This window comes from Equus asinus, chromosome 22 (genome assembly GCF_041296235.1).
Source record: "Equus asinus isolate D_3611 breed Donkey chromosome 22, EquAss-T2T_v2, whole genome shotgun sequence".
Lineage (NCBI taxonomy): Eukaryota > Metazoa > Chordata > Mammalia > Perissodactyla > Equidae > Equus > Equus asinus.
This window is the reverse complement of record NC_091811.1, coordinates 51,166,785-51,739,369: the sequence shown is the minus strand read 5'-3', so window position 1 is coordinate 51,739,369 and position 572,585 is coordinate 51,166,785. Positions and strand designations below refer to the sequence as shown.

At 45.0% G+C, this 572,585-nt stretch overlaps 15 protein-coding genes, 3 long non-coding RNA genes and 1 pseudogene across 59 annotated transcripts; 10 read left to right on the top strand and 9 right to left on the bottom strand.

Moving 5' to 3' along the window:
• Window positions 1–6,825: 6,825 nt before the first annotated feature.
• On the top strand, window positions 6,826–43,071 carry NCKAP5L (NCK associated protein 5 like). Of its 3 annotated transcripts, XR_006518058.2 has the most exons (14): window positions 20,327–20,519; window positions 23,127–23,188; window positions 24,272–24,430; window positions 25,171–25,239; window positions 25,349–25,387; window positions 26,085–26,204; window positions 28,957–29,070; window positions 30,152–32,781; window positions 33,743–33,905; window positions 34,180–34,261; window positions 34,563–34,871; window positions 34,950–35,092; window positions 42,107–42,270; window positions 42,826–43,071. XR_006518058.2 is itself a non-coding variant. In XM_014862898.3 (13 exons), the coding sequence occupies exons 3-13, from the start codon at window positions 24,308–24,310 to the stop codon at window positions 35,651–35,653; spliced, it is 4,005 nt and encodes a 1,334-aa protein (XP_014718384.2). In that variant the 5' UTR covers window positions 6,826–6,987; window positions 23,127–23,188; window positions 24,272–24,307; the 3' UTR covers window positions 35,654–36,332. The 3 variants fall into 3 exon arrangements, 2 of the variants coding, with proteins under 2 accessions (XP_014718384.2, XP_044611554.1); XM_014862898.3 differs by lacking the exons at window positions 20,327–20,519; window positions 42,107–42,270; window positions 42,826–43,071 and adding exons at window positions 6,826–6,987; window positions 35,441–36,332; XM_044755619.2 differs by lacking the exons at window positions 42,107–42,270; window positions 42,826–43,071 and adding an exon at window positions 35,441–36,332 and having other exon boundaries at window positions 20,328–20,519.
• Window positions 43,072–50,988: 7,917 nt separating this feature from the next.
• On the bottom strand, window positions 50,989–71,630 carry TMBIM6 (transmembrane BAX inhibitor motif containing 6). 4 transcript variants are annotated; one of them, XM_014862900.3, is made up of 10 exons: window positions 71,504–71,630; window positions 63,128–63,215; window positions 62,610–62,718; window positions 60,453–60,573; window positions 56,001–56,049; window positions 55,787–55,884; window positions 55,517–55,596; window positions 54,918–55,018; window positions 54,126–54,201; window positions 50,989–53,012 (listed from the first exon to the last, which is right to left on the bottom strand). In XM_014862900.3, exons 2-10 carry the CDS (start codon window positions 63,181–63,183, stop codon window positions 52,989–52,991), a joined length of 714 nt encoding a protein of 237 aa, XP_014718386.1. In that variant the 5' UTR covers window positions 63,184–63,215; window positions 71,504–71,630; the 3' UTR covers window positions 50,989–52,988. The 4 variants fall into 4 exon arrangements, with proteins under 4 accessions (XP_014718386.1, XP_044611861.1, XP_070351274.1 ...); XM_044755926.2 differs by lacking the exon at window positions 71,504–71,630 and adding an exon at window positions 70,877–71,300; XM_070495173.1 differs by lacking the exon at window positions 71,504–71,630 and adding an exon at window positions 70,672–70,784.
• A 19,455-nt stretch (window positions 71,631–91,085) lies between these two features.
• Window positions 91,086–143,559, top strand: FMNL3 (formin like 3). Of its 8 annotated transcripts, none has more exons than XM_014862905.3 (27): window positions 91,086–91,483; window positions 121,494–121,577; window positions 123,614–123,694; window positions 123,978–124,054; window positions 127,485–127,568; window positions 130,285–130,437; window positions 131,654–131,762; window positions 131,951–132,027; window positions 132,385–132,478; window positions 133,562–133,636; window positions 134,241–134,351; window positions 134,669–134,815; window positions 135,211–135,312; window positions 136,313–136,592; window positions 137,249–137,317; window positions 137,407–137,531; window positions 137,731–137,933; window positions 138,677–138,911; window positions 139,055–139,123; window positions 139,253–139,333; window positions 139,435–139,564; window positions 140,228–140,388; window positions 140,699–140,800; window positions 141,136–141,228; window positions 141,520–141,643; window positions 141,774–141,890; window positions 142,611–143,559. In XM_014862905.3, exons 1-26 carry the CDS (start codon window positions 91,358–91,360, stop codon window positions 141,863–141,865), a joined length of 3,084 nt encoding a protein of 1,027 aa, XP_014718391.2. In that variant the 5' UTR covers window positions 91,086–91,357; the 3' UTR covers window positions 141,866–141,890; window positions 142,611–143,559. The 8 variants fall into 8 exon arrangements, with proteins under 8 accessions (XP_014718391.2, XP_070351263.1, XP_014718389.2 ...); XM_014862903.3 differs by having other exon boundaries at window positions 91,087–91,483; window positions 134,666–134,815; XM_070495162.1 differs by lacking the exon at window positions 141,774–141,890.
• A 279-nt stretch (window positions 143,560–143,838) lies between these two features.
• PRPF40B (pre-mRNA processing factor 40 homolog B) lies at window positions 143,839–202,322 on the bottom strand. 6 transcript variants are annotated; one of them, XM_070495164.1, is made up of 26 exons: window positions 164,698–164,872; window positions 158,357–158,437; window positions 157,440–157,583; window positions 157,073–157,138; window positions 156,370–156,397; window positions 156,115–156,140; window positions 155,872–155,982; window positions 155,465–155,585; window positions 155,358–155,382; window positions 154,945–155,151; window positions 154,581–154,710; window positions 154,434–154,498; window positions 153,726–153,890; window positions 153,516–153,624; window positions 152,981–153,131; window positions 152,163–152,296; window positions 151,385–151,499; window positions 151,145–151,236; window positions 146,511–146,627; window positions 146,147–146,284; window positions 145,843–145,938; window positions 145,504–145,590; window positions 145,115–145,292; window positions 144,779–144,840; window positions 144,525–144,668; window positions 143,839–144,410 (listed from the first exon to the last, which is right to left on the bottom strand). In XM_070495164.1, exons 1-26 carry the CDS (start codon window positions 164,698–164,700, stop codon window positions 144,318–144,320), a joined length of 2,688 nt encoding a protein of 895 aa, XP_070351265.1. In that variant the 5' UTR covers window positions 164,701–164,872; the 3' UTR covers window positions 143,839–144,317. The 6 variants fall into 6 exon arrangements, with proteins under 6 accessions (XP_070351265.1, XP_070351266.1, XP_070351268.1 ...); XM_070495165.1 differs by having other exon boundaries at window positions 145,852–145,938; window positions 164,698–164,857; XM_070495167.1 differs by lacking the exons at window positions 158,357–158,437; window positions 164,698–164,872 and adding an exon at window positions 202,124–202,322.
• LOC123279855 (uncharacterized) lies at window positions 153,139–156,216 on the top strand. Its single transcript, XR_011497177.1, has 3 exons — window positions 153,139–153,609; window positions 155,566–155,662; window positions 156,077–156,216. It is a non-coding gene; the product is annotated as an uncharacterized lncRNA (long non-coding RNA).
• FAM186B (family with sequence similarity 186 member B) lies at window positions 173,771–196,924 on the top strand. Its single transcript, XM_014862910.3, has 8 exons — window positions 173,771–175,568; window positions 176,412–176,637; window positions 178,719–178,901; window positions 181,293–182,967; window positions 183,500–183,692; window positions 185,200–185,378; window positions 186,085–186,270; window positions 188,965–196,924. Exons 1-8 carry the CDS (start codon window positions 175,473–175,475, stop codon window positions 189,113–189,115), a joined length of 2,889 nt encoding a protein of 962 aa, XP_014718396.3. The 5' UTR covers window positions 173,771–175,472; the 3' UTR covers window positions 189,116–196,924.
• On the top strand, window positions 197,721–211,222 carry MCRS1 (microspherule protein 1). 5 transcript variants are annotated; one of them, XM_014862917.3, is made up of 15 exons: window positions 202,064–202,200; window positions 203,401–203,520; window positions 204,038–204,176; window positions 204,543–204,681; window positions 205,303–205,461; window positions 205,613–205,722; window positions 206,680–206,788; window positions 207,082–207,220; window positions 209,123–209,198; window positions 209,570–209,598; window positions 209,716–209,808; window positions 209,966–210,048; window positions 210,226–210,313; window positions 210,540–210,667; window positions 210,785–211,222. In XM_014862917.3, exons 2-15 carry the CDS (start codon window positions 203,511–203,513, stop codon window positions 210,869–210,871), a joined length of 1,389 nt encoding a protein of 462 aa, XP_014718403.1. In that variant the 5' UTR covers window positions 202,064–202,200; window positions 203,401–203,510; the 3' UTR covers window positions 210,872–211,222. The 5 variants fall into 5 exon arrangements, with proteins under 5 accessions (XP_014718404.2, XP_014718403.1, XP_070351272.1 ...); XM_070495171.1 differs by having other exon boundaries at window positions 203,401–203,853; XM_044755973.2 differs by lacking the exon at window positions 202,064–202,200 and adding an exon at window positions 202,366–202,583.
• Window positions 211,223–211,361: 139 nt separating this feature from the next.
• On the bottom strand, window positions 211,362–229,801 carry KCNH3 (potassium voltage-gated channel subfamily H member 3). 3 transcript variants are annotated; one of them, XM_014862901.3, is made up of 16 exons: window positions 229,582–229,801; window positions 228,574–229,399; window positions 226,923–227,156; window positions 226,306–226,440; window positions 225,244–225,377; window positions 224,569–224,812; window positions 224,033–224,190; window positions 223,741–223,948; window positions 219,627–219,908; window positions 219,127–219,326; window positions 218,396–218,645; window positions 214,889–215,106; window positions 213,557–213,888; window positions 213,027–213,130; window positions 212,292–212,368; window positions 211,362–212,190 (listed from the first exon to the last, which is right to left on the bottom strand). In XM_014862901.3, exons 2-16 carry the CDS (start codon window positions 228,647–228,649, stop codon window positions 211,594–211,596), a joined length of 3,249 nt encoding a protein of 1,082 aa, XP_014718387.3. In that variant the 5' UTR covers window positions 228,650–229,399; window positions 229,582–229,801; the 3' UTR covers window positions 211,362–211,593. The 3 variants fall into 3 exon arrangements, with proteins under 3 accessions (XP_014718387.3, XP_070351260.1, XP_070351261.1); XM_070495159.1 differs by having other exon boundaries at window positions 226,923–227,152; XM_070495160.1 differs by having other exon boundaries at window positions 228,926–229,399.
• Window positions 229,802–239,439: 9,638 nt separating this feature from the next.
• SPATS2 (spermatogenesis associated serine rich 2) lies at window positions 239,440–371,246 on the bottom strand. Its single transcript, XM_044755712.2, is given in 16 exon segments — window positions 239,440–239,647; window positions 239,649–239,728; window positions 239,731–239,899; window positions 240,930–241,144; window positions 242,369–242,471; window positions 245,228–245,337; window positions 246,838–246,896; window positions 257,723–257,858; window positions 260,803–260,982; window positions 262,194–262,455; window positions 267,810–267,859; window positions 268,989–269,097; window positions 272,628–272,707; window positions 303,614–303,879; window positions 331,676–331,839; window positions 370,927–371,246. Coding segments are annotated over 14 exon segments (1,638 nt in total). The 5' UTR covers window positions 303,639–303,879; window positions 331,676–331,839; window positions 370,927–371,246; the 3' UTR covers window positions 239,440–239,587.
• Window positions 371,247–382,291: 11,045 nt separating this feature from the next.
• On the bottom strand, window positions 382,292–393,681 carry DNAJC22 (DnaJ heat shock protein family (Hsp40) member C22). 8 transcript variants are annotated; one of them, XM_044756319.2, is made up of 4 exons: window positions 393,551–393,681; window positions 385,866–386,823; window positions 384,468–384,649; window positions 382,292–383,680 (listed from the first exon to the last, which is right to left on the bottom strand). In XM_044756319.2, the coding sequence occupies exons 2-4, from the start codon at window positions 386,703–386,705 to the stop codon at window positions 383,668–383,670; spliced, it is 1,035 nt and encodes a 344-aa protein (XP_044612254.2). In that variant the 5' UTR covers window positions 386,706–386,823; window positions 393,551–393,681; the 3' UTR covers window positions 382,292–383,667. The 8 variants fall into 8 exon arrangements, with proteins under 8 accessions (XP_044612254.2, XP_070350607.1, XP_044612253.2 ...); XM_070494506.1 differs by lacking the exon at window positions 393,551–393,681 and adding an exon at window positions 392,361–392,487; XM_044756318.2 differs by lacking the exon at window positions 393,551–393,681 and adding an exon at window positions 387,737–387,869.
• Window positions 393,682–398,515: 4,834 nt separating this feature from the next.
• On the top strand, window positions 398,516–402,717 carry C1QL4 (complement C1q like 4). Its single transcript, XM_014850126.3, has 2 exons — window positions 398,516–399,686; window positions 401,868–402,717. Exons 1-2 carry the CDS (start codon window positions 399,150–399,152, stop codon window positions 402,045–402,047), a joined length of 717 nt encoding a protein of 238 aa, XP_014705612.3. The 5' UTR covers window positions 398,516–399,149; the 3' UTR covers window positions 402,048–402,717.
• A 605-nt stretch (window positions 402,718–403,322) lies between these two features.
• TROAP (trophinin associated protein) lies at window positions 403,323–409,934 on the bottom strand. 2 transcript variants are annotated; one of them, XM_044756222.2, is made up of 15 exons: window positions 409,824–409,934; window positions 409,386–409,540; window positions 409,095–409,281; window positions 408,419–408,576; window positions 408,188–408,325; window positions 407,914–407,996; window positions 407,358–407,410; window positions 406,752–406,873; window positions 405,684–405,800; window positions 405,493–405,576; window positions 405,292–405,351; window positions 404,907–405,041; window positions 404,122–404,740; window positions 403,653–403,846; window positions 403,323–403,492 (listed from the first exon to the last, which is right to left on the bottom strand). In XM_044756222.2, exons 2-15 carry the CDS (start codon window positions 409,527–409,529, stop codon window positions 403,445–403,447), a joined length of 2,142 nt encoding a protein of 713 aa, XP_044612157.2. In that variant the 5' UTR covers window positions 409,530–409,540; window positions 409,824–409,934; the 3' UTR covers window positions 403,323–403,444. The 2 variants fall into 2 exon arrangements, with proteins under 2 accessions (XP_044612157.2, XP_014705488.3); XM_014850002.3 differs by having other exon boundaries at window positions 409,790–409,923.
• Window positions 409,935–419,246: 9,312 nt separating this feature from the next.
• On the top strand, window positions 419,247–420,309 carry LOC123280023 (ETS domain-containing transcription factor ERF-like; annotated as a pseudogene).
• A 7,851-nt stretch (window positions 420,310–428,160) lies between these two features.
• Window positions 428,161–431,758, bottom strand: PRPH (peripherin). 2 transcript variants are annotated; one of them, XM_044756226.2, is made up of 9 exons: window positions 431,099–431,758; window positions 430,643–430,703; window positions 430,362–430,457; window positions 429,809–429,976; window positions 429,579–429,704; window positions 429,278–429,498; window positions 429,124–429,173; window positions 428,810–428,883; window positions 428,161–428,555 (listed from the first exon to the last, which is right to left on the bottom strand). In XM_044756226.2, exons 1-9 carry the CDS (start codon window positions 431,638–431,640, stop codon window positions 428,487–428,489), a joined length of 1,407 nt encoding a protein of 468 aa, XP_044612161.2. In that variant the 5' UTR covers window positions 431,641–431,758; the 3' UTR covers window positions 428,161–428,486. The 2 variants fall into 2 exon arrangements, with proteins under 2 accessions (XP_044612161.2, XP_044612162.2); XM_044756227.2 differs by having other exon boundaries at window positions 428,161–428,552; window positions 431,099–431,755.
• Window positions 431,759–443,767: 12,009 nt separating this feature from the next.
• On the bottom strand, window positions 443,768–515,450 carry TUBA1C (tubulin alpha 1c). 10 transcript variants are annotated; one of them, XM_070494873.1, is made up of 9 exons: window positions 515,311–515,450; window positions 514,092–514,177; window positions 480,296–480,371; window positions 474,203–474,312; window positions 458,109–458,213; window positions 457,593–457,709; window positions 447,176–447,398; window positions 446,886–447,034; window positions 443,768–444,853 (listed from the first exon to the last, which is right to left on the bottom strand). In XM_070494873.1, exons 7-9 carry the CDS (start codon window positions 447,294–447,296, stop codon window positions 443,879–443,881), a joined length of 1,245 nt encoding a protein of 414 aa, XP_070350974.1. In that variant the 5' UTR covers window positions 447,297–447,398; window positions 457,593–457,709; window positions 458,109–458,213; window positions 474,203–474,312; window positions 480,296–480,371; window positions 514,092–514,177; window positions 515,311–515,450; the 3' UTR covers window positions 443,768–443,878. The 10 variants fall into 10 exon arrangements, with proteins under 10 accessions (XP_070350974.1, XP_070350972.1, XP_070350975.1 ...); XM_070494871.1 differs by lacking the exon at window positions 457,593–457,709; XM_070494874.1 differs by lacking the exon at window positions 514,092–514,177 and having other exon boundaries at window positions 515,311–515,448.
• Window positions 501,727–504,533, top strand: LOC139041624 (uncharacterized). The gene is made up of 3 exons (XR_011497094.1): window positions 501,727–501,806; window positions 502,923–503,035; window positions 504,395–504,533. It is a non-coding gene; the product is annotated as an uncharacterized lncRNA (long non-coding RNA).
• TUBA1A (tubulin alpha 1a) lies at window positions 515,420–519,647 on the top strand. Its single transcript, XM_044756228.2, has 4 exons — window positions 515,420–515,560; window positions 517,628–517,850; window positions 517,992–518,140; window positions 518,456–519,647. Exons 1-4 carry the CDS (start codon window positions 515,558–515,560, stop codon window positions 519,434–519,436), a joined length of 1,356 nt encoding a protein of 451 aa, XP_044612163.2. The 5' UTR covers window positions 515,420–515,557; the 3' UTR covers window positions 519,437–519,647.
• Window positions 519,648–551,067: 31,420 nt separating this feature from the next.
• On the bottom strand, window positions 551,068–558,283 carry LOC106836809 (uncharacterized). Its single transcript, XR_006518213.2, has 3 exons — window positions 558,042–558,283; window positions 551,469–551,649; window positions 551,068–551,256 (listed from the first exon to the last, which is right to left on the bottom strand). It is a non-coding gene; the product is annotated as an uncharacterized lncRNA (long non-coding RNA).
• Window positions 558,284–558,323: 40 nt separating this feature from the next.
• On the top strand, window positions 558,324–561,928 carry TUBA1B (tubulin alpha 1b). Its single transcript, XM_014850009.3, has 4 exons — window positions 558,324–558,545; window positions 559,933–560,155; window positions 560,297–560,445; window positions 560,761–561,928. The coding sequence occupies exons 1-4, from the start codon at window positions 558,543–558,545 to the stop codon at window positions 561,739–561,741; spliced, it is 1,356 nt and encodes a 451-aa protein (XP_014705495.2). The 5' UTR covers window positions 558,324–558,542; the 3' UTR covers window positions 561,742–561,928.
• Window positions 561,929–572,585: the final 10,657 nt, after the last annotated feature.

Below are 572,585 nucleotides of genomic sequence, written 5' to 3'. Positions count from 1 at the left end.
GACCTCCGGACTGTAAGAAAATAAATTTGTGTTGTTTTAAACCACTAAGTTTGTGATGATTTGTTACAGCAGGAACAAGAAACTAACACAGAGGCTCTGACTACAATGAGACTAGGCTACAAGCCAAGTGGCACCTGTCCCAGATAACTTCTTGATGGCAGAAAATGGTCCTGATGACTAAAGGAATAGGCTGGGGCTCCATCTACATGGTTAACTGAGGAATTTTCAGTCATTAAAAGCTTTGGGGGATGCTTCAGCATCTGAGCCTCACCTCTTCCCAACGAACATTTCTGTTGGTTGAGCAGTTACCTGACCTGTTGGGAGGAACCACTGTATTTCAAGTCTGTAGCAGTCTCAAATAAGATGTGTAAATAGTGCTCATAAAGATGAAAGCTGGTACCGAGAAGGCAATGATTACACAATGGCCTATGAGAACCCTTGGAGACCGTGAGAATATCTTTGGCCAGAATGAAGATGTCCTTCTGAGCAGTAGTGAGAAGTAACAGTAATCTTCGCCATTTAAGTAGAGTCTGGATGGAATATTTAAAGTAAAAAGAGAACCATAAGCATACTGGAGAAAAAAGGTAATTTTAAAAAGTGGAGTACTTTCTAAACATAAAAAACCCAAAAGCCGTACAGGAAAAGTTCAATAAATTTGACTACCTAAAGCAAAAAAAGGAAAAATCCAGTAAAGTCACATGACAAACTACCAACTAGGAAAACAATTTGCAATACCTGTGACAAACAAAGGGGGAATTTAATTATACATAATACAAACGACTCTTATACATCTATTAGAAAAAGATGGTCACAGAAAATGATAATGACAGATAAACACCTGGAAACTTGTTCAGTCTTCCTCATTAATTACATGCAAATAAAAACAATGAAAGAACATTTCATCACTTAGAACAGTATTCACAAAATTTTTACACAGTGATGGTGAGAATGTGGGGGAAAAAGGTATTCTTATACCCTGTTAGAGGGAATAGAAATTAGCATGACCATTTCGGGAGGTAATTTGTCAATATTTGTCAAGACATATACTGCACATACCCAGGAATTCCACTGCTAGGAGTTTATCTTGTGGATATACTCACACAAGCATGCAAGGATGTGTGTACAATGTTATCCATTACAGTTGGTTGATGAAAGTGAAAAGCTGGAGGCAGCCTAAATACTCGTCAGTAGGAAACAAATAATATAGTACAGCCATAAATGGATTACAATGCAATTGTTAAAAAGAACAAGGTGGATCTATATATACTAACACAGAAAGGTCTCCAAGATATTTTAAGTGCAAGAAGTAAGGTGCTGAACAGTATGAATGGTAAGATCCCACTTTGGTACCTTTTGAAAAGAATATACATATGGAAGGTAATAAAACATGTAAAAGTGAAAAATCAAAAAACACTATAAGCATATTTATTCATATCGAAGAATCAGCCAAAAAGGTAAAATGGTTCATTGTTGGGGTGGGAAATGCAGCAAATAATTGCTTCTATATTATTTGATTTTCTAACCATATACACATAATGCTTTTAAAAAATAGTTTTAAATTTAAAAAGTTTAATAAAATTAAGTAATGTCTTTCTAAAAATAACTATCTAAAAGAACTCTCATCCCCATTGCCCTGCCCACCCGTCTAACTTTTCCCTCACAGCATAGCCAAAATTCTTGAAAGAGTTTTAAACACTTCTTGTCTCCATTCCTTATGTTATACATCTTTTTTAACCCTTCAAAATCTGGTTTTGCCGAAGTCACCAATGATGTGGGGCTAAAATCAGCGGGTATGTCTCAGTCCTGATCCAACTTGACATCAGCAGTATGGGGAACTATTTGGTCTCTTTTTTTTTTCTGAGGAAGATTTGCCCTGAGCTAACATCCATGCCAGTCTTCCTCTATTTTTTAGTATGTGGGCCACCAGCACAGCATGGCCAATAACAGAGCAGTGTAGGTCCATGCCTGGGAACTGAACCCAGGCCACTGAGGCAGAGTGTGCTGAACTTAACCACTAGGCCACCAGGGCTGGCCCTACTTGGTCTTTTTTTGGAAACCTCTTGGGCTCTAGTGACAGCAGTCAGCCAGTTGTCTTGATCTTTCTCTGGAGACCCCTCTAATGATGCTGCTCCTTAGGGTTCTGCTCCAGACCCTCTTCTCCTTCATGATCTCCACTCCATGGCTTCAGTTACCGCCTATGATCTGATGTTGTGATGACTCACAAATCTCTTATCCATAGTCCAGATCTCTCTGCTGAGCTTCAGAATTATTTATCCAACAGCTTTATACATCAGTCCTTCCCAACCTACTCCCTATCATGGCACACAGAAAATGATGGTGTTTTCATGGCAACCCACCTTACTGAGACTGCTCTCTGTCCGAGGGAGCTCATGCTGCCCTGAGGGTTGAGAAGATCCATATGCAGCACGTCTCTAACCTCTTTCTGAGGCACGACATTTGGGAAGCACTGACCTCTTGGACAGACATTTCCACTTGGACATCCCCCAGGCATTTCAATGTCAATGTGTTTGGAAGTGACAATATCATCTCCCAAACCTGCTCTTCCTCTGGTGTTTTCTATTTCACTGAGTGGTCCTACCATCTGCAAGTTACTCAGTCCAGAGGTCTTGGCTTAGTTTCTGCTTCCCTCCACTTCCAATCCCAAGACCTGCTGATTCTACTACTATTTATTTTGTGAAGTCATCTTCTCTCCATCACCACTATCACTTTCCTAGCCCAGAGCACATCATTTCTCATTTTTCCCTTCAATTGCTATAAAAACTTGACTTCAATCTTGCTCTCTCTAATCTATTCTCCACACTACAACCACAGTGATCTTTCTAAAATGCAATTCTGATTATGCCACCCCCCTGCTTAAAACTGTTCAAAAGCTCTGCCTTGCTCTTAAGATAATGTATGATCTTCCCACTGTTTACCTTTTCAGTCTCATTGCTTATCATACCCCACATGAGTTCCACTACCATATGCACAGTGCCTGGCATACAGTAAAGATTCAATAAGAATTTTTTGAACAATAAAAAAGAGGTCAAAGGACCTGAGCAGATCCATCATATCTGTGCCAGGTAGGAGGTTTCAAAGCACATACTGGCAATGCTGTCAGAACCCAAAGAACATGATTGTCCCATGTAAGATTAAGCAGCAATAGCAAAGATCTATTCCTATTCAGCAAATGGACCAAGCATTAGCCTATCCCCAGCTCCTTTCTTCCTCTTATTGACCGGGAAAGACATCAAGAATGCAGTCAGAGTCAATCCAACCTGGATAATAGCCAAGTTATTAAAATGTCTTGAAAGGCCAGTTACCAACCTGACCATCTCACGATGTCAGGAATTCTAAACTGGGGTCAGTTTATCAACCAGTGTAACCAAATGGCCACAATGCCAAACCGAAGAATGAAGATGCTCCAGCACTAAATGAATGACCACATAGTACTGAAGCAGAGGGCCCCATTCAAAGTACTGTTGTGAGCAGTGAGGGGGTGGTTCCCTGAGATGCCATCTACCAGTCAGTCATCAGCACTATATGCACAGTTAGACCATGCCACCAAACTGGTTTGTTACCAACAGCTTGCAGCAACCAGAGACCTAAGAGGCCTAGCTTGTTTTGTAACACAGACAACTCAAGTAAAGAAGAATGGAAAACCAACTTTGGACTTCTGTATAACTTTTAATAATTTAAGTGGATATTACCTCTGAGGAGTTAAAGTGTCTTAAGACTCATCGAAGACAGAAAGTGATCGTGGAGCAATGGTAGCTACACTTCTTTCACCTCTTGTCAGTGAAGATGAAGGTTTGTGAAGCGTAGAGATTCTGCCAAAATCTGAATGCCTAAACTTTCAAGTGTGCAAGAGCCTTTAAGTAAGGAGGGCAGGTACTTGCTCTGACAAGTGAAGATGTTCTGGCTGTGTTTATTAAACAAGGGCAAACATCTGAATGAAAAGTGAAAAAATCATCTAAATGGTCTGTTTACTTCCAAAAATTTAGTTATTTGGAAACATCCAAAAATAGTCAGAAATGCCTGGCAGGCTCTTAAGGTTTTTCCACCCTATGGCATTGGAATGCAACCGATAGATGGAGTTTTACTGGACTTTTAAGCCCTTGAGGAAAGGATCCTGTCTAACTTTTGTTGTACACCCGTGACTAGCCCACTGATCCCTATTCACTAAATGTTGGATGACTGAATGAATAAGAATTAATCAATGCTGCAGAATTCCAAAGAAGCCACTATTTATCATCAAGAAATAAGGCAGGGCCGGCCCCATGGCCAGGCAGTTAAGTTTGAGGACTCCACTTTGGTGGCCCAGGGTTTTGCCGGTTCGGATCCTGGGTACGGACATGGCACTGCTCATGAGGCCATGCTGAGCCAGCATCCCACATGCTACAACTAAAAGGACCCACAACTAAAAATATACAACTATGTTAAGCGAAATAAGTCAGTCAGAGAAAGACGAACTCTATATGACTCCACTCATAGGTGGAAATTAGTATATTGAGAAGGAGATATGATCGTTGGTTACCAGGGAAAAGGGGGGGTGGGGGGAGGGTACGGAGGGGGAAGTGGTGTACCCACAACATGACTAACAAAAATGTACAACTGAAATCTCACAAGGTTGTAATCTATCATAACATTAATAAAAAAATATATATATACAACTATGTACTGGAGGGCTTTGGGGAGAAAAAGGAAAAATAAAATCTTTTAGAAAAAAGAAAGAAAGAAGGCAATGGGCTGGCCTCATGGCCAAGTGGTTGATTTCGTGCACTCTGCTTCAGCAGCCCAGGGTTTCATCAGTTTGGATCCTGGGCGCAGACCTAGCACCACTCATCAAGCCATGCTGAGGTGGCATCCCACATAACTCAACTAGAAGGACCTACAACTAGAATATACACCTATGTACTGGGGGGCTTTGGGGAGAAAAAGGGGGGAAAAAGACTGGCAAGAGATGTTAGCTCAGGTGCCAATCTTTAAAAAGAAAGAAATAAGGCAAGCTTTCTCAGAATTGAAAACATGTTCACAAAAAGATTTGCACAAGAATGTTTATAGCAGCCTTATACATAATAGCCCAAAATTGGAGACACCCAAATATCCATCAACTGGAGAATGGATAAACAAACTGGCATATTCATACAATGGAATATTACTTGGCAATAAAAAAGAAGAGTACACATAGCTGGATCTCAAATACATTACTAAGCTAAATATAGATGGAAAAGAGTACATACTGTATGATTCCACTTATGTGAAATTCGAGAACAGACAAAACTGTGTTGATAGAATTCAGAAAGTTGCAGGGGGTGGGTGGTGGTAGGTAGAGAGTAATCAACTACAAAGGGCGTGAGGGAGTTTTCTGAGGTGATGGTTCAGTATCTTGTTTGAGGGGTTACATAGGTGTATATTATTGTTGAAATTCACCAAATGGAACACCTAGGATCTGTGCATTTTATTGTATATTAAGGATAAATCAATTAAAAAATTTGTTTTAAAGCAAAGGCAAGAGAGCTGATGGGAGTAACCATCATAACATCTTTTAGGTTCCAATAATAACTGTCCTCAGGTACTGTTTTCATCAAGCTACCCCTATGCTCAAGAATCCAAAATGACTTATCACCTGTCCTGTCAAATCCATATCCTCATTCTGAGCTCCTCCATACAAAACCTCCTCCCACTTCCCACCCTACCAAGGTAATCTGCTCACTGTCCCATGCAGATAATTTGCTCTTTCCTACCTGAGTTTCCTGCCTGGATCCTCTTCAAGTTCTCTCTGCTCTTCAAATCTTACTTTAAATTGAGGAGCCTCCTTAATCAAAAGAGGAACTATTGATTAATCCTAGCCAATTTGAGCATCCTATGTTCCCTAAGTTTTTTATTCGTTTATTGCACTAATATGATGCTTTAATACATCCCGTGAATACTGGCAACAGAAGCAATTTTAATAAAATGGGCAGAGACTGTGGCTAGGGATCCCTTTGTATTTCTCTGCAGAACCCCATTCAGAACCTGCATCAATGGGCCAGACAGTACAACGCAGACTGTGAAGATTATACGGTATCCAGACAAGGGCAAATGTTTAACCAAGGACCAATGAGAGTGGTATTGAGGGAGCTCTGAGGCCCTGCAGAGGCCTAGGTGGGCTGTTGGCTTTTCCTCTTTTCAAGCACAAGGTAGTTCAACAGGGAAGGAACTCGTCCCCGCCGAGGTAGCAAGTAGCTGAGAACAAGGTTGCATCCTCTTTCTGCTCAGCCTTCCCTCCTCCTAAACCAGTGAGGAAATGGCCAGCACTGCTCTGAGGAGCGCAGAGCCTGTTCCCAGCGTGCAGTTTTCCGTTTTACTAGGAGGACCTGACCCCTGGGGGAAGGAGAGGGAGGCGGGAGCATTTAAGGCCAAGGAGGCACTCAATCCTTTTCTCATAGATTTACACCCAACACGTATGCAGTGAAGCAAATTACAAACACCGACGCTCACAACCACATACACACGTGCACGCCCAGCCCCACAGAAGCAGATGCGCATGCCCAAGCCTCTGCGCGTACCTATTTAGTTTTCTCTTCTATAGATGCCCCCCATTCCACCCCCGCTCGGCCCAGCCCGGCTTCTCCTACCCCGGCACTGGGGAGGTTTACCAGGCCCGACCTGGCGGGGCCTGGAGAGAGTGTTTCTCTAAAGGGGGGAGGGGAGGTCCTTCCCTTTGGGGCGGAAGCGGCGCGCTCCGACCAGGCGGACTTAGCTCTCGTCCTGGGAACATCTGGAGGGGGCTGGGAGGGGCGCGCAACCAGGGCGAGCGTGGATTGGCTGCGCGGGAGGAGGGAGGCGGGGTCTGGGCGAGGGGCGGGGCTCACTGGCCCCTTTAAAGCCTTGACATCAAGACGCGGCCCCAGCACCCCCCCTTTCTCTGCCCCCCGCCCCCGAGCCGCGGCCATGGACCCGGCGGATCCGGCCTGCCCCAGCCCAGCTCGGCACCTGATTTCGGTGAGTTCCGGGCCTACTTGGGATTTAAAGGGCGGCGAGTGGGAGGTCTGTAAGCCCCGGGCTGGGGGTGGCGGCATGGAGGGCAAGGCTCTCGTGGCAGCCTTGGGTCGGAGGGGGGAGGCGCGGCTTCCTGCCCGGACCTCGCTGCCTGCCCCTCCCTCCCGCAGCACTCTCCCTGAGGGCTCCGGCTGCGACTCTGTCCACCCCACCCCACCCCCTCCCGCCCCCCGCGCCATCCTCGCGCACACTCCGTGGCCCCGGAAGGGAAACTTTCGGGAGAGGGGGATGTTCCGGGGGCTGGTCTCCCTCCCTCTTTGAAAGCGCTGACCTTGCCCCAGCTGCGCACCCCACCCCACCCGCATGCCACCGTCGGGGTGCAGCTTAGCCATGCTGGGTTGTTGCAGGGGACTGGGGAGGCTCTCCCCTAAGCGCAGGCGCGGGGACGAGCCCCGGTCTCCTCTGTACTCCTTGCGGTCCCCGTGGCCTGGGGCGGTAGGGCGTGGGGGAGATGAGGAGAGGCGGAGAGATCAGGGTCTCCGGGAACAACCCTTCGATGGCTTTGGGGGGCTGCGGGAAGGAATAGGGGAACCTGGCGGGCTGAACACTAAAGAGAGGCTGAGGAAGAGAGGGGCTGGGCAGGGAATGGGGCCAGTGCCTGCAGAAAAGGCTCTCTGGGTCCTGGTTGCGGTGCCAGAAGAATGCAGAGAATGCGTCTGTGCCCGACACTCCCCTGGCCTAGGCCGACCACGAAAACGGCTGTCCGAACCCCAGCGCCCCTTTCCTTATCCTGGGCCCAAGGCCCCGCGGTCTCTCCTGCCCTGGCACTGCCTCAAGGGCACGGAGGGCCCTCACCTCCCACAGGCCTGGTTTTCCAGGTGTCTCGGGGCTATCCACCCAGCCTGTCCAGCTGCCACTTCTTAAATGCTCGCCATTCTGAAGAGCCAGGGGTCTTAGGCTGATGGGTTCCTTGGCCGCAAAGGCAATGGCTCTTATTTCCTCTCTACCACTGCCTCCCTCCCCCGGGTCCTCCTGCCTGAGTACAATTGTCTGCCAGAGGTAGTGTTGGAGGCAGACCCCTGGCACAGGGGTGGTCCGGGGGACAGTGGAGAGGGGGTCAATGTCTAATCATTCTGTGGTCACTACCTTTGGGGAAAATGAACTTAGCCCACTTGCCTTGTGCAGACCTTCTCTTGCAAGACATTATGCCAGCTAACTCTGAGATTCCTTGTCTTTCTTTTTTTTTTTTTAAAGATTTTACTTTTCCTTTTTCTCCCAAAGCCCCCTGCTACATAGTTGCGTATTTTAGTTGAGGATCATTCTAGTTGTGGCATGGGGGACACCGCCTCAGGGTGACTTGATGAGCGGTGCCATGTCCACGCCCAGGATTCGAACCGGTGAAACCCTGGGCTGCCGAAGCAGAGCGTGCAAACTTAACCACTGGGCCACGGGGCAGGCGCCATGAGATTCTTTGTCTTTCAAGAAGGGAGACACAAAATTCGGTTCTCATATTGGTTCCCTATCTTTCTAAGAACAACCTGGGATCAGTGGGTTTCCTACCTCAGAGAAACACATGTATTCCTGTCTGGGGAAATATTCCCACATAGTTCAACTTTGTTTTCAAAGTCATGGTCTATGTGTGAGGAGGCATCTGTCCTCATGCCTGCGGTGGCTGGGACCCTCCAGCATTTTTCTCCAGTTCAGGCCTTTGGAAGAGAGTGAGAAGCAGGAGAGGCAGATGGCCTGGGCCACAGGGAGGAGGGCTCTTCCCCACTGGAAACCAGTGTGTATGACTTAAGTTGCTATCACTATGGACTGGGAGTCAGAAGCTCTGGTCCCTGCTCTTCCTAGCTTGCTGTGTGACCTTTGCCAAGGCAGTTTGTCTCTCTGGGGCTCTTTTCTCTCATCTGTAAAATGAAGCAGTTGGAGTTGAAAGCCCTAACATTTCCTTCCGCTTTTTGACATTGTGTGGTTCCCCTGATGAGTGGATATGGAGGGGAGAAAGGTCCTCTGGCAGCATGGTTCAGTTTGTAGAGGTAGGTGTTGGGTGCTGTGCTTCTCAATTGCAGTGATTTAGGATTAGAGCCTTGGGTGGAGGGGAGCAGACTCCCTTATCCTGCCTGAGAATAACCATTGTCCTGCTCATCCCTCTGCCCTGGGCTATGAACTCCTGCTGGCTGGGGTTTTGGCCCATCCATCAAGGCTTCTGGTGAGACATCCTGGCAGGCCAGTCTTTGAGTTGGGCCTTTGGGGAGGAGTTGGGAGAGAAGGAGGCAGCCAACGGCCAGCAGGGTAAGCAGATTCCCAGGAGACAGTTTGCATCTCAGCTGTTGGGACTTGTTTTAGGATCTGGCCCAGGGAGCACAGCACGCTCGTCTGCCCTCTTATGGGAAGAGGACAAGGAAAGTCCCACTGCTGTTGCCCATCCCACCCCCTGGCCCTGCTCACCTCACCTTGCGCTTATACCCCCAGCTCCCAGGCAGGGGCTTCAGGATCCTCCCTGCTGGCTCACCCAGCACAGCCAGCCCCTCAGGCCCTGCCATGCCAGCCAGGCAGCAGCACGGAGAGGCTGCCCCACCCCACCTTCCCCAGCCTCCTTCCCTCCTGGGGGTAGGGCTTCCTCAGGAGTCAGGCTCTCCAGGTTAGGACTTGCTCCCTAACCCAAGAGCCAAAGGCCTTCACATTCTCTCTATTCCTTTTCATCCTTGGTCTCCCAGGTGCTGAGGGGGATGTGGAAGGAAAGGTGGAGACATAGTAGTTAGGGAGGCCGTGCGATTGGTTGGATCTGGGGCACATACTCCTGCATTGCTTTTCCCTCTGCCAACTCCCTTGGGCCTGGGGAGCCCTCTTCCCTGGCCCTGCTGCCCATGGGACTGAAGCTGCAGCAAGAAGTATTTAGGTTAGACCCCAAGGAAGCCTTCCACACTGCTAGGATCCCCTGGAACAGAGAATGGAAGCTCCCAGGGAGGTCAGTTTCCCAGAAAGTGGTTAATGGTGGAGTCCCTGTCAGAGTGAAGGATGCGGCTGTTGCTAGGCAGAGGCTGCTGTTTCCTCTTGGGGTGTGGCTCTGAGGCTGGCCAGCCAGAGGCTCCGTTAGAAGCAGGAGGAGAGAGGACCCCTGCCTGATAACCAAAGAGGGGTCCCTGGCCCCATCAGCCCTGGGTCACTAGAACTACAGCTCTCAGAACAAATGCCTCTTCTTGCCTCTGCTTCCCCCGGCTCCTCCTCCAATTCACCACCACTACCATGGTCTGCTTTGACAGTCCTCGCCCAAACCTGGCAGGCTCCTCCAGCCCCAGTCTGGCTGCACTAATGGACTGATTGGATTTACTATACTTGGAGTTTGGGATTTCTGATTGAACATGCAAATTTATGTAAATCAATCTGGGATCTGCTGCCACATCAAAACAACATAGAGTCATAGGCTGGAAGGAATCCTAGAGACCATCTAGTCCAACGCCCTCGTGTTCAAAATGGGGAAACTGAAGTCCAGAGGGGGAAGTGATTCATATGATGATGAGTATCAGAGGCAGGGCTCCTGATTCTGGTCTAGTGTTTTACAGGGTACCGCTCTGCCTTAATTTCTCATGCATGAGGGCGCCTGGCTGAATTTAAAGCAGAGAGGGCAGGTCTTGAGCCTGAGATTACAGAGAGCTGAGCCCTTGGAGGGTCAGAGTGTTGTCTCAGGGCCCCCCAGGGGCTCTGATCAGCTCTCTAACATGCTGAAGAAAAATAACTTCAAATCTCTTAGAACAACATGCTAATATTTTCCCCCAGGCCCTGCCCTGGAGAGTTGGAGGACAAGGTCATTGGTTGCTGCCCAGCTTGGCCCTTATGGTTTCCCCAGTGCTGAGATTATGTCTGTTCTCAGCATCTCTCACAGTACCAGGCACACAGTAGGCTGTGGATGGATCTGCCTAGCAATGCCTCCGTGTTTACCCTTCCATCCACATTTGAGTCGCGGCCACTTCTCTGCATAGCCACAGTGGGAAAAGAACTTTGGTCTTCTGTGACTCTTTGCCCACCCTCCCCTGCCCTCCTGGAGGGCACAGGCCAGCTGGGCCTCCTCTGCAGGTTTCTGCAGCAGTGACAGACCAGGCAAGCCTTGCTGTAGAAAGGATCTCATTATTTTAAGCTCAATGCCAAAGCTCAAAGAGGGCTGTGGAGATGGGCTTGGGTCCCCAAGAAGCAGTCTCCACTTCTTGACATGTTTTTGATCTAATGCACCTACCCGGCTGCAAGGTGCCCCTGCCCCACTTCATGGACTGCACCTGTGGCGTGGGGCTGTTTGGAGGGCTGAGCCCTCACTTACCCTGTAGTGCCTGCGCATGTTGCAGAGAGATGGTGTTGATGCTCAAAGCAGCTGTTGGCCTGCTTTGACGTACTTTGGGAGAGTGACTGTATGGGCTCAAGATCAGAGGTCCCGAATTCCAGCTAGGACCACCACCAGGCCCTGCTGCAGCCCACGGTGGAGCTTGGGACACATATCTGGGGTCTTCCTCAACCTTCACCCCAGACACAGATCTGGCTGTCTCTGAAAGGAGTGCCCTTTTCTTCAGCGTCCTCCCAAAATGCAGCAGGCACGGAGCCGGCACCTTTGGTTCCTCGCTGCCCAGCGCTCCTCCACCCCTGTATCCTTAGCTCCATGTGAGGGGAAATTCTTCTCCCTGGGCCTCAGTTTCCCAGCCTGTGCTGATGGATTAATAACACATCATCATTGGGGTGTGGCACCTGCTCGATAATTACCATTTTCTCACCTCTGGGAGTTACGCAGATGAAAGCGGCCTGAGGAAGCCAGGCTGTTATTAAGGTGAATTATCATTGCTGTTATTACTGATTTCTAAAAATCCAACAGCCACTGAGAAGAGCCCAGGCAGGCACAGCACCCTGAACTTTATGCTAGTCCCTGAGCTCTGGGAGTTCTCCAGGATCCACTAAGGTTTTTTCTTTAAATGTATAGATTTTTTAAAAGGAAAGACACCCCTTTCTGCTGCTCATGCTGTTGCCTGCAAGGCTTGACTGGTGGGTGCTGCTTCGGACATTGATCTGCACTTCTCTCTCAGGCAGGGCTTGAGATCTTCCCTCCCCGAAGACCCTCTGGGTAGGAGAATGATGAGGATTTTCCTAGATGAGACTGTGAGGGGCTCCGGAACTCCAGGGGTGTGGCCCTGGGGTTCTCAGCAGCTGCAGTTCCCAGGGGCTGATTCGTTTCATCCCCAGCTGGCTTGACGTGGGGGCTGTAATTGGCCCTTTTGTGTGAGGATCTGTTGAGACCCCCCTCGCAGGGGTCTAGAATGAACCCAGCTCTTACCTAGGTGGAAGTGGCCTTGACCAACTTCTGAATAGTTTGGTGCTACCATGCCACACCACAGCCCAGGGAAAGATTCTGTGAAGAAAGAGAGTGAAGACATTGACGTCCCTTGGCCAGAGTCCCCACAGTCATCTGGGCACACCTCCTCACCCCTCCCTTGTCCCAGCGGCTTGGTCCCTCCTTCCTAACATGGGAAGAGAGTAGATGGCCCCAGCTGAGAGAGGCTTTAGAAATCACCTCGTCAAGTGGTTATTCCTTCTAACATTTTTTTTTAAGTTTTATATTATTTTATTTTTTCACTAGATTTTTTTTGCATAATTCAAAATGATACAAAAAGGCATAGATTAAGAAATCTCGCTCCCACCTCCACCCCTTCTCCTTCCATAGAAAATCACTTATTAGTTCTTACATATCCCTCAAGACCTTCTTTACACAACAACAAATACATATATGTTATTTTTTTCCCTTACCCAAAAGATGGCATAAAGCATATACTGTCTTCATCTGTCACCTATTGGCAATATCTGGGTGTGCATAGATTTCTCCTGCCACCTCTGTCAGGTCTCTGGCCTTTACCACCCACCCCAGTGTCCCCCAGTTGACCCCAGGCCATGAGCAGAGTTCATTCACCTGTGTATGCTGAACTTCATTCAAATGCCAGGGTTTAGGCCAAAACCAGCCTCTGAGGAATTCTCAGGCAATGGCCAGCCCTTACTCTGTGCTAGATGCTGTGGTAGACCCTAGGGGTACCGTGGTGGTCCAAAAAGTCCGTGTTTATCAAATAATTAAACAGTTACACAATTATAGCTGTGATGAAGGCTCCAAAGAAAGGACATGTACTGTCAGAGCAAGTCGTCAGGACCTGGCCCCCCCTTGGTGTGTGTGGGAGTGTGCGTGTGTTGGGGGAGGCACGTGTCATGGCACAGCACACGAAGCTAGGGCAGGAGTCTGGGGCTACACCTGCAGATACGGTAACACATGACCTGGAAAGCTGGGTTTCTCCACTTCAGTGACTTCTCTTCTCTCTCCTCCCCGTCTGTGGGGTATTCTGGGCCACTTGAGTTTTATTGTGTCCGAGACAAGGAGCCCCCTTCCTGCCAGATGGTACAGGTAATGCCTCCTCCCCACCCCCACCCCGTTGCCTTCTGTTTCCCCAGCTCTGGGCCTCCAGGCTCCTGAAGCTGGAGCCTTCCTTTCCACTGTAGGCTGAGGGGAAGTTGGGGGGTGTTTGCTTCTCACTTCCTCTGTAGACAGCATCTCACTTCCTGTCCCCGGGGCTAGGAGAAGGCTAAAAGCTCTTGGCTGTGCTGTCCCTTCCTCTCTCCCCGCTCTGCTTTCCTGGGAAGCCTATGGGTCCCATAGGAAGACAGTATCAAAGCCAACAGCTTCTCCCTAAAGGCCCTGCTGAGCTCCTCATTCCCAACCCCCCACCCCACACGAGGGGTCCTATCTTCTCAGCTGCAATCCCTTTCCAGACCTGATCTCATCCTTCTCTTCTGTGCCCTGCAGGGATAGAGGAGTCAGCACTCACCCCATTTTACAGATAGGAAAACTGAGTCCCAGAGGCGTTCTAGGCTTCATCTAGAGTCATGCAGTATAGCTGAGCCAGAACTGGATCCAGGAAGTCTGACTCCCATCTGTGGGCACAAACAAGAGCCAAGCCCAGTGGGGGCTTGTGGGCGAACCAGGGCTGCTTTCTCCTCCCAGAGCAGCGCTGGCAGCTTAGATGGTCACCTCTGAGCTCTGGCCAAATGGCATCCACTGAGACAACACTGAAGCTGCCTGGATGCAGAAGGCGCTTGGGCAGCCAGATCCTGTTCCCTTTGAAGCAAGAGACCAGGATATGAAGCTTGGGGGAGTGAGCACTGGGGGCTGAGTATGGGGGGCTGGGAGGGTATATGCCTGTAAGTGCAGCCTGGGAGCCAACAGGCTGTGTAGCCTCCCAGGCCCTTTTTCTCTGGGATCTGAGAGCACATAGCTGACATCCCAATAGTCAGCTCTGCTATCACCTCCAGGAGCCTCTGTGCCTCAGTTCCTCCTGTGGGACCTAGCCCATGTCTCTGGTTACACCCAGGATGTTGAAAAGATGCTTACTCTCCTATTCGGTCAGGGGATAGGAGAGGAGTTGGTAACTGGCATGGGCCAGGGGACCAGGAAACACACACCTTCAAACGCTCTTCGATCCAGCTGCACTGAGTCATTCTGTTTCCATACACACCCAGAGAGTTCTGCCTCCTCTGCTTATGCCTTCCTTCTGCCTGGGATGACCCCCTCCCCTTTCCTTAGACCTAAACCCCACCTATCTAGAAAGGCTCAGTTCACTTGATGCCTCAAATTCTAAAAAACTGTTCCAGCTCCAGCGTAATATTTCTCTCCTGATTTTTAAAGTTCCCCAAAAGACTCCCGTTGTGGAACTTCCTTCACAGTCCAGTTATTTACCTGAATATCTTACATCCCTTGCTAGACTGAGAGCTCCAGGAAGGCTGAGAAGAGCTGGTCCATCTCTGCACTGCCCGCCAGTACCCAGCCTTGTGCCTCAGGCTGAGTGATCTGTCCAAAAATATCTACAGAATGAACAGATTAGTCCCATTTGCCAGAGGGAGTCACTGAGGCCTGGGAGTGGGTTGGGAGCTTGGAAAAGGTCATATCAATGTTAGGGACAAATTTGAGGGGGGATAGTTAGGGGTCTTTAAGGGAACCTGATGAACCCATTGTACATTCTCACCTGTCCCTTCTTTCTGGTCTTTGTGTCTGGGATGAAAGGAGATCCCCAGGTTCTGGGCCTTGTTGGCAGGAGCAGTGCACTGGCAGACAGTGTAGGGGGAGTACAGAAAGGCAGAGCCCCTCTTTAGAGAGCTCCCCTTCTGACAGGGACAGCCCTTCTTCCTCCCAGGGGAGTACTAGAGAACAGGACGCATTACAGTTTTAAATACTGATCCTGCAGGACACACTTTAAGAAGAGAGATCAGCGTGGGCTGCATCAGTCCAGGACAGCTTTTCAGAAGAGTTGCATTGGGGCCAGACCAGGGCAGGGCTTCCAGGGTCGTGTAGAGGGCTTTGGTCTGTTCCCAAAGCAGTAGGAGGTCATGGGAAGATTTGAAGCGGGAGGGACACCATCAGATTTACAGTCTTAGAAAGAAGATTGCTCTGGTAGAGCTCCTTGGAAAGTGATCGCCGGCAGGGAAAATACAAGATAAGCCTGGAACATCTTATGGTGCCAGAAAGTAAGCAAATGTTAAAAAAAAAAAGCTTTTAAAATAGAGGCATGTTGAAAGGACACAGGAGCCAACCTGAAAGAATTCTCAGTGGCCAAAGCTGGAATGTAAGCAACGAAATAAGTGATGATAATATTGGATTATAATACAAAGAATGAAATAAATATCCTTGAGTCCATACTGATATAAATATGTAATTAAGTAAATAAATGGGAGTGAAGGCACAGCTCTTCCCTACAGAAAACTTCCGATTAATAAATATACCAGGAACGAGGGAAATCGAAAATTATCATTAGAACACTGTAGTAATTGCTGGAAGCAAGATCCACTGATGAATCCTAAAGTTGGGTGAAAATTTAAGCAGAAACAGGATATTTGCATAGTCACAAAGTATTGCCTCCCAAAATATTTATTAATTACAAAAGGAAAAATAGTAAATTTACAGTGGAGAAATCCACTAGTAGACACCACCTAACCAAGTGATCAAGGATAACATCGCCAGTAATAAGGCATCTCAACATCATGGATACCCCTGAAATAATGCATTGAGAAGGGCATAGCACCTCTGATATTCTTTCCAAACATCCATAACTTCAATCTAATTGGAGAAAACTTTAAACAAACCCAAATTAGGGAACATCCTCCAAAATACTGAACAGTTCCTTCCAAAGTGTCAAGGTCATAAAAGACAAAGACTGAGGAACTGTTGTGAATCGTAGGAGACTAAGGAGACATGATGATTAAGTACCATGTGGGATCCTGGATGGGATCTTGGACCAGAACATCAGTGGAAAGGACATGGTTGGAAAAACTGATTAAGATCTGAGTAGTCTATGGTTTCATTTTTAAAAATTGTTCTGGTAAAAAAGATGTAGAACAGTGAAAAGAACGTGCTGCTATATCTGTTTTCTTAAAAAGCATATGCACACACACAGATAATGCACACACAGAAGTAGAGGTAGAAAATGGCTGGGGGAGAAGAGGAGCGTACTAGACGAGGGAAAAGTTGTCCAGGAGGAACTGGTCACCATCAGGAAAGTGAAAAGACAACCCACAGAATGGGAGAAAATATTTTGAAGTCATATATCTGATAAAGGACTTGTATTCAGAATATATATAGAATCCTTACAACTTGATCATAAAAAGACATAACCCAATTAAAAAATGGACAAAGGATCTGAATAGACATTTCTCCAGGAAAGATATATAAATGGCCAATAAGCATATGAAAAGATGCTTAACATCATTAAGCAGGGAAATATAAATCAAAACCATGAGATATCACTTCACATTTACTAGGGTGACTAGAATCGGAAAATCAGACAGTAAGAAGTGGTAAGGATTTGGAGAAATTGGAACCCTTATTCACTATTGATGGGACTATAAAATGATGTATTCATTTTGGAAAACAGTTTGACAATCCCTCAAAAAGTTAGTTACCATATGACCCAGCACTTCAATTCCTAGGTATATACCCAAGAGAAATGAAAACATACATGCCACAAGAACTTGTACACAAATGTTCATAGCAGCATTATTCATAATAGCCAAAAAGTGGAAACATCCCAAACGTCCATCAACGAATGAATGGATAAACAAATTGTGGCATATCCATTCTATGGGATATTATTCAGCCATAAAAAGGAATGTAGTACTGACACCTGCTTCAACGCGAGTGAACCTTGAAAACATTATGCAAAGTGAAAGGAGCCAGTCACAAAAGACCACCTATTATATGATTCCATTCATATGAAATGTCCGGAATAGGGAAATCTATAGAGACGGAAAATAGATCAGTGGTTGCCTAGGGTTGGGAGTGACGAAGTGCTAACTAAAGAATAATAAAAATGTTCTAAAATTAACTGAGGACATGCTTACACATATCTGTGAATCTACTACAACCCACTGAATTGTACACTTTAAATGGTGAGTTGTGTGGGATGTGAACTATATCTCAAAGCTTAATTTTAAAGTCCAGGAGGAAGTGGCCAACAGAGGCAGTTGGGCCTGAGAAGGCAAGGGGGACTGAAAAATCTTGTTGGGATTTAGCATTGTGGCAGTTACCGCTGACGTCGGACCAGGCTGAGGAAGGAGTGAGAAGTGAGGATGACTTTTTTTTGAGAAGTTTGGCTGTGAAAGGCGGAAGAGGACAGTATCTGAAGAAATGTCAGGGGAAAATTATTTTAAGATGAAAGACACCTGAGAAGTTGTAAAGGCAGGTGAGAAAGATCCCTTCAGGAGGTAGATACTGAAGAATAAATGGGGAGGGACTGGGGCGAGAAGGACTGGCCTTGCCTGGGAAGAGGGCGGCCCCTCTGCTAGAACTGGAGGAGATGAGGGTGTACAGGGGATTCCTGTGGGGCTGGGAGTATGGTGGCAGGAGATTTGAGGGGATTTTCCCTCTGCTGGCTTTCATCCTCAGGAAACAAGAGGGGAGGTGATAGGCCAGAAGTTTGAGGAGAGTGGAGAGGGTGTGAAGTAGTGATTGCAGAGACTGAGAGAGCCTAACAGTTGGCCTTGGTAGGGGTGCCAGGCAGGACTGACGATCTGGCTGAGGTGGCTTTCCTTTGGTGAGGAAAGAGTGAGAAATAGTGTAAGCAAAAGCCTGGGGACAGGAGTGAGTGTCGAGTCCTGTCCTCTCCTACCCCCAGCCTCTAGACAATGTGGAAAGAAGCATTGACCTAGAATGTTCAAGGGAAGGTATCCCAGGCATCTTCTAGAACTGTGCTGTCTAGTACAGTGGCCACTGGCTGCATGTGGCTATTTAAATTTAAAATTCAGTTCCTCGGTTGGACGAGCCACATTTCAAGTGCTCAGTAGCCACGCGTGGCTAGTGGCTACAATATTAGACAGCACAAAATAAACATTTTCATCATTACAGAAAGTTCTGCTGGGCAGCACTGTTCTAGAATAGTGATTCTCAAACTGTCTGGCCTGAGAACCCCTCTATGCTCTTAAAAATTGAGGACCCCAAAGAGCTTTGGTTTATATGGGTATTGACATTTACTGTCATATAAATTAGAACCAAGAGTTTTAAACATTTAATTAGTTCATTTAAAAATAATAATATATCCATTACATGTTAATGTATTTTATGAAAAATAATTATGTATTTTCCAAAACAAAAAAAAAATAGTGAAAAGAATGGCCTTCTCCTTCCTTTTTGCAAATCTGTCCTGTCTGACTTGATAGAGAGCGGCTGGGTTCTCGTATGTGCTTCTGTATTCATTTGGTGTGATACCACATGTCACATAGTCTCTGGAAAATGCCGCTATATACTCATGACAGAACGAGAGTTAAAAAGGCAAATAATGTCTCAGTAGTGTTAGGAAAATAGTTTTGACCCCGTGGACTCCTTGCAAGGCCTCAGGGTCCCTGGACCACACTTTGAGAATCACTGTTCCAGGACAGCCTCCACTTGGCGTGAAGGAACTTGTCCCTGAGAGACTGAGTGATTTGCCTGAAGTCACACAGTGGGTAAATTACAGTGTTGGGACTAGACTCTAAATCTTGTGCCTTCTGGTCTGAGGCTTTTTCCAGTACCCTTGGCTGCAGAGCCCCTGGCGTGTGGCCCTATAAATAAACCCATTGTGTTTGTGTCAGAGCCCCTGGCCTACACAAGCTAGCAGCTGCTTTTTTTGTTGTTGGGTTATGCTGTGGACAGGGCACGTGAAGGATCCGAGAGGAGAGATAAGGGTGTTGAAATCTATAAGCCTTTGGCAGAAGACTGATGCTACTGTCTGTTTGAAAGAACCCACACCATGCTGTGGAGTTCCTGGAGTACCTGTGCAGAGGAAGTTGGAGTGGGGGATGCAGTGGGCCCCTTCCCCATGGACACGTGCCTCTCAGAAGGGCTATTGTGTCTTGGGGCCAGTTGTCAGGAGGAGGGAAGGAAATTCTCGTCTGCCCTCTTTCCCCAAGGGGGAAGGAGACCAGTTAGAATTTTTAGGACTAAAAGATGCTTTGGGCCAGGGATTGAGGTGGCCACTTTCAGGCCAGGAATGGCCTGAGGCCTCTGTCCTTATATCCCTCCCCACACCCCGTGGCAGCCCGGGGCTGATCTTGTCTAGAAAGGAGTGTTTGCCGTGGGTGCAGAAGTTGCTGTTTACAAGTGGACTCTTGGGTGTGACAGGGATTCCAGAAAACAGCTGGGAGGTCGGGGGGAGCCGAGAGGGAAACGGTTGGTGTTACGGATGATTCTGTTATTAAAGTGAGCTTTTCCATCTCTGCCTTCCCACAGCTGCCCAGCCCTCCCCCACCTCCTGGTCCCTGGCTTCTCTCCCTAGAGGACTCTAGGGGGAACAGCTGGTGAGTGAGGGGCTCATGAGGGCCAGAAGGCCTTGGCTAAGGGCCTGGGTAAGGGAGCATGGAGGACAGGCTTGCTGCCACCTCTCTGGCCCCTTCTTGCCAGGTCTGGACTCCCAGTTCAGGGAAGGGTCTTGCCTGTGCCCTGGCTAGGGAGGGGGTAGGAGCTGTAGCCCCTACTCCTTTGATCTGGCTGACGGAAAGGCCAGGACAGTCAGATCTCGTGGAGCCTAGGTGACTGACTGGGCTGAAGAGATAGTGGTCACCTGGATTCACTCAGTGGTTGGGCTGAACCAGCCATGTCCCCAGGTTACCCAGAGACCCCTGAGCAGCTGTTCCCCCTTCCCTGTCCCTGGCCACTCACAGACTGCCCTCCACCCCCTCTGAAGGAGGGCCAGAGAGACTCTGCTCTTCCTCCCTTCGCCTCCCTCCCTCCTCTCGGCACTGAGGTCACCTCCCTCTGAATCAGGCTTTTGTGAGGGGCGGGGCTGCCCGTTGGCAGTTCTGGCGGGAGAAGCCACCAGTTCAAGTTAGAGCTCCCACCCTCTGCAGCTCCATCTCTACCCAGCCTGGCCGGCATCCTGCCTTCTAGACCCAGCATCCAACATCCGGGACCACTGGAGGAATGTTTGAAACCAGGGCCATCCTGAAAACCCCAGGCCAGGGGTTTTCCCGGGCCCCAGGTGGGCCTGAGCACAGAAGCTGTGAGTAGGAGTTGTGGGGCCCAAGGGAGGAGGAGGGTGCTCGGTCTCTGGGGAGAGTGGCCCCACTGACACCCAGCAGGGACAGCCACTAGGGAACTGACCTGGGTGGTTTTTTTCTCATGAGATTTAGGCGGAAAACTCAGACTCTGAGGGACCAAATTCCTAATGAGGCTCAGACTGGGAGCTGAAGGTGTTGGTGTCTCTCTGAATCTTAATATTCCATAAAGATGCAGGCAGTTTTCTCTTTCACCACAGAAATCTTGAACTCAAACTGTGTCCTGCTCACAGCGTGCTCCTCCCCAGTGCCAAGTTTAAATGCAGGCTTCTTCAACAGTCCAGGCTGACAGCTTCCTGTCCTCTGCTTGTGGCCCTGCAGACACAGAGAAGGCCCCTTGTCCTGAGTTGGCCAGACCACCTCAGCTGAGGGCAGAAAACTTCTCCCCAAAGTCGGGCTGAGTCACAGCCTGCCTTCAGCCGACATTTCCGGAGCCTCTGCTGGGCCCAGCTGGGGATACAGAGACAGACCCACAGGACAGAACTGTTGCTCTTGGGTGGCTTATCACTTGGAGGGTCTCCCCCAGATCACAGTGTGACTCAGGCCTCCCTGCCCTGGGGCCCACAGGGGCTCAGATTGGGAGGGTGGCAGTGGTTGGCTTTGTGGGGTGTTTTGGGTCCCCGCCCTCCTCGACACATAAAGCCACACCTGCATAATCCACAGCCAGCCCTCGAAATCTGGGCCTCACGCCTAACCTGGATGCTTTTTTATTTTTATTTCTTTAGGAAAAGGTATTCTGCTAACCACCTTGACCCTTAGTTTGGTTTGTGTTTGTTGTGTGAGGAACATAAGACCTGGGCTTTCCCCAGCAGGATCTTTTTCTCTTTCTGGCCCCTGGACACTGCCCTGTTCATCCCACCTGCTTCCTTCACCCTCCCAACGTTTTTCTGTCACTCTCTCCAGCACTCCCTCCCGTACCCCAACCCTTCAACTCCCTGGAAGTGTCCTTTGGGGAAATGAGTGTGAGGGGATTCAGAGAAAGCTAGTGACCCACAGGGGCAGGCCTCTCCTAGAGCAATGGGAGCAAGAGGCCGGAGGCCCAGAGATGAGTGTTGTGGGTGCAGTGGAACTGGTCAAATGGTGGAAGTACCCTGAGATGTCTGTAACCCCTATTTTTTTATTTTAAGCCCTATTTGTATGTCTAGGAAGGAGGATATTTAGTGAATTCTTTTTTTTCCAGGCCTGTCCATTTCTAAATATATTGAACATAATAATGTTATGAGCAAATGAAGTTATACTCGATACATTTCTATGATGTTAAAATAACAAAGGACTTCACATTGTTTTGGAGTATTAAAAATAAGTATTACACAGTTTTTCCTTTTCCTCTGGTTTTCAGAAGCCCCCTTCCCACTGTGGTACACGCCTACACACACACTCTCTCTCACTCAGAAAGAAGCTTCTCCCGCTTTGCTGTTAGCCTTTCTCTCTGGGGTGTCAGGCAGAGAAGAGTGAAGGCTGGGATGGCCCTGGGGCTGGAGAGCTGGCAGGGCGGGGTAGCAGCGCTCTCAGATGCTCAGCTGCCCCTACAGCTGAGACCCCAGGGTGAGGGGCCTGGGACTCAGGGTCCGCGTGCAGGTGAACAGAGGGAGTGGCAGCAGGCTCCGAGGCCAGACTACATTGCGCCTCAGTCAGGGTGTGATAGTATGAGAAGCCTCCATTTGTTGACACTCTATATACAGTATCTCATCTTATCCTCCAACAGCCCTTTGGGCTAAGTATTCTTAACCCCATTTTACAGAGGAGGAAGCAGATGTTGTAGAACTGGGACTCTCCCAGATCTGTCCACCTGCAAACCTCCAGGAGCCCTGGGACTGTAGGGAGCTCACAGAATGTAAGGAGTTTCTAGTACAACTTGTGTGTACAGAGAGGCTGCATACGAAGGGGGAGAGTCAGGCCTGTCCAGTGCTTGGTGAACCAGCCGTATGATTTGGACAGTGTCCTTTGCCACCAGAGCCTGCGTCCTCACCAGGTTGGCGTCCCTCCTTACAAAGTGTTTAGGAGAATCATATGCAACAGTGGATGAGAACGTGCCAACATGCTGATTGGCGCTCAGGATACACTCAGTGTATGTGAGTGTAACTTCCTGTTCCTTGGTTTCCTCCTGTCAATTCTAGCTGTTTATAATAGCATTTAACTCCCTTTGTGGTTAGGAGGATTAAAGAAGGCAGTGTATGTTGGAGAAGGACCGCAAAGCACCGTGTGTGGCTGTTCATTCCCGTCTGTTATCTGAGTGATTTCTGGCTGAGCACTGGGGACCTTTGCCCTGGCTCTTTCCTCTGCCCGGAATGCTCTTCCCATTCCAGGATTTCATCCAGACTTCATTCAGGTCTCTGCTTCGCTGTCACCTCTCAGTGCCTTATTGGGACCGGACGTATGTTCATTGGTTTATCAGTGTTTTATCTGCCTCCTCAAGTAGAATGGAAGCTTCATAAAGGGAGCGCTTTCTCTGCCTTGTTCATCCCAGTGGCCCAGCACCTGGTACGCAACAAGAACCTGATAAATGCTTGTGGGATGCTTGGCTGACATCATCTGCCTCTGTCTTTCCACAGGCAAGGTGACCATTCTGGCTACTAGAGTGAGTGTGCCAGCCTGGGTGAGGAGGCAGAGACAGGTGAGGGGCTTTGGAGCCTGTGCATGCTGGTGGTGGGGACTGGAGGAGGAGGGCTGGGGTGGGAGAGGCATCCCCTGTGCCCCACTGTGAGGACGGAGGAGAGAGCGTTCAGATGCCTGGTGGGTGAGCTGCTGAGGGCTCCTCCCTTCCTTGGTCCAAAAGCGCAAAGCCTCTTTTGTGGGGGCTTCGATGAGTCAGGGAGGCAAGTAGTCGATGGTGGACTGGAGGCCTCCACCCTTTTACATTAGGAAGGGTTTCCCATCTACTGGAAATTCCTACAATATTTGTGCCAAAGAAGGAAATGAGTGCTTTCCTCTAGGAGAGAAATTGAAACTCAAATGGAAGATGAAGACTAGTCAGGTAAAGCCAGTAACTATGGCAACAGTCTGGTGGGGTTGGGGGATCACGTAACACAAATCAGGTCAGAACCCTGGCTGTGTTGTGTTCAGCTGATGATAAACTAGTCCGTTTAGTCGTCAGTCTGTCTCTTACGCACCAGGAATCACACCAAGAAGTCTGAGTCTGGACAGTGACATGAATACAATGTCCCTGCCCTCACAGAGTTGACAGTTTGGGGGAGACAGTTGCAAACTGTGCAAGAATGGCACTTGACCCAGACGAGGGTGGGAGGCCTGAAGCATGAATAGGAAAGAGCCGGGGGAGGGTGTCAAGAGACTCCTCCTGAGGGACCAGCATGCACAAAGAGGCTGGTCCACTGGGGCCTTGCTGGAAGCAGGGAGCCTCGGAGGCCCGGGCCGCTTCCCACTGTACCCAAGAGAGGATACACTGTGCCAGTCTGAGGCCAATCTCAGCGGAGAATTCAGGTTTCTCATCTCCTGGCAGTGTCTCTGTGACCTGTGATAGGGTGAGTGCAGTTATAGGGGTTTATAAAACAATGGTCTTTGTTCTTAAGATGGGAAGAGTGTGTTTTGTGTCTCTCCTGTGACTGGAGAGTCTTAGCCTGACCCTGAGTTGTTACAATGTCTGTGGCACATTGGTCACACTGATCTAAATTCCAAGAATACTGACAAGTTTTGTCTTTGTCCTTGTCCTCCGCTTACCTCCTCCCTGTGCCCTGAGTAGCCTGCCGGGGCTTCTCTCACTTGTTCCCACGGCCTGATGTCGGAGGCCATGGACCAGCCAGCCGGGAGTCCAGGAAACCCAAGGTCAGAAGAGGGTGGTGATGGCAGCATGGAGCCAGGCACCTGCCAGGAGCTCCTGCACCGACTGCGGGAGCTGGAGGTGAGGCACGGGGCAGGGTGGGGGTGGCGGTGCTGGCCAGAGCCCTGGGGAGCTCGCTGTTGGGTTTTTGGGTGTGGGTGGACCTTCATCTCAGTCCGCTTTGCCAGGCTGGAGCAGAGCTGAACATTTCTTTAGCAGAGCTCCTCCGACAAGCCCTTCCTTGCTCTTAGCTCTCCAACCCGGTGCCAACTCAGGACAAGAGGCATGTACAGAGTGGAGCTGTCCTAGCCCTCAAACGTCTCCCTCACCCATCTTCTCCCCCAATTTCATGCCCCTGCTGGCTCCAAGAAAGGAGTGGTCACAGAGGCCCCGGGAAGAAGGGTTTGGATGACACGAGGCTCAGGAGTTGAGGGACAAGGACATGGATCCTTAAACTAGGCCCTTTGCCACATTCTTGATACCCTGCCCTCCTGCCTCCAGCCTCCTCTGCCTTCTCCTCAGGGAAATAAGGGTTACTTTTGGCACCTCCCACCTTAATTCCTCCTGGCCACTGCGTCTCTCCAGCCCCTCCAACCTCACTGACTGAGATTGGGGTTTACAGAATCCCCATCTCAGCTCTGCCTACCTGATGCCCTCAGTCCGTCTCTGCAGGCCTCCCCGTGGCAGAATCCGACCAGAGCCAAGAGCTGGCGCAGGGGTGTAGGTAGTAGACTCTTGGCTCTCCCTTCCCCAAAATCAATTTGCCCTGGAGGAAGAACAATCCTATAGCCTCCTTCTTGCCCTCTTGCTCCCTCCTGCAGGCAGAGAACTCAGCACTTGCCCAGGCCAACGAAAACCAGCGGGAGACCTATGAGCGCTGTCTGGATGAGGTCTGTGGGGTCTGTGGTGGGACTGATGCTGGGGCGGGGACATGGCTTGTCTGCTCCAGGCAGAGGCTGCATTGGCTGACAGCTCTGCCTCGGGGTTTTCTGTCCCCAGGTTGCCAACCACGTGGTGCAGGCACTGCTGAACCAAAAGGTAAGTGGCCACGGGAGACATTCTCACTTCCTAGCCCAGATGCCCTGGGTCCAGCAGGGGAGGTCCTTCCTGGGGATCCCTGAGCCTACTCACCTAGGGGCAAGAGGAGGGGACTTGGAAATGGCCTACTAGCAACTCCAGTGAAGCCCCCGCCCCCGCCTTGGACAAGTCCATACTGTTCTACCTGGAGGCAGGGGAGGGCTAGGTAAGGCCAGATCTCTGAGTTATGGTGACTTTGATTTGAGCTGAATCCTTCCCTTATCCTGGCCCCAGCTGGTTTCTCCAGGTTGTGATGGCCCTGACAGCAATGATATTGTGAGCATAGGGTGTCATCTGAATATCTATCTACTCAAGTACTGTGGGTAGCTTCTTGACATCTGGGCCACTCTGACCCCCTGCTCTGCCTCATATGGGCCCTTCTTTGATGTATGGTTTCTAAGAGGTAGGGGGTTGGCTCCAGGAATGGGAAAGGTGCCGAAGGGAATGAGTTTTATCTCCCACCAGGGGTGGTAAACTTGAGACAATTTATCATCCCCAGAAGATGTGATGGCTACAGAGACAGGCAGGCTCAGCTCCGTCATAGAAGAAGGTTGCAGGAGAAGGGCCCGCTGCTCTGATGAAGGGCACTGTGCTAGGACCACTCTCCTTCTCCTCACATCCTCTTTTTGTCTTCCTGCACGTCCTGGGCGGGTGGCAGGACCTGCGGGAGGAGTGCATCAAGCTGAAGAAGAGGGTGTTTGACCTGGAACGGCAGAACCAGATGCTCAGCGCCCTGTTTCAGCAGAAGCTCCAGCTCACGACAGGCTCCCTCCCTCAGGTGGGCTCAAGCACTTCCCCTTCCCTCTCCATAGCTCAGCTTCCTGCCCCAGCCCAGCCCCATCAGCATCACGCTCTTTTCTCCAAGACACCTGTAGAAGCAGGCTGTCAGCCATTCCCCTGTTCCTCCCCAGCCAGGGAAGGCCCACCTAGCCTGATAGATCTGAGCCTTAGATGGGGGAAACTCCCTAAGTCCCCTCAGGCTTAGCTGTCCCCCCGAAGTGCTCCCCACCCAGCTGAGTGGCATCCCTTCTTGTTGACCGAGAAGGTTCTTGCTTGCTCCCGCCCTGTGTGGGGAGATGGGTGGAGGCTGAAAACGTAGTTATTTCAAGCTCCCAAGTGGCCCCTTTGGCCACTGAATTGCCTCTTCTTGGCCAGGGGTGGGGCCGGGTGTAAGAGCCCAGTGCTTGGTGTCACAGAGAGGTCAGGAAAGGCGCTTCACCCTGGAGCCCTGTGTGTGCTCGTAGCTGCAAATGCTCGCCTGCCAACACATAGGCATGGCCGCAGACGCTGGGTCCTGCTTCTAGCCCTGACACCTGCCTTACCCGGGAGAAGCGGGAGGCTACTGGGAATGGATCTTGGGCTCAGTTAAGATGTCACTTGGGGTCACTCTGTCAGGAAGCCCCAAGGATGGGGTAAGACATAGAGGTGGAAGGATCAGGAGCAGCTCCAGGTACCTGAGGTAAACAGCAGGTTCTGAGGGGTCAACCAGCACACCCCTGCCCCCGACCCCTGCCAACCTTGTGTGTATCTGTCTGGATTTGTGTGTCTGCCCCATGCAAACCAGGCAGCTCTGGGCCCCCAGACTCTGAGCAGGATGTCTCTCAGCTCCCTGGGAAGCCCGACACCTGGCAAAGGAAGCCTCGTCACCGTGGCCTTTCTGGAGCCCCATCCACCAGGCCGGCGCAGAGCTGGGTCTGAATCCACTGCACTGACCTGGCGGCTCTGCAGGCCCTGGTCTGTCCCTGCTGCAGGGTTCACCCTGGCAGCCCCAGAGGCCTGAGCACACTGGCTGAGCTCACCCCGTCCTCGGTGACTGGTGATAACAGAGGTGTAGATCATCCTTAAATCACTGATTTTTTTACTTAAATGAATTCTGGGACATCTTGAGGTTTGGGGTAATAGATTTATCTTCCCCAGAGGTAATATGACATCATGGAAAGAGCATGAACCCTGGCCTCAGAGAATCTTGGGCTGAGTCCCTAACTTAGCTAATTTTTAGTTGTGTGACCTTGGGTAAATTAACCTTACAGACCACAGTTTTTCCCTTATAAATGAAGATTAAAATACCCATTTTGCAGGTTGTTCTGAGGATTAAATGAGATAATATATAGTAATCGGCCCATAGTAGATAGTGGATAATTGGCAGCTATTTTTCATTATTAATGTTATTCCCAAGTGGTGCTTTGCTAGGACAAAAGCTCCATTGGGCAAATGGTAATTAAGCTCTTCCTGTGAGCACTGCCTTTGCCAACACACGTTGAATTGGACGGCTGTACCCTGTGCAGAGCAAGCATACCCCTGAAGGCTGGGCCTGCTGGGAGCTGAGGCAGGTCTACAGACAGCCATAGTACAAAGCAGGGTGTGCCAGTGCAGTCTAGGAGTGCAGAGGGGAGAGAGGCCATCAGAGATGGGCTGGGGAGAGTTCCCCTTAGGAGGAGACATTGGACCTGGGCCTTGATGGACGGGAGATTTAAAAAGAGTGGAGTAGGGGTTGGGGAGGAGGGATTCCCTGTGGAAGGAACGGAGCAGGGAGCAGCAAGCTACTCAGCTGGGCCGGAACAAAGGACATGTGAAGGAGCTGAGTGAGACAGGGAAGACCCGGCTGGCCAGGTCGGAATGCCAGCAGAGGAGTTCAGACTTGTCCCCACAGGCAGTGGGCGGGCATAGGAGGCTTTGAACACAAAGATACTTTAGGGAAAAAAAAGAAACAAATGCTTTAGGCTGCCTTGTGCACAGGAGATTGAAAAGCCACCAAACCAGGTCAGGGAGAGTGAAATGCTGAGCAGCGTCCAGGCCAGAAGTGTGAGGATCTGGGCTGCAGGAGCATCTGCAGATGGCCAGGCTGGAGGGGAGGCTGAGAGACCCACAGAGACAGGGTTTAAATGCTGTGGAGAATGAGGGTTAAAGCTGACTCGTATCTAGTGGAGTTGCCTAGGAAAGGGAAATGACATTTTTAGGTACTGCGTAACCCACGATTAAATACTACCTTCATAATCCTCAGAGTACGGGTTTTACATGAGACCAGTTAGGGGAGACAGTGATAACTCCCGCCGTCTCTTTTCTAGGCCCCAGTAACAAAGGCCTCTTCCTTTGGTCTCAGCCATCCCTGTGATGCTGCGGTCACAGACAATCAGAACAGGAACAGGTCTCGAGGCTCGCCCTCTCTGTAATAGAGGACGAGACCCCGCAGAAAAGCAGGGTGGTCCTGCAGTCACAATGGGCACCCAGGTTAGGCCTGCCGCCACCCTCTGGCCAGGGGCACTCCTCTTTCTCTGAAGCCCCCGACCGGTCCCACCTCCCTGCTGCCTGGCCTTGTGCTCTTTCAGTCTGCCTGTGCTGTGGTCTCCCAAGGCTCCTCTGACCAAGTGGTGGGGACAGTGGTGAAAGCCACACCTTGGGCCAGGAGACGTCCTTGAAGGGACAGACTTGGAAGAGCGTTTTCCTGCCCCTGGGTGAGGAGGCCTAGCTTCGTGAGGGAATAGGGACCCGGAACAGACAGCGCCCCTGCTAACGCTGCCTCTCCCCTGCAGATCCCACTCACCCCACTCCAGCCACCATCAGAGCCACCAGCCTCTCCCTCCCTGAGCTCCGCCGAGGGACCGGCCGCCTCACTGCCTCTGGGGCACTGTGCTGGGCAGAGAGAGGTAGGAGGGCTGGGCACGGTGGTCTGTGGCTTTGCTGACCACAGGTTCATCAGTTGGTACTCCACTGCTGTTTTCTAACGAATCCCAGGGGAAGAGCTGCTTCCTGGTGCACAGATTCTTGTCCAGGCTGGGTGTGAGCCCTCAGCTGTCAGCCTCATACCCAGAAAAACAGATCCCCGCCCCCAACCGCGGGCCTTTGCAGCAAAGGCGTTAGTACTGCAGTAAGACTCCTAGTTAACCCTCCTGAGCTCTTACTCTGTGCCAGGCACTATGCTGAACATCTGGACACCATTTATCTTATCTTTTTTTTGTAATTTTTGGCATGAATTTCTAATTGTATACATATTTATTTATCCAAGTCCAGAAGTATTATTCATTTATTCTTTTGTCTCTCTGGTTTTTCTTATTTTATGAAGTTGAATATAATTACCATCCCATTTTACAGATGATACAGTGGAGCTTAGAGGTTAAATAACTTGCCAAAGGTCATATAACTAGTTAAGTGGTAGACCTGGGACTTGAACCTACAGAGTCTGGCTGCAGAGCCCATGTAATTAACCGCTATGTCAGACTGGACTGGGCCAGAGAAGGGGCAGGCAGAAGCAGGGAGGTACTTGCAGTGGAGTCATTCTCCACGGGGATCAGGTCAGCAGGATGGCTGTTTGACCTCAGAGGGCCTGGGTTGGCTGCAGGAGCTGACTTAGGACTTGGCCACACCACATCCCCTTATGGAGTCTCTGTCTTCTTTCTGGAGCCTGAAAAATGGACATGCCTCTCTCCCCTGGGGCGAACAAAGATGTCAGGGTTGTAGGTGGCTAGCCCTGCTGACCCTAACAGTAGTAGGAAAGGGGTCAGGGGCTGGGATAACCAGGAAGGGAGGTGGGGTACCCAACCCCAGCTATGTCAAGAAGAAGAATTGTGGTGACCAGGTCTCAGCGACCCTTGAGGAAGCTGAGCCATCATATCCCAGAAGCTGGCAATTCCTTTTGGGGACACAGACAAAACCAGGCCAGCTCTGTTACACTCAGCCCACATCGTGGGCCTGCACACAGTCTCCTTCTCATGCCATTTCTCCCCCAAGGTATGTTGGGAGCAGCAGCTGCGGCCAGGGGGCCCGGGACCCCCAGCTGCCCCACCCCCAGCGCTGGATGCCCTCTCCCCATTCCTTCGAAAGAAAGCCCAGATCCTGGAGGTGCTGAGAGCCCTGGAAGAGACTGACCCCTTGCTTCTGTGTTCACCTGCCACCCCCTGGCAGCCTCCAGGCGAGGGTCCTGGCTCCCCGGAGCCCATCAATGGCGAGCTGTGTGGCCCACCCCAGCCTGAACCCTCACCTTGGGCCCCCTACCTGCTACTAGGTCCTGGTAGCCTGGGAGGCCTGCTGCACTGGGAGCGCCTCTTGGGGTATCTGGGGGAAGAAGAGGGTGCTGGGCGGCCCTGGGGCCCTAGTAGGGGCTCTCCCCAGGCCCAGGGCACCAGCTCTGGCCCGCCCTGTGCCCCGGGAAGCAGTTCCTCCTCTTCTTCTGATGAGGCAGGTGACCCCAATGAGGCACCCAGCCCCGACACCCTGCTTGGGGCCCTGGCCCGCAAACAGTTGAACCTGGGCCAGCTCCTTGAGGACACCGAGTCTTACCTACAGGCCTTCTTGGCCGGGGCTACAGGCCCACTCAACAGGGACCACCCAGGTCCCGGGCAGCCATCCTCCCCAGACCAGGGGCCCCCACAGCTGTCTAAGTCCAAAGGCCTCCCCAAGTCAGCTTGGGGTGGGGGTACCCCAGATGTCCACAGGCCGGGCTTTGGTGCTACCTCAGAGGGCCAGGGGCCCCTCCCCTTCCTCAGCATGTTCATGGGTGCGGGGGATGCCCCTCTGGGTTCACAGCCTGGCCACCCCCACTCCTCATCTCAGGTGAAAAGCAAGCTCCAGATGGGCCCCCCTTCTCCTGGGGAAGCCCAGGGAGCCCTTCTGCCCTCTCCAGCCAGAGGTCTCAAGTTTCTAAAGCTGCCTCCAGCCTCGGAGAAGGTCCCCAGCCCAGGAGGCCCCCAGCTCAGCCCCCAGCTCCCCCGGAACTCCCGAATCCCCTGCCGGAACAGTGGCTCAGATGGCAGCCCCTCCCCACTGCTGGCCCGCAGGGGTCTGGGTGGAGGAGAACTGTCCCCGGAGGGGGCGCAGGGCCTGCCCACCAGCCCTTCACCCTGTTCCACAACCCCGGACTCTGCGCAGCTCAGACCTCCCCAGTCAGCCTTGTCTGCCACGCTATCCCCAGGACCAGTGGTGTCTCCCTGCTATGAGAACATCCTGGACCTTTCCCGGAGCACCTTTAGGGGGCCTTCCCCAGAGCCACCTCCATCCCCACTGCAGGTACCCACCTACCCCCAGCTAACTCTGGAGGTGCCACAGGCCCCTGAGGTCCTCAGGAGCCCTGGAGTGCCCCCCAGCCCCTGCCTCCCAGAATCTTGCCCCTATGGGAGCACCCAGGAGAAGAGTTTAGACAAGGCAGGCTCAGAATCTCCCCATCCTGGCCGCAGGACCCCAGGCAGCTCATCTAAGAAGCCCAGCCAGGGGGCAGGGCGGCGACCTGGGGATGCTGGCCACACACCTCTTCGGGACAGACTGGCAGCCCTGGGGAAACTGAAGACTGGCCCCGAGGGGCCCCAGATCCCAGAGAAGAATGGGGTGCCAGCCAGGTCTGGCACCGAGAAGGCCCGGGGAGCAGGGAGGTCAGGGGAGAGCACTGGAGACATGGTGCCCTCTGCCCCTAGGCCCCCTGAGCAGCCAGAAGGCAAGGGGGCCCTGCGAGGGGCAGTGGCCTTAGGCACAAGCAGCCTGAAGCAGCAGGAACCAGGGCTTCTGGGGGATTCTGGGGCCCGAGTCTACTCCTCCCATTCCATGGGGGCCCGGGTCGACCTGGAGCCTGTCTCACCAAGGAGCTGCCTCACCAAAGTGGAGCTGGCCAAGAGCCGGCTGGCAGGGGCCCTGTGCCCCCAGGTACCCCGCACCCCTGCCAAAGTGCCCACCTCAGCCCCCAGCCTCGGCAAGCCCAATAAGAGCCCCCATGGCAGCCCTACAAAGCTACCTTCCAAGTCACCCACCAAGGTGACACCCCGACCTGTGGCCCCACCTGGCACCAAGGAGCCCCCCAAGCCTGACAAGGGGAAGGGCCCACCTTGGGCAGACTGTGGTGGTACCACAGCCCAGTCCACGCCCCCAGTGCCTAGCACTGCTGACCCAAGCCAAGGCCCTGAGGGGCGGGCCCCACACTCGGCCATCGAGGAGAAGGTGATGAAGGGCATTGAGGAGAATGTGCTGCGGCTCCAGGGCCAGGAGCGGGCACCAGGCGCCGAGGCCAAGCACCGCAACACCAGCAGCCTCGCCAGCTGGTTCGGCCTTAAGAAGAGCAAGCTGCCAGCGCTGAACCGGCGCACGGAGGCCACCAAGGGCAAGGAAGGAGCCAGTGGGGGCTCCCCACTCCGGAAGGAGGTCAAGATGGAAGCCCGGAAGCTGGAGGCTGAGAGCCTGAACATCTCCAAGCTAATGGCTAAGGCGGAAGACTTGCGCCGGGCACTAGAGGAAGAGAAGGCCTACCTGAGCGGCAGGGCCCGGCCACGGCCCGGGGGACCAGCACCAGGGTCCAGTGCAGCGCTGGGACAGGTGCAGGGCCAGCTAGCTGGCATGTACCAGGGTGCAGACACCTTCATGCAACAGCTGCTCAACAGGTGAGGGTCTGGGACCAATCAGCAGGTGCTCCGTGGCTGAGGGCACTTTTCCTTTCACGGGCACACCTGGGGCTGAGGCTGGGGCTGGGCCTACCTTTCCTGGGAGCTTGGGCTTCACAAAGGTCAAAAGGAGTAGGAGGTCAAGTAAAATGTTACCAAAGCATCTAGGGGTTAGTGGCCTGGCCTGGAGGAAAGATTGGGGGCTTGAACCAGAGACAGGGGCTTTGTGGCTGGCTCCCCTCCTTTCTGGATGTCTGATGTCAGACTTGCTGAGACCTGGTTCCTCGTTTGAGAAGAGTTAACAGTCCACATTTTCCTGGATCCTCTCCAGTGTCAGGTGAGGCAGCCTTCTAGGTGCCTGCACTCAGTAGTTAGGGGAATGCCGTTCCTAACCATTGGCTGGTGAAGGTCTTCCTCTGGGGTTTTTTATCCTATACGACCAGGATGGTCCCCTTGCTGTCTTGCTCTTTGGTACCTGCCACAGACTCAGCAGTGGGAGCTGTGGTTTAGAGAAGGGGCCATCCCATCTTGGGGTTGCTCTGTCTGGGCCAGATGAGGCAGAATGCAGGGGTTGAGCCCCAGGTAGGGTATGGCTTGGACAGCAAGTGTGTTCAAGTTCAGCTGGGGCTGGCAGGGTGTGTCCCATGTGTGCCAGGATGTCACCGGCTCTGCCATCTACCTGCAAAGACTGTTGAAAGGTTCCTTGGCTCAACTGTGGACTGCTTTAAGGGAGTTCTTCCGTCTCCCCTGCCCCTGCTGTTCCTTGGGGTTTTCCCTAGGGTCTCTGCCTGTTCCCAGTGTCGGGAGGTGTTGATGGGGGCAACCACCAGGGATATGTCGACTTCCCCGGGGGCGGGGGGCCATGGGTGCTCACTCGGCCCAGCACCATTGGAGGGAATGAGGCCGAAATGTCTGAGTGGACCCAGGCCTCCCTCACCTCCGTCTCCACCCCTGCCCCTAGGGTGGATGGCAAGGAGTTACCACCTAAGAGCTGGCGGGAGCCCAAACCCGAGTATGGCGATTTCCAGCCAGTGTCCTCTGACCCCAAGAACCCCTGGCCAGCCTGCGGGCCCCGAAACGGCCTGGTGGGCCCTCTTCAGGGCTGTGGAAAACCTCCTGGGAAGGTAGGTTCTTGGGACAGGGGCTGGGTAGAGGGCCTGGCTCTGTGGTCCTGCCAGGTCTCTTGCCCCCTGGAGGGCTCCCGTTCCCTGGGTCCTAGAAGCAGCTTGATGCACTCCTAGTCTCTGAGGGAGACTGGGGAGGGGAGATGGCCTCCTGAGGGCTGGCAGGCTGCGGGCACTCTCGGACCCATACTCCAGGCAGAGCTATTGGCAGAGCTTGCGGAGGGGTTTGGGCCGGGGGAGAAATGAGCTCTGAGGTCTCCTGTACCCCACACAGCCGAGCAACGAGCCAGGGAGGCGGGAAGAGATGCCCTCGGAGGACAGCCTGGCTGAGCCAGTGCCCACCTCACACTTCACAGGTCAGCAGGGTCAGGGGCCAAGGATGGGACCTGCCCCTCACCCCCTGCCCACTTCACTCCTTCCTCTCACTGCAGCAGGTGCCAGGCCCTGAGTGTCATCTTGGTGCCAAACACCAGTTGGGCACTGGGGCTGCACAGGAATAAATCCCTCCCTGCTCTCAGGGGTACCTGCCTTGCCCCCTCCCAAGCCTAGGGGAGGCGGGGAAGGGCAGGGATGACAGCCTCTTGGGCCAGGAAGCTGGAAGAAGGCAGCCTGCACCACATGCAGCATCACATCACTCACTCACCCTCCCCTCGCCAGCCTGTGGCTCCTTGACTCGAACCCTGGACAGTGGCATTGGGACCTTCCCGCCCCCAGACCATGGCAGCAGTGGGATCCCCAGCAAGAATCTTCCCAAGACCAAGCCACCACGGCTGGAGCCCCCACCTGGGGTGCCCCCAGCTCGACCCCCACCCCTTACCAAAGTCCCCCGCCGTGCCCACACGCTGGAGCGTGAGGTGCCGGGCATAGAGGAGCTGCTGGTGAGCGGGCGGCACCCCAGCATGCCAGCCTTCCCTGCACTGCTCACTGCTGCTCCGGGCCACCGGGGCCATCAGACCTGTCCTGACGGTGAGTGTCCTGGCAGGGGGGTGGGCCATCCCTGGAGCACCACCCACCACCACCCACCTTCCCCTTGTCCCTGGACAGATCCCTGTGAAGACCCAGGCCCTCCCCCTCCTGTCCAGCTGGCCAAGAACTGGACCTTCCCCAACGCGAGGGCAGCCGGCAGCTCCACTGACCCTTTCCTGTGCCCACCCCGACAGTTGGAGGGGCTTCCCAGGACCCCTATGGTGAGCATGGCTGAAGGGGAAAGGGATCAGGACTGAAGGGCAGGTGGGAATGACATGGGGAGAGCAGTTTCTGCAGTGAGATACAGCCTGTCTGGGAGGGCTGAGGGGACAGCTCCTGGACCACCCGCCCACCTGCCCTTCTCACACTGCTCTTGGGGAAAGGGTTGCTGTCCGCTCCCAGAACCTTGGTGGGACTGTGCTCAGTCATGCCTCCAGCCTGCCTCCTCTGAAGTGCATCCTGCCTCAGTGGCCCATCTGCAGTGCCCCCCAAGGTGGGCAGAGCCCAGTGCCTCAGGCTGGGCCAGGAGGCGAGAGGAGCTTCCTCTCCAGCGGCCCCTCCTTTCCCAGGCCCTGCCCGTGGACCGCAAGCGGAGCCTGGAGCCCAGCCGCCCGGCCCCTACGCCCCAGGGCCCAGCATTTGGGGGTAGCCGCACCCCCAGCACATCGGACATGGGCGAGGAAGGGAGAGTGGCCAGTGGGGGCCCCCCAGGACTTGAGACCTCGGAGTCTCTCAGCGACTCACTCTACGACTCGCTCTCCTCCTGTGGGAGTCAGGGCTGAAGGGCTGCGCCACACCGTGGCCCCTCTCTGGAGTTGGAGACCACAGACTGGACCAGCTCTCCTCATGCTGGGGCCAGCAAGGCCCTTTCCTAAAGGGACCAAGCAGGCAGATGGACAGGAATGTGAAGGGGGTCTCTGGCACACCCCACTGCTGCTGTTGAGGAGATGACTGCTCTCAGCTCAGGGAGAGACCCCACCCTTGGTCCCTTCTCTCACCTGGAGTAAGGCTATTCCTCTGAGGGACTGGGGGTTCAAGGCCGCTGTGTACCAGCCCCCAGCTCCCACTTCAGGCTGAGCCATCTCGTGGTGCTGGGCTTCCTGCCCGCCAGCCGTGCCATCTCTGCCCAACCTGGCTGCCTCCTGCCCCAGTGCCCCCGTGGGGCCAGCCCAGAGGCCCTGTGCTGGTGGAGTTTGGGGGCAAGGGGTCCAGTTGCCTTCTCTCTCTGTCTGCCCTGGTCCTCCCTGCTGTCTGGATGGTGCTGCCCTTCCCTGCCCCGTGTCTTTGGGGTCCATTTGTCTGTCTTTTTGTTGTTTTTATATTAAAGCATCTGGCCCAGTTCCCATCCCCCATCCCGCACTGCGGTTAATTTATCTGTTGTTAAAAATGCGGCTGCTCTGCTTCCAGCCTCTGCTTCTGCCGTATCCCTAATAAAACATGGAGGCCCCTCCCTGCCCCTGACTCAGCTTGTTCTGTGGGAGGACTCAGGAACGGATAGTTGGGTGGAGATTGCATGGGCACCAGGGGGAGGGACCCCAGGGACCTAGACTATGCCCCAGTGCCCTTGTGAGGCAGCCCCTCCCCGACTAGGGGAGCTGCAGAAGGTAACAAGGTGTTGGGGAAGTGGGGCCTGCTAAGGCCTGGAATGGTACCTGGGGCTGGGAGATTCCCCTTGGGTGGGGCAGAAGCCTGGGCTGCCCTGTGGGCATGTACTTCAAACTCCCGTATGTACCAGGTACAGGGGACATGCAAACTGAGCTTCAGGGTTAGAGGGGAGACAGTTAGGTGTCTGTAGCCTCCTGTTTGCAATGAAGTTAAGCACAACTGGGTCTCAAACTGTTGCCACCTTCTTATCTCTCCTCAGACTTTGGGCTTTCCCCAGATCTTGCCTGTGTTTATACCTCGGATTTCAACCACAAGTTCCCCTAGCTCTGAAATTCTTATGTTAAGAAGGCGAGGCAGGGATAATGCTGTGCAGAAGGGTCTAGGCTTCCAGGAGTTATTTTGGACTCCACATGGCACAAGAAAGCCACGGGGTGGTTGTGATGCCCCCAGCCCTTGAGTTTCCTGTGGGTTGTGGAGCTGAGCAACGACCTGAAGTGAACCAGGTGACAGCCAGCCCATCTCACATAGGCCAGCCACATTGGGTCTAGGAAGGCATCCTTTCTGCCCAGGTTGCAAGATGTGGGGTGACTTGTCCAGAGCACCCACCTGATGTAACCTACACTTGCCACCTCCTTGTGACGCAGTCTGGAGGCTCTCTGGACAGCGTGCATGCTCGGCACCCCTGGCCTTGCGGCTGGGACTGTGGAGAGGTCATCGTGGGGGTGGAAGTCCTGTAGTGGCTACACACATGGTTTGTATTGGTACCACAGGCTTGCCAAGCTGAGGTCAGGGAGTAGTGCTGGGCCCATTCACAACTCAGTTATACTGCTGGATGCCACCCTGTGCTCTGACCAGCCCAAGGAAGGTTGTGGGTGGGGAAGGTGTCAGTGTCTCCCTTTATATTAGCTTCTTCCAGCAGTGTCTCTCAGCCCCTGAATGCTCCAGAGAGCTGTGAAGGAACTCCCCCCCATTAAAATAAACACCATCATGCTGCCAGACTCCTGATCCCTAACCCCCACGATAGCCCTGCTGGAGAAAGCACTGTCCTCATTTCACAGATGAAGACATGGAGGCTCAGAAACATTTGATCGTTTTCCAAGGCTGAGAAGTGATGGAGCCTGGCCCAAGGGGGTCCTTTTTGGATGTGTAGCTTTGCTTTCTTCTGCCAGTTCTTTCATCTCTTCCTCCCCCTTTGGCCTGTGGATCACTTCTGATGGGCACGGCTTGAGAGCACGAGGCTGGAAGTCAAGAGTCTTAGCCACTGAGTCTGCTTTTGTGGGGAAAGTTGCATCCCTTCTCTAGCCTTGGTTTTCCTCATCTGTGGAAGATTAGGAGGTTGGGCCAGACCAGCTTTCTCCTTAGCTCTGCACTTCTTACCCATCCCCTAGTCTGGCCTCTTTCTCTCCTGCTTCCCTTGGTTGATATCATCATTGAAGAAACTAACAAGACTTAAAGAAGGGTTAAATCAGATGTCTTCGTTTTCTTTAATGTCAGGATCTCATTTTCTTGCTTCCATCTTCTACTTCCAGGTTCCTCTCCCACTGACCCTTCTGCTTTTATGGGCTTAAGGATGATATTACTAAGCTGCAAATCTCTGCCTCATGCCAGGCAGGCTCAGAAAAGTCTGCATCTTTCTCCTGCCTTTTAGTTCTTGGTTTTTCAAGCCCTTTTCTCTGTTTGAACCTGATGTATTACCTCATTTCCTTGTTATAACAGAATAGTTTGCGTGCAGGATATTTATTCTGTTTCCTCTCCGGGAAGGAGCTTGGCATGGTAGGTTTGACTCTGGACTCCACCTCCTACAAGCTGAGACCAAAGAATCCATCCATGTTACTGTTACCAGGATCTGATCAGTCTGCTGCCAGGTTCTGTTCTGCAGTGTTTGCAAATGCAAGGTGTCACCTTGGCCCCTGGGGCAGTGTGGGCTGACTGGGGAAATGTCTGTGTGTTAGTCACCAGAGCAGGGTAGCATCAGCCACACCTGGTGCCTGGAGCCAGCCCTTCCCTACTGACTGTTCCAAGGTGGGCCGCAGTCCTTCCTCAATGCTGCAGCATGCTACTGAGGGGTGCTGGGCCCAGATAAGCCCATATAACTGTGTTTGCCCCCCACACGGATTGAATATTCCATCTGAAGTAATTCTGTGGATGGGGACACACAGGTGAGTTAAAGACACTCCTGGGAAACCTATTTCTCCTTGCACTTCAAGGAAGGGTTTGGCCCAAAGACCACCCGATCCTCACTATGGCAGAATACTTCGTATCTCAGTTTGCAACATCTGCTTGCAGGAGTAAGGTAACCTCACTGTTTTCTTCATGAACAATGTGTGAATTCTTGCCTTACCATTGTGTATGACCCCTTTTGCTGAATTTCCCAAAGAAAGGAAACCAAAACTGCCAGACCTCCTTTATTCCCTCCAGCTGGCATCGAGACATCAGCAAAAGACTATGAAAAGTTTTCAGGTCCCACCTCACTTGGGCACCCTGCCTTTTGCAGGAAATGTACCAAAATGTTAACAGGTTTTCTCTGGATTGCCAGTGATTTTAATTTTCTTCTTTACCCTTTTCTAGATTTTCTACAAATAGTATATTTTCTTTTCCTTATCAAAAAAAAGTTTTAAAAAAGAAATAATCATACTCTGCAGCAGACTCTAGATATATACCTCCATTCTGTAATCATGTATCAGTTATTTCAAGCATCTAAATGAATATTTTTAAAAGATAGCCGAATTTGGGAAATAACGTTTTTAAAACCTTTTTTGCAGTTATTAAAGACATACAAAATTACAAAAGTGCATGTTAATAGTTTTTTTTTTTTTTTAAGTAATTGAGATTGAGGAGAATGCTATACAAGGAAGAAGAGTCTCTTTCATAGTCCGACTCCCAGTCTCATTCCCCAGATATAACCCAAGTTGATTGGTAACCTTTCAAATCATTTTTTAAATGCACACACACACAGGATGTTTATGTTGACCTGTTATTAGACAATGAGATGATTCTATAGATAGTGATTTGCTGCTGCTTCTAGCACTTAATAATATATCTTGGAGATCTTTCTGAAGCCCCTAAGTCTCCATTATCATACACAGTCTTCCACTGTATGGATGTGCCACGTTTCTTTGTTTTGCCATGACAAACAATGTGGCAGAACACTGCATATATGTCTTTGGCCGCTTGTGTATTTCCATAAGATAAATACCTATAAATGGAATTCCTGGGTCATAGAGCATGATTAATTTAAATTTTTATAGATATCAACAAATTACACTTCACCAACAATGTATAAATGGGACTATCTTCCACATCACTGAGTATTATCAAACTTTTTATTCCCGGCCAACTTGGTAGGAGTAAGTGATCTGCAGTCTTGCAGCCCAATGTAGGGACTTTGGCTTTTATTCAGAGTGAAATGGGAGCCCCTAGAGCGGGATAAGAATAAACTGTAGAGGGCAAGCATGGAAACAGACCAATAGTGGACCTCTTGGGTAAGTGCAGTGAGAAATGGTGGTGACCTGTTGCAGGGTGGAGGCACATAGACAACAAGATTTGCTCATGTAAGTGACGTGAGGGAAGAAGAGCCACAGATAACTCCAAGGTTTTTGAAGCAACTGGTAGGAAGAAGTTAGCGTTAAGTGATATGGGGAAGACTGTGGATAGAGCAGACTTGGGGGAGGAAAGATCAGGAATTAACTGTTGGACATGTTAAATTTGAGATGTCTGTTGGACAGCATCCAGTGGAAAATGTGGAGTAAGCAGTTGATTATAGAAGTTGAGAGTTTAGAAGAGAGGCCCAGGCTGGAGATATAAATTAGTAAGTCATCAACATATGGATGTTATTTAAAGCCAGGGGACTGGATGAGATCACCAAGGGAGTACAAAAGAGAAGGTCTGAGTCCTAAATTCTGGGATAGTCCGTTTCTTTCAAGGTCAGAGGAAATGAGGAAGAAAGCACAAGAGAATGAAAATATGGTACCAAGAGAATGTGGGGTCCTGGAATATGAGTGAAGAAAATGTTTCAAGAAAGATGAATCAGTATCAAATTATGCTGACATGTCTGGCAAGAGGATTGAAAATTGTCTTTTGGATTTAGCAACATGGAGGTCATTGGTGACCTTAGCAAGAGCATTGATGGAAATGAAAGCTGTTTGGCGTGGTTCAAGGGAAAATGAGAAAGGAAGAATTGGAGCATAGACAACTCTTCTAAGGAGTAAGGGAGAAGACAGCAGGAGAGGGAACCAGGGTCAAGAAATGAGATTTTTATTATTTTTTGTCTTATTTTTGAAACTACCTCAAAGTTACATAAATGCTTTAAAAACAGTAAAAAGAACTTTTTTTCTCCTAAACTATTTGAAAGTAAGTTGCCAACTTGATGCTGCATCACCCCAATACTTCAGTGTATATTTCCTACAAACAAAGGCATTCTCTTATACATCCCCAAGAACATCATCAAAATCAGGAATTAATATGTAACTACAACCTAATCCTCAGACCGCATTCGAGTTTCGCCCATTGTCCAAATAACGTCCTTTATAGCCAGTTCAAAATCACACATTGCATTTAGTTATCATGTTTCTTTAGTCTCCTTCAACCTGGAACAATTCTTCAATCTGTCTTTGACTTTCATGACCTTGACACTGCCGAACACTACAGGCCATGATTTTGATTTGTCTCATTACTAAGGATGTTCACTTTCATTACTGGATTAAGTTGGTGTTTGCTAGGCTTCTCCATTATACATTTACTATTTTTCCCTTTATAGTTACTAAGAACATTGTGGGGAGGTACTGTGAAACTATCTAAATATTTCATTTTCATCAAACCTTCTATTCATTTATTCATATCAGTATGGACTCATAGTTTCCTATTTTATTTAATGATTTATAATCTATTACTATCATTATTTACTTTGATGCTCAAATCATCCATGATTTGGCCAGTAGGTGCCCCTTCGAGCTGGCTTCTGTCTTTTTGACAAATCCCCATCATTCTCTGAGGACGCACTTACTTTCTGGCATAACATGCTGAAGAATCATCTTGGACTTTCCCCAACACAGCCCTGGAATCAGCCATTTTTCCAAAGGGCCCTGGCTTCTTTTAGTGGGGCATGGTATTTAGAAACCAAGACCTGGGGTCTGCATAAGCTTATTGCTGTTGGGGAGTTGCTGCTTCCAGGCTCTAAGAGAGGGTTTCTTTCTTTCTTTCTTTCTTTTTTTTTTTGAGGAAGATTAGCCCTGAGCTAACATCCGTGCCCATCTTCCTCTACTTTATATGTGGGACGCATACCACAGCATGGCTTGCCAAGCAGTGCCACATCCGCACCAGGGATCTGAACCGGCGAACCTCGGGCCACCGAAGTGGAACGTGCGCACTTAACTGCTGCACCACCAGGCCAGCCCCTAAGAGAAGGTTTCTTAAAGACAGAAGAAATTAAAGCATTTCTTATGGGAATGATAAAACAGAGAAAATGTGCTAATGCAGGAGAGAGAAGAGGGACTTGTTGGGCTCTAGTGCACAAGTGGCCTTAAGTAGCATCCATAAGTCCAGGAAGGAGGAAGGCATGAGACTGGAAGTTTGGTGTCTGTGGCTGTATCTACTTATAGAAGTATTCTTCTGATTGCTTTTATTTTCTCAAGGAAATAATCAAGGTCATCAGCTAAAAGGAAGGATGGGAGAAAGAGGTGTTGGAGTTTTGAGAAGAGAGGAGATGGTACCAGTAATCATCTAGGAGCTCAAAAGAGTGAATAGACCAGAGCATGTAGTAGTAGGATTACCAAACAGCATGAAGGGCCCACTTGGGGTGAGTAGGAATTTGAAGTGAGACTTATTAACATGAATGTGTTGGGGGTTTTCTCCTGCCTTGTTAGGTACCGAATAGAGAGCAAGTTGGATTAGCCAGGGCTGCCAATTTCCCAAATGAGTGCAACAAAGTGGGGGGGGGGGGGGGGGGGGCCAAGGGAATTGAAGATACATACAAGGGAGTGATTCTATTAATTGGCTGTGACCTTTACCCTAGATAATGAGGGAAGAGAGAACAATGAAGGAGGTAGGATCAATAGATTGTCCTGATGGGATCAAAGGAATTTTAGAGACAGAGTACTAACGGGAAAGAGTTGGAAAGCTGTTAAGAAGAAATGAGGTGATCAGAGGATGGGATGCATGAAATTGAGATTATGGGAGGTGTTATGGGTTGGACTGTGTCCCTCTCCCCACAAAAAATGATGTTGAAGTCCTAACCCCCAGTACCTCAGAATGCAACCTTATTTGGAAATAGGGTCTTTACAGAGGTAATCAAGTTAAGATGAGGTCATTTGGGTGGGCCCTAATCCAATATGACCGGTGTCCTTATAAAAAGGGGAAAACTGGACCTAAGGACAGACATGCACAGAGGGAGAACACCACGTGACGATGAAGGCAGATACTGGGTGATGCATCTACAAGCCAAGGAATACCAATGATCCGGCAAACCACCAGAAGTTAGGGGAGAGGCCTGGAACATATTCTCCTCCACAGCCCTCAGAAGGAACGAGCCCACTGACACCTTGATCTTAGGCTTTTAGCCTCCAGAACTGTAAGACAATAAACTTCTATTGTTTAAGCCACCCAGTCTGTGGTATTTTGTTATGGCAGCCCTGGGACACTAATACAGAGGGGTTGCAATTATTGGTAATGACAAGGATCAGGGAATGATGTTGGGAGTGAGTGACTCAGATAAGGTAGTGGACAAGGTCATTGGAGGAGAAGAGATCATGGAACTGAGAGGCCAGGGTATTGAGAGAATTATCTATGTGGATATTGAAATCTCTAAGAATTAGGACAGAATTAGAGAGAGTGACAATCAGGACAATCAGAGGGAGTGATAGTGAGGCAAGAGCTCAAATCTTCAAGAAACGAGAGGAAGTAATCCAGGGATTGGCAGATGAGTGGAAAAGGGGGGCATACTGGGTAGGATAGTCCCTCGATATGAGATTCAAAGCTGAAGGATTTTAGGGAAGAAGAATGGTCTGAAAGCAGCACTGAAGAGCAAGGAGGGCACCCACACACCTTCTGGCCTGGTCACACATGGGCTGAGGGAGAGAAAGCAGCGCCCAGTTAAGAGGGCTGCAGGGAGAGCAGCGTCCTCAGGGAGAGCCAGGAGGGCAGAGGAAACATTCAAAGAGGCTATGTCCATAGGGAGTTTGCTGATGAAGGACCTGAGCTCCAGAGGGCCTAGTAGAAGGGTTTCAGGAGACTGGAACAGAGTTGGGGATGTGCGGGGCCATGAGGATCAGAGTGTGGAAGATGAGGGGTCATCACACACTGATAGGAGCAGCTACAAAATATGGTGGCCATGTTTATCAATCTACCCCAGAGGGACTCTTTTCACTGTATCCTTTTGTACCTTTTGAATTTCATGCTATGTGGATGAGGATAGCGGTGAAGATGTAGAATGGTCACTGCAGATAGAGGAGACCAGGCTAAGGACAAAGCAAGGATTTTCAAAGAAGGCTCGAGCCCAGTGGAGGCTGAAGAGCAGGAATGTCCAGTGGCACCAATCGGTAGGAAAGTGGGATTTTTGTGGTTGCTGTTTCTTCTCTTAGCAGGGTGCAGAGGCCTGGTTCTAGGACTAAAGAAGGAAGATCATAGGATTAGTGCAAGGATGGGCTTTGCTGATGAGAGAGTTGAGGTGGCTGGTGAGGTCACCCATCATAGACTCCAGCTTAAGCAATAATAATATTATATAAGAGCAAACACATGTATGGCATTTACAGTGTGCCAAGCACTATTCTAGGTGCTTATACATATGACCTCAGTTAATCCCCGCCACAATCTTTTTAGGTAGGTATTATTGTCATCCTCATTTTAACATGAGAGGGTGAGGCTCAGAGAGCTTAAGTAAGTTGCCCAAGGTCAAAGCCTATCTGTGGAAGAGGGGTGAAGATCAAGGAACCGGGAGCTGGGTGGTGGAGGGTCATCCACAGGAACACTGACATATCCCAGAGTGACATAGACATGGAGGGAGGGGACGATTGGAGACAGGCCTCTGATAAATGCAGAGAATGGTTTCTGCAGGAGAGTGAGTAGGCAGAGCCAAGTCTGGGCAGAGGGCAGCTGGGGCCTAAGGCAGCAGAAGCCACCAGGAAATCGGGTTTCTGTTGTTGACTTATGTGGAAGCCAACAGGATAGCCCTGGGGGCCTTCTCTGAGGCAGGAGCACTCCAAGGAGTTATTTAAAAATCACAAATTTAAGTTTGCCACGTATGTTCTTTGTTTTCGATTCTTTAAACTTAAAAAAAAAATAATTTCCTACGGAACAGTTGGAAAATATATTGCCACCAGGTGGTGCAATGGCGACAGCGCCCATCTGAGAGGTTTGCAGGCCTGAACTGCCACCTTGTGGTGAGGAGAGGAAATACAGGATGCCCTCCCTTCTCCATTTGTGACCAACGCACCAATCCAGATCACCATCTCCCCACACCCACTGCATGCGTTGCACAGACTACAGAGAGTATGAATATGTGGACTTGGATGGACATAAACTCTTCCCTGTCCACATCTGTTTCCTCTGGAAGCAACCCTGCCAGTCCGACCCCCAGCTCGGCATCATGGTGGGCGCTTTTCCTATAGCCAGTCCTAAGGTAGGCAGTGTTGGCGAGGGAGCAGGAAGGACTCTTTGCCTCTCTCTTCTGAAGTCAGGACAGTCTGATGGGGACCTTCCTCCCCTCGCCGTGCCTCCCCTTTTATTCTTTCATTTCCTCATCCACCCACACTGTTGTTTATACAACAAACATTCATGGGGTGCCTCATAGGTGTGAAGCACTGAGTTAGACACCAGGGACCCAGGGATGGACGAGGCAGGTCCCAGGCCTCTGGACTCACAGTTCTAGTGAGTGATGTCAGTCACTTGGTGATCACAGGAGAAAGTGGGTAGTGCTACGACTGGAGGGTGCCCAGGTGCTGTGGAAGCCCCAGAAGGGGCTCTAACCCAGTCTTGGGGGCTCAGAAAAGGCTTCCTAGATGAGGTGATATCAAAACCAAGACCTTTGTGTGTGGGGGGGGGCGGGAGTTAAGAATGAGTCAGGCAAAGATGGTGGGGTGACAGTTCTAGGCAGAAAAATTAAAATGCCTAGGCCAACAGTGAGAGATCACATGGAACATTCTAGCATAAAGATGAGTTTATTATGGCTGGAGGACTGAAAGATGAGAAGACAGAGGCAAGCAGGAGACTTGGATGTATGACGAGAAGCTTGGACTTTATCCTAACAGCAAAAATGAGCCATTGAAAAGTTCAGGGTTTGCCATCAGAAAGATCCAAGTAGAAATAGTGTGCAGAGTGGACTGGAGAAACCCAAGGCTAGGGGGTAAGAGGCCAGTGAGGAGGTTGGAGCAATAATCCAGGCAAGATTCAGTAGGGACTGAACCCAGGCAGCAGTGGTTGGGTTGGAGAGCAGTGGAGGATTAAAAAGGTTTCCATATCCTCCTTAAATGATGGGGTTCCTGGGGTTCGCTTGGGCTCACTCATTCTTCATAAAATAATGATTTTGAGGTCCATTTAAGGTGTAGTATGTATCTATGGCTTATTCCTTTTTATTACATAGTAGTATTCCATTGTATGGATGTACCACAGTTAGTTCATCCATTCATCTGTTGAAGGATATTGGGATTGTTCCCAGATTGGGGCTATTACAAATAAAACTTATCTGAACATTCATTTACAGACTTTTTTGTGAATACAAATTTTTATTTCTCTAGGTTAAATAGCCAGTAGTGCAACTACTGGGTTTTATGGTTAATATATGTTTAATTTTATAAGAAACTGCCAAATTGTTTTCCAGAGGTTGTCCCATTTTACCTTACCATTGGCAACACATGAGGGACCCAGTTGCTCCACATTCTCTCCAGTACTTGGTATTATCACTATTTTTTTTTTTTTAATTTTAGCCATTCTAAGAGGTATATAGTGGTATTTCATTGTGGCTGTAATTTGCATTTGCTTAATATCTACCGATGTTCCACATCTTTTCATGAGTTTATTTGCCATTTGTGTATGTTCTTTGTTGAAGTGTCTGTTCAAGGAGGCAACTCACTTTTATGGTTTTAAAATGTGCCAAATCATCCACATCTCTATCCCTAACTTCTCAAGGTTCTTTTTTTTTTTTTTAAGATTTTATTTTTCCTTTTTCTCCCCAAAGCCCCCTGATACATAGCTGTATATTTTTAGTTGTGGGTCCTTCTAGTTGTGGCATGTGGGATGCCGCCTCAGCATGGCCTGACCAGTGGTGCCATGTCCGCACCCAGGATCCAAACTGGTGAAACCCTCGGCCGCTGCAACAGAGCGCACGAACCCAACCACCCAGCCACAGGGCTGGCCCCATCTTGAGTTTCTGATTTATGTCCAAATGCCTCTTGGTGTCTGCATGGATTGCCCCCATGGGTGAAATCTCAACATGTCCAAAGCCAAAGCCACTGTCCCACTCCCAGTCCTGGGCCTCCCCAGGGAGATAACTAAAACTAACAGGTTTTACTATGTCCTAAACACTGTTCTAAGTGCTTTACCTATTTTAACTAACTTAATCCTATCGGGTAAGTACTGTTATTACCTCCCTTTTACCCATGAGAAAAGGAGGCAGAGAAAAGTTGAGTAACTCTCCCAAGGTACACAGCTGGCAAGTGGCTGGTAGGACCATCCAGATCCCGGAGAGTCACCCTGGAGTCTCCTGTCTTTCTCACCTCCTCACATCTATTCAATCACTAAGGCCTGGACATTTTACCTCCTGAATGTTTTACTCCATTGTCTTTCCTCCTATCTTTGTAACTACTGCTGTATCTCAGCCATCTCTTTTCTGGACCATTGTAAGTACCTTTTCTTTACTTTCTATTATAGAAAATTTCAACCATACAAAATAAGTAGAGAGAATAGTACAATGAATATGTCCATTGCCTAGCTACAACCAATATAAACTCATGACCACTCACTTCATCTATACCCTCCATCCCCGCTGCCCCCAACTGCATTATTTTGAAGCAAATCTCAGACAGCATATTATGCATCCATCAGTATTTCAGCATGCATCTCTAAAAGATAATTTTTACAGAACATAATCACAATAACATTATTAGCACTATGCATTAGCAATATTTCTTTAAATCATCAACTATCTAGTCAGGATTCATATTAGTTATCTATTGCTGTGTAACTTAGTGGTTTAAAACAACAATAAACATTTATTGTCACTCACAGTGTCTGTGGGTCAGGAATTGGGGAGCAGATTAGCTGGGCGGTTCTGGCTCCTCGTCTCCTGACATTGCAGTCACCTGAAAGCTTAGGAGGTGCTGGAGGATCTGCTTCCCAGCTGGCTCGTTCACACTGACTGGCAAGTTGGTGCTGGCTGTTGGCAGGCGGCTCCGGTCCTCTCTGTGAGGGCTCTCCACGGGGCAGCCTGAATGGCTTCAGAACCTGTGCCTGGGTCCCCCTGAGCTAGTGAACCAAGGAGCCAAGGAGGAAGCTGCAATGCGTTTTAAAAATGACCCAGCTTCATAAGTCGCCACACACACTTCTGCAGTATTCCTTTGGTCATCCATGCCAGCCTGCTTCAGTGTGAGAGGGTGTGAACATCAGGAGGTCAGGACCTTGGGGACCATCCCAGAGAATTGGTACCACAGGTTCAGATTGCCCCAGCTCTCTCTTTTTTTTCCATTTACAGTTGGTTTATTTGAATCAGGATCCAGACAAGGTCTACACCTTTGAATTTTGTTGATATGGTTCATAAATCTTAATCTCTAGGTGCCCTTCCTTCTTGTTTTTTGGTTTTGTTCTTGTTTCTTTGCCCCCCTTTATTTAAGAAATCAGGTTGTCTTTAGAGTTTTGCATTTACTAAATTTTGCTGCTTGCATCCCCACGATGTTATTTAACATAGTCCTCTGATCTCTGTCTTTCCTGTAAACTGATACTTAGATCTAGAACTTAATATGATTCAGATTCAGGTTTTTTTGCAAGAAAACTTCATTGGTAGTGTTGTTTACTTCCTTCAGGAGGGATATATGTCAGGTTATCTCTCTCAATATGATGTTGGTGGCTATTGATTTTCATTGCCTAGCTTCATTATTTCATCAGAGGTTTATAAAATAGTGATAAACTAATGCTATAATTTCTTCACCTGTTAGCTGGAATATTTCCATGGAGAGAAACTTTCACTTACTTTCTGATTACCCTAAAGTACAGTTAATACAGAAAAGACAAATGCTTGTTTCTTCCCCTTTATTAAAAAGTATTCAGAAGTGACTGGTTTCTAGCATCCTCCAAAGGTGACCAATAAGATACTTAAAAAATATCTTCATGAACTTGTGGGTTTAAAAATATTTATCTGATTTCAATCCATTGCAATTATAATACTTACTGATGCTCATATTACCCCATCTTTGGAGCCAGTTGGAGCCTCTTTAGATTAGCCCCTGAGTCCTTTTGAATGAGGCTAGTTATCTTTGATAGTGTCTTTGCTTTCTGGCATTACATTATGTTCCAGGTTCGTCCTCTACATTTCCTGCACAGAACTTTAAGCACCATTTCTCCAAGGAGCTCTGGTTCCTTTTAGTGAGAAATGAGAGAAATCACAATCTGGGCATTAGTGTATAACTGCCTTTCAACTGTCCCCTCCCCACCAGTCTGTTTTCCAGTCACTTGAGATGTGAAAACACAAATCTGACCACTTTGAATGCTCTCTGCTGCCCTCAGGACAAAACCAGCTCCTTGACAGGGAACACCAGGTCCTCAGTTCCTGTTTACCCTTCCCTCCCATTTCCTACTAGTCTCCTCCTTAAACTTTACAACACAGCACTCCCCCGTGAGTCATGCTCTTGTGCCTTTTTTCTTATACTAATCCCTTGACTTGAAAACATCCACTCCCACCATTGCCTTACTTAACCCATCACCTGTCTTACTTTGATTCAATCTTCAAGATTTAGCCTTAGCTCAGGTATCATCTCCAAAACACCTTTCCCTGAACCACCAGGCTGGGCTAAGTGTCTCCCACTGCTGTCTCATAGCCTACTGTGCTTACCCCAGCGTAAGCACATAACGTCTGCATGTGGCTCTCCGGCTCTGCTCAGCTGTGAGTGACTTAAAAAGCAGTAACTGTCTTATCCGTCTTTATCACTAGCAGGGAGCACATCACCTGGCACCTAGTGGATGCCTGCATCTGATCGCTTGCTTAGGCAGGACAGACTCTCTTCTCCCAGCATAGAGGCCCTTCCACTTCTGCCACTCACCAGGGCCTTCCTCCCTCTAGTTTGGTCCTGCAGGTCTGCTAGGCATGATTGAGCTGCTGCGTGTTAACTTCTTCTATTAATTTGTAATTAGTAGGCTCCTTGGGGGAGATCTAAAATGGAACTCACCCTCCCACTCTGGTTACAAAGATTAGGGGTGGGGAGATTTTGCCCCAAACTCCTCACATTTCCCGTTCCACCTCAGCTGGAGCGGTAGCCAGGAGGAAGGTCAGGATGGAAAGGATGACACCAGCCTAGAAAGCACTAACCTTACCTACATAGGACAACAATGAAGAGCAGGGGCTCCAGAGACAGCACAGCTGGGTTTTCTGGACACAGATTTGCCACTGCCTGCCAGCACAACCTTGGAAGTTATTGATCAGATGCAGTAAATATGCCACCTTCTTAGGCTATTGGGAATATTAAACAAAACATGTAAAGCTCTTTGGACAGTGCCTGATATATCGTAAGCTCTGTTGTGCCTACTGTTCCCTCCACAAACCTCCCCTCCCCCCAACCACCACCGAACAGAAGGCAGCCTAAGGATAAAACTGGGCTTTAAAGTCTTCGAGACTGGCCTTTTTCAAAGTCAGCAAGAGAGAAAATGGTGAAGATGCTTAAGGAATACTTTTCAAGTTGAAGAAAGACGTGGCTATCCTTAGCTGGGATGGAAGTATGTGGACTCCAAAAAGGTCAACTGGGAGTAACCTGATGAACCAGTCACAGTAACAGGAAGTTCTGTCTACCAAGAACATGACAACCAGAGGGCAAGCATGCCCAAATGGAATAACCTGATTATAATGCAAACTTTGGTTTATAATCTCATATATAAATTCCATGAAGACCAAGATTTTTCTATTTTCACTGATGATGCCTAGCATCTAGAATTGAGCCTGACCACAGTGGGTGACCAGAAATACTTGCAGAATGAGTGGATTATGATGCTTTTTCCATTATGGATCCCCAAATTCCAAAGGTTGGCTGTACAGTGGAACCAACTACACATGCTGCTTCTAAAAACCACCTACAATAAAGGCTGGGGAAGGGAAGGAGCAGAGAAAGGCCGGAGCTGTGTACTGGACAGAGAAAATTCTCAACATTTGTGGCAAGCTAGGGTTACAAAGTGGGAGGCCTAAGTGGGGGTCCTTGTTTCTTTCCATTCACACTTAGAGCAGAAACTTAAGCCTGTCCCACTCCCAGCCCCCACTAGGACGTCAGATAGTACCCCAGACCCATGTTCAGCTGTGGCCTTGAATTTAACACACATTTACACTAGGAAAGGTTAAGGAATTTTCTTTATTTTTTACAAATTAAGACTATGTAGATTTCATATATTTCTGAATCAAAAACACCTCTTTCTTCACAGTATGAGTTAGAGAATGCAGCCTGAGCTGAAAACCAAGGAACTAGAAAAGAAAGTGATAATTACAGTGATTACTGTATTAAAAACCTGTTAGGCATTTTATTTAAAATTAGTTTTTTATATCTTGTCATTCTTGGCACTGTTTCTAAAGAAAAACTCCTTTATCCAAAGCAAAAAAAGCACAAGAGGCAGAGTTTGGCTTCAAGAGATGTTAATTCAGATTCTTAGGCCTAGCAGAGAATCAACAAATTTAGGGAGAGTTGCTATTGGGGTTTTAATGGGAAGGAAGTCCCTTTAGTAAGTTCTTAAGCAAGAAGCTGGAGGCAGCAGCTAAGTCAGGGGGCAGCATCCTCTGCAGAAGCAAGCCATTCTGGTCAGCATGCCACTCCAGGATTCTGCACGGCCTGGGAACAAACTGTTTCATGGGATGGCAGTGACGTGGCGTACTGTGAACCAGTGGCCACTGGGTCAAACTGTGTACTGGTAGTGAAGAGGGAGAGCCAAAAATGGTATCCTTCTGGCAATGAGCTTTCGATGGCTCAGTCCCCCTTACACTGAAGCCCTGTGAGGGCTCCCAAGGCTGCCCGCCCTTCTGTGCCAGCTGACTGTGGCAGCCCACAGGAAAGGAGCTGCTGATCCACATCAGCACTGACCTCCCACACTTGCGACCACAAAGCTGTAGGAAACCAGACGTCTTACAGGTTTGGTCACCTGGCCCCCACCTGGAAGGAGGCTGCAGATTTCTGGAAACAGGTGAATAGACCAAAAACTAAAGTGCATCTGTAAAATGAACATTTACCTACTGCCCCAAATCTCTGGCCCGACACTACCTATTTGTGTCCAAGTGGGGTAAGACAAAAATGCACCGAAGGACTGTTATGAATGCTGCCTCCCAAGTCATCACAGCCCACATCACAGTTCTGTTGATCCGAACAAAGATCCATTCAGCGGAGATTTTGTTCCCCCCATTCCAAACAGGTCCTTATCTAGGTTTGTCTGGCAGTCACAATGATCCCCAAAGGCTCAACCATTCCCCTTCCCTATCTTTCCTCTCCTGGGAAATCATAGCTGCCTGATAGAGGCCACTCACAACTAAGGTGATAACCAATAAAAATACAGACAGACCGACCAGGGGAGGTGTGTGAAATCCATGCTCTAGCTTGCCATACATAATCAGCCTTTTCATAAATGCGTGACAAGAATTAGTCTTCCCTTTGTGCTGAAATCCTTCTACCCCATGGATGGAAAGCAGGCAGACTCCCTGAGGGTCAGACAAGGGACAGGCAAGGGAATAGACACAAATCCACATTCCTTCTGTAATGGCAAGGCAGAAAAGTGTGCTTGCCAGACCAGCAGGACTTGGGCAGCTCAGAGAAGCAAAGCATCCACCAGAAGAGGCTCTTCATTTTCCTTGCAGGGGTTGACAGAGGCTTAGATATAATGAACCCGAGTAACAATGGGACCAGCAAACTTCTTTACAATGGAAAACACACTGCCCAGTGCCCCAGAACTGTGCACAAATCAAACAATGCTGAGGCAGGAAGAGCTGAGGAGGCTCTACCCAACAGTTCCGGTCCAGGTAGTGAAGCTCAGTTGGAAAGTGGACTCCTGGAGTTTGCTCCCTCTGTGGGTCCCATTCCTTATCACGGTGGACTGGCTGCCTGAGCAGAGGAAGAGGCTAGGGATGGGGTTGACAGAAAAGGGAGTGGGGAAGAACCCCAGGAATACGAAGCCAAACTCCAAACTATATTCTGCTAATCAGTTTTTTGATCAAAAAATCCAAAATAGAGAAAACCACAAAGTACAAAAGCTTTTCTGATGCTTTTCATTATCACACGCCACCTGTAATGTGTGCAAAGAGGAAAATGAGGGGTGATGGGAGAGAAGTCAAATGGGAAAGGCTGGATGGTCATTTCACTTCTTCTCTTTCTTCTTATCCTAGAAACGAAGAAAAAAATACCCAATTAATTTTTGGCATCTGACATTTAAGCTAAAACTCTGGAGTGAGCCAATACCTGGCTGCCTTTGTTTTGGGACAGACAATTGAGGAAAAAAAGAGAGAAATGCTCCCTCAGTGCAGCAGGAACCGAATCTTAACCATCTTCCACTGGTGGCCCCCCAAAGTGCTGACAGACTTGATGAGAATAAAGGTCAAGCAGTTGTTCCTACTCCCATCCCAAGAGTATCTAGGTGGGCTGCCAGACCACTCTCAGCTACTCACAACCACCACAGCTCAGATCCCAAACAGTGAAGGCTGCAGCCTGGCAGTCTACCCTATAAGAACCAAATGAGAGGCCAAGACCAAGTTTCCATTAGGCCTGAGAAGCATAAATCCTGTGCATAAACCAACCATTCAGAAATAATCGAGTCCAGCAGAATTCTTCATTCAATCTTAGGTGGGAGCCTGGTGTATTAAACCAATGAAAGTTGAGCTACCTTGACTGAAACTGGGGCACCTGCTTGGTGCTCAGTCCAGCTGCGCACAGACCACATGGAAGCACCAACCCCATCTGGTCACAGGCCCCCACCGCCACTGCACTCACTGTCTCCTCTTCCACAGTAAGGTCTGTAAAGCAAAACTCGCGGTGTCCTTTGTTCCCCTACTGCTGGAATCGATGTTTGACACTCATTAACCCTACACAGAATGCTTCTCTGGAAAAAAATTAAGACTAACAAATGGATAAAATTGGTTTACTTCTGAAATATATTTACAAAAGCTGGTTGTCAATATTAAACAAATCCTGTAAAATATCTTTCTGATTCATAACTATCTTTACAGCCTTTCAATTCTTCATATAGATTATTTCTTGCTGCCATTGAAACTCTTTTTCCCTTTGATACTAATCTCAGGAATTTGTTTTTTTAAAAAAGGATTATTTTTACTTGTTCCTTTTTCTCCATCAGCTGAAGACTTCTGGGTTGTCACTCAGTGGCCCGCCTCACAGTTACCCTAGACCTACAGTGTGTGTGAGCAAGTTTTCAGATTTGAAGTACACACAGATGCTGAGCCCAAGGGCCATTCTCTGATCTTCAGGTGGTGGGCCAACTAACCTTCTCATTCATAGCCAGGATCATCATGAGTTTTCTGAAGAGAGTAACAAAATCTAAGAAGAGGTCCACGCAGTGCCTGAAAGAGAAGAACCAGATTACAAACTGCACTTCCCACCTTCTTTATCCGCAAGCTCACAAAGGTGCAGAACATAAAAACCCCACCCCCACCTCATGAGTCAGCTTTACCAACACTCCACCACCAAGGAAGTGAAATTCGGGGGTCTGAGATCCTTGGCACCTCAACAAAGCCATGTAGCACAGAGAAGAGAAAAACTGGGCTTTAGACTCCGCAGAGGTCCAAGTCTGAACCCTGAATTGCCACTAGTTGTGAGATTTGAGAGGATTACTACATTTAAAAAAATTATATATTAAAAGTTACATGTATCTTCTTCTCACTGTTAAAGGTTTAAATAATACAAAAATATAAAGAGAAAAAGGTGAAAGATCTCTTTCCCTCTCCTCTGCCTAGAGGTAACCACTATTAAAAGTATGGATAATTAAATACATATTATTAGTCCAATTTTTAAAAATTTGATGTCTTTTCAGGAATTGAGAGAGACTATGCTATTGGGTACACAGTTCCAAAATCATGGGTATCCTACCATATACACTTCCAAAGCTTGGCCACGTTAAGTTCAGCCAGTGCCACCTGATCCACTCTTATCCTTAATGATGTGGACAGAAAGGTGGGTCAGGCAAAGAATCACCCCAGAGATGCAGAAAACAGCTATGGCATGAAATAGTTATGCCTCACCCTTCACACTTTTGTTAAAGATCAGTTTTCACACTCACCAGATATAATCCTTATCTCCATTTTCAGCTTTTTCAATAATGAGTTGAGTATCAAAGAGGACAAAGCCACACATGACCACCAGCCCCACATATAGGTTTGCCTAACCAAAAAAGAAGAAGATGAGGTTACCATATGGTAGACACCACAGAGAAAAAAACAGCTGCACCTCTTTCTGGCTCTTGGCCACCAAAAGTACATCAAACGCTGACCCTGCTAACACTAACATTCATGGGAGCCGAAGCCTGTGGTGAAGACCACATTACATCTCTAGGCACAATTCCGCACTCATTTTTTTATGTCACTGGAAGAACTTCAATCATTTTAACAAGGAGCCGCTGCTGGACTGGCTTTAGAAAAATGATCTCTGAGCAATCTCTCTTCTCCTCAGCAATGCCCAACTCCTGTTCAGTCTGTACTCTCACCCATAGCAGAAGGCCCCACCCTAGGAGGGTTGCGGGGGGTGGGTGGCAGGCTTCAAGAGCACTGCCAAACAAAGGTGAGCATTCCGGAGGATTCTTAGTCTATCCTGCTTTAGGGTTAAGCAAGAAAAAGAAGTGTGAGGCAAATGACTGCTGGAATGTTACATGCAAAGTCTTACCTGGAAAAGCCAAATAGATCCGAAGAAAAGGTTCCCCAGGGAGGACAAGAGCATCAGGCTCATGGCTGACATCAAGATACCTATAAAGAGATGACAAAAAGCCATCTTCAAAAAAGCCAAAGCAATTCCGTAAGGCCATTCCTTACTTTCCCCCCAAAACAAAGGCTTTCAATTTCAACCTAATAGTCACAAGAAGTTGGAGAGTAGGGAAAGAGTCCTAGTGAGACTTCTGGCTAAAGTGGAGACCTTCTGTTTTCCAGTCACACTTACCTCCCAGAAAGAGGTAGCTACGGCGCCTGGCATAGAGTGCACTCAGGGTAAAGCAGGTGAAGATCATTGCTGTGCCCATAAAGGCAGTGGGAAGGATACTGTTTAAAAAAAAAAAAAGGCCACTAGATTGAGGGCTACAGGTATATAACCTATTTTTGGATGGCATATTCATAAAGGTAAAAAGATATAAATGATATCACACTTTAACAGTTACCTGGGGTTGATGGCAATGCACAACTCCAGGGCAGGACCAAGGCCAACTCCTAGAAAACAAAAAGTCCCAAAACACAATATTACCATCAATTCTTGAAGAGGACCCTCATCCAAAAGCTGATCATCAATAGCACAGGCATAGCTATGTTCCTAAAAAACCAAACAAAACGTGGACTAAAGTAATTAAAAATCTCTCTCCTTCACCCTCGTTTTCCAGAGAACGTATACTTGACTGACTGACTTATTTATAGACAGAGCAGCAAAATGGTCCTCTTAGTTGAAAACCAAGGATGATCCCAGAAGGAAGAGAAACTAGAGAAAATGAAGCAGGCATGTCAAACATTTTTGAGCTAAATCATAAGGCTGTAAAACTCTGAAGAGGAGTGATGTGAGACTGTAATGTAGGCCAGATCAGGAATTAGAAGAAAAAGATAAAGAAGAAAACAGTGCCTTGTGGCCAACAACCTGTAGTCATGCAGGACTAACTCCTTTTGCAGCAAAAAAGGCCAGACTGGTTCTGCAGGTGAACATTTCCCAACGGAAATCTATTCCAGCTCTAAGGTTTCCTCTTCTCTGGCTACTCTCCTCTCTCCTTCAGATAATTCCACCCCTTAATGCTTTCAAAAAATAGCTTTCCCTCATGCCATACCAACTCATATGGGATACAGCAAAAGCTGTAGTAAGAGGAAAATTCATCGCAATACAGGCACATCTTAACAAACAAGAAAAATCCTAAATAAGCAACCTTAAAGCACACCTAACTGAACTAGAGAAGAAAGAACAAATGAAGCCCAAAGTCAGCAGAAGGAGAGAAATAATAAAAATCAGAGCAGAAATAAATACTATTGAAATGAAAAAGGCAGTAGAAAGGATCAATGAGACAAAGAGCTGTTTTTTTGAGAAGATAAATAAAACTGACAAACCACTAGCCAGACTTACAAAGAAAAAAAGGCAGAAAGCTCAAATAAACAAAATCAGAAATGAGCGAGGAGAAATAACAGACTCTGCAGAAATACAATGGATTATAAGAGAATACTACAAAAAACTATATGCCAACAGAATGGATAACCTAGAGGAAATGGATAAATTCTTGGACTCCTACAGTCTCCCAAAGCTCACTCAAGAAGAGGCAGACAATTTGAACAGACCAATCACAAGGAAAGAGATTGAAACAGCAATCAAAAACATCCCAAAGAATAAAACCCCAGGACCAGATGGCTTTCCTGGGGAATTCTACCAAACTTTCAGAGAGGATTTAATACCCATCCTTTTCAAGCTATTCCAAAAAATTAGGGAAGATGGAACACTTCCTAACACATTCTATGAGGCCAACATCACGCTGATACCAAAACCTGACAAGGACACCACGAAAAAAGAGAACTACAGGCCAATATCACTGATGAACATAGATGCAAAAATTCTAAACAAAATTTTGGCAACCAGAATTCAGCAATTCATCAAAAGAATCATACATAAGGATCAGGTGGGATTCATACCAGGGACACAGGGATGGTTCAACATCCGCAAATCAATCAACGTGATACACCACATCAACCAACTGAGGAATAAAAACCACATGATCATCTCAATAGATGCAGAGAAGGCATTTGACAAGATCCAACAGCCATTTATGATGAAAACTCTGACCAAAATGGGCATAGAAGGAAACTACCTCAACATAATAAAGGCCATATACGACAAACCCATAGCCAACATCATACTCAATGGGCAAAAACTGAACCCCATCCCCCTGAAAACAGGAACGAGACAAGGATGCCCTCTATCACCACTCTTATTTAACATAGTACTGGAGGTCCTGGCCAGAGCAATCAGGCAAGAAAAAGGAATAAAAGGAATCCAAATAGGGAGGGAAGAAGTGAAACTCTCGCTGTTTGCAGACAACATGATCTTATATATAGAAAACCCCAAAGAATCCATTGGAAAACTCTTAGAAGTAATCAACAACTACAGCAAAGTTGCAGGGTATAAAATCAATTTGCATAAATCAGTAGCATTTCTATACTCCAGTAATGAACCAACAGAAAAAGAACTCAAGAATACAATACCATTCACAATCGCAACAAAAAGAATAAAATACCTTGGGGTAAATTTAACTAAGGAAGTGAAGGACCTATATAATGAAAATTACAAGGCCTTTCTGAGAGAATTGGATGACGACATAAGGAGATGGAAAGACATTCCATGTACATGGATTGGAAGAATAAACATAGTTAAAATGTCCATTCTACCTAAAGCAATCTACAGATTCAACACCATCCCAATCAGAATCCCAACGACATTCTTTACAGAATTAGAACAAAGAATCCTAAAATTCATATGGGGCAACAAAAGACCCCGAATTGCTAAAGCAATCCTGAGAAAAAAGAACAAAACGGGAGGCATCACAATCCCTGACTTCAAAACATACTACAAAGCTACAGTAATCAAAACAGCATGGTACTGGTACAAAAACAGGTGCGCAGATCAATGGAACAAAATTGAAAGCCCAGAAATAAAACCACACATCTATGGACAGCTTATCTTTGACAAAGGAGCTGAGGGCATACAATGGAGAAAAGAAAGTCTTTTCAACAAATGGTGCTGGGAAAACTGGAAAGCCACATGTAAAAGAATGAAAATTGACCATTCTTTTTCAGCATTCACCAAAATAAACTCAAAATGGATTAAAGACCTAAAGGTGAGACCTGAAACCATAAGGCTTCTGGAAGAAAACGTAGGTAGTACACTCTTTGACATCAGTATTAAAAGGATCTTTTCGGACACCATGCCTTCTCAGAGAAGGGAAACAATAGAAAGAATAAACAAATGGGACTTCATCAGATTACAGAGCTTCTTCAAGGCAAATGAAAACAGGATTGAAACAAAAAAACAACCCACGAACTGGGAAAAAATATTTGCAAGTCATATATCTGACAAAGGCTTAATATCCTTAATATATAAAGAACTCTCGCAACTCAATCAGAAAACATCAAACAACCCAATCAAAAAATGGGCTGGAGACATGAACAGACATTTCTCCAAAGAAGATATACTGATGGCCAATAGGCACATGAAAAGATGCTCATCATCGCTGACCATCAGGGAAATGCAAATCAAAACTACACTAAGATATCACCTTACACCCGTTAGAATGACAAAAATATCTAAAACTAACAGCAACAAATGTTGGAGAGGTTGCGGAGAAAAAGGAACCCTCATACACTGCTGGTGGGAATGCAAACTGGTGCAGCCACTATGGAAAACAGTATGGAGATTCCTCAAAAAACTAAAAATAGAACTACCATACGATCCAGCCATCCCACTACTGGGTATTTATCCAAAGAGCCTGAAGTCAGCAATCCCAAAAGTCCTGTGCACCCCAATGTTTATTGCAGCACTGTTTACAATAGCCAAGACGTGGAAGCAACCTAAGTGTCCAGCAACAGACGAATGGATAAAGAAGATGTGGTACATATATACAATGGAATACTACTCAGCTGCAAAACAGAACAAAATCATTCCATTTGCAATAACATGGATGGACCTTGAGAGAATTATGTTAAGTGAAATAAGCCAGCAAGAGAAAGATAATCTGTGTATGACTCCACTCATATGAGGAATTTAAAAATGTGGACTAAGAACAGTTTAGTGGATACCAGGGGAAAGGTGGGGTGGGGGGTGGGCACAAAGGGTGAAATGGTGCACCTACAACATGACTGACAAACATTAATGTACAATTGAAATTTCACAAGATTGTAACCTATCAATAACTCAATAAAAAATAATAATAATAATAAAAAAAAAATAGCTTTCCCTGACACAAAAATTTTATTCACTAAATCCCTTCCTTTTCACAATTTCTCCAACACTAAAGATTAGATGTACTCATAATGAGTTGTACTAACTCAAATGTTGCTTTGCAAGTATTTTTACTATGTAGCTCGAGTCCTGTTTTCCTTAACAATTCTAGAAGAGTTGTGCTTTTAATTCTTTTCTTGAGAATCAGCAAAGTGCCCTGTAGGATGAGTCTCAATATATGGCTTTAATTAGCTGTCTGCAAGGTTGAGAACAGATGCTCCTGTGACAGTTGTCAGTGTGAGCCCAACTAAGTCAGATTCTCGGGCCTAGTTTAGTCCCACATCTACCATTAACAACTTATAGGACCTAAGCTCTTGAACCTCATTCATTCAAGCACACAAATGCTTATTTTTGGATACAAAAGTGGAAGTCATAGTCACCAGTCACAAAGAGCTTACCCTTTCCTTGGAGAAGGAAGATGCACCTATACGAAATAAGAAAGCAGTACAAAGCAAAATACACTCAAACACAAGACTGGATAGTACAGTATGCCAGTTGGGGTGAGTCAGGATAAATACAAATCTCAGGCCTTAGTGTAAAGAGAGAGGAAAAATACAGTTTCCCTCCTCAAAATTAGACCAATCCCCTAACATACCTGTAAGGAAAGCAAATCCAGCAAGAAGTCCGAGTCTTTTTTGCTCACTTTCATGGCTATGAGGTGTTGCCATCAGCCAAATCATCAACCCCAGGGAGCCCAAGGCAGAAAGCAGGCCAGCCTGTCAGATGCAGAGTCAATAATTAAATACTTGAAAGTATCACATTTATTTTGCAGGAGACCTTACTGGGTTCAAATATTCATCTGAACTTCCTAATATTTGCTTCTAATCTGGAGGCAGGGGAAAAGGCAGTGGGGGCTGAGGAGAAAAACCAGAAGCTTTGAAGGACAGGAGTGGTTCCTGGAGGCTCTCCCAGCCTGGGTAGTCCATCAAGCACGGCTACCCAAGTCAAACGAGTCTTGCCCAAGAAATAGAAAAGATGAATCAAAATGACAAGTGTTTGAAGCACACTGCAATCTGTAGAACAAGTAGAAAGGATTCCTTTTTGATCACCTTAAAATACATATACACATACAGAGCAAAAAGACTGAGAGGGTGCTGTGGATTGAATGTTTGTGTCCCCCAGAAATTCATGTTTAAATCCTAACTCTCAATGCAATGGTATTTGGAGGCGGGGTCTTTAGAAGGTGATTAGGTCATAAGGGTGGAGTCTTCATGAAAGAGATCAGTGTCCTTATAAGAGAGATCCCAGAAAGCTCCCTTGCCCCTTCCCCCATGTGGGGACACAGCAAGAAGAAAGCAGTTTATGAACCAGGAATCAGGCCCTCACCATACAACAAACTAGCGAATACCAAAGAATTGCTCCTGGGGGAAATAAAGGTTTAGGTTATTGTGAGCTTCTAGTCACCACACTTTCATCAATTGATAATATATAACCTTGTTTTAAGTGTTTTCTGTCTAAAGACACTTTATTTGATAAATATAGTTGATTCATTAACATTGAACTCATAACCAACAGCACCATAATTCATGCCTGAACAAAAGCTAATCTAGATACGTATTTTCTCCATAAGGCATACCACACTCTTCTTGCACTCAGGAACACTAGACAGCAATTTAGCACTATGCTTGGGGGCCATTTTAAACAGCAGAATCACCAAGAAAAATCACAAAATTGCAAAAAACATGGCACTAAATAGACCATGGAAAGGACACTTGTTTACAGTATGAGAGCATGAAATAAGGCAGTGTGTTGCCTGTTCAACCTCAGCTGGAACATGGTGTGATGGGCAACTCAAATTTTTTGCCACTCTGGGTATAACTGCAAATGTCAGCAAAAGCACCATGAGTAACCATTTTAGAGTCACAAATAAATTTTAGTGAGTAGGTAAATTCACAAATATGGAATCCACAAATAATGAGGATGACTGTAATTTACTACATTACTTAAAAAAACAAAACACAACCAGAAACCAAAAGGACCACTCTCACCTAAAAGTGGAGTATGTTTTAATCTAAACTTGAGGGATCAAACTCCTATCCTTTGAGTGTCTAGAGTAATCTTTTACACAACCCCTGCCAACAGATGCTTCAGCATAGGCATAGTGACAAATGCCAACACAGGTCGACCCCTGTACTTATACAAAAAAGGACACTCTAAAAGGGACAAGTCTTAGTTAGTGAGAATTTCTAACTTTTTGTTACTCCTCAACTGTCCCATTTATTCCTGCCAGCCAAACTCAAACTCTCTCTCAACACAGGAAAACGAGTTGTTGAAGGTTTTCACTCAACCATGCAGATATAATAAGTGTATCAGAGATAAAATGGGTCAAACCCTTAAAGGTCTCAACCCTGCCTCTTCTGATAATTAATCATACAATCAGTGTTTTGTATCCAAGCTCTCCACAGTCATTCAGGCAAAAAAGAGGAAGAATGGAGGAAAATATAAAAAGGCCACTGTGCAGAAGAACCCCAGCATGCACATCATGCCTCTACTCAGCGGGGTCTTGTACGTCAGGAGCACACCACTCAGTGTCGGGATTAAGACATTCTGTTTTCAGTATTTAGAAAGGGCACAGTTGCCAGAAATTTAAATGGCTCTACATGTCCTGATTTACCAGCTGGCTCTGGCTGAGTTCAGATCCCAAACCACTGAAAAGGACTAAGGAGGGGGACAGGCTTGTACCACCCTGCTGAGCTAGTTTCTGCCTAATGCACTTTGTGCTACAGCAACTAGGAGAGAAAACTGCTCTTACCTGAATGAAATGAGTGACCACATGGACATAGGCCCCCGCAGCTGCCACGAACATACACAGGGCAAAACTGGCATAGACCTTTTTCAGATGCTGCTGCGTCGAGGGGGTTCTAGGAAAGAATGTTAATAACGGCCATCACTCTGGGACCAATCTCATCTCTAAGCCAAGAATCATTTCCCTCTCTTCTCCTTCCCAGTGAATATATGAAAATTATAATGCAATTAAAAAAGGAAGGTTTTGAAATAGGTTAATTAACTAACAGAGAATCTTAAATGCTGGGGAAGAGCCAAAAACCCAAAACTATGAACAATCAGTACCCAAGCTAGAGCAACTATCTGGCTTTCCAGTGACCACAGAGCAGCCCTTAGAATCCGGATGCTTTTATCAGATCCTCTCAATTCTAGCAAAATTATTATGTTAGTTTATACATACAAAAGTTAATAAACTAGGAAGAGGAAAAGAAACCAGATATGAAAAGAAATACAATAAGGAACTACAGTCAAGGTCAAAACACTTACATATGGGAAAATTTTAAAAGTGCATCAAAGTTGATCTTCCGATCAAATATGTTCATGATGCCAGACTCTGTGGGACACAGCCTCCGCTCTGCAGAATCAAGGATAAAAGGAAGAAAGGTTATTTTAAAGACACAAGGATATACAAGATAACATAACTTCCTTATGAAAAATAGCAACATAAAGTTTGGAAAAATGAAAAGTTATCTAAAACTCCACTGCCCTAACACAACCATTTTCATTTTTATATGATTTCTTCTAGAATACATTTGCAATCATACTCAACCATTTTAAAGGGGACAGAGGAAATGAACTCTTCTTCTTCTCCTCCCTAAATGATTACTAGCATTTGATTTCTCTTCTTTCAGAAGGTAATTTGCCCCTTTAAAGGACAGTTTGTGGAGCTGGCCCCATGGCGGAGTGGTTGGCTTCAGCAGCCCAGAGTTTTGCCGGTTCGGATCCTAGGCAAGGACCCAGCACCCCTCATCAGGCCATGCCAAGGTGGCATCCCAGATAGCAGAACTGGAAGGACCTGCAACTAGAATATACAACTATGATGCCACAACTAGAAGGACCTGCAACTAAGATATACAACCATGTTTGGGAAGATAAAAGCAGAAAAAAAAAAAATATATACAACTATGTACTGGGGAGCTTTGGGAAGAAGAAGAAAAAAGAAGACTGTTTCTTTGAGAAATTCTCAATTAGCAATATAGTTAAAAGGACCCACTCACTGGAACATAAAGCAATTCTATGTCATTGTTTCAAGATACTAGAGAATTCCCTCAGCAAAGGTATAGCGCCTCAAAGATAGAAAAGAAAAACTATAAAGCTGGGTCTGGCACTAGGATTTGCATTTTAAATACATACATTACAAACTTTGCATCTAATGCATTTTAGAATGGAAAAGAATCCACAATTTAAAAAAGAGGAAAGTTCCTCGACGATAAAGGAATTTGTGCAGAAAGTTTTTTTTTTAACATGTTTTAGAACCTTTCCTACAGAAGAGTTGGAATAATACAAAGAATTCCTGTATACCCTTCACCCAGATTTCCTAAATGTTAATATTTCACCATATTTGCCTTATCCCCCCATAGCAATATACAGCCTTAAAACTATTTTTTCCTAATGATGCTGACACTATGCCTCTTTATCGCTAAGTACTTCAGTGTGTATATTCTGAAAACAATGATCAAAATATAAATTAACGCTGACACAATACTATTATCTGATCTACAGACCTTATTCAGATCTTGCCAATGTCTCAATAAGTCAGAAAGTGCATTTTTAAACTGAACTATACCCAGGTTACATCAATACCATGAAGTCAGGCTCTTACGTTTTACTCTCCCCCCTATCTCACAGGCAATCCTAAATAAACACATTCAATCTATAGAACTAAAAATTTAATCGAGGGCTTTCACCTTTCCTAAATATCAATCCTCCAGATTCTTATCAGACCCATAATGCCCATCCATTTCAAATCTACCAAAAGCAGGGTGGGAGGGTGGTGGGGGGAGGATTAAAATCCAAAAGGTAATTTGTTTGAAAAACAGGCCAATCACTCATGCCCATGCTAATCAGCACCTAGACCAATATTCAGCAAAATTAATCCAAGCAGTAAAATTTACAATCCCCAAACCGACCTCTTGAGGAATTCTGGGCCAGTGGGAAGATGCCATTCTTAGAGTTCACAAGCATCATTTGTTTCCTGAGGCTCTCTCTCACAAATGAAACAATTACAATGGCTAGCTTGCTTTCTCTAGTTTTCCTCCTTCCTTTCTCACCAACATCCCTACTCACCTCAATTCCTTTGTTAATTCAGTGGTTAAGGATGGCTACAGTGAGAGGCTGCAGAACCTACTAAGCTGTTACTCACACCTCTAAGTCACAGGGCTCTGGGCCCTCTTGATCTAGATGGTGCAATTATTGCAGGCTGTTGCACGGCCAACCACAGCCTTCCACAACCATGATGAGCATGTCCTCTAGAGAGCACACTTAGAGGATGGCAGAATCCAGCACCTGGAAAGTGTCTTTGTTTAAGGCTTCCATTAACACCCCTAATGACATCCCTAGACAGAACTTGCAACAGCACTGAAGCAAACTTCGGAGCCAAGTTTCTCAGTATTCACAACAACAACGCTCAAGTACCTCTTGCTTCCAATTTCAAGAGTTAAACAAAGGAGGTGGGGTTAGTAAACCCTCAAATACCCAGGGGATTGTAAATCAGAAAGGAGCAACACTGCAACCAGACCCCACTGAGTGGAAACTGTGGGAGGGGAGAATGGCAGAAACTCCTCTTTCCCAGTTTGCTCTTTGACATTTCCCCAGGGGGTACTAACCTCCTCTCTTACAACTGCTGATGGAAAAACCAAAACTATCAAAGGTTGTGAGAGTAGGGAGGGAGGTGTCAAAGAGGAATTTCTCCATGATTTAGTAGTGCCTTGTGGTTTAAGTCATAAAAAAGATAAATAAAATAAAACCAGTCTTCCAACATCACTACCGATTCTAAAATTTAAGTGGAACACGTAACCACCAAATTTTCTAGATGCAAAGACACATAGCAATTTTAATAGCTTATGGGGGGGAAAATGCAATACGGTATACATTTAATAAATAATGACATGCATGTACAACGATTGATTTCAGAACTGTCAAAATATGAGGGGAAAAAAGTTAGGTCTTAGAATCAAGGAAACATGACAATTTGCTCTAGGTCTGTTCCAAACAGACAAGAATAACATACAGATAAGTAATGAGTTAAAACTGTTCTTACAAGTTTTGCCAGATAGACTAAACTCACCAGGTTTTTATCTTAGCCTCAACCACTTGTGCTCTTCAGCTGCACGGAAAAGATATCTACATTTCAATGGTGAATATGCAAACTCGGCTGAACAAGATTAAATTGCATTCATAACTCAAAAATAGCAGCTCCCATACCAACAGTATTTTCAGTCCCAGGAACACTCAGCTCTTAAAAGAGCTTGAAGGATTCAAACTATTAACCAAGTAACTCAGCAACATTCCAGAGGGGCCCACAGTTAAATGAAAATCTTTGTTTAAAAACAAGTACATTAAAGTGATCAACTTTATGTTATGTATATTTTACCACAATAAAGGGGGGAAAGTACACCGCAAGTTGCTCAAAATTATCCAAAATAGTAGTCTCCCTAACAGACATCTAACTCCATTCCAAAATCAATACCAGCAATGCTCTGCCTCACCCTGGCCGCCAACTCAAACAGAAATCTAGAAATTGGATCCTCTCTTCCACTCCCCAGTTCTATACTCAAATCGAAAACAGGGAGGTGGGATTATTTACATAGAATAAATTTGGACAGTGCCTGCCAGATTCATGGGAAATTTGCCTGCATTGCATTTGTAAATGAGAAGTAAATATTTAGGTGTCAATCAAAACCAAATTCCTTTAATTTGGTTCGGAGTTCCATTTTATGCCTTCATTCTTAGGAGAGCAGGAATACCAAAACTTGTCAGAATCTGTCAAAATTTGTCATGCATATACTGCTAAAGCTTTATTGGAAGTGTCACCATTATGTGGTTCCCTGGGCTAGCCTCTTCTGCTAGAGCCACCCAAAACAAAACAAAAAACTTACTACACAGCTTTACCAAGAAAGAAAAACTTAAGCAACGTGTTGTTTTGAGTTAGGTATTCCTGGGGTCTGTTTTTGCTTGGGGAGGGAGGGGCAGCAGGAGGAGACAGATATTCTTACCAATAAATATCTATGTCTTATGTCTTGTTAGTTGTTTTGTTCTGGGTATCTTCCTTACCCTTGTCCTAAAATGAAAGATTATCAAGGGCCAGGGCTTAAATTAAAAAAAAAAAAATTCTCTACAATCTTGTTCTAACAACTGTTAAGTACAGCGTATGTGAGACATGGCCAAGTGGCTAAGGGCCTGCCTGGTAGCACAGTGGTTACGTTAACGCACTCTGCTTCAGCGGCCCGGGGTTCACCAGTTCAGATCCCTGGCATAGACCTATGCACTGCTCATCAAGCCATGCTGTGGTAGGCATCCCACATATAAAATAGAGGGAGATGGGCTCAGATGTTAGTTCAGGGCCAATCTCCCTCAGCAAAAAGAAGAGGATTGGCTGCAGATGTTAGCTCAGGACTAATCTTCCTTGGAAAAAAATAAAAAATAATTATTAAAAAAAGAAAGAAAGAAACACGACCAAGCGGCAAAAAGCTATGCAAACATAAACCACCATGCATTTAGTATGTATTAAAAAAAAATCCTTGCCTTTGAAAAATAAAAGCCTGCTGATTGCTGGAGCCAGGACAAAAGCTGCCTCAGTGTATACAATTTAACATTAAACCAGCAAGTCAAAGAAACATTGTTCACACATTTAATTAAACATTTAGTTTGTGAATTATATGTTTCTTCATTCCTGTTGTAGCAATTCAACCACGTTGAACCCTGTTCCCACCCATCCAGAAGGGACCAAATTGATACTTAAAAGAAAAATCCCATGTTGTTGAAAAAAAGGGGAGGAGGGATTGTAATTTTCCAGTAGTTTTCCTATCGAATAGTTTTCAGACTCTGTATAACCAGCTCCCTAGCTCTGTGGTTAAGAGCATGGCCTACCAAGTTTGAATCTTGGCTGTTATTTTCTTAGCTGTGTGACATGCAGCAAGTTTCTGGCAGTTAACCTCACTGTGCTTCAGTTTCATTTGTAGAAAAGAAATATATAATATTCCCTGCTTCATAGGGTTGAGAATTAGGTGACATAAGACAAACAAAGTGCTTAGAATAGTGCTTCATTTAAATAAGACCAGCTCAATATGTGAACCACTGTTGCTACTAGTGGAAATCTCATTACTCTCATGTCTTCAGTGCATGATCTTCCCTTTTAAAAGTCTAGTTTTAGAAGACATTTTTCGCAAGCCTAATTTACACGGGACCCGTAAATTCATTTTTAAAAAAATATATTCCACCATAACTCACAGCTAGCTATATCCCAAAGGCTTAATATTTACCCAAATGAGAGTAAAATTAAACTAGGGAGGAGGGGAGTCATAAATTGAAATTTAAAGGAAATTGATAAAATCTTATTACTGGTTAAAATTACTTTTGTTTAAATGGCAAGCCTCTCCTCTGGTACATTCACACTGTATCTCCTGTCCCACAGGGCCACAGGGCGTTTTGAGACAGCCTAATAACCGCTAAGTGATAATCTGAGGCGGTAGAAAATTTGATGAAGTACATGGTCATTAGCTTGATGCTTTCCTTGCCTCTCCTAGAAGGTAGGTCAGTTCCGTTGCAGGAAATCCAAGGAATTCTGCTTGGACTAGGGATGGGCTTTGATCATCCTAGATTTGGACCCTAGATGTCTCAGCCCCTCTTACCTTGGATGAAAATTCCTGGATTAGCTAACACCGAATCTTGTCTCTCATGGGGGCTGCCTCAGAACCAAACTAGTAACTGGAGATGGAATGCCTACTGCCTTCAATAAATTATTTTTTTGTACCAAACTTTGACACTACTGAATCTCTCTCTTTCTAATCACAACTGTTTGGCAGACATTGAATCATAAGAAGGTACCAATGTTCTAAACACATCATCTTCCACTATAAACCACCAAACCCTCCCCAATAACACCATATTTAGCCCAAATGAGAGCAGGCAGAGATTAGGACAACCAGCACACCCAGACTCAACCTTCATTCTTGAAGCTCTTTTTTCAAGTGTTTTGGATTCCAATTCTCCTCCTACACATTTGGTTGTAAGCACCTTGAGAGCAGAGCTTGTAGGGATTCAGCTCACTATCTCCCAGACTTAAGCACAACCAGGAGTCTCCAGAGCAATTCTAGACCCCATTATCAGATAAGAGTGTTGTAACCTCAAGTCACATTCCCCAGGTGGCTCAAAGGGGAGCCGACCTTGAAGGGTCACGCAAGTGGTCCTAAAAGTCAACCTCTACAGTCTCTCTCCTTGGTTTGAATATTCTCTTTGGAAAACAAAATGTGTATGACATAAAAGCTACTCCATGAAATTTGGTTAGAAACTTGGGGGGGGCACACAAAACAGGGTGAAGTGGAAGACACTTCTACCACATCTTACAGCCAAGTCAAAGTCGTAAAGGAAAATTCAGAAGAGCGAGCATCAAGAGAATATTCAGTGTGTTCCCAGAGGTGATTATACCCTTGGGTAGTTTATGAAATAAAGTGAAACTCTTCAGACCAGCAGTAGTACCTTCTATAATACCACTGACTACATTTATACAAAATTTTACAACTTTCAAAGTCCTTTTCCATACATTATCCTCTTTGATCTTCATATCAATCCATGAGGAAAGGCCAAGAATGATTAGTCCCACTTTAAAGATTAAAAAGAAAGATCAAAAAGACAGCGAATAGTGGCAAGATTATCAGATTTGGAGTCACAAGTCCTGCCATTTTCTACCACATAACTTTGGGAAAATCATTTTACCTAACGTCATCTAGGCTTCCGTATATGTAAGATAAGGATAATTAATTAATGCTTGCTCTACCAAGCTTACTGAATACCAATATGAAACCTGTGTGAAATCATTGTAAAATGCTAAAGGAATATTAATATTGACTTGACCAACATCAGAAAGTTAAAATAAATAATGGAGCCAGAACCAGATTAAGGGTCTTCTGACCTCTAAAAGCTGGTGCTCTTTCTACTATTACCCCCTACAGTAGAAAAGCAAGTTTTCATTAAGGCAGTTCCAGCCATAGGGTCAAGAGAAATCTTTAAAAAAGAAAAGAAAGAAAGAAATTAACATATGCTGATCCCTATTATGTTTTTCTGTATTTTTCAGCATTTCTACAACAAACATGAACTATATCCATAATCAGGAGAAAAAACAGAAATGTTGACTAAACAGCTGGATTAATTTTATCTTTCCTATTCTTTAGGAGAGTAAGACTGCAGTCACATCAATGGGGGGGGGTAAGGGAGAGAAGGGAAGAAAGAGGGTACTAAGCCATGTTTCCACAACAAGATGATTAACGGAAGAAGGAAACCCTCAATCCAAATTACGGGCTGCATTTCTCAAGGATTCAACCATTCTGCCCCCACTGGAGGAAAACGGCAGAGAATCTAAACGTCAACATACTCTCGAAGCCAGGACAAAAAATATTAGACAAGACTTAAAAAGAAAAAAACCACCAAAAAGAGTAAATCTAATAATTACAGAAATAAGTGTTTGCAGAAGCCGTAAGAAATGTGGCTACGCAACTTACATAATCTCTCTTGAACTGAATTGTTAAACTACACATTTAACCAAAAAATAAACTAGAAATAAATATCAATAAGTCACTTAAAAAGCCCATTTGCCATTAACCTTTAACCTTGAAACCTGTCTGTGTCTCCGGCACAGTCAGCTCTTCTGGATTACACATCCACAGGTTAACTATTGCTAGAACAGAGTCTCAAGTTCAGAGAGGTGGTTGTTAGCGTTTGGCCAATGAAAGGCTGATGAGGTGGGCAATGCAACCTGGGCTGGCACGGGGTAGCAATTCCACACTTAATAAGCAAACAAAAATACCCCAGCCTACTTATTACCACGGCTCCCGCAAGAAGGTCCGAGAGAAAAACAACCGCCCGACGACGCCTTTCCGGAGCGGACTTTGAGAATGACGCCCACAAGGCTCAGGACCAAGCAGAGCCAAGGCCACCTCACCTGTCCGGAGGTAACCAATCAGACTAGCGGGGCTGCCCCGTGGGGCTGGGAAGCCAGGCCAAGCCCCGGTCTCCTCTCACCTCTCGCCTCTGCTGTTGGCTTACAAGTAACCAGCAGCCTCGCGTGTCACAGAGCAGTGTGACATCACCCGCCCCGCCGTGACAGGGCAGCCCGCCCGACCAGGCCCTTCTCGAGGCCCCCGCCGCTCGCCCAGAGGCGGCCCGGCCAGAGGCCCCGCAGCACAGCAGCGATCGCTCGGGTGGGGCGGGGGTGACCACAAACCCAAGAGCTTTCGCTTCCGTTCACCTCGGAAGGAAGGGGCGGGGGACGTTCCCTGAATCCGAAGGGTCGAGGCGGGGCCAACGGGCCCCCGCTTCTAGACTTGGCGGAGGAGGAGGACGAGGGAGGGAAAGGAGACTAAGACAGGGCCTTCGCTGGCGCCCCCCGCCTCGACGCCCCCAAAGACCCGGCGGACTCGCCCCCGCCCCTCCCCCGCTCCGGGGCGGTTGCGCATGCGCGATACTAGTTCCCTAGCTTCTCCCCTCCCCGCCCAGCTTCCCGGAGTCCAGTCGCCGACCAGGGCCCCGTTCCCCCAGGACGCAGTCTGTCCGAAAGTGGAGACTACTCCCACTCTTGCTCAGACAATAACTCCTAACTCCCTTTCCACTTCTCACTCCCGGCTTGCGCAGTCCCAGCTTCAGACGTACCTTCCTACCAGCGTCTCAGGAGCCTACACGGCTCTTCTAACACCGGATGTGCTTCTGGCTCTCCCAGGGTCCGCTCCAGACGCTTTACCCTGCGTCCGCCCCTCGAGGGAAGCCCCGCCCTCGCGCTTTTTAAAGCCAGTCTTCATTGGCCGTTGGCCGCACTTCTGCCTTTCCATTGGCTGTACAGGCATAAACATCGCCTGCCTACTTCAGAGCCATTCGCTAGTGCCCTTGTCGGTCTACACTCTGGTCGCCAACGGGCGTCGAAGGAAAAGGTCTCGGCCTTCTTCCTCCCTAGTAAAGAAGGGTTGCTGTCCACAGCCGCCTCTAGTGGAGAAAGTGAAGAGGGGCAGGTCCCACTCAAGACACCTAGCGAGTAATACAGCCCCCACGACGCGTGATGGAAGAGCGCTGCCAAGTCCTGGGATTCTAGTTTCAGGCTTATCATTGGATGTTAAAGGGGGAAAGAAAGAGGTTTAGAGAACACATAGAAAAGCGCTCTCACTGGGTCCCATTTACCGTAAATCTCGTGGAGCTTAAGCTTCAGAGCACGTTTGAAGGCTCAGCGAATTCTCCAGGAACACAAGGAGGAAATAGCAGCCCCAGTCCTGCATCGTATGCTCGGACCCCAGCCTGGAGGTCACCCTCTAAGCCCAAGTGGTAGTCCTAGGACCATGGGCAGGGCCAGAGAGCTGCCAGGACCACCTTCCCCATGCGAGAGGTGGGCAGCTCCTTATAGTCACCTTGGTCCTTCGAGTTGGGAGAGGAATGGAGTGGGTGGGAGAGGAGACCAGGGCGGCGATGTGGCGGAGCTGCCCTGGCAGCCCCGAAGAAACTAAGCCAAGGGAGATCAAAGGGCTGGAGCTCCCTGAGGGCTGGTCCCCAGCCAGAAGCACCACTTGTGCAAGAACCTATTGTAAGGACTTGCGAAACTGATAAAAAAAAAAAGTTTCTAAATTATCAATTTTTAAAACTATTTTTTTTACTAATTTATCTTTCTAATATTTCTATAAAAATAGTACAAAATGGTCATATGAAGAGACAAAAAGTATGCAGCCAAAAAACAGAAAAAAAAGCGTATCGTGGTTGCCAGGGAGTTATTATTTTTCTGATGTTTGTCATTTTGTCAGCATTTCAAAATCTGTAGTGATTTCTTATTCTAAATAAATATTTATTTTATTACATAATTTTATACCCTTTTTCTTAAATATAGCCCCACAATTGTAGATGTTTCAGGCTGCACAAAACTTAGATTCCACCTGCCTCACCCCACTCCCGCCCCTCATTTTAGAGATGAGGAAAAAGGCCCATGGACAGAAACTGCTCTGGCAAAATAAGGGAAGAAATTTAGATTAAGCATTTGATCAGTGGAGATTTGATCAGAATCCAGGATTTAGGAAATCACTTTTTAGAAGGATAAACAGCTATCTTTTCAATAAAGAATTCAAATGTGTAGGGTATGATTCTCGGTACATGAACTCAGGTATGCAATAAATATAGGGTTTTTTTTTCTGTGGTGCAACCTAATATTTACTCTGAACCTCATTCCTCCAGAGTGGGAGAAAATGTATTGTCAGTCTTCCTTGGGGGTCCACTCCCCTCCCCACTCTAAATTCTGTCACATTTCTGGGGCTACAAGTGCTTGGGGACAGGGCCTATCTGGTTCCACAGGGTTACTGCAGAGGTTCTTACCTTTGTACTAGTGTGGCCCTTTCAGGCTCAGCAGCTCTATTGCCGTGCCATACTTAAGGAACAAGAGACCTTTTGTCAAGTTAATATTGCATTCTCCACCTGGAGCAATAGGTTGCCAAGAGTTTTACCTGCATAATGTTGACATATGTTATTCATTCTTGATGACCTAGATTATTCATTCTATTTCTGGCTCAGGGTCTCTCATGAGATTGCAGTCACATGTCAGCAGGGGCTTCAGTCATCCAGAGGTTTGACTGGGGCTAGAGGAATTACTTCTAAGGTGGCTCACTCATATAGAGGACAAATTAGTGCTGGCTGTCGAAGCCTTACGTCTTCGCTATGTGGACTCCTCCATACAGCTATTTGAACGTCCTCGCAGCAGGAGGACTGGCTTCTCCCAGAGGGAGCAATCCCAGTGATAGAGAGAGCTAGACAAAGGCTCTTTTTATGACTTATCCACGTAAGTCACATAGCAATCACTTCCTTATAATAACATGCTTATTCCCAGGCCCCTGTCTTGGGTCCTGTGCCTCAGAGGATCTCATGCTTTGAAGGGCCTTCCCAGAAATTTTCTATCTCCCTCATTGCCTAGGACTAGCCAGGTCCAGTAGAGCCATTAAGACTCAGTCCAAACCAGGCCCTTCATGATCCCTGGTCCCAGTTTCTCCCCTTCATGACATTCTCCAATCCCAGGATACCTGAGGACCTCTGGAACACGTGCCTCTGGGGTCATTCCAATGCTCTATGACCTCATTTCAATTCCAAGAAGGCATGCTTGTGAGCTGATCACTCTTGCTAGCCAGCACAATATTTCTTCTGTGGAAATGCATGAGATTGGGTCTCCAGGATGGTGGTGACATGCCTAATTGGGGTCAGACTGAAGATGAGTTCAGGCCTCTGGGCTACCAACCATTCTCCACCAACCCTTAGGCTTGAGTTGTGTGTATGGGTCCCTGTGTTGATCCTCTCCCATCAGTATTCTGATGTGGAGCTGCCTGTGGTCCATAGCACCAGAGGACAACAGAGTGGCAGTAGGTATCTTTTATCCTGTACATCATCACACACACACACCCCCCCACACACACACACTGGCACTCAGGGTCATTCTATCCCCTCCAAAGACTCTGGGACATATGTCAGGCAGTCATTTCTGGGTGCTTTTGAGACTTGCTCCACAGTGCCAACAGGACCTTTCCAACTGATGTCCTTTTTTGCCTCTGAATGATATGGTAATACAATACTGTCTCTCATGTCAGTCTTAAGTCATACCAAATGAGGCATGCACAAATGGCACCACTCCTCTTGCTCCACTCGTGGACCCCTCACATATATTCCCTGTTGTGGTGGTGTATGGAAGGTAGGGGTGTGATCAACGTTGAAAGAGATCACAGTCTGGGAATGCTGTGATCATAGTTTAAAGAGTACAAGACAAGACATGGTGGGAAGAGGTGTTGTTCTATGTTTATCGCATAAAATTCTGAATGAAAATTTAACATGACCATAAAACTAATTATTGTTTAAATTTTCTTGCATACTCTGGGTAAGACTTGCATTTGTGGTTATCATCAACAGCACAGTAATAATTTTTTGAGGGGCCAGCCCCGTGGCCAAGTGGTTAAGTTCCTGCACTCCGCTGCGGCGTCCCAGGGTTTGGATCCTGGGCGTGCACATGGCACCGCTCCTCAGGCCACGTTGAGGCGGCATCCCATATGCCACAACTAGAAGGACCTGCAACTAAGATATACAACTATGTACTAGGGGGGATTTGGGGAGATAAAGCAGAAAAAAAAAAAAAAGGTTGGCCACAGTTGTTAGCTCATGTGCCAATCTTTAAAAAAAATAATAATAATAATAATTTTTTGAGAGCGTCATGGGCGACATGATGAATGATGTCATGTCGTGAATAATGATATAACCAGGAGTAAATAAATATTACAAAGGAACTACAAAGACAAGAATATCTATATTGTTTCAATATAAATAGTTTCCAAAGAGCCATGGCATTGTATTAACAGTATTACTGTCTTTTCCCCTGGTAGGAGATATGAAATTAGCCAGGATTGCATGTTTAACAATAAAGAACATGAAGAACATGATTTCTGAGCCTGAACAAGAAGACATAGTACCTGGACACTGAAGAATCATCACATGCTGTGATATGTACAATAAACTGATATCTCTTCTCTACCCATTATTCTAAGTCTTCATTGATGAATCATTATACCTCACATAGGCTCGTAAGTTTTGTAATACATTTTTAAAATGAGATTTAATGCACATAACATAAAATTCACCCTTTAAGCTACACAATTTACTGGTTTTTTTTACTATATTCACAAGGTTGTACAACCATCACCACTATCTAATTCCAGAACATTTTCATTACCTCAAAAAGAAACCCAGTACCCATTAGCAGTCATTGCCCATTCCCTGCCCTCCCTCCCCAATGCTGGCAACCACTAATGTACTTTCTGTCTCTACGAATTTGCCTATTCTGGACATTTCATGTAATAGAATCATACGATATGTGGCCTTTTGTGTTAACTTCTTTAACTTAGTATAATATATTTAAGGTTCATCCATGTTGTTGCATGTATCAGTTCTTCATTCCTCTTTATGGCTGAGATATATTCTGTTGTATGGATATACCATATTTTGTTTGTCCTTTCATCCATTGACATTTGGGTTGTTTCCGTTGTTTGGTTATTATGAATAGCATTGCTGTGAACATTCATGTACAAATTTTTGTGTGGACATATGTTTTCATTTCTCTTGAAGACTTCCAAGTCTAGATCATAAAAAGCCATGCAGCTTCTGACTGTTTCTCTTGGAGAACTTGCTCTTGAACACTCTTTGGAGACACTCCCTCTTAGAGAACCAAGCCGTCAGCTTACAAGAGTCTAAGCTAGTTAAAGAGGTCATGTGTAGGTGCTCTTGTCAATAGTCCCAACCGAATTCAACTTCTGAGTCATCCTAGCCCAGATGCTACACATGTCCAGATGATTCCAGCCTCCAGGTGATTCTAGCAATTCAAGTCTTCCCATCTGATACCTTCCTGTGCCTTGTCCAAATTCCCGTCTCATAGAATCTATGGGCTTAATAAAATGGTTGTTGTTTTATGCCATCAAGTTCAGGGTGGCATAGATAACTGAAACAGTGTTCTTTCTACAAATCAACAAGAAGACCAAAACAAACATAAAAATGGGCAAAGGGTAGGGGCTGGCCTCGTGGCCGAGTGGTTAAGTTCGCACGCTCTGCTGCAGGCGGCCCAGTGTTTTGTTGGTTCGAATCCTGGGCGCGGACATGGCACTGCGCATCAAGCCATGCTGAGGCAGCGTCCCACATGCCACAAATAGAAGGACCCAAAACAAAGAACATACAACTATGTACCGGGGAGCTTTGGGGAGAAAAAGGAAAAAAAATAAAATCTTTAAAAAAAAAAAATGGGCAAAGGGTATAAACAGGCAATTCACCAAAGAGAAAACCCAAATGACCAATAATCACATGAAAATATGTTCATTCTCACTAGTAATAAGAAAAATGCAAACTGAAACAATGGTATACCATTTCACACAAGATTGGAAAATCAAAAAGTCTGACAACTCCAAGGGGCCGGCCCCATGGCCAAGTGGTTAAGTTCGTGCGCTCCGCTTTGGCGGCCCAGGGTTTCACTGGTTCAAATCCTGGGTGTGGTGCGGACATGGCACTGCTCACCAAGCCATGCTGAGGCAGCATCCCACATACCACAACTAAAAGGACTCACAACTGAAAATATACAACTATGTACCAGGGGGCTTTGGGGAGGAAAAGGAAAAATAAAATCTTTAAAAAAAAAAAAATGGTCTGACAACTCTGGTATTGGTGAGGAAGTAGAGAAACAGGAAACCATATAGTACAGTGTGTCCCAGCACTATATAATATAATTTTCTATATAAATGGAAAATTAGCATAAACATTTTAGCAGAGCAATTTAACAAGATCTAGCAAAGCTGAAATGAACATACCTCATAACTTCTAGGTATATATTTTAATGCATATAAATAAAGATAGAGGGAGCCAGCTGGGTGGCACAGCAGTTAAGTTTGCACGTTCTGCTTCAGCGGCCCAGGGTTCGCCAGTTTGGATCCCAGGTGCGGACCTACGCACCACTCGTCAAGCCATGCTGTGGCAGACGTCCCACATACAAAACAGAGGAAGATGGGGGCCAGCCCTGTGGCACAGCTGTTAAGTTTGAACGTTCCACTTCAGCGGCCCGGGGTTCACTGGTTCAGATCCCGGCAGCGGACGTGGTGCCGCTTGGCAAGCCATGCTGTGGTAGGCATCCCACATATAAAGTAGAGGAAGATGGGCATGGATGTTAGCTCAGGGCTAGTCTTCCTTAGCAAAAAGGGGAGGATTGGCAGCAGTTAGCTCAGGGCTAATCTTCCTCAAAAAAAAAAAAAAATAGAGGAAGATGGGCATGGATGTTAGCCCAGGGCCAAACTTCCTCAGCAATAAAAGGAGAATTGGCAGCAGATGTCAGCTCAGGGCTGATCTTCCTCAAAAACTAAAACTTAAAAAAAAAGATAAATACCTAAGCCTATTCACTGCAGCATTTTTTGTAATAACAAAAAATTAGAAACATGGTATATTTATACCATGAATTCTCAACCAGGGTGATATCACCCCAAAAGGGGTGAAAATTGGTTCTTGGGGGGGGTGCCAAAAATCTCAGATGTAGTATGTGATAATAACCCTCCAAAGCTCAATATTATCCAACAAAAGTCTTATTCCTTAGTATTTAATTTCTCTTGTTGGGGGAAATTAAAATTAAATTTGATTCATTTAATAACTTTAATAAATTTTCTCCTTAGGAGAGATAATAAAAGCAAGGTTGAGAAACAGATTTATACAATGAAAAACCATACGGCTGCTACAACAAATGTATTAGATTTATATGCATCAACATGTACACATCTTGAACACAATGTGGATAAAAACAAATTACCTAATGTTAGATGCACTATAGTGCAAGTGATATAAATACAAAATAACACCCAGAACAATACTATACATTGTTTATTAATATATACATAGCAAAGGTTTTAAAAAACTTGAACTGTATAAACATTAGAGTCATGATAATTGGTGCCTCTGGGAAGGATGGGAAGTGAATCAGATTAGGGAAAGGAAACTTCAACGCATTTATAATGTCCTATTTTTATGAAAAATGATCTGAAACAAAAATTTTGAAATCTTAACATTCACTAATTCTGAGCAATGGGCACTTGGGGCATTTATTATTATTCTCTGTGCTTTTCTCACCGCGACCCATCCCCCAAACTTTTCAAGTTGAAACAAAATAAAATTTTAAATATTTCAAAAATTCCTATTTGTTTTAGTTATGTTTTAAGTGTATTGGTTTTGAGTGGGTCTGTGTCGATGAAATCCAAATTAGGAAGATAGAATAGGAGTGGGTGGGGGCCAGCCCGGTGGTGCAGTAGTTAAGTGCGCACATTCCACTTCGGGCCCGGGGTTTGCTGGCCCCAATCCCGGGTGCGGACATGGCACCACTTGGCACACCATGCTGTGGTAGGCATCCTACATATAAAGCTGAGGAAGATGGGCATGGATGTTAGCTCAGGGCCGGTGTTCCTTAGTGAAAAGAGGAGGATTGGCAGCAGTTAGCTCAGGGCTAGTCTTCCTCAAAAAAAAGAAAGAATAGGAGTGGGTGAAGCAGGCAGAGTTTGCTTATAAACAAATATTTTTTGCAAACCCTGCCTGCTTCCCCCATTCATATTATCCTCCTGGCCCTGAAAATATTTGAGTTTATCTGGCCTAGAAATTCTCTGCTCTCAGGACTCTGCAGATCTTTCCCCTCTCTCCTCTCCTGTCTCTAGTCCAGGGAAGGGAAACTCTTAGTTTGGTGACTGTCCTTCTCCTTTCGTATCTGGCTGACACTATGCCCATGCCCTTTGCCAAGGAAGCAAAATGCTTGGTAGGAATTATTTGTTCACCGATCCTATCCTGCTTGCCATATTTTCCCCCGAGGCAAGAAATATAAAGCCAACTAACTAACTGCTTGATGGGGGAAAACAGAAAGAAAGGGGAAAAACAAAGAGGAATGTCCCAGAATGTGATGAAGGCACCCAATCATGGCTGCCACGTTTGGAGTGCCTACCATGTGAGAGGCACTGTACTCGGATCCTTTGACAATGTTGTGAAATGTAAACTCACAAGATTCCTAAATTGAACTATGTCTTTTCCCACCTTGCTTCTTTGTTTGTCCGCATTACTGTCTACCCTTAGGTTCCTATTCTACCTGCTGATGCCAAGCTAGATTATATATAAGTCACCTTCCAGGTGAGCCTGGAACTTGGTTTTCAGACAGCTTAGAAATATTCTTAGGAAATGGCTCAAGGAGACTGTTCCTACATAAGACAGAGGGCCAGGGAAATAGCTATCATCCAGTCCACTCTGGAAATCCTCAGTGTATATACGTTCAACCTAAAGTTAGGGAACCACATATAGGGTGACCAATCATCCATTTACCTGGGTCTGAGGGATTTCCCAGGATGTAGGACTTTCAGTGCTAAAATCAGGGCAGGCAAGCCAGGATGACGGCCAGCCATAAACCTGGGACAGAGTGGAGGTCGTAGGGGGAAGACCTAGGCAGGGAAGATGGCAGAAGAGAAAGGTAAGTGATCTCCTCCTACAGAAATGAATTTGCAGGCCGGTCCCTTGGCTGCATGGTTAAGTTTGCGTGCTCTGCTGCGGCGGCCCAGGGTTTCGCTGGTTCAAATCCTGGGCGCAGACATGGCACCGTTCATCAAGCCATGCTGAGGCGGCATCCCACATTCCACAACTAGAAGGACCCACAACTAAAAATACACAACTATGCACAGGGGGCCTTTGGGGAGAAAAAGGAAAAAGTAAAATCTTAAAAAAAAAAAAAGAAAGAAATTTGAAGGAAAATTCTGTTGGGTTTCCAATTATTTCAAAGAGTGTAGACGCAACTAATGGCCAAGAAGGAAAACTAAAAGACCTTAGGAAGATCTCTTAAACTTTGTAAATTCTTCATATTTGTAATGTGTTATCATTTATTTCTCATTAGTGAGCAGAAGTAAAACCCTTGTGAGTATAGATTGTTTTAATTTTCTTCTTTCTACTTTTCTTTCTATAATAATACTAGCTAACATGTATTATGTACTGCTTCTTATACGCTAGACAGTGTTTAAGATGCTTTATGCATATTAACTAATTTAATCCTTGCAATCACCCTGGGAGGCAGGAACGATTATTACATTTCAGATGAGGAAACTAAAGCTCAAACAGTTTGCCCCAGGTCATGGACCTTGAATCTGAGCTCTTGGTGCCTCATTCTCAAGCCCATACTCTTAATTATTAACCTGTACTGCCTCTCATTGTGAAATTGGCATGCTTTGTTCATGTAATTTTGTAAAGTTGATTTTTTTTTTTTTTAATAAAACCTTTGAAAGAAAATGGCAGTTCTTGACTTTAAGGGCTAGGAGATAGTAAGAGAATGGTGAGGAGGAAGGTGGGAAGACAGCAACAGATCCCGCATTCCAGAAGTTAGGGAGGAGGACTTGGCAGAGTTAAAGAGGAGACAAAAAAGCAGGCCGAATTCCTCAGCCTAGGGCAAGGACAGAGAAGAGAACAAGTAGGGGGCAACTCAAAAAAGACTTGGGGCCCTGGTCTAAACATAACCCTAGGGAGGGCAGCGTGGTTCCCCAACAAATGGGGATAAAGACGGCTTCCCTGAGGTAATTTCTTCTGTATCTCACACCTTTCCTCGTCTATTTTTATAACTCCAATCCCTCCTTCTGATCTCAAACGCACTGACCTTGTCCTACCCAGTGGTTATGAGAACAAGTAGCTGACAGGAAGGAAACACATTAAAATCCACACCATCACCTATAAATGTGTGTGAGTATTTACGGTTCTGTTTAAGATTCAAGAGGAGCCTTTTCACTTCCCAAATCTCATTTGCATATCCATTGACATCTGAAGGACAGGAGTGAAGAACAGTGAACTTTCCTTTTCCAGTCCCAGTATTACGGGCTATTATTACTAAAGACTGGAAGGAAAGAAAAAAGAAAAAAACTGAAAAATATAGCTTGCAATACTTTTTAATACCAACTCAGACCTTTTTAACTTTTCAGAGTGCAGTGATAAAAATAACAAGAGTATTAGAAGAATGCTTTGTTCTTTTCAAAGTAACTTTCCATCTATTATTTCACTTCATAACAACTCAGTGAAGAAGGTAATGCAGACATTATTAACTCCATTTTACAGATGAGGAACCTGCAACTCAAATAGATTAAGTTAGTTTCCCTCAGAACTATCACATATGCTTCATTCTTGGAAGTAATTAGCTCTTTCCATATCACTGTGGAGCTTCAGATGAGTTTCAGATCAAGTACTCCAGTGTCTCCCAGCACTATAAAGTGTACACTCTTCTATCCTATCATCATTTCCAAGCCCCAAACACTTGGCCAGCCCATTCACCTGCTTTCCTTGATCCTGCCTCTGTCATGTAGAGCAGGTAGAAAAGGCATTACGCTTATATAACCATTGCTTGCTGCATCGACTCCTATATCACTATTCACGACTGATGATCCAAATCTTTTCTTCATCCTTAAGCCTTCAACACACTTTTTTTTTGGAGGAAGATTAGCCCTGAGCTAACTGCTGCCAATCCTCCTCTTTTCGCTGAGGAAGACTGGCCCTGAGCTAACATCCATGCCCATCTTCCTCTACTTTATATGTGGGACGCCTGCCACAGCATGGTGTGCCAAGCGGTGCCATGTCTGCACCCGGGATCCAAACCGGTGAACCCTGGGCTGCCAAAGCAGAACGTGGGCACTTAACCGCTGCGCCACCAGGCCGGCCCTGAACACACCTTTTTTTTCCTTGCCTCATGGTGATGGTTTTAAAATATCCACAAATTATTTGAGACTCCTCTCTTCAAGAGGTAGAGCCTAATTCTCCTTCCCTTCAGTGTGAGCTGAACTTAATGAGTTGTCTCTAATAAACACAAAAAATGGAAGTGATAAAGTCCAGGGAGACTAGGTCAGAAAAAGTATTACAGCTTCCTCTGCTCTCTCTCGGATCACTCACGGCCAACTGCCGTGTCAGGAGGACACTCAAGCAGGCCAGTGGAAAGACAAGGTAGTAAGGAACTGAGGTGTTTTACCAACAACCAGCAAGGAACTGAGGCATCCTGACAATAGCTGTGTAAGTGAGGCATCTTAAAAGAAGCCAAGCCTTCGGATGAATGGGGTCCCAGCCAATAGCTTTGTTGTAACCTCATGAGAGCCCCTGAGCCAGAAGCACCCAGCTAAGCCTCTCTCAGATTCCTGACTTAGAAACTGTGTAAGATAATAAACGTTTTTTGTGGAGCCAGCCCCGTGGCCATGTGGTTAAAGCTCTGCATGCTCTGCTTTGGGGGTCTCGGTTCTCAGGCTTGGATCCACCATGGACCTGCTCCACTCACCAGCCATGCTGTGGAGGCATCCCATACACAAAATAGAGGAAGATTGGCATGGATGTTAGCTCAGGACTCATCTTCCTTAAGGAAAAAAAAAAAAAAAGAGGAAGATTGGCAACGGATTTTAGCTCAGGGCGAATCTTCCTTACTGAAAAAATTTTTAAAAAATTTAAAAAATGTGTTTTGTTTGTTTGTTTCAAGCCTCAAAGTTTGGGGGTAGTTTGTTAGGCAGAAATATATAACTAATATCCTTGATCAATTTTCTTTCCTGATTCCAGATGACAATGTGACAAAGCTTGAGAGTTTCACAGCTTGAGCACACTAGGGGTGCTAACCATTGGAATAAAGAGGGGAAATAATGACAAGAAGATTCCATGGAAGAACTAGGCACGTGACCTGATGAGTGTTTTAAAACAATCATTCTAGCTGATTTGTGGCAAATGGATTGTAAGAGAACAAAAGTGGCATCTGAGAAAGGAGATAAGCTATTGGGGTAGAACAAGTGAGAGAGGATGAGGGCTTGGACTAGAGGGGTAACTTGTGAGGATGGAGCAAAGTAAATGGATACTTTTACTGTCCGGGGAAGTTTTGTGTTTTGTGTATGGGGAAGATTGGGGGAGGGAAAAACAACCTGGCTTCTGTCTGAAATCACTTTATTTGGAGCACCAATGCCTTCTAACTGATAAATCCAAAAACCCAAATGGCCTTTTTCTAATCTTTCTCCTCTTTGAAACTACTTCTTTCGGCTTCCCTGGCATAGCACGACCTGGCTCTCCTTCACCTTCTCTGATTGCTCCATCTCTGCCTTTCCTCCTGATTCCTCCATGTCTATCAATAGCAACACATTTTCTCTTTTACTCAGGGTTAAAACTTAGAGTTATTCTCGACTCTTTTCTCTTTTCTTTCTTTAACAAATATGTGCTAAGTCCCTAATATGCACCAGATTCTATGTTAAACATTAGAGAAGCATTTGTGCAAATAGGCCCCCCCGCCCCCCACCTTCACAGCGTTATCATTCTAGTGGGGAAGACAGACATCAAATAATCACCTAAGTGAATACATACAAGGAGGGTGGGGATTTTTTTTCCCAGTCTAAATGTCTCTGCTTTACTTTAGTTGTTTAATAACTTTATTTAGGTGTAACTGACATATAATAAACTACATATATTTATACAATTTCATGAGTTTTGACATGAAACCATCATCATAATCAAGATAAAGAACACATCTATTATCCCCCCAAACGTCCTCATGCTCCTTTGCAATCTTTCCTGCCTTCACCCTTCCCATCCCTAGGCAACAATTTATTTGCTTTCTGTCACTATATATTAGTTTGAATTTTCTCGAATTTTATGTAAGTGGAATCATAAAGTATGTACTCTTTTATTCAGCATAATTAGTTGAGATTCATCCATCACTGTAGTATCATAGTTTATTTCTTTTTATTCCTGAGAAGTATCCTATTGTAGGGATTACCATAATTTGTTTATCTATTCATCTGATGATGAACTTTGGGATTGTTTCCAGTTTTTCACTATTATAAATAAAGTCCTAAGAAATTTGTATACAAGTCTTTGTGTGCCCATACATTTTTCCGTTTCTTTGGGGTAAATATCTAGGAGTAGAATGACTGGATCATATGGTAGGTGTATGTTTAACTTTTTAAGAAACTGCCAAACTATTTTCCAAAGTGGTTGTACCATTTTACACTCCCACCAGCAGTATATAAAAGTTCCGGTTTCTCCACATTCTCACCAACACTCAGATCAGACTTTTTAATTTTAGATGTGTAGTGGTATCTCACTGTGGTTTTAATTTGCATTTCCCTAATGACTAATGATGTTGACTATCTTCATGTGCTTATTTATCATCCATACATATTCTTTGGTGAATGATCTGCTCAAATCTTTTGTCTATTTTTTTAATTGGGCTGTTTGTTTTCTTATTATTGATTTTTGAGCTATTTATACATTCTGGATACGAGTCCTATGTCAGATATGTCATTTCTAATCTTTTCTCCTAGTTTGTGGCTTGTTTTTAATTCTCTTAACATTGCCTTTCAAGGAGCATTAGTTTTAAACTTTGATGAAGTCCAATATATCAATATGTTCTTTTATGGCTGTGCTTTTGGAATTACAACTAAGAAATTTTGCCTCACCCAGGTCACAGAAAAGGGCAAATTGTTCCCTGAAGGAGCAGATTAAAGGCACCAAGACCAGAGATGAACCCAGCCATCAGGGTGGGCACTGGAGGAGGAGGAAGAGACCCCATTGCAGATGATAAGGCATCTGGTGGATTTTCAGACAAGCATAGTGGTCGATATGGTTAATTAGCACTCAGCATATATTCCCATCTCCTTCCAGCGTGTTCTCCTATACTGCACAGGCTGAAAAACTAAGGATTATGTTTCTAAGAATACCTTGCAGCCAGTCAGACGTACTTGGGTGAGATTTAGAAGGCAGAAGTGAGGAAAAGGCTGTTGTATTGCTACTTTGGCTATTTCTCCTTGCAAGCAAGGTCATGGAGGTGTGATATATTTCTATAGCAGTGATTCAGTGATGTCTCTAGCATTGCAAATATTGAGAGGTGGTTGCATCAGAGTGTAGCAGCAGCAATGTTCTGATCATAGCTTCCAGGACCCTGGATCACAGTTGTAGCCACTTATTCTTAACTCCGGTCATTACTGGAGACTTCCAGTTACCCCACCCTCCCTGACTGTGGCAGAGGTAGCAGTTTCTCTGGTAGAGTGTGTCTACCATGTTCTGGAGGTCATTCATGGTTCCTTGAGACTTTCTGATTGATTTTTGTAAGCACCTATGTCCTTGTGTCCTTACAATACTGGGAGGGTTTTTTGTTTCTTGCATAGAACCCTGAGTGATACAAGCAGATAGATTGTATCTGGGAGGAATGATAAAGAATAAAAGGACTCTTATTGTGTGGGAAGAATGTGACAATGTATGAAGTCACTCATCTGTTCAATGAGCAGGTAACAGACATGAAGTGGGTGCTATTGCTAGATACTACGAATATCTATCTGCCCTGAAGGAGTTTACACAATCTGATGATTCATAATGTGATGCTATGTGCTCACAGACATGTTCTCAATCAAACCTAGAGAAGTCATGAAAGAGGTGACCTGTAAGTTTGGTTTTAGTAGATGAGTAGGAATTAGTCAGCAAAGAAGAAGGGAAGAACATTCTATCTGTAATAGGGCAAATTATTAAGAAAAAATTTTAAATATCTGTGTTCACATTCCCCCCCAACCACACACACACATCTTCCCAGGAAAGAGGAGATGTATGTTTCTAAAGACAGTAGAGGAGGGGGCTACGGATAATGTAGAAGCTTCTTGGGTGGGGAGGGCACAGGTGGAGGCAGGAGGTTGAAAGTGTTTTGAGTTAGGAGGTGGAAGCAATTGACCTGAGAGCTTCTGGGCTTCACTAGAGACTAAGGGTAAGGCATCCTTGAGCTGACCTCAATTGTTCAGTCTCCTTTACACCCTCACTTCTCACAAGGGAATCAGAACGGCATGGGATTCTGAGTCCAAGGCAGGTTCAGTGTCACGGTCACCACTTACTAGCTATATGCCCTTGGACATATTATTTACCTCCTTTTAGTCTGTTTACTCATCTGTATAATGAGGATAATGCTAATATTTTACTTTTACAGTGTTGTAAAGGTCAAATCAGATAATGAATGTGAGAAAAATATTATTAATGATAAATCACTGTAAAAAATATTGTTCACAATTATCTAATAGTAAGTAAGTCTTTTTGATTCTATCTCAGGTATATCTGTTGTAGACTGAATTGTGTCCTCCCCAAATTCATATGTTGAGGCCCAATGTGACTGTATTTGGTGATAGGGCCTTCAAGGAGGTAATTAAAGTTAAAGGAGGTCATAAAGATGGGGCCCTAATCTGATAGGACTGTTGTCCTTATAAGAAGAGGAAGAGACAGTAGAGCCCTCTCTCTCTCTGCATGTGTACAGAGGAAAGGTCATGTGAGGGCACAGTGAGAAGGTGGACATCTACAAGACAGGAAGAGAAGTCTCACTAGAGAGCAACCCTGATGACACCTTGATCTTGGACTTCTAGCCTCCAGGACTGTGAGAAAATAAATTTCTGTTGTTTAAGACACCCAGTCTGTGGTATTTATTATGGCAGCCCTTGCAGACTGATATAATCTTTCCCCCTAACTTTATTTCTCCTCATCACCCCCTGCCTTGATTTGGTTCTGGCCCTTATCTTTTCTATACCATCTCTGCATACCTTTCTGTATTCTCAAAGGCTGCTAAAGGAATCTTTCCAAAGAGCATCCTTAAAAACTGTCCAGGACACAAAACTATCTACAGCATAAAGGGCAAACTCCTCAGCTGAGAGGCAGACTCCTCTTGAACTTGATTCAATTTGCCTTTCTAGCTTTGTCTCCCATCCTCCCACCACATGCCCTATGCTTCAGCCTCACTGAACTTCTTACTGTTGCTCAGAAATTCCATGCTCTTTCACAGTTCTCCATTTTTGCCTGTACTGTTCCTCCTTCCTGAAATGTCTGTTCCCCTTCCTGATCACCCCTACTTCCATCACCTTCTCATCACACTGTCTCACTTTTTCTTCTGGCACATCTATTGATCCTTCTCAAGTGTCATCTACTCCCTGAAGCCTTCCTTTACAGCTCGCTCCTCAGTTCTCTCGGCAACACTTCGTCCACTCCTCTGTTACAAGACTTATCAACTGTTTTGTAAACATTATTTTGAGAGTCTTTTCTACTAGATTGTGAGCACGTGAAAGAAAGATTTTATTCATCATTGAACTTTCCTTTGTACTTGAAACAAAGGAGGTACTCGATACATATGTCTTAAATAAACAAACAAAAAAGCACACAGTCTAGACAAGAGATACACAAAAAAATTAAACAACAAAAGGCAGTAGAGGAACCACAAGTTATGTATCTGAGTATCCTCCGCTGCACCTAGCATGGTGCCTTGCATGTAATAGACTATCAGTAAATGTTGTTGAAGTAAGTTCCAAATGAAAAGTAGAGAAAATGAGAGTCATGATCATTTAAATCTGGGAGAATTCCAGGATGGGATTTAAAAGCTGGTACTCACCAATATAACACAAACGATCCTATCTGGTGCCTTCAAACTTGGAACATACTCCGCCTCTGCTCTATCTTACCTCCCATGCCCCAAACTGGAGCTCTTTTGAAGTTGAGGAGGTTCTCTTAGTCATCTTTGTATCTTACATTCTTTATCTGCTGGTATCTAGCCACAAGATGCTTTGCACGTGATAGGCATCCAATAAATGTTGTTGCATTTTGTTAAAAACTAAAAATCATGCTGAGCCTGGGTAGGATTTGAATAGGCCGTGTAGAAGAAAGTAGAAATCCAGATCAGGGACACAGGAGAAGTGACTTCATTTCCTATTGCTGCTCTAACAAATTACCACAAACTTAAAACAACACAGATTTATTATCTTACAGTTCTAGAGGTTAGAAGTCTGAAAATAGATCTTACAGGGCTAAACGTCAAGTGTTAGCAGGACCGTGTTCCTTCTAGAGCCTCTAGGGGACAATCTATTTCCTTGCCTTTTCCAGTTTTTAGAGGCTTCTGCATTCTTTGGCTTGTGGCCCTGCATCACTCCAACCTCTGCTTCTGCTGTTACATCTTCTCTTATTCTGACCCTCTGTCTCCCTCTTATAAGGACCCTTGTGATTACATTGGGCCCACCCAGATAATTCAGGATAATCTTCCTATCTCAAGATCCTTAACTTAATCACATCTGCAAAGCCCCTTTGCCATGCAAAATAACATATTCACAGGTTCTGGGGATTAGGATGTGGGTACTTTGGGGAGCCATTTTTCTGTCTATCACATGGAGCAAAGCTGAAGACATAAGAATGCACAACTACTGTTTGGAGATGGACCTTTCCAGCTGAAGCAAAGTGTTCATGAAATACCAAAGCCAAGCAAGACAGGAAAAGTAGATTGAAGATGCATTTGAAGATGATACAGATCAAGGAATATCAGATTCAGTTTTGGCTTTATCCTGTATAAAGTAAGAAAGCTTTAAAGGTAGATAAGCAGAAAGTTAACAATGAAAGTAGTAATCTAGCAGATTCCAGAACACCCTAGAGTATGTAAATCTGGTGGTCAAGCAAAACCAAAAATAAAAGATTTGGGACCAAGAGACCACACAAGGGTGAATACACTGCTGTTTACTGTCTTATCAAGTCTCTTCTTTCTACTAGATGTTCTTTGAGCATCTGCAATAAATGACTAATGAATTGTTTACCCTCTTGAATATTCAATTTTTTGTCTAGTAGAAGTCTGCAGTCATGTTATAACTTTTCTGCCCTAGAAGAATCTGCTACAGCAGTTGGGAAAGTGTGTGTTTGGGGTGGGGTGGGGGGAAGGAAAAGAGGGCTAAAATGTGAGTTGACTGATTTGTCCAACTGATTGGAAGAGGCTGAGCTTCTCAGGAGAGAGTTTCAATGGTCTGGAAAGACAGGGACTCCTCTTTTTGGTTGTAAACAATAGAAACTCCACTCACACTGACTTACAAAAAAGTAGAATTTACCAGATTTAAACAGCACAGATACGCTGATGAGTTTCAAATTGATATTGCCAGCCTGGATCTCCAATTGCCTAGTAGCTACCTCTACTTGGATGTCCAATCAGCAAATCAAACTCAACAAGTCCCAGATCCTGTTCCTGATCTTCCCTTTCTGGCTCTCTCTCACCAAATCTACTCCTCCCACAATCTTCTTCCATTTCAGTTCATGAAAACTCCACCCTCCAAGCTGCTCAGGTCAAATACTTTGGAGTTATCTTTCATTCACCCTCGACATTCAAACTGTCAAGCAATTTGTATTGGCTCTACTTTCAAATCCATCAAGATTCTGACCATTTCTTTTACCTGTACAGCTACTACTCTGCTCTAAACAACCATCATCTCTCACCTGTATTATTGTCATAGCCTCCTAACTTGTCTCTCTGCTCATGCCTCTATTCAAGTTGTTTTCAATGCAAGAGCCAGAATGATCCTTTAAAATGCATTAGATCATGTCATGTCACTCCACTCAAAATCCTCCAAAGGCTACTTATCCTACTTAGAGAAAAGCCAAAGTCCTTACAATAGCCTACAATGCCCTGCACAGTGGCTTCTGGTTACCCTTCTGACCTCATCTTTTACTACTCTCTTCCTTGCCCGTTGCATTCTAGTCACACTGGCCTCCTTGCTGTTCCTCTAACACATTAGGCATAGTATGCACTTGCTGTTCCCTCTGTCAGGATCATTCTTCCCCCAGATATCTACATGGCTTACTCCTTCACTTTCTTCAGATCTTTATCCAAATATTATCTTATTAGTGAGGGCTTCTCTGATTGTCCTATTTAAAATTTTAACCTCCTTCCCACCTCTATCCCCTTTCAGATTTATTTTTATTAACACTGATCACTAACATCTGTACATTTTACTTATTTAGTTTATTGTCTACCTCTTTACCTACCCAGAATGTAAATTCCAAGAGGGCAAGTTGTGCGCCTTTTCATCCATCCACAGATGTATCTTCAATACTTAAAACAGTATCTGACATATAATCAGCTTTTCAGTAAATATTTGTTGAATAAACGAATGAAAAGTCAAGGTGATAATCTCAAACATGGTTGGATTCCGGCTCTCAGCATGTTGCTAGAACTCCGTCTCTATCTCGTTGCTTTGCTTTCCTCTGAATTGGCTTCATTTTCAAGCAGACTTGAGGTGTGATGGGTGATGGTATGATGAACACCAGCAGCTCCAGATTTATTCTAACAATTCAGCAGCCCTAATGGAAAGAGAGTGTCTCTTTCCTGATTGTTCCAGTGAAAGCCTTAGAAATGAGTCATACTCTGGACCTAGGTCAAGCGTCAATCCCTAAAACAGTCTCTGAAGGTAGAGCAAGAAAATGCGGTGACTGGTCAGTCCTGGGTCATGCGGCCCCCTGGAATGCTGGTGAAGTTCAGCTCTACGTGGACTGAGAGCAAGAGAGTAGTCGTTCCCTGAAAGGAAATGGGGTGCTGTGACTCGAAGCCAGGTCCATTTCCCGGGTGTCCAAGCGCACACCTCACACCCTCAGCAGCCACGGTAGTTAGATGCCCACCGGGTCCGCCAGGGCGCGCCAAGCGCCAGGCGCGAGGCCGCCGGGGGGCGGGAGGCACTGTGATTGGCAGGCGTGGCCGTCAATCCGGAGCAGGCGGGGGCGCGGCGGGCCGCCCGGGAGGCCTCTGGCGGAAGGCGGGGCCTGCATGAATGGGGCGCGCGGCGCGCGGGCTGCAGTCGGCGCTCGCGGGGGAAGCCTGAGTCCGGGCTGGAGTGGGTGGGAGGAAGCGAGGTCGGGGGGGGAAGGGAAAGAGCGCGGGGGGCGGGGAGGGGCAGCGCCGGGGCGGCGCGCCGAGCGCGGCGAGGCGGCGGGTGTGAGCGAGAGCTGTGGCCGCCGTGCGGGTCGTTTAGTGCCGCTGTCCCCTGCGCCGCCGCCTGTGGGACCCCCGAGGAGCCCCCCGCGCCCCGCCTGGGCCGAGGAGTCGGGACTAGGGGAGCGGGCTCTGAGGGAGGAGCCGGATCCCAGAGGCCGAGCCCAAGGCCCCCGGGCGTGGAGGTGGGGGGCTGAGGCCCCCGAGGGGGCCCCGCCGCGATGGGTAACCTGGAGAGCGCTGAGGGGGGCCCGGGCGAGCCGCCCTCCGTCTCGCTGCTGCCGCCGCCCGGCAAGATGCCGATGCCTGAGCCCTGTGAGCTGGAAGAGAGGTTCGCCCTGGTGCTGGTGAGAGCTGAGCCCAGTCCCCTCCCCCTCCTGCCGCCCCCCCAGGTCCCAGCGCCCCAGGTGGGACTTTGCCCGGGTTCTCCGGTCCCGCTCACCCCTTTACTCAGAGACCCCGACAGACCTCGGCCCCCAGTGCCTCCCCGGGAACCTCTGAGCAGCCCCGACAGCCCGGTCGGGGTCCTCTCGACCGACGCCTCAACCGCTGGACACTTGGGAGGAGGGGTCCCCAGGCCGGGACCGCCCCGGGATCCAGCCTTCTTCCTCTCTCCGCCTTCTGCTGCCCTTCTCACTTATCCCCATTTCCCCGGCAAGTCTCCCCGGGTCCCTAGAATTCTCATTCCTAAGCCTCTGGCTGGTGCGGGGGAATTCAGAGGCTCAGGGCCGGCCCACTCCTCAGCCTAAGTCAGGGTTCTCTAAGTGGGGAGACGGCCTCTCATGTTAACATGGAGGCTTTCCAGGGAGTGGGTCCCACTCCTAGCCCGGACCAGATGTTTGGGAGAGAGAAGGGGGAATGGGGAGGGGGCTGGCAGCTCTTGAAGAGGATGGAATAAAGAGTGATGCCATTCTACAGTACTTATTTTCAGAACAGCCTGCAGGCATCCTGCAAAGTTATAGTGGAATTGCCTAAAAGGGCTGAACATGTGGATAAACCATTTCTCTAGTGTATTTTTCCAATTGAAACAATACACAAACCATCCCTCCTGCTTTTTTCCCCCCGCTTTTTATGTTAAGTCCTAGGGGCTGGTTTGTGTTCTTTGCCTGTCCTTCTTTTTAGTCTTTCTGTAGGTTCCCAAATGATCTGTGTAGATGAGTTTTTAGAACTGACTTTGGGATTCTCCTTTGGTGTGAGAATTGGACATTGATGTCAGTGGCTCTGTGGATAGAGAGGATCTGGGCTGGTATCGCTGGGATGGAGCCAGAGAATTATGTTGGAGCTAAAGATGAAGTTTTAGAGTAAGAAAGTGAACTAAGTGATGGAACATTTGCTAACAGAGGTAAATCTTTGAGAAACTTGGGGAAATAGTTTCCAGTTCCTTAAAGAACTCTCTAAGAGTCAGTGTTAAGGCTGCTGTTATTGATGGGATGGCCTGAAGGGCCACCTTTGCCTTTATCATGAGGAGGGATAAGTTGTGGACTTAGCAGCCTTATTGGATTTCATCTGCTGTGGAATAGGGAGATTAGATCTGTTGGCATCAGTGGAGCTGTCTAGAGATCCTGGCCTCTTTCGTGGTGGAGAGTCTGACATCGGCCCCCTGGTGTCATAGCCAGATCTGAGAGGGTCCATGGGATTCCAAGGGGGAAGCAGTGTTACTGGCACCTCTCTGCCCACCAGCTCTGTGAAGGGCCACAGGGATCTGGGCCACACATCCTGTGGCCCTCTGCGTTTCCCTCAGCCTCCTCAGGGGGATGGGGTGAGTCAGTGATTACGAATGTGCTGTGGCCAACTCTGAGGCTGAGGAGGAAAGCCTGGGACTTGGTGCCCTGGAGAACAAGAGCTCAACTGTTGGGGAAAAGAGTGGGAGGGAATCTGCACTCCAGTGGGGGTGTGAAAACCCCCATCGAGTTGGCTTGAGGTGGCTACAGAAATTGGACAGAGATGGTCTGAGGTGGACTGGGTGGGGGGCTGCCTTAGCTAGGGCTTGCCAGCCCGTTTGTTGTGAGAGCTCAGAACCAGAGTTGATCATGTCCTCGTCAGAGCTTGGTTGACAAGTTTGTTTAGTTGGCAAAATGGTGGCTTAATAGTCACAAAATGCACATGGTGTCCTGATTACTAGCCAAGCACCCAGAGAGCCTAGGTCAAGCTGGGGACCAGACCACCCACTTGCAAGTTTTCTTTTCTGTATAAAGTTTTGATTTGTTTCCTCGTGGCTTTTGTTTTGGTCTTATGTCTGTGTGCCTGAGCTGCTGCTGATGGTGGGGTTGGAACAGGGCAGGCCAGGGCTAGTTAGCCATCTTAGGGGAGGAGGGGATTCTACCTCAGTTGTCCAACACAGGGAAATCAGGCTTTCATGGGCACTTGAGTTCTTCTCTGGGGGCTCCTAAAGATCCCTCTTTCCTCTGCTCCTGAAACATGACCTTCCTACTGTCCTTTGGGAACAGTACTAGCTGTTGGATGTTTGACCCTGGAACAGGCTCAGGTGTATTTCCTGAACAGTCAGGAGAAGCATAGTGTAGTAGAAAAAGCAAGGGTTCTGTCTTGGCAATTGTCTTAACCTCTCTGAGCCTAGATTTCCTCATCTGTAAAATGGGGCTAATAATTCCCATCCTGGTGGGATTTTGAGAATTAGGTGAGCCATGTATGTAAGGTGCCTCTCACCCAGTAGGTACTCAATATAGACTTTCTTCTTTTCTTGATTGTGTAAAAGAGTCAGATGAGTTGCTCCTTTTTCACTATTTTCTTTCCCAGATTGTCAGCTTCTCTGTGATTGGTTTGGTTTATGAAAAAGCTATTTGGGGGTTTGTTGAGCTGATATGCTAGTGTCCTGGTTAAGCACATGGACTTTCAAGTCAGTGTGGGCTCGAATACTGGCTCCTCCATGTCGCCAATTAGAAAAGTGTTTGACCTCCAGCAAGTTACTTTGAGTCCCAGTTTCCTCTTATAAATGGGGATGATAATAGTATTTGCCACATGAGGTTGTTGTGTGAATTTAATGAAATTAGAAGTCAAGTACTTAGCAGAGTCTGGCATCTGCTATGTACTCAGTAAATGGTAGCTTTTAAATTTGTAGCTCTCAGCAGTGACTCAGATCTGAGATCAGTTGTATTCCCAAAAAGGGATTTTCGGTTGAGAAATCTAGTGAAACCCATTACCCCATTCTGTATAGCCAGTCTCAGGATATGCCTGCTGCTGTCAGATGGAGGGCTTCCCCAATGCCAGTGTGTCTATGGAAACCCCCCTGAAAAGCACCCTGGCTGGGGAAGTTGTATCATTGCTGAGTCAAGACCACAGGCTCCCAGCTTTCTGGTACAGACACATGATCTGACCCATAGCCTGTCAGCCGAGGTTGGAGAACTCAAAGTCTGAAGCCATGAGGTTATCTGTGCAGGACATTGATGCCAAGAGTCCTAACCCAGCCCAGTGCCCTAATCCAGGGCTTCCTTATTGGTGTGCTGGGATATTGATCCCCTCATCCCTGGGGGCAGCTAAGGTCCCAGATCAGTCCCCTCTGGCTGGGATTAGCTTCCACCATTTATCCTGTGTCCTGTACAAATATAGGTGTGCCCTGATATGAAAATAGTTGTGAAGCTGCTGTATTAGGCTATTTTCTTGGGATCCTTCTTTTCCTCCCCTGTTTGAGCAGCAGTCCCTATTCTACTGAGTATCGAGAAGTTTAGGGATGGGCAGTTATTGGAGGTCCTCTTTATTACTGCCAGAATGAGAGCCAATCTCTGTTCTGATGAAGCCCTTGTCTGTGTTTTGGTCCCAACTAGACTTCTACCTGCACTTAGTTGCTCAGAAGCTAGTATTCTGGCCAGTACTGGTGTTTCCTTAGAGAGGGGAGGCAGAGGGCTTTGATGGCTTTGAAAGGATAGCTATCTGCTTTTGCTGTGTTTGTACCCTGATTTTTCTCTTTGCTGACTTATTACAGACTTGAAACGGAGTCTAAAGGTTTTGACACCAGAAAAAGCCCTGGATATCCCTTGGGAGGAGGCTCTCAGGGCCTGAGGGTGGGTTGTGTGACAGGCTGTCCCTGCCGTGGCTCTGCCTTTCGCATTTCCCTAGTGATGACTGATGACTTGGGGTTTTGCTGTAAGTGTAGCCCTGATGTGGGAGCTAAGCTGCCCTGGGTGCTAGTTGTCTAAGAGGCTTTGAGTGGTCTCCTTTGATGCAGAAAGGGGCTGGGAAAAACTTGGACTAAATATCAAGTTCCAAATCGCCATGGTGGAAATTTTATTCCCAGCCCTGGGGATTGTGGTGAATTAGTTCAGGCTGGAATAGGACTTGGGGGAGGGAAAGGGCCCTTGACAGCAGCTGGTCAGAGGAACCCCCCTTGTTCAGAGATCCCACTGAGAAGACCCTAGGCCACAGAGAGGAGCCTCATAACTTGACCTTCCCGTATGACCCTCCCTTAGACTTGCAGAAGTATGTGTGTGTTGCGGGAGGATGGGACCAATGGAGTGGACTCCTTGTCATTTGGGAATGTTTTCATTGCTTAGAGGGAGATTCAGGGTTTTTTTGTTTTTTCTCTTGAAATAATACTCACTCTCTAAAAAAAAGCATGGGCAATTTAGAAAGAAGAAAAGATTGAAAATTTAGATTGAAGAAAAACATCCATATTTTCTCTAGTTCCTGTACCAAGTGGAGCCAGTGTGTTTTATAACCTTTCATATTTTTTTCTCTGCTTAGGGTTTTGTACAGTGTTGTGATATTGGTGTGTGTATATATATATATATATATATATACAAATATATATATATATATTTATCCAGTTTGGCTTTTTTTGGCTGTTGTTATTTCATTAGTTTTCCCAGGCTGGTCATTGTAAACACTTTGAAATGCTTGTACAATGGTCCGTCAAGTGAATGTGCCGTTGTTTACTTAGCTGTCCCTCTATTGTTGGGCACTCAGGTTGTTTGCTTCTGTGTGCCATCATAAACAATGTCATGATGAACATCTTGTTGTACAAAGCCTTTTCAATAGTTAGAGTTTTCCTTAGAACAGAAACTCAAAATTGAACTTGCTAGGCTGTAGGATATAATGTTTTTAAGGTCCTACATACGTATTTCCAAATGGTTTTTTAAAAAAGAGATTAATGCATGTGAGTATCCTCAAAGGGAGCGAAGAGGGTTGAGAATAGCTTCTTTTCTCCTGATTATGAAAATAATAACGTTTATTAGGCAAACTTGGAAGTTAAAAATATAAAAAGCATAAAATATGTAGAAAAGTATAGAGAAGAGAATTAAAATCACCTATAATCTCACCATCCACTATTAACATTTTGATGTACTTACATATATTTAACAGAGTCATACTGTGCATATTGTTTTGTAAACTGATTTTCATTTTACTATTTTAAGCATTTTCTCATTCGTTTAAATATTCTACAGTATCATGATTTCATAGCTGCATACTACTCCGTAATATAGTATTTTATTAGTACCTTGTATTTCTCTCTCTCTTTTTTGGTACTATAAATAACACTGCAATGAATATCCTGTGCATAAATATTTGTGTGCATTTCTGATTATTTCCTTAGGATAAATTACTAGAATTAGAATTCTTGGGTCAAAGGGTATATACTTTTTAAAGGCCCTTAAGAAATATACCTTCTAAAAAAGTTGTACCAGTTGGCTTTTCCACTGGTAGTGTGAATGTCTCCTTTTCTCTAAAAGCTAACCATTACCAAATGGTTTAACTTTTTAAAAATCTTTGCCAGTTTAATTAGTGAGATATGGTATTGTGTTTTACTTTGCATTTCTTTCAACATTTCATCGTAAGTGTTTTGGCCATCTTTTGTTTGTGACCTTTGCTCTCTTTTGGATTTATTATATATACATATCTCTGTGTAATAAATAATATGTACATTTCCCACACTTTTCCATTATAGTTTTCTCATGTGAAAGAGAATATGTAAGATTAAAATAATAATAAAATGGACACCAGTATATCCACTGTGGAGTTCTTGGAATTGCTTCCTGCCCTTCATTTCTTCTCCCTGCTGTCTTATCTGGGATGAGAAAGCACTTTAGCTCAGGACTGATTGGGTCTGTTCCTGCAGCTGGGACAGTCCAGGTGGCAGCCACACTAGTGCTTCATAGTTTTGTCTGTGGGGAAACAACCGCTACAGCTGGTGAGAACAGGAACTGGTCGTGGTGGAAATAGCTAATCTTCAATGAAGTGAAAAAAGAAGCCAAGGTGGAAAGGAAATGAGACCACAGATCCTCCCCTGAGGTCGCCTGGGAAGGCTGGTCGGAGCCAGGGCCCCGGCTTTGTGGTCAAGACCAAAGTATCTGCCCCAGAACTGACTGTAGTGGGCCCAGGAGACAGCAGCGCTGGCTGCCTGAAGTCAGCATGTTATCTGGTCGACTAGGCTGGTCACCTCCATTCTGGGGGAACATTTCTCCCAAGTCTGAGCTGAGCTGAAGCAGTGCCAGGGAAAGGCCTGGGGTTCATTCCAGTTCGGAAATGCACTTCAGAGAAGAGGAAGGACCTTTTTCTTTGCAGATAAGAGAGGGTGCTGTCTCCACACAGCCCCCTCACCCCCTGCTCCTCACTGGGGTAGTTTAGGGCGCCCCCTTTGAATAGCACCAGATGAGAACTTAAGGGTTTTAAGACTATCGTCCCTGAAGAAGAGAAGTGGATTCCAGAATAGAGATGAACTGGGCAGCTGGAATTCCTGAGTTCCCATTTCCGGTCTCTCTTTTGACTCCCTTGGCAGAGCCACATCTTTATACCTTGTTTTCCTTCCACATGGGAGAATGAGTCCCCCAAGAAAGATGTGTCAGGCTGGCTGTCTGTCTTTGAGATACTCTGGTTGTCTTTGCCTCCCACCCTCCTCTCTACTTCTCATCTTTCAGAATCCTCTTGCCCTTTCTGTCTTCCATCATCTCACAACAAAGTTGTGGGTTTGTAGTTTGTTGAATAGGGGAGGACTGGATAGGATTTTTTGGGAGCAGTTTCCCCCTACTCCCAGTTTTACCAATATGCATACTCTTCTCAGTTTATAAAGTACTTTGAGGTCCTTGAAAGGTGTTCTAAATAATGTTCAGAACCACAAGGGGCTAGCAGAATTATTTATATGACAAATTTTGCCAGTGGAGGAAGGGTTTAGGCTGTTGTATACCCAGGATGTTCAGTTCTTGTCCTCATCTCTTCCCCTGTCCCCTCTTCATCTCTTTTACCACCTTTCTACCCTCACCCAGGGTTATTGCCAGGATTGGAGTTGGGCTGGTGCTCTTGCCTCTGGGTCTTTAAAAACATTAACAGGAAGCACGTGTATTCTTTTCCTCCCCTACTCGCTTTTTCTACTCAGATCTAGACTAGAGAATGTCATAGCCCTCCTCCAGTTGCTCAGCCCCTCTCTAGGTAAGAGCTGGGGATAAACCCGGCATTTGAGTATGTTAGGAGGTGGTTATCCTGTTTTAAGAACCACCTACAGCTTAGATCAAAGTTAGTTTCTGCTCATTTTTAACCAGCTTCCTTCCTGGGGAGCCAATCCCTAGATTTTCACAGTGTTTCCCATGAAAGCTTAAAAAAAATCTGGGTTCCCAGTGGAAGTACTTGGTTTCAGACTCTCTCTGGCTAGGGATGTTTTGGAAAAAAGGGCATCAGTTTTGGAATCAGAAGGCTTGGGTTCTGATCCAGCTTTATAGCCTCTTTTTTTTTTTTTTCCCCCAGCTGAATGACCTTGGGCAAAACCTATAACTTTTTTGAGCCAATTTCCTCCTTTATGAGATGGATGATAATACCTACCTTCCAGGGTTTCAGGGATGTTTAAAGTAGACAAAACCATGAAAATACTTTGCAATCTATAAAGGTTCTACAAATAAATGTTTGTGGCCACATGCATAACCTACACCACCACCTCCATCCCCATAAATGGAAGTGATTTTCAACTGGGGAGGTAATGTCTCAGGGGAGAGTTTTTGGAAACAAGTGAGGATATTTTGGTTATCACACTGACTGGGTGATGCTACTAGCTCTTAGTGCTGGAGAGCTGGGGATGTTAACCATCCTACAGGGTTTGGGTCAGCCCTACACAATAAAAAAGATCCTGCCCGCAAGGCTGATAGCACCTCTGCTGAGAATTATTGTCTACTGATCTGTGCCTCTGATCTCCTGTGTCCCAGTTGGGGATGAAGCTTCAAGGGCAGTGAAAGTGAAGGTGGAGCCATAGTTTTTGGTGCTTTCTTGCTTTTCCCATTTCCTATCATACGTTCAGGCAAGAGCTGGACCTCTTTTTATTACCTCTTTGTAGGTTTAAGGCCTGATTCCCTCTGTACTGTGGGCTGTCACCTAAAACTTACCAAGGAGCAGTTTGGGGTATACATACATCACTGCTGATCATTACCTACGCCCAGTTAGCTCCTCAAGCCAGGGCAAGTTCTTTTAGGTTGGGAATATGTTTGAGAGATCTTTCAACAGTGCTTCTGAATCTTCTGGGTAGCAGACCCTTTTGAAAATCTGGTTAAACCTGTGACCCTAATTCTCCTTCCCTCCATGCATACATGCGCACACATAGTATTTTGGGGGTTTAAAGTCCATTCTTGGATCAGCTAGGAAATCGCTGGCTTTGAGCCTAGAGGAATGGGAAGGGAGAGCTGGGTGAGGAGAAGTTACTGCAGGAGCTCCTTGATACAAACAGTACTCTTGATATTTTGTAAGGAGAAGGAGCCCTGGTTATCAGTTCAGATAAAATGGTGCCTCTGTTGGTGATTCCAGAAAAGAAAGCTTGTTGAAACTTGGCTGACTCCCATTGAGAGGGAGATATCCTGGCCTTTGGACATTTTGATTTAACTTTGATTAAGGACACTTTGCGGTGGGTTCTGCCCCTTTGAGCTAGACCCTCAACCTCCAAGAACATTCAGGTAGGGATGACAGGACGTACTTTGACAAGCCAGGGGAACCACTGGCATCCTTCCCGTGAGGCCCAAAGGTTAGGTCATATCCTGTGTTTGGAGGTACTACCTGCCTAAAGCCACAACTCCGCCCCGCCACAGGCCTAAGGTCTCGGGAATATCCAGGCAGCTGGCTTCCCAGGGTGTGTCTGAGAGGGGACTGTGAACATCCAGTCTCGAGCAGTTACTGCTATGCTTAAATCTTCCTGCTTTCTACCTTAAAGAAAGAAAAAAAAAAAGACCTATACTTTTTGTGAGTGCTCAGAATATTTCATACTAAAATTTTTGAAGAAAAATTTGGATCTTTTGGGTGTCTTATTTGTTATCAAAAAGTTTTTTTCAGGGGGCTGGCCCCGTGGCCAAATGGTTAAGTTTGTGCGCTCTGCTGCAGGTGGCCCAGTGTTTCATTGGTTCGAATCCTGGGCGCAGACATGGCACCGCTCATCAAGCCACGCTGAGGCAGCATCCCACATGCCACAACTAGAAGGACCCATAACAAAGAATATACAACTCTGTACTGGGGGGCTTTGGGAAGAAAAAGGAAAAAAATAAAATCTTTAAAAGAAAGAAAGTTTTTTTCAGGATAAGGTTAAAAATGTTGTTTTTTTCTGGGTGGAGTTTCCCATCTGATCCTTATAGGAATGGCTCTGTTTCTGGTCTCCACCAAATGCCTGGATATAACTTGTGTAGGTTAAGGAAAGAGAATTCACCTTTGTTGGGTATATGCCATGTGCTTTTATGTGTATTATCTCATTAAACTTGACAATAACTCTGTAAGACAGTTATTTCACTTCTATTTTACAGGTGATAAAACCGGGGCTCAGAGGGGCTAACTAACGTGGAGAAGGTCTCAGCTTAAATGTCACTTACTTAGAGAGGCCTTAAGCAAAAATTTCCATTTAGATTTTTTGTTCATTCTAAAAGGACTGCTGGAAATAGAACTTCTAAAAGATGCTTAATTCTTGATTATATATATATAGGTTTAAAAATGTATAGAAAAATTTCTAGAAGGAAACAAATAAAACTAATAACAATGGTTACCTCTAGGATGCAGGGCGGGAATCATAATGGGAACAGGAGAGTCAAAAGGAATTCAGCTTTATACCATGTGCTATTTTTTACAAGAAGAATGTAATTATGTGTTAGTTATATAACTAAAAGTTAAAGAAAAGAAAAAAATTCTAACCTCACTAGAAATTAAGGAAATGGACATTTAAATGAGACACTTTTTATAGTAATCATCTGGGCAGAATTTTGAAGATTGACAGTGTTCATGGTTGTCTTTAGTGGTATGTTAATACACTATTAATGGTAGGGTAATTTGGTACAGACATTTTAGAAGGCATTTTATAGGCTCTATGAATTTCAAATGTGCATACCCTTTAACTTGGCCATTTCACTTCCAGAAACTAACCTACAGAACTATTTACAAATGTGTGTGAAAGTACATAGAAGAGATTCTCAGGGCTGCATTGTTTAACAGTGAAAACCTGGGAATAACTTGATTGTCTGTTTCCTTCCCAAATCTATTTCTCTTCCATTCATCTGGTTATTCAAGGCAAATAAATAATGGAAGTTATCCTTAATTTTTCCTTCTCTCTTCCCAGTACCCAATCTATCAGCAAGCCCTGCAGATTCCATCTCCAAAAATATGTCTGACATCTACGCATTCTCTCTATCTCTACTGCTACTGCCTTAGTCCAAGCCAGTCTCAGTTCTCACTTGTGTTATGTCCAACCAACTAGCCTCCCAACTTCCTCTACTGCCCCTTCCTCCATCCTCCCATCCATTCTCAACATAGCAGCCAAATTTAAAATATAAGTCAAATAGCATCATTCTTCTGGCTAAAACTCCTGGCCTTGGCCCTTAAGATTGCATTATTTGGCTCCTGCTAACTTCTAACCTTACTTACCCTCCTGATTACCAAACTCCACATTAGCCTTCTTTCAGCTCAGGACAAGCTCCTTTCTGTCACAGGGCCTTTACACAAGCCTTTTCCTCTCCTGGAATACGCTTTCCCTGGATCTTCGAGTGGCTCAATCCAGCTTATACTCAAGGTTTCAGTTTTTAAAATGCCACCTGTCAGAGAGGCCTCCCTCACTTATTATTCTCTATCTTAGCATCCTACTCATTTCTTTTGCATTATTTTCTATTTTGAATTTGTTTGATTACTTGCTTATTATCTGTCTTCCCAGACTGTTGACTCCCTAAGTGTGGGGAGTCTATGTATGCTTACCACTGTACAGCCAAATACCTGGAACGGGGGAGGCACTCAGTAAACGTCTGTGGCTGATGGGGGTCTCCAAGATCTGTGTGTGTGTGTATCTATAAATATAATCATTTTAAAAGGCAATTAAAGGAAGACTATCTATAATGCTTTATAAGGCCATATATGTTTGTATACAAATGTATAGAAAAAAGACCTGGAAGAGTCAATACCAAGCTGTTAACTGTGGCGACCGATGGAGGGAAATGGATCGGGTTAGGGGCTGGACAGTGACTCATTTTTTCTTCTATAAGGTTTTGAGTTGGTTGAATTTTTTTACAATCTGTACCCATGTATTTCTCTCTCCTTTAAGGGAAAAAGGAATCAAAATAGAGGCGGAGGACTCAACTTTTATTGCAAAAAAGAAAGCTCCTCTCACTTTCTGCACTGAGCCGAAAGAACAGAGCAAGAGGGAGAAAGGACATCAGTGGGGTCAGCAACTGACCACGGCCCATTCCCTGCCCTGTGCCGAGCCCGGCATTAGTTTTCGTAGTAGAAAGAATCCTAAGAGATGCTCTTCTGCCCTGAGGCTGTATTTTAAATTCTTAAATGTAGGCAGTCTTGGTCCCCTAGACGTAGCCAGGTTGTATATTTTTAGCCTCTTTCATTTCCAGGCCAGTGGAAGCTGCACCTTCAGCCTTAGCAGAGCTGTAGCAGGTGAAGTCAGCAAAGAGAATAAACATGAGCTCTGGGCCTCAGTGCAGCTCAGCTTCTCAAGGTGAGGGCAGTTCAGCAGCCCTGACCCCTGTGGAAGCTGAGTTCTCTAGATTCTTGTCTCCCAGACACAATAGCTAATCACTTTAATAGCTAACATTAATTGAGTGCCAGTGGTATGCCAGGTACAATGCAAAGCTTTTATGCATATTATCTCATTTAATCATCACAACTCTGTGAAGTAGTTATTATTATCTCCATTTTATAGATGAGGAAACAGAGGGTTAGGTTAAATAGCTCACCTAGGTTCACACAGTCAGCAGGCGGTGAAGTCAGGATTTGAATCTAAGCAGTCTGACTCCAAAGCCCACGTCCTTAACTGTAGTCTCCTTCTCTTTCCAGGGCCAGCCCCCCTTGACTTCAGTACTGCTTTGAAGGGAATTGTGTGGATTACAGCAGAATATAGGGAAGTTCCAGAACAAGTCTTCTTTTGCTAAGAGGTGTGATAGGAAGATTTGGGGTCTGGAGTCAGCCAGACTTGGGCTTGAATTCCAACTATCCCACTAGAACACTTGCTATTCAACAAGTATTTATTTGTTTTTTGACTTACTGTGTGCTGGTGATACCACTGGGTCTACAGTGGTGAAAAAACAAATATCACCTCTGCGTTCACGGAGTTTAGAGGGCTCGACAGATCTTAAACAAATAAATATTTAATTGCCAATTATGCTAAGTTCTTGGGAGGCAAAGAACAGGTTGTTAGGAGAGAGCATAACCAAGGCCTCTAAAGGAAGGCCAGAGATGTCTCACAGAGACACAGAGACATTCACAGAGAGTCTGTGAGAGACTTTCTGCTTTCATTTCATTTTCCTTCCTTTCTTGATTTCTTAAGGAAATATGTCTTAGATGCCTGCTGTTTACAGAGGACTTTCCTGAGTGCTTTGGAGAATACCAAAGAAATAGAAGACAATGCACTCTAAGTTAGAGAGACAAAATATATATTTAGAACTGTACTTTGAACAACTAGAGAATTAAAACAAGTGTGTGTGCTCTGTCTGTGAGGCTCTCTTTGCCTCGTTGTTTTATCTATAACACGGAGATACTATTTGTTTTGCCCAATCACATGTTTGTGTGGAGACCAGATGAAGATTGTGAGATGATGAGGGCCACACAGCTACAAGCACAGAAGGATTGGAGAGTTATGGAAGGACCAGCAAGCCATAGGAGTGCTGATCAGCCAGTGCTCTAAGGAGGACACGGACTTTAAGTCAGGTCTTGAAGGTGACAGATGTTGATCAGGATGGAAGAGGCTGCTGTAGGCCAGAGCAGTAGGCGAGGGGATTAACGAGGAAGAACAAGCCAGCTATGTGAGGAGCAGCCTGGAGCCCTGCCTGCTGGGATAGAGGATCCTAGCTGTAGGAGGTGAGGTGAGCTCGGATCAGGATGCGTGGTCAGTTCACAGAGTTTTGTCTGAAGAGCCCCTGGTTGTTAGAAAGGGCTTTGGAGGCCTTCCTGCTCAGCCTTTCAACCGGGAATAGAGATTAGTTGGTAAGTGGTTCCTGGCCATTCATGGGTTTGCTTGTTAAGTTGAATGATTGAAATATATGAGAAATAAATGCTCAATCCTTATAGGTTAGAGAATCAGAATAATTTTGTTTAAGTAAAACTAGATGGAAGATGATCCCACCTGTCACCCCTGAACTGCAAAAGTCCAAAAATGTAGAAGCTTCCCTTTCTAGTCACCAAGTTTTGGGCTAATCCTTTCCTTTGTCAAATCTATCTTGCCTTCCTTTAGGGTGAAATGTTGTCTTGTACTAAATAATTTTTATTATTAACAATGCCTTGTTCATGGTAGGTGCTCAATAAATGCATCTCATTGCATAGTAAGTGTCCAATGTTTGTGAGCTACTTACTACCTGCTAGTGTTTTCGTGCACACTGTATTGGGGTGGGGGGGTTAGGGGGTGCAGGAGGATAGCACCCTCTCCCAGCTAGTCACCCAGGCCAGACACCTGGGAGTCACCCTAGGCTGCTACTTACTCCTCTCACCTTCTCTCCATATGTACTGCCGCTGCTGTGGTAGTCCTCATCTCTTTCCTGTTCTGTTGTAATAGACTCCTTGGTGGTCTCTCTACTCCAGTCTTGCAAACCCGCTCACCCGGATCCATCTTCATAGCCACCTGTAAAGATCTAGGGGAAGGGTTTTCTAGGAAGAGAGAACAACCTGTGCAAACCTTGGGGTAGGGAAGAACTTTCCACATTTGAGGAACTAAAGGAATTCCAGATTGATTGACAAGGATGCTTAACAGAGGTCAGAGGAGGCAGAACAGAGGTGAGCAGGGCCCAGGTTACGGGGACCTTGTCGGCCTTCGTAAGGAGTTTGGATATTAGTTGTAGTACCTGATCTGTTTTATAAGGTTAAGAGTTCACTGTGGCTGCTGTGTGGAGAGCCGTGGAATCTGGCTTCCTTCTGGGCAGCATGTTGGCCTGAGTGAGACCGGGCTCCTCGCTCGACCCTGTCCTGCAGAGCAATCGTGCCCTCTGCCCTTTCAGGTTTGACTGGTGCTCAGTCCTCGCTCCTGCACCCATCCTCAGGCCGGATAGGGCAGTGCCTCTGCTAGGCTGCCCCAGTGTTTGGCGTGCCTACCGGTGGCCTGAGCCTATAATTTGGTGGGTTGGCTGGTTACAAAAATAAAAAGTGCGACCTATAACTAAAGCTGAGTGGATTCAGTAAAGAGGGAGCTTTTAATTTGCAGAGGTCCTGGGCTGTATTTAACTGGAGGAGAAATGTGTCTCCTCCCTAGGCGCTGCTCCATTTTCTCCCTTTAGTACCTGCTCTGGGGTGGGTTAGGGTTTGTGGGCCTGGGGGTGAGCTGTGAGGGACTTTAGGGAGATATTTGGAAGGGACGTTAGGGTCCAACAATAGGTTTGATGGGGCTTCTGGGAAGCAGGAATTATTCAGTCTTGCTTTTCATGTAGCCCATCAGGATGCAAGTAGAGTTTTAAAAATGTTTGTGTGATCACTTGTTTATTCATTCAACAGAAATTTAGTGAGTGTTTACTCTGTATTTTAGCCATAAGCAATACGATAGTGAACAAAAGAGCCAGACCTGCCCCATAGAGTTCACTTGTTGAGGAGAACCATAAACAAATATACAGGTATATAATGTTAGCTAGGGTAAGTGCCATGAGAGAAAGAAAGTAAGGGGATAGAGTAATGGAGACGATATTTTAGATAAGGTGGCAAGGCAATTTTTGGGATTGAGGTACAAGAGAAGAGTGAAATAGGGAAGGGCAACTTTCCTTGGACTCTGGATCCCAGCTCTCCAGCGTGTCTCCGAAGAGGAGGCTCCCTATGGCCGCACAGCCAGTCTGGGCAGGGGTCAGATCAGTGGGTCCTCTGGGGGCCCTGCTGGTTCCTCGCCCCAGGTGGGCCCCAGTCAGAGCCTGTGGTTGCCTCTTCCCGGCTCCACTTGTCAGAACTGTCTGCAGGGCTGGGCAGGGTGCTGATTAACTGTAAGTAGATCCTTGTCTTTCTAGGGCTCCTCAAACCTGGTTCTCTCAAGATTTCCTGAAGTCACTCTGGGTGTTCTTGGCTGGAGGAGGAATAAGAGTCCTGGCCTGAGAAGCTATAGGGAAAGCTGAGATTCCTGCTACCTGTGACCATGTGCTCAGCCAGGCCTATTGCAAGAGCTCTGGGGCTTAGTGGATTTGGATTTGAATCCTGACTCTGCCATTTATTAGCTCTATGACCTTGGGCCAGTGCCTTAACCTCCTCAAGCCTCAGTTTCTTTATCTGTATAATCAGGATAAAAATCCTTGGCTTCTGGGGATTTTGTGAGAATAAATAACATATGTAAATGGTCTAGGACAGTGTCTGGCGTAGTGGCTGCTCAAAAAATTTTAAGTAGAAATATTATTCTAAGACCACTACCCTCTTGAAGTCAGAGAGCTTGTATTAAGGAGCCTAATGAGAATATTCAAGAAATATGAATTACTGTTGATGGGGAGAGACTAGTTCTATGTACCTCATAGTTTAAAATCACTGACCTGCCCACCACACATTAGTCACCTTGCTTCCCTACTGGATGATGTTGGCCTTGTCATGACCTCTCCATAGGCTTTAGGACCTCCAGGAACTGGCATAGCTCTTGGTCTGCCCTTTAGCACGTTTTATCTCTGGTATAGCCATGGAAGGATTAGACTTTAAGAGCCCTCTGGACTGGGGTATTTACCAAAGCTGGAACAGCCAGCGTAGGCCTGCTGAGCTCCAGACCTATGCTAATGGGACCATATTGAACTCTGGGGTGGTGGGCGCCACTGTTGTGTGGGCTCATTTGCAGACTGGGGATCACACACTCCTCTCCCCTCAAGGTTAGCCTTAGAGTGAGGCCCAGACCGTGTTCTAGAATGGGTGGATAAGAGAGAGTTCACTGAGAAAGAGCATCTTTGTTTGAACCTTCTCTGTCCAGCGTGTGCTTGGGCTCCTTACTTTGGACAGACTTCTTGTTTGTGGTTGTGGTTATTTTGTTTTTACTTGCCACTCAGCAGAATCAGCATCACACAAGCACTCATTATCCTCAGGCCCTTGGCAGTCAGGGTACTTGGTGAATCCTGCTCCCTTGTGAAGTGCTCACGTCTGCAGATTATTTTCTGATGCATCTGGCATGAGTTCCAGATTGATGGTCCAATAGCAGCTATTAATTGCTCCCTTTGGGTTTGGCTAATTACTGCTGGCATCGTGGGTGACTAAGGAATTAAGAATCTCTTGTGCATTTATGGGGCAACAGGGCCTGGTGAGCTCCCAAAGCATTTATCTGTCATTTCTCCAGAATATCCTCGTTAAAAGTTGTGAGTATAACCTTAAGAGTTGAGGGGCAGCCAGCAAGACAGTATTTGGTGGCATTTGACTTCTCAATTGATTCCCTCCAAGAATTGTAAAGAAGTCATCTCATACTTGTTGCCTACAGATGCCCAAAGAAATGTCAAGATGATGCCATAACATTATAAAAACCCTACCACCTGCTTCTGATTATCTTGGAGGCAAGAGGGCAGAGAGCTTACTCCGGCCTTGTTCTATGGCAAGGCAGGTAAAGATTTACATCAGTATCTGGAGGGCCTCTGAGGCTGTGAACTGAGAATGGTTAAGGTGTCATCTTCCCTGCCTGGAGACAGGGAGAGAGAGGGACACGACACCAGCCCTCAGACTTGCCGAGTGCAGCCTGGTGTTCATTCACTCAGCAAGCATTTATTGAGCACTTAGAATTGTGTTAAGTGCCAGAGAAATAAAGATGACTAAGACAGTGTCTGCCCCCAGGAGTGCAGTCTGGAGGGAGAGACAAACACGTTAAACATGTAATTGCAACATACAGCTTGGGAAGTGCAATGGTGTAGGTACGCAGGAGCACCTGCGGAGCATGGAGAGGTGGGGCTTGGGGAATACTGCCTGTCGGAGGAAATCTCTGCTGGCTAAAGGGATAATTAGGAGTTGGAGAAGTGTGGGAGAGAAAGCATTCGAGGTGACAGCATGCACAGGGGCCTCAAGGTGAGACCGAGCATGGTGTGTTCGGAGAATCTTCATGCAGCTGCTGTTGGAGCGTGAGGTGTGAGGCAGAGAGTGGTGGGAGGGTCGGCTGCAGTGGTAAGGAGGATTTGGAATGCCATGAGAAAGGGACTGTACTTCATGCTTTTCACACGAGAGTGGCATGCTCGGATTCTGAGTGGTGGGTGGGACATTCCGGTAGCCATGAGAGGGCAGCCGAGTGGGAGACCTGATAGTGTGGTGACTGACAACAGTGGGAGCCTGAACCAGAGCTGTTTGCATGGTGGAGATAATGAGACAGTCGATAAATCATTAAAAAGATTAAATTTGGGGGACTTGATGACTGATTAGATTTGACATTGGGAAGGTGGAGTTGAGGGAAGAGGGAGGAATTCAGGATGACACCCCGATTTCTAGCTTGCGAGATTAGTAGAGGGAGGTGCCATCGATTAAGAACACAGGAGAGAAAAAAGCGTAGAAGAGAAAGTGATGAGGCCAGTTGAGGTTGCACAGCCTGTGGAAGTCTGGGTGGAATGTCTGATGTGCAACAGTTGGATACTTACAGCTGAAGCTCAGAGAAGTCTGGGATAGAAATACATATTCAAGAGTCATTGCTGTCTACTGGTCAAACAAAATTTGGGGCTGAAACATTCTCACGCCTTTCTCTATATTCCCACAGACAGCATAGCCCTTCAGTGACTGGGAGGGACAACTCCTAGGATCTCTGCAGTGTCACAAGGAGAGAAGCAGAGTCGTTGAGAGTAGTTAGTTGAGGGACCGAAAATAGAGATTTGTGGCAGAATCAGACCTCAGGTTTGCAGACCACAAATTTAGCCTGAGGAAGTCAGGTGACAATGGGGAAGTGGGGGATTTGAGAGAAGGCGGAACACTGAAGACAACTAGCAAAATCTCCTCCAGAAGCTTAGAGGCATTGTCGCAGATCGCTCAGCAGAGCACCTTAGTCGGTGACTCAATTCTGTCTCCCTGAATTCTCATCCCAGCTTCCCTTGAATCCCCTGGGTGGCAACTGGTGTCTCCGTCTTATCTTTCAAAGGGGCATGTGTGCAGCTGCTCTAACCCAAAGAATTAATAAATATGTTTAATCTATATTGTTCAGCTATATCTATATACTCTCTTTTATGTATTTTAAAGTACTATGAAATTGTATTTTGTGTCTGTACCTAGAAGCTAACTCGTGTCAGCTGCAACTCCTGGAGTAGCTCATCCCAGTTACCATTTACAGAGCCCTTCTCCTGTGCCAGGCACTGTGCAAAATCCTTTTCATTCATTTATCCCTTCACTTAATTCTTATAAGAGATAGATATTTTAATCTACATGTAATAGATGAAGAAACTGAGGTTCAGAGAAGTTTAATAACTTTTCCACTGTCTCATGAAAAGTACCAGGATTCAAATCTAGGTTATCTGTGGTTTCAAAGCCCATGCTGTTATCTATGGCACTCTCAATGTTTAAATGCCGTTCAGAGTTGAGAGAACTGTCACCAGGTGGTGTCCAAGAGGGCAGTTCCCCTGTCTCTTTGCTCTGCATGGTCTCCCTCTTACTCTGAGGCAGAAGCCTTGAACTTCAGGCATCTGGCACACATACCTCATTCAGCTGGTTTCACCCCAGTCATGCTGGACAGGGAAGTGCTGTTTAATGACCAACAAAAGCTGGTCAGACAAATCCAGGTGGAGCTTCCCACGTTAGAAATGGAGGGTTGTTTTCTTTGTAAGGAGGTAGCAAGACATGGTAGGAAAAGCCATGGCCTGGCAAGAGTTAGGTTGGAGTCACATATCTGGGTTTGAATTTGGGTTCTGCCACTTTCTGTGTGACCTCCAGCCAGTTGGTCTCAGATTCTGAATTCTCCCACCAGTTAAACAGGCGTAATAACTTTTACCTCCGGGGGTTGTTGAGAGCAGTAAGTGAGATTATGTGAGAAAAGTTCCTGGCATATAAGAGATGCTCAGTAATATTTTCCTTCCCATCGGTGGCCCTGTGTGAATATGGCACTTAGGACGTCAGACGTTTCGATGAGCTGAGAAGATTTGGGGTCTCTTTGGGTGATGGGGCAGGCACTAAAGAAGGCTAACTCCAAAGAGGTGTTTTGGGGCCAGCCTGGTGGCACAGCAGTTAGGTTTGCATGCTCCGATTCTGCAGCCCGGGGTTCGCCCATTCAGATCCCAGGCATGGACCTATGCACTGCTTATCAAGCCATGCTGTGGCAGGCGTCCCACATATTAAAAAAAGTAGAGGAAGATGGGGCATGGATGTTAGCTCAGGGCCAGTCTTCCTCAACAAAAAGAGGAAGATTGGTGGCAAATGTTAGCTTAGGGCTAATCTTCCTAAAAAAAAAATAACAACAAAAAACAAACTTAAAGAGGTGTTTTTTTCCTAGCTGGACAATCTAGTAAGATGTAAAAAAGCTGTGACACTCTAAGATGGAGTTGTGGTAGGCAGCTATGACCTCTGTGTCAAGCTCTGGCCTTTAAAGGCATGAGGGGGGACAATGTTGGGAGGATGGTTCATGGATCCTGAGAAGACTGGGGTCATTATGATTCCCTCCCAAAGAGGACAGGAACATTGAGACACTGAGATGGACCCCATTTGAGAGCAATTGAAAAAGCAGGGAGAGACAGTGGATTTCTAGTGTCTCTGCCCAGCTGATGTGACTTGTGACAGATGTGTGCCCATGCTGGCTCTCAGTTTGCCCTTCCATAAAGCAGGAGTCGTGCCCCTCCCACATGCAGTCTGGAAGTAGGAAGGGATTCATTAAGTTTCATGGTTTGATAATAAGCTCCTGGATTTATAATGAGACTCCTGGAAAGCCAAAGCTGGGTCCCCAGCTGCTGCGTTGGAGGAGATGGGGTGTTGCCGCAAGCCAGCCTCTGCTGTCCACATGGGCAACTCCCAGTATCTGTTAAGCTGCTTGTGTGTGCCAGACATCCTTGTTAGGAACAGGTGTGTTCAAGGCAAATTCTGTGCCCTCATGGAGCTCACAGTCTAGTTTGAGAAATAATACACAATGTGAAAGATGAATAACAATATGAGAGAGAAGTGATTTTTCCTTGAAGTCTTCTCATTAAAGAGTCTAGCACAGTGTCTGGCCCAGAGTCGATGTTTATAAGCCATAGCTTCCCCTTTCTTTGTAAATATACAAGAGTTATCACAAGGCAAAGTAGGGCTTCCAGTTGGCACAGTGTGTGATACGTAGAAGACACTAGTGTTGTTGAAGGAATGATTGAACGTGATTGTCAATGGGAGGTAAGGGCAGTAAGCCCCACGCAAGGTCAGAGGAAGGAGTGTGGAGAGGTCTGGGTTGTTTGGGGAGGTTTCATGAGGAAGGTGGGTTGTATTGGTCCTGAAGGATGCATGCAATTTTAAAAGGCACAGAGACTGGCTAATGTAATTCATTGTCTCAGAGGACACATTGTGTGGGGTTACAAGCTCAGGCTCTGGGGTCAGACCTGGGTTCATGTCCCAGCTCCACCACATACTGGCTGTGTGACTCTGGGCAAGTTCCACAGCCTTTCCAAGCCTTCGTTTCCTCACCTGTAAAATGGGAATAATAATAGTCCCAACTTCATAGGGTTGTTGTGAGAATTAAATAAGGTAATTCCTATATAGTTCTTATCACAGTTCTGTCAATAAATGGTAGCTTTTGTCATTATTACTGTTTTCATTTTAATAGTAGTATCATTATTGTCCTACTCATGCCCACTTACTTACCTTAGCTCCTAAGACCGTTTGTCATCTGACCACTGTAATTTCCTCATATACGCTTTCATTCCATTGTTGCAAATCACTTAGAGACTCCTGGACTTTTTATTGTGTTTTGTGCTTCCACGTATTTGCAAAGGCTGTCTCCTTGCCTAGAATATCACCATCTGTCCCTCTTTCATTGCCTTTGCCTGACTCCCTCCTGCCTAATGTTTAAGACTAAATCCTGTAGCATTTCTTCCAGAAAGCCATACTTGACTACTCTGTCTAATTAGATGTTACCTCCATGGGGTCCCACAGTGCCATGCGCGCCTCTCACACAGCAGTGCTGTCTACACTCACCTCTGGTTTGCTTGTCTGCCTTGCCCTCTGGTTATACACTTTCTAAATGTAGGGATCCTGCCCTATTTATTTTTATATCCTCAGCTCCTAGGTCAATTATTGGCATATAGTTGTTTTCCAGCTAAATGTTAAATTAGAAACTCAAAGAAAAAAACATAGCATTACGTGTGACATTTACTACCTAGGTTCTGATTTAAATGCTTTACATATATTAACTTACTTAATCATCATAACAATACTATGAAGTGAATGCTATTTCTACCTCCATTTTAAAGATTTTACTTTTTCCTTTTTCTCCCCAAACCCTTCCCATGGTACATAGTTGTGTATTTTTAATTGTGGGTCCTTCTAGTTGTGGCATGTGGGATGCCTCCTCAGCATGGCTTGATGAGCGGTGCCATGTCCACGCCCAGGATCCGAACTGGTGAAACCCTGGGCTGCTGAAGCAGAGTGCGCAAACTTAACCACTCCACCATGGGGCTGGCCCCTCTACCTCTATTTTATAGATGAGGAAACTGAGACTCATAGAGATTGAATAACTCTCCCAAGGCCACACAACTAGTCAGTGCTGGAGCCAGGATTCATACCAGGGCAGTGTGGGTCCTCGTTCACTGTGAGATTTGTGGTAGGATATTTATTGAACATCCTAGAAAAGGTGACGAGACATTAGCCATAAATCACAACTCAATGAACACATTTTAAAGACGCTAGTAAATGTGTGGGGGCACTGTTGTAGGTGGGGTAGATCTTATCGCTCTTACTTATGAAAGATTTGCTAGAGAAGGTGGGATTTCACCTGTTGTGAATTGAAGGAGGGGCATGGCTGGCACTTGGGAAGGAGATGATCTCTCTGGGGTGTAATGGAGGAGAAAACTCAAGGACAGGAGGAAGAGGAGTGTGTGTGTCGGGAAATCCAACTTGCTCCATCTTCACCGAGCACCTCGTACAGTGGCAACCAAGCTGGTTGTGGTCCCTGTGCTCAGGAGCCTGTGGTCTAGCAGGTTGTAAGAAGATGAGTCTGGTTAAAGAGAAGTACAGAGCAGTGGCTTAGATTCGTGGCATGAACTGAAGGACAGAGTTGAAACTCAGAATGAGAAGTGGGAGTTTGCTGAGGGAGAAGCAGCATGAAAAGAAAGTGATTTGGGCTATAGCACATAAGGCAGATTATAGGAGAGAGAGCCCAGAATAGCAAGGACAGTGGTGAGAAGTTGGATAATCCCCTCCAAAAATAACCAGGGACTTGGTGGTGGAAGAGGTAGTAGCACGATCAACCAGTTATTTATTAAGCACTTGTACATGATTCAAAGAAGGATCAGGCATGACCTCTGTCATCAAGGAGGTCATGTTCTAGTTGTGAATAGAGAAAATACACACATGAAAAGACACTATATGGAACACATTCAATTTGTGCTAAGGTCCATGGTATCAGTGACCAGTTATTTTCTTTCTTGTTGCTTCACCCATCTGAACTTCATTTCCAAGGTCACCTCATGGTCCAGAGTAGCTGCTGAAGTTCCAACCATTATCTCTGCATTCCAACAAGATGGAAGCAGAAAGGAGAAAAGAAGGGTATACTCCCTCTCTCTAACGACACTTCTCTGGGGTCGTACATACTACTTCTGCTTGCATCCCACGTGGTCATATAGCCACACCTGAATGCAAGGGAAGATGAGAAATATGTTAACTCTGAGCTGCCAAGCGCTCAGCCAAACTTTGGAGGTTCCCTACTAAGGAAGGAGAGAAGACGTTGGGAGATCACAAGCAGTTCTCTGCCATATGATTCTTCACATATGATTATGCTTTGGAGCTCAGAGAGGGGCTGATTATTTTAGGTTGGGTAGTCACAGAGCTGATGGATTTTCAATCAGGTAGTAATAGGTAGGGATTCAGAAGATTGGGGAGACATCAGTTATAGGCAAATGCTATGGCAAGAGTGGCCGTTCTAGGAAAGTCCAGGAGAAGAAGACACTGGTCAGATGCTGGGGCTGGCCTGGGGAGAATCTTACCCCTGAAGCTCTTTCTTATTTTAAGATGCTAAGAACAGCAGGCCAAGGAGTTTGGGCCCTCTTGTGTAAATGATAACAACTCAGAGAAGATTTCTGAACTGGGAAGAAACATTATTTATCTTGTGTGTTGGGAAGTTTAGACATTTCATCCACGTGCAGGTCAGAGGGAAGGAAAGGCTGGAAGTAGGGATGCCAGCTAGAAGTTTATCCCAGAGGGTCAGGAGTGAACAATAAGGGCCCATCTGATGGTGATGGGCGGTGGAGGGGCAAGTAGAAGGGAAGGTATGGATGAGAGACCTGGGCAGGGAGACGCACTGGGTCTCAGTGAGTAATGAGCTGTGATCTGGGGAGAAGGGGGAAAATGCTCCTTGTGGGATGTAACCCCAGAAATAGTGTGTCCTCTGAGAGGTAGTGCTGCCTATTTGGGCTCCCCAGGCCAGAGGGCAGAATATCATGAAGAGAAGGGAGGACCTTGGTTGGCTACAGGGAGAATGTGAGGCTCTGCCCCGAGACTCCTTAGCTTTGGAAAACCGGCTGCCCCCAGCAGAATAGTTTCCATTCTGCGTAACTGGGGAGTGTGTGGGTCTGGCTAACCGCGAGGAGGGGCTGAGGAGCCAGCAGACAGATCAAGTTGCTGTGGCAGTGGCTTTTTAGCTAGGGCCTGGGGGCTCAGCTGGGAAGAGCTAACAAGCGTTCTCGCATCTGAGATTGTGTGCTTCTTGACTGAGTAGGCCAGAAGAGGTCTCCAGGGCCTCAGGGGCCAGGTTACCTGCAGAGGTTACCTGATGTCAGGTGTGAGGCCGACAGTATGGCAGAGGGTAGAGCTGAGGCTTTTGCTGGCAATGGGGACATGGCCAAGTTCCTTTGCTTTCTCAGGATCCAGTGGAAGAGTCCTCCCGGGTGAAGATGAGGCCTCAAGGGTACAATTGTCTTTGGAAAAAGACCCCTCTTTGTTTGATTGATGCTGGCCTTCTAGGGCCTCTCCTTCATCTGACTTCCCTGGTGTGAGTTGCAGAGCTCAGCCTGAGACATCTGGTGAATCCATCTCTTTTTCCTCCAGGCTGCTCAGGGACTTGGCCCATAACTGCTCAGCAAGTCATTTCTGGTTATAGAGTCATCAGTGACCACAGAAGCACGTTCTCCAGACAGAGCTCCGAGCCTGTGAAAGCTGGCTTTTGCTTGTCCCTGAAGTGGTAGCTTCCATTAAACAAAAAACAGAAAGCCAGACCTAAGCCACTGCAGACACTTAAGTCAAAGAGGACCCACTCTTCTGATGTCTTGTCATGAGGTACCCCAGCAACTTTCCCGTGTCTAATAGGGCAGCTCAGGCCTAGAGGAGACTGTACTTGTGGCTAGAGTTGTGGAGCGTCTATGAGCTCCAGTGGAAGGAGATGAGGAGCAGAGGGGGAGCCGCACTGTTGAGGCTGTGGGGTTTGGCAGCGCCAGACCTGGAGACCTGGAGTCCGGGGAGGTGATTGCTGCCATCCACCCCTTCTTATTCTCCAGCTCTCTGATGTGCAGGGGCTGGTTGGAGGGTTCACCCCGACTCCGTCATGGGGAGGGCTACCTCTCCCTCCAGCCAAGTTTCACGAACTCTGCCTGTGATTTCCCTTCTGCCTCAGAATACAGTTCTTCTCCCAGAACCTTTCACAGTTGACTCAGGCTCATCCCAGGCTGTCTGTCTTAAGTTGTCTTCTCCAAATCTGAGCTCTGAAGAGAGGGACAGGGGAGAGGCAGGCGAGGAGAGCAGTCTAGAGCTTCATCTCCCAGGTTGGCAGCACATCCAGGCTCAGCCTCCATGCTGTCCGTGGGGGCTGCAGAGAGACCTGGCCACCAGTGCATTCCACTTCCTCCCCTGCACTGCTCCCGCCAGTCCTGGGGCTGGGGCAGACTGGGTGTTTGGAGGGGCTGCTGTGCTTCCCATGTCGGACCTCTTAATTTTATCTCTTGGACCTTTGATCAAACTCTCTGACTTTTTGGTTTCCTTTTAACAGGATTGTAGTTTTGGGGGGAGTTGGGAGGAGCTGTGCTAAAACAACGAGATAAACAAACAGTGACGCAGAGGCGGCAGCAGCGTAGGCAGTGGGCTGGGCCGGCCGGCCTGCCTGCTGTCTGGGCGGGCTGGGTGGAGGAGGACTCCCGCCCTGCACACTGGCCAGCTGGCTTGTGTTAAAGCACTGGCTGAAAATAACTCTCATTGTCTGGGAGCTGCTACTGCAGCAGGGCTGGCTGTGGCTGCCAAAGGGGCCGAGGCAGCAGGAGCTGGTACCTCCCTCCTCCTTGGGCCCTTGCCCTTTGGAAGCAGTGCCTAGCTGGCCACAGCTGTGCCTGCTGCCCACCAGTAGAGACACGTGGAGGGCAGGCTGGGCCACTCCTAAAACTCTGTCTTTTGTGCCCAGTGTTGCCTGGTTCACCATTGGCTTGGGGACATAGTTGTTGGTTTGTGAGGGGGATCCTGGCAGGAACACAGGGCGGGAACACAGTGCTCCAGCTCCTCCTATGGCAGTCTCCTGGACTCCCAAACCTTGTGCCTCCTCACCACATTCCACCTCTGCCCATCTGTACAATGGGCTGTGATGCCTGAGAGGGCTTGGTGGCAGCTGTGGCTGGGGGCTCAGCAGCCAGTGGTGCCCAGGACAGCGCCTCCTTTCATCACTGGGGAAGCTGTAGATTCAGCTTCCCAGGACTCCTGACCCCCATGGGCTGAGGACGAGGGCTGGGGCCACCACACTTGAGAGAAGTGTTCAGCCATAGATGGTTTGGTGGGGAGGTGGTTCTGAGAGAGAAAACATTAAGAAAACCACCAGCTCACATTCTGCCTTTGCTCAGCATAAACAGGCCCTGCCTGCCTTCCCTAAAGCCTCCAGAATCCCCTTCGTAGGAAAGTTTCAGACATCTCTCTTGTCCTTCTCCTTCGCAGGAAAGTTTCAGACATCTATGCCATTTTTGTCCCTGTTCCTAAGATTTATCACGATTGACTGGGACCAACAGAAACAGTTGGGAACTTTTGGTGGTTCTTATTTCTGCTTGTTGGGTTTTCCCAAGGCCTGGCCCAAGGAGACTGACAGAGTCAGGGTTAGTCCCAGAGCAGGGCCTACAGCTTTGAAGGAAACTCCAGCCGCACCGGCATTTCCCTTCCCCTGCAATGGGAAGGAAACGAGGAGGGGCTAACCGGCTGGGGGTGCAGAGCAGGAAAGGGAAGGGAACCTCTGCGTCCAGAGCTGCCTCCCTCCTCCTCGGCTTTACTGGGGCTGACGGGGGTCTGGTGCGGAGTAAGGAGGCCTTGCTGGAAGGACCCTTGCTCCCACAGAACCCGGGGTGGGTCTTGGCCACTGAGCAGGGCACTCTGCCTGGCCTCAAACTGGCAGTAAACCAGAGCAGCCTTGCTAGAGAAGCATCAGGTCCACGCCTCACTACTTCTTCCCGTTACAGGTTTTTATTATTAGACTTCTTGCTGGTTCCCTCAGATTTAGGAATCAGTCCCAGGGTTGTTTTCAGTTGGAGCTCATCTTCCCCTTCTCCTCCCATCTCCCTGGGGTCTCCTCCTCCCTTCTCAATGATGGTGGTATTTAATTGCCTCCTAGTCTTAGAGGAAACCAGAGAGAGATCAAAGGAGGGGTAAAGGATTGTTCTGTCCTCGGAGTGTTGAGAAGCCGTGCTGGAGGAGGGACAGAGGCAGAGATGGAGAGACAGCCCAGAAGCAAGTGGTCCTTGGGTGTTACAACATGACACAGGACTTTGAGGAGGAAGGGCAAGGAACTGTGTTGAACACCCGCACTGTTCCAGACACATACAGACATAAAATGTTTATCATCTAATCCTCATAAAACCCTGGGAAGTAGTGAGATTATCTCTGTTTTATGGACAAGCTCACTGAGGTTCAGTGACTCTGAAGTGCTCCAAGTTGATCTTGGATTCTCTGACTCCGCATTCGGTGCCCTCTGCTCCAAGACAGCTGTGCCTCATTTCTGTTCAGCAAGAGTCTGAGGGTCTCACCAAGGACTTAGCCAGAACTTAGCCCAGCTTCTGCCTTTCTGAGAAACTGCAATTTCTGTGGAACCACTGAAGAAAAATGTCAAGGAAACAAATCTTTGACTGAGACCGGAACTGTGTCAGGATTGTTCCTTGGCAGTCCCCGGAACTCAGGAAGTTGTCCTTCCTCAGGACGTTGGAGCCTTGCTGGACTCACACACGTTATCAGGTGGAGGCAGAAGAAGGCCTGACACCCTTGTCTGGCAGGGAGGAGAACTTCCCTGGCCAGGCCCTGGTCCTGCCCCCTTGGTGGGTGGCTCCCACCCCGCAGTCAGTGATCCATTTCTTGTGAGAGTGCTGGAGGCTGGGGGAATTCCCCTGACCCACTTCCTTCCCCATCACACTTCGGCCCCAAAGAAGCAGAGAGGCTCGCATCACTGTCCAGAAAGTGCCACTCGAAGCTCTAGACTGAAGGATGTGGGCCTGTGGTCACAGCTGATTCCTGCTTCTGCCACCTGTTTCCGTCACCGGGGGCCCATCTCTCCTGGGCATCTAAAGTTTGGCCAGGCCCCTGATGTGCTTCTTCCATGCTCTCAGGCTAGGTTCCCAAAGGGGGTGACTTTACTCCGTCGGTGAAGTCCTAGGTGCACCAAACGTTTCCTCACCAGTTCACCTGTTGGGGAAGTGTGAGCCGCAGCAGCTGACACTGGGTGGCTGAGGGAGGAAGTTGGTGTAGACGGGATGTGATGTCTGCCACTGTAGCGACAGGCTCCCTCCTCCCCCTCCCCAGCGGCTTTCTTCCAGAGGAGACAACAGAAAACTATTTTCATGGCACAGACTTGGGAGAAACGAGCAGATGACAGTGAAGTCCTCAGGGTGTGCACAGAGCCAGAACCAGGCCTGAGGACTATTTCTGCTCTGGTCTCACTTGGCTTACCTGGCAGCATCCTGGCTCCAGTTAGACAGAAGACCTTGCTCTGGGCTTGCCTTTGACCTTTGGGTCCCTGTTTTGTTGTGGCCTCCTGCTCCTGTCCTGCTATCCACACAGACGTGCCGAGATTGGCCCTTAGCAGGATAGTTCCAGAAAAAACATTCAGGGTTGTATTTGCCCATCCAGCCATCTGTACTACGTCAGCGGTGGGGAGGATTTGGTTAGCCCCTCTTTCCTGTGGAAGTTCAGGCAGACTCATGGGGCAGCAGAAACCGTGGGGAGAGGTGTGATGCAGTGGTCTCTTCCCCTGCTTTTCTTCTCTCACCTGCCCCACTTCTGTGTTCCTGAATTCTTCCATTTCTAAACACTGACTAGAGATCCCAAGCCTACTTCCTTTTTTGAACCATAGTGATCCTGTTTCCAGCCAGGAGCTGGGTCCATAGCTCGGAACTGGAACATCTTAACCATAGGTTTGCCAGCAGTTTACTCTCCACTAGGTGCCTGTCACAGTATTAGACATTATTAGGGGTTGGAGACCATGTGAATAGACAAAGTCCTTCAGGGGCTAGAAGAGCGTACAGCTAGTTTATAGTGTGTGTATGTGTAGATAAATGCATAATAAATAGATATGCATAACAGAAATAAATGATGCTTAAGGATTTTCTTTCAGTTTCTTAGAAAATGGAGGGCCCACTCCCAGGATACTCCTACTTCTTCTGGAGTAATGCAGGGCCTGTGTGACTCCTCTGGACCCTGGGTGCACACAATTCATGTCCCCAGGATGAAGATGTCAAGGAGTGGGCAGAGGTAAACCCAGTGGCCATGCTTGGGTTGCCAGAGAGTTAGAGCTGAACTTGGAGCGGGAGGTAGAGGAGAGAAAGAGGAGAGGCAGGCCCTCCAGGTGGCCCACAGCGTATGGGGAGGAGGCTGGATTTGTGGGAGCCATGTGGCTTATCAGACAGCTGTGATACTCCAGGTGGGAGATCATATTAGATTCAGGGTTGGGGTGGAGGCAGGTACAGTGACCTGACTGCCTTTAGAGGCAGGGGCTGTGACTGCAACAGAGGCAACCAAACTGCATAGAGGAGAGACTTGGCTGGACTGGATAAAGGAGGGGAGAGAGGGCTGCTGGCCTGGGTAGGGCTAGTCCACGATTGCCTTGGGCTTCATTTACTTACTCACTCAGACTTTTATTCATTTATTCATTCAGCAAACACTGGTGAACAAAATAAGATGTCTCCTGATCTGTTCTTTTATATTCTAAATTAGAGTGTCTCCATAAGGGGTCTTACTGTGTCTTAATTAGTTGGAAAGTGTGTGTGTCATGAGTAATTTACTGCTAATAATTAAAGTACTGAAATTTTGTAAATTATTTCCTAAAAATATTTGAGTGATTGTGTTTATGCTAATGTCCTTCTCATTCACTTGCATCCTGATACGGGGAAAATGGGTAGCGTTGTAGTAGCATCTACACAGTCTGTGGGTGGCTCAGGATTCACCCACAGGCGTGCAAGGTGCGGGAAGGCTGCCCATCTCTCAGGCCATGGGGGAAAAGCAGATTGAAAGCTGCTGCTTTAGACTGGCAGCTTTAAACTTTTTTGACTTGTCCCATGTTAAGAAACACATTTTACAGCATGACCTATGTGTGTGTGTAATGTATATATATGAAATATAAAAGAAACAAAAGCTTCATGAAACGTTATATTTCCTACTTGCAATGAATTCTGGTATCTTCTATCCTATTCTACTTTAATCTGTTCATTTTCATTTAAAATAAAGTTTATCTTGACATACTAAATTGATTCCACAACCTATGGTTTGGAAAACATTGCTCAACCAAACTGAACTACATGTGAGGGGGAGGCAGGAGGACTGTTCCACGTCTCTGAGCCTTCCTTATGGTCCACAGCATGTCCACGTGAAGCCCCAGGATCCAGGAGGGGAAAGGTGTGTGTGATCTAGCTCTCCTCTCCTCAGGGTGGGGGCAGCTTTCAGCCCTGTTGACTCGAGTTCTCTCCTCAGAGCTCCATGAACCTGCCTCCTGACAAGGCCCGGCTCCTGCGGCAGTATGACAACGAGAAGAAATGGGATCTGATCTGTGACCAGGTATGGGGTTTGGGGCAGGGCTGGGAGTAGGGGTTGTGTTTTGGGCTAGACAAAGCAGCAGGGCCAAAGGCATTGACTGCAGCCCTAGGGCCACTTGGGGAACCCTGGCCTGGACTTGGCCTCAGTCTGTGCTCACTTCCTGTTCCAAGAGGACTCTCCTAACAGACAGGGCTGGTAGGCCAAGTTGCCCGCTAGCTCCTGCATAGAGCTGTCTTGATTTCTCCACAATGGGCAGTGGCCTGAAGGAGGTTTGTGTAGGTCTGGGGTGTGAGGGTCAGCTGTGGCGGAGTTTGGTAGTTTTCCCAGCAAAGACTGTTTCTGCCATTCACCAGCGTGAGGGCTGTGCCTGGCAGGGAATCCAGAGGACTGCTTAGCTCTCATTCTGCAAACAGCAGAGTTTTTCTCATTATTTACAAGCCTCTAGGAATGAGAAGCCCCAGTCCTCTGGTCTTCTGTTCCAAAATCTTGGAACATGATGATTGGGGGCTCTCCCTACATGAATAGTGTTTAAGAGCTGGAAGAGAATATACAGATTATTACTTAGCTCAGAATCAAGAACACCTACAGTCTGGCTCTTTCCCCTGCACACATTTGAAGATCACAAGTCATGAGTTTCTGAACTCAGACAGGGCTGTCTGCACTGCTAGGAGAGTCAGCTTTTACTTCCTTACCTCTTGGGGCCTAGGAAGCACCTGGCACAGAGTGTAGGTGGTGTGTTTACACAGCACTTTGTGATGGAGTTTTGTCACGAACATATTTATTATTTCTTTTCAAGCACTGAACAAAATCATAATAGCTAACATTTATTGAGTGCTTATTATGGACCAAGCACTTTACATATGCTGAAGTATCTCATTTAGTCCTCACAGAAGCCCTCTGAGGAAGGCCCTGTTATGTTGTATAGATGAAGATCCCAAGGCTTAGTATCTTGCCTGACACTGGTAGGTGATGGAGCCAGGGCTCAGGCAGTCGACTCCATCCGTCCTAACTGTTATGCTCTGTTGCCTCCCAAGTCGTGCTGCTTGACCTAAGGTAGACTTATGCTTCAGAGAGCCTGGCCCAGGTCCCCTCCTTTCCAGGGAAGGCCTGTTTCCTCATGTTCTGCATCAAGAGGAGTTGGTGAGCATGGTGAACACTTGCTTGGGGTTTGGAGAACAAACAACTTTGGTACTGAGTTTCTTTAATTGATAATCTCTCAGTCTTTTCTAGGTCACCTAATTTCGGCTCTTTCTCAAAACTTTCTTTTTTCCTTTCATTTTGTTTTTAGGTTCTGTTTCCTAACATTTTATTATTCTTCTGGACCCTTTCCACCTTCACCTTCACCCGCAACTCTTCAGATATCTCAGTTTTGAAGGCCCTTACAGGTCCAGAAGGCCTGAGAGTTTTCCCTAAGTTTCCCCTTGGGTCAGATGAGGAGGTTGGCCCCAAATGGGGAGGGGATGGTCCCGTACCCTGTGTAGAAGGGAGTCAGGGGATGACCTTGCTGAAAGCAGGCTTCAGCACTGAGGTTGCTCTGAATTGTTGGGGCCTGGGCAAGGAGCAGGAAGTGTGTTTGCCGCTCTGAGCTGTGTTAACGCTGCAAAACCAGTCTAGTCCTAACTTCAGGGTTCAGGGCTGAGAAAGGTAGATTCTGTAAGGCCTAGCTCCCTTCCCCTTGGCCTTCCTAACCCCCGTCCATCAGTTGTCCAGGCAGTGAACAACATTTCCCACTTGTGTCTTTATTTTGGGTGCTGTTCACAGCTGTGTAATCTCTGCATCGTCTTAGCAAGCAGCAGGCTCTTAAAATAATTTTTGACACAGAAAAATCTTACAGGCTCAGGGAGCATTAATTGGAGGAGGCTGAAGATGGCAACAGATGGGAAGCACCTGAAAATAAGTCAAGGAAGGGAACCTACAGTTTGGGCAGTGTTAAGGGCCAGGTGACAACTTTAGGAGGCTGGTTCTCCTCACTTCGACCACCAAGGGTGCTCTACTTCCTTAGCACTCTCCTCAGGACTCTGGGCGTCTGTGTGCCCACACGCGTGTTTCCCTTGCAGGAACGATTCCAGGTGAAGAATCCTCCCCACACTTATATCCAGAAACTCCAGAGCTTCTTGGACCCCAGCGTAACTCGGAAGGTGAAGTGAGGCATGGAGGCCCCATCTTGCTACCCTTTATAGTCCCGTGGGATTTGGGGCAAACCCTTTGACTTGGGGTGGGACTTCTGCTTCTGAGCAATAGGAGTTGGATTCCTGGGTTCCGAGGCCCTGGGCCTAGAGTGGCTGGTTAATAATAGAGGGAAGGTCTACACCTACCCTCTCGTGTTGCTTCCCTTTCCCTTACGACCTCTTTCGTTCATACTGTAAAATGGGATGGGGGGTGGGTGATCTCCATCAGTGACAGAAAATTCTGTGTTTACAGAAGTTCAGGAGGAGAGTGCAGGAGTCAACCAAAGTGCTGAGGGAGCTGGAGATCTCACTTCGTACCAACCACATTGGGTGAGTCAGATTTGGCCATCAGAGCCTCTTCACCTGGCCACTCAGGATCCGGTGTCCTCTGAGGTTGGTTTGCCTGTTTATCTCTCTGCCAGGAGGCAGAATTGCCCCTTAAATGGCTTTGCTTCCTCAGAGCTTCAGACTGTTCCTTTTCTGGCTTTTCTTCCCCTCAGCTCTGCCAGCTGCTGACTGGATGCTGCTGGCAAGCTTGGGGCCTCTCCTGGGGTCCTCGGCCTGTGGCTTTGAATGGAAGACATTCCCACAGCAGCTGGGACTGGCGTCTGCCTGAGACCTGGGGCTGGGCCAAGGAGGCCCAGAAAAGGCTGGGGATGGGGGCGCATATTGCATTGAATAGCTGAGACCTAGTTCCTGGGCTTTTTGCTACCCAGAAGATTATTTGCTTGATTATAAGACAATCTTAGGGGGCCAGCCCAGTGGTGCAGTGGTTAAGTTCACACGTTCCACTTCTCGGCAGCCTGGGGTTTGCCGGTTCAGATCCCGGGTGTGGACATGGCACCGCTTGGCAAAAGCCATGCTGTGGTAGGCGTCCCTCATATAAAGTAGAGGAAGATGGGCATGGATATTAGCTCAGGGCCAGTCTCCCTCAGCAAAAAGAGGAGGATTGGCAGTAGTTAGCTCAGGGCTAATCTTCCTCAAAAAAAAAAAAAAGATAATCTTAGTTCATGAGCCGAAACAGCTTTCTGAAAGGAAAACTCTAAGGCAATGGGGCCAGGAGTTGAATGTCTTCTGTGTTCATGGACCCTGGTACTACCAGCCCATTGACAAGGCCCCTAGGAACTGTATGCGTTTTTTTTATTTCCAGTCTGTGAGTGGGGAATGAGGACTTGCTGAACAGGCAGAGAGCTAATGCATGAGGTGAAGTGAAAGATGACAATGTTCTCAGTTTTATAGAATTGTAACCAGCCAGAGAATGTGTAGTGAAAGTGAGAGAGAGAGAGAGAGAGAGAGAGAGAGAGAGAGAGAGTGTGTGTGTGTGTGTGTACACAAAGAACAGTGAGAAACACCTGATGCAGTCCTGTAGGCAGGGCTGCAGTCCTGGCAGAGGGGCCTGGCCTGAATGTTGAGAGCTTCCATGAGTGAGAAATCAGGCCTGGGTGGGGGTGGGGGTCGCTGGGCAGGTGCCAGCCCTTGGGTCCTGGGCTTCCTGAGAGCAGGGGTGGAAAGAGCCAAATGACATCATCTGCCTTCCCCCCTGTCCGGGGCAGCCGCCCACTTGTCCACCCCCGGGCTGAGCCTGCCCAGGGTTCTTATACCTGTATGTAGCCAGCTGTGGCAGCAGCCGTCACAGGGGAAATGGCACAGGAGAGAACAGGAAAGGGACAGTTGCTGGCTTCAGTAGCTGTACTTTTTAGCCAGAGTTGGCTCCCACACCTCATCTGTGAACCAGCCATTGAAAGCTGACCCACTAGGAAATGTGCAACTAAGCCTCCACCTTTATTTGGTGAATCCTCACAGAAGGAAAGATTGGCAGGGCCTCCTCAGTGACCCTGTGTGGGAGGAGGGCAAGAGTGACCCAGATGACAGCTCCAGACACCACCTACCAGCTTGCAATCCTCCACAGGGCCTTCCCTCCCTCTTTCCCTCTCTCTCAGGCCCTCTTGTCTTCCTTATTAAGTTTTGCTGCATGAGGAAGGGTGCCACAGAGCAGTGTGTGACGGTCCCCTCTGTCTGCCCCTTGTACCTGGTGCCTGCCCCTCTGGCCACTGGCCAGGAGCTGGGCCCGGAGCAGCATGGTTCCCAGGCCCAGGGCCTCTTGGCAGTTGGCACACAAATTAGAGGTCTGGACCTGGTCCTTGGTTCCCAGGGAACAGCTTAGTGTCTGGCATTTTAGGAGCTCCTGTCGTCTGAACTGTGGCTTCTCTGGGTAGAGTTCGGTGGAAGGACCAGGATCCTTCCTGGATTTCTGAGCAGCAAGAGTTTGTCGGGCTGTCAGGCTGGGGTGTGGGTACTCCAGGGCGGTAGGAGCCCAGGGCAAAGTGGGGGGAGGAGGATCCTGCCTGGCCAAGGCCTGATTGGCCCCAGGGCCTGCAGAAGCTGGGTGTGCAGGGGCAGCCCAACGGCATCTCAAGCCCTGGAGCAGCACTCTGGGAAGCGAGATTCCAGAGCTTCTCCAGCTCCTCCTCTCCCTGATTTGTATTGGTTTCTCCGAGTTGCCTAAGTGCCCTTTAACCTCTCCTCAAAGTGTCAAGATCCCTAAAATAGCAGTGTAGACTCAGACAGGAAATGAGAAGGGGGTGGGGAGCTGGAGCGCAGACAGACAGGAAACGGGAGGCCTGTCGGCCCCCAGAGAGGAAGCTAACTTCAGGCAGCTCTGGTGTCAGTCAGCCCCAGCCAGAGCTTGCTGCCAGATCGCAGCCGGCCTGGTGTTCCGGCCCAGCCTCTCTCTGTAGCCCAGGGTGTGGCCGGCAAACATGGCGCTGCTGTTCCAGATGTGGGGGCGAAGTAGCCCTGCAGGGCTGTTTGGCGCAGCTGGCCTATCAAGACCCCTAGACGTTCTGAGGGAGCAGAGCACTCAGGAGAGTCAGGGTTTCTTCCTGAGAGATTTATGTCTCTGTGTCCTGGGGAATGAACCTGTCCTTTAACAGTCCTCCTGGGACTCGCTCCTGACTTTCCTTGCAGGGATATCTCAGCCCAAGAGGCCTGAAGGCAGAAGAGTGGAAATGCCCTGGCCCCTTGTCTTTAGGGTGCCTGCTGTCTACCTTCCTGCCTCTCTGGCTGAAGGGGCCTGAGTCCTCAGTCTGGCTCTGAGTGGTCATAGCCATACTGGAGTTACTTGAATTCCTGACTGCTCCCCCCTCCTTTTCCTGTTCTGAAAAACTCACCCTGACCAAACACAGAACTCCACGTGTCCCTCTTTACTCACTATGTCCCCAAATACCCTTCTTTCAACTTGGTGGAGAGCCCTTTGGCCCAACATGCCCCTGTTCCAGAGCTCTCTGACCCCTCCTGCGTGTCTTTTGACTGAGACTTTGGTCAGATTTGGGACCTGCTGGCCTCTGTCAGGCATAGTTTTGCACAAGGGCCTCGGTAAATGTTCTTGGTAATCCCCCAATTCTTCCATCAAACATTGCGCAAGGATGTGTAAGTAAGCCCAGCCTTGTGCTAGACACCAAGGAAACAGAAAATGATTGAGCCACGGTCTTGGTCCTTTAGGAGGAGGCTTCTGAAAGCTTGTTTGGCTGACGTGGTATTGGAAAGCCTGTACCTTTCCCCATCCCTGACTCCCTGCCTAGGGGAGATCCAGGCCAGTGATGTGATTATGGATGGGTCTGCCATAGGTTTTGATCTTCAGAATTTTCCCAGCCTGGTTCGGGAGGATCCAGAAGAGGGTATTGTTGGGTCAGAGGCCACTCACCTTCTTCCCCCTTGACCCACTTAGCAGACCCCTCCACTATGTTTCTTTTATCCGCAGGTGGGTACGGGAGTTTCTGAATGATGAAAACAAAGGCCTGGATGTGCTGGTGGATTACCTGTCCTTTGCCCAATGTTCTGTCATGTGAGTACCACCCAGCGGCTAGGGTTGGGGACCAGTGAGGGAAGACACAGTCCCATTCTGATTTCATGAGAAAAGGGTGAGATTGCAATCGAGAAGATGGGAATGGGAATCCCAGGCCAGGAGGGAGGAGCCCAGGCAGCCAAGGGAATGTCTGGGGTCAGTGAGGAATACCAGGTGGCTGGAGCAGAAGGTACATTTTGGGGAGCAGGAGGAGAGAGATGTGGAAAGGGAGCTCAGAATCAGAACCCAAAGGATCCAGGCTCCCAGCTGGGAGCATTCCAAGGAAACGTCCTGGCTCCTGGGAGAGATGCCTGGTGGGAGTCATTTGCCTTGGGAGAGTTGAGTCTTCAAGAAGTTCCTGTGGGTCTCCAGAAATGAAAGGGTTACTCCAGGTCATTGCTGAAGAGCCCCAGGAGCAGTGAGCTTGGCCTTTGACCCAGACTGAAAATGGAGCATTTTGGAGACTTTGTCAAGCAGGCTTGGAGGCAGCCAGATGAGAAGGCAGGAAGGAACGAAGGCTTTAATATGACAAGCAGGCTGTGGGTCTCAGTTCTGTTCTTTACTCCTTTGTGACCTCAGGCAAGTTTGCATCCTCTTATATAAAAAGGGATGTGTATTCCAGGGCTGTTGTAAGGATTAGATGATAATATGTGTAAAGTACTTGGTAGTGTTTGGAACGTACTAAGTCTACACTGTGGTAGCCACTTTATTGTTAATATTATTCGAGGTGGTGTGCCCTACCATAATTACCTGACTCTATGGAAAGAAGGAGTATAGATCATTCACAGGATGACCAAGGCACTCAGACTTATACCTAAGACTTAAGTCAGCCCTAGGGTGACCAGTTGTCCTGTTTTGCCCATGAATTTCCCCAATGAATTTCCCCAGTTTTAGCACTGAAAGTCCCGAGTCCTGGGGAACTCCCCAGTCTCAGGACTCAGCCCTAGCCTCAACTTTCACTTTTCTTGCTACTGTCCTTGCCCCATTGGATGTTCTCCTTTGTCCAGCAGGTTTTCAGTCTCATCTCCTTAGGGGTGCAAACTAACACCTCTCCTAGGTTTGGCCTCTCTGTCACCTTTCCCAGGTCCCTTCCTGTTAAAACCAAGAGTAGCCCACTCCCCATGTGCGTCCCTGTAGACGTCGTGCCTTGTGATCCTCCTATCCCTTTAAAAACAACTCTTTTTATAGAAAGAAATGAAAAACATTTGCTGAAGTGATTTTTTAAAAATTCAGAGCTTTTATAGTAAAAAGATGTATTTCTTTTTTCCAAATAAGCCTATCTCATTTGAAAAGCAAACAAATCCCAGCTGCTCTAAACCAAAATACGCTGGAACCTTAGTATTGTAGTGTCCACGGCAGTGCCTTTGACTCTGTTTTGAAAAGAAAGACTCGAGCAGGGGGTGGAGAAGAGAGAGTGTGTGTTTTGGGGAAGGGTTGAGAGAAAAAGGGTGAAGCCAAATGGAGTTTGCGTGAAGGTATCTATTTGTAAACTGCATGTACCAGTGCTAGGGGTACTGATGGAAGGAAGCCACTGGCAAGCTGTTTCCCTGTTAGCGAGGCTCCTCTGGTGTATACTTGAGAGCCCCATTAAACATCTGATCCTCAGGACTCTGAAGCCTGCTCCTGCTTCCTTTGGAACATTCAGGCATCTGCAGATAATCGCTTCCTATTTCAGAAAGACTCGGCCTCTGTGCCTTTGACCCCGGGGCTCTGCATGTCTGAGCAGAAGCCTCCTTGTGGGAAAGAGCCTGTGGGAGATGCTTGCCCAGTCCTTAGTGACCTACGGGGGGAAGTGGACAGGAAAGAGGAATGGGGCTTGTTTCTCAGAGCGGGTATATCCCGATGTAGGGATATGTAAAAGAGAAGGCCCCGTGGGTTTGTGATCTTGAGCTGTCCTCCTTACCCTGGCCACACTCACAGACTGCTGATGTAGGAGATATCTGGTCCCAGAAGCAGGAAGTGACAAACAGAGAAACCATCCCAACTCCTAAGGTGTTGGGACCCCTAAGGACTCCTGGGACTCTTAGGGATGAAGGAACCCATTCTACACTGTTGACTTGTGATTTCTTCCCCCAGGGAAGCTGAAGCCCAAGGAACCTCTATACCACAAAAACCTAGAAGCCTCAAATAGAACCACAGAAAACCCAGTCTGTGGTGGGGCCGTGGTGCTCCTCCTGAGCATAGGGGACTGTCCCTCTCTGAGTTTGCTAGGATACCCATTCTCTTCCATTTAGACCTGCCCTCATGAGCCCAACCCAGAACTAGCAAGACCTGCAGTTGGCCTGTTCCCGACTACCCTCCCACGGGGCAGATTCTCCATGGGGAGCCACAGCTGCTCTGAGCTGTCCCATCTAAGGCTGAGAGTGCAGCCTCTCAGCTACGCAGGCTAAGACTACCAGCTCCTCACGTCCCTTTGGGCCCATGGGGAGGTCATTCCTCCTGGAATCGGCTGGCCAGTGGGAGCAGCAGCTGGCCTCCATCAGCATTCCTATCTTCTCCGATCCCCCTTCTCGTTGCTGCCTGTGCCTGCTCTGCCCTTGTCCTTTGTCAGTAGCTGTCCCGACCAGGGTTAGGTCTCTGCTGCCCAGTTCTGCTTTCTCTTCTTGCTGCCCTTGCTTCTTGTCCTCGAGGTCTAAAGGGCAAGGGGTGAGCTCGCCAGGGGGCTTGGCACTGAATTTCTCCTGTGTGTGCGCTTGTGTGTCCTTTCCTGCTCCAGGTTTGACTTTGAGGGTCTAGAGAGTGGTGACGATGGTGCATTCGACAAGCTCCGGTCCTGGAGCAGGTCCATTGAGGACCTGCAGCCACCCAGCGCCCTGTCAGCCCCCTTCACCAACAGCCTCGCTCGCTCCGCGCGCCAGTCTGTGCTCCGGTATGTGCTCGCGCTCTGCCCGCTGCCTCCCACCCTAGCCCCAGTCCAAGTCTTGGGTAACAGCGCTGAGTGCTCATGCTCCTCCCTCCACTCTTGCTTCCAGGCTCAGCTCTCTTGCCCTCTGCCTGCCAGTCTGTCTCTGGTCTGTCCTCTCTGTCTCCTTGACTCTGCCCAGCGATCTGTCCTGGGTAAGTACATCACCCTCAGCTGTGCCCACCCCATCTGGGGTTCCAGCTCTCCCCTCTCCTCACCCCCTCTCTGGAGGCCCCTCCATTCTTATTCTCACTCTGCTATTCCTCCCAGCCTCTCGGACAGGGCTTGTCCTCCCCCAGCTCTTTGGTCTTCACCAGGTGGTCCAGCTCCTGCCCTCATATCTGTGTCCCTCTGGCTCTACACTCTGCCCCATCAGCTGCCCGGAACCAGCTCCCACACAGCCTGCCTGCTGCTCACCTTCCCTTCACGTCTTCCTTTAGGCCTTTCTCTTCAAGGCCGCAATGTGTTCATTTGTCTGCAGTGTCTTAAGAGCTATCCTGCCCAGAGGCAGGTAGTTGGACCGGATGACTTCTCAGAGCCCCTCCTACCCTGGGAGGCTTTCCTCTGGGTCCTGTGGCCCTTCCTGTGGTCTCATCTCTCATGGCCATGCTTTTCTCCTGGTTTCCTGTGGATTTTGTCCCCCTGACACTGCTCCTCATCCTAATCATGCATGAGCAGACACCATTTGTGTTTTCTCCTTCTTTCATGAAACATCACTGAGGGGTGCAAACCAAATGTAGCCCCTGGTACTCGTAAAGCCTTTGGGATCTGCTCTGCCTTTTCTGGGACATAGAAGTAGGATAGGAGCCAACATGCTCCTGACCTCGGGAATGTGTGGAAGATGGCAGCACCTGGAAGGAGAAGGAGCGAAGGCCTAAAGGAATATCTCCCTGGACTTGTCTCAAGGATTAGAAAGGCCTACACACCTACTGTTGTATTTTGGAGGATCTCTGGGCTGAGGATGGTTTGGGCACTGATTATAAACTGTAATCCCGTAGTTACTGACAAAGACCTGTTCCATGGAGGTGAAACAGCTGAGCGCCCTGCCTCCTGCACCCTGTCTCTCTGGGCTGGTGGCACAAGGTCCATTTTCCCACTGTTCTGCTGCTGATGAGGGGCATCCTGCTGTCTGGGTGATGGTGAGTCCTCCTGGAACCTTCACCAGCAGCCCATTCTCCCCCAGGTATAGCACCCTCCCTGGGCGCAGGGCCCTGAAGAACTCCCGCCTGGTGAGCCAGAAGGATGATGTCCACGTTTGTATCCTTTGTCTCAGAGCCATCATGAACTATCAGGTAAGGGGGCAGCACTAGCCGTGGATGCTCTGCCTCTTCTGCCTCATCTGCCAAACCAGGAGAGCTAGGAGGGCACCAGCTTGTAGAAGACAAGTGTGCTGGTGGGCCTGCAGTCGAGGAGATTGGGCTGGGATCTGCCTTCCTCACCAGCAAGGTCTCCCCTCCTTCTGTCCTTTCCCTTGCTACAGTATGGATTCAATCTGGTCATGTCCCACCCCCACGCTGTCAATGAGATTGCGCTCAGTCTCAACAACAAGAATCCAAGGTGAGTCCCTTCCCTCCCCTTTCCTCCCTGCTCTGCCCTGGGCTCTGGAGATCTGGGCTCCACTGGTCCTTGATAAGAAGTCCTGCCTGGCCTTGGGGTCCTGTGGCCTATGTCAGGGCCTCAGTTTGGCTCCCTCACTTCTGCTGGAGGAGAAGGAGTGTCCCTTGCTTGCCTCTGGTCTGCACAGCTTGGTGAGAGAGCAGGCCTTCCTGCCCCTGCCTCTTTCCCAAGCCCACCCTCTCCCCCTTACTGCCGAGGCTGTCTCCACTCTCTGAAAGGAGTCACCCAGTAGTTGAAGTGAGCTGTGATGGCCAGGGTGGGGAGCTAGGGTGTTGATTTTCCCTCTTCACCCCTTAGGACGAAAGCCCTTGTCTTGGAGCTCCTGGCAGCTGTGTGTTTGGTGCGGGGTGGTCACGAAATCATTCTTGCTGCCTTTGACAATTTCAAAGAGGTCAGTCTCCTGCGTTCATGTGTGTGTGTGTATTTGGTGGGGAGGAGGTGGGAGCCAGGTAGGTGAGCACCTTTCCTGCCATTTCATACATGCCAGTGATTTGAACATCCCAGTGCCTTAGCTAAGTAGCCTGCCGCCCTGCCTTTTTTTTAAACCAAAACCAGAACTTCAGTCTTACCAGATCTTGTGCCAGGAAAGCTCCTGACTGGCCAAATCAGGATGCCCTCAGATAGTTGAGGGCTATAGTCCAGGGGTCCTAACCTGGCCAGGCATCAGAGTACCTGAAGAGCTTGTTAACCATGCAGACCCCTGGGAGGCCTAGGTGTTTATTTTTACCAGGCTCCCCAGGTGGTTCTGAGGCAGTGAACCCACTGGTAGAACTCAAGGCAGATGTGTTTGCAGTGAGAGGAGAAGGCAAACAAGGATCCTCCTGGGTTGTTGGCTGTTATTGGTGAGGGGATAGGGAGCTCCTACTTGGAATTTCCCCAGCCTCTGGGCTTACCTCTGAAACCCCCATCTGCTTGAACATAGGATTCCTCGACATCCAGCCACAGCTGCTGGTTCCACCCCTTCCCCCTCTTTGGACCTCTTCCCTAGCATCTATTGTTCGAGCCAGGAAATGGCTTTTCCTCCTTGAAGCCAGAGGCTCAGAGGGGTCTCTGGATCCCCCTCAGCACAGGATCTTTCCTGCACTTTGGCCTCTCTCCTGCATCCCTACTAGGACCTCAGCCTCCCTCCTGAGCCATGGCCTCCAACCTTCCTCCGGCCTTCCTTCAATAACTTGGCAACACCAGACGCCTGTCTTTCTTCTTGGCCTACCCTCAGAAGCACCTAAAGCCCAGACTAAGAGCACAGGCTTTATTGAGCTCCCTTAGCAAGTTGGTGGAGGACCAGGGACCCAGGGCACATGTCAGATCCCAGGCTTTCCTCTGTCATGTCCCAAATGGGCCATTGCATAGATAGAGTTGCTGTTAAACCTGGTCTGAACCAGTCCCTTTGCTATGATGTTCCTGGGAGCCAGGGCTCAGGGGCTCGGGTTCTGCATCAGACAGATCTTTTCACTGAGAAAATTTGCATGTTTAGGTATGCAAGGAGCTGCACCGCTTTGAGAAGTTGATGGAGTATTTCCGGAATGAGGACAGCAACATCGACTTCATGGTGAGGAGCTGGGCCTGGGTCAGGCACATGCCCAGTAGGGCCACATGCGCCTTGAGAACAGGGGCCAGGCTGACAGTGTATTTTGATATTCTGTGTAGAACCTAGAATGATTCTCTCTACTGAGAAAATGCTCCTTGTCCATTTGCCTACCTTGGAGAACTTTTAGAAACTTCAGGACAGTGTCATTTGTGTGTCTCTGCCTCCTTTCCCCCTTTTTGTGGTCTTATTGTCCCTGATTTGGGTCCTCTCTGAGCTACTTTCCTTTTCCCAAGCTCTTGCTCTAGCTTCTCTTTCCTTCCGTCTAGGGTCTTCAGCTAAGTAGAGTTTTCTCAAGAAATACCTGCTGATGTGCAGAGGAATTTGGAGAGATGTATCTCCATTTACATCTGTTTATCGTGTCAACTTACTTGTCATCATACACTGAACATTAACATTTTTTAAGTTAAAATACTCTTATTGCTCCCAGAAAGACTTAACTCTTTTAGTTCACTCTTTTTTATTATCCAGCTAGTGATGATGGTTCTAACAGCTGCCTACCCTCCCTGTCTCTTGGGTCTCTCCTTGCCCTTCTGGTCTCTGCCCCTCTGGGCTGCTGCTTCTCCAGGTGGCCTGCATGCAGTTTATCAACATCGTGGTGCATTCGGTGGAGGATATGAACTTCCGGGTCCATCTACAGTATGAATTTACCAAGCTGGGGCTGGAGGAGTTCCTGCAGGTGAGCTGGGCTAGAGTCCTCACAGGGTGAGGAGCTTTGGGGCAGAGGACCAGCTTAGCCCTAGCACAAAGGGTTTTTCTTTCACAAGAGCCTAGTCTTGGATGCTCCTGGAACCCTGCCTGTCTTCTATGGCCTGGGAGTCTGGTCCTCCTGCAGAAGGCTCCCCAGTCAGGCAGCTCCATTGGGTGAGAATCTGGCATGGCTGCAGTGGGAACTCCCTGGCTCTTGTGCTCCAGGAAGTGATTGTGGAGGGTGATAAGGACTAGGTCTTTCTCAGGTGGCTCCCCAACTACACTCTCTCTGCTTTTCCCCAGAAGTCAAGGCACACAGAGAGCGAGAAGCTACAGGTGCAGATCCAGGCATACCTGGACAACGTGTTTGATGTGGGGGGTTTGTTGGAGGATGCTGAGACCAAGAATGTGGCCCTGGAGAAGGTGGAGGAGCTGGAGGAGCATGTGTCCCATGTAAGTGGCCCTCCTTTACTGCCAGAACCACTGTTGAGAGTGGGGAGAGGATGGGGACATCTGAGTTCCAGGAATCCTGAACTGACCCACTTGCCTCCAGATTGAGCCCAGGGAAGCCTTAGAACCTCCCGAGGCTCTCTAGAGCATGCTCTAGCTGAGGCACTGGATCATCCACAGATCGGAACGTGCACTGACTTCCAGGGCTGGGCATGAGGTGGCCTCAGGCTCAAGAGTCAGATGTGATCATTTGCCTTATGTCTATTTCAAGCATTCTCAGGCCCTAAACCCACAGGAGTGATGTAGGGAAGCCACCAGGCCAAGCTGCCTTTAGAGCCTGCGTCCTGATGGGTTCAGGCTTTAAGGCCAGCCCTGAACCTGCCTTTCCCATCCTGCAGCTCACAGAGAAGCTTCTGGACCTAGAGAACGAGAACATGATGCGTGTGGCGGAGCTAGAGAAACAGCTGCTGCAGCGGGAGAAGGAACTGGAGAGTATCAAGGTACCAAGTAATCTGGGGAAGGGAGTCCCTGACTGGTACTGGGCGCCAGGGCCTGGAGATCTTGCTTTTCTTTCCTGAGTTATCACAAGTCCTCAGGAATCCAGATCTTGATTCAACCTTGAGGCACTCAGATGAGGGTGGGCTGATGATTATGCCCCATTTTTAGTTGAAGAGGGAACCTGAAGCTGGAGTGGGCTAGACACACACAGAAGAGGGTGGGAGCAGATGGGGCACCCATGGGCACCTCCTCCTACTGGCCTGGCCCGTTGCTTTTCCCGCCCCTGCACCTCCACGTGCTGCCCCCTGCCCTGCGTCATGAGCAGGCCTGGAATAGCCCAGGTACTCGGAGCCATTTATTAGGATATCCCCCAGGTATCCTAAATTGGGAGAGCAGGGGTTCCTCATATTTCAGTGTCTTAGCTCTCCCTCACCTAACTTTTTGTTAATTGTAAAAATCATGCCCCAACTTACTTTTTCTTCCAGAGGAATACAGTTACACTTGTTCTGTTGAGCTCAATATACATCTGTTGAGCTAACAGTCTGACGCACTGTATTAGAAGTATGGAGGGTACAGAGCTGGCTAAGGCAGGGTCTTGTCCTTAGGGGCCTTCCAATTGAGTGATTTTACAAGGCCAAATGAAATGAGAGCAGTGGCGAGGCACAGAGGGCTGAAAGCAGCCCTAGCTGGCTGCTGGTGGATCAAGGAGGGTTTTCAGGGGCATCCTTCTACCTGTGCCCTGAGAGACCAGTGAGACTAAGGTTGGAGTGGAGAGGAAGGACATTTTAGGGTGCCAGCTGGGCAGGCCAGCTCTTCTGCTCACCTCTTGTTCTGCTGCATTCCAGCTTTGCCTGGTCCCCACCTGGGTTTCTGCCACTCTGTCTCTTGGCACCCTCCCAGAGACCCTAGTTGAGAGACCCTTGGATAGGAAGGCTCCCTCCTAAGGACAATGACTGCTGTGCCTTCAGCCCACTCTCCTTAATGGTGCTGTCTGCCCAATAGGAGACCTACGAGAACACAAGCCACCAGGTACACACCCTGCGGCGGCTGATTAAAGAGAAGGAGGAGGCCTTCCAGCGCCGATGCCACTTGGAGCCCAGTGCCCGGGGCCTGGAGTCGGTGGGCAGCGAGGCTCTGGCCCGGGTAGGCCCTGTGGAGCTGAGTGAGGGCATGCCACCCTCAGACCTGGACCTCCTGGCTCCAGCCCCACCCCCTGAGGAGGCCCTACCTCTGCCTCCACCACCAGCTCCTCCCTTGCCCCCACCGCCTCCCCCCTTACCAGGTAAGCAGGACCCTGGGAGCTGGGAAGGGTAGCCTCCTTGTGAGGCTAGACCAGAACCCCAACAGCAGTGTCTTCCCCAGGGAGAGGGCTGAGGGGGAGCTAGAATCTGAGGAAGACTCAAGTTACTAGGCAAGGGATGTCTAAGGGCAGACGTGGATCTGTTTTTGTTTTTGTTTTAAGATTTTATTTTTCCCTTTTCTCCCCAAAGCCCCCCAGTACGTAGTTGTATATTTTTAGCTGTGGGTCCTTCTAGTTGTGGCATGTGGAATGCCGCCTCAGCATGGCTTGATGAGTGGTGCCATGTCCGCGCCCGGGATCCAAACCAGCAAAACCCTCGGCCACTGAAGTGTAGCGCACGAACTTAACCACTCGGCCCCCAGGCCGGCCCCCATGGATCTGTTTTAAAGAGCATAAAGATGCTGCTCCTGATTCCTCTGAAGAAGCCGAGGAGAGGGCTTAGACCAAAGCAGGAGAGAGTGGGTCAGAGACTAGCAAGACCTGTCCCTCTCAGAGTTAGGACCCCTGGGAGCCACTCAGGCAGGGGATTCATGTAGCCTTCTTTCCTGAGAATCTTTAAGGACAGGTAGGGTGGACAGAGAGGAGGCACCTCTGAAGAGTCACTTGGCCCCTGGGTCACTGTGCCCTTCTTTCCCCAGACAAGTGTCCCCCAGCCCCACCCCTCCCTGGCGCTGCTCCCTCTGTGGTGTTGACAGTAGGCCTGTCAGGTGAGTGCTCTCAGGGCTCTGGGATGGGCTAGTGGGACCAAGGGAGTATGTCCTCGGCCCCTGCCTCATTGATCCTCCTTTCAAACTAGCCATTCGCATCAAGAAACCTATCAAGACCAAGTTCCGGCTGCCTGTCTTCAACTGGACAGCGTTGAAACCCAACCAGATCAGTGGCACTGTCTTCAGTGAACTTGATGATGAGAAGATCTTGGAGGTAGAGGGGCCTAGGGCCCTGAGGGGTGGGGTTGGGGGCTGGGGTCCAGGTTGCCCTTGTAGCCAGATCTCCTGGCCTTGGAAAAGCCCTCAGACTCAGCCCTTCATGAACCAGAGATGAGCCAATGCTGGGCATGCTGTCAGGGGGTCCTCTAGTAGTATGAGGCCACAGCATTTTCCCTTCTCGTCATCTTGGCCAGGACCTGGACCTGGATAAGTTTGAAGAACTGTTCAAGACGAAAGCCCAGGGCCCTGCCCTTGACCTCATCTGCTCCAAGAACAAGACAGCACAAAAGGCTGCCAGCAAAGTGACCCTGTTGGAAGCCAATCGTGCCAAGAACCTGGCCATCACCCTACGCAAGGCTGGCCGCTCAGCTGAGGAGATCTGCAGGGCTATCCACACGTGAGACTCCCACTGACCTGGCCCTGGTTCCCAGCCAGTTGGCAACCTAATTCTCCACCTAGGCACCTAGCTTTCCCTGGATTCCAGAGAATCAACAGAACTGCCTCACACCCATCAGTCATCCACTGGCTTGGCCAGAAGTTACTGCTTCCATGCTCTTGCAGGCACTGTGTGGGTGCTGGAAATTCAGCCCAGACCTTCACTCAAGGCGCTCCCAGTCTAGTGGGAACAGTCCAGTAACACTGGGTGATAACCACCAAGGTGGCAGAGGTATAGGCAGCTTTGGAACAGGGAAGGCCAGGTAGGTGAGCTTGGTGATCAAGGAAGGCTTTCCAGAGGAGGTGATGTCCCACCTGCGACCTGAAGTATATAAAGTGCAGTTCAGGGCTTGGAGGGAGAAGCAGGGTGCCCTAGATACTGAAAATAGCTGTGGCTTTAGTGTAAAGAAGGGAGTAGGAGAGACAGGGTAGGTAGAGAGGTGAGTAGAAGTCTTGCAGGCTGGGCCTCCTAAGCCATGCTCAGGTGTTGACTTCTGCCCGGGAATGGAGGAAAGACATGAAGGGTTTTTCAACAGGGCATGAAATGTCACTGGTGCTATGACAGATGAGGCAATGAGTCCTCTGCCTCTGGCTGTATCCTGCTCACAGCTCCCACCTTCAGTCTTTCTAGGAGCTAGAGAATAAAAGGATGATGGATAATGTGGACAAATTTGAGACCTGAGTTCGTTCCTCCTTCCTACACAGGTTTGACCTACAGACACTACCGGTGGACTTTGTGGAGTGCCTGATGCGCTTCCTGCCCACAGAGGCTGAGGTGAAGCTGCTGCGGCAGTATGAGCGGGAGCGGCAGCCCCTGGACGAGCTGGCAGCTGAGGACCGCTTCATGTTGCTCTTCAGCAAGGTGGAGCGGCTGACGCAGCGAATGGCTGGCATGGCCTTCCTGGGCAACTTCCAGGACAACCTGCAGATGCTCACACCGGTACAGCCCCCGCCCAACTCATGGGTCTCTGCAGCTACTGTCCGCCTGCTAGTTACCTCCCTGCCCTACCAGTCCTTCCAGCCCCTCACTCACTCGGCCCCATCCTGGCCTGGGGTTACTTAGCTCTTCATCTTGCCTTCCAGCAACTCAATGCCATCATTGCAGCCTCTGCCTCTGTCAAGTCCTCACAGAAGCTGAAGCAGATGTTGGAGGTGGGGAGAGGTTGCAGATGGGGGTGCTGGTGGTTCCCAGGTCCTGGGTGGGGGCCTGGGGCTATACAGAGAGGAAGAAGGAGCCCTCAGGGTTTGGCCTGACCTCCTACCATGTATTTTTTTGGGCAGATCATACTTGCTCTGGGGAATTACATGAACAGCAGCAAGCGGGGAGCTGTGTATGGCTTCAAGCTCCAGAGCCTGGATCTGGTAAGATGGTGGCGGCAACATGGGGCCAGGAAGCCTGAAGGGGCAGCAGCTGTGGATCCAGGGGTTTAGCCCTCTCACATTGCCCCGACCCCCTCTCCTAGCTGCTGGACACCAAGTCCACTGACAGGAAGATGACACTGCTGCATTTCATTGCCTTGACGGTGAAGGAGAAATACCCAGACCTGGCTACCTTCTGGCACGAGCTGCACTTTGTGGAGAAGGCGGCAGCAGGTGAGGGCAGCCTGGCCCGGTGAGCCTGCCCTCATGCCCAGCCCAGGACAATTCCAGGAAGCTATGAGCAGAGGGAACACTTGAGTCCTTTTGTTGCTGGCTTTTGTTATCTTCTTTCTGACCACTTCAAAGCTTTCCAGTGGGGCCATAGGCAGGGGCCACCCCAGAAGGAGCCTTCCTGCAGGCACAGCCCTTCCCTGGGTGCAGTGGGAGCAGGCAGAGGAAGGGCAGCAGTGACTCTTTGCTCGCAGCTCCCTTAGGCTGGCCCTGGAGACTGCATTTCTCTATGATGTATGTGAAGTGCTTAGAAAAACCATAAAGTCCCCCACAGCCATAAGCTAGTTGTTATTTCTGCCCCACTGGTGGAAACAGGCAGGCCTGCGGCAGCTGTTTTGGAAACCAGCAGTCTCTCTGGCTTGCCTTCCTTTGCTACCTTGCTCTTTGGGGTCAAGAGCTCACAGCCTCCATTCCTTTTCCTTTGCCCATGTGACAGCCTGGCTGGCTTGGTGTGCCCCTGTCAACACAGGTGGCTCAGGCAGCAGAAGCATGACAAGCTGAGTGAGCCATGCAGAGGGGGAGGGCCAGAGTTTGCTATACCCCTAGGCTGGGAGGTGGGCATGTTAGGCCCTGGGCAGGCCTCAACCCAGGCTCTGGTGACTACAGTGTCCCTGGAGAACGTGCTGCTGGATGTGAAGGAGCTGGGCCGGGGCATGGAGTTGATTCGGCGGGAGTGCAGCATACATGACAACAGCGTCCTTCGGAACTTCCTCAGCACCAATGAAGGCAAACTGGACAAGCTCCAGCGCGACGCCAAGACAGCTGAGGCAAGCACAGGGTGGAGGCGGGTGGGAGCAGCCAGGGCCAAGGCACTGTGCCCCTCTAGGTGGGCTTAGTTCTGGTTTTTGGATCAAAGAACTTTTATCAAGCGGCTGGCTGGCTGTGTGTGGAGGACAGGGGGCGTTGGGGGTGGCAGGCCGCTGTCTCTAGAGACATGCACTCTAGGGAGCTTTGGGAGCCTGGGGCTTTTCCAGTCGGCAGGGGCTGGGGCTACTTTCTGTGGGCCTCCTGTCCCTGGTGGGGAGCCGGGCTTCTCCTTCCCTGCCAGCTGACTCCTTCTGCCCACCCCTTCCCCAGGAGGCCTACAATGCAGTTGTGCGCTACTTCGGTGAGAGTCCCAAGACCACACCTCCTTCTGTATTCTTCCCAGTATTTGTCCGATTCATTCGTTCGTATAAGGTAAGTGGAAGAGAGGCTTTTAAAGAGGAGGCTGTCTGAGAGAAAACTGGTGGGGGAGAGAGGGCTGGACTTCAAGTCTGGCCTTTTCCGTCTCCTCCTCTGAGTCCTGGGAGGGAGCGTGGAAGCTGGCCACAGGCCTCTTAGCTGTGAACTGGTGGGCAGGGTGGGGGCCCAGGCTCTTCCTGTCATTGTTTGGGCAGGAAGTGCCCTTCCAAAGGGTGGCCACCTGGGGTTGCTGGTCCCACTGCCACCCACTCTCCACCCTCAGTGTCAGCCCCTCCCCTCACAGCCTGTGTGAGACTCATCCCGCCCTACCCCCCAACAACGGTTCTTAGGAAGCAGAACAAGAGAACGAAGCTCGAAAGAAGCAAGAGGAGGTAATGCGGGAGAAGCAGCTGGCTCAGGAAGCCAAGAAACTGGATGCCAAGGTAGGTGGGACCAAGAGCTGGGGCCTGGAGAACAGGGCAAAGGATTAGGAGAGGGTGGAGCAGAGAGCTCGAGAGGAGATGGAAAACTGGAGCCCACAGACCACCCCAGAGGGCCTGAGGCTAGAGTCCAGAGGGATGGAGAGCGGGGCTTTGGGAGCTGATTCCAAGGCAACGATGGGGGCTAGGCTGCCATGCACAACCAAAGGCATCCTCAGACTCCGTCTTGAGGCAGGAACGAACCCCAAGGTAGGTTAGTTGTGATTCCCTCCTCTTTCAAATGCTCTGCTCTAGACCCCATCCCAGCGGAACAAGTGGCAACAGCAGGAGCTAATTGCAGAGTTGAGGCGGCGCCAGGCCAAGGAGCACCGGCCTGTTTACGAGGGGAAGGATGGTACCATTGAGGACATCATCACAGGTGGGGCCTTTTCCCTTCCTGGGGCCCGGCCACTGGGCCCAGCTCCCAAATCCCCACCTTACCCCTTCGGACCCTTCTCTTACCCTACACCCATGCGGCCTGACCACTGTGTCTCTCTCCTGGGCCACAGTGCTGAAGAGTGTCCCTTTCACGGCCCGTACTGCCAAGAGGGGCTCACGCTTCTTCTGCGATGCAGCCCACCATGATGAGTCAAACTGTTAACCCCCAAGGCTGGGGCCCTTGCCAGGTACTGGGCACCACAGCTGCCTCCTCTGCATGCCCACCTCCCAGGACTCCTGCTGGGGCCCAGAGGCACCTCCTCCCCTGCATGACTTGGAACTATCCTCTGGCAGCTTCGTGGTGAAGGAGACGTACTTCTCTCCTTGCATGCCCCATGCTCTGAGAAGTGTGGCTTATCCCCTGCATGTGCCCTCAGGGGAGTGGTATCTCTCCCACTAATGCTGTCCTGGCTTCTACTAAGACCCAAGGGGTAGGGAGTTGCCAGAGCAGGCAGGACCAGGTCACTGCCTCTGGTCGCTGAGGCTGAGAGGCTCCATTCCTGGGCCCAGGTATCCTTTGTCCTTGCCTCCCCCCTCAGGTTCCCTCTTCCCTAAGAGCTCTGGCAGTACCTTCTGCCCAGGAGCATCAGGTGTCCCTTGACCTCTGTTTCCTGATATTTAATCTGCCTGGGGTCTCTTCCCAACTTCCGGCTCTTGCTGAGTTTACTTTGTTTCCGCCACTGCCCAGTGGCCTCTACTCACTCCCACTGGTCCTCTGAAAATGCAGAGCTCCAACAATCTCCCTGACCTTCCCTTCCAGCCTCTCTTTAAGCCTCTCCCTCATCAGCCTCACGGCTGGCTCTTCTCTGGCCCTGCCTGTTGGGCTGCTCCTGAAGGGACTCTTCCTACAGAGGGTGGGGACTGCCCCAGCCTCCCTGCCTGTTCACAGGCCTCTGTCTTCCCCACAGGCCTCCACCACCAACCCAGTGTCATTTGCCACCAAGCGAGGAGTGCCGTGCCGCCCAATGGCCCCCCTCGGGCTCCAGGCCCCCACTGAGACCCTCTTGGAGGCAGAAGCACTTCAACCCTCAGAGTCCTGCAAGTCCAACCAGTGGACCTGGAGCCCTGGAATTGGCCAAGGGCCCAGCAGAGGGCTATGCTGCTCTCAACCCAGTGTCCACCCCAGCTCTCAAAGCTGCATCTTGCCTGCCACAACTTTGGGCACCGGGTCTTTTGGGGCCTGGCACTTCCCTGGTGCCGCCAGTACTGCACTTTGCCCCTAAAGTCTTGAACGTCATTTCCTGAAGGGTCAGCTCAGAGCTGGAAAAAAACATTTCCAGCTTTAGCCTATACAGGGGTACCCAGACCTCACTCTCACTAGAGCCAGAGGGATGAAAGGAGAAAGCCACAATCCCTTCTTTTTTTCCCTTCCTTTTTGCAGCCCCATGGTCAGCTATGGTCTAGAAGTGTCGGGGCTTAGGGAGGCCCAGGACCTTGCCAATTTTAGATCATCTTTTACCAGCAGCAAGGCCCACCCAACCATGGGCCCTGCCCTGCTGTACCCTAGTGATAAGGGTAGAAGAGAGATGCCATGCCCACTGCTCTTAGCCCTTTTCATTCCAGGCTGGCTCTCCCTGATGAGGTGAGCAGAGGGGTAGAGGTTTTCTTTGCCCCTGCCCCCAGACAGCTAGAGAAAGGGAGTGCCAATAGCATCCTCACTGCCTTTCCTCAGCTAGTTTTGTTTTTTTTTCTGGCAGTGGGCAGGGGGCATGGTGATCTTAGCTGAGTATTTTCTCAGTCCTCTGCCAGTTTCTTCTCAGCCCCTGGAAGGGAATACAGGGGCCCACTCCTTTTTGTACATGTACCACCTCCCTTCTCTCTTGTACATAAACCCCAGACCTTCCTTATCTCAACAAAGGCTTGAAGCACCAGGCCTGACTTTGTCTCCTCTTTCGGAGTGTGGGGGGCTAGAGTGGCCATTTAGCCTGACCTGAGGCATGGGGGCAGAAAGGAGGCTGGGCAGTGCTACCATCTGTGTGGGGGAGGTGAGTGTAGAAGCCTGGAGAAGGTGACCCAGCAGTGGGCTCCAACCACACAAAGGGAGGCAGGCCTGCTGTGAGACACTGGTGCCCTCTGCTGGCCATGCGTGCACCTTGCCCAGCCTGCCCCCGTAGCATACAGAGAGGACAAAAGAGCCACTGGCCATGTTATAAATATTATTTAAAAAACAAAAACAAAACAAAACACACATACACAGGGTCCCAGGGCTGGAGGAAGGAGTGGTGGAACCCTAGGGCCTGGGCAGGCAGGAGCAGGCACTGATGCTAGAGGGTAAGGACCCCGCCCTCCGCCACCCAGGCTGTGTCCACCAGCCTGTCACTCTTCCCTGGAGGCCCTTCTCACATTTTATCTACTGGCACCACCCAACCCACAGGGCATACACCACCAATCTCTTGTCTGGGGCTGAGGGCAAGGACTGCACTATTCGTCTGGGAAGTGGGGACCCTTCAACACCACAAGCAACTTTGGGAGGTGCCAGCAATGGTGTGTTAGGGATGGGGTTACTTGAGGAAAAGTGGACACAGAACAGACTAAGGAAGGAGTCTGGGGCAGACGGTGAGGGTGACCTAGAAGCCAGAGCCTCACACAGACCCAAGGCAGAGCGGCTTGTCAGGTCACTGGTGGTCATCCAGCTGCTGCAGAAGTGTCCGCCGCCGCCTTTCCAGCTCACCCTCGCTCAGCTCGCTTTCCGACGTGTCCCAGCCCGTCTGGTGAAGCAAAGGCACAGCTCACCCAAAGCCGCCTCCCCTGCCCCCACCCTGAGGGCCGTGGAGGCCTGGACAGAGCACTGACAGGGCTGGGGCCAGGCAGCTGCTTCTCACCTTCTCCTTCTTGATTCCAAAGCCTGGGGAGCGGTTAGGGAGCTCTGCTCGCCGGAGCTCCCTGTCCTTGTCCTGTTCTGGCTCTTTTTCATCACTCTCCTTGCCAGCTTTCTCCTCAGGGTCTGTCTCACTCTCAGGACTGTTCTGTAAGAGCCCAGAGCCCCCCTCAGTTCCTGTGAAGGACAGCCCAGGAGGCGGGTGGAAGAGACCTCACAAACAGCAGGGCCTTGGGTAGAAGTTCCTTCTCTACGCACCGACTTGTGTCTTCTCTTCTTAGTTTTCTTTTTTGGTTTCTTGGCTTTCCGAAGACCATGATCTGGAAATAGAAAATCCCCGCTAAGTCCCATGGGAGAAGGGAAGGCTCATCCTTTTCTCTGCCATGGTCCCATCTGCTCATTCTGTACAGAAAAAGACCTGTGAGGAAGTCTCAGTCCAGTTTTCCTTCCTCCTCCCAGTTTCCTGCCTGGGCAGGAACACGAAGTTCTTCCTACTCTGCGATGGTGCAGCCCTCCCAATCCACTCTGTCCTCAGGGAGTTGGGGCTCCCCAAGGGCCTCCTCTCCATCTGGGCCAACTTCTCCAACTGCTTACCTGATCCAAGGAGAAGGCGGGAGGATGGGGAGCCTCGTCCTCCAAGGGCAGCACCCCCACTTTCACCGGAATCAAGTGAGGAAGAGGGCTCAGAGCCTGACTCCGAGGGGTTCCGCCTCCTCCGCTTGGAGGGCCGGAGAGACGGTGGGGGCAGCTCCTCCTCTTCTGACTCAGAGCCCTGGACAGATGAGCGGATACATGTCAGCACAGAAGTTCTCTGGGTTCCAGAAGCCCTCAGGTCTGAGAATTGGGATCAGAGAGGAGGATCCAGGCCCAAAGGAATCTTCAAATCTCCCTCCAAGGGAGGTGATGTACGGGAAAAACAAGAAAAGTGGTTCTTATGTCCCAGACAATCCAGCCTCACCCATCCCTTCTACCCGCCAACTCACTGAGGGCGAGTGGGAACGCTTGCGATGGTGCTTCTTGCCCTTTCTGCCATGTTTTCGGCCTTTGGTGTGGAGGTGCTGGCATTCAGTCTGGTAGAACAGAGGAGGAGTGAGGAAGGCAGCAGGGTTAACCCAGGAAGGACCCTGCATCCTAAAACCTGCTTTTGCTTCCTCTGAGGCTAGGGCCTTAGGCCTATCTCAGGGCACCCTAAGACTTCCCTTCCTTAGTTGTCCAGGAAAAGGAGAGCCCCAGGGGTGAGAGATCACTGAGGTTTCTGTTCAGCTGGCCTCAGGTGTTCAAGAGCCTGAGATAGACCCAGAGAACCAGAAGCTTTGCCTCACCTCCAGTACCTGCAGAAACTCCCGGAAGAGCCGGATCCGCTCCGACTCCAGGGTGATCTGCTCAAAGGCTGAGTCGCACACAAAGCGCTCACGGACCTTGAACGGGAGAGCACTGCTGATCAGACCAGCCCCAGCACAGCATGGATGCCGCCATGAGCACAGGGCAGGGCTGGGGAGGAGGAAGGAAGGGAGCCAGAGCTGGCCCCGAGCTGTGCTATGACTCGGGTGGGCCCCCAATGGTGGAGAAGCACCGCTGCCCTCAGGACTGAGGGGGTGGTGTTTGGTGCCAGGCTGCAGTCCTGACCTCTTCCCAGGCAGTGCCCAGCTCCAGAGCAGGCACGGCCTGCCTCAGCATGCTTCGAAAGGCAGCTTCCCTGCGCCGCATCCTTCGTGCCTCCTCCTTCTCCCTCTCTCTCTCCCGCGCCTCTGCTTTCTCCAACAGCTGAGGGCAGAAAGGACACAGAACAGTCACTCAGGAAGGTGAGTGCCCAGGTCCCACTCCAGCATACCTTAGGAGATAGGAATTTGGGGTCTGGGTTCCTACTATCATTCCCTGAACTGGGGGTGCAGTCACACTGGGGCAGTGAGCAAGAAGGAATGGAACAAGACACAGGGATGAGTTCAAGAACGGAGCCCTAGCTACAGCCCCGCCCCGCCCAGCCCCTCACACTATTGAAGGTCAGCTTGATGTTGCCTGCGTCCAGCGCAGCAGCCCTCTTGTCAAAGCTTATGACGTGGGCGAAGTCTTCAAAGGCTGTGTTCACCTCCACGCAGAAGCCCCGGTCCTGTGGGCACAGCAGCGCATGAAGCAGAGGGCACCACAGGCCTGAGGCCCAAAGCTGGCCTCCAGGGCAGGCAGAAGGGTCAGACTACAGGGAGCTCAAGAAGCCCCCTGCCCCTAGAAGAGATCCACAGGACTGGGACACATTTGAAAACCAAGCTGTCCAAGTCCTCGCCATCTGATGATTAAGCCCTCCATGCCTACCCTCGGTTAGCTGTCACAGAGAGCTGGGGGGTTGGATCACATGGGGAGGAGGGCAGGGTGCGTGTGTGCCACATCTGCTGATTAATGCCTGAGTTTCTCACAACTGGCTCTTTGTTCCTTTGGCTTAAAGTTCGGGCCCCAGCTGGGTCCTCATGGTCCCTCCTGCTGCTCAGTAACCTCCTTGCATTCTCAGTCAACATTTGCTGGTCCCACACTTTGCCTGTATTTATTGAGTGTTTACTATGTACCAGGTACCACGCTGAGTGCTTCACACATTATCTCATTTAATCTTCACATATCTAAATTTAAACATAGGTCCTAGTCTTCTAATTTTTGTGTATGTGTGAGGAAGATTGGCCCTGAGCTAACATCTGTTGCCAATCTTCCTCTTTTTGCTTGAGGAAGATTATCACTGAGCTAACATCTGTGCCAATCTTCCTCTATTTTATGTAGGTTGCCACCACAGTGTGGCTTGATGAGTGGAGCTAGGTTTGTGCCAGGGATCTGAACCTGCGAACCCTGGGCCGCCAAAGTGGAGTGCACAAACTTAACCACTATGGCACCAGACTGGCCCCACCTAGTCACCTAATTTTATGCAGAAGGAGAAACCAAGGGTTAGAGAAATGAGAGCACTTGCCCAAGGTCTCAGGCTAATATGTGGCTGAGTGAGAACTCTACCCCAGGTCTTGCAAATTCCAAAGCCTGTGCTGTTAAGGATAACACACACACCGACCACTCAGTCCAGGGGACAAACAGAAACCACCAGGTGTGCAACTCCCAAACAATACTAAAATACCTTACATTCTTGAAACACCCTGGGCCAGGCTCTTTGCTTCTCCTCTAAGCCTCACAATACCCCAGTGAAGCAGAGGCTTAGCAAAATTATCTCGCTTGGCCCAAGACAACATGGTGGAGAGTGGAGCCCTCAGAGTTTGATGTCTGGCTCTCGAGTTAGCTGGGGCACAGGCCCAGATCCCCTTCCTCTCCCTCCACACAGCTCTAACTTGCTCTGGCCTTCCTGCTGGTGGCAGAGGCATGTTCTTCCTGCGAGAATTCTTCCAAGAGGACTTTCTCAACCCACACTCTCCAGCCCTTCTCCTCAAACATATCAATCTCTCTCTTAGGGAACTGAAGCCTTCAATTTCACCTCCTCACTGACTCCTTCCATCAAGCACACAACTCACTTAACCTGGAACATCCCATCCACCCTGCTCTCACCTTCCTCATGCTAACAACCTCTGCTTCTTTCCCTTTGTTTCACGATCTTTAAATGTAGCACAAAGAAAAGCGAATAAACATTTATTGAGCCTACTATAAGCAAGACACTTCACAAATGTTAGCAATTAATTCTCACAACCTTGCACATAAATTATCCCCATTTCACAGATGAAGAAACTGAGGCTCAGAGACATTATATAACTTGCAGAGGTCTCACCCAATAAATAGCCAGGAATTATGACTCTGAAGCCTGTGTGCACTCACTCTACCCTCTTCATGGACACTGCTCTCCCAAAGGTTGCTCATGTCCTAACAGCCAACTCCAAGAGCCCCTTCTCGGTCCTTGCTCGTCTGGTGCTCAGCACCTCTGCTATTCACTTCTTAGACACTCCTCTCTCCAGTGTCCTCACCTCTCTCTCACCTCTTTTACCACCTCTCTTGCATGCACTTGTTCCCCTGGGAACAGCACTTAATCTTTTCTCACTACCCAATCTACACTGTCCCTAGCAATCTCACCCCTACCCCTCTCCTGATTTTCGGGCCCATACTAGACTGGGTATTTCAGACACTTCAAATTCAGCAGATGCCAAGCGAGTTTATTTCCTGTGACACGCCCCCCCCCCCCCCCCCCCCCCCCCCAGGCCCAGATCTTTCAGCTATTCCAAGTCCAGGGCTCTCTGCATTACCTATGGGATGACAGGCACCATCACAGTGCGGTGGGTGGATGGCCACAGGGACTCCTGGGCTTGTCTGCTTCCATAGGCAGAAGCCCAAAAGGAAGAACTGGAAGGGGAACTTTCTAAAGAAACTTCTTTCTCAAGAGGTTGGACAGACAGGACTCAGCGAGGACAGGACTCCTACAGGCCTACTGGCAGGACTAGCCACTCTGTGGCTAAAAGTTAAGTGTCCAATAAAATTTAGCTTCTCTGGGATTAGATATTTCTACTTTATATGATTATCCTATCTAAAATTGGTATTTACTTTATTCCTCCCTACCAGGTTGCTTTTGAGGATAATTCCCCAAATGGAATTCCTATTTTCTCCAGCCCTGCTCTTCTGCTCAATCCTTACCAATGGTGCCATCATCCACTCTTGTTAACTTTAACTCACTCCTCCTTTTCCCTTAATTTCACAAAAAAATCTCTCAATTCTACTTCTGAGTGACTCTATCCTACTGGTTTTAAACTTTCTTATTTTTTTTTAATAGCAGAGACATTGTTTCCATGTAAATCTTATGTAGAAACTCTATGTATAAAAGACAAGCAAGGTGCTGTACTTGAAAATAGAGGAAGGAGCCTAAAATCCCCCCTACTCAACACCCCCTTGTTTGTCCCAAGGCACCGCTGAGGAAACCAAGGGGGTCTCAGACACACAGAGCACTACAGCTCTCCCCTCATCCCCATCCTCGCCGCCCCCACCCAAGTTCACTGCCCACCCAGACTACAGCCTCCTCACTGGGCTCCCTGTGCACCCTCCCCCACACCTCTAACCCAGCCTCAAGAGTCCAGTGCTGCTCAGACTTTTCTATCGAATGGCCCCAACAGCAGGGGAGAGGTCTGGCGGTGAGTCAGAAGACGATGACTCAAGCTCAAAATGTGAATTACTTGCCACTATCACTTTCAGTATCCCAAGGCTTCAAGATCTGTCCTCCTACCACCATCTATCCCTAAGGATACCAGTTCTCAGGCTGAGAGGCGCTACTCTCCACTAGCACCAGTGGCTTTTCCAAGTCATCGTCTGATCATATCACTCCCCAGCTCCCCATTACTTACAAGATAAAAATCCAAATTTCTTATTTTAGCATTCAAGGCATTTTACACATAGGGCTCTACTTCCAAACTGGGGCAGGCGGTTCCAGAGAAACAGAGGAAGCCACAGGACAATATGATATATCTTACCTAATGGTAAGTAATTTTAAAATATTAAATTTATATTAAACAGAGAAGTAATATGATATTAAAATGCAACACCTGCATGAATTTGTAAGGCAAAATACAGGACTTCAAAGAAATGTGTATGCAGAGGGACATTTCTAGTTTTATTCTCAGACCCTTCTCACCCAGGTACCAAGTTATTCATCTTGTAATGAGGTGTACTTTGGTGCAAAATTCATTTTTCAGAAAGGAAACTGAGGCTCTGAAAGGTTAAGTAATCTGCCCAAGGCCACACAACTCTTAAGTGGTTAAGCTTGTACCCCAGGCAGTCTGCCTCCACAGTCCTGCTCCTAACCACTGTGCTATTCTGCCTCCTCAAATGCATTAGACTGTTCTTCACTTCCACAAAGAAATAGGCTCTTTGTTTTTTTCTTCTGAAACACAAGGCTCTCTTAGTCCCTCACTCACTTTTCCACCTTCAATAAACATGGATATTAAGAACTACTTCTCCAGCATAAGAAAAGCAGCGCACATGTGTGATGGTATGTGGCAGCTGAACTCGCTGTCACATCAGGGAGGTGACAAGGAAAGGTAAGGATAAGGATGACATGCCCTTTCTAAAAGGGAGTGGCATCTCAGCTTGAGTCCACTGAATGCCTTGCAGAACCAGCCCAGTGTTGCTAGGTAATCCAAATTTTCAAGAGAAGCCGAAGATCCAGATTTTTATGGTGCAATCTCCTGATTTTAAAATGTCAGCAATAAATTCTAAATTTTTCTAAAAACATTGTACAGGCCAGAAGGAACACATCTGTGGGCTGCCAGTTTATGGCTAGCTGGGCTTTCTTGCTCCTCAAACCTGCCACATCCTTTCCACCCTGTTGCCTTCATCCTGTAGTACCCTATGCCTGGGACCTCCACCCTCTCCAGCTACTCCTTCATAAAGGTACAGTTCAGATGTCAATGCTTCTGATTCTTATCCCTGTAATAACTTGCCCCTCTATGTAACAGGTGTCATGTTTATCTTCCTAGTAGGCCATAAGTTCTTTATGGGCAGAAACTGTATCTTATTCAATCCTGCGTCTCCAGTGCACAGTAAAGGATCACAGTAGATATCTGCTCAACAGAGCTGCAATGCTCCTGCAAGACAGGACTTATCAGGGAGTCCTGTCCGGGGGTGCGCCCTGTCCCCAGCCTGCATCCAACCACAACCCCAGGCCTCCCTCACCTTAAGGATGTCCTTAATGATCTTCTTCTCATCATGGAATCGTGCCTTCAACTCCTCCACATAGAACTTGAACAAGTCCAGAGGGGTGGAGCCTGCGGGGGAGGGAGGGAGGGGGGCCTGGCGGGCGGCAGCTTCCCAAGGCCTGGGGATGGGGTCGAGGACAGGACCAGGGAGTGGGGAAGCTGAGAGGCTGGCAGGGCAGGAAGCCAGGCCAGAGAAAGGGGAGCCTGGCTGCCTTACCCGGCTGGCCCAGCATGTTGGCAAAGCGGACATCAGTGCTGACTGCTGGGTACAGCTCCATCCAGGTGGACATAGAGTGCAGCTGCCCAGTCTCGTGCAGCTCGTCCAGGAAGGTCTGAGCAGGGAGAGAGCCAGTTATAGGAAGAGTGAGACAAGGAGGGAGGCAGAGTCAAAGACTGGGGAGGAAGAGAGAGGATGGCAGGGAGAGGCAGGGACAATCCAGAGGAAATACAGGCAAGGAAGGCAGAGATGAAGAGATACAGATGGGGAGGCAGAGAGCAATGTGAAAGGAGAGAATGTAAATACAGAGAGGGACAGACTAAAACATAAGGAACTAGGCTGGGAGGCAAAGAAACAGAAACGTGCCTGCAGTACAATCTTCCCATGACTTGGTTTCAACCTCCTAATGTGTTACAGCTAAGTAACCCCCACCTCTACCACCACCAGTACCACCTCCAAGCTGAAGGATAAGCTAGTTATGCCTGTCTGGCTCCCCACTGAAGGGAAATAAACTTGGCCTAACCGCCAAGCTGTGCCTTTAAGGTGCTCTCTGCTGGCAGTTTCTGGGTGGTGCAAACATCTAGTCTCCCTAGAGGAGCTCTGCCCAGAGTAGAGGGGACAAAGCAGGAGCAGAACTACAGACAGAGAGAGACCTCCTAGAGCTGGGACAGGGCTGGGGATAGACAAAACAGTGGGCCTGGCCAAGGAGGCAGGGTACGGATGGAGGGGCAAAAATCCAGGGCCGAGTGAACTCTGATCCAGGGGGCAGCAAAGATACCTGGAAGGCCTCCCGGTTCTTGCGTTGCTGGCGCCGCTCTCGAAGACGGGCCCGCTCTCGCTCCTCCTCCTCCTCCCTCTCCAAAGCTCGGATGTGCTCCTCAAAGCAGATCAGCGCATCTTCCTTGTCCATGTCTAAGCAAAGGGAGGAAGTTCAGTGGGCACTGCACCAGCAGGATACCCTCTCAGACCCCAGCACCCCCAGTGCTTTGAGCATGTTGTCCCTGTAGGTACCAGGGACACTCAGCGTGGTGGGCCAAGGCAGGCGGAGAGCTCTGTGGGAGAGGCTACTGGAATGGTGATTCTTGAGGAAGGTTCCTTAATTGTATGAGAAAAAATAAGCAAATATTCAGCTCTTGTGAATTCAGTTACCGAAGTCACCATATGAAACCAGCTGTCTCAGGATCTGAGGTTTTACATTTTATGGAACTGGGAATCAATCAATCAGGTTTTGATGCAACCTCAGAAGGTAAATTTCTGATATCATCAGTGATTACAGGCCAACAACAGCTTATTGTAACATGTGTGACCAGTTAAGGCCCACATTGCTATGACAATTGAAGACCATATTCACATGAACTATAAAAATCATCATCTCTAGGTCTTCTGATTCCAGTGCCAGAGCTCTTCCTTCAAGGACACACAATGCCCATGCCAACAGTGAATCCCAAAGGGAGGGAGGGGGTGTCCTGAAGCATTCTGGGATCTCCAGTGTCTAGAGAGGTACAGGGAGTGAGTGCTGGGGACTCCTGGATGTCCAGGAGGGGCAAGGGAGCTGTGTGCCGCAGGCTCTGGAGGCTGACCAGAGAGCAGGCTTACTCTGCAGCTGGTGGTCCTGAGCAAAGCTGGGGTTATCCATGAGGTACTGCTGGGCCTGGGACCATGTGGTTTGGAAGTTGACGCTACTCATTCCATCCAGGATGCTCTTCAGGGCCTGGATGTTGCGGCGCCGGAGCTGCTTGGCCTGTTCCTGGGGAGCCACAGGATCAGGGTCAGGCAGGGCAGGCCACGGCTACTCATGTGGGCCTGCGCAGAGGAGGATTTGGGGAAAGGCAGGCAGCTAGGGAAATGTAGGAGGGCCAGACTCAAGGGTTTCATGTCCCGTGAAAGGGGAAAGAGCAGAGGTTACAGACCAACCCCTCAGAGACTCCTGTCATGCCCTCTGCTCTCTCATGCGTAAGGTTGTAGACCCAGAGCAGAAATGGCGGGATGTACAAGTGCCACACCGGCTTCCAAATAAGGAGCTGGGACCCTGGGGCAGTGGAGAAGTGAATGGCCAGGATCTTTCAGGAAGCAAAGACATGGGGATTCTAAGATGAAACGGGGCTGACGGATCCAGCCCAATGACTGTTACCTTCTCCTTCTTGGCCAGGAAGAAGAGGACATCATCATAAACCTCTTTTCGATCCCTCTCAGGGACCACAGCCCAGACCTCCAGTTCCCCAAAGGTCTGTTCTGCCCGCCTGTGGAGCATAAGGACTGTGGGTAGGCAGGCGGAGAACAGAGACCCTGGGACCATGTGCTCTCGGGGTTCCCAGGCCCCACCCAAGCCTGGCCCCCTGACCGGTAGCGGGTGGTGGAGGTCATGCGTTCGTGCTGCTCCAGGAAATGCTGCAAGGTCTGCTTGGCCTCCTTGGCCCTTAGCCGGGCCTCTTCTTTCTCCTCCTTCTCCCGCTGCGCCTTGTAGGCATTGAATGCCTGCTTTTTCTCACTCAGTTTGGGCAAGGCACTGGGGTGGAGAGGATGCGAGTGGGGTGGGGATAAAGGAATGAGCCTAAACCACCCTGCATAGCCCACAAAGCAGGGTCACGGCATACAGAACTGAGTGAGGGGTCCATGCATGGGCACAGCAAGCTCGGGGCTCCAAGGGCCCAGGGAGGCAAGACAGGTCTCTGGGACATGGGGAAGGGTGAGAGGCAGTGAGGAGAAGGGACAGGGCTCCAAGACACTGCTAATACAGGGCCCTTTTGCTTTAGGGTTCTCAAGTCGCAAGCAGGGCTCTGCCCTATCCAGCCCCCTCTTTCCCCAATTAATTCAATTCGAATCAATTCAATTGAACAAGCATTTATTGAATGTCTCATGTCAGACACCTTCCCCTCCTCCTGGAGGCCCTCCAGCTTCTCTTCCCCTTGCACCCTCATCCCTCTATCACTCTCCTGACTCTGGTCCCCTTGGGGCCTGAGTATTGAGCTAGGGTTTCTCAGGGAGTCCCTGGCCCAGCTGTTCTCATAAACAAGGCCTGGAGGGCCTGGCTCCCTCTGCCCAGGCCTACCTGTAACGGGGGTCGGTGACCACCATCTTCATGGCCTGTTCCCACGAGGCGTTGGAGGGGACAGCCTAGAATGGAGCAGGCGGGGGTCACGGGGCCTGCCCACCTCCAGCCCCCTCCAGGCCTACCCTGGGAGCCCCCCGCCAGCACCTTGTCCCTTAGCAGCTCCTTGAAGGCCTGCTTTGCCTTCTCCCGATTGCTCCAACTGAGGCCAGACCTCTCTGGTTCTGGCTTTGATTCTTCCTCCTCCTGCTGTGGTGGCTGATGCTGTCCAGCAGAACTGGGGGGCAAAGGGGACTCAGCCACAGCATCCCCTAGTCCCGATAGCTTTCAGTGCCCTGCATGATCAGCAGCACACCACCCCCTCCTTGCTCCCCAGAGCAGCCCTTTTCTGCCCTTCAGAGATCACACCCAGATCTTCACGCCCTTCCCAAGAGGCCTGGCAGAGGTCAAGGTTTGAACCAGGCTGGGAGCCTGAGGCCGCAACTGGAATGCTGCAGGGGGCAGCCCTCACCTGCTGGGGCCCTCCTCCGGCTGCTGAAGGAACCCCTGCTCCAGGGGCTGGGCAGCCTCTGACACATCGCAATCTTCACTCCCACCTGGCTCAGGTTCTAGGAGGCCTGTGGGCACTGAGGTGGGGCCAGGAGGCGCAGGTGGGGGGTCAGGTTGTGGCTGAGGAGGCTGCGGCTGTAGTGTCTGTGGCAGCTGCTGCTGCTGTTTCCTGCAGATGAGCCGGAAGGGCAGTGTCCAGGAGTAGAGCAGGGATAGAGGTAGTCAGGGGCTGGCTGGTCTATCCTGTGAAGGACTGGGGCCAGAGGAGACCACTCCACAAGGAGACTGAGAGCTGGCTCTTTCTCCCACGAAGTAGGGATCAGGAGGAGAGTCCACTCCCACCCCTCAGGTGAATGGATGGGACAAGTCACTCACCCTGCAGCCTCCTGTTTAACTAGAGCTGCAATGGGAAAAGATAACACGGTCACAGGGTGTCAAGGGCCATCCCCCAGAGCCCTGCCCAGGGCCCACTCCCTCCTCACCCTCCAGGTCATCCAGGTCCTTGGGCCGGGTCCAGCGGGACTCCTTACTCTGGTTGTTATAGTAGTAAGGTTTGCCTGTGTCCGACTTGTACTCTTTCCAGGGACACTGGGACAGCAGCAGCTACAAGAGGATGGGTCAGAGGACATCAGTGGGCCAGGCATGCCCTCCAGCCACAGTCGGGGGAGCTAAGGAACCCAGTGAGTAGGGGACACAGGAGTTTTTAGCTACCACCTGGCCTGGCTCAACATGGGGGAAGGTGGATTTCCTGAGAGCCTAGGGAGGTTGGGGGTGGCCAGGCATCTTGGGATCAGAGGAACCATGTGTATGATTAGAGACTTAGGGAAGGCCAAGGACTTGGAAGGGTCAGGGCAGCTGAAAGGAAGGGCCAGAAGGCCCCACTCAGGACCTCTGCCTTGGACTTGAGCACGCTGGGCTTCTCCCACACGGACTGCTTGTCGTCAGCATTGTAGTAGTAGATGCGCCCATCAGGGGCCACATGCTCACTCCATAGGGCCCTCTGGGGGAGGGGGGCACAGAATGGTGGTCAAGCCCCTTTCCCAAAGCTTCTCCTCCTCACCCCAAAGATTTAACCAACAGCCCCCCGCTTCCAGCTTTTCTACCCAGAGACCCCTGAGCTGGAAGAACTCACCGGAGGACCTGTCCCACCCACAGCAGCTAGAAAAGAAGCCAAAGGAAATATATTAATGTCTCGCTCCAACTCCCATCTTATCCCCAACTATTCCTCCCTTATCCATCCCCAGTAAATATCCCCTGGTCCCATCAACATCCCAGGCTCCCTGGCATCCCAACAGGCATGATCCAGGGTGGGCTCTAGTCCACGGTCCCCTCTCCCCTGTCCCCCCAACCTCCGAGCCTGGGGGGAGCAGGCCCCCAGAAGACTCACAGCTGGCGGTGTCCGCACCTGGAGCCGTCTGCCGAAGAAAGAGGAGGGGGAAGGGTTGGGGCCAAGCCCAGTGGCCCCCAGGACCCAGGCCATGGGGGACAGAGAAGCAGGCCAGGCCAGGATCCATGTGTCCTGCTCCCAGGGATCTCCACTCCCTAACATGCTCCCCCCACCCTCTGGGGCCGTGGCTCTAGGATCCCAGGGCGAATCACACAGCAGCTTTTTTCTTCATTTTCCTCAAGTGAGAGTATTTTGTTGAGTCGACCTCCAAGGCCCATCTGTTCCACAGTGGATACCAAATTCTACCTCCTACCCAGACTCTTACTACACTGAGCAACGGGACAAGAAGGTACAGCGAGATCCACAGATGCTGTTGCTTCCTCCAGAGGCAAAGAAGATGTGAAGAGGGGGCTGCATTCAAGTGTCCACAGTGCTAGCTATGCGAGGGTAAGCAGTGTCCGACATGAGTGTGTTCCTTAAGGGAGCTGGGCACAGCAGGGGGAGGGAGTAACAAGAGAGAATGTGCATGCCTTTGGGGATGAGTGGGAAACCAGAAGAGCAGAGTACATGGGTGAAGAGAACTCAAGTGTGGGCAGTGCTGCCAGGGACCAAGGTGATCCAAAGAGAAGAGAGAAAGAATGGAAGCCACATCCCTGTCCTCCACGTCAGACCCACAGGGGTTCCTGGCGGCCCCCGAGCTTACCGCTGCAGTGACGGGCACCGCTGGCATCAGCATTCCTGGCATCATGGGAGGTACCATTCCTGGGATCTATGGATACAAAGAAGACGAAAACCAGCTACCAAGGTGAGGGCAGGCACAAGGTGGGCAGGGTCCTGAGAGAGACAGGGGCTATGATCCTCAGGGGGCTCCTCAGGAAATCTCCAGGTTTGGGGCTCTCAGCCTCGCCTAGAGTTTCTCTAGTCATTTAGCAGACACATCCACAGGGGCCTGGCCAGAAGCTCCCTCCATTCCCTCCCCAGTTTTCTGAAATCCTGATGCCGACTCTCATCTCCACCCACAGCTAAACTCACAGGGTTTTCTGAGGCCCTGGTGCAGGGGAAAAGATTACCTGTGTGAGTGGTGGTGGCGCCCCCATTGGTGGAAGCATTGGGGGCATGATGCCAGGTGGCATGGGGGGGATAGCTGGTGGTCTCTGACTCATGGGGGGTAGCCCCATTGGAGGAAAGGGTGGGGGGATTCCTGGAGGGGGCATCTAGAAATGAGGAAAGGAAGAGACACTGAGCAGAGAGACATTGCCTTAAACCTGTCAGGAAACATCCACTTGTCTCCCACCCTTCCCAACCCTCCCTCCCGGCTCTGAGGCAATTCCAAGGCTTTAGTTTGAGAAGTACACAGCATGAAACTGCCTCCCTCTTCATCACTGAGAAAGACTGATAACTGGGGGGTCCTCTGAGTCTAACTGGCAAGCACACAGCTTCTTGAGAGGTAGGGAAGGGAGGAGGAAAAGGGAAGTGTAACCGCCACCAGACTGTGGCTGGAAGGCTCCACCTCTTCAGCAGCTCTCCCCAAAGAAGCTTCTCAGATGCAGGGCCAGAGGCAGGTGTCCAGGTACCCAAATCCCCCAGTCCCCTGCCTCCCATCCCTTTTTCTCCAACTTGATGACTACCAGTTGCTATTCCAGCCTGACTTCTGTGGCCTATTTAAAGAATACAGATAAGGAGTAGTGAAAGAGAAAGACAGCCCACCTGCCCTCACACTAATGGGGTCTTTTCCTTCCACTTCTCCTACCCCAGCCCCAGCGTGTCCCGATGACAAAAAGACAAAGGGGGAACTGTCAACTTCATGGGCTGAGAGCTTAACAGCAGCTCCTCCCACCCCAATGCCCAAGCAAAACCATCCCTCTTCCAAGGGCAGCAGAAGGGGGCACTATACAAAAACCGTGCTGGCGATGCAGCAGTGCTAGGGACTGGGGAGTTGGGGATGCAGGCTGGAAAAGCCAAGCCCAGGGAAAGACATAAAACTTACGAAGGGTGGTGGCATCATGGGGGGCCCCGGTGGGAAGGGGGCAGGCGCTGCTGGGGGCCGGGGACCAGAATCGGGAACCGACTGTTGAGGGAGAGAAAAGTCATAGGACCCAGGATGGGCAAAGAGATGGGCTTGCAGAAGGGAAGCAGAGGGGTGAGAATGAAAAAGGAGCACAAAGTTCAGAGGAAGGGTCTCCAAGCCCAATTTCTTGCCCACCCACAGCTCTGAGTCCTGAGTAGGTCTGCTCTCTCTTCTGCCAGCCCAGAGCCACGCCCTTCAATGTCATCTTTATTTTGAAGTTTCCACTTTGCCAAAGCCACAGAAAAGACGGAGGAGACTCCACTACAGGCACAGACTGGCCCTTCCCAAGGCTTTTCATCCATTCTCTTGCCTGTGGGCAAGACTGTGCCTCCCTCAAACCAGTTACAGAGGGGTCTCTCATTCCCAAAGTATCCAGGGAGGAAGTGGCCTCTTTTTCTGTTCCCCACCTGAATTTACCATTACAGAGATTCAATCCCAAAGCCCTCCAAACTAGTCCTCCGTAAGTACTAGTCTAACTCTCCTCTCTTCACTACCTGCCCCGCTCCCCAACTGGCCTCATCTTTAGTCAATCACTCTCCTTGACATCTTCCACTCTCAATCATCTCCCTCATCTCTTTAGCTCTACGCCTCCTGCCCCAGAGATCCTGAACTCACCTCCCTGTGGACGAGGCTTTGAACAGCCGAGGTCTCCCTGTCCTACACATAATGGCTGGCCGCATCCCATCCTTTAGTCCTCTGCTTAAATATCACTTGCTCTAAAAGCCTCCCTGACTCTATTTAAAGCAGATCCTTCCAATTTATTCTCTAATTCCCTCTTTAGTTTCCTTGTGTACACAACTTTGTAATTATTATGTTTCCCCTCACTAGAGGGTAATAACATTCCATGAGGGCAGGGATCACATCTGACTTGTTCAAAGCTAGATTCCTGGTCCCTGCCACAGTATCTGGCACATAATGGGAACTCAATAAATATTGAATAAATGAGGGAAGGAAGGAAGGAACAAATACTCTCTATATAGAAACTTCCAAATTTTAAAAATTCATCCTATAGATATAGTCCCATCTGGCCAAAATGACGTGTGTACAAGGTTTCCATTTCAGCACTGTTTGTAAAAACAGACAACTGGACTCAGCCTAAATATCCATCAGTAAGTAGCTACGAAATTATACACAAACATAAAATGGAATACTATGCAGTCATAAAAAAAGAATGAACACAAAAGAAAAAAAAGGAGCTCATTGTCTTGATATGGAACAATCTCTAATATACATTAACAAGTGGGTAAAAAGCAAAGTGCAGCAAAGTTTTACCATTTGTATAAAAATCAGAGATAAATAACAACACACAAATCAGTAGAAGCGGGGCAGAGGTGGAAGGGAAACTTCTCACTGTATGCTCTTTGTGAATATGCACCCATATGACTACATTATCCATTCAAAAATAATTTTTTTAAGTGAACTGAGGCCTGGAGATGAAGCTAAAAGGCCGTGCCCTTCCTCCTCTTGGCTTAAAAGTTGGAGGGTGGTAGGGAAGAGTTCCAGGGAAAGGTGGTAGCTAGCCAAAGGGGAGCCACCTCACTGCTGCCCAACTGCCCTACTTCCCCAATTTACACTATACTGAGAAGGCTCAGTGTTTAAAAATACTTTTTTTTTTTTCTGCTTTATCTCCCCAAACCCCCCCTGTACACAGTTGTACATCCTAGTTGCATGCCCCTCCAGCCATGGGGTGTGGGACGCCGCCTCAACGTGGCCTAACGAGCAGCACCATGTCCGCACCCAGGATCCGAAACCTGGGCCACCGCAGCGGAGCGCGCAAACTTAACCACTTGGCCACGGAGCCGGCCCTTAAAAATACTTTCTAATATCTACCTTTAGCACTATCTGTCCTGAGGAGAGGAGATAAGCCAAACTACTCCAACTTGAACCACCTTTCCTCAGTGTTCACCCTAGTCCCATATTCAGACCTGCTCCTATGCCCTGAAACTGTCCTTAGCATGGGAAGTCAGAAACCAACCCACATGGGAGGAAATCCAATTCCCTGTGCCACACTTTCCCATCTCCAGCTGCCTTAGGATCCTCTCTAACATCCCAGTTGCTACATAACCATCTTTGGATCCTACCAGGCTCCAGGGCTGCTCATCTCAGAGACTGGTGCCACCATACAGTTGTCCAAGACAGAAACCTGTGAGTCACTCTGCACATCTCCCTCTTCCTTGTCAATACATCACTGAGTTCTCTTCATTTTACCTCCGAAAGATTTCTTAAATCTATTTCTCTCCATTTCCTCCTCCAACCTCACCACCCCTTTTTCCATCTGATCTACTGCAGTGGGCTCCCAAAATGCAGGGGTCTCCCCACATTTACTTCAATCTGCAGATCATCAAAATGCACTCAGACCATGTTACTCCCTTGCTTAAAACTCTTTGATGGCTCCCACTGTTCTTAGGGTAAAGACCAAAACCCCTGCCCAGAGCCTGGGAGGCTGTGGCAGGTTTGCTCCCCAATTGCCTTGCCAGCCTCACCTATGCTGAGCTTCCAGGTCTGGCTCCAGCCACACTCACCTCTCAGTTCTCCACCTCGGGCATCCACCTTTGCCTGGGGCAATCTTCCTGCTAACGCCACACACCTCGCCTACAAATCCTTCACATCTATCCAGTTGTCATTTCCCAGGAAAGCCTTCCTCCTAACCCGGTGGACTAGTCAGAGCCCTTTTACACATGGTCATACACCTTGTACCTTCTCCTTCAGCAATTATCCATTAGAATTTTACAGTTATTTGTACAATTCTGATTGTACTATTATTTTATGTGGCACTAATAAAAAACAAATGCTGCCAACTGATTTATGATACTCAACTGAATTTAAGATGCCTCTTGACTTCAGAAATGTTAAAATGTGTGTCTTAGAATCAATGAAATATCTGCTGCCTTCACTAGGCTGAAAACTTTAAAGGGCAGGGACTGTTTTTGCTCACCCCAATATCCTATCTCACTGTATTTTCCTTACTACTCCTGACTGGCACACAGTAGGTGCTAATAAATATTTGTTGAGTTAATGACTGTTAGACTCATTCCACAAAACAAAGCTATTGGAAAGGCTAGTAGTTACTGGGGGAACACAGAATGTCACAGTTGTAAAAAAAAAAAAAAAAAGATAATCCCCTTCTTTTAAATGAGAAAATTAAAGGGGAATAATCAGTCCAAGGTCCCACTGCTGGTTGGGGATACAGCTAGTACCAGATCCAATCTGCCCTCCAGCCCTACTTCCTTAAAAGCACAGTCCTTCCTACAGGAAGCAGGTCTGCTTTTTCTCTCTAGCACAGCCCCTGTGACCCATGTGGTTAAATCAGCAAGGATCCAACATGTTCTTGCTTAAGAACTAGTGGTGCCTCCCCATTGCCCACCCTAATCTCTTACCTAACATTCAAAGCCTTTCAACAGGGCCCACTCACACTCTTCTGACTCAATGGCTTCCCTCCTCCTCTCTGCACAGGAATTGTTAGATTACTCCACTTGTTTCTTTTATTCCACTTTGTCTCTCACTTTGTTCAAGACAATCCATATTCACCTCCTTCAAGTTACCTCTATGACTACCCTCCCCACTTATACACACTCCTACCTACCTGTGTCCCCTCAGGATAAATGCTGCACTACTTTGCATAGAGTGACATGCTACTCGGTGGATGTTTTCTGGGTGTTTTCACATGGGAATGCCTGTCTCCCTCTCAGGTGGGGATTTCCCTACATTCAGGGATTGAATTTTTTCCTTTTAAGCCTCCTCTGAGTGTCTAGTCAGGGCCCTGCACACAAAGTGCTGTGATAAAATGCAGACTCATCCCTAACCTTATTTTTGCATACTGGACTATCCTAAAGTAGGCAAATGTGTGTGTACGCAGGTCCCAGGTACATCTGTATAAATTCTCTGGGTAAAGGCTGACTGTAATGAGAGGCAGCTTGGCAGACGTCTGCGTGAATGAGAAAAGGGAAGTGGAATCAAATAATGGCATGGGAAAACCTAAATAATAAAATACTAACTGTATATGACCATCTTTAACTTGGAATGGAGACCCCTGGCCAGGATGCAGACATGGCCTGTTTTGGACAGTTCCCCACAGAGACCAGAGCAACAGAATGAACGTAAATTACTATAGAACTTCTGAAGCCCTCCCTTCCCCGAGCCTCCCCTGTGGGATGTGTATACTTTCTTTCTTTCCTGAAACACCTCTGTCCCTATGTCACTTGCTGCAGTGCCTGTACAACTTTAGGTTTTATTACACTTCTGGGTGAGAATCTGAAAAAGTAACTCATGTGAGAGAGGGATACAGAAAAGGGAGCTGAAAGAGAAGCAGATCCTGTGTCTTCTCTGGAACAAAAACACATTTGTGGGCTGAGGAGAGATGAGGAAGAGACAATTGATCATTTGATCAACATGTGCTCACCTGGGCCAGTGGAAGAACTCCCCCCCACCAAGATGCAATCAGTTCTTAGCCTCCACATCTGTGGGGTATGTCAAAAGTAAAGATTCAGAAAAAAGAACAAAAGGAGAAAAGGACAAGAATGCAGAGCCAGAAGAAAGAGAATGGAAAGGGAATAATAACAACTAATAGCTAATATTTACTGAGTGCTTATTATGAGCCAGATACCATGCCAAACACTCATTTAAATCCTTGCAACCATCTTAAAGGTTATTATCCCCATTTTATACATAAAGAAACTGGGGTTCAGAGAGATTAAATAACAAGAGATTAAACGACAGAGGCAGGTTTGGAATCCAAAAAGTCTGATTCCAAAGCCTGTGCTACTCCACAAAGCTGCCTCCTAGCAAGGAGGATGGCGCCACAGGTATTTCTTACACTCAAATTCATTCCCCTGTTTTCTTTTCACCCCAATCCTCACACAATCCTGAAATCCTCAGCCAGCCAGGTGATCCTGGGTTAGCCTGGTCTGCCGCACTCCCTGAAGGGATTTGTGTTGGAAAACGAAGGCTGGGAGGCACATCTCTCAGAAAGAGGTAGGTAGCCATCATCAAAAAGAAAAGTATCGTGGAGGCTGAGAGACCAGCTGATTACCCTGTGGTCTGTCTACTTGCTGCCCTTCTTCAGCTCACCCAAACAGCACTAGCCCCTCTCTCCCTGTTTTCACGACCATCCTAATCCCCACTCCCCTGTACCAGCTGCCTTATTCTTCCCACTCCCCAAAGATACTGGCTGTCTTTCTAGAAAATATCTTCCACTGCTTCTCTCTGATACTGCCATCTCCTTGTCCCTCTCCCTCTGAAGAACAGAATGTTCCTTCTGGTCTTCATCTTCCTTGGGTTAAGTCTCAGCCTCCTCTTCTACTTAGAGTTCTTCCATTCCTTCAACAGGATTCCAGAGGCGCTGGCTAGCTTGCCCCAGCCTTGCAGGCTTTGTGCCTCCCATCCCCCCATATCCCTGGGGATTTTCTGCAGCCCCAGCTGAAGGCCTCGCCTCCAGCTCCATCCTCCTCGCTTCCCCACGTTCTAGAACCCATTCTCCTGAACTCTCTCAAGAACCACCCCATTTCGCAGCTGGAAGAGATCTGAGATATCATTCTCAAGCATGTTCCTTTTTTTTTTTTTTTAAATCGATGGGAAATCTGAGGCCCAAAGAAAGGTAGTGACTTGCCCAAGGTCACACAGAATTGTTACACAGTTTGTTGATGGCAAAGCCAGGGTCGGGACCAGGGGGCCTCTGCTGGTCCATTTCTCGGACTATCCAAGACTGGGTGGGGGCCGAAAGTCCCCTTCCTCAGGAGACAATGCCCCCTCCTCACCTCAGGAGACGGTGTGGGGAAATGAAGGAGGGGGTCTCCTGCAGGTTTTGTGGGGCATCCAGGGCTTCCAAAGGGGACACGCACTGGGTCTAGGGGAGGGGCATGTCGCACGCCAAATATCCCAAGAGGAGAAACTGCGGCCCTCAGCTCCCCCCTTGTCCCACGCTTCCCACATCTCCCGCCCCCTCCCTTCTTTTCCGACCTTTCTCCACAAACCCACCCTTCGCTTCTTCCCTTCTTCCTCCTCATCCAGTCCCGCAACTCTCGCTCCCCTCAACACCCCCCACCCCCAGCCATCCTCCATCATGGCCTCCCCCACCCCTTCTCCCCCAAATCCCCGCCCCCACCCCCCTCTCAGGGTTCTCTCCCTAACCTCTCAATCCCTGCGCCCTCCCCCGGGGTCCCGGGTACCCCCGGCAGCCTTCCCGCCCCCCGGGCCCAGGCTCGGGCCGCCGGGGACGCTGTGGGACCGCCCCGGGCCCCTCCACCCCCGCGCGGGGACGTTACCATGCCAGAGCCTCCGAGCAGCTGGGCCGGCTCGGCCCACCCGCCAGTAAAAGCCGCTCTGATTGGCCGGGCCGCAGCCGGGAAGGCGGGGCCAGTGGGGGGTCGCACCCCTTGGTGGCCGGGAGTCCGGTGGCTCCCGCCGCTCAGCCGGGCCCTGCACCGGCCCGGAGCTCCCGGGTCTGGCCCCGCCCCCGGCGCGGAGAGCCAGGCCCCGCCCCCGCCCCCGCGCCGCCGGGTCCGGGTCCCGCCCACCGGGGGGCGGGGCGCGCCTGCTCGGGCTTTGGAGGAGGGCTGGAGCCGAGCCCCCGGCTGCGCGCAGCGGCCTGAGCGCGATCCCGGGCGGGCTCTCCTGCCTTCCCGCCCGCCCCCTCCCGGCCTTCGCAACTTGGCTGGCGCGGCCGCGCCGCACGGGCGCTCGGAGCGGCGGGCTCCCACGCGCTCGCTCCCAGGACCAGGAGCTGGACCGAAGTATTCATTCCGAATATAGGGGTATCTTTGCACCTCACAAAGCGTTTTTTATCCCGTGCATAGTTATTTTTAACACTTTTTAATTAAATCATTCTTTCAACAACTATTTATTGAGCACCCGTTATGTGCCGTTATGTGCGGGAACTGTTCCAGGCGCTGGGCGTACAGCCTTTGAGGAAAAAAAGCAGACAGATCCCCCGAAATCCCTGCCCTGGGCGGGGGTGGGGGGCATGCACGTGCTTCTCACCTGACCCTGAAGTTACTTCTTTTGAGATCTGGTCCCCACCAGACGGTGAACAATTAGGGACTGGGGCCCAATCTTTTATAAGAATTAAAGATGTGCGATAAATACTATGTTGTGCAGATAAGGGAATTATAAACCAAAGCTATTTAATGAATATGCTGAAGGTCTCAGGGCTAGTAACTGACAGGGCCCCAAGCAAACGGGTGCCGAAAGGGATGAAACACCTTCCCTCCAAAGCCTGGGTAAAGATGCTTCCATTTTCCTTCATTCGTCAACACTTAGCTGAGCCTGTACTCTGTGCTTGGTACTGTACTAGGTTCTGGAGATACAAAGAATTGTGAACCGAGTCCTGCTTGCAAGAAAGTTGGAGTCTAGAAGGGGAAAGGTAGGGAAACAACCAACCGGAACTAGAAGTCCTAAATTAAAGGAGAGGAAAGGAAGGGGGATTCATTCTTGGGAGCCACTGAAGAGAGAAACTCCATTATGGTTCATATTCCTCACAATACCTAGATGGCTTCTTTTTTTTTTTCCAGGCAAGGTTAGCCCTGAGCTAACTGCAGCCAGTCCTCCTCTTTTTGGCGAGGAAGACTGGCCCTGAGCTAACATCTGTGCCCATCTTCCTCTACTTTATATGTGGGACGCCTACCACAGCATGGTGTGCCTAGCGGTGCCATGTCCGCACCTGGGATCCGAACCAGCAAACCGTGGGCTGTCAAGAAGCAGAACGTGCGAACTTAACCGCTGCGCCACCAGGCTGGCCCCACCTAAGTGGGTTCAAATGAGGGCCTAGTCCTGTGGTTTTCAAACTTTGTTATTGAGACCTCCAGGCATAGCAGAAGTGGTTCAGAGGTTCCATAAACTTTTATCAATCACATTTTATTTTTAAAGTTTTTATTTTTTCGGGGCTGGCCCCGTGGCCGAGTGGTTAAGTTCGCGCACTCCACTGCAGGCTGCCCAGTGTTTCGTTAGTTCGAATCCTGGGCGCGGACATGGCACTGCTCATCAAACCACGCTGAGGCAGCGTCCCACATGCCACAACTAGAAAGACCCACAACGAAGAATACACAACTATGTACCGGGGGGCTTTGGGGAGAAAAAGGAAAAAATAAAATCTTTAAAAAAAAAAAAGTTTTTATTTTTTCAATGAAGTATTTCTTAGAATACATAGACATCCATTTTAAAGAGTCAGATAACTGTAAGATTGGTTAAGAAAAACATAAGCGCCCCAGGCTCCATCATCTCTTCCTCCCCGGAGGCAGCCATTTTCAGCTCTTTCAAGCTGTTTCTTTTAGCATTTTACCTTCATATCTCTGGCCCTCCTCCAGCTGTGTCCCTCCTAGGGGGAGGAATCCAAGCAGATATGCCCAACCAAAGCCCACAGACCCCCTTATAGGCCATATTCTGAATACCTGGGGCCCTGGAATTCCCTGCCCAGCTCCTTCCCAGTCCTGCACCAGCTTCTTCCTTGGATTTCCCCTCCCTAGGGAGACTTTGCTGGTGTTGTGGGCATCCCTAGTCCTGAGGGGTAGCCAAGGGGCAGCTATTTGCCACCAGAGACGTGAGCACAAGCTCGGGTGTCCACAGGACCCTGTGTGAGGCTCTCTTAATGCAGGACAGAGGCAATGACAGCAGGAAAGGGGGTCAGGCAGGCGCCAGGGGCTGGGGGCAGCTATCTTCTAGTGTAGAACTGTGAGGATTCCAAAAACTCTAATTTAGAACCTGGTCTTCCAGGTCCTTATGAAGGTGTGTTTGTAAAGTCAGAAGTTTAGAAGGTATTTGTTAGCTTAATTTGTAACATTGAAATATTTAGTATGTGAGTCTCCAAGAATTTGTAGTCTTGCCCCAGCCCCCATAAATAATGGGGGCAGATTTGAGGGTTTAACTTTTTCCCTTCGTCTCTCCCCACCACTTATACCTCATTCCCATCTCCCATCTGCCAAATTTAATTCGATGATTTTTGGTAGTTCAATTTTCAGTTCTTACAAAACTGTGACTACATATGCTGTTCAGAGTTGAACCATGTAGAAAACTTTGATTACTCTTCCTTTCCTGCAAAACTTTTTTCCCTGGAACTAATAATTATCTTGGGGGCCGACCCGGTGGCACAGCGGTTAAGTGCACACATTCCGCTTTGGCGGCCCAGGGTTCGTTGGTTCAGATCCCGGGTGCGGACATGGCATGCTCAGCAAGCCATGCTGTGGCAGGCATCCCATATATAAAGTAGAGGAAGATGGGCACGGATGTTAGCTCAGGGCCAGTCTTCCTCGGCAAAAAGAGGAGGATTGGCAGCAGTTAGCTCAGGGCTAATCTTCCTCAAAAAAAAAATTATCTTGTTTTTTCATTTGTTTAGTTTTCTATGTATTTATCACACGATCTTCCCCTGGTTGCCTAAATCTCTTCTTAGAATATCTAGGTACAGCAGATATTCCATCTTGTTCTTCTTTTTTTAAAAAAAAGATTTTATTTTTCCTTTTTCTCCCCAAAGCCCCCCAGTACACAGTTGTATATTTTTAGTTGTGGGTCCTTCTAGTTGTGGCATGTGGGACGCTGCCTCAGCATGGCCTGATGAACGGTGCCATGTCCCTGCCCAGGATTGGAACCAGCGAAACCCTGGGCTGCTGAAGCAGAGTGTGCGAACTTGGCCACGGGGCCAGCCCCTCATCTTCTTCTTCTTGAAGACACCTCTGCTGAACCTTCAGACCTGCTCCAATCTGAGTCTTCATCCTGTACCCTTCCTGCACATCTGGCAATCTGTCATCACCTTTCTCATCCTCCTTGGCATTTTCTTTGCCTCTCTCCTTTGTTAGATCTTTTATTTGCCATTTTCCAGGTCTTCCTCTTTCTTGATTTATTCCCTATTTTTTAGAGGAGACCATCTTCTAGAAGCTTCCTGAGAAAGGGGGAGGTAAACTGTTTTGAAACTTTGCATGTTGGACATGGACATTATTTTACTCTGACACTTGATTGATCATTTAGCTGGGTATTGAATTCCTTTGGAATTATGAAGGCATTGCAACAGTACCTCTAGCTTTCATCCCTATCCTTGAAAAGTCTGCAGCCTTTTAACTCCTTATCTTCGTGACTTTTTCCCCATCTCTGAACCTCTCCTTGTCTCCAGTGTTCTGAAATGGCAGCGATATGTCTTGGTGAAAGGCTGTTTGTGTGCTGGGCACTCACTGCCTCTCACTTCTGGGAAATAATCTGGAATCATCCCATTGGTGATTTCTTCCCTTCCATTTTCTCTGTCCTTTCTTTTTTGGAACTCATATAATTCAGGTGATGGATCTGCTGGACTGGTCCTTCTGATTTCTTATTTTTCTCTCCTACTTTCCATATTTTTCACTTTGTTTTCTGGGAGACTTCCTCAACTTTTTATCTTCCCATTCTGCTACTGAGTTTTTCAATGTGTTAAAGATTTTTATTACTCTCAGGGGCCAGCCCCATGGCTGAGTGGTTAAGTTTGCACGCTCTGCTTCAGCAGCCCAGGGTTTCGCCCGTTTGAATCCTGGGCAGGGACATGGCACCTCTCATTAAGCCATGCTGAGGCAGCATCCCACATGCCACAACTAGAAGGACCCACAACTAAAAAGACACAAGTGTGTACCAGGGGGCTTTGGGGAGAAAAAGGAAAAATAAAATCTTTAAAAAAAAAAAGTTTTATTACTCACTTTATTTTTATTAATCGAATATTCCTTTTTATAGCATATTATTTTCAGAGTTGAAATAGCTTATCTCTAAAGCTATTCATGATAGTTTTGTTTAAGTTTTCTTCTTTCTGCATAATCTCTGTTTACTCTAAATTTCTTTTTCTGTTATTTTGGTCTCTTTCATGTTAGATTCTTTTCTTGGAGGTCTTATAATCCTTGGTTGTCTGCTCACGTTTAAGGACAGGTTATCAAAAAGCTGATTGGAAACGTTTGTGCTCTGTCAGCTCAGGTACATGGAAGGAGCTTGTGGGCCATGAGCTTCACTGCAGGGGGATCTGGCTGGGAACCGCTGATGTCAGCATCTTTAGGTCTTGTTCCTCAGGATGGTCAGTCATCTGGCACAACCACTTCCGTTTGCCATACGGTCGCCCCATTGTTGCTTTAGGATCCAGCCTTCTCTAGTCTAAGTAACCACTCATCCATCTGCTTCCCAGCTTCCTAAAGTATTTTCCTCTTGTCTCTTTTCCTCTTTCCCTGTCCTTGTGAATTTATGCCTTAAAAAAAAAATCCCTTTGCTATAGTTTTAGTGTATTTTTAGTAGTGCAAAAGTACATACATGTGTTTAATCTACCATTTTTTACCCAGAAACTTTAAATATATTTTAACAGCGCTTTTTTTTTTAAGTGAGATTCACCTGGCAGGTGAAGCTCTCTACTCATTTTTTTTTTCCTGCGTTTTCTCCCCAAATCACCCCAGTACATAGTTGCATATTTTTTTTTAGTAGTGAGTCCTACTAGTTGTGGCATGTGGGATGCCACCTCAGCATGGCCTGATGAGCAGTGTCACGTCCATGCCCAGGATCCGAACTGGTGAAACCCTGGGTTGCCAAAGCGGAGCATGCAAACTTAACCATCCGGCCATGGGGCCGGCCCCTTAACTATTTTCAAAACAATAGTTTAGAAATGTATACACTCAAATGTCTTACATACCAAATTTTTGGGTTCATCACAACAAGCTTGTTGAAATTGAATGATTTTGCAATACACATGACCATGAAGTTGAGCCATCAGGTATTCCAAGAAGATAGTGCTTTTATCTGTTTTAGATACTGAGGTTCTACAACAGGCTTTGCTTAGAAAGGGGGTTGGCTGCTTTAAAGAAAAATGTTTACAAACATCTCTCCTGGGCTAGGGATCGCCTAAGCGTGGCCTTCGAACTATGGTGAAGGTGTTGCTTCTGGCCACAGAGCTGCCCATGGGAGATGGGCTTGGGACGGACTAATGTCTCGAAGAGGGAGCATCCCAGTCTCAAGGGAAAAGGGTATGAAAGTAGAGAAGACTTGCCACCTACAAAAGGAGGGAGAGTTATTTCCTTACACCCTCCAATACCCTCCTGACTAACTTCCAGCCCCTTGCACTGTCTGCCCATAATCCCTCCACAGTCTTGGGCATTATAAAACATTGCATTTTTTTTTCCCTGAGGAATATTAACCCTGAGCTAACATCTGTGCCAATCTTCCTCTATTTTTTAGTATGTGGGCTGACAGCACAGCATGGCCACTGACAGAGCAGTGTAGGTCCACACCCGGGAACTGAACCCAGGCTGCCAAAGCAGAGCACACTGAACTTAACTACGAGGCCACCAGGGCTGGCCCAAAACATTGCATTCTTTAAAGTCAGCTTTATTGAGGTATAATTTACATACTACAAAATTCACCAATTTTAAGTGTACCCTATAGTGAATTTTCACAAATGTATATAGTCATGTACCCACCACCATAGTCATGACAAAACATTTCCTTCACTTAGAAACTTTCTTTGTGCCCTTTGCAGTCAGTCTCTTCCCTTCATCTGGCTCCTGGCACCTGCTGATCTGCTCTCTGCCCATACAGTTTTGTGCTTCTAGATTTCATATAAGCGGAATCGTACAGTTTGTAGTAGTTTGTGTCTGACTTCTTTCACTTGTATAACGCTTTTGAGATTCTCCATGTTGTTGCATGTATCAGTGTTCATTCCTTTTTAATGTGAAGTAGTATAGTTTGCTGCATGGGCGTACTACAATTTGTTTATCCATTCACCAGTTGATGGACATTTAGGTTGTTTGCAAGTTTGTGCTATTACTAATAGAACTGGTTATGAATAGTAGTGTATAGGTCTTTGTATGGACATATGCTTTCATTTCTCTTGGGTCATACTTAGGAATAGGATTGCTGGGTTGGATGGTAATATATATTTTAACTTCTGAAAAAACTGCCAAACTGTTTTCCAAAGTGGCTGTACCATTTTACATTCTCACCAGTAATATTGGAGGGTTTCACTTTCCCAACATCCTCCTCAACACTTGTTATTGTCACACTTTTTATTGTCTGACTCGTCCTTGTCAGACATCTGACTCCTTGGCATCTCACTGTGGTATTAACTTGCATTTCCCAAATGACTAATGATGTTGAGAATCTTTTCATGTCCTTATTTATCATTTATTTATCTTCTTTAGTGACATGTCTATTCAAATCTTCTATTCATTTTAAAAACTAGATTGGTTTTTTTTTTGTTATTGAGTTGTAGTGGTTCTTTATATATTCTGGATGCAAGTCCTTTATCAAACATGTTTTGCAAATAATTTTTTTTCCAGTCAGTGGCTTCCATTTCTTTTGTGTGTGTGTGTGAGGAAGATTGGCCCTGAGCTAATATCTGTTGCCAATCTTACTCTTTTTGCTTGAGGAAGATTGATGCTGAGCTAACGTCTGTGCCAATCTTCCTCTGTTTTTATGTAGGATGCTGCCATAGCATGGCTTGACGAGTGGTGCTAGATCTAGATCCGGGATCCACACCTGCGACCCCTGTGCTGCCGGAGCAGAGTGCGCAAACTTAACTACTACACCACCTGGCCGGCCCCTCCATTTCATTGTCTATATTTGTGAGGGATATTGGTTATTTTTATTGTAATAGTTTTGTCTGGTTTTGGTAACCAGGTAATGCTAACCTCACAAAATGATTTGGGAAGAGTTCCCTACTGTTCAGTTTTCTGGAAGAATTTGTATAGAATTGTATTATTTTTCCCTTAAATGTTTGGCAAAATTCATCAATTAAACCATCTGGGGCTGGAGTTTTCTTTGAGGGAAAGGTTTTAAATTCCAAATCCAATTTCTTGAGTAGAGATAGGGCTTTTCAGATTTTCTCTTCTTTAGTGAGCTTTGATAGGTTGTGTCTTTCAAGGAATTTGTCCATTTCATCCAATTTACCAACTTTATAGGCATAAAGTTTTTTCATAATACTCCTTTATTATTTCCACTGTAGAGTCTGTAGTGATGTCCCCTCTCTCATTCCTGATGTTGGTAATTTGTGCCTTCTTTCTTTTTTTCTTGGTAAGGTCTGGCTGTGAGTTTTATCAATTTTATTAATCTTTTTAAGGAACCAGGTTTTGGTTGCATTGATTTTCTCCATTTTTTAAAAATTGATTTCTACTCTTATCCATATGATTTCCTTCAGCTTATTTTGAGTTTCCCTGTTCTAGTTTCTTTCTCTAAGCACTGCTTTAGCATCCCACAAATTTTGATATGTCATGTTGTCATTTTCACTCAGTTCAAAATATTTCATAATTTTCCTTGTGATTTCTTCTTTGACTCATAGAATTTTGTTGTTTAATTTACAAATATTTGAGAATTTTCCAGATATCTCTCCAATTATTGATTTATAGTGCAATTCCATTGTAGTCAGAGAACATATTCTGTATGATTTGGATCTTAAATGTATTGATATTTATTTTATGGCCCAGATTATTGTTCCATATGGATTTGGAAATAATGTATCCTGCTGTTCTTGGGTGAAATGTTCTTTAAATGTCAAGTGAGATGAGTTGCTTGATAATGTTTTTCAAAATCTCTATATCTGGGGCCAGCCTGGTGGCGCAGCGGTTAAGTGCACATGTTCCACTTCAGCAGCCCGGGGTTTGCCAATTTGGATCCCGGGTGTGGACATGGCACCGCTTGACAAGCCATGCTGTGGTAGGCGTCCCACATATAAAGTAGAGGAAGATGGGCATGGATGTTAGCTCAGGGCCAGTCTTCCTCAGCAGAAAGAGGAGGACTGGCAGCAGTTAGCTCAGGGCTAATCTTCCTCAAAAAAAAAGAAATCTCTATATCCTTACTTATTTTTTTTCTACTTCTACCACTTCCTGCAAGAGAAGTGTTGAAATCTCTAACTATACTTGTGGATTTATCCATTTCTCCTTTCATTTCTGTAAGTTTTTTGCTTCATGTATTTTGAAGCTATGGTATTAGCTTCAAAATTAGGTGCATACACATATAGGACTGTGTCCCCTTTATTAATTGAAACCTTTATCTTTGTGGAATGTCCTTCCTGTTTTATGTTTGCTAATATTTATTGTTCTAAAAGCTGATATTGATATAGCCACTTCAGCTTTCTTTTGAGTAGTATTATCATGGTTTATCGCTTTTCCATGCTTTTAGTTTTAACCTATGTGTGTCTTTTTATTTAAAGTGTGTTTCTTTCCTTCCTTCCTTCCTTTCTTTCTTTCTTTCGAGGAAGATTGGCCCTGAGTTAACATCTGTGCCAATCTTCCTCTATTTTTTGTATGTAGGATCTGCCACAGTGTGGCTTGATGACTGGTGTGTCTTTGCCCGGCATCTGAACCTACAAACTCCAGGACCACCAATCGGAGTACACGAACTTAACTACTACACTACCAGGTCAGCCCTAAAGTATGTTTCTTGTAGATAGTACATCATTGAGTCTTGACTTTGTCTTAATTGAATCTCAAAATCTTTATCTTTTAATTGGCTTGTTTAGGTCATTTATATGTAATGTAATTATCAGTATGATTGGGTTTAAAAGAAATAAGAAAGCGAGGCATGGGAGAAAGGGGAAAAAAAGAAAAGACTCTAGATTGGGAATCAGGAAACTAGGCTGGAGTTCTGACTCTGTACTTCCAGCTCTGTAACTTTAAATAAATCTCATAACTCTTCTGAGCCTTAGCTGGCTCGCACATGTTTGTAAGGATGAATAAGTTGTTTGTAAACTACAACATGCTCTGAAATCATAAGGGATTAAAGGACTATCCAGTGCCAGATGTATACATAGGTGGGTATCTATAAACCAGGGTATGAGTGCCTCAAAGACAGAACTAGGTCTTGGTCATTTCTGTATTTCCAGCACTAGCCCCCATGACTGGCACATAGACTGTTGCCAGTAAGTGTTTTTTGAGTGAATGGGCAATAAAAGAATTAACTTTGAATAAGTGAATGAATGATAGTACATGAGAGACAGGTAGGTGTCAGGTGACAAGTTATTAAGTGGCCATGGCACTGCAAGAACTGAACTTACAGTGTTTAATTCCTTATCTGTTAAATGGGAATACTTTTCAGTAGCACAGAAGAATAATTTCCATGTATATGTATTTGTACTTACATACTCATTCATTCAACAAGCATTTATTAAGTGCCTACTACATGCCAGAAACTCACTTTAGTAAGTCACAGTGTTGACTGAGCCTTGATCCCTGGTACAAATGCAAATATATTCCCATTAGTTATTGATTGGCTTTAATTAAAAAATAGTTCCCTGGGGCCAGCCTGGTGGCACAGTGGTTAAGTGCGCACGTTCCGCTCCGGCGTTCCAGGGTTCGCCAGTTCACATCCCGGGTGTGGACATGGCACCGCTTGGCAAGCCATGCTGTGGTAGGCATCCCACATATAAAGTAGAAGAAGATGGGCATGGATGTTAGCTGAGGGCCAGTCTTCCTCAGCAAAAAGAGGAGGATTGGCAGCAGATGTTAGCTCAGGGCTAATCTTCCTCAAGAAAAAAAAACAGGGGCTGGCCCCGTGGCCGAGTGGTTAAGTTCACGCGCTCCGCTGCAGGTGGCCCAGTGTTTCATTGATTCGAATCCTGGGCGCGGACATGGCACTGCTCATCAAACCATGCCGAGGCAGCGCCCCACATGCCACAACTAGAAGGACCCACAACGAAGAATATACAACTATGTACTGGGGGGCTTTGGGGAGAAAAAGGAAAAAATAAAATCTTTAAAAAAAAAAGAAAGAAAAAAAACAGTTCTCTTTCAGAAAAGAACTTTTTCTACTTGCATTTTCCTATTTTTAGCCATTAATGTTTAGTTTGGGAGTGTAACATTTAGTGATTTTAAAAAAGCAACACACAGATAAAAAGCTAGATAACCAAGTAGATAGATGACAGGGAGTCATTCTTCCAATCCAACTGATGATGTCACAGGAGAAAAGGTCAGTTAGAACTCAATGTCTGGCAGTTACAGGGAGCTGTGGCTAGGCAGAGGGTACTCAGGAGCTGCGCTGGAGTCCTTAACCCCAAAGCAGCCAACATCACGTGTCCAGGCCTGTGTATCAGAGACACAGGACATCTTTGTGACTGACAGAGTGATCCAAAATGGAAAAAGACGAGCCCCCACAGTTGGTGACCCCCAAGTCGGTGAATGCCATTCTCTCGAGGATTGAGGCTGCCCAGCTAACTCGGGTTCAGGAGGTAACCCCTGAGATGAGGGAGTCACCTTTCTGTTGGGGTCTGATGTGGAGGCTGGGGATTGATCCCAGACTTGGGCAAGATTCCAGCTCTGGGCTTTAAGGGGTCCTGGGATCCTCAGCGAGCTGAGTTTGTAGACAGATTAGTACAAATTATCCACCTCCTAGATTTGGCGTCTGCAGGGCAAGCCGGAACCAAACCGTTCCCCTGAGGCAGCACTGGGCCCAGGAAGGGAACAGCCCACTGGAAGCCCCAAGATGGCCCTGAGACACATGGTGGAGGGTCCTCGCAGGGCAGGAGCAAGGGCCCAAAGTTTGTGATTTGAGGTCTGTTCCTGGAAACCTGTCAGAATCCCCCAAGCTGAGCCCTAAAAGCTCACAGAGAAATGGCCAAAGGCAGAATCACCCTGAACCTGAGCCTCTGGTGCATTTTTTTATGGGATCCTCTGACCCTGAGGGTTTCTTGGGGCCTCATTTTTTCAGTCTGTTGCTTTTGGATCCTTGTGAAGAGAGATGTCCAGAAGTCCCCAGCAAATTCTGAAGAAAGGTTTGCTGTGGATTTTTAGTATTCTCTCCCTTCCTGACCTGGTCTAAATAATCAAAATGATGGTACTAAGAACTAACACTTATTTTATGTGCCAGACACTGTCCTAAGTGCCTTACAAATATTAATTCATTTAATCTTTACAAACACCCTGTGACAAAGATACTATAACAATCCCCACTTTACAAGTAAGAAAACTGAGGCCCCAAGAGGTTAAGTGACTGAGGTCTACACTGCTAGGACATGGTATCAGGCTCCAGAGTTCACACCCCTAAACACTACAATTTACTGCTTCGCATATAGGATATTTCTTCCCAGCTCTCAGACATCTTGGACAATGTCAACTGTGTCATCAACCACTTCCAGGAAGAATTAGGATATGATTTAAAAGAAAAGGCAAAATCTCACCAGATGGAGCAAAAGGGCAAGAAGAGATTCATCTTGCTGGAGAAAATTGCTTCCTTCTCCAAGGATGCTAAGACTAAAGAGAAGCACTTGTACGAGATTCTCCACTGGCTGGGCCACTGGGGTGAGTCTGCAGGCCGGGTGCAGCCCTGAGGGTGGGTGCCTTCCCCCCATGACGCTGGTCCCGGCTTGCTCAGCCTCCTCCTTTCCCACCCTCGGTCAGCATGTGCTGGGAGAGGAGTGTGGAGGGTGGTGCAGAGGAAGCAAAAGACACATTGCAGTGCCTCTCCGGTGACACATTCTCCCACTCATGTCACAACACGTCACCTCCACTCCCCAGTGGGGCAAACACGTGATTGTCCAAAACGTAACAGATTGTGACATTAGCTGCGTAAGTGATGAAGCCTAACGTCACTAGCCTGTTACGCCATCTCATTTTTTAGCAAGATAGAAACTAAACTTGAACCCACACTAGCTATTTTATTTATTTGATTTTTTAATTTTCCCAGCTTTATTGAGATACAGTTGACAAATAACTGTGTGATTTTAAAGTGTGTAATGTGATGATTTGATATATGTGTATGTTGTCAAATGATTATCACAATAAAGTTGATTAACACATCCATCACATCACATAGTAGCCTTTTTTGTGTATGATGAGAACATGTAAGATCTACTCACAGCAAATTTCAGGTATACAGTACGGTATTGTTAATTATAGTCACCTTCCTGTACATTAGATCCACAGAACTTATTTATCTTACAACTGAAAGTTTGTACCCTTTGACCAACATCTCCCCATTTCCCCCACTTCCCAGCCTTTTGTAACAACCAATCTACTCTCTGTTTCCATGAGTTCAACTTTTTTAGATTCCACATATAAGTGAGATGATATAGCATTTGTCTGTCTCTGTCTGACTTATTTCACTTAGCGTAATACCCTCAAGATCCATCCATGTTGTCTAAAATGACAGGATTTCCTTCTTTGTTATGACTGAGTAATATTTCATTGTATATAACACATTTTCTTTATCCATTGACTGATACTTAGGTTGTTTCCATGTCTTGGCTCTTCTGAATTATGCTTCAGTGACTATGGGTGTGCATATATCTCTTGGAGATAGTGATTTTGTTTCCTTTCTTATATACCCAGAAGTGGGATTGTTGAATCATATGGTAGTTCTTTTTTTTTTTTTTTTTGGAAGATTAGCCCTGAGCTAACTACTGCCAATCCTCCTCTTTTTGCTGAGGAAGACTGGCCCTGAGCTAACATCCATGCCCATCTTCCTCTACTTTATATGTGGGATGCCTACCACAGCATGGCTTTTGCCAAGCAGTGCCATGTCCGCACCCGGGATCCAAACCGGCGAACCCCGGGCCGCTGAGAAGTAGAACGTGCGAACCTAACCGCTGTGCCACCGGGCCGGCCCCTGATTTTTGTATGTTGATTTTGTATCCTGCAGCTTTACAGAATTTGTTTATTAGTTCTAACAGTTTTTTAGTGGAGCACACTAGCTATTTTATAGAGCAGCCCAAAGGTGATATTAAAAGTACTGAATGACCTTTACCGCGTGGGCACTGGGCCAAACAGCACTGATTCCAGCTGTAAGCCACTGGTATAGCCAATTGGGTGTGGACCAGCGCACACAGCCCTGGAATCAGGTGCTACCCTCATTAAGATCAGAGTTATCCCATCATGAGACCTCAGTCTGCTATGAGGTGCGGTGGATGCTGCAATGTATAGGGATATGCCCGATCCCCTCACACTGCCCTGTCCCTGAGGAGCTCTCAGTTCAGTGGTCCTTCACCTTCCCCCAAGAGCTAAGCAGGGCTGTTAACTCCAGTTAATTAATTTAATTGTCCAGATAATGGACTAGGCAATGGGAATAGAGCAATAAAGGCAGACACATCCCTGGTCTTATAGTACAATAATGCTATTTAATGTCTTATTGCATATTTTCTACATGGAAACCTCATGTTAATCATTTCACATGTATTATCTCAATTAATCCTTACCCAACCCTTTAACGGGGAAGGGTACTGAGGCTCAGGGGAATAAGTGACTTGCCCACCATCACACAGCTAGTAAGAGGTAAAACTAGTTCAACCTCAAAGCCTACTGGTGTAACCCTTGTGCAACAGGGCTGCTTGGGGCTCCCTAGAGAACACATTGTTCTCAGCCTGTACTTCCCACTCCCTCTCCAGGTGACAGCCTGACTTACGAGATCAGGAACAGGCAGAGTCAGGGGGAAGAGGAAGCCCTGGATGAATGGATTGAGGTGATGGAGAAAGTGTTACCTCTCTCCCTCATCGCCACCAAAGGAGGCATTGAGTCTCTCATTTCCCTTTGCTCCACTCTCATTGAAGGACAAAAGAAAAGGGCAAAAGGTAGGTTCCAGGAGTACTTGGGAGGGGGTCTGGGTTGGGTGGTTGCCATCTCACAGGAAGAAGTCACACTCCAGGGTCTATGGGAGTCTCCCCGACTCTCCTCCATAACAAAAGCTTTATCTGAGATGGACGGGCAGTAGTGAGAGGTTGTGGTGTTGAACACAGGATGAGCACCAAACAGTGCTGAGCAGTCCCTCAGGGCTGGAAGTAGGGGTGATATGGAGACAGGTCCCTGTTGGTGCTTCCTGGAGCTGCGGCCTCATGAAGGTTCTGGGGAAGAAGTCTAGAAGGCCAGAAAGGCTGGAGTCTGTAGCTAGAGCCTGAGGAACATCCTTTCCTTACTCCAAACCCAGCTGCAGAGTCAAGAAGTCTGATGAGACTCAGCCAGAGGCTTTTCAATTGTGGCTGCTCCAGAAGTGGTCAGTCAACAACATGGCTCAACCTTGAAACTTGACTCCTATCAGCATTGACGGGATCTCAGATTATCTAACTCCTACATTTTGTAGATGAGAACATTGAAGCTCAGAGAAGAGAAGGACCACAAAGAAAGCTTGCAGCAAAGCCAGGCCCCAAACTTAGGTTTTCTGACTTCTCAATCTTACTCAAGAGCATGAGCTTCAGAGTCAGACAGACCTGAGTTCGAATCCCATATGCCAATTTCTGGCTGACTTGGGGCAGGTAATTTCATCTCTCTGAACCTCACGTTCCTCATATACAAAATAAGAAGGACACTGCCTACTTGCAGGATTCCACTTGGCGTGAGACCCCATGCTTAGAACATGCTCAGGGCTTAATAATAGCTATTGGTGCTTTATTGTTGATTCTCATAGCCAGGTTCCTTATCAGTCAAACAAAGTTGCTAGTTGGTGGAGGGGAGAAGCAGGGAAAGGTAGATGAGAAGGAGACAATCTTCCCTACAATCTTACCATATTATGTCTTGAGATGTAGTTAGTCATGTACTTGACTTATTTCCTTGCTAGATTATAAACTCCTGGGTGGCAAAGGCTGTGTCTTATTCCTTTCTTTTTAGGGCTTAGTTACCGAGTACTTACTAGTTACCTGGTACTGTGCTTGGCACTAAACATGGATAACCTAGTTAAGTCCCATGAAGTAGATGCTATGATTATCCCCATTTATCAGAAATGGAGGCACTGAGAAGTTAGGAAACTTGCCCAAAGCAAGTGGTAAGGATGAGATTCAAGCCCAAGTTGTCTGATTCCAGAATCCAAACTCTGAACCACTAGGCTACATGGCCTCTCTGACAACATTAGCTAGATGCTAGTTTGACTTCAATGTCATTTAATTTCCATATTTCCGTTAGCCCCTCATCCAAAGTTAGCCAGTGTTTTTTCTGCCAGTGATGTTCATTGAATAGGCAAATGAGTGGATGCTCCAAGATAATCACCAGCAGCCCTATACATGGTAGGTCCAAGTGGGTACAGCTACAACCATAACCAGCCCTGTGGAGCTGAGGTCTATGAATGGATTGGAACACAGGGTATACAATCTGGGTTTATGTGCATTTTCTTGAGGAGAAGGTCCCCTGCCTTTATCAGAGTATTAAAGGAGTTCATGACTCCCCAAATGGAAAAAGACATTAGTCATTAAAAAAAAACCCAAAAAACAACTTGGGGTCGGCTCAGTGGCATAGTGGTTAAGTTTGTGTATTCTGCTTTGGAAGCCCAGGGTTCATGGGTTCAGATCCCAGGTGCAGACCTGCACACCACTCATCAAGCAATGCTGAGGTGGCGTCCCACATACAAAACAGAGGAAGATTGGCACAGATGTTAGCTCAGTGACAATCTTCCTCAAGCAAAAGAGGAAGATTGGCAACAGTAGTTAGCTGAGGGCCAGTTTTCCTCACCAAAAAAAAAAAAAAAAAAAGACATGTGAACAGTTGTAGGACCATGAGATAAATTCTCTACAAACACAGTGCAGTGATAACAGGAAACAGAAATAAAGCTTCCCAGGTGATCTGGAGTGTAAGTGCCAGGTAGCTTCCAGAGTTTGGATAGTTGGTAATAGGGAGCCAAACACAGATATTGAGGCTGGGAAGTAGCATGATTAGAAAAATAACTCTACTCCAGGGAAATATGAAGGATCAGGAATATGCTGAATTGAGCTGAGGTGGGTTGAACAGTTCCAGGCCCCTCTGGGCCCTGCAGGTGCTATGGAGCTGGCAGACCTTGACAGGTAAGCTCTGGCCAAGCTGCGATCCCAGCAGAGATCTTTCTTGACAACATCTCCCCTGGCCTCACATATAGCCCCAACTCCTGATTCTTGCCAAAGCCCTAAGAGGGCTGGATGGGAATTGGCCAAGCAGGGTCTGGAGAATAAGTAATCCTTGGGACCCAGGGGAGCTTGTTGCCTTGTTCTCTTCACCTCTCCTAGCGTCTAAATGCACCTTCTGGCCGGGCTGGCAGGAACAAAGCCCACAAAACTCTACATCCTACCCTCAGCCACCGAGCCCAGAGAAGATGCTCCAGGACAAGCACACTACCTGCACAAGGGTCTCTGAGGTGAAGTCCATGCTTCAGGAGCTCCTGGACTCCACTATGTTCAACCAGGGGGACGTCAGGGCCATCAGGTACATGTACGCTGTGGTTGAGAACCTCAACAAGGCCTTGATCCTCCAGCACAAGGAAAACAGGAGCCTGGAGACCAAATACAAGTCCCTGAAAATAGAGATGACCAAAGAACTCAGCAGCCAGAGGCTGTACTTCCAGAAATCCCTCCAAATCCTCGAGAGCAAGAGGGATGCCCTACTAAAGCAGGTGGAAATTCTAGGGGGAAAGTACCATGACCTTCTCTTGATAAAGCATGCCTTAGAGTTCCAGCTGAAGAAGGCTGAGTCTGCTAGAGGTCAAGCAGAAGACTCAGCTAAGATACTGGTTGACTCCCCGGGCCCTCATGAGAGAGACACCCTCCCAAAGAAAGAAACAGTCATGGAGGAAACCCAAGAAGAACCCAAGAAAGAGGATCAGCTGTTCTCACCACTCTCCCCAAGTCCTATGGCCACAGCCGGGGACAGTGGTGCTAGGCCTTCAACGTATCAGCCACTTTGCACCATGACCATGCATTCAAGGATCGCAGATGTGTACAGCAGTACAGACACTGAAAGTCTTCAGCCCGTGTGGCCATCTTTGGTGGATCACAAGTTTCCTAAGAAATGTGAAAGACTGATGGCAGAAACCCCAGGCCACAAAGTCAAAGATCAGAAGGACTTCTTCCAGGAAGCAGACCAGGAAAAGGAAGGACTTCAAATTAAGCCCCATTTTGGGAAGCAGCTGTCCCAAGAGAGCTCCAGGAAGGAGGCCTTGGAAAGCAAGGTGGAACACTGGGAAGAAGAACTCAGCTGGGAGAGGCGGAGGCAGCAGTGGCTGGAAGAGGAAGAGAGGTGGCTGCAGCAGCAGCAGAAGTGGGCCCTACAGGAACAGGAGCACCAGGAGAAGCTGCGGCAGTGGGAGATGGAGGACGTGGCAAGGGAGCAGCAGCAGAGATTGGGCCAGCCAGGAAAGGAGCACAGACACCCATGGAGGGAGCCGGAGCAACCAGGGGAGGACGGGGAGAGGATGATCTTCATGACCACCAGTCAATGGAGGGACTTGGAGAAATCATCATTAGCACCTCCCCCAAGCCGGACCCAATCTGCTCACCAAGGCAGGAGGCCACACTTGCCCAGGTCCCCTGATACCCAGCAGCCTTCCCCTGGAAACCAGAGGACCGTGAGTTCAGCCACGTTAACCCAAAAACCACGGGCCCACTGGGTTCCCACAAAGCCCAGGAAATCGGCCTCTTTTCCTGTCAGGGGCATATCCATCCAAAAAGTGACCCAGCCACCTCTGCAGATATCCCCTGCAACTCTTAAGGGGAAGACATACCACATGGATGTGGAGGCCCAGAGGAAGAATCTGCAGCTCCTGAGTGAAGAGGCTGAGCTGGGGCTGCCCCACTACCTGCGCAGCAGGGCGCTGGAGCTCACCATCACCAACATGAAGCTGAACGCACTCAGGCTGCAGTGCCTGTGCCATAAGTACATCCTCTACAGACGCTTCCAGAGCCTCCGGTAGGTTCTCCCTGGCACCCGCCCAGCACCCACCCACACCCACTGCTGTGTGTGGGCAGAGCCAAAACCCAACAGGAGAGGAGGAGCACAGGGAAAGCCGGGACAAGGAGAAGCACCCCAGGCCTGGACAAGGTCCCCCTGAGGGTGGGAAATAGCAAAGGATGCCTAACCTGGGGGCCTTGGGCAACCCTACAGGAGTGGGAGGTCAGGCACTTACATATTGTTCTGCCTGTTGTGGGCTTTTCCTCTAAGCCTGCTTCCTATTTCTCTCTCTCTTCCTACTGCCCTGTCCATAATCCACCTAATATGCTTCCCCATTTGCCTCACTTTCTCTTCCTGTTCCCAGCCCAGCCTGAGGCTCCTCACCTGACACCACATCTCACTTCTCTGCTCCCTGTTTTTCCCAGCTCTTACCCACCTCCGTTTCTCTTCTTGCTCCCAGGAATTATAAACACTGAATCATCTCCGGTTAACAGACTTGTGGGGAGGAGGAGGCCCCTTCGTCCACTAAATCACTTCCCTCTCTTCCCAGAGAAGAAGTGATCAACCATATACAAGGCCTGCGAGAAACTGGGGCAACCTACAAGGCCCAGAACCTCTACATCTTCCTGGAAAACATCGACCACCAGCAGAACCTCCAGCTGCAGCCCTGGAAGGACAAGCAGAAGGACCTGGAGGAGAAGCACCGAGAGTGCCTGAGCAGCATGGTGACCATGTTCCCCAAGGTAGGCCTCCTGCCCTCCCCGCGACCTTCTCAGGGATCAGCACAGCCAGTAGGGATGCGGCCAGGAAATGTGCCAGTGGGGATGTAGGGTGACTGGGGGTCAGGAGAGCAGATGAGAAGTAAGAGAGCAGGTTACAGCCTCTGAACCAGGAAGAGGTGCAGGCAGGAGGTGGCCAGAGTGTGAGAAAGGGCAGCTTTCCAATCTCCATATATGGGGAGAGCAAGAGAGAAAGGACCCACCAAAAGAGCTGTAGAAGAGACCCCTCTGGAGGGGGAGGTAGCTGAGACCATTGTGCCAACTTTGCACTGAGGTTCTCCCTCCCCGGGGGCCTCTGCCTGCTCCTGTCAGCTCTGTTTGCTCTCCAGGCTTGCTCCCAGCTGTCCTCTTCCCCTCGTGCTGGGGACTCGCTTTGCTTCTCTCTGGAGATGCCTCCCCTGCTTTCTAGCTGCCAGGTCTCCCTTGTTTTAGTGAAATATCTCCTCCAGTCACTCTCTGACAAAGGGCTTCTGGCAGACAACCTCACTGAGACCCTGGTTGTCTGAAAACATCTTTACTTAGTATCCACGCTCACTCTTAATTGACAGTTTGCCTGGATATGAGTACCTAAGTTAGAATTCATTTTCCCTCACGATTTTGAAGGCGCTGCTCCTTGCCTTCTAGGTTTCGGTGTTGCTGTTGAGAGTCCCAAGTCATCCCGAGTCCCGATCCGTTGGGTTTGACCTATTTTGACTCTCTGAGGGCTGGCTTCAGTTTATTCTACTCTTTCCCTGCTGCGGGGGCAGAGAAGCAACAAGTGCTGACACCACAGGGGGCCACGATGGCTTCAAGGGACTGGAGAATCCCACAGCAGTGACTCAGAGCCTGCTGGGATCTCTCATAGGGTTGGGTCAGGAGGTAATGCCCCTGAGTCCTGAGCAGCAGCGGCCTGAGTCTAGGGGAAGCAGTGTGCTGAGGGACTTGGTTTAAGTGCCGGCATTAGGCACTTGGCCATGGAGGTATCTCCCAACCCAGTTTCCTGTCACCTTGTACTAGTCCTGATCATCTCCTGTAGGTGTCTTGATTTGCTAAATTGGTTTTGAGGTTGAGAAGGAAAGGGACCACATGATAATTCTTTGGGCGGCTGTGAGGGTTCCCCTAGCCCCTTGCCCACTGCCAGGGCTGGGCTGGATGAAAAGATACCCAGAGCTCTCCAGGTCCCATCCTGAACCCTGTGAGTGTTCCCAGGAGTTCCACCTGCTTTGGCTTCCTTTCGTTTTTTTCCTTGCTGTTTTGCCCATTGTCCAGATTTTCCACAATAAAGGAGAAAACAGGAACTAACCCAGCAAAGAAGAATTGAAGGAATTTCTAGGACGTTTGATACCCTGGAGTCCCAGGGGTCTCTAATTGGAGGGATTCCCTGGGTCTTACCCTCTCTGCTCAGCCCTGAGTCAGGCAATGCACCCTCCTTCCCTAGAGAGGGGATAAATAAATTCCTGTCTCCCTGATGCCTCTCTGCTGGTTCCTCTAGCTCCAGCTGGAGTGGAATGTTCACCTGCACACCCCTGTGGTCACCTCCCCACAGTCAAGGAAAAGCAAGCCGCCCCCATCCTTACTCCAGCACATCCACTCCAGCAGCCGCTCCTGCAAGCAGCCTCTGGAGCACTGTACGTCCAAGCACCCAGAACGTGTGCCCCTGCGGGTAGCCTGGTAGGTGCAACAAAGCCCAGGGGGCAGCCAGCTGGATGAGTGGGGAGGCAGGGAGCAGGGGTGGCCAGATTGGGGAGGATGGCAGCTCAGCCAGGGCACAGACAGGCAAAGCTCCCCCCATGAGTTGCAGGAACCTGTCTTCTCAGCCTCCCTGCCCAGCTCTGGCCACTGGCCTAGATGGGGGTGTGTGGGCTTCAGGGGCCAGCCTGACCAAGTATGTTTCAAACTATGCAACTGAAAGACTCTGAGGACCCACAGCTGAGAACTTACAACGATTTCTACCCTGGGCATGGATCCCGCACCTTCCATTGGTCCATCCATATAAACAAGCTTGATCGTTCCCACTCTGTGATGCCCAGACTCAAAAAGAGAGATCGTGAGCCTCTGGGCAGCTGAGAAGACCTACATCCACACAAACGCTACTGTGGCCAGTTCAGGGCTTCAGCCCCAGGGTATATGCATGGAAATATGGGGTCTATCCTGGGAGCCTCTTCCAGCAGCTCCTCAGGCAAAGGAGCGCAGGGGGGTTAGACTTAGGTTAAGGGGAAGAGAGGTGACAAGGAGGGTGATGAGAACTATTTGAGAAAGGAAGAAAATAAGGCCTAGTGTCTTGGGCCTGTGGCCCTAGAGAGCTTGTTGCTTCTCAGTCTCTCACCATGTATTTAACTCTTTGTCTCTTTTTATACTTTTGATCCCCACCCTCTAGCCAACAGGGGAAACAGATGGAGGCCATGTGGAAGACTGATGTGACCTCCTCCAGTCACCCAATAGAAAAGAAGACCCCTGCCAGCCTGCCCTGGGACCAGCTAGGGGGGCGCCCAGATATTCCCCGGCTGTTGGCATTGGATGTGCATTCCTCCTACCACAAAAGCTTCATGTCCCTCAAGGCCCGGTAAGGTGCAAGGCTGGATAGTTAATCTGGATTCAGGGAGACCTGCCCACCAAGGGCAGGAGCCAGAGCACACACGGTCCCTGTCCAACAGCCCAAGAGATCTCTTTCCAAACATTAATATCGACCGCATTTATTGTACCACCTCAGAGAGAGAGATGCTTATCTGCCTCATCAGCCGTCAGTTTGGGTCCTCATGCCAACACCATTCTAGTTTTCTCAAAGGACTTTACATAGTGTCTCAGAAGATCACTACAGAAGTCTTTCCTCCTCGTTTGTTTCCTGGGCTGCACATGAATTGCTCAAGAGGCACATCCTGCCCTAGGCCCGGGGGTTGTTCTCAAGGAGAGCCAGGTGCAGGATGAGGGAAACCAAGAATCACATGATAAACCTGAGACTTGGGCCTGGGCATTTTATTTCCTTACTGCCTCCAAGAACTGTCCCTGGGAAGAGCAGCTGAGGGGAAGGAGGCAGGACTCAGTGGGCCAACAAGAGGCTTTTCTGGGTTTTGCCTCTCTTGGCTTGAAGATGTCACTATTGAAAACACAAGGCTCTTTCAAGGAGCCTTTCTAGATTACCAAAACCAGCTGCCTCTTGTGGTCCTGGCCCTGCCCCAATTAAAGATCTTTGAAAGGGAGAGGGCACTGATGCCTGCCAGTCTAGACCTAACCAAAACCCAGAGCTGTAAGATGCTGGTGCTGCCACCATCCTCCAGACAAAGACTTAGTTAAGGCATGGTGGCATGGCAGCATCAAAGAAGGCCAGTCCTTAGCTATGCTTCCGCTCTGAAGTGCACCAGAGAACCTCAGCTTGACATCAGCATGATAGCCCACCTAGTACATAGATACCTGGTTTTCAATTTCTGGAGAGTTTCCAAGGGGTCTATGTGTGTGTGTGTTGTTGTTGTTGTTGTTAGTTGATCTGGAAATAGCAAACAGAATTAATTAAGAATAAGCAAAACAACACTGTGGCACAACTTAATGACCCAGAAGTCAACTGGGGCCCCGCCTTGCTGAAATTTGGCTAAACTTGCTCGAGGCCTCCCCTATAGCGGTGTCTCTCGGAGCTCCTTCTCCTCTCCCTCTGCATCCCTGCCAGTGCCTGGGCTCTGCTTGGCATCTGTTTGAGGCCCCAACTGCTGTGCTCTTCCCACGTACATAAATACATGCACATAAATCAAGTGTATGTACTCCACTTGACCCCAAGCATTTCGTGATGTTAGTAACTTTCTGAAAATTTAAGGGGGTGATTGGGGAAAGGGACTCACAGTGAACAGCACCAAACAGCAGCCTCCTTCCTTCCCCTCTCTCTTTGGTATAACATGCAAAATTCAGAAACTCCTTCCGTCTCACACAGAACTGTTCCACCCACACCCAGGCCTCCGCGGGGATCTCAGCTTCAGGCTTAAGCACTTATCAAAATATTGTTCTCGGCAAAGACAGCTTTCCCTTTCCGGAGGAATTTAGATGAATACAAGTTTCTCCCCTTTTTCCCAACGCTACACCAATTTATTCAGTTTGTTTCTCTACCAGGCGTAGAGGCAAAGCCATGCTTCTTCTGCCTTCTTTTTCCACATTGCAGGGTGGCATCACCTACCTCTGTGTCAGGCTGGGCCTCGACATTTCATTGTGGGGGCTCCCTGCATTCTTGGGATCCTGTTATTGTGGCATGAGGATCTACCACTCTTTAACGAAAGTTCTCTGCCGCTGCCCAGGCTACTGCTGCCTTGGGGGTGGTGCTCGTGCTGCCCTCTTTGTGAGTGCTCTGTGTGTGTGCCCCTCTGAAGACACACTCACTCTGCTTCCACTCCCAAAAGTGCACCTTCTCTTTGGCCACCTGCCCGTGGCCTAGCACGAATCCTCACGTCTACCTGCTGTGTGGTTCCAGGTCACTCACCTCTTGGTGGTCCTGCCAACCTCACCAGCTCCCCTGGCCATGCTGTCCCATTCACAGTACCATCTAGTTTCATAACTAGGACCGACCTAATGCCAACTGCCCCATTCCCCTGGTCTGCCTGGCATTGACAACCTGTGTCATCTACAGGCCAGCTGCGGTGTCCTCTCAGTGTGTGAGGAAGGGCTTTTCATCTTCCCTCTGTGGTTTGTGACACTAGGAGGACTGTAACCCTCAAAACCCAGCAAACTCCCTTCTTTAAGATCTTTCTCTGCTTTGCATTATAAGTGTCTCCCCTGGACTCTCTGTCTGACAGGTAAGATATCTGTGTGTCTGCATGCACCAAACACTGTCTGCAGCTGGAGAAGAATCCTAACCTCGACTCTAACTGGTCTGCTCTCCCTTGCTCAGGGCCTAGTCCTGCACAGCTAAAGTGCACAGTGGTTCACACAGACATCCAGCATGCTGCAGACACAGGAGAAGGCTTATAACTTGGTTTCTGGGAAAGAGATCAGATGGGGGTGGAGAGGAAGAAACATGGATGGGTAGGAAAGAGCATGGAAGAGTGACGGGAGGGAAGAGAAAGTATTCTGTGAAGTGAGAAAAGAGGCAGATTCACAAGGAGAGAAGCAGAGCCCCTGGGATGTGGCAGAAATGTTGTGTTAAGCAGTTCCACATCTGGGTTAAGTCTGGGCCCCAGAGACTCTCCCAGAGACGACCAGGGAAGATCTTGAGTGGGCTGCGTGGGCACTCACATCCTTGTCTCAGCTGCTGCCCCATCGATAACTGTATTAACTCTTTCAGTGCCTCAGCGACCCAAAGAAAGACATGCCTGGAACCCCCAGATGAGTCAGCTGAACTTGTTCGTAAAAAGTCAAACGAGTCCTTCCCTGGAACCCTAAAAAGCAGGAGGATCGAGACAACCCCAGTCCCCACTCCATCCCTCAGCCAGTGATTCTCAGACTTCAGGGTGACTACGTACGTATCACATGGAAACTTGTTCCAAATGCAGGTTCCCAGGTGGTATTTTTAAACGCACACTCTGGGTATGGCTAAGTAGTCCTAGAACCTTGAGAAACACTGCTTTCCTCCTCCAGTCCCCAAACTGTGCATTTTTAATAAAATAGAGGTGTGTTTATTTTTTAAATTTTCTGTCTCATTGCTGAAACCCACACCTCCCCAACTCATTTTTGAAACCAGGTGCATAAGCACCTGGCCACTGACCTGGACACTGATCAGAGAGAATTCACCAAGTGTTGACTCTGCCCTTTGGGAATCAACAAGCCGAGAAGGCCATGATGAGTGCCTGGCACACAGTAGGTGTCAGTAACTCTTCAATTAATCAAAGACATGGACAATAAGTAACTGAAATATTGATGATTATCATGAATGCGCAGAAGATAAAAATGAAAGGAGATATCAAGTACAAGTCAGAGCCAAATGGCACTGGGTGGGAGGCAAACGCAAGTGCATCTCTGAGGAGTGAGGACAAAGGTGGAAGAAATGGAGACACTGAGGTTCCAAATCCAGATGGTGTGGGCTGAGGAGGCCATCTATGGCAATTGTCTGTCAATTCAGTTAAGACACTGCTTTCCTTAGTTCATTCAGCTTACAAGCACCCTCCCGCTCACTCTCCCTCCCACGAAGCCATTGGCCTCTGCCCTGCCCCTTCTTCTCCACTCCTCCAGACAGACTTGGCCTAGGGACCAGGCATAATAAAACATTAACTAGGAAATAACCCTGTCCTCAGAGAACCGGCAATCCAGTGATTCTGTTTCTGAGGAATGGCACCCATCCTTGCTTCCAGTTTAAGGTTGAGACTCTGGAAGGAAGAGGAGGATTTGGCATGTGAACAGCTGGCTCTTAGATGATGTCAGAGTAGGATCTGATTTCTAAGCCACAGCTTCACATATTGCAAGGAAGCCTGGTGGGGGAGGAAGGTGAGAGGCATTTGCCATGCAGGTCACGCACACAGGACTGCTGTGGCAGTGAAGGGCCGTTTCTAGCCTTTCAAGTCCCAGCATTATTCTTTTTTGGAGGCCTCACCTCAATTGTATCCAACATATTAAAATGCCCTCACACTCACTGTATTGCTTTAAATAATTTGAAAGGATTTTTTATAACTTTGCTTTGGAAATTAACTGGCTATGAGTAAGTTTTTTTAATCTGTAGCTGGCTGTGACTTCTCAACAATCTTCATGCATAGAGATGAAATCTAACAAGTTTTGTAAATGTAATGAGAATATTTTGAATATTAACTTTGACAGTTTAATGAAACTGACAATATTACATTTTATAAACATTTAGTTATACATGTATATTTTACATTTTTTGATGCCAATAACATTTTTAAAGGTTTTGTATGTTTTCATAGGCTCTAAGGTGCCTAGTGGCTAAACCCGCTTTGGTGATGGAGGACTTTGACTTTCTGGATGTCCTCTAGCAAGCTCTCTGGCAAGAAAGCAGAATATCTGACAGATTCTTCTGCTTTGCCAACAATTTCATCTCCTTGAAGGCAAAGAAGGCCTGCATGGGCCGAACTGTGAAGCCAAGAGGGTTGGAAACCAAGGAGACATATAGATATAGATGGTGTTTTTCTAGTGAGGAGGTTCTTTGACACTATACATGAGCTTCTTTTGTTTTTTTTTCTCTTAAGAGCAAAGTTGAGGGGCCAGCCCCGTGGCCGAATGGTTAAGTTTGCGCGCTCCGCTGCGGCGGCCCAGGGTTCGGATCCTGGGCGCGGACATGGCACCACTCGTCAGGCCACATTGAGGCGGCGTCCCACATCCCACAACTAGAAGGACCTGCAACTAGGATGTACAACTGTGTACAGGGGTGGTTTGGGGAGATAAAGCAGAAAAAAAAAATGATTGGCAACAGTTGTTAGCCCAGGTGCCAATCTTTTAAAAAAAAAAAAAAAAAAGAGCAAAGTTGATGTATTTGGTCAAACATGATATTGCCTTCACCTTCAAAAAACTCAAGGAAGCCAAGCCCTGAGAAGGAATATTTCTTCAAGCTAGATTTGAGGCTGGCATGGCCCGTGGCCTCAGGGGCCTCCCAGATGAGGAACTAACACTAATTTGGAAGGGGACATGAGGGAAGGGTCTAGTTTAGCCCTAACTGTGAACTTCAAGGAGGCGCTGGTGAGGTGGAAGGGACAAAAAGCTTTTATAAACAACTCAGTCAAATAGCCAGAGGGAGGAAAGCCATGTGGGGTCTGGTGTATCCCATGTACTGGGGAGGCCAACTTGGAAAAAGTCAGAAGAAGGATGAGCATGACTCCATGAATGGAGAAGTCATTTTCTCAAAAAGACAATATAAGCATGGCTAAGGGGCTGGCCCCTTGGCCAAGTGGTTAAGTTCATGCTCTCCACTTCGGCGGCTCAGGGTTTCACCAGTTTGGATCCTGGGCGCGGACATGGCACCACTCATTAGGCCATGCTGAGACGGTGTCCCACATACCACAACCAGAAGGACCCACAACTACAATATACAACTATGTACTGGGGGGATTTGGGGAGAAAAAGCAGAAAAGAAAAAAGAAAGAAGATTGGCAACAGTTGTTAGCTCAGGTGCCAATCTTTAAAATAAAAATAAGCATGTCTAAGATGTAACTATCAATTGGAGTCTTTGAAATAGCTATACTTAGGGGGCCAGCCTGGTGGCGCAGCGGTTAAGTGTGCACGTTCTGCGTCAGCGGCCTGGGGTTTGCTGGTTCGGATCCCAGGTGCAGACATGGCATTGCTTGGCAAGCCATGCTGTGGTAGGCATCCCACATACAAAGTGGAGGAAGATGGGCATGGGTGTGAGCTCAGGGCCAGTCTTCCTCAGCGAAAAGAGGAGGATTGGCAGCAGTTAGCTCAAGGCTAATCTTCCTCAAAAACAAACAAACAAACAAACAAACTATAGCACAAATAGTAAAAGCAAACAAAGAAACAATCATGCAAACCCAAAACTGGGCAAGCTGTGTGGAACAATGACAAATGGCCTAAGACACATGTAATTGAAGTCCCAGAAGGAGAAGGGAGACAGAACCAGGCAGAAGAAATATTTGAAGAGACAATCACTGAGAATTTCCCAAATCAATGAAAGACAACAATCCAAGAAGCTCAGAGGACCCCAAACAGGATAAATACAAAGAAAAACATACCTAAGTATATCATAGTCAAACTGCTGAAACCAAAGATAAGAGAACATATCTTGAAAGCAGCCAGAAAGAAAAAAACAAAAATTACACAGACAAGTAAGAAAGCAGTCTTCTCATCAGAAACTTTGCCAGCCAGATGGTTCCTGAGGCCCAGCTGTATCCCTGCCTTGTGGGTCCACCAGATAGCATTCCAGGACATTCCCCCGTTTGAGGGCTGATACGGACTTAGGCAGGTTTCTGTTACCCGCAAAAACAAGAGGCTGGAACTGAGCAGTGGATCAGCCGAGCAGTGTCCTACAGGGCACGGGCCCTCCAGTTCTCCACAATGTCTGGCCCTCCCTCTTCTGTCACACCCAGGCCACTCCTCTCTTTACACATACCCAGCCCTGAGCTGGCTGGTGGCTGTTTCACCCCTCAAATACTATTTATGGGCTAGAGTTAGAAGGAGGCAGAGAAGGTAGAGGCTAGACATATTAGTCCACTGGCCTCAATACCCCTCAAGGTAGGTCCTAGGATCTGACTGTTGCCCCAAATTCTTTTCCCAAAGGTGACCAGCCCAGAACAGCCAAAGCCCGAGTCCAGCTGGCAACACCTGTTGCGGCTCTGCTGAGGGGATGGTCATTGACACTGGCAGCAATGTCTGTGAGAGGGCGGCAGTTGTCAATAGTTCAGGGTTGCCATGGGGTCATAAAGATTAAGGTTTCCTCTCCCACAAGCTCCCCTCCTTTCTAAGAGTCCCTTTGTAGGCCTCTGTCACCTCACTTTCCAGAAGAGAGTTCCTTTACTGCAGGAGCCACAGGGAGGCAGCAAAGCGCTTATTTAAGGGCCTTGGCTGGCCGGGATAGGAAGAGGGGCCAAATTAAAAATGTGGGAGTTGCCAAAAGATGGACACAACTAACGCTGAGTGGGGTTCATCTGAGAAGGTGCTCGGCTGAGCATGGAGAGCAAGTACAGCAACGGCAGGGGAAAGAGACAAGGGATCCCTGACCCAGCCTTTGGAATCTGGATCCTACACACTGTTCGTGGTGGCCAGAGTCCTCTATCTCTCAGCCTAGGGCCACTTCCTCCTCACTTGACCACCCACTCCAGCAGGGTCCTCAGCTCTGCAGTTCAGAGATCTGTCCCTGTGAAGGATTCTTCAGGCAAGTATTTTTTAGGAACTCTACCAGGAGGCCCTTCCTGTAGACTTCCTCAAACATCTATCATGTCCTCATTCATTCATTCAGTCAATAGATATCTATTGGGCACCTAATACTAGCCACTGTTTTTGGTGTTAGGATTATAGTATTGAAGGAAATAGTGGTTTTTTTAAAAATGCTTTCACAGAGCTTATATTCTGTTGAGGGAAAACAGACAATAAAGAAAAAATTAGTAAAATACACAGAATGGCAGATGGTAGAAGATGCTGTGGAGAAACACAAACTTCAAAAGAGGGGTAAGGTACCAGAACATAGCGATCACAATTTAAAATAGGTCATGTCTTGGGGCCGGCCCCGTGGCCGAGTGGTTAAGTTCGCACGCTCTGCTTTGTTGGCCCAGGGTTCCCCCGGTTTGAATCCTGGGCGTGGACATGGCACCACTCATCAAGCCATGCTGGGGCAGCATCCCACATGCCACACTAGAAGGACCCACAACTAAAAATACACAACTATGTACCGAGGGGCTTTGGGGAGAAAAGGGAAAAATAAAATCTTAAAAAAAAAATTAGGTCATGTCAGGCCCCACTGAGGTGACATTTTAGTGAAGATTTGAAGGAGGTGAAGAAGCCAGCTATGAGGGAAGAGCATGCCAGGCAGAGGGAACAGCCTGAGCTGGGAGCGTGCGGCACATTCAAGGAATAGCAAAGTCTCCAGTGTGGCTGGCACTGGGTGAGTGAGTGGGAGGATAGAGGAAATGATGCTGGGGAAGTGACTGGGGGACAGATCACGTAAGGCCTTCTAGGCCACTGTGAGGACATTTTTCCCCCACTCTGAATGAATAGGAGCCATTTTTACTCTGAATGAAATGGGAACCATTGCAGAATTTTGAGCAGAGAAGTGACATAATCTGACTACAAGAGCATGGGTCTGGCTACGGTGATGAGAACAGACTGCAGGCTGGGAGTGGGATGCAGGGGGACTAGTTGGAAGCTACTCCAATTCCCATCCCAGTCAGGAAAGCTTAGTAAATGAGCTCATATGCTGCTCCGCTACCCCCAAGAAGCCTTTCCTAATCTTCCCAGAGACCCCCTCTCCTGGAGCTCTCCACCCTCCAGCACTGAGCAATCTTGTCTTTCCTCTGGGATTATTGGTGAGCCTGTCCTCAGCTCTACCAGACCTTAAACTCGTTAAGAGCAGATGCCCAGTGCTTTCACAGCTGTGGCTGCCCCCAGCACAGAGGGCTGTGCACAGAGTGGAAACCAAGTCAGGAATAAGTGATTCCAATTCTCCCTTAGTTAAGCTGCCTTGCTTTTGCCTCTGAAGCTTCTTCTGGGCTGTGTTTCTGCCTGGAGAGCCACATCTCTTTGTGTTAAATGCTTAACCACCATGACAACCCTAATTTGGTCTGTTAGCCACACTTCATTCACAGTCCCTCTGTACAGCCATGTTTACACGACACAGCTTGTCCCTGACCTGCAAAGGCAGCCTGTCGGAACTGGCAGAAGCACATATAAAATACCGTGTGCCAAAGTGATTGGCCTCTCCGAAGACTCCCGAGAGCAAATTAAAACAGTAATTATTGAGTCTTCAAACATTTATTGAGCACCTACTGTGGTGCTATGCTCTGTACCAGGCAGTGAGGGTATAAAAGTGAATAAAACAAATTTCCAAGGAGCTTACTGCAAACATAGGCTACAGACCATCTGCAAAGCACTGGAGTGGTAACAAAAATAAACAGAACTGTGTCCTTGTACTCCCAAGGACTTACCATCCACCTATCCATCACTCATTCAGCAATCGCTTACTGAATGCACTGTGCTAAGTGCTGGATGTGTAATGATTACATTGAGACACAATCCCTCTCCACGCTCCAGTGGGAAATAGAGTAGTAAATAGTGAGGAGCTGGTATATGTAACAAACACAGTATAGGGCAAGTGAAGTAACACAGGTGCAAAGTAAAATGGAGAATAGGGGAAGGAGGTATTTGTTACAGTGAGGGTCTGGGAAGGCCTTCAGGGCTAAGTGGGACTTCAATAGAATGTTGAAGGATGGGTGGAACCACTACAGGTGGCAGGGATGGGGGAACCTGGAGGAATCCTAGGGAATAGAACACTATAAGCATAGACCATGTTTATAGGCCAAAAAGTGGTCAAGATGGCTATAGTTCAGTGGGTAGAAGCTAGGTGTTGTAGGAGCTAAGCTGGGCTGTGATTGGGTTTGGATGGGCTTGAAGGCCAAGCTGAGGCTTTTCCTCTGTAGGCTGTGGAGAGCCATTGATGATTTTCACGGAGAGGAGTGGTAGTACCAGATCTGTGCTTTAGAGAGGCAGCTGTGTCAATGTGAGAGGTTAGAGAACGGATGCAAGGAGACCAATTAGAGGAGCAGTGATGAAGGTTTGAACTAAAGTAGCGTAAAGAGCCAGCTGTGATTGGATTTACTCCTTCATACCCTTATTTGTTCACAGACATATCAGGTGCAAAACCTTGTATTGAATGAAGGTAGGGATGGAGAAGATAGGGAGAAAACAAAGAAAACAAACCCCAGTTTATGTCCTCAAGGATATCATAATCAAGTGAGAGATGCAGACCACTAAATGCTACCACACTCTTCCCTTGACTTCTGTCTTGTGATCTTTGGGTTCCCTCCTATGTTCTCATATTCCTCTGCCTGTGTACTCTAGGGGTTGTTCCAGTGCCTAGAATCTCTCCTCTCCTCATGCCACAGGATATCCCATGATGACTTCATCCTCCCCTATGGCTGTGCACATCAGTTATATGATGATTCTCAAATTTATCCCTAATTCCAATCTCTCCCCTGAGTCATACAGCTGTATATCCAAACACCCAACTGAACATCTCAAGTGGTTGCCCACTGGCACTTTCAACTTAGTTCATCTAAATAAAACTCATCTTTCCTTCTCACCCAAACTGGCTTCTCTACTTGTGCTCCCTATCTCAGTGCATAACCATGACTCTCCATCTACTGTTAAAGCTGGAAACCAGGGTATCATCAGTGCCTTGTCTCTTGCACCCCTACATCCAATCTGTCACCAAGCCTGTCCAGTCTGTATCATATGTGTCTTCTCAGTGACTACCCTAATTTAGGCCACTGATTGATCCTCATGTCTCTAGTTTTACTCTTTCAGTCTATGCTCCATACTAGGCCAAAGAGATATTTCTAAAATCAAGATCTCATACCCACATCCCTGCTTAAAAACTCTTTAATGGCTCTTCATGAGTATAATCATGGCTTATAAAGATTTTTGTGACAGCTCTTCAGCCTGGCTGTGTGATATTCCATCTTATGGATGGACCATAATTTATTTAACTGATTTTCTAGTGATAGATGTTTGAGTTGTTTGTTATCTTTTGCTACTCTAAACAATTTTATAGTGATAACTATGTATATAGTTCATTTTGCATGTGTGCAAGTATATTGGATCAGAAATTATATGTATACGTAATTTTTTTTTTTTTGAGCAAGATTAGCCCTGAGCTAACTACTGCCAATCCTCCTCTTTTTGCTGAGGAAGACTGGCCCTGAGCCAACATCCATGCCCATCCTCCTCCACCCTACACGTGGGACGCCCACCACAGCTTGGCTTTTTACCAAGTGCTGCCATGTCCGCACCCAGGATCCGAACCGGTGAACCCTGGGCCGCTGAGAAGCGGCATGTGCACACTTAACCACTGTGCCGACCCAATGTATTTGTAATTTTGACAAGTATTGACAATTTACAGTTCTACCAGTAACATATAAGAGGGACTATTTTCCCATAACCATGCCAAGGGTCTACTGTCAAACATTTTGAATTTTTGCCAATCTATAGGTGAAAAATGATATCTAAATGTAGTTTCAATTTTCTTGTGAGTGAGGCTGAGTATTTTTTCATATGTCTAAGAGCCATTTATCTTTCCTTTTATGTTAACCATCCATTTTCTTATTGGAATTTTGTTCTTTTTCTTATTGATTTGAAGGGATTTTGTATATATTAAGCAAATTAGTCCTGTTGTGTATGATATGAGTTGCAACTATTTCCCCCAGTTTGCCATTTGTCTTTGTTTATGGTGTTTTTGCTCTGCAGAAATTATAGATTTTTACATTGACAGAATTTGTCTTTTTTTTCATGCTTTGGGAAATTTTGAGCTATTCTGAAAAATACTTTCTCCACCATGACATTAAAAATTTATGGTTTTATTCTTTTACATTTATTTAAACCCAATTGATTCATATGGATTTATTTTGGCATAAGTACTAAAGTAGAGACACCATATTATTTTTTTTCAGGTGGCTACACAATTGTCTCAATACAACTTATTGTATAATCTATCTTTTCCCAACTGACAGACAATGCCATCTTTATCATATACTAACATTTTAAATGTCTTGGGTCTATTTCTGGACTCTCTAGTTTGTTCTCTTGATAAAATTGCCCAGGCATATGATAGTGTCCCTTGGATTTTACTATTTTAATTATTGTAGCTTTTAATGGTTTAATATCTGGTAGAACTATTCCCCTCCCTTAACCTTTTCCAGAATGTTCATGGCTATTCTTGATGCAAAAATTTGCATACGAACTTTATATTCAGGTTATGTAGTCTGTTGGTATTTTTATTAGATTGCATTAAATTTATAGATTAATTTATGGAGAGCTGACATCTTTATGATAGTGAGTCTTTCTACCTAAAAGTAGAGTATACTTTTCCATTTATTCAAGTCTCCTTTCGTGTCCTTTGATAGCACTTTAGTTTTAGGCACCTAAACGTAGCACATTCATTGTTAAGATTACTCTTGGTTAGTTTACTTTGTTGTTACTCTTGTAAATGGGACATTTTATTCTCCTATACTTTCTTTTTTTTTTTTTTAAAGATTCTATTTTTTTCCTTTTTCTCCCCAAAGCCCCCAAGTACATAGTTGTATATTCTTCATTGTGGGTCCCTCTAGTTGTGGCATGTGGGACGCTGCCTCAGCATGGTTTGATGAGCAGTGCCATGTCTGTGCCCAGGATTCGAACCAACGAAACACTGGGCCGCCTGCAGCGGAACGCACAAACTTAACCACTCGGCCACTCATTGTTTTCTTTCCTAATTAAGTAGGCTAGAACTTCCAAAGCAATGTTAAATAAAAATAGTCACAGGGGCCATCCTGGTGGAATACCTAACTTTAATGGGAGTAATTTAGGTTTCTTCATCAAGTGTGATTCTGGCTTTTGGACTGAGATGTGTAAATTTTGTCATGTTAAAGAAGTTGGATGTTTCATAAAGTTTGTCTGTGATTCTCTCCTCTAGGTTTCAGTCTGTGTCTGAGACTCTTCCTTTGCAGATGGTTTCTCTTCCCTTAGAGAAAAAAAACTGTGCAGATATCAATTAGAGCATATGTTGACTTAAAAAGCATTGTGAATCCAAAGGTAACTCTGTACTGGTCAATAGCTTTATCAAACTTGCCTTCCTAAGAAGGTATAGTTGAGCCAACAGCAGATAGATCGTCCTCTGACTGGGTGGCCAGAAGGTAACAGCCTTAGGTGAGAGGGGCATTGGTCCTGCTCTAGTGGACAGGAGTGGGGAGGGGCTGTGCTATCAAAGTCTGGGTCCTAGACTCTGACTCAGACCCCTGGCAGGAGATACTGAGACCCAAGCCCTAAGAACAGTACCAACAGCTAACATTTTTTGGACACTTGTAATATACTACCTCTGTGTCTAGGTATTGAGTGATTTACTCCTCAGAACCATCCTATGATATGAATACTGTTATTTCCCCACAGAAGATGAAACTAAGGCAAAGAAATGTAACTTGCTTACAGTCACGAGCTGGTAGGTAATATTGCTGAGGTTTAAAATCAGGCAGTTTGACTCCACAGCCTGTCTTCTCAACCACCAGGCTCCAACTCCTCAGAAGGAGCCTGGGGCCCTAAGCAGCTGAGCAAAGATCCAGGAGAGATCATGAACATGGCCTCCATTGTAAGCCACATCTATCCCAGGAAAGAGTGCTGGCCTAGGAAAGACTATTCTGGAGCCAGGGACCCCCAAGGCTGGATGATTAGTGCCATTGTCTGCTTTTTTACCCACACTCTTCTTTCTTTTTGTTCCTTTGCTGGCTCCTCCTCTACCTTACCTTAAAGGTTAGAGTGCCCCAGGCATTGGTTTTGACCTTCCTCATTCTCTACCTACACTCTCTCCCTAGGCATTAACATCCAGATCTTCATGATAATGATTCTCTAATCACGACAGTGATCTCCAGGCCAGGCTTCTTCCCTGTGTCCCCCTCTCTACTTCTGTACAAAGTTTAGCTCCCATACAAACCTGCTCCTCCCACAGACTTCTACTTTTCAGTAAGTTTAACTCTTACTCAAAAAATATTAAGCACCTACTATAGCAGTGAACAAAACAAAAACCACTGCCTTCATAGAGCTTACATTCTAAGGTTAGAGGATATAAAATAAACAAAAAAATAAGCAAATTACATCATACTTTAGAAGTGAGGGCTACGGAGAAAAACAAAGCAGTGAAGGGGTAGACTGTGCAGGGGATGGGGACTGAAATTTTTAAAAGGGCCAGTGAGAGAAGCAGGAAATGAGGTCAGAGGGCTAACAGGAGCTAGACTATGAGCTTTTATTCCTAGGAAGATGGAGGCTTGTGAACCTATTATTCCATTTTCATTCCATTCCATTCTATAGGAATACCCTAGCTGCTGTGAAGAAACTGGAAGAGGGGCAGTAAAGATGAATGCTGAGAGCCCAGTTAGGAAGCTCTTGGAATAGTCCAGGTGAGAGATGATGGATCCAGGGGATCTGGATCTGGATCAGGAGACAGTGGAGGAGCTGGGCAGATAGGGCCAGATTCTGGATATATTTTAAAGGGGGGGGGGGGGGGGAGTCTAGCATCCACTGAGTTTCTTAGGCCAAAATTCTAGGCCTCGTCCGTGATTCTTCCCTTTCCCTTATATCCCATATCCAATCCATCAGCAAGTCTTTGTGGTTCTACCTCCAACATACACATCAAAGTCACCGTTTCTGTCCATCTCTACTGCCCCCACAACCCAGCTAAACCACCTGCGTTTACCTCTCGCCTGGATTGTTGCAACAGCTTCTTATCTGATCTCTCTGCTTCCTCTTTTGCCATCTACAATCCGTTCTCCACAAGCAGCCAGAGAGATCATTTTAAGAATTAAATCATATCACAAGAAGGATGCCTTTGCTTGTAATCCTTGAAGAGTTTTCCAACATATTAAGAATGAAAGCCAAAATCCATACCATGAACTGCAAGGGCTAATGTGATCTGCTCCTAAAGACCTCTCTATTCTCATCTCTTTTCCTCTTTTTCTTGATCACTCTGCTTCAGCCACGCTGGACTCCTTCCTGTTCCTCAAACTCACCAAACTCTTTTCTGCTTTGGAGCTATGCTGTTCTCTCTGACTAGGTCATCTTACCCCAGCTCTTTGCACGACTGATCCCTTATCAACTGTCAAATCTCAGCTCAACTGTCACCTCCTTAGTGACCTCCCTGATAACTTTCACCTAGTATAGCTACTATGCTATATCTAACATAGTCCACCGCACCTTGTATCAGAAAATTCGCAATCTTTCAGGGGAGATAAAACAGGTTAATACTCATCAAGCAAGATCACAGGACAGTAAATGAGGTGGGGACTCTTGAAGGAGAGGGCTATCATACACTGTCAGGGCCAGAAGGGCCAGCCTCCCCTCTGATACTTGAATCCCCTGGCAATGTCCAGGTGATGGACATGTGTTTGACATCTCCATTGAAAGGACTGCCATAGCTGCTGGACAGCTTCCGAATTGGATCTTCCTTATTCTGAGCTGCAGTATGTTTCTCTGGAGCTGCTACACTTTTGTGCCCCTCCAAGAAAACATAAAACCAATATAAACCGTCTTTTAGACGACAGTCTTTCTGGTTTCCCAGGGCAGCTCTCATACCCCTAAACTCACAACTTTTCCTATAGGCTTGTTCTCCCATTCGAAGATGCCTCCAGGACACTCCCCTCTGAAGGTGCTTCCATTGGTCTTCTCCCTTACCTCCTGGTACCTACAATTGCTTCCAGCAATCCAGGTGGGGTTGGGCTGACGGGACCAACTGGGCACCGCCCCTTCTCCCAGGGCCTCTACCTTCTAGGAATGCGGTCCACGACCCTCCATCGCTGCCTCATACATCATCCTCCCTGCCCCTTCTGTACGCCGCATCTCTCCGGCTAGGGCGAGCTCCTCAGCATCATTTCCCCGTCTCGTGCCTGGCACAGGACCTGACACAAAGTAGTTTCCCTAAAACCGCTGGTGGAATCAAACAAAGCATAACTTGTCCTGGGAAATATCAAAAGACTCCTTATACCTCGCGGGAATTAGGAAGCCGAAACCAAGTCTGCGGCCCGGCCTGCCCCTCCCAGCGTCGCCTCACCTCGCCTCGCTCCGTCTGGTCCCCCAGCCTCCCGCCCCAAGTCTCGCCTTTCCCTTTAATCGCTCCCTCCAACTGAGTAACCTCTCTGGGGCCTGTAAGCCCTGATGTTCCACTATATGCTGTCCCAATTAGGAAAGCCTTTAATTTTGGTTATTAGCAAAACGGCAACACCTTCTCTGCCATGGCCACGCCCCTTTGACTCAAGTTCTCCGGACGAACCGGAAGGGGTTGCGCAGCCCCTCGTTCCTAGACCCGGAAGTAGACATACCTCACGGAAGCCGGCTTTGGCCCTGCGGCTGCTGCTGTCGCCGCGGAGAAGTTGTTGGAGCTGGCAGCCTAGGAATGGTGAGACCTCGCGGTTCGCCTCTGAAGGTTCTGAGCAGCGTTGGGGGTGAAATGGAGTTTCCCAGAGTGCCGCCGGGGAGGAACCCCCCAAGGTTTGGGGCTCCGCCCCGGTAGCGCCCCGAAAATCTGCGCATGCGTGGACCGGACCGGGCCAGAATCTGGTCCGAGGTGTTACGCATGCGCAAAGGTGGCGTGCCGAAGGTGGGATGAGAATTGGCCTGGGGATTGGTCCCCCCTCGGGAGCCACCAGCCGGTGGGCATTAAGCCAAGGCTGCGAGAGCCTCGGGGTTCACTTGGCGCTTTGCTTTGAGATGCAGGGAGGACTTCATCGCCATTCCTGTCCCGAGCCCCTGAAACAGACCTGGACTAATCCCCCACCTTGGGTGTGCACTCGGGGGAGAAGGAGGGGCGGAGGGCCGGGGAAGGACGGGGGCGCAGACCCTATCTCAGTCGGCCCGAGGAAAGGGAGTCCCCGCCCTCTCCCCAGCTGTCTGGATACCCAGCCCTACGCTATGGAGCGGCGTGAGGAGCGCACCTGGGGGCAGGGCGGGAACGCTGCGCGGAGAGCTGCCCTGGGCCGAAGGGGCGGGACCCGACAGCGGCCGCCCCAGAGAGTCCCCAGTACCTGAGTTCTCTGGGGGTTAGGAGCAGGCCCCCCAGGGCAATTGGTATTCGCGCAGTTCCGAAACCACGTTTTTTAGCTTCCACGAAGTTCCACCCACTAAATCTTTGGCCAGAGCTGCAAGGGAAAAAAACAAATGAGATGGACTGGTTGGAGTTCTGTCTCCCTTTCCTCTCCCTGCTTTGGCCTGGGAGGGGGAGGGCGGTGCTGCTGAGCTGAGTGGGCAGCTAACGAAAAGAAAAAATGAGCTAAGAATCCCTTGCTTCTTGCTAGTTTATAGTCAAGGCTCTTAACCTAGTGGCAACTAGTAGAGTTAGAGTGGACCGTGAACCCCCTGAATTAGTTTATGTTTGTACATTTTTCTGGAGTCCATAGTTTTTATCATATTCTCAAAGATGTCTGTGACCTCCAAAAGGCCACTGGTTTATCACGGTCATATTGGCAGAATAGAGCCTTGTGTCTCTTCTCTTCGTGTCTTCCCTAGCTTATGGCACCCTGGGGGATCTGTTCCAGTATAAGGAGGTGAGGCTGGCCAGTTGGGAACCTGAGCCTCAGAGAGCCTCATTTCTCCTTTGCAGAATCTCCTCTCAGCCTCTAAGCTCACCTGGTCAGAATCCTTGGATGAGCCTGTGGGACCCTTCCTCCTAGCCCTGTGGTTTGGAACCAGTGGCTTTGGGACTGTAAGAGGATGGAAAAAGGTAGTATGAGGCCGGGCCGGCTCCCCAAGCGCTCAGGCGCCAAGCATCTGCTGATTCCACCCGGTGCCTGGCACATAATGTCTTTCGGTCCTGGCTGGGCATTGCCACCTCCCCCTGGGCCAACACCACTCACGTACCTCTCGGCAGAGGCCACAATTGACTGACTTGCTGTTGAGCTGCCCCTCTTTGGCATGGCTGCATTTTGATGGCAGAGGGAACAGTTATGCCCAGAGCCCCGTGTGTCGGCATCACCAGTCTGACCTGAGCACCATGTGCTGCACGACATGACGCGTGGCACCGGGAGAACTGCCCAGCGTGGAAGGTCTGGGCCAGGTCTGAGCCCAGATGGGATCTGGATGGCCAAGGAACTCCCACCTTAAAACGTCAAGTGTCAAGGAAGCAGGGGAGGGGCCAAGAAGGAAAGGGAAAGGGGGGCTGAGGAGGGGTCCCATGCACTGAGGCTCAAGGCTCTGCTAGGCACTTAGGAAGTCTGAGTTCACCACTTCTCTTTTTCTAGATTCTCAGGGGCTGCTAGATTCATCCCTGATGGCATCAGGCACTGCCAGCCGCTCAGAGGATGAGGAGTCACTGGCAGGGCAGAAGCGGGCCTCTTCCCAGGCCTTGGGCACCATCCCTAAACGGAGAAGCTCCTCCAGGTAGTAAGGTTTGGAGGGCCAGGGACTGGGCAGGGCCATCAGGTGCTGCATGCCTTCACCCCTGTTGGGAATGGCTGTCTGAGCCCCTCTGGGGCCTAAGGGTTGGCAGAGCCTTGTGCTTTTCCTGTCCCCGCCAGATCCCTGACTGAGGACAAGGGAGGGAGGTCTTAGGTCTTTGCTATGAAATCTTTGTGGTGCAATACCCTGTCGTTTCAGTGGGGTGGAGCCTAGCAGTTCCATACCCCATCCACTGAGCCAGAGCAGTTAGCATCCTGCCAGGAACCTGCTCTGTTTTGGAGGTTGGGTGGGTACGAGTGGGTACTGGGGAGGGGGCAAGGAATGCTCACTGGGTAGGACTCTCTACAGGTTCATCAAGAGGAAGAAGTTTGATGATGAGCTGGTGGAGAGCAGCCTGGCTAAGTCCTCTACCCGGGCCAAAGGGGCCAGTGGGGTGGAGCCAGGGCGCTGTTCAGGGAGTGAACCATCTTCCAGTGAGAAGAAGAAGGTGAGGGATTGGGAGATGAGGGGGGTGGAAGGGATGGGGTCCAGTGCCAGATTTTGTGTTTCCCCACCACCTTTGCCAGCTGGCAAGAGCCTGCAGAGGAGGCTTGTGAGAGGACCAGGCTGCCCCAGTCCCATCCTCAGATGCCTCCCTCCTGGGAGCACATCTCTCCCTGCTCCCCCTTTCTTGCTGCACCCCCCGCCCTGTCAGTGCATCCTGTATCACATTCTGTGTGGGAGGCATGGAGCGTGCATCTATTCTGGGAGCAGACAGCCTGTTCCCAGCATTGCTGGGTGTAAAAATAACCCCCAGGTGGCATTGCTCTGGCCCCAGACACTGTACCAGCAAGAGTGTTTTCCTGGTGTTCTCCCCACCCACCCTCCACTCTGGGGTTGGGAGTGCCACCAGCAAAGAGAAGACCCCATATGGTCCAGGACTATGTAGAAGTACTTTGGCGGGGGCTGGAAGGGGGAGGGGCAGGTATTAGAAAGCTGGGCTCCCTGCCTGTGCCACTTATTGTTGGGTGGGACTCGGGCTGCCACACAGCATGTAAAGCTCTGGGCCCAAAGCCCGAGCTGCCCTGATGCCAGCTTTGAACTCACTCTGTGCGTGTCTTCTGCTCAGGTGTCCAAGGCCCCCAGCACTCCTGTACCACCCAGCCCAGCCCCAGCTCCCGGACTCACCAAGCGTGTAAAGAAGAGCAAACAGCCACTTCAGGTGACCAAGGATTTGGGCCGCTGGAAGCCTGCAGATGACCTCCTACTCATCAATGCCGTGTTGCAGGTAGTGTTTTCCACCGCAGGTTTTGTGGTCCCCTTCCTCCCCCAGCCTCTAGTTCCCAGCCCCCCAGCTAACCCAGCAGCGCCCTGTGGGTCGCAAGGGAAGGGCTCTTTCCAGCTCTAAGGCCGAAGCAAACGTCTCTGGGGCCTTGCAGACCAACGACCTGACATCCGTCCACCTGGGCGTGAAGTTCAGCTGCCGCTTCACCCTTCGGGAAGTCCAGGAGCGCTGGTACGCCCTGCTCTACGATCCTGTCATCTCCAAGTGAGTAGGGCTGGCTTCAGCAGCGGGGAAGTACTGGGGACACCAGAAATTCGCTCCTGGCAAAGAGAGAGTTGTACAAGGGCCAGAGGAGGGGCCTAGGAGGCAGGGCCCCTGGGGCCTTGCATCCTCTGGGATGAAACCAAGACCAGCCAGGCTTCAGAGGGAAGCTTCTTCCTGCTGCCAACCCTTCTAGCCCTGGCTTGATGCCAGAGGCAAGGGGCTCTGGAAGCCAAGGAAGTAGCATGGGGGGAAACTGATGAGATGAGTGCTGGAAGCCCTGTCTGCACCATCATGTGCGTTGTGGTTTTGGGCAGGTCACCTCCCAACCTTTCCATACTGACCTCCCGCAGTTTCTTCCTCCATAACAAGAAGGGGCTGGAATAGAACACCAAGGCCTCTCCCATCTCCAACAGCCTGAGTTCCAAATAAACCCGTGCACGCATGCGAAACCCACACTTCCTCTTCAGTCATTCCATTTAACATCGTCTGAATTGGTTGGAAGCTTAGCACCCATCTATCCCACAGGCCCTAGCACTGCTTAATTTGTAGCCATGGCACTGATACAATAGGAAATGGGCAGGGCTCAGCTTGGGAAAGAGGAGGTGGTGGCCAGTGGCTAACAGGTGGCATCTTTTGCCAAGTCCGGGTGAAGGTCTTGGGGAGCGAGCAGCAGCTGGTCTTAGGATCTCCCTCAGGACTGGCCTCTAGCGGGCTATACCTTTGCGTCGTGGTCACGGGGTTGAACACTGCAACTTCAGTGTCCTGAATTGCTTATTCATGCTTTTGTCAAACCCATAAGGCTACAAGTTCCATGCTAAGCCTTGGGCTCTTCTTCTTGAGGGCCTGGCCTCTAGTTCTGCATCTCAGAGGCCTGCAGGCTTTGGGGAGGTAGGAATCCCAGATTCCCTGACACCCTCCCTTCAACCCTACCCTGACCTCTGTCTGCCCCTTGCCCAGGCTGGCCTGCCAGGCCATGAGACAGCTGCACCCAGAGGCCATTGCTGCCATCCAGAGCAAGGCCCTGTTTAGCAAGGCTGAGGAACAGCTGCTGAGCAAAGTGGGATCGGTAAGTCTGAGAGGTGGTCAGGTTGAGGGGCCGGGCAGGGTGGGAGCTGGACCACCTGGAAAACACTGATGTGGGGAGACCCCAGTGCCTGGAAACGTGCCTGTGCAGATGCATGTACCTCTGCAGGGGCCTTTGTGGACAAGGTCCTCAGGAAGAGCCAAGCCTGGCTCCCCAGGCGGCCATACCTATCAATTCTTCCTGCTCCCGGTGGGGACTTGGGCAGAGGTGAGGTGGTAAGACAGAGGCCAGAGTGAGAAAACCCAGACGCCTAGAGTATGCTTCTTGTCCTCCAGACCAGCCAGCCGACCCTGGAGACCTTCCAGGACCTGCTGCACAGACACCCCGATGCCTTCTACCTGGCCCGAACTGCCAAGGCTCTGCAGGCCCACTGGCAGCTCATGAAGCAGTATTACCTGCTGGAGGACCAGACAGGTAACTGGCCCCAGGAACTGGCAGAGTGGCTGGCACATGTGAGCGTGAAGTAGTCGGGCTCAGCTGCCCGCAAGTGCCGTGTAACGAATGCCTCTGTGACCCCCAGTGTCTTGTTCCCCTCTTTGCAGCAACAACCTCTTCCTTCCAGAGGGAGGGAGAGTAGTGGAATGGTCTTCGGCACCGTGTTAAGGGAGCCAAAACAGCCTGGAATCCTGAACAAGAAGTTCAGGCAGAGTTGTCTACCACTTCTTGTTTTTTGTTTTTTGACATATTTTGTCATTACATAAATAATACATTGATACATTCTTCATGAATAACATTCAGACATGAGCAGAATATGAACGTCCCCTTCACTGCGCACTTGCCCTGTGTCCCACCCTGGAGATGATGACTTTTTCTAAACCTTTCTGCCCCTTTCCTCTCTCCACCTTCCTTCTCGCTGCCTCTGCTCCCACCAGGCAGTCAGTCCTGTCAGGCTGCCTTTGGGCCATTCAGACATCCCCCTTGGGGCTTCACACCCAGTCTGTCTGTCTTTCTCCATCCCCAAGGGCCAGGATGCTCTATGTTTCCTCTTGTCCCTCACCAACAAAACTCTCACTCCTCTGGTGAAAAATAGCAGGAAAGCAGTCTGATTCAACTAAAGGGAACTCTTCAGGGACATTTGGGATTCAAGTCAGACTTTCATATGCAAGCACACTCTACTCTTATTCCCAAATATTGTTGCCCTTTGCCTTGCACATGGTTGTTTGCACTGTTCTGAAAATGAAGCTCAGCCGTGCCCTTCACCTTACTACCTGGTTCTTGCAGCTTCTAGTTCTTGAAAGATCTTCCTACAAAAGGATTTTAGGAAATCTTGTCAGAGAGAGGCCCCATCTTTCCTTCCCAAGGGTCTCTGAATTTGGGGCCCAGTGGGCAGCCCTCTTTATTCCTGCAGCTTCCAAGTCTCTGCTTCTTCCTCAGGCTCAGATGTCACTGAATGCCAGCCGCAGGAACAGACACTGGCTAAAGTTTACTTTTGCTGCTGTAGCTAGCTCCTTTGTCACTGTTTTGAAAGTCATTTTGTGTAAACTTGTTAACTTAAAGGTTTGATGTTTTGTTCCAGAGTCATCTTGTGTGGGAATTTGATTTCTCCTTTGCTGTTTAGAGCTAGGAGTCCCTGGGAACGGGGAGTGTACACTGCTTAGCTGTCAAGTCGGTTGAATATTAGATCCATGGGATTCCAGGCAGCCATGGTGGGGGGAGGGGGCTTGGTGGGGCTCCATTTTTCATTTCGAAAAAAATGAAACTAATTTCATGACCCATTAACATGACATGACCCGTAGTTTGAAAACACTGGCTTAAGCTGGGGCCGCTCTTCTCTGGCACATCCTTTCTGAGTGGGAACTGACCGGCAGGTGCTTCTCAGCCCCTTGCTGAGTGGCCGAAAATGTTCATGGCATGTGATGCAGTAGAAGGAGCATTTTGGGTTTGGAACCAGGAAAGCAGGGCTTGACTCCTGGCTCTGGCCTAAACTGGAGTCACGTGGTTGAACCCTCCCCCGTGTCTGTTCCCTCATCTCTAAAGTAGAGCTAACAGTAGTGCCTTCCCTGCTTGGTTCAAGGCTATGAAAGTTAGAGCCCTTTGCAGGCTGAAAAGCCCACACAAAAGGTCAACTTTAATTCCCTCTTTTTCTACAGCCATCTCTCCTCTTGGCTAACCCCTAGAATGCTTTGTGCCAAATTAGCATGTAGCCGCATCTGGCATACCCTCCGTTACCTGTGTCAGGTTAACTTTTGTTGATTTCAGCATGAAACTCTTCCCATGGGTTCAGTCTCTAGTTTGTCCTCTTACTTCAGTTGTCTGCCAGCAGCTTGGGGTTGAGTGGGAGCATCGGCACTGACCCTCTTTCTGTCCTTTGTTCAGTGCAGCCGCTGCCCAAGGGGGACCAAGTGCTGAACTTCTCTGACGCAGAGGACCTGATTGATGACAGTAAGCTCAAGTGAGTGGCAGGGACCACGGAAAGGAGCAGAAAGCTAAGTGTCTGCAGGGGGCAGAGCTCCCGGGGCTGCCCTGCCTTGCCTCTCCCGCTGCGGAGCATGTAGCCCAGCCTAGATTCAGCCTGTGCCCCAGTTGGAGCTGTTGGTGCCTGGTCTCCCTGCTGAGCACCTCCCCCGCCCTGCATTGTTCCTCACCCCTACCCCCACCCTAACCCCAGGGAAGGAGGCTAGGCCGAGGCCAGAGGAGCAGCCTGCTTGGCCACTTGGCTAACAGACTGAGGGATACCCTAGTGAGCCCAGTAGCACCTAATGGTGATGGTGGGTGAGCTGGAATGGTGAGGAGCCTGATTCATCTTCTCTTTTCGCCTGCCAGGGACATGCGAGATGAAGTCCTGGAACATGGTGAGTGTGCCCTGGTGGGGACAGTGAGGGGATGGAAGCTCCTGCTAGAACAGAGAGAACCAGTGTAAGGTGCTGGTGACCTTGGAATGTCCCTCCTTACATCCGCCCTCACCCCAGAGCTGACAGTGGCTGACCGGCGCCAGAAACGAGAGATTCGGCAGCTGGAACAGGAATTGCATAAGTGGCAGGTGCTAGTAGACAGCATCACAGGTGAGCAGGCCAGGGGACCTGTCGTTGCCTGGCTGGGTGCTTCCTTTTCCGAGCCCCTGACTCCTTTCCCTCAGTAGACCTTGCCCTGGCTCCCTGCCTTCCACCCTGTGACCCTAAGGGGTGGGCTCTTCCCCGACCTGAGCTGCTCCTCCCCCAGGCATGAGCTCTCCGGACTTCGACAACCAGACGCTGGCAGTGCTGCGGGGCCGCATGGTCCGGTACCTGATGCGCTCACGAGAGGTGAGGCAGGCCTGGCTGTCCCGTCCCCGCCCCCCGGTTCCTAGATTTCCCTCCTCCATCAGTCTTCCCCTCACTGCCCTTTCTGTGTCTGGTCCCTGACTTCTTATCTTTCCCTGGCCTGTGTGGACCTATCCTCCAGTCCTCAGGTCCCAGTCCTTACTTGCCCCATTTCCCCAGATCACCCTGGGCAGAGCAACTAAGGACAACCAGATTGATGTGGATCTGTCTCTGGAGGGTCCAGCCTGGAAGATCTCCCGGAAGCAAGGTACCAGCAGAAAGCAGTGAGGATCTCCATCCCGGTCTCTCGCTGCCCTCCAGCCCTGCGCTTGGTCTTGTGGGAACCCTCGTGGGCCAGCTGGGGCTGAGGACCTGGCATTTCAAGATCTCTAACTTAGGAATCCTGGGTGCCTTCTAGCCTATCCCCAGGAAGGAGAGGCTACATGGAGGCTTCTCCCATCCTGTCATCCCCCTTTGCCTCTGCATTCCCATAGGTGTCATCAAATTGAAAAACAACGGGGATTTCTTCATTGCCAATGAGGGCCGGCGGCCCATCTACATTGATGGACGACCTGTGCTATGTGGCTCCAAGTGGCGCCTCAGCAACAACTCTGTGGTGGAGGTGAGCTGGGAGGGAGGTGGAGAGGCCAAAATGAGATCTGGGGCCTAGTAAGCCAGTACGTGGGCCTGGCCCACAGTCCTGCCTCTGTCCTCAGCCACCCTTCTCTCCTGCCCACAGATTGCCAGCCTGAGATTTGTCTTCCTCATCAACCAGGACCTCATTGCCCTTATCCGGGCCGAGGCTGCCAAGATCACGCCACAGTGAGGAGTGGTGGCAGGACCATGGGCTCTCTCCAGCCTCAGTTTCCCCTGCCATTCCAGCCCTCTGGAGCTGGGAACTCAGGCTCCTGGAAAAACCAGAGTGGGCAGCAGGAGACCCAACTGCTGGCCCATTGATCTGAGCCTCTGCGGGAGGGTGGGGCTGGCCCTTGGGAAGTCCCTGAGGCTGGGACCCTCCGGCTTCCTTAGAGCCAGAGCCCCTCCCCCTCTCCTCTCTGCAGACCACCCTCCCCTCTTGCCCAGAGTCCCACCTTCACCCCATGTCTCCAGCTGATTAGCTTCAGATTTTCCCTTTATTATTTTTTTTTGTAAATAAAAAGCACTGAGTTCCAAAGTAGTTTCTTTTATTATTACTTTTTAATATAAAAAATGGAGGGACAGGGGCACATGCAGGGGATGGCAGAACCCTTCTCTAGACTCAGACCTCTGTCCCCCAGCCTGCAGAGGGAGATGAGGAGGTCAGAGGAGCAAGCTGAGGAGGGGCCCCAGGAGCAGGGGCCGAAGACTCCTAGCCCGGGGCCCGCCCCTGAGGCTCCAGCTCACCCTGTGAGTCGGGGGCCAGGCCCTCCTTGGCTCTTGGGCTCCCTGCCCTGAGCCAGCGGGCAGCACGAAGTCCCAGGGGGTGGCTGCTGCCCTTCCTCCACCCCACGGTTGGGCAGAGCCACAGATGGCAGCATGTCTGGCAACACTGAGTTCTGGGGCTGGCAGTCAGACCCCTGTGCCTTCTTCCTGGGTCCACTGGACTGTGCCAGAGCCATGGCAGCCAATAAGCACCATCTCCAGGCTATGGGGTTCCCAGGGCAGGGCCAGGCCCCCTGACCCTGGTGGGGGCTCTCCAGTGCTAGCAGCCTCAGCCTGGTTCACGGGCTCCGGGGGCCCAGTCCTAGCCCCTTCTTCAGGAGGCGGTGACCCAGGGGTGCTGGGCTCAGGGCAGAGTTCTCCTGAGCCAGGGGGCTCTGAGTCTGAGGTGGAGGTCCAGAAAGCTGTGGCTCGAGGCCATGGGGAGCTCTGAGATGCTGGGGGACCCCAGGGCCAGGGTGCCATGAGGGGAGGGGGCCCTGGACGAGGGTGGGGCCAGGTCCCACTCAAGACAGAACCAGCTGGGGGCTGCAGGCAGTAGGAGGACGCCCCAGTGTCCACACACAGGGGCTGCAGAAGCCCAGAGGTGCTGGCTGGGCGTGGCCCCTCTCCCGACACCCGAGGGCACGGGCCCTCCCCATGGGGTGCCAGGACAAGCTGCACAGCCTGGCGAAGTGACTGCAGTCCCTCGCGCATCTGCAGCACCTGCTCAGAGAGCTCCATCACCTTCGAGGGTGGGAGGGGGGCAAGGTCAGCATGGAGTCAGGACCGCAGCAGCAGCAGTGCTCACCTCCTCCCCTCCCTGCCTCCACCTTGCCCTCACCCACCGCCTGCTGAAGCTTGTCCAGCGTGTCCATGTTTCTTGCCTCGCTGGGCCCGAGTGGGACAGTGAGCAGGCCGTTCTCTGTGGACAGTAGGATGGGGTTATCAGCGGGGGCTGGTAAGAGGAGACAGACAGTGCGGGGTCCAGGCCTCTGCCCCAGTTGGCACAGACCACATTGGCCTGGCAGGGCCTGACGCCAGGAACGGCCACTTCCAGCCTTGCCGGAGTCACTGAATTCTGCCCAAACTGCTGGGGGCCTCAGGCACACTGCCGTGCGCTTTCTCCCTGAAGAAGCTGCTCTTTGTGCCTGTCTCTTGTTCTGTCCCCCAGGGACATGGACACTCCTGGGAGCTCATTACTTGGCCCACTATCAGGACAGCCCGGCCTGGCCAGGGGCGGCTTACAACTCTGCTCCCCAGCCCTTTATCCCCTCCACGAGCCAGACATTGTGCTAAGGGTCTTAGTGATATTAATCTTATTTAACATGCACAACAACCGTTTTACAGACAGGAAGCTGGGGCAAGAACCAAGGTCATGTTGCTGAGAGCTGACAGCAGAAGTCCATTCCCGTTCACAGCTACCTTCCGACACCAAGGTGCTAGTCTTAACCACCAAACTCCTCCACCCAAACCATGCAGGTGAGTGAGGGGAGGCGACTTCCAGGCAAAGTCTGTACTCTGCCAGTTTCTCAGAGGTTCATGGGGCAGAGGGGCCGCCCCACCAACCCGGGTCCCAGTACCTGGTCCAGGGGAGGGGCTGCTGCTACATTCTGGGCCAGACTGGACGCGGAAAGAGAACTTGGGCTGGTCAGACCCACAGCCGTCCTCAATGCCATCGACTACCCTGTGGACCCAGGCGCCAGGACAGCAAATCAGTCGACAGGCAGCCACCGCAGTGTTTCACGGGACAGGATGCCCCAGTGTCCACACACAGAGGCTGGAGGAGCCCAGAGCTGGGCCAGGGGGCTCGGGCCCCAAGAGAAAGGTAGGTGGTCCCTTCCCCTTGGAGCTTGCAGTTTCGCGGAGGAGCCAAGCTTGAGTACGTGGAACAGCAAGAGAGTTCTGAGCAGTGTATGGCCATGCACCTAATGGTGGGGTGGGGCAGCAGGGAGGTGGAGGAGTCAAGGAAGGCTTCCTGGAGAAGGTGGGCTTGGACCAGGCAGGCTGGGGGGATTAGGATGGAAGGACAGGCACCTAGGGCAGAGGTGAGCCTGGTGAGGACCCCCGCCCCCTCACCATCATCTCTGCCGTAGTGTAGTGGCCTACTCACCTGGGGCTCAGATCCGGGGGCACATTCCATGGCACAGGGGGCAGCCGCAGCCCCTCTAAGCTCCGAGGGTGAGCAGAGGGGCCAGCCTCAGCCTGTGAAGCCCCTGCCCTGCCTAGCCGCCCTCTGCCGCCCAGACGGGGCCGGGGCGCGGTTCGACGTGGGGATAGCAGCTTGGCGGCTGAGGATGAGGAGGTGCAGCCGGGGGACAGCAGAGGGCTGGAGGGCTCATCAGCTGGGGCTGGTGAGACTGTGGGGCCCTGCTCCCCGTTTGTCTCCTTCTCCTCCAGTGTGGACATGAGGGTGTTGTCGCCACTCAGGGAGCTGGTGTCTGCCTGGGGACAGTGGGGCACAAGGAACTAGCATGGATAGCCCCTCTCACCTCCCCCACCCAGGCCTCATCTTCCTGGGGGGAGGAGCCGTTTTTGTTAACAGGATACCCAGTATCTCTCACCCTGCGAGGAAGAGGCTCGTGGGGGAGGCTGCTTTTCTGCTGCCACCACGAAGCCACTAAGCCCCGGAGGTGCTCGTTCACTGCCCCTCAAAATTCTAGCCAAGTGTGGACACATCACTCATCTACTTGGTCCCTCGGCTAACTGAACTATCCAAGAGAACATTGTATTAAAAACTGGTTTGGAATTAGTGACATAAGCTGGGAAAATTCAAAAACCCCTCAGAGGGGGCCGAGTGGTTAAGTTCGTTCGCTCCGCTGCGGCAGCCCAGTGTTTCGCCAGTTCAAGTCCTGGGCGCAGACATGGTACCGCTCATCGGGCCATGCTGGGGCAGTGTCCCACATGCCACAGCTGGAAGGACCCACAGCTGAGAGTATACAACTATGTACCGGGGGACTTTGGGGAGAAAAAGGAAAAAATAAAATCTTTAAAAAACAAAACAAAACAAAACCCTCAGAGCAGTCCTGTTTTACCATGAAGCAGCAGGGGGCGCTGCAGGGCTCTCTTTAGAGGCAGCCTGGGGGGCTAGTGTGGGACACTGCCCAGCCCGACCCCGGGGTGTCAGCCCTCATCTGTGGCCTGCAGGCTCCTTATCTGGTACCAGTGGACTCGGCTTCCCACCCCTGACTTTGCTCTGCACGGGGCCAGGCTGTCTCAGATGGGCCAGGGTGAGCCGGGAGGGGTGGCTGAGCAGGCAGGGCTGGCCTCTAAAGCACTATGTGTGTGGGTGTGAAGGGGCAGGGACAGTGTAGACCTCCCACAACATGCGCAGGAGTGTTCACACCAGGCCATGTGCTGACACAACACCTCCACAAACCCTAGCCTCTGCCCACCAGGTTCCCCAGCCCACCAGTCCCTCCATGCATGCACCCAGCACCCTCACCTCCGCAGTGCCTCCACCAGCACCCAGGTTGTAGCTGAGCTCCCCCCGGAGTCCCCGGCTGAAGCGTGGGGCAAACTCAGGGTACAGCGCGAGGCTCTCATGCAGCCCGGCCAGCTGCAGACACTGCAGGACGCAGTACGTCAGCCCCTTGACATCGGCATTGGCCTTGACCACCTGCTCACGCCGGGGCAGCTCACAGCCGATCAGATCACCCTTCCCTGGGGAGAGGAAGCAGAGGTCAGCAAGCCTTGCCCCTCAGCCCTCAAGCAGGGAGGTAAGTGGAGGCTGCTGAGTGGGGCCTTTCCAGCCAGGCCCCCACTGTGGGCCTTGTGGCCAGAAGAGAGAGGAGCAGAGGGGCCTAGGCCCTGGCTGACCCTTGCTGCCTGCCTCACTGGCTCTTCAGACAGGCTTGGGGTAAGAACTCTGTGACTCGGGCGCTCAAACTCATTTGGGATCAAAACCACTGGGCTGAAACACATCCCAATTTTGGTGCTGAGACAACCAAGCAGCCACCAATTCTAACAGTTCCCACCTGCCTGTGGATCAGAATCCCCTGGGAAAGACTCCCAGGCCCCATCCCTACCTATAGAGTCCTAATATCCATGGGGGACCCCACAATCCGATGGTTTTCAAGCCCCACAGTGATTGAGGTGGAGCTTGTCCAGGCACCAGTGTGTGGAACCAGCAGGTTCGTGCCACAAGTGACACAGTGAAAATGTCAGGCAGCCACCTTACTTCATCTCCCGGAGCCCTGGTGCCTGGTCTGTACAATAGGTCCTGTAGTTAACTGAGATGGTGGTGCTTTCTTGATCTTACCAGCAGGTGTCAGTGGAGGGTTTCCCACCACTCAGCTGAGACTGCTGCCCCCTGGCTGACAGCAATTGTAAAATGGCATCAATCAGAGTCTGCATCCCTATGTTAGACAGGTTAAATTGCGGGGAAAAAATGTGTGTCTTCAAATCAATGCAATAGGGTGTCTCCCATCAGGGACATGGCGGGGATTAAGTGAGTTAGTGTAGATAACGTGCCTGACACACAGACAACCAATCCAAGTTCATTTCCTTCCCCTCCCTCCTGACAAGAGTCCCCGTAGGTCATTCCCAGCAGGGGTGGCATGCCGTTGGGGCTGGGGTCCCCAGCACTCACTGCCCCTCACAAGGCAGCTCAACCCACTGCCAGACAGTTCACAAGATTAGAAAGCGTCTCCTTCCCCTTCAGGAAAGAGACGGATGGCTGCCACCCTGCTGCCTCCCGCTGCCTCCAGAACTCACTGAGCTCGGAGCCCTCCTCTAAACGTTCGTGGACTTTTGCTTAAACTTCAGTGTACAACACATCGCTATTAAATCTTATTTTCTTGGTTTCAGGCCATCCTTCTGTTTCCTTCTGAGAACTGTTTGCATCTCAATGTGATCCTCTGAGGAATGAGCTCTTTCCCCTCATGTGTGTCATCTGGAAATAGGATGCACATGTATTTCTTGTCTTCATCCAAGAGATGAGATAAAAATGAGAAACAGGACAGGACCAAGGACGAAGTTCCGTGCCATTGGTCTCAGGGACCAGAGACTGCCCTCCAGGCTGGCATCTCAGCCAGAGCCTTCAGCTCGGCTCATCAAGATCCTCCCGGCACCGGCCCAGCACACCTCTCTTCGCCTTGCCCTTCCTCCCTCACAACTGACTTTGCACACAATTGGCTGTTGCTTCATACACAGAGGCGGGCAGAATCGACAGTGCTGGATGTATGGTGAGCCTTAGCTGTCGGGAGTAGGCAGGAAGTACCTGGATGTTCAACCAAGGAGGCAGGTGGGGGACGGGATGACGGCAAAGCAGAAAACCGGGTCATGGGGAACCAGGCATTCCTGGGGGTGTCCACAGCCACCAAGTCCACAGAGGAAACAGTCCATCCAGAGCATATGGGCAGGGCCAGGCTAGATCGAAGGTGGCATAAGTCCCAGTGCTAGGAACATTCTAGAGGCAGAGGCCTGGGTGCAGGCAGTGGCCATTCTTGAGGCTCCATCTTAATACCGAACATGGCTATTCTGAGACCCGGTGTCCGGGATCAGGGAAGAGATGCTCTAGCAGGACTCATGCCAGCTCCCAGCCACCCTGCTTCCTCGGCTCCAAGCTGAAAACCATCTGTTTAATAATCCACTTGACAATCTTGCTTTGGAGTGGCCAGTCTACAGTTGTCAAAATCTGCCTTTTTGCCCTTCTGGATCTCTCCAGGTCTCCATAATTTCTCAAGGGTTGCTGGCCATATGTGAGTGGCGGTAACTCCGTTTGCTCAGAGGCCTGGCGTAAACTGCATCCAGGCTCAGAAGCTGAACTCAAGGAACGATGCAAAGCGAAGGACGAAACAGCCTCTGGCCTCTCTCAGCTCCGAAACCACTTGGTATTTTTTCCTCCTCTTTCCTGTTGGAAGGTCATCTTCTTCAAGGGAGAGAGAGTGGACACACAGTAGCTGCTGGGCATCTGGCCTTCCTGGTTCTCCAGGTTAGTGACAAACCTCAGCCCCTCCAGGCGTCAGCTGTCCCCACGGTGAGTCTACAAGCGCTTGGCTGCCTGAGGATTCGGCTGTGGTGGGGGTGCCACCTCCCTTTCATCCCGTGTTCCATCCCGGGTGTGAGGCCCTTGATTACGCAGGCAGATCAGTGTTCCTGCCCTGTGCGTCACTGATGGGAGCCTGCCACAGCCCCGGAGCGTGCAGCCCTGAGGCTCCTGGAATGCTCGAATGTGCCTTCCTGAAGCCTACGGTGTGCGTCCAACCCCCTGAAATGGTGCCCTTCCTGCAGGACATGAGTCTCCCCAGAGCAGCGCCCCAAGACTGGCCTGCCAATTCCTTACCCTCAGAGCCTCAGTCTCCTACACAAAACAGGAGTGACGAGAGTTCCTGCCCCCTGGGTCTGGGAGGTTTGCTGAGATGAAACAGGTAAGCGGCTGGGCACAGGGCCAGGCGCTGTGAGACCCTGGGGTTAGCACTATGGTGACGTCAATCCCCCCACTGCATTTCTTTCTCCTTGTCTGGGGAATTGATCTCTCTTTTTCTGGCCAAGAAGGAAAGTACACATGCTGAGTTGGAACTCCACTGTCACCCTCACGCCCCTGGGCCTGCCCTGGGATCCGCCCTAGGATGGCAGCATCTCACCTCTCCAGGCCCAGCGGGAGCCCCACAGGATAGCTTGCGGCCCCCCTTTTCAGCCCAGCCTGCCTGAACACTCTCTCCAGCACTTCCATCCTCAGCATTTGATTTTCTTCCTTGACAGGAAGTGCTGCTCCCCGAGGGCCCCTCACAGACTAAAGGCTGGTCCCCAAACACTCGCCAGATCTTTTCCACCTCTTTGTGTTGTTACCTCGTGGTCACTGGGTCTGCTCTGAGCTTTGCCCAGGGCTCCATCCTGGCTGTTTCTCCCTGGGTGGCCTTGCCTGCATCCCCTCTCTGGTCTTTCTGCAGATGGGGCCACGGTTCCACCTGCCTCCCACAAGCCCCCACATTCTCCCACCCTCACATACCTAGGATGGCAAGCACTGTGCCGCCCTTGAGCACCTCCATGGAGCCGGAGCAGACGAAGTAGAGGGCCTGGAGGGCATCCCCTTGGTGGATGAGGTACTCGCCGGGCGTGCAGAAGGCAGGCCGCAGGGCCAGGGACAGCGCCCGCAGGCAGCCGCGGCTCGCCGCCTCAAACAGGGGCAGCTGCAGGACTTCCTTGTGCAGGTGCATGGCAATGTCTGCGCGAAGCTCGTCTGGGAGGCTCTGCAGCAGCTGCAGGTGGGGACCAGGTGGCAACAGTCAGGGGTTGTGGGGGCAGAGCGGTAGGCAGCCTCCAGCCAACCCCTTTCCACCCTGGTGGGCCTCTGGAGCAAGGGGAAGCATGGGAGGGACTCCTGCATAGCATCAAGCTCCACACAGGGTCCCATCAGTGAGGGGCTATCTCTGCCTCCCTCTCCATCACTTTAGACGCCCCCGCCCCTGCCCCCCATAAACAGCCCAGCTTTCTTCCTCCTGCCTCAGGCTTGGACATCAGTGAGCAGAGCCTCTTGACCTAACAAGGGTAGCGAGGGGCCTCCCAGCTTCTCGGCCACCCTCTGTCCCAGGCTGCTGTCCCCCCAGGAGAAAGCAGAGGCAGCGGGGCCAGAATTCTGCATCCCTTGCCCCTCCCCCAGCCCACTCCTGGGAATTTTGCCCAAGCGCACACCCTCGAGGGAGCCGAGGCTGAGAGGGCCAGACCTGGAGCCCTGCGCACCTCAGTGGTGTCAATGCCGTTGTTCACGGCCCAGGTCGCCTGGAAGTACTCGAGCATGCGCTGCTTGAGGGGCTTGGGGATGCGGTGGATGCGAATGTAGTCGCGCAGGTCGCGGGTGCGGCTATGATACAGAAAGCGGCGGGCGTACATGCGCTGGATGATGGCCGTCACGTTCCCAAATACCACCGCGTGCATCAGTGCTGGGGAAGGTGGCGAGAGGGGGTCACCTCCAGGACCGGCCTGGCCGGGCCTGACACCATGCTGGACAGGTCTGCCTCCCCTCTCCACATACTCCTACGCAAGGCACAGGGGCCGCAGTGTGGCATGGAGTCCTGCAGCCGAGTGGGCTCTCCCAGCCCTGGCCTCGTATTCCTAGGGCCCTTTAAAGCAGAAGTGCCTCTGGGAAGGACCTAGGGCCCCTGGGTGAGGTGAGGCGGGTGCGGCCGCCTGGGGCCAGAAGTCTAGGAGTGGGCAGGGACCAGGAGAGTGGCAGGCCTCACCGCCGATGAGCATGGTGCAGATGGAGAAGATCTTCTCCGTGTCCGTGTTGGCGGACACGTTGCCGAAGCCCACGCTGGTGAGGCTGCTGAGTGCGAAGTAGAGGGAGGTGATGTAGGCGCTGCGCAGGGACGGGCCGCCCAGGAGCTCCAGTCCCGTCCTGTTGGCCTCGCTGCTGCCGCTGCTACAGTTGTCACTCTGGCCAGAGCTGTTCCCCACAGCTGGGCTCCGGCCCACCAGGTAGTATGGGGTCTCCAGTCGGCGGGCCAGCTCCTGCAGCCAGCCTGGGGAGGGGGTGGGATAGCACTGCTGCACTGCGGTGCAGGTATCCCCCGGGGCGGGGGGCGTACGGATGCAGATCCACCCCCCGTGGCTTCCTGCCACTTTCCTCCTCTGCCAGCCCGGCTCAGCCCTAACCACCTCCTCAACCCTCAGCAAGACAAGCACATGAGGACAAGGCTGTCATCCTCCCAGCGGGCTTCTATGGTGCTGAGGATGCAGCAAGGAGCTTTTGGGCCTCTTCCCTGTAGCTGGCGCTAATCCCAGCGGTGGGCAACAGGCCCAGCTGGAGGGGGCAGAGGGACTGGCGGGGCCCACTGCACCAGCCACAGACTCGCCCCCAGGGCCGGGTGCGTGGGGCCACCTCCTCTGCCCTGTCCTCTCAGACTCCTCTTGCTCTTCCTCTGAGCTCGCCTGCTCCAGAAAGCCACCCCCCATTCAGCCTCACCCCTCCCACAACCACACAAATCACCTACCCTCACGCACACTGACATGGACATGTGCAGTGGACACCATTGAGGCTAACCATGTGCTCCACACAGTTGAGAGAACAAGGACATGTGCACTTGGGCACGTTCACAGGTGCACGGCTACAGCCACTCACACAGAAAAGGCCTGTGGACACTGGGGACAGGGACAAGGGTACACAGGTGCTCAGCCACTCGCACCCAGGTAGGGGACGGGACACACCTGCATGGACATGAGCTCACAGGTCAGGCCACAGACAGGCAGGCACCTGTGCACACACAGAGGGTCCTGAGCACACGTAGACACAGGCCGAAGAGGGCCAATCTCCCTGTCAACCCCACTTTCTCTGGCCTGGCCTTGGCAGGAGGAGGGAGCCATGGCTTCCCGAAGTCACTCTGAACCTAGCTGGGGGTTTGTGGCAGTTCCAGGGTGTTGGATGGGGGCCATGGGGAGCAAGGCACAGAGGGCAGGCGGGCTGAGGTAGAGTGGAAATCAGAGGGTGGGCTGCAGTGGAACCCACTTCTCCACATGCACTCTGTGTCTCCCGCCTCAGCACCACACCCCCCCCACTCCACACTCTCCCCAACACCTCACACACACGACTCCCTGCGGTCCCGATTCCCCTCCCCTCACCCACCCACCGTTCACTCAGCAACCTCACGCACGTGTGCCAGGAGCTGGGGGGACCCACAGGAGCTTGCTGCAGGGTGGGCCACATGTCAGAGGTACATACAGCCCAAGTGCCACACGGCAGGGCTCCAACCAAGGTGCTTTGGGCTAGAAGGCCTCCAGGAAGAGGGGACCTTGGTGCTAGGTCTCAGAGGATGGGTGGAGTTTTGATACAAAGAAACTCAGAGGAGGTCCTTCCCCACCTAGGAGAAGGCGCGGGCCAGCGTAGAGATGGAGACAATGGGCAAGGAGCTCTGCTTACCCCGAGTGTGGGGTTCACACGGGGGCATCAAATCCCAGGCTGAAGAAGTCGGGGAGATGTGTTAAGGGCTGAGCCAAGGTAAGGATTCAGCCCTGTACTTGAGGCGTGTGGTGAGAATGCACGGGAACAGGCAACACTTGTCAGTCGTTATTGAGTTGGGCCCCTGAGGTGACGCCGGTTGCCAGGTGAGGAGCGTGGGGGGCCATAGGGGCCAGAAGCAGGGGGACAAAGGGAGGGTGGCAGAGGGGCCTCTCCTCTCTGTCTTGGCCGTGGGGACATTGGCAGCTCCTGGAGCTGGTGGTGGGATGGTGCCTCCATGTGGGGAGGGTCAGGCTGGCAGAGCCTGTTCTGGAGGCTGGTGGCTTTCATACTGAGAGATGCCCTCAGCATTTAGCACAGTCTTTTGAAAATCCAGCTCATCTCCACCGGCCTAGTGGGAATCTGGAGCAGGAACTCTGTCCACAGCACGGGCAGTGGAGCAGAGGAACCAAGGCAAGGAAGCCACAGGAAGGCGCCTCCCGCCGACAGAGTGGGGCCAGCAGGGGGCTGCCCTCCCCACAGAGACCTCCCTTCCAGGGCTGGACTTTGGGAGGTCTGGGTATGGCTCCAACGCAGCTGGGGGGGAGTTTCCCCAGAGAAAGAAGGGAGAGATGATGATGTGAAGGACTTGGAGATGCCCCAAATGTGAACTAGGACCAGCCTCAAATAGGAGGAAACCACTCTGGAACTTGGGGTTCAAGGGTGAAAGAATCACCACATGTATCTGTAAAACAGCCAGCCCCCCACATCCCCATGTGCTCCCTGGTGAGGCTCAGAGCCCCTCTGGGAGCAAAAGGTGTTCTGAACGTCAGCTCAGCAGCCCCCATGAGGTGGTGAGAACAGAGGAGCCACATGGACGCAACACCCAGGGTGTCTGGGTCCTGTTGTGGAGCAAGGGTCCTGACCAGAGGATTTAGGGTCAGGGCTTTATGTCACCATTATCTATCTCCGGCCCTCTGACCATGTTCGCTGGGTGACTGTCTGACCCCAGAGCAGCTTCCACCACCTTCCCTCTGGGAAGGGCAGGCGCCAGGGAGCTGACACTGCCTGGAGCATCCCACTTCCGTGTGCTCAGCAACTAGAGCGCTCGGGGACCATCCAAGCGGGTCTCTGGTTGACACAGCAGTCTCCACGGCCTTGGCGAGGGAGAGATGGCTGGCAAGGAGCCTCCTCATCCCCAGGAACTGATCAGAGCAGGTTTCTAAGGCCAACCTGGATGCCTGGTGAGCCCCCCAGGAGCAGACGGTCCTGAGAGGCCGTCTGAGCAGCTGGCCTCCTGCCACTGGCTGGAACCGGCCCCAAAGGCCATCTGTGGGAAGTGGACAGGGCTGGAGGGCCTGGGGAAGAGAAGGCGCGTTCAGTTTTGGAGCTGTGGAGTCTGGAGGGTTAGAAACAGCCAGAACAGAATGGTTTGGAGTTAGAGGGAGACAGGACGGAAGTTGGGCTGTGGTGGCGCCATGGAATGGCCAAGGGAGAACAAGCAGAGGCCAAGGAGAGATTGAGGAAAGCCTGGAACTGGGAGGGGTGGGGGAAGGAGGAGGCAGGGCAGGGGGCAGAGCATTTCCAAGAAGCCCGGCTGGCAGGGTCAGGTGCTACAGGGACTTCAAGGGGCTGAAGATTTGGTCCTAGAAGGTCACCGTGACCTTCTGGGTGACATTTTGGGATGAGGGGTGGGGGTGGAAGCCCTCCTGGCAGGAGTTAAGACGTGAGTGGGAGGTGAGCAGAAGGAGGAGCTGTGGAAGTGGAGGTGAACTGAAGGAGAGCGAAGGCGCTGCTGGGACAGCGAAAAAGGCCATGTTTTAGGGTAGGGGCGCTGAGAAGCAGCTGAGAGAGATGCGGGCGGGCTGGAAGTGACAAGAGTGGAGAAGGGGCCTCAGCAGCCAACGTGGTGGGAGCGAGCTTTGGAGAGGGTGGTGAGAAAGTGCCAGGCATCAGAGGAACCCAGGAGGGCAGCAGCTCCCTGCACAGCCTCCTCCTGAGAGGGGTGAGGCTACCAGCCAGGCGGGGGCTTGAAAAATGTAACAAAAATTTGGCCACGTGGAGGCCATAATGGGTGAATGGGACTCCCCCAGGCAGCCCACTACTCTTTCTCCACAATGCCTGGCTGCTGGGGAACAGGCCTGCCTTAAGGTGGTGGCTCTGTTACACTCACATCTACACACACACATTAGCCCCCACATTCTTCTTGCAAACACATGCCTCCTTGCACACATGCCCCCTGACACACACACATGCAGAGTCGGACATGGATCTCTGATACCTTGTGTCAGCTCACAGACATAGCCTGATAGACGCAAGCCTGCTCTCATGTGTCCCCGACACACGCACACTCAAGCAGACATATTCCTCTGGCACGTATGTACGCACACACACCCCTCCACACGGGGAGCCTCCGGTACCGATCTCGGGCAGCTCAGACGCGCTGCTCTCGATCTCCCGCTGGCCGATGTAGAACCACACGCAGGCCACCCAGTGGGCAAGCAGGGCAAACACGGCCATGAGCAGCGTCAGCACCACGGCGCTGTACTGCGAGTAGCGGTCCAGCCGCGGGAGCAGGCGCAGCAGCCGCAGCAGCCGCACCGTCTTCAGCAGGTGGGCCCCAAAGTACTGGGGGGTGGGGACAGAGGGTGGTCACCCCCAGGTCGGCCCGCCTGTCCCGCCCCAAAGCCCACCCAGCCCAGCCACACTGACCACGTTGACCTTGAAGGCATGGAGCAGGTCGAAGGGCAGCGCCGCGATGACATCCAGCAGGAACCAGGTGGTAACGTAGTGGAGGCAAATGGACTTTGGGGCAAACACCACCTGGCCTGACTTGGACACGAACGTGGTGCGGAAATTCAGCACAATGTCTGCGGGAAGTGGGGGCGGGAGTGAGCATGGGGTGCGGGAGGAGCCGCTCTTTACTGGGCACCTGCTCAGTATTTGATGCTGTCCAAGGCTCTTTCCATGTATCACCTCATTCTCACAGTAACCAACATTGTTATGCCTACTTGACGGAAGGAGAAACTGAGGCTTGGAGAGGCCACGACTGGCTCATATGACCCGTTCCTTGCAGAGACTTGTTTGGAACCTGCAGGGTTCCGAGGTCTGATTTTGAAGCCCACAGGTCACCAACAGCGGGCGGGCAAGGGAGACACTTGTGGGGCACTGGAGCCATGCAGACGTCCCCATCAAAGCCCAGGGGGCGCCCGGCATAGGGTGGGGAGGGAGGCACAGAGCGCACATACCGAGAATGAAGAGGACCTCCACAGCCAGGTCGCAGACGCTGGGGGGACCGCGGGCGGCGCTGGGCTCCCGGGCTGTGCTCACGCACACGCTGTAGGGCACGGTGACGGCCACGTAGAGAGTGGCGAGCAGGATGAAGCCGTCCCAAGTGGCCCTCAGCGCCCCACAGTGCAGCAGGATGAAGGGTGACTTCCGGATGGCGGCTACTTTATACTCGGGCAAGTTTGGCTTCTCCCCAAACACCCCCTGAGTGAGGCAGGGCGGTCAAGGCAGGGAGCACAGGACATTGGCACAGGCTGAGTTTGGATGGTGTCCGGGACAGGCATCCACCTCCCTTCCCTCCCTGCACTCTCAGAGCAACCTCTGTCATAGTCATTAGAGTCCCCGTGTTATAGATCAGAAAACTGAAGATCAGCTAGGTCAAGTGACTTAGCTGAGGTCACACAGCTGCTTAGGGGAGGAGCCCGGATCGAGCCCATCTGACCCTAAGGCCAAGACTCTCCTCTATACATTTGATGGATCAGGCATTCCCTCCCTCAGCAACAGCCCCAATGCCGGTGGGGCCTGGGCAGCCCCCTGGACATTCTCTCTGTGGAGGGCTCAGTTCCCCTCCTCTATCTCCTCAGCCTGCCCTACCCTGCCCCACCCCCAAACACACACCCTAGTGCGCACTCCACCTTATTGAGCTTGTGCTTGCCCTTGGGCTGCTTCTGCAGGTGCCCAGACAGGTGGTAGAGCACAGCCCGGCTCCGCCGCCGGTTGGCATTGAAGCCTTTGGCTCCTGCCCGGCCATATCGGCGCCGGCCACCGCCTGCAAAAGAAGAGGGGTTCGTGAGGATGATGGGAGGAGCGCCCACACACACAGCACAGGGTCTTGGGTGTAGGACAGCAGTTGCTGCTCTGTGGACTGGTCTGGCTCATTGACTGCTGGGGGCTCTGACACTCCTCACTTCCTAGGGTCACTCGCCGACCCCAGCAATGGGCAGACCTGTGGGTGCTTACAGACACCACTCCCAGCCAGCTTCCAGGAGAAGGAGGTCTGCCCCAAGGCAAGGCAGGAGAGGCCTCCACAGGGAAAGGCCTGGGTGAGGAGCCGGGAGGGGGTTCCCGGGGTGGGGGGTGCTGAGCAAGCAGGAGACCATCAGCAGAGTTGAGGGAGCTCAGAGAAAGAACCCAGGGGTCCAGGTACAGGGGCCACTGGAGCCTTACATCATGGAGGGCTGACCCAGGCCTGGGGGTGGAGGAATGGAGAGAACCCCCAGCATCCTCAAGTGGCAAAGAGCCTTGGAGCAGCTTCTGATGACAGCTGTCTGAGCTGTCCAAAGGCCTGTCCCAGCCCTTGGAGGATACAAGAAGGGACAGACCTCACGGGCTTAGGTGAGGGCTTCGGCCAGGCCGCCCCAGGCAGGTTTGTGTGAGGAAAAGGCTCCAGGTGGGCTTGGCTCAGCCTCACTAATTGTCAGGAGATGGTACCTCACAGGCAGGAGTGGATTTGTCTACTTTCAGACTCTTAGTAAAGCTGACTTCAAAACGCCAACTTTGTCTCAACTGGTCTATTTGGAAACACACTTTCCATACCTGGGCAGCACAGGCCTCTCAGCCAGCAGAGTGGCAATGAGTCCAGGAGGGGTGGGGGGACCCACGAGCCCACACTGGGTGCCAAGGCCCCACCCGCCCAGGCCTGAGGTACCCAACACCCCAGCCACAGCAGCGAAATCAACAGCCCCACCGGCACCCACCTCTCTCCTTCCAGTTGTCGGGGCCCCCTCGGTTCTTGGTGTCACTGATGTCCTTGTGAGAGACCAGGAAGAGGGCCACCTCCCCTTTCTCGTTCTTTATGGGTATCACATCCAGAAGACACCAGAATGGGAGCCCTGGGCACAAAGACAGACTCAGCCCGGCTCTCATTCTCCGCCCTGCCCAAGGCAACAGGGACTCCAGTGACACCCCTGGCCAAGACACAAGCAGGCTTGGGGCTTTCCTCGGAGCGGAGTGGCATCCTGGCTCCGCTCAGGACAGGGCTTGATGGAACAGGGCAGGAGAAGGCAAGGGAGAGCAAGGTGACCATCAGACATGTGTGTCCATTGATCTGTCCTGCTGACATGGGGACATTTTTCTGCTGGGGTGGGAAACCCAAGATGGGAGACTGAGCAGAGGCTGAGGCTGTGGTGAGGATGGAAGAGAGGAGGGGTCGGGGCAAGAGGTGAGGTGGAGGCAGAGGAGATGGGTATGTAGGAAGATGGGATGAGAAGGGAGACGCAGACAACGAGAACGGAAAGGAGGGACAGTGGATGGGGTGGGTGCCAGGCTTGGTGAAACCGGACAGGTGAGGCGGGCTGGCCAGGTGGCCCCTCACCGCTCTTCCGGTACAGGATCAGCTCTGCCTTGAACTCCTTGTGCTCATCCAGGGCCTTGCGGATCTGCTGGCGGACGAGCTCACTGGTGTCTGGCCCATAGAGGAAGGAGCAGGCGCAGCCCCGCTGCATGACCTCAGCCCGGGAGAAACCCGTGAGGTCGCAGAAGCCATCAGAGCAGTAGACCACGGGGAAGAGCCCTGCCACCTGGGCGTTGCCCAGCACGAAGTTACTGTCTGCAAGAGAGCACCTCTCAGAGGAGCGTGGGGTAAAGGGGCATGGGGTCACCCCTCCTTTCCCAAATGCCTGCAACCAAAGGGTGGGTATTAGAAATCCCAGGAATCCTGCATGTGTGTGTGTTCGGGGGGCAGGCAGGAGCTGTTTATGACCAGGAATCAGTGCGTCACCTGTGTGTCAGTGCCCTGCAAGGGCCCACTCCTAGCAGCATGATATGAACGCATTGGAGAATCAGCATGGGTGAGCCTGAGGTTGGTAACTGCGGCCCTGTGTGGGCATTGTGCCCTCTGGAGTGTGTCCTGAGCAGCCTGGGGTAAGGGGCGGGGTTGAGGAGGCCCAAAGGAGGACTGCAGGCCTAGCTCTAGGCCAGCCTCAGCCCCACCTCTACCTCTGCCAGGCTCACTCACCAGCCAGGTACCCACGCTGGCTGTCTGGCTCCTGGCACTGGGCCCCACCTGGACTGGGAGGCCGTCAAAGCCACCATCCATTCTGCACTCTCTGTTTGAGCCCCAGCTGCCTGACCTGGCTCAGGAATTAGTGAACGTGATGGAGAATTGGGGTGTAAGAATGATAGCTGAACCTCAGAGCCTGGAGCCAGGAATGTATTGGGGAGTCGGGGGCGCTGAATCAGCAGGCTGCAGGAGCCAAGCACACAGCAAAGCAGATGGAGAAGCCTGGGGGGCGGGTGTTGGGGGTGGGGGGCCCATCCGGAACCGAGACTGAGACCATAGAAGACGTTAAGTAGAGAGCTGGGAAGCCCCACTGGGGGCAAGTGTGAGGGAGTAGGAGAAGGGAGGGCCTTTCATGACTTGCCCTGTGCTCAGGACCTCAGGAACCCAGGATCCAGAAGCTCTGGTGGGAGCTTCCAAACTTCCCTAGTCTGAGTGGGAGTCCCCAGACCTATCTTTTTGGGGCTAGAGGGCTCCGTGGGTTTAGGCTGTGAGGTGAGCTTGGACAGTGCGCTCCTGAGTCCCGCCTACTCCATCTGGTTTGCTAATCTCTTTTCCAAATCTGATTTTTGAGCCCTCCGGGCTGTCCCTGAGTACCACTTCCCTGCCTCCCCTGGACTCTGCCAGTTCGAGGGTAGTTGGTCGGATAGCGCCAGACGCAGGGATGGGATGGATTAGACTGACTAGGTGGGGTTCACGCCCTAGCGAACAGACTGCATCCTGGGCCCAAACCCGGACACTTCTGGCCGTTTTGCCTGGCCTGGGGTAGTGTTGACTCCGAACCTTTCGGAGAGACGGCGTCTGGAAGGAGATGGTGGTCCCAGCTAAAAACGGGGAGCAGGGGTGAGGGGGAGAAGGGAGGGAAAGAGCAGGAGGGCGCCAGGCCGAGATGTAGGGTGCAGGGCCGGCGGGAACCCTGGCAAGGGACAGCTCGTCCGCGAGCCAGTGGGGCGAGGGTCGGACTCACGCGTGCCGTCGAAGCGCGTGGCGATGGTGTCCAGGAAGGTGTTCTGCGGCGCCAGGAGTCCCCGCATGGCCGGCATCTTAGGCGGCCGTGGCCGCCCGCCCCATGCCTCCGGGGCGCGGGGACTCAGCGCCGGGGGAGGGCGCCCAGCTAGGCCGCCCCCCGCCGGGCCCCGCGCCCCCTAGCGCGGCCGTCGGAGGGCAATGCCCACCCCGGGCTCGCAGGCCCCGCCAGCCGCCCGCGCGCAAGGGGGCGTCCCCGCCGTCGGGGCCCGGAGCATGGCGCGCGGCCCCTTGCGCCCTGGCCGCCCACGAATCCCGGGCTACGGGCCCTTCGCCCGCGGCGCTCTCTGCACCTTCGGCTCGCGGCGGCGGCGGCTCCCGTTTCGGCTGCGGGTCGGCTCCGGCTCGGGCTCCGCGTCCCCGCAGCTCCCTCCGTCTGTCGGGGAGAAGCTGCAGCCTCCTTCCCTCCCTCCCGCGCCCGCCGCCTGCACCGGGGTAACCATGGAGACGGGGCACACCCAGGCAGGGCCGCCTTCTTAAAGGGACAGGCCACCCGCCGAGGGATTCTCCCTCCCCTCGGGACCTCGGTGGGGGCAGGGGAGGTGGCGCCCCCCCATCCCCGCCAAGCGGGCCTCCGGGGCCGCCCCACCCGCCCCTCGGAGAACGACGTGCGAGCGCCTGGTCCCGCTCCGGTGACTCAGCCGCAGGGGCGAGGCGTCTTTCTCTGCAGCAGGAGGGTTCTCCGAGAGCCTCGCAGCCTCTCCTCCCCCGGAGAGACCTGAGAAGAGCTCAGGGCCGGGGGTGTCTGTTTTAGAAGATGCTTTCCCCTAGGAAAAATGTAATGGGAGAGGGGGCTGGGCAATTAGGCGGAGGTAGTGAAGGCCAGGTAGTTGGCGGAGGTAAAGGCCTCTAGAGGGGCTCCAACTCCACAGAGGAAGTCTAAAAGGAGACTGAGGGGTGGGGAGGTCTGAACACAGCTTCTGGGCATCCGCGCCTTTCTCAGCCTCACCTTGACCCTCTGGAAAATGGATCGAGCCATCACTAGGAGATGCCGCGGCAGGCAGGAGCCGTCAGAAAATTGGAGGGTGGGTAGCCCCGGGAGTACGGTTCAGACGTTCTCCCTGTGCCCTCGGGGTGGAGGCGGGCAGAGGGGAAGTCCCAGACCCTTTGTTTCACCCTTGGATTTCTCTCTGTTATTTGTCACCTTTTGCCGCTCCCAGGCTGCGCTAGAGGGTCAGGTCGCAAATACAGGGGACAGGAGACGTCAGACGCTGGGAAAAACTTCCCAACCTTGCGCAGGTGAGTCCCTGCGAGCCGGGAGTGAGGAGGACCGAGGCTCTGCTCCCCCACACCCTTCACTCCTAGAGAATTAAGCTCTGCGCTGAAAGGGGGGCTGCCGAGGGAGGGGTGGCTGCAGGGACCCTCTCGGGTGAGGGGGTGGGGAGGAGGGGCCGGGCGGGGCGGGGCGGAGCCCGGCCCGGGGCGGCCGTCGCTTGCTCGTCTCCCGCGCCGCTTCGGTCCCCAGCCTTGCGCTGCCAGCGCCGCTCCTCCTCCCTCCCACGGTTTGCCAGCGAGCGCGGCTACCGCCCGCGCCCAGGGGAGCCGCCGGGGCCAAAACAGCAATTTGTTCCTGAACGAGAGAAGCGGGTAGCTCAGCACCCCCACCCTTCTAGGAGACACATCCACAGTCACCAGCATCGGAAAGAAAGAATGTCCCCCGCTCCACCCACCCCTCATCAGCGACGAGGGCCAAAGCTCCAGGCACCTGTATTAAAATGAGCCGGTGCTTTGGAGGAAAGAGAGGAAGAGCCCCGCTCCCCTAGTCCTCTGAACCCTGGAATCCCGCTCCCAGGAAGAATGACCCGAAGGAGTCTGCAGAGCATGCTCCCCCCCCCCCCACACACACACCCCAACCTGGGTCTTGGGCTGCAAAGTCCCCTCCCCTGGCCACTCATCTATGCCCCTCCTGGCGAAGTTCAAGCATTCCACTAAGGAGAGTACAGTTTAGGGGTCAGCTCACTTTGAGACAGGAGAAGCTGTGATGAAAGCACCCACCAGCCTGGGAACCAGGCTCCCTAGGTTTGAATATAGCCATGGCACCTGCTGTCTGATTTTCCTTCTGACTCAATTTTTCTCATTTGTGAAATGGGGGTGATAATAGCTACGTCAGAGGGTTGTTAGGAGGACTAGATGAGTAAAGGATCTAGAACAGTGTGTGACATTTGCATCATGTAAATGTTTATTGTCTGATTTTGAATTTTATAGGAGCCCTGTGAAATAGGCAGGGCAGATGCTAGAGAGAGAGAGAGAGAGAAAGACTCGCTCAAGGTAACCAAGTTGGTAAATGGCAGAGTTAGGGTTCCAATCCTGAAAATCCTAACCCCAGGTCCAGGGTCAGCCTCACTCCAGCATAGCTGTCTCCCACTACGAGGACCCGGACAGAACCCCAGGCTAGCTGGGTGGGCGCTCACAAAGATGGATCCTCAGGTGAGGAGATCCGGGTGGTCCTCCAGTCACCCCTGTAAGCCCCAGGTGTTCAGACTTTGAGGCTTCCAGGTCATCTGCCTAGGCTGGTTTTGGACACTAAATTAAACCAGACGCCTTGGGTCAGGGTGAGCAGGGGGTAGACAGAATGTACGGGGTGCTCCAAAGAATGACAAGAGCTCACTTTTATTGAGCGTCACCTTTGTGCCAGGCACGTGCTAAGTGCTTGACTTGGATTATCCCATTAAAATTCATCATAACCCTATGGCGTGGTTACTGTCGTAACTGCTGATTTGCAGATGAAAACATGGAAGCAGGGAGCTTAAACATCTTGTCTAAGATGCACTGCCTCCTCCAGCAGTTCGAGGCACAATGTGCCTGTCACTGTTTTGGTGCCCTGGTCCTCACTTCCAGGAAAAGAAAATATGCTAACATTTCTTGAATGTTGTGATGGCTCTTTTTATCCTAGGATGAAACTGCCGTCTGCGTTGGCCTTTACACCTCTTCCCCCCTTGCCCTCCAAAGAATTTGTGTGAAGGTGTGTATGTGGGGATGCAGACAGTTAGTCAGGCCTGATTTAAAGGCATCCTTTCTGTCCAGATAAGTTTCAGGCGTAGGATCTCAGCCCACTGTCCTCTCTCTTCCTCTTCACCTCGTCCCTCAGCTCTTCCTGCTAGCCCTGACCTAGAGGTTCCCTCAGCTCTCAGGGATGAATTCCTTGCCTCCTCCCCGCCCCCCCATCCCAATACATACACAAGGGGCTGGGGCCCACGGAGACAGTAAGATGGGGCTGGGGAGGGGTTGGAAAGTGAGCAGGGCACTCGCACTCGGAGGTCAGGGAGCACCTGTCCTCCTACTGTAATCTCCTTTTCCTCTCTGCTTCCCCCAACTCTTTTTTTTTTTTTTTAAGATTTTATTTTTCCTTTTTCTTCCAAAGCCCTGCAGTACATAGTTGTGTGTTTTTGGTTGTGGGCCCTTCCAGTTGTGGAATGTGGGATGCTGCCTCATCGTGGCTTGATGAACGGTGCCATGTCTGCACCCAGTATTTGAACTGGCGAAACCCTGGGCCGCCGAAGCAGACCACCCGATAACCACTCGCCAAAGGGCCGGCCCCTTCCCCCAACTCCTGACTCACTAGGGCCTCAGTGCTGGGGAGTCATGGGGAGGGGAAGGTTGAGGGTGAGTCCTGTTCAGAGACAGCTCAAAGCCATTGTCAACAAGAAGAAATTCAGGAGGCTGCGTTTTGGAGCTGCCGTGGGAGGCCTGTGGGAGTATTATCTACAAAAGGAACAGGGAGAGAGAAGGGAAGAGCAAGGCAAGGAAAAAAAGGCTCAAGACACAAAAGATGGAAAAATCTCCCCCTCCCCCCCGAAAGCGCAGGCGGAGTCAGTCGCTGCGTACAGGGGGGTGGGAACAGGTGGCTGTCGAGGAACAGAGCCCAGGGGCCCCTCCCCTCTCCCATGCTGCTGGGGCGCTTTATCCTGTCTTTTGGTAAACAGCCTGTTAAAAGGCGACAGTAGGGCCATTTTGGTGAGAGGTCAGATGGTGACCCGTGGTGAGTGTTCTCTGTGAACAGCAATCTGGCCTTCACGCGGTGAGGAGGCTGCACTTGACTGTAGGCCCCCCTGCTGGAGGGCAGGCAACCCTGGAGTCAGCAAGGGAGTGAGTCTCTCCACCCTCCTTTCTGGAAGTCCCCACATCTCTCTCCAGCCTGGCTCTCTCAGCCAGTGTGGCCAGGCTCTGCTTCTCAGGGTGTTGTGTGGTGCGAAAATCTCAGGCTTTCAAGTCAGACTAGTCTGGTTTGAATTCCAGCTCTGCCATTGACCAGCTGGGTGACCTCTGGCACAGATGGGGGTGGTGTGGGTGTTAATCTGGCAGGGCATCACTTCCTTCATTTGTGAACTGACCCTTTCCCTAAGGATTGTTGAGAGTTTGAGATGAGCTTAGTAAGTGGTTGCGTTCGTTATTAAAAGTCCCCCTGAGGGGCCAGCCCAGTGGTGTAGTGGCTCAGTTCACGCTTTGCTTGGGTGGCCTGGGGTTTGCAGGTTCGGATCCTGGGCGTGGACCTACACACTGCTCATCAAGCCATGCTATGGTGGTGTCCCACATACAAAATAGAGGAAGACTGGCACAGATGTCAGCTCAGGGACAATCTTCCTCAAGCAAAAAGAGGAAGATTGGCAACAGATGCTAACAGATGCTCAGGGACAATCTTCCTCACCAAAAAAAAAAAGCCCACTGAGTGCTGGAACCTAGGAAATGAGCTCAAGATGAAGCCTCACCGAAGGTTCCCCATTCCCACCAAAACAAACAGAATATTCTGGAATGCTCTGAGGCCTCCAGTAAGCGGCCCCCCCATTCCCGTTCTTTTAGTGGAGGATCCTAGCTAGAATATGAGTAAATCACAATAAACTTTCAAACAAGGGAATCCTGGGAGGTGCACGGTTTTATTTACAGATAAAGAAAGTTGTACATCGCATGGCTAGTAAGTGGAGGAACTGGGTTTGAACCAAGATTTGACTTGGTTGACAGATGTTTGATCCTGTGCCATGCTGTCGGGGTGCTGTCCTGTCCTCTGGGAGACAGCCTATTAAAAGAGGGACAGTATGGTCATTTTGGTGAGTGGTCAGATGGTGATCTGTAGCGAGTGCCCACCGTGAACCGCAAAGTGGACCTCATACCGTGGGGAGACTACAGGTGACTGTAGCCCTGCCTGCCCGAGGGCATTCTACCCCAAACCTGCCTGGAGCCGGCAAGGAAGTGAGTCTGAAAGGAAAGAGAGGCTCAGTCTGTGTGTTCTGGCAGCACCAGAAAATGGGTTTGTTTGACATCAAGTTACAGGGAAAGCCTAACTGGGTTAAGTTGAAGAGAGTCATAAAAAGGAGACCTGACTTTTCCCTGAGGAATCAGAGTGGGTGGTATTTGTTCCTGCTGTTTTGACGGCAGTGAAGGGGCGGGCAGGCGGGCTGGAGAACAGTCGTGCTGGTGGTGGTGATGGTGGGTGAGTTTCCTTACCCAGAAAAATCTTCAGATAGTGTTTCCTCCTTGGGAAGGAGTAGCAGAGTAGGTAATAAACTCCCACAGCACCTGTACGGAAATAATGGTCCCTGGCTCTCCCCGGGAAAGTCCCAGCTGCAGCTTCCCTCCTGCATGCGGCTGTGCTGGCGACTGTGCACGCAGGTCAGCACCAGCAGCCTGGGGCCTGCCCCACCAGTGAGCTCAGAAACTGGGGATTGGGGGGCGCTCCTAACAGGCATGGCAGACAGACAAGAGGGGCGCAGAGCTCACATGCTGGGGGGATATGCACTCAGAGAAAAGCTACAGAAGGAAAATCAGAGGACTGAACTACCATTAGTTTTTTGGTTAAGGTCTGTATGGCTGGGGACAGCGCAAGCCTTTCACACACTTCTTAACAGGGCAAGAGAGATGGAGAGCGCAGGAGCTGTGGTGAGTGAATGCTCAACTCGTCCTGTGTTAGCTTAGACGCCACGGCATTGTTCTGCAGCGCCTGCCTAGATGCCTCCTCTCACCCTCCATGTCGTTGCCACTGTCTCCAGTTTCTACTTCAGGAAGAGGCTCGAAGATGTTAAGTCATTTGCCAAAGTTAGTAGGTCACATAGCTACCAAGTTGTGAAGCTAGAGCTAAAACCCAAGTATATGTCTTGAAAGGCCAGTGCCTTTTCCCTCTACCACACTGCCCAGCCACCAGGCCCAGCTTCCGAGAGTTTAAGGAAGAGTTAAGAGCTCTATTTCCTTCACCTGCAGAGTGGCTGAAGAAAGAGCTGGAACCATTTATCTTTGCCCCAGAACTCAGCATAGGGCCTAGCACACAGCAGGTGCCTTGATGTTTGACGGAAAGAATGTGCTCAGGTGGCTAAAGCAACCAGCAGTCCAGCTGGACTGATTTCACAGGACATTGTTCAGGCCACCAGCATTAGAGTCTGGTTCTCTGAACTGGCGAAAACAGTGACAAAATAGCTCCTTCTATCAGCTGGTGACGTCCAAACACATACTGTTTTGGACACCTGTTTCTTCCAAGAAGTGTGCTGCCATATGGATGTAATCCTCACCAGGTGGGACAAGAAGGGGGCATGAACCCTATCAATCAGGCAAGAGAAACCTTTGTCAGGTCAAACGGCAGCATTTCCAGGGGCAACAAGACATTACTCCACTGACCTTCTCCAAAAGTACAGCTTAGTTCACAGATTGATTACCGTGCATCCCGGCTTTTCCAGGTCACTCCCAACCTAAAGTAGTTTATCCTGTTCTCCCCCAGACATTCATACTCACAAGACTGTACCCTGGTTTGGGATTCTGAAACATGAGGCCACTCTATCTATAAACCACTGAATGAATGCCTGATCCCTTCTTGGCATGGTTCTAGTTTAAACCAAGGACCAGCCCTTGGAGCAGCGCTGCCTCCACTTGCTCACAGAAGACAGTGTGGCTCTTTCACGCAGCACTACTATCTTGGATTATTTTGTCTGTATGTCTCAGTTGCCCAGACTAGTTTATCAGCCCCTTGAAGGGCTGTGTTTTAGTTACCTTTCTCTCTCTCTCCTTAGTTTCCAGCTCAGCAACTGTACAAAGCACCGTCAAACACTGTTGGTGAGAGTCTAAACACATGTGTCTTTAAGAGTCTGTTGTCAATAACTACATGATCCACTCCTAGGAGCAATTCCACTCCTAGGAATTTATCCTAAGATGTACTCTCACAAGTGAGGAACGAAATAGGTATTATGAAATGCTCATTTCAGCACTACTTGTAATAGCAAAAAACCTAGGGACTGGTTAAACTAATTATGATAAATTTATACAATGGGATACTATGCATAGAAAGAACAAGGTATATTTACGTATACTGACATGGAAAGAGGTCTAAGTGGTACCCATCCTTATGATAGATGTGTGCTCGTATAGAAAATCTCCGGAGGGATGCACAAGAAACTTAACAGTGGTTGCCCCTGGGGAGGGGACAAATAGATCAGAGAGGGATACAGGCTTATTTTTCATCATATATGCTTTTGAACTGTTTATATATATATATATGTATTTACCATTTATATATATTGATTCTTCTTAAAACAAAACAAAAACTAGAGCCAGCCCTGATGGCCTAGTGGTTAAAGTTCGGTGAGCTCCACGTCAGTGGCCTTGGTTTGGTTCCCAGGTGTGGAACCACACCACTCGTCTGTCAGTAGCCATGCTGTGGTGGCAGCTCACACAGAAGAACCAGAAGAACTTAGAACTATACACAACTGTGTACTGGGACTTTGGGGGTAGGGGGGAAGGAAGAAAAAAAACAAAACAAAACAAAACAAAATGAAAACTAGTTATCGAAAGAGAGGACAAGTGAAAAAAGCAAGTTGTAGAGGAATGCACAGAGGATGATTCCCATCTATGTAAAAGAAAGAAAAATATAATTGCACGTTTGGATTTAGAAAACTTGTGGAAAGACATACAAGAAACTCAGAGATTTCTCCTGGGGAGTGGGACAAGGTAGGGGAGGATTTTTTACTTTCCAGCATGTATCTTTTGTACCTTTTTAAAAAAACTAGCCTGTATTACTTTTTTAAAAAGTGAATTTAGGGCCGGCCCTGTGGCTGAGTGGTTAATTTGCACGCTTTTCTTTGGTGGCCCAGGGTTTCGCTGGTTTGAATCCTGGGCACGGACATGGCACCGCTCGTCGGGCCATGCTGGGGCAGCATCCCACATGCCACAACTAGAAGGACTCACAACTAAAAATATACAACTAGGGGCCGGCCAGGTGGTGCAGCCGTTAAGTTCGCACATTCTGCTTTGGCGGTCCAGCGTTCGCCGGTTTGGATCCCGGGTGCGGACATGGCACCACTTGGCAAGCCATGCTGTGGTAGGCGCCCCACATATAAAGTAGAGGAAGATGGGCATGGATGTTAGCTCAGGGCCAGTCTTCCTCAGCAAAAAAGAGGAGGATTGGCAGCAGATGTTAGCTCAGGGCTAATCTTCCTCAAAAAAACACAAAAAACAAAAAACCCACAACTATGTACCTGGGGGCTTTGGGAGAAAAAGGAAAAATAAAACCTTAAAAAAAAAAAGTGACTTTTAAGACTTGCCATAAAGAAGGGGCCTAGGAAATATCTGATGTTCACAATGAAGCCATGCTAAGTTAAATTTTTTCTCTCAAGTGGCACATAACCGACACAGCTAAACAAGCTGAAGTTTCCGTCCCATCTCCAGGCTGGGAAAGGGCAAGACAATGATCCCTAGGTGGAAATGGAACCGGAAGGGAAAATGATAATATGGTAGGATCTCTCTGAACAGCCTGCGGGAGTGCCAGGGGTACAGCGCCTCCCTTCCCCTGGAAAGCCCAGAGCTATCCTCCCATCAAACTTAAGAGAAACCTAACTTCTCTTCACTGAAGAAAGTCAAATTAGCAAATTTAGGAGCAGAATGAGATCTAAATGAATTATGGTTTAGACATATGATTTTTAAAAAGAATTATAGAATGCATATAGTGTGATTTTTATAAAAGCAAAACAAAAAATTAAAAACCTATACATCCATGCGTATTTGCACATAAATGCTTTGAAAACGGTCTATAAGGATATATGCCAAATTATTAACAGTCACTACCCCTGAGGAATAGAGTGGGAAGGTTGGAAAACTTTAACTTTTTTCCTTTTACGTTTCTGTAGTATTTGCTATTTTAAATACTACTTTTGTAATTAAAAACAAAATGTAGAAAACAGCTTCCTAATTTTCAAAATTTTTATGGTCATAGAAAGAAATCTTTAAATATTTTTCTATAAGGAGATTTTAATTTCAACTTCAAGTCAGTTTTCATAAACAAGTGGCTTCCCACCTGTCCGGGTGGGTGAATACGGTCTTGCCTGTTACAGGGACAGACCTCCTAACCCTCTAGGGTCGCTTCAGTCTCCGGATTTCCCACAAAGTAGAGGTAAGCAATTAATCAGAAAAGCAGGGCTTTTCCCTGACACCCAGCAGGCTGATGACAGGTGCTGTTGGACAAATTCCCCAAAACCAGGGGATCAGTACCTTAGAAAATGGCTTCCCAGCACTCCTTGACTGTTTTCTTTACTGAAAGACACATACGCTCGCTCGCTCTCAATCTGTTCAACCAACCTGAACCCTGGCAGCTCAGCTTCAGCCAAAGAGCCAGGGGAAGCCCTGAGGCACTAAGTTCTGCATCACTGCCACTTACAGTCTGGGCTTCAGAGAAAGAGAAAGCGTGGCTGTTATTAAATCGGAGGTGCTGGGGGTGGGGGTGGGGTGGAGGGGTCTGGCACCAATGCTACCTGCTACATGCAGGAGCTCAATTATACTGTCACATTCACTACCCATCAAGGGACAGGCATGGAGAGGGGTGCTGTGGTTTTCCTAAGCTGGTAAGCTCTCCTTTGGAAAGTCACCCTTCCCTATCCCGTGACTCCTTTCCCGCAAGCAACAGCTGCATTCGCTCATCCTGGCTTCCACATTTTAATTTGGTTTGGAAGCTAAGTGGTGGACAAATGACTTAGGAATCAGACACCTTCATTTCAGCCCCGAACAAGCTGTCCGAATGACTTTTACCCCTGAGGCCCAAAGAAAAACAGAGTAAAACGAAGCCACTTGCTGGTGTGAAATAAATGTGGGAACACTGACGCAGTTGTTTTTATTTATTCAACTATAAAGATTGCAGCAATTTTTGGATGGGTAACAGATTAACACTAATTATATTGCTATAAATTTTGTTCAAGATCAGAATAGGATTCAGGAAAGAGGGAGAACAACAACAAAAATCTTCAAACATTGAAACAAAGAAATACTTTTTTTCCCTTTAATTAAATGCTACTTTCCCATAGACTTCCCTAGACTGGTTTGCAGTCTAAGGTAATAGGAAACACGAATTTGGACATTTTGAAGAAACTGCAGGTCAAGACATGGTGCCAAGCAGGAGACTGAGACCCTGATCTGAGTGTCAATCTCAGGCAGGTTCCGGGAGCAGAGGCAGATCTCGAATGTTTCCTAGTGTTCCCTCCTTTTCACCAATTAAATTTCCTCTTCTCTGGCTAACTCAGTGCAATACGCAAGCCCCTCGTTGCCTCTCCTGGTTACACTGCTGTTCAGAGGGAACCTGACAGGCATGTGTGGCTTCTGCTTAGACGGGAAAGGCAACAGTATGCTCTGTCTCCTCCCGGGATCCTGACGGTAGGGCTGCTGAGGACGGCCTCTTTGGGCAACTGAAAGGCCTGGGGCACTGAGAAGAACACTGCTTACCATTGAGAAACTCGGCAACAGTTGCCTATGATTCCTGGTGGAAATGACCAATCAGAACCAATCCATATCCTCAGGAAAGGTCAAGGGAGAAGAGAGCTTCCTCTCCAAAAATGGTAAAGAGGAAATAAGAAGAGAAGAAACCAAAAATATTTAGAATGGCATAAAAAGTGATATGCGTAAACTTCTTTTTGTTAATAAATCCAACTATAAGTTTCCTAAAGTCCAGTTACCAAGGTGAATCATGTGGGACAGAGAGAGGCCAACTGGAATTTCCCTCAAGAGTTCACGGCTTCCGGCTGAGAGGTTCTGGGTTTGCGCTGGGGGAGCCCCTTTTTTGAACGAGAGCTTGGGTGGCCGGGGCTCCATGCTGGCTCCAGTTCCACTGGTCCCTGCGCAGTAAGCCTGGCCCCATTCATTGTGTTTTCTGGGGCCTGGGGTGGCGCACCCTGATATCTGGAACCAGATGAGTACCATGAACTATTTCGGTAATGACCCACACTGTCACGTCGCCCTTGGTTCGTGTGGTCATTGGACTTTTGGCCTTGTGGCCTGTAGCCTTGTCCTCCTCGTCTGTTCCCCGGCAATACCTAAGGATAAAAGAATATGATGTTCAAAGCACTCTGGCATTATGGCACCCACTTTCTCCAGTTCAGTTTATAAGAGTATCTGAGAGCAAAATTGAGGTATCCCATGGTTGGGACTCAGTTCTCTCAAGACTCTCAGAATTCTGTCGGTCAATCCAACGCAGCCCCTACATCAGAATTAATGTCTTGCACTACTTTCCCCCCACCTTTCACCCCAGGCTCTTCTCCGCTGAAGAGGAGTTCACTTTTCTTTAGCTGAGCACTAAGAAGAAAGAACATTCTTTGGGTTGTTCCAAACCCTCACTTGGGCAAGTATCTTATCACATGTCTGAACTTTGCAGATCATAAGCCATTTGAAAAGATAACGAACATTTGGAATAATAAAATAAGGATCATTATGATCCGCTTTGCTATGTATCATGAACCACAGATTAAATCATGCTGCTGTGACATTTAGTACATCTTTCACATTACAACCCAGAAAGCTTATGGCATGGGATTTTATTTTTGTCCTCCAATTCCAGTGTAATACCAGTTCTGAAGAATTACTGACAGCACTGCCTTGGATTGCTCTTGTGTATCTTATTCAAACCAAGGAAAACAGACTGTGGATTATGCTTCAGCTTTCTAGTGCGAGCTCCCAAGCCCAGCAGGCTCACCTCTCTCCCTGACACGCCCCACACCCTGCTTCCAGGGAGCAGATGCGCTCTGGCGAACCTGCCCTGTAGTGCTTGTCTACCTCGAGATGGGTGCACGACTCCCCGCGTGACTAATTACCGGGCAATACTACCTACGGCAGCTGGGATCACTGCCAACATCAGAAAGTCAGCAGTCTTGGCAACAGGAAATCTGAACTGGCTGGTGGTTTGGAACATACATACCAAATGCTTTCTCTGGAACTAACGGGCTGGAGGGATTCAAAATAGGTGTGGAATGGGAATAAAGAGGAAGGTGATGTATCGAGCTGTCAGCATTTAAACTGTGACAATCTGGTAGCTTTCTTCCTAATGTGCTCAGTGTGGAAGCCGGTTACCTCTCGATGAGGCTGGGAGGGCCGGCCACTGGAGCCGGCTCCGGCTGCAGGAGTCTCTCCTGGCGCCGAGTTTTTCTTGTTAGCACTTGTGAGGCTGGGAGCAGAGGCACAGGTGGAAGAGGGAGCAGCAGAGGCATCGCACGGGCTACTCAGGGACACAGATGTAACCGAGCCACATCGGGGTCTGGTTGAATAGCTGTTCTTTGGATGGGACACTGAAACAGAAATAGGAGAAACATGTGGTCATAAGAAGAACACAGTGGGTAAAGTTTCCCCTATTTCTCAATGAGCAATTTAAGATAACTGTCTACGCGGTAGTTGTAAGGAAAAGCTTATAAAATAGGTAAGAGGAAGGAAGATGCCCCTTCTGCCCTCTTCCTCCACCCCCTGCACATCCCCAATGCTTTGTAAAGGAACTCTTGAGACAGGAGGATAGTTTCAGATCAGAGCAACAACACCCCCCCACCTCCACCAACTAATGGCTTCTTGGCATTTCCTTCTACCTCAACTCCCGGCTGTGGCTCCAGCAGCTGACTAAGCCTAGGAACAATAGTATGGGCCATATGTTCAGTTTCCTATGCAAAGAACATTCTGAAGCACAGACTTTACAAAGAAAGAAAAAGGTAAATAAAAAACTAACTCCTTTTAAAAAAATTTGAATGATGCAAGGTAAAAATAATCAAGATTAATTAAATATGAATGTTGGAACTAGTCTTTACAACAAATATGTATCTTCCCAAGGGTCTTTCTGCAAGAATAACCCCAAATTCAAAATACCAATCTAGCTGAAAAATATTAATATTTTCAATTCAAATTTTGTCAGAATTCAATGGTTTAAAACTACCCCCTAGATTGTTTTCTGGCTTTAAGCCTGGACCAATGCTGAGTTCACAACCACTGCCCTAGGCCCAGCATTTCACTTTTACACTGAGATAAAAAGAACAAAGCAGCAGAGCCTGGGGTTTGACTGATGTGTCATTACAAACTCCCACCTTAGAGGCACCCCCTTCCCTCCCAGCTATTTTTTAAGTACCTATTATGTGCCAGGCAAGGCAGGGATTGTTATCTCCATTTTGGAGAGGAGTAAAATGAGGTTCTGAGGGGTTAGCGTGGAAGCAAGGATTCTAACTTGGTCTGATCCTGAGCCCCAGAGAGTTCACGCTACATGCCACACACTTCTCAGCTCAACAGAGAACGATGAAAAAATATTACTGCAGATTTAGGGAGCTGGAAAAACCCATCCTCAGAGCTCAAGGCATCTGCATCCATTGACTTCTTAAGTGTCTCAGAATTACATTTCATTAAAACAAGCAAACAAACAAAAACCCAAGGGGCACTAAAGAAGACTCAGTGGAGAAGCCAAGCGACACTCCAGTCTCTAATTCGTGCGGGGTGGTCTCCTCACCATCTTCAGGGCCGAGACTCTCTCCCCATCTCACCTTGTCCGAAGGAATCAATGTTCTTCTTTAGGGTCTCCACATCACAGGTGAACCGGGCTACTCGTCCCAGATCCTCGTCATATTTGCGTTCACTAACAAAGTGCTGGAGAAAGGACAGAGAGAAGCCTCTGGGTGAGACAAGCGGCACACGTGGAATCTACAGCTTGCTGTGTACAGATGAAACACAATTATTTTCAACTGTCTTCTCTTTACTGCTTCAAAGTTTACTAAAAGACCAATATATTACCAATGCTGGGTGACTGATGAAATTCAGTCATTTTCTTAAGAGCCCAAAGATACGTCTCTTTGGGAGCTTTATGAAATGCTACACGATGGTCAAAGTCGCTTAGGTATGATCAAGAGAAACTGTAGAGAAAGGAGAGAGAATTTATAGCAGAGGGCTATCTTTCCACTATTGGCTTGGTCTCCACATTGGTCCATTTTATACAGAAGCAGAGGTAGCGAAAATGCTCATAAGTTACAACAATGATTCCATTTAAATAGATGGTTGGTGTTCTTTAATAGGAACTTCCTTAGGAAACCCACTTCATCTCTTTATAAAGTAGGATTTGTTAGTCCTTGAAATAGGAACAATTTCTTGAGATGGAAAATCATTCATGTGAAAAGTCAGCTTTGCAAATGAGAAGAGTTTACGCTGCAAGTAATTTAAGACTTTTAAGCAGACTGAGCTGAGAAGTAACCAAGCCCTGGGGTCAAAAACCAACTATATTGTAGAAATTGTGGGACTAGAAAGTAACACATCAGGAGTAAAATAAAGTGCTTCTAAGGGTCTGTTTCAATAAATAATTTCTAAGGTAGCCTGAAATCATGTTTTTAGATGAAAAGGAGATGAAAAAGAAAAGATAACGGCCTAGATATAATCTAGAAGAAGTACACTCCTCAGAGTAGTCCTCTAACTGCGGGCGGTCGGTCCAACTCTGCTCTGGATTTTCAAGGGGTGGAAACGAATGCATCAGAATCCTGGGGATGCATCTAGAAACAGTAAAAAGGGAAGGAGAAAGGAGAAATAAAATGACGCCTGGGCCTTGAAGTCTTAAAGCTTCAGAGTATATTGTGGCTTAGGAAAGCACATGAACCTCTGTAACAAGGCCTTCAGCCATGTAATATCAGTCTGAGATTAATTCCAAAACAAATTCTAGGGTTTGCTGAGCCAAAGACTTAACAGGAATGACGGAAATAAAATGATCTGGAAATAAGACATTTAAATTGCACAGCACCCACTTCAGTACACTGGAAACGCGGAGAGAAACAGATCCTTAGTCAGCCTGCAGAAATATTTCTAGCAGCTTTTCAATCACGTGGGAAGGGGAACAGATGAAGCCTGTGAAAGCCAGAATTCTCATCTAATTCCAAAGGGGTTTCCGGCTTCTTCCAGATAGGTGAATGAGGCTGACTGGCATTAATGTGAAGAAGACTTTCTAAAAAATTTAGTAATATAGTTTTAGTTAATCAGAAAATGGTCATTTAAAATTTGCATTGTTTTGCTATTTCCCCCAATAGAGTCCAATGGCGCAGGAGTAAGAGAATATAACACGACACAATCTGTGTGGAAGACTGGGTCAGAATGGTAACAAGGCTCTCTGTGAGGGCTCAGATGGTTTCCATCGATGTTTTCATTTTACAGATGCTGTTATACAGCCTCCCGAGCAAGCGTTCCTCTTAAATACGGCAATAAACGTCACGTGTCAGAAGAAGCAGAGGTCAAGGGCTCAGGAGTAGGGAAGGCCAACTCCCCTTGTTCACATAGCTCACAGTTTATAAACAATTATTGAGAATGCCAGTATCCCCAACCACTCATGAATATCCCAACCTCTCTCAGGTTCCCATGCTTAGTCTCAGAAATGCTGCTCTTTATAAGAACTTAAAATGTATGAGTGTTGAACCCAGGTAATCTTTATAAATAGATTACAATATAATCAACAACTCAAATTGCTCATTTTCTCTCTTAAAAAGTCAGAATCAATCAACCAACTATTTAAATATTTACTGAACACCTACTACGTGCCAAGGCACTGTGATGGGCACTGGAGACACAGTAGTTCCCGCCACTGTAAAATTCACAGTTTAGTGGGGAAGACAGATTAATGAAATACACATATAATTATAACTGAGCTATGAAGGCACAAAATAGGGGCACATGACAAGAAAATCAGGAAGGATGGGTAAGTCATGAGTGATTTGTGTGCTGGGAGTAGGGTGGGGGGAAGAGTGTTTTGGACAGATGGAAAGGCATGTGCTGTAGCCCTTTAGTGGGAGGGAACGGGATATATCCGTGGAAAGGAAAAGCTAGTATGGCTGGAGTATAGAGGACAAGGGGGGCATGGTGTGAAATGAAGATGGTGGCAGAGCCAGGTCATGCAAAGCCCTACAGGCTGTGTTAAGGATTATAGTCTTTATCCTAAAAGCAATGGAAAGTTTGAAGGGGGTTACTGTAGTGTGAGGAACAGGGATGAAGGGTGGGAGGGTGAGGCAGTGGCAAAGGGGATGGGTGGAATCAGGTAAGAGCTATCATTACAGAAGACCAAGCAAGAGTTTGACTGTGATGGTGGTGGTGGAGATGAACAGAAAAGGTCAGATTTGAGATTCAGTAGAAGGTCAAACGGTCAGGGTCTGTTGATAGATTTAATGTAGTAAAAGGACAAATTTCCTACGGTTTCCAGCTTGGACAACTGGAGAGATGACAGTACTACTTACTGAGAAGGGGAACCTGGAGGAGGGCCAGGTTTGGGAAGGGAAGATCATGAGTTCAATATATTAGATATGGCCATGAATTATGGAGATTTGCTACTTTAGTCCCCGAGGATAAGAAGAAAGGCAGAAAGGAGAAGGAAGTTTTACCTTGATGTCAGCTCTAAGCTCAACCAATTGCTCCTCTGACATTCGAACAGCCACATCGGTCATCTTCTTTAGAAGTTCAGCTTTCTTTTGTCGGCTGAGCAAAATTTCCACTGCAGAAGAAAAGGGAGTATGACTTTTATGTTCTGCTACATAAGATAAAGAAGAACTAGAAGCACAGGCCTTGCCGTACATATTTGGACAGCCAAAGGCTTAGCTGCCCACCCATCCAGAAAAGGAAAATACCAAAGGTCCAGTCTCCACCTTCTTGAGGGACTCTGAAGGAAGTTAAATGGTAAACACTTTATGAATCATAAAGATTCATAAATCATTGTCATTTCTCTTTCTCCTCTTCCTAGTCAAAAGAAATTTTATTTTCAAGAAGCATATAAATTAAAACAGAAACATGCACACATGGTAAAAAATTCATCTAGAAATAAATGGCTATAAAATGAAAAGTAAAATTGTCCCTGCTACTTCTGACTCTGCGGTCCCCTCCCCAGAGATTTTATCTGAACCTTCATCTTCAAAAAGAGAACACAGGTACATGAATGCACTGAAACCGTCACACTGATAAATTTCAGGATATACCACTCAATTTAAATGAAATCTCACTTCTGAAAAACAGCGGATAGCATCTCTGCCATGTATTCAACATTTCAGGTTAAAATGGATCAAAACGGAACTCAGCTCAGTGCTTCAAAGCTGCCTCTTCTGGCCCATGACCATAGACACAAATGATTTAATTGTGACTCATCGTCTCAACCTATTTCCATTCTTACCAGTTTGAGAGCAGGTTAAAAGAAACCACCTCCCTAATTACAAATCTGGCATTCAATGCAGGAAGGTAAAGGCTGCTGCTGAAAAGCCCCAAATCAATGCCACTGCACAAGTTGCAGGTGACATTCCCTTCTTTTCATATAGCTGCAAATCCTTAACCTAACCCTTAACAGAAATACAAAAACCAGATATCTGGTTCTTCCACACAAAACCCTCCTAATTACTCAAGTTAGACTCTAGTCCTCCAGAATCTATTTGAGTAAGCTTTCAAGGAACCCTAGTCATGGTACGCTGAACTCTGAATTCACTGGCTTCCCCTACTCAATAATAACAGACACTGGGTGAAGACTGTTATACAAACCAAGAAAACAAAGAAAGTTCTGAGATAGGTAACGACAGGAATGTTTACACTAAATTGTTGGCAACTTGGTGACGTCTTCTCTGATTATACCAAAGGATTTTTTTCCAAGTAGAAAAATCCCAATGGAATTGTTCAATTACTGCAGAAAAAAAACAAAATAAAACAGAACCCAGGCAACTGCAGGATGCTTTACTTTCCTAAGTTGATGCTGTGGTGGCAGATACCATGATGCAGTCTCTTAGACACTGAAATCTACATCCAAAATATTAAAATTTGGAAATATTTAAAAAACAGCCTCTTATAAAGTTGTTTTGCCTGAAAGGATTCATATGCGAGTAAGGTACAACCGCTCAAGACTGTTTAACTAAATATATAAACTCTTATTGTGGCATTTACATTGAGCTTTTGTCAAGGGAGCGGAGAGAGAGATACCCACTAACCAGTAATAGCTTTGATTAAAGATCATTCTTACTTGCTTCAGCTTTCACTTTGTCCATTTCGGCAAGCAACGCCACTTCTCGATCCATTAAACTACGAAGGGATGACAAGGGGAAAAAGGTTTGATCAGAAACTCAAACAGAGAAACAGCACATTGTTAAAAGTGGAGAAAGACTTATGAGTTTGTTCACTAAAAGCATACTATAAAGTAATCATTGTATAGACCACATGAAAATTCTGATGTCTCATCCTCAGCAAAGAATATTTTAAGGATTCCAATAAATTAAATAGACCTAATCCCTTTTATTTCTCTTTATTAGTCCAAGAGTTAAGAACCATTAGATGGCAGTAGCAAGCTGCAAAAATGTTTCTTACTGAATTGTGCTAAAGCAAAAGTCCTTGTGAAAATGACGTATTTCCACATATGTACTCACATATTTTTAACTTTATATTTTGGCCCATAAAATTGGACAGCTTTGCTTCTAAGGAACGTACCAGGTAATACCTCTGCTAGGGCATGGTAAATTTATCTCTGATTAGGATTTGTAGATGCTCAACATTTTACCACAGTTGCAACCAAGTCCACTAGCACTTTAGTCTTTAGAATACAGAGTAGTCAAAAGACATACATACATTGTGCTGATTTCAGGTAAACATTTAATAGTAATCCAGAAAAGATGGAGTCAATGGTTTCTGGTAGGCTTTTTACAGAAAAAGAACATTAAATGAGCAATTAGAATTTTCTCCATTGCAAATGTACATGGTTTACAGGCACCTTGTAAAAGAGCCCACCATCTTCAACGCATAAAGACATAGTAGGCTGTCCTAGTATTCAACCTCTGGATGCAAATAATTTTCCTTACCATATCAGTTTTGCTTAGTGGTGGCAAAAAAAAAGTCTAAAATTTTAATACCTGCATGAACATGAAATGTTCTACCTCTCTTCAAATTTGGAATTCATCGTAATTTCTCCTTTTGAATGTAATTACAGGGAATGTAATTACAGAGTTAATAAAAGCTCTACACGTTTCCGATTGTAAAACCAATAATATATACATACATGTATATGTATACACACACACACACACACATATACGCACACGTTATACTAATTCAATTTAGCTCAACGTGTAGTTATGTTAGCACAAAGTAGTTAATATGGAGACTGCAGTGAGATACACAAAAAAGTATACGGCAAGGTCATTTCCTCAAGGAGCAAAATCCTTTATAGTGAAGTGCCAGAGAACACAGGTTTGATAATCATTATGCATGATGTTAATAAACAGACTTTTAACAAAACAAATTTCTTCGACATACTAATCCAAAAGCACCAGACTAGAGAGAAGATACAACTATGGTGGGGTAGCAATACTTTGCTAAGAAAGCATTTTCCCAAACCTTGGCAATATTTTGCTCCAAGAACTCTAGCAGCATTTGTAACACCTAAAAGGCAAAACAAAAGCACAACTGAGATGGGAGCTGCCAGCCTCGAATCTGACATTACCTTTCTCTTCTGCTGCTGAATCACCTTAAGCTGCAGACACTGTGTCCACCAGATGACAAATGTGTCTCTGACAAAGCTTGAAAAATACTTATTAAAAAATTTCAGTAAACAAGTAAGCTTTCTGCAGCTTACAATATTATGAAAAAGTAGAATGTCACATGACACTGTTAGCAAGGGAAAAAAGTCCTGCACCATCGCAACCAGACTTTTTTGTGGCAGTATGAGCTGGTACACTGTGATGGCACTTTTTTTCCCCTGGGAGAACAACCAGGACAATTTAAATAAACTTTGTTTCTTTAACGACTCATGGGCGATCGTAAGAAATTCACAGGGTAGTGCATGGACAACCATTCAACTAGCCCATTTAAAAAAAAATGGTTTACATTTTCATGCCCAAAACACTGAAAAGCAGTAAGCACTTTCATTTCTTTTTGTTGTTTGTCATGTTGCCATCTCTTGATAACATCTATTGAAAGATCTGTGATGCTAGCCAAGCATTAACCAGAATCTACTGATTAACTGAGGCTATTGGGACATTTTCTCAGAGAAAAGCTTGATGAATATTTGCAACTTTACATTATAAAATACAAAAATGAATAAATGTTACAATATATGTCATTTAAGCGCTTGACAATTAGCTTTTTTTGTGTGTGTGTGGTGAGGAAGATTGGCCCTCAGCTAACATTTGTGCCAGTCTTCCTCTATTTTACGTGGGATGCTGCTACAGCATGGCTAGACCAGTGGTGCCAGGTTGGTGTCTTGAACTGAACCTGTGAACCCTGGACTGCTTCAGTGGAGCCCAGACTTAACCACTACTTAACCACTACACAGCCACCACCAGGTGGACAATTGGCTTTTACGATTGTAATGTAAGTGCCTGACATTAAGCTCTTGATTGCTGAAGCATCCATTTCCAAGACACTCATCTTGAATAAAGAGACTGCCAGCTATATCACTAGATACAGAGCCAGGACACCCTGTCCTTGAAGTTTCCCTTTTAGAAAGCCCTGGGTGACCTAGACAACTGACTGCGGGAGTGATCCTACTTTACCCTTCCCATACTTTAATCCTCGCTCTTCTGTTTTAAAGTCATCAATAAAGAGTGGACCTGTGAAACCCCAGGCACCCCACCCTTGACTGCAATAAAAACAGAATCCCAGGTCTGCACTCTCCTTAAGCAAATCTTGCTATGTGGCCCCGGGTGTGCTGTGTACCCTCCTGGACCTGTGAGTAATAAACTTTGTGTTTTTCAAAGTTCCCAGATGATGGTTGCTGAGGTGCATCTTACAATTCTAAGAACCACGAGGGCTTTTCCAGCCACAACACTGGCTCATGTAGGGGTCACCATAAGGAGCACAGGGCCCAGGTGAGTGCCCCCAGGCATTCCTATCTGGCAGCATCACTACTGATAGGCTGAGACCAACATAAACAATATAATAATAACTTTATTAGAAGTACATGACACAGTACATCATGTATTACAGATGTGTAGAAGAATGACCGTATTTTTAGGTCATTAATGCTAAAGCATTTAAGGGTGATGTGTCATGATGTCTGAAACTTCCAAATGGTTCTACTCACAAACATACACAGAGGAAATACAATGATCATTGTACTATCCTCTCAACTTTCCTGTATTTTTGAAAGTTTTCATAATAAAAAGTTGTAGAAATATGTGTATCACAAAATAAATAGAGAGGGTGGGAAGAGTTAAAAACTGGAAAGTAGGCTAAGCACTAAGATAAATAGTAGAGGCATGTTTTACAATTAAAAACAATAATTTACTGTAATACAACTTTCTAACAATGAAGAAACTTAAGCTAAATTTCCCATCTGTTCCTAATCTAAATGGTGGTCCCAGTATGGATCTGTGGTCAAGATATTCAAAAGTAGCTGTGGTCTGAGGTAAAAGTTTTTTGTTTTTTGTTTTTTAAGATTTTATTTTTCCTTTTTCTCCCAAAGCCCCCCGGTACATAGTTGTGTATTTTTAGTTGTGGGTCCTTCTAGTTGTGGCATGTGGGATGCCGCCTCAGCATGGCTTGATGAGCGGTGCCATGTCCACACCCAGGATTTGAACCGGTGAAACCCTGGGCCGTCGAAGCAGAGCACGCGAACTGAACCAGACATGGGGCTGGCCCCGGGGTAAAAGTTTTTAGATGCCATAACTGCAAGCAATGACTCCTCTCAGAGAGGCATGAAAGCCTCATTCAGACTGTCAGACTTTCTGTTACCTTGCTCACTCCAATACATAAGGGTGCTAAGCTTGCAACTGTTCTCAAGGCTTTCCTGAATGGAAATATACCATAATGAGAATCAGATACACTGGATTCTGACACTGTGAATGAAATTCAGCTAAATACTGTTGGGATCCTGGTTAGAAAGACACTAGGTCTTATTAAGCCTGGACCTTATACAGTACAGAGAATTTCCATATCCTTTCTACAATCATGACAATGGTTTTAGACAACCTGTCACTGTTACTAAGGAAAAAGACTGGTAAATGTCTGAATGTTCTGTATTTCCTTTCCTCCTTACCAAGACCTTTTACCATCTCCCCATTTGCTCAACTTATTCTAAAGCTTTTGTGTAATTTAGTCACTCAGAATAGTTGTTCCTGTAGCGTTAGCATTCATATCTCTAAGATATTATGTATCTATCATTTGAAGAAAGCGCTTTGATTTTTAACATGTAGCTTACTGATTCTAGCTATTGCCTTCCGTAATTCTTTGGTACCAAAAAATTGTTAACTATCATTTATTCATGGTTGTTGCACGTGAAAACAATGTTATAATGGAAACACAACTCTAGCAATCCCATAGTTAATTATTTCAAGGGGTAATACTCTAAACCATTCAATAATGTTCTTAGAAAACATTTGTACTTGATTTCATTTGCCGAAAACCTACAACCTATTTATTCTAATTCCACTAGCCAATCAAAGCAGAAATCCTAGCAAAGCCAATGCAAACACCTTTATTTCTCTGGAAATATTTCCCTCTTCTCATATAAAATAAGCAAGAAAAGAGAATTGTCAATAGTTATGTGTTTTGTTTTGTTTTTGCTGAGGAAGATTTGCCCTGAGCTAACATCTACTGCCAATCTTCCTCTTTTTGCTGAGGAAGACTCGCCCTGAGCTAACATCTATGCCAATCTTCCTCTATTTCGTATGTGGGTCATTGCCACAGCACGGCCACTGACGAGTGGTGTAGGCCCACACCTGGGAACTGAACCTGGGCTGCCAAAGTGGAGCATGCCAAACCTAAACACTAGGCCACAGGGCCAGCCCCTGTCAATAGTTTTTATTAGCAGAGAATTAATGATGCTCCATGTGTTTTGTAAAACTCCATACTCATGGCACTGGCCTTACTGGAGTATGGAACAGATACCTGGGCTCAAAACAAAACCAAAAAACACCAGTTAGGCAGCCAGGTCATCATGTTGAGCTGAACAACTAGGGTAAAACGAATTGAAAGAACTAGCTTAATATATCAAATTTGGATCTTATGAAAATTTGATGGGCTCCTCTTTGTCAGGGGTCCTTTACAAAGCACATGGATGCGTGACTTCTACTTTAAGAGTCTGGAGTAGCTTTTAAGAAGCTAGAATGTGAATATAGGCTGCTTTGTGAGACAGGCCCTCAATGGATAACCTTTTCTTCTGCTCTTCTCCAGTGGCCAAAGTTTCTCAATTCTGAAGTAATGCTAGAGGCCATCTGATTCGATATTTTACAATAAATTTAGGAAAAAAGAACCAGAAGCAATCTAGATCACCAAGGAATTTATTGCTCAAGTTTCTAGGTGGTAAGGAAAAATGGTTGGAGTGTTAAGCCACATGGTGAACGGCTGACTAGATCCTCCTCTGAAAATGTGATTTGTTTTTTTGAATCCTCTTTCTGGAATTATGATAGCAATGTCAAAAAGGAGACATGTGTGAACCAGGAAGGCAAAGATTGAAGAATAAAGGCAACCAGACATCCCTGGTAAGACACACAAAAAGGAAGCATGACATAGTGGAAGAGAATCACTTAATACCACGTATGACTTTGGGCAAACTACTTTTTCCTATGCCCATCTTTTTTATCATTTATAAAATGAATATAACACTACAAGTGATATTGTTATATAAATTAGAGATACTATGCATAAAAGCTTCTCACATACAATAGTAGCTTAATAAATGGCAGCAGCAATTGCAATTATTATTCTAATTTCTGTACTCATCTTGATCCCTCAGTTTCAGTACAATAGCCTGTAGCAAAATGCCTTCATAGTAACTCTGGCAAATCATTATACATTCCAGATCCATTGTCTAGAAATTCTTTTTTAAAAAGACTGACACCTGAGTTAACAACTGTTGCCAATCTTTTTTTTTTCTTTCCGCTTTTTCTCCCCAAATCCCCCCAGTACATAGTTGTATATTTTAGTTGTGAGTCCTTGTAGTTGTGGCATGTGGGATGCTGCCTCAGTGTGGCCTGATGAGTGGTGCCATGTCCGCGCCCAGGATCTGAATTGGCAAAACCCTGGGTCACCAAAGGGAAGCGTGCAAACTTAACCACTGGGCCAAGGGGCTGGCCGCTAAAAATTCTCAGATAATCACGTGCACACACACAAACAGCGGAGGCAGTTCCACAGAGGTGACTCAAACATAACTTTAAGTGAAAATAATGCATTAAAAAATTACACTCTCACTATGATTATTACAACCAGTAAGATTATGCATGCATATAGATAAAGGACACAAGGGAACACAGAAAACAAAAAATTAATTATGTGTTAAAATGGTAGAGTTATATGACATTTATTTTGATTTTTAAAAAACTGTTGTTATAATTTTGGGAACTATAGTAAAAACAAGAGGGAATAATGGAACCTTTGAAAAAAGAAAAACAAAATTCAGATTCCTTCATCAAATGCTCTCATTCTACCTCAGTCTCTGACTTCACCCCTCACTGCCTTCAACTACTGTCCCTTAGCCTTAGCTACACTGTGCAGGATCCCTCCCTTTATGCCCTTTCTATGCCTTTGCTTATCTCGTATCTCCTAAATGCAGTATTCTATCCTCATCCTTTCTGCCAATGTAAATTCCATGCTTCTTTCAAGGCTTGACAATGATTCACATCCTCCGAGAAATCTTTTCTAATCGACCCCACTCCATGGAAACTTTCCTTTAATCTTCATACCCTTCCCCCAACTAAGATGTAACCTGAAGAATATCTGCATCACAAGTCACTGCAAGCTGTGACTTAAGAAGAATAGTCCAGGACCTTCTGAGTTACAAAATCAAAAGAACATTGAATATTTGGATGAAATATTCCTTCTTGTAGCTTTATTTTATTGAAATAAAAAAATACTTATAAAGGCTTTCATAGGCTCAGTCAAACTCCTGGTCCTCCTCATTCTAACCCTGTTCCATAACAACTAAATTCTTTATTCCCTAAATTCTCCTACAGTGGGGTTTCTGTTACATAGCCTTTAAGCTGAGGAGGAAATAATACATGTGACATGTATCAAGAGTCTCTAGCCTTCTTCCCAAGCTTTAGCTGGGAAGTGAGGCATCATGATGGATGGGATGAAGGTCATAGGTTACTGAGAGTCAGGATACAAAGACTCGGATACTGAGCCTGCAACTTACCATGTCATGTTAGGTAAGTCGCTTAACCTAAGACTCAAATCCCTTTTAATAGTAAAGTAGAATTAAAAACTCCTACTTCATAGGACAGAAATATCGATAAAGAAATCAGATAATATGCTTGAACATGTTTGGTAAACTGTAAAGTAATCTTCCTATGTTATTAGCTGTTTTCACAGATGGTTCAAGAGTAAAATTTTTAAATCAAAGAACAGTGAGAACCACGGAGGTAAGTACTAGTAGAAATAAGATATTAATGTACTAAGCATGTAAAAACTGAAGAATAATTTAACACTATGGAGTGTTATGTACATTTTTGATAACACATTATTATATTAGCCCATCCCTTTCTTTCTATGCTTTTTAGACATTTTTGAAAGTGCTTTGGTTCACAAAATTATTCCTAAATTTTCAGCATCTCTATATGGACTTTAAGGATCTAAAAGCCTTTGCTAAGACTACTGGTAGCTTAATATAAGAAGAAAAGAGAAGCTCAAATAAAAGGAAGTAATTTTTCTAAGGTCAATCAGGAATCAGCTATGAAAAATTTCAAAATCTTAAGCACAGACTTACATTGACTTTATGTGTTATAGAATCTCAAATTTCTTACATCTTAATAAGTACCTTTTGACTTTCAATAAAATAGAAAATTTTATTTAAAAGGCAAGCTGAGTATGTATCCTGTTGGCATTTTTCACCAATACGTTTTATGACAAGTGTTCAAAGTAGATTATACACTCCAGCTTCATGTTCCACTCCAGATCCTGCTCCTTAATAGCTTTAAACTTAAGTCAACTAATAGCTCCAACAATGCAAGTCAGACAAATTTTATTAATTAACGAGTAAAGTAAACTTGGGTCTAGAGATGATTATTACTAGATCACCAATAAGAGCAGATTTTAAGTTTTATCACTGGAAAGCCTCTGCCTTTACCTTCCCACAGGTATGTGTCAGCTTTCATTTGGCCTCAAAGTGAAAGCAGTTATCTAAGTAGTCCCCCGAGTTCCCCGTCTGGGGTAATGAAACCTTACTGTTGCAAATTTGTTAGAACCTTTCGTTTTTCCTTTATACTATAACCAACACAAAAAAATGGGTTCCTAAGTGACATTAACCCCAAGCTCTAGTTCAGTGCCAAACGGAGTTAGCTCACCTGCCAATTATATCTTGAAGTAGTAACTCCAAGGGGCAATGAAATAAAGCTGTTTAAAAACCCAATCAGCCAGAGAATAGGGTTTTACACCAACAGGAAAGGGCAGGTGATCTCTTTCCTCAAGTAAAATTGACCTGGTTGCTATGCCTGCTGATCAGTCCTAAACACACAGCTCCCAGGCAGGAAACCACTTCATTTGTCATTTATTAAAGGAGTTGCCCTGTGGCTGGGTGCCAAGTCAACAGGAACTCACAAATCTCTCTCCCGGAACTAAGTTTCCTGGTTCAGACTGGCTCTGGATGGAATCAGATCCTGTGGCTAAGTAATCAGTAAGCTAAACAGTTACAGAGACCAGAGGCTTATCAAGGCAAAGTCGTGATGACCTACTCTAGCTCTTTACTCTTTTCCAAATGAGTCAACAGTATCTGATATGATAATAATCCAGGGCAAAGGGCATGGACTTCCACCCAGAGGTTCAGAAAGAGGAGAAATCGGTTACCTAGAAAAATTTCCAGAAGTTAGAGCTTATTTTAAGGTGAGTTTGAGAGAATTGGTTGGATTTAAATAAATACAAAGATACAGGAGAGCATATTTAAGGCTGGGAAAGTGGCATTAACTAGCATATGGAAAAGGAAATCTGAATGTTAAGTTTTGAGTCAAGTAATCTGGCTGGAGCAAAATGTATGTAAGAAAAACAGAAGATGTGACATTAAGCTTCTAGCTATAAAACCTGAAAAGGGAAACTCAAGATTCAGGACAAAGCATGGGTAGACTAGCAGATGAATTATCTATCCTGAAAGTACTTCTGGTTGTGATGATTTACTGGACCATTCTACACTTTGCAAATGATAAAAGTAGGAGTCAGCCACTTTTTGGAGGCTTTCTTCTACATCTTTGTTAATTCACTCCCTCTTCATCCCACAGTACAGGAGGACCGAGGCTACCCACACTTCCTCTTTCTCTTGTCTGCTGGGGCATGAAGTCACCAGACTAAGTTTACAGAGACACGGATGAATACGACCAAAGAGAACAGTCCATAGACAGGCAAGAAAATGGATGGTTGGGAGGAAGAGTGGTGTAGGTTCTCTCTATTCATGATGAAAAATAAAAATGGCAAGTAATAGGATATATTGGAGTATATGAGGAAGCCATTTTGTGTAAACCTAATTCGGCCTGACCTTGTCTTTCCAAAAGGGCCTGACCGTGGCTGTGGCCGTGGCCGTTGAGCATGCATTGTATATCTGCTTTAGAGATTCCCCATGGCAAGAACAACAGCCCTTGAGATAAAGGTGCAACTTCTCTTCCCCTCCCAACATTGGCATTTCTTTAAGGATTAAGCGTCCTTCCTTGGGCTAGGAACTGATCGCTTGTGGCACCCCACGTATGACCACCCAGCTCAAGACAACAGATTTGCCTCCTGCTACGCCCTCGAGATAGCAGACCACTACCTGCTGTGCCCACCAAGTGTGGTGCTGACAGGGCAATCTTGTGACTATTGTGGGAGGGACATTTCAATCATATGTGAAACACCCTCTTTGAGGGTATATAACTACCCTGTGTACCCCCACTTCTTTGGAGTGCTCTGTCCCTTTGTGAAAAGATTCTCCCGGGTTATAATCCTCAGATTTCAGCTCAGAATAAACTCACCCAAATTTTCATTTATAGATTGTGGTTATTTTCGTCGACAATGAACACTTCCTCTCATTTTTCAGGCCAGGCTAGTCTTACAAATAAGTGGAGTGGACAGTCCTAAATCCATAAACATCAACCTAGCTGCTTGTCTGCCCACCATTTTATTTAATTTGGTCCTTAGAGCTCTTCTATTTTCAAAAAAGTCCCTTATCAAATGCAAATACCTGCCAGAAAGGAGTTATGGTTTAAATATTAGTTAACACTTTCATATCTAATGGTTAAAATGCTTACATGCTCTAGAAAATATACTTCTCCCCCCAAAAGTTTCTATAATCAAATACATTTAAGAAACAGCATAGCATAGCTCCTTCTTCTAGATTTACAAGGCATATTAGCATTGAAAAGGCACTGAGAAGGCTAGTAGTAAAATTTTTTTAAAAGGTATTTTCATACCTCTTTAACTACCGAACCCTATTTCTTCTATGGAACCCATATTAACATATTTTAAGACATGAGTGTTCTTTAGAACACAGTTCAAAAAACACAAAATTAAAACAAATCAATGTTTAGTAATAGGGCACAGAAGGGACCATTAGGGCGGGGTGCATTAGGAAGGATAAAAGGAGGTAGGAAAGCAAAGACAGATCTTTTCTACTTTATAACTGGGTTCAAAAACAGCATGCCATTGATTACAGGTTCCTGGTTTAAAACATAGACCCTAAAGAAATAATGTATGATCTACTCTATAATTATTTGTCCATTTCCAAACAATACTAACCTCAGGCCCATTTCTGGAGCATTATGATTCTCTGTGCTACTCATTCCCACACTGTGTCCAAAAGAATATACCTTAGGATTTTTAGCTAAATATACCACAGGATCTTTAAGTCTCTCCCCACTATGTAGAGTAGTTAAGAGTCAGGAATTAAAGAACTTGGTGAATGGCTGACCATCTTTATAAATGATCCTTTTTGTGCTACTGATATCAAATGCAACTTAACTTACCAGTTCTGCAATTCAGCAAAAGCTTGTTTCATTTTCTTAATGGAAGTATCCATCTCTTCTTTAACTACGACTCGATACCGTGCAAGAGACACTGTGCAACGCTGGAGGTCTTTCACAGATTTTTCAATATTGGAACCTTGGGAAAAAACCCAAGGATTAATTAAAAAAAAAGGGAACATAGGTAACTTGAAAGTTGGATCTGAACATTTAAGCGTGTAAAGTAACAAATGTTGTGCAGACTAAGAATGTTTCCTAAACGGCCACCCTCCTCAACAAAAAACTCATGTTTTCATAGATTTAAAAAAAAATAAGTATCCTGGCTAATATGGAGTAATAGGAATTGGATTTGCCCTCCTGTCTTAAACAACTAAACACACACACACAGACAAAATACATAAAACAATAGTTTTCAAACAATGGACAATAGGCAGTACTTTCCCCCTCAGAAAACAGAAACAAAAGAAGTGAGGCCCAGGATTGCCCCAACTTACTGCCACAAGAGTTTCCAGGCTACAATGTAAGGAGAAGTCCTAAACTGAGCCTGGCGGTCTCCCTGAACTGAAGGGGCAGAGCTGGGAATTTGGAGAGGACAAGGTGGCTAAAATTCTCAGGGCAGAATATGGAGAGGAGAGAGCTACACAGAGAGGAGAGAGTTGTACAGAGATCTTCAGAGGATTCTCAGTGCACAGCTATGAGGAGACTACCCGAGACAGTAAAAGACACACTGGAAAGGAGCAGGGGGAACAACTCCTAGAGCTCCCCCAGGCCAGGAGTATTTAATGTTCCCGCCAGCCAGAGCGGGGCAGCAGGCGCAGCGCTTGGAAGGGTGCTGCCTCGGTCATGAGGCAGAATTAGCTCTAGACGAAAGGCTGCTCCAGTTCTACCTACGAAGCTTAACAGCAGCCTCAAACTACGTCCAAGTAAGAGTCTCAGAACAAATCACAAGGACATTTAACAAAATACAAAAATATCTAGAAATCAACAGAGCAAAACTCACAGTATCTGGCATCCAATAAAAAAATTACTAGGCATACAAAGAAGCAGAAAAATATGTCCAATAATGGAGAGAAAAATCAATTAACAGAAGCAGATGCAGAAATGACACAGATGTAAAATCAAGTAGATAAGGACATCAAAACAGCTAATATAATCAGATACTTCATATGTTCAAGAAGGGAGAGGAAAGCATAAGCACATTAAGGAGAGACATGGAAGATATTTTAAAAGACCCCAAGCGAACCTCTTGAGATAAAAAACAATGTCTGAGATGAAAAATGCACCGGATGGGATTAGCAGCAGATTAGAAACTGCTAAAAAAAAGATTAATGAATTTGAAGAAAGCAATTTTAGCAACTATTCAAAACTAAATGATACACAGAGAAAAAAAGACCAAAAAAAAAAAAAAAAACAAACTATTTGAATAGGTACCAAATTTTCAAAACTCTCTAAACGACAGCATTTAGTAGAACATAATTCACCATGCAGATATTACAGAGTTGATAAAGCTCTCTATCTGTAGCATAGTTTGAAGCATCATATGTGGGTAACCCAACTTTGTAGATAAAGATGAAATACATTTACCTACCCAACACATTTCAACCGTTTCCAAGAATTCTATTAACCTTTCTATATTCACCAATGTCAAAGTTACATATACAATTGATAGCTGCAACCATGGGTCTAAAAAGTATATAATGTGCCAAGATACAAATTTTCAATTTTTTATTTAACTTCTTCCTCATCTCAACTTGATTTCTTTTAAAATCTACCTAAAAGCTTTCAAGCCTTGTGCTTTTATTTTTGCTTGCCTGAATATTCTCAGACTTACTCTTCTGCACCAAGCTGAGGGTTTAATGCTAGAAAGATGAAAAAGGAGAGCTTCATTAATTAAATTTAGCTCATGTGGAATAAATAACTCAATAAAGAGCAACAGGTTACAAGTGTCTTTTACATTTCTATGTTTCATTTGTTTAGTGGAGTGGACCACCATGCCTAGATGTATGACACTCAGAGGGGCTATTATCTCTATTATTTAAATGATTTTTTTTTAAGATTTTTAAAAATTTTTCCTTTTTCTCCCCAAAGCCCCCCGGTACATAGTTGCATACTTTTAGTTGTGGGTCCTTCTAGTTGTGGCATGTGGGACGCCACCTCAGCATGGCTTGATGAGCGGTGCCATGTCTGTGCCCAGGATCTGAACTGGCAAAACCCTGGGCCACTGAAGTGGAGAATGCAAACTTAACCGCTTGGCCACAGGGCCAGCCCCTTAAATGATTTTTTTTTTTAAAGATTGGCACCTGAGCTAACAACTGTTGCTGATCTTTTTTTTTTCTGCTTTATCTCCCCAAATCCCCCTAGTACACAGTTGTATATCTTAGCTGCAGATCCTTCTAGTTGTAGCAAGTGGGACGCCGCCTCAATGTGGCCTGAGGAGCGGTGCCATGTCCACGCCCAGGATGTGAACTGGCGAAACCCTGGGCCACTGCAGTGGAGTACGTGAACTTAACCACTCGGCCACAGGGCCAGCCCCTTAAATGATTATTATAGTTAATAATAATCATAAAAAAATAAAGCAAAGAGCTACCATCAGTCAATGCTAAGTACTTAAGAGAAAATGACCTTGTTTAAAATTGGAGTCTGACAGATATCAGTAAGAGCATGAAGTTGTGAAGAGAAATGAAAATATTTCTTTAAAATGTCATGTCAGAGATGGCAGCGCTTTTTACTGTTGAGTCAATCAGAAGGTAAAAATGAAGGAAACAGCACAAAAATGTTGCAGTAAAGCAAATAAAAGAAACAGGTTAACGTTAGTAGGAAAGTCACCCTGGCAGTCGTTTGACTTTCATTCACAAAAGGAGCCCCATCATTGTAACAAGACTGCACAGCATCTAAACCACTATCTAACTCCAACTGTGTACACAGAATTAGGAAAGGGCAGAGTAGTCACTGCCTAGAAAACAGAAAAAATATTACCTGCTGCCCTTCAGAGACCTTATCTATGGGAACAAAGAGATAATCTGCCCTCTTTAGTCAAAAACACACATTTTTTATTTTCTCTCAAACAGAGGCCTCTGATTTACCTAACTTTTTGTTGGTGGAGGAGAGCGGAACATCTTCTATCCCCAGATTTGAAAACTGAAGTCCAGTGGTAGGTCTTGAGAGGGACTTGGCAGCATTCCTATTTTGTTGAAAATTCTGAGTAGAGTGCATAGCCAAAGACTTGGACTCAAAATCAGAGACACCATTCTCCAGCATGGATTCTGTCAAAGAAAGAGGCCAGTATTTTAGAGCAAAATTTACAGGTAATCAATCAAGCAGTCTTAAGTACACACAAAGAAAAAATTTAAAAATGTTTGAGGCAAAACTATGCCTCTTAAAAGGCTGTGAACAAAATCAACTGACAAAATAGATCAAAGAGTAGAGTCAGTTGGACGAGGCTATCAGCAGCATCTGGCTTAGCCCTAGGCGGCATCTTGAGTGAAGATGAGGAGGAGCCTGTGCTAACCCAGCTCTAGGCAGCCTAGCTCAGTCCCTGTACCTTGGTAGCTTCCTTGTAGTTCTGGGCACAAGGAGGTGAAGACAGTCAACATCACCAACTTCTGCTAGCTTCTGTAAGTTATGTTGAGGAAAAAAGAGTTTTACGCTGTCCCAAGAAAAGAAGAGTTTTAAAAGCTTTAGGGAATAGAAAGGGCAAAGAGTAAGGAAATGAAAGGAAAGCTAGCTCAGAAAAAAAAAGGAAGCCATCATCACTGGTCTGTTTGAAGTCAGTTTAGGTGCTATATTTTTCACTGAGCCTTTTTGTTTGTGCGCGAACTAATCAATCAAAGAACATCTAAAAAGTACAGCATAATTCTTGAACTGGCATTATGTTTTTAAGGCTAGCAGTAACAGAGCAAGGGGAGCTGCATCAACAAACAAGTCATTTAAAAAACTATTTTAAAAGAGAGATTCCCAATATCTTCCCAGAGCCCTCAACAAAATGGTTAATAAAACAAACTGAAATGCTTACAAAATATATGCATTTATAACTAACACTAATCTTAACTCTTCACTAGAAAACAAATGTGAGACAAAAAAAAGCAACAGTCTACATCTCATGAAAGCAACGGGATTACAGTTATTATTATATATTCCTCATTGTGCTGGGTCTTAGAATAATATCAACATCAACATTTTTCTCAGTAAGTGTGCAATTAAAAAAACATGATCTTATGATCTAAGTACTAAGGGACTATTAAGTTAGATTTCCATCAGACTGATTTAGACTAAAATTAAATATGAGACAATGGAACAAGAATTATATTTTTCTAGGCCTTTGATAACTGCAAAATGTGACTCTTTCACATAAGAAGTAACAAAACCCCAAAAGTAAAAGACTAACTAGATTTAATTTATTGATGCTTTCTCAACCAGGAAGTCTCTGTATTTTTCAACAAAATGTAACTTTTCAAAGATCTGTTAATAAACTCACCTGTTCTTTCCAACACATCTGGCGTGGCTGACTCAGGGTCCTCCAATTCTCTAGCATCTACTGAAAGCATCTCCATACCTTCACTGAGTGAGTCCACAGACTCAGTATCATTGATGGCACCATTGACATGGTAACCATTAATACCACCTTTCTCTGAGGAAGGTGCAGACTGCTCCTCTTGAATGGAAACCGATTTACTGGAATCTGGGATATTGTTGCTTGCTTCTGCTGTAGGTTTTGGTTTGCTTTTCTTCTTTTTGTTCTAATGGTTATTAAAGATTTGAAAAAAGAAAAGAAAAAGAAGACCCCCATAACCCAGAGAGGTAACTGTAGCTACCCCAAAGCAATCAATGTTACCAATTTCTCATATCCTCTTGCAAAAGTTGAACATACTTTTGTACATGTTGAACTACTGACTAAACTAACTATGTAAAATACTTTGGATAAACTCAAACACATAAATATAGAAAATTTACACATGGCAAAGCCCACAATAAGCAAAATCAAAAGACAAATTACAAAATATGAAAAATATGTGCAACTTATATACAAACAGCTAAGTATATACGGAGCTCTAACAAAAAGCAAACAATAACCCAATAGAAAAAATAGTATAGGATATAAATATATGGAATGAAGTGCAACCCCAGTCGAATAAGAGACATAAATTAAAACTGCACTGCAGAGGATTCTAGGAAGATGGCAGAGGAGGCAGCATCAGGAATCTGTCTCTGCACCTAGACAACAATGCACGGGCAGAATCTGTATGGTGTAACTAATTTGGAACTCTGGAATCTAATGAAGGCTTGCAATTTCCTAGGGACAACTTGGAAGCAAATTGTGGTTAATTCTGGTCAATTTCAGCTCTTAGCACAGTAGCAGCTACCCCACCGTCAGCCAGGAGACAAGCAGCTGTGCATCGGTTCCTGGAGCAGCCTGCACACAGCTTGTGGGAGCCAGGATAGGCAAAAAGGACCCTTTCCTACAAATACTGGGGATCTGTGCTCTGATCGCTGACTGCTGCATTTGATCAAACAGTACAAACAAAGAGGCAGGCTGTCATTGTTGTTGCACCTCCTCCTAATGTTGCCAGCCCCTCCTCCTCTGGCTGAAGTAGCTTCCAGGGGAATTAAGGAGTCAGTGTTCTTCCCTTTCACTTCATTTTTCTCTTTTCCCCCCTTTTGGAGTCAGATATTAAATACCAGGACATTCAAAAACAACTACAGATATGAGAAAAATTTGAAAGTGACCACATATGCCCAGGCAAAGGCTCAGAAAAGACCTTAAGTGTACACCCCAGGCTGACCTTAGGTACAGAGACAGCTTACAGCAATTAAAAAAACAAAACCAAAGGGCAGGCCCCATGGCCAAGTGGTTAAGTTCATGCACTCCGCTTTGGCAGCCCAGAGTTTCGCCAGTTCGGATCCTGGGTGTGGACATGGCACTGCTCATCAGGCCATGCTGAGGCAGCATCCCACATAGCTCAACCAGAGGCACTCACAATTAGAATATACAACTATGCACTGGGGCGCTTTGGGGAGAAGAAGAAAAAAGAAAAAAAAGATTGGCAACAGATGTTAGCTCAGGTGCCAATTATTAAGAAAAACAAAACAAAACAAAAAAACACCAAAAGCAATAACAAAAAAACAGCAAAGCCCAAGGAAGGGGGAGAATCTAATTTCCACAGTTACCACATTATTAGACTTAGCTGTCTGGTTTTCAACAGAAAAATCATAAGGCACACAAAGAAACAGGAAAGTATGGCCCATTCAAAGGAAAAAAACAAATCAAGAGAAATTGTCTCTGAAAAAGACCTGAGAGCCGATATACTAGACAAAGACAAAGACAGATAACTGTCTTAAAGATGCTCAAAGAACAAAAGGAAGATGTGGATAAAGAAAATGAAATATAAACAAAATGGAAATATCAATAAAAAAGAGAAAACCTAAAAAGGACTAAGAAGAAATTCTGGAGCTGAAAAGTACAATAACTGAAATGAAAAAAAAATCACTAGAAGGATTAAAGGCAGATGTGAGCAGGCAGAAAAAAAGAATCAGTGAACTTGAAGATAGGACAACAGAAATTATTGAACCTGAGGAACAGAAAGAAAAACGACTGACATGAACAGAGCCTCAGGGATCTGTGGGACACCATCAAGCAGACCAATATACGCATCAAGGAAGTCCTAGGAGTTAGAGAAAGGAAGACAAAGAAAGAATATTTAAAGAAATAATGGCCGAAAACTTCCCAAATTTGATGGAAGACATGAATATAAACATCCAAGAAGCTTTAAAAAACTCCAGGTAAGATGAACCCAAAGAGACTGACACATATCAGATAAAAATAGACATTAAATAAAAAAAGGTTACAAGAAACAAAGGAGGACATTATATATTAATAAAACGTTCAATACAGCAAGAAGATGTAACAATTATAAACATTTACACACCTAATGAGAGACCATCAAAATAGATGAAGCAGTAATCGACCGAATTGAAGGCAGAAATAGACAGCTCTACAACAATACTTGGAGACTTCAAAATCCTGCTCACAATAATGGACAGAACAACCAGACAAAAGGTAAGTAAAGAAATAAAGGATTTAAATAAGATAATAGACAAACTAGATCCAACAGACATATACAGATACTGCTCTACCCAAAAACAGCATACACATGTTCCTCAAGTGCACATGGGACATTTTCCAGGATAGATCACACGTTACGCCACAAAGTCTCAACAGATTTTTAAAAATAGCTATCAATATCATACAAAGTATCATCTCTGACCACACGGGATGAAGTTAGAAATCAGTAACAGAAGGAAAACTGGAAAATTCAATATTGGGGAAAGTAAACAACACATTTTAAAGTAACAAAATGATCAAAGAAGAACTCACAAGGGAAATTAGAAAACACTTAGAGATGAATGAAAATGAAAACACAACCTACTCAAACATATAGGATGTAGTGAAAGTTGTGCTAAGGGGGAAATTTACAGCCAGAAGCTAGTTCTTCAAAAAGATCAACAAAACTGACAAACCGTTAGGTAGATGGATTAAAACAAAAAGAAGATTCAAATTGATAAAGTCAGAAATGAAAGTGAGGACATTACTCTCAATTCTACAGAAATAAAAAGGATTAAAAGAGTACTATGAACAACTGTATGCCAACAAATTGGATAACCTAGATGAAATGGACAAATTCTTAGAAAAACAAAACCTACCAAGACTAAATCATGAAGAAAATGAAAATCTGAATAGACTTATAACTACTAAGATTGAATCAGTAATCAAAAATCTCCTGACAAAGCAAGCCCTGGACTCAATGACTTCACTGGTGAATTCTAGCAAACATTTACAGAAGAACTAACACCAATTCTTCTCAAAATTTTCCAAAAAATTGAAGAGGAGGGCACACTTTTAAACTCCTTCTGAGGCCAGCATTTTACCCTGATACCTAATCCAGACAAAGGCACTATAAGCGAAGAAAGCTACAAACCAATATCCCTTATGAACACTGATGCAAAAATCCTCAAGAAAATACTCCCAAGCCAAATTCAGCAGCATATTAAAAGGATAATACATCACAACCAAGTTGGATTTATTCCTGGAATGCAAGGATGGTTCAACATAAGAAAATCAATCAATGTAATACACCACATTAACAAAATCAAGGAAAAAACCCAAACACAGGATCATCTCAATTGATGTAGAAAAAGCATGTGACAAAATTCAACATAATTTCACGATAAAAGCACTAAAAAAACTGGGAATAGAAGAAAACTACCTCAACATAATAAAAAGCCATATATGAAAAACCCACAGTGAAAAAATGGTGAAACATTGAAAAGTTTTCTTCAAAGATCAAGAACAAGGCAAGGACGCTCACTTTAGCCACATCTGTTCAACACAGTACTGAAAATTCTACCTGGGGCAATCAGGCAAGAAAAAGAAATAAAGGCATCCAAGTTAGAAAGAAAAAAGCAAAAATTATCTCTGTTTGCAGATGATTTGATCTTATATGTAGAAAACTCCAAAGATTTCACAAAAAACCTGTTAGAACTAATATACAAATTTAGTGAAGTAGCAGGATACAAAGTAAAAACACAAAAATAAAAAAAGCCCAAAAGTTGCATTTCTATACATGAATGGACAATCTGAAAAGAAAATTACAAAAACAATTCCATTTACAATAGCATCAAAAATAAAATACTTAGGAATTAACTTAACCAAGGAAGTGAAAGACTTGAACAATAAAAACTATAAAACACTGGTGATAAAAATTAAAGAAGACATAAATAAATGGAAACACATTCCATGTTCATGGATTGGAAGATTTAATATTGTTAAAATGTCAATACCACCCAAAGTGATCTACAGATTCAATGCAATCCCTATCAAAATCCCAATAACGTCTTTTGCAGAAACAGAAAAGCCCATCCTAAAATTCATATGGAATCTCTAGGAACCCCAAACAGCCAAAACAATCCTGAAAAACAACAAAACTGGAGGATTCACACTTCCTGATTTCAAAATTTACTGCAAAGTTACAGTAATCAAAAAAATGTGGTGCTGGCATAAAAACAAACATACAGACCAATGACACATAATAGAGAGCTAAGAAATAAACTCTCATATATATGGTCAAATGTTTTTTGACAAGGGTGCCAAGACCATTCAATAGGGAAAGGACAGTCTTGGCAACAAATGGTGCTGGGAAAACTGGATACTCACATATAAGAGAATAAATTGGACCCTTACCTAACACCATATACAAAAAATTAACTCAAAATGGATCAAAACTCTACTAACTATAAGACCTAAAACAATAAAACCTTTAGAAGAAAATGTAGGACAAAAGCTTCAGGACATTGGATTTGGCAGTAATTTCTTGGACATGACACCAAAGGCACAGATAAAAGAAAAAATAAACAAATTAGACTTGACGAAAATTAAAAACTTTTGTACTTCAAAAGATGCTACATCAATAGAGTAAAAAGGCAACCTACAGAATGGGAGAAAATATTTGCAAATCATATCTGATAAGGGATTAATATCTAGAATACAGAGAGAACTCCTAAAACTCAACAACAACAAAACAATCTGGTTAAAAAATGGGCAAAGGACTCCAAAAAAGATATACAAGTGGCCAACAAACACCTCTGCACAGCTAATAGTAGCAAAGCCCCTCTTTAGGTTTTAAGTCAAAGCTCATTAATATCAGAGACAACACCACAGTTGGCTGACCTAAAAATCTGAACTATTTTAACTGATCTATGATAAAAATGATGTTGAAAACCACTGGACTAGATCACTTTCTCTAGAGGAGCTCTGTGTTCCTTGACAAGCTCTCTTGTTTCATCCCTGTCTAATATTAATATCCCCTCAGCAACTGCACCACGGCAAAGTAATTCTGTTTCCTGCCTTAAATCACATGGAGAAGACTGTGTGGTATTCTATGTACACAGCTGTGTTTCAATGTCACAGAAGACATTTTTTAACCAGGTGAACTGAAGATGCATATGTAAATCTTTTCTTTTAAATACTTTTGCAGAGCTTAAATTTTTTTATAATACAAATATTAATATCATTCTTTTAAATTTAATTCATTTTTACCTTTTTCTTGCCTGTTACTGTCCATTCTTTGAGGACTTCACTGGCACTACCTGTAAGAGAAACCAATTACAGATTTTCTCTCTGACTACACGCATGGTCAAGCAGGAATTAGTGTCACTGCATTTTGTAATTGCTGAATAATTTCCAAAGTTCTTAACAGGAAAAGTTAAGGTTCAAGTGTCTGAGCTAATGTAACAAGACAATCAGGTCATGCTTACTATTTAGAATACCTGCCCAATTGGATCCCGCTTCTCTATATAATTTCCTCAGTAAGTTCTTCCAAGAAGAGCCTAATGTAGCCTGGCCATTTTGAAGATTGTTGTATTTATATAGCTTAGACTGAATACAAAGACGGCTGGTTTCAGACAAATATGCCATCCCTTCTCCTCCAGAAGATGACACATGACCTTGGCTATGCTGTTTTAGAGAGAGCTGTGCACTACTCTAAACCCAAATACTAACATTATAAAGAAAACAGATGATGATGAAGAAAAACCTTACAGTATTTGGACCTGTTCGTTCTATCCTGGCAAATTCAAAAAAAGAGAAATAGGGAGACCTAACCCGACATCACTGTTCAATGATGTAACAGCTTCAAGCCAAGTTTTTCTCAAACAAGTTATGTGGAAAGAAGTTTATAAAACACATCTCAACGCTAAATCTGAAGGCTTGGCTAAGCCATCATTCTTCTATACGTTAGATAAGCAAACTCAAACCTATACAATTGAATCACTTGATGGAGCCAAACTAAATGGTGTTGGAGCCTGGAAGAGAATGTTGAATCCTTGAATAAGCCATCTCTTGCTGGGCCACTGAATCACTGCTTTGTCATTAAGAGTTTCTTAAATTCTTATTCAACCCAACTCCAATCAAGTCCCTTAACCACTGGCCATATGATTTCTCCTTAAATACCATTAGAGAACATTTTGAGTAAAATGATGGGGTTTTCTCAGCTTATCTCTTATTCTAGATATCACATAGCTTATGAATGAGCTATCTCTAGGGCTGAAAGAGGTATCTTTAAGGGATATCTTAAAAAAAACAGCATGTTATCATGAGGTATTATGTTACCATGCTACATCATCTGTGAAACACCAGATTGCTAAATACATGTTATAGAAGTCTGCAGCAGCTCCTATTTGAACAAATACAAACTTATAAAAAACTGAACTAGATTACCTTCCATGAACGCTTGTACTGTTTTGTCCACGCAATTATCAAAGTGCTGCAAAACCAGGATGATTTCATTGTTGCTCTTGTTGGGAACAATTGCACGCACTGCATTTATCTGGAAAAGATGACAGGGCCATTTAATTCTACCATCAGTAGGTCATTTGGCAACTGAGGCCTATTATGGAGAATAACAGAAAGAGTGACATTTCATTTTTAACAGTATGCACCCCTTTGTACTGTCAATGAGAGTGGATACAACCATCTCACTGGGAATGATTAATAGATGAGTGATAGCACGTAAAAATTAATTTTAAAACTTAGAAAAACAGAACATTTCTAGAAATAGAAGGTATGTGCTAGATTTTATTTCAAGAAAGGGTGGTTTAATTTAGGTACCAGGTATTAATTTAGCACCAGTTTCCTCATATTTGGCATACTGTAGAAAAAGGTGGAAAGCTTAATGAACCATTAACAATAACAAGCCGGATTTTTCTATAGCATTTTTCAAAACATTTTTACTTTATATTATTTAATTGTATAACAACACCATAAAGATAATCTGTAGAGATAATTTAAATTATTATAAACTGGGGGCCAGCCCCGTGGCTGAGTGGTTAAGTCTGCATGCTCAGCTTGAGCAGCTTAGGGTTTCGCTGGTTCGAATCCTGGGCGCGGACATGGCACTGCTCATCAAACCATGCTGAGGCGGCATCCCACATGCCACAGCTAAAAATACACAACTACGGACCGGGGGACTTTGGGGAGAAAAAGGAAAAATAAAATCTTTAAATTACTATAAACTATTTCAGGCCTACAAAATATAATGAACACTCACTATGCTGACAGCCAGTTTAATAAAATAAAATAGATGCAATTGAAGCCCCATGAAGTCCCTCATAAATCCTATTTCCCTCCTCACCCCAGAGATTTCTGTCTTGGATTTGGTGTCAGTTTGACACGTTTTTGCACTTTTATGATGTATGTATGTATCTACAGGCAATGTATACTATTGCTTTCCATTACATAAGTATTATCATACAGGTCTATATTCAATCTCCTTTTTCACATAATATTGTTTTTTAGATTTTTAGATGTTGATAAATGCATCTCTTATTCATTTATTTTAATTGCTACATAGCATTTCCATTGTATGAATATAGCCAATTTATTCATTTTCCTGTTGATGAACACTTATATTGTTTCCAATGTTTGACTATGAAAAATGCTGTAATGAACATTCCTATGCTTATTTGCTGCTGACTTCTCAGTGCCTAAAACAATGTTTAGCACATTATGAGCAATAAAAAAGAAATCGGGTCTTCTGTGAACAGTGAGAATGTCTCTATTGTATATAACCAGTATTATCAATTCCTGAATAGTAGGGCATCTACAAATTCATTAGGTAATGCCAAACTGCTTTTTAAAATAGGTATGCCAATTTTGTCAGATTTATTCTTAAGGTATTTTATATTTTTTGAGATTAAAAGTATACAATTTACAATAATTGCATATTCTGTTTTCATTTTTGTATATCAATTTTATATCCAGCAACCTTGATGAACTATTATTCCTAATAATTTGTTGCTTTCTTGGTTTCTCTATGTAGATAATTGTATTGTCTATAAATTATATCATTTTTTTTCTTCCTTCCCAATCCTTATAATTTTCATTTCTTGTCTTACTGCACAACGTGAAATTGCCTATTTCTCCAAGACCTGGTTCTTTTTGGTAGGGAATGGTAGTTAGAAACCAAGATCTAAGAGCTAGATGTGTTTATTGCTACTGGGGAGTCATTATTTCTAGGTCCTTTCATTGGATAGAGCCAGGAGATTTTGTTTTTTACAACATGAGTTCATACTGACATCTTCATTTCAAATACAATACTAAAAGGCTTTTTCTTACATGATTTTAAACATGTATCTCTTTTCTCTAAATTAAAAGTTTTAAGTTCTTAAAATGTTAAATTATTTACTGATTTGTTTTATTCTACAATATTCATAAAATAATATTAATAACCCTGTGATATAATATTACTACTGATAAAATATTGAGTAAAATTTAAGATTTATTTGCATTTCTCTTTGTCCTTTAAATATATCCCTCTAAACATGTACAGTAAGCCTACTGTGTTCAAAAGTCACTGGGAAGATGTTTTTCTAGTTCACCTTTTCCCTGAAGGTGAAATATTTTTAGGGTCTCAATCGTATATAAGATCTCAGCTCTAATTCTTAACCCAGGACAAGCCTTGGGTTTCAGAACCCTATGTGGTAAAACCCATTTGTTACTGAGACTGGAAAAACACATCAAAGTTACCTAAGCTTAGGTTTACCACTCTGGTTTTTAGTTCCCTCTGCATTTTTATCCCCCAGGGATTTCTTTACTTCTTATGTTCAGCTATGCACTGAAAATGATGCATGTTATTTTTCATTCTGTATTTCTAGGTATTTTATATCAGGAATTTTTTCAGGTTATCTAGCCATGCTACTTGAAAAGCAAGTGCTTTTATAGATAAAGAGAAGCATTTTTTTTTTTTTTTTTTGAGGAAGATTAGCCCTGAGCTAACTACTGCCAATCCTCCTCTTTTTGCTGAGGAAGACTGGCCCTGAGGTAACATCCATGCCCATCTTCCTCTACTTTATACGTGGGACGCCTGCCACAACATGGCTTTTTGCCAAGTGGTGCCATGTCTGCACCCAGGATCTGAACTGGTGAACCCCAGGCCGTCAAGAAGCGGAACGTATGAACTTAACCACTGCACCACTGGGCCGGCCCCTAAAGCATCTTCTCCAAGTAATAAGCAGAGTCTGTATTAGAAGCTAAGCCTTTTTTAGTACACTTGCTTTCCCATCATTCTGTGCTTTCTTTTTCAGGCTTAACTGAAAAATGGTAAGGTTTAACACCAAACAAGTAGGAAGGTATATAATCTATAATCCAAAGAAGGCTAAGTTGTAATATACATTTTTGAGATTTTGAGATGACCAAAAAACTTAGCACTGATCACTAAACAATAGACATTAGGCAAAACTTACAGATTCAATAATAAAGGTAAGATTCTGATAACTTAAAATGTGAAAATGTTTGTATTATTGAACCAATATATAGCTATGACTCCATAATCAACAAAAACTTTTTTTATAAGACAGAGAAAGCACATAAAGCTTTTGTTTTATGTTTTTCTCAATATAGCTCATGAGGGGTTATATAACTAAAAACATCTGGTTTTCTTCCAAAGGAATATCACTTCGAAAACCTATTTCCCTGGTTGCTTTGAAGTCTCCTAGACTTAAGAATGCTCTTCAAGTGAACGGGAGGATGCTGCTCAGATTGTTCCTTAAAGAATGCTGCCAAATGAGACAGACAGCTAGCCATGTAAATATTTTTTCTAATATTATTTAATTAATTCATATTAAGATGTCTTCAAGATAATTTAAAATGAATATATATGGAACTATGCAAAGAAAACCATGTTTGCACTAATAGGCTCTGATTCCTCAAAATCTTCATGGTAGTTACTCTGTATATAGTGGCACTGTGTTTTGTCCTTAAAATTTCACTTTCTTAATGCGTTTGTGTAGCCACTGATTGTATTAGTACCTAAATTTTACAACGATATTCAAGTTTACTATCCATAGCAACTAGTCATACCTTCTCTTTCATGTTTTCAAAAGCTCCTCCCTGGGCCAATACAGTATTGGACTGCAAATCAAAAATGAATCCTGATGAATCTGAAAGAATGAGAAGGGAAAAATATGTTCAACGTGATCCAACTAACACGTAATTCATCTCTCAAATAGGAGGGCCAAGATCACTTGCTTTCCTCCCAAAAGCAGTTAACAACAACTGAGCTGCTATTCGCAAATTGTATTATACAGATAACCTATAACTACATTTTTAGTTAAAATTATAAAATAAAATTTGATTTTCTAGAAACTGTCACAGGTTGAGAAAAACACTAAGCACATCAATATACTAGACTGTCCAGTAATCTTTGATATCTTTGTTAACTATTCTATCTTAATTTAAAAGCTCCACCAAAAATGTTACAATAGCTCCTCAAAGTAAAATTTAACACTAATGAATATGAAATATGAGTGAAAATGAGAGCTTCTGTAGCATTAATAATAACACATGAAAGTAACTGCCATCTTGCAGACTGCACCACACACATCACGTTCTTAAACTATGAACTTCATGAATACATTCATGTTTGTGTCCCCAATATAATTCTTGACAACACAATATACTTGAGTTTACATTACCAGCACAATATGAGAAAACTTAGTTCAATATGATTGAACACAAAAGAGTTTGGTTTCCCAGTACTGATAAAGAAAAGGCTATCTGCAAATTTAATCAGTTTCTTTACCTGTGACTATGTAATCAATAAATTACCTCAGCTTTAACACATGACAATTTTGTTTTAAATCCCAGGAAATGGCTAGAGTGCTTCTCAAATTCTGACGTGTATACATATCATCTGGGGAATCTTAGGTTAAAATGCAGGCATTCATTTAGTAGTCTGGCCTGTGGCCTGACATTTTTACTCCTAGGTGGTTATTAACATTGCTGATCCAGGCACTGTACTTGGGAGTAGTTTGGGGGTTAGAATTTCAACAAAGCAAGTAAAAGGGGAAATTTTGAAAAAAGAGGGTGCTATGGTCTGAATCCTTGTGTCCCCTCAAATTCCTATGTTGAAATCCTCACCCCCAAAAGTGATGGTATTAGTAGGTGGGGTCTTTGGGAAGTGATTAGGTCACGAAGGTGGAGTGCTCGAGAATGGGATTAATGCCCTTATAAAAGAGATTCCACAGAGCTTCCTAGTTCCGGCCACCACTGAGGATATAATGAGGAGGTCACAGACTTCTATGACGGGAAGAGAACCCTCACCCAACCATGTTGGTGCTCTGATCTCAGACTTTCAGCCTCCAGAACTGTGAAAAACAAATTTCTGTTGTCTATAAGTCACCCAGTCTGTGGTATTTTGTTATAGCTGCCTGAATGGAATAAGACAGGAGTATAAAAAAACATAGTAATATTCTAGTACACTTTCCAAATTCTTTTGCTATTATTACAGATGTGTTTTAATTAAAGCTTCTTTTAAAGCTCAATCTTTAGCCTGTGTTTTCAAATACCTCCTAGTTGCTACAGAAGACTGATAATTTATAAGTTAGAATGGTAAGAACATTTTGGTACTAAAAGTGGAAAAGAGGATCTGAATAGACCCTATGTTATTCCAAGAGAAACCACGCTTGACAATTACCAATGAACCATGAATTAGTTTGATTTAACCTCTATGATACTGGCATTTCAAGACTGTTACCCACATGAAAAATCAGGTTGCACTTACACCAATTCAGTACGTAAGCCTGAGTTTTCCAGACGACTACATAACATGTTTAACTCCCAATTATCTTTATTAATTGAAAAGAGACAGTATATAAAGATGAAAATTCTTTATAAGCAAATACTATCCAGCAATCTTCTCAGAATTGCTTACAGGTTAGCCAATGATATAACTTGAATATTATTAAGTATCCTTCCCCAAAGAAGTGTTACTGAGCAGTGAGATGATACAAAGGACATCAATAATGTCATTAGGGAATCAAAGTACCAGTCTCTCAGAGAAAAGAGGGAATACAAACATCATTTTGGAGTCTATATTTAAATGAACTATTATTATTACTAGCTTATACATCATCTAACACTACTTAGTGTTTTTTATTTATTTATCCTTTAATAACACACTAGATGAAACAAAGTGCAAGGAAAACAAAGGGTAGGTCTGCAAACACCTTCCATTACTGCCCCCCCCAAACTAGCGTAAGTATTTTTAGGGTTTATCTGGCATACTAATTAGGATAATGATTAAAAATGCATAAAGCAGCCATTTCAGTTAGGATCCCAGCAGGAAAAGAATGGCACACTGAAAGTGGGAAATCTGAGGAGAGTTTAATAAAGGGACTATATTCGAAGGCGCTAGCAGAGAGTAGGGAAGCCACAAGATAGAGTACAGTACCCTTGGCTAATAACAGCAATGTTCATTGCTATCCCAAGGTTTTAAAGGGGTGTATGGAGGGAGCAATTACTGCAACCCAGAGACAGAAGGCTCTTTCATCTTTGTTTAATCTGGCGTGGAGAGGGCCATGGGACAGTAGCTGTGACCTTTGGTCATAGGACACGGTAAACCCACAGTGACCCCTCAAGGAAAGATTGAGGAATAAATACCCCCACCTCACCCTCCTCCCTGCCTCTGATCTCTTGCCTATGCTGCCCGATGGCCAAACCCAACCAGAAGCCAGAGGGCAACAGAGACACTGAGATAGTCCATACAAGTCAGCCTCCCACGCACAAATGCCAATTTTGTATTTATATTCTACATCATGGGTTCACCAAAAAGGGAAAGCAATAATCTAACATCTTAACTTGTCTATTCACCAGCTAATATTGCCTCTTTTAACGTAAACCAACAACTCAAGTAGATTCAAAACCCTGTTTCAAAGAACTGGAGTTTAAGTGCTTCTCAGCATTATAGAGAAAGTCATTTTTAATTCCCATCAATGATATTTAGTGATTTAACAATTCTCTTATTTTTTCAAGCAAAGAAAGCCTAAGATTTACTAAATTCCATTGGTAGGAAATGGAAAGGCAGGATCTCAACTTTTGATATCTATCCTATGGTAGAAGAGCAGGTATACTCCATCAGAAATAAATTTTTTTTTTCTGCTTTATCTCCCCAAATCCCCCCGGTACATAGTTGTATATCCTAGTTGCATGTCCCTCTAGTTGTGGCATGTGGGACACTGCCTCAACGTGGCCTGATGAGTGGTGCCATGTCCGCGTCCAGGATCCAAACCAGCAAAACCCCAGACTGCCACAGCGGAGCGCGAGAACTTAACCACTTGGCCACGAGGCCGGCCCAGAAATAAATTTTTAAAGAAAAATGCAGTTAAGTACTATTCTCAGGCAAGATTCATAAAGGATATGAGGATCCCTTGAGATTGAGCTTTCTTATTATCATTTATTTCACTCTATTAGGAACCATGTCAGAAGTTTCTTGGAATTATTTCAAATGGCACACATTTAGGAACATTTTGGAAAAAGTATGTTATTTACAGTATCACTGACATATTTGTAAATACTGCAGGTTTTTAAATTACTGTTTTTGCTGGCTTCAAAAATCAGGCAAAAGTTGTTCTAGGCACTGGGGATGACACAAAAATATCTGAGTCTGATTATCCCACATATCAAACCAACCGTGAAGAAGTATCTTAAGCTTTGAAACACAGTCTAATTCTGTTGTTAATTTATAATTTACCTGAGGACCAATATTGTATTGAATCTTTTTTATAATTAATTTGGTTAAAAGTTCTGATTATACTCACATCTATCAGGATGGATATTATATATAAAAAAAAAAAAAAAACAAAAAGAAAGCAAGTCTTGGCAAGAACGTGGAGAAACTGGAACACTCAAACATTGCTGGTGGGAATGTAAAATGGTATAGCTGCTGTGGAAAGCTGTATGGTGGTTCCCTAAATAATTAAACATAGAATTATCATATGATCTAGCAATTCCACTTCTGGGTACACACACAGAAGAACTCAAACCAGCAACTTGAACAAATATTTGTACACCCACATTCATAGCAGCATAATTCACAATAGCCAAAAGGTGGTAGCAACCAAGTGTCCATCGTCGGATGAACGGATAAACAAAATGTGGTATACATATACACAACGGAATATTTTTCAGTATTAAAAAGGAAGGAAATTCTGACACATGCTATATGGATGAATCGTGAACACATTATACTAAGTGAAATAAGCCAGTCACAAAAGGACAAATACCGTATGATTCTACTTATATAGGTACCTAGAGTAGTCAAATTAATAGAGACAGAAAGTAGAATGGTGGTTGCCAGGAGGTGGGGCGTCAGGGGGAAGAGGGAAATGGCAAATTACTGTTTAACAGGTATAAGAGTTTCAGTTTTGCAAGATGAAAAAGTTGTAGAGATGATAGTAGTGATGGGTGCACACACAATGTGAATATACTTAATGCCACTGAACTATACACTTAAAAATGGTTAAAATGGAAAATTTTGTTACGCAAATTTTACAACTAAAATTTTTTAAAGTTCTGATTATAAAGGATCGTTAAGAAAAGAAAATAGCACTTTTTTCTAATATAAATTTTAAAACATAAGGATCCCTTACTGAGATTCCAAATTAATTCCTGCAACGCATATTTGGTAAGGACCTACCATGAGCAAGGCTAGGCACTAAAGATACAAGATACAATGGTGAACAAGACACCTACAGTTCCTGCTCTCTTAGGTTTATATCTAGTGCAAGAGACCAGTAATAAATAAATAAATAAACATCTCAATATGACAGCAAGCGTGCATCAGTTTATCAAATCGCACAGTACTAAGTACATATGCTAGACCTCCACAATAACACTATTATGAGTTGAAGATTATTAAAAGTTCTACTACTTAGGGTCTACACTAAAAAGGGTTAGCAGAGCTAATATTATGAATACACACTAAGGCTCTTTGAAAGTACTGACATGAATTTAATCTGATTATCAATGAGCAGATTGTTTCCTTCATGCAAAAGCCTGTCCCCCAAATTCCAGGCTGCTTATAGTACAGATAAGCATAGAGGGGGCTCAACCCAGGCATGGAATAAGTCTAAGGATTCTTATAGGGGCTACTGAATTTGTAAATCCAACAACTAAAAACTTATGGTTTTAGATTCTAAAATGAATTTTTTTTCATTAACATAGACGATGGCAACTTACTATGCTATCTCCTCTGACAAGTGAGGAGAAAGAATTATAATCCCTCCCAAAATATCTTCTCTTAATTTTACATTGATGAGAAAATCAGCCATGGTACGATTTCTTACCCAAAGCTGCAGAGTAAGAAACCTACTGCAGAATCAAGGACAGAGTCCAAGTTTTATGCTATACAACGTAAGTGCTATAACTTATCAAATATACTAGTTCTCAAGTTGCCATTATTTTAACAGTACCTTGGTATATCATCTTTCTTCTAAGGATCTTAGATTCCTCTTATTACTCACTGATATTCCTTACACATACATAAAACAAGTTGGGTAACAAAATTATTCATATTTCACTATAGCCAAAGAGAAGCCATAGAGGTAAGATCTAATTAAATGCAGGTAAGCCCGGGGGTGAAGAAGCCTAGAAGTACAGATAACCTAACAAGTGTGACGATCACTTGTCATATTTCCTCAAATGGTATCAACTTCCTCTTAAAAATTAAAAAGTAAACTCAAGAGCAGAGGTTATCTAAGTGCCAATTCTTGCAGATGTGGTATATCTCATGAACAATTAAACAACCTGAGGTTCTCCTTTAGCCTGAACACAGCCACAGGCACTCCAACTAAAGCCCAGAGTGCACTCACAACTTCAGAACTGAACTGAAGATGCCACCAACTTCAGTTTCCTAGGTAATAATGTTCTCTTTTGTCCATTTAGACCTAAGCTTGGTAGAATTATGACCGTTTTGATAAGAAATAAGATATTTATTTAAAAAAGAGAATGTGTAAATAACGGGGAATCAGGCCTTGAAGGGAAGCAAATCAGAGATGGGAAATTTAGAAAGACAACTATGTCAAAATGCCATTTTGTAAGACTTCTAGTCTGCTTTAAATAACTCTACTACAGTGTACTGTTGTAGCTTTCTAAAATGCTAACATTATTTTATATTTAGTTCTTTAGAAGTTTTTTAAGAAACCTCCATCTTGGTTGCCAATGGCCAAGGACAAAAGTGCTCTCAGTAGGTCGTAAGGATATAGACTTACAGTCTCATCAAGTGGCCTTCCTGGCCATCTCAGATGACTACTGCAGTTTACACGCTTAGAAAAATCCACACTTCAACTACCAGTCTGCCATCTCATTAGTCTGAAATCAGTTCTCCCACATATGAAATGAAAAGTATAGTTTAAAAAGAAGATTCTTTCCTACTCTTTACTGTCCATTAAAGTCTCAGGAATTCTACCAGCTGTTCCAGCAAAGAAACTCAATTTCATAAGTCAAAGAAAATTAAAGCAGGGGCCAGACCAGTAGTGTAGTGATTAAGTTTGCGCACTCTGCTTTGGTGGCCCAGGGTTTGTGGGTTCGGATCCTGGGCACAGACCTAGGCACTGCTCATCAAGCCAGGCTGTGGTGGCGTCCCACATACAAAACAGAGGAAGACTGGGACAGATGTTAGCTCAGCGACAATCTTCCTCAAGCAAAAAGAGGAAGATTGGCAATGGATGCTAGCTCAGGGCCAGTCTTCTTCACCAAAAAAACAAATAAATAAGTTAATTAAATTAAGTTTATTAAAAAAAATTAAGTCATTTAAGAAACGTAATTTCTTTTAAAAGAACTCAAATCTTCAATTACTAAGACCAGTACACATTCTTTGCTGATTCTAGATCATCTCTGAGCTAATGTTTTATTTGCAAAACTTTGTATGTAGTTCCAGGGGATTACATGAATTCAAACAGTTAGTTAGAAAATTATGAAGCTACATGATAATTATTTTGATATCTGTTTACAGCCAACTTTCAGGCTTTTTAAAGGAATGAGGCACTAAAATAGAATAAAAATTAAAATACTTAGTTAAGTCTTTATTTCCAAGTAGTGAGAAGGATTGACTTGAGTTTTTACCTCTCTGTTTGCTAATCTCTCCCTGCCTTTTGGGAAAGGGAAAAAGAAATTGTGATGTGGCTAAAAGATTGACAGCCAGAAAAAATAGGAGAAAAAAAGAAATCAAGGAACCTGGATAATCTAAAAACCAGAAAATCAGTCTGCAAATAAATCAAGTCTTATAAAATACCTCTGTGTGAAATGGTCAATTAAGTCTGAAGAAAAATATACTTTCAGCTACTAAGGTCCTATTTTCAGTCTCTCTTACAAGTCAAACCCTCATTTTTTGATCTCACTAAAATTTCTCTACTTAATGGGATCTTCTGTTTTATGGATTGGTATTCTTGGATGTTATTAAGATATATGCCATATTTCTGGGCTAAATGGATTGGGGGAGTTGAATGCACAGTTTTATTTTATTTTTTATTTATGGTGAGGAAGACTGTCACTGAGCTGATATCTGCCAATCTTCTTCTATTTTATGTGGGATGCTGCCACAGCGAGGCTTGATGAGTGATGCTAGGTCCGTGCCCAGGATCTGAACCTGCGAACCCCAGCCTGCCAAAGCAGAGCCAGCAAACTTAACCACTGGGTCGGCACCCAAACGCATAGTTTTTAAAAAAAATTATTTCTTACTCATTGTCCTCAAGAATTCTACTAGCTACCCCAGGAAAGACACTCAATTCCATAAGTCAAAAAAATCAAAACATTTAAGAACTGTGGTATTTAAAAGTCCGATTTTCAATTACTAACATCAATACAGACTAGCTGGTGGAATTCCTGAGAATCTGAAGGAGAGTGAGGAGGAGGAAATAATTTTTCTTTTAAGCTGCACATTTCATTTCATACATGCTAGAACTAATTTCAGTTTAGAACTGAGAGTGTGTCATTGTAAAAGTGCTTTGCTTTAGCTGTTCTTCTAGCACTGCGAAATAGTGATGTCTTTCCTCTCCACCCCACCTCATTCCTCTTCCTTCAAACTAAGGAAAAGAACAAGTCAATCCTATTGCATACTTCTATCTCCAAAACCACCACCTTTCTCATAAAACTACAGGACTGCAAAATCTGTCACTCTTAACTCATTAACCTTCATGCAAATAAGAAATCTATCAGATTCTTCTTTCTTAAACTGACTCACAGATCAATAATCTACTTTGATTGTAAGTATTTCTATTTCCAAGTAGTTGTTACAATTATCACAAGGTGACCACTATCTTTCAAGTGTTATACTTGTGAAGGTAAGAAACAGGCTAACTAAATAACATACTTGTTGAAGTTTATTCTGTCCTAATGAAATGTCTTCTTTTAAAAAATTTTTATTGTGAAATATAACACATTTACAATGCATACACACATAAAGTATCACAGCTTGATAATTTATCACAAAGCAAACACCCAAGTACTACTACCCAGGTTAAGAAATAAAATACTGCTAATACCTCAGAAATCCTTATATCCCCCTGCGTCATCATCTCCTCATATTTGCCAAAGGTAACCACTTTCCAAACTTCCTTTCTTTATGGTTGATACCCTCTAAGCACACATGCCTAAATATTATGGTAAAGTTTTACTTTTATCTATAAAAAAAAATTCCATATATATTTTATTTTTGGTGCATGGCTTATTTTGCTCAACCTTGTGTTTGTAAAGTTCATGAATGTTCTTGTAAGGAAATATAGTTTGTTTATTTTCCTTGCTGAATAATATTTCATTGCATGATTGTGCCACTGTTTTTTATCTGTTCTGCTAGTGATAGACAACTGGGGTGCTTCTAGTATTTGGCCAATACAAGCAATGTTTTGAATATTGTTGTACAAGTCTCCTGTTGTACCTGGGCATGCATTTCTGTTGAGTATACCCAGGAATAGAACTAAATCATAGCATATGCATATCTTGAACTTTAGTAGATAATGTCAAAACAGTTTTTCAGAGTAGCTGTACCAATTTAAACTTCCACTAGCAGTTTTTGAAAGTTTCTATTGTTCCATATACTCATATTCTTAGTATTATTAATACTTTTAATTTTAGTATTCTAGTAGAAAAATAGTAGTATCTTATGGTTTCAGTTTGTATTTCACTCATTTCTAAAGAGACTGAGTGCTTTCACACATGTTATTAGCCATTCTGATATTCTCTTTCTTCACATGGCTACTCTTGCCCAGTTTTTGGAGAGAGTACTAGACAATAATCTTTTTCTTATCGATTTGTAGTAATTTCTATCATTTAAACATGGTGCAAATTTCTTCTCCCATTCTGTGACTTGCCTTTTCACTCCCTTAACTGTGCCTTTTGATGAACAGAAGTTTTTAATTTTCATGTAATAATGCACTGACATTAATTCTTTTCCTTTATGGTTAGTGCTTTTCATGTCTATTTAAAAAGTTTTTCCCTGAGGTGATGTCAGCAACTTGCTCCAAAAATAATCCACTGGGGCTGGGTAGAAATATAGACAAAAAAGATTGGTGATGTGTTGTTAATTACTAAACCTGAGTTACGGGTATATGACAGTTCATCATACTATTCCCTCTGCTTTTCACAAGCTTAAAAATTTTAATAGTAAGTTCTAAACAATAAATGTTATTAAAAACTCCTGGAACTAATAAGTGATTATAGCAAGGTTGCAGGATACAAGGTTAATATATAAAAGTTAATCGCTTTCCTGTATAACAGCAATCAACAAGAATTTGAAATTAAAAACACAGTATCATTTATATTAGCATCCCCCAAAATGAAATACTTAAGTATAAATTTAACAAAGTATGTGTAAGACCTATATGAGGAAAACCACAAAACTCTAAGAAAGAAATGAAAGAAGTAAATAATTGGAGACACATTCTACGTTCATGGATAGGAAGACTCAATATTGTCAAGATGTCAGTTCTTCCCAATTTAGTCTACAGATTAGATGCAATCCCAATCAAAATCCCAGGAACTTATTTTGAGGACACTGACAAACTGATTCCAAAGTTTACATGGAGAGGGATACAGAAGACAGAATAGCCAACACAATACTGAAGGAGAACAATTTGAAGAACTGACACTATCTGACTTCAAGACATACTACAAAGTTAATCAAGACAGTGTAGTACCGGTGATAGACAAAAAGATCAATGGAACAGAACAGAAAGCCCAGAAATAGACCCACATAAATACAGTCAACTGATCTTTAACAAAGGAGGAATGGCAATACAATAGACCAAAGACAGTCTTTTTAACAAATAGTGCTGGAACAACTAGACATCCACATGCAAGGAAATGAATCTAGACACACACCTTTCTCCCTTCACCAAAATTAACTCAGAATCAATCACAGACCTAAGGGTATACTAGAACATAACACAGGAGAAATTCTAGATGACCTTAGGTTTGGCAATGACTTTTTAGATACAACACCAAAGGCACAATCCATGAAAGAAAGAATTGATACGGCCCAGCCCCGTGGCCAGGTGCTTAAAGTTCTGTGCGCTTCACTTCAGCAGCCAAGATTCATGGGTTCAGATCCCGGGCGTGGACCTACTCCACTCACCAGCCATGCTGTGGTAGTGTCCCACATACAAAAAGAGGAAGACTGGCACAGATATTAGCTGAGGACTAATCTTCCTCAAGGGAAAAAAGAGGAAGATTGGCAACAGATATTAGCTCAGGGCTAATCTTCTTGAGCAAAAAAAAAAAAGAATTGGTAGGCTGGACTTCATTAAAATTAAAAATTTCTGCTCTGCAAAACATATTTTCAAGGGAATGAAAAGACAAGGCATAGAGCGGGAGAAAATATTTGCAAAAGACATCTCATAAAGGACCATTACTTAAAATATATAAAGAACTCTTAAGGGGGCCAGCCCTGTGGCCGAGTGGTTGTTTGTGCGCTCTACTTCAGCAGCCCAGGGTTTTGGTGGTTTAGATCCTGGGCACAGACACGGCACCACTCATCAAACCATGCTGAGGTGGCATCTCACATAGTACAACCAGAGGCACTCACAACTAGAATATATACAACTATGTTCCAGGGGGCTAAGGGGAGGAGAAGAAGAAGAAGAAAAGCAGAACTCTTAAAACTCAACAATGAGAAACAACACAATTAAAAAATGGATCAAAGACCTTAAGAAACACCTCATCAAAGATATACAGATGGCAAATAAGCATAGAAAAAGATGCCCCACATCATATGTCATCAGGGAAATGCAAATTAAAACGAGATACCACTACATATCTCTTAGAATGGTCAAAATCCAGAACATCGACAACACCAAATGCTGACAAAGACGTGGAGCAACATGAAGTCTCATTTATTGCTGGCACAAATGCAAAATGGTAGTCACTTCAGAAGACAGTTTGGCAGTTTCTTACAAAATTAAACATACTCTTACCATACAATCCAGCAATTTATTTACCCAAAGAAGTTGAAGACTTATGCCCAAACAAAAATGTGCCTATGCCTGCCTATGAATACTTATGGCAGCTATATTTATAATTGTCAAAGACTGGAAGCAAGGAAGATGTCCTTGAGTAGGTGGAATGGATAAATTGTGGTACGTCCATACTATGGAATATCATTCAGTGCTAAAAAGAAGTGAGCTAATGAGCCATGAAAAGACATGGAGGAAGCTTAAATGCATAATACTAAGTGAAACAAGCCAATCTGAAAAGGCAGCACACTGTATGATTCCAGCTATATGACATTCTGGAAAAGGCAAAACTAGAGACAGTAAAAAGATCAGTGGTTGTCAGGGGTCAAGGGGAATGAAACATGAATAAGCACAGCACAGAGGAGTTTTAGGGCAGTGAAACTACTCTGTATGATACTATCATTGTAGATATGTATAATCATACATTTGTCTAAACTTAAAGAATGTACAACACAAAGAGGAAATCCTAATGGAAACTACAGACTTTGGGTGGTGATGATGTGTCAATGAAGGTTTATCAACTGTAACAAAAGTCTCACTCTGGTGGAGGATGTTGATAATGTGGGAGGCTATGTATGTGTGGGGGCAGGAAGTATATGGGAAATCTCTGTACCGTCCACTCAATTTTGCTGTAAATCTAAAACTGCTCTAAAAAATAAAATCTGTTAAAACATTTAAAAAATGCTATTAAGAAAAAAAAGTTAAAAAAAAAAAGTCTTTCCTATTCTGAGGTCTTGAAGATATTCTTCTAAATTCACGTTTACAAGTTTTATGGTCTTGCCTTTCACATTTAGATCTATAATCTAAAGCTTGGAAGTGATTTACAGGTGTAAAGTAAAGTAAGGAACAAGAGGTGTATTTTTTCCATCTGGATTTCCAAATGTCTCAGAACTAACAAGAAAAGATCCTCCTTTCCTCAATGCTCTGCAGGGCTACTTTTAAGTAAATAAAATCTCCATACATGAATAAGTCTGTTTTTGGGCTCTCTGTCTATATTTCCATCTTCTTGTGATACCATATTGACTTAATTACTATCATTTTATGATGTCTTAATATCTGATACAGTAAGTCCTCTGACCTTGCTGTTGTCCTTCAAGAACTCTTTGGCGATTCTTGGCCCTTTGCGTTGTCACACACATTTCAGAATCACTTATGTTGCATAAAAAATAATTTTCAAAATATGGAAGATTCTAATCCATAAAAATAGCATATCCTTCTATTTAAGTGTTCTTTCAATAATGCTTTATCATTTTCTGATAGTGTTATTACATTTCTTTCATTGAATTTATTTCTATTTCATACTTTCGGTACAATTGTAAATGGCATGTTTTAAAATTTCATTTTCTAACTACTTATTGTTGATATAAATAAGTGTGATTGCTTTTTAGTAGAATGATCTTATATTCAGCAACATGATTAAAATGACTAACTCTTGGGGCTGGCCCCGGGGCCGAGTGGTTAAGTTCACGTGCTCCGCTGCAGGCGGCCCAGTGTTTCGTTGGTTCGAATCCTGGGCGTGGACATGGCACCGCTCATCAAACCACACTGAGGCAGCATCCCACATGCCACAACTAGAAGGACCCACAATGAAGAATATACAACTATGTACCAGGGGGCTTTGGGGAGAAAAAGGAAAAAATAAAATCTTTAAAAAAAAAAGACTAACTCTAAAAGTTTAGATTCTTTTGGACTTTCTATGCAGGGTATCTACAAAAGTCTTACAATGTAATGATGAAAGGCTGAGAGCTTTTTCTTTGAGACCAGAAACAAGACAAAGATGCTTGCTTCACTACATTTTTTTTCCTCCCAACTTTATTAAGGAATAATTACAAATATAACTGTATATATTTAAAGTGTACATGATGATTTGATATACATATACAGTGTGGAATGATTACCAAGATCAAGATAATTAACACATCCATCACCCTCACAAAGTTAACTCTCTCGCTTCATTACTTCTAGTCAATGGGAGGTCCTAGCAACTACAATAAAGCAAGAAAAAGAGAAATATAAATATCGGAATCTCATTCTTCACAGATCATTTTATTATCTTTTTCCCACATTTTTTGAGATTTAATTTACTGTTCTTTCCCTAATTTCTTAAGATAGACAGCTCACTGATTTGCAGCCTATCTTCTTTTCTAATATATACACTTAAAGATAAAAAAGTTCTCTCTGGGCATGGTTTTAGCTGCATCCTAAAAGTTTTTATATATAACTTCCTATTATCATTCTGTTTGAAATATTTTCTAATTTCCACTTGGATTTCTTTTTTTATCCGCTTGTTATTTAGAAGTATATTTATTAATACTCAAACATTTGGAGATTTTCTAATTATCTTTTGGATAACTAGCTTAAATGTACTGTGGTCAAATAACAATCTGTATGGTCATAATTCTCTAGAAATTGTACTGACTTGTTTTATGACCCATATACAGTTATTTTTTTAAAATGCTCTAGATGCACTTGAAAAGTAATAAATATTATATCTGCACTTAGTTGTTGGATATAATCTTCTAAATACAAAAATTATGTCAATTTGCTAATCATATCATTCAAATCTTTTATATCCTTATTAATCCCTCATCTGCTTGTTTTATCAGTTACTGAGAAACGTGTTAAAATCTCCTACTATGATTGTGGATTTGTGTGGATTTTCTCCTTTTAGTTCTGTCAGTTTTTGTTTTAAAGTTGTTATGAATTGTTGTGTTAAATTAAACCCTTTACCATTATGAAGTGCCCCGTCTTACCCATAAACATGTTTTAATTTGGTTGATACTAATATATCCATAGCTAGAAAAGTTTTTTTTAGTCACTAATTCTTTTTTTTTATTGTGGTAAAAAGTGCATAACATTTACCATCTTAACCATTTCTAAGTGTACAATTCAGTAGTGTTAAGTATATTCACACTGTCGTGCAACCAATCGCCAGAATTTTTTCATCTTGCAAAACTAAAACTCTATATCCGTTGAACAACAATATCCCCATATCCCCCAGCTCCTGGCAACCACCATTCAGTGTACTTTCTGTCTTTATGTACTTGACTACTCTAGATACCTCTTATAAGTGGAATCATACAGAATTTGTATTTTTGTGACTGATTTATTTCACTTAGCATAACGTCCTTAAGGTTCATCCATGTTGTAGCATGTAATGACTATTGTTTTAATTTAACAGTTTCCCTGGAGATTATAACATCTATTCTTTTTGAGGAAGATTAGCCCTGAGCTAACCGCTGCCAATCCTCCTCTTTTCTTCTGAGGAAGACTGGCCCTGAGCTAACATCTGTGCCCATCTTCCTCTAATTTACATATGGGACACCTACCACAGCATGGCTTGCCAAGCGGTGCCATGTGCGCACCCAGGATCCGAACCAGTGAACCCCAGGCTGCAGAAGCAGAATGTGCATACTTAACCCTGCGCCACCAGGGCAGCCCCTATAACATCTCTTCTTGACTTGCAAAATTCTAATATTAATTGGCAGTTTTACTTTGTTCCTTGACAAAACAGGGAAGCTCATGCCCCTTATGTCCTTATGGGGTGTTGCTGTCACGTATGTTAATTTTCTCTATATTTTTAAATCCTAATGAAACATTCTTATTATTTTAAACAATCAACATTCATTTAGACTTGCCCACATACTTGTAGTTTTCATTGCTATTCACGCCTTCTTGCATCTCCAACCTTTCAACTGGGTCATCTTTCTTCTGTATTCAGAATACCTGCAGCATCTTCTTTCAGTGGCATTCTGATGGTGATGATTTCTGCTTTGGTTTTATTCTTGGTGTTTTGTTGTTTAAAACTGTGTTTATTTCCTATTCATTCTAGAAGGATATTTTCACTGTATATGATGCGTACAGACTGGCTGGCTGACAGTTACATTTATTCAGCCCTTTAAAGATATCATTCCACTGTCTTCCAGCTTCTATTATTTCTGTTGAGAAGTTAGCTCTAGGTCTGACTAATCCTTTTAAGATTATATATTTTTTCCTCTGCTTGCTTTTAAGATTTTCTGTCTTTGCTCCTTAGAAATTTGACTATGATGTACCTAGTTGTGAATTTCCTTACACTTTTTCTGCTCATGATCGGCAGCACTTCTTGAATCTGTAGTTTGATGGTTTTCATCAATTTTGGAAGGTTATCAACAATATTCTCAAATATTCTTCCTTATTTTCTTTCTTGGGGGTCCTATTACACATAGGATGTACCTATCTGTAGCCTCTATGTCTTTCACTTTTGAATTTCCATGCATCATTCTAGATAGTTTCTTATAACTTATACTGCAGTTCACTAATTCTTTTCAGATGTGCCTAATCTGTTTTTAAAATCATACATTGAGGGGCTGGCCCAGTGGCATAGCAGTTAAGTTGGAGCACTTGGCTTTGGCAGCCTGGGGTTCATCAGTTCAGATCCCGGGCACAGACCCACACACTGCTCATCAAGCCATGCTCTGGCAGCGTCCCACATACAAAATAGAGGAAAATCAGCGCAGATGTTAGCTCAGGGCCAATCTTCCTTACCAAAAAATAAACAAATAAATAAATAAAATCATAAATTGAATTCTTAGTTTCAATTACTACATTTTTCAGTTCTAAAATATACATTAAAAAATAGTTTTCTGGATATCCGTTGAATTTTTCCCAATTGTCTTTATTTCCTCAAACCTTTTAAGAATAGTAATTTTAAATCTGTGTCTGATAACTCCAATATTTGGATTTCCCATGTATTTGTTCTACTATCTATTGTTTCTTGTTCCGTATTGTTACTGTTTCATTACCTTACGTTTTTGGTTATGTTTTTTACTGTGTACTAAACAATCTATTTTAAAAACTGATAAAGTAATTCCTAAGGATTTCCAGAAAGGATTTGTTTGCTTGTGTCAGGGCACCCATATTATCTCAAATCAATTTCAGGTCCTGAAATAATCTGAAGCTAAGTTGCAATTCCTATAAAGGTGAGTCTATTTCCATTCATCTTTACCACTAGGATTCAGCCTCCTGGGGTCCTATCTCAGGGCAAGGGGATCACAACTCTCCATTCACACCCCAGAAGGTCCTGAACATCAATCATTCTCCTCTTGGCTCCAGGAATTTGTCACCATTCAGCTTCTCAGATGCTCTATCCTCTTTGCTTCATCCAAGAAATTGCCTATCTATTATTGCTCCTTTAAAATGTTTACCTCCTTGTTTTTGGTCTGATGGATTCTTGCATGCACTAAACAAACCTTCTGGATTAATTTTGAAAACAATACACTAGAAAAATTTTGGGGGAAATGTTTTGTGGTAAGCACATAAATGATCATTATGAGAAAAAAACTATTTCTAAGAATAACTTATTTTTTTCATTTCCCAGGATACACCACATTTATTTACTTATTTCTCACCTTTATAATAGATACTTTATCCCTAAAAGGAAAGGGAAAAGAGAGAAACATGTGGCCTATTATTTCCAGATACTTTTTGTAGAACATTCAGCTAAAGCCTAAAATAAAATTTCCTCTTCATTGAATTTCTAAGAAGAGATGACAACATTAATGAAGTATTAAGAGTAGGTAAATAACCATTGAAACAGCAATCAAAAGCATCCCAAAGAATAAAATCCCAGGACCAGATGGCTTTCCTGGGGAATTCTACCAAATTTTCAGAGAGGATTTTATACCTATCCTTTTCAAACTATTCCAAAAAATTAGGGAGGATGGAACACTTCCTATCACATTCTACGAGCCCAACATCACTCTGATACCAAAGCCTGACAAGGACAGCACAAAAAAGGAGAACTACAGGCCAATATCACTGATGAACATAGATGCAAAACTTCTCAGGCCGGCCCAGTGGCGCAGCAGTTCAGTGCGCATGTCCCACTTCGGTGGCCTGGGGTTCAACAGTTCAGATCCCGGGTGCAGACATGGTACCGCTTGGCAAGCCATGCTGTGGCAGGAGTCCCACATATAAAGTAGAGGAAGATGGGCACAGATGTTAGCTCAGGGCCAGTCTTCCTCAGCAGAAAGAGGAAGATTAGCTCAGGGCTAATCTTTCTCAAAAAAAACCAAAAAACAAAAAAAAATCTCAACAAAATTTTGGCAACCCGAATTCAGTAGTACATCAAAAGGATCATACATCACAATCAAGTGGGATTCATACCAGGGACACAGGGATGGTTCAACATCTGCAAATCAATCAACATGATACACCAGATGAACAAAATGAGGAATAAAAAGTAGATGATCATCTCAATAGATGCAGAGAAAGCATTTGACAAGATCCAACAGCCATTTATGATAAAAACTCTTAACAAATTGGGGATAGAAGGAAATTACCTCAACATAATAAAGGCAATATATGACAAACCTACAGCCAACATCATACTCAATGGGCAAAAACTGAGCGCCATCCCCCTGAGAACAGGAACGAGACAAGGATGCCGTCTATCAATCACCACTCTTATTCAACATAGTACTGCAAGTTTTGGCCAGAGCAATTAGGCAAGAGAAAGGAATAAAAGGAATCCAAATAGGGAGTGAAGAAGTGAAACTCTCATTGTTTGCAGATGACATGATCTTATATATGGAAAACCCCAAAGAATTCATTGGGAAACTATTAGAAATAATCAGCAAGTACAGCAAAGTTGCAGGGTATAAAATCAACTTACATACAAATCGGTCACATTTCTATATTCTAATAACGAACTAACAGAAAAACAACTCAAGAACACAATATCATTCACAATTGCAACAAAAAGAATAAAACATCTTGGGGTAAATTTAACTAAGGAAGTGAAAGACCTATACAATGAAAACTACAAGGCTTTCCTGAAAGAAATTGATGACAACATAAAGAGATGGAAAGATATTCCATGCACGTGGATTGGAAGAATAAACATAGTTAAAATGTCCATACTACCTAAAGCAATCTACAGATTCGATGCAATCCCAATCAGAATCCCAATGACATTCTTTACAGAAATAGAACAAAGAATCCTAAAATTCATATGGGGCAACAAAAGACCCTGAATTGCTAAAGCAATCCTGAGAAAAATGAACAAAGCTGGATGCATCACAATCCCTGACTTCAAAACATACTACAAAGCTACAGTAATCAAAACAGCATGGTACTGGTACAAAAACAGGTGCACAGATCAATGGCAGAGAATTGAAAGCCCAGAAATAAAGCCACACATCTATGGACAGCTAATTTTTGACAAAAGAGCTGAGAGCATACAATGGAGAAAAGAAAGTCTCTTCAACAACTGGTCCTGGGAAAACTGGACAGCCACATGTAAAAGAATGAAAATTGACCATCCTTTTTTTACCATTCACAAAAATAAACTCAAAATGGATCAAAGACCTAAAGGTAAGCCCTGAAACCATAAGGCTTCTAGAAGAAAATACAGGTAGTACACTCTTTGACATCAGTATTAAAAGGATCTTTTCGGACACCATGTCTTCTCAGACACAGGAAATAACAGACAGAATAAACAAACGGGACTTCATCAGACTAAAGAGCTTTTTCAAGGCAAGAGAAAACAGGATTGAAACAAAAAAAACAACCCACCAATTGGGAAAAAATATTTGCCAGTCATATATCCAACAAAGGGTTAATCTCCATAATATATAAAGAGCTCACACAACTCAACAACAAAAAAATCAAATAACCTGATCAAAAAATGAGCACAGGGGGCTGGCCCCGTGGCCGAGTGGTTAAGTTCACATGCTCCACTGCAGGTAGCCCAGTGTTTCGTTGGTTCGATCCTGGGCGTGGACATGGCACTGCTCATCAAACTACGCTGAGGCAGCATCCCACACACCACAAGTAGAAGGACCCACACCAAAGAATATACAACTATGTACTGGGGGGCTTTGGGGAGAAAAAGGAAAAAAATAAAATCTTTAAAAAAAAAAAAAGCTGTTCATTACTGTTACATGATTAAAAACATGTTCAAAAAAAAAAAATGAGCAGGGGACATGAACAGACATTTCTCCAAAGAAGATAATACCAATGGCCAACAGGCACATGAAAAGATACTTATCATCACTGATCATCCAGGAAATGCAAATCAAAACTACACTAAGACATCACTTTACACCCCTTAGAAGGGCAAAAATAACCAAAACAAAAAGTAACAAATGTTGGAGAGGTTGTGGAGAAAAAAGGAACCCTCATAGACTGCTGGTGGGAATTCAAACTGTTGCAGCCACTATGGAAAACAGTATGGAGATTTCTCAAAAAATTAAAAATAGAAATACCACATGACCCAGCCATCCCACTACTGGGTATCTATCCAAAGAACTTGAAGTCAGCAATTCCAAAAGTCCCATGCACCCCATGTTCATTGCAGCATTATTTACAAAAGCCAAGACGTGCAAGCAACATAAGTGCCCATCAACTGATGATTGGATAAAGAAGATATGGTGTATATACACACAATGGAATACTACTCAGCCATAAAAAAAGGATAAAATCGTCCCATTCACAACAACAATGGACAGACCTTCAGGGTATTACGTTAAGCGAAATAAGCCAGATGGAGAAAGACAATCTCTGTATGACTTCACTCACATGTAGAAGTTAAACATGTAGACAAAGAGAAGAGATTAGTGGCTACCAGGGGAAAGGAGGGGTGGAGGGGCACAAAGGGTGAAGGGGTGCACCTACAACACGATTGACAGACAATAACGTACAACTGAAATTTCACAAGGTTGTAAACTATCATAATCTCCATAAAAATTAAAACAAAAAAAGAGCAGGTAAAATCACTTTCAACAAAAAGAATCACTGTGGAGAGCAATGGACTAAAAAACCCAAAGACTTGCTTCAGTTCTGTATTCATTTCCTATGGCTCCTATAACAAATTACCACAGACTTGGTGGCTTCAAACAATGGAAATTTATTCTGTCATAGTTCTGAAGCCCAGAAGTTCAAAATCAGTTTCACTGGGCTGAAATCAAGGTACCAGCAAGGCCACACTCCCTCTGGCTCTAGGGGAGAATCTGTTCCTTGTCTTTTCCAATTTCTGGTGGGAGTGGGCATTTCTTGGCTTGTGGCACTATCACTCCAATCTCGGCCCTCATAGTAATAACGCCTTCTCTTCTTCTATCTGAAATCTTCTGCCTCCCTAAGGATACTGGTGATTGCATTTAGGGCTCACCTGGATGATCCAGGATACTCTCCCCATCTCAAGAGCCTTAATCACATCTCCAAATTCTTTGACATAAAGGTAACATTCACAGGTTCTAGAGATAGGACATGGATATCTTGGGGTGGGAGTGGGGTATTATTCAGCCCACCAGAGGTCCCTAGCTCTGTAGTTAACTAAAACTATAAATTAAAATAATTCATCTCTAGACAGTCTAGAGATAAAATTGAAGGCAATTTTATTTGCGAAGGCAAATAAAACCCAGTTACTATCCTAAAAGGCTCAGAGTCTAATAGGAGAAGACAGGCATACAGTGAATGTATAAAAGTATTATCACAGAAATATGTAGCAGATGAAGTGGAAGGCACAAAGAATGAAGAGTCAGTTAAGGTTTCTTTAAGCTTAACAATTCAATAACTCTATAAAAACAGTTTGTAGCTCTTGTCTTTAAAAATTAAGTCCTGGGCCAGCCCGGTGGTGCAGCAGTTAAGTGCGTGGGTTCCGCTTCTCAGTGGCCCAGGGTTCGCTGGTTTGGATCCAGGGTGCAGACATGGCACCGCTTGGCAAAAGCCATGCTGTGGTGGGTGTCCTACATATAAAGTAGAGGAAATGGGCACGGATGTTAGCTCAGGGCCAGGCTTCCTCAGCAAAAAAAGAGGAGGACTGGCAGTAGTTAGCTCAGGGCTAATCTTCCTCAGGAAAAAAAAAAGAAACAAACAAAAAAAACCTAAGTCCTCACATCCAGTAAGATAGCTATTTAAAAAACATACAAACAGAAAATGACAAGGGTTAATGAGGACATGGATAAACTGGAACTCTTGTGCACTGTTGGTGGGAATGTAAAATGGTGTATCTGTTATGAAAAACAAAATGGCAGTTCCTCAAAAATTAAACCAATTAGCATATAGTCCAGCAATTCCACTTCTGGGTATATACCCAAAAGAATTGAAAGCAGGGATTTCAATGGATATTTGTACACTCATGCTCTCTGCAGCATTATTTACAATAATCAAAAGATGGAAATAAGCCAAGTGCCCATCTACAGATGAATAAACAAAATGTGGTGTATACACACACACACACACACACACACACACACACACGAAGGAATATTATTCAGTCTTAAAAAGGAAGAAAATTCTGACACATGCTACAACATGGACGAACTCTGAAGACATTATGCTAAGTGAAATAAGCCAGTCATAAAAGGACAAATAATATATGATTCTACTTAGTAAAGTTATTGAGAGTAGTCAAAGTCACAGGGACAGAAAGTAGGTTGGTGATTGCCAGGTGCTGGGGTAAGGGAGAATAGGGAGTTATTGTGTAGTGGATGCAGAGTTTCAGTTTTTCAAGATGAAAAGAGTTGGGGAGGGCAGGGGAGAGGAAGAGAGAAATATTTTGTCTATATGAGACAAAAACTAGCAAAGGAATTAAGTAATAGCACAGTACTACAGAATAGAGAAACATTCATGCATGATCAACTAAGAAATTCAAGTTAGCTATTTTAATGTTTCAGAGGTTTAAATATCAAATGTGGAGGTGTTCTGTAGCTGAATAGTTTTACAAGCGGGAAAAGAGGAAGAGAGAACTAAATTTAAATGCAAGATGAAGTCAACAAAAAAAGGTACATACTTGTGAATTTGATCTTAATGTGTAACCTGATATAGGTAGACATTGATAGGCAAACATAGTTTTTACATGTAGAAAAATATTAGCAAACCTGTTAAAAGGAGTCTTTTGTGCTATCCCTGGAGATAGCAATTCAGAATTTTCTTTTAATTTCCAGGATGATTCTGATATAAAGTCAAGTTTGGGAGACAAAGATTACCTGACAAAATAAAGACTCCTAAAATATAAAAAAACTATAATGGTTTGGTCTTATCCTTCTCTAGTCTCTAAAGGCTATTTACAGAGAAAATTAGGAACAATATAAGATATATTAGTAAGTTGTGGGAATCAGAACTAAGCCTATTCTGAACTTGGGTAACCCCCAGAGTTGTCTTTCTTTTATCCAGTGCTGGATTCAGAGATCAGGCAGGAAAAGGTAAAAAGTTATGCATATCTACCCCACTATAAATTCATATCATAAACCTAATAGGTTCTCAAATATTTGTCTTTGGTTCTACTCAAAGGTTCTTTTATCTATCTCATGATTTTTGACATTTGGATGTCTAACAAACAGCACACATAACCAACAGTCAAGTCTACAGGAGATTTTTAGCAGAAACATTTTTTACCTAATTAACTAGTGAGCCATATGAACCAGTAGGCTACTAAAGGTCTAAAGACCTGTACAGTGTTGCCATATTTAACTCAGTGCTATTCAAACTATCTATGACAAAGAACTAGTTGTTGTTGTTTTGTTTTAATTTCTAATCCTCTGAGGACCAATGCTTTTATAAAATACTGTAAAACTGGGCTTGAGGGCTAGGGTGGTGTGAAAAGGTTGGCAAGTCCTCTCCTTAAAACACAAGCACTAAACAAAACAAAACTGTCAAAAACAACCATTTCAGAGCTCTAGAAATCAATCAAAGGCCCACAACAAATTACTGAGAAACTGCTAGAGCCTTAAGTAAGAACTGTGGAATCTGTAGCCTTCTTGCCTGGGGCTGCTCCCATTTGCCTATCTCCAGCTCCCTGGAGAACAACAGCTTTACCAGGGCAGGACTAGACAGGAAATGAGTAGCTTTATTGCAGAAGGAGGCTAACTGGAGAGGAGGGCAAAACTCCATAGCCTGTCAGCTAAAGTGGAGAACTCAGGAGGAAATGAAGGGAAAAACTTGCTGCTTTGGTAGCCTGAGGTTGGAGTCTTGGTTGGGTGAGTGGTAAACAAATAGGAAATTTAACAGGGAAATCCTGGAAATGGAACAGCTATAAAAGTGCTAGATAAGCACCCTACACATCCCTAGCTAAATGAGAAACTATGCCCAGGGGAGAGCCAAGAGGCAGAAGAAAGTAAAAGTCAAAGCAAACTCGAGAACTGTCCGAACACTGAATGTGCCCCTCAACCCACATAGATGAATCAGCAGAGGATAAATGCCTATGGTTTTGAGATGTTGGAGCACAAGCTCAGTCTAAATCACTGGCTGATCACTAAACATTGCAGACACAGGGACAATCCCTAAAAAGCAAAGCAGAAAAATGAAAATCAGGATTTAAAAAATGTGCAGATACATTAGTGACTGTACACATAATAGAGGTAGATTCCTCAGTTTATGTCCAGGCTAACTATTTTTAAAATATGCTCAGAAAATTAAAAGAATCCAGAGTTAACATATTATCTAAACTATCCACTTAAAAAAAATAGGCTAAAAAAAGGGAGGAGGGAGTGACTCATACGTAGGAAAAAACAAATACCTGTCAATAGAAACTAACTCAGAAAGGGCCCAGTTAGTGGACTTAACAAAGACTTCAAAACAGCTAATAAAAATATATTCAAAGAATTAAAGGAAAATATGGTCACACTGAGTCAACAAATACAGAACCTCAAGAGAAACAGAAACTATAAAAAAGAACTAAAAACAAATTCTAATTGAAAATACAATACCCAAATGAAAAGTTCACTAGATAGATTTCACAGTAGATCTGAGATGGCAGAAGAAAGAATCAGTGAACTTGAAAAGAGATCAACAGAAATTAAACAATCTGAAGAGAAGAGGAAAAAAAGCTGAAGATTAATGAACAGAGCCTCAGTCACCCATGGGACCACATCAAGCTTACCAATATACATATCACAGGATTCCCAGGAAGAGAGGAGAGACAGTAAGGAGCAGGAAAAAAAATTTTGATGAAATATGACCAACATTTGATGAAATTCCCAAGAAATCCATACCAAGTTACATCATAGTTAAACTGCTAAAGACAAGGAGGAAATCTTGACAGCAAGAAAATAAAAACGACTCATCAGAAACAGGGGAACAACAATACGACCTATTCAGCGGAATGGCATATTCTAAGTGCCGAAAGAAAAATACTCTCAAAGAAGAATTCTCTATCCAGCAAAACTATCCTTCAAACATGAAGATGAAATAAAGACATCCCAGATTAAAAAAACCCAAAAACTTGAATCTATTCTTGTCAGACCTGCCCAACAAGAAAAGCTGAAGCAAATCTTTCAGGTTGAAAGGAAATAAAACCAGACAGTAACTCAAATCCAGAGGAAGGAATGAAGAACATGCAAAATGGTAACTATTTGAGTAAATATAAACAACTATGTATAAATTTTTATTTTCTTCTCCAAATTTCTTCAAAGAGCATAAGATTGTTTAAAGCAATAATTATAGCACTGTATTGTTGGGGTTATATCATACATAGATGTAATATATGTGAAAATAATAGTATGAAAGAGGGGGAGGGGAAATGAAGCTATACTGGAACAAAGTTAATATATTTTACCAAAATTAAGTATTAGCCTTAAGTAGCATGTGCTAACTTAAAGATGCATATTGCAATCCTACAGAAACCACTAATAAAACAACTATGTAAAAAAACACCTTGAGGGGCCAGCCTAGTGGTATAGTGGTTAAGTTCGCATGCTGCACTTCAGCAGACGGGGGTTTGCAGGTTCAGACGCTGGGTGTGGACCTACACACCGCTCATCAAGCCATGCTGTGGTGGCATTCCACATACAAAATAGAGGAAGACTGACGCAGATGTTAGCTCAGGGACAATCTTTCTCACTAAAAAAACCCCAATAAATAAATGAATAAATAAAAATTCAAAAACAGCTTGAAAGAAATCAGAGGAATTAAAACAATACACTAAAATTATATATATTTAACACAAAAGACGGCAATAAAGAAATGAAAGAGAAAAAAAACGAGACGTATAGAAAAGAGCAAATGGTAGACATAAACCCAATTACATTACATATGAATGGATTAAACGATCAAAAGGCAGAGTTGTGGGCCGACCTGGTGGCACAATGGTTAAGTGTGCACATTCTGCTTCAGTGGCCCAGGGTTCGCCGGTTCAGATCACAGGTGTGGACAAGGCACCAGTTGGCAAGCCATGCTGTGGTAGGTGTCCCACATATAAAGTAACGGAAGATGGGCATAGATGTTAGCTCAGGGCCAGTCTTCCTCAGCAAAAAGAGGAGGATTGGTAGCAGATGTTAGCTCAGGGCTAATCTTCCTCAAAAAAAAAAAAAAGGTAGAGTTGTTAAGGTGGATAAAAAAGTAAGATCCAACTATATGGTGTCTGCAAGAGACACCCCTTAGATCCAAAACACAAATAATTGAAAGTAAAAGGATGAAAGATATTCCCTGCAAACAGTAACTATAAGAGAGTTGGAATTATAGTATTATAGAACTATCAGAAAAACTAAAACTTTAAAGACAAGGAGTATTACTAGAGACAAAGGAGAACATTTCCTAATGATAAGAAAATCAATATATCAGCAAGATATAACATTTATAAATGTATATCTACTTAATAAGAGGTCCCAAATATGTGAATTAAAAGCTGACAGAATAGAAATGAAAAATACACAATTTGACAAATATAGCTGAAGATTTTAATACTTTCCTGTTAGTAAATGACAGAACAACTAAACAGAAAGTTCGTAAGGATATAGATGACTTTCTGAACATCATCATGATCACCCACTTTAATCTAACTGACATATATAGAACACTCCACCTAACAACAGATCACTATGCATTCTTTTTACGCATACATGGTACATTCTCCAGGACAAATCATATACTAGACAAACACATCACAAGAACAAAAAACTACAGACCAATATCCCTCATGAATACAGGTTTAAAACTCTGTAACAAAATATTAGCAAACAGAAACCAGTAACATAAAAAAGTGATTATACATCATGACCAAGTGGGATTTATACCAGGAATGCAGAATTGGCTTAACATCTGAAAATTAATTAATATAATACTCTATATTAATAAAGGACAAAACCACGCAATCATATGAATAGAACAGGTTTTCCTAACTTCAGCAGCATTGACATTTTGGGCCAAGCAATTCCTTGTTGTGAAGGGCTGTCCTGTGCACTGTAGGATGTTTACAGTACCCTGGACTCACTAGATGCCAGTAGCACCCTGCCTGTAAGTTGTGACCACCAAAAATGTCTCCAGACATTGCCAAATATCCCTTAGGGGCCAAAGTCATTCCCGTTTGAGAACCACTGAAGTAGATGCAGAAAAAACAGTTGACAAAATCCCAGTACCCATTCACATAAAAACTCAGCAAAATAGAAATAGAAAGAAACTTCCTTAAACTAATAAAGGGCATCTAGGACACACCCACAGCTAACATCATATTTAATGGTGAAACACTAACTTCTTCTCCTCAAAACTGAGAACAAGGCAAAAGATATCTGCTCTCACACTTCTTTGCAACAATGTAATGGAGGTTCAAGCCAAGGCAAAGGCAAGAAAAAAGAAACTACAGTCTCAGAACAGAAGAGGACATGATCTTGTATACTGAAAAAATAAGTTATCTACCTAAACTAAAAATCACATAAGATAGTCAACATTAGTCATTAAGAAAGTGCAAACTGGGGCTGGCCCAGTGGCATAGTGTTAAGTTCACATGTTCTACCTCAGCAGCCTGGGGTTTGCCAGTTTGGAACCTACATACTTCTCTCATCAAGCCACAGTGTGGAGGTGTCCCACATACAAAATAGAGGAAGATTGGCACAGATATTAGCTCATGGCCAATCTTCCTCACCAAAAAAAAAAGAAAGGGCAAATCAAAACCACAATGAGATACCATTACATACCTAATAAAATAGCTATAATAAAAAAGATTGACCATACCAAGTGTTGGCAAAGATATGGTGCATCCAAAACCCACATATATCACTGGTGGGATTGTAAAATGGTACAGCTACTTTGGAAAACAGTTTGGCAGTTTCTTGGAAAGTTGAACAATTCTACTCCTAGGTATCTTCCCAAGAGAAATGTAAACATATGCCCACACAAAGACTTGTAAACAAATGTTCATAATTTATAATTATTCATAATAGCCCAAACTGGAAATAATCCAAAAGAATAATCAGCTTCTGAGTGGATAAATAAAATGTGATATAACCTATGATACTGTAATATACTAAGAAATGTATATTTGGTCTTAATCCCCAGCTTCCAGCTAGAGCTCCCCAAATCTTTGTAATTTCCTAAGTGATAAAGGTGCTAGGAGCATCTTTCATTGTAATATTTAGTCTTTGACTCCAGTTCCTGACATACAGCTCCTAAAATCCCTCGAATTTCCTGGGTGATAGGAGTGTCTTTTGTCTAATGCAGCAATTGGTGGGTTCCTGGATAGTTTCAGGAGAAGAGCTGGTCACTAGAAAGTTAAGCCATGATTAGAAGCTTGGAACTTTAAGTCCCACCCCCATCCTCCAAGGAGCGGAGAGGAGCCAGAGATAGAGTTAATACTCAATCATGCCTATGTGATAAAGCCTCCATAAAAATCCCTAAAGTATGAGATTCAGAGAGCTTCTGGGTTGGTGAACACATCCATGTGCTGGGAGAGTAGCACATCCCAACTTCATGGGGACAGAAGCTCCTGTGCTTGGGACCCTTCCAGACCTCACCCTATATACCTCTCCATCTGGCTGTTCATCTGTATCCTTTATCATATCCTTTATTATATAAAAAATCAGTAAATGTAAGGGTTTCCCTGTGTTTTGTGAGTGTTAGAGCAAATTAGTGAACCTGAGGAATGAGTCATGGAAATTGCCCATTTGCAGCCATGTCAGACAGATGTGTGGGTAACCTGGGGACCCGCTACTTGCTACTGGTGTCTGAAGTGGGGGCAGTCTTGTGGGACTGAGGCCTTAACCTATGAGATCTGACGCTAACTCCAGGCAGATAGTGTCAGAATTGAGTTAAATTGTAGGACACTCAACTGGTATCAGAGAACTGGCTAGTGTGAGAAAAACAGCCACACATCTGGTCACAGAAATGTTATGAGTAGTAGAGTTTAAAAGAAATGGAGTTTTTCTTTTTCATAACCTTAAAACTAATCAGCAGTAAAAAGGAGCAAAGTACTGATACATTCAATAACATTGGTGAACCTCAAAAACAATGCACTAAGTAAAAAAAAGGCAGACACAAAAAATATATTGTATTAGTCTGTTTATATGAAACTTCTAGAAAAGCCAAACCAAAGAGACAGAAAGTAGATCAGTGTTTGCCTGGGGCTGAGGTTGAGAGCAGGAAATGACTGTAAACAGGTAAGGGAAAATTTTCTTGGGTAAGGAAAGCATTTTAAAACAGCATTGCGGTGTTGGTTGCAAAACTGCATAAATTTACTGAAAATAATCAAATTGTACATTTATAATGGGCAAATTTGATGATATTTAAATTATACCTCAATAAAACTGTTTTGAAAAGAGTTTGGATGTTGCAGCACTGTCAAGTTGCTATAAGAGTTTCTAAACACTCTCCTTTCTAAATACTTCTCCCGTTCACAGACAGACACCTGTCCATGGATCACACTCTAAGCAGCACAGATCTAACTGACTTCTGCCAGGTGTTAGCTAAAATGCTTCGAACAATCAATAGTTGCAATGAAACTGACCTTAATTTAATTTAAGCCATTCAAGTTTAACTCCACTAAATATTTCATTAAATAAGAAGTTTACAAGTATTACTGACAAAAGGAAAATATGGAATCATGGTCTATTGTGGAATAAAAACTAAACTCATTACAAAATGACACCTTATAAATGAGTTGTCACTAGAGAACAAAAGCTACCATGGTACCTCTCTTTTTAATGTATTATAAATAAGTGATTAAGTCAGTATAATTATTTGGACTAATAAAACCCCAAACAACAAAATTTTAAATATATAAATGAACACATGAGATAAAATTTTATAAGTATTTTGTACTTTTTTGGGTCTAAATATCAGGCATGATTATATGTATAGATTTGTTTCAGAGAAAATCCTAACAACATATAAGCTTTCTTTTGCTTAAAACTAAATGTAAATTGAAGTGTATTCAATCAAAATTTGTTAGCACTTAATGCCTATGATGTGGTCTAAAATATAAATTCATTTTATAGTAATTAGATACCAATTGCAAAAAGTAATTACACTTTTTTACAGCTCTGGCAAAACAGACATGAAATAAACCAAGATTCTAGTTTTAAAAAGGTCAAAGCAATCTGCTGAAGTTAACTTTTTAAGGAAAAATTAAATGCTAAACTTTTTTAGATGAAATTATTTTATTTTAAAGCCTGGAATTCTATTTTTATTAGTTTTCTCATTTACAAGAGGAAAACAGATACTCAATGTTTCAAGTGTAACTGGGAAAAAAAGCAAACTGAATTATGAGGACTAAGAAGAAACAAACTAGGGTTATAAAAACTCTGCAGTTGATAAATCTCATTCCACAGAACAGTTCCGCTTCTACTAATCTAATCATTCCTTAGAACTCAGATTTTCTTTATACAGATTTACTAAACAATGAAACTACAGCTTTTAAAACCACAAGCAGCCCTGGTATTTTATTTTCTTATAATGAAGTTTTTGAAGTGCCAAGTCAAAATTAAGCTTAAAAGCATTTCCTTCCTATTTAATACATGAGACCTGGATCTATAGGTTTGTGTTGAAGTAAAGAACATTAACTTTAAACTGAAAATCAAAGTGAATGAGGGGGAAAAATCCAGGATAGCTATGGATAGCTATGGTCATTCTTTTTACAAATATATTCCAGCTACGGATGTATAATAGTTCTAGTACTATTGTTAAATTTATCAATTTTGCAACTATTGTTAAATTTATCAATTTTGCAACTATTCTAGGAAAGTTGAAAAAGTGTTTTCATAGAGTCTTTGTCGTCCTTTCCCTCCTCATAAGTATTCTTGCTATTTTTTGACTCTTTGCACCCTATATTTTACTTGAGACAAGAAGCAAGAGTAATAATCCCGGAAGGAAAGCCAAAGAAAGAATCAAAAACTGGAAGCGCTTACTCTTGCTTCATTTCCTGTCTCCAATGAAACATCAAGTACAGGATAGCGAATATCCTGCAGTAAGTTATCTCCCACCACCCCCCATAACATATGTTCAGTGTCCAAAAAGTGCATTTTCAAGATGCATTTGGCTTTCCTGCAGGTATATCCCACTTTAATAGGTTTATAAGAGAAGAAAAGCAATTGTTATATGAATCAATTCCCAAACTAGTAACACACAAAGCTATAATGTAATACCCACAAACAGTTAAAGAGACAAAAGATCAAGCTGTGAATGTTCTGTACTCTTCTAAAATTAACTGCAGTCATGACAGACAGATAAGTTATAACTATCAGTACTAACGCAGTAGGTGAGGGAAAGTATAAACATCCAAAACACACTCAGAGAACATTTTGTAAATATGTAGATATAAATAGTAATTACTACTCCACAACTATGCTGTCAACAATTTACACCCCCTTGTAATCTTACCCTTCTGGTTCTGTTTCCTAGACATTGCAGTTTCTTTGATCTCAAAAAATGCAGAAGAAAAGTATCCTTTCCCCTTGTCTGGGTCTGAGTGCAGTTATCTGATTTAAAAGTAGGCAACAGAAGATTGTGGTTGGAGGTGGTAAATACAAAATCCTGGTTATTTGAAACTCTGCTCACTAGCTGTTGATCTCCTTTCCTTCTCTTGTATCAATTTCTTGTCAGGAAGTATCATTGCAGATATTCCCGTCTCTTTTTCCAGGGAGATTCTGGAAGGAAAAACACACACACATTCACCATTACAGTCATGGCTATCTGAATAAAATTTCTGAGAGACATCCACAGGTTTTATTTTGTATTTTTTCCAGACGAAACTTGCTATTAAAAGAAAAGTAATCTAGAAAGAATGTAGCTATAAAAAGCAATATTTTGCACCTTAAGAAAGTTTAATCATAAAATCAAACTATCTTTTAAGTTCAGAAAGTATGTTTTCTTAGTCTTATCTTTTGTACTTATCCTAAATATCTTATCCCCATCTCTGCTTCACAAACTAAAATATTACCTCTTATCACTCCCTAAGATCTTTCTTACCACCCGCTCTTCCTGCCCAAATCAAGGGTCTTTTTCTCTTCCTCCAGAATTTCTTACATCTAACCTCTCCTCAGGTTTCCCAGATCAAATACAGCTGCAAGAAACTTGGGTGGTGGGGGAGGTGAGTTGGGAGAGCACAAAGGAATTTACATAAGGAAAACCGAAACATCAAAATTGAATTAGTCAATACTGCAGGAAGCTTCTATAAGTTGTAAAGATACAAATGCTATCTTTTCCACATTACTAAACTTTTTAAAAAATACATGCCCAAGATTTCTGGGTAAAGAAAGCATGATGAGGATCATAGAACTCCTATGCCTGGATACCTGACAGAAAAACATTTTAAAAAACGCAACCCAAGAAGGAAACAAGAGTAACCTTATATGAAATACTTTCCAATGTGGAAAGAGGAAAATGAAGAAATGAGTAGATAGCCCTGGGAAAGTTAAAAAAAAAAAAAATCCATCAACAGTAAGAGCCTCCAAGTATAAAGAGAACAGATTGGTGATTGCCTGAGGCATTGGGTGGGTAAAACAGGTGAAAAGGGTCAAAAGGTTCAAATTTCCAGTTATAAAATGAATTTGGTCATGGGGATGTAATGTACAGCATGGTGACTATAGTTAATAATACTGTACTGCATATTTGAAAGTAGCTAAGAGAGTGGATCTTGAAAGTTCTCATCACAAGAAAAAAACTGTATGGTGACAGATGTTAACTGGACATTTGTGGCTGATCATTTTGTAATATATACAAATACTGGATCATTATGTAGTATGCTTGAAAATAATATAGTCTTATGTCAATTATACCTCAAAAAAAGGAGTAAGAGCCTCTACAAAACAATATGGGACCTCAGGAAATGCCAGCTGAACCTCTGGAGCTTATCATCTTCCATTCTTCCAATTAGAAGAATCAGGCAAAGGCTATGGAACTTACCACTGGATAGAGTGGGCCTGATAAAAAACATTTTATGACAGTTTAGAAGAAAGAACAGAATTCAGATCTAGAAAAAGGATTAAACTGTGCACTGGCAAGCTCTTCCCTACCATCGTGTCCTCAGCTTAAAGAAAAGAGACTGAAAGCAACAATCAACAACAAACCATAGTTGATGGCAGAATTGGGTGGGGAAAGGTCCAAATAAGGTGGGAAATATATCAAAGATGTTTCATCTGTACTCTGTAACTACAAACAAAAGGTGTAAACAGAGCTGTCCACATAACACATAAAGAAGATAAATAAAAATGACATAGCAACTATCAAATCTCCTCTAACAAAAGAGACAGACAATGAGAAAAAAGAAATTACCACACAGCAAAGAACCCAATTTGGAAAACATAACCCTCAAAACCAAAGGCAGATTCCCCCTTGAATATTTATTTGAATGCTTCAAATAAGAATCTAGATGCAATAAAATAAGAGCTAGAAAATGATAAAAATAAAATGAAAAGACAGCAAAAATTTAAAAACAGAATAGATACAATGAAAAAAACTGAGGAGATACTAGCAGCCACACACCAGAAAGAGAGATTCCAGATTTCGTCTAGGCAAGTTACTTAAAAGCCAACCAAGTAACAAAGCAACAATAACCCTCAGAAGGGGAAAACAATCAGACTCCAAAGTTGCTACTATATATTATGTAAAATGTCCAGTTTGAACAAAAATTTCACACATGAAAAGATGCAGCCAAATGTGACCCAAACTCAGGAGGAAAAAAAACCTCACAGAATTGAAAATATGCCTGAGTAAGTCCAAATGCCAGATTTACCAAACTACTTCAAATTGCTTTAAAGGACTAAAGAAAAACATGAGACAACATAGATAATCTCAAACAAATAGAAAATCTCAACAAAAAGAAATCATAAAAAAAGGGATAAATAGAAATCCTAGAATTGAATACTGAAGTAGAAGAAAAAATACCACAAAACTTGAAAAAGAGTAATAGAAATTATCTAATCTAAAGAGAGAGAAAAGAATTAAAAAAACAACACAGCACCAGGCCCAGAGGCAGCGTAGTGAGTGATTAAGTTTGGGTGCTCTGCTTTGGTGGCCTGGGGTTCACAGGTTCTGATCCCAGGCACAGACCTAGCATTGCTTGTCAAGCCACTCTGTGGCAGTATCCCACATAAAATACAGGAAGATTGGCACACCTGTTAGCACAGCGCCAATCTTCCTCAAGCAAAAAAAAAAAGAGGAAGAGTGGCAACAGATGTTAACTCAGGGTCAATCGTCCTCTATCACACACACACACAAATCAAAACCAAAAACAACATAGAGCCTCACAGACCTAAGGAACAATGTCAAGTGTACCAACATATAGAGCCTCAGAGACCTAAGGAACAATGTCAGGTGTACCAACATACATGAATTAAGAGTTCCAGAAGAAGTGGAGAGACAGAGAAGACAGAAATAATGACCAAAAATAATGCAAACTGATATTTTTTAAAAAGTTACCTACAGACTCAAGAAGCTTAATGAATCACAACTACAATAAACACAAAGCGATCAATATCTACACATATAGCAAAACTGATGGAAGCCCAAAACAGAAAATCTTGAAAGCAGCAAACCCCACCCCCCATAACTCATCATTTACAAGGAAGCAACAAATAACTACTGGCTAACTTCTCATCAGTAACAAGAAAGGCCAGAAGACAGTGAAAGGATATATTCAAAATGTTTAAAGAAAAATCGTCAAGCAAGAATTTTATATCCAGCAAAACTATCTTTCAAAAATGAAGGTGAAATAAAGACATTCCCAATGACTTAGAGAATCCATTGCTAGCAAACCTGACATACAAGAAATACTAAAGCAAGTCTTTAGGGCTGAAAGGAAATGACAACCAGATGGTTAACTTGAATCTACATAAAGAAATGAAAAGCACTGGACAAAGTAAATATATGGGTAAATTTAAAAGATTGTATAAATGTAAATTTTTTACTTTCTCCTCTTAAATTATTTAAAAGACAAGACTGTATTAAGCAGTAATAATAATACTGTGTTATTGGCTTTATAACAAATATAGATGTAACATATATGACAACAATTGTACAAAGCAGGGGGAAAGAAAAGTTATCTTACAGAATTAAACTAGTATGAATCTAAAGTAAACTGTGATAAGTTAAGATGCATTTTATAATGTCCAGAGCAAGCATTATGAAAATAACTCACCACCTAGAAGCCTCTGCATTTTAAATTATCTGATAATTAAATTATTACCAGATCAATTACTTCCACTTTGCCACTTGGCAGGTAGGTCACTGTTTCTTTTCACAGCATTAATGAACCCATTCACTTTTTTTTTTTTAAAGATTTTTTATTTTTTTCCTTTTTCTCCCCAAAGCCCCCCAGTACATAGTTGCATATTCTTCCTTGTGGGTCCTTCTAGTTGTGGCATGTGGGATGCTGCCTCAGCGAGGTTTGATGAGCAGTGTCGTGTCCGTGCCCAGTATTCGAACCAACGAAACACTGGGCCGCCTGCAGCAGAGTGTGCCAACTTAGCCACTCAGCCACGCAGCCAGCCCCCCATTAAATTTTTATCCATCTAATTAAGACTGTGAGTTACAGATCACATTCTTAAACTGGCTTAGTGTACAGGCAACTCAGGCTCTATTAAACAAACTATGCGACATTAGGTATTTCTCAGTGAAAAACAATGTTGAATTTCTCCTGAATTTTCATCCTGTTGTTGCAAGAGTGGTAACTTTGTTCTTTTTATTTTTTGGAAAAGAAATAACAGACTCATAGAGGGTATACTGTATCCAAGGTGGTGTTTCATTCTTAACATACTTAAAGTCTGGAGACTTAAAATTACACTAAATAAGAATGGATTAAAGACTCCACTCAAAAATACAAACTGGGGGCCGGCTCCGTGCCCAAGTGGTTAAGTTCACACGCTCTGCTGCGGCAGCCCAGGGTTGGGATCCTGGGCGCGGACATGGCACCGCTCATCAGGCAACGTTGAGGCGGCATCCCACAACCCACAACTAGAAGGACCTGCAACTAAGATATACAACTGTGTACAGGGGGGGTTTGGGGAGATAAAGCAGAAATAAATAAACAAATAAATAAATAAAATTTAAAAAATAGAAATTGTTTTATTGAATGGAAAAGAAGGCTGCAACTATACGCTATCTACAAAAGACATACTATAGATTCACACACACAGAGACTGAAAGTAAAAGGATGGAAAAATCAAGCAAAGAGTAACAGTAAGAGAGCTTAATGTAAGATAAAATAGACTTTAAGACAAAAAATATTACTAGAGACAAAGGCATATATCATTATGATAGAACAGTCATGATATCAGGAACATATAACAATTACAAATGTATATTCAATGAATAATAGAGACCTAAAATATATGAAGTAAAAATGGACAGAACTGAAAGAATAGTCACTTCAACAATAATTGAAGACTTCAATACCCAACTCTCAATAATTGATTAAAACCCAGACAGAAAATCAAGAATACTCTATACAACAAGAAAAGAATACACATTCTTTTCAAATACACATGGAACATTCTCCAGAAGTGATAATATACTAGGTCAAAGGTCAGCAAGCTATAGCCCAAGGGTTAAATCTGGTCCTACTGTCGGTTTTTAAAAATAGTTTTATTCTAACACAGCCAGCTTATTAGTTTCTGTACTGTGTATGGCTCCTTTTGCACTACAACAGCCTAGATGAGTAGTTGCAACAGAGACCATACAGCTCACAAAGCCTAAAATATTTACTATGTGGTCCTTTACAGAAAAAGTTTGTCAAATCCTGTGACAGGCCACAAGAAATCTTTAATACATTTAAAAGGACTGAAATCATATAAAACAGGTTCTCTAACAACAGAATTAGATTAAAAATCTACAGTGGAGGTGCCGGCCCGTGGCCAAGTGGTTAAGTTTGTGTGCTCTGCTTCGGCGACCCAGGGTTTTGCCAGTTCGAATCCTGGGCATGGACATGGCACCATTCATCAAGCCATGCTGAGGCAGCATCCCACATGCCACAACTAGAAGGACCCACAACTAAAAAAAAAAAAAATAGAACTATGTACCAGGGGCTTTGGGAGAAAAAAGAAAAATAAAATCTTAAAAAAAATCTACAGAGGAAAGAAGTCTAGGAAATCTCCAGATGTGTCCAAATGAAACTACATACTTCTAAGTAATCCATAGACCAAAAGAAAAAACTGTGTAAATGAAATTAGAAAATACTTTGAACTGAAAGAAAAAGAAACCGTAAGATATTAGCAGAAGGAAATAATAAAAATTAGAGAAGAAATAAATCAAATTGAACCAAAAAAGACAGTAGAAAGGATCAATGAAACTAGGAGCTGATTCTTTGAGAAGATAAACAAAATTAACAGACTCTTAGCCAGACTCACTAAGAAAAAAAGAGAGAAGGCTCAACAGATAAAATTAAAAATGAAAGAGGAAAAATTACAACAGATACCACAGAAATACAAAGAATTACAAGAGAATACTATGAAAGACTACATGCCAACAAAGTGGACAACCTAGAAGAAATGGACAAGTTCTTAGACTCATACAACCTCCCAAAACTAAATTAAGAAATCGAGAATCTGAATAGACCAATCACAAGCAACGAGACTGAAAGAGTAATCAAAAACCTCCCAAAAAACAAAAGTCCAGGTCCATATGGCTTCTCTAGAGAATTCTACCAAACATTCAAAGAAGATTTAACACCCGTTCTTCTCAAACTATTCCAAAAAATTGAAGAAGATGGAATACCTCCTAACACATTCTACGAGGCTGATATCACCCTGATACGAAAGCCAGATAAGGACAACAGAAAGAAGGAGAATTACAGGCCAATACTGCTGATGAATATAGATGCAAAAATCCTCAACAAAATACTGGCAAACCCAATACAGCAACCCATTAAAAAGATCATACACCATGATCAAGTGGGATTTATATCAGGGACACAGAGATGCTTCAACATCCACAAATCAATCAATGTGATACATCACATTAACAAAACGAAGAATAAAAAGCACATGATCTTCTCAATACATGCAGAGAAAACATTTGACAAGATCCAACATTCATTTATGATAAAAACTCTAAATAAAATGGGTATAGAAGAAAAGTACCTCAACATAATAAAGGCCATCTATGACAAACCCACAGCCAACATCATACTCAATGGGGAAAAACTGAAAGCCATCCCTGTGAGAATAGGAACAAGACAAGGGTGCCCATTCTTGCCACTCTTATTCAACTTTGTATGGAGGTATTGGCCAGAGCAATTAGGCAAGAAAAAGAAACAAAAGGAGTCCAAATAGGCAATAAGAAGTGAAACTCTCACTGTTTGCAGATGACATGATTTTATATATAGAAAACTCTAAAGAATCCATCAAAAAACTATTAGAAATAATCAACAACTACAGCAAAGTTGCAGGGTACAAAATCAACTTACAAAAATCAGTTAGATTTCTACACTCCAATAACACACTAACAGAAAGAGAACTCAAGAATACAATCCCTGGGGCTGGCCCCATGGCGGAGTGGTTAAGTTCACACGCTCCGCTGCAGGCAGCCCAGTGTTTCGTTGGTTGGAATCCTGGGCGTGGACATGGCACTGCTCATCAAACCACGCTGAGGCAGCGTCCCACACGCCACAACTAGAAGGACCCCCAAAGAAGAATATACAACTATGTACTTGGGGGGCTTTGGGGAGAAAAAGGAAAAAAATAAAATCTTTAAAAAAAAAAAAAGAATACAGGGGCTGGCCCCGTGGCCGAGTGGTTAACTTCGCACGCTCCGCTGCAGGCGGCCCAGTGTTTCCTTGGTTCGAATCCTGGCGCGGACATGGCACTGCTCATCAGACCACGCTGAGGCAGCGTCCCACATGCCACAATTAGAAGAACCCACAACGAAGAATACACAACTATGTACCGGGGGGCTTTGGGGAGAAAAAGGAAAAAATAAAATCTTTAAAAACAAAACAAAAAAAAAGAATACAATCCCATTTACAATCGCAGCAAAAAGATTAAAATATCTAGGAATAAATTTAACCAAGGAGGTGAAAGAACTATACAATAAAAACTGTAAGACATTTCTGAAAGAAATCAATGATGACAAAGAAATGAAAAGATATTCCATGCACATGGATTAGAAGAATAAATATAGTTAAAATAGCCATACTACCTAAAGCAATCTACAGATTCAATGCAATCTCAATCAGAATCCCAATGACATTCTTCAGGGAAACAAAACAAAGAATCCTAAAATTCATATGGGGCAACAAAAGATCCCAAACAGCTAAAGTAATTCTGAGAAAAAAGAACAAAGCTGGAGGCATCACAATCCCTGACTTCAAAATATACTACAAAGCTATAGTAATCAAAACAGCATGGTATTGGTATAAAATCAGACACAAAATGGAACAGAATTGAAAGCCCAGAAATAAAACCACACATCTATGGACAGCTAGTTAATCCTCAACAAAGGAGCTAAGAATATATAATGGAGAAAGGAAAGTCTCTTGAATAAATGGTGCTGGGAAAACTGGACAGCAACATGCAAGAGAATGAAAGTAGACCATTATCTGTCGCCATACACAAAAATTAACTCAAAATGGATCAAAGACTTGAAAGTAAGACCTGAAACCATAAAACTCCTAGAAGAAAATATAAGCAGTACCCTCTTTGACATTGGTCTTAGTAGGATCTTTTCGAATACCATGTCTACTAGGACAAGGGAAACAAAAGAAAAAATAAACAAGTGGGACTTCATCAGAAGACTAAAGAGCTTCTACAAGGCAAAGGAAACCAGGAACAAAACAAAAAGACAACCCACCAACTGGGAGGAAATATTTGCAAATCATATATCCAACAAGGCGTTAATGTCCAAAATATATAAAGAACTCACACAACTGAACAACAACAAAACAAAAAACTTGATCAAAAAATGGGCAGAGGATATGGATAGACATTTTTCCAAAGAAGATTACAGGTGGTCAACAGGCACATGAAAAGATGTTCAACATCACTAATCATCAGGGAAATGCAAATCAAAACTACACTAAGATATCACCTTACACCCATTAGAATGGCTATAATCACCAAGACAAAAAAACAACAAATGTAGGAGAGGATGTGGAGTAAAGGGAACCCTTATACACTGATGGTGGGATTGCAAACTGGCGCAGCCACTACAGAAAACAGAATGGAGATTTCTCAAAAAATTAAAAATAGAAATACCATATACCCCAGCTATCTCACCAGTGGGTATTTACCCAAAGAACTTGAAATCAACAATTCAGAGACTTATGCACCTCTATGTTCATTGCAGCATTATTCGTTATAGCCAAGAAGTGGAAGCAACCCCAGTGCCCACCAACTGACGATTAGATAAAGAAGATGTGGTGTATAGCTACAATAGAATACCATATAGCCATAAAAAAAGATAAAATCATCCCATTCGCAACAACATGGATGGACCTTGAGGGTATTACATTAAGCAAAATAAGCCAGATAACGACAGACTAACACTGGATGATTTCACTCATATGTGGAAGATAAATTAACACGTGGACAAAGAAAACAGTTTAGTGGTCACCAGAGGGCAAAGAGATTGGGGGTGCGCACAAAGGGTGAAGGAGCACACTTACCTGGTGACAAATAATAATGTACAACTGAAATTTCACAATGTTATAACCTATGATAGCCTTAAAAAATCATATTCCCATAAAAAAAAGGACAAGGCCAGACAGCTTCTACCAAATATTTTCAGAAGAAATACTATCAATTCTTCACAAAACTTTTTATAAAATAGAAGAACACTCCCTAGTTAATTCTATGAGGACTATTAATAGGCAGAATTCTAAATCTATCTCCTCAAGATTTCTGTTCCCTAGTTAATACACCAAACATAATCTAGGAAATGCTGTAAAGGGACTGTGCAGTTCTAATTAAGGTTATAGACTTTAAAATAACGAAATGAGCCTAGATTATCGGGATGGGCCCAATCTAAAAGCATGAGCCCTTAAAAGGTGAGAAATTTCTCTGGTTGGAGTTCAGAAGGCTACATCTCGGAAAGGTGACAGAAGGAAAAGTCAGGGGGATCTGAAGTGTGAGAAGAACATGACCAGTCATTACTGGCTATGAGGCAGGAAATGAAAGTGACCTCTAGAGCTCAGAATGACCATGGCGTGGCAAGAGCCAGCAAGGAAACAAGAACCTTAGTCCTATAATCACATGGAACTGAATTCTGCCAACAGCCTGAACGAGCCTGAAAAAAAAAGTCATTTCCTCAGAGAAGCCTTCTCTGATCATCCTAACTAAAACAGCAGCCCCTGACACTCCCAATTCCCTTACCCTGTTTTATTTTTTTCTACAATACTTATTACTGCCTAGCATATAAACTATGTATTTGTTTACTGTCCTCTTTCCCCAAGAGAAAGTAAACTTCTTGCGGACAGCAACTTTGATTACCTTATCATTCTTGTGTCTCTGGGCCTAGAACTATACCTGCCACATAGTAGATATGCAATAAATCTGTTGGCTGACTGACAGACTGAAGAGTACCCCCGACTATGGCGGTTACATGGGCAAGTTCACTTTGTAATTAACGGTTCATGAAGCTATACAGTTACAGTGTGTGCATTTTCCTGTATTTATTAAAAAGTTTATAAAGAGATTCAACATTATTACTCATCAGAGAAATGCAATGTAAACATTACACACACTGAAATGGCTAAAATTAAAGGAGGATATGGACCAACTAGAATTCTCATATAATGCTGGTGGGAATGTAAAATGGGACAACCACTTTGGAAAACTGTCTGGAAGTTACTAACAAATTTAAATATATGTCTACCCTATGACCTAGCAATTTCATACCTGGGCATATAATATATGCAAAAGAAAGAAGTACATATGTCTACAAACAAGAACATTAACAGCAGCTTTATTCACAACAGCTCCAATCTGGAAACAAGAGAATGGAAAAATTGTGGTATATTAATAAAACAGAATACTACTCTGCAATAAAAAAAATAATAAACCATTGCTTCATACAACAACACAGATATACCTTGTAGGCATTACATTAATCCAAGAAGCCATACCCAAAGAGTACATGCTGTATGGTTCTATTTATATGAAGCACAAGAGCAGGCAAAAATAATATCTGATGATAGAAGTCAGAATAATGGTTACCTCTGGAGGGAGGGTGTCCCTCTTAGAATGAACATGAGGAAAATTTCTGAGGAGGAAAATGTTCTATATCTTGACCTGGCTGGTACTTACATGGGTGCATACATATGTAAAAATTCATTGAGCTATACTCAAGATTTGTGTATTTTACTACAAAAGTAAAACTTCAAAACCTTTTAAAATTTTTCTATAAAAAACTAGGGGAAAAAACCCAAATAACACTCTTGACCAAGCTAGTCACACATAAGAAACCACTCAGTCAAGTATTTTTCCAAAATGAGAACGAAAGGTAGGTAATACTACATTGCATTAATTAAATTGAAGTTTGAAATGTGGGAAAACTAGCAATCAATAATGGATGGACAGAGGACACCCGGTGGCTGATTGGTTAAAAGTTCATGCACTCCGCTTCAGGGCCCCAGGGTTTTGCCGAGTTAGATCCTGGGCGCAGACAAGGCACTGCTCATCAGGCCATGCTGAGGCAGCGTCTCCCATAGCACAACCAGAAAGACCTACACCTGGAATATACAACTATGTACTGGAGGACTTTGGGGAGAAGAAGAAGAAGAAAAAAAGATTGGCAACAGATGGTAGCTTAGGTGCCAATCTTTAAAAAAAAAAAAAAAAACCAGGGGGCTGGGCCCATGGCCAAGTGGTTAAGTTTGTGCGCTCCACTTTGGCGGCCCAGGGTTTTGCCCGTTTGGATCCTGGGTGCGGACATGGCACCGCTCGTCAGGCCACGTTGAGGCTGCATACCACATGCCACAACTAGAAGGACCCACAACTAAAATATACAACTATATACTGGAGGGATTCGGGTAGAAAAAAGCAGGAAAACAAAAAAAGATTGGCAACAGTTGTTAGCTCAGGTGCCAATCTTTAAAAACAAATAAATAAAAAATAAACAAATAATGGATGGATGGATTGAAAAGAACATAAAAATGATTCAATCTGGATGTTTATATTAATTTGCTGCTGCTTATTAAATAGTAAAGCAAATTCAAAATGGTCAGTCTTGGATTAGTTACCTCTGTGAACTAGAGCTTAAAGCTAAGAAAACCAGTGAACCAGATTCCATCATCAGTCGGCTTTGCTCTAAAGAAGTCTGTGGTCACAGACCACACCCCTAGTACCAGCTATGCAAACATATGTCACTGGTTCCTAGGCACCCTGAGCTAGAGGGTACAGCTCAGTGACTCTCAAGGTGGGGAAATGGGAAGAGCACGGACATACACAGTTTTAAAACCTATTATTTTGACTCATCATTGTTATATTTATTTTTCATTTCAAATCACAAGAAAAGAGGACATAAAGTTTTCATATTTATCAGAACGGGATAAAAAGGGATGAGAAATAGAGAAAGTGGAATAGAGGTTACCAGAAACTAGGGAGAAGAAGGGAAGGGAGAGTTATTGTTTAATAGGTACAAAGTCTTTGTTGGGAATGATGAAAAAGTTTGAGTATAGATAGTGGTGATGGTACACAACAATGTAAATGTATTTAATGCCACTGATTTTTACACTTACAAATGGTTAAAATGATACATATTATGTTATGTATATGTATTTTTAATTTCAGGAATAGACCTCAAATAGCCAAAACAATCTTGAAAAAGAAGAACAAAGTTGGAGGCCTCACATTTTCTGATTTCAAAACATACTACCAAAGCTACAATAATCAAAAGTGTGGTATTGGCATAAAGACAGACATTTAGACCAATGGAACAGAATAGGGAGCCAAGAAATAAACTCTCTCATATATGGCCAAATGATTTTTGACAAAGGTACCAAGATCATTCAATGGGGAAAGGACAGTTTTCAACAAATGGTGCTGGGAAAACTGGATACGCACATGAAAGAGAATGAAGTTGGACCATATTCAAAAATTAATTCAAAATGGATTAAAGACTCAAACATAAGACCCAAAACTCCTAGAAGAAAACAGAGGAAAAGTTTCATGACATTGAATTTGGCAATGATTTCTTGGATATGACACCAAAAGCACAGTCAAAAAAAAACGAAATGGGACTACATCAAACTTAAAAACTTCTGTACATCAGAGTGAAAAGGCAACCTATGGAATGGGAGAAAATATTTGCAAACCATACATCTGATAAGGGGTTAATATCCAGAATATATAAAGAACTCTTACAACTGAACAGCAAAAAAAATAAGTAACTCAATTTAAAAGCGGGCAAAGGATTTGCATAGATATTTCTCCAAAGATACACAAATGGCCAACAAGCATGTGAAACGATACTTACTACTCATCGTTAGAGAAATACAAATCAAAACCACAATGAAATATCATCTCACACCCATCAGGATGGCTGCTATGAAACAAAAACAAAAACAAACCAGAACATAAGTATTGGTGAAACTGGAGAAATTGGAACCCTTGTGCACTGTTAGTGAGAATATAAAATGATGCAGCCACTAGGGAAAACAGTATGGAGGTTCCTCAAAAATTAAAAATAGAACTACCATATGATCCAACAATCCCACCTATGAGTATATATCTAAAAGAACTGAAAGAAAGATATGAAAGAGAAATTTGCCCACCCATGTTCACTCACTGCAGCACTACTGATAATAGCCAAGAGGCAGAAGCAATCCAAATGTCCTTCAAGAGATCGATAAACAAAGTGTAGCAAATGAATACAATGGAATATCATTCAGCCTCTAAAGAGAAGGCAATCCTGTCACATGCCACAACATGGATGAACCTTGAGGGTATTTTGCTAAGTGAAATATCAGTCGCAAAAAAACAAATATTGTATGATTCCACTTATATGAGGTATCTAAAGTAGTCAAATTCATAGAGACAGAAAATAGAATGGTGGTTGCCAGGGGAGAGAGAAAGAGGAAAATCGGACATTGTTGATTAATAGGTGTAGAGTTTCAGTTTTGCAAAATGAAAAATTTCTGGAAATCCATTGCACAACTATGTGAATATACTTAAAACTACTGACCTGTATGTTTAAAAATAGTTAAGATGGCAAATTTTATGTTATGTGCTTTTTACCACAATTAAAAGTAAAATTATTTTTTAAAACTTTCAGGAACATAGTGTTTCGAAAAAAAGAAAAAGAAATGAGAAATGTTAAACATGCATGGACTAGCATAAATCTATCACCACTAGTAGAAAACCAAACCAAAGCACATGCTCTGCTGAGGTTGAGTATATTGTTAACATAGATGCAGCGTAGCAGAGTGGATATGTGAGGGCTCTAAAGCCAGACTGCCTGGGTTTCCATTCCAGCTCCACTGGTTCCTAGCCGAACAACTTCAAGCAAGCTACTTACCTTCTCTCTGTCTCAGTTTCTTCACCTGTAAAATGCAAATAATGCTAGAATCTTCCTCACACGGTTGTCACATGGTTTAAATGAGTTCATACAGATGTAGCACCTAGAACAATGCCTGACCATTTACTGACAACCACTCAATAAACAGTCGCTGATATTAACTGCAATGAGAGATGTGTCCCCTAGAACTAAAAGGTTGCAAGAATCAGATTATGTTACATAAAAAACAAAAACTTTACCAATACTATGAGTTACAAACAATAGGTCATAATTACAGGTACTGTTAGAGCTTTAGAATGGCAACTCCATTTAATTTAGATGATGTGCAATTAAGGAATTGCACTCTAAAGAGACAGATGGTATAATTTTCAAGTCTTGGGGTACATAGCTTTTCACATTAGCATGCATTCTAAGGACCTGTCACACTAACAAATAAAGGATTAATTGGGCTATACACAAAGGTACTTATAGTTATTTTAAGTTTAAAATACAGATTGTTACAAAATCTACCTATCAATAGAACCAGGAGGAAAGGAGGGACAGGTCAGGAGAGAAGAAAACTAAATCCTCAGCTTCCATTATAGGATTGCCCCTGAAAAGATTAAAAAGTCAGTATAGCTATGTTATTAAGAAATATGGGGGTTGATACCACAAGAAATGCTTATGATCACCCATGAAAAGCTAGAATAGGGAATGGGGAAGGAAGAAACAGAGGACTGTTTTTTTTAATTTCTAAGCCTTGTGATAGTTACTATTTGACTTTTTATATCATATATGTGTACATTTAGATCAAAAAATACTTTAACCTATTTTATGCAAATTAAAAAGACACCATTTTTTACCCTCAGACTAGCAAATATCCAAAATGATTGTACAGACTGGCAGTAAGGCTGTGGAAAAACAGGCCCCCTCATATCTAAGTGAGAACGTAAATTTGTACAATGCTTATGGAAAACTAGACAGTAGTTATCAAAATTAAAAATGCTTATACTGTAACTGCAGGCCCTCCGGGACCAGTTCAACTGAGCTGATCTCTTATCACCAGAATGATTAAGAATTGTCTTTCAGAAAAACTGCAAAGTCACATAGTCAGGGCATGCACAAAAGAAGAAATCGTGACCTGAAATGATCTTGGAACCAAAGATCTTTCCCAGGGAACCCAAGGACCAGGACTCAACCAGAACGTGAAAGTCAGACTCTTCTCTGAATCGAGAGGTCCCTCATTCAGGAAGATCCAGTGTCAAAATTCCTTCCTCACCTCATCAATACTGTTTAGAACTCTGTCATAAATGTTTAAAACATTACTATAAATGCCTGAAGCCCACCAATCATAACTTGTCCCATCAGTGTTTCCATGTGCCAGTCTCTTCTCCTCTTAAATTTTGCCCCACATCCTGAATGGGGGAGACACCTCTGAGGGCACCCGCGCCCTGTCTCCCTAGAGATGGATCCATCTCACAGAATAAAAGCTGATTTCTCCCCACAAAGGCAGATGCCATAATTAATGGGCTTGTTTATGCGCATCAGGCAGAGAACCCAATTCTATGCATAACAATACTATTTGACCCAGCAGGACAATTTCTAGGACACTAGTTTAATAAACTATGGTTCATCCATACAATGAAATACTATACAAATGTTTTTAAGAAAAGAGGAAGTTCTTCATATACTAATATAGTAAGATGTATTGTTAAATGAATATGATGGGGGAGAAGAATATATTTACAATGGCTTGCATATACCTACATGGTATATCTGGAAGGACAAATAAGAAACTAGCAACAGTGATGATCCATTGAGGAATGGAAACAAAAAAAGGAAACTAGGGTAAGAAACACTTTTCAATCTACCTTTTTATGTTTTGACATTGGAACTGTATAAACATATGACCTGTTCAAAAAAATTTAATACTTTTTTTAAGAGACCCCTTCCCATTAAACTAAACCAAAGCTGAAAACTCTCAATTGAATCTAAATATATTTATTACAACTTAGAAACCCAATCAACAGGTTCAAGAAATGTGTCCATAAGAACCTACAAATGCTAACTCTCTAGATCTGCAGGATCATAACCAAAAACAAGAAAATGGTAAGTTCCAAATAAAAACTTTTTTTTCCTCATTTTTAAAGAGTTTTGGTTGTGAGAAAGTAACCAAGAGTTCTTATTCCACAATATCATCAGTTTGCCAATAAATATCATTCTCATTAGCCTTATAAGGAATATGAAAAGGGAGAAAGACCTAAATTAATGCACTGATATATTCTAAAAAATAATTAGGAACAAAAGAGATGATTTCCTTAGGTCAAAAAAGTGTACGTTAGACCTTTCCATAAGTCTGTTTTCTCAACAAATGTCTTAATCAGTGGCTCTAACTTTCTAATCCATGTGCCACTCTAAAAACTCTCCCATAATTCTAAGAGGTCTGGTCACCATTAATTTTATTTTGGAAAATGAAATTTTCATTTATAAAAACCAATAAATTTCTTTTTTTAAATAAAAAATTTGAATTGGAACATAGAATTGGAAATTGGAACAAAAAATTTCGGAAATTTTAAAATATTTTCTAAGTGGAAAATCAGAAACCATGTGATACCACAACTCCTCTTTACTACTATTAATAGATACAGGACCCTCCAAATTGCTTAACTTAGTCATCAGTGGCAGCTGTACGTGTGGGAGTAGAGGGGGCTCAAAAGGAGCAGAGGAGGAATACATATCTGTTCCTCTTTTCCATTTCACTGCTAGCTTGAGTGGTTAGAGTTGTCTGTACCCGCCGCCTCCTCATGCAGGTGGCTGTAACCCAAAACCAATCAAGCCAAATTATCCTCAGCTGTATAAATTTTTCAGTAATGGTTTCAAACAATATGGATCATTTCATCCCCACCCCCCTACACACATATACAAACTTCATTTCTCCCATTGCCCCAAAGCGCAGATGTGCAAGCAGCACAAGGGAATGGTGGCAGCTATTAGGCAAAAACAAAACAAGGTATTTAAGAGCAAATTTATTCACTGATTGTAATCCATAAAGGGAGATGCCCTGCACATAGAGAAAGTGATTTATAATACTCCTGTTAGCTTAAAAAAATAATTAACTGATCATTTAATAAGTATTTAACATGAATTGCTATGTGCCAATACTTGTGATAAAAAATTATGAAACAGACTATTATTCAGCCTTAAAAATGAAGGAAATTCCGACACATGCTAAAACATGGATCAACCTTGAGGACATTATGCTAAGTGAAATGAGTCAGTTACAAAAAGAAAGATACAGTGTGATTGTACTTATATGAGGCACTTAGAGTAGTTAAATTCACAGAGACAAAGAAGAATGTAGTTGCCTGGGGCTGTGGGGAGAAGGGAATAAGGAATTAGTGTTCAATAGATACAGAAGTTTCAGTTTGGAAAGATGAAGTTCTGGAGATGGATGATGGTGATAAGTGCACAACAATACGAATGTACTGAATGTCACTGAACTGTACACTTTAAAATGGCCAATTTTATGTTATGTGTATTTTACCATAATTTTTAACAATTTTAAAGCAATAAGAAAAAAATTATGAAAGAAAAAATTGATCTCTTGACCCAGCAAGAAAACCCCTAGAAATACTGACCAAAGAAAGAAAGTAAAGCACAAATACCAATATCAGAAATTTTAAAAAAGACTCAGTATAGATCTTACAGACATTAAAAAGACAAAAATATTGACAACCTTATATCAATACATTTGAAAATTTAAGTAACAAATTTCTTGAAAAACACAAGTTACCAGACACATGCAAAAATAGAAATGCTAAATAGTCCTATATCTCTAAAAGTAATTAAGCTCATAATTTAAAATTCTCTCATAATGAAAACAATCTCATCTCTGATCTGTTGCTGGTAGGAGTGTAAACTGGTACAGCCTTGTTGGAATACAGGCATTATTTTGTGAGGTAGAACATTTATCAATCCTCTGACCCAGAAATCACATTCCTAAGTACCCACAGAAATTCTTGCTCATGGTACACCAGAAAACACGTAGAATTCATAAAAGTAAGAAATGGAAACAACTCAAATGTCATCAACAAGAGAGTAAATAAATTGTGATTTATTCACTAAATCAAGTATTATACTGCAGAGAAAATGAGTCAAATACAACTATATACAACAATGAGGATGAATCTTAACAATATAATGGTAAGCATAAAAAAAAAGAAAAAATCAGGGGCTAGCCTGGTTGCCTAGTGGTTAAGTTCAGTGTGCTCCGCTTTGGTAGCACAGGTTCAGTTCCTGGGCACAGACCTTCACCATTTGTTGGCAGTCATGCTGTGGCAGCAACCCATGTACAAAATTAAGGAAGCCTGGCACAGATGTTAACTCAGGGTCAATCTTCCTCAAGCAAAAAGAGGAAGATTGGCAACAGATGTTAGCTCAGGGCCAACCTTCCTCAGCAAAAGAAAAAGGAAAAAGAAAAAAAAATCAATTCCCAGATTACATACAGCATGATAACCTTTTAAAAAAAATTCAAATACAACTAACACTAGACAATATATTATTTAGACACACATATATATCCAATAAAATTATTTTTTGAAAAGGGAACAGAAAGAGTAAAAAAAAAATTTTTAGACTATTTACCTTGAAAGGCAAGAGGACGTTAGAGAGGAGAACACATAAGATATTGCCAATATTCAATATTAAACTTCTTAGGTTAAACAGTGGGTTCATGAATATTCTATATAATATTTTAAAAAATCAAATATCCAACATAAAAGACAAAAATAAATACATAATAAAGTTGTTTTTTTTTTTAACATTGGCACCTGAGCTAACAACCGTTGCCAATCTTTTTTTTTTTCCCCTACTTTTTTCTCCCCAAATCCCCCCAGAAAATAATTATATATTTTAGCTGTGGGTCCGTCTAGTTGTGGCACGTGGGACACCACCTCAAAATGGCCTGATGAGCGGTGCCATGTCCGTGCCCAGGATCCAAACCGGCGAAACCCTGGGCTGCCAGAGCAGAGCGCGCGAACTTAACCGCTCAGCCACGGGGCCGGCCCCAATAAAGTTTTTTAAAGGGGCCATTGGGAGATGGGGAGTAACTGATTGGGGAGTAACTGATTCTCACATATTGCTAGTGGGAGTGTAAAAATCTGTTTAGCAAAATCTACTAAGCCTGAACATAAGCATACACTATGATCAGATGTTCCACTCCTGAGTACTATATGCTCAACAGAAATGCATGTGTGTGTGCACCGAAGAGAGACACAAGAATGTTTACAGCAGCATTATTTGTAAGAGTGCAAAACTAGAAACAAACTTAAACATCTATCAATGAAAGAATGGATAAATAAATTGTGATATATTCACAGAACAGAATGTCATGCCACGGTGAAAAAGAACAAGCTACTGATATAACATGGATCAATTTCAAAAACAATGCTAAGTGAACAATGTCAGATGCAAAATAGTACATGCTGTATGATTCCATTTACATGAAGGTCATAAATGAGCAAAACTGACAGTGATAGAGGTCAGAATAGTGGTGGGAGAGAAACTGGATCAGGGCACAAGGGAGACTTCTAGGATCCTGGTACTGTCCCAGCATCAGGATCTGAGTGACAGTTATATGAGTGTGTTTACTGTGTAAAAATTCATCAAGCTGTACCCTTAGGATTTTGCATTATATTTCATGTATATTACACATTAAAGTTTTACAAAAAAGAAAATAAAGACATCCTTTTTACCTCTTAAGGTGACAGTTTAACTGATGCTCCCCATTCCTTTTACCATGCACTGACCAACCCCCTGGCTGAACACTGGTAGCTAACAGGCAACACTGGCACTGGAGCCTTTTGCTCCCACTACACTACACTGAGTCTGATGCATTTTTTCTCAAACCTACTTACTGCCAGTTGTGCCCATAATTACAATTACATAATTGTAATGAAATACTAAATACATTAATGAACTATGAATGTAAGAAAGGTTGCTATTTCTTTGAAAACTAAGTTGAAGGCTCTTGAAGACTGACTATAAATCTTTTGAAAACTGTCCTCAATTTAAGTGTGGGTGAGACAGATAAATAAGCTTTGGGAAAAAGTAAAAATCTAGCAGTCTACACTCATTGCTTCAAATCTCTAAGAGTTCTCACTCCACTTAGAAAAACTGTAGTTGGAAGTTGCAAGCAACGCATCACAGGGTATAATTAATGCCAAAAAGATGAAGAACTCTAATCAGCAGGCTCATATTTAATATATCAAAAAGTGGGTGAATATACATTTATTTGTTTTAATCTAAATAAAATGCTTATGGTATATATGTATCATTTTTATTTCCTGTTTTAACCAACTTTTTCAATTTACAGTAAACTACATAAGATTGGACAGTAACAGGTAAAAGGACTTCTATTATAATCAAAGAAAACTTGTTCTAATAACTTTTGGCAAACTAATACTATCTACTAGACAGATAAAGCAAAAATATTAACTGTCAACAAGTCTACTTATTAAAACAGCAAAAGAGATATCAAATTGACCAAAGCTGGGACTGTTGTATTTAAAAGAACATGCCTCGTGCCATTATTGCTGATCGTTAATCCAGAGCGCAGCACGGTTACCCTACGCCAGCACAGTCTGGTTAATATAACGGAGGTCTCAGAGAAAGATGGCTGCTGAAAGGCCTACCTGGGGCTCAAGAACCAAGGTCAGAGCATCACTGAACTGGAAAAATAATAGTCTGAGTTCTCTTCATCGGAAAAATAGAAAAGATGCTTTTGCTAATAAATTTGCCTTGAGATAAACTTTCTCTAAAACATAACATTTAAAATTTCATTCTGGAAGCTGACACGAACCTCGGGTTTCTCAGAAAAAGAACAAAATTCACGTCATACAAGAGGATCCAGTTACACTGAATTTAGGTATAATAGTTTCTTATCAGATTTCTTTACACCCAATGATTGAAAGCATTAGAGAGCTCTCAGTGATAGTACTTTAAAGCTTCTCACTTCATTCATTATTCAACTAATATTCATTGAACTCCTACTACATTCCAAGCCCTGTAGGAGTTTGAGTGGGAGGGTGCCATTTCAGATTCAGGAGAGAATTATGGTATATTAGAATGCAGGGGTTTAATGTGAGAGCAGGTGGGGAAAAAGTGGAGCCCAAACCCCTTAACTATTCAACTGAAAGTATGACAACAAAGGAATGAAAGAAATAGGGTATTAGTCAGATTTCTAGGAAGGCCAAGCAAAAGGGGTTTTGCTCCTAGATAGGGAATACTTTTTGAAAGAGAAGGAACCATCAAACATACTACAGAGAAGGTAATACTCTTAGAAGTAGAAAATAACTTAAAGGAGAAGATACAAAGATAAAATTGACCTTACATTTAGATTCAACTAATCTTTATTTAATGCTAATATGTACAGGAAATGTACTAAGCAATTTCATACACATTATCTTATTTAATCCTCACAACTCTGTGAAGCAAAAGAAACATACTTCTGAAACAAACAAAAAAATAAGAATACCGAAGCAGAAGAGGGAAGATGAGGGAGGTCATACCAAATGACTCCGATTGTTTCAGTACTGCAAACAGGAGAGGAAGCAGGAAGGCTTGAGAGGAATAGATAAGAAAACTAACATTTACTGCCTACCATGTGCCAGGCACTGTTACATCCTTTACATACAAAATCCTGTTTAGTATTTATTATTCATTTAATTGAAGAACTTGAGATTGTGAAAATTTCCCAAGATTGAAAAGCTGGTAAGTGCTGGGGTGGTGATTCAAACCCAGGTCTGTGAGACTACAAATTCTGTTTCTTACCACTATACCACACTGCCACTTTAAAGTCCGGAATGTGCAAGGGAATAAATATGAGGCTAATAAAAAGATCACAAAGCAGCAAAGGTCCAGGTGAAACTAGACAGCATGAATGTGGAGTAGAGAAGGCCAACTCCGTGCCCTCTCCTCCCTGGGTTCAACCACCAGGGTAGAAAGTACTTAACACTGGGCAATTGCTAAAGTTGTGACAAATTAATGTGTCCTTGTAAAGACTAAAATGGGGCACAAGTTTCACTTACCTTCAAATTATTACTGTTCTTTACTAAATGAATATCCACATAATATTAGGCAGTGGGTAGTCTTACAGGACTTGCTGCCTAACCATTCACAGCTACAGTTTAAGTACCCAGTTTAAGGCTAACCTGAGGAAGTGTTCTAATGTTGATCAAAATACCAGAAAATATCCACCTAAGAATAATGATTTTCTTTTGTTTTGAAAACTGACTTTATTTACAAGGAATAATAGTAAGGCCCTGAGATGAACAGACACCGGATTGTTGTCAATAACAGAATATGGACCCATTTATTTTGCCCTTTTACAATGTAGGGAAAACTGTCAAAGACTTCGAACTGAATCAAAAAGATCACTGGGCACCTTCAATGGAAAACTGGGCATTGTGTAATGTGCATCCATCCTACTTATCTGATTCCGTGGGTTTGCGTCTTTCCTGATCTTTGAGCTACTTTATAACTGAAACCTGTAGATAACTAATAACAATACAAAGGATTTTTGTCCATAAATATGGAAGTAAATTCTGCCCAGTGGAAGGAGGAATGATTTCCCTCATCTCCCTGTAGAAAAAGCCAGTTTTGCCTCAATTTGTAAATTCATTTCAGCATTCTTGATCCTATATATGTGTGGTTCTTTGAATTTTCCTTTGAACCACTTTTAACATTTTACTGGTTCTCAGTTAATGAGTTAACACATTCATTTTACATTTGTAGGAAAATCATGATTGTGTCTATTTTTTTAAGTCTTTAGCAATGAATTTCATACAACATGTGGTAGAAACCATAGAAAATGAAAATTTTAATGCAAAAGTTCAAGAGAAGGCAACATCCTTTTTCACCCATGTATATATTTAAGGAAGGTCCAGACAAAATTTATGACTTTTCTCCTCCCAGTTTTGAAATTTTAAGACTCTAAGAAGCATAGTCACTGTCGAAGTTGGTCGTTCTTGAAAGAGTCCAAAACTCACAAAAGAATTCTTTGAAATGATATTTCCAGCTGCTTTTTTGTCCCTGATGTATAGTGTAAATAAAGCACTCTCAGGAACAGAAGCTTCAACATTTCAGAAATGCTTAGAAACTTTTGTCTGAACTACTTTTGTTAACTATAGTCACCAATAAAATAGATGGTACATTTTCAGATTGAATTAAAAACCTACATTTGACAAATGCTTGTTCTGATCCAAAAGACTTTTTGGCCAGTCAACACCTGTACAATCATAAAAATATTAAATATACCTGTTGTTTTCAAACATAATAGTTGTTTTCCATTCGTCTATGTGAGATGAAAGGACAGAATTATTAAATATTTAACAAAATAAATTGATTCAAATATATACATACAGCTTTAAGAAGCATGAACCAGAAATCAATACACAAACTAAACATTAAATCAACATATTTTAGATTCATTAATACAGGGGGAAAAGGGCATATCACTGCTCAGATCTTCTGGCTTTCTAAGCCCCAAATTAAAAATCTCTCTAATACCCCTAGACTCCATGGAACTACTGGTTTCACAAAGCAGCTTTTTTCTCATTCAGGATCAAACTAATCCTCTGACACTCTGAGGAAAGAAAGTAAAATCAAGTTGCACCAAAAATCTTTACACTCAGCATTCATTCAGATCCTTCCAAACCACTCTCATGGCCTGTAACATGCCAGAAAAATATTGCTCTAGCAAGGAATTATTTTGTTCAAAAGAGTAATGTAGACTGGAAATAATTTGCTGTCCATGTCATTCATAAATCCATGCTACTATATTGTAATTCTTAAAATTAATGCATAATGTATGTAGCATACCATGCATTAAATCTTCTAAAAGGTATGTTTTCATCTAGTTGAAATTAGTATGTAATACTAGCAGATTTAAAAGCAGGAAGAGTTAACTCTTCCTTCTCCCCACCTCTACTCCCTTCAAACCAACAGAAACCTTGTGGGTAGTAATGTGCATCAGCTGGACAGAAGGAGAATGCTGGTAAACAAAACAACTGAAAAACATCTCAAAAGGAGATGCTGCCTCTTCCAAGTGCAGGCGAGGTTAAAGAACGGCAGTGAGAAGTCCTCACCATTTTCAGTATTTCAAGATGGGAATGTATTGTCCTTCCTTGGGAATGTAACTCATTCCAAAACTTTCTTTTCTGACTCTTCTTGAGGTTCTTATACCACCACAAATTAGCATGTTTGTAGAATTCTATTAAAGCTTTGTAAAAGTATGTGCCAAATACCAAGTAAAAAAATAACTGAATCATTTAAAATAAAAGCTAATAGGCTTTTCCTTCTACCCTCAAATCAACAATGTATAGATCTGGATATCAAAAAAAATAATACAGGTAAATGATTAAATGCAGGCATCTCTTCTTCCCAGAAGTGGGAGGAGTAACCTGCTTCTCTTTTCTATTTCTATAACAACTTCCTATTCACTAAACTATCCACTTCTTTCAGATTATCAGAGAATTTGGGGGAATCTCTCATGATGCACAAATCCAGACAGAAAAGTAAAGAAAGAAGTAAAATAGGAAGAAAAAGAAAACAAAATGAACACAAAAATGCAATATTCACATTGTCTGTTTGACTACAAACAAATAAAGGAAACATGTTCACTGCCGCCTTTCATCTAGAGAGAAAAGGAAAAAACGCTATAGCCTCCACAAACACATATATCATAATATCCCAACTTTTCTGAATATTTTACCTCCAAAGCCAGATGACTATATAAGGTGAGCCAAGTCTTCAGATGGGGTCAGGCAGTAGAGCAGTTCCAGAGACCATTCCTGGTGCTATTCAAAGTCTCTTATAACCCGCTTTACCACCTGCTTTAGAGTGCCTAAATTTCAAATTATTTCTATCACTGACTCTCTTTTCAAAATTTCCCTTAGGAGGATCCCTGCAGGCATTAAGAAAGCTGGCTAAACTAACTCAACTAAAAGCGTAAACAGCAAACTGGCACACATACTCTTTACCCCTTGCAAAAATGTTACTCATAGATTCAAACAAATCTATAAATTGTAGAATTTTTCACAGTTTGTGGGATATTTTTTCTTTCTTTGTTTCTTTTGTTTTCTCTTTTGGAATGGAAGCACCATTATGCCTACTCTTATACAGAAAGGAAGAAAAGAGAGGAAAAAGAATGCCAAGTCCAAACACCCCAGGTCCTCTCTCCACTGAAAAAAAGAGGTGTTTGTTATGTGAAGTCTCCTTCTACTGCTCTTTTTTTTTAGGAAGATTAGCCCTGAGCTAACTGCTGCCAATCCTCCTCTTTTTGCTGAGGAAGACTGGCCCCGAGCTAACATCCATGCCCATCTTCCTCTACTTTATATGTGGGACGCCTACCACAGCATGGTGTACCAAGCGGTGCCATCTCCGCAACCGGGATCCGGGCCTGTGAACCCTGGGCCACTGAAGCGGACAGAATGTGCGCACTTAACTGCAGCGCCACCGGGCCGGCCCCTGGCAGATTTTAAGTATCAGTCTGGGTTCTAGGTCCTGATAGCAGAGTCATCCAATACTAAGGGAGAGAAAAGGTTCTCTCTTGCTCATAGTACAATTTAGGCCCTATACCAATTTTGAAATAAGCAAAGGTCACTTCCCACAAAATCCACAACTACCTAATTCTTCCTTCCTTATTCAAAAGGAAGTCCTTCAATAAAGCTGACATCGGGTGTCAGAAAAACACTAAACTCATTGAACTTAGTCACAATAAAAAATGAACATGTAAGAGCTCCTAACCCTCCTATGAGATAAAGGACTGTAAACAGTATAGTGTAATAGAGTGGAAAAAATTCTGGTTTCCCCCAAAAATTCCTTTTAAGCTCTACATCAAAGTGATGTGGCTGTTTTACTTATCGTTGTATCCTCCAACACCTAGTACAGGGATAAACCCTTTTGTGAGCACAGAAAACTTTGCATAAGTGAATAAATATTTTGCATTTATCTCCCATAAAAGAAACTTGCATTCTAGCTCCATTCTGTCAGTAATGAGCTACATAACCTTGGGCAACTTGATCACTCAAACCTTCGTTTCATTATACAACATAAAATGAGGTAAGGTGGGGATTGGATAGTTAAGTCTCGTGAGGGTGATGACTGTCTAATTCACCTCTGTATCCCAGTGTTGAACAAAGTGGCTAAGGGTGCATTCAAATATATTTTGAACTAAGTTTCTTCTAGCCCTGATTCAATAATTCTTTATCATTTGTTTAAATGATATTTGTTTTCTAAGCATACAGTATATATAGTCTAACAAGAAGTAGATTCAAGATTCCTTCTCTCCACTCAGCTCAGTTACCAGTAAAGGCCTTTTAAAACTAGGATACTTCTAAAATTTTCTCCACCTCTCCACACAAGTGCTTTGCATGCCTGATACTATTTATCCCCAGATGCAGCTTTTAAAAATGCCAAGATTTAGACAAAGACAGGATGTGAGAAGCTATACAACCTTCCAGATTCTTCTGAGCTGGTTTTTTGCAGTTTGATTTTATTATGCTACTTAAAACACTATTAGAGGGGCCGGCCTGGTGGTGCAGCGGTTAAGTTCACACATTTAGCTTCTCGGCAGCCCGGGGTTGGCCGGTTCGGATCCCGGGTGCAGATATGGCACCGCTAGGCAATAAGCCATGCTGTGGTAGGTGTCCCACGTATAAAGTAGAGGAAGATGGGATGAACGTTAGCTCAGGCCCAGTCTTCCTCAGCAAAAAGAGGACTGGTAGCAGATGTCAGCTCAGGGCTAATCCTCCTCAAAAAAAAAAAAAAAACTATTAGAAGTATCTGAAACAATCAGGTTAATCCATTTGCAATACAAAAATGTATTCCAAAGTCAAATACAAATGTATTATTAGTATTATCTGTTCTATATGCCCATCCTTTAGCATAAATGATTGACAGCTGTATACATTTATTTAGGTTCATGTTTTTCACAGGATGCAAATCCCACCTATTTATTATTTAGAGTCCTTTCTGTAGCACTATTCTAAGAACTAATATTTAAAAGGATCTTGTGCCTTTGGAACACCATCATCTTCACCTTCAAAAAGTTGGTACATCTCTACTATCAGATAGTAAAGACTGCAATAAATTCAAGAACTTCAGGTTGAACAAATTATTATGGTTGACATATTCCCAAATTATTCTAATTACTAAAGTCTAATGACGACTTAAAATATTAGCTCATATCCTCACTAGCACTTTACAGTCTGCACCCCGCCATAGCACTTCACGTTCAGTCACCTACTGTGTGCCAGCCATTGTTGTGGACCAGGGGTCAGCAAGCTTTTTCTGTAAAGAGCCAGACTTTCAGGCTTTACAGGCCATGCAGTATGGTCGCAATACTCGACTCTGCTGCTGTCGTGCAAAAGCAGCCACAGACAACACACTAATGAATGAGCACGGCTGTGTTCTAATTAACCTTTATTTACAAAAACAGGCAGCAGGCCATTTTTGGCTTGCCAACCCTGGTTCTACGCCTATGGGGAGACAGCAGTGAAACACATTTTTAAAGTTAAAGTTAAAATAAATAAAATGCACATGCATACACACACAGCCTATCAGATGTTGATAAGTGCTATGGAGAAAAAGAAAGCAGGGTAAAAAGGATAAGGAGAACCAGGGCCTCAATGATACAGTGACATTTGAGCTTGACACCTAAAGAAAGAGAAGACAAGTCATGCTACCCAGAGAGGAAAGCGTTTCAGGAAGAGGTAACAGCAAGTATAAAGGTCTGAAGAAGGAAAACTCTGGCATCTTAGGAAAACAGCTAGCTTGTCACTGTGGCTAGAGGGACATGAGCAGAGGAAAGAGTTATATGAAATTAGGCCAGAGGGGTAAACTGAGGCCAGACTCTGAACAGTCTTTTAGGCCACTATCAGAACTATGTCTTTTACTCTGAGATGGAAAGCCACTGGAAGGTTTTGAGCAAAGGAGTGACAATCTGATTTGACTTACTTTTTAGAGGATCATTCTGGATGTCTGTTGAGAACAGACAGTACAGAGACAAGGGGAGAAGCAGAGAAATCAGTCAGATGGCTAATGCAATAATCCAGGAAAGAGAACAGCAGCTTGAATCTTGGTGGTAGCAGCAGAGACAATGACCAGATTCAGCATGGATTCTGAAGGTAAAACAAGATTAGATGTGAAATGTTACAGACAGAGAAGCATCATATATCTTCAAGACTATTTACCCTTATTTTATACACAGTTCTAATAAGACTGGATTTCTAATTCCCGAATCCATAAAAGACAGAAGCAGCAAATTTAAAACAGAAGAGAGGGGCCGGCCCCGTGGCCAAGTGGTTAAGTTTGTACGTTCCACTTCGGCAGCCCAGGGTTTTGCCAGTTCAGATCCTGGGCGCGGACATGGCACCACTCATCAGGCCATGCTGAGGCAGCATCCCACATGCCACAACTAGAAGGACCCACAACTAAAAATATACAACTATGTATCAGGGGGCTTTGGGGAGAAAAAGGAAAAATAAAAAAAAAAATCTTTAAAATAGAAGAGAAAAAGCAGCTAAAACTGACAGCTGACAAAGGAAGAAATAGAAATTATAAAAAGCTGACAAAAACTGGAAATATCTACCATTCTGAGATTATTTACTATAGGAACAAACAGCTGTACATATATGTCAGTATGTCAGCAGTCCCTGAAGACATTTTGTTACAGCACAAAATATTTTTAATTATCTGTAGCTACATTTAATGCAATTAATTTTTAAAATGGCATTGGGGTCGGCCTGACGGCATAGTCGTTAAGTCTATGCACTCTACTTTGGCGGCCAGGGGTTTACCAGTTTGGATCCTGGGCACAGACTTACACACCACTTATCAAGCCACACTCTGCTGGCATCCCACATGGGAGAAGGACTTACAACTAGGATATACAACTATGTACTGGGGCTTTGGGGAGAAAAAAAAAAGAGGAAGATTGGCAACATGTTAGCTCAGGGCCAATCTTCCTCACCAAAAAATAAATAAAATAAAATGGCATCATATTTTTTTATTTTGTGAGGAAGACTGGCCCTGAGCTAACATCTGTTGCCAATCCTCCTCTTTTTTTGCTTGAGGAAGATTAACCCAGAGCTAACATCTGTGCCAATCTTCCTCTGTTTTTTGTATGTGGGATGCCTCCACAGCATGGCTGATGAGCAGAGTAAGTCCATACCTGGGATCCAAACCTGTGAACCTGGGCCACCAAAGCAGAGGATGGGGAATTTTAACCACTTGGCCACAGGGCTGGCCCCACATCATGTATTTTTTAAATATTGCTATTAAAAATAGAAGAAATGGTATGTAAACACATAAAGAGTAAACACCAATTATTTTAAGTTTTTATATATGTGTTATTCTCAGAGGATTTGTTACAGGGAGCAAATGAAATTACATACATGAAAATCATTTTGGACTCACCCAGTGCTGGAAATGGTGGATACAAGAAAAGGCAAGCCATCATTCAAGCTCAAGTCTCTTCTTGAGAGATGGAAATGTAAACAACTAATTATAATACAGTGTGATCAGGGGAGTGAATGCAGACTTTGAATGAAGACATCTAGGTTTTTGCCACCATTCTTAGCTCACAGTTTGAAGTGCTAACCATTCTTAGGCTTGCCAGCCATTCAAAAACAAGCAGCAAGCCAGATTTAACCTATGAGGAGTAGTTTGCCAACCCCTCGTGGATAGGAATCTTGGGGATGAAGACTAATCAAAATAGATGACTCTGTTCCCTGTTTCCCTGGGTAAGATAAGAAGATCTGGAAGTTGGAGAGGCAGAGACAGTCCACCTGTGGCTGCTGGACGGGGAACTCTCCTCCTTCTCTTTGTCTGGCTAATTCCTGCTCATCCTTCAGGTCTCTGTTCAAATGTTGCTAACTCCAGAACCTGCACTCTTCCCTCCCTATCCCTATCAGAGACTAATCAATGCTTTTACTATGGGCTTCTAAAGAACTCTCACTACTTCTATCATAGCATTGGCATTAAATCCCAATTTCTTATTTAATTGTCTTTCCTGCTCGAGTGTAAGTCCTTGTAAGCAGGAACTTGTCTATCTGCTCAACATGGTATCCGGAGCATCTAGCCCAGTGCTTGGCACATAGTAGATGCTAATAAATATCCACTGAAATGAATGAATCTAGCAGTGATCGAGCCTCTCATCCAGCAACAGCTCTTTCAGGAAGCTGTCAGGACACAGATCCTTGGGTAGGGTCCTTCCATCCAAACAGTACTTCACTCACCCCCCAAGCCCACCGCCAACCTGCCCATCTCCCACCCATTCCCCACCCCGCAGGACACAAGTCAAACTCTTTCCCTCTACTAACTCCTCTGTTTCCTTGGCCAGATTTAAGGAATCTGAAGCTAACTCTTCCTTAAACCTCTTCCCTCCCTTCCCTTTCAAACTCTAAAGCGGAGCCTCCCCAATTCCTTATGGTAATCTTGCTGTCATTTCTCCAGCAAGCCAGTAACAGCATCATTAACCAGTTTCCAGAATATTTAAGAATAGGGTACTGAAAATATCTAGATGTTCTACTCTAAGCTTTCAGTAAGAAAAGAGAGAAAATAGAGACAGGGCAGGTAAACAACAGAGAATGGAACAAGGAATTCTAGTCTTGGAAGAGCTGGACTAACAGCTTTTTACTGTTGACCGCTTTGGCCCCAGCAGTAGAGAGCAAGTAACAAAGCTCTAGCCCCTCCCCCTCCCCCAGCCTCCACACCAGCACAGGGCAGGAGGAAAGCAATCCCTTTACTCAATCTGCAGCTTCTTCCCACACTTCTATCCCTCATCTGCTTACACTACAATTTGCCTTGAGACATCAAGACGAACCTCACTATGATCTCTATTCCTGTTTATATCACTCACCACAAAAATCCCAGGACTCTGGGGTCATGTCAAATCCTCCAAACTCTCATCCCCATATGACTAAGTACAACCCCGTTCATGAACCGCCCCCCTCTCCCAGTCCTCCTCAATTCCTGAAATCTTTCCACTATATCCTCTGGAACTCATCAGCAAAATCCCCTATTATCTTCAACGTCTAGTCTGAATGATCTCGTCAGCTTTTTGCTCTAACTGAAATCCAACTGCGCTGTGGCCACTGCTCTTTCTACAGTTCTAGCAGTGGTTCCACATCCTTATACTACTGGGCCTGGGGGTAGAAGAGGTAGGTAATCACCTTGTACCTCATTTCTGCTTCCAGATTCTTCTCCTTTCTTCCTTTCTAAAAAAGCCTCCTGTGTCAGACCATGCCACCACCTCTCCACTCCTCTTTTTTACATTCATCTGGATATGCATGGGTCATTTCTTCTCAAGTCTTGAAGATTTTAGTTCCTGCCTCACTGGCCTGTCATAATTCCAGGTGATTTCAGTGTTCCCATGGATGACTGTTGTGATATGCTGACCTCTCAGTTCCTTGACCTCCTCACATGCAATGATCTTGTCCTTGACCCTACTTTAGCCACGCATGCCTATCGTCAATATCCTAGACTTTGTAAACATGGTAAACATAGTCCCTCTACAACCTCCACTTGACCTGCACCCCACTCTCCACTCACCACTTCCTACTGTGGTGGATCAGTAATGGCCACCCCAAAATGTGTCTCTTTGGCTTGATTAAAGACTCTGAAAGAAACTCTGATCTTCCCCCTAACTGCCTAAAAGAATTTAAGATAGAAGGCCAATTCCAGGAAGGAACTAATACCATGAGATAACTATAGTATAATGTAAAATAGGTGTGATAGACAAAAAGGCAACAGCAAGCCCATTTTTATCAAAGTTCTATCTCTCAGGTCACACTGTCTATAGATGGTCTGGCAAACACTTGTTTATCAAATATTTGCATTTCCATCTCCATGTAAATTGCCTTCCTCTCCTTTAAGTCCCAAACCACGACCCCCAACATTCTCCTCTGTCCTTAGCTAAAGATAGTATTTAAGGTGGTGGCTTCAGCCATTTTGGAGAGTTACTCAGTTTTCCTGGGTTTCTCCCATGTATACAAGTTATTAAACTTTGTTTTATTTTCTCTTGTTATTCTGTCTCATGTCACTTTAATTCTTAGACAAGCCAGAAGGACCTAGAGGGGAGAGGAATAGTTCTTCCTCCCCTACACTATCTTTCCAGATTGCTTCCTCTAGTACCCCGACTCCAACAATGACCCAAATTTGACCCCAGGACTTACAAGGCACTGATCCCACTCCCATCACGTCCTCATTTCCTGCCTTGGCTTAGAGTTCAAGGTCCATCATCACAATCACTCCCATGAGTACATCTCAAGTCTCTTGCCTGCCCCCCTCACTTTATCATACTTGCCTAGCAAAATACCAACCCTTGTTAAATACAACTCCCTACCAAACAACTAAACCCTTTAGGACATTCAATGCACAACTGGAAATTTGAAAACTGGGGCTGGCCCCATGGCCGAGTGGTTAAGTTCACGCACTCAGCTGTGGCGGCCCAGGATTTCCCCAGTTCAGATCCTGGGTGCAGACATGGCACCGCTCATCAGGCCATGCTGAGGTGGCATCCCACACGCCACAACTAGAAGGACTCACAACTAAAAATATACAACTATGGGGGCCAGCCCCGGCCCGGTGGCGCAGCAGTTAAGTTCACACATTCCGCTTCTCAGCGGCCTTGAGTTCGCCGGTTCGCATCCTGGGTGCGAACATGGCACCACTTGGCCAAAAAGCCATGCTGTGGTAGGCGTCCAATGTATAAAAAGCAGAGGAAGATGGGCACGGATGTTAGGTCAGGGCCAGTCTTCCTCAACAAAAAGAGGAGGATTGGCAGTAGTTAGCTCAGGGCTAATCTTCCTCAAAAAAAAAAATAATATATATATATATATATATTTACAGCTGTGTACCAGAGGGCTTTGGGGAGAAAAAGGAAAAATAAAATCTTAAAAAAAAAAAAAAAAGAAACTTGAAAACTGACAGGATATTTGATATTAAGGAATTGTCCAATTTTTTGGTATGGTAATGGTATTTTTGGGTAAGTGTTCATATCTCTCAGAGATACAACATGAAATATTTATGCATAAAATATGATGTCTGAAATTGCTTCAAAATAATATGGACTGCTCTGGGTCCTGCCTTGGAGCCCTCTCAATGAAGCTGCAGGCCAAGGGAAAAAAAAATAGTAATAATGTGGAAGTGGGTAAGGATACAGATAAAATAAGATTGGCCATGAATTAATATCTGTTGAAGCTATAGGATGAGTACATAAGGCCTCTATCTACTTTGGAATATTTTAATTTTTCCCTAATAACACGTTAAAAACAAAAAACACAATTCTCTATCTATGCTGCACCATGTAGCCAAAAGAAAGAAAACAAAAACAAACACACACATACACATCCATACTCAGCAGTCTCACTCAAGATTCACATCACTAACTTCAAATGGTCTCTTAGCTCAGCATGACAGTCCTACAATTTTTCCTTATCCATCCATTCTCCCACTCCCCTATAGGTCCATTTCATGTCTTTCCCTCTCTCCTCAAGCCATCAACACCTCCTCTCCATGTTCATTCCTAGCTGCTGCCCTTTCTTCCATTTTCTCAGTGAAATAAGAAGCAATCACCACCACTATCAGCCCTGGTTCCCATTTGCTTTGTCTTCCCTCCTGTTATTTACTGTGGATGAACTGACTGCTCCCGTCTAAGGCCAACATCTCCACTTGGACACCAGATCCCAAAACCTATGGCCCAGCCAGCCATTCCCCATTCTCACATCTGCATCAGCACTACTTCCCTCTCTACTGGATCATCCTCATCAGCATTGTAGAAACGTACTCTTATTTCTCCCACTTTTTTTTTTTTTACCTCTTTTTAAATTGAGGTATAATTGACATATAATATTCTATTAGTTTCAGGTATACAATTATTTCCTCCATTTTAAAAAAGAAGTCTTGGGTCAGCCCCAGTGGTCTAGTGGTTAAGTTCAGTGTGCTCCACTTTGGCAGCCCAGGTTCGGTTCCCAGACACAGACCTACATCAGTGGCCACGCTGTGGCAGCGGCTCACATACAAAAAGAGGAAGATTAGCTCAGGGCAAATCTTCCTCAGCAAAAAAACAAACAAAAAACAACAACTCTTAACCCCAATTTCCCCTCCAGCTATGTATCCATTTCTCTGCTCTTCATGAGAGCAAAACTCCTAAAGAAGCTCTCTATGCTCACTGCCTCCAAATTCCTTTCCTCCCTTTCTCTTTCAAAATCATCCCAGGCTTTTGCTTCCTGATTATTCTACCAAAGCCTGTCCTCTTGTCAAGATCAGCAACAACTTCCAAACTGCTAAATCCGATGGTCAGTGGTTAGTCTTCTTATGACATATCTGCAACATCTCACACACCATATACATTCTGTCTAAATACTCCCCTCCCCAGAATGTAAGCTCAGTGAGGATAGGGATGATCGCTTGCTTCACAGCTGTATCTCTAGTACTAAGAACAGTGTCTGGCACATGGTACCATATTTCACTGATTCTAAGATGCCTTTTCTTTTTCTCAAATTTTAACATCTCTGAAATCCAGACACAATTGATGACATCTTAAAATTGCTATTTGCTTCTTTCAAGCACCTACAACATTACCAACCTGAAACAAGCTTTAATTAAAATCTCTGCTTGAATTTTTTGTACCACATAGGTAGTATGAATTCAGACTGAGAACCAGTTCAAATTCCCAAGGAAGTTCTTATCCCTCCTACACAACACTGAGGCATGGAAGTTGCCTTGCTGTCCCATTCTGTGTGGTGAATTTATTTCTCATTTACATGTTCATGTAGTTTCCCAGCTTTATGCAGGGCCTCTTACAGACTACCCACCTCGGGCCTGTTTCCATTTTCAGCAGTACATAAAGTAATGGTGCATCTTACAACTGATGGTACTAAAATAGAATACAAGCATGTTATTTAGAGAAATGGAAATAAATACCAACAAGTAGTAACTAAAAAGCTAAAAGTGCCTCTGAGGAAAGGGAAATAAAAGGGAAAAAGTTACTTTTTTTTTAAAACAAACTTTACACAACCATTTAATTCTACAAACTATGTACACACATAACTTTGATAAAAATTGACAAATAAAAATGGCAAGTAATAGGATATATTGGAGAATATAAGGAAGCCATTTGGTATAAACCTAATTCGGCCTGACCTTGTCTTTCCAAAAGGGCCTGACCTTGGCTGTTGAGCATGCATTGCATATCTGCTTTAGATATTCCCTATGGCAAGAACAAAGGCCCTTGAGATAAAGGTGCAACTTCCCTCCCCCTCCCAACCGTTGGCGTCTCCTTAAGGATTATGCATCTTTCCTTAGGCTAGAAACTGATTGCTGTGCTCACCTGTGGCCGCCCAGCTCGAGACAATAGACTTGCCTCCTGCTACGCCCTCTGAGATAGCAGACCCACACTACCTGCTGTGTCCATCAAGTGCTGTGCCGACAGGGCAATCTTGTGACTACTGTGGAATGACACTTCAATCATATGTGAAACACCCTGTTTGGGGGTATATAACCACTCTGTGCACCCCACTTCTTCGGTGCCCTTTCTTCCTTTGGGAAGAAAGGCCCCGGGCCATGGTCCTCAGATTTCAGCTCAGAATAAACTCAGCCAAATTTTCATTTATAGATTGGTTACGGATTATTTTCGTTGACAAAATGAACCCTAAAACCTAAATAAAAGAAAAAAATGTAAATGATCTTCGAGAAAAACAGAGGGCAGAGGAAAATGCATGTGGACATGGGAAAAATGCAGCGGTCAGAAGGTAGGAAGCCCTTGAGTCTGTCTAGCAAGGGCAGAATAAAGAGGAAGGACAAAAACAAAGGGAAGAAAAATCTAGAACAGCTTTACAAGGAGTGGAGACAAAGCATGCTAAAACAGCCTAAGAGAAAAAGTCAAAATCATCAGGTTGTTTTAACTGAAATTGTAGGGAATAGCACAGAAATAGACCTCAACTGAGCTCTGCATTATCTTATGTACATCTACACCTGGATATCCCACAGGCAACTCAAATTGAACATATCCCCGGAAAAAGAACTGCTTAACTCAAATCACTTTCTAAAAAAATAAGGGGGTGGGGCTGGCCCCATGGCTGAGTGGTTAAGTTTGCAAGCTCCACTGCAGGCGGCCCAGTGTTTCGTTGGTTCAAATCCTGGGCGCGGACATGGCACTGCTCATCAAACCACGCTGAGGCAGCGTCCCACAAGCCACAACTAGAAGGACCCACAACGAAGAATATACAACTATGTACTGGGGGGCTTTGGGGAGAAAAAGGAAAAAAATAAAATCTTTAAAAAAATAATAAAATAAAAATAAAATAAAATAAGGGAGTGGGTGAGTTTTGTATATTTACATTTAAAGGATTAAGTATGTGTGAGGAAAAAAAAGAATATTCATAATCCAGCTGAAGCCGTGAACAACCAATAAAATTATCCAGATTTCCCATGTTAAAAAAAATTAACAACATGTCTCGATTAAATTCATCCACTCCCAAACCTGCCCTTCTCAGAGTGCCTACTCTAGGTGGGAAGCATTACTCAGTCCCCCAAACAAGAAACAGGAAGTGATGCTGGATTCTTCCCTCTACTCCCTTATCTTAATCCAATCACATCTAGCATACTTCTAAACTCTCTTGAATTTACCTCCTTCTTCCAACTATCTTATATCAGGACTTAATCCCTTCCCTGGATTACAGTAATAGCTTTAAAATGTTCCAACCGTCCTCCACATATTTGCTGCAGGGATCCCTCTAGATTGAATATAAGCCTGCTCATGTCACTCTCCAGCTTAAAAGCTCCCAATGTCTAAAGTTTAATAAGCTCCTCAGCATTGCAAATAAAATTCTTTATGAATTGACCCTAGTCTGGCCGCCATCCTTATTTGAAACTACTTTTCCCATTCATTCATTCAGTCAGTCAGTGAGCAAATATTTATTGAGCACCTATAATGTGCCAGATTCCATACTAGGCATTGGGAAATACTCTAGTGAACAAAATAAAACATCCTACCCTCTCATAGCGTACAGTCTAACGGAGGAAATTACTCAAATGAATAAATTCATCCACTTAAATATTTTTTGAATGTCTACTTAAACAAGCCCTCTTTTCTCAGTGCTAGAAATACAATGATGAGCAAGACAAAGTCACTACCCTGAGACAGTTTACATTTAAGTGAGAAACTGTGATAAATACCATAAAAATAAAGTTCAGGATGCTATGAGATACACAGGGACAGGGAAACCTGAACCAATCTGAGGGGTCAGGAAAGGCTTCTCTCAGGAAGTGATAACTGAGATAAGATCCCAAAGATGAGTAGGCAATGTCAAGGGAAGGAGTGGTGGTGAAGAACATTCCAGACAGAGGGAACAGCAAGCACAAAGGCCATGAAGTGAGTGGGAGACAGGGCTTTAGGGAAAAGAAAAGGCCAGAGTAACTAGAGCAGGAATGGTGCCAGAGGAAGCTGACGACATAGGCACTAAAATCTAAATCAAATAAATGATCACTGTGTCGGGAATAGATTATTAGGGGTATAAGGGTAGAATGTGGGGAGCCCATTTAAAAGGCTATTACAGTAGTCCAGAGCGGAAGCCAAATGATACACACGAATATCTCAACCAGATGGATGCCTTAATGCTAGGAGTTGCAAGAGTCTAGGTCACAGGCCCTGGGGGAAGCTCACGACAAGTTGGAATGGGGTATAAATTTAAGAAACACAAAAGGACTTCATCCATGAACTAGGACACAGAAACAGCACACTAACTGAGAGAAGAGCAAGCACTGCACTTGGGCCTAGAGATGGAAAAAGTTACCTGGAAGAAAAAGAACCCCAGGCCTGCACTATTCACAGATGTGGAGTCTAAATTCACACAAATGTGGTGCAGGGACCGCAAGCTGACACTTCATCATTAATAAGATTCAGAACTAAAGAATGAAATAGAACCACAGCAGAAGAAGATGAGAAACTACACAGTAGAGATGCTTCCACAATCTGAGACACACAGGACTTAAGTCCAGGATTTAAAGAAAAAACATAGACACAGACAGACAGACTTCCCAGGAGGAAATCAGCTGATGTAGCAATCAGAGACTGCACTCCAAGATAACAAGTAATATAACAATCTGAAAAAGACATTCAAAAGAAGGTTTAAAAGCAAGATAAGGTTCTCCCTAAGATCAGGAACAAGACAACAATATCTACTCTCACTACTTCTCTTCAATATTGTATTAGAGGTTCCAACCAGTGTAATCAGGCAAGAAAAAGAAATAAAAGGCAACCAGATTGAAAAGAAATAAGTAGGGGCTGGCCTCATGGCCAAGCGGTTAATTTCGTGCGCTCCGCTTCAGTGGCCCAGGGTTTCGCCAGTTCAGATCCTGGGTGCGGACCTAGCACCGCTCATCAGGCCATGCTGAGGTGGCGTCCCACATAGCACAACCAGAAGGACCTACCACTAGAATATACAACTGTGTACCAGGGGGCTTTGGGGAGAAGAAGGGGGGGAAAAAAAAAGAAGATTGGCAACAGATGTTAGCTCAGGTGCCAACCTCTAAAAAAAATTTTTTTAAGAAAAAAAGTAAAACTGTCTTTATTCATAGATGACATGACTGTGTCTGAAAAGAGCTGATGAAATCTACAAAAAAACATACTAGAATAAGTGAATTTAAGAAGGTTGCAGAATACAAGATGAATATACAAAAATTAACTGTATTTCTATATACTAGCAATAAACAGTCAGAAATTGGAACTAAAAACACAATAACATCAAAAAAGAAAAAATTCTTAAGGACAAATCTGACAAAAGATGTGAAAAATCTGTACACTGAAAACTATACAATATTGTGGAAAGAAATTAAAGACTTTAAATAAATGCAGAGATATATATATGTTCATGGGTTGAAAGACTCAATATTGTTAGAATGTCAATTCTCTCCAAATTGATTTAATAGATTTAATGCAATCTCAACCAAATTCCTAGCAGACTTTTTTGTAGAAACTGACAAACTAGTTCTAAAAGCCATATGAAGATGCAAAGGTCCTAGAATAGCCAAAACAACTTTGAAAACGAAGTTGGAAGGCTAACACTACCTGATTCCAAGATGTATCATAAAGCTACAGTAATCAAGACAATGTGCTACTAGCATAGAGATCAATGGAACAGAATGGGGGGTCCAGGAATAGATCCACACATATACAGACAATTGATTTTCGACAAAGATAAAAGGCAATTCAGCCTTTCAACAAATGGTACTGAACAACTGGACATCCATATGCAAAAAATGAACTTTCATCCCTAGTTTGGCATTATGTACAAAAATTAACTTCAAATGGATCACAGATCTAAACGTAAAACCTAAAACTGTAAGTTTTCTAGAAGAAATCAGAGGTGAAAAACTTTGTGACCTTGGGTTAGGCAAAGATTTCTTAGATACTACACTAAAAGCACAAAACTTTTGTTATTTGAAAGACATTGTTAAAAGACAAGGCACGGACTGAGAGAAAACACCTGCAAATTGTAATCTAATGAAGAACGTGTATCTAGAATTTGTAAAGAACTCTCAAAACAATAATAAGCAGAAGAACAACCTAATTTTTTAAATGGGCAAATGATTTAAAAACACTTCACCAAAGAAACAAATAAGCATATGAAAAATTGCTCAACTTCCTTAGCCATTAGGGAAATATATATTAAAACCATCAGTTACCACTAAGCACCTATTAGAATGGCTAAAGTTTTTAAAAATTAAAAAGACTGACCGTATCAAGTACTAGCAAGGATGTGAAGCAACTGGAACTCTCACATACCAAGAGATGTACAAATAGCACAACCGCTTTGGAAAGCACTTTGACAGTTTCTTAAAAAGTTAAACATATACCTATCATATGATCCAGCCATTCTACTCCTAGGTATTTATCCAAGAGAAAATAAAATATATGTCCATATAAAGACATACACACAAATGTTCATAAGCAGCTTTATTTGTAGCGGTAAAAAAACTGCTAACAATCCAAAAGTCCATCAGCCGCTGTTAAATGCATAAAGAAACTGCTAAATCTGTATAATAGAATACTATTCAGTAATAAAAAGGAATGAACCAAAGATACACTATCCATAAACATGGGCTAACCTCAAAATAATTATGCTGATTGAAAGAAGTCAGACATCCCCCCCAATAGTATAGACAGTATGATTCCATTTATATAAAATAGAAAATGAAAACTAATCTAGTGACAGAAAGCAGGTTAGTGGTTACCTGGGGGCTGAGAGAAGTGGAGGAAGAGAGGGCATGATAAAGGAAACTTTTTAGGGTGATAGATATGTTCATTATCTTGACCCTGGTGATAGTTTCATGGGTATATGTCAAAACTTGTCAAATTGTCCACTGTAAATACATGAAGTTTATTCTATGTCAATTACATCTCAACAAAGTTGTTTTACAAAAAATAAGAAGAGAAGAGCCACAGATTAGGAGAACATCTGGCAAGGCATACAACTGATGAAGGATTAGTACCCAAATGTATTAAGAATACCTAAAAATCAATTTAAAACAAAAACAAAAGCAAATATAAAACAACTCAACAGAAAATTAAGCCATGGTAATGAACAAATAATTCATAACAGAGGAAACTTAAAAGACAATAAACAAAATATGCTCAAACTCATCAACAATAGAGGAAATGCAAACTAAAACATAAAATAATCTAACACTCGTAAGATCAGGAAAAGTTGTAAAGAATCAATAAAATTAAGGATTGGCATAGAGCAAAATGAATTCTCTTACACTACTGAAAGGTACATAAATTGGAACAACCTCTTTGGAAAGCAATTTGATGATATCTTATAAAGCTAACCATGCACATACCATAAGACCCTGAAACTCTACTCTCACTCATTTGCATAAGGAAACATGTAGAAGGATCACTACAACATTGTTTGTAATGATTAAAAATTGCTAACAACCAAAAATAGAAATACCTTATGACCCAGCCATCCCACTACTGGGTATCTATCCTAAGAACTTGAAATCAGCAATTCCAAAAGTCCCATGTACCCTATGTTCATCACAGCACTATTTACAACAGCCAAGACGTGGAACCAACCTAAGTGCCCATCAACTGATGATTGGATAAAGAAGATATGGTATATATATATATACAACGGAATACTACTCGGCCATAAAAAAGGACAAAATAGTCCCATTCACAACAACATGGATGGACCTTGAGGGTATTATGTTGAGTGAAATAAGTCAGGCAGAGAAAGACGAACTCTGTATGACTCCACTCATAGGTGGTAGTTAACATATAGACAAGGAGATCTGATCAGTGGTTACCAGGGGAAAGGAGTGGGTGTGGGGAGGGCACAAAGGGTGAAGAGGTGTACCCACAACATGACTAACAATAATGTACAACTGAAATTTCACAAGGTTGTAAACTATCATAATCTTAATAAAAAAATAAAAATAAAAACTGCTAACAACCTAAATGTTATCAACAGATAAATGAATTTTAAAATGGATAGCCATACAACTAAACAATTATAGAAAGCTTAAACTAGAGCTACATTTATTAACAAGGGAGAAATCTCAAAAAACATATTGAGCAAAAAAAGCAAATATGATGCTGCTTTTATCAAGTTTAAAAATTAAAACACTGTTTTCCTTCTGATCGAAGAAGCCACAGATAAGACACATCATTATCTTACAACTCACTAAGAAAAAATCCTGCCCATTAAACTACAATCAATTGTAAAACAAACCACAACTTCAGAGATTAAACGGGAGGTGGGGGAAATATGCATCTTAGCACTAATGAAATACTCTTCAATACAGTTTGTGTATATATACATAGTAAAAAGTGTAAAGGTATAAAAGTCTTGTCACTGAACACGTTATAGTGGCTACCTCTGGGGAAAGAAGGAGGGCAATATAACTGCTGTGTTTTCTCTAAAAATTATCTGATGCCTAAATTGTGGTCTCTAAATACCATTTCCCAATAAAAGAAACCAGGGTTCCTTAGAAAAATGGCTGATTCTCTAGATTTATGGAAGGAAATAAACAGATGAGCCTGGGATATTTTCTTTCACCTAAAAGCAAGAAAGCTATGAAAGACTATTGGGGTCTTAGTAAAAGGACACAGGAGCCAACATAAATGGGTTCCTACTAGACTAAGATGGGACAATATGAACACCAATAACTACAGGGCCTGAAACATATTAAGTACATAGAAATCCATTAACTCATAATCATACTAGAGTAAACAAACAAAAAATTCACTGGTCACTTTTGTAGGTTAGTAGGGCACTAACTCATTTCCTTATTCTAAATATTGATGAAGAGAAAGAGCCAAAGCACTTATTCTGCCTCTCCCATAAAAGCCATGTGTCAGAGTAATCAAAGAGTTAATGAAGGAGCATTCTTTTTTTTTTTTGGTTTTTTTTTTTGTTTTTAAGGTATGCTTTTTGGTGAGGAAGACTGGCCCTGAGCTAACATCTCTTGCCAATCTTCCTCTTTTTTTTCCCTCCCCAAAGCCCCAGTACATAGTTGTATATCCTAGTTCTAAGTCCTTCTAGGTCCTCTATGTGGGATGCAGACACGGCATGGCTTGATAAGCAGTGTGTAGGTCTGCACTCAGGATCCAAGCTTGCGAACCCCAGGCTGCGAAATGGAGCACGCGAACTTAACTGCTACACCACCAGGCCAGCCCCTGGAAAATTCTTCTTTATAGGATTCTAGCTAATAAATACAGAAGAATAACAGTATTAGAAAATCACTATTTTGCAAGCCTCAGTGAAAGAACGGATCCAGGCAACAATGATCAATGCTCCTAAGACCATTAGATGAAAGGCTCATGGAGAACTTTTTGAAAAGGTTGGATCAAACTGACAGTACCCAAACCCAGTGATTAAAGGAAAGGAGTAGGAAGGATAGATGAAACTAAGAATGGAAAAAATGCTGATAATCACTGAAGCAAGATAAGGGTACATGGGAGTTTATTGTATTGTTCTTTCCACTGGTGTAGAATGTTGAAAATTTCCACAATTAAAAAGTCAATTTAAAAAAGATATGAAGCAAATTGGCATAATTACGACGAGGCAAAGCACTGTGGTGAGTACACAAGTATTATTCTCTATTTTTACCTATGCATTTGAAATATTTCACAGTGGAGAGCAGAAATATGATTTAAAGCATTCTAAGTGTTTTTTATTGTTCAGGAAGGCAGAGATATTAATTTTAGAGTTCAGTGCGTATGCATGTTAAAAATTTAAGGGTTAACTATTAAAAATAGAAATAAAATATTCAACTTGAAAATCAGTAAAAGAAAAAAGGACTCTTAGAAAGCAAATAAGAAGCATGGTAAAAAAACATATAAACTAAAATGGCAGAAATAAATCTAAAAGTATCAGTAATCTCAATAAATATGAAAAGATTAAACTTATCAAAAGACAGACTATCAGACTGATTTTTTAAAATCCACTTATGTATAGATTACCAAGATACACTTAAAGCAAAGTGAGCTAGGAAGGTGGAAAATTAAAAGATATGTTCCACAAATATTAATCAAAAGAAACCTTTTTTTTTAAAGATTGGCACCTGAGCTAACATCTGTTGCCAATCTTCTTTTTTCTTCCCCCCTTCTTCTCCCCAAAGCCCGTTAAGTACATAGTTGTATATTCTGGCTGTAGGTCCTTCTGGTTGTGCTATGTGGGACACTGCCTCAGCATGGCCTGACAAGCAGTGCCATGTCCGTGCCCAGGATCCAAACTGGTAAAACCCTGGGCCACCAAAGCAGAGCACATGAACTTAACCACTTGGCCATGGGGCCAGCCCCTAAAAGAAATCTTAATATCATTCATTTATTAATATTAATATCAGACACAGTAAGATTGAAAGCAAAAATCATTAATACGTAGTCATCAAGAGAAAGCCCACAGGATTCATCAAAAGAGAATCCCTTACTCCTGGAGTGAGACATCCCTCCCTGCCATGGACAGATCTTTAAGAAGAGGGTCCAAGTGCTTGGAATAAGAATGCCCTTCCCAAGATCCTGCCATTTGCAACAACATGGATGAACCTGCAGGACATTACACTAAATTAAATAAACCAGAGAAAGAAAGAAAAAAACTGCACGATCTCACCTATATGTGGAATCTAAAAAAGTCGAATAGAAAGAAGCAGAGAGTAGAATGGTGGTTATGAGGGGCAGGGAGATGGGGGAAATCGGGAGATGTTGGTCAAAGGGTACAAAGTTGCAGTTACATAGAACGAATACTCTAGAGATCTAATGTACAGCATGATGATTACAGTTAATAATACTAACTGAATACTGGAAATTTGCTAAGAGTAGATTTCAGGTACTTGCATCACAAAAAAAAGGTAACTATGTGCAAAAAATGTTAACTAACTTGACTATAGCAATAATTTCACTGCGTAATCAAAACAACATGTTGTACACCTTAAATATATGTGATTTTTATTTTTAAAACTAATTCAAAAATTTTTAAACGTCCTTCCCCAGGATCCAGGACTCCTTGCCCTTCCTTCCCTCCCAACACTCACACCCTCACCTCCAGTATCTGCCTGCTGTCTACCAGGCCTATTCTCTTCATGTTCTTTTATCTCTCTTTATGCTGTCCAGCAAAAGAAGCCCCAGACTCCCAGACCTCCCAGCTCCCATTTTCTAATCCCCACAGTTCTATACAAACTCCGCTCTGTTCTGATGTGCCACATACTCCTCTCCAAATTTTGAAACCTTCCACTGTGCCCTACATTTTCAACCTCTGTTCTGAACATTCTCTTTAACTTCTTGTTCTAATTCAAACCTAGTTCCCTCCTGAGACCAAACTCCACTCACAGCCCTCAAATAGCGAAAGTTATCTTTCCCACACCTCTCATACCACTGGACCTGGGGGTGAGAACAGTGTCCTTCTTGCTCCTCACTGATGCTTCCAAATCAGTCTTCTTCCTTCTTCCCCAAAAAACCTATACAGCCATGTGTCACTTAACTATGGGGATACATTCTGAGAAATGTGTCATTAGGCAATTTTGTTGTTGTGTGAACATTATAGGGTGTACTTCCACAAACCTAGATGGTATAGCCTACTATACACCTAGGCTATATGGTACTAACCTTATGGGACCACCATTGTACATGCAGTCCATCATTGACTGAAATGTCATTATGTGGTGCATGATGTACTTTGAATATCTGTGAAAACTCTATTACTCCTTACCTGGCTGTGATGGTTAATTTTATGTGTCAGTTTGACTGGATCACGGAGTGCCCAGATATCAGGCTAAACATCATATCTGGATGTGTCTCTGAGGGTGTTTTCAAATGAGATTAGCCTTTGAATAGGCAGACTGAGTAAAGCAGATGGCCCTCCCCAATGTGGGTGGGTATCATCCAATCCATTGAGGGCCTGAATACAACAAAAAGGCAGAGGAAGGGAGAATTCATTCTCTCGCTCTCTCTGATTGCTTGAGCTATCAGTCTTCTGCCCTTGGACTGGGACTTACACCATCGATGTTCCTGGGTCTCTGGCTTATAGACAGCAGATTGCGAGACTTCTGAGCCCCCATAACCGTGTGAGCCAATCCTTATAACAAATTTCATTCTAAATAGATAGAAATAGATGTAGATGTAAATACAGATATAGATATAGACATAGACACAATATAGATATGAGAAAGAGAGAGATCCTATTGGTTTTTCTTTCTCTGGAGAACCCTAATACTGTGACTCTCCACAACACTGCTCCTGTCTTATGTCTCAATGATTTCACATAGATGATCTTTCTAACACCCCATCTCTCTGAATTCCTATCTCATTTCTCTGAATTCCTTGCCTCCGATGATCTTATCCTTCACCCCACAACCCATGATAATGCCTCCATGATCTCAATTTTTGTATTCCGCTGTCTGACAATGACCTATTATCTTTATAGCTCTGTCTCTCACATAGCCAAATCCCAACATCTTTTGATCCCACCAGGACCTTCAATTGACTGATTTTTACCTTCTTTCCACCATCTCTTAGCCACATCATGTCCTCCCTTCCCTCCTCACCTGGTTTAAAGTCCACAGTACATTATTAGAATCACTCGCTTGCGTATATCCTCTATTCCCTTGACCCTCTTATGTTTTCTTCGACTACCTAAGTAAAACCTCTCTCTGGTTAAATCACTCTGCAGCTGAATGTGGCTGAAGAAAAAAACATACTGATTCATCTCACTTTAAATTCATGACCACAAACCTCAAAGGGCCTTATAATGCCACCCGGCAATCATACAACATTTCTCTGCTGCAGCCATTCTCCCACTCTTCTGAACAATCTCACACCTCCTCCTCTCATCACAAACCTCCACCACCTCCTCCCTACCCTCACTCTCAGCTGAGCACTTTCATTCCTAATTCACAGAGAGTACCAAAAATCAGAAGAAAACTTCCACAAACCTCTGCTGTCAAATCAACCCACCTACTTGAAGGGTAGGTTTGAGATATATTTTGAAGATGAAATCAACAAGAATTGGAGAAGGATCTGATGTGCGGTATGAGGAAGAGAAAGGAATCAAAGATGACTGCTAAGTCTTTGCTCAAATATTACTTTCTTAACAAGGCCTTCCCTTACCAGCCTTCAGTCTCAATCACTCTCTCACACTCACACACACAGTCACATGCTCACAGTGTCCCTATCTCCTTTACTGTTTTTTGTTTGGGGTTTTTTTTTCAATACCAGTTATCACCAACTGAAATAGTAAATATTTTACTCCTTTGCTTAATATCTGCCTCCCACTACTGGAATATAAGCTATAAGCAGGCAAGGACTGTTATGCTTAGTTCACTCCTGTGTATCAGATAGATAGTAGGCACTCAGAAATGAAATGTTTCTGGCATGAACAAATGAATAGATGGTGTTGTCATTTACACAGAAAAAGAATACCTTTAGGGTAAGAAGAATTACAGTGTCTATACAAAGAAGCTTATGATCTAATGAGAGAAAGACATTGAAATATACGTTTACAACACGCTAGGATTCCATGATTTGTCAAATTTATGATAAAAGCAAAACTGAAAACTAAACATTCTATGATCCAATTGTCAAAAATGTATGCTTTTTTTTTTTTTTTGAGGAAGATTAGCCCTGCCACCAATCCTCCTCTTTTTTTTTTTTTTTTTTTTTAAAGATTTTATTTTTTCCTTTTTCTCCCCAAAGCCCCCCGGTACATAGTTGTATATTCTTCGTTGTGGGTCCTTCTAGCTGTGGCATGTGGGACGCCGCCTCAGCGTGGTCTGATGAGCAGTGCCATGTCCGCGCCCAGGATTCGAACCAACGAAACACTGGGCCACCTGCAGCAGAGTGCGCGAACTTAACCACTCGGCCACGGGGCCAGCCCCACCAATCCTCCTCTTTTTGCTGAGGAAGACTGGCCCTGGGCTAACATCCGTGCCCACCTTCCTCTACTTTATATATGGGACGCCTGCCACAGCATGGCATGCCAAGCGCACCATGTCCACAGCCGGGATCCAAACTGGCAAACCCGGGCTGCCCAAGCGGAACATGTGCACTTAACCGCTGCACCACCTGGCCAGCCCCAAAAATGTATGCTTTTATATATGCATACAGACTTGCATGAACACACAACACATACACGTATGTTTCTCCACCCATAAAGAAAAAGTTCTGGAAGGAAAAATACAGAACTGTTAGCTCGTGGGGTAGGAAGAGTTTTCCGCGTGGGGAATGAGACTGAGAGAGGGTGAGGAGGCTCTCACTTCTCACGTTTCACAATCAGCACATTATTTTTGTAATTTAAAAAAGAAAGAAGGAAAACATTTCCTTCCCAAAAGAAAGAAAAATTATATTCAACAGAGGCTTAACGTCCAGAGCGTAAAAACCTTCTATATAACAAAAAAAATCAATTTAAAAATAGGCAAAGTATATAAAAAGACAATTCACAAAGAAATACAGTCAATAAACATATAAAACATACTCAACCTCATATTTAATCAGGAGAAATAAAAGTGTTTTAATTTATCAGATAATATCCAATGTTGTAAGTGTATAAGTTCTTTATCTACAACTACTGGTAGGAGTGTAAACTCATACTTTTTTTTTTTTTTAAGTAATTTAGTGAGCAACAAAGTAAATAATGTTATAATCCAAAGAATAAACTAAATATCCATGAGTCCATAATGATGTAAATAAATTATTAAATAAAGAAATAGGGAACAAAGTACAAGTCTCTTCACAGAAAATTCCTAATTAATAAATGTAGAAGTAATGAGAGAAATAGAAAGTTATCATTAGAATTCCACAGTAATAACTATTGCAAGCAAGATCCACTGATGAATGGTAAAATTAACAGGTGAAACTTTTTTTTGGTGAGGAAGATTGTCCCTGAGCTAACATCTGTGCCAAGCTTCCTCCACTTTGTATGTGGGGTGTTGCCACAGCACGGCTTGACGAGCAGTGTATAGGTCCATGTCCATGATCTGAACCCACAAACCCCAGGCCACCAAAGTGGCACACACAAACTTAACCACTATGCCACCGGGCCAGCCCTGAAACTTTTTTTGAGCTAACAGTGGTTTATAACACTACAGCATGCTCATTACCAAAATCAAGTTTCCATCCATCAGCATAAATTGACCCCCTTTATCCATTTTGCCCTCCCCCACCTCCCTTCCCCTCTGCTAACCACCAGTCTGTTCTCTGTATCTATGTGTTTGTTTTTGTTTTGCTTTGTTTGTTCACTTTTTTTATATTTTGCATATGAGTAAAATCATACAGTATTTGTCTCTCTCCATCTGACTTATTTCACTTAGCATTAACACCCACAAGGTCCATCCATGCTGTTGCAAATGGCAAGATTTTGTCTTTTTTATGGCTGAGTAGTATTCCATTGCATATATCTACCACATCTTCTTCATCTATTCATCCATCAACGGGTACTTAGGTTGTTTCCATATCTTGGCTATTGTAAATAATGCTGCAATGAACACTGGGGTGCCTATGTCTTTTGGAATTAGTGTTTCCAAATTCTTTGGATAAATACTCCAAAGTGATATACCTGGATCATATGGTAGTTCTATTCTTAAATTTTTGAGGACTCTCCATACTGTTTTCCATAGTGGCTGCACCAATTTACATTCCCACCATTAGTGTATGAGGATTCCCTTTCCTCCACATCCTCTCCAACACTTGTTATTTCTTGTCTTGTTGATAATAGCCATTATACTGGGCATGAAGTGATATCTCATTGTGGTTTAATTTGCATTTCCTTAGTAATTAGTGATATTGAACGTCTTTGCATGTGTCCGTTGGCCATGTGTATGTCTTCTTTGGAAAAATGTCTATTCAGATCCTTTGCTCTTTTTTTAATTGAATTGTTTTTCAACATGTTGAGTTGTATGAGTTCTTTACATATTTTGGATATTAACCCCTTATTGGACATATGACTTGCAACCCATTCGGTAGGATGTCTTTTCATTTTGTTGCTGGTTTCCTTTGCTGTGCAGAAGCTTTTTAATTTCATGTGGTCCCATATGTTTATTTTTACTTTTGTTTCCCTCGCCTGAGGAGATACATCCAAAAAGATACTGCTAAGACTGATGTCAAAGAGTATACTGCCTATGTTTTCTTCTAGAAGTTTTCATGGTTTCAGGTCTTATATTTAAGTCATTAATCCAATTTGCGTTAATTTTTGTGTAAGGTGTAGGATAGTGATCTAGTTTCATTCTTTGGTATGTGGCTCTTCAGTTTTCCAAACTGTCCATATATGTATGAGTTTATTTCTGAACTCTGAATCCTGGTCCATTGATCTCTGTGTCTGGTTTCTGCCAAAACCATGCTGTTCTGACTACTATAGCTTTGTAGTATAATTTGAAACCAGAGAGTGTGATATCTCTCAGCTTTGTTCTTTTTTCTCAGGATTGCTTTGGCTATTCAGGGTCTCTTGTGGTTCCATACAAATTTTAGGACTTTAGGGGTCTATTTCTATGAAAAATGTCATTGGGATTTTGATATAAATTGCACTGAATCTGTAGATTGCTTTAATATGGACATTTTAATAATGTTAATTCTTCCAATCCATGAGCAAAGAATATCTTTCCATTTATTTGTGTCTTCTCCAATTTCTTTCAACAATGTCTTTTAGTTTTCAGTGTATAAGTCTTTCACCTCTTAGGTTAAATTTATTCCTGGGTATTCTGTTCCTTTTCTTGCAACTACAAATGGGACTGTTTTCTTAATTTCTCTTTCTGTTAATTTGTCGTTAGTATATAGAAACAACAGATTTTTGTATACTGATTTTGTACCCCATTACTTTACTTATTCATTTATCTAATAGTTTTTGAGGGTCTTTAGGGTTTTCATTATATATGATCAGATCATCCACAAATAGTGACAGTTTTACTTCTGCTTTTTCTTGCCTAACTGCTCTAGTTAGGACTGCCAATATTATGTTGAATAAGAGTGAGCATCTTCATCGTGTTTCTGATCTTGAGGAGATAGCTTTCAGTTTTTCACTGTTGAGTATGATCTTAGCTGTGGGTTTGTCATATATGGTCTTTATTATATTGAGGTACCTTCCTTCTTTACCCATTTTATTGAGATTTTTTATCTTAAATGTATCTTGAATCTTGTCAAATGCTGTTTCTACATCTATTGAGATGATCATATGACATTTATCCTTCATTTTGTTAATGTGTATCATGTTGATCTGCAGATTTTGAACCATCCTTGCATCTCTGGAATGAATCCCACTTGACTGTGGTGTATGGTCCTTTTAATGTATTGTATTTGATTTGCTAATGTTTTACTGAGAATTTTTGCATCTATGTTCATCAGATATATTGGCTTGTAATTTTCTTTTTTCATGTTGTACTTGTCTGGTTTTGGTATCAGGTTAATGTTGGCCTTGTAAAATGAGTTAGGAAGCATTCTCTCCTCTCCAATTTTTTGGAAGAATTTGAGAAGGATAAGTATTAAATCTTCTTTGAATGTTTGGCGGAATTCACCAGTGAAGCATCTGGTCCTAGACTCTTGTTTTTTGGAAGGTTTTTGATTACTGTTTCGATCTCATTAGTAATTGGTCTATTCCGATTTTCTATTTCTTCAAGATTCAGTCTTGGAAGATTGCATGATTCTAAGAATTTATCCATTTCTTCTAGGTTGTCCAACATGTTGCTGTATAGCTGTTCATAGTAGCCTTCTATAATCCTTTGCATTTCAGTGGTATCCATTGTAACTTCTCTTTCATTTGATTTTATTTGACCCTTCTTTTTTTCTTAGTCTAGCTAAAGTTTTGTCAATTTTCTTTATCTTTTCAAAGAACTTTTAGTTTCATTAATTTTTTCTACTCTTTTAGGGTCTATTTCATTTGTTTCCACTCTGATTTTTATTTCCTTCTTCTACTAACTTTGGGCTTCATTTGTTCTTCTTTTCTACTGCCTTTAGGTATAAGGTTAGAATGCTTCAGATTTTTCTTGTTTCTTTTTTTTTAAAGCTGTGTTTTTCTTATTGTTGTTTTTTATTTCGTTTTTTGTTTTTGAGGAAGATTAGCCCTGAGCTAACTACCGCCAATCCTCCTCTTTTTGCTGAGGAAGACTGGCCCTGAGCTAACATCCTTGCCCATCTTCCTCTACTTTATACGTGGGACGCCTCCCACAGCATGCCTTTTTGCCAAGCAGTGCCATGTCTGCATCAGGATCCGAACCGGCAAACCCTGGGCTGCCAAGAAGCAGAATGTGCGATCTTAACCGCTGCACCACCTGGCCGGCCCCTGTTGTTTTTTTCTTGCTGGGAAAGATTCGCCCTGAGCTAAAATCTGTTGCCAACCTCCCTCTTTTTTTTCCCTCTGCTCCAAAGCCCCAGTACATAGTTGTATATTCTAGTTGTAAGTCCTTCTAGTTCTTCTATGTGAGCTGCCACCACAGCATGGCTACTGACAGACAAGTGGTGTGGTTCCACACCTGGGAACCAAACCCAGGCCCCCCAAGGGGAAATCACTGAACTTTAACCACTAGGCCGTCAAGGCTGGCTCAGATTTTCCTTGTTTCTTGAGGAAGGCTTGTATTGGTATAAACTTCCCTCTTAGTACTGCTTTTGCTGAATCCCGTAGATTTTGGTATGTCATATTTTCATTTTCAATTGTCTTCAGGTATTTTTTTGATTTCTTCATTAACCCAGTAGTTGCTCAGTAGCATGTCATTTAGTCTCCACATATTTATGATTTTTCCAGCTTTCTTCTTGTATTTGATTTCTATTTTCATACCATTGTGGTTGAAAAAGATGTTGACATGACTTGAATCTTCCTAAACTTATTGAGCAAGTATGGTCTATCCCTGAGAATGTTCCACGTACACTTGAGAAGAATGAGTATTCTGCTGCTTTTGGATGGAATGTTCTGCATATAGCTATTAAGTCCAGCTGCTCTAATGGTACATTTAAGGCCCATGTTTCCTTGTTGACTTTCTGTCTGATCTCTCCAATGATGTAAGTGGGATGTTACAGTCCCCTAGTATTATTGGGTTGCTGTCAACTTCTTCCTTTAGATCCGTTAATAATTGATTTATATATTTTAGTTCTCCTATGTTAGGTGCATTTGTATTAGTAAATGTTATGTCTTCTTGACTGATCATCCCCTTTACTATTATATAATGTCCATCTTTCCCTTACCACCTTTTTTTGGCTTGAAGTCTATTTTGTCTGATATAAGTATGGCTACACCACTTTCTTTTGGCTGCCATTTGAATTGAATATCATCTTCCATCCCTTCACTTCGAGCCTATGTTTGTCGTTAGAGCTAAGTCTCCTAGAGGCAGCATATAGTTAGCTGGGTCTTGTTTTTTAACCCATCCAGCCACTCTGTATCTTTTGATTGGTGAATTCAATCCATTTCCATTCAGGGTGATTACTAATATATGAGGACTTAATACTGCCATTTTATCCTGTTTTCTGGTTGTTCTGTATCTCCATTGTTTCTTTTTCCTTGTGTTTCTGTCTGCCATTTCAGCTTGGTGGCTTTCTCATACATTTCTCAGTTTCCTCTTTTTTTATGTTTCATATCTGTTCGCAATTTTTGTTTTGTGGCTATCATGAGGTTTGTACAAAGCATCTCATAGACTAAAATAGTTCTTTTTCTGCTGATAGCATCTTATCTTCATTTGCCTATACAAGTTTTATCCTTTTCCTCTTCCCTTTTTATGATTTTGTCATCACATATTATCCCTTTTTATGCTGTGAGATCATTACCAAATTGAAGTAACCAAAGTTATTTATTTTTTTTTTTTAAAGATTTTATTTTTTCCTTTTTCTCCCCAAAGCCCCCCGGTACATAGTTGTATATTCTTTGTTGTGGGTCCTTCTAGTTGTGGCATGTGGGACGCTGCCTCAGCGTGGTCTGATGAGCAGTGCCATGTCCGCGCCCAGGATTCGAACCAACGAAACACTGGGCTGCCTGCAGCAGAGCGCGCAAACTTAACCACTCGGCCACGGGGCCAGCCACAGTAGCCAAAGTTATTTTTAATGTTTTCCGTTTATGCTAAAACTAAGTGTTTAACAACCTATTCTGATACAGAGTCATCTGATCCTGTCTATCTATCACCTTACTCAAAGTTTCCTGTCCTTCTGTCTTTTTATTTCTGGTAGAAAAGCTCCTTTCAACATTTCTTGTTGGTCTAGTGGTAATGAACTCTCTCAGCTTTTGTTTGTCTCAGAAAGCCTTTATTTCTCCTTCATATCCAAAGGATAACTTTGCTAGGTAGAGTATTCTGGGCTGACAGTTTTAATCTTTCAATATTTTGAGTATGTCATTCCACTCTCTCCTGACCTGTAGTTTCTGCTGAGAAATCTGCTGATAGCCTAATGGGGGTTTCTTTATAAGTTACTGTCTTCGTTAAAAAATTCTTTATCGACTTTTGACAGTTTTTATATAACGTGTCTTGGAGGTCTTTTTGTTTTTGTTTTTTGGGGTGTTTTTCCTTTTTCTTTTGCTGAGGAAGATTAGCCCCGAGCTAACACATGTGCCAATCTTCCTCCACTTTCTATGTGGGTCACCACCATAGCATGGCTGACGAGTGGTGTAGGTCCGCACCAGGGATCCAAATCCATGAACCCTGGCTGCCGAAGCAGAGCACACTGAACTTTCACCACTATGCCAGAGGGCTGGCCCTGGAGAGGGTCTTTTTGCATTGAGATAATTAGATGTCACATTAGCTTTGTAGATTTGTACATGCAGTTCCTTCCCCAGGTTCAGGAAGTTCTCAGCTATTTTTACTTTAAATAAGCTCTCTGCTCCCTTCTCCCTCTCTTCTCCTTCTGGGATACCCATTCTTTGTTACCTTTTCTAACAGTCACACAGTTATCATAGTTCTTTCTTTCTTTTTTTTTTAAATCTTAGTTCTCTCTCCTCTTCTACCTGAACCATTTCTAGATTTCTATCTTTGAGCTCACTCATTCTTTCTTCCATATGGTCTGCTCTATTTCCAGTGCTTTCTACTGCATTCTTCCTCTCATTTATTGAGTTCCTCAACTCCAGAATTTCTGTTTGGTTCTTTTTTAGAATTTCAATCTTTTTGGTAAAGTATTCCTTCTGTTCATTAATTTTATTCCTGAACTTACTGAACTGCCTTTCTGAGTTTTCTTGTAGCTCAGTGAGTTTCTTCATGCCGGCTATTTTGCATTCTCTATCAGTTAGTTCACAATCATCTGTAACTTTAAGTTCAGTTTCCAGAGAATTGTTATTTTCTTTTTGTGATACTGTGTTACTCTGGTTTTTCATGGTGTTTCCCGAGTTGTTCCTCTGCCAGCACATTTGAAGTAATGAACACTTTTCTTATTAGGTAAAGCTTTGTTTACTTTGATTCTAACAATTCAACAGATTGGTAAGTAGAGGCCTTTCTTTTGTTTTTCATTACATGGCACTATAGCACAAGTTTCTGGTTCCTCCTACCTGAGCTGCTTCTGGCTATATTTGAGAATTGCCACTTTCACCCTCTACTACCTCTGTCAGAAGTGTCGCTGGTGCCCTCCTAGTCACTGCTTGTGCCTCTGGGGTTGCTGGTGCCTCATTAACACACACACTGCTGCAGTCACTGGCATCGCCACTAGGGGCACCAGGATGGTGGGAACCTCTGCTGCATCCAGGGGCACCTGAATCAGGGGCACCACTGCCACAGCGGGGGGGTCAAAGTCATAGGCACCGCTGCAGCTGGAGGAACCAGGGCTCCAGGGCCTGCCACTGCTACTGTCCAGTTCCCTCTGGCCACAGGTGCTGCTGCAGCCAGGAGACCAGAGTTGTGTCACCACCTCCACTGCTGCTACCAGGTTCCTTGGAGTTGCAGGCTCAGCCACTGCAGCCAGGGGTTCAGGATAGCAGGCACCAACTCTGCAGTTCCCCTGTTCCCCCCTCCTCTGTGTATTCCAATGCACCCACCTTCAGATATACAGATATGTGGATTTCTCTGGCATCCTGGTATACTGAACAGAGGAACCTTTGTTGAATTATGGATGTTTTACTAGTTGCAGACTAAAGAGGAGAGACAAATGGACTGTCTCACACTGCCATGATGCTGACATCACTCTCAACAGGTGGAACTTTTAAAGAGAAACAGTTTTTTGGCATAACCTCCAGGTGTCTCCCTAAAATATTTATTTATTATTATGGAGATTTAAACATGTGTCCAAATTCTTTGATACTTCTCCCTCCAAGAGGTGGAACTTAATTCCCTTCCACATGAGTGTGGGCTAGACTTAGTGACTCACTTTTAACAAAGAGAGTATGGAAAGAGAAAAGCAGATATTTCACAGTAAAGAAACCTGGCAGACACCACCTTAATCAAACCATCAAGGTTAACATCACCAGTATTAAGACATGTTGATATCATCTACCCGCTGATATGATGCAATGAGAAGGGTATATCATCTCTGTAGTATTCTTCCCCAAAATCCATAACCTCTGTCTGTTCATGAGAAAATATCAGACAAAGCTATATTAAGGGATGTTCTACAAAATACCTGACTAGTACTCTTGAAAAGTATCAAGGTAGTAAAAAAGACAAGGAAAAACTGAAAAACTGTCACAGATTGGAGGGCAATAAAGAGACACGACAGCCAACTGCAATGTGGGATCCTGGATCCTAGAACTTTTAAGGACATTAGCAGAAAAGTGATAAATCCAAATAAGGTCTATTGTTTAACACTATTGTACCAACATCAATTTCCTAATTTTGGTTAAAAAACTATGGTTATGAAAGATGTTAACATTAAGGAAAGTAGGGAAAGACTATATAGGAGCTCTCTGTACTATCTTTACTCTTCTGCAAATTTAAAATTATTTCAAAATAAAAAGTTGTTTTATAAAAGCTATTTGGCAGTATTCACCAAAATTTTTAGAATATAGCCTTTCACCCAGAAAATCACTTCTAGCAACCTAAAGAAACACTCACATAGGTCCAACAAGAAGCATATAAAAAAGTGTTCATTGAAGCACTGTTAGAAACTACAATTGACATATATATATATATTTCAACTGAGAAGTCATTAAATAAAATAGTATATGTATATTATAGAATGAAGACCACCACACAGAGGTTAAAAGGATAAAATGGATCTGTACATACTGATATGAAAAAAATCTTCAAGACACACTAAGAAAAGGAAGTTACAGAATTATATATAAAACACCATAAAGACAATACATACAATATTATTTTTTAATTAAGCATGTAAATGTAAGTGGAATAATCTGAAAGGGTACACACTAGGCTTATAAAAGGATTACCTCTGGAGAGGGGAACGTCATTGAGGACGAGAGTCATTACTTGGGAAGGACAAGAGTTAAGGATCAAGGTAAAGGGAAACTTTCACTGTTCATTCTATTTCTATAATGCTTGAATTTTTTGATATTTATAAATTACTTTGCAACAAAAAATAAGGAGAAAAATAAGCATTTTATACACTATAAAAATTCTTGTATCAGCATAGAACAACTCTGGAAGGATGTATAAGATAAAGTACTATCAGTGATTGCCTTTGGGCAAGAGAACTGGGGAAACTGTTTTCACCATTCACTTCTGTACAGTTCAATTTTGTTTATTGTACATGCACTGCTTTAAAAAAAATTTAATGCACATCTTAAAAAGTACACTATGATAAGTGCTATTATGAAAGTATGTAATAGATTTAAAACCCCAAAAGGAATGTTTGGTCTTCCTGAGAGACTTCAGGAAGGCAAGTCACCAACAGGCTTAGAAGGCATTCCAGGTAGAGTTTACAGAATGGGTAAGGCACAGAGGCATCACAAAAGATACAAGGACTCAGAGCTGAAGCATGTAGAAGAAAGATTGGGAGTACAGGCGGAGAGAGCCTTCAGCAGGGATTGGAATAATCACCAGTACCTGAAAGTATACACTTCCCGCTGCTACCTCGTCCAAGAAAAAAAACAAATTTAGACTTGCACACGGTTTTCTGTATGTTCTGCTTAAAGCTACCGCGCCCCACTCCAAACCATGACATAATGAACGAAGTATGCCTACCTGTAAACCTGGCAGAATATATTCATCAGTTCACGACAGTACAATCTTGACTAGAGAGTAAGATTCTAAATTAACAATTACTTTGACCTCCTATTCTCATCTATCTACTTTGACCAGCCCATAAAGCCAAGCTGCAACAAGGATAAAAACAATGATAATACATCAACTACATACCAGTAAATATAAACAGCAGGCTTCCCTGACCCACTTTTCAAAAAATTTTGATTGTGGCACTTATAACAAATGTCTCATAACAGGGTAGAATGAAGAAAGAAGATCTAAATCTGAGCTATAACTGGATGACTTTATAGTTCTTAGGAATAGGTTAAACATCGATGATATACTGATTTCTGCCAAAGATAAACTGATTTTTCATATTTGTTTCTAATTTCTTGATTTGGGGGCATCAATGAAAAGCAAAGTATCAACGACATAGTCAAATCCTTATTGACAACAAATAATAGGCCTCTCACCCCATTTGGAAAAGCTAGGCAAAGTTTCCTTCCAATTCAATTAGCCTCATGTAGCAAAAATAATTATATCCATATTATTAACTAATATTTATTGAGTGCATACTGAGCTAAGTGTTTTCTAGCCATTAAAATCCAATGGTCAAGGGGCCAGCCCCATGGCCGAGTGGTTAAGTTCACACGCTCCACTTTGGCACCCAGGGTTTCACCGGTTCGAGTCCTGGACGTGGACATGGCCGCTCATCAAGCCATGCTAAGGCAGCATCCCACATGCCACAACTGGAAGGACCCACAGCTAAAAAAAATATACAACTATGTAGCAGGGGGCTTTGGGAGAAAAGGGAAAAACAAAATCTTAAAAAAAAAAAATCCAATGGTCCTAACAAAAAGACAACTCACTTAAAAAAATAGACAAAGGACTTAAATAGACATTTCTCCAAAGAAGATACGGAAATGACCAACAAGTGCATGAAAAGACGCTCAACATCACTAGCCACTACGGAAATGCAAATCAAATTCACAATGAGACAGTACTTCACACCTACTAAGATGGCTTCAATCAAAAAAAAAAGGAAAATAACTAGTATTGGCAGGCATGTGGAGAAACTGGAATCTTCAAACACTGCTGTGGGAATGTAAAATACTGCAGCTGCTGTATGGCAGTTCTTCAAAAAGTTAAATATAGGGACCAGCCCAGTGGCCGAGTAGTTTAAGTTCTCGTGCTCCACTTCAGCGGCACAGGGTTTCACAAGTTCGGATCCTAGGCGCAGACACGGCACTGCTCATCAAGCCATGCTGAGGCAGCATCCCACATGCCATAACTAGAAGGACCCACAACTAAAAATACGCAACTATGTACCAGGGGGTTTTGGGGAGAAAAAGGAAAATAAAATCTTTAAAAAAAGTTCAATATAGAAATACTACATAACCCAGCAATTCTGTTCTCAGGTATAGACCCAAAAGAATGGAAACAGATATTCACACAAATAGTAGTCCATAAATGTTCACAGCAGCATTACTCACAACAGGCAAAAGGCAGAAATGACACAACTGTCTATAAACACATAAATGGATAAATAAAATGTGGTATATCCACAGAATGGAATAGTATTCAGCTATAAAAAGGAATAAAGTACTGATACATGCTACAACATGGCTGAACCTCAAAAACATTATACTAAGTAAAAGAAGCCAGACACAAAAGGCCACGTATTATATGATTCCATTTATTTGAAATATCCAGAACAGGTAAATCTATAGAGACAGAAAGCAGACTGGTGGTTACCAAGAGATAGGGGGAGGGGATAATGAGGAGTGACTGCTTAATGGGTACAGGGTCTCCTTCGGGGGTGATGGAAAAGTTCTGGAACTAGATAGCATGATGGTTGTACAACATTGCGAATGTACTAATAAATACCACGGAACTGTATACTTTAAAAGCATTAATTTTATGTTATGTGAATTTCACCTCAAAAAAAATTCAATGATCATGACAACTCTGTGGTGGGGATTACTACTGCACCAATTTTGCAGATTCAGAAACGCAGTATCAGAGAAATTAAATGACTTGACCAAATCCACAGAGGGAGTAGGTCAAGGAGTAGAGATTCAAAGCCAGATTTGTGGATCAGATTTATGCTCTTCTTTTTTTCTTTTAATGCTGATAGAACATAGAATCTTCAGAACCCCCTCTCCATTAATTAATTTTATGCCCAACTATCTACAATCCAACTTATTATTATTAGCAGCAACTCCTACGTGATACAACTAACAGTTTTGTGCTCTTAACTAAAATGTTACATAGCTTCCTTATTTTAATCAGAAATTAGAAGAAAAATAGTACAACATGGGAATATTATAAATATAATGTCAGTATTAGCCTGATCATAACTAACACTGTTCACTAGATCCACATTTCAAGCATCAAGAAGTTTAATAATAGGGGCTGGCCCTGTGGCAGAGTGGTTAAGTTCACACGCTCCGCTGCAGGCAGCCCAGTGTTTTGTTGGTTCGAATCCTGGGCGCAGACATGGCACTGCTCATCAAACCACGCTGAGGCAGCGTCCCACATGCCACAACTAGAAGGACCCACAACGAAGAATATACAACTATATACCAGGGGGCTTTGGGGAGAAAAAGGAAAAAAATAAAATCTTTCAAAAGAAAAAAAAAAGAAGTTTAATAATATACTCGGAGCTATTTCACAATGGAAATGATTAGCCACTAGAGTGTGAAAGGATCCTGTGTTCTCAGCTTTACCACCAAATCAAAAATGTAATCATGGGGGCCAGCCCGGGGATGTCGCAGTTAAGTTCGCAGCTCCGCTTTGACAGCCTGGGATCCACCAGTTTGAATCCTCGGTGCAAATCTACACACCACTTACCAAGCCATGCTGTGGTAGGCATCCCACATATAAAGTAGAGGAAGATGGGTACAGATGTTAGCTCAGAGCCACTCTTCCTCAGCAAAAAGAGGACTGGAAACAGATGTTAGCTCAGGGCTAATCTCCCTCAAAAAAAACACATATAATCATGTAAAAACTGAATATAGGGGCCAGCCCCATGGCCGAGTGGTTAAGTTTGCACGCTCTGCTTCAGCGGCCCAGGATTTCGCCAGTTCGGATCCCGGGTGCAGACATGGCACTGCTCATCAAGCCATGCTGAGGCAGCATCCCACATGCCACAACTAGTAGGACCTACAACTAAAAAAAATATATACAACTATGTACCAGGGGGCTTTGGGGAGAAAAAGGAAAAATAAAATCTTTAAAAAAAAAAATTGAATATAATTCTACTTTTTTTTTTTTTTTGAGGAAGATTAGCCCTGAGCTAACTGCTGCCAATTTCCCTCTTTTTTTGCTGAGGAAGACTGGCCCTGAGCCAACATCCGTGCCCATCTTCCTCCGCATTACATGTGGGATGCTCACTACAGCACAGGCCGCCACGCGGTGCCATGTCCACACCCAGGATCCAAACAAGCGAAGCCCGGGCCGTCAAAGCGGAACGTGTGCACTTAACTGCTGCACCACCAGACCAGCCCCAAATTCTACTTATTCTTAATTGTTAAGATTTTAGGTAACAAGTAATTAGGATGAAGGTATGAAATATCCCTCCTTTTTCAGGAGCTTTTCCCACTTCATCAGGTTAGATGCACAAACACAAATTTAGTACTCATTGTTGCATTGTTTCCTGTGTTCCCAAATTACAATAACATCACACAATAATACCCTGTAGTCTAACTTATAAGATCATCATAACATTAGGGGCAGGCAGACAAATGACAAATGTCAAAAATCAACTTTGAAAAGACCGACATAAAATACAACCTTTGCGTAGTGACAGACACGAAAAAGATTACCCAACTAAGCCTTGTTTAAAGCATTGTCAACCCAACAAGGAACTAGATAACCATCTCAAGAAACCTAGTGTGTACTAATTAGTAAGATATAACAAGTCTGCATCTAAGCTAAATGGCTGACTCAAGCCTGTGGTGATCCTGTACCACCTACCATTCAGGTACAGTACTTTAGCTTCCTGTCATTCCAACTTAGTTATAAACGAGTTTCAGTTTTCATCAAATGTGAGGGAGCTTCTTATGAGATCCTTGTACAGAGGGCTTGTGCAGGATATGCAGGCAGGCTATGAAGACAATTTACTGTAAAGATGTAAGAGGATAACGCAACTAAGCAGAAGAGTCACTTCCACCACACACTAATGGATATTTTCAATCAATGTAACAGTAGAAGACAACCAGGAAGAGCCAGCAGTGGGCTCATCACACTGACATGTTGTAATCAGAGACCAAGCAGATAATTTAAAGAAAGGTATTGCTCCACGAGTAATGGTAGCCTTAAAACAACAGCAAATCATTTACTACTAGACAGATCACATGTACTCAAAAGAAGACTACAGGTTTTACAAACTGGTCTTTTTAGTCCTATACAGAGCAATAGGAAGTAACATCATTGGCAGCATCTTCAGGTATAAAAGACATCCTCACTTAGCTATCATGACTCATCTACAATCATATAATGGCCTTACCACAAACCTTCTCTTCAGGCCCAATACTCTTTAGCCAATTCTAAAGAACATCCACGAGTGCATGCGTGGACACACACACACGGACACACACTCTCCACAACTAGTAATCATGTCATTTTGCTAATTAAGTAATGTAAAAATTCTCCTTCTTACCAGCAATCCAAGGTTGTTATTTAGGGTTTGAACTAGTAAGAACCCGTGTGTAACTCCTAACCACAAATTAGTCATAGGACAATGACTCCAGAAGTTGCCTTTAAGCCAATTATATCCTCAAATCCCGCAGAATGTTTTAAGGGCCTGGGGCTGCGACGTGTAGAAGATGATGTATATTTCAGGAACCCACCCCTACAAGCCACCATGATAGATGTGAACACGGAGAGTAACTGCTGGCCTCTGGCCAATCCTTAACATCCAGTAACTTAAAGATAAAATGTTTACAAACTTTACATCTTTAGAAATATTTCAGAACCAACAGACCACCTCCAAGATAATAATGTGGGCTCACTATCTACTATGAGGCTCTCAGAAAATGGCATGTGAGCCTGAAGTCCCTTTGTAACCCAATAATGTCAAGAAGCAAGATGCAGGGATAATTAACCTCCTTGTGACATTTAGAAAAAAATGGAATGCGAAGTTACACCCATCCTAAGAGAGAGTTCACTGTTAGTCTGCAGCTATTTCAATCTATTATATTTGGTACTATGTGACAACTCTCTCTCACATGCATATATATGAAGAGAGGGAGAAAAAAACGAAGTCAAACAAACGACTTCAGCCAATTTTACTTCCTGTATTACAGATACCTTCTTGAAATATTTAAGCATACAGCAGACACTCGAACTTTTTCCAATAAATGAAGAAGGGATACAGAAGGTAAGCAGTAACCAGCAGCTTACACATGTGAAACCTTTTTAAATGAAAAAAGTACAGTGTTTTTCAATCAAAGGCAGCAAAGTGAACTGACAATGCTCTACACTATTGACACATTTTTCAAATGCACACACAGATAATGTTAAGATGATTAGCCACATTCACAGGTATGACTGGAAAGATCTGTATATAACAAATGGTTCCTTCCACACTGAATACATTTCACACTTTAGAACAGAAACTCTCCTTTTCTTCACCAGCTGAACTAAAAGATTTTCAAAACTACTTTTATTGCTAAGTTGAAATGTATTTTAATGTGCTTGCCAGATGTCATGATACATAAATATAAGTAAGGAGAAGCAAAAAGAGAGCCATGAAAACTGGGTAAATCATTTCCTCCTGAATCATTTCCAGGACAAGTGTCCTGTAAACAGTACAGAAAAAGTAAGTAGAGGAAACATCATCCCTCAAACATTAGGCCAAGTGCTATCTTCAGGTGAACACATAATAAAATGACCACTTAAAAGTAACCAAGCTTCCTCAAAAAACCAAACATGGAATTACCAGATGACCTAAAAATCCCACTTCTGAGTATATACCCAAAAGAACTGAAAGAAAGAACTCAAACAGATATTTGTAAGCTAATATTCACAGCAACATTAACTGCAATAGCCCAAAGGTGGAAACAATCCAAGTGTCCATCGGCAGATGGGTGGATAATGGATAAACAAAATGTACTGTACATATACATGGAATATTATTCAGTCCTAAAAAGGAATGAAATTCTGACACAGGCTAAAACACTAATGAACCTTGAAGACACTGTGCTAAGTGAAATAAGCCCAATGCAAATGGACAAATACTATGATTTCACTTATAAGAGGTACCTAGAAATAGTCATACTCACAGAGACAGAAAGTGGAATGGTGGTTGGCAGGGGTTGGAGGAAGAAAGGAATGTAGAGTTATTGTTTAATAGGTACAGAGTTTCAGTTTGGGAAGACAAAAATGTTCTGGAGATGGATGGTGGTGATGGATGCACAGCAGGGTGAATATACTTAATGCCACTAAACTGTACGCTTAAAAATTATTTACATGGTAAATTTTACGTTATGTATATTTTACCACAATTTTTTTTTAAGTAACCAAGCAAGAACGATGGTCAAACTTTTGCGGCAAAAACATATCAAGAAAAGTGGTAGGAGTTTGTAACAAGCACACTTCACTGTCAGCCTCCAGAGCCTAGATGACTTACCTGAAAGTCAAGACCTCAGAATTGGAGGGATGGTCATGCCATTTTCACGTTGCAACAGATATATACCAAGCATCTAAGGACACTGAATTATATTCTACAGGAGGTCATTTACTAAACAATGAATAGACTTCCCTTCCCAACAATTAAATCAGAAAAAAAAAAAAAAAGAAGCTTTTCCTTCCAGTCTCCAAGGGAAGCAGTAAGACTGAAATAATCAGTTTTACTTCTTTTTTTTTTTTTTTTTTAAAGATTTTATTTTTTCCTTTTTCTCCCCAAAGCCCCCCGGTACATAGTTGTGTATTCTTTGTTGTGGGTTCTTCTAGTTGTGGCATGTGGGACGCTGCCTCAGCGTGGTCTGATGAGCAGTGCCATGTCCGCCCCCAGGATTCGAACTAACGAAACACTGGGCCGCCTGCAGCAGAGCGCGCGAACTTAACCACTCGGCCACGGGGCCAGCCCCAATCAGTTTTACTTCTAACCAAGCAGCACAGCAGATCCTAAAGAGTACCTTTAAGTTCCCAACTTTAATATGGTGGCTCTACAAAGGGAAACGGCAAGTAGTAATAAAAATAAAAATTTTATATATATATATATATATATATAAACTTTTTTCATTGCCTTTATTAAAGTGTCTTTGTACAAGTTACTTAATCTTTCTGAGGCTCATCTGAAAAATGAGGATAATGCTTACAACTACCTTGTAAGGGTTGTTCGAAGATCTTATAAGGTAATACATACACAACACATTGAATTCAGTGCCTAGAATACATAAATGCTCAACAAATAAAAATTCCCTCCCTTCCTGTCATTCATTCATTAGTGTCTGTAGCCCTTCGATACTCCTGAATCAGCCTCCAAGGGCTATGCTGATGTTTTGGCCAGTTACCTATGGCTCCTCCCTCAGGCCCCATCTGTTTCTCGCAGTTCAAGTTGTTTCACTCCTGGTTTCTAAGAGGATCCCGTCTATATTTAGAGATAATGCCAGTACCAACTGTGGATTCAACAGGTGCTTGGAGGGCACTTGAGCACTCAGCAGTTTTTGATCGTTTTCCAGAGTTAATTGGTTTTGACTCTACAACTGGCTGTCTTGACTTCTACAAGGAAGAGTGCCACGTATGCACAGTACTTCAGCAGTACACTAGACTAAACAGAAAAGTAACTGTGTTCACCGGACAAACCCTTAGCAAGATGTTTCAGCCCTATTATCAAGACCTCAGAAAAGCCGTTAAATCACAGGAGCAATAAACATTCAATAAACTCTACAGATGTAGCCCACTGACCCAACCTTCATCTAAATCACATTATCATATCAGACCCAAGTTTCAACCAATTCACGCTGCTTGTACTACAACCAAGATTGGGAGTGAGAGAGCAGGAACAACAATCAGGCAGTGAAGATTTAAAGAAGGCTTCCCACAGAGCTGGGTCTGAATTTACTAGCTCTGTGACCTTAGTAAGTTATTTAACCTCCTAAATTATAAACTAGGAAATAATTGGAAGGATTAATTTAAATGAGATAATGCACGCACAACAACCTTAGCACCTGGCCTCGCCCACTGGAAGAGGTCAATAAAAAGGCACATTATCGCTAACCAGGACACTGCACTCACTTCTTGCTTTGTTCAGTTTCTATGACATATAAGAAAAGTGACAAGTTAGACCATTATTTCTGGACCTTTATAAAGTAGCCTAATGTTACTATTTGAGACCTAGCTGAGAAATATAAACTGATGACTTCCCAGAAATCTTAGATGAGTCAGCAAAACAATGCTTTTTTTAATAAAAAGCTTAACATACACTGTTTATGAACACATAATGGTAACTACAATTTCCAAACCAGGAATCTTGTATCTAGCACTATTCAAAATTTGGTCTGGAAATCCAAGTATCAAGGAAATGTAAAGATCATAACCCCAAAAGTACTGTCCCACGATATTTTCAAATCACCTTAATTCAAACTAGAAGGTGTAAGGCAGCCTAACAATTTGAAATTAGCATCAAGAATCTCTTGAGGCAGAACCCAAACTCTCTCCCACGAGCATAAAACCAATAGATAGTACATGAACATTTCTCAGTGAGAAACTGCAATTCTCACAAAGTACAGATAACTTCGATTTTATCAAGGCTATTCATCACCTTTTGATCTAAATGAAAACAAACCCTTGGTTTTCCCCCAAAGACCCTAAACTCTGCATTACCACTGACCTAACTCAAAGCAAGATGCCTGTTTTTGGTGATCTGTCCTCTCCTGCTTCATTAACCACAGGTAAATTACATACAGTAACCTGCTGAAAAGAGAAATAAATACTATAGGCACCCTTTTTCAATGAAATGGACTACATAAATTATAACCAAATTATTAAAAGAGCAGTTTGCACTCTTTAGCAGAGGGACAAGCTTGAGAAAGATTCACCTTTTAAAAGAACCCAATCATCCTGGGTGAATTACGAGAAAGATGCCACTCTAGTCCACCTACCCTATACTCTCTAACTGGATCTAACCTTCTGCAATAATTCATGCCCAAACCACATCTATTTTATTTCTCTGCCCCTTTGCCTTATTTTCCGTTTCCATTTCCCCCCTCCATTCCAAGAATGCCCTTATTTTCAAATCCCACTTTGCCCCCAAATCCTAAGAACCTGGGACACCCACGCAGATGACCTTACGCATCCCCAGGGTATTCCCAATGCATTGTACTTCTCATCCTAAATGACCCATTCTTTCATTCTTTTCACTCTCGTTGTTTCTTAAAATCCAATACCCCACACACGCTCACACCAGAGTCCCCCCTCACTCCATTGTTTCCCCGGCCTATGCCTCTGGAAACCCCCCAACTCGGACCCGTGTGCTTCGGCCGGCCCCACTGACCCCAGAAACCTTTCACCATCTGGGTACTCCAGGTCCCAAAGGGCTCACGTCCTCCTCTCCGTACCCCAACCCCCAACAACTGCCCGCTCCCCCGTGCCCTCCCTCAAGCCCGCTCCCCGCACCTCTGTGCCCCTCTTTATCCCCCACCAACGCCTCCACCCAACGCCTCAGCCTCACTTACCCCGGGCCCCCGCAGTCGCCGCGTCCCCCCAGTTCCGGGCTCTACGTCCCGAACGCTCCGGGGTCTGGGAAAAGGAAAGGAGCTCCTCCGCCTCCTTTTCCTCCTCTTCTGGAGCAGCCGCCGTCGCCGCCGCGCTCCTCCCCCAGCTCGGCCGGAGCCGGACGCCGCCCCGCCCCCACCGCCCCTCTCCCGGCTTCACCCCTCGGCTGGGCGGCGGGCTGGGAATCGCAGCCGCGGCTGCGGGCCGAAGCGCCAGCCGATCCACACCGACCTCACCGCGGCTCGAGCTGCTCGCCCCGCCCCGTCGCCCGTTCGGGCGCGTGCGCGCCGGCCAGCCAGCGCACAGGGCGCGTGCTCGCGCCGGCGCGAACCCGGCGCGCCGAGCTCCGGGCTGTTACAGCCAACGGGCGCGCGAGCGAGGCCTCGCCGTGAGGCGGCCGCGCCGGGGACCTGCGAGTGGGGAGGCGGGAGGCGGGCTACGGGTCGTCGGGTACCGCTCTCCTCGTGACCGGGCCCCTCGCGCCTCGCACTGCCCGCCGGGCCGCGCGCCTGAGCTGAGGGAGCTCGGGCGTCGCCGGGGATTGGGAATCACGAGGAAGGGAAGGGATTGCAATGAGTGGGTCAGGAACAAACTAAATGGAAGTGGGGCGGGTATGACGCGCTCGCGTTCACGTGCAGAACGAGCCATGCCCGGAAAGAGCGGGCGGCGAGGGGGTGGGGGAGAGCGCGCGCTGGGAGCGGAGGGCCGAGCTGGAACTGCCGGAAAGAACCGAAACTCCCCCGGAGGTTGCCGAAGGCGGGCGCCTCGAGGGGAGCCTCTCGAGGGCGTTTTCTGTCTACGTCCCGGCTGGGGCACGGTCTCTCGAGCCGTCTTCCCTTTAGCCGCTCATGCCTCCGCCCCCAGGACTTTCCACCACTTTCCCCTCCGCCTCCTTTCCCGGTCAGGTTTTACTCCAAAGGCCATTTTGGAGCCTTCGGCTGCGAGAAACTCCTAGACGTCCGGACTTGGCGGCCGCTCAGCCTCCTGGGAGTCCTTAGAGGCCGGTGCGGGGTGGGGAGAAGGATGCGACCCGGGCCTGGCTCAGGACCACCTCTGGAACGAATTGAGGGTTCTGTACCCGCCACGTCCACCGACACACTGCCCGAGTCCATTAATGAGTCGGTTTTCTGGTCTGTTCAGCTGTCTACATCCCTCTATGCGGCTGTGGTCAGTCACGCTGCCTGTCGAATCTTTCCGTTAAATACTCTTCTGTCTTCGTGGTCAGATTCCCAGCCTCCCCAGGGCCAGAACCGTGTCTAATATTCGTGCACCTTTCTAGCCAGTGCTCTGCATGGGTGAAGCACTCACCCCACTGTCACCTGGTCACCCGTCGATTAGGAGCGGCTGCGGGCTGGGAATTTAGACAATGAGCATTAAAAAAATTTTAATCAGATTCTGTCCTCTTGTTCTTATTCTTTGAGGCCAAAGCATCAGGGGTTCAGAATAGGCACCAGCGACAAACCGGAGAGAGTATATGACTGTGTATAGCTAGCCACCGCAGGCACGATGTCGTTTTGGTTTCCACACGTTTGTTACTGCAGTCGCAGTACTTGTAACGGAGTAGTACAGAAAATCTTTACCAAGTCCTCTGGTCTCTTGGTTTTTAACTTTGCATATGGGGGAGGGGGTCAAAAGTCCCCTGGAGCCCACTGACCCCTTGTTAATAATGCCCAATCTAATCCAGCCATATCATTTACAGATCTAAAGGAGCAGAAGAGTAGGTCATCCAGCTAGTCAGCATGTGATGCTTACTATTGAATCTTTGTTCAGAAATTCAAATAGAGGCAAACCATCCAAATATCTGCTCTCTATTCATTCACTAAATTGACATAAGTACCCATGAGTGGTAGGCATTGTTCTAGGCATTGGGTTACTTACAAAGAATAAAACAAGATCATTATCCCCAAGGGAAGTCCCCAGTTGTAAAGGAGGATAAAAGCTATTAAATAATTATAATAACATGTCATAAGTGTTGAAACAGAGAAGTGCGAAGTGGTGTAGGAGCACAGAGGAATAAGTGACTAATTCTTCCACAATTTTCCTTCCTTCTCATACGGAGTAGGAAGAGGATGATATGACCCTGGTTAATGGGAAACTTCCTACTGAAAAAATGGGACCTGAATCAATTGGATCTAAGATCTTATTCCATGATGACTGATTTCACCTACCAAAATTCACTCAGGAAATGCCTTCGTTATAGGCCCTGTTGCTGCTGCAAAACCAATATAGTTTCTTTGGGAGGAAAATAAAGTCCCCACTCTTGAAAACCTTATAGTCTGTTAGGAAAGAATGATGCCATTCCTAAGAGAGCCTCCAGTCTAATGGGAGAGAGTTTTTATATGTGGATATCCCGCTCAAAGAAAAGGAGGTGAATTAAGGAGCAGACCTAGGCCCAATGAATGAGAGCTGTCAAAACATCATTGGAAATCTAATGAGATGAAGAATATCATATTTAACAGATCTCTAAAGCAGAGTTCTGAGTGTGATTGAGTGAAACATAGCTTTGCTAAGTCCCTGGGGTGGCAGTAGGAGTAGGCTCCTCACAAGGATTTTCCTCAAAACACAACGGCCCTCCAAGGAGAGTGGGTCACAGCAGTGTCCTGCTGAGTGGGGTTTGCAAGAGGGGTGCTACCACTCGTGGCCCACCCTCACTCTTTCTCCATGAAGCTATCAACCTCTCTAAAAGGACATTGAACAAAGGTTTCAAAGATACCTTTTGGACCTGGGTTACAAAGATTAATTTTATCGTTGTTCTTTATACTACATAAACATTTTCCACTTTGTATGCTATACTTCACAATAAAACAGAGTGATCACTGCCTGCTTTGAAATAATTGTGAATTGTTTAAAGTCTGTCTCTAAATTATATTGGAGGAAAAGAAATGCTGTAATAAATTCAACATGTAATACTTGCGACCTACTCTAAAGAAAATTAAAAAAAAATTCTGAAATGATTAGAGTAACTGCTAAGGATCACAAAAGATCATTTTGAAATAACATCCATATGTCTCAGTTCAGCCTTAAGGGAATTAATTTATCCCAGGTTACCTAATGATCAAGTGGCAAAACTAGAACTAAAGATAAATCATGACATCATCTTCACCTTGGCAGATATATTCTGCACATATTAACCTAACCTAATTTGATACATTTCAGATTAGAACTTTTCTTGTGTTTTTGTTTGTTTGGTTTGAGTTGATATTTCATAGCTGAAGCGATTGATTGCCAGATTCCAGGGTTTGTTTGCTTGTGTGTGTGTGTATGTGAAGAAGATTGGCCCTGAGCTAACATCTGTTGCCAATCTTCCTCTTTTTGCTTGAGGAAGATTGTTGCTGAGCTAACATCTGTGCCAATCTTCCTCTATTTTATGTGGGATGCTGCCACAGCAGGGCTTGACAGGTGGTGCTAGGTCCGTGCCCAGGATCCGAAACTGCAAACCCCAAGCGAACTTAACCACTATGCCACTGGGCCAGCCCCATATTCCACGTTTTTATTAGGAAGTAAAAGAGGCTGAAGTTAAACTATAGTCTGAGAGACATAAAAATTTTATTTATTATCCTGAAGACTTGATAATCAGTGACTGTAATTGAAGAACATGATTTTTTAAAGTCTGGTGAACAAAGCTGAAGCTACAAACCACAAGAGGCACAAAGACAGGCAGAGAACATCTCATAAGGGTGTGCTTTCCCTTTGCTTGGACTACTTCTAATACCTAAGAATATTCATGTTGGCAGTCCAAACTGGGTGTCTTAGAAAAATTGGTTTCGGGGCCAGCCCGGTGGTGCAGCAGTTAAGTGTGCACGGTCCGCTTCGGTGGCCCGGGGTTCACTGGTTTGAATCCCGGGTGTGGAGATGGCACGGCTTGGCACGCCATGCTGTGGTAGGTGTCCCTCATATAAAGTAGAGGAAGATGGGCACAGATGTGAGCTCAGGGCCAGGCTTCCTCAGAAAAAAGAGGAGGATTGGCAGCAGATGTTAGCTCAGGGCTAATCTTCCTCAAAAAAAAAAAAAAATTAGTTTCATGGGATGCTAAATAGATGCTATCTGAAAAAAACTTATTCCAGGTCTAAATAAGTTTGGGAAACACTAGGTAAAATCAAGTTAAACTGGTTTCTTTACTTCCCAGAGCATTTAATATAGTAATGTGCTTTGTTAATATCAAAGTGAACGCACTATATAGTATGCAACTTTCCCCAAAGAGAGTTTTTTCTCCCAAGAGACTTCCGTGCAGGATTAATGTTTTTTTCAACATCCATTCCATAAAGTTCTATTACAGAGGTTTGATTAGGTAAGCATTTCCCATTTTACGGAAAACAAAACTGAGGTCCAAAGACATGGGTAATGTACTCAAATTCAGTTGTGTATCAGATGTTTAGAGCTGGAAAAAGCCTGAAATTATCAAAGGTTAAATTGTTACATCACAAAATTGGTGACAATGTCAGAACCAAAACTCAGATTTGAAACATTGAGTTCAGTGAGAGCACCTTGTAGGTTCATAAAAAACTTAAATTTGATCTTTAGTGAATTTGTTTCTATATGTAAGACATAGAACTAATACTGCTTTACAGTAAGTTCATTCATGGCATTTTAGCATGCTGTTTCTTTTTTTTTTTTTAAAGATTTTGTTTTTTCCTTTTTCTCCCCAAAGCCCCCCAGTACAAAGCTGTATATTCTTCGTTGTGGGTCCTTCTAGTTGTGGCAAGTGGGATGCTGCCTCAGCGTGGCTTGATGAGCAGTGCCGTATCCGCGCCCAGGATTCGAACCAACGAAACACTGGGCCGCCTGCAGTGGAGCGCACGAACTTAACCACTCGGCCACAGAGCCAACCCCTAGCATGCTGTTTCATTTGTACATTCTGTCACCATTTTTTTAAAAATTGATAACGCCTACCCTCTGTAAATGATTTATGGTTTATAAAGCACTCTCATTGTCTCATTGTCTCCTTTGATTGTCTCAACATCCCTGTGATGCAGGCATCCTTATCCCCATGTAACAAATGAGGAAACTGAGGCTTTCAATTGTTAAATAACAGTTTAATGTTTTTTCCCTTCTGCTCCTCAAAGCCCCCCAGTACATAGTTATATATTCTAGTTGTAGGTCCTTCTAGCGCTGCTATGTGGGACGCCACCTCAGCATGGCTTGATGAGCGATGCTAGGTCTGTGCCCAGAATCCGAACTGGTGAAACCCTGGGCTGACAAAGCAGAGGGCATGAACTTAACCAGTCAGCCCCGGGGCCAGCCCCACAATTTAACATACTTAGTAAATGAACTGTTAGTTGCACTGGGAGAAGACAGTCCCTCCCCTCAGAGGACTTTAGTATAGTTAAGGAGACAAGACTTACATATATGAGACAGAGAATGATTACATGACAACATATAAGAAAATCCTTGATAGAATGGTACAACCTAGACAAAACTGCTGAAGGAATTCAAGGGGGAAAGATTACTGGAGAAGGAATTAATCAGTGAAGGCATCGTTTAGAGATAAACCTTAAAATAGACTGTAAAAAAAAATGTAAAGATTTGGATTAGCAGACAGGAAAAAGAAGTACAGGAAAGAAGAGTGATATCAGCAAAGGCATGAACATAAGAACAAGAAACACATTGATGGAAAAGGCTTAGAAGGGAGATGGGTCTGAAATGATCGGTCTCTTAGCTGTGTAAGAAAAGTCAACCACGAAGAAGCAATGAGCCCCCAGTCACTGAATGTAAAATAAAACGGCACCATTTGCCAGGATTGAGCAGTTATTTGCTTTCCAACCCAGATTACATAGAAAAGCAGTAAACTTACACTCTCTACTGTAGACCCCAGGAGAGGAAAGGAGAAAGAAGCAAGAGAAGCCAAGCCCAAACTGGTGGTTATGGGTACCACCAGTTACCCATAACTGTAAGGGTACAGTTATTGGGTAACTTACCCATAACTTACTGGCCCTCAGATCTGTGACTGGGAAACACAGGAATAGAAGACATTTCTGTTTCCCCCATACCCTTCTTATTCCCTTCTTGATACTAATTCATCTGAAAGGTGCCTGACCTATTGATGCTAGGAGAAAATGTCCTTTGAGGTGGTACTTGCATAGTCTGGCTCACATGCTGACTTAGTCACTGTCCACAGAAGGATCTTCCCCACAACCTTTCTCAGCCCAGAAATGGGACTAAGGTCTGGCACAGAATGGATTAAAATAATTCCCTTCCAACTTTCACACACAGGGCACTGCTTTATTCTGTTGAAACTTGTCAGTGAAGTTTAAATCCAGAAAATTCAAGGTCTTGCTTAAAGCTATAATGGTTTGCAAATAAGCAGATGGACTATGGAAAGGGTGGATGAGAGGTGGGGAGAAAGAAGAGAATTTGGAAGACAAGGAAAAGGAAAATGAAGAGACCAACAAATTATTGAAATGAGATCTCTTTTAGCTGGAATCCTGTGTAAATTTTCTGCTGTAATTATTCAAAACCCACCTTAGCAAAACAAACAAAACCAGTTCGTTGAACGAGTTTCGATCTCTTGCAGTGATTAAGAGAAAGAGATGGCAAGGAACATAAAGACAAACAAACAAACAAATCAGCTGCTCAGGATGGGAACTTCAAAAGCCAAAGCAATGGCATGAAATGTGTGTTCCAGCAAAGCTCTAACATGAACTAGACTGCTCCAGAGCCCCTGAGGAGATCAAATGACAACTGAAAAACACATCCAACTTCATAGCTGTTCTCTCCTTCCCAACAAGAGGGGAGGACTGAACTCTGGGAACAAACCTGCTAAGGAGGTGCCACTACTAGATCCTAAAAAAAAGTGAAGGAACATATTTTACCCTTGTGACAGCCTTAAGGCGCCATCTGCAGTTCTTAGCTAAGACTGCAGTAAACCCATACCTTCTGCTAGCTTGTTAGGACCACCCACTGTTTAAGAGAAAAGAAAACAAAGAAATACTAAATTCAAGTCGGGGAGTCCTCAAAAGCCCCTGGGTCCTAGTGTAGATGCAAACATAGCTTTACGACACAGTGCCTAGGAGAAGATGTAAGGGCCTTATTGGCTATAAGCTCAATGAGCAACAAAAAAAAGCTAATAAATTCCTAGACTGCTTGATTTAAAGGATGATATATTGTCCAGACCTTGAGAACTTAATAGCCCCACACCACCCCGTTCTGTCTGAACACATCTGAGAATTGCATTTAGTTCTGGGCACCACAATTTAAGAGCAATATTGACAAGAGCCATAAAAATGTTCAAACCCTTTGACCCAGTAATCCTACCCATGGGAATTTAGTCTGAAATAATTCAAGAGAATAGATGAATTAGAAGCATGAAAATATCGATGCAGCATTCTTTATAACAACAAAAATATATATATTAATAGCCTAAATGTCTCCCAAAAAGGGAATATTATATAGCATTAAAATATAGTGATGTGTTATTTGAAAAAATATATATGTAATGATAATGCATGCTACAACATGGATGAAGCTTGAAAACGTTATGCTAGTGAAAGAAGCCAGACACAAAAGGAGACATTGTATGACTCCGTTTATATAACATGCCCAGGATAGGCAAATCTGTAGAGAGAACGTAGATTAGTAGTTGCCAGGGGTGGGGGGAGGAGAGAATGGAGAGTGATCATTAATGGGTACAGGGTTTCTTTTTGGGGTGGTGAAAACATTCTGGAATTAGGGTTCCTGGTTGTACAACCTTATGAATATACTAAAAACCACTAAATTGTATACTTTAGCAGAATGAATTTTATGGTATGTGAATTATATTTCAATTATATATATATACATATATGTGTGTGTATATATATGAAGTCTTCATAGTAATATATATAAATGCTCATAATTCAATGAGGCAGAAAAACAGTACAAAATTATATCCCTGATGATTCAATCATGTAAAAATTAATCATGCACATTTATGGCTGAGGACTAGAAGAGAACATGAATAAATGAAAACAGACGGTTTGATACAGGTGAATTTTTTATTTGTGGGGGAGACAGCGGCCATTATATTGTTCTCTGAGCAATTAAATATTTTATTTTCTTCCCAAGACAGTGTCCACAAGAGGGCAGACAGAAGATGGCAAACCAAACCATTTAACACAAGCCTCAACTAGAAAGTTAAGAACCCAAAATCCAGTGTTGAAAGCAATCTTAAACGTCGTCTAAGTCCAACTTCCTTACATTACAAGGAAAAAACTGAGGCCCCAAATGGTAAAATGGCTCATCTAAAGTCAGCAGGCTTGTCATGCAAGAGGCAGAAATAGAACCCATCTCCTCACTTCTCCATCCGTCCTCTTTCTACCAAACTACAGTGCTTACTCAAACAAGGCAATGTTTAATCTGGAAAAGGGAAGATTTAGAGGAATAGGAGATAAAGGGCAGGTTCTCACCAAGAAAGAGTTTTTTGTTGGTTTTTGTTTTTTGTAGCAGAAGATACCAAATCTCGAACGAGGAAGTTATCTTCAATCCAATAAAAGAACTTTTTAACAATTGAAGATGTCAGAAAGGCGGGACAGGTAGGGGATTCCTTACTCAAACAAAAGCCAAAATAGTCATCTCTGAAGCAAGCTATTCTCAGGATTCTGCGCAAGATAAGTGCTGGAGGTAGAGATCTTCTCAGTTCCCTTCCAACTCTTTTTAAAGGTCTATAAATTTTTTATTTGTGGGAGTGGGAGAATAGGAAATCCTTGGATTTCATTAAATCAGCTCAGCTGGAGAATAAAGAAGGCCTCTGACTTGCTAATGTCTTCGCTTTTATTATTATTATTATTTTAGTGAATTTCTGCTTTCAGCTGATTTTCATAATGTCAGGTCCTTTGGAAAGCCCATCCCCAGAAAATTTTCTCCAGGATTAAAAGGTCCCAGGTTGGTGGAAAAGCACAATTCCCTTCCAGAAGTTCTAAATTCATATGATTTTGTGCCATTTCTTTCTTTTCAAAAAAAAAAATAAAGCTGTTTGGGACAACATGGATAGACTTTGAGGGTATTATGCTAAGTGAAATAAGTCAGAAAGAGAAAGACAAATACCATATGATCTCACTTATATGTGGAATCTAAAAACAAAAACAAACAAGCAAAAAACCCCAAAAAACCAGCTCATAGATATGGAGAACAGATTAGTGGTTGCCAGAAGCAGAGGGTGATGGGCTGGGCAAAATGAGTGAAGGGGGTCAAAATGCACAAACTTACAGTTATAAAATAAATAAGCCATGGGGATGTAATGTCCAGCATGGCGACTATAATAACGATGTATTGCATATTTGAAAGCTGCTAAGAGAATAAATCTTAAAAGTTCTCATCAAAAGAAAAAAATGTTTCTGCAACTCTGTATAGTGATAGATGTTAACTAGACTTATTATGCTGATCATTTCACAATACATACAAATATTGAATCATTATATTGTACATTTGAAACTAATATAATGTGTGTCAATTATACTTCAATAAAAAAAAGTGGTAATAGAAATAAAATGTCATGGCTGATAGCACAAATTTATGTCACAACAGTCAGAATTTAAACTCCAGTTCGGCCACTTAAAAGTCACTAGGTAAATTACTTAATGTCTCCCTATGACTGTCTATTAACCTATACAGTAGAAATAAGAATAACCTTCTCTGAGGAGTTGTTGATGGAATTGCTTGACATCACCACATGTACTGTGCTTAAAAAGTTACCTAGAATCTAGAAATAGTTCAATAAAAGGTTATTGTTATTCTTTAAAAAAAAAAAAGGCTGGCCTACACCACTGGCTATTAGATATATGAACAGATGTCTTCTGTGGGTGAGTGGCTAGTCTAATCCTGGTAAGGACTCAATTTCAGCACCTGCTCACAGGCCAGGACAAGAAGGAAGATTATATCCAAACAGTTTCATCAAACAGTCTTTCCTCCTAAGAGGTAAACATTCTTTAACTTCTTTCTCACTTCTCACCTAGCACCCTGGCCTATACCCACAAAGCTCTCTCCCGTGGAAAACTTAATACCAATCCACACTAAACTGACCAATGGGGTTAGGAGTTGGGCAGCAGACCACCCATGCTGTAGCACCTCCTAAACTATAAATACCTCTGCTTTTCTGCGAAGGACTGAGACTCTAGATGTCAGAGCATACCCTCCCTAATTGAAATGAATCTGCCAAAAGATGACAAGAGAGTTCTGCAAGGAGAATCTGCAGGTGAAAAGAGCCATCTTACAAGCAGTTCCCCATTTCCTTCCCACAAAATTCATCTCACTCTCAGAGTTGTCTCATTCTGAGAACTTCTGCTATTACAACTGGCCCAGAGGGGTTCTGCCCCATTTTAAAACTACAGCCTGAGAATGGCCAGACCCAAACCACTTCCCTGGTTCCCCATAAACCGCTAAAAAAGGGTGGAATTTTCTTTTCTTAATTATAAAACAAGACAGTCTAGAAAAGAGTTAGAGGGGAGAGGGACTACCTGTAACCCCACCACCACAACACAATCCACCATTCCTCTTTAGTTCTTTCCAATCATTATTTGTGAGCATTTATGCAGTGATTTACAGGACCAGGAGGAAATTTTTTAAAAAATACAAAACACACTAATACATTCTAGGAAAATTCAGCTGTACAGGTAGAACTTTCCTTTTATACCAGTTAACTCACTAGACACTCAAGCCCTATTTCTTTACATAAACTGAAAAGGGGGAAAGGAGCTACTAGTTATATCTGCTCACTCTACAAATGCTAGATCACAGCAACCCTTGAACCCTACCATACTATTATCTCAATTTTAGAGGAAACTAAAGCTCTAAGAAACCCAAGATCACATAGCTAGAAAATTGTGGAAGCACAGTCAAATCCTAATCTTTCTGACTCTAAAATTCACACTCAAAGTCAAAAGACAAGTCAGAGACTGGGGGAATATCTACAACACATATAACAAAGGATGACAGTTCCTAACAAGCAACGATACTAACAAAATAGATTCAGAGAGACAAATAGGAACCCAAGGTTTTCAAAAATAGGCAGATGATATGATCAGGCAATTCACTGAAGAGGAAATGCAAGTGCTCAATAAACATTTGAAAAGATGCTCAACTTCACTAGGACTCAGAGAAGGGCAAATTAAAGTAATTAGATACTGTTTCTCACCCATCACCTTGGCAAAAATTTAAAAGAGTGATAACAGTCCACGCCAGTTACAAAGAAAGGGACACTTTCTTACACTGCTGTTGAAAGTGTAAATTGTTAAAAATCTTTTCCAGAAGTTCCCTGATACAATATCAATCAAAATTTAAAATACACATTCTGTTTGACCCTACATTATCACTTATTGGAATCTAGCCTCAAAAAAACAAAAAAGCACCAGTACACATATTTAAAGGTATTTATTGTAGCATTGCTCGTGTTGAAAAAATAGAAACTGCTCATCAATAGTTCCCACTTGAATAAATTAAAATATATCCATATTTTTGTAACAAAAACTCAATAAAATTTGAGAACAGTAAAATAATTTTCCAAATCAAGTAAAGCCCCTAATCACTCTTTTGTCTTTTTTCTTATAGACTATTTTTAATATATTTACACTTTGCAGATGTAGTACTACATATCATGTTAATAAGTTACTAATTAATAGCCTATGAAGGGGCCCACCCGGTGGTGCAGCGGTTAAGTGCGCAAGTTCTGCTTCAGCGGCCAGGGGTTTGCTGGTTCAGATCCCGGGTGCAGACATGGCACCGCTTGGCAAGCCATGCTGTGGTAGGCATCCCACATATAAAGTAGAGGAAGATGGGCACGGATGTGCGTTCAGGGCCAGTCTTCCTCAGCAAAAAGAGGAAGATTGGCAGCAGATGTTAGCTCAAGGCTAACCTTCCTCAAAAAAAAAGGCCTATGGAAATGCCTCATTAAAATTCCATGTAATAATTGAAATTGTTAAGTACTTTTCAGAGAAAATGTATATCAATTTTTGGCAACTTTAAAAACGTGTGAAAGTTAATTTGGTCTTGAAATCATGGTATATAAGTTCATTGGCAAAAAACTTTTAAAGTTTTTTTATATATGAATGCAGAGAAAATACATCTACAAATTTCATTCCTCTCAGTTACTCAGACTATTTTTTTAATCTATAGGGAATACTAGCCAAAATAATTCTACTTTTAAAAATATATACTACTCAGAGTTAACTTCCAGAAAAAAAGAAAAAGTGTGAGAAATGCACACATGAATAAAGACAAGCAAGAAAGCTGATTAAAGGTACATAATTTTAACATCATAGACTGTTTCCTCCACACTTGGCTAGTTACTTGGTAATTAAACAAGGCCCCTTAAGATGCTCAAGCTGCTGGTTCCCTATGGTTTACCCAGAGTCTCCATAAGGGCTTATAAGATATAAAATAATGAATTTTTCCATGAGTTCCCATAAAACAATGTCATCTGTCCTTTCGCCAATACCCCAATGCACTCTATTTACACTTCTCATGACATTTAGTTCAAAACACTGAATAAGGCAGACTGTGATATCTGTGTACCTGTGTTATTATTCCCCACCAGACTGTAAGCGACTAGGGAGCAGGGTTTTTAGCTCAGAATCAGATCCCAAGTTTTGGGCAGACCTGAGAGTTCAGCCAGTCCAACCCTTCATGTAAAGTGTGAGGGCTCTCCACAACACTCCTCCAAGCAGAAGAGTCTGTGATGGGGGACCTACCTCTGCCCCACAGCAGCTTGTTCCTTCTTGGGGAAAGTGTAGCTCCTAGAAAGTTCTCCTATAAATGGAATTAAAATACTTTTATTGGGGCTGGCCCGGTGGCACAGTAGTTAAGTTTGCACGTTCCGCTTCGGTGACCTGGGCTTTGCCGATTTGGATCCCAGGTGCGGACATGGCATGGCTTGGCATGCCATGCTGTGGTAGGCATCCCACATATAAAGTAGAGGAAGATGGGCACAGATGTGAGCTCAGGGCCAGTCTTCCTCAGCAAAAAGAGGAGGATTGACTGCGGATGTTAGCTCAGGGCCAGTCTTCCTCAAAACAAACAAACAAACAAAATACTTTTCTGAAATTTTGAAATTTAACCCCAGACTTACCCCTTGGTAATCCAGAGAATAGATCAAATCCCTCTTGTCACAGAACAGCTTGTGAAATATTCAAACTTTCATATTTTTCCTTCAATCTCCTAACTCAGTTCTTTGTACGTTAAAAAAAACAAAACGTTAAATAACCTTCCTCCATCACTCATCAAATTACCAGGAGTGGGATAATGTGGGGTATTCTCTAAAAGACATTTTATTTGTTTTATAATATGTCCTTCATTTCACTATCTGGTTTAAAGAAAAAACAGTCAGGAATACAACAGCCAAGAATTTAAAAATTCAAAACAAAAATACATTCTTCCACCATAATAGCTTTCCCGCCCCTTGAAGGTTTTCTCATCTCCACTGCAACCACAGTCTTTTTAAAGCTGTTGGGATGCCCTGAATGGGCAAAGCTGGGCTGGGACAAGCTGCCCGGCTCTGCTAGGAAGAGTCCATCCTCAAGGGAAAGTTTCTTCTCACCTCGAGGATCCCCTGGGCTTCCGGGGCTGACTCAGGACTTCATATGCAGCCTGGATCTCCAGGAAGTGCCTCTGAGCCTCCTCTGTCTGGTGCCGGTTGTGGTCAGGGTGCCAGATCTTCACTAGCTCCCGGTATCTCCGATGTACTTCTTCATTTGTTGCCCCCTCCGAGAGACCCAAAGCCTTAGGGAAACAGAAGCTAGCAAATGAGAACCTCCTAAGTGGTCAGGGCACCGGGGTCTCTCTCTGCTCCCTTGCTAAATCTGGCTGTAGTATCTCCAGAATTGGCTTCTACTTGTCCATGGGAAAGATCTAGAGCCTCAGATTAGAATTCTAGACTTTTGAAACATGGGCAGGCTCTGGATCTCATGGCAAGAACCAGGATGTGCCTTTAATCACAGCTGCCCATTTTCCAACCTGGAACTTCGCATCCCTGTCAAGACCTCTTCCTTGCAAGAGAAATGAACATATATGTCCACCAAAGACATGTACAAGAATGTTCATGGCAGCTTTATTCAGAAAAGCCCCAAAGTGGAAACAACCCAATGTTCATTAACAATAGAGTGGATAGGTAAATGGTGGTATATTCATAGAATGGGACACTATACAACGAAAAGCAAAAACAATTGACAACTACATGCAACAGTATGGATAAACCTCACAAACACAATGTTGAATGAAAGAAGCCAGATACAAAAGAATACATATTGAATGATTCCATTTATACAAAGATCAAAAATGGGCAAAACTGTGGGGCTGGCCTGGTGGCATAGTGGTTAAGCTTGCACGCTCTGCTTTGACAGCCTGGGGTTTACGGGTTCAGATCCTGGGCGCAGACCTACACACGTCTCATCAAGCCATGCTGTGGCAGCACCCCACACACAAAATAGAGGAAGATTGGCATAGATGTTAGCTTAGGGACAATCTTCCTCAAAGATTGGCAACAGATGTTAGCTCAGGGCCACTCTTCCTTAACAACAACAACAAAAAAAGAATGGGTAAATCTAATCTATAGATAGAAGTTAGAATAGAGGTTCCCTTTGAGGAGAGGAGTATAGATTGGGAAAGGGCATGAGGGAACATTTTTAGGGCTGGAAATATTCAATACCTTGATCTGAGTGGCTGTTACATAGTTCTATATATCAAATTAATGCACTTTACTTATGTCATACCTCCATAAAAAGTAAATAGTATACACATATCATTTTCCCACTCACTATTAGAGCCTCTGCACCTTCACCTTCGCACACAGAAGCCCAAAGAAGCCAGGACACCCTTCTGGGGCCTGACCCAGCACATGTGAAAACAGTACTTCCGCATAAGGAGGATCAGCTCTAATAAGGCTTAGCGTAACTCTCGGACCGGTCCCAGAAAGGAATGAGAAGGAAGAAAGCCTTACCTGGTAAGCCAGCTGACGCTTCTCATCCTGGAAACTGCGAACAAACTCATAGAGCTTCTCCCACTCCTGGAAGTAAGTGCTACTGAAGCCAGGATCCCCCACCAGCAGCCTCCAGACTCGATAAGGCAGAAGCAAGACAGATTCCATGAGGCGGCCAAGGAGGGGGAAGAAGCTGAACCAACTCAAGAAGGAATCAAGGGTCTCTGCCACATAGCTGAGGGTGGCAGCTGTGTTGCAGAGGGCACTGTATGCTAGCGGGCCCGTGAAAGCAAGGTAAGCCAAGCCTAGGCGGTAGAGTCGCACACTGAGAGTCTCAGAACCAAATGAGGCTTTGTAGCGGCGATGCTTCTGGGCTGTGATGCTGGCAGCCAAGCTGATGGGCAGGATGGCTATGGGGCGGCCATAGAAGAGAGGAGAAGTAAGAAACGCCGCCCCTAGAGTATTCTTAAAGTCTGAGGTCTGGTTGCCAACAGCAGCCACCAGCAAGACTCCTAAGCCAATCGCCAGTGGGAGGCCTACAATATAGAAGTTGGCCATGAAAGAAAAGCTAATGAGAGCCACAAGGCCAAAATAGATGCCCACTATCATCTGGGCAGCAAAGCGAATGAGACTCAGGGGGGGTGTCCCCCGTCCTGAGCTCTGCCTCTGCCCCTGGGCTCTGTTGGCCTGAGCTACAAAGCTTGGGAGCTTCCAGAACTCCCAGAGCCAGCCCACCCCGCCACCCCCCAGGGTAAGCATCCAGAGCAGTGCATGGCTGTCTCGTCCCAGGTACAGGTGGTGGAGCCCAGCAGGGCCCCCTACAGCCCAGAGGGCATAGGTCAACAGGAGCCCCTTGGCCATCCTCTAGAGAAAAGGTTTCAGAACAAGTCCAGCGGCACCTGATGTTGCTCAGAGTGTAGAAATCTGGGATCCTCTGTGAGAATCATGTCCGTCATGGCCCCAGAGTTATCCTTAGACCCTAAGAGATGGGAAAAAGCAGTCATAACATGACACTCAGGTCCTAACACAGTAACCATTTCTCCTTCCAATATCAATGGAGTCCAGATCTTCCTGAGTGAACCTGAAATGCTGGTTCTCCCGTAGCCTTCAGTCTAGCATCTCATTTCTGTTTTTTTACAACCACAGCAACTCGATATTTAGGGGAGAAGAATGTTTTAAACGCTTTCAGTTGAGTAACTGAGAACTCCGCACACGGGACAAAAAAGCAAAGCTTAAATTTCAGCGCTCCCCTCAGACCACTGACTCCCCCTCCTCCCCAAATGACCCATGAGGTGGTGGGGGGGAGTGAATAGGAGTGAATACAATGCCCTTCCAAGTCCTACACATTTTGAAAGTCCCCTGCCCCACCCCCAACTCTGACTATGGCTGCACTCAGACACCTGGCCAAGGTTTTAGCTCCTCTCCAGCCTCCCGTCTCTCCAGGTCACGAGTCAAACTTGAAAGAGGTCTTGAATTCCCTCCACTTAAACAGCTCAGGAAAGCTACATTTTGATCTAGACCCTGGCACCCCATAATTCAACCACCTCCTTCCAGGGCAGACTTGGAAAGTCTCTCCAAAGCAGCCAGACGAATCCCCAGAATATCAAACCAGATGCCAAAGGTGTACCTGCCAGTCTCTACTCTCTGCGTAGTGTGGGCCTCAGGAGTCAGCACCCGCTAGCCCCTGGGTGAGCGGCCGTACCTGGGTACCCCGGCTCCCGGACCCCGGCGGATCAGTCATTTCCTTAGACCACAGAGTCAAAATGGCCCCTCTCACTCTGCTCCCACTGCCATCCAAATGGACTTTGTCTTTCAGTGTTTGCTTTGTCACGGAAGTCAGGCCGTCAGGGCCAGGCCCCTCCCTAATGCCCTCCCCAGGCCCCTCGGATCACCTTCCAGCCTCGGGCTCCTCTCGCCCGTCCTCTCGGATAAACTGTTTAAGGTTTTCCCGGCATATCCAGCCTCCCCAGGCTCTAAGGGACGGGCGCAGCGCCCCGCTCCAGACCGAGCACACCTGCACCGCGGCACCACAACCGCCAGGTGGCGCTGCCGCTTACGGCCGGGCGGGGCCGGGCGGGGCCCCAGACTCACCTTGTCCAGTTGCCCCGGCAAAGCAGCCGAGGGCGGTCCCCTATAAACGCAAAAATAGGCCCTTGATCGCCCCTTTCCACCCCTACAAATGGGAGAGTGATTCCTCCCTCACCTCGGTCTGCACTCTCTTCTCTCCCTACTCCGTTGCTCTTCAAGACTGCCTCAAATGGCTCCATTTCCAATTCCTCTAAGGCAGAGTCACCCACGGTCAGGCTGCAGAGAGGGGACCCCCTCCCCGAGTTTGCCTCACTGCCCCACCTCCAGGCCTGCCAGTCAGGGGGTACTACATCTAGACCTGAGCCTAAGACCTGAGGAGCCTCCCAATCCAGCGGGAGCCCCAAGTCTGCTGTATCCACTGGCTGTGGCGAGGAGAACCAGGAGCAAAAAGGGGTTGGGGGTGAGGGGCGTCCCACCAGGAGAGCGAGGCGCAGCCCAAGAGTAATCTGCCGTCCTCCCGCCTCGGTGCTGGCATGGAGCTGGGATGCAAGATGCCTTCATTTCAATGTCCCGGGCTCCAATCCTGGTTCTGCTATGTGACCTTGGCAAGTCATGCCGCTTCTTGGGCCTCTTTCCGCCTCTGTAAAGGAAATGCTTGGATCTCCAGCGTCTCCCAGCCTCCACTTGGGGTGGTGTGGGCCTGGGGGGCTTCACCCATGTCGCCTCCCTGCAGTTGGCAAAGAGCTTCTGTTCCCTCCACACCGCCAGCCCCCTCGGTCCTTATCCCGGCCAGGGGAGGGAATGCGGCTCGCCGAATTGCCCCTTAGGGCTCACTGAGGGGCCAGGGCTGGGAGGGGCCCCAAAGCGACGCCGGAGCCACCAGCTGGGGGCGGGGGCGGACAGGGGCGGTGAATAATGAATGAGACTTAATTGGGCCCGCAGTGCGTGGCGGCGAGCTAAGCTCGGCAAACAGCGCGGGCGGCGGCGGCCGCCGCTGGACAAACAAACTCGCTCCGGGCGCAGGGAGCGGGGTGGGGGAGTCAGCGGCGGCAGGGGGAAGGGGCAGGCCGCCCGGGCCCCTGGGCCGACGCGCGTGGCTAGCTTCGAAGCCCGAGGAACCCAGGAGCGCGGGGCTGTGCTGCCTCCCAGAGAGTGGGGGTCGCGGAAGGGGCTCAGGACTCGATCTCAGGAAGCCAGGACTGGAGAGGAAGAGAAGAGGCTTGTGCGATGGGAGTCAGGGGCCCAAGGGCGACACGAGCCCGAGGAAAAGATGGAGAAATGAGTGGAGGGCGGAGGAGAGGGGGAGAAGTGAGAGAGGAAAACGCGCACCAGAGGAGGGGCTGCAGCGGGGTCGGGGCGGGAGAAGAGCCTTTACCGAGAGGAAAGGGAAGAGCGATGGAAGAACAAGCGAAGGGAGGCGCGAGGGGCCGGGAGAAGACGAATTGGAGAAGAGTCAAGGAGAGGGATGGGAGGTGATCGGAATGAGAACGACAGGGCGCCGGGGCGGGCGGGAGGCACCCCTGCCTCCGCCTCGCCCCGCCGCGCTCCCGCCCTAGCGCTCTCTCCAGCCGTCCGCACTCACTTTGTCACAATTACGGGGCCGTCACTCGGCCCGGATTGTTTTCCCCAAATTGTTGTTCTATAAACTGGCGCGAGGTGGGGAGTGGGGGGAACTGACAAGCTGGAGCGGGCGGGGAGGGTCTGAGCTGCGGTGGGGGAGCTGGAGGCGTGTGTACCGCCAAGCGGACCCGGGGTGGGCAGGTGAATCCAGAGACGTTGGGAATTGTGTTGCTGCTCTAGCCGCGTCGCTGATCCCTCTTTTAACCTTCCTGGCCCTTCTCAGCCTCGGCTGCCTCGGTCTCCCCAGCAGAGAACTGCGAGGATTGGCGGGCAGGGGCGTCGGAGCCGGTTGTAGATGGGGCCCAAACTTCCCTGCTCGCTCCGTTCTCTTTTGTTCTTAACTACCCTCGTCTCTGGAAGAGGGGGTCTATTCCAGCTCAGCCGTCCCCAGATCGCCCTCGGGTGCCTGCTCCCCCCACCGCGGCCGTCCAGACTCCCACCCTCGACGGGCCTGGGCCGCCCCCTGCCCCGCCCGGCCCTCCAGCCCCGGCTCCTCGCCGCTCGGTGACCCACGCCACCTTGCTGTCCCTCAATTCCGCAAACATCTGTTGCGCGCCCACTGTGAGCCAGAGCCGCGCCAGCCTCCCTCCCAACTCTCCCCCGCCACCCTCCCCTTCCCGGCCCGCCCGGCCTGTCGGCTTCGTGACAGCCGCCGCCGAAGCCCAGGCCCCGCGGGAGCGGCCGGAGAGGAGCCGCCGCATGGCTGGCTCCGACACCGGCCTCCCCGGCGGCTCCAGGGGCAACGGAGGGTGGCGGCCGCTGAAGCGAGACCGGAGCCGGCCCGCAGAGTTGGCAGAGCTGGGCGGGGGAAGGGGGGAGCCCCTGAGCGGGCTGGTCTCCCGGTCTCTAAGGCCTGTTGGTCTCCTCATTCCATTGCGCTGGGGTTCGGCCGGGGCCGGGACCCGCGGTCCGCGAGGTGGGACGCCGTTGGCTCCCGCGCCCCCTCCCCCCATCCGGGTGATTTACACGCGGGCTCGGCTCAGCGGCCGCTTCCCAATCAGGAATATCGACCCCGGGCGGGGCCCCCGGGCCGCATCGATCCCTCTAAGGCTCAGGATTTAAAAATGTCAAATTTGCCTTTTCCAAGTGGGCGGAGGGTTCGGGGCCTGGAGGAGGGCGGCTTGCGGGGGGTTGGGGGTGGGGGTGGGGAGGGCGGACAGCCGGGCAGGGTCCAAGGTGCCTGTGCCCTGAATAAGAAGCGACCCCCCTTCCCGGGCCCTGATACTGCGTGGCCATCCTTGGGTTGCAGTTGCCCCTGGAAGGGGGCAGGAAGGTAGCCCTACTCCTTTTCCCCATCCACATGAGCCTCACTGGTGCGCAGGGGTATTCCCAGAGGGAGAACAAAGAGACACCTCAAAATGTAGGGAGACAGATTTGGAAGAGATTCCTAAACGTGGAGACATGCAGACACAAGGATGGGTGCAAAGACAAAGGTCTGGAGGCTCCAAGAGATACCCTAGCTATGAAGAAGAACAAGTCAACGGAAAGGTGGCTGAAAGACACAGTGAACAAAGCAGGGGACCAGAGAGCCAAAATCACCCCAACTCTCTGCCCTATAGACCCAGGAGATTCAGGCCTGGGAAGGAGGCCATGCTCAACCTTTTGGTGTGTTTGAGAGTGAGGGAAGGGAGTAGAGACAAAGCCAGGTGATGAAAGAGAGTTGCTAGGGAGGAGGAATTAGATTATCATTAGCATTATCCTCCCAAGGTGTCAAATAGTAACTGGACCTGAGATCCAAAAGGTAAGGGTCCCAGGGGCCACTAGCCCTGGCCCCAAAGAGGTGGGCTCTCTTGTGGGCCTGATGGTCTGCCCCTTCCCTTCTTGAGATCCACCTCCTCCTCTCTGACCACCACCTGCCTGGGGAAACCAGATGGGTTGGAGACCACACTTGTATTGCAGACTGTTTGTATATGCGATGGAGATTGTGTGTATGTGTAGGGGTGTGGACTGTAGAAAACTGGTACCACTTCCTTCCCCAGGACTCAGCGACTAAGTCTTCAAGATTTTGTGGGGGGAAAAATTCCACTACTTTCAGGAGGTCTGGGGAAGGGACGATTTGGGGGGGGGGTGCGGGGGGAGGGGGCAGATGGAAGGATGCAGTTGTCCAGACCAGCATTCTCACAGTTAACATCTCTCCCCCGACCCCCAGCAGCACACCTCAGCTGTCACCGTGCACACTGCCATTTCCTACAGAACTGGAGACAGAGAGCTGACAGCAAGTGGTGTGTTTTGGGGGGTGGGCACAGAGACAAGCAGGGAGAGGTGGCAGCTCATCCTCAGACACAGGCAGCTCACACCTCCACTGACAAAATCAGGCGGACACATCCCTAACACTGACACTCACAGTCACTGGTCCCCACTCCCGATCCACACCCATCAATCCTTGTCACACACAGCACCTCTGTGTGGGCAGACACGCGCAATTCCTCCCAGGTCAGGCTGAAGCGCCTAGTCCTAAGGCCTGTCCACATCGTTTCTTGACATCTTAGACCTTAAATCGCCTAACCTGAGAAAGGGCTTAGGTCCCGCCCCCCTGCTCCCCAAATTCTGCAACCAGAGCCCTCCTACAGCTGAGAGACCGAGCTCAAGGAAGTCAAGTACCAGGGTCCAGGGGAAGAATCGGGAGCTGACCGGGCGTTGGGGCTGTTAAACGTCTCCCTTTCTCTCCCTCCTGCCACTGGCCTCTTTCCTCGCTCGTCCACTCGAGGCCCGCCCGGTCCGCCGCCCGCCTGTCAGGCGAGTAATGAATGCGAGCTCCCGGCCGTGGGCCCCCCCCGGAGTCGTTCATCACTGCCAGCACCGCCCACCTCTCTGCCTCCCGCCCGGAGGGCCAAGCCAGCCCGGTGACGAGGGACCCTCTCCCCCCACCTCGACCACTAATTGTCAGATTGAGATGTTGATTTGTCAGCTGGGAGGTAGCGCCGAAGAATCCGCTGTAAAAACCCGAAGTCCTTGAACTTCTTCTCGGCTCCATTCGGGTTTGCCCAGCCTTGGAGCTTTTCTGGATTTGATGTGGATGGGTTGGATTTCACTTAAGAGTCCTGGGAATAGAAGTGTAGTATCATTCTATTCCGATAGGAGGCGCATCAGGCTACAGACCCTCAGTTTCCCGAGGGGGCTCGTCCCGGCCGCAATTCCCCTCGTACAGACCCGAGGCCCTAGAGCTTCGTCCCCCAGTCTCTCAGCAGGCGGAGCCTGGGCCACCATCCTTCTCTCTCCTGCGGCTAGAGTCCCCGCTTCTGCACTGGAAGTCCCCAGGTAGGGTTCCCCAGGATGCCTTCAGGGAACGCCCGGGGCCATATTCTGCCCTCTCTCCTCTGGGGGCCTCCAGCCTCCCGCAGTCCCGCCGTCCTCCGTTCTCCCGCAGGAGGCGTCCCTCCTGCTGCCCTAGGTGTAGGTCCGCCCTTGCCCTGCCCTGGGTGCCTAGGCTGCAGTCCCACACCCGGCCTCTCCCCATCCCCGGCCCCCGAGCTCCCCGGGAGGCGAGCTGAGTGACGGGCGGCCAGTGATTATGCGGAGGGGGGAGCGGGGTGCGCCGCGGGCGGCAGCGCTGACCCTTCACATTTCCGATCCTCCGGGACCCTCATCCATCCGAAGCTGCTCTTTGTCTGGCCGCCTAATTGCCGGCGGACAGGATGGATGGCGGGACCGACAGCCGCGGAATCCCTAATAAAGGCCGCGGCCGCCGGGGAGGGAGCGCGAGAAGGAGGGGGAGCAAGAAGGAAGGGATGGAAGGAGGTGGGAGGAAGCACCGGGCCGCGGCCGCCAGCTCACAGCCGCTGCGCGGGGCGCACACGGGAGCCAGGCCAGCCTAAGGTGCGGGAGCAGGAGTCCCGGGCCTACTCGAGTCCGGGCGCGGAGGGGGTGGGGCTCGTTAAGTCTCCTGCTTTTCGGAGAAGAGGAAAGAGCTAGGGGCCCCGGACTGAAAAAGCATCCTAAGGCCGACCCCGCTTAGCCGAGCCCTCGAGGCTTCCAGTTTGGCGCTGCCCCCCGGGCTCCGGCCTCTCACCAGCCGGGGCCCCTCCCTCGGCTCCCCGCACCACCCCTCCTCTGCTCACCTGTCGGTCTCCCAGCGCGGGATCCAATATCCCAGCGGAGAAATGAGGGGTCTGACAGCTGTCTGTGCGGCCTCTCGCCACATTTCATTAACTGGAGGCTGAAGCAGGCTGACGGTGGGGACGAGGGGGGAGCAAAAGGAGGTGGAGAGGCAGGCTACGGGGAGGAGACGCACCTGGCCAAGGGTCAAGGGCTGCGGAAGTCAGACAGCAGCGCGCTCTCTCCTGACAGACGCCTTGGAAGTAACCTTTACCACCTCCCTGGGAGCCAGGAGCCAGTCTTCAGCCCTGTGGGCGCTGGTGCGGCCCTTTGAACCCGTTGCTGCATGGAGCTGCGGTGCCGGGCGCTCCGTGCGGCGGAAGAGCGGAAGCCCTAGGCCTGGGGGCTCACTCACCCTCTCGCCCGCGGCTGAGGTCTGTGAACCCTCTGTGCCAGGGGACAAAGCTTGCAAGCTCCTGGGGCATGACCGTTCCCCCACCGGTTGTGGGAGGAGGAGAGCGACCCTCAACCCTCTCGGTCAGCTCTCCTCCCTTTCGCCTCTTGAGCACATTTTCCTCCGGTTCGTTTCGTTATTTTCTCCCTCTCTTTTCTATGCCCCCTCCTCCTCCGGCTAAACAGCTCTTCTGCGCAGCTAACTTCGGCCTACCGACATCCTTTAGCTAACAGTTGAGCACCTGTTGGGTGTCAGGCTCCATAGCGCTGAGGGTGGAGGATGGGGGACACACTGAGTCAAGGCCCTGCCCCTTTGGCCTCATTCTTAAGTCTCCCCTGAGACCCATTCATATCTCACTCCCCACTCCTGTCCTGCTTCTCTCCCCCATCCACTGGCTCCACACCATTTCTCTTCTCCAGGGCACTGAGACAGAAGCCAGGAGATCAGAATTCCAATTCTGGGGCTGCCACTTACAGGGCGTTACAGCACAGGCCATTTCTCCTTTCTAGGCCCCAGTTTCCTCATCTGTAAAATGTGGAGACACTATATCCACCTCTCAGGGGTGCTGCCAGGATGCAGGGAGAACTTGCGTGTAAAAGCCCTAAAGTACAGTAAGCCCTTAATAATGTTATTTTCCTTTTCGTGCTACCCCCATCCTCTCAGGTGGGCAAAGTTCTTTTCTGTTCATACTGGGGGTGCGGTACCAGGCAACCCAGGCTGCCTCCATGTCTATGCGATCGTCGATGTGGGAGCTGAAAGCCAGAGAGTGTGTACAGAGTCGGGGAGAACCACACCATGAAAGACACTGAAAGGCGAGGAAGCAGAGTGTGCTAGAAAAGAAAAGAAAAAAAACCAAAACCCACTTCCTTAGATCCTAAGGTAACATCAGCCAGCTGGTTCCTCTCCTCTTACAGATGAGGAAATTGAGGCTTGTGGAGGTTACACTGCAAGTGACAGGGGCAGATCACACTGCCAGGATCTTCCCTCTCATGAGCCCCCTGTTGCTCATCTTCTCACCTCCTTTCTTCCCTTGAGAGAGTCTGGGTTACTGACAAGGAGTGTGGGAGAAGGAACAAAAAAAAGAGAACCTTCAAGGAGCCAGGACCTTTCCTCTAGACTCATAAAATTTTAACAGGAAAACTTCCTCAGAGTAGAAGGTACACATCACATGCAAATCATATGCTAATCACATGCTAATCCAAAGTCTGGTTCTCAGAACTCTGACACACACCTAGCTGTAAGCCCTGGGGCAAATTTGGGGGAGGCCTCTGGGTTCCAGGACAGGACAGGACAGGTGGTGATGGGTTCCATTAGGGTCTGGTTAAAGAGTTAGGATTCATTTTAGGAGTAGAGAGGAGTCAAGTCTATAATTTGGGATTAGGGTCAGGGTTAGTGCAGAGTCAAGGGTAGAGGTTAAGGTAGGATTCTGACTGGGTGGTGCTTTTATTTACTTTTTTATTATTATTTTTTTAAAGATTGGCACCTGAGCTAACAACTGTTGCCAATCTTTTTTTTCTTTCTGCTTTATCTTCCCAAACCCCCCTGGACATAGTTTTATATCCTAGTTGCAGGTCCTTCTAGTTGTGGGATGTGGGAGGCCACCTCAATGTGGCCTGACGAGCGGTGCCATGTCAGCGCCCAGGATCTGAACCCTGGGCCGCCGCAGTGGAGCGCGTAAACTTAACCACTCCGCCACGGAGACAGCCCCTGGGTGGTGCTTTTAAATAGGGGAGCCTAGGGGACTCCTTAAAAGCTTCCTCTCCCCTCCCATCCCCCTATCAGCCTTGTCCCCACCTCCACTGCCCCTTCTATGTCCTTCAGCATACCCTTCTTTGTCTATTTCCCGTACCCAACCACACCATCTCCCTGGGGCCTTCCAGTTTGGCTGCCTAAGCAGCTCTGGGTAAATCGTCCCAGACCCCACACTGGGCCCCACTATTTCCTCTTGAGCCCAGACACTTGACTTCTGGCTCCAGGAGCACTGGCTGGCCTTGACCCTACCCAGGTCCCTCCTCGACTGAATGTGACAGCTGCAGGGGAAGCAATAAGGACCTGGTGAGCTGGCAGCTTCATTCCAGAGCGTGGGGAAAGAGCAACAGAACATGAATAAATTCATGGAGCTGGCCCCTCGGCTCCCTGTGAGCCAAGCCTGCTCCCCCCACCACACACAACCCACTGCTGCCTGCAGCCCTGCTGGTCACCGCAGCTCACAGCCTGGGCTGGGGATGGGAGGAGAAGGGAAGCTCCCGAGAGAAGAGGGCTGGGACCTGGAAGGGGCTGAGGTGAGGGGCTCAAAAGGAGGGCCTTGGTGAGTAAGAGAGTGGGGTGGGGAGCCGAGAGAGCTCTGGTGACTGAGGGATGGGAGGGGAGGGAGGAGGAGGAAGGAGACGGGTGGTAGGACCTGGGTTGATGGGGCTTAAGGATGGGGCAGGGGAGGCCCGTGTGAGCCCCTGCCTGCTCTCTCCTCTCTGATCCATCCATCATCCAGCCTGGGGGAGCAGATCTGGAATTAGACATGCAAGGGGCAACATGGCCCTCAGCCCCCCGAGGAAGACAAATGGCGACAAAGACCTTGAATAAAATTTGTATTTATGGTTGGAGGAGGAGGCCCCTCCCCCACTGACTGCCAATCCTTTCTCTCCTAACCCTTTCAAGCACACAGGGGCCTCTCTCCACACAGGCCCAGCCCCGGCAACCTCTTTCTCCCTGTCCCATTGTGGGCTGGAAGGTGCAGGGAAGGGGAACAGGAAACAAGAGATGAGGACATCACCTTCCACCCAATAATCATGCCCCGGCGTGCCCTGTGCCCACCTTTTTACACAACTGATTCCTATACATTACAGTCTTGGCTTATCCTTATCCTAGTCTCAAAGAGCTCCTTTGCAGCCGTCCACCTGCAGGGTCTCCAACTCCAGGGACTCATCCCCACTTTTGCCCCAGTCCTGGAGTCCCTTCTGCAAGCCTCTGGCCCTGGGGTGCCTATGAGCAAGAAATTTCCGGCAGAGAGGCTAGACCCTAAGGAATGATGCAGCCATTAGCTTTTTCCCTGGACTCTGACACCTCACAGAGAGGGATCTAACAAAGCTTGTGTTCCCTCCGGGTCAACAGAATGACAGACACAGTCACCTCTCACAGGAGGGTGCCTAACACTTAATCTGCATTTTGGTTATGTTAATTTGCATAACTTCAAATCCCTCCCCCAAACATTTATTATGTGGGGTCCTACTTCTCTGGGTTTCCATCTAACCACAGACCTTTGAGGAAGGGAGAAGGGGCAGAGATCCTGGGGCTGGACAAGGTGTAGGACTAGGGCAGGGGTGGGGCTGGGCTGGGCTGGGCAGGGCAAGTGCGACTAGAACTGCGTTCTGACTATTTCTCCCCAGTAGACTGTCTAAACTCTTCAGTCCTGAGATAGGAGGGATGGCATTCCTGGGGTCCCACATTTAGGGACTAAGAGGAAGACATATACAAAACCTCCCTTGAAACAGCCCTCACACACACACATGCAACGACAACACACAATCTGCAATCCCACTCACCCAGGGACACACGAGGCTGGGGTCCCAAGGCCATGTCCACACTTGCCAGCACACTGTCACAATGCACAGGCCCAGAGCCTACCACTCTGCTCCAAGAACCGCCCCGCCCCCGCGTCTTCCCCACAGTTGATATGTCACATTGGAGTCCGAACACGGACCTGGGTGTCTCTCTGCAGCGCGCCATTTACATTTCTCTCTCGATCTGTCAACCTGTCTCGGCTCAGTCTCTCTCTCTCCGTCTCTGTCTCTCCCTCTCCCCCTCGGGGGCTGTCAGTTAGTCTCTTTCCCAAGCTTTGTCTCTGTCTCTGCGTCTCTATCTGGCTTTCCGTCTCTTGATTTCCCTGTCGCTCCTTCTCTGCTTTCCTGTCGGTTTCCTGCTCGCTCCCCAAGGCTGGTCTGCTTTCTCGCTCTCTCTCCTCCCTCACTCACTCGGCTGCTCTGCGCCCCCCAACACTGGGGGTCGAGGGGACGCGGGACTGGAGATCTACCTTTTTCCGTTCAGGCCACCATGTGCCAGTTGAACCCTTTACCATATGTTCTTTGGTCACGGGCACTGCGGGGCGTGGGGTGACGAATTTCTGTCTTTTCTCGCCCTTCTTGTTTGTGGGCTTCTCTTTGGGGGAGGAGGGTTCTTTTTAGCCCCGGAATCCGTCTCCGTCTTTTCTGTGTGTGTATCTCCACCCCTTTTTATCCCATCGCTGTTTCTGGCTTCTCTGGGCTCAGGGAATACCACACTCGGGGAAGAGGGTGAAAGTAAGGATAGGGTGGGGGCAGTGAATCCCTGCAGAACCGGCTCAGAGCGGGGCAGGAACCGAGAGGCTGGATGGACGCGGGTGGGGGCCTTTGCCTGCCCCGCCCCCGCGCTTCCCGCTCTGGGCACCAGGGGTCGCTCCGCCCCCCGCCGCTTATAGAGGCTCCCGCCGCGCGGCGGCTCACACCACCCGCACTGCCGCCCCGGGAGGGAGGGGAGAAGGTTGGGGACGCAGAGAGCCAGAGCGCTAGCAGGAGAGAGACGCGGGACCAGGGCTCTAGCAGGGGCTGAGGCAGCGGCGGGGGTCGAAAGGCAAGTCAGTGCTCGCCAAGAACCAGAGCGCAAACCTGTGAGGAGGTCGCGTCCGGTGAGCGCCACCCGGGACGTCCAGAGTGCGGAGAGTAGTCCCCGCTCCGGCCGGGAGCGATCCGTCTGGGTAGCCGGGGACCCAGGCGCCGCCATCCTTGAGAAAGCAGCTGTCCGGAGAGCAGGCATCCTAGATCTGTAAGAAACCAGCCGTCCGAGAAGCCGCTGATTTCAGGCGCCCGGGAGTGTTAGGCTGAACAGGAGGGTAATAGAGGACCGCGGGTTCTGAACCGTCGGGAGCTGCCTGTGGCCCAGCCCACGGGGGGACCTCCGCCTTGACAGATTTGGGGAACAGCACCGCTGAGGCGGGAGCCCTCAGGGGCGTGGGGGCCGGGCGCAGCCGTCGGGGGGTTCCCGACCCAGGCCCGAGCCCGGCCACCGCCTCTGGGGCCCGAGGAGAGCCCCGGGCCTCCGTCGCCATTGCGCCCAAGAGTGAAGAGGATCTGCTGGCCCTGGCCGCGTCTCGGCTGAGCCGCCGAAAGCGGGTGGCGGGCGCGGCCGTCGGGGTGGCCATGGTGCTGCTTCTGCTGGTGGCCATTCCACTGCTGGTGCAGAGCTCCCGCGGGCCGGCGCACTACGAGATGCTGGGTCGCTGCCGCATGGTGTGCGACCCGCATGGGCCTCGAGGCCCAGGGACCGACGGCGCGCCAGCCTCCGTGCCCCCTTACCCGCCGGGCACCAAGGGAGAGATGGGCCGGCGCGGGAAGGCAGGTCTGCGAGGACCCCCGGGACCGCCAGGTCCCAGAGGGCCTCCAGGAGAGCCCGGCAAGCCAGGTCCCCCGGGCCCTCCCGGCCCAGGCCCGGGCGGGGTGGCGCCCCCTGCTGGCTATGTGCCTCGCATTGCCTTCTACGCGGGCCTGCGGAGGCCACACGAAGGTTATGAGGTGCTGCGCTTCGACGACGTGGTGACCAACGTGGGCAACGCTTATGAGGCGGCCAGTGGCAAGTTCACCTGCCCCATGCCAGGTGTCTACTTCTTTGCTTACCATGTGCTCATGCGCGGCGGCGACGGCACCAGCATGTGGGCGGACCTGATGAAGAATGGACAGGTGAGATGCCCTCTCCCACCCAGCCCCAGATCCACCCGGGCAGCTTTATTTCCCTGCACTCATTACACAACCCGAACCCCTTCCCCGAACACCGTGGCTGAATCCAGGAACGGCCGGCTGCCAAGAACTTAGAAATCACTTCATTTAGCCAGAGGAATTGGGGGCTGAAGAAAGGAAACGACCAGCTCAGGGTCTCATGGAGCATTAGGAATGGTGTCAGAATTAGAATTCAGGACTCAAAATTTAATGTCTCTGCAGCTGCTACCTCAGACTCCGACTATAGGCAATCGTACACCAAACCTCTTTGGTGTCTTTCCCTGCCAATTAACATCCTTTCTCGTCCGGTCGTGAGACACCCTCTCTTTCCGGGTAGCCCTCCTGGGCTTCCAGCTTCCCAGCCTGGCGATGGGCAAGTTACCTGGAGTCTTGCTCCTTCGAATTAGAATGGAATCCTGGTCTCAGGCAATGGACAGTTGGCAGCCATCCCCATGTGGGGACATTCAGCTTGGATTTTTGAGGAAAAGGTAAAAAGAAAAAAAAACACTCTCTCATTTGCCAGGCAGGTCTGTTGCTAGCCCCAGGGCCTGGGGCTAGTCTACAGCAGGCCTTACCCTCTGCTGATAATACTGAATCCGTAGGCAGAGGTGGGAAATGGTAGGGCAGCTCAGGGGCCAGCCAGGCGGCTTGAAGGAATGGATTTGGAGGAAGAAAGAGGCAAGGGATGGAAAGAGCAGAAGCCTTGGGACCCCAGCCTGGTCAGTAGGCCCCACATCCTCCCTGGCAACCTCTCCGCGCCAGGTTCTGCTGCTCTCTGCCCCTGTGGTCAGATCAGAGTCACTGCTGCCTTGGCTTGGGACAGTAGTCCTCAAGGACTCAGCTCAGGACTGGGACACGCATAGAAGGAGCAAGAGGCCGCAGGAGTGGGTGTCGTGGGAGGTGCTTGGGCCAGGCAGGCCAAGGGTGGGGTGGGGGGCGGGGTAAGGTTGGGGGTTGGGGCTGAGCGGTGACCTCAATGCCGGGATGGATAGGGTGGTGTTGACAGGGCGCATCAGGCCTGCTGTCTGGCTGTCCAAACCCCCGTCCGGATATGGCACAGAGTTCTCCAGCTCCCAAGACCCGCAGGCACTGGACTGGGGTCTCCTCCCGGCAGGGCCGCCCCAGGAACCCAGGGAAAGGGAGTGAGCGTGTATGTGTGTCTGTGTGGGAGTGAGATAGTGCATGAGTGTAAGGGAGTGTGCGTGTGTGCCTGATGCGAGTGTGTCTGTGGGTGCGGGGTGCGAAGGTGTGAGAATAGAGCGGGGTCTATCTGCGTGTGGCGCTGAGTAAGTGTGTGTGGTCTGTGTCGGGTATCTGAGCGCAGAGGGGGCGAGGCTGTGTCTGAGCGTGTCGGTTTCCGAGGGGGCGGGGGCCGCGCGGCTCCCACTCAGTATTCTGCGGCGCGGGCGCTGCGGCCCTGGGGATGGTAAATAGTGATTAGAATAATGATGAATAATTAATAAGTTAATAACCAGCCCCGCGGGACAGCAAGAGTGGGAATGGGGAGGGGGCTGGCGGCCCGAGGCGACCGGCAGCAGCGAGGCCAGAGGGGAGGAGAGGCCTGTTAGTATGGAAGGCGACCCCCACGTCGGGGCGCCAGCAGGCGGTAGGAGGGGAAATAGGCTCCCGGAGGCAAGAAGGCATCATTGCACTTTGCTATGGCCCGGCACTCTTGCATACGCAGAGACACACCTGAGCCCTATCACACTGGGGGAAAGGAATGCAAGTTTAGGGGTTCAGCTTCTTAGAAATTTTCCTACAGGCAATTTTTATTTTTTAAATGGTAATCGCAAATCCTATATAGCATTTTATATGTGCAAAGCACTGTTCTAACACACTTCACGTGTAACAACTTATTTAGTCTTACCAACCTTATGAGGTAGGCTCTATTATTATCTCCCACCATATAGCTCAAATTGAGGCCCAGAGAAGGCATGAAACTTGCCTGAGTCACACGGCTAGTGAACGGCAGTGCCTGAGCAGCTCAGGGATCTCCTGGACTCTCCTTGTCCTCCCCAGCCCCTGCCGTCTGCTACCCTCACCGGGCCTTCACATGCCCAGCTGCACCTACTGGGCCCAACCCCTCTCATCGCTCCAGCCCCACACAGGACATGAGTGAGTTGTTCTCTTCTTCTCCCTCACTAGGTCCGGGCCAGCGCCATTGCTCAGGACGCGGACCAGAACTACGACTATGCCAGCAACAGCGTCATCCTGCACCTTGACGTGGGTGACGAAGTCTTCATCAAGCTGGACGGGGGGAAGGTGCACGGCGGTAACACCAACAAGTACAGCACCTTCTCTGGCTTCATCATCTACCCGGACTGAGCCGGGCCCCATCCCCCGCGCTCCCGCTCGCCCTGCGCCTGAGCTCCCCTCCTCACCCACCTTCAGCTGGCCCCACCCAAGGCGCCACCCCATCCTTTGAGAGCCTGGCGGTGGGGCCAATCCTCCCACTCCTGGAAGCGGCCTTAATGGGCGGACTCTTGGTGCTCCGGGGTATAAGTGGCTGGAGAGTGGAGTAAGCCAGGGCGGAGAAGGAGCAGAGGGGCTTGGGAAGGGACCAGTGGCATCCCTGTCTGCCTGTGAAAGCCGGGAGGTAGAGAGGCCACGGTCGTGGCTTTCCTCTTCCGGTAGCTGGGGAACAGTTTCACTAGCTAGAGCTCAGAGCCACTGAAAGCAGAAGGGAAGCCCTGGCATCTTGGGAGGGAGAGAATAGAAACAGGAGCCCATCTAGGCGGGAGGAGAGGAGACACTAGGATGGGGTAGGCGCTGGTCCTGTCATGACAACCTTCTCCTGCCATCCCCTCCTCCCCTCATGTCTATTTTCAGGCTCTAAGGTCTGGCCCTGGAAGCCTTCCTGTGAACTGGAGGAACTAATGAATTCTTTCCTAGCATTTAGAACTCATTCTGTACAGTCCCCATTTCATCACCATTTCACCCTCATCTGGGTTAGGCCCTGGGGCTACAGCTGCTGTTGCCTCTTCGAATAAAGTGAAGTTGGAGAATGTGTGTGCCTCCTAACTTGGTGCACAGAGTGGGCAAAAGTGGCTGACCCAATCCCTCACTCCTTCAAGGACTCCCACCGTGACCATCACTGTCTGCCAAAGCCTGCCTCCAGGGGAGAAGAAAAGGGGAGTAGCTTAGGGCTTCTACTCTGCTATGGAAAGGAAAGGGTCTCAGCCTCAGGACAGCTTTGAGGCCTTACATTGTAGGGAGACACCAACCAGAGTGACACTCACAAGGGAGGATTCCAAAGACACAGGTCTGGTGCTTCTGCTTTCTGCCTGATGCAGGGAAAGAGTTCTAAGAGGAGCTCTAGGGGCTAAGGGAGTAGCTGGTGGTTCCTGTCAGTGGCAGTGATCTCCAAGAGCTAGGAGAAGGGCAGGCGGTAGGCCCACATTTGCCCCCCAACACACTCCTAGCGCTTGCTGAGTGGGATGACTTCCTCCCTTCAGGACAGCTCCTAGGTGAGGGAGCCTAGGGCATCCTGAGAGCCCAGGGCTGGCTTCTAAGCTGGAGGACACTGCCACCATGTGGGCCATCAGAGAGTGACAGCAGTAGATGGCTTAGGTTGGACCAGAAGGAAACAGGTATTTTGACACTTAAGAAACTTTATTGAAGGACAAAAGGGTGTTGGCTCCCAGTCCATGGGGTGGACCAACAATAAATAAGGGCTAAAACGAAGGAGCAAGGCAGAGCAGGAGTAGGTGGAGGCGGATGCCTCATGATGGCGAGTCCTGAGGGGCAGCAGAACCGACTGGAATAAAACACTGGAGACAGAGAAGACCTTGTCACAGCCCACTCATCCTTGAACAGTAGCCAACCCTGCTCCCTGACCTCTGTAAAGGAGCTGAGGTTGGCCCCTGCCCCACTTCCTACTTCCACAGGCTTGCCGTGCAGGCACAGCCTGGATGTGGAACACAGGCTCACCAGGGCATCCTGCCATTCGAGTAATGTGGCCACAGGGTTGGTGCAGACCCGGGTGGGTCCTGGGGGAGGGGCTCGGCTGGTGTAGAAGGCACACTCATCATCCAGGCGGGCTTCATGGAAGCAGTGGATGGCCGTCAGACATGCTTTGAGGCGCTGCCTCAGGGCCAAGGCTCGAGGGGCCAAACTGTTGGAGCCTGAGGGCCAAGGGCCACAGAGAGTTCAGGGCAGGCTCTGGAGTCCTATCCTCCCACCATAACCTGCCCTTTCTCACTCCCTTCCCAAGGGTCAAGCCAATTAGGAGCACAGGGCTGGAAGCGCAGCCTCTCCCTCCCTCCTGAGGGAGAGCCAGGCTGGGGCAGGGGAGGTGGGGAAGGGAAAGCATGGGATCACCTGGTGCAGGGCGGGGCCCCTGCTCCAGCATGAGATGAGGACCTCCTTTGTTCACAACCCCTTCCAACCAACTCCTTACCTGCCTGGCCTGTTGGGGGCTTCAGAGACTGGAGTGAGCAGATAGAGGGGCTGGCACAAAGTGGGCGTTGGGAGGAGAAGATCAGGCTGGTGGTCTCTGGAGCCCCCTGACTGTGGCAGGGATGTGGGCTGGCCTCTGGACTTCTAGGTTCCAGGGAGCAGGCCTCTGATGCCCCAGACTCTAGCCTAGGGGAGGGCTCTGGGAGTCCAGTCTGCCTCTGGGGACAGGCCTGAAGGGGTCCAGGCTCTACCGGAGGGCAGGGCTGTTCCTGGGCAGAGGGCTCTGGTACCTCAGGCTCCCTCCTATGGCAGGACTCTGGGGGCCCTGGCTCTGTGGGAGGACAGGGCTGAGCTACCTCACGCTCTGCTCCCGGGCAGGGCTGTGGTTCCTCACCCTCCTCTGGAACGCAGGGCTTTGGCAGCCCAGAGTGCTGAAACAGTCCAGGAAGGTGGGAAGTCCCCAAACTGTGCTCTGGGGCATTCCGAGTTTTAGAAATCTCAGCCAGCAGAGGCTGAAGTTCAACCATATCCAGAGAGGAGCCTCCATTAAGGGGGGCACATTTGCCCCCTGCCAGCCCCTCTACCTCCTGTCGCAAAAGCTGCTGCAGGATACCAATGCGCTGTGGATGGGAGAGAGTAAGAGAGTACCCCAGTGAGGTGTCAAGATGTGGGTTCAAGTCTCTATCCACATTGTCCTATCCCATACCCACCTCTTATGCTGTTTCTCCCTTTCCCAGCCCTTTCACTACCCATCAGGCATCACAGCTGTTGCCCACTCAGACCCACCTGCATCTTCAGCTCCTGGAGGTTGGGGGTTCTACTGGGGTGGGGTCCATAGGGAGTTGCCACAGGTAGTGTCCCAGGCCCCTCCTGCAACCTTATACAACTCTCCTGGTCAAATAACCGAACTGCAATCTGCTCCTGCCATATGATAGGGGAGGATAGGGGCCATGTGAGGAAGCTAGGCTAGGGCAGGAAGAGCAGTCTGAGTCCCACCCTCAGGAAGAAGGGACCAAGTTCCCTAACTGAGAGGCCTTAGACTTAGATTAAGAGGGACAGCAGAGAAGCAGGAGAGTTAGCTTTTCCAGAGAGCCCACCTGCCTCAAACTGCTGGGCCTCATGAGAACAGGAGAGTGAGGGATCTCAGCATGGAAATGCTTCTGATACTTACCCAGGGCAGGGCAGGCTCTTCTGGGCAAGACTGAGGGGAGAGGCCACTCAACCACTGGGCCTGGAATAGAGGCATGATGTCAACAAGGCACCCACAGATGGGGCCCAATCTCCCCTTGCGTCTTGACTCTCCCTGTACCCATCCATTCCCTTCCTCTCCAAGCCCTGGCCTATGCCAGCTACCTCCCCTGTCCTCTCGTACCTGTTGAACTCTGGGGGCTGATGGGATGGGTGTAAACTGGATTTTGGGGCGAATGGCCAAACGCCGCAACACTGAATATGAGGTCTGGAAAGAGACAGGAGTGGTTGAGCAGAAACAAAACCCAGACCTAGCAGAGATCCTGGCCAGACTGTTCTGTCCTTGCCCTGCCCCCAGGAGTTATGGATACAAACCGGAGCTGAGGGGGCAGGGGACAGGACACGCTGAGCCCGTCCAAAGGGTGATGGACGGGCAATGGAAGGTGGCGCCACACAGCCAGGGGAGGGCATCAGGTGGGAGTCATGGCTGTCCTGTGGAGAGGAACACAGAGGAAGAGTGAGCCCCTCCCCCTTTGTTCTCACTGCAGTAGCCAGTGTGATTCTTTTAAGACCTAATCAGATCATGTCACTCTCCCTTGTTCATCCCCCCACCCCATGGCTTTCCACTCATTGCAAGTAAAAGCCAAGGTCTTACAATAGTTTATAAGTCCTTACCCAATCTGATCCTGTCATCGCTCTAACCTCACTTTCTGTGGTTCTCCTTACTCTGCTTCAGCCTTGCTGGCGTCTCCTTCTTGCTGATCCTTAAACACACTAGGCACGTGCCCTCCTCAGGGCCTTTGCACCTGCAGTTCTCTTGGCCTGGCACTTCTTCCCCCAGATATCCGTATGTCTCACTCCCTCAATTCTTTCTTTCTGGTCTCCACTTAAATGTCGTCTCCTCAATGAGATCCCCCTGACTAATCTATTTGAACTTGCAGTAGCAATTCCCCCACTTCTGCTTCAGTGCCTTTTTTTGTTTTTTTACAGAGAACTTATCACTGTCTGACATACTATATATTTTACACATGAGTTTATTTTCTGTCTCCTCCTTCTAGATGTGAACTTATTTACTATTGTATATCCAGAACCTAGAACAGTGCTTGTCACACAGCTGGTCAATAAATACTTGTGGGGTGAATAAATGAATGAATGCTTTTGGCTGACAAGTGTCAGATCTGTCTGACTCTCAGCACTGTATGGTAATACAAATATATACAGGACTGTGACCTCTTACCCCAGGCCCCAGACACCTGGTAAACAGAGGCCAGTCCCACTCTAGAGAGGGCCTAGGCCCATCTGAGGCAAACTGAGGGTCAATTAACATCCAGAGGCCCAGGCCCAGAACTGCCTGGCTCCACCCACAATCCTCAGTGCTGGTTGGGGAATTTCCCCAAGTGTCTCTCTGCCCCTTTCCCCCATCCCAGGAGGGTCCCATCTCACCCTGGTTCGGGTTATCTCTCTGGTTTCTCTTAATGGTACCCGCTGGGCCAGACCAAGGGGACCCCCTCCTACTTCATCTGAGTGAGTGACAACTTCATGTTTTCCTTCAGGGAGAGAGGAAGCTAGGAGGAAACAGAAAATTTAATATAATGTCTGGAACACCCACCAAAGTCTGGCACAGGGCACTGCAACCTCCTCTGAAGAAGGTAAGCCAGTTTGACAGGCCTCACTCCACCATCAGGGGCGGGACCCATCCAGCATCCCCTTGGAGTCCAGCACTATCTCAGTAATCACTTATAAATCCGGACACTCTGAGTGGGCTAGGGGTGTGGTGATGGCTCTTAGGGGCTGAGGCGAGAGCAGTGAGTGGAACGTAAATCTTGCAGGCAGTGGCAGGGAGAGGGTAGAAAGGGGGACCACCTCCTTTGACACAAGTGCAACTGAGCCAACCTCTGGCCTATCAGGAAGGTCTCTTCCTTTCTGGCTCCTTCTGATCTCGCCTTTCCCCATCCCCCCCAGCCTGCTGAGCTTTCTCTTGTCTTGCTCCCTGCTGCAGACAGCCAGCTCGCCTGCCCCTATTCTCTTCCCATGGCCAGACACACTCACCAGGCTGGACTGGAGTCTCCAGGAGCAATCCCGAGGCCTGGCTCACTGAAGTCCTGATGACAATAAGGACAATGGGCTAGCAGTCACTGAGTACCAAGTATGAGCTGGGCACTGTGCTAAGTGCTTTACAAACATCATCTCATTTAATTCTCATAACAACCTCTAATGATGATACAAACATTAACCTCATTTGACAGATTGAGGAAACTGAAGCTCGGAGGTTAAGGCAAACTTGCATAACTAGTAAGTGGTAAGAGTCAGGAACCAAACCCCAATTCCATTTATTGCTACAGTCTATGCTCTAGCCACTAAACAAAAGAGATGGCACCTCTCATTTCTGTCCCCTTCCCCCCCCTACAATCTGAAGAAACTGATGCCATACTGAGGTCTGGCTGTGAAGGCCTGCACCCTCTTCCAAGCGCTCACCCTGGGAAAGCACAGGTTTCCTCCTTCCCATCCCAGGAAGTCCTAAAGCTTCCGAGGAAGGCCCCAGCCCCGAGGGACCCCTATACCCAACACTGGATCATCCTTTTCCAAGTGACCCTCTCCTTCTCACCGGCTGCTTCCACTTGTCTCTCTTCTTAGCTCCTTGAAACTGGGGCGAGCGGAGGGGTGCAAGGAACGTCCTGAAGGTGGGATCTGACCCATAAGAGCAAGAGATAGAAGCAGAGTCAGAGGTAGTCCCCAAACCCTCCGGCCTCACCACCAATGTCATCTGCTTCCACAGAACCCCTCTGGCTTATCATAAGGTATCTTCTCTCCTGAGGCCCAGCTCTGTCCCTGGAAGGAGCTCCCAGAAGCACTGAGGTCAGCCCCTCAAGGGCACTCACCAGAGCCTCTAGCCTCTGGGGGCACAAGGTCCGGCCGCGTGGTCCTGGTCCCTCCAGCCTCGAAAAGCAGGAAGCCCTGGCAGGGTCCAGTTGGTGGGTGGGGGTTTTGGGGGCCAAATATGCAGAGGCCCGGGCACCCTAGGACATCAAAAGAGGCTATCAGCACAGGCTCAGGATTCCCTCCTCAGTGTACCCCAGCCTGATTTCCTCATATCCTTCCTGTCTCATTACCTGGCCCCTCTGGATGGTGCCTCCCTGGCTCCCTCGAACCAGGACTCTCTGAGCCAGACTGGGCTGCCGCCCCAGGTGACAGCTCTTCACCCCCTCACCTGACAGGATGGTGGCCAGGGCTGCAGGGTCAGCCACAAACTCTATGGCCCCTGGAGCCTCTGCAAGGGAAGAGGAGAAGGAAAGGTGAGAAGGAACAGGAAGGAGGAAGGCTGAAGGACCAGGGACCCTAGTGTAGTCACCTTGAGATAGAAGAGTGAGCCAAAGAAACCCATTCAATTGACCTCAGCTCACCAAACGTTCACAGTACTTTACATAAGTCACTGGGGCCCAGAGTTGAGTAAGACAAAGCCTCCATCCTGAAAAAGCTATTATCAAAGTATAGAGAGGTAAGAGACTCAAGCCAAAGGATGGATGTGTTATAAAAGAAGTACTGCAAGGTATTAGAACACAGCGCAATTGATCATGACTAGGGGAGTTGGAAAAGGCTTATAAAGAGATGACATTTTGCTGAAGGAAGGAGAGGGCTTCTGAGAGCAAAGAGCTTTCCAGGAACAGAGACCAGGACTCATAGTAAGCAGGAGATCAGGAGAGTACAAAGCCCCAAAACCCCACTGCACCCATCCCATTCTCCCAACCAGCCAAGGAAACTGTGTGTTTTCAAGCCTCCAGCAGGTACCTGTCTGGGTCGAGGGCCCAGCCTCCACATTTTGTCCCCCAGGGCTAGGTTTGAGCTCCTCCAAGGGGTTTCGGAGCTGAGAGCTCCCCACCAATCTCTCTAATTTCTCTGTTTGATGTGTGGCTTTCAGCCTGAGGCCTGCTGAGTCAACGAGCGGGTGCTGAATACTGAGCTTCTGCACCAATCTCTGCGGGAGAGGAGGACAAAAAGCTGGGGTTCAGCGTTGAGGTGTATGGCTGGTGTGTGCTGCCTCGTTGTAGCTGCTGTCTTCACCCACCAGGCCCCTCTTACCCTTGGATCTTGGTTCTCCTGGTCCACGGCGCAGGACTTGACTGTGGGGAGAGGCAGCCGTCTCTGAGAGCGTACGGGAATCTTGCTAGGGGTGGGAGATACACCCGGGAGGAGAGGATCCTTCCTGGCTCGGAGGGTGGCCATGACGGCTACAACTGAGATGGAGAAGAAGGCAGGATGGAGGATCAAAGCTCAGCCAGTTCGGGTCATTGATCTCGACATCCCTAATACTCCCACCTCCGCCCAAATCCACGCGCCCAGAAGACCCCGGCGCCTGCAAGGCCTCTCTTTAGGGTGCCACCTCCAGACACCCTGAGCCACTCTTTGGCTCCAGGACCCAGAGCTGCCTCTCCTCCCTATGAGCCTCTACAGCCCTCATTCCCTCCAAGATCCCCGTGCCTCGCCTTCACCAGAACCCCTCAGGGTCGCCCCACTTGCTTCGCTTTTTCCCTGACTCGGCTTCTGCTGCTGCTACTTCCCCAGTTTGTAAAATACGCCACGCTCCTGATTGGCTCGTCCGCACTCCCGCGGAGGCTCGTGACACCTGACTCAGCCGTCCAATCCGCAGGCTTTGGAGGCGGTGCCGGAAGAAAGACTAGTCGTCGAACCGCTGTCTGGCCAGGAAATTACTGACCCGGCTCAATCAGCCAATCCGAGAGCGGAGCGCGGGGTGGAAGGTGGGGGAAAGAGGAAGGAGGAGGCCATTCCGAGGCCGGGAAGGCGTGGCGCTCCGAGTCTAGGCGACAACGGGCGCCGTCGTACTCTCGCGAGGTCTCGGGACTGGTGAGGGAAGGTCCCTTCTCGCGGCTTTGTGGGATGGACTGGTTGCCCTGACTGCGGATAACGGTGTTGGAGGAAGGCCCGAGCGTCTGACCTGACTCTAACCAGAGTGCGGCGTCCAGCCTTGGGGACGTCATTCCAGACGCTTATAGGAAACACGTTATGCCGGGGACGAGGAACTGCCCCCAAACGGGTGGAGCGGGTTGAAGGGAATTGAACTGAGCCTAACAATAACAAAAATAAAAAGAAACAATCGTTTCTCACTCCAGCCTCACGACCTGATGAGGCGTGATCTCCGTTTCACAGATCAGAAACAGGAACTCATTCAACACTCAGACCTAGAGGAGAAGGGTCTCACCTGCCTGTTTTTGGCAGGCAGGGGTGTGAAACTGAGGGAACCTAGACTGAGGAAACCTAAAATACACTGGTTAGAACGGATAGGGGTAACCCCTAATGGAAGATTGGAAATGGGCGATGGTTTCAAGTGGACGGGACTCTGGCAAATGTTGCCCTCTAACTACAGTGGTTCCTCTTATACAAGCCAGAGACTTGGAATTATTCTTGAACTCCACTTTCCCTCCCCTGCCAATCTCTCATTCACTCTTACTAATTTTACCTTTTAATTATCCTCAGAATTCATTTACTTTCTTCGTCTTCGTTACTACCACCGTATTCTACCCAAATGTCACCCAGAGGATTGCAGGAGGCTCCCCTCCTCCATTCTCTCTTGCTCTCCACTGTAATCCATTCACCGTGTAGCAGCTAGAGTAATCTTTCCAAAAAGCAAACCTGGTCATGTTGCCGCTGTGCGTTGACCTCTCCCCACTCAAACTCCCGGGCTTGTAAACCACGGTCCCCCTTGTTCTCTGCTTTCCGACTCTGTTGCCCCTTTCAGTTCCTCAAATTGTCGTGTTCCTCTAGTCTCTGTGTCTGGAATGCCTTTTTTGCTTCCACTTTGCCTATTTGTGCCTGCGAATTGATATTCACTGTTACTCCCTTGAAGCCCTCTACTCATGACCCGCTCTTATCTAAAAAAGATTCTTTGGTTATGTTCTTGAAGAAGAGTGTTTGTTTCCTCAGAGCATGTATCTCAGTTGGTAATTGTATGTTCATCAATGTGAAGATAATATGTTATGTTTACTAAACTCGATCTCCTCTGCTAGATATCCATGAGGGTGCTGACCCTTTATTTTTGGCTTACCATCATATTTTCAGTGCCTTGCGTTGTGCCTAGCTTGTAAAGGTGCTCGATATTTGTTAAATGAGTCAATGGATGGATGAATAATTGATCAAATGAATGCATGGAGAGACATGGAAGATCTCCAAGAAGTAATATTTGAACTTCCTCTTATAAATGAGAAGACTATTCTAGTCACTAGAAATAGTGCTTGCAAAGGCAAAAAAACAGGAAAGAATATGGAGTGTTCCAAGAGTAGTGAGTCCTTACGGGTAGATGGAACATAGGAAATAGTAGGAAATAAAACTAGAAAGGTGGTGGGGCCAGCCTGTGGCCCAGTGGTTAAGCTGGTGCGCTCCACTTCGGTGGCCCAGGATTTCTCCAGTTCAGATCCTGGGCGCAGACCTAGCACTGCTCATCAAGCCCTGCTGAAGTGGCATCCCACATAGCAGAACCAGAAGGACCTTTAACTAGAATATACAACTATGTACTGGGGGGCTTTGGGGAGAAGAAGAAGAAGGTAGAAAAAGAAGATTGGCAACAGATGTTAGCTCAGCTGCCAATCTTTAAAAAAAAAAATTAGAAAGATGGTCTGAGTTAAGATAAAGGGAAAGTCAGCTTGTTCCACTAACAGATACTGTGAATGTGCCAGATCCTAACCACTAGTTCAGGAGAAATGGCTGCTAACAAGCTTTGTGCACATACTGTGTATAAGGCCCTTTGCTAGGCATTTGGAATACAGGGAGGAATAAGACTGAAGTTTGAAGGATGGGGAGGCATCACGACAGAGGCTGGCTGCAAAGTGGCTTCACACGATTTTAAGGTAGTCAATGCAGGGCAGGTCTGGTCCTCAGCTTCACGAACCTAGGAGCTTGAGTTTGCCAGGCTACCCAGAGTAGATCTTGGGAGTGACTCACACTAACCAAATTCGTAAGAGAAATTGAGTGATTTACCATGAGTGATATACCTTTCGATGACCAAAATATTTATGCCTGCTCCTCAGGGCACCACCTTCACAGAGCCAGGGTACAAAGGAGACTGATTTTATATCAGAAAAGTCTTTAAAAGAGCCAATGTTCAGAATATCTGCCACTCCTATCAGAGCATCTAATCTGTTTTCTACGTAGCGGTCAGAGTGATCTGCTTCTGTCTGTCCTTACAGGACCTTGCATGCGAGGATTTGAATTAATCTTCCTCCTCAGGTTATAACATAATGTTTTCATCGGCATGCAAGTCACCTTTCTTGTTTTATTCTATCATCCCCCTTCATTCCCTGCTGCACTCCTATTCCTCTCCCCCCTAGACATCACTCTAATGTGCTTGATATATATATGTTCTTAACTATGCACGTACACTTGTAAAATATGTAGGGTTGTGTATTAGTTTCCTATTGCTGCTGTAAGAAATTGCCATAAATTTAGTGGCTTAAAACAATGGGAAGTTATTTTCATATAACTTTGGAGGTCAGATGTCTGAAATCAAGGTGTTGGCATGGCTACATTCTTTCTGGAGGCTTCAGGGGAGAGTCTGTTTGCTTCCCTTTTCCAGCTTCCGGAGGCTGCCAGCATTTCTTAGCTTATAGCCCCTTCTTTCATCACTCCAACTTTTTGCATCAGTCATCACATCCACTACTCACTCTGATCTCCTGCCTCCCTCTTATAAAAACTCTGTGATTACATCAGGCCTGCCCATATAATCCAGGATAATCTCCCCATCTCAAAATCCTTAATTTAACCACATCTTCAAAGTCCCTTTTGCCATATAAGGTAAGATTCTCAGATTCAGGTGATTAAGGTGTGAACGTCTTGTGTTTGGGGGGGGGGGGGCGTTATTCAACCTACTACAGGTTGTTTAGTATATATGTTTTTCATTTGCATAAATGGCATTACCCTGTAATTCTATTTTTACTTTTTTCAGTGAACTCAGTTTCTGGGATCCATCCTTATTGCTATATATAATCTAGTTCATTGCTTATAATGGCTGTTTAGGATTCCATCATAGACATCCATTATACTTTACTTATTCACTTACCACTTCTATAAATAATTCCAGAGGATGATCATCTTAGTGGTCCCCTGTGAATGCATTCAAGAATTTCCTTGGGACATATATCCAGGAGTGGAATTTCTGGGTCATGAAGCTTATGCATACTTAACTTCACTAAGTACTGCCAGATTATTCTTCAAAAGATCTGTGGCTCTTTATACTCTCAACAATGTTACTTGAAAGTTCTTATGGCCTCTATCCTCTCCAACACTTGATATTACACCACTTTCTAATTTTTACAATTCTAATGGGTTATTTTAAACTACTTTTCTCTGATTACTAGTGAGTTTGAGTGTTGCTTCATATTCTTTCACCCAACAGAGCTTCCCCTCTTTGAAATGCCTGCTCATATCCTCTGTGCATTTTTTACTTTTGGCTTTCCTGTCTTTATTCTTGTCAATTTATAAGATTTCACTGTATATTCTGCATATTAACCCCATGTCCACTTGAGACATTACAAATATTTCCTTTTGGTCTGTAGAGGAATATAGTTGATTTTCTATCTGGCAAACTTAATGAACTCTTTTCTTGGTTTTCCTAGTTTGTTGATTCTGTTGGGTTTTCTATAGAGATAATTATGTGTTTTACAAATAAAAACAATTTTACATGTTCTCTTTCAGTTTTTACACCTTGTTGAGTTTTCTGTTATTCTTGTTGGGTTTGTTTTGTTTTGTTTTTTTTAAGATTTTACTTTTCCTTTATTCTCCCCAAAGCCCCCAGTACATACTTGTGTATTTTTCGTTATGGATCCTTCTAGTTGTGGCATGTGAGATGCCGCCTCAGCATGGCTTGATGAGCGGTGCCATGTCCGCGCCCAGGATTTGAACTGGCCAAACCCTGGGTCGCCAAAGCGGAGCGTGCAAACTTAACCACTCAACCACGGGGCTTGGCCCCTCTTGTTTTGTTTTGTTTTGTTTGATTTTGTTGGTTTTTTCTTACTTCATTGTACAGAACTTCCAATATTATGTTAAACAGTAACAGTGCCAGGGGCAATCTTGACTTGTGGGAAACCATCTAAAATTTTTCCAAAGAATAACCTATTTTTTCACCTGTTTTATGAAACAAGCTCAAACTTTACAGAAAATTCACAGGAATAATACAAAGAATTTTTTTGCTTAACCATTTGAGCGTAAGTTGTCAATATATTGCCCCATCTCCCCCTAATATTTTAGTGTATATTTCCTGCTAACAAGGACATTCTCTTACATAACCACAATAAAACCATCAAAATCAGTGAAAGAGTATTAATACATTCTTACCATCTAACCTTCAGAACCCATTCAAGATTCATCAGTTTTCTAAGTAATGTCCTTTATAGCAAAAGGATCCAGTCCAGAATCGTGTGTCAGATTTAGCTGTTATGTCTCTTTAGTCTCCTTCAATCTGGAACAGTTCTTTATTCTTAACTTTCATGACCTTGACACTTTTGAGGATTACAGGCCAGTTATTTGCAGAATGTCCCCCAATCTGGATTTGTCTGATGTTTCTTCCTGATTAGAGTCAGGGCATCTTTGGCAGGACTGTCACAGAAATGATGCTGTTTTCTTCCTACTGCACCCTATCCGGTGGCATCCATTTCCCTTTGTCCTGTTACTTGATTAAAGTGCTATCTGCCAGTTTTCTCCACTGTAAATGACTCTTCCCCCTCCATAATTAATATTTTGTGTGAGGAAGTACTTTGAGATTATGTAAATATTCCATTCCTCATCAAACCTTCACTTTATTTACTTAATTATATCAGTATGGACTCATAAATTCCTATTATATTCAGTGGATGATTATCCAATGACTAATATTGTTGATTCTGATACTCAAGTTCTCTCTGATGTGGTCAGTGGGAACCCTTTCAAGTTGTCTTCTGTATTCTTTCAGCATAACCGTCTCCTGTTAGCATTCATCATTTTTTAGCATTTCTTTTCTTTCTGGCATAGCAACATGTTTCAGGCTCAATTTATACTTTCCCTGCATCAGCTCTGGAATCAGCCATTTCTCCAAGGAGCTCTGGTTCCTTTTAGTGGAGAATTTAGTTTAGAAACAAAGAGCTGGACACTAGCTGTGCTCATTGCTTATTAGGCTATTGCTGCCCTCAAGCCCTCTCAGTGCACAGAGCTAGGGGATATACTCTACACACACACACACACACACATACACATCTGAAAGCACCTCATTTACATCTGTATTTCTAGATCTAAATATATTGAAAACCACGAGTTTAAGATTGGCCTTTAGGGACTGGCCCCATGGCTAAGTGCTGAAGTTTGCATGCTCCACTTTGGTGGCCCAGGGTTTCACCACTGCGAATCCTGGGCACAGACATGGCACTGCTCATCAGGCCATGCTGAGGTGGCATCCCACATGCCACAGCTAGAAGGACCCACAACTAAAATATACAACTAGGTACCAGGGGGCTTTAGGGAGAAGTAAAATCTTAAAAAAAAAAAAAAAGACTGGCCTTTAAAAACCATATCATTTACCTGGCTTAAAATACTTCAAAGGCTTTTTATTGTTTTTACCAAATTATCTTAGGAACTTGCCAAAATAAGGGAGGCTTTCTTCTCTTTGCCAGACTCCTTTTAATGAATTGAGATGAAAAATTTTCACAATAAAAAGAGAGATCAGCCAAAAAAAGATTTTGTTCTATAGCTGATTTATTTTAAAATTAAGATACCCAAATATTAAATAATAATCAGACATAACCTACAGTGGTTTCTTAGCCCTCTGCTGGTGAGGTTTATTCTTTCATTTCAAATATTTAAGATTCCTTTGTCTTAACAGGGGTAGCACAGAGAGTTTCATTCATGGTCAAGTTCTGTGGATGTGGCCTAGTCACTGGTTCCTGGAAGAAAGGTGTTAATATTCCCCTTGTGTAATCTTTATTAGGGCAGAAATTACTAACAATGATGACAACCAACTGCAACTTTTTCTTTCTCATTTGAGGTATTAAGAAGCAAGCATTGGGGCTGGCCCAGTGGCGCAGCGGTCAAGTGTGCATGTTCCGCTTCAGTGGCCCGGGGTTCGCTGTTTTGGATCCCGGGTGTGGACATGGCACCGCTTGGCATGCCATGCTGTGGTAGGCGTCCCACATATAAAGTAGAGGAAGATGGGCACGGATGTTAGCTCAGGGCTAGTGTTCCTCAGCAAAAAGAGGAGGATTGGCTGCAGTTAGCTCAGCGCTAATCTTCCTCAAAAAAAAAAAAAGCGAGCATTTTCTATTCTCTAACAGAAACCTTTAAAAGTAGCAAGCATACTGGTCTGGGCAAAGAGATATAAGAATTTTGTTGTATGTTGTATAAATTTTCTCTTGGACTAGACAGACCTCACTCCAGTAACAACAGTGATAATTTAGCAATTCCATTTCTTCTCCAGAAAAGGAAATATTGTAACATGGCTTTTCTAGAGTACTTTGCAGCTATGGTCAGGATCAACCAAAGTTTTTCCAAGTATTATGGCTCATAAGGCCCTGCATTGTCTCCTTCTCTGCCTCCTCTCCAACCACATGCAGACCCCTCTCCTCTCTTACTAAGATCCAGCTACAATGGCTGGATCAGTTGGATAAACCCCATGCAACAGTGGCTTAAATGAGATATAAACTTATTTATTTATCTTCCACTTAAAAATCCAATAATACACTGTGGTGCAGGATGTTGATTGTGGTGGAGGTTGTATGTGTGTGGGGACAGGGAGTGCTATGGGCTGAATTGTGTGCCCCCCCAAATTCATATGTTGAAGGCCTAACCCCCAATGGGATGGGATTTGGACATGGGGCCTTTGGGAGATAGTCAGGTTTACATGAGATCCTAAAGGTAAGGCCCTCATGATGGGATTAGTGCCCTTATAAGAGAAACCAAAGAACTTGCTCTTTCTACTCCCCTCCCGCCCCCCACAATGTGAGGACACAGTGGGAAGGTGGCCGTCTACAAACTAGGAGAGGAGCCCTAATCAGAAACCAACCATGCTGGCACCTTGATCTCAGACTTCACCCCTGGAACTCTGAGAAAACTAACTTCTGTTGTTTGAGCCACCCAGTCTATAGTATTTTGTTACGGCAGCCAGAGCTGATTAAGACAGAGGGTATATGGAAATTCTCTGTATTTTCCAGTAAATTTTCTCGTGAACCTAAAACTACCGTAAAAAATAACGTTTGTTTAAAAAAAACAATTCAATAGTAGGCAATCCAGGGCTGGTACGGCAGTTTCTTCCAGCTCAATATCCTGTCCTTCCCTGGGTATGGCCCTTATCCTCAGGCTCCAGAGTGGCAGGATGTGGACAGGTTCGAAGAAGGAACAAAGAAGAAGCAGGAGAAAGGGCTCTCACCAGCTATCCCTTAAAGAAGAGCTGCAGGTTTGCCACATGATACTTATTCTTGCATCCTATTGGCCAGAACTTAGTCACATGACCATACCAAGCCCTATGGGAGGCTGGGAAATGTGGTCTTTATTCTGATTGGTGATATGCCAGCTGATATTTTTATTATTGTGGTCGAAGAGAAAACTGATTTTAGAGGACAGATAGCAGCATCTGCCATCACTGGCCTTTCTTTAGTTCCTCAAACATTGCAAGCTCCTTCTGGACATTTAGGGCATTTTCCCAAGCTGTCTGCCTCCTTCTCGACCACAGCACTGTGTCCAGCTGCCAGAGTGGAGCTACCTGGGTTTGAATCCCTTCTCCTTTCTAACCCTGTAACCTTGAGCAAGTTGCTTCACCCGTAAATTTCCTCATCTATAACATGGGGATAATCATTGTATCCATCTAATAGGTTGTTCTGAGGTTTAAATGAGTTAATTCTTGACAAGAAATTTATTGGGTAAGCACTCAGTAAATGTTAGCTACTATTATTTTTAACTATTATTGAGATTTTACTTTCCCTCTCACTTCCTTAGAAATATCTTTCCTATTATTTCTTTCACTATTCTCTCTCATGGTATCTTGTTCTGTTCCTTCATGCACCTCCAGTTTATAATTATATATTTAATTGTTTACTTACTTGTATTATCTGTTTTTTCCACTGAACTGTAACCTCCATGAGTGGACAGTGTATTTGTTCATCTTTATGTCCACAGAACAACCTCGTACCATACCTGGCATATGACCTGAGAGCAGATGCTCAATAGATAGAAACAATGTAGAAACAATGACTGAATAATAGACAGATGGAGGACAGGCAACGTAGCTCTCGGTATCTACATGAGATGCCACTCATGGCTTTTGTTTTTGTTTCTAGCTTGAAAATATTTTTCTGTAATTATTATTTACATTTAATGTTTTATTATTTTTCTTCTTTTTATTTTACTTTATTGAGGTCATATTGGTTTATAACACTGTGTAATTTCAAGTGTAACTTATTATATATCAGTTTCTGTATAGACTGCATCTTGCTCACCACCAATAGTCTAGTTTTTATCTGTCACCATACATATGTGCCCCTTTTATCCCTTTCACTCACCCCCTCCACCCCCTTCCCCTCTGGTAACCACTAATCTGTTCTCTTTATCCATGTGTTTATCTTCCACATATGAGTGAAATCATACAGTGTTTGTCTTTCTCTGTCTGGCTTATTTCGCTTAACATAATACCCTCAGGGTCCATCCATGTTGTTGCAAATGGGATGATTTTGTCTTTTTTGTGGCTGAGTAGTATTCCACTGTGTATATAAAACACATCTTCTTTATCCATTCATCAGTTGATGGGCACTTGGGTTGCTTCCATGTCTTGGCTATAGTGAATAATGCTGCAATTAACCTGTGGCCCTGAGCTAACATCTGTTGCCAATCTTCCTCTTTTTTGCTTTAGGAAGATTAGCCCTGAGCTAATGTCTGTGCCAGTCTTCCTCTGTTTTGTATGTGGCTTGCTGCCACAGCATGGCTTGGTGAGTTCTGTAGGTCCACACCCAGTATCCAAATCCATGACCCTGGGCCACCCAAGCAGAGGGCACCAAACTTAATCACTATGCAGCCAGGGTGGCCCCTCTCATTCTCCCTTATCTACTGTGGTGGCCGGCCACACGAGCCAAGGCTTGGTCAGTGACTGTAGCCACTGCATGTCAGAGCTAGAGGAGCCACTGGGAGAGGACTCCCAAGCCCACTGCCAGGCAGTCCAGAGCTGAGTGCCTTCCACAGGCCCCTGCTGACTCGCCTGCTCCACGACCCTGGTGTCTTCTATCTTCTTCCTCCCTCTGAGTGGCCCTGAGCCCCTGAGCCCCTTCCCTGTGTCACCCCTGCCTGAGCCTGGCTCCCCCTCAGCTCTCATCAGCTCTGCTAAGACACCTACGCTCAGCCCTATGTACCCCAGTGGCTGCGGGGCGAGGCGGGGAGGGGGGGGGAGGGGGGGAGGGGGGGAGGGGGGGAGGGGGGGGTTGGGGGGAGCTCCCACTTCTCCTTCAGCCCTGAGGACATGCAATGGTACCTGCAGGCCCACACCCACCCAGAGTGTCTACAACCAAAGCGTCTACAACCTGAGTCCCCACGCCCTCCTGCACTACCCTGGACCGGTGGTGCCCCAGCCCCAGTGCCCTGACAAGTGCCCAATGATGCCGTCCCTGGCATCCAGGACCCCACTCCTCCCCTCTTCGGTCTCGGGGGCTCCTCTTCGTCCCCATTCAAGTTTAGGCTCCAGCCACCGCGCTGAGACGCCGGCAGGAGCCGGGGAGAAAGCTGAGGGGTTGGGAAGCTGGCCCCGCCGCCACCGCCGCCACGGGTCAAGGTGGAGCCAGTCTCCGAAGGCGAGTCGGAGGACCTGGAGGTGGGCGACCTCAGCGATGAGAAGGAAGGCGCGGAGGTATTCCAGGAGCCCCGTGCCCCACCTGCGCCCTCCCCCTCGTCCCCGGCCCCCAGCCGGACCCGCGGGCACCGGGCAGGCCAGGCATGGTGTCCCGCAAGCTGCGCCTTAAAGGACCCTGGAGTGAAGACTCGCCTGGACAGGTAGGGGCCCGCTGCGGGCTGGACGAGGAGGGCAAGGGCCGAGGCAGAGGGGCGCGGAGCCGAGCCCTCCCCCGAGCGGCGACCTCTGCCCGCCAGCGCTCCGCCGCCCAGCTCTCTCCGGAGTGTCGTGGAGCCCCGCCGAGCCCTGCGCCTCTTTCGCTGCTTTACCCGCCTCCCAATTCCCTGAAGGTGAGGACGGCTCTCTGGTCTCTTCTCTGCCACCTCCCTTTCCCCTCCCCACATTATGTATAAAACTTTACTTTTAATGATGAGGGGTGCCCTGGTGGGCCACAAATCTCTGCAAGTGCCTGCTGTCCTTCTCCCGCTTCCCATCCCCGCTGTGGTCCTGCCCCTTCACCCCTCCACCCCATGCTCCTAGGACTGGCCCATGGGCAGGCGGGCGGGCGGGAAGGGGGTGCCCTGAGACCAAAGGGGAAGCGTCCTTGCCTCCCGGGGTGGGGTTGGGGGGGAGCAGTGCTGTGATCAAGCCTTATTCTCTACTGGGGACCTGAGGATAGAGAGGAGGGAGGGGCGGCTGCTGGAGACTGTGAACGATGAATGAAAACAATGAAACTTTGAACCTTTGAGGGGAAAAAAGAATTATCTGGATTTCTGGCCCACTGAGAATTCTTTTTCTGGTTTTAGAGCGTGGCTAAGTATGTGTTAACTTGTTGGTATCTATTTTCCGTCATTTCTAGAGGTTTGGATGTCCCGTGGTCAGTTTTACGTGTCAGCTTGGGAGGGCTGCCGTCCCCAAACACTAATGTAGGTGTTGCAGTGAAGGTGCTTTGTGGATGTGAGTAAAGTCCACACTCAGGTAAATTTAAGGGAGGGAGATTATCCTGGATAATCTAAGGGAGCTTGATTCAATCTGTTGAAAGGCCTTAAGAGCCAAGCTGAGGATTCCTTGAGGAAGAAGAAATTCTGTGTGTGGACAGCGGCTTCGGTCTGTGCCTGAGAGTCCCCGCCTGCCCTTCTTGATGACCTGCCCTCTGGGTTTTGATCTTGCCCAGCAAGCCCCAACAATTGTATAATCCAATGACTCGCAACAAATCTCTTAATGTGTATCTCCTGCTGGTTCTGTTTCTCTGTTTGAACCCTGACTGATGCAGATCTTGGTCCCTGCAAATGGGTGCTGTTATAACAAATACTTAAAAATGTGGAAGTGGCCTTGAAATTAGGTTATGGAGAGAGTCTGGAAGAATTTTGAGGAGTGTGATAGAAAAAGCCTAGCTGCCTCGGACAGACTGTTAGTAGAAATATGAGTGTCAACAACTCTGCTAGTGAGGGCTCCGAAGGAAGCAAGGAGCGTGGTAGAGAATGCCTACAGCATCTCAGAGGACGCCTAAGTCAGACGACTGTTGGTGGAAATATGGATGTTAAAGGTGCTGCTGGCATTGAGGGTTCAGAAGGAAAATGTTATTGGAAAATGGAAGAAAGGGCATTTTTTAATATATCATGGCAGAAAGCTTAGCAGAATTGTGTCATACAGTTATGTGGAAAGCCAAATTTGATATGGATGGACTTGGGTATCTGGCTGTGTTGCCAGGTGTTGAAGTTGTGGCCTGGTTTCTTCCTGCTGTTTACAGTAAAATCTGAGAGGAAAGAGATGAATTGAGGGAAGAACTGTTAAACAAAAATGAATCCGAACTTGATATTTGGGAAACTCTCAGCCTACCCATATTGCAAAAGATGCTAAAATTAGGCCACTGTCAGGAAAGTGTGCTCTGAAGAGAAATCCAAAGATGTACCTGGACAATCTTTTGCTAGTGCCTAGGGACGACCACAGGTCAGAGTATTCAGTCACACAAAGGGCCCTTTGGAGAGATTAGCCATGTGACTTATGGATCTCCTCAGCCATCAAAGCAGAAACCATGAATAGAAATGGGATTATCCTTGGGGCCCACCGGTGGCGCAGCAGTTAAAGTGTGCATGTTCTGCTTTGGTGGCCCGGGGTTTGCCCGTTCGGATCCTGGGTGTGAACATGGCACCACTTGGCACACCATGCTGTGGTAGGCATCCCACATATAAAGTAGAGGAAGATGGGCATAGATGTTAGCTCAGGGCCAGTCTTCCTCAGAAAAAAGAGGAGGATTGGCAGCAGTTAGCTCAGTGCTAATCTTCCTCAAAAAAAAAAAAGAAAGAAAGAAAGAAATGGGATTATCCAAAAAGATTTGTGGAGGTACCTCTTGTCTAACAGAGTGAATCCCAGAGACATTCACAGGAGACCTACACGATTCGTGCGAATGTCGTACAAGCAGAGACACTGCCAGCTTGAATGGAAAGAAATGGAGCGAGGGCAAAATGAAAGAAAGCCGTCAGACTGCCAAAAGGTACAACCAGAAAACAAACAGCTGGAAACATGTGGAAAAGGAAGGATGATTCCAAGGACAGGGCTGTGAGGCCAGAAGACAGAGCCAGGAACCACAGAGGATTATTCCCAGGCCTTGAAACCTAACGTTATTTTCCCAACTGGATTTTGAAATTGCTTCAGAAACTCTTTTTTCTCTCCTTTTTCTCCCTCTTTGAAAGGGAATGTCTGTAACTGTCATCGTATGCCTGTCCCACTGTATTTTAGGAACAAATAACTTGTTTGCTAGTTTCACAAGTCCACAGATGGAGAGGAATTTTCCCCAGGATCAACTATACCCATAGATGCACCCATACCTAATTTAGATGATTTAAATGATGATATTTGGGACTTTCGAGCTGATGAGATCCAGATGAGATTTTGCTCTTTGGTTGATACTATAATGTGTTGAGATTTTTAGGAACCTTGAAATGGGGTGAATTTATTTTGTATGTGAGACCAACAGGAATCTTTGGAGGGCAAACTATGATAAGCATAATAATGCCCTTCCCAAAAGATGTGCACATCCCAATCCCCAGAATGTGTGGATGTTTTCTTAGATGGCAAAAGGAACTTTAATGATGTAAATTAAAGATTTTGAGATGGAGAGATTAAAATCTCTCCTGGATTTTCTGGGTGCACCCAATGTAATAACAAGGATCCTTATAAAAGGGAGCAGGAGGATCGGAGTCGGAGAAAATGTGATAACTGACGCAGTGATCAGAGGGGTGGGACTGCTGGCTTTGAAGACAGAAAAGGGCCAAGGGCCAAGGAATGTGGGCGGTCTTTAGAAGCTGTAAAAGGCTCCTTGAGAACTTCCAACAGAAACGCAGATCTGTCATCCCATTGGAGACTTCTGACCTCCAGCACTGGAAAATCATTACATTTGTTGTTTTAAGCCACTAAGTTTGTGGTAATTTGTTACCATGCAATAGGAAATTAATACAGCATGAAAAAAGGCTGCAGCAATGCCCAAGCTGTCCCCTCGAAACAGAACAAACCCTTTGATGTTTACCCTGCTGAAGAATAACTAGAACTGTGAGCCTTGGTTTAGCGTCTGACGGCCCCACGGTGCGCTGCTGAGGGGAGCAGTTTAGGAGGCCGCATTCTGAGGCACGCCACCTCATTCTCCCGCCGACAGGATAGCCGAGCCCACTCACCTCTGCAGGAACCATCTCATTTAATCTTCGCAACAATCCTGTTAGAGATAAAGAGAACTACTATTGTTATCTCCATTTTACAGGTGAGGAAACTGAGGCAAAGAGAGGTGAAGTATCTTTCCCAAGGTCATGCTTGTAATAAGTAGAAGATCCAAGATCCTGATGCAGATTCTTAACCACTATGCCATCTGTTAAACAAAAATTGTACTTTCACACTCTTTCATTAGTTTAAAAAATACTTGCTTGAACTATGGGATTAGATAATGAGTGTCAAAAACAGATTTAGGAACAAAACCAACCAAGATTTATTATGCATTTAACAACATTTGTTAACTAGCGGGAACTGAAGTGCACGGGGTCGAGAGCAGCCTGTTATCCTAGAGCTCAGTGTTATGATCTCTGAGGGTATGTCTCACGACGGACTGGAAAAATGTCAATCAATCTGGCAAGGCTAGTAAAGTGAACATCTTCTGTGGTAGTATGTGAGAGCTGAACCAGAGAAAGCCCCAGAAGTCAGCCTGCAATTGCTATTAGGCCCATGGAAGCCATAGGACAATTGAAGCCATGAGTAAGGAGAAACTATGAGTAAACAAAAGCCAGGGTAGAGGCGGAGGTCATTTGCTCATTGTGACAGGAGCAATAGAAGCAGTAGGACCCTGGCTCAGGGAACAGGGTGCTCCTGCTGCTGAGGGGCTTCCTGACCCCTCTCATGCTCAGCAGGCCCAGCCGGGCTGCAGAGCCCGTTCTTCCTGTGGGGCCGGGCCACACAGGCGTTTCTCGGTTCCCGGGAACCAACTCGCACTCCACCCCAGGCAGCTGCAATTCTCGTCCCCCTTATTTCCATGTGTAACCTCACAATTAACTCCCCCTTGCCCAGGATATTTGGTTAGTCTCTGTTCTTTGCAACCCAGATAACTGAACTCCTTCTTCAACCCTGAGGAACTATGCCTGCTACCACAGTGGGCACCTCCCCGGGGCCCGGGATACATGTGCCCACCACAGTCCGGTCCCCTCTAGGGGATCGACTAGATAAATGTGGCCACATCCTTGCCTTGGAGATAACCTTCTTATAGATGTCGTGAAAACTATCTCCCTTCTTCCACCAAGTGGAGTGCAATAAAATCCATGTGGTATCAGCTCTCTTAATTACAGTCAAATGCCAGGCCTGTCTCCCTGAGGTTGGCATCAGATCCTCTTGATTAGAGTTGGATTCTGAGTTTTCCAAAAACCCTTCAATCACATCCAAGTCTGAGGTTCTGTCATTTCAAGAGGTGGCTGGGCCCACCTGTGACAACTTGATTTTTCTAAACTCCCCAGCATTTAAACATGTTCAAGTTTGGTCTTTTTTCAATTTTATTTTTTACCAGAATTCAAGATGAAAAATGTGTTTTATATGACAACCCAATACACATGTATATAAATATATTGAAAATAAAAGTTTTACCACACCCAAAGTTTTCTATTCTTTTTCTTTAAAAATGTTGGTCTTGACCCAATAGTTTATATTACAATGTTTCATGACCTGCACTTTGAAAATTATTGATCTAGTTTCTCCTTTCTTCAAAATTTCACTTCTCAAACACAGGTCTTTCTTTTCTTCTAACAGTCAAATGTCTCCAGAGAGTGGTCTGCTCTCTGCTTCCTCATCTCTCATTCACTCCTCAATTGACCATCTTTTGTCTCTGACGCTACCCTGCTCTGAAGCTGTCCTCGTTGAGGTCTCTTAACACCTTCCTTGTTGATAACCCCACATTTTCCAACTGTCATCTCACCTTGGCTCCCAGCATCCTTTGACACGGCTAGCCACTCCCTCCTGAGAGCTTTCTCTTGCCTAGCTTCCTGGGGCCACGCTCTCCTAGTTATCCTCCTACAGCTTGGCCTGTTCACCCTCAGGGTTCTCTTCCACTGCCTATGCCCAGAGCCTCCCCAAGGCCCTTCTCTTTTCTCACTTTATACACGGTTTTTGGTTGGTTTTATTTCTTCTCATGTGGGACACCTGACAGGCCCCGTGCCCCTTTCTCTTCGGCTCAATCTTTCTTCCTTGTATCCAGTACAAATCATAGGCCACTGACTCTGATGTAAAAGTTTACAAACTTGGGATTTTGCTCACTTGAAAACCTAGACATTTGAAACTCTAAAGCTTTTGTCTGCTTTCCAGCAATCATATATCTCCCGAGGTAATAAGTGCCACTGAGTGAAAGGGAGAGAAGGCCAGGTGTTTAAAGAATGTATGTGGAGGGTGAGGGCAGTGGGAAGCCTGAGAAATATTTGCAACGGATCTTATGGTTGATTCCCAGCATCCCTTCCATGCCTGACGATTAGCCAAAGGCAGTCAGTGGCTTTCCCCTGGTAACTGTCATTGCTCCAGGAGTGAACACACTGATGACATTAGGCAGACAGCCTAAAGGAAAGGACTTGCATCTCATACCTGGGAGCAGGTTTTGTCTTTCCTCCACTGGATGTGAAGAGAGAAGTGTCATCCAGTAGCTGCTGGCAGCCATCTTAGGACCATGAGGAGAACCATCCCAAGGGCAAAGCTCCCTTCAAAGAAGGAAGGCTGAGCAGAGCCATGGAGAGAGTCTGGGTCCTTGATGACACTGTTGAACTGTTGGATCAACCAACCTCAGAGCCTGTCTACCTGTGGCTCCTTGTTACATGAGATATTTCTTTACTTTATTTTTTTTTAAATAAATAAGGTGATATGTTACTTGTAGCAGAAAAGCATCCTGATAGATTCAGCATCTCAAAATATCACACCCAAACTCCAGACCTGTGGATCCAACTGTCCGGCGGCCCTTCCTCTCAGCTGTTCCACGGCATCTCACACTCAGTAAGTCTAAAACTGACTGTTGTCTTGGGCCCTCACCCCTCCCTGCTCCAATCTTCCTCGTTTCTGTGAAAGTTCCCACCATCTGCCTGGTTGATCAAACCCAAAACTTGGCTGGTCTTGCCCTTCCCCTCACACTGCCAATCTCTGCTTAGGTGCTGCAGATTTCACCCCCTGAACGTTTCTCAAATCCGTCCTCTTCTCTGCCTACCATCATCTCACATGTTTCATGGCAACAGCTTCCGAACTGCTCCTCCATCTCCTTCTAATCGTTTCTGCACACTACAGCGAGCTGACCTTTCCAAAATGCAGGTCTGAATCCTTCACCCTCCTGATTAAAACCCTTAAGTCTCCTTCCCTTTTCTTTAGGATAAATTCCAAATGCCTTAATATGGCATATAAGGCCCTCATTTCATCTTTCCAGCCTCAACACCATTCTTTCCTTTCTATTCTCTCCAGCATCATAGAACAACTTTCACTTTCCAAACTCCCTCCCTCCTACCTCCCACCTGATTTACCTGCCTGGAAAGCCCTCCTCCTCGCCCGGCTCACCTGACTGACCCCCGCTCATCCTTCAGGGCCCCGTGTGAGGGTGCCTCCTTGGGGAAGCCATCCCTACCATGCAAGGCTGCGTGCGTTAGGGGCTCCTCTTCATGCTCCCACCACACCGTCTCCTTATCCTGGTCATAGCACTCGTCGCCAAGTGGAATTCTCCACAGATTTGTCTATCTCTGCCACCCCAGGTTGTGACCCCCTTGGGAGCAGGGCTCCTGGCTTACTCCCTGCACCTAGCTCCATAATTGAGTGAAGAAGATCATTTTAAATTCAAAAGTAGACTTGGACTTGAAGGCAAGAGTAGGATGGAGCGGAGTTGAGGGCCAGCATAGAAGCAGACATTTTCAAGCAGGGGGAGGAGTGGTGGCAGCAGAATCTGATTTGCCGACTAAGAGTGTTGAATCGGTTTAGGTGGGTGGCAGGGCAAGGCCAGGGGAAAGAGACCATTGATGTAGATAATGTAACCCAGGCAAGAGATGATTGTGGCCTGGACTAGGGTGGTGGCAGTGGGGATGGAGAGAACCAGACAGAGTTTAGAAGTAGAATTAACAGAATGGGGGGGGGGGGTGAAGAAAAGAAAGGGGTAGAAGATGAAGTGAGTTCTAATTTGGGCGACAGAGGTCCTCGTGGTGCCTCCTTCTAGAGCGAGGAATCCAGAAGGAAGAACCTGATTGCAGATGGTGGAGAGGGAGATGACGAGCTGTGTTGGACACATTGAGTGTGAGTGGCCTTTGGGACACCCAGCAGGCAGCGGGACACTCAGGGCTACAGATGGGGAAAAGAAGCAAAGAAATGAACAGAGAGGTAGGAGAAAAACCAGAAGAGTAAATGGGAGTCATAGGTGCTGAGATCGTGGGAGCCAGAAAAGAAATGACTTGAGACAAGGGGAAAATACTGCTGAGTTTCCTCCCCATCTGGGTTGGCATCCCCACTTCCACAGACACAAATGCACTGGACAGGGTTCTCTTGACAGCAGTTTTATTTGATTCAAAAGTGACACTCAGATGCTGGCCCACGCATGATCATGGGGTCATGTCAGGGGCACACTAGTCCTAGGGATCATTGGCGTCTTACCAGGATGAGAAAAGGGGAACATATAGATCATGTCTATGTGTCAGGGCAGGGACAGGCCCAGCTACAGCTGCTGGGTAGGGCTTGGCCAGGGAAGGGGTGACTGGTGTCATCCCCAAGATACATGCAGAGGGAGAGGAGACTAATTCAGGACTGGCGTCGGGGTTCAGGCTTAGAGGAGGCCTAGGGAAGGGTCAGGGAGCTCTGGACCAACGGGTTCAGTAGCTGTGAGTAGAAGACTTGTCCAGCTCACTACGCTGCTCCTTCTGGGACTCTGTCACCACCTGCTGGGGGCAAGGCATGTGAAGGGCACAAACCATTCAGCACCACCCTCCTTCCAGCTCCTTTGGGGCACCGTGTCCCCATCCCTGGCATAACCAGCTGAGCCTCCAGTCTCTCCATCCACCTTCTCTACCTCCCTCTCTCCCTCCCACCCCAAGAACCACTAACCTACAATACCCTAACGTCAGCTGCAGCCTGGCTGGGGCTCAGAAATAATATGGGAAACGATAGGGTCCCGGGCTCAAGTGATCCATCTCACCTCCCCATTCCGGGTCTCAATGGTCTTGATCAGAACCATCTTCCGGCTGTCCTGGGGAGGCTCCACCTCAGGCACTGGAAAAAGCACAATGAGGCGTGGAAGGGAGGAGGCTTGGGTTTTCTCACTCAGTCTTAGAGGGGAAGGGATAGGAGGGGAGGGGAGGACCAGGGCATGAGGAGCAGGAGCGAGTGTAGACCAGGGCTCAGTAGTTCTAGGAGAGAAACGATCTCTGAGCTGAGCCATAGCAAGAGTCAGGTCAGGGCAGAAGTGGACAAGGGGCCGGGCAGGTTGGAAGCCAGGCGTGGGGGACTTACCAGTCGTCTTTATACTTAAGGATGCAAAGGAATGGACTGGCACGGAGATCCTGCGAGCGAAGCAAGTGGTCGGCGACTCGGCCAGGGCCCCTAGCCTTCCCACTACGCCGTCCCAACCACGCCCTACCCACCTCCCAGCAGCCCCGCCCCTCACCGGCTCTCCTCGCCCTCCAGCAGCTTCCGGTAGGTGGCGATCTCGATGTCCAGGGCCATCTTGACGTTGAGGAGCTCCTGGTACTCGCGCAGGTGCCGCGCCATCTCCTCCTTTAGCTGCCGCAGCTCTTCCTCGAGGCGCGCGGCGCCCGCCTGGTACCCGCCGGCCTCCAGGGCAAACTGCTCCTCCAGCTCCCGCAGCTGTCTGAGCAGCGCCTCGTTCTGGGGGGAAGAGGGGGTCAGTGGGGGAACAGTCTTCATCGTCCAGCCCTCCGGGCCCGGGCGCGCAGCCTGGTACTCACGGTGCCGCGCAGCCCGTCCACCTCGCACGTCAGGCTCTGGATCTGGCGTCGGGACTCGTTCATCTCCTGCTTGGCCTGGCGCAGGGCCTCGTGGTTCCGGTTGGCAGCGTCGGACAGGTCCGCATACTGCGGGGTGGGGGGGGGCAACCCGGCTGTGAGAGGACCGGACGCGCCCTCCTCGCAGCGCCCCACCCTCCCAGGACCTCCCAGACCCTCCTGGGCTCTCGTACCTTGGACTTGTACCACTCCTCTGCCTCCTGCAGGTTCTTCGCCGCGATGCTCTCGTACTGCGCTCGGATGTCCCTCAGCGCCGCCGTCAGCTCCGGCTTCACGGTCGCCTCCACCTCGACCTGCTGCACCTGCTGGCTCTCCACGCTCACCTGCAGGTCTCGCAGCTCCTGCCCCCCAGGGCAACCAGACGTCGAGTTCCCGGGGCAGATGCCACGTGGGCCGCGCAGTTCGCGCACAGAAAAGAGAAGAAACACTTGAGTGAGAACAGAAGGTGGCGCCAGGGAGTGCGGCGCGTGTAGGACTGCGCGCCCGCGCCCCGCCAGCGCCGAGCCAGCCGCCAGGTTACGCTGCTGGCCACCAGGTGGCGCAGGGGTGGGAGTCAAACCACCTGTAGATGGGGGTTGAGGGGCTGCGTCTACCCAGCAAATCTCGCTTCTCTTCCTCAGGGCGATTTCTCCGCTCCACCCGCCAGTCTCCTCCAGAGCTTGTCCCCCAGCTCCCAGGAGACCACCTCCAACTTCCGAAGCCTTCCCTGACCGCGGGTCCACGCACCTCCTCGTGCAGCTTCTTGAGGAACTCAATCTCATCCATCAGAGACTCAATCTTGCGCTCTAACTCCAGGCGGGACAGGGTGGCGTCGTCCACGTCCTTCACGGGGTGGCAGTGAGGATTCAAGAGCAGGGAGGGGCTGCTCAGGCCGAGGAAGGGCCAGCCCCTCCCTGTCGGCCTCTGGAGGCATTTGGTCGTCTCCCTGTGCCCACAGATGCCACCCTGGATCCGCAGGCTGGGGATAGGGGAGGGAAGGCGGAGCACGACATGGGGCCTGGGCTCACCTTGCGAAAGAGCACGAGGTTGTGCTCCGCGTCCTCCCGCTTGCGCGTCTCCTCCTCCAGCCTGGCGGGAAGAGTGAGCAGAGGCTGAGCTGCTGGGTGGCCGCCAGCTCTCAGAGGGGCGCCCCCCAGGATCTGGGTTCGAGGCTGCTGCTGCCCGAGGAGGGGTCTTCAGGCTGCCTGATGGAATTGCCCCCGTTTTCTCTCTAACAGGCTGGGAGCGAGATGGGGCCCCTTTATATACAGGGAGGGGTCCCTTTCTCGCCTCCCCAGAGACTCAGTCAAGTGGTAGAGGGAGGGCGGGGGGGGGGGGTGCTTGGAGCCCGCGGGCGAGGATGCTGCCTGCACCCGCTCGGGTTGGCAAGGGGAGCCACTCCTTCGGGCGCTGGTGGGGACGGGAGGGGAGGGAGGAGCAGCTGCCTCGACGGCCACCGCCCAGCCCGGGCCCTGCCCCCTGACCTCTGCTTGAGCGCCGCCAGATCCTCCGCCAGCCCGTCGCGCTCCACCTGCACCCGGTCGCGCTCGCGGCCCAGCAGCTCCAGCTCCCTCCGCAGCTCGCGCAGCTCCTGCTGGCACAGCTGGTCGGCGCGCGCCTGCTCCTGGCCGCGGGCCTGGCTCAGCTCCCCGCGCAAGGCCGCGTTCTGCTGCTCCAGGAAGCGCACCTTCTCGATGAAGTTGGCGAAGCGGTCGTTGAGCTCCTGCAGCTCCTGCTTCTCGTTGCTGCGCGTGGCCAGGAACTCCTGGTTGAGAGCCTCGGCCATGGAGAAGTCGAGGCGCTCCGAGGGCAAGCGCAGGAGAGCGCCCGCGCCCGCCCGCGGACCGCGGAAGCTGCCCAAGCGCACGGAGGAGCTGGGCGACGCGGAGCCCAGCAAGCGGCTGCTCGAGAAGCGGGAGCTGGACGAGTAGGAGAAGGCCCCAGGGGACAGGGAGGGCGGTGGCCCGAAGGTGCGGCGGTATGAGGTGGAACTGACGCTGGCCCGGAGGCCCGACGGGTGGCTCATGGCGGCCGAGGATGGGCAGTAACCGCTGGCAGGGCTGGTCCAGAGCTGGGAAGGAGCCGCAGACCCAGACCGCTGCGAGGCGGCTTTATAGCTAGCCCTGCGGGCTCAGGGGGGGCACGGGCAGCTCCTCCCACTGGCCTGATGGCGGGGCTATGTGGGGAGGGGGACGCCCCACCCCTGCGGAGCAGCAGAAGCACCGCACCCTCCCTCCCGGGTTGCTGGCGCCCTGCCTGCTTGATTCCCCCTGTTGTTGGCCGGGAAGAAAGCAGGGATGACGACCACAGACGGGTCAGGGCCGGGGCTCAGCGCCTTCCTGCAAAGCATCCAGCGCAGGAGCCTAGAATGTGAGGGCCTGACTGGAGCTGGGGTCCCTGCCTGAAAGAGCTGGTAAAAATTGGGGGATAGGAGGACTGGAGGTTACAGGGCAGGCTTCTGGCACATCAGTAGGGAGGAGGTGGCCCAGATGGATGGAGAGTTGTCTTGGTTTAGGCCCAACAGCCTGTGCCTCCACTTGTCCCCTGAAGGCTAGGCTCTGCCTTCACCTGCTGTCAGCTACCCTCTCCATCGCCACACCCAGGGCGAGATGGGGGGCAGGAGGGCAGAGGCAGCTGAGGGGGTGGGGAAGGGCTGATCTCTCCGTAATCCCCAGGGCCCTGTGGAGGGCTGTTGCCTGGCGCTGGCTCTGCTGCTAATGGACTGGCCCTTTCCCCTCCCCCTCTCCTGGACATTTGGCCAGGGGGTTGCCTGCTGATGTCTCAGCCTTAAAGACACAGCTCCCAAACCTGGACCTTCACCCGACCTCAACAGGGTGGGCACATGGGAGGGGTCTGAGGGTGACTGGGCCCAGCTCTGGGTCCCACTTGGGAAGGTCTGTGCCCTGCCAGGGGCTGAGCCGAGTGAGCTGGTTATAGGCTGTCTGGCTTTACTGGACTTTTCCCTTCCCCCAACCAACTGCTGCTCAGTCACGGGCCTTACAGGAACCAGGGTGATTCCTGAGGTAGGAAGGGGAGGGGGCTGAGGAGTGGCAGCTGCTGCCAAGGCTGAGAGATGGAGGGACTGGCAGGAACCGGTTTCTACTATTGAGGAGTTACAGGTACCCAGGGATGGGTGGGGCTGGATGGGGAAGAGATGGGGACGGAGAAGGTGTCCATCCCCAACGGTCCAGGGACTGAAAGAGGAGAGAGAAGGCCACAGGACAGGTCCACAAGCCATGCACACAGATGCATAGGTACACCTATGTGTACACACACACATCCCTTCCTACCCTCCCCCACCCGGGAGTTAGCAGAAGTCTAATGTCTGGCCTTTGCGTGTCAAACGGCTTCCAGAACACAGGCACAGGCTGCCCAGGACTGGACAGGGCAGCTCGGATGGTCTGCAGGAGCCGGGGTGCTGAGGCCTGTTGGGTTTTCCAGAAGCCATGGGGCTGCTGCTGCCGGGGACTCCAGGGCTCTCCAGCAGGGACAGGCGGACCTGTCCCTGAGGACGAGAGCTGGGCGACTGGGGATGCCTGTTTGGAAGTCGGGCTGGATCTCTGGCTGAGGGGGTGAGGAGGGCGGCTCCCTGGCGGGCCAGCTCCTCGGCATTGCAGGGCAGAGGAGCCTCCCCCGCTTTGTGCGGCCTCTGAGATGGGCCAACGCCCACGGCTCACTTCCCTACCGCCTTCATCTCTCCAGGCCCCTCCTTCCTTCCGGGCCATTAGTCTCTCCCTGCACAGCTGCCAGGTCCTTCTCCTTGATGGGTCTGGTTTGGTTGCCAGGGGAATGGGAAGACGGAGGACGGGAGAGAAGGGATGGGATGGATAAGCCAGGACTTGTCCCCCCTAACTCCCAGGATGGTGGAGGGGGAGGGTCCTGCCTAGGCTGTGGGTGGGGGGCTTGACAGGTGTAAGAGAGGGCTGGGGAAAGCTTGGTGCTTTCTGCCACAGCCCTGGGCTTCTGAGCTCCAGCTGCCATTGGCCTAGAGCCCCAGGGACCCCAGCCGAGGCCCTGACCGGCCCCTGCCTGCTGTCCTCCAGAAGCAAACTGGGAGTTTGAGCTGGTGCCACACACGAAGAGGCAGGCAAGTCCTGTGGAGGACCAGCTCAGGCCCTGTCTTTATAGGAGCTGCTGGTAATCCTGGGCCTTTGAGAGTGGAGGCCCCTGCCTGGGCCTGGGGAGTTCCAGGTGGGTGTCCCCCCCCCTCCCTGTTTAAGCTCCCAGCTCCCAGCCCAGATGCCCCAGAGGGCAGGGGACCAGGGCCTCCTCAGTAGGGCTCTGGGAGCTGTGGAGGGAGTTAGGCTGGGGCTGGGAGTGGGGGGACCAGGCCTGCTGGCAAGGCAGAGACTCCCCCCCTTACTCAGAAAGAGCCAGGCCTGGGAGATCTGGGGGCTGAAAGAAGGATAGGAAAGGGTCATGGTTGGGAGCCAGGGCTGTGGCATCCAGCTGCTGAGCTTCCCATCTGACTCCAAAACTCTCTATTGTATGAATTTAGGCTCATTACTGTGTCCTTCCATGTCCTTCAGTAAAAGGGGGTAATTGTAGCTTCTGCCTCATAGTGTTGTTGGGAGGATTAAATGGATAAATACGTGTAAAATACTTAGGACACACATAACAAAGGCTGAAAATATAAGCTAATTTTTTTATTATCCCTACTATATTATTGTTGTTGTTATTAATTTCCAGCTCCCGAGTGCAGTGAGGAGCTGGACCGCTTTTGGATTGTCCTCACTAGTGGCTGAGAGTAGTGCTGGACCCAGGGTGGAAGGGGGCAGGGACCTCCCGGCTGATGGAGGGAGGGGAGGCTGGCCGCATCCTTTCTCTGTCCTGGGCAAATAGTGTATCAATCAAGACATGCACTCTGGACGGACGGCCTGGGTGCCAGCACGGCCCCTCAGCTTAGTTAGCGGGATGCTCCGGGTTTGGGCGAGGGATTTAGCCTCCATTCACCCCATTTTCTTTATCCATAAGTGGGGATGATAATAACAGTATCTTAGAATTGGAGGATTGAATGAGTTACAAGATGTGAAGCACTTCGTGTGTGGCACACAGTCCACCCGTAGAAGGATTGGCCAGTGTTAATATTGCCCCTCCTCCTCTGCCGCCCTGGCTGCTCTGGTGAAGACTTGGAGAGAAATGACAATTGGACACATTCGGAGGTTTGCAAGGCAGGTGAGCATTGAATTTTAGGTTATTGACAAGAGTGCTACCAGATGACGGGCCACAGACTCAAAGCTGGATGAGGAGGGGTGTGTGGGCAAGAGAGGGTGGGAGATTGGCAGAGTAAAGACTGGACTCTTGATAGGATTCCAAGGGTATTTCTAAGGGAGTGGGCATTTGAGGCTAAGGTGGAATGGAGGGAAAGGTCATGGGAGAAGAGATCAGGCTGCCACGGGCACTTACTTGCTGTGTGACCCTGGGCAAGTTACTTGTCCTGTCTGAGCCTCAGTTTCTTAGTCTACAAAATAGGGATGATGACACCTCCTCTCAGGGGTGTTGTGAGATTTAATAATAGTACTATTTAGTAATAGTACTATTACTATTCCCATTTTACAGTTGAATAAACTGAGGCACAGAGAGTTTTGGCAACTTGCCCAAAGTCACACACATAGTAAACCAGTAATATGTTTACATGTTTCCTCCCCCCTTCTCCGGATAATATGATCAGGTCTTATTTGCCTTTGTGTCGGTGGTGTCTAGCACAGGACCCAGGTCAGATAAATGTTGGTTAAACTGGAGGCAACCCTGAGGCACTTAAAAAAAATCTTTCCCGTGGTTGTCAGTCTGGAAAATATAGAGATATATTGCTGCCACCTTCTGGCAAGAAGTTGGAATGACATGTCTGCAGTCTGAACGCATCTGCGACTCAAGGCTCATGAAAGGTTGGAATTTGGGAGGTGCTTCAAAATTAGTTATTATGACCACCTTTTTACAGATGAGGAGAATTATCCTAGGGTGTGTGAAATAGAAAAGCATCACTAGTATTAGGAATTCATAGCCCTGATTTCATTCTTCCCCTGGACGCTAGGAGCCTCCTCTGTCCCCCCAGAAGCCAAAAGCCAGAGAAGGAGGCAAAATCCGCCCCCAACACCACCACCCCAACTGTGTCCACAATCTCCAGTCTTGCCCTCATTATAACATCGCAACTCCATCTGCCTGCCTGACCCTTCCAACCAGCTACCCGTCAAGTGGAGAACCGGAGAGTAGCTTACAGCCACAGAATGCTAAGTGAATCTCCCTTCTCATGGTGTGGCCTGGGGACCTGACTCAGAGTCACCCGCGGGCCTGTTAAAAGGCAGATCCCAGTGCTCCACTCAGATCTTCTGACTCTGTAGAATCTGCATTTTAACAGACTTCCTAGATGATTTTTAATGCACATGAAAATTTGAGGATACCTGGATTAAGATTCTTCTTTTTAAATTGTCCATCTTTTCCCCATTTTATTTCGAAGATTTTCAAAGCCAGAGGACAGTTGAAAAAATGCTCCTATGAACACTAATACACCCTTCTCCCAGATTTACTGATTGTTGATATTTTGCCACAATTCCTTTGAAAGTCAGTTTCAGACATCATGATATTTCACCCCTAAATACCTCAGCACGCACCTCCTAAGAACAAGGACACTTTCCTACATAACCACAGTAGTATTAATGCACTCAAGAAATTTAACATTGGTACAACATTCTCTCATATACAGTCCGTATTGAAATCCCCCAACTGTCCCAATAATGCCTTCATAGCTATTTCCCCCGAAATCCAGGATTATGTTCAGTTGTCCCCTAGCAGAGACAGGAGCCAGAGCACAGGGGTGAGGCTGGGATGAGTTTGGCAGGTTTGAGGAATTGGAGACAGCGGGTGAAGTGGGCAGGGAGGAGAGAGGGAAAGGTGAGCTTAGAGGAGTGGACGGAGTCAGAGCATGTGGGGCTTTGTAAATCAGAGTACAGAGCTGATGGCTTATTTTAAATGCCATGAGAAGCCATTGGAGGGTTTTAAGCAGGGAAATGACTTGGTCTGATTTATGACTTTAAAAGGTCAATCTGAAGACAGTTTCAGAATTGGGACCTTCTATAAGACAATGATTCCTAGAGTCTTTAAAAAGTCAATGTCTTTTTTTGTGTGCGTGTGAGGAATATTGGCCCTGAGCTAATATCTGTGCCAATCTTCTTCTATTTTGTATGTGAGATGCTGCCACAGTGTGGCATGAAGAGCAGTGTGTAGGTCTGTGCCCAGGATCTGAACCCATGAACCCTGGACCACTGAAGCAGAGTTTGCGAACTTAACCACTATACCACTGGGCCAGCCCCTCACTTCTTTTTAAATATAATGCAAATCACTGGGAAAAATAATGAAACATTTCCCCTTCCCCATATTGTAAGATCATATATTAGAGAACAATGAAGCCTCAGTGAGGACAGCCTGACTAGGGCCGAAGAGGGGAAGCTGTGGGAGTCCTAAGTAGGTGGGTCTGGTTTATGGAGGGTGGGAAAGCCTGGCAGAGGTGTTTACACTTGAGATGTCTCATGTTCAAGGAAAGAGCACCTCACCCAAACCGAGAAACCTGGTCCCAGTCTGGGGCCAGCCACTGAGCTTTCTTTCCTCACTGGTAAAATGAAGAGGTTGGATGAAATCATTTCTGACATTCTTTCCAGGCACTGAGATTGTTGAGTAGGGCACTGGGTCATAACAGGAGCTTTTATTTATTTTTTTGAAGATTGGCACCTGAGCTAACATCTGTGGCCAATCTTCCCTTTTTTCCCCCTTCTCCTCCCCGAAGCCCCCCAGTGCATAGTTGTATATTCTAGTTGTGGGTCCTTCTGGCTGTGCTATGTGGGACGCTTCCTCAGCATGGCCTCATGAGCAGTGCCACGTCTGTGCCCAGGATCCAAACTGGTGAAACCCTGAGCTGCTGAAGCGGAACGTGTGAACTCAACCACTCGGCCATGGGGCCGGCCCCAGAAGCATTCATTAAAGGTCATGGTGGGTCTCAGAGCACCGCCCCCAAGGAGCTGTAAGCTCTTCCTTCACGGGGTGATGCTCCAAGATCCTCCGGGTGGAATGAGCAGCAGTCCCTATGCAGAGAGGGGCAGGGGAGGGGGAGGCAGGGCAACTGGTCTCGGGGTGGTGCCCAAGCTGGAACATACACAGGACCTCATCCGCAGCTGAAGGGTCCATTTGCAGAGCAGCCCATGGCCAGGTAGTCTATGGAGGGCAGTGGCTTCATCCCCCACCCCCAACTCTGTTTACTGGGGTTGCCCAAGAGAAGGTGCAGACTTTGCGCAGGCCCACTTGGCAGACTCCCTCCCTCCACACACCTTCCACGCACCCCTCAGCCTGGAATCCCAGAAGGTTAGAGCCCGTGGGAAACTCTGGGATCACTCAGGCCTCCTAGCCCCCATTTTCCCAATGAAATGCTGAGATGGGAGGCAGTCCTGACAATTCCATGGGCTGTGAGGACATTCAGCCCTGGCTCTGGCCCCTGCTAGAGGAGCCCTGGTCACCCCTCCCTACCCAGGCAGGGGCTTAAGCACATGTATGTGCCTGAGATGTGGCAGGATGGGGGCTCCTGCCCATCAGGCCAGCTGCTGAGAGGCTCTTTTCTGGAATTGTGACACTCTGCCATCCATCTCACCCCACCTCCTGCAGGGAGAGGCCAGGAAGAGCTGAACAGACAGGTTCAGAGTCCGAGGCCCTACAATCTGCCCTGCCTGCCCTCTGCCTGCCGGCCTCGCAGGTGATCATGACACCTGGGCCCACGGGCTGTGAGCATCCAGCTTCTGGAGCCCATGGATCTCCCAGCCAGCGAGGGCCGACTGTCAGCGTCTGTTAGACGTTCCCTCCCTCTCCGGGGGCATTCTCTCTGCACACACTGCTGTGCTGGCCCCAGGCTGGAGGGAAGGGAGTTGATGGAGGAATTGGAGGTGGGGAAGGGGGGAGATGCCTGGGAGAGAGAGGGGAGGGAGAAATGGAAGTGGAGGGAGGAGCGATGAGGGCAGGGGTAGAAAGGGGAGAAGGGAGGAAGAGTAGAGGAAACTGCACGGGCCAGAAAAGGAGAACAAGCCTCTCAGGGACCCAAGGACCAGCCCCCCCCAACAGGGAACCACCAGTTGAGTGATCCCTCTTCACACCCTGGAGCCTCCAGAATCTGCTCCCGTCCTTGTCCCAAGACTTCCCAGGCACCAACCCCTTGTCTCCAAGGGCAGCTCAAAGCTCTCTAGATTTGGGGCTGCCCTGGGCTCAGGCCCCTTCTGGCTAGGCTTCCGGGGAAGAGATGACTTCCAGAGTGGGCCTGCTTGCTCGACCATACCTCTGCAGGTCAGACCAGGGCTCCATCACAGTTACATATCAAAGGGAAGAAGGTACACTCTTCAGGCCTCTGTGTGCTTTCAATTTATGGTTTAAGTTCGGCCAAGTCTCCTGGAAAGACTGAAAGGAAAAAGCAGATCAGTTTGGTTGACCTGAAACTGCAGGGAGAGGAAGGCCAAAAACTGAGGAAAGGAAGGAGAGAATGGAGTCTTTGCTCTCCCAGGGCAATGTTTGCACGGGAAAGGAAGTTATACAGTTCTCAATAGGTCTTAATTGTTTTCTTATTATTTTCCTAAAAGTTTCTATGGCATAAGTCTCTTATATGAGTTAGAATGGTTTTGGCAGGAAGCAATGGAAGACCCTGCTCAAAATGTCCCAAACAATAAGGGGATTTATAATCCCACATAATAAAAAACCCAGGGGCAGAGAAGTTACAGGGCTGGTTAATTCAAAGGCTCAACATCCTAGCAAGGACCCAGGTTCTCCGTATCTTTCTGCTCTGTCATGCTCAGAGCATCAGCTTTTGTCCTAACGTTTGTCCCCTCGTGGTCATAAGATGGCTTCAGCCACTTCAAGTATCAGGTGCTCACAAAATAATGTCAAAGGTTGCAAGAGAGGAAATGCTTTCCCTTCGTTTCTTTTTAAGAGCAAGGAAATTTTTCCCCGGAGGAACATCTTCTCCCCAACCCCCACCAGCAGACATGATCTCACCTCTCATTTCCATAATTGCATCACATGCTGGTTCCATTAACCAATCCCCACCAGAGAACTGGAATTACCTGGATCAGCGAGGACTAAGACTCACCCTAGGGGTGGAGGGGCCCAGCCTCCCCCTGCCCAACGCCTGAGCACTACTGGGCTGCGCTGGCAGGTAGAACAACCCACGGGGATGGCTTGGGGTAGCGACGAAACATGTGACAGCCTCTTCTGACATGTGGCATATACTGCCTTGAGTTTGCCTGTGTGATCTGTCTCTGCAGACTGAGGGGGACAAAAAAGCTAAACAAATTCCCTATAGTACACAACACAGGGGCTTGCACCAAATAGGTTCTCCAAAAATAATGAATTAAACTTAAAAACTGAAATGGCTGTTAAAATAGTATAGTTGGACATGATTACCTTTGCCAGGGGCATTTCAGTATCGGTTTACCGCCAGGCTAGACATCTCCTGTGAGTCGATGAGATATCTGATAAGAGCAGAGTGTGGGGAAGGAAGGAGGGGCAGCAGTGGGATGGTATTTATATTTATCCCCCCCCGCCCAGTGGATTAAACTAATTTGAGAATGTAGACAAAACTCTTGTGTAATTAGGAAAGCTTTATATTCTGTTCTTATTTTTAAAAGAGAGAGAGAGAGAGTCTTCTGGTGTGAGATAAGTGGTTAAAAGTATTTTCTATCTTATGACTAGAAGAGACGTCTCTAGGTCTGTGAGGGTCATCGCTGCTGAGTATTTCTCTCCTGCTGCAGATTCCGACGGACTGTGAGAGAAGAAAGAACTGTTGTCCCAGAACCTGCTCAGGGCTGACAAACTCAGGGACACCAGGCTCTTGGAATGAAGGGGGCAGTGAGACAGGCTAATGAGATGTCAGCTGAGGGGACTTTCTGCACAGGGCTGAAGGTGGGAACCTCTCCCAGCCCCACAACCCCAACACATCAGGTCTATTCTCTCTACACCTTCTGCTGCCCTGGGTCTCCTAGACAGCTGCCCTGGCATCAGGCTTTAGGAGCCATCTTCACCTTGTGGCCTGCCAGCTTCACCTTGTGGCCTTGGCTGACACGAGCTGACCATCCTGGCCCCTTGTGCTTAGGGGTGTGATGCTCCAGGTGTGAGCTGTCCTGTCTGCACTGTGGCTGGTGTCTTGTCAGCAGGAGTCCAGGCAGGTGGTAGCAGCTACTCTGCAAGGACACCATAAATCTATGAGCTGAGAATTGATTCAGAGTTCAGACAGAGGCCTGGACAAAAACGCTCCTCACTAGGGAAGCCACAGTCTTGGATAGGGCGGACCAGCTGGCTTTGCCCATCCGGACCAGCATGCTGCCTCCCGGGCCCAGGAATGAGGCTCCTGGGAGATGATCTGACAATGAATGGTATAACGAGATCTCCTCTGTGGTGGTGGCTCCATCCAGTGGTCCACGCAAGGGCTGGCCCCTGTGGGCCTCCTGCCTGACATGGCCCGGGACGTGGCCCTTCTTCCCCAGGATGGAAAGGCTGCCAGGTGCGGCGACGACTTCCTCTGGTGCTCCTTGGAGGCTGCTCGGTAGAATGGAGTGAGCACAGGCTTTGGAGTCAGAGTTCTGGGGTCAAATTTCAGTTTGCCCACTTGCTCTGTAGCCTTAGGCTGGACACTTAATGTCTCCACGCTTCAACTTCCCCAGCTGTGGAAATGGATACAATAGCATCACCTCGCAGGGTGTTGTGGAGATCAAGAAACACCCAAGACATGAAAGCCCCCATTCCTCCCACAACCCCACTCAGGGCTGCGACACACACCTTCCACAAGTTGGAGGCCTGAAGACAGAGCCATTTGCCAGCTGCTTCCCAAACACTCAGGATGGCAGGTAGACAGGACAGCACAGCAGCCCCTCACAGCCAGTTTCTCCTTCTCACCCCAGCTCACAGCAGCTCTGCCTGGGCCCCAGGGCCCTCAGTGGCCGGCAGCCTCCATAGGGTGGAAGATGGTCGCTCCAGTCAGGTCAAGTGAGGGCAGCCTAAGCGCTCTGTCTGCTGAGCCAGAATCTGGGGCCACAGCCAGTCTCAGAGCCTGCAGCCTCTTAGGCTTTCTCCATTTATCCCCATCAAGCATCCGCAGCATCAGTGATGGCTGCAGTTCTGAGTCCAGACTTTCCATTTGCGCTCAAGGGCAGATCAGATGATTGTCAGCCACAAAGCAGTGACCTAGACCTTGGGGTCTGTTTGTTCTTGCTGCAGGCTAACTTCTATTCCCTCCCTGGCTAACACAGGAGGGGAAAATCATCGCTGCAAGGACAGATCCCTCCCCAGCCACCGGCACTTTGCTCTTCCAATTCCCCAGGCTCCGTTCTACTGGAATATTTTTTCTCAGCTAAACTCTTCTCTCACCTTCTTTCACCCCCACACCTTTGCAGCTGCTTAAATGTTTCCAATCTTTTTTTGCACATTTTGGCACATGTAGAAAATGCTTCGCCTGTAAGGCTTACTGAGGTAGTTGGAGGGGGCCGGTCCTGGCCGGGGTGACTGGCCCAGGGGCTCCAGGCTCTCCAGGCTCCACCAGGCTGTTCTGATGGCTGAGGGATTATACCCAGGAGCCCCTGAATCCCATTCTCAGGGCACCCTGCTTGGGAAAGGCTGGCTCAGAGAATGGACCTCTCAGGTATCGTGGTTTATCTGCTCCTTCTCACACGTGAGGGTCCTCTTTCTTCCAAAGCTCACACTGTGGCAATCAGCAGATCTCCTAAGTTGGGAAGGTCTCCAGGTGTCCCTCTGGTGGCTGGACTGGCAGACTTCTCAAAGGTTCATTTTCATCCCAGACGCCCCCAAGCTCAGGCTGCAGGAGGAACCTGGCCCATCTGATAAGTAACATTAACTGGCTTTATACTCAAGGATGGGGCTGTCTGGGCCTTGCCCTGAAAGACATAAGACCTTGGTTGCTCTAGTGATGAATGTTGTAAGATGCTCCTGAGCACAAGCTGAAGCAGCTCAGGTGGGAAGCAGTGCCGTGCTGTGCTCACAGATAGAACGTGCACATTTTTAGATGCTCGCCTCAAAGAGTAAGGGGGCAGAGGTGAGCAGTGGATAAGGGGTGAAAACACCAGTGGGAGAAGAGAGTTAACTGAGCACCATCGGAATAAGCTCAGTCACGGAGCAAAGGTGAACCGTCGGCAGCTCTGTACCCACCATCTCCTGTCTTGCCTTTGGCATTCCCATCCTGCCAACACCCAAGCACCAGAATTGGTTCCTCCCTTCTGCGTGAGGCCTGGCCCTTTGGTCGTCCTTGTCCTTTCCCATTGCTCAGTTTAACCTTATAGGCCACCTGAGTACCAGTCACCAAGCTCTCCAGCCACCCATATTCCTGCCTTCTTCTCCCACCAAAACCTCAGAGCTCCCTCCTGCCCCGCTAAGAACCACAATGCTTCCAACAGGTGCTTCAAAGAGTCCAAATTAGGCAACTCTTCTCCGATCTTTCCTACACACACGTCACTCTTCAATTTTCCTCACAACTCCCGTACTTCAAACGTTCCCCATGACATACCCTTGGGTCAAGTACCAACACTGTAACAACCTGTGACTATTGGAATTTTCTCAGCCAGCTCCACTTTCTCCAAGCAGTAACTTCCTAAAATATAATCTTGCCATTGTAGGTTTTGACTAAGTATGGAATAAATCAGCACAATTCTAAGCCCTCGCCACGTGACTCTAGTATTTCATGAAATACTGGCAGCAACAGTTCTGGCAGTCTGGCTGGTTCCTTGAATTTTGGCTCCACCATTTATTAGCTATGTCACCTAGCCCCTTGCTACTCCACGTGTGGTCACAGCAGACCGAGAGTATCAGCTGGAAGCTGGTTAAAAAACGCAATTATCTGAAGCCCCACCTCAGACCTAGATTTGCACCTGCATTTTAATATCTACAGAGGATTCACATCCACACTCAAGTGTGAGAAGCATTGGCCCAACCTGAGCCTGTTACCTCACTTACAAAATGATTTCATCAATTGTCCATGAAACAGACACACCTTTGTACAGTACAGAGCAGCCACCTGAAATGTCGATCAAATGATCAGGTGGATCCTCTGCCAGCCTCCTCCATCCCTAATTGGCCTAGATTAAGCAGGGCGAGTGTTTACTGTGATACAGAAGCCAGCTTCACACTTAAAACAGAAACATCACTTTTATTGACAAGTTAGGACCACAACAGGCAGCTTCACAGAACAGAAATAAGACACTTCCAAGACAACAGAGTGTAACACTGCAGCAGACTGGTTAATACTCTTCACCTTCATCCTCTCCCTCGGCACTATCTGCTCCAACCTCCTCATAATCCTTCTCAAGGGCAGCCATGTCCTCACGGGCCTCAGAAAACTCTCCCTCCTCCATGCCCTCACCCACGTACCAGTGTACAAAGGCACGCTTGGCATACATCAGGTCAAACTTGTGGTCCAGGCGAGCCCAGGCCTCAGCAACGGCTGTGGTGTTGCTCAGCATGCACACAGCTCGCTGTACTTTGGCCAGGTCTCCACCAGGGACCACAGTGGGAGGCTGGTAATTAATGCCAACTTTGAAGCCAGTGGGGCACCAATCCACAAACTGGATGGTACGCTTGGTCTTGATGGTGGCAATGGCAGCATTGACATCTTTGGGAACCACGTCACCACGGTACAACAGGCAACAAGCCATGTATTTACCATGGCGAGGGTCACATTTCACCATCTGGTTGGTTGGGTCAAAGCAAGCATTGGTGATCTCTGCTACAGTAAGCTGTTCATGGTAGGCTTTCTCAGCAGAGATGACAGGGGCATATGTGGCCAGAGGGAAGTGGATGCGGGGATAGGGCACCAGGTTGGTCTGGAATTCTGTCAGGTCAACATTCAGGGCTCCATCAAATCTGAGGGAAGCAGTGATGGAGGACACAATCTGGCTAATAAGGCGGTTAAGGTTAGTGTAGGTTGGGCGCTCAATATCGAGGTTTCTACGACAGATGTCATAGATGGCCTCATTGTCTACCATGAAGGCACAATCAGAGTGCTCCAGGGTGGTGTGGGTGGTGAGGATGGAGTTGTAGGGCTCAACTACAGCTGTGGAAACCTGGGGGGCTGGGTAAATGGAGAACTCCAGCTTGGACTTCTTGCCATAATCGACAGAGAGACGTTCCATCAGCAGGGAGGTGAACCCAGAACCAGTTCCTCCCCCAAAGCTGTGGAAAACCAGGAAGCCCTGAAGACCTGTGCACTGGTCGGCCTGCAAAAGAAAAGAGAGTCTTCTTAATTTTAGCCTCGGTGAAAGCTGTAATGACTTTTTTGAATCCTAATAACACTGATTAACATTTTTTAAAATCTTCTGTATTTGCTGAGAAAGCAGTCATGAAGAGCTTCTAAGTGCTAAGTGATTCAGAGAAACTTTTCACAATCAGCTCCTTGGGGTGAAAATCTGCTAAAAGGATATTTTAAAATGAACTATTTTCATTTCCACAGGTAGAGGAATCATGAGTTCTGGAAGGGATGCGGGGCTCAAGTTTTGGTGACCAGGAGGGCAACCTCTGGTGCCCTCACTGTGATCGCAGAGCAAGGGCAACTTCTTATCAGTTGGAGAGCCACCAAGGGCCAGACTGGGACCACAAGCCCCGTACAACGATGTCGTAGGAAGATTTGGCGGCTGCTTTCCAGGCTGGAATACGACAGAATAGCTTAATTCCAAGGCCCTGCTGCTGGAGACGGGCTGGGCTGGATCTGGCTCTCCCAGTTCCTTGCTGAGTGACGTTGACCAAAGTCATTTCTCAATCTCAATTTTCATTTATCGAATGAGAAGAGTAACCTACCTCAGGTTGCTGAGAATTAAACGAGTACTTGGCCAGTGTTTGCCACAGTAAGCACTACTTACCAGAAAGCCTATTCATCTTGGGAAAGGCGATTTACTGTCACCGTTCCATGAGGCCTTCTGTCACTGGGCTTTCCGACTGAGCTATTCTGGTTAACAAACTGCTACTCTACAAAAGGACGATTTTAACCTTCAAATGAAGTATTCTGATGGCAACCCTCACTTTTCAAAGGTGCTCAGAGATTTGTGGACCTTCTCTACCAACCCTCAGTTCACTTCTCCTGTGAGTCCATACTCTGAGAAGAATGTACGGGGCAATCAAGCCCGCTAAGCCTCATGTGGATGCAGGATCACCACCAAGAACAAATACAATGGTTCTCGTAGTTAATGAACTTCACTCCAGAACCCCCAATGGCTGTTACTAGGTTTATTTGTCCCTAAAGGCAGGTCCTGATTTCCAAGCCAGAGTGTGTAGCTGAAGCTTGACTTGCAAACACAGGAACCATCAATCCAATTTTGCTGGGAAGACTATGATAAATATCTGGAAAAGTACGAAGCCATGAATGATGCAAAGCCATTCTTTTTAGAATAGACAGTTGTGGCTGGGTTTAGTATAATGTGATTTCCCCAACAAGGTACTCCACCCAAAGCTTCATTCTTGACTTTTGGTTAATTACTTACAAACTGCCCACATGCCTAAGGAGCCAAGAGTCATCTGATTGCCAGACTCTTAATTAGAATGATGCAAACAGAACACTTATCAACTTTATTGATGTGAGTGAGTATAGTTGCCCAAGATTTTTCTGCCACAGGGCCAGCTCCCACTGCCCCGGGCTCTGCTGGGAAAGTAAATGCACGCCTTCCTAGTTTCAAGGACTGACACTTGTTTCTGAGCTCCCTTGACTCCACTTTCAACATTCTTGGGAGTTTCCAGAGTCGGCTGTTTCTAGTCAGTGTTATACTGGCTTCTTGTGCTTTGAACTTTCTGTATTAACATAAGGCACCAGTCCAGATTTTTTTATGAGCTTAATCAGTTACATGTCAGAGTCAGCCACCTACTCACGCAGTGTGACTAAGATGACCTAAAAAGGATGTCTCAGCTTGAAGCAGGGAAGCTGTCTGATTAATATGAGCATGGATGTTTAATGGTCTTATACGTCAGTAACATTGTTAAAGCTCCGTGGTTCTCACCTTGACTCCAGGTAAACTGCCCTGACTGAATTAGCAATTGCCCAAACCTGCCTTGTAAGACACAGCAATAGGCAACAGAATACTTACCACCCCTGCCCTACATAGTTGTCCTATAACCCAGGACCATCTGGTTTAGAAGTCCAGTTACTTAGTGAGCAGTCTAAGGTTCATTTTACTGTGCAGAGAATGATTCTTATAGTTGGGTCTCTTGTAAAAGTGGAAGACAAAACTCTCACCCCTACTTTAAATAAAGTACTGTGTTTACCAGCTTCCGAATTCGGTCCAAGACGAGGTCGATGATCTCCTTGCCAATGGTGTAGTGCCCACGGGCATAGTTATTGGCAGCATCTTCCTTGCCTGTGATGAGCTGCTCAGGGTGGAAGAGCTGGCGGTAGGTGCCAGTGCGAACTTCATCTGGAAGAGGAAGACAAAGCAGCCACCCATCACTAACCACCTGCACAAGCCTGCCCAACCCCAGGGCATCAAGGGAGCCCCAGGGCAGACCTCCTGTCCCAGACCCCTGGGATCTCACTTGAGTTAGTGTGGTCAACTCACCAATGACTGTGGGTTCCAGGTCTACAAACACTGCCCTGGGCACGTGCTTGCCAGCGCCGGTCTCACTGAAGAAGGTGTTGAAGGAGTCATCTCCTCCCCCAATGGTCTTGTCACTTGGCATCTGGCCATCGGGCTGGATGCCGTGTTCCAGGCAGTAGAGCTCCCAGCAGGCATTGCCGATCTGGACACCAGCCTGGCCAACGTGGATGGAGATGCACTCACGCTGTGGATGTGGAAGAAAGGAAAATGTCAGAATATGACCCATCAGATAGAACATTTAGGAATGATTCACACCTAAATGACTAATTAACCTCTGGGATAGATGATCATGCCTCTGGAGGCCACTCCTACCCAGGGACTATTTCACAAGCAACCTTCTTTGTTGAAGACTAATTCAGAGAAAACGCTTTGAAAAACCAAAGATATGTTAGGTAAGACCAGAAACCAGATCCTGGCTTTGTAGCCACATTAGATATTCAAGGTCAGGTTCCTACCATTTTAGAATGACATAAGCTGTTCTATAGCCATACATTTTCTCCAGCGCCTGGGAAATATGCCTGTTGATTCCCCCAAGGCATGCGAAACTCCCCCTTCCAGCTCTGATTCATTCTGTGAGATTGTGTAACTTCTGAGTTCATTCTGGCCCCTCTTTAATCCTATTCTTTCAAAGACAAGAGCTTTTCCCTCTTCCTTTAAAACCAGCTTAAACCAGCAGACGAAAGCCATGTGACTCACGGAGAAAATACCAGATAAGCAGCAGTTAGCTGTATATTAAAAACTGTGGTCAGAGGCAGCTTTTTAACCCCTTAGCAGAATTTAATCTTAAGGAAGAACATTTTCCCTTCACTATCAACACATCTGGGGGGGAGGTGCTGGTAGCAACACACGGAAAGAAAAGCTAGGACTAAGAGTTCAAGAAATTAGCACTTTCCTAGGAAAATGTACATATATCTCAGGCACTGTGGAAAGTCTGGTTTCAAGAACTGAATGATAACGAGAAAATGTTTGTTTTCCTTTACTTGCTGAACAAGGTTATTTATAAGTTATCAAACGCATTCCTGCTTAGTAAAATAAGGCAACAGGCCTAGACTCTATACCCTCAGACTCAAGAGGAAAACAAGAGTGTTTACTGTATTTCATCACGAGCCAGATTAGCTACTTTGGAGACCGGCAGAGGACTTTCAAAATATCAACTCCAAACATCTCCCACTACATCTTCCCCGAGTAAGAGGGTTTCAAGGTTTATAAAGCTAATAGAAAATTAGTTAAAGAAAATTCAACACAGCTGAGATCTCAAAGGGCCTCCTTTCATAACCTGAGATAATAACCCCAGTTGCTCACACCTTTGACTTATAGTCCCCTCCTCCCCACCTCCGCTCCATGAGACAATCATGGTCTCCTGCTCGCATCAGCAAACTCAGCAGTACTTGCGTCTACCCGCCCGGCTCAAGGGCTGTGGGAGACAGGGGAGCTGCTTGTCCTAATGAACCCATGACTATTACCATTGCATCATGTTTACCTTTAACTGGACTTTGGAAATTCCAAGGCCTGAGAAAACTGGAGAGAACCAGTGATCTGGCCACCAAGAACCCCACGCCCAAGAAGACAAAGTATCCGACAGAAGATCCTCTCATTCTCAGGAAACGCTTCTTCCACTGAAGCCTTTTGAGCCCCAAACCTCTTCATTGTGCAGAAGTCTAAACTGCTTTCTCCTATAGACTGTGGCCTCTTGGTAGATGAAGTAAGACACAGGTGATGGAGTCACCTAACTTAGCTTTAACTGGATGAGCTGCCGCTGTCTTGTGTTAAAACCTATTAATCTAACCAGCATTTGCCTAAATAGGTCTGCTGCTCTCCTGCCCTTTAAACAGTCCACTGCTTTCTGAATCACACTTTTAACAGTATCTTTTTTTTTTTAAAGCCTTGATGACATTTTATTTTTCGTTAATTGCATTCTTAAATTTTCTTTTGCTTAGGTCATGCACATCCGGAAACTGCTTCAGAAAATGGATCGTCCAAATGGTCTTTATCCAAATTATTTGAACCCAAGAACAGGTCGCTGGGGTCAGTGTAAGTGTTTCTAGTATAACTGATACTTTTTTAACAGTATCTTTTTGGGCTTGCTTGGTGAAAAGCTGTCAAGCAAGTTGTTACAGTCAGACACACTTGATAACGTTGGTGGTCTCTGAAAAGGGTAACTGGTCGACTATTCACTGTATTCCTTTTTTTAAGATACTAAGAATACATTGTCAGTACTAATTTACTCTGTGGTTTTATAAGAAAATATCCATTTAGAGATTTGTTTTTAAAAACTTGACTCAAGGGACAGGCCCAAGGCACAGTGGTTACGTTCGTGCTCTGCTTAGGCGGCTGGGTTCGCCGATTTGGATCCCAGGGTGAATCTGCACACCACTCATCAAACCACGCTGTGGGGGCAATTGGCACAGATGTTAGCTCAGGGCCAATCTTCCTCACCAAAAAAACAAAACAAAAACAAGTAGAAAGCTTTAACTATAAACACCTCACTAAATTAACTCTAGAAATGCAGGATTAGACAACGTGGCAGTTGATAATTCCCTTCCGAGGAGGAGCCTGCCTGCATTTTCCAGGTGTATTCGTGCAATTGAAAGCTCTCCCCAGAGCCGACCACAGGTGACTCAGCAGCGAGTCACAGGGCGCTGGAGAGGGGGCGCCAGGAAGTGCCTGCACCTTCCGCGCGGGAGGGCACGAGGTGCTCCAGGGGTCTAGGGTGTAAGGCAGTGGGAAGGCGAGGCCATTAGGGGAAATGGAGGGGAGGGATTTTTAGTTTCCACAAGTCCTTGGGGACCAATATGAAGGCTCCCTGGCCTGCTTTGGGCGGTGGCGGGCCCTGGGGCGATGCTCCCTCACTAAGACCCCTCATTAAGAGTAAGAGGGCTTTCCACGTCCCACCGAGAGCAGTACCCAGGCCGCGTCTTCGAGCCCCAAGAGGGGTGTGCGCGGTGAAATCGGCTTTCCCAGCCCGCCCACCAGAAGCCAGTCTGCCGGGAGGCGTCCAGGACGCGGCGCCACGTGCAACCCGGGTCCTGCCGCCCCTTCGGACTGCGTGCTCCGCCGCCACGCCACCGCCGGGGGACCGCACTCACCATGACTGAGACTCCTAGGGCTCCGAGGGGCTGCAGGAAGCGAGGGGGCGGCGAGAAGGCTCTCCCACTAACAGACTACCAAGGAGTCCGGGGGAGAAGTAGCGGGGCCGAGCGGCCCCGAGGGACCTTATATACCCCTTCCCGGCCACGTGTCCGGAGGGCGGGCACCGGTCCCCGCCGCCCCGCCTCCGAGCTGCGCGGCCTGGGGCCAGTCGCCCGGCCGCACCCGGCCCGCGGGAGAGCAGGGGCGCGCGGCGCTGATTGGTGGGTTCAAAAGTTCAAACCAAACTCTTCGGAAAGAGCAGAACTAAGCAGGGGAGGAGACGTCCTGGGGTGGGGAAGAGGGAGGAGACGGCGACTCGAGCGAGGAGGAAGGCGGAGCGTCCGCACCGTCCTCGGTGGGTGCGGAGGGGCGTCAGATGGGCAAAGCCTGGGCGGGGACAGGCGCCAGGTACACGGGGCTGCGGCCGGAGCCCCGGGGTCCCGGCCCCTCGAGGGTCCCCGCCCACAGCTCCCTACATGTCCGGCCTGCTAGCCGCCCGGCCGCTGCCGCCTCGCCTCGCCTCCCCTCGCCTCCGCCGCTGAGACAGAGGGCCTGGTGCCCCATTCCAGGTCTTAATTACCACCCACCGGCCTGAAGCCCTTCTTCTTACCTTTTTTCGGTTGCTTTTCTTTACTTGTTTTCCTACCTCCTTGTAAATGAACCTTTTGGTTCCTAACAACAGTCTCCTTCCAGTTGGTGCAAAAGCAGTTTTTTTCAGTTCCTTATAATAACTCTTCCATGTTTTGATTGCTTACCGTGCAGAGTAGTTGGTTTTTCACACTAATCACATTTTATCCGTGCGACAAACCCTGTGAGTTATCCTTATTTTACAGATGAGGAAACCAGGGCTCAGAGGAATTAAACTAGTGGGAGGTCACACAGCTGGAGCGGTGGAGCTGCCCCTAGGCTCTCACCGCCTTATACCGCCTCATGCTAGATACACTGCTCCCACCAGCCCTGCAACGGTTTATTTCTCAGAAACATCCTTTATTTCAGTTGTTCTTTCTCCGCAACTTCATCATGCTATCTTAGTTCTTAAATTCCTTAACCATCTCTGGGTGATAAAGTTTATAGCAATATTCGGAGAACAAAAGTGACCGCTATACAGAATAGAAGTTACAGGGCTTTTTCCTGAAGAAAGAAAAGGCGGGATGAAAGCAAAAATGGGTTTTGGATATAGAATAGGCAGAATTCAAGATACTCTCCAACTCACGCACACAAAAGGGATGCTATGGAAATATGTGCAGAGGTTCCTTCTCTGATTGCAAGTCCTAGTTCCTTCATGAAATGCTTATGGAGCTCCTATTGTGTGGCAGGATATTCTGAAATTTGGAATAACTAGCATCTTAGTCTGCTGCTAAATATTTTAGTCTTAATTAGTAGAGCTTTCCAGCTTTGTAATTTATTCCACAGATGTATTTAGCACAGTTTCTAGGTGCTTGAGAATATGTATGTGAACAAAACTGAAGATCTCTGCCTCATGGAGCATATGTTCTAGAGGGGGAAAGGGAAGAAAGACAAACAATGAACACAGTAAATAAGTAAATTATATAATTTGTTAGAAGGTGAAGAGTGCTATAGAAAAACAGAGCAAAGTAAAGTGGAATGAGAGTGCTGGGAGGGGAAAGTATGGGGGAGTTGCAATATAAACAAGGGGGTCAGACTTAGCCTTAATGATGAGTGAGAGTTGAAGAGAGACTTGAAGGTTGTGAGGAGTTAGCCAAGAGGCTACTTGGGAGAAAAGTGGTCCCAAAAGAGGGAGCAGGGGGGCCGGTCCGTGGCCAAGTGGTTAAGTTCGCGTGCTCCACTTTGGCTGCCCAGAGTTTTGCCGGTTCAGATCCTGGGCACAGACATGGAACCACTCATCAAGCCATGCTCAGGCGGCATCCCACATGCCACAACTAGAAGGACCCACAACTAAAAATATACAACTATGTGCGGGGGGCTTTGGGGAGAAAAAGGAAAAATAAAATCTTAAAAAAAAAAATTACAAAAAAAAAAAAGAGGAGCAGCTAGAGCAGCAAAGACCCCTAGGCAAGAACGAGCCTTTAGCGTTCCTGGAAGGAAGGGCAGGGAGGCCAGCTTGGTAGGCGGTGAGGTTGGACAGGAAATGGGAGCCAGATCTTGTAGCTTCTTGTAAGCCACTGCAAGACCTGTGGCTCTTACTCTGACATGGGGAGGCGATGTAGGGTTCAAAACATGGAAGTGATGTGACCTGATTGCCATTTTTAAAGATCACTCTGGTTGTTGTGTTGAGAATAGATTATAGGAGGGCACAGGTAGAAGCAGGAAGACATTTTAAAATGATAACTCACTGCAGTAATCCTTTTGAGAGATGAAGGAGACTCAGACCAGAGTGGTAGCAGAAGTGTTGAAAAGTGGTTAGAGTTGGCTACATTCTGAAGACAGGGCCAAAATGATTTCCTAAAGGCTCACATGTGAAGGAAAGAGGAGCCAAGGATTACTCCAGAATTTTTAGCCTGAAAGAGTGAGAGAGGAATTTGCCATCAACAGACGCAAAAGGCCGTGAGTGGGGCATGCATGGAGGGGGATGATATCAGGGGTTTGTTTTTGGTCATGTTAAGCTGAGATGCTGATGTCCATATGGAGATGGAGATGTCCAGGACACAGCTAGATGTGAGAGTCTGGATCTCAAAGGAGAGACATCTAGGTAGAGATACACATCTAAATGCCATTCTAGGGGCCAGCCCCGTGGCAGAGCGGTTAAGTTGGCATGCTCCACTTTGGTGGCCTGGGGTTTTGCCGGTTTGGATCCCAAGTGTGGACATGGCACCACTCATCAGGCCATGCTGAGGCAGCATCCCACACAGGACAACCAGAGGCACTCACAACTAGAATATACAACTACGTACTGGGGGGCTTTGGGGAGAAGAAGAAGGAAAAAATAAAAAAATAAATGCCATTCTAAAGTCATGACACTGGGTGAGATCACTGAGGGAGTGAGTGTAGAAACAGAAGAGAAGAGGACTAAGGACTGAGCTCTGGGAAAAGAGGCAGAACCTGTGAAGGACATGGAGAAGGAACAGCCAATGATTTAGGAGGAAACCCAAGGGTGTGAGGTCCTGGAAACCCAGGAAGGAGTGATCAGCAGTGTCAAATGCTGCTGATAGGCCAAGGAAGATGAGAACCCAAAAATGACCACTGGATGTAGCCATATGGAGGTCACTAGTAACCTTGATGAGAATAGTTCAGAGGGGCAATTTAAGAGTAAGAGGCATTTTATTTCTAGATTCTGTTTTCATATGATTCATTAACAAAATACCTTTATTTTTTCTTCCTCTCACTCCCACCACCTCATTCAAGCAGATAGCCCCCAAAGAACCACAATATATTTAAGGACTTGCAGTCCTGATTACCTTGGTTTGGATTCTGGCTTTTTTTGTTTTCTAGTTGTGGGTCCTTGAGCAAATTTTGTAATCTCTCTAAATCTCCCCCCTTATGAAATGAGGATAATATATAACTCTCAGGTGGATATATTGTTGTGAGGATTAAATGAGATAAATAATACATAGCAAATACACATAGCAAAGCACTAAATAAAATCAGTGTTTATTACTGTTGGAGGTGGTAATGGTGGTGGACAAAATTAGAGATAAAGATACATCGTCTTGCATTTTAAAATTATTTTAAGCATTGGGATCCATATATTTTGTGTGTGTATGTGTGAGAGGAAGATTGGCCCTGAGCTAATATCTGTGCCAATCTTCCTCTGTTTTATGTGGGATGCCACCACAGTGTGGCTTGACGACCAGTGCTAGATCCTTGTCGGGTGTCTGAACCTGCGAACCCCAGGCCACCAAAGTGGAGCACGTGAAGTTAACCGCTACACCACCAGGCCAGCCCCTGGGATCCATATTTAAGTTTGCTGCCCCCCTGCTGGGGTTTTTTTTGGGGGGGAATCTCTTTCCTAACTTTTATGTAAATAGGTCTTCATGGGTCTAAAAATTACTGCGTGAGAAAAAGCAGAAACTGATTTTACTTTCTAGTTGAAATTTTCCAGAATTCACCACAAACATGTTGAGTTATTAATAGAGAGCCAGTGCTCTGCCAATTTTGGCGATATAACTTTGGACAGGCATTTCTTCTCCTTTGGCCCCAGATTTTGCATGTGTGATATGAGGGGACTGAGCAGGATCATCTCTAAGGCCTCTTCCAGCCCTAACATTCTGTGATGCTGTGTCTTGAGGCATCTGCTGTACACGTGACCAGTACAAAAATGAGCAGAGTTGAAAACATGCTTCATTCAGTCAGAGTCTCCTAAGAATCACCAGAACATTCAATAAATACTTACAGATGGGGCTTTTGCTGGAGTCTTACAATGCTTTATGGAAAGAAGTGTTGCATACTTACTCTGGCTTGGGGGAGCTTGGATCTTAAACTGTTGTCGTGTAGCATGTCCACAAAACATTAGTAAAGAGAAAAGAATTCAGATAAAACCAAGCCTTATGTTTTTTCAGTCTAATGCCTGTTTTCTATGCTAGGATACCAGTAATACTGAAGAATTTATTTGTGTTCAGTTACAAATTACATGTTACAAATTATAAGGGAATACAAATATTCTGTGCTCATAAACAATTTATAACAAAATATTTTCTACTCCAATAGCACCTTGGAAGAGTTTTCCAAAGCAAGTTTTTAACAAAGATATTTATTATGGAACTGTGGGAAATAAGGTCCTGAAACTTGAAATAATTTACCTTAAACCACAGGAGGTAGAACCCAGAACAAATATCTAAAGTAACAGTTGCCTTTTTATTTTACTTCTAGGCCCTATGTTAGCCTGTTACTGGCTCTAGTTCATAAGGAAAGGAAGTCACTTATTGCATTTGTTGTCTTAAGGCAAGGCTACTACTAAAACAAGAAAAAACGACAATTTGTCCTACTTTCAGGACCTCCAAACGAAAGCTAGGACTCCTTGCAGTTAAATTCAACCACCTTCTTTATGCTAAGCATTTTTTAAATCTATGTATTTTGAAAAAGTTGTTTTTTCTTCTTTTTACTCCTTGTAAAGACAGAAGACCAGGACATTATTTTCTAGATAGTATGTAATTTTCTTTTATGGGAAAAATAATCCTTAGATCCTTTAACTTTCACTTATTGCTCTTTTTATCCTGAAAATATTTGCAACCTTCAAAGCTTTCTTAGGCATTCTTTCAAAGTCCTCCCCCCATGTCTGGAGTGGTGTTTTGGACTTCTTCCCTTCCATCAGGACTCTTTACATGAAATGCTGGTTCCATTCTGGGAGACTACCAGAGAGAATTGGCTTTCCTCTCTGAAATCTCACATTTTATTTCCACTGAGTTGTCATTTGGCTTGTTCTAATCTGCTTTTCTGTTCCCTAAAAATACAGTACTTTGGGGTTGTTTCCTCACAGTGACTAACTGAAACAACTGAGTAGGTTGTGTTTCCCCTGTATTTCCACTTTATATGCTACAGCCAAGCCTTCTTACCCCAAGCTCTTTCTCATCTTTCCTGTAATTAATAACCATTCTCTAGATCCCCCTCCCCCATCCTTTTAGGTTAGACAAGTAAAATTCTCTTGCAGAAAATTAAAAGGAACTACTCACCTTCTTCAGTCATCTACATGATTATTCTGGTAAGTGGACCACATCCTGGAGTCTGGAAATCTTTTCTATTTATGGCAATGTTTATTTAATAATTTTATTTATTCGTGTACCTAAAAAGCACCCAGGCAGCCCAAAGTGGAAGGCCCCTGAGGTCTTCTTTCCTTGTGACTGACTTCTTGCCAGCAGCTGAAACAGTGGGGGATTTACTTCGAGTCTGTGAATCTTTCTCCTTTCACTTTTCTGGGCATCTTTCTACCTGCCCCTTCCCCTCCTTCCGGGCCACAGAGCCAGCCATTTTCAGTATACGTATTTGTTTTTTCCTACCTAATTAGCACAACAGCACCTCCATACAAGGGAATATCAGTGCATAAATTATACACAGGAAACTTAGAGGTGAAACAGTCTCGTGTTAACTCAAGTGGTTAGTTTAATTTGGCTGAAAGCTTACAGCCTCTTCCAGTGCCTGTTTCTTCCCACTTCAAGTCAGTGGGCTTCTCCGTAATCTGAAACCCTTACAATTCTTTTGTGCCTGACGCCCTGTTCAGCTGTGTGCTAGAGCCAACTGTTAGATGTTCGGGAATTTTATGAGCCAGTTGAACATCATGTTGGTAGCTTGAAATCAGCAATGGTGGATATATTTACACCATGGAAATTGGTGGATACTGCAAATTAGACTCTCACCTCCACTGCTAGCTGGTTGTTAAACATTTACCAGCACACTACTGCCCTACTTCCACACTAGTCCAAGTCAGGCCATTTCTCTTAGTTCTTTTTTAGTTCTGGCATAAAAAGGACTTTTGTTTTTTGTCTCAGAGCTTGGTTCATTCCTTGGCTTCTGGGTGAACCTTCTCCTCACAGCCAATCAAAGTGTAAAAGCCAGCCTGGCTTCTCCTCCCAATTTGGGCTTTCAGGGCTATGACAGGGGTAGCTCCTAGTCCTTGCAATCCCATCAACTCATTCTTTTCCAGCCCTTTAGTCTCTCGGGTTATAAAAGCCCCCAACTCCTTTATTGCCCTACCCCCTCCACCCCAGCATCTCCACCACAAGTACCAGCGTCACCACTCTGGGGTTTCAACCCAGGACTGAGGAGTTTACATGCTATAACTTATTTATGCTTCACAATAACCCTGTGAGGTAGAAACCATTGTTACCTCCATTTTACAGAAGAGGAAATTAAGGCTCACGGAGTTAAGTAACTTCTCTAAAGTCACACTGGCGCATCCAGCCTTCCTCTCTGGAATCCTCTGGAGGTCAGCTTTAAGGCTATAATTTCAGAACCACTGTCTTCTCTCCAAAAACATTAATGTGGAACCACTTTTATATCCACAACTTTAATTACATGTTTATTTCCCCATATCATCCAAACCTGGAATGATCCCCAAACCCTTCAGTTATAAGACAGTTTTAAGGAAGGAGGCTGGTACAGAGGTCTAACAGATGTGGGCCTGTACGTACAGGCCTCTTTTTATAGCACTTTGCTATTTTGATCCTCCAGTCTATGTACTTTTTTCCTTACCCTCCGGCATATTTTGTTCCAACAGAGTCAGGAATATAAGCCCTTTAAAAACCCCAAAAGGTCTTTGCTTGTTTCTCATAGATCAACACTTCCTCATTTTAAATTATATACTTCTTTGTTTTGGTAAGTTGTGGTCCCTACTGACCTTGTAAACGGGTTATGTGGAACAGCCGGTAACTACAAAAATCAACTTGCTTTCCTTGTTCCCTCAGCAGCTCCATTTATTTGTACTGAACCCAAGGGACAGAGCCTGCCTCACATACTGTGGGAAAAGAAAAAGAGAAGAAAACAAAGAAACAAATCTTACATTCAGGCTGCTCTTCCCTTTTACTCTGCCTGAAATGACTGATAGTAAACCAAAGTTGTTTCAGAGTAAAAAGAATTAATCTGGAATGTAGGTCACCTAACAAACTGCGAAACCTGTTTCCTTGATGCCGGTTTGCTCAATTGCACTGGGGGGTTTCATGGCCTCTGGTCAGGGCCCAGACAGCCTGCAATGGACTAAATGTTTGTATTCCCCCAAATTCATATGTTGAAATCCTAACCTCCACTGTGACGGTGTTAGGAGGTGGGACTTTGGGGAAGTAATTAGGTCATGAGGTGGAACCCTCGTGAATGGGATTAGTGCCCTTATAAAGGGGATCCCAGAGAGCTCTCTTACCTTGTGGGGATACGATGACAAAATGGTGCTCCGCAACCTGGAAGAGTGTCCTCACCAGAACTGGACCATGCTAGCACCCTGAACTCGGACTTCCAGCCTCTAGAACTGTGAGAAATAAATTTCTATTGTTTACAAGCCATCCAGTTTATGCTATTTTGTTATACAACCTGGGTGAACACACAGCCTAACCTCAAGCACATTGTTATGGAAACCGAAGTCCAGGTATGAGGGAAAGGAGTGGTTACTTACTGTCGACGAAAAGAATCCATAACCAATCTGTAAATGAAAATTTGGGTGAGTTTATTCTGAGCTTAAATTTTAGGATTATAACCGGGAGAGTCTTTCCACAAAAGAACAGAGCACTCCAAAGAAGTGGGGGTACATAGGGTGGTTATATACCCTCAAAGAGGGTGTTTCACATGATTGAAATGTCCCTCCCACAATAGTCACAAGATTGCCCTATCGGCACAGCACTTGATGGACACAGCAGGTAGTGGGTCTGCTATCTTGGTGGGCATAGCAGGAGGCAAGTCTATTGTCTCAAGCTGGGCAGTCACAGGTGAGAGCACAGCAATCAGCTTCTAGCCTAAGGAAAGATACTTAATCCTTAAGGAGACGCCAACATTGGGAGGGGGAGGGAAGTTGTACCTTTATCTCAAGGGCCTTTGTTCTTGCCACAGGGAATCTCTAAAGCAGGTATACAATGCATGCTCAACGGCCTCAGTCAGGCCCTTTTGGAAAGACAAGGTCAGGCTGAATTAGGTTTACACCAAATGGCTTCTTCATTTATTCCAATATATCCTATTACTTGCCATTTTTATTTGTCATTACTTAGCAACAGAATCATTTGACCTCTAGAGACAAGGACAGAACAAAATGCAAAGGGAAAGACACTGGGAGGTAGGGAAAGCAAAGATTAGAATAATAAAATATTGAAGTGAGGACTCGTCACTCCTCAGTGACAAAAGTGTAAACGCAGAGCCACTGTAACTACTAGGAACTGGGAATTCTGGTTTCCAGTGTGATTAAATAACACAACCTTTGGCAAAGGCCCCAGGTGTAGTGTCTGAGCTTCCCCATCTGCAGAGTGAGGATAACACCTGCTCTAAACAATCTTGGAAATAGATCACTGGATTGGGATTTGGGAGATCTGGAATCTAGTTGTAGCACAACTGACTGAGTGGATCTTACGTACATCATTTGTAAAACAAAATATAGCCTCTAAGCTTTCTTATATTATTCAGTCATTTTACATAGTGCCTTGGAAATGTAAAGATTTTCTAGAAATGCAAAACTACATTATTATTTTATTCAATCAATATTTATTTGGTCCCTAGTGTCTATCAGGCACTGTACTAGGAACTGAGGATGAAATGAGGCCCGTCAAGGAGTTCATTTTGCATTTAGGCAACAGACACGATGTAGGAAGAAAAATAAAGCTGAGTGAGAAAGCTGGAAAGTAATGAGCAGCGCCGCTTTACCTAATGTGGCAAAAAAAGCCTCTCTGATTTGAAGGAAGAACTGAGCCATGTGCATGTCTCGGGGAAGAACCTTCCAGGCAGAGAATGGCTGGAGTAGTGTGAGTGAAAGAAAAGGCAAGAGAAATTTCTTTGAAGAAAAGAAAAGAAAAGAAATTTCTATGTGGTCAATCTTGTAACCTATGTAAATTATATAAATTAACCCATATAAGTATCTCATGTGTTTTCCCCATTTACAGAGAGACACAGGAAGTTATAATTTCTCACCGAACTGTCAACAAAAAAAATCCATAACCAATCTATAAATGAAAATTTGGGTGAGTTTATTCTGAGCTGAAATCTGAGGACCATGGCCTGGGGCCTTTCTTCCCAAAGGAAGAAAGGGCACCAAAGAAGTGAGGTGTACAGAGTGGTTATATACCCCCAAGCAGGACGTTTCACATATGATTGAAATGTCCCTCTCACAATAGTCACAAGATTGCCCCGTCAGCACGGCGCTTGATGGACACAGCAGGCAGTGGGTCTGCTATCTCAGAGGGCATAGCAGGAGGCAAATCTGTTGTCACAGTTGAGCCTAGCAATCAGTTTCTAGCCTAAGGAAAGATGCTTAATCCTTAAGGAGATGCCAACGTTGGGAGGGGGAGGGAAGTTGCACCTTTATCTCAAGAGCCTTTGTTCTTGCCGTAGGGAATATCTAAAGCAGGTATACAATGCATGCTCAATGGCCTCCGTCAGGCCCTTTTGGAAAGACAAGGTCAGGCCGAATTAGGTTTATACCAAATGGCTTCCTCATATTCTCCAATATATCCTATTGCTTGCCATTCCTCAAAGACTGCAACTTCTCACATTCTTCTCCACCCACACTGCTGTATGATTCTTTTACCCATCTCTTTTATTCCTCATTTCTCGAGGCATAACAGCTGCTGCCACTGTCTTCTATATCCTCCAAGATCCTAATCTACACCTGCCTGTTCACTCCTAGCAGATAACCTGGATTCCTAATTTAGTGATGGGACTAAGAGCTCTAACACGAGCTCTTACAGCTTTGATTCCATCTTCAGCAGTGTCCATCTCTTGCTCCTGATATTTTCCCTCCCTCATCTCATCAGGGTCTCCTCCAATTTTATTGATACTAATCCTATCCACTTGTGCCCTAGTTTTCATTCCTGTTCATGGCCTCTGGGATCTTGCTTTATAAATTAACCCTTTTTCTTGACCCTTCAGTCTTTGTCCAAACAAATTAGGACTAAACAACTCTAGTGTCATTTCCTGCTTGAGTTACTACCCTACATCTCTTCCCTTTTATTCACATTTGACGCTGTTCTTTCCGTCCTCCCATTCACTTCTTAGCTCTAACAAGGATCCCCACCACACCACCCCCATCATGATTTCAGTGTTAAGCACCCCACTATCCAACTATCACCTCCACCTTTCCAGCCCTAGAAAACCAATCCCAACATCCCTTCTACTTGACCAGACTGACAAGCCATTGATCCTACCATCTTTTTATTGTCTTTTACCCCCTTATGCCCTCACGTCTCTCCTTCCAGAATCCATCACTATAATTGCACTCTAACTTACACCTGCAACTCTCTTGCTCCATTTTCTTTGTCATGTTCACTTAGCAAAACCTCAAAGCTGATTAAATCTAACCCTGCCTACCCCATGCCTGCAGGCAAGGCTGGGGCATGCTGACAGGTCCATTAAAATTTATAGCTATGAACCTCCAGTGGGCCTTACATTGCTCAGCAGTCATACTTTATTTCCCTTAATCTCTTCACTTTCCCACTCTCCTCAAAGTCTTTTTATATCTTCTTCACTACCCTCAAACTCCCAAAATTTCCTCCACATTCTCACTCTCAGTTCATAACTTTGCATCCTTATTCACTGAGAAAATAGAAGCAATCAAAAGAGACTGTCCACAAGCCCCTACTATACACTTTCCTTGTTAAGATACAATTTTCAAAAAGTTAAAATCATGACTCGTGTAAATATAGCATAAGCGTGTCCAAGATTTATTAACTAAGGGAATCAAATGATAAAGCTGGTGCAAAGAACATTTGAGGAGCAGGAATTTATGTGTTTCATCAGGAAAGGCACTTAGATATTAGAATAAGATTGCTAGGTTAGGTTAGCTACAAAACCGGTTAATGCCCTACGAGGCAAAACAAATCATAACCTGCTATTTTTCCCATAGGCCAGAAATTATTTGTATTTCTCTCAGACAAGAACTATTTACATTGCTATAAGTTTTCTATAAGAAACAAAGTTGTAAAATACTCTAGTCAGCAGTAAGCAGAAAGTCAAGCAAAGGTGTACCTGCCTCTAGAACATCAGGTAATTGCCAGAGGACCTGCAAGACAGAGCACAGCTCCTCACTAAAAAGATACCCCCTAATCCTGTTTGCCTATTTTCCAGTTTGGAATAATCCTTCTTAACAATCTACTTAGTTGTGACTGTATCCATATACCCTTGCCTGTCTTCCAGCTACTTAAGAAAATCTGTCCATGCTCTTATTCAAAGCCAGCCTTTCCACTCATATGTTATAGCCCATCCACTTTTGCCTGCTTAAGGAGATTACTCTAGTGAACCTCTTTTCTGTCTCTTGCATCAATTTTTCCTCTCTACTCAATGTTTTCTTTTAGTATAAAAGACGTGTTCTTCCATCTCCAAAACAACCTCTCTTGATTTCACTTCTGCCTGTGGCTACGATCCCATTTCTCTCTTTCTCTTCATAGTAAAGAATTATCTACAATCACTGCCTCCAGTTTGTCTCACCCCATTCCTTGAACCCACTGGAATCAGGCTTTAACCCTCACTACTTCTCCAAAACTGCTTTTGTTAAGATCATCCATGACCTCCACATCACCAAATACATAGTCAGTTCTCTGGTCTCATCTTATTTAACCTACTGGCATCATTTGACACATCATCCATCATGGTGAAATACTTCACTTGAAGCACTTTCTTCACTAGGCTTCCAGGACTCTTCTGGTTTTCTTCCTGGCTGCTTTCTTAGTCTCCTTTGTTGTTTCCACCTTTGTCTCCTAAATTTACTGTCAAGGGCTCAAGGCCTCCCTTCATTCCTATTTATGCCAACTCCTTTGCGGATCTCATCCAGTCTCTTGCTTTATGTACTCCGTACACTGATATATACATATGTCTTCAGCTTCTAATGCTTTCTAGAATTCCAGACCCATGTATCCAACTGCCTGTGGGACTTCTCTGCTTGGATATCTTAATAGATTCTTAAACCTAAGCTCCTAATCTTCCTGCCCAAACATGCTCCTCCCCTTTCCCATCTCAGTTAGTGGCAACTCTATTCTTCCAGCAGCCTGGGCCCAAAACCTTGGAGTCATCTTTGGCTCTTCTTTTTCTATCACTTCCATCAATCTATCAGCGAATCCTGTTGGCTCTCCTTTAAAATATATCTAAAGTATGACCACTTTTCACTCTCTCCACTGTAGCCACTTTGGACCAGTGCCACTGTCCCTACTGCTTCTACTCCTCTTGTCTATCTACTGTCTACTCCTGGCACAGCAGCCAGAGTGATCCTGTTAAAAAGTCAGATCATATCACTTCTCTACTTAAAGCCTTCTAAGGGTTTCCCTTATGTGGTAGCTTGTCTCCAAGAGAGGTGCCTTCAATTCCTTCTTCAACTTCCAGCCCATCAGGGACATACAGCCCAATCAGGCCTGCTCTCTGCCCTACGCAACCACGGATCTGCTTTCAGTCTCTATACATTTTCTGGACATTTCATACAAATAAAATCACAAAATAGACAGTCTTTTGCATCTGGCTTCTTTCACTTAGCATGTTTTTGAGGTTAATCCTTGTTATAGCATGTATCAGTATTTCATTCCTTCTTATCACTGAATAGTATTCTGTTATATGGATAGCATATTTTGCTTATACATTCATCAATTGATGGACATAGGATATTTGTTGAGAGTTTTTATCATGAATGGTTTGGATTTTGTCAAATGCTTTTTCTGCATGTACTGAGATGATCATGTGGGTTTTGTCCTTTATCTTCTTAATATGGTGTATTACATTAATTGATTTTAGGATGTTAAACCAATTGTGAATTCCTGGGATAAATCCTACTTGGCAACAGTGTGTAATCCATTTTACATGTTGCTGGATTCAGTCTGCTAGTATTTTGCTGAGGATTTTTGTGTCGCTATTCATAAGGGATATTGATCTATAGTTTTCTTTTCTCTTAGTGTCTTTGGCTTTGGTATCAGGATAATACTGGCCTTCTAAAACGAATTGGGAAGTGTTCCCTCTTCTATCTTCTGAAATTATTTGTCAAGTATTGGTATTATTTCTCCTTTAGATATTTAATAGGCTTCACCAGTGAAGCCATCTGGGACTGGGCTCTTCCCTGTGGAAAGATTTTTGAATACTAATTCATTCTTTTTCATTTGATATAAGTCTATTCAGATTTTCTATTTCTTTTGAGTTGGTCTTGACAATTTGTGTCTTTTTAGGGATTTTTCCATTTCATTTAAGTTGTCTAATTTATTGGCATAAAGTTGTTCATAATATACCCTTATTTTACTTTTTGTAGAGTAGATACTGATATCCCCTTTTTTTATTCCAGATATTGGTAATTTGTGTCTTCTTTCTCTCTCCTTCCCCGCCCTCTCACTTTGGTTAATCTAATTAAAAGTTTGTTGGTCTTCTCAAAGAACCAACTTTACCTCCCTGATTTTCTGTATTGTTTTTCTGTTTTATTTAATTGATTTCTGCTCTAATTTTTATTTCCCCTTTTTCACTTGCCTTGGGTTTAGTTTGCTCTTCTTTTTATTTTTGACTTTCTTAAGGTAGAAGCTTAGATTATTGATTTGAGACTTTTCTTCTTTACCAACATAGGTGTTCCCCTCAAAGCACTTCTTAGCAGCATTCCACAAATTTTGATAGGCTGTGTTTTCATTTTCATTCAGTTCAAAATATTTTCAAAATTTCACTGTGATATTCTTCTTTGAGATCTAGAAGCATGTTTAATTTCCAAATATTTGGAGATTTCCCAGATTTCTTTCTGTTGTTGGTTTCTAATTTAATTCCACTATGGCCAGAGAACACAGATTGTATGATTTGAATTATTTTAAATTTTTGAACACTTGTTATACATCCTGACGTCTGATCTATTCTGGGGAATGTTGCATGTGCACTTGAGAAGGATGTCTACTCTGCAGTTATTGGTCAGATATCAATTAGCTCAAGTTGGTTGATAGTGTTGTTCAAGTCTTCTGCATCCTGGCTGATTTTCTATCTAGTTGTTCTATCCATTATTGAGAATGGCATACTGAAGTCTCTATTATTGTTGAATTGTCTATTTCTCCCTTTAATTCTGTCCATTTTTCTCTCATGTATTTTGCAGATCTCTTGTTATATGTGTACATGTTTACAATTATTTTATATCTTCCTGATAAATTGGTCCCTTTATCATTATTAAATATTTCTCTTGGTCTCCAGCAGCATTTTTTTTCAGCCTTCAGTCTATTTTGTCTGATATTAAAATAGCCACTCCAGCTCTTTTATGGTTACTATATCTATGGTATATTGTTTTTCATTCTTTTACTTTTAATCTATATATGTCATCGAATCTAAGGTGTCTCTTGTAGACATCTTATATTTGCATCTTGCTTTTTTATACATTCTGCCTTCTGTCTTTTGATTGAGATGTTTAGATCTTTCACAATTAACGTAATTATTGATGTGATTTGATTTACATTTGCCATTTTGGTATTTGTTTTCTATATGTTTCCTTTCTTTTTTGTTCCTCTCTTCCTCCTTTACTGTCACCTTTTGTGTTAAATATTTTTAGTGTGTCACTTAATTCATATGTAGATTTTTTTAACATATATTTTTAGGTATTTTTCCTTAATGGTTACTCTAGGGATTACAATATACAACTTAACTTATTATTGTCTATTTTAAGTTAACACTAATTCAGGAAAACGTAGAAACTTTGCTCCAATATAGCTCTATCCCTCCCCCTCCTTTGTGCTTCTAATATATATATTACGTACAATGTATGTCCTTATATTGATAATATTATTTATTATAGTTATATTTATATTATATAATAATCATATATCACATATCACATATATATGTTATAACCCCATCAATATCATGTTATAATTATTGCTTTATACAATTTCATATTTTTTAAAGAAGTTATATGAAGAAACAAGAAAATGTGTATTTATAGAGGCTTTTATATTAACCCACATATTTACCATTTCCAGTGCTCTTCATTTCCTCCTGTGGATTTGAGGATGATAATCTGATATCCTTTCCTTTAGGCTGAAGGACTCCCTCTAGCATTTCTTACAGGGCAGGTCTACTAGTGATAAACACCCTTAGTTTTTGTTTATCTGGGTATGTCTTAATTTCTCCTTCTTTTATTTATTTTTAAAGATTGGCACCTGAGCTAACAACTGTTGCCAATCTTTTTTTTTTCCTGCTTTTTCTCCCCAAATCTCCCCAGTACATAGTTGTATATTTTTTTAGTTGTGGGTCCTTCTAGTTGTGGCATGTGGGACGCTGCCTCAACATGGCCTGACAAGCGGTGCCAAGTCCGTGCCCAGGATCCGAACCAGCGAAGCCCTGGGCTACCGAAGCGGAGGGTGTGAACTCAACCACTTGGCCACAGGGCCTTGAAGGAGACCTGGCATAAAATGTGGTTGTTCTTGCACGCGAGGCATCCACAAGACTGGCTGGACTTTTCTGCAAACAGAATGTTCTGCCTGGTGAACTCACAAGGCCCCAGGAAAAACATTGCTTGCAAACAAGAATGTTTTATCAGCTCCTCAAAAGGAGCAAGCCTGGGACCTTGGGAGTTTGAAACATTATGAAGGAACCTGTTATGAACAGATGTGTAGCGGAAAGGTCATTATTGTGGGACGCCTGTGCAGGTTTAGGTCACTGACTCACTGCTTTGGCAAAAGGCCGGCTTTGTTTAGGGGCTATAAGAATAAAGAGCCCGGCTAGCTCGGGGATATAGGAGAAGACTACTGCACAGCAACCGGTGTTCATGTATTCATTTCGTCGGCAACATCTGGCGCCCAACGTGGGGCTCGACCAGACTGAAAGGGTAAGCACCCCGGGCATTGCAAAAGGGGGACTTTCAGGATCTGACGAAACCGAAAGGGACTTCACCCCGGAAAAGTGAAAGGGGGACTTTCGGGAATAGGTACATCTCAGTGTGGGGCCCGAGACCGAAAGGGTAAGCACCCCAAAAAAGTGAAAGGGGGACTTTCGCGAATAAGCACATCTCGATGCGGGGCCCGACGAGACCGAAAGGGTAAGCACCCCGGAAAAGTGAAAGGGGGACTTTCGGGAATAGGTACATCTCGTCACGGGGCTCGACGAGACCAAAAGGGTAAGCACCCCGGAAAAGTGAAAGGGGGACTTCTGGGAATAAATAAATCATGTGGAATTCTAATTCTCTAAGGTCACAGTATTTAGACCTCATAAAGGGACTCCTTAAGTCCATCGGGATAAAAGCGTCCTCTCGGCGCTTGAATGAATTATTTCGGCATATTGAATGCCATTGTTATTGGTTTCGTCATCAGACAAAGGCTCAGTTAAGTTTGGGGGAGTGAAGAAGGAACAAAGAAATCTGTAACTGGCTGTGATCAATTAATTGTAAACACCACTGCACTCGGACCAGCCAGTCTTGTGGATGCCTCGCATGCAAGAACCACCACATTTTATGCCAGGTCTCCTTGAGGCCGGCCCTCTCCTTCTTTTTGAAGGACAGTTTTTTGGGATATAAAATCCTTGGTTGATAGTTTTTTTCTCTCACACTTTGAATATATCATTCCACTGCCTTGCGCCTCCATTGCTTCAGATGAGAAATTAGCCATTAATCATATTGATATTACATTGGACATGAGGGTGGTTTTCTCTTGATTCTTTCAAGATTTTCTTTTTGTTGTTGGCTTTCAACACATTGTATGTTGTGTTTAGTGTGGATCTCTTGTAGTTATCCTACTTGGGCTTGTTGAGCTTCTTGGATGTGTAGATAAATGTTTTCAATCAAATCTGCCAAGTTTTTAGACACTGTTTCTTCAAATATTTTTTCTGACTTTCTCTCCTCTCTCATTACACATATGTTGATAAGTTAGATGTTGTCCCACAAGTTTCTGAGGCTCTGTTCATTTTCCTTCAGTTTTTATTCTTTCTATTCTTCAGTGGATATTTCTGTTGCTCTTTCTTCAGGTTCACTGATTCTTTTCTTCTGCCATCTCAAATCTGCTTTAGAGCCCCTCTAGTGAATTTCTCATTTTACTTTCATCTTTTTTTTTTTTTTGAGGAAGACTGGCCCTGAGCTAACATCTGTGCCCATCTTCCTTCACTTTTTATACATGGGATGCCTGCCACAGCATGGCTTGCCAAACGGTGCCATGTCTGCACCTGGGATCCAAACTGGCAAACCCTGGGCTGCCAAAGCAGAACGTGTGAACTTAACCACTGCGCCACCAGGCCGGCCCTAGTTTCATTTCTAGTTATTGCTTATTCATTTCATTTCTGGTTATTGCTTATTCATTTCATTTCTAGTTATTGCTTATTTTCACCTCCAGAAATTATATTTTTAAAATTTTTAATAATTTGTTTCTTTATTGAGGGTCTTTATTTGTGGATTCATTATTGTCTTACTTTCTTTCGATTCTTTAAACATGATTTCTTTTAGTTCTTTGAACATATCTATAATAGCTGCTTTGATTTCTTTGCCTGCTCAATCCCAATTCTTGGGACACTCAGAGTTTCTACTGACTTCTGCTTTTCCTGAAAATGAGTCATGCTTTCCTACCTCTTTGTATATTTTATTGAAAACTGGGTATTTTCAATAGTATATTGTAGCAACTCTGAATTCTGATTTTCTCCCTCAAGACTGTCTTTTGTGTTTGTGTGTCTAATTACCTGCCCAGGTTAAATCTGTGAAATCTGTCTCCTTTGAAGCGTGTGGCTGCTGATATCTCCTCTTGCTTTATTTTTTCCTGTTTTTATTTTTTAAGTCTAGCTTTCTAGGGGTCACTCCTGTGTCTAAATAGCCTAATGGTCAGCCAAAGATGGGACAGATACTGTGCTCAAACACCTCCAGCGAGTAAGGCTTCCATCCTCTGATAAAAAACTCATGTGTGGGCAGGGGAGCACATTCAAAGTTCAGGCTGTTTTCAGTTCTATTTGGGCTTTTACTTTTACTTTCCATTGAGCCCTTTCACAGCTCCTCTCTGCACAAATCCTCAAGGTCAGCCAAGAATATGCGGCTACCTTAGGCCCTCTGTTCTCAGCTGTAAATGTGCACAACCTCAGCCAGGAATACACTTGCCCCAACCACAACTGTAACCTCAGGTTAGTAGAACCTTGGCCCTTTGCTGTTGCAAATCAAGTGAGCCCTCTTTCTGGCAGCAAAGCTGCTGGTCCTCACAGCACCCTCACCATGGCAAAATCTCCATGCTGACTGGGCTTGGGGGAGGGCTGGGGAATGGGAGCATGCCCAGGCAAGGATGCCACAGATTCCCACTGTTATCACTGAACTTCAGCAGTTTTCAAGCATAAACGCTTCTCAGATTATTATATGCCTTCTGTCAATTCCTAGAGTGCTAAAAATGATTGTTTTCAACGTTTCTTTCCAGCTTTGTAGTTGCATTTGTAAGGAGAGGATTTGCCTACCTCCTCACTCTGCCATAGGGTCCTGCCCGCCTCAGTAAATATTTGCTGAATAATAAGTGACTAAACCCCCTGTAATCTGCCTTCTACCTCTACCACTCTACGGCAACCGTCTCATCAGAAATGACCAGCTGCCTCCCAGGCACTAAAACAGGCTCTGAGTGAGCCAGACCTGAGTGAATCTCTGCTCTGCCACTTAGTCATGGTGCACTGGCAGGTGCAGTTAGTTTCTCCAAGTCTTAAGGGTTTTTTCCTTCTGTTAAACAGCCTATGGTGGTATTGTGAGGAGGGTGGGGTCTGAGTAAGCACGTGGGTGGACACTTCAGGGTTCTTTTCCAACACAGAGTTTGTCAGGACGCCCGAGCTCCTGCTCAGACTGTGAGTCTGGGTTGCCTCTTGGCTTCTTTTATCACCCTTACACTCGATGGAGACAGAACTGGTGGGGACGCAAGGGTAAGATCATGAAAATCCTTTGAGGTTGGATCTATAATACACAACTACGAGGTATTATTATGCCTTATTATGATGTTCTTTGGGAACTTTTTAAAATCTTTCTCTCTGGGAAATTTTAGTCATAGGAGAATTTCTAAAAACAGGGAAACTACTGAAATCACTCCCCTAAATTCCTTTTTCCCTGGACATTTTAACCATTATAATGTAGATATCTTCTGAAAGACCCAGATTACAGATCTAACTCCTTCTTAACCATAAACTCTCACATTTTTAGATGTTTCTTCTTCTGAGAACCAGGGTCCCCAAATCAGAAATAAAACATCAATTTGGAAAAGAAGGAACATGGCCAAACAGAATGCTTGGAATTTGAAATGAAAATAGTGTGGCAAGGCCATCACCATTCAGGGCCTGGCTGAAAATTCAGCTCTTTCTACAGGATGTTTATGTTTAAAAACAGAATAAAAAACAATCACTCTTTCCACATTCTCTTAAATTTCTTCCTTGTTGTCCTCCCTTTAATTAGCCATGCACTGTTTATCATTCACTGTTGTTAGTTGTTTCTTCTTGTGTCAGCCAGGCTGCCAGCTCTCTGTGCATCCTCTTTGATGCCTGGCACTTTTCCTCACGATCTCCTCAGTCAACAATTACACTCATTTTTATCCCCTTACTCAGAAGCCTTTGGTGATTTGACTCTCCACTGTCCCTAACAGTGGTCCTCAGATTTTTTTTGGTTGCATGTTTGTACATCCTCTCTCTAATACACACACACGCATATAATCTTTTTAAAAATTATTTATATACTATTGTATTTCTACTTTATATAAATTATAAACATCCACCAAAATAGAAGGTTTAAAAGGATGACATAAAAAAAAGTATAAGAAGAGTTTGTAACATTTTCTCTCTGTCCCTCTTGCATACCCCACTCTGGAGCCCACTGGTCTACAGGATAAAATCCAGGTTCTTGGGGTCTAGGTACCTTGAGAGTACACAGCATTGACAGTATTAAGGGGGTCAATTTCCAGACTCTGAACTATTAAATGTCCCCTCTCATGACAGTGATCTGCCTGGGAATGGCTGGCACGAGCTGATCTCTCTTTTCCAGCCTCCCCTTCCTAATTGCTCTGACCCTTCACAACACAAGGCACCCCTCAGGCATCCTGAACTGTGCTTGGTCCCCAAACGAAGGGATGATTAGAGAACGCATCTTGCCTGAGGGAGTCTCTAGAGAGCCAAGTAAGGAACACCAACAGGGCAATACCCTATTTCATCCCCTGGACAAACCTCTGGCCTTGGACAGAAGTTATCTTAGAAGTCACAAGTGAGGTGGTGGAAGACCTTGTAGTAATATAGTGTTTTTAATTTAAAAACTAAGTTAAACTTTTTCTATTAGAAAATAAGTCTATTTAACTGACTGGTTTGGGCATGTAGACTGGTTTTGCCAATTAAGAGACATTTTTCAGAAGTGGAATGGGCTAGATCTGGGGCCCCACGTTTTGATGAAAATACATGCAGAGCACTTATCTGATATACAATACACCAGAAATTCCACCATCTGCAACTGTTTCAACTTCTTTTTTTCTCTTCTGGGGAAGATTCACCCTGAGCTATCATCTGTTGCCAATCTTCCCTTTTTTTTTTAATGTGAGCCACTGCCACAGCATGGCCACTAACAGACAACTGGTGTGGTTCTGCACCCAAGAACTGAACCTGGGTCACCAAAGCGGAGTGCAACGAACTCTAACCAGCAGGCCATCAGGGCTGGCCCTTGTTTCAACTTCTTACGAACACTGCCTATAATATTCATAACCACCCCAGATTCTTTCTCTTTTTATCTTTCCTCACTCCTCCTCAGGCTTCACCACACCCAAACCCACATCTATGCTCCTAGGCACTCTTCAGGTCTACACCTGTGGACGTGCTCATGCCAGTTCCTCCACTGGAAATACCCTTCCCCCCCCTCCTATGTGTGTTGACTTCCTACCTAACATCTGCTTGGTCTGAGGCACTAATTAGGCACTGAGGATGCAAAATGAACATAATAATAGCCTTGGCCTCGTTTTCATAGGATGTAAGAGTCTAGTATGGGAGACAGACAGATAAGCAGTGACAATATGGTATTACAGAGCTAGGACGGGGGGGAATCATGAGGTGTTGAGAACTCGGCGGGGCACCCTCTCTTCACCTGGGAGGGGTGGGGGTGTGGGGGTGGGGTAAAGGAAATCTTAGAAGAAGAAGTAGCCAGAAAGCGAAGACCCACTGACGAGCAGGAGTTAGCCTGACATTTTGTAGGGAGGGGCGAGAAGAAGATTGATCTACGCTGAGAGAATCAAAAGTGAGTTGAAGTGACATTATTAAGGCAATTCCTCTGTGAAGTCAGGATTTTTTTTTTTTTTGAGGAACATTAGCCCTGAGCTAACTGCTGCCAATCCTCCTCTTTTTGCTGAGGAAGACTGGCCCTGAGCTAACATCTGTGCCCATCTTCCTCTCCTTTATATGTGGGATGCCTACCACAGCATGGCTTGCCAAGTGGTGCCATGTCTGCACCCGGGATCCGAACCAGCGAACCCAGGGCTGCCAAAGCAAAACATGCACACTTAACCGCTGCACCACCTGGCTGGCCCCATGAAGTCAGGATTTTGACCATGAGAGATACACTTACCTAACTCTAAGGTCCGCATAGAAATTTCCACCAAGTTCAAATCTGTTTCATGTTTTTTGAGAGAATGGTCACATTTTCTCAAAAGCCCAATTTAGAACAGGCTGAAAGTCAAGGGAGAGGTCATCTCTAGAAAAATTTTCCCCTGCTTTTTGCCAAACACAAAATGTTTAAATCCCAAGCTCATTTGTTGGGAGAATGGGTAGCCTTTTTGTATTGAGTTTGCCTGAAATAGTGCTCACTGAATGCTCTTGGGATGTCCATGAAGAAAATGACAGGTAGCTTGTACATGGAGGCACCCTCTAAACAAACAAGTTAATGAAATAAGGAGAACCACGAAGAGAAAAGATTCAGTTTCCAGGGACTGCCTGTGCCACACAAGAGGATTAAACCGTGAGGGCTCGAGGTAGCTGGCTTCCACTGCTCCGCCTCTGATCCCGTCTAGCTCCGTCCTGAGCCAAAGGCCCTGAAAACACCTTCACTGAGGGATGTTCAGTTCTCCACTTCATGCCCAACACTCACGATCCTACTTTGTTATCAAGCTATTTATTTCTAAGAAAGACTCCTCTACAAATACACTAGTAGAAGAGAGGTATGACAGATGTGGCATCAGCCATCAAATATCTGCCAGACTGGTCATAGTTTGGTACCCAATAACTCTTTGTTCATTCAAAACAGAAAATATACTCAGTCTTCTAGTTCTCTGATATAGTCTACCCATGCATCGCAATGTTTTTAAATTTTATTTCTCATCCAGTTTTCTTAGTTGTTTATCTTCTTCAAGCACCCATATGGAGGATTAACATTTTCTCTATGAAACTATTTACTATGGCAGTAGAACCAGGTAGGTCTAATGCATGAGGGCTTAATTATTGAAGCCCCAAAGGATGTCCATATAAAACAATGGTTGTATACGGAAGGCACGTGACATGGACCCCAAGGACTACATAACCAGTTAGGCTCCAATAGGCTATATTGTTCGTAAATCTACTTAATCTCTTTCAGGAAAATGTTATAAGCTTATCCCAGAACACAAAAACTCACTTCTGTTAGAAAGTTATTATCAAGCTCTGGAGGGTCAGAGAACTATGTTTGATAACATTTTTCCATTACAAACGTTTCCTGTCAGAGATACCATATTTTTCCAAATGGGTGGGCCAACTGTAATTCTGCGCTAAAATTCTGCTTTCTACCAGTTCCCCAGGCGTTTTCTGATTATGGCCTTTAACAAAGTTGGCAACAACGGCGAATGCAGGTTCACACCGAAGTATGTATATAAATGCGTTTCCAAATGGGTTTAGACCCTTCTGTGGAAAGGGCCTGAAGTCTCCTAAATAGAAAAATCTTCAAGTAAATCAGAGCTGACTTACAAGTTTGGAAAATGGTAGCAGGGCTTAGTGACCTTCTATCAAACCACAGCCAAGGCCACATTTGAACACCTCCCCACTCCCAGATTAATTTTATTTCTGTCACTCTCTTCACCTTAAAAATTCCTTCCATTTAGCAAAATCAGTTCCATTCGGGAGAACAAATACATTGTGACTTCTGTTCCTGGTACTTCCCCGTGTGCAGTGATGGAATACAGTTTTCGTTTTTACGCCCTGCAGCTGAGGGACCTGCGGGGTAATGAAATGAGTTATGCCTCCTCCTCTCCCGAAGCCCCACGTTCTCCTAGGAGAGCACTCATGTAGCATATGCCGGCTCCCCCAAGCGGAGACCATTTTCTCGCAGGCGGGCAGTTGAGCCTCCTTTCCCATAAGTTGACTGCTACCTTGGCGCCAGAGCCCTTCCTGGGCAGAGGGCCGGGCTCTCACCTGCAGCCCGTCCTCTCCTTCCCGGGCGGGGCCTTGCAGCGTCACAGCGCGTCCAGCAGATGGCGCCGCAGCTGAATTTTCGCGAGCTGCTCTCACGCCTGTAGAAGAGTCTGGAATAAACAGGAAAGGGAATTTTTTTTTTTAAGCATTTTAATTTTCAACATCTATTGCCTTCTCTGTCGAGACAGAGGCTTTTTTATTTGACTAAGTGGAAATGCATGAGAGATGTTTAAAAAAAGCAGTGATTTCGAAATCCCAAATACATGTTATTTTACGATTTCCACTCTTTCCAAGCACTCAAAAGCAAGTTTTCAAGGGGCATAAACTGTCACACGAGCATAGAGGTTCAGAAACGTCAGCACCGGGGCTGGGTGAAGAACGGCTGCCTCAAAAGAGACCACAAGGCGTGGCGGGGTTGGGGGGCTGGGTGCGCACCATGGGGCCGCGGCGGAAGTGACCTTCATGGCGGGCGGGGCGGTGGCCGCGGGCGCCTCGAAAACAGCGCCGCCTGCTGGTGACAAGGGAGAGAGCTCGGCTCTCGCCAGAGGCTGCGGCGTCGCTCCCGGGACCGCGGAGACCAGACAGGCGTTCTAAACACCGTTGCACTCACGATGTTGCACGTTATGCCCCCTGCCCAACAAAACTGAAAGTAATGGGCACAACCAGAGCAGACTTTCTGTGGAGAAGAGAACTGAGAGGCCTGTTAGCGTTTGGGTATACAGTGTTTCAAAGGGCCTGACGGTTTTTAATGCTTCCTAAAGCTAAAAAGGGTGGGTTTGATTTTTATGGTATAATTGTTATTTAAAACAATCTTGAAAGAGAGTGAAAATAGAACCCGTTAGAAGCTCTCTTTCATTTAGCCTATCCTGCTTTTAAATTACTTACAAAATATTAAGAGAGGTTATTGGAAGCAAACTGGAAAAATTTGCGGGCAGGGGGTTGAGTTTCAAGGTGATTGTGCTTATCATTTCTCTCCCCTCATTTTTATTCCAGGATTGTTGCAGTGCCGTTTCTAGAGTCCCTCCTCCTCTCCCCACTTCCTTTTTCTCTTCATTCATTTGACAGGAGCCTCTGCAACCATCTGCTTAGAACACGTCATCGTCATCCACTGGGAGAGAATTGTGGTACCACCTTTCTCCCCCTATGGCTGAAGCCCACAGAAAGAAGATGACGGGTTGCGCTTCTGCTCTTGAGCCAGCGCGGTTGCCGGGAATTGTGACCTGCAAGATGATGCCAAAGTGCAGCATCTCCCTTTTTATGCTACAGAGAGCTTTATGTTGCCCTTCATTAAGCTGAGGTTTTCTCCTCCAGGGCCCTGTCCTTCACGTTGTGCAAATGATGCACTAATAACTTTCTCGTCCCTTCCATTTGCAGAGATTCAGAGTATTACGTGTAAGAATTGTGCATCGCCATTTTTCTTCTAGTAAGGGAGTGAAGACCCAGGTGGACAGTTTCATTTGGACTAGTCATGCAGTTTTCAGGTCACTGTTCTCTGACATGAAAATTCCCACCTCCCATCAGGGCATAGCTGTAGGCATAAATTGTAGACTCTGGTTCAAAACAAGGTCCTCTCTTTTGTCCAGTAGCACCAGAAACACCATAATTAGGAACCCAACTGGAACAGAAGCCTTCTTGAGGGTCTCAGAGAAGGAAGCTTGGGCCCCTAAGTCCTGTCTGTGACCTCTTGGGCTGTAGCCTTCACATTCTGGATCCAACCAGATGAGCACTGAGAGGGCAGTGTTTGGAGGACAAAGAAGAGCAATGGATATACAGTAACATAGTGAATCAAGGACTGGATCCAAGACAATGCCTGACATTTGTTTATCCACAGAGAAACAGAAGTAAAGGAGGGGAATGTGTCCCTAAGTGTTACTGTGTTATAAAAGTGTCCTTCAGGGAGGGGATACATGAACAGGGCAGCTGATAACATGAATACTGTGCAGGCAGGCACCCGTCTGCCCACATCCTCAGGACTGCTGAACCCAGTGTTGCTAATCAGCAGGGACACAGCTCTGAGCCTCGCCTGCTGCAATCCTCCGAGGGAGGTGGCTCACACAAAGCAAAGCGGCTTCTCGAGGGGGAGGGGCGCCCGCTTTCTCTTTGTTCTTTCTTGGAAAATGGGCTCTCTCTCAAGTCGCTACACCAGCTGCTTCACCTCCTGGAGGAGGGCAAAATAAATTAATCGCCAATAATGATTTGGACAGCAGATTTTTGGAGCCCTGAACTCTGTGAAATGCGAGGTCAAACTATTTTTAGAATTCTAACATGCCATGAGTTTTTATTCTGGGTTTCTAGGCAAAAACTTCAGAAAGGTGCCCCTCTTTATCAAATAAAACTAAAAAGGTGGCCTTCAGAAAGGGGTGGAGACAAGAGTGTTTTGAATCCTACTTAACCTAATAATTACATGTCCTGCACCTTACACCTAAGAATCTCTTTCTTGGGGCTAGCCCATGGCCGAGTGGTTAACTCCCGCACTCGCTTGGGTGGCCCTGGGTTGCGCTGGTTCGGATCCGGGTGCGGACCTGGCACCGCTCATCAGGCCACGCTGAGGCAGCGTCCCACATGCCACAACTAGAAGGACCCACAACTAAAGTACACAACTATGTACTGGGGGGCTTTGGGCAGAAGAGGAAAAACAAAAAGAACCTCTTCCTCACAGAGGTATGATTTAATGAGCAAATTCCTTTGTCTGCTAAGAAATCCCTTCAGCACTAAGAGGGCTCCCTGAGAAATCACACTGTTTTACACTATAAGTGATTTTTTTCTCATAAGAATGATTTCACATAGCTCCTTTGAAAGTAAAGACATTCAGAATTGTCTATTCCTGACTTAAGTGTGGAAGGAATTAAGACAGAGGATGTTTGTTCTTGTATCAGGAATAGGCGTGCCACTCCCCAAGAACTCAGAGCATCTGCTGCCTGGACTGATTCTTAAACCAAAAGCCACACATGGCTTCTGTGCTTGACAGCTGAGGTGGCCTTTTATGTCCAGTTGGAATTTCAGTTTGGGTCGGCTGGAATGGGTTCACATACACATCAGAAGATGGACTCTGTGGGTCAGAGAAAGCTTCTGGGGCTGAGAGAGACTAGGCTGACATTGTGGAAATACTACAGGTTTATTTCTTGGGAATTTACCCCCCAAAATAAGGTACTTTCAGTGCCTTCATGTGGCATCCTCAGGCTCTTTAAGCCAGTCCCTACTCTTTGGGGATTTTTATCTGCTCACTAAATATCAGCTATTTTGTCCAGATTAACAGAATATCTGCACATTGCTACTCAACCAAGCCTTAGGCCATGGTGGAGAGCAGTTCCTCTGGAGAGGCTGGCAAGCTCATTCTCTCCAGTAGTCTCAAGAGGAAGTGAGAGCAGCCCCCAGCCAGGAAACCAGCACTGGGTTAGCGGCTGATCTAATGGCTCAAGTTCTACAGGTGAGGTCCAGGTGGGCTTCTAAAATAATTCTGAAGCTAGATAAGGAAGGAATAAGCAGGTCTTAAAGGATCATATGTATATCTTTGTGATTAACAGAAAATTTTGATGGAATAGCCACTGGGCATGAATATCCATAATACCACCCTGTGTTTATGTTATTCTCTCTTACCCAGAGAGCGTATTACAGAATGCCTTTCATCTGACAGGTTCAGAGATCTCTCCAGTGTTAACTTTGCACATTAAGGCACTTCACTTTAACAACTGTAATCACTCTGAGGGCAAGAGCCCTGTCTTGTAATTCCTTTATGCTTCACACAGTACCAAACAGGGTATCAGACATGCAGTGGGCGCTCAGGGAATACTTGCTTTAAAAAAAGAAAATGGACTAAAGGAACAATGAATGGCTGTGCTTTAACTCTGAGATTAGGCCTGCCTTTATTGTCATGTCTGAAGAAACTGGACAGTGGTACGTTACAGACAGAAAACGGAAGTGGGGATATTGCAACTTCTCTGATGAGAATAATGACAGCAGCTGACTTTCCTCTATACCCAAAACTGCATAAGTACTTTACATACATTACCTCCTTTAAACCTCACCACAACCCCACAGCCTGTTCACTTTTATTACTATCCTTCTTTTACATATGACAAAACATTACCCAAGTTGCACAACTAATAAATAGTCACATCAGGACTTGAATCCAGAGATCAGTTAGCCTCCAAAGTCCATGCTTTTAGGTACATTCCTGCTCCAGAATATCTAACAACATGCATAGCTCCATTTACTAACCACCCTTCTTAGAGTTATTGCCTCACAACATAGTATCTGAAGTGGGAGGGAGGGAGGGGGAAGAGGGTGAGCAAACACAGTTCATAACGTACCCGTTTGCATGGTTTTGATGTTCTTTCCGGTGCGTTATTTCGTTTAATCCTCACAGCACCCTGGCAAAAGTATGTCACTATTATCTCTAATCTATAAGGAATATATCTCTGGAGAACTAGTCAGATCAAAAAAGAAGTAAATGCTAAAATTCAGAAGCTGAGAGGTAACAACTCAACTGATAACTGATAACTCTACTGTGCCTCATCTCAGCCCTGAGTGCTGGTCTGGGTGCCTCCTTATGTTTCCTTCCTTTCTCACTTGTTCACACTCCAACGAACCATCAAGCTTACACCTGTCTCTATCGGCCCCATAAATACAAATATGGTTTATGTTGATTTGCTGTGCCACTAAGTCATTTCAAAAGCAGAGGCAAGGTGCAGAAGAAACAGGAAAAGTGACAGTGCATGAAATGCTATGTAACAATTAAAAAGAATGGATTAGATTTAAATGTACTGCCATGAAAAGATCTCCAGAAGGCAAAGTAAGTAAAAAAAAAAAAAAAAGCAAGTTGCAGAATAAAAAGTACAGCATGGTACAATTTATATTTTAAAAAGGTTCAAAACAATATGATACAAACACATACGTCTTTGCAAACACACATATAAACAGTTGGTTATGTCCCAAATTGATAAGTGGTTTCTCTGGGGAGAGGATGGGAGTGGGGTGAGGTGCACAGCATTGGCAGACCTTCCCTTTATCTTTTTACAAGATAATTTATTCAAATAGCGTGCATGTAAAAGAAAAAAGAGAGAAAGAAAGGACAGAAAAGAAACAAGTGAGGCTGTTAGAAAATAAAAGGTTAGCAACATGCCGTAAAGTACAGTAAGTGGTACAAAAACACCACACGAAAATCCGCTGCCTCATTCATGTCCATAAGAGACGGAGAGATTGGAAGAGAGTCCTCATGTTGGCATTATGATTATGAACCAGCTGATTTTAGAAATGTAATGTCTCCTGACTCTACCAGAAAGACAGAGCAGAGAAGTACACTAGACTTGGAGCCAGATGACCTGGGTTCAAGGCCTGACTGCATTTTTCTGTTACCTTGGGCTAATTCCTCAGGGCCGTGATTTCCTTATCTGTCGATGAAGATATTGGCAACATACTTCACAGGGTGCTTCGGAGATTAAATGAGGTAAGGCACAGGGAAGAACAGCAACATCATGCAGACTGACACTTACAGCTTATAAACCGTGTTTGTGTCTACTGTCTTCCCATTCTCTCTCTCCCACTTCAGAGAATTATTTTATCTCACACCTTTAAGATGTCTGAGACCGCACACTGAGGGAGGGTTAAATTAACAAACCATTAGTCTTCAGTATAATTGAGGATAACAGGCCTTTCTTATTTGAGGCTTTAGATTATGCAAATACATAACTGTTAAGCTTCAATATTCATGTATTTATCCTAAGGAGTATATTTATTCGATTCCATTTATAAAACATACCCTTTTCCTGTGAAACCTACTTTTGAGTTAAGAACTAAAATATCCAAATCAGAGAGACCATTTAAAGTGTAAGCCAAAAATATAATACAAATTTTTTTGCATCTTAAAATGTGCTAGTGATCCTACTAAAATTTCAGGCAGTTCTGAAATTTCGAGAATCCAATGATAAGCCTTACAATAAAAAAAAGTTGCAAAAATAATAAGAGAAATCCTATATACCACCAACATAATTAAACACAAAAGAGAAACATGGACAGATTAATAAATATCAGTTGCATGCACACAGCCCTATGTCCACGGCCGCGTGATGTAACTATTTTCAATTACAGCCTCACCTTTGAAACAGAGCCAGGTCCTCCTCTGCTTTTGCTGGATGTGCATGTGCTAAAAAGCGCAGGGACCTGAAGATTTCTGGTGAAGTAAATGAGAATCCAGTTTAAGTTGTTTTGCAGTTTGAGTTCAGAAAGGGTCCACTTGAAGGAACCTACTCCAAGCACACAAAGCCCACGTCCCTCCCAAGCTCCTCCACCCCATTTCACTGGGCTGTCACTTTAGAGCTGGGCACCCATTGTTCACTTTCTTCCACTCTAATTAGACTTGACAGATTGCTCTTTCTAGCTAGACTGGCTACTGCCAAGAACGGAGAGAAGAGATGAGGCTGACCTTGTCATTATGCCCTTGGGATCAGTGCCCCACCCCCACCCTGGTCCACAGACACTGAAATGCATCCCCAGCAGCTCACATCTGTTCCCCTTCTCCTCCTCCAGGTTCGTTCTCACTTACCTCCTGACATTCTCAGCACCACTGACTTCGCTTTCAATACTGTGAGATTCAAACCCTCATTTGCTGTGGGAGTGGAATAAGTGTGCTCTAATATTTTTCATATTAATTCTATGGCCCTTGTTTCCTGCAGGCCTGGAGGGAAAAAATAGACCAGTTTTTCTAAAGGGAAAGATACTGCAGCGCCACTGGGGAGCTGGGAAACACGGATTGCTTCATGAAGGAGAGCTCAGAGAGGATTCCGGGCCTGGCGCTACCTCCACGTGTCTGAAGCAAATGCCTTGCCCCGCTGTGCTCAGTTTCCATATCTGTAAAATGCCATCAATAATTCTTGAATCTTCATCATATCAAAAATATGTTATACTGGTATTATATAAGAATTAGATAATAAAATGATAGAGCTGGAAATGATCTTAGAGATCATCTAGTCCAATATCTTCATTTGGAAGATTAAAAAATAGCCCAAAAGAGGGAGGTGACATGCACAGTGTCATGAAATTAGTTCACAGACAAAACACCTGGCACTGAATAATAGCTTGCTAATTAGCTTTGTCACTCACCTGCCTTTCCCCAGTTTATCCTATGCTTGATAATAAACCATATTGGCCAGGAAAGCAACTATCTTTCTCCAAGGAAGGAATTCTCCTCACCCAAGGACTATGTTTTCAGAAATGCTTCCCTTTACTGAGAATCCCATGGTTTTGTAATAGAAGCTAAGTCACCCAATGCTGCATGACTCCCCTTGGGGTACAGGATGGAACTCAACAGGCTGGAGGTCAGGGGCCCTGCTCTCAAATATGAGTGGCCCTGTCCTTGACCTTAGTCTGACTGTGCCCACGGCCTCAAGAGCTGTGAGCAGGATAGACTGTTACGAATTTCTTCTTGGAACAAATCTAAAGTTTCCCAGGTTTTAATGTAACCGATTCATTTATTGTTCATTCACCTACTCACAAGCATTTTTTAAAAGCCCATTTTTTGCTAAGTCCCTGGGGCTGATAAGACTACTATGATGAGTAGGACTCAGCCTCAAGGAGCCTCAAAAGGAGCCAGCAGTGTAAACACTATGTGCAGTGGAGCACTGTGGGGGCCAGGATGGAAGGAGGAAATGGTCAATTTTCCTTCGTTGGGATTTAAGGAATCAAAAAACGTCATAGAGGAGGTGATACTTGAGCTGAGCTTTGGGAAATGAAGGTTATTTTCCAGGCGGAAGTGAGGCAAGTACATGGCATGCAGACAGAACATGAGCCTAGCATTTCGGGGAAAAGAGAAGTTTTTGGCCTGCATAGTATGAGGAAGCATCAAGCAAAGATGAGATTGGAAATTTAGGTAGAGATCAGTGAAAATATTATATGACACAGGAAGAAGTTTGAATTTTACCATGGCAGCTCGTGGGAACCAGTGATGAGTTTCAAACAGGGAAATAACATGATCCAAACTGCATTTTAGGAAGATGGCTCTGATGGCAATGTGGAGAAAGGATTTGGGAAGGGGTGGGAAGGAGCAAGACCCAAGGCAAAGAGACTTTAGGAGACAAGTAGAAAAATTTAGGTGAGCCAAGACAGCTGACCCAGTCTCTTTAAAAGTCAACAGGAAGGATGAAAAGGAGGGGACTGTTTTTGTTTCCAAGAGACTTTAATTACATGCAATGTGTGGACCTAGTTTGGATCCTGATTCAAACAGCCCAAATGTAAAAAGAAAATCTGGAAGACAAACAGAGTATTAGATAATATTATAATAGGCATTCTTATTAATTTTGTTAGGTGTGATAATGCTACTGTGGTAACATAAAACAGCATATTGTAATGTTTTTGGGGGAGATACCATAATATCTGGATTTGCTCTAAAATACTGTAGAAATATTGGATGAAGTATCTATGGCAAAAAGTTAATAATTATTAAATCCAGAGGATGGACATGTAGGGGTTCATTATACTTTACGTACATTTGAAAATTTTCAATATAAAAAGCTAACATTCTAGGCAAAGGATAATGAGATCCTAAATTAAAGAAGTTACAGTGAAAATGGAGTGAAGGAGAGAGCTAGGAAAGATAGTAAAAAGGCAAAATTAACAATACTCTGACTGGTTAAAAGTGGCCATTGAAATTGAAGAGTCGAAGTGATTTGCAGGCTTTTGCTTGGGGGCCTGGATACATGGGAAAGAGTTTATTCTTTTGAGCATGTGGAATTAGAGTTTTAGCAAAACACTGAGGTAGTGCTGTCCAGTAGGCAGTTAGACACATAGATTTAGAGCTCAAGAGAGAGCTTGTGGCTGGTGGTGTTGATTTGCGAGCTGTCAGCTCACTAACACATGAGTGGTGATTCAAACCATTGGAAGTGCATGGCAGGTGAAGAGGGAAGATGGCTGAGGAAGAAGCTCAAGGCAAACTTAAGAAGTGGGGAGAGGAAGAACATGCAAAAGAGACTAAGAAGAATAGCTACAGGAATATGAGCAGAAAGAGGAAAAAACAATTCCTGGAGAGTCTGTCAAGAAACAATGAGTCAAGAGAATCAAATGCCCCAAGTTAAAATATAAACTCATTGCATTTAGCATCTAAATGACAACTATCAAAGAACTTTCAAGAGAGTGTAATGTGCTGAAAAGTGAATGAAGGGAGAGTAAGCAGAGCCTGGAAGATGGAGGAGGGCTGGATGGCGTGGTCCTGACAGGAGTAGGGAATTGGCAGGGAGGTGACTAGAAATGATTTGCAAACAGGCAAGCTCTGGGTCCAATGGGATGATCAATAATGTCTCTTCAAGGGGGATTGGTTGAAGTGGCTTCCTGAGAGGAAAAAGACAAGTTTCATTTAAGGCAAGGAGAAGGAGGGTGCATTCTGTAAAGAGGTTAAGAACGTAGGGAGGGTGCAATAGGACAATGATTCCAGAGGGCGCTGTGGAGAGAGTTTACAGGAGGGCAGAAGGGGATGCTTTTCACCTCTGGCTGGCGTATCTTAGCAACCTCTTCAATGGTCTCCCAAATACAATTCTCTTTACACCATACCCTCTTGCAGGCATCAAATTTGGAAAATGTTTGTAAAATACAGCCTTGATCATGTCAAACCCTTGCCCCAAAACGTTCCTTAGCTCCCAATACCTTCTGAATTAAGTATATTATAGGTATTTAAAACCCTTCCATAATCTGATCCCAAACTACTTTTTTCAGCTTGATCTTTTTGGGTTTGTTTTGTTTTATTTTGTTTTCCTTTTCATGAACCTTCCTTCCAGAATGCCAGGCTATTCATTATCCTCTGAACATACTAACTACATGAAATAGCATAGAAAAATAGCTGAGAAGTGTCTAGCATACAGCGGCATTCAACAGATGTTAGTTTTTGGATACTGAACTATTTATAATTCCCCTCCAACCATTTCATGCAGTTCTCTTTACCCTAAAGTCTCTTTCCACCTTTCTTCATGTCATACGGCAAGATTCAGTTCAGATGTCATCTATTCTAGGAAGCCTTTCCTGGGTTCTCAGGCTGGTCTGGGGTGCCATTGTCTGGGTTTCTGCAGCACCTCCCCTTCTCTTAACGCTCAGCCTATTAGATCTGCTTATATGTCTGTCTCCCTCATTAGAGAATAAGTATCCCAAAGGCCAAGGCTGTATTTTTTTTACATATTCATAGCATCACTACCTAGCACAGTACATGGCATTATATATACCAAAAAAAAAAATGTATTGAACACAACTTTGCTCCCTTTCCTCTTTTCTTTAACTGCCTTTTTATATGATGTATGATATAGTTTCTTACGTGATATCCTCAGTCTACTCCTGAACGGCAGTGGACATTGTTTTTGTCACCCCAATGTCCCTTCCTGCTCTTCTGGCAACAGGCCTGATTTTCTTTGTGGATTCTCTGCTCTTGGTCTTTGTGATCTGGATGGGGCTCACGCCGCCCCTGGCCCAGGGTGGAGGACCACACACAGGCCTATAGCAGCCAGTTATTCTCCCATTCCTGTGGCCTCACTGATTGGTTTGGGTAAGTATGTGCTCTAAGCCTTTCCAGTCAGAGTAAATCTCAGGACTTTCTTCAGAGTTACTAGAAGAGAGGTTCTTCTCTCTCTCTCTCTTTATCGCTCTCTCTCTACTTCTGCTGGACATGGAGTCAATAGGGTGCAGGGTCATTTGATACCACAAGGGAGAAGCCTGTCTGAGAATGAAGGCAATAGTTGGAGAGAACACAACCAAGAGAAAGAGAGAGAGAAAGAGAGTCCTGGTGATGTAAACAGAGCTGAATTCAGTCACGCTTGGAAAGAAAATGATTGCTTGTCAGTTTGTCTTGGGTTTTCTGTCATTTGCAACAAAACCATCTTAACTGATATAATATGTATAGGTATCTAGTACACTGCTTGACACATGAAACTACTGAATAAATGTGTATTTAATAGTTAAGTTGTTGTGAGGAACAGCAACTATTTATTTCTATAGGGCAATTTGGCAATATGTATCTACAGCCTTAAAAAAGATCAGCCTTCTGGAGATGGATGGTGGTGATGGTTGTACAACAGTGTGAATATACTTACTTAACACCACTGAACTATACACTTAAAGATGGTTAAAATGGTAAATTTTATGTTATATATTTTACCACAATAAAAAAATGAATAAAAGAAAGAAAAAGATCATTAGACCAGAAATAAAGGCTTATAGTCCAGTTAACACATGAAAACATAGGGACAGGAAAGCTTGCTGTACTGTACCAATAACACTAGTAATCATTCTCTACTTTTAGAAATGCATCATAGGAAAGTAATTAGATAAGTATACGAAGTATGTTTATCTGAGCATTATTTATGATATCAATAGGGACTGGCTAATAAAATTATGATATATTCAAATAATGGGATATTATATATTCATTAAAATGATAAAGTAGATTTATATGCCACTTCTTATGAACATATATATCAAAGTCCTAGAAATATTGGAATTATATTAATATCAAATAGTTTCACAAAAATAAGGCAAGACTTTTTATAAGATTTATGAATTGGAGCCAAATAGTTGGAAGGAAGAACATCATTCAGTAACTGGTAGGAGGTAACTGTTCACTCACAAAGCACTTGCCGTATTTCATTGAATTTCAGATACCATTGGTTGTAAGATGCTTCCTGATTTCAGAGATGTTAAAATGTGAAAAAGTATGTGTCTTGGAATTGACCAAATATAATACGTTTAGAGGCAGAAAACTATGCATGGAGATGAGTAGGATGAAGGGAAATGGGCCATGAAAATCATTAGATAAAGTAAACTCAAGAGGAAAAGAGTTTTAAAGTTTACACAATGAAATTATTTTACACCTGGTGAAAAGAAGCTAGTAAAAGGCTTTGAGGAAGGTTATAAGATGGTCAGAAAAACATGCACTGAAGGTTAATTTTGTATCTAAACCAAAGGGAGCAATTCTCCCTGGCAATTTGGACACTGTATATTAGGTAACAGTGAGGGTTAACTCATGGACATTTGTAAGGTTTCTCTATTTTTTCTTAAGTGGAGGCCGGGCTTGTAATTTTAGCTTCCCTCTCCCCTGTTTTAAGAAGGGGTTTGGCAGCTGAAGAGAGAATAAAAAGGTATGAGAGCAATGAATTGCTAGTACTCAAGGAGAAGGATCAAATGTCTACATTTTCCATGTAAACAGAATATAAGGAACTCAAGACTTTCACTAAAGAGCATTCTGTATCTCTTCCTGTCTTGTTCAAAGCTTTCAGGAAGCGTCATTCTGTTATAAAACTCAACTACTTCTATCCAAGCAGCCTCACAAGTTAGGAATCTGACCAGCTGTCCACGGGGAAGTGGGCTAAAAAAATGTTAAGCATTCTCTCTCTCTCTGTGTCTCTCTCATACACACACACACACACACTCACACACTCACAGAGTTCAGTGCTTAGCAAGACCACACATATATGCTATTTACTCACATAGCTTGTTCCTCATTTTCAGCTATTTCTGTCCTCCATAAAGTGGAAGTATTAGGGAAGCGAATTGCTCTTAGTTATTTCTATGACTCACAGTGAGTTCAAGTCAGGCGCTCAGGACCACTGCCACCAGCAACTGCTGCATCCAGAGGATCATCCTAAGGTCCTCCCATTTGATGTGCTTACTGACCACAGACAGAGGGACTTGGCTAAAAGTCAGAGATGTGGCCCTAAGCAAAATGCATTGGTAAATAAATTTACCTCATAGGATGTCAGATCTAGAAGGAAAGCTAAAGAACATTTAAGTCCTGAAATTCCCAACCTTTGGTAAGCAACAGATTCACCTTAGAAGCTTTTGAAACATCTCGGGATACAGTTCCAGGGTTGTATATTTTTCAAAAAGCTTCACAGGCAATTCTGCTATCCATTAAAGGCTGATAATTACTGTTCTAATCTCATTCCTCTTATTTTACAGATGGTAACCTGCGGCCCAGTGTGATTGCTAGCTTGCCCAAGATCACACACCTAGTAAAAGCAGAATCAAGACTAGACTTCAAATCTCCTGATTTCTGGCCCAGGGTCTTTATTCTTACAGTAGCATCCAGCCCTAATGACTGTTTTCCAAATATTTACTATTATTCCTTCATAATTCATTTGAAAATGTGTAGTTTAACCATTGGTTATTTAAAAACAAATCACAGAATTCCAAAGTCTAGCATTTATAAAAGAAGTCAGTCACAAAAGACCACGTATTGTATCATTCCATTCATATGAAATGTCCAGAATAGGCAACTCCACAGTGATAGAAGTAGGTTAGCAAATTACCAGGAGCTGGGGAGGGGGTGGGTGGAAATGGGTACAGGGTTTCTTTTTGGAGTGATGCAAATGTTCTAAAATTAATCGTGGTGATGGTTGCACAACTTTATGACTATACTAAAAACCATTGAATTGTACTCTTTCAAAAAGTGAGTTGTATGGTATATAAATTATATCTCAGTAAAGCTGTTTAAAAAATCTAGCACTAACTTCTCACTGGATTCTGAAAGATTATTTAAATATTTTACTTACTTCATTCTTCAACATTTCTCTAAAATAATAGGCAGTCTCCAAATGGGTCTTATGCTTAAATTTAGTTTGTCCCTACTTAGGTCCATTTCCCAGCACCCCGTACTCCCAACAACAGATTAATCTTCCCAGAGCTTAGTCTCACATCTGGGACCCTTGTCCTTCATGCCACCAGATTCTGTGCCTTTGCCAAGATTGTTCCCTCCACTGAGAAGGCCAATTTCTATGTTCAAGGCCTCGTTCATATGTCATCTCTTCAAGGGATTTCCTTTCCACCACACTGGGGTGGCCTTCCTTCCAGGGTATAAAAGGTGACATTTTGACCAAATGTTTTGATATCATGTAACGAGGGTCATCAGCCTTCCAGCCTGGACTCTTTGGGCCCTTATCACCCACCAGTGACCCCTTTCACTAAGTTAATGCCACGTTTAGTTTTCTTATTGCAGCACCCCAGGTCCAGCACTAAATTCTGTATCTGTTATTTTGCTTGTTTGTTTTTTGTTTTCTTCTGCCCATTATATTATCCTTCCCCTCCTCACTCCCATCCCCCTTCCCCCCTCCTCCCTTCATACCTGGCTAACTCTTGCTAAATATTCAGGACTCGAAAAATATCACCTCTTCTGGGAAGGCTTCTCGGACACCTCCCCTCACCAGTAGGATGGTGGCCAAACTAAAGTAATGGCGAGGGAAGTACAGAAAAATGGACGAACTTGAAACTATTAAGGAAGGAGAGTTGGTAGAGCTTGCTACTGTGAAATAAATGTAAAAATAAATCATAAAGATCAAACAGAATAAACGGGGAATTTGAGAGTAAGAATTGGTAACAATTTACAGTAATTTCATATATGTTTTTCCAAGCTTTGTGTCATCTGCAGTTTTAATAAGATGGACCCTCTGTATCCTGCCAAACACATCTTCCTTAAACATCCCCTTTCTGATATTGCTTTATTGATCTAGGGCCTTTAATGACTCTCTCCTTGCTAATGCACCAAGGCTTTAAAGGCCTTCATAGCAGGTCCAGCCCCTCCCATCAGCTCCACCCTGCTGTGGTGAGGCTGGCTGCTTCATCCTCCTGCACAGGCCTTGCTCCTTCCTGCTTCTAGTATTTTTGCCACCACTTGCCTAGGGCAGTTTTTTCTCTATGCATATCTGAGGGACCATTCAAGACTCAGCTTCAGGAAATCCTGCCTGCCTGGTTCATGCCTCCCCATGCCCTCTGAACTCCTGAAGTGTTCATAGTTGATAGCATCCAACTTGGCACTTAATTATACATGCTCATCAACAGTAAACATAGTTTACTGTTGTTTTAATGTGCATTAGTCATATTTCCCCCAACTAGATTATAAATTTATTGAGGGTAGGAACCATGATTTATACTTCTTTAAGATCCTAAGTTCTGGAATCAGATTATGCTCAAATCCTGGCTCTCCTACTTGCCGGCTATGTGACATTAGGCAAATGGCTTAACTTCTCTATGTCTTAGTTCCTAATATTTAAGATGGAGATAATAAAAGCACCTATTTCACAGGAATGGCTATATGGCTAAATGAGTCAACTCATGCACAGCGCTCAGCAGATGCCTGGCAGATTGTAAGAACTCAATAAATAGGGGCTGGCCCCGTGGCTGAGTGGTTAAATTCGCCCACTCCACTACAGGCAGCCCAGTGTTTCATTGCTTTGAATCCTGGGTGCGGACATGGCACTGCTCATCAAACCACGCTGAGGCAGCGTCCCATATGCCACAACTAGAAGGACCCACAACTAAGAATATACAACTATGTACCGGGGGGCTTTGGGGAGAAAAAGGAAAAAAATTAAATCTTTAAAATAAAATAAATAAATAAATAAATATGAGCCATTACTATTATCCCCCACATTGCTTAGTATATCATTGAACACTAAGTAGATGCCTAAAAATTAGTTTTTGCTGATTTAGTAGGCTGCTTATAAATCTCTTTCAGAGGCCTGAGAGAATCAGAAACTCTTATGTTGAGGCAACAAGAGTGTATTTGTACAGACAATAATTACTTTTAAACATTTATCAGGACAATTTTACTTCCCAAATTTTGAAGAGCATCTCACCATTGCCCCCATGTATTCTGTCACCTGGGGCCTGGAGCCCAGGTGAGGTAATCAAGAGAATTATGTCCTTCGCTTTATAAGGAAACAGGGAATCGTCATTAGATGGCAAGATAGAACTCAGACGCCTGGAGTATTCTGGTATCAAGCACCATTCATCTGCTCAGAATCCATACTGAAAAGTCCCTCTTTGTGTAGTTTTCTGGTTTTGATTGTGCATACCTCAAAGACACAAACATAAATTACTGTATTGGCCTGTTGGTAGTTGACGTGACAGTATGTCTAGTATGGAGCAAGACAATAATAAAGGTGAGAAGAAGGTAATTAAAGACCCGAGGCTGAGCTCTAAACACACACTATTATTATATTTTATGTTATACCAGTTACCATGCATGACCCTCCCCCTAATACTCTATAAAGTAAATGGCTTCAACCAGCTTATCTGGAAGAGCCAAAGCCTTGAGTCCCATGTGGTCCCTGGACTGCATCCTGGTAAAATCCTTGGCACTCAGGTTACTGTGGAGAAAACAAATTATTGTTGTAGGGGAGGAATAGGAGACTGCAGCAGTTGATACACCTGGAGAGTCGTGGGACGTGTGCGGGATCCATACCATCATAGAAGATCGTAGAATGCGAATTGCTTTGTAAAGAAATTCTTTACAGTTATTCCTCTTCTTTTACATTTAAGTGTTATAGTTTCCAAATTAAAGACTAAAAAATAAGAACTGGTTGAGAAACAGAATCAACTTCTTTATTTTAGGACGTGAAGATACAAGACATGGAGGCTAGAAGCCAATTGCACTGAATCGCTATTCCACCTGCTGATGGTTCCCTTTGTCCAAAACCTCCTAAAATGATGGATGAGGGGCTGTAGCTGTCGGGCAAGGCGGAAATCAGATGCAGACATGGGGGGATGCCAAGGGTGTCATAGAGTGAGAACGCCTGGCTTCCAGCCTGGTTCTGCCACCACCTGGCTCTGCGTCTTTGGAGAGGTCACTCCACTTTTCTGGTCCAAGGCTCCTCACCAGTAAGATGACCAATGAGAGACAGGGAAATCATCTCTAAAGCTCTTTCAACCCTGACATTTTATGATTCTGTTGAATCTAAGAAAATCTATGCATTATTCCGCATTTTATACTACTCTTTCTTTAAAACAACCATCTTTCTCTCTCCCCTCCTCCTCTCTCCCCCTTCCTCTCAAACCCTCTCAGAGTGCACACCCTGTCCCTTTCTCCCTCTGACTTTCAGTTTAGAATTTGAAAAATATTCCCAAGCCTGGAAATATTGGTTACAATGATGTACTCCTTACATTTTTTCCCCTGGAGGTATCTATGAGGCATCTGCTGAAAGCTTGAATTTAAATCTGTAGTTTCAAAGGAACATGAAGGCTGATGACACTGAATGTCTGGCATGTGGAACTGTCTCAAGGCCGGTTCCCTACATGAGCTGAACAGTAGTTTCACACAAAGCTAATGAATATACTGCTTCTCTATTTCCCTTCAAATGGTTCCTTAAAATTAGGGTCGTTCTAAAGTCTCCATAGGTGTTCTAAACCATACTGGGTCTTTCAATACTGTTCTCTGATATAATTTCTGAGCAAGCAGTCAGCATGAAAAACGACTAGGTCAGCTCTCTCTGTGTGTCAGTGCTTGGCAGCACAGCTCCTTTGGGATGTGTTTCCTGGCATCCACCCAGCCCAGCTATCAACAATAAAAGCTTCTCTTTGTGCTTCCAGTAACTCATAAATAAATCTCCTCAATCCCACCTGTTTTCTGAGAAGAGCTTCAACCGTATCCTTTACCTTGGATTAAAAGAAAGAGACACGATTGCTGTTTTAAGAAAATAGTTTTTAAATGTCCACTAAGCAACTGTTCCTTTTCATTGTTTCATACTCCCAATATTTAGATGTGTAATTTGAGTTCCAGTCCCTTTAGTTGCCAGGTTCTGAGACTGGACTGCTTTCCCACTTTATGCTAATTGCCTTTTTGAAGCTGCTCAACCCTAAGCAATCCTCCTGAGTGTGGAAAGTGTTAGTTGTGAAGATGGGCTCATTACCTGAGCTGCAGGGAATGCATACCCTCCAGCAGGCCCACGCCACACAAGGGTCAGGGCAGTGACCTACATGGTGGTGGCTTCAGGAACCCTAATAACCATTCCCAAAGGTGAGAGGGCCAGGGCTGTCGGCCTCTGGGGGAGTACCAGGCCAATACTAAAGGAAGACCAAATAGAGTTCCTATTTAGCTCAACAAGAAAACAGTCAATCTCAGCTGCAGCCCAAACAGGTTGGATTTCTTAAACACCTCTCATTAAAAAGCTCCTCTGAAACATTAAGCCTCATATTATTGTTCTGAGGTAAACATTAATCCTATTTTCCAGCAAGATGTAGAATGAGGTCAAGCACATTATTTCCTACTGCAGTCAATGTTGGAATTGAAAAAATCTGCTGAATCCATTCTGAAAACTACATAAATGAGTCATTTCAGCTGATTTATTGTTGAGCTCATATGAGCAACATGTTTCCTGAGGCATTAAAAATGGAAGGAGGGATTTTGTTTTCCTCTGTCACATTCCACTGGCCACGAAAGAAGCCCAGAAGGACCAGAAGTGAATATTACCAAAGAAAATCTCCTATCTGTACTCTGGTCCCTGTAAAGGGAAATAGATTTCTGTCTTTGTCCATATTTCCCTCTGTTGTAATGCCAAACTCTGCAAGAGAAATTTGCACATGTTCCCACAATTCAGACATGTCCAAATTCCCCCTTTCTTTAGGATACCAGCCATAGTGGATAAGGGCCCATCCTAAAGACCTCACTTTAACTTGATTACTTCCTTAGAGACCCTGTCTCTAAATAAAATCACATCCTGAGGTACTAAGACTTCAACATAACAATTTTAGTGGGAGACACAATTCAACCTGTTAGACTGTCACAAACAGGGATCCCAGGGATAACTCTGGGATGGAGTTTAGCACGTGCAATGTTTATTAAGGCTTGTTCTTGGGATCAACATCTGGAGAAGGGAGAGAAAGGAAGCAGGACTAGGCAGAGGGGTAAGTCAAGTTGTGATGCAGGCTCCACTGCCTTAGCTGACCCCACAAGGTGCTCTGGAGCAACAGCGACCCTTCAGAGTTGTCCCAAGTTGGGGTGAGATGGCCAGGGCTTTATATGCCACATCAATCAGTCATTGGACCTAGCCATCTCAGGAAGGGGCTTGGGCAAGGCAGCCGTCTGCAGCTGAGGCAGTCTCTGAAGGGGCTGACAGCTGAGTGCATCTGCCAGCAGCACTCCCAGTAGCCAGGGCAATAAGCCCTCAGTAAAGGGGAATCTAGGCAGTGCATCACAGAGTCCACCACACTGGCTTTGAATTCTATAAAAACGGAATAGGCTGTGTGTCTTCTGCAACTTGCTTTTTAAAAACATTTATGAATATTTTCAAACAAATGTAAAAGTAGAGAGAACAGTATAATTAACCACTATATACTCATTATCTAGATATATCAATTATCAAGATTTTGCTACCCTTGCTTCATCTATCCCTTTCTCTCTCTTTCTTTGACTTATTATTTTAAAGCAGACTTCATGTCATTTCACTCCCGCATATTTCAGTATTCATCTCTAACAAATATGGACATTTTCTTACATAACCTCAATGCCATTATCATACCTAAGAAATTAACAACAACTCCTTGGTCCATATTCAGATTTCCCTGACTATCTAAAAAACATTTATTTTTATAATTGGTTTGTTTTAATTAGGATCCAAACAAAGGGAACACATTATTTTGGTATGTCTCTTATCTCTTTTAATCTAAGCCATTCCTTTTCCCTTTTATTTCCAAGCTATTATCTTCTTGAATAAGTAAAAATAAATTAAAATAATGTAGGCCATTCTTAATTTGTTTATTTGCTTCTTAGAGGTTTATTTCACTTGTTCCTCTATTCTCCGTGTTTCCTGTAAATTTGAAGTTAGCTCTCATGCTTGATTAAATCCAGGTTCAAGGATCTATGTCATAGGTAGCGCTGTGTGCTTCATACTGCATCACATCAGAGAGCACACAATTTCTGGTTATCCAATTCCTAGTGATGCTAAGACTCATCGGTGGGTTCAGGTTGTGACCACCTGGGCCCTCCATTGTAAAATGCCCCATCAACCTTTCTTGCAATGGTATCATCCTTTGATGATCTTTGCCTGAATCAATGATTTGACATTAAGAGTTGCAAAGGGGTGATTTCTGTACTTTTGCCCACATTTATTAGCTAAAATATTCTGTAAAGAAGTGGTATTTGGTTGCCTGAAACATAATTCATATGGAAAAGATAGGATAGAACTTAATTCTTTTCCTTTAAATTGACAATTTTCAGAATATAGTGACAATTGTTTTTCTTTCTCTTTAAAATCTCATTATGAAATCATGATTTAAAAAATACTATCAGTGTGTTTCCATCAATTGCAAAAATTGTTCTTTTGAATGCTTATAGTGTCCCATTTTTGCCCATTAGGAGCCTCTTCATGATAGCTCCTGTGACCTTTTGAAACAATCTCACTAATTTTTTGAGAACTTCCTTGCTTTCTGGAATAACAAGATGTCTCAGGCTCATATTGTACATTTTATGCCCCAGACCAGGAATTAGTCATTTTTCCAAGAAGCCCTTATTCTTTTTAGTAAGAAATAGGTTTTTTAAATAAAATTTTTGTTGTAAAATAGTTTTAGATTTACAGAAAAATTGTGAAGACAGTACAGAGAAATCTCATATATGCCACACCCAGTTTCCCCCTATTATTAGCATCTTACAATAACATGGTATATTTGTCACAACTAATGAACCAAGATTGCTACATTAATATTAACTGAAGACTATACTTTGTTCAGATTTCCTTAGTTTTTACCTAATGTCTTTTTCTGTTGCAGGAACCCATCCATGATACCACATTACATTTAGTTTTCATGTCTCCTCAGGATTCTCTTGGTTATGACAGTTTCTCAGACTTTCCTTGTTTGTGATGACCTTGACAGTTTTGAGGAGTTCCAGTCAGATATTGTGTAGACTGCTCACCAACTGGAATTTGTCTGATGTTTTTCTCATGATTGGGCTGGGGGTTAGGGGGCTTGGGGAGAAAGACCAAAGAGGTAAAGTGCAATTCCCATCACATCATATCAGGAGTCCATCCAATCAACATGCCTCTCACTGATGAGGTTAACCTTGATCACCTGGCTGAGCTAACGTTTGTCAGGTTTTTCCACTGTAACTCTTTTCCTCCCTCTTCATACTGTACTCTTTGGAAGGAAGTTATTAGGCACAACCCATACTTAAGGAGTGGTAAATTATGCTCCATTTCCTTAAGGGGAGAGAATCTACATAAATTATTTGGCATTCTTCTGCATGGGAGCTTTGTCTATTCTCCTCCATTTATTTACTTATTTACTACTTATGTCTTCAATTATTTATTTATATCACTATGTACTCATAGATATTTATTTTATGTCCTGGATTTTAATCCAGTATTACTTTATTTGTTGCTCAAATTGCTCTGGCGTTGGCCATTGGGCTCTTTCAGTTGGCTCCTGTGTCCCTCTGACCTACCCCCATCATTGTGGGGTTTTTTGAGCACTTCATTACTTTCTGGCACTCTAAGACACTCCAGGATCACCCTGTATATTTCTTGCCCTAGTCCTAGAATCAGCCATTTCTCCAAGGAGCCCTGGCTCCTTTTACTGGAGAATGTTATTAGAAATACAAGATACGTGTGATGTTGCTATTAGGGTGTGTCATTGCTTCTGGGCGCTCTTAGCTGACAGAGAAAGGAAATATATATATTACACAGATATTTATTAATATTTCTTTCTTTTTTGCTGAGGAAGATTTGCCCTGAGCTAACATCTGTTGCCAATCTTCCTCTTTTTGTACGTGAGCCACCCCTACAACATGGCCACTGATAGACTGCCAAAATGGAGCACACCTAACTTAACCACTAGGCCACTGGGGCTGGCCTATTAATATTTCTATATGTAACCATTGATATATATTAAGTTAAACACGGGATCATACTAATGTCTCCAACTCTAATCCATGGGTCATTTTAGCTTTCTCCTCCTGCTTGTCTGTAACCCCCAACTCCAACACTAAGAAAGAAATATGGCTCCCACCATCCACTTACTTAATTGTTCAGTTACAGTACAGATATATAGTGGTTTCAGAATTGTTAATTTGTACCTCATGGGAAACAACTTTATTGACTAGAGCACAGTGCTTATGTAGGCTTCCTTTTGCCTTTAGACTTACAGGCTGCAGTCCTTTCCAAAGTTACTTAGAGCAGCACCTTTTCTCCCCATCCTCTTCAGAGAGCTTGGTTTACGCATTTGTAATATAGCTAGATTCTTTTATCATGTTGTATTCTGGAATCTCCTGAACTCATAATTGATTTGTGAAACTCACAATCTTGGTGTTAAGGGAGCTGTTTGCTACTGGGATGTAATTATTTCTAGACCTATTCAGTGAACAGAACCAGGGAATAATTTTTTTCATGGCTACACTCTTTCTTAAAAAAAAAGCAAACACGGGCCAGCCTGGTGGCCTAGCGGTTAAGTTTGGTGCGCTCCACTTCGGCAGCCCAGGTTCAGTTCCTGGGCGCAGACCTACACCACTCGTCAGCAGCCATACTATGGCGGCAACCCACATACAAAATAGAGTAAGATTGGCGCAGATGTTAGCTCCAGGTGACTCTTTCTCAAGCAAAAGGAGGAAGATTGGCAACAGATGTTAGCTCAGGGAAAATCTTCCTCAACAAAAACAAACAAAAAAACAGCTTTACTAGAAATAATTAATGTACCATACAATTTTACCCATTTAAAGCACACAATTTAGGGCTGGCCTGGTAGAGCAGTGGTTAAGCTCACATGCTCTGCTTTGGCGGCCTGGGGTTCGTGGGTTCAGATCACATGTGGGGACCTACACACTGCTCATCAAGCCCCCCTCCGGCTGCATCCCATGTAAAAAAATAGAGGAAGATTGGGCATGGATGTTAGCTCAGGGACAATCTTCCTCAAGCAAAAAAATAAATAAATAAATAATAAAGTGCACAATTTAATGGTTTTAAGTATATTCACAGAGTTGTGCAACCATCACCACAATCAATTTTAGATTATTTGCGTTATCCCACAAAGAAATTCTGTATCCATCAGCAGTCACTCCCCACTTCCCCCAAGCCCCTCCCATACCCGCTCTTCCCGCCAGCCCCAGGCAACCACTAATCTACTTTATGTCTCTATGTATTTATCTATTCCAGACATTTTATATAAATGAAATCTAATATCACGTGGTCTTTTACGTCTGGCTTCTTTCACTTAGCACAATGTTTTCAAAGTTCATCTATATTGTAGCATGTATAAGTACTTAATTCACTTTTATTGGTGAATAATATTCCATTGTCAGGATCTACTACAATTTATTTATTCATCAGTTGATGAACGTTTGGGTTGTTTCCACTTTTGGGCTATTATGAATAGTGCTGCTATGAACATTTGTGTATGAGCTTTTGTGTAGCCACACGTTTTCATTCCTCTTGGGCACATAGCTAGGAGCAGAATTGCTGGGTCATATGGCAACTCTATGTTTAACATTTTGAGGAAGTGCCAAACTGTTTTCCAAAGCAGCTGCACCATTTTACGGTCCCACCAGCAATGTCTGAGAGTCCCAATTTTTCTACATCCTCAGCAGCACTTGTTATTATCTGTGTTTTCTATTACAGCCATCCTGGGGGTACGATGAGGTATCAGACATTCGTTTTTAATCATAGAATCTTCTTGCATCTATGCTCTGTTCCCAACACATCTTCTATGGTAGGAAAGTTTATCAGGTAAATTTCATTTAATGATTACAGTTTATTGTTGATAAACAGCTCTGAAATAGTGGGGAAAGAAGGAAACCTAAATTTAGATATTCTCAAGCTCAGGACCTAAGTTTCTGCCTTCTTATGTGTATAAAATGACAACAATAAGAATATCTATCCCATATGGTTGTTGAATGAATTAATTGAGATCACAGATGTGAAAGTTCTCCGTAAACTGTAGGGCACTATACAAATGTCATTATTACTAGCTATGTGGGATGCTGGCAAAATAAAAGCTTTTCCTTAATGATGCTCCTTCATATGATGCTGCACTAGACTTTGAGCTCCTAAAGGAGTGAAGCCATACGTTAATCTTTGGGACCCCCATAGTGTCCAGCACATGCTTTGTGCCACCTTCTCCTTTACTTAAACTCTCAGGCAACACTCAGACCCATAGATAGGAATTACTTGCGTGCTTTTTCCTCAAGAATTCACTTTTCTGCTGCCTTCTCAGATCATTAGAACTTCTGTAGGCAGGGCTCTCCTGGATCTCCAACTTGTTTGCTTCAGGTCTTGCCTTCTCTTCTTGTTTCATCTATTTGGATTTAGCAACTCAGCTTTAGGATGTCGTAACCTTAGAACTACTTGCCTGGAAACTTGATGGGCCATTGCATTTGGCTATTGACCCATGGCTCCATACCCTATATCTCACCTCTCTGCCCCGCCTGGACACTTAGGACATTATTAATTGTATCATCTGGGGAGGGACACTAGACACTCATGCCCTATCAGTTACCAAATCCTAAAAATATGCCACTAAAACTCTCACATTGGATCCTTCCCTTCCATTTTCACTGCTACCTGTCTAGCTTAGACTTCCATTACTTCTCACATCTTTTTAAATCATATGTCCATCTTCAAGTAACTTTGCCACTAGAACAGAGTAAATGGAAAGGAAATAAGGGTACCATGAATTCTGTTTTAAAATAGGATACCAGTAGTAAACTGAGCCATGGCATGGAGCTACACATACAAAAATCTAGTGCAGTAAATTTCAAACAGTACATTTACTGTTTATTATTTACTGTCATTAGTAGGTCAAGAAATCAATTTAGTGAATTATGATCAGTATTTAAAAAATGAAATAGAATAGGATAGAAAATAGATGGTATTAAGCATAGTAAGAGTAGTATTTTTTTTTGGGGTATATCATATGAATGCAAAATGTATTTTTTACAATGGGTCAAAGATCAAAAGGTTGGAAAAATATTAAACTAGTGGTATTCTATATATTCTGTTAAAAAATGATTGGAAACAACTTAAATGTTAATCTTGATCTATATTTAGCATGAAAAGTTATACCTATAAAGGATTAGAACTCAGAATTCTTGAGTTTGAACTCTGGCTCTATTATTTATTTGGTGACTTTCAGCCACTTACTTAAATGTTTTGTGCCTCAATTTCATCATCTGTAAAATGGGGATAATTTAGTACCTATCTTCGAGAGTTATAACAAGGAATAAATGAGTTCATACAAGTAAAGTGCCTATAATAGAGCCTGGTACATAGTAATAAACTAAGAAACGTTAGCTATTATCATAAATATTCTCAAATCATTTAGCAATAGAAGTCAGGATTTTTAAATCTCATTTTTCTAACAATTAGCATTCTAAGTCAGGTCATAAGGCTTCTCACACACAGGCATATCATCTATAGACTAAGCCTATTATCTATAGATTTCAAGAAAGATTCTTTGGGTGATCATCTCAGAATTCAAAAGCCACCTACGGGTGCTGTTATGAGAAAACTGTGCTCTCTCTGCAACCTGCTTTGTACCTTCTCTCTTAGACATTCCCAGATATACCCAGTGTTCTGAGATGTGGATCATACCATAGCCTGTCCTGTGTCAGACGGTGAACACAATTTCTACCAACTTTTGTGCTTGATGCTGTATGCCCTCATTTAATAAAACTTTTATTAGTATACATCACTGAGCAGATGACTTCCTTCATTTATACAATATGAGAAGTTCAGCAACATGATGCCCAGTGACATAAGGATGGACTCTGTTTCACTGAAGTTACACTGCTGATGCATTGCTTTTTGAGAACTCCTCTCCTAGAGGTTTTCTGGTAAATGTTTAACTGGCTCTGAGAGAGAGGGGAAAAAGCTCTGATTTGTATCATATGTCAATTTCCATGGTATAAATGCTCCCATCATGACAAATTTCAAGCTACCAATGTGATGTCACTGAATATAGTACAGAGCTGGGAAGAGGTGCTTAGAATCAGTTCTCACGAGCCCTTACAAGCAGGCCATGGCACACCACCTGCATGTGACTATTTTATGTTTTCTGCCCAGTGTGTATATAAGAATGAAAGATTTTTTAAATTATCAAATAATTCTTTGTTCTGAAAATACCAATACAGTGGACTTTTTGGTTATACAAAGGGAAAGGAAAGATTTTATTCTAGAATGAAGATTTTGAGATAGTGTGGCTCCAAGACACTGAACCAACCTCTGGATAATGCAAAATGTTACAGCTCTCCAGATTGTTCTTTTAAAAAAGCATTCCTTTCTAAATTGGCATTCAGACCACACAGTCCCTAAAAATGATCTCCTGTTCTTATTAGATAAGGAAATGAGAAGAGGAGACCAGATGAATGCAGAAAGGCTCTAAGGGCAAGTCTTTGCCTCACATTGAAAAAGAACTACCAGGTTGACTGAATTGGGGTTGCAGAACCCAGTCTGAACCATCCATCTAAAGACTCCACTGGGTGTTATTACATATTGAATAACTTAGATTTGGGGAAATGCAAGGATAGGGAATTTCAGGGTTCTGGAGGATTGTCCTGGTAGGGCCTTTATGGTAAACCCAGAGGGAGCAGACAGTATGAGTCTCAACTACCCTATTAGGGGACAGAGGGACTCCAGAGTCTACACTCTTCACCTTGACACAGTGATGTACTACACAATTTATTCCCATATAAAAAGCTTTCTCTATTAAACAGAATACATAGAATAGTGGTTCAGAGTCAAATGCTGGAGCTGGATAGGTCTAGGTTTGAATTTTCATTTTGCCGCATATTAGCTTCGAGAGATCTTAGGCATATTATTTAACTTCTCTGAACCTCAGTTTCCTCAACTGAGGAAAAAAATGAATATAATTGTATCTATCTCCTAGAATTATTTTGAGGATAAATTAGATAATACATATGAAGTACTTAGCCTTGATTATGTGCTCAAAAATTAGTAATAATGACAACAATAAATATCTCTTCAGACCCACTTTAGGAAGCTGGATGCCTGATGTTCAATAGACCTGTATGTCATCTCGGCATGAATCTTTTCTAAATCTCACCCCAGATTTACAACTGTTTCCAGGTAAGTGCAGAGCCATAACTGTCTGTGTCTAGGTAGGAGATATACAGGAAACAAAATTTAAAGTCTGCAGTTAGACAAGATGGCTTGAGTAAGTGGGTTGTGTTGATTTGTAAGGTTCATCCAAGAGCCGATGTTCAATTTCAAGAGATGATGTCAGTTATTTTGGGGGATGATGCTGAAATGGGTCTTTATCAGAATCTTCTAGACTTCTATTTGAAGTGGTGCCATCATTTGTACCATGGCTTCTGTGGTCAGTAAGGTGATCTCAGGCTGTCAGCAAACACCGACGGGACCCTCCTGCCTCAGAACAGGAAGTCATCTAAATCTGACACAGTCTTTCTTCTCTGTGTTCCTGGTCTCAGACTCTTTATTAAGCATTTAGTTAAAGCTGGTGACACCAGAATATAAACCTTATTTTAATTAAACCATTCCCCAGGGTTCTCTTAGTGCTCTGCACTGACAGAAGTAGCATCCATGAAGAGGAAGCTGAGGATGAACTCTTTGTGAGAAGTCTCCATTTTATACTGATTTTCACTGGACACAAGATGGACTGTTTGCAGTAGGACTGTCGGGGATAACAGGCGCTGGATTTTGTGCAAAGATTTTTATCTCTGGTGTTTCTGGCACTGATTAAGGTTTCAGGCAAACAGAGGCACTGAGGACCTAGCAACAATCACTACGGAGCTTCCTGGTTGCCAGCAACAGTAAATACCACAGAGACACAAGGACACAAGCTTTCACACATGGACAATGAGACCTAGAGCCTGGTTTCCTATTTCAGATACAACAGAGTCCTCCAGGTACAGCACAACAGTTCCTTCTTTCCCCCTTTATATTAGATTTTTAAAATTTTGTACAGAAACACATATTGCCCAGGAGCCTGTATGACCATCTTGCTTCTAAATTTGTCCAAGAACACTTATATTCTAACCTCCCTCTTAGTACTGTCCCTTTTTACTATTTTCAGGAGAAATGGAAGGAGATAGTGTATATCTGACTTTAGAATTTGAAATAATGTATGACTTTAATATGTTTGTAACCGCCAGTCTTCTGTAGGAGTTACAATTGATTTCCACCCTTCTGAAAATATTTAGGAATACTAGCTGAAAGATCTTTTTCTCCAAGTTTATTCCCTAATTTGTTTTTAGAGAAGGTAGAAGCATACAGAATATGAGATAGAGCACTGGAAATTTAAGGTTTTTCCATGACTCATTCAAGGAAATTGTGTAACAGCCTTCCTCTGCCAACCTCATGTACTCTTCTTCTCAAATACCTTCCTATTTTCCTTATTCTATTCCTCCACTCATCTCTTTTTCTATCCTTTGGATATGGCATTAACTTTTTTCTCTTTTCTCTAAGCCTGTGAAACTCTCTAGGGTATAGTCATGTGTCTGCAAGGTGGTAGGGGAAACTGAAGTACCCCCAAGCTGGCTAGTCTGTTTCCTAGCAACTGTAAGATACGTTGCTTAGTAACGAGAGGAGAGTGAAGTCACTCTTACATATCTAAAACTATCGAAATCATTAAAAAATATTAATAGTGGGCTTATTAAAATATGCTAAATTCAGAGACAATCTTACCATGGAGGGGACTTAATTTCAGGCCATGCTATCTTGAATAAACCTCTGTATCTCTTATAATCTGTATATTAGAATAACAGATTGCTGTTCTTATAAACAGATGAAGAAAAAACCCCACAGCCTTTTCTAATCCTTTCTCTTCAACACAAGCATAATCAATCTTTATGGGGAATGGAGAAGTGTTTCCTAAATGATCTTTTAATGGGCAGATGAAGAAAAACACAGGCTTCCTTCTCTTCTGCACATGTGTAATTGACTTTTAAATCTAAAGAAAGATGGAGACATGTTTCCAAAAACACCCTTTTAGGCTGAGCACCATTGGGAATTGTGTCTTTCAGGATTACAACCGTCTGGAGAGTAATTCTCTATCAACTTATCCAGGGGTTATCAGAATTTGGAAATAACTGAACCACACCACCCAAAAGCATCAAAACTCTGTAGTTCCAAAACGGTAAATTATTAATTCTAAGAGAATACTATTTACTGAACTAGATCTACTTAATCAGACTCTCTGGTGCAGAAACTGGGAATCAGTACTTTTTTGTGTGTGTGAGGAAGATTGCCCTAAGCTAACATCTGTACCCATCTTCTTCTATTTTGTACGTGGGACGCCACCACAGCATGGCTTGACAATTGGTGTGTAGGTCCGTACCCAGCATCTCGGCTGCAAACCCTGGGCTGCCAAAGCGGAGACACGAACTTAACCATTATGCTATGGGGCCAGGCCCTGGGAATCAGTATTTTTAACCAGCACCCTAATTATTTCAGCAGCCTTAGGAAACACTGGTGAGGAGAATGATCCCAATATGTTACAAAGGCTTATCTTCTACTATTTTGGCTCTTGGATTTATACATGTAACGCTCAAAGAGGAAGCTTCAAAGACCAAGTCCTATATATTCTGCCACATCCTCTCCTGAACTAGGCCCTTTGCCTAATAAAATTGGTCAAGCTTTAGAAGATTAGTCATTTGTTCACTCTGCAAATATTTATTAAGACAATCTTGAAATATAATTGACAAGATTTCATAATCAGTTGGCATTAACTTAAATAAGTTAATATACACAAAGTGATAAGAATAGTGCCTGGCACATGGTATTATATGAGGTTATTACTTTAATCTAGGTTGGTATACTAGAAAGATGTTGCCAATGAACAGGTATTGAGAATGTAGAATAATTGAGAACATAGAAATCTGAGGAAGGTAATGGAGAAAAATAAATAACTCCATTTAAATATATTGAATTTGAGAAGCCTGCAGGTCATCCAGAGGGATAAAACCAGTAAGAAATATGATTCTCGAAGATGAGGGCATGTTGCATATTAAAAACAAATTCTGACTTTTTATGTAGCTAGCTCTACATAAAAATGGACCAGCTATAATTCCTCAGTAGTTTACTTCTAACAATATCAATGCATCTATAAACCCTTTTGGAGGCAGTAAATTTTTTTTGGTTCACTAGTAGGTCAATCTCACCCTGGTTTATCTATAACATGGAATTAATTAAGACAAAGATTTGAGAGAAAAATGGGAAACACACATTTGAATGGCTGGGGGAGGGGACTCTGGAGCTTCTTTTGATTACTGTTAAATCCTTGCAGTCAGAGTACCATGGCAACCTTCCCAGTCTGCCACCTAATTTCCATCTGCTGTGAGGGGAAGGAGGGGCGGGACAGAGGCCGCTCAGTGTGCATTCTTGTGAGTGTGTGTAATTTGGGTTAATGAAATGCAACCAAATTATAAATTGGGTTTCATGGAAAACTGAGATTATCTACTGTCTTCTCACTTTGTTTTATTTCTTCTCTCCTCAGGATGCCTTCAAGCCTTTTCAAGATTTGTTCCCTTTCTCCAAATGTCAGATTTCATCAGTAGGCTTCAGGAAACCATCTCCCCAGTGACCCAGAGCAAAATTACAGATTAAAATGTCTATCTCAGGGGGCCGGCCAGGTGGTGCAGTGGTTAAGTTCGCACGTTCCGCTTCTCGGCAGCCCGGGGTTCGCTGGTTCGCATTCCAGGTGCGGACATTGCACCGCTTGGCAAAAGCCATGCTGTGGCAGGCGTCCCATGTATAAAGTAGAGGAAGATGGGCACAGATGTTAGCTCACGGCCAGTCTTCCTCAGCAAAAAGGGGAGGACTGGCCGTAGTTAGCTCAGGGCTAATCCTCCTCAAAAAGTAAAATAAAATAAAATAAAATAAAATAAAATAAAATGTGTATCTCAGAGCATATATATTTTGTTAAAAAGAGTAGTTCAGTAAATGACTGAACATCAATGAGTGACCTCAAAGCATTGTCTTACAATACCTGGGATGTATTTTTAATATTACAGAGTACAGGAATTTATTCTGTTATTTTAGGTCTTACTTCTGGAATAGAAATTCATTAATATTTATCTCTGCTATACATATAAAAGTCCTTCCAAAAATAGATGAAACCTCAGTTAGCAGGATCACCACAGATAATTCTTACCATCAGTATCCAGAAAAAACTATTATTTACTAATATTGCATTGTGTTGACCAGAGTTTGAGAAAGGTTACGTTAAACTTTAAATAAAATTCCAAATTTAGTTGTGGGATCATATTCTTACCTCAGTGTTAACACTGGAAGTTGGCCGAGGTGAATGCAGCAGATGGTCTTTAAAGGGCATACAGAGTGAGAGGCAATTCACTCAATGTATTGATCAGTACTGAGCCCTAAAATGAAGCTAAGTATAAATTCAGCATGTCAGCATCATCATGTCCATCTCCCTGTTTAACTTTGGAGTTTGAAGTGTGTTTTTGTTAGAGAATTTAAGGGAAACCTACTTGCTTGAATTTATCCTTTCACACTCAAACCTGCATGAGGAAGGCAGCGTAAGGTAGATAGGTACAGTCCATTTCACAAAGGATGCAGAGGCAGTGATGTGGCATAAGACAGTGAACACCACGGTGGAATGAAGTTGTGAAATTGACCCAATTCTGTGTGTCCGGCAGCTCCTGCACTGACCTCTCTCTCATGGCACTCAACACAAAGTATTGTAATAACAGTTTCCATTCTTGGGTCTTGAACTCCTCTGGGCCAGGAAACATGTTTTATGTTTTCCGTGCCAAGCCCTTGCTGTATACTTACTTCTTTGTTGCTAAATCCAATGAACATTCTTTTGTCCTTATTAACAACCCCTGTGCAGTATTTGATATTACTCAGCACTCTATCTTGACAAAGGACAGTCCTTCCTTAAGTCAGTTTTATCATCCACTAACCAGCAATCTTCTAACCAGTCTCCTTGCCTATGTTCCCCACATCCCCAACTCTGTTCTATCTATTCTCTCTGCACATAGTAGTCAGAACGATCTTTCTTGCTTTCTTTTTCTTTTTCTTTTTCTTTTTCTTTTTTTTTGAGGAAGTTTAGCCCTGAGCTAACATCTGCTGCCGATCCTCCTCTTTTTGCTGAGGAAGATTAGCCCTGAGCCAACATCCATGTTCATCTTTACTCTAATTTATATGTTTCTCTGCTTTATATGTGGGACACCTGCCACAGCATGGCTTGACAAGTGGTGCATAGTCCAAACCCATGATCCGAACTTGTAAACCCCGGGGCTGCCCAAAGCAGAATGTGCAAACTTAACTGCTGCACCACTGGGCTGGCCCAGAAGGATCTTTCTGAAATGCAAAGTTCATTAATCCTCTTTCCTGTAATGGCTCTCAGTGAGTTTGGAATAAAGTCCTTTCAAAATCAATTCTCTACACAATCCTCCAGGCTCATCACTCCCCAATCCCCTTTCCTTACACTTTATGTAACAAACCATAACAAACCACTTCCAGTTTCTGAAACTCACTCAGTTGTCCTTGTGTTTGCATGTGCACTCTCTTCGCCATTTGTACCTACTACTCTTATTTATTTTTCAAGACAGTCCCAAGTATCGCCTGTTCCAGGAAGCCTTCCTACATCCTCTACTCATCACCTGGCACAGAGCTGGAGGTTATAGGTAATGTATATCTCTGCACAGGATCATGCCATGATTTTTTCTTGGGACTTTTTTTTTTTTCTGCTTTATCTCCCCAAATCCCCCCTGGTACATAGTTATATATCTTAGTTGCAGGTCCTTCTAGTTATGGCATATGGGATGCCGCCTCAACGTGGCCTGACGAGCAGTGCCATGTCCGTGCCCAGGATCCGAACCCCAGGCCGCTGCAGCGGAGCACGAGAACTTAACCACTCGGCCACGGGGCCGGCCCCTTTGGGACTTATTAGAATGCATTATAGCCAATTAAATCTTAGCCAAAGAAACACCTATTAATACCTCAGATTATGCCTGGCCCAATATATGCACCTTAGTAGGCAATCAATATGAGTTTCCAAAAAGAAGAAACAAATGAGTAAATGTTTGAAACATAGGGTTGATCACCCATATGAGTTAATACTTGGGTTAAAAAAAGATTACAGTAATTTAGAAAATAATAAAGTTGAAATATGCATGAGCTAGAAAGAGAGAAAGCTTCCCGTATATATATGGTACCTCCATTTATGACAAAGGTGTCACTGCAGTCCAGTGAGGGAAAGATGGTCTTCTAATAGTGCTGAGTCAACTGGATATCCACATGAGGAAAAAAAATCTTGATCCCAAACTCATACAAAACACACACAAAAACATTAATTCTCATACGTATTGTGGAACTAAATGCAAAAGGTTAAACAATAAATTCTTTAGAAGAAATAAATCCTTTAGGAGAATATGTTCATGACCTTGTGGGTAGGCAAAGATTTCTTAAATGTAACTCAAAAAATGCTAACAATAAGGAAAAGGTGATAAACTGAACTACAGTAAAATTAAGAACTGTTCATCAAATGATACCATTAAAAGAGTGAAAAGGCAAGCTACAGAGTGGGCAAAGATTTTTTTTTCAATATTCAATCCAACAAAGGACTCTCATTCATAATATATAATGTACTCCTACCCATCCCCAAGATAAAGACAGGCAACCCATGAGAAAATATGAAAAAGATTTGAACAGGCATTTCACCAGCAAGGACATCCAAATGGACCACAAACATATGAAAAGGTGTCAACTTCATGAGTTAACAAATTACAGTTGCAATGTGATACGTATTGTTATAAACTCTCCTGAATGGCTACACTGAAGGAGGATGAGGAATAACAGAACTCTCCTACACTGCCAGTGGGAGTGTACATAACTACAACCCTCTGGAAAAATCTGCACTTTTCTACTAAACATATACGTGCCCTATTAGCCCACAATTCCAGTCCTAGGCATACAGTAGCAGAAATATATATAGCAGACATTTATAAATATATCCACCCAAATACTTGGACAAGAATGCTTATAGCAATGCCATTTGTAACAGCCAAAAACTGGAAACAATACAAATATTCATTAACATTGGGAAATGGATAAATAAATTATGGTATAGTCATACAATAGGATACCATACAGCAATGAGAACAATTTACAATTGCATTCAACAGTATGAGTAAATTTCACAAACATAATACTGAATGAAAGAAGACACATATAAAAGCGTATATTCCATTTATATAAAGTTCAAAAAGAGGCAAAATGAATCTATTGTGCTACAAGACAGCCGGGATTATCTCTGAGAGCAGACAGTGGCTGGGTAGGGGTACGAGAGGGAGACCTCTCAGATAGTGCCAATGTTCTGTCTCTTGATCGGCATGCTGGTTATACTAGTTTGTTTGCAAAAATTCATCAAATTGTACATCTATATAGGCAAAAATTTATATATGCATGTTATCCTTCAATAAAGAATTTTGAAAAGAAAGAAGAAAAAAAAAGAAAGCCTTTTCAGTTGGTGACCATAACTGCACCTGAATTGTGTTTCCCATTCAGTGACATAACTTGAAATTCTGGATTACACTTGGAGAATTCCATTCTCATCCCATACCACCAGCATATAATACTGTTGTCATTAGATTCCAAAGATACATCTCCACCCCTCCTGTCTTGACCTTGCTCTGAGCAGTGCCAATCTCAGATTCCTAGTGGCTTGCAAGACTTCCACCCCCAATCCCTCTGTCACCTCAAAGTGTAGCATTCAGTTTGTAAGATGACACCAACTGATCGGTCCTGCCCTCCACACCTTTCCCACAACACGCACACAAATGCATTTTCTGCTCAGACTTGCAACTTCCCTATTTCTGTAAAGAGCACCACTACCATTTCATTCTCTTAGTTCTCCAGGCTCAAAACTCTAAGGGTTATTTTGACCCTTTCTTTTCTACCTCATGTCCAACCAATCACCACAGGGATTCTTCCTTTACATGGTCTCTTCAATTATCCCTTTCTATCCATTCCCACTGTAATTATGATAGTCTTAGACCTTCTGCTTTAGATTATTGCAATAACCTCCTTCTTAGTCCCCTTATCTCCGGTCTCTTTTCCTATTCCACTTACCTGTCAGATTAATTTTATGAAAATGCTGTTCTCTTTCCTTCACCCTTTTCTATAAGAACATAAAGGCTTCACACTGTCTACGGACTCAAGCCCAAACTCCTTCAGACCGGGGTTCAAAACACTTTATTAACTAGTTCCACTCTCCCTGTATAATGCATCACCCACAATTCCCTTGCATGCCCTAATCAAGCCAATTTCTTTACCCTCCTTGATACAGGCACCAGATCATCATCATACTATGTCTTTGCTAATATTATTTTTCCTATTTAAAATACTCACTCTACTCTCATTCCATTCAGTTAAGAGCCACCATTCCTAATGAAGGCCTCCACGATAAACCATAGGTCATAATACAAAGACATTTTCCTTCCTTTGAAGTTTCTATAGCTTTCTACTCAAGACAGTACAGAATAAATTGTGAAGTAGATAAAATTTGTCTTCAGCATCCACAATTTCCTTTTATGTCCTTTACAATTTTACTAAGAAATTTTCAAATATACTCAAAAATAGAGAAAATAGTATAATAAGCTCCATATACCCATCATTAAGATTCAACAATTATCAAGAGTTTCGCCACAATCTTTTATCTGTCACTTTTTTCCTTTTTTCTTTGCTGAAGTATTTTAAAGCAAATCTCAGACCTTATTTCACTTAACCTGCCATACCTCTGCATGCATCTCTAAAAATTATGGAAATTTTCTTAGATAACACTACCATTATCACATTTAATAGAATGAACAATAATTTGTTGGTATTATCTAATCAGCAATCCATATTCAAATTTACCTGGTTATCTCCAAAATGTTTTACATTTGGTTTGTGTGAATCAGGATCCAAACATCTCTTGTTATATTTGGTAGTTAGTCACCAAAATCTCTTCTAATCTACAGCAGTGCCCTTTCCCACCTTCTTCACCCCATTCTACCACTGGCTTGTTGCAGAAACAAGACAATTTGTCCTATAGAATGTCGCATGTTCTGCATTTGTCTGTTTGCCCCCCTCTTTTTTTTTTTTATAAATTTCCTTCCAGTTTATTTTTTTTTTTTTGAGGAAGATTAGCCCTGAGCTAACATCTGTTGCCAATCCTCCTCTTTTTGCTGAGGAAGACTGGCCCTGAGCTAACATCCGTGCTCATCTCCCTCTACTTTATATGTAGGACGCCTACCACAGCATGGCTTGCCAAGCAGTGCCATGTCCGCACCGAGGATCCAAACCCGCAAACCCCGGGCCGCCGAAGCGACCGTGCGCACTTAACTGCTACGCTCCCGGGTGGCCTCCTGTTTGCCCCCTTCCAATGTCATCTGACTTGTTCCTCTATTCCCTGTCTTTTCTGTAAATGGAAGTCAGCTCTAAAGGCTTGATTAGATTCAGCAAAATTGTTTGTTAGATCACTTCATAAGTGATGCTGTGTGCTTCCTATTGGATCACCTCATAGGTTCACAAGGTCTGGTTGTCCCAGTTTTAGTGATACTAAGATTGATCGGTGAGTTCAGACGGTAAAGGCCTAATCCTTCCATTTAAAAATTCCACATGAATACTTCATCTGAGTTTTCATCCACTGACGATCTTTGCCTGAATAAATTATTTCATTAGGGGATGTAAAGGGTGATTTTTCTAATTCTATGATTACTTTCACATTTACTAGTTGGCATTATTCTGTAAAAGAATGATTTCCCTAATTAACTAGGGTCATTCGGTTACCTTGAAATACAGTTTGTACAGGAAGTGCAGAACAAATGTTCAATTCTTTATTTGACTATCCGATTGCCAGTGTGTAGAGTATGGAATTGGTGCCCTAGTTACTTCCAGTGGTGCAATGGTAGCAGATGACGTTTTTTTTTCTGAGGAAGATTTGCCCTGAGCTAACAACCGTGCCAAACTTCCTCTATTTTTTAGTATGTGCCCTGCCAGCACAGAATGGCCACCAACAGGGCAGTGAATGTCCATGACTGGGAACCAAACTTGGGCCGTCAAAGCAGAGCATGCTAAACTTAACCACCAGGCCATTGGGGCTGGCCCTCAGATGATTATTTTTAATTCACTTTCTTCTCTTTTTTATTTTTCTTTTCCTTTATGGGGATATCTTTATGAACTCATTAGTTTACTTTGTTAAAATGTTTTATTATAAAAATTGCATAAATACAAAAATGCATAAAGTATAACTTTACAGCATAACAAATAATTATAAAGTGAACATCCAGCTTTTATACCCCTTTGCCTCCCTTCTCCCTATGAACACCAACTCTTGGGAAATTATCTGAACTTTAATGTAATTTAAAATCAATGTGTCCTCTCAGAGATTTTTAAGTATAAGATTTACTTCTATTATGGAACTGAAACAGCTATATTAAGGATTTGAGATCTTCATCTTAAAACTAACAGGCAGCCATTGGTCTGCTTTAAACAGTGGAGTGATATGATCTGTATTACATGACATGATCTGTGATACATATCATAATAAGATCCACTCTGGTTGTTGTGTGAAGACTGGACTGGGGGTAGGAGTGGATGTAGAAGAAATCTAGGAGGGAATTGAGGTTGTCCAGGCAAGAGATGATGTACTTACTAGAGAGGAGGCAGTAGAGATGGAGAGAAAAGAATAAGATTTGAGAGATGTTTAGGAGGTAGACTTGACAGGACTTAGTTACTGATTCTATGGTGGTCAGAAAAGGAGAGGGAGATAGCAAGAATATTTCCCGTTTCCGACTTGAGAAACCAGGTGTATGATGCTCCATTTACTGAGCAAGAGAACCCTGTAGGAGGTATATGTTTGTGAGAAGATAACTAGTTCAATTTGGGATACCTATGAGAAAGTCAGCCAGAGATTGGAAGTTGACTATACAATCTGGAACTAACAAGAGATGTCAGGAAGTCATGGGCAGGGGCTGGCGCCATGCGTAGTGGTTAAGTTCACATGCTCCACTTGGGCAGCCTGGGGTTCGGATTCCAGGTGCAGACCTACACACCACTCATCAAGCCATGCTGTGGTGGTGTCCCATATACAAAGTAGAGGAAGACTGGCATGGACGTTAGCTCAGGGACTATCTTCCGCAAGCAAAAAGAGGAAGATTGGTAAAAGATGTTAGTTCAGGGCCAATCTTCCTCAAAAAAAAAAAAAAAAAAGTAGTCACGGGCATATGGAAAGGATTTGCAGCCTTGGGAATAAATGTACTTACCAGCCACTAGGAGTGAATGAGATCACATAGAATAAAATGAGGAGAGTGTCTAGGGCTGAACCTTGAGGAACTCCAACATTTAAAGATTAGGAAAGGAGGAGGAACCAGTAGAAACAGAAGAAATAAAAAATGTAGGAGGGAAACTCAGAAAATGTAGAGTTTTTGAGGCCAAAGGAAGAAAGTGTCTCAAGAAAGAGATGATAGTCAACTGTGACAAAGTTTATCACAGGTCAACAGGAACTAAAAAATGTCCAGTGGATTTAGCAACAAATATGGAGGGCATTTGGTTTCAAGGAGTGGTAGGAGCAGGATCCAGACTGGAATAGATTTAGGGATAAATATAGGAGGTGAAGAAGTAGGAAAAAAAGTGTTAGACAACTCTCTTGTTTCCCACATAAGTTATGATACATGGGGTCATGCAGTGGATTCTAGCAGGCTCCTCCCCACCTACATACAAACACATGCTGTTCTATATATACACAGATGTATGTATGTATCCTAGATGCATATACCTGTTTTATTTCTACAATTAGATTGGAAGATTCTAGAGAAAAGAGACAATGCTGCTACCTCCGAATTCCCTATGCTATCTAGGATGGTCCAGGGCAAACTGTAGACACTCAGTAAATGCTTATTGAATAAAAAAGGTAAAATATCTTATTAAATATCTTTAAATTACTGACTATGAGATATTTAATGAAAACATGCACAGAGAGAAGCTGTTCATTTAATTCAACAAGTATGTATATAATGACTAGTATATACTAGGCACTTTGCCAGGGACTAGGATTCACATTTTAATGGAGAAGAGGTATAGACACAAAAATAAATAATTTAAATTCCAAAAATATTATAAAAGAAAAGACGTTTTATGCTAATCTTATTGTGGACAAAAATAAGTCCATTAGTAAGATGTTAATACACGTATATTGATGTAAGTTAAAGAAACTGGCAGTAAAAATAAGTGAACAAGCAAAAAGAACGTCTTTTGCTTTTCATAGTTTGCATGCTATTAAGTCAGATAATGAGGAACAAAAGGAAAAAATTGTTATCTCCCATTTATATATTTAAGATTATCAGTACTCAAATAATCTATTTCTGACCTAGATTTTAGTGTTACTTATGCCCAAGGGGAGAAAAAAAATCCTCATTTACATAAGGAACAGAATGGCTCTGAGATGGAATTACAAAGAATCAACTGCATGAACATGCCTCTCTTTTATTTATTCCTCTGTAAATTGCATAAAGAACTGAGACTACTGAGGAAATGCTGCATTTCTTTTATATTGCAAAGAAAATAAAATTCAAGGCTGTGCCTCTCATTCTTAAAAGGAGATTTACCATGGTCCAGCAGTGTCTGATTTATTTCATTATTAAAATTTTGAAAGAAGTACTTTCAATGAGCTACTTATTAATCCTATACTTCCCTATGCCATTTAATTCTTATTTTTGTTAAATGTACTTCTGGGTTCAGAAAGAAACTTTCAAGTCACCCTTAATTTTCCTATCTCTTTTCTGAAATACACTCTGATTTGCTAAAGTGATGGAAATAAGATGATGTTGAAGAATATTTTTCCTATGAAATATGCAAGAAGTAGATGAAATTATTTGTGTGTTGGGTTTTATTTTTTCCAGAGAAGACTACTGCAGCAAATTAGAAGAAGTAAAGCAGAGCTGTGGATAGCAGGCGAGAAAAATCCATGGCCGCCATTGTCACGCCACAACCTGCAGCAGCTGTCTCCTCAAGTCTCCCCCTCCCATACCCTGCTCTGCCTGCCAGCCCAGGAGGGATGAATGGGCTCTGCAGAGCATTATAAATGGTGCCGCAGACCATGACAATCTGTTGCTGAACACCAGAAGGAAAAATTATCTGCCAAAATACAAATTTTCAACTTTGGTGGCCATAATAAACCTCCTTACCTCTGAAATTTCATTAGCAATGTCAGATGGTACCCAGTCCAGAGTCTTATTCTGCATAGCCCATCCTTGTTGATAATGGAGCCTTTCTAAATAGCAAAAGAATGTTACTGCAATCCATTTTCTAGGGGTGAAAGCAAAGCCTTTTTGACCCAAGAGGCAATTGAGCAACCACCAGTCTCTAGCTGAATAGCAACTGTGTGAGTCTGCTTACAGTTCCCACAGTTTAAAGCCCAATCTCAAAGGAGATGTACCAAGTTCACATAAGAACCACATAAAAAAGAAATGCAGTTATTGAGCTGACATCACACAGTTGTCTGTGGAAGGAGGCAACATTACAAAATGGTCTTTTTACAATATACAGCTCTCTTCTTAAATTTGGTGTCTCAGTTCTTTTCCTCTTTCCAGAAAAGAGACAATGCAGAAAATAAACTGCATGCACAGGTAGAACTAGCTTCTGAACTCAATTCTTCCTCCCTGTATTTTCTCAATTGTATATCAGGAAAGATGATTCATTTTAAATGAATATATTCATAAAATAAATTACATATTACATACATATATTACATAGGCTTCTGGTAAAACAATATTTCTAGTAGACTATTTAACTATGATACGTTCATTAGATCTTAATTATTGCCATGTTAAAACTACTTGTGTGCTTCCATATTTAGTACTGTTATTCATTCCATCTTCCATTTTTGTTTAGCCATTTGGAAGAGGAGTACAAAAGAAGGTCTGAAAATAAATTACTTGAACCCGAGAAGCCATTTTGCATGGCTCTATTATTGAACTTTTCTTAAATATAAAAAAAATCACATTTACCCATTTTAAGCATAAGCCATTTTAAGCACCATTCCCATCTTCTCTCCTACTTTATTTTTAAAGCAGTTAAAGACGTCGCATCCTCAACGAATGTAGTCGAGTCTAGTATACTTTGAGGGAGGGGTTGGGAGGAATTTTTCATTAAATATTTCATCTCAACACAAACTCTACAATTAAGGGATAGAAAAAAACCCCCTACACTGGTGATTTTAACTCTGCCTTGAGGTTTAAGCAATGTAAAACCATCCGACCCCAGTTCCCTTTCTTTCCTTTCCCCCCCCCTCCCCAACCCCACCCCATAATGGATGCTCGGCTGACTGTTTTTGCACGGTCTCTTTGTCTGAAGGATGCAAACAGTCTATGGATGCTAGGGAAAAAGGGGTGGGGGAGAGATTACCTCATCCCATGTCGCTTGCACCAATCACCACTCTCCTGTCGTGGCTTCTCTGGGCAGATCGAGGGGTCTGGACCAACAGGAAAAGGCCCCAGCCCATCCCCATGGTGACCGAGTTGTATATAGGGAGCCGCATCCGCCCATGTGCCGCAGGTTCTCTTACATCGACCGCCTAAGAGTCGCGCTGTAAGAAGCAACAACCTCTCCCCTTCCTTTCGGCCGTCTGCTCCGCAGCCGCAAAGCAGCAACCATGGTAAGAATCCGTTCTCTCGGCTCTTTGTGTCCGTTGGGTGGGGTCGGTCCCCCAGGATCTACTTGGAAAATCTTAAGACCTTTTTCCTTTACAACTTCCTCGGGTAAGGGTAACCTTATGCTTTGTTTGCGAGGTTTAGCTTTGCCCCAAATCCGTGAGCCCGGCGGCCGCCGCAGTACAGGGTGCCGGGGCCCAGCCAGAACTGCGCCCAGGGCGCAGCAGAACCGTGGGAAGAACAAAGGCAGCGCGGAGGGAGTTTTTGTTCTCCGAGCCCTTCAGCACCTCAGGCAGCCCCTCTGTCGGTGATGAAAGAGTCTGTGGCAGGGAATGGCGACCGTGGCGTCGCCTGCTTGGCTCTCGCGTCTGTGCGCACGGCATCCGTGTGACGCCGAGGGACTCTTTTCTTCCTCGCGTTGCTCCCCAGGGGCAGGGAGAGGAGGAGTGGTCCAAAAAGACTGGGCGTCGGTGGGTGTAGCGGGAAAAGGCAGGGACAAAGCGGAGCCTCGGATTAGTATAAAAAGATCCCTCCCCGGCTCGTTGGCATTTTAGAAAGATACCCGTATATTAACGGGGGAAAATGGTTAGTTTCTGTTGGAGCCCATGGCAATCGGCGTCAGGGCGGCGCAGGGGCGGAGTTGTTTGTTTCTGGCTTCTCTGGCCTTGGAGCCACTGGGCGGGGTTCGCCCTCGCTAAACCTCCCCTGTCAGAAGACTTAATAAAAGCCTTTCATCGTTGTGGAACTGTAGGTGTCAAAAGGTTTATCATTCACTGTTAAAACTTGGATGAAATATCTCTTCTTGAGGAGCAAAATCACAGTTCACTTGACAAGCCCTTTAAAGTCTGGTCTGGGGTCGCCGCGCCCTGACTGACGAGAGAGTGTGAGTGCCTGTCTGTCTGTCTGTCTGTCTTGGCCGCACGTTCAGCGAGGGAGAAAGCCCACTTTGTGACCTAGGGTACCCTAATGCTCAGGACCCAGGGAAACGCCCTTCCTTTCCCCCCTCCCCCCAAATATGTCCGTGAAGAGACAATGGATAGACAATGGAGGTTATAGACATAAACACCATAGAGAAGAAAACCTCTATTGAATGTGATGAATATGAACATTCTGTGGTAGGTAGAGAATCTCAGAAAGAAAATACTATTTTGTTGTTTTAAATAAATATTTTATTATCCTTTCAGTTGGCTTTTATTCTTTGTTTGGTAGCTTCTCATGTGATATTTGTTTCTAATTTAGGAACTGTTGTTTTAAAGATACTAATAATTTTTTAGTTTTTTGCAGTGGAGAAGATTCTGAAAAAACTTTTTTTTTTTAAAGTAATGAAATTGCCTCAGACAAAGAAGACTTATACTCTGTGTCCAGCTGTCTTTTGTTCTAGTGCATCTTCCTTAATTCATTTCAATTTAGGCATATGGTCCCAGCCTGGGTCAGAGGAGGAAAACTGGCAGAATAGCAGAATGAGATCATGTAGGCAGTTTCTGGAAATAGAGCTTGCTCTGTTAAATAATGTAGCAGACAGTACAGGCTAGCACCAGGCACAGCAAATACAGCAATGCAGCAATGCAGGAGGCCGCTTCTTTGGCTTCCAACCTCCTAGTACGAAGGACTCTGCAGATAGACTGCAGAAGGGTGTGGCTGCTAACCTCAGCTGCAGTACAAATGTCCATGTTGAAATACCAAGTCATATTTAGAAGAAACGCTCATCTTTATTTAAAGGGGAAGGAGGTAGTAATATTGATTTCAATTGATTAATGATGGAATTTAATTTACTTCATTTTACAAAATCTGAGCTTTGAATATTTTAAATCTGAAAAATCTTCTATTCAAGCATGGCTGTGGGAACAATGGACTTGTACCATGTGCTAAACAGTGCAAAATTATTCAGACCACACCCATCTGCAGCATTTGTAGCACGTGCTTTTCCTTAATCATTTCTATTGTGTTAGGGATATGACCAAAATAAATTTGAAGAATACCTGTATATTATTAGAAATATTTTTAGAACTTGACTGGAAATTCAAAATTCTAATACAACCTAATTTTACAATTTTTCTCTTTCTTTCCCACAGCGTGAGTGCATCTCCATCCACGTTGGCCAGGCTGGTGTCCAGATCGGCAATGCCTGCTGGGAGCTCTACTGCCTGGAACACGGCATCCAGCCCGATGGCCAGATGCCAAGTGACAAGACCATTGGGGGAGGAGATGACTCCTTCAACACCTTCTTCAGTGAGACCGGCGCTGGCAAGCACGTGCCCAGGGCAGTGTTTGTAGACCTGGAACCCACGGTCATTGGTGAGTTGACCACACTAACCCGAGTGAGATCCCAGGGGTCTGGGACAGGAGGTCTGCCCTGGGGCTCCCTTGATGCCCTGGGGTTGGGCAGGCTTGTGCAGGTGGTTAGTGATGGGTGGCTGCTTTGTCTTCCTCTTCCAGATGAAGTTCGCACTGGCACCTACCGCCAGCTCTTCCACCCTGAGCAGCTCATCACAGGCAAGGAAGATGCTGCCAATAACTATGCCCGTGGGCACTACACCATTGGCAAGGAGATCATCGACCTCGTCTTGGACCGAATTCGCAAACTGGTATGTTTATTCTCAAGAATTAAGTAAATAATGAACCTAAGGAAGACATCTGAAATAGCCTCTTTTTTCCAAACAGAACTGAAATGTAATAATGAGTGAAATGAATTATTCCTTTATAGTTTTTAAAAAGTTCATTTAAAACGTGAACTATTTGGTGTCACTTTATAAATATTAATGAAGTTATTTTTAATTAAGAAAACTGTTTCTTGTCAAAATAAGATCCTATCCTTGGAATTGTATGAAAAGTGAAAATATATTTACTATGATTGTATACAGAAAGCAATAACTTGTTCTCTCTTTCCTCTTTTCTAACAGGCCGACCAGTGCACAGGTCTTCAGGGCTTCCTGGTTTTCCACAGCTTTGGAGGGGGAACTGGTTCTGGGTTCACCTCCCTGCTGATGGAACGTCTCTCTGTCGATTATGGCAAGAAGTCCAAGCTGGAGTTCTCCATTTACCCAGCCCCCCAGGTTTCCACAGCTGTAGTTGAGCCCTACAACTCCATCCTCACCACCCACACCACCCTGGAGCACTCTGATTGTGCCTTCATGGTAGACAATGAGGCCATCTATGACATCTGTCGTAGAAACCTCGATATTGAGCGCCCAACCTACACTAACCTGAATAGGTTGATAGGTCAAATTGTGTCCTCCATCACTGCTTCCCTCAGATTTGATGGAGCCCTGAATGTTGACCTGACAGAATTCCAGACCAACCTGGTGCCCTATCCCCGCATCCACTTCCCTCTGGCCACATATGCCCCTGTCATCTCTGCTGAGAAAGCCTACCATGAGCAGCTTTCCGTAGCAGAGATCACCAATGCTTGCTTTGAGCCAGCCAACCAGATGGTGAAATGTGACCCTCGCCATGGTAAATACATGGCTTGTTGCCTGTTGTACCGTGGTGACGTGGTTCCCAAAGATGTCAATGCTGCCATTGCCACCATCAAGACCAAGCGTACCATCCAGTTTGTGGATTGGTGCCCCACTGGCTTCAAAGTTGGCATTAATTACCAGCCTCCCACTGTGGTCCCTGGTGGAGACCTGGCCAAAGTACAGCGAGCTGTGTGCATGCTGAGCAACACCACAGCCATTGCTGAGGCCTGGGCTCGCCTGGACCACAAGTTTGACCTGATGTATGCCAAGCGTGCCTTTGTACACTGGTACGTGGGTGAGGGCATGGAGGAGGGAGAGTTTTCTGAGGCCCGTGAGGACATGGCTGCCCTTGAGAAGGATTATGAGGAGGTCGGTGTGGATTCTGTTGAAGGAGAGGGTGAGGAAGAAGGAGAGGAATACTAAAGTTAAAATGTCACAAAGGTGCTGCTTTTACAGGGAAGCTTATTCTGTTTTAAACATTGAAAAGTTCTGGTCTGATCAGATAATTTGTATGTAGCAGTGTATACTCTCATATACAATTACTGACTTTGCTTTAAAACATGACGCTTTGTTACAGACCCAAGCTGTCCATTTCTCTGATGGGTTTGAATAAAGTATTCCCTGTCTTAAATGAGTTCAGTCTTGTGTTTTCTATTTGGGTGTCTGAAAGTTTTCATGTATTTAGGACACTGAAAAGAATAACTGTTGACTGTAGTTTATACATATACTGTGAAGTGACTTTTTTAATTTAAATTATAAGTATATTATTATTTATAAAAAATATACCTAAAGATTACCATTAGATAACATCCATGCCATTCCTAAGTTTTGACTTAAACTGCTAATACTTTTTAGAATCGATATTTGCTGATGCACCACCAAAGGTCTCGTTGGCTGCTGAGTCTTATACAACTAACATAAAATGGTGAATATTCCGAATGCAACTTCAGGTCTAACAAGCTATTTTCACGCCCCTCATCTCCTTGGCATGTGTCTAGTGCCATCACACTACCTCTGCCCCGGGCTCTCAGAAGTCTGCCTCGCCAAGCAATTCCCTTCTATGCTGGACCTAATTCTTTACTTTCTTCTTTCCAAACTTATTTTCAGCTGATTGTCACAATGGAAAAGCCTGATAAATTTATTCACTCCTATGTGTTAATTATATATCTGAATTTTAACTCTCTAAGGATTTTTTTTTTTAACCTGGGCCAATATCTTCAAAGAACAAAACTCTAATAGTGTAAATACAGTGAAACAGTTTTGGACCAAGAGTTTCTTCAACAATGGAGTTTCGATGCCAGCCCAACTGACCAAAAGGCTAAGCACCCAAGGACAATAAATTGTCTTGCTATCACATTATCTTGTTCTGGGATAATATCCAGTGGTGATGAAATGATTTTTTGGTATTAATAGCCTATTTAATCTATTTTTCCTTTGACACTGCCAACTAAGGGGTGTAATCATATTGTAGTTAATGGAAATAATGCAAAATAAGAAATAAGCCAAGATCAACTAATTTTAAACCTAATCCAATACTGCTCAGCCCTTTTAACTAGAAGCCAATGTGAATAGATCTGATGCACAAGGAGTAAAAGGCCTCATTCAGATAGAAAACAATGTGGAAACTCAATCAAATGTAAGTTTTTAATATATATTTCCAGCACCTAGTAAAGTATAAGGGATATGGTAGATGTACAATGATTATTGGCTGAATAAGTAAAATGTAGGATAAAAGAGATACAAGTATAAAATCAATAATAAAAGCCCTATGATCCTAACTTTTATTGTAAATAACAGTATGAATTTGTTATATATTTTCTATTATGAAAGAAAAAAATTTTATAGCTTAGTCCACTGAAAAGGCCTAGGACCAATGTAGTAATGAGTATCCCTAGCACTCTGATGGTGGTCTCTAAATACCATTTCCCTCTAAAAAGAACCAGAACATCTTAGAGAAAAGATTGGTTCCAAGCCTGGAGCAGAAAATATACAAGTTCATGGGGCCATCCTGGTGGCGCAGCAGTTAAGTGCGCATGTTTGCTTTGGCGGCCCAGGGTTCGCCAGTTCAGATCCCGGGTGTGGACATGGCACCACTTGGCAAGCCATGCTGTGGCAGGTGTCCTACATATAAAGTAGAGGAAGATGGGCACGGATGTTAGCTCAGGGCCAGTCTTCCTCAGCAAAAAGAAGAGGATTGGCAGCAGATGTTATCTCAGGGCTGATCTTCCTCAAAAAAAAAAAAAAAGAAAAGAAAAGATACAAGTTCAGCCTCAAATATTTTCTCATTCCAGAAAGCAAGGACGACATCAAAGACTAAAGTCATATCAAAAGGATCCAGGAGTCAAGTCGAAGGGGATCTTGTTGATGGTACAATGTAAGCATTGAAAACAATAGTGACTGCAATGGACTGAACTATATAAAATATGTTAAAATCCATGAGCTCATAATATTTTTCATGTAGTTTAAAAAACAATAGAAAACAGGGGCTGGCTCCGTGGCCAAGTGGTTGAGTTCGCGTACTCCGCTGCAGTCAGCCCAGTGTTTCGTTGGTTCGAGTCCTGGATGCGGACATGACGCTGCTCTTCAGGCCACACTGGGGCCACGTCCCACGTGCCACAGCTGGAAGGACCCACAACGAAGAATATACAACTATGTACCGGGGGGCTTTGGGGAGAAAAAGGAAAAAAATAAAATCTTTAAAAAAACCCAAAACAATAGAAAACAGTACAGCAGTTACTAAAACCATTAAACCTAGAATTACCATATGACCCAGCAATTCCATTTCTGGGTGTATACCTAAAGAACTGAAAGCAGGGACTTGGACAGGTATTTGTACACCCATGCTCATAGCAGCATTATTCACAATAGCCAAAAGGTGAAAGCAACTCTAATGTTCATCGACAGATGAATGGATAAACAAAATGTGGTATATACATGCCCTGGAATATTATTCTGCCTTAAAAAGAAATAAAATTCTGGGCCGGCCCCGTGGCCGAGTGGTAAAGTTCACGCACTCCGCTTCGGGCAGCCCAGGGTTTCGCAGGTTCGAATCCTGGGCGCGGACATGGCACCATTCGTCAGGCCATGCTGAGGCGGCGTCCCACGTGCCATAACTGGAAGGACCCACAACTAAAAATACAAAATACACAACTATGTACCGGGGGGCTTTGGGGATAAAAAGGAAAAATTTAAAAATCTTAAAAAAAAAGAAAGAAAATTCTGATACATGCAACAACACGGATAAACTTTGAAAATATTAGGCTAAATGAAATGAGCCAGACACAAAAGGACAAACAGTGCCTGATTCTACTTATATGAGGTAGGTAGACTAGTCAAATTCATAAAGACAGGGGCAGAGGGGAAGGATATAATGGGAAGTTTTTGTTTAACAGATACAAAGTTTCAGTTTGGAATGATGAACAACTTCAGGAGATGAATAGTGGTGATGATCGCACAACAATGCAAAGGTACTTAATGCTACTGAATTGTACACTTAAAAAGGGTTAACATGGTAAATTTTATGTTATGTATATTTTACCACAATTAAACAGACAAACAACGGAAGCATAAACCAAGAACTAAAAAATTGCTTACCTATGGGGGAGGGAACACGGTCTAACCAAACTTTGAATATATTTTTTGTATCATTTAATTGTAGAAACATGTAACTATATTACATAATTATAATAAAGAACTAAATCAAAATGGAAAAATATCTCTAAAAGTTAAAAGCAAAGTGAAATAAATGAATCTAACCAAGTATCAAGTTGGTAGCTTGAGTGGAGAATTATTTCATGTAACTTTATCTCTTTATTTATTTATTTTTTTTTTGAGGCAGATTAGCCCTGAGCTAACATCTGCCACCAATCCTCCTCTTTTTGCTGAGAAAGACTGGCACTGAGCTAACATCTGTGCCCATCTTCCTCTACTTTATATGTGGGACACCTGCCAGAGCATGGCTTGATAAGAGGTGCCATGTCCACACCTGGGATCCGAACCAGCGAACCCCAGGCCACCGAAGTAGAACGTGGGAACTTTGTTGCACCACTGGGCCGGCCCCTCGGGTAACTTTAAAACACAGTAATTTGATTGTATATCCATGAGAGATATACCTTAAAGAAAAAAGGAACTCCAAAAAAACATAAACTGTTTTCAGAAATAATATTGCTAGTAATAATATTTATATTATTTTGAAACTATTTATATTAGAGTAAATAAAATGAATAATTCATTAATATTATTATAGAAAAATCTTAAAAGTTATGATTATATTACATATGTTCATGAAAGTGGGTGAATTTTAAGTAGAGATATGGGGAAAATTCAAATCAAAATGCTAAAGACAAAAAATATATCTGAGATAAAATATATACTGAAGGCAGGGCCAGCCCAGTGGCATAGTGGTTAAGTTTGCATGCTCCACTTCAGCAGTGTGGGGTTGGCAGGTTTGGATCCCGGGTGCAGACCTAGCACCATTCATCAAGCCACACTGTGGCAGCATCCCACACAAAATAGAGGAAGATTGGCACAGATGTTAGCTCAGAGACAAGCAAAGAGAAGATTAGCAACAGATGTTAGCTCAGGGCCAATCTTCCCCTCACACACACATACAAATATATATACTGAATGGGATTAAGACTAGACTAGACACTGCAGAAGGAAAGATTAAGAAATTGAAAACATAACAATAAAAATTACCCAAAATGAAACACAGAACAAAAAATAAACTGGAAAAAACAGTACAAATAAATGGATACTAAATAGAACACAAACAGAAGCAGATTGAAGATGACTTGGTATTTTTAAACAGTTTATAAACTTCAAGAATGAGATTTTAAACCTTTTTGTATTATATTTTTTCAGTTACAAACTGCTTTCAATATAAAATAGGGTGCTATAAATAAATTTAAAATAAATTTTATAAATCTACAGAGATATTTTTAAGATTAGAATTAAATAATGTTAAAACACTTCATTTTGCTTATTTTTATATATATTTTGCCTTTTTAAAAAATTTACTTAATTTTTGTTGTTGTTGAGGAAGATTCGCCTTGAGCTAACATGTGTTGCCAATCTTCCTCTTTTTGTATGTGAGCCGCTGCCACAGCATTACCACTGACAGATGAGAGGTGTAAGTCTGAGCCTGGGAACTGAACTTGGGCCAGTGAGGTGGAGCATGCCAAACTTAACCACTAGGCCACCAGGGCTGGCCCACCCTATTTTTAATTGTAGTAAAATGCACGTAGCATAAAATTTACCATCTTAACCATTCTTTTAAGTGTACAGTTCAGTAATGTTAAGTGCATTCACACGGTTGTGCAACCTACCTCCAGAACTCTTTTCATCTTGCAAAAGTAAAACTCTATACTCATTAAACAACTCCCCATTTCCCCTTCCCCCTAGCCTCTGGTAACCACCATTCTACTTTCTGTCTCTATGAATTTGACTATTCTAGGTACCTCAAATAATAGAATCAGACATTATTTGTCTTTTTGCGACTAGCTTATTTCCCTTAGCATAACATTGTCAAGGCTCATCCATGTGTCAGAATTTCCTTCCTTTTTAAGTCTGAATAATATTCCATTGTATGTATATACCACATTTTGTTTATCCATTCATGAGTCTACAGGCATTAGGGTTGGTTCCACCTTTGGCTATCGTGAATATGCTGCTATGAACACAGGTTTACAAATACCTCTTCCAGACCCTGCTTTCAGTTCTTTTGGGTATATACCCAGAAGTGGAATTGCTGGATCATATGGCAATTCTATGTTTAATTGTTTTGAGGACCTGTCATACTGTCTTCTATAGAGGCTACACCATTTTACATTCCCACCAACAGTGTACAAGGATTCCAATTTCTCCATATTCATATCCTTCCGTTGTTTTGTTTTGTTGAAAGTAGCTTTTTAAAAAAAAAAAATTGGCTCCTGAGCTAACACCTATCGCCAATCTTCCTTTTTTTCCTTCTCCCCAAAGCTCCCCAGTATATAGTTGTATATTCTAGTTGTAGGTCCTTCTGGCTCTGCTATGTGGGATGCCACCTCAGCATGGCTTGATGAGCGGTGCCATGTCTGCACCCAGGATCCAAACCAGCAAAACCCTGGGCCACTAAAGCAGAGTGCGCGAACTCAACCACTAGGCCATGGGGCTGGCCCTGGTAGTAATTTTAATGGGTATGAGGTGGTGTCTCATTGTGGTTTTCATTTGCACTTCCCTAATGATTAGTGATGTTTAGTATCTTTTAATGCATTTACTGTCAATTTGGATATCTTCTTTGGAGAAATGTCTATTCGAGTCCTTTGCTCACTTTTATTTCTTCAGTATAATAGTTTTTTTATTGAGGTATAATTGACATATGACATTATATTAGTTTCAGGTGTACAACATAAGGATTTAATATTTGTATATATGGCAAAATCACCACCACAATAAGTCTAGTTAACATCTGTCATCATACACAGTTACAAAATTTTTTTCTCATGATGAGACTTTTTTTTTTAAGATTTTATATTTTTCCTTTTTCTCCCCAAAGTCCCCCAGTACACAGTTGTATATTCTTAGTTGTGGGTCCTTCTAGTTGTGGCATGTGGCACACCGCCTCAGCGTGGCTTGATGAGCAGTGCCATGTCCATGCCCAGGATTGGAACCGACAAAACATTGGGCCACCTGCAGTGGAGCACGTGAACTTAACCACTCAGCCACTGGGCTGGCCCCTTGTGATGAGACTTTTAAGGTTTATTCTCTTTGCAACTTTCAAATAGGCAATACAGTATTATTAACTATAGTCACCATGGTGCACATTATATCCTCATGACTTATGTATTTTGTAACAGAAAATTTGTACTTTTTGACTCCCTTCTCTCATTTTGCCCACTCCTCACCCCCTGCCTCTGGCAACCACTAATCTGTTCTCTGTATCTATGATTTGCTCACTTTTTAATTGAGTTGTTAATATTAAAACACTTTTGTCCCCCTGTTTAATCTATGAAGTTATAAGAAACTTGAGATAATTAAAATGTAAAAAATAAAAAATTGGGGGCTGGTCCAGTGGCATAGTGGTTAAGTTTGCGCGCTCCACTTCAACAGCCCGGGGTTCATGGGTTTGGATCCCAGGCACGGACCTACACACCACTCATCAAGCAATGCTGTGGAGGGTTCCACATACAAAACAGAGGAAGATTGGCACAGATGTTAGCTCAGGGAAAACTTCCTCAAGCTAAAAGAGGAAGATTGGCAACAAATGTTGCTCAGGGCCAATCTTCCTCACCAAAAAAATAAATTTTAAAAATAAAAAAATTGACAGTAAAAAAGAATATTTTATCATGAGACCATATAAATTTTATAATTCTCATGTGTGTATTAACTCCTTCATATTAAAAAGTAAAAAATAGGGGCTGGCCCCGTGGCTGAGTGGTTAAGTTCACGCGCTCCGCTGCAGGCGGCCCAGTGTTTCGTTAGTTCAAATCCTGGGCGCAGACATGGCACTGCTCATCAAACCACGCTGAGGCAGCATCCCACATGCCACAACTAGAAGGACCCACAACAAAGAATATACAACTACGTACTGGGGGGCTTTGGGGAGAAAAAAGGAAAAAAAATTAAAATCTTTAAAAAAAAAAAAAGTAAAAAATAGGGGCCGGGGTTTGCCGGTTCAGATCCCAGGTGCAGACAGGGCACCGCTTGGCAAGCCATGCTGTGGCAGGCGTCCCACATATAAAGTAGAGGAATATAGGCATAGATGTTAGCTCAGGGCCAGTCTTCCTCAGCAAAAAGAGGAGGATTGGTAGCAGATGTTACCTCAGGGCTAATCTTCCTTAAAAAAAAAAAAGTAAAAAATAACAATAGTGGCTATGGTGCTCATCCTATCTTTTTTTTCTATCTTTAATTGGAATGTAGCTTTTGGCCTTAAGATATGTGTTTTATAAGTGTTTTTGTCAATCTATGGAAAGGATATATATCAATATAAGAATTTCTATATTCTTAAAACTTTATCAGGAGCCGGCCTGGTGGTGCAGCAGTTAAGTTTGCACGTTCCGCTTCTCGGTGGCCAGGGGTTCGCCGGTTCGGATCCCAGGTGTGGACATGGCACTGCTTGGCACACCATGCTGTGGCAGGCATCCCACAAATAAAGTAGAGGAAGATGGGCACGGATGTGAGCTCAGGGCCAGGCTTCCTCAGTAAAAAGAGGAGGACCGGCAGTAGTTAGCTCAGAGCTAATCTTCCTCAAAAAAAAAATTTTTTTTGATTAAAAAAAAGAAAAAACTTTATCAGAATGGATTTTTTCCTTTCAGTAATATTTGTAGATTAACATTTTTCTCATTCAACACATTATGACTTATTTCAAAAGCTTTCTTAATATTGAATCATCATTGCATTTCCAGTAAAAAAACTTGATCACAATGGTTATTTTTCTAATATGCTGCCAGATTCTATTTGATGATGTGAATTTTCACTCCCACCAGCAATGTATGTGAGTATATGTCTGAGTCTTATATTATTTTTCAGTATGGACTGTGATATCATACCAGAGTATAATCCAGGAAAAAAAAAAAAGTAGTTCCAGCAGAAGTCTATATAGCACAGTCCAGGCAAGTAAGCTTTTGACGCTTTAGTTTAATTCAGAGACAGAATTTAGAGTATCAAAAGCAGGAGTTCATTCTTGATGACTAGACGTGATGTGAGCAGATATCTTTGTCTTGTTTCCAGTCTTAGGGAGTGTTTAATATTTCACCATTATGTATGATGTTAGCTGTCAGTTTTTCATAGATGTTCTTTATCAGATTGAGGAAGTTTCCTTCTATTCCTAGTTTGCTGAGAGTTGTTTTTTTTTTTATTTTCATAAATGGGTGTTGGATTTTGTCAAATTCTTTTTCTGCATACACCTATTGAGATGATCATATGGGTTTTTTCCCTTTATTCTATTAATATGGTGAATTGGATTCATTGACTTTTGAATATGAAACCAACCTTGCATTCCTGGGATAAACTATAGTTGGGTTATATTTCAAAGCAGGGATTCTTAACTCAAGGCTCCGGAAAGTATAGAGTACTTCATAGATGATTCTCATGGATTGGGGAGCTCCCTGATGTTGTATGCAAAATTCTGTGTAAATATGCTCATGGTAGATTGTCTCCAAAGATAGCCACTAATCATTTCTCTCATCCCTGTAGGTACATGGTACTCCATCAAGAGGCGGAGTCTATTCCTGTCTCCTTAAAGCTCAGGTGGCCTTGTGACTGCTTTGACAAATAAAATGTGACAGAAGAGAAGCTGTGCCAGATCAGGGTCAAGCCCTTAAGAAGCCTGGCAGCTTGTTTTCACTCAGAGGGGTCATGTAGAAAAGAACCAGAGCACACCACCCAACAGCCAGCACCAAGACCCCAGACATGTGAGTGCGACTATCCGAGGCATTCCAGCTCCAGCTGAGTTCTCAGCTGAATGCAAATGCATGAGTGAGCCAGATGACACCATATGGAACAGAAGAACACACCATGACCCATGGAATCATGAGAAATAATAAATAATTGTTCTTTTAAGTCAGTAAGTTTTGGGGTGACTTGATACGCAGCAATAGATAACTGAAACAAGGTTTATACACACATCTGGAGAGAAAATAGACAGTTTTCATCAGATTCTCCAAAACAATTAAAACCGCTAGAGGAATGAAACACTGAAAATTCTTTAGGAAATATCTTATAAATATTCCTTTTTTCAGTGTTTTGATAGATATTAGCAGCAGTGTGCTTAAGATTATAATCTTTTGTCATGTGTAAGTAGAGTATAGCTATTGAATTTGACAAAAATGAAAAGTCATATGCTTTCGTAATCTAATAGGACTGACAACTTAAGGTGAAAAATGAGAAAAGTTACTGAACCATCCCTCCTCTGCTCTGAAGCAAGTTTAGGTAGTATTTTAGGGCTAGACCAAAACTCTTCACAAAAAAATATACACATGAACATGTGAAAAGATACACACAAAAATTATACACAGGGAAATAAACAAAAGCAGATCCAAAGTTCTACACCATAAATGTGGTAAAAATGTAGTTGCATACATGAACCAGCTGGATGTATTCAACTGTCATTATAAATAGTGCAGCCATGGTAGAAAGTGAGTGTGATCTGAAACTGAGTTAGAACTTACCTGGGTAGAGCCTGGATAAAAAATGACTAAGGCATAGGGCATGGCTTTCATCTGGTGAATGGGGTGGGATAGGGCAGAGGGTTGGAAGGAGACTAATACAGTAGACCAGGAAAAAGGAGCTTGAAGCGATCAGGCCAGCTACCCAGAAACAGTCAAAGAGAATACATCAGGGGCACAGGCAGAGGCCTGCTGGGCAGACTGTTTGGCTCCTATGTTAGGCATTATTTAGGGAAACAACAGCTAAGTGCTCCGTCAAGTGTCCAGGATGTTGAAGGCCAAGATATCCAAGGTCTGACCTGGAGAGGGAGGCAAAACCCAGAATTCTGAGTGGCATTCAGAGGACTCCTTTCTGCAGCGTATCACAGAAGGAAGGGCCCTTCCCCGTGACAATTTCCAGGAGAGTAGACCAAACGAGTTACATGCCAGAACTCATGGGGAAATCCTTGATGAAGGAAACACAGGAAAACAAGGTGAGAGCCAAGGAAGCTGATCAGCTGGAATACTACACTAGGAAGACTAAAGCAGCAGGCAGTTGAAGAGATGAAGTGAGGGTCAGAAATATGGGTGCAGCCAAGCTGGGTTCCTCTGGCTAAATATCTCACAAGAGGTTTCGATCATGCTGTTGGCCAGGGTTGCCATCTAATCTGAAGACTCAACTGAGGGAGGATGCACTTCCAAGCTCACTCCCATGGTTGTTGGCAGAATTCAGTCTCCTGACAGCTGTTCAACTGAGGGCTTCAGTTCCTTGCTGCCTATTGACTGGAGACCTTCTGCAGTTTTTTGACACATGGGCCTCTTCAAAGGGCAGCATACAACACGGCAACTGGCTTCCCTCAGAGCAAGTGAGCAAGAGAGCAAGAAACAGCCCCCAAACAGAAACCACAGTCTTTTTGTAACTTATCTCAGAAGTGACGTCTTTTTCTTTTTAAAGATTGGCACCTGAGCTAACATCTGTTGCCAATCTTCCCCTTTTATTTTCTCCTTCTTCTCCCAAAAGCCCCCCAGTACATAGTTGTATATTCTAGTTGTAGGTCCTTCTGGTTGTGCTATGTGGGACGTTGCCTCAGCATGGCCTCATGAGCAGTACCCTGTCTGCGCCCAAGACCCAAACTGGTGAAACCTTGGGCCGCTGAAGCAGAGTGCGCAAACTTAACCACTGGGCCACAGGCCCGCCCCAGAAATGACATCTTATTATTTTTGCTGTAGTCTATTAGAAGTGAATCACTAGGTCCAGCCTACAGTCAAAGGGAGAGCATTACATAAGGACATAAATACTAGGAGGAGGGGAATAATAGAGGCTGTGCATCATAATTACTCAGCTCTAAAAACTCTATCCCTGTATCTAATTGTTGCAAATGTCAAATTCTTGGGAGTGAGGATCTGATTGGCCCAGTTTGGGTTAGAGTTTCTCCTGTGGGTCAGTCAGTCTTGGCTAGAAGGGGCAAGAACATGTAATACATTATATTATTTTTGGACATGGCCACTTCTAGGGAATAGAAAATTTTTGTAGGCTTGTTAGCCAAATGAAAATCCATCTATTACAAAGATACACTATCAAGCTATCCTTAGAAATGTATAAAAACTAAAAAGGTTAACTAGAGACTTAGTATTGGGAAATCAAACTAAGGAATATTTTCATTCAGTCTCATTGATGATTGCCTTATTCTCTAGAGATAAGAGAGGGAATAAGCCATCATATTATCACCTGCAGATACAATTTAATGGGATAGTTTACACATGTCTTGTCTAAGACAAATTAGAAGACCCTCAGAATTATGAAGAGGGTGGTGAGGAAGAGAATAAAGAAAATGATTGCAGTAGAAATAAGACCAACAAAAGGAGAAATTTTAAATTAAAAATTCACTTGAAACTCAAGGTCAATCAAAGGTAAATAGAAAATCATCTTTGCTGGGGCCAGCTCAGTGGTGTAACAGTTAGGTTCATACACTCCACTTCTGCAGCCTGGGGTTCGCCTGTTCGGATCCCAGGCGTGGACCTGCGTGCGCACTGCTTATCAAGCCATGCTGTGGCAGGTGTCCCACATATAAAATGGAGGAAGATGGGCACAGATGTTAGCTTACGGCCAATCTTCCTCACAAAAAAAATAAAAAATCTCTTCATAGGTATCAAAGAGCTATCAAGGCAGCAAGGATGTGAGGGGCTAAAATGTCAGACAGAAAAGAAGTATGAAGAGAGAAGCCTGACATTTGATGACTCTTTTTCCCTCAAGGCATTACTGATTTAAAAGCAGTAATGAGAGGTTGAGAAGCTGAGCAGAAAGCAGTGGGTAAAAGGAGGAGAAACTAAACTGGTCTTCCTGTAGTCTTACAGAGCTCAGGGGGAATGGTGACTAGAGATTCAGGACTCAACAAGATAGAGGAAACTTAGAAACCACCCCTTCCTTTTAGTTGGGACCCCAAAAGCCTACACCTTATGAGAGACCAGCCCTTGTAAATACTAAAGCTCAGCCTCTCATCAGCTCAATCCCTGGTTTGATTAAGATGGTCTAATCTTACCCTAACTGACTGCCAGAAATAAAAGTAAACGCTTGCTAAAGGAAGACAACACCTTGCAGGACCTCAAATTATCTCTTTAATTTTTCATAAACTATTTTCAGTATTAAACAGAAAATTACCAGTATTCCATAGACAAGATCAAACAACAAAAACCAAAAAGATATCAGAGAATAGAAACAGATCCACGGGAGAACCAGATATTGGAATGATCAGACATGGACTTTAAAATAACCATTATGAATGGGTTTAAGAAATTAAATGACAAGATGGAGAAATTCAGCAGAGGAAACTGTATGAAATATAAAATAGAAATTCTAGAACTAAACAATAATCACATTTAAGAACTCAGTAGGCTTAACAGCACATTGGACACAAATAAAGAGATATTTAGTGAACCAGAAGATAGGTCAGAAGAAATGATCCAGACAGAAGCTGAAAAAGAAAAAGAAAATACAGAAAAGAACATAAAATACACGAGACACTATTAAAAAATCTAATACATATATAACCAGAGATCCAGAAGACAAGAGAGAGACAATGGGATAAAAACCATATTTGAAGAGAAAATAGCCAAAATTTTTCCAAAACTGATGAAAGAAACCAAGTCACAATTATAAGAAATTCTATGAAATAAAGCAGGATAAATACAAAGAAAAGCACACAGGCATATCATAGTGAAGTTGCTGAAAAGCAAAGATAAAGAGAAAATCTTAAACGAAGTTAGGCGGGCCGTTGAGGGTGAGGGACATATCTTCAAAGGAACAACAAGGCTAACAGCTAGCTTCTCAACAAGTTGATGGAAGCCAAAAGATAATGGAAGGTCACATTCAAAGTGTTGTAAGATAATAACTGCAAAACTAGAATTTTATACTCAGTAAAAAATGTACTTCAAAAATGAAGACAAATTAGAGGCCAGCCCGGTGGGCGAGTGGTTAAGTTAGTGTACTCTGCTTCAGAGGCCAAGGGTTTCGCCAGTTCAGATCCTGGGTGCGCACATGGCACTGCTCATCAGGCCATGCTGAGGCGGCATCCCACATACCACAGCTAGAAGGGCCCACAACTAAAAATATACAACTATGTACTGGGGGACATGGGGATAAGAAGGAAAAAATAAAATCTTACAAAAAAAAAGAATTTCTGGAATGAAAAACTATGATCTCTCAGAAAAAAATTTGCAGATGATTTGAAGGAGAGAATATTTACTGTCAAGACCTAAATTAATGACTGGAAAATCAAGCAGAAGTGCTATCTCAAAGCACAGAGCTGAAATACAAACAGAAATCATGATGGAAAATAGAAGACTTAGAGAGAGACCCAAGAGACCATTAATATGCAAGTAAGAGCAGTTCCAGAGGAGAAAAGAGAACAGATGGAAAAAAGGCAATACTTTAAAAAATAATATAAAACAACAAGCATTGGAGAGGATGTGGAGAGAAGGGAACTCTCATACACCACTGGTAGGAGGTAGGTGCAGCTACTATGGAATATAGCATGGAGATTCCTCAAAAAATTAAGAATAGAACTATCATATGATCCAGCTATTCCACTGCTAGGTATTTATCCAAAGAACAAGAAAACATGAATGTGTAAAGATACATGCACCCCTATGTACACTGCAGCATTATTCACAATAGCTAAGACTTGGAAGCAACCTAGGTGCCCATCAAGGGATGAATGGAAAAAGATGTGAAATATATATCCAATGCAATACTACTCAGTCATAAAAAAGATGAAATCGTGCCATTTGCAACAGCCAACATGGATGGACCTTGAGGGTGTTATGCTAAGTAAAATAAGTCATATGGAGAAAGCCAACTACCATATGATTTCACTCATATATGGAAGATAAAAAAACAACAACTACAAACAGATAGATACAGAGAATAGACTGGTGGTTACCAAAGGAGACAGGAGGAGGGGGGAGGGAGAAAGGGGTAGAAGGGTTCATGTGTATGGAGATGGATGGCAACTAGACTTTTGGTGGTGAATATGATATAGTCTATACAGAAGTTGAAATAAATTGACGTACACTTGAAGTTTATATAACGTCATAAACCAATGTTACTTCAATAAAAAATAAAGTTAAAATAAATAAATAAATAATAGCCCCTAAAATAAATAAATAAATAAAATATACATTTAAATAAAAAAAAAAAGGTGGGGGGGTGCCAGCCCAGTGGCACAGTGGTTAAGTTCGCATGTTCTGCTTCGGCAGGCAGGGATCACCGGTTCAGATCCCAGGTGCAGACCTACACACTGCTTGTCAAGCCATGCTGTGCTGTGGCAGGCATCCTACATATAAAGTAGAGGAAGATGGGCACAGATGTTAGCTCAGGGCCAGTCTCCCTGAGCAAAAAGAGAAGGACTGTCAGCAGATGTTAGCTCAAAAAAAACAAAGAAAAGAAAGAGAAAGAAAAAAAAAGACTTACTGTTCCTTTGCTAAGATGCTAATATAAGCTCAGGTTTTAACCAAACCTTTGAGTTACTATCCCTGAGTTTCTCTCATGTATGTATGAGATAGACATGTTAATAAACTTCTATTTGTTTTCCTCTTGTTAATCCATCTTTTGTTACAGAGCCCCAGGCAAGAACCTAGAATGGCAGAAGGAAAAATTTCCCCCTCTACAGCTGCTGTGAACATTTGAATATAAGTTTTTATGTGGCTATATGGTTTCATTTCTCTCGGGTATATACTTAGAAGTGGAGCTTCTGGGTTATAGGGTACCTCTATGCTTAATATTTTGTGGTACTGCCAAACTGTTTTCCAAAGTGGTTGCACCATTTACATTCCTACCAGTAGTGTATGAGGGTTCCAATTTTTCCACAGCTTCGCCAAGACTAGTTATTATCTTTTTGATTGTAGCCATCCTAGTGCTATCTTATTTAGAGTTTTGATTTGCATTTCCCTGATGACTAATGATGTGGAACACCTTTTCATGTGTTTATTGGCCATTTGTATATCTTCTTTGAAGAAATATATATTCAGATTCCTTGCCCATTTTTTAATTGGATTGTTTGTCTTTTACTACTGAATTGTAAAAGTTCTTTATATGTTCTAGTTTATATGTTCATACTTTATATGTTCTACAAGTATCTTATAATATTTATGATTTGAAAATATTTTCTCCCATTCTATGGGTTGTCTTTTCACTTTCTTGATAGAGTCTTGATTAAAGCACAGAAGTTTTTAATTTTGATGAAGTCCAATTTACCTATTTTTTCTTTGGTTGCTTGTGTTTTGGGTATCATATCTAAGAAGTCTTTGCCTAACCCAAGATCATTAAGATTCACTTCTATATTTTCTTCTAAGAATTTTATAGTTTTATCTATTACATTAGGTCTATGATCTATTTTGAGTTAATTTTTCTGAATGTGTGAGGAAGGGATCCAACTTCATTCTTTTGCATACATGGTTATCCAGTTGTCCCAGGACTCTATGTTGAAAAGACTATTTTTTTCTCATTGATTTGTCTTGGCATCACTCTAATAAATTAACTGACCATAAATATGAAAGTTTATTTCTGGACTCTCAATTCTATTCCACTGATCTATTTACCTATCCTTACGGCAGCACCACACAGTCTTGATTACTGTTGTTTTGCAGAAAGTTTTGAAATCAGGAAGCGTGAGTCCTCTAACTTTGTTCTTCCTTTTCAAGATTGTTTTGGCTACTACAGGTCCCTTGAATTTTCATATGAATTTTAGGATCAGTTTGTTAATTTCTGGAAAGAAACCAGCTGGGGATTTTGGTGATTATGTTGCATCTGTACACCAATTTGGGAAATATTGCCACCTCAACAATACTAAGTCTTCCTATCCTTAAACATGAAATATCTTTCCATTTATTTAGATTGTCTTTAATTTCTTTCAACAATGTTTTATAGTTAGTCCATAATTTTAACTGCAATATTATCTATTGTTAGAAAAAAAGTAATAATTATAATTCAAGTCTCTCAATTCTTTTTCAAGATTTTGAAGAGAGATTTATTTGTCATACGGAAACTCAGAAACTTTTTGATCCTTAGTGGGTCTTCAATTTAAGTTTTCTGCCCCACTCCCACATTTTTTCATTTCAGGACCACCAAATCTCTCTCCCATAATGGTAGGCTAGGTCTCTTATTTTCGCTTTGTCTGAACTTCCCTGAAGAAACGCTACTGTGCTGTATAACATATTCTCTACACTCATCAAGGATCCAAGCTGCTTGTTTCCCTGGGGGGGCTTGTTACATCCGTGACAAGATGCAGGGATTTTTCCCCCCTTGGGTTTATTATTAAATAGAACATCTTATTCTGCAGCTGTAATAGAAAACAGCATTAAGACACCTTCTGTAGAAGGTGTTAAATGAGGCAAAGTACCTTTCTAATTTGTTTAAGAGAGTCAGAGTCAACTTTTTTTGGGGGGGTGAGGAAGATTGTCCCTGAGCTAACATCTGTGCCAATCTTTCTCTATTTTATATGTGGGACGCTGCCACAGCATGGCTTGAGGAGCAGTGTGTAGGTCCACGCCAGTGATCTGAACTCGCAAACCACAGGCCGCCAAAGCGGAGCATGCTAACTTACCCACTACGTCATGGGGTCCCCCCGAGAGTTAATTTTTGAAGAATCTTTATTTAATATTCTGAACCTGAAGTTCTGCCAGATGGGAAATTTAAATGCAACATAATTTTCTTCCTAATGTTGTATATATAGAAGCAGAATATCTGTCTGCTTCCCCTACAAAATCATATATTGGTTGGTTGAATAAATGGCAACATTCTTCATAACTTACATGGTTTCAACTGTACACATCTTGTATCTCCAAATTTATACTTTTTAGCACTATTGAAGCTAGTATAGTCAGGGAGATATAGATTTCATTAATTTTAAAGAAAAACCTTCCTTAGATAATTCTCCTCAAAAAACTATACAGAACTAAACATCAATTTTCTTTCTTCATATATAAAATACATTGTTTTAAGCTTTTATTAATGGCAATTTAACTTGAATGAGCACTTCAAAATTACCAGCTTCTCATCCATTTTTAACAGCTTGTCCTCCCTTCAAAAACACCAGACATAAAATCAGCATTCTTTACTACCAACCCAATATAATTAATAATTATTTCTCAATTACTAAGGTTAATACCTATGTGCAATTATATTAAATAATACAATAGATTTTTTTTAATTTCTTGTTTTTTCTATCATGTAGAAATGACTGTTGTTTGACAGTACACATGAGAATTAGTTCTTGAACCTGGATTGTGCCAAAGTGACAAGTAAGTCTTTTGTGCAAAATGAAATCACTTTATAATATTTTCTGTGGGACCAAAATGTTTATACTACGGGTAAGAAAAATGGCCCAAGGGCATTTGAATTAATATGGAAGAAAAAAAAATCTGAACTCTAAAAATCTAACAAGTAATTTATCTGTCCTTTAAATTTTTCCTTGTGAAGGCTTTCTGTAGAACCATTGTCCTTATTGTTAGAAGTTAGGGAATGGAGACCCTAGAGAGTCATTTGAGGTGCTGGAGGATTAAGATTGAGAACCTGGGTTGCTATCTCAAAGCTCAATAAAGTGAAAAGGAACCAGTCCTTACATTACGCAAAATGTAATCTTCCCAGACAAAAGAGAACAATAAAGTACCTGAATGGTTGTATCCGTTCACTCAACCATTTAATATCCTGTCAACACCAAATATATAAATAGCCCAATAGTAGGCATTTGGGGATACATATTTATACATTCAATTCATATTCAACACATATTTACTCAAGACCTACTACATAAGGCTCTGGGGGGTAAGGCAGTGAACAAAGCAGACAAGATCCTCCCCTTTTAGAACTTATATTCCAGTGGAGAGACAGAAAATAAGCAAATGATAAATGTGCTAAGGAAAAAGGAAGCAGGTTAAGGAGGAAAAGAAGGGAAGGAGGATGCTGTTTTAGAAAGAAAGGTGAAGCCTCTTTGAGGTGATAATATTGAAGGGGAAACTTTTTTTTTTTTTACTTTTTATTGAGATTATGATAGCTTACAACCTTGTGAAATTTCAGCTGTACATTATTGTTTGTCAGTCATGTTGTAGGTGCACCCCTTCACCCTTTGTGCCCACTCCCCACCCCCTTTCCCCTGGCAACCACTAATCTGTTCACTTTGTCTACATGTTTAACTTCCACATATGAGAGGAGTCATACAGAGATTGTCCTTCTCTATCTGGCTTATTTCACTTAACATAATACACTCAAAGTCCATCCATGTTGTTGTGAATGGGATGATTTTATCCTTTTTTATGGCTGAGTAATATTCCATTGTATATATATACCATATCTTCTTTATCCAATCATCAGTTGATGGGCACTTAGGTTGCTTCCACATCTTGGCTGTTGTAAATAATGCTGCAATGAACATAGGGGTGCACGGGACTTTTGGAATTGCTGATTTCAAGTTCTTTGGATAGATACCCAGTAGTGGGATGGCTGGGTCATACGGTATTTGAAGGAGAAACTTTAAGGAAATGAGGGAGTGGATATCTGGGAAAGAGCAAACTGGGCAAAGGGAAGCACCAGTGGAGAGCCTGGAGGCAAAGCAGCACACTTCCTGTGTGGGAGGCACAGTTAGGAGGCCAGTACAGCTGAAACGGAATGAGTGAGGGGAAAATGATATAAGATGAGGCTAGAGAGGCAGCCAGGATCCAGGCCATGCAGAACCTTTTAGAACAATGTAAGAATTTGAGTATTATTCTAAGAATGAAAAGAAGCCTCCAGAGTAGGCATGATCAAAGCTTTATTTTTAAAGGCTCATTTTTAAAAACAGGCTGCAAGAACAGAAACAGGAAGAGCAGAAAGTAGACTATTTTTGTGCCTGGGAGAGACAGATGATAGAAAACTCAGGATACATTTTGTAGATAGAGCTGACAGGATTTGTTGATCATTAGATGATAAATATATGTATAAAAAAAAGACAGGAGTCAAGGATAATTCAGACGTCTTTGGCCTGAGCAAGTGGGTGAGCAGAGGTAACATTTACTCAGATGGAGAACACTAGGAGAGGAAAGGAGCAGGTTGTGTGCGTGGGAGTGTGGGGAGGGGGTGGCATTCAAGAATTCTGTTTTGGACATGATAAATGTAGGATGCCTATTAGGCATCCAATTGGAGATGTTGAGGAAGCAGTTGGATATGTGCTTCATGGAACAGAGGAAAGGTCTGGGTGGGAGATATAAATTCAGCCGTCACCAGTATTTAAATAATATTTAAAGCCATGAGACTAGACGGGTATATATGTTTTCTTATAGAATTATGTGAACATTTCTCTAGATCAGTGGTCTTCACGTTTTTGCTTGTGTACCACCTAAATTTTTTTGAAAATGGCATACTTCTTCAGACATTTTTAAGTTGATATCTAAAATTTTCCAAGTTAAGTTTAAATGGTCAAAAAAATGTAATTTTAAACATATTGTAAATTTTGATATTTTAAAGTAAAACTTATACCATTCTGTTACATCTATGGAATGTCAAAACATAGTAATTTGGTATCTGTCATCATCCATTTCTAAAAGATAAGAGAAAACTGAGTTTCCAATAATATGGTGAGCTAGATATCTTGATGGGCCTTACAATAAAAACTGAAAATGCTGGATAAAACCATTTTCTTAAAAGTACCAAAAAGCTGATAAGATAGTAGGGAATCCTTAAACCAGAGGGAAGTGGAACACTGATGCCATTATCTCTACAGCCTAATAGGTGCTGGGATAAAATGTAAGCCTACAGTCCACTCAAAGTGACAAGTACAATAAGAGAAGCACTCGCTCAAAACATTGGGACTCCAGAGCGCTAAACCTCCAATGTAAGGGTGAGATAGAAGTAAATGTACCCCAATCCCCTCTTCTAGGGGGTTGCAATGAAAATTGCCTTGCTGTGAGTAGAGAAAAGGGGAAGAAGAAAACAAATAAAAAGAATATCTGAGAAATCTTCAAAACAACCAGCTCTTGCATGGATTTGCAACTCTAATTTACACAACCTGGGTGTTCCAAAAAGTCCTAAAGCAGGAGTTTAGTTTAAAGTCATCCTAGACTGGTAGTGCCCCCAGGTAACTGGCAGAAGAAAAAGCGAATCCTTATCTTAGGCATCAAAGAATTTCCCCTACAGATCCAATTTCCCAAGGAAAATGAGCTTTCATAGTAAAAAAAATAGTTATGCAACATAGGAAATAGGCATCAACCAGTGTAAACAACATAGAACAGAAACGGTCAGCAAAACCTTTGGATATTGAATTCTGAGATCCAGATCATAAAATAACTCTGCATACTGTGTTTCAAAAGATAAAAGACAAGCTTGAATACATCTGTAAGAAATAGGAAAAAATAAAAGATGACCAAGGGGCTGGCTCCGTGGCCGAGTGGTTAAGTTCGCGCGCTCCGCTGCGGCGGCCCAGGGTTGGGATCCTGGGCGCGGACATGGCACTGCTCGCCAGGCCACGTTGAGGCGGCGTCCCACATCCCACAACTAGAAGGACGGGCAACTAAGATATACAACCATGTACGGGGGGGTTTGGGAAGAGAAAGCAGAAAAAAAAAAGATTGGCAACAGTTGTTAGCTCAGGTGCCAATCTTTAGGAAAAAAAAAAAGATGACCCAGCAGATAGAAAAGGAACAAAATAGAAATTGCAGAGGTAAAAAGTTAAAATTATTATATTAGTTTCCTAGAGCTGCCATAACAAATTACTACAAACACATCTCAATAACAAGCATGTAAAGATATAAAACATTTGAATATCTTGGTGAACAAATTTGACCTAATGGATACATAGAGAACACTGTACTCCACAATTGTAGAATATAGTTTTTTTTTGTACAAGTACACAAGAAATTATAGCCTTAAATGTATACATCAGAAAAGAATAAAATCTAAACATTAAAGAGCTAAGTACTCATCAAATAAGAAATTTGAAGAAAATAATCGATAGCCAAATTTATAAGATAGAAAACAAACCTACATAAAGAATATCAACAAAGTCAAAAGTTGGTCCCTTGAAAATAATACAATTGATAAACCTCTGAAAAAACTGGTTAAGAAAAAAGCAGAATTGGAGCAAATAACTACTATCAGGAATGAAAAAGGAGCCATCATCACAGAAGTCATATGCAATAAAAAGATAAACTAGGATATTATGAAGAATTTAATTCCAATAGATTTGCCCATAAAGATGAACTGAGAAAAAGCCTTCAAGAAGAAATAAACAATCTGAACAGTCGTATAACTACTAAAGAAACTGATGAGAAAAAAAAAGAAAAACCTTCCCATTAACAGCACCTCCATTACCAGTAGGCTCAGATTACTCTACCAGCAAGTTCCACCAAATTTCAAGGAAAAAATAATTTCAATATTATACTAACCTTTCCAGAGAATGGAAGAAGATGGCGTATTCCTTCATGAATCTATCAAACCCTTATGCCAAAATTTGAGAAGAAAAAAAGTACAAGAAAGGAAAATTACAGACCAATTTCACACAAAAACATTGATGTAAATATCCATGAAAATATTAGCAATTACTGAATCCAGTAATATAGTCTAAACTGTGACCTTGTTTGATTTATCACAGCAATTCAAGGTCATTTTATTTATTTATTTAATTTTTTTTTTTCCAAGGAAGATTAGCCCTGAGCTAACATCTGCTAGTCCTCCTCTTTTTGCTGAGAAAGACTGGCCCTGAGCTAACATCTGTGCCCATCTTCCTCCACCTTATATGTGGGATGCCTACCACAGCATGGCATGCCAATTGGTGCCATGTCCACATCCGGGATCTGGGCCGGCGAACCCTGGGCCACCTAAGCAGAATGTGCACACTTAACTGCTGCGTCATGGGGCCAGCCCCTCAAGGTCATTTTAATTTTAGGAGACAAATCAGTGTAACTTGCCACATTAATATAGTAAAAGAGAAAAATCAAAGGAGGATCTCGATAGATGCAGAAAAAGCGTTTGCTAAACACCAACACTCATCCACGATAAAACTTTTACCAAACTCAGAAAATCTTCTTAATCTGATAAAAGCTATCTATAAGAAAACTTACAGCAAACATCATACCTAAAGTGAAACATTAAAACCATTCCCTTTGAGAGCAGGAACAAGGGAAGCGTGCTCATTATCACCACTTCTTTTATCACTTTAATGAAGGTCCCAGCCAATACATCAAGAAAAGCAAGTAAAAGAAATAAAGAATGTAAAAGTATAAATGTAAATGCAAATTATATGGTTGTGGTATAACAAAAAATAAATATTTGGCTTTTGTCTCCCAGTTCCTGGCACAGAACTCCTAAAATCCTCGGAATATCCTGAGTAAGAAGAGTGTCTTTTGTATACTAATGAGATTATTGGCGTGGGGGTGTAGGGCAGATAGCTTCAGAATGGGGGCTCATCCACTGAAAGACCAAGCTATGATCAGAGGGGTGGAACTGTTAGCCACACCCCATATCCCACCTCCAGGGAGGGGAGAAGGGCTGGAGACAGTTCAATCAGCAGTGGACAATGATCTAATAATCAATCATGCCTATGTAATAAAATCTCCATAAAAACCAAATGACAGGGTTTGGAGAGCTTCTGAGTTGGTGAACACATCAAAGTGCTGGGAGGGTGGTGCACCAGGAGAGGGCAAGGCAGTTCCATGCCTCCCCCCATACCTTACCCTAAGCATCTCTTCCATATGGCTGTTCCTGAGTTGTGTCCTTTATAATAAACTGGCAAACGTAAGTAAAGTATTTTCCTGAGTTCCGTGAGTCCTTCTGGCAAATTACTGAGCCTGAGAGAGAGGGTCTAAGGAACCCCTGAATTTATAGCCAGTCAGTCAGAAGTACACGTGGCAAACTGGGTCTTGTGACTGGCCCCTGAAGAGGGGGACAGTCTTTTGTGGCTGAACCCTTAACCAGGGGTGCCTGCACTAATTCCAAATAGTTAGTGTCAGAATTGAGTTGAATGTTGAATACCCAGTTGATGTCAGAGAATTAGAGAATTGATGTGGAAAACACCATGTATTTGGTGCCAGAAAAAAACTTACTGAATGGTTATGTATGCAAAAATTCCCCCCCAAAATTACATACAAACTATCAGAATTTAAGAGTTTAGCAAGGTTGTTGCTGGTACAAAACCAATATATAAAAATCAATTGTATTGTTATACACTCACAACAAATAGAAAGTGAAAAGTCTGCAAAGATATCGCTTACAATAACATCAAAAAATCTTAAGTATCCTATGATTAAATCTAACCAAAAAAAAAAAAGAATAAGACTTCTAAGGGAAAAAGTCTAAAATCTTATTGAGAGATACTATGAAGATATTATGATTAATATACTGAGAGACATATCACATTTGTGATTTGGAAGTATTAAGTTACAAAGATATGAATTCTACCTAAATTTGATTTATAAATTTAATGTGTTCAAAAAGTAGAATAGATGTATTTTCCTAATTCCTCCCACTAAGTACACCTAAAAACTCTGGAGATTATGTATAAAACAAACCTAAGATTCTGAAAGATGGAGAGAAGGCAGATTGGCTAGGGACCTTGGGTCCAAGGAACAACGTGGTGGTGTGTTCCCTGGGTTTTCTTCCTGCCTGGATTTTCTTGGAGCTGAAGAAGCTGACAACCCAGAAATGCCAGCCAAAGGGTGCAGTCAAAACAACAACAAAAGCCTGCTCTCCCTAGCCAAAGGACCAGGAAAGGGGCAGTCTGGCAAAACAGAAAACTTCTCACAACAACCGCTCTTCTCTAGCCAAACACCACAGAAAAATTTGTGGCCCAACCCCTACCCATGCCAGCAAGGCTGAGTAGGGAGCCTAGACTTTCACCCTTGCCAGGCTGGAACAAGGTGCCCCAAAGCGTATGCTTTTCTGAAAATAGTCCTGGGACAACTAGATACCCACGTGCAAAGGAATGAAGTTGGACCTTGTATTGTGTTGAATAGTGTCCCCGCAAAATTCATGTCCACCAACAACCTCAGAATGTGACCTTATTTGGAAATAACAGGTACCAAGTTTCTTTTGGGGTGATAAAAATGTTCTAAAATTAGAGTGGTGATGGTCGCACAATTCTATGAATATGCTAAAAAACACTGAACTGCACACTTTAAAGGTGCGGATTTTATGGAATGTGAATTATTTCAACAAATCTGTTATTTTTTTACAAAGTAGGTAAAGTGCAAACATAAATACTTCTATCTCTTAAGTCTTAGAATTCACCATCTTACTTTATATTGACCTTTGTTTTTCAAAAAAAAGATTGGCCCTGAGCTGACATCTGTTGCCAATCTTTTTTTTTTCCTTCTCCTCCCCAAAGCCCCCCAGTATATAGTTGTATATTCTAGTTGCAGGTCCTTCCAGTTGTGCTGTGTGGGATGCTGCCTCAGCATGGCCTGATGAGGAGTGCCATGTCCACACCCAGGATCAGAACTGGCAAAACCCTGCGCCGCCGAAGCAGAGTGCACAAACTTAACCACTCAGCCATGCGGCCGGGCCCTTTATATTGACCTTTTTTCACATTAATTCTAATTATAAAAGTAATACATCTGGATTAAAGAAACTTTGCTAAATATAGAAAAATAGAAGATTTTTTAAACCACCACAAATCTTAGCATTCAATATTGAGAGTTTCGTTTTCTTTTCACAGAGAAAACATCAGCTTATTAAGTATTCCCTTTGTAACTACTGTAGGAATTAGCATTTGCTTTCTCAATTTTTAAAATATTTTCTGAATTTGTGCTCTTTTCCTATAGAATATAGTTCATATAGATAAATTCAGATCATGGTTAGTCTCTACTTAAAATTTTCTCCTTAATCCCATTCAGTTATTATTGGTGCTTTATTTCATTACTTTCAAAGTGCCTTGTCACCAGTTCTCATTTAACCTGAGGAAACTGAGCCTTCCTTTCTCCCTCTCTGTGCGGACTTTAAGTACTTAAGTCTCTAGATGTGCACTGTCCAATACGGTAGACACTACATGTGACTATTTAAATTTAAGTCAATTAAAATTTACAAAAATAAAATATCCAGTTTCTCAGACTAGTCACATTTCAAGTGCTCGATAGCTGCATGTAGTTAGAGGTTACCATATTGGACAGCACTGCTCCAGATTTTAGGAGTATTTTCAAAAGCAGTATTATCAAAAGTAGTATTATCAAAAGCATTTTCTCTCTCCTGATATCCTAACTCTTTATTATTATTAATTCTAAATATTTATCAAAGAATACATGTGTATAGTTTAAAAATAAAATATTCTTGATCTGGGTGCTAATTTATACAGGTGCTTTCACTTAACGTTAATTTATCAAGCTGTATATTTATAAGTTGTATCCTTTTCTGTATGTAAGGTCTTATATATGTTATATTTCAATAAAAAATTTACAAAAACCAAAAATAAAATAATGTTACATTAAAACAATAGTTTTCCTGCATCATTCCTCTTCTACTCCAGTCCTGTTCACCAGAAGCAATTACCCCTAATTCATCTAGCCATTTCCCTTGGAATTTACCTACTTACTTCTTTTTTTTTAATTGGAGTATAATTGACATACAATATCATGTTAGTTTCAGGTGTACAACATAGTGATTTAACATTTATATACATTACGAAATGATAACCACAATAAATCTAGTTACCATACAAATTTATTACAATATTATTGACTATATTCCCTGCGCTGTACATTATATCCTGTGACTCACTTATTTTATAACTGAAAGTTTGCACTTCTTAATTCCCGTCACCTATTTCACCCAACCTCCCATACCCTTCCCCTCTGGAAAGCACCAGTTTAGTTTCTGTATCTATGAGTTTCTGTTTATATTTTGCCTGTTCATTTGTTTTGTTTTTCAGATTCTACATATAAGTGAAATCACACTGTGTTTTTCCTTCTCTGACTTATTTCACTTAGCATAATACCCTCTAGGTCCATTCATGTTATCACAAATGACAAGATTTCATTATTTTTTACAGCTGAGTAATATTCCAGTGTGTGTGTGTGTGCACGCACGTGCGTGTATCACATCTTTATCTATTAATCTATCAATGGACGCTTAGGTGGCTTCCATATCTTGGTTATTGTAAATAATGCTGCAATGAATATAGGGGTGCATATAGCTTTTTGAGTTAGTGTTTATGTTTTCTTCAGGTAAATTCCCAGAAGTGGAATTGCTGGGTGGTACAGCAGTTCTCTTTTTAAGTTTTTGGGGAACTGCCGTACTGTTTTCGGTAGTAGCTGCACCAATTTATACTCCCACCAACAAGACATGAGTGTTCTCTTTTCTCCATATTCTTGTCAACACTTGTTATTTGTTGTCTTTTTGATGATAGCTATTCTGACAAGTGTGAGGTGATATCTCATTGGGGTTTTGATTTGCATTTCCCTGACGACTAGTGATGTTGAGCATCTTTTCATGTTTACCTACTTAATTCTAAATAAAATGCCTATGTTGCTATTTCTTGATTCATCAATTTCAGACATTATAGATTTATTTTTCACCATATTAGTTGAGAACTTAGGTCTTTTATATGCCTCACACTTCACCTCCTGGCCATCTCCCCAACGTAGTTTTAATTTAAATCAGCCAGTGCTTATATTATTACAATTATTAATATCTTATTCATTGCTGAAGCAAATAGTGCACTGTAATCATGCCTTGTTTCTTATAAAAAGTTTCACTTTTTCTGAACTTCCTAACTACCTCATTTTTTGCTTGATTTTTCATATAAAATTTTCCAAATGCCCCCACATCTCTGCCAAAGGCCTACTAGTAGTATTAATTCCATTTTTTTCTGCTGTTGCTCCTTTGGATTTCCCTTCTCTATAAGTGAAATTCATCAGCTCACAAAACCCCAGCAAGAGCAGAAAATTAAACACTACTTCAAGGTAAATCAGTTACTTCTTGTTGTAAAAACGGTCTCATTTGAGAAAGTATTTAGTCAAAATCAAGATTTAAACTCTCCTACCTTCTCCTTCTCTTATCCTCTCTAAGGTGATCTAAATTCCTAGAGGGGCTTGGGTATTACTTTCAAATTAGAGGAAGGGAATCGGATCCCTGTACTGTCTTCCATCTTTGCTGGCCTCTGCTGAGTTGTACACTTCACCCCACCTGTCTTTAGACTTCTCATGCTGATATAAAGGAGACGAGAGATTTTCACAAATTGAGCTATATGGGGTAACTTCTAGTTCCAAACTGATTTGGCTTGAACTAAAGAAGCCTGACTTATGGCCTATCAAACATACATTGTACACATTGTACATCTGCTTTAACGGTTAAAGTAAAGAATGTGCTCTCTTAAGATAAGAATGCATACTTCTGGGGGCTGCCCCATGGCCAAGTGGTTAAGTTCACGCATTCCGCTTTGGCAGCCCAGGGTTTCGCCAGTTTGGATCCTGGGTGCAGACATGGCACTGCTCATCAGGCCATACCGAGGCTGCATCCTACATGCCACAACTAGAAGGGCCCACAACTAGAATACACAACTATGTACTGGGGGGCTTTGGGAGAAAAAGGAAAAATAAAATCTTTAAAAAAAAAAAAAAAGAATGCATACTTCTCCTACACCAGTATTGGTAAGACCCTATCGGTTACACTTGTATTAGTCCCTTTCCCAAAAACAGGGTCATGTTGACCTGCTAATTTGCAACTGAATACCTCTTTGAAACTTTGATGAATAGATATCCTGTGCTTGTTTAATGTATGTTCTCTGTTCTAAAAAGGAGTAACACTGTACTGAAAACCATGCTTCTCCAGAATGCCTTCTTCCTTTGTGGAAACTGACTTCCCGGGGTATGACCCTCACCCTGGCTCAAGTAAAACTCACCTTCTCTCTCTTATCTATACAATGGTTATTGGTTATTTTGCTTTGACATACGGTTCCTGCCTGGGCCTCTGGTCTGAGTCCTTCTTTCTCCAATTCCAAGTCTCTTTCAAGTTTGCTAGCCTTCTCAGAACTTCTACATCCCATTGGGTACTTGGGAGCTCTCAGCTGCTTTGCCCGTCACGGTGGGGTATGGGAAGGAATTTGTAAGGCTGCTTTAAGTCCCATCTGCCTGGGCACCTCCCTTAGCCATGGCTACTCTACTACTCAGGCACTAAGTTAGATGCTGGGCTTCTTCAAGAGTCTTGCAGTCCTCCAGGCTATACCCTGAAAAGTGAAACACAGATTTCTCTGCTTAGAATATCTCCGCAACCAGCTTATCTACCCTCACCTCAACTGTCAGGGCAAAGGCCCAGTGGAGTAAGATTTGAGAATGCTGGACCCTGTCTCAGGAACCCACAAGCAGCTAAACTCTAATCATTCTGCCTTAGATTCACCACCTCCTGTCTGTTGGTTGAATCCTTACTTCTTTTTGGAGAGATAATGATATTTTTCACGATCATTCATTCTTCACAATTCTATGGATTCTGGCATGAACTTTATTTTTTTTTAAAGATTTTTTAATTTTTCCTTTTTCTCCCCAAAGCCCCCCCATACGTAGTTGTGTATTTTTACTTGTGGATCCTTCTAGTTGTCACATGTGGGATGCCGCCTCAGCATGGCCTGATGAGCGGTGCCACGTCTGCACCCAGGATCTGAACCAGCGAAAGCCTGGGCCACCCAAGCGGAGCACACAATCTTAACCACTCGGCCACGGAGGTGGCCCCCTTTTTTTTTTAAAAGTTTTTTTTTTTTGGTATGAACTTTAAGTATAGAATCCTGCTATACTGGCTCCTTGGAACTCACAAAGCCTTAACAAAACCTAGTTTTTGCAAATAAAGGCCTTGCTTTCAAAATATTAATTAAATAAGCCATGGAACATCTATAACAATGGAATACTCTGTAGATGAAAAAAATAAAAATAATGAGGGTACTCTCTAAGTGTTCATATGGAAAGCTATCCAGAATATACTGAGAAGTGAAAAAAGTAAGGTGTAGAACAGCATGCACTATAGTTTGCTACACTTGTGTGTGTAAGAAAGGGGTGAAAAAAGAATAAATCAATCAAACAATATTTATTTGTATTTTCATGAAGAAACACCAAAAGACTTCACAACAAACTAATAAAAATGCTTATCTATAGCGGGCAGTGGGGAAGAATGGGATGAATGAGCACAGGGTTCTCCAGAGAAACAGAACACAGAGAGAGAGGGAGAAAGAGAGAGAGGTATTACAAGGTATTGGTTCACATGATTATACAGGCCGAGAAGTCCCATTATCTGCCATCCGCAAGCTGGAGATCCAGGAAAACCAGTGGCGTAACTCACAGGCTGAAGAGCTAAGGGCGTAGATTCCTCTCTAGATCTGAAGCCTGAGAACCTGGAGCGTCGAGGACAGCAGGAGATGGATGTCCCAGATCAAGTAGTCAGGCAGAGAGGGAATTCAACCCTTCTCTGCCTTTTTCTGTCCTTTTCAGGACCTCAACAGTTTGGACGATGCCCACTCACACTGGCAAGGGCCATCTGCTTTACTCAGTCTACCAATTCAAATGCTAATCTCTTCAGGAAGCACCTCCACAGACACACCCAGAATTAATGTTTTACCAGCCATCTGAGCAGCTCTTGGCCCAGTCAAGCTGACACATAAAATTAGCCATCACAGGGTTGGAGCAAAACATCTCAATGTATATCTTTTTATCTCTTCCCTTTTTGAACCATGGGATTTTTTTTTTTTCTTAAAGATTTTTTATTTTTTTTTTCCTTTTTCTCCCCAAAGCCCCCCGGCACATAGTGGCATGTTCTTAGTTGTGGGTCCTTCTAGTTGTGGCATGTGGGACGCTGCCTGAGCGTGGTTTGATGAGCAGTGCCATGTCCGCGCCCAGGATTCGAACTGACGAAACACTGGGCCGCCTGCAGCGGAGCGCGCGAACTTAACCACTCGGCCACGGGGCCAGCCCCGGCCATGGGAATTTTTATCTATTCAAAAAATGTGTTTAAGTTTTGCTTTCAAGTCTCTTGTTTTTATTACATGTCTTTTAAAAATCCATTAAATATTCAATTTAATTCAGATATTCAATTATCTCCTCAGTGACTCTAGTCTACTTTGTCTTTGATTTCACAATGGTGACCTAGTAGTTTTAGCAAAACATCAATCCTGGATAAATCCAACTGCTTTGTGGTGGTCTCAGCCTGTGGACGCCAATGCCTGGGGGTACTCAACTGGGCTCAGGTGAGCTTCCCACAGACATCCCCACTTTCCAAGCCAATGTTAGACTGGACCGACCCTTTTGGTTCTTATTATAATTGCAAGATGCCCTTCAGCAATAACCATTAGGAAACTTTGAAGAAAAAAAGAGTTTATTACTTACAAGCCCCTGGAGTGTACAAGGCACACCTGGGGCCACACAGCAAGGTTGAGGGTAGATAGAATGAGTGAGTAAAGGGGCCTGGGGTTCTACTTTTATTAGGGTCGAGAGAGGGAGCCTAGGGCTTCAAGGGCTCACTTTTCATTGGTGAATTTAAAATGTAAGAATGAGAATTTAAAGCACAGAACCAAAAAATTGTAGCCCCGGGGTCGGCCCGGTGGTGGAGTGGTTAAGTGCGCACGTTCCGCTTTGGCGGCCCGGGGTTTGCCAGTTCAGATCCTGGGTGCAGACATGGCACCACTTGGCAAGCCATGCTGTGATAGGCATCCCACATATAAAGTAGAGGAAGATGGGCATGGATCTTAGCTCAGGGCCAGTCTTCCTCAGCAAAAAGAGGAGGACTGGCAGCAGATGTTAGCTCAGGGCTAATCTTCCTCAGCAAAAAGAGGAGGATTGGCAGCAGATGTTAGCTCAGGGCTAATCTTCCTCACAAAAGAAAAAGTAGCCCAAATGGTCAGTTATTGAAATCAACCAAGATCTCTAAAATAAAGGAACCTCAGTGAGGGGAGGCAGCCTGGCTCTCTATCTAGTCGTGTGATTGGCAATGTGTTTATTTGAGAAAGTGGACGCCTTGGCAATCAAAATTTAAGTCAGGCACTCGCACTACAAGAGAAAACCCAACTATCAGGGCTTACACTACACCAAATCTCCACCTATTTCATAACTCACTGAGCAGCTGAACCTAACTAGAGAAAAACACAACCAGATGACTGATCTCATTCTATATTTATAACCACAAATGTTTGAAAAACCTACTATGCCTTCAACAATACCTGGAAACTCTACTATATTTCCCTAGTTAATATACTTTCCCACTCTCAGAGATGATTATTTTATACATTTTCTCTCCTCAAACCTCCAACTCTCCTTCCCCAATCCTCACATTTAGCTGATGACCTCCCTGTTCCCCATTTCACTGAGGAAAGAAAAAGAAAAAAAAATCAGAAGAAAAATTCCTCAAGGTCCCACCACCATATCAGTTATGAATTACAACCAGCTGCAAATAACAGATACACACATACCCCCAAATAAGGAAAAAAGGGAAAAAGATCAGTGTGGCTTAAACAAGTTGTTTTATTTTCTCCTATAACGAGAAGTTCAGAGATAGGCAACCCAGGGCTTGTGTGGCAGCTCCACAGTCTCATCAGGGACCTAGCCTCTATCTTCCTCCATCCTTAGCTATGGTTTAGGATCGCTTTATTGTCATAAGATGGTTGCTAAAACTCCAGTCATCATGTCCACCTTCTAGGCAAGAAAAAGAGAAAGGACCAAAGACATATACCAGTTTAGTGAATCCTGTTTCTCAGAAGCCCCACCAAACAACTGCTAACAACTCACCAGAACTTAGTTACACAGACGTCCCCAGTGTAGTTGAAACAGAAACTCAGCACCTTGCTCCCAACAAAACCTGGGTTCTGTTGTTATTAAGGAACAGGGGGAGAACAAGGAGAAATTACCTGTTTGTGGGTGTGGTGGCTTAGTGGTTACGTTCGTGTGCACTGCTTCAGTAGCCCTGTGTTTGCCGGTTTGGATCCCGGGCATGGACCTACGGACCACTTATCAAGCCATGCTGTGGCAGGTGTCCCACATATAAAATAGAGGAGGATGGGCACAGACATTAGCTCAGAGATAATATTCCTGAAAAAAAAAAAAAACAGAAATTATCTGTTTTCTTATTTCACTGGAGTGGGGGAGAGAAAAGAAGCAATCAGAAGAGAAATTCCACATGTTATCAATGCCAAATCTAACTGCCAACTTGAATCCATATTCATATACTCTGGCTTCCCCCGTGTGTCAGTGGATAAACTGTCTTGCTCCTCTCCAAGGTGAATCCCTCCAGTGGTGCACTGGATCCCTTCCCGTTTCACTGGTCTAAAACTTTGCTCCTTAAATTATCCCACCTTTTCCCTACATCATCAATTTCCCCCTCCCTTTTGTTTATTCTCACTAGCAAACATTCTAAAATATCTCCTATCTTTAAAAAAAAAAAAAATCTTCCCTTTATCGAACATCTCTATCCAGCCATTTCAGCTATCACTCTACTCTCTTAAAGCAAAATTCCTCAAAAGAGGTTTCTATTCCATTTTCTCCACTTCCCCCACCTTGCATTCTCTCTTAAACACATTCCAGCCAGGCCTCCATTCATCCCTACTGCTCTGCTGAAGCCACTCTTGCCCAAGTCACCAGTGACCTCTCCAGTGCCAAATCTACTAGCCCATTCTCAGACCTCATCTTACCTAGCCTCCCAGAAGAATTTCAGTTATGACTCTCCTGCTTGAAACATTTTCTTCATTTGGTTTCCAGAACACCACACTCTTCATGATTTTCTTCCTACCCATAGCTGGTCCATCTCACTTTCAACTACTGGATCCTCTTCTTAATTTTTAAAAGCTGAAGTGCTCCAGGGTTCAGTCTTTCAACTTCTTTTATTTTATTTTATCTATTTACTTTTTTGGTGAGGAAGAGTGGCCCTGAGCTAACATCTATTGCCAATCTTCCTCTTTTTGAATGTGGGATGCTGCCACAGCATGGCTTGATGAGCAGTGTATAGGTCTGCACCCAGAATATGAACCCACGAACACCAGGCCACTGAAGTGGAGCATGTGAACTTAACCACTATGCCACTGGGCCGGCCCCCTTGGACTTCTTTTAATCTATATTTTCTTCCTAGGTGATCTCATCCAGTTTCTGTGCTGATGACTCCTAAGTTTATCTTCACAATTTATCTATTCTGCACTTTATCCTACTGCCTGATAAACAAATGACAAGCAATAGGATATTGGAGTATACGAGGAAGCCATTTGGTGTAAAACTAATCTGGCCTGAACTTGTGTTTTCCAAAAGGGCCTGACATGGCCACTGAGCATGCATTGTATATCTGCTTTAAGTATTTACTATGTCCCAAAGACAAGAACAATGCCCTTAAAGGAAAGGATGTAACTTCCCCACATTGGCATTTCCTTAAGGATAAGCATCTCTCCCTAACTAAGGATTGATTGCTAACCTGCAGCGCTCAACTTGTGACCTCCCACCTTCAGACCACGGACCTACTGTGTTCACCAAATTGCTGTGCCCGCAAAGCAATCTTGTGACTATTGTAAAAGGGACGTTCCAGGAGGCCGGCCCCGTGGCCGAGTGGTTAAGTTGGCGCACTCTGCTTCAGTGGCCCAGGGTTTTGCTGGTTCAAATCCTGAGCATGGACAGGGCACCACTCATCAAGCCATGCTGAGGCAGCATCCCACATGCCACAACTAGAAGGACCCACAACTAAAAGATACACAGCTATGTACCGGGGTGCTTTGGGAGAAAAAGGAAAAAAAAAATCTTTAAAAAAAACAAGGGACATTCCAATCATATGTGATATATTGATGGTATATAACCACTCTGTACACCCCTACTTCTTTGGAGTGCTCCATTCCTTTGCGAAAGGACTCTCCCTATCTATATAGTTCTCAGAGTTGGCTCATAATACACTCACCCCCAATTTTGATTTATAGATTGTTTATGGATTATTTCCATCAACATTTCTAATGATCATCTCTACTTAGATGTCTAACACACTGCATCTCAAATTGAACATGTCCAAAACAAAATTTCTGATTCTCTCCATTTCCCTACAACTGTTCCTCCTTCAGTGTCCCCCAGTGTTGCTCAGCCCAAAAACCTTGGGGTCATGATTGACTCCTCTCTTTCTTTCTCATCCTACATCCAATGCTACCTTCAAAATATATCCAGAAACCCACCACTTTTTTACCACCTCCACTACTGGTCCACCCTGGTCCAAGTAACTATCACCTCTTATCTGCATTACTGCAATTATCTTTCAACTCATATTCCTTATCCCATTCTTAATCTCCTGTGGTTTATTCCCACAGCAGCCAGAACAATCCTTTTAAAATCTAAAAGAGAATATGTCACATCTTTGCTCAAAACTATGTAATGGCTTCCCATGATTTTTAGAATAAAACAGTCTTTCCATGGCTAACAAGAAAGACCCTTTCATGATTTAGACACTGGCTACTTCTCTGATCTCATTTCATAACACTCTCCCCATCACTTCCTCTCCTCCGGTCTCACCAACCTTACTGATATTGCTTTAAAAAGACATACACCCTCAACCTCAGAGCTTTTGCAGAACTTGATGTTCCCTCTGCTTGAACTGCCCACTCTAACACTTCATTCACATCGTTGTTCAAATAACTACCTCCTGGGGCCGGCCCTGTGGCCCAGTGGTTAAGTTCACGTGTTCCACTTCGGCTGCCCAGGGTTTTGCCAGTTTGGATCCCAGGCGCAGACATGGCACCACTCATCAAGCCATGCTGAGATGGCATCCCACATAGCACAACCAGAAGTACCTACAACTAGATTATACAACTATGTACTAAGGGGCTTTGGGGAGAAGAAGAAGAAAATAAATAAATTAATTAATTAAATAACTACTTCCTCAGAGAGGCCTTCTCAGATCAATCTATCTAAAATAGCATCCCTCTGTAACTTTAATCTCTTTTCCAGACTTTATTTTTCCTCATAGTACTTATTAGTACCTGGCATTATATTTCATATCTCTTTGCTTCATGTTCATCTTCTTTTTCCTTCACTAGAACACAAACTCCAGGAGAGCAAGGACATATTCTGCTCATTGTTATATCTAATCAACACTTAAAAAGAGTACCTGCCATGGTAGGCTCTCAATAAATATTTGTCCAATAAACAAATAAAATTAGAAGCCATATTGTTATCTATATAGAATGGACACTTTCTAGTCTTACCTCTACTTAGCCTCTCTGCAGCATCTGACATTGTAGCACTTCTCCTTCTTGAAACTCTCTTTCCTTGGAATGTGAGACTCTCAGTTCTCCTTCTCTGATCAATCCTCAGACTCCTTTTACAGGCTCCTTTTCTCTACTTTAAATATGATCATTTTTCAGATTCTCTACTAAGGCCAGTGAAGGGCATATTTTGAAGATAAAGCTGATAGAGTTTACAAATGGGATTGAATGTGGCAGTATGAGAAAAAGATGATTCCAAGCTAATATTGATTCCCATTCATAAATGAAGCTAGATAAAGATAATTAAGGTTCTAAAGTCATACCACTATTAACTGACAAAATGAGAATTGAATCTAGTAGGATCTGAAATCAAAGCCCATTTTCTTTCCCCTATACCATCTATCTGTGGAAAAATAGCATACAAAATGACAAATATAAATTTATACCACTGTAATAAATAAGAATAAAAGGCCAGGGGCCAGCCCTGTGGCCGAGTGGTTAAGTTCGAGCGCTTCGCTTTGGAAGCCCAGGGTTTCGCCAGTTCTGATCCTGTGCGTGGACATGGCACTGCTTGTCAGGCCATGCTGAGGCGGTGTCCCACATGCCACAAGTGGAAGGACCCACAACTAAAAAATATACAACTATGTACCAGGGTGCTTTGGGGAGAAAAAGGAAAATTAAATCTTTAAAAAAAAAAAAAAGAATAAAAGGCCAAATGTTTGAAAATAGTTGATGCTCGGTAAATTGTTGCTATTTGTTACTTTTATCTTTCCTTGTTGAGCTGGTTAAATGAACAAAAGATTTTGTGAACTTTTGTGTCTAGACCACAATACAGAACTATCAAAAATGCTACCGACTGCTTAGAACAGTAGCAAATTGCCATGATGTTAAGAAGCAAAGATGGGAGTGGCTAGAATAGCAACACAGGGTTTTCCACGACATCAAAGACTCAAAGCAAACAGTTACAGGCCTTGAAACAATCCAACAAAAGACCTAAATAATCAGTTAAAATGTTAAGACAGTGGATAACACTATGTTTATATTCCAGCAATAGATAACTACTATTTAGTTGTTAAATGTACACAAAGTGTATACATCCATATATGATGTAAACAAATCCACCCGTGTAAGTTTAGCATGGGTAAAAAAGAAAAAAGTAAGCCTTTCCTCTTAGGTACTAAGGAGGTAGCAAAATAAATTAATCTAGCATTATTCAGTATTTTCCTGACATAAAGAAATCAGATTAGATTATATTTAAAGGTCTCTTTTGGCTATATTACTCTCTGAAACCTAAGGTATCATCAGGGATCTAAAAAAAAAAAACCCCTCAAGTACTTCCTCATTCACAGCAGGGGAATTCACAGATAGCAAGGCTAGCAAAGCTAATGGTTTTAGGAAGGTATCTAGGGAGGTATATAGACCCACAGGAGCAAATCTCTGCAGTGAAAGCTCTATGGTTCTGCAGAGAGCTAGGAGGAGGGAGGTGCCTGCTTGCTTTCAAATGGCTTTCATCCAGAGCACACAGCAAAATGGAGTTCAGTTGGGTGGTTCCCTAACATTCAGCCTTCCAGTCAAGGCAAGCTAATTATTTTCCATCTCCTTTTAAGAATAAGTGAGACAATATTCAAATATATTCCTGTCTCCTATAAGCCAGTTTGGGAAATGTGTGCAAATTTGGTTTCTGAGTCGAAAACCTTTTAATAGGACTAGAAAAAATATGTATTTTATAAATAAATGAGAACCTCCTTGTTTGCATTCTAGGTTCATATGAGTGAAGACGACACATACATATTAACAAACTACACATACATATTAACAGTCTAAATTTGTTATTTGTCTGACATCAAGGGTGAAGGCTTTACCAAATCTGAATAAGGTAATAACTGAATATGAATGATGAATTTTTACTGTCTTATGTTTATCTTTTTTGTTACTGATATACTATCACTGGGAGGATATTTTGAATAGTGTAGCAACAGTGATAGGTTTCTGCTAGGACCATTTTAAAGCCACACTTTAACCCTAACTAACCACCTTATGCATTCCTAAGGGTCAGCAATGTAGTTCATGGTCTTGGAATAGATTCTCTTGAAAAGAAAAAAAAAAAGAGTCTATTCACTATAATCTGGGCCTCCTAGCACTAAGCTGTAAGTCACTGATCTATCATGACATAACAGAAAGCAGTTATTATTAAATAAAGAATTTTACAAAATTCTGAATTACACAAAGAACCCCTACTTCCTAATATCTTTCAGTGTCAAACAATTTCCTCCCTACCCAAGTTTCTGTCATCTCTTCTTCAATTCAGCTACCAAATTTGAAATGGATCTTTAAATCTCCCCTTTTAAAAGCCTCTAGAGCTGGTCCACAAAGTTTGTGGTTGAGATCTAAAAATGAGGCCTACTCTGCCCTTTTGCTTTCTTTCCATTTTCTTTTATATGATAAAAATACATCTAACATAAAATTTAGCATCTTAGCCATTTTTAAGTGTACAGTTCGGTGGTATTAAATGCATTCATAATGTTGTGCAACCATCACCACCATCCATCTCCATAACTCTTTTCATCCTGTAAAACTGAAACTCTGTACCTATTAAATAGTAACTTCCCATTCTGCCCTCCCCCAGTTCCTCGTAACCACCATTTTACTTTCTGTCTCTATGATTTTGACTACTCTAAGTACTTCAAATAAGTGGAATCATAGGGTATTTGTCTAGGAACAACAGTTTTATACATTGTGCGTCAAGCAGTACAGGACATTGATCCCTGAGAGAAAGGAAACAAATGAGGTGAGCCCTATGATTACGCTAGCATTCTGTCTGAAGAGGTTTTACACCGCAATGCAGGGAGGGGAACCGAGGTGAAGCCTGCGGGGGGGGGGGGGGGGGGGGGGGGGTATAAACAACAGAAAACAATAGCAAGATAGTAGAGTCAAAACCATATCATTAATCACATTAAATGTAAATGGCCTGATCACCCCAATTAAAAGGCAGAGATTGTCAGATTGGATTTTAAAAAGAAAGGCCAAACTATGCTTTCTACAAATACTCTGCCCTTTTAACAAAAGCTTCGATTTCAGTGCTTAGGTCCTACTCTTTCATCGAAATATTATTGCGTGCCAACGTTTGCTACCTTTAAAGTCATTACAGTAAACCAAATAAAACTATTCTGTTTTCTGAACCTCACTTCCTCCACATTGTCAGGTAAGTACAGGAACGCACTGCCTTTAAAGGAACTGAGAAAAGAAAAAGGCACAACTCACTGACAAATTGTGGCAACATGAAAATAATCAGCTGAGCTATCCAGACCAGAAGTTTCTGCATTTCATGGCGCTTCATCTTTAAAACTGTATGCATTTCTTACGTCTCAAGGCTGGTCCAGATAAAGGCAGGCCGCCTTTCCCATTCCCCTGCTGGTCTGTTTCCGGAACTGCGCCCGCCCCCCGCCCAGGCCCCAGCCGCCATGCGCCGCAGACTGCAGCACCCGGGCTCGCGGCCCGCAGGCGCGGGGAGGGGGCCCCGGGCGGAGAGCCCGCCTCTGCGGCGGCCGAGCCCGGCGCCGAGTGGGCGCCCAGAGCCGGGGGAGGGGCCCGCGGCCGCGGCGCCGCCTGGGCCCGCCCGCCCCTCCCCGGACGACTACTTAAGTGGCTCCGGCGCCGCCCCAGCCTCAGTGCGTTACTTACCTCGACTCTTAGCTTGTCGGGGACGGTAACCGGGACCCGGTGTCTACTCCTGTCGCCTGCGCCTGCTAACCCGTAGCCACCATGGTGAGTGGGCCGTGCGCGGCGCCGCCCTTCCTGGGAGAGACTGAGACGAGCGAGCGGGGGCGGGGGGTCGCGGAGGGCCTCTGGCTCGAGAGGGCCGGGACCAGCGCTGGCCCTCCGAGGGTAGGAGGCGAGGCGAGGGCGGGAGGAGAGAGACCCCCGTTCGTGGAGAACGGCTGGGGCCCGGAAGGAGGGCGGCCCCCGCGTTTTCTTCTCGGACTACGGGAAGGGATGGCTAGACGCCGGCTCCTCTCCGCCGTGATTAGAACGCTCATTTAGCCCTCATCTCCTGGGCGCGGCCCCCTGAGACCCTACAGTCTTTTCCCGCGCATTCCCATCCCCCTTCCCTTCCCCCGCCTTTGGCGGGCGCGCGCGGGCTCTCCCCGCCCTCACTTCCTCCTCAACTAGACAAGCGGAGGCGGGAAGGGACAGGGCACAAAGGCGCAGGCGCGACCGTTACCTTCCCGCCAGAGAGCGGCGGGAGACCGCCACTGCAGTCTGCGCGTGCGCGCTGGGGAGCTGCGGCGCTATGGCTGGAGGGCGTGGCTCCTGTTGCCCTCAGTTTTCTTTTTTTTGTTTAATGAAAGCAAAAGATGAATGTGGGGAAGGGCTCCTTGTCAGTGTGCTGCACTGCGCCAGTGTATAAGAACAATTAGCTCCGCAAAGCGTGTAGAGACCATCTGTCCCTCCTTGGCCTCTCTGTTGCGTTAGGAATGCGTGTGGGAGCAGGTGGTGGCGGTGAGGGATTTTCAGGGAATGGAAATCGGATCTTGGTCCAGATCTGGGCCGCTGATAATCCCCTGCTGCGCCTTGACAGATGTGGAGGTGCTGGGCTCAGCCCAACGCCTGCGGGGAGTGGAGGATGGTAGACCATGGCAGTGCCTCTGCAGACGTGGCCGTTGTGCGCCTCTGCAGCTGCGCGGCCCCGCCGGCCTGGGAAGGGGGCCCGGGCGCGTGCCCCTGAATTGCTCATTCATCCAGTGCCGCAGCGCCCCGCCCCTCGTCCCTGCGGCTAGATATTTCCTCTGCTCTGCTCTGGACACGTGCTTCCTGTGCTGGTAGCTGCCCGGAAATCTTGCCACCTAGCCTAAAATGGGATTCTGGGGCCTGAGCACTGGATGGCTTCCACCCTATCTTGGTCTTCCAAGGGGAGAAGCCGTGACTAAGCTCTCTTGGTCTAGAAAGAGACCTTCCCAATTTAGAGGTGGAAAAGAAATTCGTTAGAAGTAATGTAGATCGAAAAGGTAGTGGTTCTCCCCTGGGAAAAAACTATTAAACTTTAATTCGTTTCAAAAGAGGAAATATGTAAGATTAAGATTCTCTAAGTATGTTGTTCTGCTTCACAGTCTCTACTGGAGTAGGTTAATCTTTTTAATCTCCTTTTCCACAGCGTGAGTGCATCTCCATCCACGTTGGCCAGGCTGGTGTCCAGATCGGCAATGCCTGCTGGGAGCTCTACTGCCTGGAACACGGCATCCAGCCCGATGGCCAGATGCCAAGTGACAAGACCATTGGGGGAGGAGATGACTCCTTCAACACCTTCTTCAGTGAGACCGGCGCTGGCAAGCACGTGCCCAGGGCAGTGTTTGTAGACCTGGAACCCACGGTCATTGGTGAGTTGACCACACTAACCCGAGTGAGATCCCAGGGGTCTGGGACAGGAGGTCTGCCCTGGGGCTCCCTTGATGCCCTGGGGTTGGGCAGGCTTGTGCAGGTGGTTAGTGATGGGTGGCTGCTTTGTCTTCCTCTTCCAGATGAAGTTCGCACTGGCACCTACCGCCAGCTCTTCCACCCTGAGCAGCTCATCACAGGCAAGGAAGATGCTGCCAATAACTATGCCCGTGGGCACTACACCATTGGCAAGGAGATCATCGACCTCGTCTTGGACCGAATTCGCAAACTGGTATGTTTATTCTCAAGAATTAAGTAAATAATGAACCTAAGGAAGACATCTGAAATAGCCTCTTTTTTCCAAACAGAACTGAAATGTAATAATGAGCGAAATGAATTATTCCTTTATAGTTTTTAAAAAGTTCATTTAAAACGTGAACTATTTGGTGTCACTTTATAAATATTAATGAAGTTATTTTTAATTAAGAAAACTGTTTCTTGTCAAAATAAGATCCTATCCTTGGAATTGTATGAAAAGTGAAAATATATTTACTATGATTGTATACAGAAAGCAATAACTTGTTCTCTCTTTCCTCTTTTCTAACAGGCCGACCAGTGCACAGGTCTTCAGGGCTTCCTGGTTTTCCACAGCTTTGGGGGAGGAACTGGTTCTGGGTTCACCTCCCTGCTGATGGAACGTCTCTCTGTCGATTATGGCAAGAAGTCCAAGCTGGAGTTCTCCATTTACCCAGCCCCCCAGGTTTCCACAGCTGTAGTTGAGCCCTACAACTCCATCCTCACCACCCACACCACCCTGGAGCACTCTGATTGTGCCTTCATGGTAGACAATGAGGCCATCTATGACATCTGTCGTAGAAACCTCGATATTGAGCGCCCAACCTACACTAACCTTAACCGCCTTATTAGCCAGATTGTGTCCTCCATCACTGCTTCCCTCAGATTTGATGGAGCCCTGAATGTTGACCTGACAGAATTCCAGACCAACCTGGTGCCCTATCCCCGCATCCACTTCCCTCTGGCCACATATGCCCCTGTCATCTCTGCTGAGAAAGCCTACCATGAGCAGCTTTCCGTAGCAGAGATCACCAATGCTTGCTTTGAGCCAGCCAACCAGATGGTGAAATGTGACCCTCGCCATGGTAAATACATGGCTTGTTGCCTGTTGTACCGTGGTGACGTGGTTCCCAAAGATGTCAATGCTGCCATTGCCACCATCAAGACCAAGCGCAGCATCCAGTTTGTGGATTGGTGCCCCACTGGCTTCAAAGTTGGCATTAATTACCAGCCTCCCACTGTGGTCCCTGGTGGAGACCTGGCCAAAGTACAGCGAGCTGTGTGCATGCTGAGCAACACCACAGCCATTGCTGAGGCCTGGGCTCGCCTGGACCACAAGTTTGACCTGATGTATGCCAAGCGTGCCTTTGTACACTGGTACGTGGGTGAGGGCATGGAGGAGGGAGAGTTTTCTGAGGCCCGTGAGGACATGGCTGCCCTTGAGAAGGATTATGAGGAGGTCGGTGTGGATTCTGTTGAAGGAGAGGGTGAGGAAGAAGGAGAGGAATACTAATTACCATTCCTTTCAGCCCTTCAGCATGTCATATGCAGAATTTCAGCTTAAACATTAGCTGACAGGCGTTAGAGCTTTCTGTTTAGATTGTCTTCGCTTTCTTTTAACTGTGATCATGTTCTGCTTTTAAATGTGTCCCTGTAAGATTTTTCCATTATGTCTTAAAGTAAAGGCTTTAAGAAAGAAAGTTTGACTTCTGTGCTTTTTGTAAATTGATTTCTCCAATGCAGGATATACTAATACTCTTTATACCTGGAGGATAGAGTCTGTAACAGGGTGGTGGGTGATAACAAGAATGGCAGTTCCTGTCTAGCTACCTCTATGGGCAAAGGGAACACACTGGTCTGGAAAAGCACACACTGGATTTGGACACTGTTAATATCACCTCAACCAGTGTTAGAATCCAGGTCATAGAGGGCTTGGAAAAATGATGTGCCAAAAAGTCATTCTGCTGACCCAGAGCTAATCTAGCTCTTGAGATTACTGGGCAATTATTAATGAGTTAAGTATAAGTAAGAAATTTGGAATATCCTGCAAATAATGTGACTGCTATTTAAAAGGTGCTGCCAACTTACCGATGTAACAAGAAAAATCTCAAAGTGACTCTTGAACAAACAGCTGGTTTATTAAAGGAATATTTGAGGGGCTGGCCCAGTGGCGCAGCAGTTAAGTGTGCACGTTCTGCTTTGGTGGCCCAGGGTTCACCAGTTTGGATCCCAGGTGCGGACATGGCACCGCTTGGCATGCTATGCTGTGTTAGGCATCCCACATATAGAGGAAGATAGGCACGGATGTTAGCTCAGGGCCAGTCTTCCTCACCAAAAAGAGGATTGGCAGCAGTTAGCTCTGGGCTAATCTTCCTCAAAAAAAAAATTTGAGCATGATGAGGTAAAAGTTGTGTTTCCAACCCTATAATGGGAGGAGGAAAAGCAGGATCAGAATTCCTGGTGATCAACAAAAATCCTGCTATAGGAGAAAACCAAATAGGAAGAATAAGCCACGTGCATTTGTAGAAGAGCACTGCTTTACAGGGGCATGAAGTGGCAACATTTGTAAAAGGATGAATTTACAATTTAGCACTTGGCATAGTTTACATTCTTTCAAGTGTATAGTTTGACCACATCTAAAGGACTATAAAGATAGGCAAACAGGATACAAATAAGAGGATTAAACCTAGGAGAAAATGTGCATTTCAGATTCAGAAAGCGTAGGGACTATTATGGTCTGCTGAAGGTGTTGCTGTCTTGGTTTAAGAGTAGAGAATACCAACATTTTCCCAGTTTTTTTCCTAGCCCATAAAGCCGGTAAACTTACAAAATAGTTGTTTTCAGCTCCTGAAAGAAACAATCTGACTTGGTATAGATAATTCAGGGAGAAAGCTGTTGGGTGGCATTGCAGGCCCAGCACAGCAATGCAAATATAGCCACCACAGATCCTGGGGGAGGCAGATATCAGGGCTTTAAAGTCCTGAGGGGAAACCTGAAACTGAATTAGTGACCAAATGGGGATAGAAGGTTTTGAATTAGTGCTGAACTCACAGAGGAAGACCGTCTTGAGAGATCTGAAGACTTAAAATGTCCCTCTGTTCTTTTCTGCAAAACAAGAGCCTGGGAAGCAGCAGCAAAGCAGTGCAGGGAGAGCTTGCTTTTCAGGAAGCTGTCCCAGGTGGCCTAGAGTCAGGGAAGGACATGTTCAGTATAGACTGTGCCATGGTGCTTTGTACAGAGTTCTGAGAAACAAGGCAGTGAGAGGATAGGATAGAGAAGAAGCCAGGGTTTCAACTGTAGCTGATGTTTTAATTGGGTTTGGCTTTGGTGGGGGGAGGGCGTTGTTTGGGTCTTTGTTGCTGAGGAAGATTAGCCCTGAGCTAACATCTGTGCCAACCTTCCTCTACTTTACATGTGGGTCATAGCCACAGGGTGGCTGACAGTGGTGTAGGTCCACGCCCAGGATCCGAACCCACAAACCTGGGCTGCCGAAGAAGAATGTGCTAAACTTAACCACTAGGCCATGGGGCCAGCCCCTGCATTTTTAAGAAAATACAAGATCTGTGGGGCCAGTCCCATGGCCTAGTGGTTAAGTTTGTGTGCTCCACTTCGATGGCCTGGGATTCACAGGTTTGGATCCCAGGCGCAGACCTAGCAACACTCCTCAAGCCACGCTGTGGCAGCATCCCACATAAAATAGAGGAAGATTGACACAGATGTTAGCTCAGTGACAATCTTCCTCACCAACAAAGAAAAGAAAAGACCTCTAGTAAACAAGCCAAGATGTTAAGCTTGGGTGGTAGGTACATAGGTGTTTGCAATTTTATTAAGTTACCTATTGCTGCATAACAAATTGCCCCAAAACTTTGTGGCTTAAAGCAAGCAATATATGTGTACAGTCGTCCCTTGGTATCTGCAAGGGATTGGTTCTAGGACCCTTGGCAGATACCAAAATATGCAGATGCTCAAGTCTCTTATATAAAATGGCATAGTATTTGCATGTAACCTACACACATCCTCTTGTGTACTTTATATCATCTCTAGATTACTTATAATACCTAGTACAATGTAAATGCTATGTAAATAGTTGTTATACCATATTGGTTAGGGAATAATGACAATGAAAAAAGTCTGTATATGTTCAGTACCAATGCAACCATTGTACACCTTTCCACCCATGGTTGGTTGAATCCAAGGATACAGAACCTGCAGATATGGAGGACCAACTGTCTTACCTCATGCAGTTTCTGAGGGTCAGGAATTCAGGAGCAGTTTATCTGGATGGTTCTGTCCTGGAGTTTCTCATAAGGTTACAGTCAAGACGTTGACTGAGGCTGCAGTTATCCGAATGCTTGATGGGGGCTAGAGGATTCACCTCCAAGGTGGTTCACGCACATACTTAGCAAGTTAGTGCTGGTTGTTGGCAGGTGGCCTTAGTCTTCACCACATGGACCTCTCCATAGGGCTGCTTGAGTGTCCTTGTGACATGGGGGCAGGCTTCCCCCACAGTGAGTGATCCAAGACAGGGCAAGTAGGAACCTGAACTGTCTTATGACCTAACCTCAAAAGTCACACTCTGTCATTCCTACAGTATCCTATTTGTTACATGTCAGTCCTAGTCAATGTGGGAGGAAAATATACAATGACAGGAGGTGAGAATCAATGGAAGTTATGTACAAAACCCTAAAGGTTTAACGTTTCTATCAAATAGAACAATACTAATTATATTACCCTTTTTTTTCTGTATGCTTGAAATATTTCATTTTTAAAGAGAGAGGAAACGTAGTTTAGAGAGAAGAGGTTTTCCATTTTCTAAAGTTTAAACTTGAATTTCAGAATTTTTGTTTGCCTTTTAAGCTATCCTTTAGAACAGACACCTCCTATCTATATTCTTCCTGAACTATCCAATCCCCTTTAAACCCTAATTACTTGGTTATTGACCCAACTTGTTGCTCAAATTCAATATTTTCTGTCTCCTCTATTCCCAATCATCTTATATGTCAAGATGACAACTAGTAGTTACTAGTAGTCAAAGCCTTTGGTGACATGAGATACCAAGTGTGGGACATGGGAAGGAGGATGGATATAATGAAATGCTGAGGCAGCCAAGAAATGCCATCAAGCATTCCTTTAGGGGGTCACTCGGGTCTTATTATCTATATCTGTGCCCCAGCAGCAAGCACAGAGCCTGGTAATGTTTATGGCCCATGAAATGCTCCAAGGGAAGCAAAAATAAATAATGATTATTTATTTACCTCTTAGGCCAGATTCTTTATCATTCTATTCAACATAAACATTAAACCCTAGAGTTCTGTAAAATATATTCACCCTCTTTCTGAGCCCAGGTCTCCTTAAATACCTCCCAAGAAGTTGAGTCTCATGGTGGAGAGGCCTAGGAAACAGAGAGATGTTTGACCTCTTGTTCTGTCAATAGTAAGGCTCTCTTAAGCTTCTGGGCCTATTTTCCCTTTTGCACTACAGATTTCCATCCTGCTTTTCTCAGAGGGGGTGACAAATAGGGCAATCACGTCTTGGAGGACTTGTGAGCTTAGACATGTGTGTCCAAGCTTGGAAGATGAGGGGCAGGGCACCCCAGGATTTAACAGCTCTGCTCAGCAGCACTCCAGAGCCACTGCCAAGGAAGAACAAGCCATTTATTCGAAAAAAAATAGAAATAAGTAAGAGTCCAAGGGGGACTTACTTAGAGATGGTGAGGATGATGATAATGATACCAATGATAATTAACCTTAAGTAGTCAACACCTTCAATTTACACCCACCTACTCTTGTTTTTTTAACACCAGAATGTCAAAATGCCTTCACAACCACAGCATTCTTAACCTCCTTGAGGTGAGCTTAATATGGGAGGAGCCCAGCGCATTGTTTTTACAGAAGACAGATTTAATTGGCAGGGAAGAAGGAAAGTGATAACCACAGTCCTGTCTCCTGCCTTGTAGGAGCAGGTGTCTTAAATATTGCCTGCCACAGATCAGAGAGAATAGGGGTCTTTCAGCCCTATGGAGGACCAGGGCTGTGATTTAGGGACATGTTCAGATTAAGAGGCTTGAACTAGGGAGGAGAGAGATGCCATTTCCCCTCCCAATCCCATCAAATTCCTGGCAAATTCCTTAATGCCCTGCAGATGGCACCACTGACAAGGAGTTCTCTGCCCGGAAGAGCTGAGCTCAGATTTGTGAACTCTGCCCTCACTGTCACCTTGGAACTGAACCTAAAAGATGTACAATAGGAAGTGACTCACCTGGCATCCCTGGCATTCACATGCTTGTCACTTTTTGTTCTGTCCATTCCTGGAGGCAGCTGGGACTCATGCTAGGACATTGTGAATCAGGCAGCCACAGGAAAGCCCACACCCAAGGAGCTCTTGACCTCAGCTCCTACCCCTAGGGTGTTTCCCAGGATAGGATGAGTAAAAAAACTTGAGGTCAACATGTAGTAAGGGAGGAGCATGTTGCCAGATCAATCTAAATTCAATGCAAAGTCAACAACCTGATGATGTGGACATCATCATGCAGATACTGATATCACTGTGTTGGGAGGGCTAGCTTCTTCCTCTCTGCCATCTGGTCCATAAACCAAAATAAATGCCCTACTCCACCCATCCCTCAACTGACCAACGCATCTCCCAACCGATAGCCTGCTGTATGTTACTCTGCCAAGCGTGACGGAATCAAGCTCATCATCTCATTCCTGCTGGGGCCTTCAAATACTCTTCCGTCTGCCTATGATATCTTTTCCAACCATAACTGCCTCCCCGACCCTCCACTGCCCAGTTAACTCATACTCTTCCTTCAATGATGGAAACCAAGTGTCACCTCTTCAAGGACTTAAAGATTAGGTCAGACTAAGTCAGATTCCCCATTATATATTTTCATAGAACCTTCTCCTTTTCTCTCAAAGCATTTATCATATTTTAGAATTATATATTTATTTATGTGATTATTTAATTAATACTATATTTTCACTCACAAGATTTTATAAGCTCCATGTCTATTGTACTTTCCATTGTATCTTCAGTACCCGGCTTGGTACTCAGTGCATAACTGACATTCAATAAATATTTTAATAATTAATTTTAGGCAAGAGCAGAGATTCCAACTTTAAACTCTGAAAGCTAGAGATGACTGGCCCTCCACTACCTTGCCCTTTTCCCAGGCCCAAAGATCTAAGATGACTCAGGAAGACACTGCAGTGTGGACAGTGACATCAAATGGAGGTAGAAGGGAAAATTGCTGCTCTGTTCTAAAGATTATTCATAAACAAGACCTCTCAGCCTCTCTCTGGCCCAGTTATAGTGTCTCATGATACTAGCATGCAAGAAATCCTGCTGGCTCACATTGACCAAATGAATGTGTGCCATGAGCCAAGGTGTGACCCAGCTGCCAGAACTGACTAATGTCACCTTAGACAGTCCTATTCAACAGTGTGCAAAGCTAGGCACGTGAGTTTTCCTACCATCCTCCTCACTGGTCACCCTACTATGAAAACTGTTATTCAGTTCTGGGCACTTCCAGAAGGGTACAGACAGACAAGAGAGTTTCCTCCAAGGGGTGAGTGGAGTGGTAAGGGTTTCTGGGTAGAGCAACTCAGACTGAGGATGTTTAGGTTAGAAAAGAGAAACCCAGTGAAGATCTGCTGTCCAGAAATGGCAGCAGACTCATTCCTCAAAACCCCAGAGGGCACAACAAAGAATGCAGAAGAACATTGCAGTTCACTTTCTAATAACTAGCTAGGACCAACAATGGACCACTGTGCCATTCATGTTGTGAAAGGCAAACAGGTAGAACTGAAGACTTCTAAGATCCCTCTCCATTCTCAGAGTCTGGGATTTCACAAATTTTCCTGCTGTCTCAAGCCAATTTTTCATTACAACTATTCTCTCAAACATTTTTGGAGAGGTCAGAGATAGGTAGAGACAAAGGAAAAGAATCTCCCAAAGCACGTGTCTTAAACCCTTCCCTTGTTGGGGCCGGCCCGGTGGCGCAGCAGTTAAGTTCGCATGTTCCGCTTTGGCAGCTCGGGGTTCTCCGGTTCGGATCCTGGGTGCAGAGGTTGGCAAGCCATACTGTTGTAGGCATCCCATATATAAAGTAGAGGAAGATGGGCACGGATGTTAGCCCAGGGCCAGTCTTCCTCACCAAAAAGAGGAAGATTGCCGGCAGATGATAGCTCAGGGCTAATATTCCTCATAAAAAAAGAGAGAAAGAAAAAAAAATAAACCCTTTCCCGATCCCTGCCAACAACAACAACAACAAAAAGTCCTCAGACCCAGGGAGGACTTGCTTAAAAGGAACCTCTGATTTTCTGACTTCCCTGGTACCCTAGACAAGAGGGCAATTCCAAAGTTGCTGGTCCGTTTCTAGGAATTGGTCCAATTTCCATCAGAGAAAGAGAAAAAGGTTTACAGCCTGTCCTAGTTCAGGCTGCTATAACAAAATAGCATAGACTAGATGGCTTGAACAAACATTTATTTCTCACAGTTCTAGAGACTGGGAAATCCAGGATCCAGGTGCCAGCAGATTCAGTGTCTAGTGAGAACCATCTTCCTGGCTTACAGATAGCCAGCCACTTTCTTGTTGCCTCTTTACAAGGCAGAGAAAAAGAAAGTGCTAGTCTCTTCCTCTTCTTCTAAGGTCATTAATCCCATCATTCGGGCTGTACCTTGTGACCTCATCTAAACCTAATTACCTCCCAAAGGCCCCACCTCCTAACACCATCGCATTGGGGCTTAGGGTTTTAAAATATGAATTTTGGGGGGACACAAAAATTCAGTCCATAGCACAGCCTGTAGTATTTTCACCTCAGAGCTGGATGAGTTCTTCCTGAAGACCCAGGAACTCTTGGGAACAAAACTACTCTGAGCAGAAATTTTTCTTTCTTTCTTTTTTTTTTTTTTTTTGAGGAAGATTAGCCCTGAGCTAACTACTGCTAGTCCTCCTCTTTTTTGCTGAGGAAGCCTGGCCCTGAGCTAACATCTGTGCCCATCTTCCTCTACTTTATATGTAGGATGCCTACCACAGCATGGTGTGCCAAGTGGTGCCATGCCTGCACCCGGGATTCGAACCGGTGAAACCAGGGCCGCTGAGAAGCAGAACATGCAAACTTAGCCACTGCGCCACCCGGCCAGCCCCAAAGCAGAAGTTTTTCTGTACTTATGTTTTCTGTGGGAAAATTAGTACATGTAGGTAAGCAAAGAGAAAATAAAAATAACCCATAATCTGAATGGAAAGTTTGTGAAATCTTTGTTTAAAGAAAAGGGCAGCTTTTCTTCATCCCCCTCTCCGCCCCTCTTCCGCCCAAGTCACCACTGGGAGTGAGTGCCCCTGGTCTTCTGTCTCCTCAAGGGGCTCCTCAGCAATAAGTCTTCCTCATTTGGAAGTTCAAAGGTGGCCCCATAGAAAGGAGCAGAACAGTGAACCTTTTATTTATTTACTTATTTTGAGGAAGATTAGCCCTGAGCTAACATCTGCTGGCAATCCTCCTCTTTTTGGTGAGGAAGACTGGCCCTGAGCTAACATCCGTGCTCATCTTCCTCTGCTTTATATGTGGGACACCTACCACAGCATGGCTTGCCAAGGGTTACCATGTCCGCACCCAGGATCCGAACCAGCAGACCCCGGGCCACCGAAGCAGAACGTGAGCACTTAACTGCTGTGCCACCGGGCCAGCTCCAGTGAGCCCGTTAGATATAGATAGAGGATAACAGAGCTCTTAAGCATATTGGAGACCAAGTTTTACCTCTTGGGGCTGGCCCCGTGGCCGAGTGGTTAATTTTGCGCGCTCCGCTGCAGGCGGCCCAGGGTTTCGTGGGTTCGAATCCTGGGCGTGGACATGGCACTGCTCATCAAGCCACGCTGAGGTGGCATCCCACATGCCACAACTAGAAGGACCCACAACTAAGAATATACAACTGTGTACCAGGGGGTTTTGGGGAGAAAAATTAAATCTTTTTTAAAAAAAATTTTACCTCTCTATTACACTGAATATCTAAACAGCATAGCAATGAGAGAAATACAGAAGTGGCAAGATATATCCACTAAGAGACAATGGCAGAATATTGGGGGAAAAGAGAAGCTTTAGAGTCAGACAGGCTAAGTTCAAACCCCAGATCCGCCACTTACTTTTGTAGGCTCTTGTACAAGTTACTTAATCCCTTTGAAATGATTCCTTCTCTCCAAAAAAATAAAGTCTACTTTGTAGGGCCTTTGTGACACTGAATAAACTAATCTCTGTAATGTTTCTGTTAATATTTAGCACTTAGTAGAGGCTCAGTCTGGATTAGTTCCCTTCTCTGTGCTGCTTGAAGACATTGAAATTCACTCCCCACAATCAAAGTGGCCCCTTCCCTCCCAAGACCTAATCTCCAGGGCAGATCAAATCCATAACTATTGTTTGAGTGTTTAGCGTGAGAACTGCCCTGGGGTTCAGTATTGAGGTTGAAAAGAAAAGGGTGAATTAGAAGCCAAATACAGATTTCTAACCCTTGAAGAGGAGGGGAAAGGAGAAAAGCCATAAGTGGAGGTAAAGTTAAACAGTACAAAAGATTTAAATAACAGCTCAAGATAATGAATGTTATGAGACAGCACGCATATGCCTAATTGTTCATTGCCCACTGAATATACAGCTGGATGTTACTTCGAGAATTTAGAGGAGGTGGAAATCTGTTCAGGAAAGGATGGAAGAAAAGACATTATTTGAATTCCGCCTTAGAAGTAGATAGGATTTGGACAAAGGGAGATTTGGTAAGTTTAAAAAGAGGTTGTGGAGTGTCTTTTTGTATAGCGTCCTGAGTGGTGATTCAGTAAACAGAGCAGCTTTCACCAATTCTAAACACAGGCACTGGGAAGAAAGTTATTGTGCTTCCAGCTTACTTGTAAACAAGGGCCCAAAGACTTGTGAGCAAATAAATCAGACTGTTGCTGGGCTCATAACTACTTTCTCTAGGAATTTGTCTAGATTCATTCTGTTCTGAGGTTGACCTTATCTTACCCTATATAGTCCTAAGTTCAATTGTTTATTGACATTTCTCCTTTTAAAGTTCACTTCAGTTGTATAGATTGGTACATTTGGATGACGGTAAGTCTCTAAGCAGAATCTATGTAAACAAATTGTTGTAAGAATCAGATGTAATAGTCCGTGACTCGGGTGATCTCATAGCACTTTGTAAACTGCAAAGGACTGTGAACGTTAGATTCATAGATTTGGAGGCAATTTGAAGGGTCTTCTAGTTTTGCAAATGAGATCAATATAGCCCAGGATGATAGCACTAGAACCAGAACCCAGCTCTTCTGATTATTAGCAATGCCTGCCATCTTTTCTCACTACATTTGCAAATATTTGAGTGTCTACATGCACCAGGCTAAGGGCTAGGGAAATAAGCATGTTCAAGATAAGCACAGTTCTTTCCCTTCAATAGCCTATATGGGGGAGACAAACAATCAAATGCAAGCAAATTAAATCATGGCAACTTGTAATAAATAATATGACAAAAATAGGCTGCTTTAGATAAGGTAGTGAGGGAAGACTCCTCTGAGCAGGTAGCATTTAAGCTCGAAGTTGAAGGAAACTGAAGCCAACCAAAAGTGAATTGGGAAGAAGGAGGGGATGGAGAGAGCTCTTCCAGGCCGAAGAAACAGCAAGTGCAGAGTCCTGACGAAGGAAAGAGCTTAGCAGGGTTCACCAGGAACTGAGCAAATGCCAGGGTGAGGATGGTGCCAAGTTGAAGCACTAGAGAAGCGCTAGCTCACAGGTCGCAAACTCACATGCACAGCCGGGCTGACAACACAAATGGAAAAACTGGAGAGGTGTGCGTGCTTACCAGAGTGATAGGGTCTGTGGAAGCCTGAGCACATCCTGCCCCATCTACAGAGCCATAGGTCCTTGTGGCCCAGCTCTGCCAGATCTTCTATTTAAAAGACAGAAATCGAATTTTTAAGCTGTCATCTCCTGATTTTTAAAAGTTTGTTCAAATTTGATAAAAACACTGAGAGCCAAACAAAACACAGAATGTCTAATGCAGCCCAAAGGCCACCATTTTACAACCTCTGAAGACCTTGTAGTCTTACTTCAAGGCAGGTGAATTTTTTTTTTTAAAGATTTTATTTTTCCTTTTTCTCCCCAAAGCCCCCTGGTACATAGTTGTATATTTTTAGTTGTGGGTCCTTCTAGTTATGGCATGTGGGACGCCGCCTCAGTACAGCCTGATGAGCAGTGCCATGTCCGTGCCCGGGATCTGAACCAGCAAAACCCTGGGCTGCCGAAGCAGAGTGTGGGAACTTAACCACTCGGCATGGGGCCGGCCCCTATGGCAAGTGAATTTTTAAGTGCAAATGGATTGCTT

Excerpts from the sequence above, each read along its gene's own strand:
- NCKAP5L (XM_044755619.2), top strand. The coding sequence starts at position 20,441 with ATGTTTGAAACCAGGGCCATCCTGAAAACCCCAGGCCAGGGGTTTTCC. Across the intron at positions 34,262-34,562 it reads GCCCACCTCACACTTCACAG|CCTGTGGCTCCTTGACTCGA; the intron begins GTCAGCAGGGTC and ends TCCCCTCGCCAG. Across the intron at positions 35,093-35,440 it reads GGCTTCCCAGGACCCCTATG|GCCCTGCCCGTGGACCGCAA; the intron begins GTGAGCATGGCT and ends CTCCTTTCCCAG.
- TMBIM6 (XM_014862900.3), bottom strand. The coding sequence starts at position 63,183 with ATGAACATATTTGATCGGAAGATCAACTTTGATGCACTTTTAAAATTT. Across the intron at positions 55,597-55,786 it reads TAGCTACCTCTTTCTGGGAG|GTATCTTGATGTCAGCCATG; the intron begins GTAAGTGTGACT and ends ATCTCTTTATAG. Across the intron at positions 55,019-55,516 it reads GATCTATTTGGCTTTTCCAG|GCAAACCTATATGTGGGGCT; the intron begins GTAAGACTTTGC and ends TTTTTTGGTTAG.
- KCNH3 (XM_014862901.3), bottom strand. The coding sequence starts at position 228,649 with ATGCCGGCCATGCGGGGACTCCTGGCGCCGCAGAACACCTTCCTGGAC. Across the intron at positions 226,441-226,922 it reads GATCCTGTACCGGAAGAGCG|GGCTCCCATTCTGGTGTCTT; the intron begins GTGAGGGGCCAC and ends CTTTGTGCCCAG. Across the intron at positions 219,327-219,626 it reads CTGCACCATGCTCATCGGCG|CACTGATGCACGCGGTGGTA; the intron begins GTGAGGCCTGCC and ends CACCTTCCCCAG.
- MCRS1 (XM_014862918.3), top strand. The coding sequence starts at position 201,960 with ATGTTCCACTATATGCTGTCCCAATTAGGAAAGCCTTTAATTTTGGTT. Across the intron at positions 204,682-205,302 it reads CTTCCAGTGAGAAGAAGAAG|GTGTCCAAGGCCCCCAGCAC; the intron begins GTGAGGGATTGG and ends TCTTCTGCTCAG. Across the intron at positions 209,809-209,965 it reads GCTAGTAGACAGCATCACAG|GCATGAGCTCTCCGGACTTC; the intron begins GTGAGCAGGCCA and ends CTCCTCCCCCAG.
- DNAJC22 (XM_044756319.2), bottom strand. The coding sequence starts at position 386,705 with ATGGCCAAGGGGCTCCTGTTGACCTATGCCCTCTGGGCTGTAGGGGGC. Across the intron at positions 384,650-385,865 it reads AGCGTCAGCTGGCTTACCAG|GCTTTGGGTCTCTCGGAGGG; the intron begins GTAAGGCTTTCT and ends TGTTTCCCTAAG.
- TUBA1B (XM_014850009.3), top strand. Across the intron at positions 560,156-560,296 it reads CCTGGAACCCACGGTCATTG|ATGAAGTTCGCACTGGCACC; the intron begins GTGAGTTGACCA and ends TTCCTCTTCCAG. Across the intron at positions 560,446-560,760 it reads TGGACCGAATTCGCAAACTG|GCCGACCAGTGCACAGGTCT; the intron begins GTATGTTTATTC and ends CTTTTCTAACAG.
- TROAP (XM_044756222.2), bottom strand. The coding sequence starts at position 409,529 with ATGGCCACCCTCCGAGCCAGGAAGGATCCTCTCCTCCCGGGTGTATCT. Across the intron at positions 408,577-409,094 it reads TGGGCCCTCGACCCAGACAG|AGGCTCCAGGGGCCATAGAG; the intron begins GTACCTGCTGGA and ends CTTCCCTTGCAG. Across the intron at positions 408,326-408,418 it reads GCACCATCCAGAGGGGCCAG|GGTGCCCGGGCCTCTGCATA; the intron begins GTAATGAGACAG and ends TTGATGTCCTAG.
- FMNL3 (XM_014862903.3), top strand. The coding sequence starts at position 91,358 with ATGGGTAACCTGGAGAGCGCTGAGGGGGGCCCGGGCGAGCCGCCCTCC. Across the intron at positions 131,763-131,950 it reads GAGCCATCATGAACTATCAG|TATGGATTCAATCTGGTCAT; the intron begins GTAAGGGGGCAG and ends CCCTTGCTACAG. Across the intron at positions 134,352-134,665 it reads GGCTGGAGGAGTTCCTGCAG|AAGTCAAGGCACACAGAGAG; the intron begins GTGAGCTGGGCT and ends GCTTTTCCCCAG.
- PRPF40B (XM_070495164.1), bottom strand. Across the intron at positions 145,591-145,842 it reads AGTTTCTGCAGGTACTGGAG|ACTGAATGCCAGCACCTCCA; the intron begins GTGAGGCAAAGC and ends CTGTTCTACCAG. Across the intron at positions 144,841-145,114 it reads CCGCCTTCTCCTTGGATCAG|ATCATGGTCTTCGGAAAGCC; the intron begins GTAAGCAGTTGG and ends TTCTATTTCCAG.
- TUBA1C (XM_044756225.2), bottom strand. Across the intron at positions 447,035-447,175 it reads CCTGGAACCCACAGTCATTG|ATGAAGTTCGCACTGGCACC; the intron begins GTGAGTTGACCA and ends TTCCTCTTCCAG. Across the intron at positions 444,854-446,885 it reads TGGACCGAATTCGGAAGCTG|GCCGACCAGTGCACAGGTCT; the intron begins GTAAACACAGTA and ends TTTCTTTTGCAG.
- FAM186B (XM_014862910.3), top strand. The coding sequence starts at position 175,473 with ATGGAAAAAGACGAGCCCCCACAGTTGGTGACCCCCAAGTCGGTGAAT. Across the intron at positions 176,638-178,718 it reads CCACTGGCTGGGCCACTGGG|GTGACAGCCTGACTTACGAG; the intron begins GTGAGTCTGCAG and ends CTCCCTCTCCAG. Across the intron at positions 178,902-181,292 it reads ACAAAAGAAAAGGGCAAAAG|CGTCTAAATGCACCTTCTGG; the intron begins GTAGGTTCCAGG and ends CACCTCTCCTAG.
- PRPH (XM_044756226.2), bottom strand. The coding sequence starts at position 431,640 with ATGAGCCACCCGTCGGGCCTCCGGGCCAGCGTCAGTTCCACCTCATAC. Across the intron at positions 430,458-430,642 it reads ACCTCGTGCTCTTTCGCAAG|GACGTGGACGACGCCACCCT; the intron begins GTGAGCCCAGGC and ends CACCCCGTGAAG. Across the intron at positions 429,174-429,277 it reads CTGGAGGGCGAGGAGAGCCG|GATCTCCGTGCCAGTCCATT; the intron begins GTGAGGGGCGGG and ends CTTCGCTCGCAG.
- C1QL4 (XM_014850126.3), top strand. The coding sequence starts at position 399,150 with ATGGTGCTGCTTCTGCTGGTGGCCATTCCACTGCTGGTGCAGAGCTCC. Across the intron at positions 399,687-401,867 it reads ACCTGATGAAGAATGGACAG|GTCCGGGCCAGCGCCATTGC; the intron begins GTGAGATGCCCT and ends CTCCCTCACTAG.
- TUBA1A (XM_044756228.2), top strand. Across the intron at positions 517,851-517,991 it reads CCTGGAACCCACGGTCATTG|ATGAAGTTCGCACTGGCACC; the intron begins GTGAGTTGACCA and ends TTCCTCTTCCAG. Across the intron at positions 518,141-518,455 it reads TGGACCGAATTCGCAAACTG|GCCGACCAGTGCACAGGTCT; the intron begins GTATGTTTATTC and ends CTTTTCTAACAG.